Source organism: Elgaria multicarinata, chromosome 10 (assembly GCF_023053635.1).
Source record: "Elgaria multicarinata webbii isolate HBS135686 ecotype San Diego chromosome 10, rElgMul1.1.pri, whole genome shotgun sequence".
NCBI classification, from domain to species: Eukaryota; Metazoa; Chordata; class Lepidosauria; order Squamata; family Anguidae; genus Elgaria; species Elgaria multicarinata.
The window spans coordinates 58,647,863-59,220,750 of record NC_086180.1 but is presented as its reverse complement, the minus strand read 5'-3'; the positions used below and the strand labels follow the sequence as shown (position 1 = coordinate 59,220,750).

General features: G+C 41.5%; 5 protein-coding genes across 10 annotated transcripts; 3 read left to right on the top strand and 2 right to left on the bottom strand.

The window, feature by feature from the left end:
* The first annotated feature begins 90,471 nt into the window (after nt 1-90,471).
* On the top strand, nt 90,472-380,698 carry DLC1 (DLC1 Rho GTPase activating protein). 3 transcript variants are annotated; one of them, XM_063135176.1, is made up of 18 exons: nt 90,472-90,562; nt 110,493-111,657; nt 155,202-155,351; nt 159,486-159,647; nt 199,037-199,070; nt 340,643-340,714; nt 345,912-345,993; nt 354,713-354,776; nt 360,679-362,102; nt 366,249-366,425; nt 369,404-369,563; nt 370,092-370,290; nt 372,290-372,503; nt 372,940-373,054; nt 373,573-373,791; nt 375,156-375,373; nt 375,587-375,760; nt 376,349-380,698. In XM_063135176.1, exons 2-18 carry the CDS (start codon nt 110,605-110,607, stop codon nt 376,467-376,469), a joined length of 4,638 nt encoding a protein of 1,545 aa, XP_062991246.1. In that variant the 5' UTR covers nt 90,472-90,562; nt 110,493-110,604; the 3' UTR covers nt 376,470-380,698. The 3 variants fall into 3 exon arrangements, with proteins under 3 accessions (XP_062991246.1, XP_062991247.1, XP_062991248.1); XM_063135177.1 differs by lacking the exons at nt 90,472-90,562; nt 110,493-111,657; nt 155,202-155,351; nt 159,486-159,647; nt 199,037-199,070 and adding an exon at nt 230,143-230,481; XM_063135178.1 differs by lacking the exons at nt 90,472-90,562; nt 110,493-111,657; nt 155,202-155,351; ... (1 more) ...; nt 199,037-199,070; nt 340,643-340,714 and adding an exon at nt 345,702-345,777.
* A 16,295-nt stretch (nt 380,699-396,993) lies between these two features.
* On the bottom strand, nt 396,994-416,169 carry TRMT9B (tRNA methyltransferase 9B (putative)). 2 transcript variants are annotated; one of them, XM_063135142.1, is made up of 4 exons: nt 416,048-416,169; nt 401,829-401,983; nt 400,020-400,193; nt 396,994-398,363 (listed from the first exon to the last, which is right to left on the bottom strand). In XM_063135142.1, the coding sequence occupies exons 2-4, from the start codon at nt 401,980-401,982 to the stop codon at nt 397,336-397,338; spliced, it is 1,356 nt and encodes a 451-aa protein (XP_062991212.1). In that variant the 5' UTR covers nt 401,983; nt 416,048-416,169; the 3' UTR covers nt 396,994-397,335. The 2 variants fall into 2 exon arrangements, with proteins under 2 accessions (XP_062991212.1, XP_062991210.1); XM_063135140.1 differs by lacking the exon at nt 416,048-416,169 and having other exon boundaries at nt 401,829-402,012.
* A 64,247-nt stretch (nt 416,170-480,416) lies between these two features.
* On the top strand, nt 480,417-497,417 carry LONRF1 (LON peptidase N-terminal domain and ring finger 1). Its single transcript, XM_063135182.1, has 12 exons — nt 480,417-481,224; nt 484,492-484,610; nt 485,879-486,001; nt 487,333-487,479; nt 488,364-488,604; nt 488,687-488,783; nt 489,988-490,102; nt 491,257-491,378; nt 493,372-493,530; nt 493,617-493,779; nt 494,445-494,597; nt 495,716-497,417. Exons 1-12 carry the CDS (start codon nt 480,576-480,578, stop codon nt 495,872-495,874), a joined length of 2,247 nt encoding a protein of 748 aa, XP_062991252.1. The 5' UTR covers nt 480,417-480,575; the 3' UTR covers nt 495,875-497,417.
* Nucleotides 497,418-500,325: 2,908 nt separating this feature from the next.
* PAICS (phosphoribosylaminoimidazole carboxylase and phosphoribosylaminoimidazolesuccinocarboxamide synthase) lies at nt 500,326-548,614 on the bottom strand. Of its 3 annotated transcripts, none has more exons than XM_063135179.1 (19): nt 548,221-548,614; nt 544,212-544,298; nt 541,350-541,820; nt 536,053-536,142; nt 535,759-535,863; nt 532,617-532,700; nt 525,162-525,233; nt 523,739-524,098; nt 522,362-522,427; nt 521,549-521,679; nt 512,890-512,938; nt 509,535-509,732; nt 506,867-507,045; nt 504,209-504,388; nt 504,013-504,126; nt 502,225-502,308; nt 501,956-502,136; nt 501,609-501,767; nt 500,326-500,841 (listed from the first exon to the last, which is right to left on the bottom strand). In XM_063135179.1, the coding sequence occupies exons 1-19, from the start codon at nt 548,597-548,599 to the stop codon at nt 500,675-500,677; spliced, it is 3,156 nt and encodes a 1,051-aa protein (XP_062991249.1). In that variant the 5' UTR covers nt 548,600-548,614; the 3' UTR covers nt 500,326-500,674. The 3 variants fall into 3 exon arrangements, with proteins under 3 accessions (XP_062991249.1, XP_062991250.1, XP_062991251.1); XM_063135180.1 differs by having other exon boundaries at nt 541,350-541,778; XM_063135181.1 differs by lacking the exons at nt 521,549-521,679; nt 522,362-522,427; nt 523,739-524,098; ... (5 more) ...; nt 544,212-544,298; nt 548,221-548,614 and adding an exon at nt 513,685-513,787.
* On the top strand, nt 513,907-567,284 carry PPAT (phosphoribosyl pyrophosphate amidotransferase). The gene is made up of 11 exons (XM_063135183.1): nt 513,907-514,154; nt 552,460-552,526; nt 555,829-556,035; nt 558,716-558,828; nt 559,006-559,151; nt 559,868-559,940; nt 561,605-561,756; nt 562,589-562,716; nt 564,272-564,493; nt 564,821-564,941; nt 566,183-567,284. Exons 1-11 carry the CDS (start codon nt 514,027-514,029, stop codon nt 566,356-566,358), a joined length of 1,533 nt encoding a protein of 510 aa, XP_062991253.1. The 5' UTR covers nt 513,907-514,026; the 3' UTR covers nt 566,359-567,284.
* The last annotated feature ends 5,604 nt before the right edge of the window (nt 567,285-572,888 follow it).

Genomic DNA, 572,888 nt, shown 5'->3' with positions numbered 1-572,888 from the left:
GCATGTTTATGTAATTTCCGCGCCCAAAGTTGGAGCCATTTTTTTCTTTCAAGCCTCTTTTTTGCAGACACTTTTAGTTTCACTTTTGGGAGGCTGCTGGCTGGATCGTTTGTAAGTGGAGGATTCTCAGAGAGAAGAGGAAGTGGGAGGGGAAATTGGCAGATGGGGAAAAAGAACAAACAGATTTCTTTTCTTAGTGTGGCCAAAAGGAATGCATTCCCACGGAAAGGGAAAAGTAAGTAAACGTTTTAAAAACTGCTACGTTTTAAATTGTTCAAAAACAAAACATTCAATGACTGTAAAAACAATGTTTCATATACTAGTGTAGATCCCCTCCTAGAATCTTCTATATGCAAATCATTTACACTGAACTGTGGCCCCTCCCATATATATGACATTTTATTCCTGCCATGGCTTCCCCAAAGGAATTTGGAGATTATTGTTGGACAGCATGTTGCGAATTCGCTATATGAGCTCACAAGACTTTCATAAAACTACAGAGAGAAAAAGAATGACTGTTAAACCAGTTTAGTCCTGTAGCATAGACATACCCCCCAAAAGCAGATGTATACTTGGCACTAACCATTAAGCTGACTATTCCCCAAAGAGTTTTACACACTGTCCTGGATCTTATACACAATTCCTCCTTGCAGGTACAAAATGCAAATCAGATGTAGTGTTTTCCATCTGTGCAGGTATGAAATGTATTGCCAATGTCATGAGAAAACTTGTTCTCATTATTTTTTTAACCCAGTTTTTGGGCAGAGCAGATGATATGATTTGAATCTACTTTTATAATCTCTCTCTCTCTCTCACTCACTCACTCACTCACACACTCACTCACTCACACACTTTATTCAAGCATCTGATATTCCTTGAGACAGTCCAATCTATTTTTTTAAATTATTTACCAATGTGGATTTCAATATGGAAATTCAAATTATTTTATAGTACTACACGTGGTGAGATGAAAATGGATGAAATTATTGGAGATACATTTCCGCGTCTTCTAAGGAATCACTGATCTGTAGGTGAAAGGTGAACATAAGTATTTAGATGGCACTATATTATTATTATTATTATTATTATTATTATCATCATCATCATCATTATTTTATTAATAATAATTTGTTATTAAAATTGTACCAAATGTAATGGTATTTCACCTCCAAATGAAGGGCATGTTTCCAATTTCCAAGTGTGGGAGTGGTAATTTTAGGTGTTCAGGTGCTGACCTCCCATTTTCTACTCTTTCCTTGAATGACCCTGAATGGAAAGTATTCTACGGATTGTAGAGACTTTTTTTTAAAGAAAACTTCTAAAACAACAACTCTATTCCTAATTTTTAAAGAAATCTATAATTTGCGTTGTGTCTCACTAGATGTTCTTTCTATTTACCACAAATTTTCCTTACTTCATAAATGTAGTATAAACAAATGTAACTTCTCTTTCAGCCCTTTATCCCGTATACTCTACCAGGGCACTCATGTCAATGTATTTGCTTGAGTGCAAGGAATGATCTTATAAGCAATAGTTGTACAACTTTTCTTTTATACTGCATTTTTGGCAGACTGTTTCCTGTCTCTGGTTAGTCACACAAATGCGCTACCACAAGAGGCCTCATACAACTCAATCTCCTAAAGAATTTCCTCTTATCTTACTCTCCTAATGAAACTCCACATGAAGGGGAGCTTGTCATCAGCCTTTCTCATGAGAAAAGTTATCCCATGGGGCCAGCCTCTACCAGAATACTTGAATTTGAGGGACTTGTTCCTCTTTTCCCTGTCATACAAAAGAACTCCAGTAAACAGGAAGAGTGTTTTGCAAGTTGTAACTGCTTTAATAAAGTGTATATTCATTGGTTATTATTTTTTTAAGTTCCAGTTCAAGAGTTAAGACTATCTCATGCTGACTTACACTTCAAAAAGCTAGGGAATTGGAAGTTAAGGCTGATGCCTTAACTGATGTGCCCGTGATCAGAGATTATGTTGTGCAATGTCAGGGATTGTGTTTGCTTTCAACTTATCCTCGATTTGCCCACATTTTTCCTAGGTCAGCATAGATGCCTTCGTTGCCCTGGTCTTGTATTGCCTTTCCAAGCATCTAAACCTTACTATTTTCTAGAAGAATCCTTCTGTCACAATAGAGATGTTCATGTGTTCCATCTGTGTAAAAATAGTATCCCCAATTAAGCTACCTCAGGAAAAGAATCTCTAAAACAGGCAAGTGTCCATGAATCTGCTCGATCTGCATGCTCTTTCCTACATGGATGAACACATGAACATTCCTAAGGTTATACTCTTTTTGTCTCAGCAGCAGGTTCAGCTGCCGAATTCATGGAAGGCAGTGGACACTCATGGCTGTGATTTTGGCTGGGCTATGAATCCATTCTGGTTTTCAATCAGAAACAAACAGAAATCTAAGGGATCTATCCAGGGTGCTGAACCCTATCCCCAAAGGAGGTTTGATGCCTTGGATAGCTCCTTTAGAGTTCTAGCTGGTTTTGACTGAAGCATAGCAGCCCCACCAAAAATAGAGCCACCGGCTTCCACTATTCAAGAAAGTTGTGATGTTGGTTTTAGATGTATGTTAAGAATTTGCTTGGATGTTGGATTGTGGGAGAGAACCAGTGGGAGAGAACCACTGGTGGAATGGATTCACACACACACACACACACAGAGAGAGAGAGAGAGAGAGAGAGAGAGAGAGAGAGAACGAAAACACCTTAAAATGTATCAGAGGGATTGGGGGCCCTTCTGAAGCAGATTTATGGTGCTTGTGGGGGGGACTATAGAGGGGAGGAGAAGACATGGAAGTCCTGTGGCATAAAATATGTGCAAGTGGAGGTGAAGCTTGGATCCGATCCAATCCAATATCTTTGGGCACTCCTGAGAAAAGAATTCTGTCTTAAATGTCATTTCACATAGGGCTGTGCACAGACACACACCCCCGATCCGCAGTGCCAGATAAGGCCGCCTTACCTTTTTTGCAGAGCACCAGATCGAGGCGAAGGATCCGCCTTCATCTCGATCTGCTCCGTGACACTCTGCTTCCCCCCTGATCCTCTTCGCCTCCGCCTTTAGGGGAGGCGAAGCACCTCGATCCGCTTCTGCTTCCCTGATCCTAAGAGAAGCAGAGCACAGCCTTAATTCCACAATCTTAATAACAAAGCAGCCAAACAAAGGTTGAACAATGAACAGAGAACTATTGGAAATCTCTTATTTGTTTATTGTCTACTCTACAATGAATCTATTTTACAGCCCAATCCTGGCCCATTTCTTCAGAACATAGCCTTTACCTGTGGTGTTCAGCTCAAGGCAATGAACCAGTTCACACATCACAATAAGCCACCATGGGTTAATTCTTAGATGCATGCCAGCCACCATTTTAAATATGCAAGTTTCAGTGTGAGTGCACCATGGCCTCTTGTGTTCTTCAAACCCAGGCATTGTAGGTTATTTGAGAGTTAAACAACCCTCAGATAAGCTAGTACAACCCATGGACTGCAACTTGCATATACAAAAAGGTGGCTAGTGCACGTCTTGATGAATTAACCCACAGTGGCTTACCATGATGTATGAACCGGGACACTGTTTATATATTGCATGTATATTTGGCACTGATGAAATGCACTATTTATGATGAAGTGCACTTTTCGGCAACTATAGGCCTCAAATTAAGGTACTAAATGTCTGAAACAATTTTGGAATGAAGTTCTGTATTATTTAAATTAGCAGTGTGAATATGTAAGCAATAAGGGGCATTTTTTTTACTTTTGGTTATTTGTTTCTCCTTTCTTTTTTTATTATATTTCACTAGCTGACAGCATCCAAGGTCAGGCCAAATGAGAGACAATCTTATAGCAGATAAGAGCTGACAGAAAATGTAGGCAAAGTAAATAATAATCTGTGACTGGTGATAATGGAAATGTCACTGAACTAGGAATTACTGTATGTGTGAAGGATCTCCCCCCCACCTCTCTACCCGTTTCCAATTCCAAACCCGTCTAAAAAGTAAAACAATATAGCATGGTGAAATGATAGATTTTAAAAAAAAACCGATCAAAAGAATTAAATCATATTGTGGCTGGAAAAATATCACAGCCATTAACTGCTCCAATGATTACATCAACAGACCTATCCATTTTAGATATTAGAAAAGAAAACCACTAATGTCATTTTTAGTAAGAAGACAGTTTTGTTTCAAAGGCAGTTATAGCCTCAGTCTGCTCATCCCAATGTATGCAAACATTTTCTTGTATGTTCACCTTCTTAATCAATAATTTTAATTTAGAAAATACTGCATTCTTTACACATTTGTTTTCTTTGATATTAAAACTAGCAGTGTGTGTGTGTGTGTGTGTGTAATATTTGCAAAGGATAAAATATGGGATAGTTTACACACATGGTCCACCTGACCCTATTTAACTATTATAGTCCCTATTTTTAGATATGTGTTTCTGGTAAGACATTGCTTCTAATTTGTCTAAATGTTGCACTTTGGGAAACTCTAAGTTAGGTCTGGACAACTTCAGAAGGTCTGGGCAGCATTTACACACACACACACACACACACACAAATATACACAGACCACCCACCACAAGCCTCACTCTGCAAGGTGCTGCACACTCTATGAGGTAACCTCAAAAAAAGGTGGCCAAAATTGTTGGTTTGCCACTGAAATTCTGTGAAATTCAATGGCTAATTGCTCTATAGCATTTGAGAGTGCTACAATACTTAAATTTAGCTTGTTTTCAGGTTAAATATAAACCTTTTTGTGCTCCGTAGTGGGCTAAATTGGCCGTTTGGGCGCTTCATAGCCATTATGGATGCCATTTAAAAAAAATCTATTAGAGGAATATCTTTTAGGCTGCAATCCTGTGCTCTCAGGGACCATAGGATGATGTGGACCTCCCTCTCTGCCTTTATACATAACCCTTTCTGTAGAGGAAGGTTAATGGGCAAAGAAGGAGATTTGCTTCCTCTCCCCTTGCGTGGAAACCTCCACCACTCCAGCTGCTCCACCATGGGTCCAACAAAAACTCATGGAATGCGTTGAAGGTTCTGGATCTGCTGGATCCCAAGCCACCCCATTCACCTGATATGACTCTGTCACACTGAAAATGTATGCCCACAGGCACTAGAATATCTGTCCTTGCCCCTGAAGTCTCTAGGAGTTCTGCCTCCAAGCAACAGTTGGATGCATTTTGAATACAAATGCAGAGGTCTGTACATGGTTACAAAATGTGCATACCAGTCAGAAAAGCTATAATAAGAACAACCAGATTCAAAATGAGGCAGCCTATAGCTTACCCTGCTTCAGACATAAGAGTATCTCAAACAATTACGGATCAAAGGAATACAGTATGCAGAGAAGAACCATGAGCAATGCAGAATAGTGCAGATGAGGTAGGTCTCCCTAGTGAGAGAATAGGAGTTTGCAAGTTCACAAGAATGCCTCTGCTTCCAGCTGTGAAATGCTGGAGGATTTGCTTACATCATGCTGCAATCCAAGTAATTTCAAACCTAGCTCTAACTCCAATCTTATTAACGTTTTCTTTATATCCATATATTATGGCTAAATTCTGTTCCCCAGTGTAGCATTTTTAAGATTAGAGTTCTTTCTGCATTATTAGACTTGTCCCATTACCTCTCTTCAGTATGGTTCAGTCTAGTTTAAATGGTTTAATTGTTGTATCTTTCAAATCAGATCTCCTGATCAGAAAGCAAAATGGTCAATGACAAATGAAAATCCCCTAGCATCAATTTCATTGGGGCATTATTAGATTAACCATACCAGTCTTTTTTGGATGTTATTTCCTTAACCAATGGACCACCTTTTTCCCCCTCTGCATTCAGGCCTAGCCAGTGATGGAGCTTGGAAGTATCATTATTACAGTACCTAATACAGAAGATCCTGCTCAACAGTTTTCATATTGTTGTTTTTATGTTTCTGATGGTTTTTAAATGTTGTATACTTTTTAATGTTTACCATTTTTAACTGTTGTAAACCGCCCAGAGAGCTTTGGCTATGGGGTGGTATATAAATGTAATAAATAAATAAATAAATAAATAAATAAATAAATAAATAAATAAGAACATCTGCATGAATATCAAGAATAGTTAAAATAATGTGGATAAAATTCATGGGTGCAGAACTTCTTTCAGCCTGAGGGCCAAATTCTATTTTGGAGAAGCTCTTCCAGTGTGGGTGGGCCAAAGCCATCCAGGCAGTGTCAAAATACCAAAACTAACAGCATATTTTAGATAAAGGTTCTTACTGCCAGTTAAAAAGGAGTGGCATTTCAGTCTGTGTGAAGGACTGAGGGGAAATGCACACAAGTTGGGAAATTACCAAACGATTGATGACCAGGGGGCGGGGAGGTGGAGTCAGAGGAAGGGGGTGTGGCCTTCCAGGACCTCAGGAGAGATGGATTTGGCTCCTGGGTCTGAGAGTGCAAGGACAGAGATAATAGGTATTTAAAGCCTGCTAAGACACATTGCCCTCTGTTTGGGAATTCAGTATCTGTAGTATGTGTGTGTCTGTGTCTCTGTCTGTGTGTGTCTGTGTGCATGTAAGAGAGAGAGAAGAGAGAGGGAAGGTCATGTATAGGAAGAGTATACTAATGGTTGCTTGGGTCCATTTGTTCCCTTAAGTGTTGATTTTATGAATGTAGTCAACTGGTGAGCACACAGATTTTGTGGGTATAATTTAGGCACTGAGGTTTGAAAGCTTCATCTCCATGTATTTTAAGAGAAATCTGTTCTCAAAATGGTCAGGGTTGTTTAGTTTAATGAACCGTACAAGATGGAGACAAAGCTTTAGACCGAGCACTTTTGCTTTATCTAGTGGCCAGCAGATCAGTAGCATTGCCTGCAAATAGTGTTGTCATTTGCTTTTTGCAGCGAAAAATGAAATTGAAAAATGTTTGTCAAAAACTCTCCTCCTGATGCCCAGAAGGATTCATTTCCCAAGATTCCAGACAAAGTTCTTCAAATGTCCGTGATGTTCCATTTGAATTGCAGCTATAAACTCACTCTAGATGGTTTTGGGAAAATCTCAGGAGTTTTTCTGCTCACATCATCTCACCCGGGATAGCCTGATTAACAAGGCATTCTTTCAGATTAGCAGATGTAAAAATTCATCAGATGCAAGAATCCAGGTAGCTGCCTGTCTCAGCAAAACTAGATTAAACTCTGAATATAGCAAGATTAAAATCTGAACAAAATAGCAGTTCTTACCTGTAACATGAACCTGTTTTACATGAATCTGCAAATTATGATACTTAAGGACTTTCCAGATTAGATGAAACTCATAATCTTTGTAATAAAGTGCTATATAAATCATCATCATCATCATCATCATCATCATCATCATCATCATCATCATCATCTGTTTTTTCCATTACCCTGTCCCAGAGACAGGCTAGGGCAGTCTCGAAGACTGTGGATTAATCCATATTCTGCTTTCATCTAAAGCAGAGATGGGCAGAAATTAGATGTCTAAATGTTTTGGATGTCAGCTCCCAGCATTCCGAACTACTGGCCATGCTGGCAGAAAATTGAAGTCACCCCTGCTCTAAAGTAACAGGATTGTTTTGCTTCGTTGCTTGAGGCACCTAATGTGGGACTATTGCTCTGAAGATACCTTTTGATGCTGCATCTGTTCTATGTAAACTTTATGACACAGTGAGACCTGACTTGCTTTGCTGATTTGAGGCTGGTGGACAGATGGTTCTCCATTGTCACAGGAAGCTAGATTAGGAGGAATTTTGAGTTGGTTCCATCTCCTGTGGTCTTTGACAGTGTGTTTGAGTTCTGTTTATGCAACTCAATATAACTTTAAGCTTCAAGAAAAAGGATAGTAATTTAAATATGTTTGATCCAATGGAAGATCCCAACAAATTTCCAAGGTGGCTCAAAATTAGGCTCTTTCATCAAAATAAAATAATTAGGAAGAATTCCAAATAGAATGTTATATACTTTTGAATATACCATACAAGATTTTAATTATATTAGACTAGACCCAGAGTATTGCACATAGTATTTCACTCTTGCACAGGGCTTTTTTTAGCTCCCTATGCCTCCCCAAAGTTCCCCAAGGTTCATCATTGGAGTGTCTTCTGGAGCAGCACCCATAAAGAAGGAAATATTAGGCAGTTTCTAATCCTTTGTGGGGCAACAAGGGAGAGAGGGCTTGGCTGGCTTGTGGACATGCTGTGGGAAAATGTGACCGGTGCCAGTTCCCCGTTGGCAGGGCCGGTGCCAGACTATTTTGCGCCCTAGGCAAGGTGTGCTACTTTCAACCCACCCCAATTTTTTGCTGTTGCCAACTTTGATGTTTAAGAACATCCCTATTGGCTTGTGCAACACGAGGCGATGGGCGGGTCCTGGCTAGCAGCCCAGCTGTTTGGCGTGGCAGCAGCGGTGGCTGCAGTGCTGCTGCTGCTCTTCGCCTGTCAGGTTCGCCAGCTGCTCTTTAGTTAGCCTTTGAAGATTTACACTCCAATGCGGCACACTGGGAAGTGTATTACCGCCACGAGGAGAGGCGGAGGGGGAGGCGGCTGTTGCAGCAGCAGCAGTCCCTGGCCGACAGGAGAGTCGCTTGCTCCCCACCGGCCCCTGAGCCGCCGGATGGCTCGTCTGTTAGCAGAGGTGCCTCCATTTTCTAAAGGAAGCTGTGAAGTAGCCATTATACAGTAAGCGAAGTGTCACATACGCTAGAATATCTCCTTGAGCGCATCCTTGCATCTGTCTTATCTAACATAAACAAGAGCTTCGGCTCCAGCTTGCTGTAAGGCAAAGGGATTGTTTGTAGAACAAAGAGGATTGTTTAGCAAAATTAGCTATGCTCCAATGTTATGTTCTGATTGGTTTATGCTGCTACTGGGCCCTGCCCCTTGCAGGCTCAAATGCTGTGCTGAATTCCCAATGTCTCTGTCTGATTGCTCCCTTTGAAGAGAACAGATCTTGATTTTAATCAATACAGCGCTTTTGAACCCTCTGTCGCTGGAAGTGTGGAGTAGTGCTTAGGGGCTGTTTGGATTTCGTCCAAGGGTGAAGAACATTGATCTAACACGTCCACTGTAGCCATTGCTGCCGAGGAATCCAGCCCAGCCGGCTGCGAAGGATCAGCCCATCGTGTGCCGCCCCACCTCTGCCCAGCCCTGCTTAGGCGTATCCACACATGCCTAAGGACTGCTTGAGCCTCCCTGTGGGAACCAAAAGTTTGCTCGGCCCTTATTCACGCCAGCCCATGACCAAATATTGGCCATTTGACTTTTCTATGCCGTCTAAACACGAGCAGAAATGAACCCAAAAAGATTGATGGAGGGAGAGAGAGGGAAAATGGATTTCTGGGCCCTGTGGGTAAAATCCAACCTAAGGCTTACCCAAAGTAGGCCCATTGAAATGAACTGGACTTAAGGGAGGGATGACTAATTTCCCATGTGCAATCCAATGGGTCTACTCTAAGTAGGGCTTACATGGGATTTTCACCCTGTTCCTGTTTTCTGTCTCCAGCACCTGACCTTCCGCTGGCCTCTCTCCAGCTCTCGCTCTGCTCCCCCCTCTCGCCCTGCTCCAATTCTGACAACTTTGTTGGGTCTGTTTTGCTCCACTGAAAGGAGGCATCTGGAGGAGATCCATCTCCAGCGCCGCTTCTCCTCACGCTCTCAGTGTGGAGGCAGAAGTGGGAGGGGGAGGAGGCGAGGCGGGCACCTCCTGACTTCATTTTGGCAGTTGTACTCGCCGCCGCTGCCGCATTCTTGAGAAAGGAGCAAGAACAACAAAGAAGCAGCCCAGAGCCGAGTGAGCAGGCAAGGAGGAGCAGGAGGAAGAAGGCGCTTCGTGGGGCGGCGGAAAAGCACAGGACGTGGCTCAGAGTTCGAGCCGCTTTGACGGGAAAACTTTGGCAAAAGAGCAAGCAAAGTTTTGCGGTGAGATAGGGCGGGCGAGATCGGGGCGCCGGCTGCCCAGCCCTTTTGGACAAAAGCAGACCCATTTTGGGGGAGGAAGAGGAGGAGTGGTGTTGGAGCAGGGAGAGAAGAGGCCGCGCGTAGCTGGGTTCCTTCCGGCCTTGCGTGCGTGCAGCTAGAGCGACTCTGCTGGGAGGGCGGCTTCCAGGCGCGTTTCGGAACTCCAAACATGGAGCCGCCCCCCACGCCACCGTCCCTGGCTTTGCTTCAGCTGGGCCGGGCGGGCGCGGGGCACGCACCATCTCGGCCGTCCAGGCCCGTCCAGCTGAATCCTCGGCTCACAGCCAACACGTGCATGAGTGCTGCGTGCGCTGCACTCGCTGCCGGGCTGGTTCCCCTCTTAGCTTGGTGCTTTAGGCGGCTGCCTGAGTCACCTCTATGGTCGCACCAGCCCTGCCCGTTGGCATTTACATGTGGTTTAAAAGAAGAAAGTTTCTCTCACATACGTTACAGAACATTATTATATACCATGGATACATGCAGCATATTTGCTCATTACATAAAGTATGAAGTGCTTTCTTTCTAAAAACAAGGCTTTTAAAGGTCTTTTTGTTTCTAACTAAGCATTTTTGCATTTCAGAGTGTCAGACCATTGCTAGACCAGGGTTTAGCCCAGGGTGAACCCTGAGCTCACCCCTGTGCATCCAGATGACACATAGGGGATCCCAGGGTCAGGCAGGGGTAGCCCAGTACTCCCTGAGGGCTTGGGCTGAGCCCGAGACCACAAGCATGTAGACTGGTTTGCCGCTTTTCCCGACTACCACAATTACTCGCGAGTAGCCGGGGAAAGCTACAGACAGGGCGCAGCTCTCCACAGGAGCACTGCAGCCATCAGAACCAGGGGGCAGGGAGATCAGAGCTGGGGGGTAGGTCGGGGCAGGGGGCAGCGGGAAGAATGTTTTTTAAAAAAATAAAAGTCTTACCTTTGCTGCTGGTGCGCTCCTGCGCACCCGGCCCTTCAACACTACAAACAAAATGGTGGACGCAGTGGAGCTTTCCTGCAGCCCGTCGCGTTTGACATGTGGATTGGACCGACAGCCCACACTACTTCTAGCATGGGCTGGCCCCTCCTCACCACTTGATTATCAGGTAGGTCTAGCAACGGCCTCAGAATTCCTAAACACAGACTTATATGCCTAGTATGCTAAAAATACATGAATTTGAGTTGGATTGTTTCACATATCAGAATGTCTCCACTATTTTATAACTACCTCCCAGAAAGTGCCACTGTCATATATAGGGATGTACAAAAATGTGTGCCATACACAGCCCTGAATGCAAGTGCAAGCAGGAGAACATGTTATCCAAAATTGTTTGCAAACTTTCATTTGCACTTTTAAAAAAGTGCATTTTTAAAAGCGCACATGCCCTTTTCCATAAAGAGATATTTTGTGTAAATCACAGCCATAAAGAGACCCATTTACACAAAGTTACAGGCATAAATGGTCTATTTAGACTGTTTACACTTGTAATTGTGTGCAAATGGGCCTCTTTATGGCTATCATTTGCACAAAATGGCTCTTTACGGAAAAGGCCAAGCTGCCATTTTCCAGGTCGGTGGACTAGTGGGATCACTGTATTTGCTCAACCTGGTGTGCCCTGAGTCAGGCAAGTGCCCATGTCCACAGATTCCAGTCCAGTGGGGTAGAGCTGGTGAGAAATTGCCAAGCCTTGAGGCCCAACCAGATGCCGGCAAAATCCTGAGTTTTGTGTTAGGTGAGGGTTGTTAAACCCTTAAATAACCTCCAGCAGTTGGGTCTCATAACATAACAAGCCATGGCAACTTCTGGCCAGGTCTTGCATAATCATAATGACAGACAGCATGTGCCGCAGCATCCCAAAGGTTAATTAACCTATGGTGGGCTGTTGTGTTGTCCGAACCAGTATATTGCTACTGACTTGGACTCTTAGCCAGGGGTGGGCTAGGTGGGCCCTGCCCCCTTAAATTTTCTCTGCCTCTGTAAAAAATTTTTTTACAAAAAAATAATTACAAAAATAATTCACAATTTTGTTTATAAAAGGCTTGCAAACCTGATGAACTGCCCCTCCCCCCCTCGAACCTTTAGGCTCGCTAGAATGCTGATCAGAGTCAGACTTGTTCCTTACTTGAAAATTGGGATTACTATGCTCAGATTCTACCCTGAAGGAATGTAACTAGTTGTACTGATTGAATCAATTAAGCAATAACATGGATCCATACTTAAAGACCCCTCCTTGTATAAAATCCACTTCTGGTATCTAATTTGGAGAGAGGTGCTGAGGGCAAAGCCTCTAACTGGGAAACAACTGGCACAGGGCCAGGCCATGGAGCTCAGAGCTAACAATTTACTGTTAATCTACTGGCTTGTCAAACAAAACTTTTTTTAAAAAAAAAGTTCTGTCACATTTCATTCTGGAGATACGGGATAAACGAAAGACGTAGATTGCTTTGATCCACTAATTAGCAGGAGGAAGCAGTATTGTTAGTCTCGATGAAATATTCCAAATGCCACCAATTTTGTCTTGAATTAATATTGTATTCTAGGGTTGCTCAAACACTTTGAGCTTTGATCCTTCCACTAAATGTATACCTTCTACACATACACACACACACACATCTCAATTAGAAACCAATATACTGTAGAGTTGGAAGTACCCAAAGCTTTAAGCCATTAAAATCAAATGGCTTAAGTATGCTTAACACTGTGTTGGCATGTCTCTCTCTGTGTGCGTATGTACTGAAAGTAATCCCAATTCAAACCAATTTAATAGTAGTTCTCTTTCAAATCCATAATTGTAAATATTTATAATGAATTTCCCAATGTCACTTCAAGTACCTTCATCTTACCAAACCTCTCCATGAATCTGTTGCAGACTGAGTACACTTCAGCAGCAAATGGTGCTGAACATCAGTTGTACTGTAGACAATAGTAACTATAAAATTGACAGAAAGGTTACTCAGAATGTAGGTTTCTAAGAAGAGACAGCCAACAACTTGCTAGGTGGACAAGGTGATCCATGGGAAACTCTTTTATGGAAACAAAAATGGTATGCTTACTGGCTGCCTATTTGGTACTAAGCTAGGTTTAAGGTTTTGGTACCAGTATATAAAGCCCTAAACAACTTGGGACCAGGATACCTGGTATGAAGAAACCTGAGAGAGTGCCTTCTCCACTATCAACCTGCTCGGTCACTGAGGTCATCAGAAGGCATGCTACTGGTGGTTCCACATGGACCTATGGCCTGATAGGAACCCTCCTGGAGAAGAGCCTTCAGTATGGTGGCCTCCTTTCTATGGAACACTCTGCCTCTGGAGGTCAGGCAGATGCCAAAAGGAAGACATTGTTAACTGACCAACCATGTTTTTATTAGAATTCTGTTTCTTCTTTTAATAGAATTTTTTTTTTAACATGGGTTTTATTCCAAGAATATAAGAAGAGCCATGCTGAATCCATCTAGTCCAGCACTCTGTTCGCACAGTGGCCAACCAGCTGTTGTCCAGGAACCCGCAAGCAGGATACGGGTGCAACTGGTGTGCATAGGCCTGAGATCCTAGTAATATAGGGCAGGATACAAATGTTTTAAATAAATAAAATTAATAGGCTTGCTGCCTCAGATACTGGGGGCAGCATATAGTCATCAGGACTAAAAGCCATTGATAGTCTTCTCCAAGGATTTATCCAACACCCTTTTAAAGCCATCCAAATTGGCTAACATCACTACATCTTATGGTAGTGAATTCCATAGTGTAACATTGTGCTGTGTGAAGAAGCACTCCTTTTATATGTCCTGAAACTCCCACAAATCATGGGATGTCCCCAGGCTCTAGTATTATGGGAGATGGAGAAAAATGTCTCCTTCTACAATGCATAATTGTATACCTCTATCATGTCTCCCCTTACCTTCCTTTTTCCCAAGCTGTTGTAATCTTCCCTCATAGGGGAGATGCTCCAGCCCCTTGATCACTGCCCTTTTCTGAACTTCTTCCAACTCTTCAGTATCTTTTTTTAGGTGCGGTGACCACAATTGTACACACTATTCTAAGTGTAGTCACACTATAGATGCGTATAAGGCAGGAAGATACTGGTGGTTTTATTCTCAATTCCTTTTCTAATTATGCCTAATATGGAGTTTGCCTTCTTTACAGCCCCCGCACACTGGGTTGATGTTTTACCACAACCCCAAGATCCCTTTCTTAGTTGATCACCACTAGCTCAGATCCCATCATGTTATACTTAAGTTAGGATTTTTTTGCCCCAACAATAAAAGATACGAAATAGGATCTTTTATCCTATTTTGTATCTTTTATTGTTCACTGCTCCATAATCTGTTTAGATAAATGCTGTAAATAAATGCTTGCAATTTTAGGAAAGGAAAGGAAAGAAACCTCTCATGCAAGCACTGAGTCATTACTGACTCTTGGAGGGACGCCAGCTTTCACTGACGTTTTCTTGGCAGGCCTTATAGCAGGGTGGTTTGCCGTTGCCTTCCCCGGCCATTATTACCTTTCCCCCAGCTAGCTGGGTACTCATTTTACCGACCTCAGGAGGATGGAAGGTTGAGTCGACCCGAGCCGGCTGCCTGAAACCAGCTTCCTCTGGGATCGAACTCAGGCCATGGGGAGAGTTTCAGCTGCAGAAACTGCTGCTTTACCACTCTGCGCCACACGAGGCAATTTTAACAGATACGTTTAAACTTTGTGGTTCTCCTGTGAATGGATCACTATTTCACAACAGAAATTGAAGGCACAAGGGACCCAATCCAAGTTGGCCCATCGTAGGCGGAAGGGTTCAAGTCTCCTGCCCCTCATTTGGGTCCCAATCTCCACCCACTTTAGAGTAAAAATGAAAGATCAATGTAGCTGCTAGCTATGTCTTTAAAGTAATGTCTGTTTCAGCCCATAGAATGAATGTTTCTATCAGAATGTTCCTGCAGAGTTCTTATTTTAACATAAATTGTGTTATAGGATCTGATGTGCTATATCAACTGGATATCTATGATAAGCTGGCTATCTATGATCACTCTTATTTTTTACCATTATGAGTAGTTCGCTTTTCCCCTTCTTTGTCTGATTGAGTTTAATAGGCTTGTAAGCTTAAAAAGCACCCTATGGGTAATTTGAGACAATAGGTTTAGTCAGATTAAACAGTAAATGTAATAATTATAATCTTTCAAAAGTACATCTACAAACATCAGATCTGCTAGCTATCATTTTGATAAACTATGCATTCGTTTTCCTTTGGTCTTGTTTGAACTGTAAGGCAGAATACTTATGTATAACAATATAATTTAAAATAAATATCCAACATCTTCTAGAAATAGGAGTCTGCAGCTGCTGAAGCCCAAAAGAGAACACTTCTTTTTTATAGGCCTGGATCTCACTAAGCATAGGAGCACTTTAGATCAACCACTGATAGTTCATTCCATTAGACAGAACTATATGGATAAAATAAGTTAGGAGAACTACATCTCAAAAGACTAGGAGGAAATCTACACGTCGTACTGAAGGCGCATGCATGTGCCCCCAGTACGCCCCCAAAACGATGGTGTAGATTCTGCCTACCTGCAGCCCAGAAGAGACGGAGGAGGAGGCGGCTGGGGAATCCGGCCGCGTCCCTGCCGCCGCCGCCACCTCCCCGCCGGCCTCCTGCTGCCGGCGAAAGAGCCACCCGGGTTGGAGAGCTCGGCAGAAGCGGAAGTCCAAAAACGATGTGTGTAGGGGCACATAAAGCAGGTGAAAAGTCAAACAAAAAGTCAAACAGGAATAACAAACTTTATGGCAAAAGAAGGAAGTTATACAATACATCACAAGCTTGACTGAAATGTGAATACCAGCTCAACCTTATGCATGTCTACTCAGAAGTAAGTCCAGAAGTGCATTCAGGTAGGTGTGTACAGGATTTCAGCCTAAGATTTCCAGCTGTGTTCAAAATGTTTGCCCACTCCTTTACGGCTTTTTTTAAAAAAGTTTTGTTTTGCTATTATCATTGTATAGAAAAGTGACATGCTGTGATTTAATCAAGTTTTCCGTTTTGTGTTGCAATCCTACCAACTTACCTGGGCGAAAGCCCCAATAATCTCAATAAAATTTACCTCTGCATAGAAATGAATAGAATTGTGCTGTTGGGATTCCTAAAGGATGGTTCACTCAAGACATAAAAAGTGTCAGTAGCACAACAGGAACTACATAGTGATAATTATTTTGGAACACAGGAAGCTGCTTTATAGTAAATCAGACCATTGGTGATGGGAACTATTTGGTATTGCTGCCTCCTGTTAGAAAGGCAGTTTACCAGATAAAAAACAAAAGGCAGAACAGAATGAGCATTTACCAGTCCCACATGCATGCAAGGCTAAAAAAGAGAGAGGCCACACCTTTCTTTAGTGAAAAGAGAAAAAAAACTTAAATGGTTTACTTATAATATTCTGGCATAAAAATGCAGGTACAGCACAGAGTTTCAAACAAAGTTTGTTCATTTCATTTCTTTGTGTTCTATAACACCTGCAAGCAAACACATGATCTCTCAGCAATGGAAGAGGTCCCATTTAGAACAAGTCTGGGGCAGGGGGATGGAGGAGAGGAGCAAGAAACCACACTGTAGAGATCCTAAAGGAAGCTATGTTCAAAATTCCATGAGCTAAGTGCAACACGGCCCCATTCCTCTACCTTTGCAAACAAGGCTGCAATATTCCCAACAATTGGGTCATCTTGTCCAGTACGGTTGACACAGACTCATAGTGACTCTCCAGGCATTTCAGGCAGGACTCTTTCCTAGCTCGAACTGGAAATTGAACCTGGGAGCATCTGCATGTCCAACCATGTGCTCCACTGATCTACTGCCCCTTCTGATACTGCAACTATTTTAAAATGGAAAATAAATGACTTTGCATATAGTAATAACATAGAAGTGCTGGGGATAAATCACATTTTATTATGTACTTTTTAATGGATGTTTGGACTTGCCATAATGATAATTCCGACTGTAATTCATCCAATTCATAGCGTTTGACTGGCATTCATCATGCTAAATAATAATCAAGTGTCAGATTTTCCATTTCAGTTACAATAAAACAAAGAGAATTACACACACCCAATGTTAGCCTTTGTTCCTGCTATTGTTCCAATTAAAGATGGACATAAGTACCATAATTACATGTTTTGGGCCAGCCTGTTAATTACAATTCCGTTACTAGTTACTATCAAAACAGTGATTTGTGAGTGTTGTTAAATTATGAAATAAAAGATATGTTAATATTGTACTTCTATATCAAAAGATGTAACTATGTTATTTAACAGTGTTATTATTTGGATGACAAAACTACCCAAATTTCAGCACCTTTCAGTCCCAGTGACTGTACTGGGAGAGTATTAAGTACATAGTTGACACACACACCGCTTAAAATGTATGGGTTAAATGAAACTTAGGCCTTTGCTAGACCTTCTGGTAAATCTGGGCCTGGCCAGGGGAGATCCCGCAATGCAAATATCGCGGGATCTCACCCTAGTCTACACGCGCCCGCCATTTTGTTTTGTTTTGTTTTGTTTTCAGGAGGGGCCGGATGCGCAGGAATGCTCCTGCGCAAATGTAAGTTTTTTGTTTATATATATATATATATATATGTGTGTGTGTGTGTGTGTGTGTGTGTGTGTGTTCCCAAACCCCCATCCGTGATCTCCTTCCCCCCCCCCCGTCTGCTATCTCCTTCCCCTCATTTGCGATCTCCCCCTGTCCGCGATCTCCTTTCCTGGCCCCGATGGGCGCAGCGCTCCTGGGGAACACTGCACCCCGTCCACGGCTCCTCACGAGTAATCGCAAGGTGCTGGGAAAACCGCTTGCTAGAGGGGCCACGCACTCATGGTCTCGGGCTCAGCCCGAGACCGCTAGAAAAACTAGGCTACAAGTGGTGCTCATTATCCCAGGGCAAGGGAGGGTTGGTCCGTCTCTGATCCCGGGATCCCCTGTGCATCATGTGAACGCACAGGGATGATCCCAGGGTTCATCCCGGGACAAAGCCCCATCTAGCTAAGGCCTTAGAGAAGTGTTTTCTTGGAAAAGACCTAAAAACACAATTAAGTCTGTTTTCCAGACTTAAGCCAAGCTTAAGTTTCCCCTTAAGCCAAGTCCAAAATTTCTTTCTTCATAAACCTACAATAGAAGTATCACAGTGAAATTTGCTAAATAAATAAATAAATAAATGACTTGATTTATGATGTGATATGATGCAAACTAACAGTCTCATCTTAATCTAACAATATTCTAAAAAAAATGAAAAGCCATTGTGAGTTATTCATCTATTTAATAACCAGTGCAGGGCCATCCCAAGTAATTTAGCACCCAAAACTCAACTCCAAATCAAGGTGTATAGTACCCAGCCAAGTTATTTTGGCACCTGGGGCAGGAAATCCCACATGCACCTCTCCCCTCACTAGTAGTAAAAATACAATAATAGTAAATTAAATATTGATTAATTTGCTACCCTTTCATGAAACTCAAAATCAGCAGCCTGAGGTGGCCACCTCCCTTTGCCTAATGGTAGGGCTGGTGTAACATCACTTTCCCTTACCCCATCAAGTTTCTTTAATGGTAATGTTTCAGATGGTCCATGAACAACATTTTTCTGTATCCTGTCATATTTCAGTATTGGGGTATTTTCTCACGTCCAGGCCCTCAAACTTCCTTTTTTGTCAGAATTCATTAAGCTAGGCATACCTAAACAATTCTGATGTTCCATGACTGCTTGGTCATCAAACTCATGTATCTATCAGACACCTTTCCACACATAACGTAAAGCTGGGCACACCCTAATAATTCCGTTGGCATTAAGTCATACTTATATACCAACTTCTGCTATAGTAACTATTCCTCAAAATACAGCAGAGGTGGGCAGAAGGTAGATTTCCAGATGTTTTGAACTTCAACTCCCAGAACTCCCCACCAATAGTCAGAAATGTTGAGAACTGAAATGCAAAAATCTGGAGATTTACTTTCTGCCCACCCCTGAAATACAGCATGTATCAAATTCCAATCCAATGAAGAGTTACATCTTCTCCCCCAACTGCTGGCACAGCATCAGCTACAGCACACCGTCTTGAAAAAGGAAGGTTAGAAAATCTTCTTCCCCTTGCCTCAGGAGAATTCAGTAACAGTCCAATCACCTGCATGATATCACCTAAGTCCTGTTCCTGCTGGGATAAAGACAACTTTTTCTGATAGCAGTATAGGGAGGGTAAGAGCACTGACTACAAATGAAGAGATTGGGCTTTTATTTCTTCCTTACCAGTTCTACAGGTCTCTACACCACTGCAGATTTCCCTCGATAAACACCATTGCAACCTTTCCTCCTTTGCATTTCAGACTTCTTTGGGTGCTAAATAGCACAGAGTACATGAATGTGATCCTCTTTTTCAGGGTTACATTCCTCTTGCCCAGATTTTGAATACAATAGTGGAATCTGATAAGGAGCGTGGACAGAAAAAGGGAATCGTGCCTCATTTTGTAGCACTGTGCATGGTCCATTGCACTAGAGCATGCTCAGTAACATATGTTAAATAAATCCAAGGGAGTTAAAGAAAAATGATGTTACACCAGTCCTAAATGATTCTTTAGTATGCAGTGGGCAGAAGGTAGATCACCAGGGTGTTTTGGACTTCAATTCCCAGAAGCTCCTGCCAGTACAGCCAAAGGTCAGGGATGCTGGAACTTTTAAGTCCAAAGTATCTGGGCTTTGATTTTCTGCCCACCACTGTTAGTACACAATAGATGTTAGGAACATAGGAATCTGCCTTATACTGAATCAAACCCTTGGTCCATCTAGTCCAGACTCCACACTGACTGGAAACATCTCCCCAGGATTTCAGGCAGGAGTTTTTCCAGCCCTACCTGGAGGAGCCAGGAACAGAACCTGGGGCCTTGCCTTCGATACATCAATCTAAAATCCAGTGGGGGTTTTAAGAACAAGACAACAGCAGTCATTTTTAACAAAATGAAAACATTTTGTAAGTCATGAGAAGCTGAACCAACAATACTGTTTGCAACCATTATTTACTTTAAATTCACATATTCAAGGCATATGTTGAATACTCTTCTGCTCCCTCTAGTGGTTATTTTGCAGTAAATCTATCAAAGCATGCCCTAATATACACAGGACTGCTTGGTACATAATGTTGCATTTGGGGTGGGTGGGGTGCTGCATTTCATGTAGTTGATTGTACTACATTTCACACATGAGAGGGTGTACACTGTTTCCAAAATAGAGATAGTCTTCATATACGAAGTAGCCTGCAGACATCTTTAAATCGTCCAAATTTCTCTGACATGATGAACCTGCCAAGTAATTCTCAAAAACTTGGCTTTATCGAATAAGCTTGTGATTTATTTAAAAAAAAAAAAAAACTTGCCCTCTGGATGTCCCATATATCTATAAATTGTAGTCACTTTACAGCAGAGTGAGTGAAGGAGAAGACTGTCTTTTCCTTCACATTAATCACAGAGTTTAGTGAAATTCTGGTAAGACCTGATCCGTGCACTAAGATTGCCTGTCAAAACCTGCCTGCTTAATGTTTTTTACAATCCATTGCAAGATTTCCAAGGCCAGCTTAGAAGGATTAAAATCATATTCCTGGTTCATATTTTACCTCATCCTTTCTTAACGCTTTTATCTATGGACATTTGTTTTCTAGTTTAAACGTTCAAAGGAAGTAAAGATGTCTATCTCAATTTCAGACCAGGGGCTGTGTGGCACAGTGGGAGTGCTGGACAAAACCTTAGATCACTAGGATGCCAGCAGAAAACACCCAGAACAAACATGTAGCATGTTACACAAACAGTTAATTATGTTGTGTCAAGCCAATATCACCCTAATGGCCTATCACTTTGCTTGTGCCCTTGAGAAAGATAGAAGTCTAAATGTATGACTTTGTATTTTCAGACCCCATATAATAAGTCTGATTTGTGTAAGGAAATAGCATTCCTTGACAGTATATTTTGATGGTATCTGACTCAGAGTTGTTTTGTGTGGTTTTTATATATCCTGTTCTTTTCAGAATTATCAGATCTACCGTGTCCCCTTTAAGCAGCAGTAATGTTCAGCAATATAGCTTGTCCTTTTGGGTTATTATATAGGTCATATATATTTTCTGCCATGGTCTTCGTTGCTGCTCCCATTTCTCCTTGGACTATTGTAGGCTGCAAATGCTTTTCCATGGTGTGTGTGTGTGTTCTTTGAGATGATTGCCTTTGCTTACAAGAGCTCTTTAGAGTTATGAATAACTCAGGCAATTCAGCAATGTATATGTTATAAAAATAAAGATTATTTCATTCTTCTAGTCTCAAATTAGGATTGACATTTCATTATGAAACACTCCTTAGTGTGTGAACTTTGAAATCCTGACCATCAGCCAGTGGAACATGTATGTTGGCACTAGAGATGAATGAAACAGTTCATTTCTGCTCTGTGTCACATTTACACAGCTTCACTCATGAGTTCATTTCTGCAATAATCTACAATTTTTTAAAAAAAATAAATCTGCATGATATTTTGCATTTGAATACATACTCCAGAATGAAGTTTCTCTCAAATACAAAAGTCAATAAATAAATAAATTCCAATCCTCACCTTAATCTGGCAAGTACGGATCAATTCGTATTGGAATTCCCAAAGATCAAATTTCTCAAGCACCCTTTTTAGGACTGATACCTTGTTACTAGGAAAAGTGATGTGGTGCAGAATTTTGTTTGTTTCATAAGTTTATTGTAACAATAAGAACATAAGAAGAGCCATGCTAGATCAGACCAAGGGCCCATCTAGTCCAGCATTCTGTTCACACGATGACCAACCAACTGCCCATGAGAAACTCACAAGCAGGACATGAGGACAGCAGCACTGTTCTGCCCATGATCACAGCAACTGGTGTACTGCCTCTGCTATTGGAGGTACCATATAGCCACCAGGACTAGTAGCCATTGATAGCCTTCTCTGCGATTCACAATGTTCAAGATTGCCAAGTTTCTCCAAATATCAGAGGAGAAAATTGGCACACATTACGAAATTTGCATAAATGTAGGACATTTCGTAAACCTAGGAAATTTGCACAAATTGAGTTGAGCACATATATGTTCAGCAATTCACAAACAGTTTTGACAGACATGTGCTCATGCTCAAAGTTGTGGAGACATGTTTGCTTGTTTAGCAAACACAAATGAAATTCTTGGACACCCCTAAGTCCAAGCCGCTCCTCAATGTAAGAAATTCAGAACTAGAGGTTCTCCAAACAGATGGCTCTCCAGCTTCTGCTTGAAGACCTCCAGCCAGGGAGATCCATCACCCCTCTAGGTAATTGGGTCCATTGTAGAGCTGCCTTTACCATCAAGATGATGTCCTAATGTTCGACTGCAACTTGCCCTCCTGTAACTGTAGCCCCTTGGAACCAATCCTATCCTTTAGGGCAACAAAGAACAAATCTCTATCCTCTCATATGTGATAGCCCTTCAGATATTTGAAGAAAGATATCATGTTCTTCTCTCAAATCTTCTCTTTTTCAGGTTAAACATATCCAGTTCCTTCAACCTTTCATGATTACAAGCAAGATAGGATGCTGAAAAATGACAGTACTAAAAGATAATGATAGGTTGTTCATGTTTTACTGTACGATTAGGAAAGTAGATAATTTTATTACTGTATCAACTTGCTATATATATTTGTAGGTTTGAGTTATTTATTGTATAATAATTAATTAACTATTTGTATTGTCTACACACTGCTGTAAATAATTTTCTGCTTTGTTCATCAAGTCTCTCATCAACATTCACATTTTCATTTTCAAAGATGGATACAAAAAGCTATGGGGTGTTTCCACAATAATAATAAATCTGAGAGCAGAGAGGAGAAGTGAGTAGATGCTAGACGTTGATGCGAAAAGTGACAGAGAGCCAATGATAGTAGCGACGGGAGAGAAAACTAGCTTCACAACCTTTGACAGCTAGAGAGATGGTGTTTTTTAAAATGTTGAAGTTTATGTACTATCCCATTTCTGCTAACTGGCACATATGCTAGTGAACCACTATGGAATAACTTCATAAGTTAGATAGGTTTTGTGTTTGCTTGTTTGTTTGTTTGTTTTAAAAAGTAGCTGCTACGGAAACAGATCTGCAAAAGGTTAGATCCAAGGTTTCATAAAATGGAAGTTTTGGATAAAACTCCAGATTGTCTAATGAAAATATAGGACCATAAATGGGCAGAGCAATCATATGGTCCCACTTAAAGAATAAAATGTAACACAATGACTTCCACACATTGACTTGCACACCTTCTTTGGCTTCTGAGCTGTTGGGCTGTAAGTGCTAATGATCATATTGTCACCTTCTAGTTTTAATCAATCTTTTATAGGTTACAGACATATAGACAGCAGTTTGTTGCTTGTCTGAGTTGCTTCATTGGGTTCTCCTTATATTTTTCTATTAGCATGTTTGCTACAGGTAAGAATTCGTATTGCTCACATAATTGCATTGGCCTTATTCCAGACCTCTCAGAATTTTTAGCACCTCACCAGATTGAAATTCCCAATCGCTTCTTCCCATCCATGTTATCTTTACTTTTTTAAAGAAAGGTGTTTTTGTGGTTCACTTCATTCTGTAATCCTCTAATGCACATCCCTGCATAGCTGAATGTACAGCATACAATTTGGATTTTTGAAGCAGACTCCTGAAAAATGATGTTACTTGTTAAAATTAAAGCCTACGTTGAATTTCTTTATTACCAGAAACCTGCAGCTAAGGAATTGGCATATTAGTTCAACTTAATATGTGAAACTCATCCCCCTACCAATCCAATACAAAAGGAATTCAGATTTCTAGCCAAATCTGCTACCACTGAGTATCACAATGGGTACCCAACACCTTCATATGTCATTCATACTTGTTACAATCCCATGAGACAGATCACTATTACAAATGTTTTAGGTCTACAAACCCGTATATACTTGCTTTGGAAACTAGAGCTGCAAACCTCTACATACTGACCTTGGAAGCCACATTGAACTTGATGGAACTTACTTCTGAGTAGATATAGGTACTGTATGAAAATGGTGATTTCCCAGAACTATTCAGTGAGCTATGGATGAGCTACAGATTAAACTTAAATCTTCCATTCTTTCCCAGCCATCTATGTACTACAGGGGTGGGTAGAAGGTAGCTCTAGTCCTATCCATAGATCTCTCGGAGAGTTACAACATATTAGCAAGAATTTCTGACAGCACAGGATAGCCAGAAATGGACTCCATTCAGTTCTGGTATTCAAAACAAATTCGTAGATTCAGAATTCCAAATCCATGTAGTATTTGTGACAGAAAGAGTACATTCACAATAATAATATAACTATTTAACATTGACAAAACCAGTCAAGGGACTATGAGTTATTGGATGCAGGGGAAGGACCCTACCCTCCAACAATGCAGCCAACCTGTCCCCTAGCATCAGGATGTGCTGTAGGGGACCATTTAGCATCTCTAAATGGTCCCTTACCAGTATTTGTGCCAAATCGATTCCAATTCCCCTTGATAAGAAGAATAAGAGTAGAAGAAGGGACCGCAATGACCAGGCATACAGGAATTGAGTTTGTAGAGGTTGTAGCTCTATGAAATTCCCCCCTCCAAAATACAATTTGGTCCTGTCCCAAAAAGTTACTGGAACAGACCTGGCTTACTATTGGATATACACTACACTACACTGTATCATTTCTATTTCACCTGAATAACAGTGACAGCAGTCATCAATACATTTACTTCCAATGAAATAAATACAAGGCCAAACATGTTAGAGTAAAGATATCAGTCAATTAGCTGGTCAAATATGGTCAATATGCCAAGTATGAAGGGAATTCTCCATTCAGAATTGTGTCAACAATTTCAAGCATCATATTCAAAATTAGTATTCTAAGCCAGTAAAATTATGAACTTCGGTGACACCACTATCAATAAGGTAGGACAACCATGAAATATGAACATAAGACCATAAGTGGCTGTACTATGAAGCGTCTGAAAATTTAAGCTAACGTTTCCTTATTTTTGGTTGCTCTACTTTGAAATTAGTAGATGTCTTGGTTTCATGTCAGGTGGAAGCTGGCAACCTAAAGGTGACTGATCGGTCTACAATCCCTTTTTTCTTTTTGGATGTTAAAACTAGTTAATGTTTCAGTCAACGGGACAGGTGGATATTTTGTAAGTTATTTTACAACTGGGGAAAATGTGGCTGGAGAGCGTAAGTGACTAGCTGTAAGCTATAGGAGGCGGCATATGCTGTTCCAGCATGATCCAGTAAGAATAAAAACAGGTTCCATGGTATTAAAATAAAACAAAACTGCATGTTCAGGAAGTTTCACAAGTACTGAGAAAACATGTCCTCAATAATAAACCTAGGGGGACTTTGAAGTATCTCCAGTGTGTTAACAAGGCTGACCTATTTTATTTTATTGTAAAGGGGAAACACAGTAAAAGAAATCATAAGATGCTCTTCAACAAGACACAAAACTATGGCCTTAGCTAGACCTAAGGTTTATCCTGGGATCATCCTGGGGTCATCCCTGTTCATGTAAATGACACACAGGGGATCCCGGGAGCAGGGAGGGACGACCCCGGGACGATCCTGGGATAAACCTTAGGTTTAGCTAAGGCCTATGTTAGGATCACCAACTTTCCAACTAGCTGCTGCCAGTGTGCCTTTAACAGCAGTTTTATTGGCACATGTTAGCTGGACATAGGGCTTTTCTCCATGCGGTGAAATTTTTTACCTGATGGTAACTGTTTTAATTGTTTTTACTGCTTTTAAATTATATATTGTTTTAACTTGGTTCACCATTTAATTTGTTTTAGCTGTGTATATTTATTGTTTTATACTATATGTTTTTTATCTGTACGCCACCCTGAGATCTTAATGATATAGGGCGGGATACAAATGTTTTAAATAAATGAATGAAAAATAAATAAATTCCTGCACAGCAAACTGCTTTGAAAAATGCAAGAGCAGGCCAGGCCATTTTTTTTTCTGGTCAGTTGGCATCCCAAGGGCCAACACTGCAATGTTCTCTTAGGATTAAAAAAAATGGCACAAATGATCCCTAGCTGGTTCCTTTTTCTTCAATGTATGATGTAGCACTTCAATTTGATGGCATTAAAGGCCTGAAATATTAAAAGTAATGCTAATAGGGCCAATTGAAGGCAGTGTATTGTGACATTTACGTCCTTGTTCTCAAGATGAAATGCACAATCAGCTCCGTCCTAGAAGGTAACTTTGTAACGAAGGAAGGACACATACCTTTCTGGGATAGGGCAAGGAAGACTTGCATGAAATATTCTAAGAAAGCCTCTTAGTTTTTAAAATGTATATTGTTAGCAAAGCCAAGTTACTGTTCTAGTCAAGGGCTTCTGAAGGTTTCACCTGGCTTATTAATAGGGATGGATAGAACACTCTGAATTCTGGTCCATCTCATTTTGCAAGTATACATTCATAAATCCATGTCTTCATATTTCCACATCAGTCCCTAATTTTAAAAATAATTAAATATGGATTTTTGTGTGCATTTAATCCCAAAATACATTTTAATATGCATTTTGGTACATCTTTTTTATTCTGAGAAGTGTATCACAAAGTTTTGAGATAATTCAAAGCATGTGTGTCTGCAGGAATTTTTCCGTATATGTGTGTATGGGGTGGGTGGGTTGTAATTTGTGTGAGTAGCACAAGCTGCTACAACAGCTTGTGTGTTTTCTCTCTGTGTGTGTGTGTGTGTTTTGTTGCTTAGAGTCACATTCCATTGTGTTTAGAAACCTACAGATAGTCGCAGAAAATCCTGGGAATTTGACAGCCGGGGGAGAAGCACTGCCCCCAGGGCCCAGGGGCTGCCCATTCAGCACCCGGGACCACTCCAAGCCGCGATGGCCACCTGTGAGCACATGGTGGCCGAGTCTGGCCTGGAGAGGAGCAGCCAATGGGCACCACACCTGACATGATGTCAGAGCAGTGCTAGAAAAGGTGCAGAGTCTTGTGCTGGGCTGGGACTACAGCAGCTCCTGCCCAGATCACGGCTCCTCCTCCTGCTGGAAGAGATCAGTCTTTATAGCTTTTTTAAATTAGGAAAGACTGTTAAATTGGTGTATCTCTCCCAGCAGGCCATTACATAGTCTGAGAACGGCACAAGAGAAGGTCCTCTCGGTAATGGTTGTCAGCCTAGTTTTCGCTGACTGAAGTAAATTCTTCAGAGGACCTGAGTGTGCAGGGCAGATTGTATGGGAGAAGGTGATCCTGCAGGTAACCTGGACCAAAACCATGTAGAATGGGGGGCAGTGAAGCAGTTGGGAAGTACTACACAAAAACCAAGAAACCACAAAATAATTGGTGGTTGAGAAAAGAGGGTGGGGCCAGGGCATGGCCATCAGGAAGCTCAATGGGCCAGATTTGGCCCTCAGGTCTCAGGTTCTTCACCCCTGCTCTAGAGGGTGCAGTGCATCTCTGTTCAGACACACATTGCATTCCGCTGTGGTCTTCCTGGCAGAGAAGACTGTGTCACCCAATATCAGGGGTGATGGAGGGTGGTGGCTCCGATTTCAGTGGAGCTGTACATTTCAGGTTCCAGTTGGAACCAGCCAGAACTCTAAAAGAGTTATCCAAGGTGTTGAACTTATTTTGGGCTAAGATTCAGCACCATGGAGAGCACTTTTGGAGTAGTGGCTGGTTCTGACTGAAATCTGGAATGGATTTACAGCCCCACCAGAACTGGAGCCACTAGCCTCCGCTGTTCACCACTACAATGTTCCCAAGTGCACTTGATTCTTTCAATGACTTCTCTTTCTCTCCCAGGATTATAGGGTGAGTATTCACTTTGATGTATGACAATAAAGGGAAATCCTTAGTGGTATAAAGCTGCTTCCTTCCTCCAGTGACTCTACTCAGAGAGAACCAAACTGACTGCTGTCTTTACCCCAGCATGGCTAATTTGCATTTATCCACCTGGTTCCTGGTTCTATTTTGTTTGTTTTTTACAAGAGCGTGACACAATGTTATGGGAGTGAGGCAGAATATTGACAACTAGATTAGATAAATAGATAATGGCCTGACAAGCCACAGGTGAAAAATGCATGAAGGGATAACAGATAAACTGCCAAAATGGTAGCTTTGTATGCTTCTTGAAGTTCTAAACTGACATTCAGTGGATATTCTTATACTATTACCTTATGGAATTTGCGTAGTGTTTGCGATTTTTTGGTTTAGATCCATCACAATTCCCCCTCCCCTTCCCCATCTCAGAGATCGAGAGAGGCCTGGGCCAATTCCATTTTTATTTTATTTTTATGTTCCCAGTATATTAAAAAAAATGAAGGGATGCCAAAACAGGGTTACAAAAATTGTGATATATTTTAAATGTTTCCCTTTAGCACTTTTAACACACACACACACACGCACACAGAGAAAGAGAGAGAGAAAGAGAGAGAGAGAGAATAAATACCACAAACAAAAGAAGCAAATAAATAAATATTGGTTGTGGAAAGGCCTGAGAAGCTCAGATGCCATCCACATTTTGGTGTTTCAGCACAAGGTAAAGACCTTTTATTCTCCCAGGCATGTTCAGTCCTTCAGTTTTTATTGTTTTAAATCTATTATCTTTTTATTTATTTTTAGCTCTTTACATTGCTGCTGGTTTTTATTCTAGTTTTATACTGTAGTTATGTTTTATCACATTGTTGTATTTCAATGGTATTTACTGTTGTGAACTGCCCAAAGAGTGTGACTATTGGGTGGAAAAGAAATGTACTAAATAAATAAATAAGAAATAAATTCCTGATGCCAAAGGCAATAGGATGGAAGCCTCCTTTCCTCTGATGCCTGCTGCCATGAGAGGCAGAGCCTGGTATGCAATTGGTTGGGAAGAATGCTCTGTTTTCAAGATGGCGACCGGAGCGCTCCGCCTGAACTAGGAGCTCCGAAAAATGGTCGCTTCTCTTCGCCTTGCTTCTAGGGGTCCGCGGTCCGCTCCTACTCCGCCTCTGGGTAAGGCGGAGCAGGCCAATCCGCTACTGCTTCTACGCTCCTAATCGGAGCGGATCACACCCCTATTAGCTAGACCTAAGGTTTATCCCGGGGTCATCCCTGTTCATGTAAATGACACACAGGGGATCCCGGGAGCAGGGAGGGACGACCCTGGGACGATCCTGGGATAAACCTTAGGTTTAGCTAAGGCCTATGTTAGGATCACCAACTTTCCAACTAGCTGCTGCCAGTGTGCCTTTAACAGCAGTTTTATTGGCACATGTTAGCTGGACATAGGGCTTTTCTCCATGTGGTGAAATCTGCTGCCATGAGAGGCAGAGCCTGGTATGCAATTGGTTGGGAAGAATGCTCTGTTTTCAAGAAGAGTTTTTAATGGCTTGTTTTGTATTTAAGGCACCTGTTATAAGTCATTAAGGGCCCAATCCTATGCCTGTTTAGACAGAAAAAGACCTACAATTCCCAGCATGCCCCAGTCAGGTATGCAGCATGCTGGGAATTGTAGGACTTTTTTTCTGTCTAAACAGGCATAGGATTGAGCCCTATCACTGTGTTTGCCAGGAACAACTCATATGTTGTTCAAGATGAGCGCCCTAGAACCCAGGCAGAATGAAAAGCAGCCACCCATGTTCAGGGTAATGACCTGCATTAGGTCTAAGTTTAGAGACATTGCATTTGCCTAAATAGCTCATGTAGTTGTCTTTTTTCTTTTTTTCTTTTTCCTACTCAAATGAATTAAAAAAAAAAAAAATCCAGGCAGAGCATCCCACACTATTTTGGAGTTAGTCTGCCACCTGCAGGGGGAAAAAACCTGTTCTCAAGTGTAATTCAAATTTTGTAAAGAGACAATATGAACTCTAGCCCTTTAAAATGCCTACATTTTGAAATAATAGATTGGCAAAATAAAGAAATAAAAAAGACCTTGTCCATATTTTATTAAACAGAGGAAACGCAAAATTTGCTCTGCTGGTCACATGCAGGGATATTGGGCTGCCATGTCAACAAAATGTACCATCTATTATTATTATTTTATTATTTATTTATTACATTTATATACTGCCCCACAGCCGAAGCTCTCTGGGCGGTTTACAACAGTTAAAAATGGTAAACATTAAAAAGTATACAAATTTTAAAAAACCATCAAAAACATAAAAACAACAGTATATAAAAAAACAGTATCCATTTAAATCTATTGCATAACCTTTCCTTAAGGTAACAAAATAGAATAGTTACATCTTACGACCAACATGCAGAAGCTATAAAAAAAATGTCATCTATTATTCAATTTACAGAGCAGCAACAAAATTCCTTGCTAATCTTACTGAGAAAACTGGATCCAAGAACAATTAGCTGCAGATAATGAAGACTAGTAAGCCAGCTTTCCCCAACATGGAGCCCACCAAACACAACTAGGATTGGTGCTGAAAACTGAGTTTAAGAGAGTAGTTTAGTATGTTGGGGCTCAGCCCCACCATTGCCTTGTACTCAGTCTTTTGGGCAGGTTGCTTGGCTATACCTCCCATGAAGCCATTTTGTGGTAGCACCCAAGACAGTTCTTCAAACTGCCAAACACGCCGATGGCCTGAAAAGATTCCTTACCCCGGTGTACTGCATGCCATAGGAACTACACCAAGCAGAGCCCAGAAGAAAAAGGCACAGCATTTTTAGGATACTTCATAAGATTCAAAGTCTTTGATTGTATTTTCACAACAAAAAATCAAGTAGACCAATACCAAAATGTTCTAGAATGCCAGTCACACTTCACTACAAGCCAGTTCATTCCACCACCCATGGACATTGCATGGTGATTTTATTGGACATAGGCATGGGGATTTTTAGGGGCTCAGATGTGTTAATTCACAGGAATGTTGCAAACAAATCATTAACAAGGTCAATGAGTTTTCAGCATTTGTGATTTCTGTCTTCCTCCAAAATGCACACTGAGATTAACATAGGAGTTTATTTACACTTTATTTATTTTTTCAATCTCTACTGCAAAAAACAAACAAATCTTCAAACAACAATATTGTGAATGGTACATATGAATTGAAATCACTGGATTTCCCAACTATAAATATGAACATGGCACTCAGGAAAGCATTTATTATGAGAAAATCTGACCACTTAAACATACATGCATCATTCACAAATGATAGACTACCGATGTATATAACTAAATGTACCATCTGTGTTCAAAAGCAATATATCTATAATTACCAAATGCTGACAGGAAACACACTGTGGATCCAGTGGATGGATGTTGCGATCATACTCTGGCCTGTGAGCTTTCCAGAAGTTTCAAGCTGCCCATTGTTAGCAGTGGTGCCCTGGGGCCAGAGCCCATAGGGTCAAAGTGCTGGGACTTTTTGATTAGCAGGGATGATAATGACATCTGCCATCCCCTTGCGCTTCCCTGTTCCCCCTGAGTTTAGCTGCAACCCTCACAGTAGCTGGGTGGAAGGGAAGGGATTTACCCTTCTTGAGATCTATCCCTGTTGTAATGAAAAGTATTTGGGAATAGCTTGGCCTTGAATGGGTAATCAAGGCATATTAGCTTTACAAAAGATTTACAGAAGATAATATGAGAGAGAGAGAAGGAGAGAGAGAGAGAGAGAGAGAGCCATGATGAGTGCCTGCACTCCAAAATGTCTCTCTCCAACTCTAACAACAACATTAACTTACTACACAGACATTTGTCACAACCACTTAAATTTGGGTGTGTTTGTACCTAGGGAAGGGTGGACTCACCTTTGCCTGCCTCGCTTGCCAAATGGTCTGCAGGTGCCTAGTGAGCAGTGCGCAGAGTCCCAGCTAGGCCTTTTACCTAAATCACAATTTTGCGCAAATGGCAGCCATAAATAGGGTCATTTACACAAAATTACAGGCAGAAATGATCCAAATTGCACAAAAACAAAATTTATATAAAATGCTTGCCTGCGATTTCCTGCAAATTGGTGGCTCGTGGTTAAGCAAGGATCCCCCCCGCACTTGCCTGACTTGGCACATGCTGGGTTGGGTAAGTGCTTGGGGGCTGGGAACTGGGGGGGGGGGAGGCTGAGTGAGTGGAAACCCACCAAGCTCAAGTCCCCAACCGGATTCTCACAACATTCCCATTTGTACCAAAGATCAAATTGTAACGTGTGATTGGCCCTATTTCTTTCCTTTCATTATAATTTGTTATTACAGGTTTAGGTTTGTAACTGATTCACTGGCTCTTTGTCAAAAGAAATTATTTCTGGCAAGCAGGTAGCAAGCAATGGCCTTTTTTACTATTATTTCTGTACTGTTTGAAAAAAGGCAAAGAAAATATGAGGGGATAAAAAGTATCATCCAATAGCATGTACAGTCATTTAATTGTAGTAATTAATTCGTCTATATAATCCAGCGTACTTCTAAATGGCTTTTTGATTGAAAATAAATGCCTCACTAGTATTAAATGTTGCAGCCAGAAAGAACAAAATTCAGCAGAATAATAAATAACACCAAAGAGTTCTAGATGTATGGAAGGGGTCTCAAAAGTGAGCCTAAAAAAAAGGGGGGGAGAATGAAAGCCCCCATGAAACCTTGCAAGGCACAGTTGTGACATAACAGTCCAGAAACATTGAATTTTATTACTGGAATTCTTCAAGGGGGCACCGTTTAGTTTTATAGATGGTTAAAGTTGGCATTTTATACCCCACCTATTTTGCATATGAAGAGAAGAGTAGCTCTGCATTTGCATTATTACTTCGCCATGTAGTCCGGTCACTTATATTTTTTAAAAAAGCCTGCTGTGTGTCCTTCAGATGTTTTGAACTTCAACTCCCATCAGCCCATCCACCATGGCCAATGCTCAGGAATGCTGTGAGTTGTAGTCCAAAACAACTGGAAGACACCAAGTTGGAGAAGGCTGGCCTACAACTGAAAGCTACAGAAACAATTTGCCAGTAAGAAAGCATCATTTGCTGAAGGCAGTTGGGCCTTGTTCCAGAAGAACAGCATTTGTTCCACAGAGTTCGTTTGTAGACAGGTTTCTTCAACCTTCAAATTAGAGATTATTTATTAATTTATTTGGAATATTTTTATCCTGCTTTCCAGCATAAAGGAGTTAATGACAAAATAATAAATCAAACAGCATTAAAAAAAAACCAGAACAAAAATGTTGAGAATTCATTTATTACATTTCCAGTCCTTCCTATAACTAATGTCGTCCAGACCATAACCATAAAGAAGACTTGTTAATCCCAAATCATTGAACATGGGCCTTTCACAGGAAAGAAGTCCACAGCTTAGGGGTCATGACAAACAAACAAACAAATAAGGGGGGGGGGCTACTTGTAGCATCCAATCAGCTCAGAGGCAAAGCAGGAACACGTGTTTTGACCGGAGTGCACATGCAGATTGTTTTGAGAGGAGGTAGTACTTCAAAACTTTGGGGCCAAGACTATTTAGGACTTCAAATGTCAGCACCAGTATTTTCAACTGCCCCCCAAATCTAACAGAAAACCAGTAACACATAGAACGTTATCAAAGTTATATGCTCCCTGCAACACCCACTAGTTTATAATTTGGCCATTGCATTTGAGCCAACTGTACGATCTGGACACTTTCTAATAGTAGCCTCATGAGGAGTGTAACAGTAATTCAGTTGGAATGTTACTAGAGCCATAGGGAGCTGCCTTATACTGAATCAGACCACTACTCTGATCTAGTTGAGTATTATCTGTGCTGACAAGCAGTGGCGTTCCAGGGTTTCAGGCAGGAGTCTTTCCAAGCCGTTCACACCTTGAACAGCTTCTTTAGAGTTCTGACAGGTTCTGATTGAGTGGATTCACTGCCCCACTGACATCATAGCCACCAGTCTCTGCCCAACATTACCTGGAAGTGCCCAACATTACCTGGAAGTGCCAGGGATTGAACCCAGGCTGTTCTATAAACAAAATATTTATTTATTTTATTACATTTATATCCCGCTTTTTTTCCTCCAAAGAACCCAAAGCGGCATACATAATCCTCCTCTCCATTTTATCCTCACAACAGCCCTGTGAGATAGGTTGGGCTGAGAGTCTTTGACTGGCCCAAAGTCACCCAGTGAGTTTCCATGACCGAGTGAGGACTAGAACCTGGATCTCCCAACTCCCAGTCCAACACTTTAGCCACTACACCACACTGGCTCTACACTCACCAATATGGACTTTAGAGCCCTCTGACAGCAATTTAGAAATCTGATGAAAGCTGCTCCTGGATGCACCATTACCAGCTGAGCAGCAGCGGATCCAGGATGTAGTTTGTGTGTAAATAACGAAAAAATAATAACTAAACAACAACAACAAAAGTTCCCAAGACAATGGGAAGGATTTTCCCTCTCTCATGCCACAAAAATTGAACACAAATCTAAACCTAATTAGACTTCTCAAATGATACCTAACAGGTCTCAAATTATTCTCAGGGCAATTTGCAGTTCCAATATGGCTGATGGTGTGGAGCAACTCAAGGTAAAAGAAGAGTTAGTAATAATAAAGCAGATTAAACTCTCTGCTCAAAGGAGGATAACGGAGCTTTGACTCGTTCTTAAGGACAGCTGAGAACTAGGAATCTTTGGAGTATGGTGTACCAGGGCCTTTAGCTGGATTTTAAATTGGACTGAGGGATGAATTTTGTTCTTTGTAAATAAAGAAAAAAAATCAATGGCGGAAGAAGTAGCTTTATTTGCTGTAATCTAGGAGTGATGCTGAAGGAAACAGAATCTAAGGGGAAAAGAAATCATTTTTTGAGTTATTCAGCCGAGTCTTATTCAGGGGTCAAGGGTTTCTATATTCCATGTTCTGCCAAGACAACCATACAAATACAAAGTTACTCTGAACTTTAACTCCCTGACTGTCACAAATAACTCATCTGGATTTTGTTCTTTAAGCACCAAGCAACAAAATATCAAAAATGAAATGCCGTTGGGTCATTATTAGTGGCAGAAAGAATCAATCAGTGCATTTTGTTGGATACAGTAAGACTATACAAGAATGGCAAGTTACTTGCATCCTGAGAAAACAGCTGGAACAATGGCTCAGTGGAAGCCAGTCTGCCAGCTTAGTTCAGCAGCTGCAGCTGGTCTTTCCCCTGCTCCCAAGTAGCCCCTTGCTCCTGGGAAAACCCTAGATGGAATGGTCTTCTGGCAGTCAGACACATGCTTCAACGTGACTCTGAGGCCGTTGCTAGACCACGGGTTAGTGCGGTGTGAGGCCCGTGCTCGTCCTTGTGCGTCCAGATGACGCACAGGGGATCCCAGCCTCAGCCAGGACTCGAGCCGCCCTGGCACCGCGCTAACCGGAACCGCTTGTAGCGCAGTTCTTCCTGCGGTCCCAGCCTCAGGTCAGGCTGAGGCCGGGACCGCAGGCATGTGGACCGGTCCACTGCTTTTCCCAGCTACCACACTTACACGCGAGTAGCCAGGAAAAGCAGCGGACTGGCCGCAGAGCTCCATAGGAGCGCTGTGCCCATCAGGCTGGGGGGGGGGAATCACGGGAGGGGCATGGGAGCCGGGGGGGAAAGAGCAGACCCAGCAGGAGAGATGGGGGGGTAAGGAGAAGGAGGACAGGGCGACGAGATCGGGGATGGGGGGAAGAAGAAGGGGGACAGGGCGACGAGATCGGGGATGGGGGGAAGGAGAACGGGGACAGGGCGATGAGATTGGGGATGCGGAGAAGGAGAACGGGGACAGGGTGACAAGATCGGGGACGGGGGGAAGGATAAGGGGGACAGGGGGACGAGATCGGGGACGGGGGAAGAATATTTTTTAAAAAAATAAAAAAACCTATTTACCTTTCCTGGCTGCTGCCACTTTAAAAAAAATGGTTGCTGCGACGGCTCTCCTCCAGAGCTCATCCTATGACATCCACGGCGGGTGGGTTATGCTCACGTGTGCATAAGGGCGAGATCTCGCATTAGTCATAATGCAAGTTCTCCCCTCCTCTCCCCCGGATTTTCGACTGGGTCTAGCAAGGCCCTCAGTCTCCCACCCAGTACACAACCTATGTTCAAGAGAGCGGTAGGATGAGGGAGGTGAGTCAGGATCCATGGCAGGGGTTAGGATGGATACTAAAGGGTTCTTTGGGACACCAGAGAGGGCATCCCTGTGGTAGGCTCTCCAAGTTGCCCAATAACTTCTGGGGGAGTAGGGGGCAGCCATGGCATCCCAATACTCCTCCATGGAGGTCACATGTGTAGGCTAAAGTGTGCTCAACACACTTAGAGAGCCTTTTTCAGACCTTCATTCTTAATGTGTAAAGATGTAAAAGGCAACTGGGAATTCAGGAACATGGGGAGAGGGTGGCTTAGAGGGGCTATGCATCCTTTTTTTAAAAGAGGAGAGTCCTCAATTTGAAGAGCTACCAATGGATGATGCTCTATTTTGAAGACATTCTTTAAGTGAACAACTGTAGTTTAAAGATGAAGACCAATGAGAAGGAAGAGCTGAGCCTTGAAGCTGCCCATCAAAAGCACATGGATAACAGACTGAACAAGGCACAAAGGTCACCTGGCCAGTATTTCATACTATGGTGAAATATAGTGTATTTCTATTTAAATTGCAATGATTATTTCTAAATTTGTGTCTATACGTATATATTAGCTTACGCAAATTGAGTCCTCTTTCATTCTCTTTTTTGTGATGCATGTCCTTTGGGGGGGGGATTCACAAATGGCCCCCCAAGGCTTATGTGTGCACCCATGTGCTCACTTTAGTTCTACATGTGAGCTAAAGACACACTTGCTATTTAGAAGGGACAGGTTCTTATGCTGTTCTTATGCTAGATGATGGAAACATATACCCCTTACTGCAACATTACAAAAACTCAGCAGGACTTACTTGTGTGTTAACATAATGCAAGAAATTCACAGCAAAGATTGTTCATTCTGAATAGGTTTGTTTGTACATCAAACAGAAAAGATATAATTCAGTAATTAGGTCAGAAGGTCTGGGATGCCATATATGAAGGTAACAGAAGGCAGTAATTTGTTCCGCACCCTTATTTTAGATCAGATGGCAATATTTCTCAGGAACAGTTATATTTACACCCAGTTTGTTGTTTCTACATCATTATGGGCAAAATCTAATGCATGGTTAGGTAGAAAAATGTCCTGGAACTCCATGCATTCCACAGTCAGTGGCTGGCTGTGGAATGCTGGGTGTCGTAGGACGTTTTTCTGCCTAAACAGGCATAGGATTGTGCCCTAAGGGTTCTTGTTATGTGCATTACATATGCATGTCAAAGGCATGCCTCACTTTTTAAAGAATAGACACACCTCTGACAAAATTGCTAGAGTATTTATGAGTTATAAAGAAGAAAACAAGTACAATAGATACTTGTGAACCGCCCAGAGAGCTTCGGCTATTGGGCGGTATAAAAATGTAATAAATAAATAAATAAATAAATGCTCTTAAAATATATTGACTTTCTGCAATCAATGTATTTTGATCCAAATGAACACTGTATTGAGTTATCTGCTTCCAGCTAGAAGGAAATGCAGATTTGCTGAATACTTCATTGATATTCATTTGTCCAGGTGGGCAAATTCCATTTTGGAGAAGAACTCAGGGTAGATGTGGCTGAAGGCAAAGGGGCAGAGCTAAAGGCACAAGGGTTGGGGGTCAAATAAATAAATAGCAGCATACAGGCTCCGCCCAAGGCAGGTCACCACCTGAAGTGGGGACCTGCTGCCACCGCCTCGCTCCCACCCTCCCAATCTGCCTGCCCACCTACCCGCTCGCTGGCCAGCTAGCTTGCTGTTCTTTGCATGCGCACCCACTTCCCCAGCCCGCTGCCCGTTGTGTTTCTTCCCTCAGGAGACATGCGGCACTGGCATGTCAGGCAAAGTATCACGAGAGATCCTGGAACTCCTGGGACCTCTCGCAATACTTCACCCAACCTTGTACAGGCGCCGCGCAGGTCCTAAAGATGGAAGCCCCGTACACGCAGCATGCTGGGGAGAACAGACCATTAACCCTAACTCTAGCTCTTGGGGCTGAATAAAACATTTTAACCCTTTCAAAATATTTACCAGAAAACCAAAGTTGCTCAAGCATAAATTTCCATTGAATTTTGCCAAAGGCCTTTTCGGTGTCCAAAGAGACAATGGCTGCCTTGTCAGTTCTTTTGAGATCCCAGGAGGGCTTGATTTGGCCCCATAGCCTGAGGTTCCTGACTCTTGATTTAGACCCTGAAGACACACACATGCTTACACACAAACATGGTTTTTCACTTTTCTTCTTCTGTATACTTGATCAATCTGAATTTGAATCACTCTGAATTTCAGATGCTAGTGCTATAAAGTTATGGTTTTGCATTCACAGTATTATGTAGACACAAAATTAATCAAGCCAAACTGAGTTAGACTTTAATCTATAAATGTAAGAAGATGTGCATGCTGGTTAAAGCAGATTTCAGTATGGAACTGGTTGTTTGAATACAAGGAGTAGAGGAAATATCCCAGTTGTGCTTCACATGATCTTAGTCGCCAGTGCAATCTCATCGTCATTTGTGTGTGTAATCCCACTGACTTCCCAAAGGACCTATGAGTGAATCACTGGGTGCTGGAATGCACATTATTACTTTCTTTTGTGATATTCCAGTTTTTCTGAGAAGCAGATTTCCTTAACCTAACTCTGAGGTCTCAAGAATAAATGCAGTAAGTGAGAGTATTTGTAGAAACACTGGGATGAGATTACTTTATAATCAGATTAAAATGTCACAATGTATTTTCAAAACGCCTAAAGGTCAAAACCAGTGCTATTTCGATCAGGTCACTGCCAAACAGTGTATGGAAGCTCAACAAGGGTATTATTATTATTATTATTATTATTATTATTATTATTATTATTATTATTATTTCTTACCAGTTCAATATAAGACAGCGAGATATTGGGAAATGTTGCTACGGAGACATAACGTTTGGCAAATTTTATTACTCGCAGACAATATTATAAAAGAACACAATGCATTCTCCAACAGTGAGACTGGATCTGGGGGGAATATAAAATTCACAGTGATTTGTACTGCAGTTTAGGAATAGATACGAAATTCATTTCATCTAATTTTTAATGCAAGCGAGAACAGAGTTGGACATCAAAATTTGCATTTTCTCAAATTTAGAGCTAAAGGTTTTCAATTTAAAAAATATATGTGCCTACAAAAATGGATACATTGGAGGAAAGTCCAATGTATCCATGTATCCATGCTATGGAAACATGCGCACAAAAATGCACACAATGAAAATAATGCACAGAAACGTATTATTACAGAGGAAGTAGCTTGCAAAGATGTGCACATTAGCAGAAAGTACACACACAAATACATATCTTTGGGGAAAGCGCACATAAAAATGCATATATTAGGACAACTGAATTTAAGGTCATAAAAATGAGAAACTGAACAGAACAGAAATGGACAGATTCTCCCATCCTTATCATAATTTATATGCATGAAGGTTTGAGGCCCACAAAGACAAGGTAATAAAGTCAGGCTTAGAGGCCTGGGATTTTCTGTTGGGAGGGTGTATCCCTGAGAGGAGTAGTTTCATTTACCTGTTAAGTTTCATTTCTTCAAGATTCAAAAAATACTTTCTGTTTTGGGGGTGGAGGGTATAAAAAGAGAGGAGAGAGCCAGCCAGACCGAGTAGGAAAGGATGAGCTCATGAAAAAAGAAGCAGCTGGAAAAGCCTAAATGGAGCTAGGGTAAAATAATTTGTATATTTGCAACTTTTATTTTCTTTTAATGCCTTTGTATCACTAAGCTCTATTGATTAAAAGATCCATCCGATGAGCGTTTTATTGCATGCTCATTACCGGGCACACATGGATTCTTCGGAGGTAGCTCACATGACATCATCTGCCTCTCTTGCACCTTCCTCCCCTTCTGGTCTTCCTTGCACCGCAAGAAAAACCAGAAAAATGACAAAATATTTTTTAAACTGAAGTTGCTGCTCTCTCCTGATGTGTGTGGGAGAAGCAGCATGTTCACAATGAGGGACTGAATGGCCCTCGTGCACCTTGCTTACTTCCTGTTTTAAAACAGGAAGTAACTGAGTGTCCATGGAGAAATGACGGTAGCCAGCTTTAGCCAGCGTTTCTTCCAAGGTGTGATGGAGCTTTAAATATCTTTACTTCTAATTTGGTTGTTTTAATATTCTAGTAAACTGTTGTGTTAATCCTAAAATGTCTGGAGCATCCCTCACCGCACATCTACAGCTTAAGCTGCACATTATTGGGAAGAGAAAGGAAGGTGGAACTCTTAAGGAGGCAAAATGAGTTGCTGAGGAAGTCCAGGTCATAGAAGGAACCCTGACGTCATGCATTGTGCTATTTTCCATAAGCATTGTCCACAGGGTATTGGCATAGAGTTGCATTCATCCTTATGTCCCCTGGTGACAACTTGACATGCAAGACAGCCAGAACCTGTTACCTATAGAACTCACAAGCCAGAACCTGATGCCCATGTAACTCATCAGACGGCTGATACTCATAGAATTTTCCAGCAGAGCATCTTGTTATGTTTCCCATTCCCTCTGGCATTCACACATTCTAGCAAACTGACATGGGACATCCACATCAGTAAGACTTCTTTTATTGAGGGAAATCTCATGGTGAAAAGCTTAATGGTTACACACTTAAACCTGATTGATAGTCAGAAAGCTTTAGGCTTCAAGATAATGTACAGTCAAAATTCTACTCGCTATAATAACAACCTGGTTTCCCAGTTGTCATCTCAATGGTTCCAAGAACGGGTTCCAAACCTGACCAAGGGAGGGGAAAGATTCCTGATATGATCCTTCAGGCAATCACAATTGGAAATTCTTGAAAGGCTTAACTAATCATACCTAGGGAGCTGGTCCAAATGTGAATCATTCATTAGTAACTCAGGGAACTTGGCCACAACCTAAACGAGTTCACAGGGAAAGTTAAAATCTCATGCTCAAGAAGTCCCATGCTGCCACCTGAGTCTGCAAAGAAAAGGTCCAACACTAAAAATCAACCCCAGGGCATGTCTACACCTACAGGTGTAGAGGGCCAGAGAGGGGGAGATCCCAGACTTACCTACTTCCGGGATCGTCACCTTGTGTCTACACGTTGCACACGATGTCCCAGAAGGAAGAGGACATCGTGCCCACCATTTTGTGTTTTTTTTTAATCGAAAAAGAGCACTTGAGTGATAAAGGTAAGTTTTTTAAAAACAACAACAACAAAACAATCCCACTCCCCCCACCCACCCCCAATGGGCATGGAGCTCCTGAAGAGAGTATCATGTAGATTTTCAGGGACGATTTCAGGACAATCCCAGGGATATCGCCCCATGTAAACATTCCCCCAGTCTACCCTTACAATGAGCAGTTGATGAACAAACACACAATCCACAACAAACAAGAGTTCAAGTCTATGAAAACTTCACAGTATTTTTCATGGCACAGTGGATTACTAAGGACTGCGTCATGAAAAGTACTGTGAGTCCAAAGAAAGAGAGTCTATTTGCAAAGTGCTTTCTAAGTCCCAAACAGTAATGGATCCAAACAGGGAGGGATTTGGGGCCATGAGTCGAAAGATGATCCTTGCAAAGGCTCCTTGCCTTTGCTCCAGCTTATAATGGGAGGTGTGGGCCTATTCAAAACCACTTGACATATACCGCGCCCGTGTCCAAACAAGGCGGCACTGCTCAGCCAACCAAGATGCTGCTGCAATCTGAGTGACTAGTTCAGAAAAGCGCCCCCACCTTCAGGTTCCCGGAAAAGTCTTGCAGCCTCAAGGTTGAGGCGGTGTGTGTGTGTGTGTGTGTGTGTGTGTGTGTGTGTGTGAAAGTATTCCCTTCAACTCTTTCCCTGAAAACCCTGACAGAGATAAGCTTGCACATATTCTGACATTCCAAACTAGTTCTAATTAAATCTAACTACAACTTGCAAGGCTTCATTGGCCTTGCTGAAACCTATACCTGACACATAGGCCTTTACTGTCGTTTGTCCCCAGAGTCTGGAGAGCCATACTAAACACGGAGGGTCCATTTAGCTACCATGGCTTAATAGCAGTTGATAGATCTATCTTCTCTGAATTTGTCTGTGTAGTAAAACTAAGTTATTTGGGTCAGACTTCCTGTAACATTATCTCAATTCACTTTCAGTCCACTTTGTGCTAGCACTGAATTCTGAAAGTTGTCTGCCTCCCCATATACAGGGTAATTCTCATCCTATTGTTGGTACTATTGATCAGCTTCTGAAATGCAATAGGAGCTCATAATTACAAAGGAGGTCCTTTTCTCCCTTGCTTTCAATTTGGTTCAATCTCCAATTACCATATATAAGTGAGAGATTAACATAAATTAGAGAGCTGTTAATCCAGGATTGTTGCCTGGATAACAAGCACATAAAATGTTATCCTGCCTTAGGAATTAAACCCCAATGTTCAGTGTGGTTGTTGACAGGAAACCCAAAAATGACAAACAGCAATTCAACTTCAACAAAATCTTCTTCTTCTTCTTCTTCTTCTTCTTCTTCTTCTTCTTCTTCTTCTTCTTCTTCTTCTTCTTCTTCTTCTTCTTCTTCTTCCTCCTCCTCCTCCTCCTCCTCCTCCTCCTCCTCCTCCTCCTCCTCCTCCTCCCTATCTAAGGATTGGATGTAAAGGTTTCCTTCCTCCAACAAAAGACCCCTTTCTGAGGTAAAACAAGCCTTCCTCCAATGGGAAAAGGCCCTTCCATTTAGTATAGAAAACTTTGGATCCAACCCTGTCACTTTAGAATTTAAATCTTTCCACAACATGCCAACATCTAGCTACATATTAAATACATATTTCTTTTTAAAAAAATCCTGACATTGATATATGTATTATTTGGATCTGAATGTTACATTCATGAGTCATGTGGAAAAAAATCTCTCTGTGTGTGTACTCAAAAAACTTTAGTACCAAGTTGTTTCAGTGAATTGGGCACATTCCTAAATGTAGGATTTACTGCTCAACTCAACAAAGATTCTCATGAAAGTTTGGTGCACAAGATATCTTTCTTTCTTGGGAGGCCCTAGAAAAGAGCTCTTATCTCCAGGGGCTGCCAAGAACAGTCCCTAAACCAACCTTCCCTAACTGAGTGCCCTCCAGATATGTAGGTATGTGTAATGTTTGATGGGATGATGGGAGCTGTATTCCACTCATCTGGAAAGCACCCAGTTGGGAAGGCTGCCCTAACCATTCTCTTCCCCCCACCCCCAACTCCCATCATCACACATGGGATGTAGCTCTTTTCAAGATGAAGGCTAAGAGCCAAACTAGACAGGATGCAGACTTTGTGTATACAGTTAATGTGTATATGTTAAAAAAATGTAAATAGTAGCAGCAATGGGACAGCAGGCTGTGGAGAAATGTTTAATCTTTCTCTCCTGTCATGGCCTTGATGAGAATAATACCTCTGAAGATGTTATTTGCATCAGTAGGGAATGATGTGCCGATGGAGGCTTCCCTCCTGATGCAAATAGCAGGTTTATCAGGGAGCTGGCATGGGTGAAAGGTTAACCCAGACACTCAGCAGTCCTATAGACAAGACACAGAGTTCTCTGCAGATTTTGACAAAATTACATTTTCAAGGTGTTTTTGGAGGTTCCTAATTTGGGGAACCATTCAAAGAATATCAAGTCCACAGCTAGACCTAAGGTTTATCCTGGGATCATCCAGGGTTCACCCCTGCCTGAGCACTGGATCCCCTGTGTGTCACCTAGATGAACAGGTTTGACCCCTGGACAATCCAGGGAGAAACCTTAGGTCTAGCTATGGCCCAAGAGAAGCAAAAAAAAAAAAAAAAGAACTTTCATGAAAGCTACAAAAGAGCGGTCACTCATCAGTTGTGAATGATGTGTCAGCTATCAGCCTGAATAAACCAATTAAACTGGGCTGCAGGGATAGATGCAGTCTAATTTTGCAAAGCAGAGCAAAACCTGCACCTCTTAAAGCTATCTATCCTGCAGGTGTAAAATACACTTGACTTCTTGAGGACTCCAGTAATCTGCAATCTTTAACTTTCAAACCTGTATTTTTCATCTCTTCCTGATAGAAGTTTTAAGAGTTTATGTGATGCATATATATTACCACAAGATGTCTCTATTTGTTCAGTTTTCACTCGTTTTCTTTCTTTGTCCAGTACAGTTTGGATCCAATCCGAAAATCTCCGACACCTGAATTGTGTAGCTTTTGTGATCTAAAATTGAACAGAAAGGAGATCCTGTGGATATCTTAGGTCCTTTCTGAATCGTGTGTGTGTGTGTGTGTAATAAATGCACAGTCTGCACATCTGTCCTTGAGATTGTGCTTTTGTTATGGGACTCTCATAACCTATCCATTGCTATTATGCTTGCTGTGTAAAAGACAACTGCATAAATGCCACAGGCATCTGTTGGACATTCCTTGTGTGCTGGTGTTGATATTGGACATATCAGTAGTAAGAAAATATCAACCAACACCAGCACACTCCGGACTGCCCACAACACACTTTACCAGACTCTAGGAAGAGAGAGAGTGAATGATTCAGTGGTTGTAAACATTCACACTGTGCAACCCTCTGTGTGTGTGTGTGTGTGTGTGTGTGTGTGTGTGTGTGAGAGAGAGAGAGAGAGAGAGAGAGAGAGAGAGAGAGAGAAGAGAGTAAGAATACACACACACACACACACACACACACACAAACACACAAAGAAGGATAAAATTAAATTATAAAAATTATTATAAATAAATCCTAAATTCAGTGGAATCCTTCTTCTTGTTGAACTGTTCATTTGTATGTTCATTTTAAACCACACCCTTGAACAGGTTCCCAGAGGAGCTTACAGCATCATTCCACCCATCTTCCCACTCATTTCCTCATCTCCATGTTCTTTGAAAACCAGGGAGATTGTTTGGCTCTACTCAGTGACTGTGTCAACCACTCAGGCTACCCTCCCACCCATTTCCAGAAGTCAACCAGAGCTTCAATAGGATTACCTGCTGATATGGCAGGAAAACCCCAAAGAGACACAGGGGACTATTTAGTTCCATCCACCTCCTGGGGTGGACCATCTCAATTGGTTCTCTGGACTTGTAGAGCCTCTGAATCCCAGAGCTTCTCTAAATAACTTATTGCACACTCATGATTGGCCACTTATGGAAGTGTGCAGGTCCATTACACAATATTGTCAACATCCAGGACATCTCCCACTCGATCCCCCAGAAATCTCACTTTTAAAAAACCCCAGAGGTAATATGGTAATATCTGGGAAATAGTGGGATCTCCCTGTGTGTAAATTTGGCATTGTGCTATAATTACACCACTAGATGGTGATGTCTTATTAAAGTGAATGGAAGTGAACTGAGCACGCAGAGAGGGGAAGTATTCAATTCAAAGCATGTGGCAGCCTGTGGCAGCCTGTAACCACTCATGTAATGGCATTACTCATAATCTCAGAAAGAAAGCAGAAGCAGAAAGCCCCGATAAGGCAGTGGGATTTTTTAAAAATGTAGAGAAGCTTGCAGTAAATGTAAACCTCAGCAAGTGAAGTTATGTCCATGACAAAGGAACTATGGGAAGTCCCTCCATACCCAGTTCATAGAAAAGCAGATCCAGGACGTGCCCTGCTCACTGATTAGGGCCAAATACCAAATGGTTGCTGTGGAGACCATGAAATCCTGATCCATTCCAGACAGAGCAGCATTAGAATGCATGTTGACGTCCCCCTGCAGGACTTCAGCATTATGTCCAAGACCTCTGTAGCTAACTCAGGAAGGGAGACTATTAGACAGTGGAGTAGTTGGTAGAACAGCAGAATCGGTATTCTGTCCCTAACACCCACTTTCAAATACATGCATTCAAAACCAGCAGGTTGCAGGATGGAGCACCTGGTCAAACACTGCAACTCCATCTCTCTAACCTTCAGGTTTTGCCTGTTGCTGCACAGAAAATCCAGGTAAGCCAAGCTGGGAGAAATTCACATACACACAAACTCCAGCTTCGTCCACCCAAGTTTCTGTGATACAAGCCAAGTTGGCATGCTCATCCAGGATCAAATCATTGTTTTCCCATTCACTAACCTGGCATTTAAAAGCAGTACTTTCCCCAGACAGAGTGTGGCCCTTTCTACACCATACAGGTGTAGAGGGAGGGGGGTAATCCCGGACTTACCTTCTTCCAGGATTGTCCCCCATGTCCAAATGGCCAGCATGACATCCGGGATGGGAGGAGGGACGTCACGCAAGTGGAGGCGGCCATGTTTTTTAAAAGCTGCTGGAGCACAATCCAGCTCCAGTGAAACTCAAGGTAAAACATAATTTTTAAAAGCCCCACCCCCGCTCCCCACCCTCAATGGCCCTAGACTTCCCCCGTCCTGGCTCCATCCCTCTGATGACCCCTGCTACTCGCGGAGAAGAGGGAAGAAGCCGGGATGGGCACTCACACCGCCCGTGGTCCTCAGAATTATCCTGGGAACGCGGGTAAAACCGGGAAAACTGAGGTCTCAGTTATCCCAGGGAAATGGAGGGATCATCCCTACCTGATCCCGGGATCCCCATTTGGATGCACAGGGATGATCCCTGGAAAAATCCTAGGTGTAGAAAGGGCCTATGTCACCAACTCATTCAGGGTCAAAACAGACATTACTTTAAAAATGTGTCTAGCAGCTATGTCTTTTTTTTCTTTTTCTTTTACTTTATAATAGGCACAGGGGCCCTAATCTGGATCTTCAAAGCCCCCTACCCCCATGCTAATATCCCAGTTCAGAGGGGAGAGCCCTGTACCTACTCTAAAGTGAAAATGAAAAGAAAAGAAAAAGAAAAACCACAACTTAGCGTTTTGACACATATTTATCAGCTTTGGCCCTCAGGTTTGCTGAATGGAGAGACAGTCCAGTATCACCTTCTGTTTTAATTAACCATTGTCAAAAGAGAAAACAAAAGATTAAGTAATATCTAAAGGTAAGAGACAGGGGCTGTTGCATTGCTGTTTTTAAAATACTCAAAACAATAAAGTCAATGGTTCCCAGGTTTTCTAATCCTGAAGGGGGTAGGTTGATTTCAAATACTACTTTGCCTTGAGCTATCCTGAAGGCATATATTTTGCAAGGTTTACTAGAGACCAGTATTTCTCCCAGATGTAACTAGTATTGGGATTGGCTTTCTTTAATCAGCTTTTTATGCATTGTGTTTTTTCAACTACTGCCCCTAATGCTTACTCTTCTCTTAATCACTCTTTAAAAAGGGTGGAGGGGTCTTTACCAATTGAGTTAGAAGGCAAGATCTCTCTTGTCTGTTTCTCACCAACTGTCTTGGTTTCAGAAATCTCGGTAGGTGAAGGTCTTGAGCAGTTATATTCTCAGACTGAGCTTAACTCCTGAAGGCCAAGAGGCTGATGTTTGAAATCTATTAGTTTACTGTGATCAAAAGAATACCATTAAATACCATTCATTTTGGCTCCTCGATGTGTTTCTTTCAGTGCCTTTTAATGCTTTTTCAGTGCACAGAATGTAGAATAGAAAATAATTCTGTTTACAGTTTTTGCACAAGTCTGTAGGGAAACAACTGTGAATTATAATTCCTCTAGTATAGAGATGGACAACTTCAGGAGGTCCATGGGACATTTTTGCCCTCCTAGACCTCCATCCTATGGGCTGCTCTCCATGGGTCACCAGCAGACATCTGTGCAATGCTGATGGCAATGGCAAAAAACCTTGCTGATCTGCCACCAATTTTCAGTGGAATGCTAGAACAACTAAATTTAGCTTGCAAACAGGTTTGCCATGGAAAATCAGTTCAAAATAGGCAAAAACTTTTGCTGCCATGAATTTCAGCACCACAACAGTGGTGTCAGGGGCTGCAGGGCTGTGTACGCCCCTGTGTGTTGCACGCCCCTGTGTGTTGCTCACCCCTGCTCAGATGTATGGAAACAGTAATATTTAGATATTAATTTCTGGTATAAGCTATAAATTGATATTACACATGAAAGATAAGCTTTTAAAGGGAGCTGTAACTGAAATCCCTGCATTTTTAAAAAAAAATTAGAAGCCTTGTGCTATTAGACACATTAAGGATTACTGCCTTAGCCATGACTAAGTTTAGCTGGATTTGGGCCATGAACATTTGTAAACAGGCAGGTATATCAAAAATACATAGTATTTGTCATGTCTTTGGATCCCAGCCTATATATAAAACATTTGTGTAATATGAAATCTGGATGTAAAATTGTACACTTGGAGAGCATTTAGTTTCCTTCCTTCTCTTTTTTATTTATTCGTGTATGTATGTTTGTTTGTATGTATGTATATTGTGTGTTCACTGCTTTTCCTAGGCTCTTGGTGGGGTACATATGTAAAAACATAATATTAAACACGACAGACAAAACTGAAAACCATGCCATCTATATCAAGCTTCCCAGTCTCAACAAAATCTAACAGAAAGAGTTATGTTTTACACCCCTTCCAAAATAAAGCCCAGAGAAAGAGAGAACAACACATATCTTTGGAGGAAAACATTCTGGAGCCTGGGGGCAAAAACAAAAAGGCCCTGCTTATAAAGAAGTGGACACGAATGCTGTTGCAAAGCACCTTGGATAGCTCCTTTAGAGTTCTGACTGGTTCTGACTAAAACCCAGAGCCGATTCACTACCCCATTGACATCGGAGCCACCAACCTTCACTGAGGCCCACAGAAGCAGCAGCGAGTCCACTGTGTGAGATTCAACAGGTGGGGGAGGGGTGTGGTATCCAGCATTAAGGGCACGTGGATGTTTTAAGACCTGCTTGAGGACTGTAGCCTTTGTCTAATAAGGAAAAACGGGTGTTTCATTAATAACTTCTTTGCAGCAAAATATGACGCATAGGTAGCCAAGGGAATGCCCATAGCAACAACAACCATCAACACAAAAATATGTTACTTGGAGAAGCCAAGTATTTCGCAGAAGCCAAACGATATTCCCTCTCGACTCATGGTGCTAAAATGTTTCATTGAACTTGAATCAGAATGATCATTTTAAATGTTCCCATAGATATATTTTCCCCAACAAGGAAAGTAAGTTCTTAAATACGTTAAATGAAGCAACTAAGACCTTGTCTGCACCAGCTGTTTATTCCTGAATAATACCACAGTCATCCCTACCGGGCAACACGATGTTCACCTGCTCCTGCGGTGATCTCGGATCGACCCCTTAGTTATTCAGGAATATCGCTGACTGCTTTTGCCATGGTTTTTCAGCTTTCTCACTACAATCCCAAAGTCCACGGCTGGTATGCCTTCATGAAGCTGTTGCTGTTCGGCGCGAGCTCCTAGCACCTTGAAGCACCGTGGGCATGAGCATTGGCCTGTTTCAGCACTGTTTCTTTTTCTTTTTTTAACTCAAACATATCAATGCACAGGAGCGCATCTAGGACACAGTGCCTTCCCCCTGCCCCATGTTGCTGTGTGTTTGCACTGGTGCACATCTTGGAGGAGTTATTTCAAAAAAGTGCCCTGAACCTATCTGTCCAGTCCCGCCCACTTCTCCCGATACCCAGGATACACGTCCTCTCACAAGGGCTCCCCTTTACTTGTGGGAAACCTCCCTCGGATGTGCCCCGTGAGGGACGGTCCCAGAAGTGGGGAACCTCGCAATTACCCCTCCTCCGTTGTGAAAGGGCTGTAGGTGTAGATTAGCCCTAAGTCAACATAATAGCCTGAGCATTTATTTCAGACCATATACTTCAGGAAGATTTTTTTGCAAGCCTCAGTTTCAATGTTGAAGGCTCCAAACAGGATGATTATCCCATTAACATGGAATCTCAGCCTGTTCCCAAAGGGGTACGACTACTCTGGAAGTATGTCTGTGTGCATGATAAGTAGTCATTACTCCCCAAGACTTGGAATCCAAACTGAGATATGCTCTGCTCCCTCTATTAAGGGCTTGTCCTGTGAAGCAGAATAAACAGGGCACCAGTGTAGTGTAGTGGTTAGAGTGTTGGTCTGGGACTCAGGAATTCCAGAATCTGTTTTGAAAGAACATGGAGGATAAGGCTATCAATGGATACTAGTTACAATGGCTATATGCTACCTCCAGGATTAGAGGCAACATGTTTCTGAATACCACTTGTTGAGAAATGACTGCTGGAGAAAGTTGTTTCTGTCATATTTATTTATTTATTATTTATTTATTACATTTCTATACCGCCCAATAGCCGGAGCTCTCTGGGTGGTTCACAAATGCAGTAGCACTGGATGCCCATTGGTACTGGTGGAGTGGAAGGCAAGGCCGCTAATGGTAGGTGAAGCATTGGGACAGATGGAATCAGGAGTAACGATAGGCAGAGCCAACAGCCGGAGCAGGGGCAGTTACAGGATAGCAAACCACAGTGTTCTTTTCCAACACAAAAGCCATTTCACAGAATAGGCAAACTGAGGTAACAAGGCTCATAAGCTGACCAAGCTTCTAAGTACAAGGCAGCAATAGGGTTCAATCCTCACAACAGAAAACTACACCTTTAGACCTACAGGTTTCTGCTCCCATTTCGTACAAACGCACACTCACACGAATTCCTGCCATCATCTGTACTTCCTCATTTCTAAAGCTGGAATCCTATGCGTGTTTACATGGGCATAAACTGCAATGAACTCATTGAGAATTACTTCTCGGTAGACTAACATATGCTAAGTAAATGAAGAACAGAGGAAAGGGGAGAGAGGAAAGCAAAAAGGGAACTAGCCGGTCCACCCTGTCATAATCAGAGAGGGGGGTGGGGATTAAAAGTCACAAAGCAACTAACTTTAAAATCACTTCAATGTCTGCCATTTACTTTCCCGGCGAAGTATAAAGTGTTGGTTATTACCTTTAAAGCTCCACATGGTTTGGGTCCAGGTTACCTGCAGCGTCACCTTCCCCCTTACAATGTATTAACATACTTTCGCCTCCTGCAAAGTTCTTACTCTATGTCATCTTTTAAACAATAAGTATTTTATAAGATCCTAAGAAGGAATTTCATGCCTTTTGTCAGATCATTTAAAGATTTCTTATATTCAAAATATAGCCCTGAAAAATGGTTGAAATCAAGATGTGGTGACTGCTTTGCTCATACCATCTGGCAGAAAAGGATTCCTACGGGGAATTCAAGAAATGTAAAGTCTTATGTGAAAATCAATTTGGCATACACAACCACAAATAAAGAGGCAAAATTAAAATAGCAGATGAATGGACATATTCCAGATGTCTGCTCACAGCATAACCATGCTTTAACATCTATAGCTGCAGAAATCTAGCAAACCTTGAGAGCAAGCCAAACATATACTACACATAATTGCACACTCCTTTCTGAAATACAAATGTTTCCATTGTGTTATGCCTCGGGTGTGGGTGGGTATATTGGATGTATCAATACAACATTTCACATTCTGTCTCTTTTGCTGCAGCCGACTACTTGATAAATATGGCCCAATTAACCAGCAGTTGCACAACTACAGTGTCAGGTTCAGCATCCATAAGAAGAACATAAGAAGAGCCATGCTGGATCAGACCAACGGTCCATCTAGTTCATAAAATCAGACTTGGTGGCACCAAATGCAGGGGTATTGCTGAGCCTGGGCCTATGAGGCCCTCAGACCTGAATCAATTTACCAGGGCCCCAGATCTATTTCCCAGAGTTCTGGGTGTCCACTGGTGTCAATTTTCAGTGAGGATCACAGCTGGGGAGGGAAGCTTTAAGATTCCCCTCCCTGCATGCTGCGACAACCCTCAGAAATCCTCCTGCATGGCAAGTAAGCTTAGGAGGGAAAACGTCCATTGGTGCCAATGGCAGCATCCCACCCCACTTAGCTTAATTGCATGTGAATGTGTGAAACAGCTCATTTAAAAAAAAAAAACCTGTCCAGCCACTCTTTTGTGCACACCTGCTCAGAGCCATTGGAAATTAAATGTAATTGAAAAAAGAATTACTGATTTAGGATGATCTGGGAGCATAGTGCAAATTAGCTAAAATAATTCATTTTATTTGGCATGGTTTGGGTGGGAAATCTTTGCCTTCTGTGAATTTAAAACAAAACAAAACTGGGCATTCTTCTCAAATGTACGAATATAGCATATGTACATGGAGATCAGTGTCCTCTGCACCTGGGCCACGAGTCTTTTAAATGCCTAGCAATGGTTCTGACCAAAAGGCATGGTGGAGCAGTGTCTGAGGACCCCCCAGTCCCCCCCTCGCCACTGCCCCCCTCCCCCACAACTATGACACCACCTCTGCTTCCTGCATAGGCCCTGCTATTTTGTTGTTGCATCCTTCTGCTCTTGCTGTCTCTGCTGTGTGTGTGTAGCTTCCGCCCACCTGACTGTCCACTGATTGTGGATTATTTTAGGAAGAAGAGGCAGGAAGACAAGCAAGAGGAGCTGGTGCATATTTCAGTGGGAAGCCCATGGAGATGGGGTAGCATGGGGGCCATTGGCATGACTGGAGGGGCTAATATGGCTACAGTCTCAAGCTCAGAGTCGGAGGAGGGGGATAAGCTGGACAAAATTGCCATGCAGCCAGCTGAAGAGCTTGGCTGGGATATGGAGATACTGAATGAGAGCCTACTGAACTGGAGCCAGGACCCTCACAAATCTCTTCCACTGAGCCCGAGGAACATACTACCCTATTAGCCCAACAGGACAGGGAGCACATCAGGTGGGACACCATGGTGTGAAGGAGAAACACCTGTCTTCAGACTGGTCCTTTAAGATTCTGCAGTTTCCCAACACACAGGGCAAAAGTGTAGGAAAGGAAGGGCATGTCTACACCATGCCTTATCCCAGGGGTCACCCTGGGATCATCCCTGTGCATCCACATGACACACAGGAGATCCTGGGGGCAGGGAGGGATGATCCTTACATTTCCCCGGGATTACCAGGACGTTTCTAACCCCATTTTTTCCGTCTTGGGATTGTCCAGAGACCGTGGGACACAGAGGCGGCCATCCCACTTTTGTCCCGCCTTCTCGCAAGTAAATGAGAGGAACTGGAAACCAGCCATCAGGGGTGGGAAGGGGAGCAGGAGCGGGCTTTTTTTTTTAAAAAAAAAAAATCACTTACTTTTGCGCTGGAGTGCAGGTGCGCTCCAGGTCCTTTACTTTTTTAAAAAAATGTCGGGCGCGACGTCCTCCTTCCTCCCAAGAGCTTCAGTTATGGGGCGGTATATAAATTTAATAAATAAATAAATGAATGACCAATAGCCCTGACGGACTGTCTAAACTCCCCTTAAAGCCATCTAAGGCAGTAGCCACCAGCCCATCCTGTAGCAGTGAATGCCATAAATGAATGGGATGTACAAGAATTCTATTTCTGCTTGCGAAACATACATGCACGCCCCATCTTTAAAAAATGTTCACAACTTCTTGGACATATGCTCACATTTTATTTGTGCATATTTCCCCATACGATTTTGTGCAAATTTCTGAAAGGCGTACATTTTTAAATCACTCACATTTTAGTCTATGAGAGAAATTTGCATAACTTGGGGAAATTGTGCAAATCGGGGGGAAATTTGCACAACTTTCCCCAACCACTGTTCATTTTGCACAATTTTGTATGAAATTAACAGCAACTGCAAACGCGAACACAAATTGAGGAGAGAGTAGTAGCAAGCTGATTTTTTTGAGAATTTTGCACGTTCGAACATCGCTCATTCGCCCAACCCTAGTGTGAAGAAGGCTTGGGATGGAGAGGAGCTGTCCTGAACCTACAGCTTTTATTAACCTTGAATCATATTCCCCTGCCCTAGGAAAACACATGCCTAGTACCCTCCTGAAGAAGAACTCAGGCTTACACACAGCCCTCCTATTTAACTTCCCTATGGGTATTTTCTCAGGTTCACTTTACCCAGTTTGTTGCATTGTGGACAAATAGTGAGGCAACAATACCAATCAAACCCGATGTCTAATTTGTCTTAATCAGAACACATCTAATCTAGATACATCCTGATCCTGCTGGGGACTATATATTTAGAAGGCCGATTGGGTTTCTATACACATAAAGATAATTGCATATCTGAGCAGTTACTGTGCCGATAGATCTCCTCCCTGCCATCCAGTAACTGGGGCTGGGCATGAACAGCCCTTTCTGAAAAGCAAAAAGCAACAACAACAACAAGTACAACAACAACAATTGAACAACGATCAGCTGATAAAGTGGAGCGAGAGATCTGAATTCTGACCCCTCTGATTCCATTTCCCTGCTAACTGCTGATCTGAGGATTCTGAGCTTTTTCTTTCTTTCTTTTTTAAAGGGCTCCCTGGGTGCACGCCAGCTGTTCTGCATACACTGTGCTGTATTTTATCAGAGCCAAACTATACTGTTTTAATCTGGCTACAGTTCTTCGAGCGTCATCACACAGGGGAAAATCGTGTTTGCTTACCGTCACTTCTCCGCCCGCACATTTGTTCCTCGTTACTTCTTCTTTTGACAGAGGAAGTGAACAACGTGCAGGTGGCCCATTCAATGGCCAGTATTGATCCTCCTGCTTTTCCTGCACACAGTAGGAAATAGCGGCAAGTTCTGTCTTTAAAAATAAGTCGGACTTACTGGAGTGGCTTTTTGTCATGTGAAGAAGGTTAGAAGGGTCAGGAGGCAGGCAACATCATGAGAGGAACCCACAAAAATCTGTGAGTGCCCAGTAACAAGTGTGCAATAAAATGTTCATCTGATGGAGCTCTATGTAAGATTTGATGCTTACTGTCTTACAAATATTCCACAGCAAAATGCTGAGAAAGGGTGAGGGAAATGTTATAAAACGATATATTCAGACAAGTACACCCCTAAACACAGATCTCAGAGGGGCAAGGTTGATATGTATGTAGCCATATGATGTCTCATGTCAACACAAAACACTGAAGTTAGGCAATGAGGAGCTCTTAAACAGAGACATCCCTCAAGAGTTCAAGACATTTTTGGTGGGATACTATGAAGTTAGTATTGGCCAACTCACAGCTGAATTATACTTTATTTTCCCATATCAACACAAACATCTCCCCTCCTAAATGGAAGTTTGGTCACTGTATTTGCTTTCATGTATGAACCTCCTGTTAGTAAATGGGTGTTATGATAATTACATCCTTTGTGTGGGTGTTGGAACAATTTAGTGCCTTCTGAAGGCTGAGAGTTTTCCAAGATACTCATAAAAACGTTAGTGAATAGAGTCCCATGACATTTTATTTGGATAATTACCCATCAAAGCCAAAAAATAATAAGAAGTGGGGAATTTTCTTCTGATAAAGAAAGAGACTGGGGGTGACCAGAAATAACACATTTATGTAAAATGAGTCAGAAAAGTCTGGAAATTGCTCCACTGAATCACTTAACTGCCTCTCTGATCACAATGAAGAGAAGTTGGTTGTGCTTTGTGGTGAGGGGAAAAGGTTTTGCATCCCAAAATTGCTCTAATCTGCAATGCTAGTCAATTGCAAAGTCAAGATACAAATCAGCATCCCAAACTTCTAGTCCTTAAGCTTGAACTTCACTGATCTGATCCATAAAAATGTAAGGACTTCATTGGCTAAATTTGAAGTCCTGGGTCACAATTCAGTTTATAGGCACAGGGCAGCAAACTGGAATAAGAACTGATAAGGACACGTATGAATATATGACAGCTTTCAGTTACTTCACATTATCCTAATGCATTCAGAGTTATAAATTAATGGACAGATCTGTTTCTTTCTCTCTCAAAGACGCTCTAATTTCCATTTACCATAAAAGTGGTCCTTTTATTGCAAAACTCCACATGGTAGATTGCAAGCTCCTTGGGGCAGGGACTAGCCCTTTTTGCTTATATTTTAAGTTGCCATATTCATTTATAGCAGTCTATAAATAAATACTGAAATTACACCATTTATAAACAAGGATAAGAAAGCATAGCGTACTAAAATAAATGAGGGGCTGCTTCCCTTTGAACTGATGAAAAAAGGAAGCTAATTTTCATAGAACGCTTCCCTCCCCTCCCCGCTCTCTCATACACACACAGAGAGATTCTCTTTCTTTCTCTTACTCTGCAATGCTGCACACTTTGCATGGCACTTTTAATTAACTATAGAGAAAGTAGCTTTGAATTTCATCATATGTCACATGAAACCTAGGTGCTTTGTTGAATGAAATCTCATTAATTTAAGTCTGATGGTTTATTTTCCTTGTAGTGCTACGGGGCAGTTTGGTGTGCATGTATGGTGTTTCCTTTCTTTTCTTTTAGAAAAGCTGCCATTATTTTGTTTGCAATGAAAATAGATCACCAACTTGTTAACCCCTTAGCAGAAAAATAAAATGTGTGAAGTGGAAAGAAAGTCCATTATAACACATTCAGTTTTGCTAGAGAAAGGCACAGCATTTCCATTTGCAGTTCATTGATCAGTGGAGTCAAAGACTTACACAGCCTGGGAAAGAATAAAGTGGAATATGTTCCACACATCCATCTCTGGCCTTAGACGTAAAGCACTAAAGTAGCCTGTTCAGTGTACTGTTATAGACGTGCCAGTTAGAGAGGGTGGAGAGACACAACCCACCCACACCTCTATGTTCCAGACCACATTTGATTAGTCCTTAGGAGGACCAATATTTTTGGCCGGCTTGTTGCTACTGTGCACTAGGTATGAATGCCAAAGTCATGCATCCTTTCACTCTGTGAAGCTTTGAGGCCTACAGAGGCAAGGTAATAAGGTCAGGGCCAGAGGCCTGGGGGTTTTCTGTTGGGAGGGGGTATCCCTGAGAGGAGTAGTTTTATTTCTGTGGTTAGGATTCATTTCTCCAGTTAAGTTTAATTTCTTCAGGGTTGAAACAGTAATTTCTGATTTGGGAGAAGAGGTATAAAAAGAGAGGAGAGAGCCAGCCAGCCAAAAAGAAAGAGAGCAGGAAAAAACAGAGCATGAGGAAAGAGCAGGAAGAAGCAGCCTGAAAAAGTAAATGCAGCTAGTGTAAAAGAATTTGCATTTCTGCAACTTTTATTTTATTTCAATGCCTTTGTATTGCAGCACTTTTGACTAAATACCTTTATTGTACCTTGGCTGTTTCAATTTACTAGGAAACTATTGTGTTAAGCCACAAATGTCTGGAGTGTCATTCACCACACATCTACAGCCTAAATCCCACATTATTGGGAGGGGAAAGGTAAAAGCATGAAGGTGGGACATTTAAGGAGGCAAGAGATCCTTAAAGAGAGGTCCAGGACATGGAAGGAACCTTGATACACTTCAAAACAAAATATGGCCATCCTGTGTTGATAACATTGCTATACTTACTTTGAAGTAAAAAAAATAATAAGCACAAGAAATGCTCTTACTTTTCTTTTTTTTCTCCAATTTAATTTTGAATATTTATCAAGCATGGACTTGGTGACATTGCTGCATCTCCCTCCACTGAATATCTTCCTCCCACTCCATACCATGGCCCAATCTGCCTTGGAAATATAAGGGTTTGCAAACCCAACTTGCTGCAGCTAGGGATGCTCAAGGAATTCAGTCTTCGTAAAGTCCAGTGCAAACTGACCTGATCTGCACCTCCTAGCCTAATATGCAGACTGGAACATAATTATCCTTCCAATGAGGCCCATTTCCAAATGTTGAAATCCATTTATTGGCTCGAAAAGTGAGCCAAAGTATCTATCTAAAATTATTTCAAAATCTATTTATAATATGTGTATTTTAGTAATGCATACATTTAGATAAAATATGCATATAAATGTGTATTTTGTAAGAAAATACCTCAAAAGTATTATATAATATGTAGTATTTACATATACATAAATAAGTAGTATTTAAAACTAGTATTTAATATGCCACCTATTAATATGCCTGTCATGTGGCAGATCACCCTAGGTGGCACTCTCTACTCCAGGGCAATCCCACTTCTATAGCCACAAAAACGTGGAGGATCATCTTTCACCACTGGGCATCCTACTGCACTAACATCAGTATGTGGAGGACACCTCACGTTAGTTATCCCTCCATGCTGCCACCATAAAACTACATGCCCTTATTTAACACACTTTCTTCGTAGGGTAGTGGTGATTAGGTATGAGACGAACAAATGAGGTACAAGTAAAGTGAATAAAGGTATGGAATGTTTTATTTGAAAGGATTGCCTCATCTATACCAGGAAAATATTTTCAGAAATTCAGTGCTTTATTTTGTAAATTGGGGGGGAATTGTGTGTGTGTGTCCTCTCCACCAAGATGATTTCTGAAAAGGATACCTCTTCTAATTAAAGAAAATAGATTTGGTTTTCTGGATCTTGCCTTATCTGCTTACTCATACTGAATGTTGGTCTTTCCCATCAGCACCAGATCTTCCACCTTGGCCAGTTTTGGAATCTTCTTGTCTGGTTCCTCTCTAGAAATGGATGGCATCAGGTTCTAGGCATACCGGAACTCATAGGATTCCTCCCACTGTTTCTGCAGTTAGAAATAATAATAATAATAATAATAATAATAATAATAATAATAATAATAATAATTTATTTCTTACCCGCCTCTCCATGTTGATCAAGGCAGGGAACAACAATAAACGATAAAATACATAAAACTGAATTAAAACATAATATACATTGTTAAAAACATCCTAAAAATATCCTAAAACATTCTAAAAACATCTTAAAATTCCACTGGATAGGCCTACCGGAAGAGATCAGTTTTTATAGCTTTCTTGAAGGCTAGTAGACTGTTAAGTTGACAAGTCCCCTCCGGCAAGCCATACCGCAGTCTGGAAGCAGCAGAAGAGAAGATCCTCTGGGTAACTGTTGTTAATCTAGTTTTTGCTAGCTGAAGTAGATTTTCCCAGAGGACCTAAGTGTGTGGGGCGGATTGTATGGGAGAAGGGAATCCCACAGGTAGCCTGGATCCAAACCATGTAGGGCTTTAAAAGTGATAACCAACACTTTATACTTTGCTCGGAAACTAATTGGCAGCCAGTGAAGAGATTTTAAAACTGGTGTATAATGTGTGGTGAATAATGTCAAGTCAATTACTCTTTGCTCAATTTTCTCAAGCTTAATAGACTTTATGGGGCAACCTAGACCTAAAAATTGGTAAGAACATGTTTTTGTGACAGACATAGACAAATAAGGCAATTTTTACTTTGGATCAACTGATAGGTGCCAATGATGAGTTTTTGTAATTCTCTATCTTGCATGCCAAATATGACTTGCCAGCTATGGCTGACTGGCAATACTTGCAGTTGCAGCATTTGTTAATATCAAGGGTTGGTCTAAAGACTTCATTGCACATGGTACTCAAAGCAGTTCATGCAATGTGTGAATATAAAATCTATATTGACCAGAAAACCTGTTCATATAATGAAATGATTGAACCAAGAAACGCTACTGAAATGTGGATGAAATAAAATCTACATTGAGTTGAATGCTCATTTGTCTAGCAAATATATTTGCCCACTGCTTTTTTCCACATGAACAACAATTAGACATTAGCATAAACATAAACATAATGCAAGTTTGTTTGTTTGTTTAAGCCTTGCATGTAAAAATGCCCTAAATGTTTTTCATGTTTGTGGGGCACTGGCTTAGGCTGAACTAAACTTGTTCCCAGGGCAAAGAACAAGATGGTGCATCTTCCCATTCCATGTATAAAAGCCAACTGGACAGCAATGGGACTGACAATGGGACGGAGTCTGACAATGGGACAGTGTCTTCCACTGAAGCTAAAGGCACTACCAGAGCTACCTTAGGGGCACACAGCGCTCTCTTCCAACACTTTGCTGCCACATCTGAGCATCTGCTGCTGGATGTAACCACCTCATTTGGCCTAGCCCTGGTTGTACCACTTCAGACTGGAGGTGAAGGCTTATATGACTGAATGCCACCTCATACAAAAGATCCCTTGTACAAAGAAAACTAGATCTTGGGGTGGCAACTTGCATTCTATATGTAGGGATTTTAAATGTGCATGTGTGTGTGTGTGTGTGTGTTTGGGTTTATATAGAGGTGCGTTGAACCCTCACAGCCTGAGGTGGTATGGCCCAACTACTGATTATCACATCAGGGAGAACTAGGCCTTAGTGAATGAGATGTTGCTCGTTTCTTCTTCCAGATTTCATACCCCGCCACTAGTAACTTTAGACTACTTAACATTTTACAAAACTGACTTTTATTTGATCAAAATCCACATTCTATTTTTTTTAACCTAATGTATTTAAAGATGAAGTATAGGCTGGTCACTAATGGATGCACTGCCCCAAACTGCGGTTAAATAGAGAAGAAAAAAAACCTGTCAGATTCAGTATCTCTTCAGCAGTAAGTAGGAATGAAGCTGCATATAATTTATTTACATCAAGAAAAATGACCTGTAGCAGTAATGTTATTACCTCTTAGAGCTATCTGGAAAATAGAAGGGAAGGAGAGGGGACAGCTAGACAGTAATTTAATACAAGCACTACCAAGATCTCAGGGATGAAGCTGTTTGCCACCATTTAGGAGAGCAATAAAAGAAGGTTTTAAATTAAAATAGCATGGTTGATCAGAAAAAAATTAGATTATTGGAGCCTAACCTGTTTTAATGGCTCAGAGTACCCAAGCAAAAGCCTGTTATACTATCTTAAGATAATTAGGGAAGGTTTTGTATGAAGCAAAGTGTTTTGTTCAGAATGTTATTAAGGGATATATTGTAAATGCAAAGTTAATGCATATGATAAAGAGTAAGAATGAATAAAAAGCATTTAGAAGAACACTGTCTATTCTTTAGCAGCAGTGGAGACATAAGAAAATATCCATCACCTTTTCTTCTCCTCCTTTTCCTCTTCCATTTGTGTCTTAACAAAAGAACTTAAGAATTACCATCTAGTCCACTTTCTAATGGTCTAGTTGAGTTTCCAAAATTGACTGTCAGATGCCTCTGATCGCAAGTAAAGCTTGAAGGTTGGAATAGGGGAGAATTTCCTTTGGTCTGCATTTTTAAATGAACTGACCCAATTTGCACTTCCCAGACTAATATGCATATTGGAACACACTTATCCTTAGGACTGGGCACTTCTCCAAATTTTGTGATGCAATGCTCAGCTCAAAAACTGCCTACAAAAATATGTATATTAGGGGAAATTGCATACAAAAATGCAATAATAATAAAAAAAATCTTATGGAAAGCTGCACATGAAAATAAATGCCATTTTTGGGTGCATATAAAAATAATTTGCAGATGGAGGCAGAAATAGGAAGGAATTGATTTATTATAAAATGCATAGGAGATTTCACAGACTAAAAATAGACTGATTTGCCCACTCCTACTTGAAGGTAATTTATCATTATTCATCTATTATAAAATTTATAAACTGCTCTCCATCAAGAGATTTGGAGCAGTGTACAGTAATTTAAAACACAAAATAAATTACAGTAAGACAAAACTGAGCAATAAAACTGTGGCGGAAATGCAATCATCACTCAAGAAATGCTTGCCTGAAGTCTTCAGCAAATGCCAAAAGCAATGTAATGTATGTGCCATTGTGCTAATAGCATTTTTGATATTAATTTGCTTTTCATGTGCTGTTACCATCAGAGAAGCAAATATGGAATATGCATAGTAATTTTTTAGTGAGAGATGTTTGTTTATACCACCAGTGCAAAGTAGCACTTGGGTCATTTTAATTGTAGAGGAATCCTGATGGAAACTGCAATAAGCTTAATGAGATGGTCCATGATCACCAACTTTCCTCATATCTACTCTTTACATGTTTAAAAATTCAAATCAGGTCTTTTAACCAATTGGGTTGAGCTGATATTTCTGTACCAAAAGTGCAGTATCTGTGCATCTTTCTATTGAGTCATAGTTGTTCACCCTAACAATATTGTACTATATTAATAATGGTCATGATGACTCAGAGTTAAGCATTTTAGTCATATTTGTAGGAGCTCTTTCCTGTTAAAATCAATGGGACAGAGAAGTGATTGATTTAGGCTTAATTTTGTGCTAGCTCACATTATTAGAATCATTAGTATATCATTTTACACTTTATCTATAATAATAAAAGCAGATGTGCATCTGCCTGTGTATATATCCTCTCTCTGGATAGTCATTTGGTGCTGTTGAGCCCTGGAAGTTGGCCCCAATGACCAACCCGAGCTGCACCACTGACCACACTTTTAACCCCTGTGTGTGTAGGCGGGACACTTGCATAGAGCCAATCTTTGATTTGGATTGAGCTTGGAATGGATTTGGGAACTGTTGTATACCACCCAGAATCTTTTCCATTTCTACAGTCTGGGTTGCAACAACCCAATGCTGCAAGCAGCAAGAGATAAGATAGAATTAATTCCTATTAGCAACTGATTGAGTCCAATGGAATTATATAACCGAGATGTATTAGGCAGGACGATCCCAAGGAACATGGCTATAGGAATGTTATATTTCTTAAACCATAACCTATATCTCACCACTAGCAGTATTAGTGCTTCCCTTTATCATCTTGAAGTCTTCTGCATAGGTTGTGCTTGTACACACGCATGCACACACATGGATCCATGGATGTGGTGCGGTTACCTTTTCTGTAACAGCAGTTCTTAGAAAGGAAAGATTCCCCAGTGAATTCATTACTACACTGGAGTCCCACCCCTTGCCATCACTATAGACACATAACAGGATTACTGCTCAAGAGTTTGCTAGGATGTAAGGAAAATTATTCCATTCAGTCAGAAGCCAGCATCACTAGAAACAAGGTAAGAAAACGTCTAGCATTATAATAAAATGTTGAAATCTGAACAATGTTTGCTGTAAGTTTGATAAGCAGTTTGATAAGTCTGTTGTAATGGGGAAAGATTCAGAGGTTGGTTCAAAGCTGTATTTTATTTTTTATGTTTGAAATCTCTTATATGGATTGGAGCCTTTTAATAATTCTGTAAAAGAACTTTAGATAGTGGACAAATGTGTTGATTCTGCAATTTAATGGAAAATAATACCTATCTTGAAAACCAAAATCGTTACCCAGGAAAATAACATTTACAGTTCATTGTAAATATAGCACCTGATATAGGTAGATATGTTACACTGGAATAGCAATTGTGATTTTGAAAGCAGTGCTTTGAGATTTTGTATATTTTCTTTTTAAAAAAACATAATTTCAGCGATTACCCATTAAATCCATTCTTCAAAACTACATATTGGATGAAGATTAAATAATTAGCATGTAGTCCTTAAATTGCATAGCTCTTTCATAACTCTTTTTTTAATATTTGTACAAGAAAAAAAAACGTTTCACTTTCTCAGCAATTAGTTAATGCACTGAGTGCTCAGCATCTTTCCAAGCAATCAAATTAGTTAAGGTTAATAAGCTAATGGCATGGCCGTCCTTGCAGAATGTAGAGCCACCAAATCAATGTGGTGACAAATGAATGATCTGTGATCTTCAGGGTGAAGAGTTAATTGAATGAACAGACAGAATTTTTTTTACATCTGCTCATACTTTCCTAATGAATACCTTGTTTTTAACCTTACTCAAAGTACTAGCACATTCATTGTTAATTTAAAGTCTCCATTTTTTCAGCCACTTGCTTTAACCTGGAGCAAAGGTCTCAGATGTTTATACTTTGGAGATTTAAATTGTCAATATGATGTAGATGGCAAATACCTATAATTGTAAGTGATTGAAAATCATTATGCATCTTGTTAACCTGCACTTGGAATTGTGACCATAATCTTGAACCAGAAGTGTTAAGTAAGATTCAAGTGCTGTAACAGACCCATAACAAGAAATGATTTTTTTAAAAGTCTACACATTCCATATTCACAGTCAAGAAAATCACTTTTGTATCCTTTGGATAATACACTATGAGTAGTAGGTATCTGTCTTTAAAAGAATGAAGAGAGCACAGTTTCATATTGTTGCATGTTCAGGTACAGAAATGTATTGGTGCATAGATTTGTCATGTATGCTGATGTGAAAAATAAATGTGAAAAATAAATACATATGAAAATAAAAGGCACTATCCAGCCAAAGTCAATCACCACTGCATCCTGTTGATTTTCATGAAAGAAATTTTGAAACCTCCTGCTTCAATGAAACTGACAAATACTTACTTTTGACTAGATCATTATTGAATCTTTAACTATTTAAAAATGTATAAACAAAATGCATATACTGTAATGTAGGAATCACTCAGATCCATAGACAGATGACATAAGACTTGGGACCAGCTTACACAGGCATATACATTCATTGATTTAATATACCTGATTATGTGCAGCTAAGCCCCGGTCTACACATTCAGAAGAATGAGGCAGGAGGAGGTGGTAGAGTCCTGGGGAATGTCTTCACGAGGGGTTTGCCGCAGGGTGGCTTCACAGTAGTGGCACGTCATCTACATGATGCAGCTGCCATTGCGAAGCCATCCAGGGGCAAACCCTGGAAACTCTGCTCCAAAAACGTCAGGCACTTACCCTGACTTTTTTGGCAGTGGAGCTCATGGCACCCCCTGATTGGTCGCCATGGGTGGCCCCACGCCCATAAAAGTAAAAAGGGGGAGGAAGGAGAGGAACAGGGCCTTTGCTCCCCCATATTTAAATTTTATTATCTGTATCTCCGCAGCTACGCAGATACAGGATAATAAAAAGAAATGGGGGAGGAACGAGCAGCCAGAGGGAGGAGAGGAGAGGTGGTTGGTCCTGAGTCCCTGCCCCCTGTCCTCGCATCACCCCTCTGGCTGCCCGTTCCTCACCCCCCCAATTTATTTTTATTATCTGTATCTGCGCAGCTGCGGAGATGCAGATAATAATTTTTAAAAAGGGGTGGGAAGGAATGGCCCCGTTCCTCTCCTCCCTCCCCCATTTTTATTATTTTTACTTTTAAAAACCGGGAATGTTTGCACTTGCGTTCCTTCCTGTGCAGATGTCGGGAAGGAATGCAAGTGCAGGCACAAGGCGCCTCAGGCGGGGGCTGAAGTTATCAAATGGACAATTACTTTCAACCAAGGAACCACATTTTGAGCCTGTTCAGACAACACACTAAGCCATGTTTAGGCTGCTAACCCTTTTGTAGTAAATAGTTAGTAAGTGTGTTTAAACCATTGTTATATAGCCACTGTGGTTAGGAATGGTTCACACGACACACTAAGTCATAGTTCACACGACACACTAAGCTACAATGTTTACCTTAAAATGCTTAACCACCATGGCTTAGCGTATCGTTTGAACATGGTCTCTGAATTGTAAATATTCATCCATATATGAAATGTCCTTGAGTATTACATCTGTGATCTCGAGACAGGCATTGGCCCTGCTGAAAGCCTTGGTTGGCTTGCTAATTCCAAATTCTGGTGACCACCAGGAACTGTCAGGCTTTAGTAGGGCAAAGGAACAAAAAAAAATTGGTAGTGAGAGTACAAGATTTGCAATAATAAGGTCCAAAAACTTTGCTCTTGGATTTATTCAGCCTCAAAGGATTATATAAGAGAAAAGGTTACTGCATTTGCTTCTTATAAAAAGATTATCTAGGAAGAGAAATTGGATAAAACAGTTAAGACCTTAGTAACTCAATGCAATGGTTTATCAGCTGCGGTTTAATCTATATTCTCACATTAAATTAACCGTATGTGAGAATCCTGTGTTCAAAATAGAAGGATGACCTTTTTATGTGTAGGACTTTGGCTGATAATGGAATTTATATTTTAGATCTTACTAGATTTGGATGATTATTTACCTTTTTCAATACTGCAGATGAGACATCATATACAGTTTAGTGCTAGTTGGCAGTACCTTCAGCTTGTTGGAGTCTACATATGGTCCATCAGTGATGAGCACTTCCTGCACTGTTCCTAAGACCATAATAGCTGTTTATAAAAGTCTTTTGGAATGTAGTAAAATAGCAGGAAAGAAGGAGGAAGAGATCTGCTGGACACTGACACAATTCAAGCTAAACAGAGAAAACCACTCAAGAGAATTTTTCCACACTAAAAACATACCCATTCATAAAGCCATAGTAAAATCAGAGAAAAACTATACCCCACTCCACCTAACTCTACAAAATGAAGACCAGACACAACCACTCACACTTGCAGATAAAAAAGAAAAGAAAATGCCCCCAAAAAGCACTACATGGGAAGCACTACAACATAATACAGAACCCACAAATAAACAAAGAACAATCATACGAATGGCTCAGGAAGGGCAGCTATTTCCTTAAACAGAAGGACTATACAGGATCAAGTTATAGAAACCAAGAACTACCAAAAATACATCATAAAAGGTAACAGTATAACAATAGATTTATGTAGGAAACTTCATCAATTTCAAGAAACATTAGACTATGTAACAGGAGGATGTAAAATTCTGGCAGGAATAGACTATATGGACAGACACAATACAGCTGCAAAAATAATTCACCAACAACTGGCCATCAAATTCAACCACATCAAACAAACTACTATACATACACACCCGAAACAATGTTGGAAAATGCAGATAATAAATTATACTGGGACAGAACCATTCATATGGACTAGACAATACCTTACAAATCGACTTCACATATCAGTTATACACAAAAAAGGTGGGAAAACATACTTCATTGACATAGCAATATCTAATGACAAAATGTTGTAGAAAAAGAAGAGAAGAGAGAAAAATATATACCACTGGTCATGGAAGTTAAAGAACTATGGCAACAGGAAAAGGTCACAATTATCCCATTAGTCATTGTCATTACATTAAAAAAAAAAAAAAAAAAACTATACGGAAAACCTTCCGAATCTGGGCCTACCAAAATACATCCATACCAACATCCAGAAAGCAGTCATAGTTAAAATATGCTCAATTGTCAGGAAATTCCTGAATCAGTAAAAGACAGTATGGCCTGGCAAAGCCCATCATGTCTGTCTAGTAAAACCGCCATGAGCGAGAAAACAGATAATAATAATAATAATAATAATAATAATAATAATAATAATGTTCACTTTGTTCTCAACACAGCATTAACTTGATTTGTTATTGAGTCCTTCATTGCTCCCATTTTCTAGCCTCATAACAAATCTGTCTCCGATGAGGCAATTGTTCCCCAATGAAATCCCATAGTTTGTGCCAACCTATGGATATCCAGAGTACTTAAGCTTGCTTCCCTAGACCTTTTTTCTCTGGAAAAACTCATGAGCACATTTTATAGCCCCCCAAAAGAATTGTTGGTTTGGAGCACATAAAGACACCCCAATGGCAAAATCAATGGCTTCTGGAGATATTTCATGCCCCAAGGGTGTTTTGTTTCCAGAAAGAAAACACTAAGCGGTAAGAAGCTGAAATTTGAGGATGTTATTCAGATGACTGTAGATAACACTGTCATGACAGGACTATAGGTCTACTTCTGTGTAAATTACACAATGTAAAGTGAATTTGGGGTACCTCTATACCCCCTCTCCCCCCCCCCACCTTATTTGAATAGTGATAAGAGGAAGAAGTGGGGACGAAGGCAAAATCATGCTTAAAGTTAAAATTCCTGGCGAAGGAGGGAATAGTTGTGGCATTTCTGTATAGAAATTAATATAAAATGGCTTTTATATTTGGAAAGTATTGATGCTTCCATAGTCATGATATTCTTTTCCCAAACACACACACACACACACACAACCAGAAAATAATGTTTCCTAAGGAACCAATCTCTACTGCTGCACAGAATTCACTGTGGGATTCCTTAAACAATTATGCAATGATATACTTTACACCTGCACTATACATTTAAGACCAGTCATGATATATAGTATTAATATAGTTCTTTTCTTTTGAAATTGAAGAGAGTCAAACAATCAGTACTCTAAAAGAAAGGAGCGTGTTGTGTGTGGGGTGTTTTTTTAAAAACAAATCTTTTCCTTTCAAAATGTGGATTTTCCAGTACAAATGTGATCAATGTGACGTCCTTGAACTCTCAGTCAAGACTGCATTGTTGGTCAGTGACATCCTTTTCATACCTTGACAGAGGCAGAGAGCTTGAAGAGTGAAACACACTTTCATTCAGTGGGAACAAGATACCCCCAGGTTCCCAGGGGGCCCCTGTATTTCCTTCTAAACCAGGAAATACTTGGACTTTGATGCATCAAGTGTGCTACTCAATTGCCTATGGAAATAGTGGATCACATCTGGAATACACATGTATTAATTATATAGTCTGCCTCAGCATCCTGCATTTTTGGACTCCTGTTATTTAAAACAGCCTGACTTTCATGTGGGAGGAATAAAGCAGTTCCGCTTGCATAGAATGTTGATCTAGTGTGTCTTTCTTAGCCCAATCAAATGATATTTCTTCCTATCATATTACTTTAGTCATGGTCTTAGCCATTTCTTTAAATGAGATTGACTTCATGATGCTTCCATTACCCATCTTCAGAATATTAAAACTTGTATATTACGTCCATTTCCTTCTGTTGGCATTACCTTATTAGGAATAACTTGTGTCCAAAATATTTAAATTCCTTAAAAGGCGAGTAATTCTTTCTTCATCCTCTCAAAAGAAGTGTCGTAAAATCTTCAGTTGCCTGACCAACTTGAGAGCTCTTTACCAAACAAAATCCCCTTCAATGACTCAACCTCTGGGGTTTCCCACACTTAGCAATAATATGTTCCCCTCTATAATCTTTACATTGTTTTGTGCCTGCACTTTTATTTTGAATGGTCAAATCACAGGAATTACATGGTTCCACTAAAAATGTCACCAGAGTTTTATTTTAAGGTGAGCTGAATCAACAACGGGCATGTTATGACACTATTTTAAAAGCCACATCATATATTACATACATCGCTGTTGCGTTGTATATTTCTCCATGCATATAGCTCTGAAAAATATCAATTCTTGGACATGTTCTTTCCGTGAAGTGTATTGCACATCACTACCCCTAATAACAAACTCAGTACCCTTGTGTTGACAGGAAAGGAGCCAAAATAGGACACTGAGAAACAAGAGAGATGTATAAGAATGCTTGGAGGAATCCTGAGGTTTGCAGAATCTTTTTAAAAGCCCAAAGAGTGCATCTCCACACACACCAAAAAACAACAACCACCCCAGCACAATGAGGATTGAGCATGCTCAGTGATCATTAGGAGCCATAGAATATTGAGTATCAGTTGAAAAAGAAAAAAAGAAAAAGAAAACCAGGGCAGGATCTGAGAGCCAGTGTGGCGTAGTAGCTAAAGTGTTGGACTGGCAGTCAGGAGATCCTGTGTTCTAGTCCCCACTCAGCCATGAAAGCTCACTGGGTGACTTTGGGCCAGTCACAGACTCTTAGCCCAACCTACCTCACAGGGTTGTTGTGAGGATAAAATGGAAAGGAGGAGGATTATGTACGCTGCCTTGGGTTCCTTGGAGGAAAAAAAGAGAGAGATAAATGTAATCATCATCATCATCATCATCATCATCATCATCATCTAATGATTTATAACGGTTTTTAATGGTTTTGACAACTGTTCAGGCCCAGGACACATTACACATATAGTTTTCAAACCGTTTTCAAAGTGTCATCTCCTGCTTGGTGTAGATCTGGCCCTGGAGGAGGAGAGTGAACTGGCCTGTTTGAGCCCCTAACAATTTAGAGTATCCCTGAGGAAGGCATTGCTGGCTGGCATAAGTACTGAACTGGATCATTCCTATTAGGCGGTAGGGCTGTAAAAGAAATTCATCTACATAAACTTACCCAAATTTATATGCACTGACCAATTCACACCTCCCGGAACCAAATGTGGACCCAAGCACAATTGAAAAAAGAGCATTCAATAGGTATGTACATAGAAAAGGCACACAAACATGCTTTAGTTAATTGGGGGAAATGCATACTTTTCCAAAATGCGCACCAAAAAGATTGACGTGCATGTTTGGATTTCTGTGTAAGAAAGAAAAAACCTTGCAATCTGATAAGTATCTAAATTGTCTTTTCTTTGCAGGTCCCAATTCTTTATATTTATAAAAATTGGAAACATTTGGCTTAACAGCACTGAATTACAGGTATTCATAATTTTATAGCCATTGGAGCAGCATTGGATTATGGGTATTACAACCACTTTGTGAAAAGATAGTAGAGACATACTGTTGCCTTTCCGCCATTAAAGTTAGAGCCTGCTTATTTATTATGTTTGTATATTACTTTTCTTCTAAGAGCAGGCACTCTTCTAAGAGTCTGCTGGCACAGACCCTATGAGGGATTTGCTCAAGAATTCCTGAGTAATTCTTGCTGGGCAAAACCTAACACAACTCTGAACTACTTTTTTTTTAACTGCTTCCCACACCAACAGTGAAGGAAGTTGCTGTCCAGACACAGCTCTGGGTTGTTAGTAAACATAAAATTAAATACCTGGAGCCAACTCACTCTTCTAATAACTGCATATATAAATACTATGGAAATACCAGGAAAGCATTGCAGGCAAAAGGCCAGAATTTCTCGTCCCTCACTGCCAAATGTTTTCTCTTTCCCTCTATCTGAATCCAAATTAAATAAATGTTCTATGCCAGTTTTATTTTTGGTATCTAGCTGGGTTTTCATGTAAGATCTGTTAAAGCGAGTAATGGCCCAGTACAATTAGAAACAAGGACATCCCGGGAGCAGGCAGGGACGACCCCGGGATGATCCTGGGATAAACCTTAGGTCTAGCTAAGGCCTGAGATGCTGTTAGTGGGTGATTTTTCTGCCCTGATGAAGGGTGCTCAACCTGTTCTGGATGGAGTTACACTCTCCCTGAAGGAGCAAGTTCATAGTTGGGGGTTCTCCTAGAACTATTTCTGACACTTGAGGCTGAGGTGGCTTCGGTGGCATAGAGTGCCTTCTACCAATTTCAGTTGGTGGCCCAGCTACAGCCCTATCTGGACAGGGATAACTTGGTTTTAGTTATCTACGTTCTGGTAACCTCCACATTAGATAACTGCAATGCACTCTACATGGGGTTGCCTTTGAAGATGGTTCAGAAGTTGCAGCTTGTGCAACTGATAGCATGGACCAGAAGATTAGAACATATAAGACCAATTCTGGCCCGCTTGCAAGGTGCTGGTTCTAACCTTAAAAGCCTTACAGGGCACGGCTTTTGAAAGAGGAAGTAAACAACATGCACGTGGCCCATTCAGTTCATGCTGCTTCTCCTGCATGCAGCAGGAGATAGTGGCACATTCCATTTTATAAAAAGAAGTTAGGTTTTGGAGGGTCTATTTTGCAATGGAAAAACAAGCGAAAGGAGCAGGAGGCGGATGTCAGTGTTTAAAGGATGCACGCACTAGCGAGTGTGCAATAAAACGCTCATCTGATGAACCTCTAAGTCTGTTGAAACCAATGGCATCTAAGCATGACTAACTTCCTTTTGATCAAGACCATGCTTTATAAAATCTGCCATATGGGAATGAACTACATTTGGACAACTTTGACAGTCAGCTTGTTCATAAACTATTTTATGATATTTGAAATATGAATGAGATTTACTCTGAAACAGAAGAAGTTTATGTTCTTGAAAGCTCATTTGGTTGGATGAATCCAAGGAAGAGGGTTGGATCTAAAGGTGCTGTTCTGCTTACAGAAAGAGCCTTTTCATGAACAGAAGGGATCTTCATGTGAGTAGATCCAACCTAGAGCCCACTTGTCCTTTACATACATGTTCATCATTGTCCACAATTGAAAATTGAAGGCACAATGCATGTATTTTGCATTTGAACTTGGATGTTTTTGCCCAAGTTCAAATGCTCAAAAATTAAAGTATGAATTCTGATCTGTCTGTCTGTCTATCTATATACCATGTTGACCATGCTCTTCAGCCAAAAAGGCTCCCAGGCTGGCTTAGCCTTATCTAAGATCAAGACATACAGACATTCCCTGTCCTTGGGCTTGGAGAAAGGCATGACACCAAAGGAAAAATGTGTAAGAGGGAAGAGAAAAACGAGCACACTGAGGCACTAATGCAGAACCAGTGGAGTTGTCCCACTTCCTAAGCCTGTTGTCAATATTAGGCATAGTTGGGCAAATCCCAAGCCCCAAGAAAGTCCAACAATGTGGATGCCAAACCATTTATTTATTTATTTTCCCAGGAGTGCCAGGCATTGACAATATAGTTTCCCCCTGTGCCTTTGACCTAGTGATGCTCTGTCGGGGGAAATAATAATAATAATAATAATAATAATAATAATAATAATAATAATAATAATAATAATTTATTACCCGCCTCCTCTGGATCGATGGGGGGGGAACAACACCAAATAAAATATAATACATAAAATTAGTTAAAAGAACATATAAAACCAATACAATATTAAAATAATAATCACAACATCTTAAAGTTCTTAGGTTTAAAATTCATCGGGGTAGGCCTGCTGGAAGAGACTAGTCTTCACAAGGAATTGTCAGGGACTTAAATTGCCAGCACCTGGCACTCCTCTGAGTCCTGGCACTCACTGAAACCTCACTAGAGGGGGGCGGGTTGGGGTGGGGCTCCTAAGTTTCCTTTGTTTGTTTTTTCTCCACTGTTTGCCAGGAAAGAAAGAAAAATAAAAGGGGCAGGAATGGTGCTCCATTGCCAGCCACCACCAGTTCTGCCTTATGACACACCCAGAACAGCAGAAGCAGCAGACGTGGCCCACAATGGAGGAGAACACTGTTTCTATGGCTATATCATTGCCCATCCAGAGTCGCACAGGCGGTGGTGCTTCTCCACTGCCAGCTGCCACCATTCCCCCCACCCCACTCCTGTTTGGGCAGAAGAAGCAGTGCTGGTCAACATCAGAGAAGAAGCATCACCACTTGCACTATTCTGGGGTCCTCTGCCACTCACATTTTCTTTATTTCCTTCCTTCCTTCCTTCCTTCCTTCTTTCCTAGTTGTCAACTGCAAGCTGGGAAAGAAAGAAAGAAAAATATTAGTGGTGTTGCCTCAGGGCCCAGTGCAGCACAAGCAGTATTGCTCCTCCACTGTAACCACCCACCCACCATTCAGTAGCATAGGTAGCAGTGACTCCTGCTCTGTTGCCACACTCGGTATTCAAGTGTCCTACTTTACAGAGGACAGTCTCCTATTTTGGAGAACTGGCAGGGGACTGTCCTCTATTTGAAATTTCTAGCCCAAACCATACAGATCCTTAAAGCTGCTGACCAGCAGTTAGTTGGACAGCAGACTGAGTAGGCACACAGGTCACCTTGTCAGTCTTCTCCTCTGTGGTGACATGTATTGTATTTCTGTTGAAAATATAGTTGTTACTATTATAGGTATTATGCACCTACAAATGTTATGCCAATTGTCATTCTCTCTTTTGGTGGTACATATACTCTTTTTCAGCAATGCGTAAGTACCCACCAGTAATGGGTAACCCCATGGTGGAGACAGGCCCATGAACAAGGAGGGCATCTGTGGCACCTTCCCCAGGGCCCCCTCAATCCTGGATCCAGCTCTGTTTTTCCCCATCTGTCCCCCTATTTGACCCTCAGTGAAACAAGAATTGGGACAGGCTTATAAAAATGGCATTAAAAGAAAGATATTAGCCACAGTCCATTTGACTCCATGAAACAGCCATAAGCCCAGTTCGTACATGAGAAGCTACCATGGGTAAATTTCACTGTGGGGTTTTCCATTGCGGCAATGGCCACCATTTTGAATGTTCAGGGCACAGCTGAGGCTCATTGTAGCTTCTCATTGAATCTGGCAAGGGTGGGTTGGGGTGGTTGACAAACCACCCACAACCCTACAACAGACCATTGGTTCTGGGTAGCTTGTCAATAACCCCAACAACCCACCCTCACTAGGTTCACACATAACAAGAAGCTATAGTAAATATTCAAAATGACTACCATTGCAACAAGAAGCTCCATAGGGAAATTCATCTATGGTAGCTTTTCATTATATGTGAACAGGTCATGGATGGGGCAGACCATTAGCTTGTTATTGTCCGCTCCGATTGGCAGTGGTTCTTGAAGCACCTCAGGCAAAGAGGTCTTTCCCCACCTGAGATTCTTCCAAGCAAAAACAAGAGGGACTGGAACCAGGGAGCCGTGAGGCCTGCTGTCAAGCATAACACATTGTTCTGCCAAATAACTGGTGGCCCCAGATGCAGATGTGCAGGATAATTTGCATCAAAAGATTTACCCCATCTAGTTCAATGTGGCTTGGATGAGCATGTCAATGTGGAATGGGATGCATGTTAAATCCACACTAACAACACGTGCACAGAAGTAGGCTGTCTCACCAGCAGGCTCCAGGCGACTCTATTCACTGTAAATCACTACCAGTAAAAAAAGGAAAAGGGGTATTTTTTCTTCTAATGGGAAAGACGCCCCCGAGTTCTGTGTGGCTCACTCGGTGTTAAGAAAAGGGAAGGCCTGTATTGTAGAAACTGAAAGCCTATTGTTGCCATACACGGCCATCTTGTTTACATTAGATATAGCAGATATAAAAGCTGTGAAAATGGCCTTTATTACTGTCAGTCTTTTTAGTTTTAAAATCTGCAGCAGCTGTGAAGTTCCCAACAGTCATGGCAGTCAGTATAGGAGAAGTTGAGGGAATCTGAGAGGCAGTAGAAGGGGGCGGAGGGGGAAACCATCTTAGTAAGCAAAATCTGGAGGAGCATATTTTGTTTGAAAATACCAAATGAGAACCAATGATTGCCAAGGAAAATATCAAGAATTTTCAAAAGAGAAAGAACACCAGCAAGCCATGAATAGAAGACTTATTCTACAATATGGGTAGCGGAAGTCCTGTGAGATGAGAAGCCGCATAGGATCCTATTTTCAACATAAAATCAACAGGGCATTTCAGCAAAGAAATTTTATTTTGGAGAGTGCAGCGTTGCTTCCGTAAGGTAATATCAGCAAATTAGAAGTATACTTTTTCCTGAATACTTTTCTCTTCATATGCCAATACAAGCTTCTTTTTATCACTTCAACAGCTACCTGGAAAGGGTCAGCAAAAGTTTCTTCTACAGTTAAATCATGCAAAAACAGCCTTGACCAGGCTCCCTTCATAGTGCATTATCCCTGCTATAATATAGCATATAATATAATAATATAATTATATTATATTATTATGCTATATGCTATAATATAGCATATAGCTTTATCCCTGCTATAATCTAGTCATTATTTTCACAAATGCAAACATGTATGCTATTTTTTATTTTATTTTTACAACAAATGTATACCATTTGGGGGCACTCTTAGAATAATGAATTTGTAGCTTCCATAGATAGAAGACTAACTACAGCCTATTCCTCTGTTTGCTCTGTGTGGTGTGGATAAGGAAAGAGATGAAATAGAGTTGGGGAAAGAACTGAGCACAGCAGACATCTCTACCTATGAAGCGGGAAGTATGTGTGTGTCATGTATGTCCAGAAATGTTTACCCACTTTCACGTATGGTACAGCCTTAATGCTGTTCACCCAGACAGGTCTTCGTGTACATGGATCATGAAAAATCTGAAAACAGGCTTGACAAAGGGGGGCAAATGCCCAGCCTTGGGTGGAAGGGAAAATTTAACAGGCTGTAGCACCCATCATCTGGAAGTGGCTCGCCACCCTGGGCCTGAAGGGAGAGTGCCTTTGAGCATGTCCAGAGTTTAGCCTCTCAAAGACTCGCTGTTGTATGTAGTTATGATTTTAAAACCACACCTGGCAGGTGGGAGGAGGCACCACAAATGGATGCAGCCCATTTATGTGGGTTGTTTCCTTTTATGTGGAATTGGGTTGACTGACTTAAGGTATCACAATGGCCGCCAAAGGCCAGTAGGTCTGGTCTCCTACCCAAGGCATGCTGGTAATTGCAGGCATAAAGGTAGGTTTTTTATAAAATTCTTTAAAAATACTTAAAACCCCAAAATTCATGTTTTTAGATTTTTCCTGATCCATGTACACGAAGACCTGTCTGGGTGAACAGCATTAAGGCAGTACCTTATGTGGAAGTGGGTAAAAAAATCTGAACCTACGTGACACACACATACTTCCTACTTTATAGGTAGAGATTCCCTTTGTATTTAGCATGTGTCCTAATGGTTGAGAGGGGCTGGAAGTTCCCCCTTCCAAGTTTCTGCTGCTTGGCCACCTCAGAAGAGAGAAGATGCTCCATGAAAACACTCACGCTGAATGAGTGTTCATGGTGTTGCCATGGGTTGTATCCAATGTCAGTCCTACTTAAAGTAGATCCATTGAAATGAATGGGACTAAAATTAGACTGACATTGGATTCAACCCCATATTTGTGCAATTATACTGAATAAAAGTAACTCTTCCCCAAGGAGATAGCGTGGGGCCCATACTATGATTTATGTAGGTAGTGAAGAAGGGGCATGAGTAACTTCCATCATTCTCAGGGAGAAAATGAAAAAGAAAGAGCAAGTAAGGCTCATTCATAATCATATGCTCCTCTGCAGCAATCCTTTTTTGTGCATTGGATGGGTGCATTAGTGTGTCCTCCCTGACCATGAGTATAAAGGAATGCACACATGTAAGGCCTTATTTGTGTGAACTCTCCCTCCCTCATTCGTTAGTATGGGGAAGTTCCATGCAAACTGGATCTATAAAGATGCCACCATGTGCACAAAGTCCTTGCATCACACATTATCTTTCATGAGTATGGGAGGAGGGCATGCACACAGTCCATCATGTGAACAGGTTTGAGCATATGAAGTGGACTCAGGAACACTCTAGGAATGGGAAACATCAGAAAATATTCTCTCTGCTTCACATTAAGATGAAACGGGTGTCATTATGATGTGCTGACTGCATGTCTGGTGTAAAATAAAGAGTAGCAAATAGTGATAAACGATGACCAGCTATAATAATCATCTGGAGGAACCCTAAGGCTCTATCCACACCTGCATTATGCGGATGATGACAATAAAATGCACTTGCTATAAACGTTCCTTGTTAAAGAATTATTGACATAACGTATGTGAAGTAGGAATGTGGATCGGATTCAGCCAAAGCCTGTATCCTGAGCCAAATTGGAGCCCTTCGGAATGTTTCTTGTGCTCCCCAAGACAAAGCAGGCTTCCCTCCCAAGTAGCCAGAACCAAAGCTGGACCCAGCATGGAGCTTCATTCACAACTGGGCTTTGGAAAGGCAGAAAGTGTGCCTCAAAATATAGCATCTTTTACTTTTGTTTCTGTAAGCATTGAAGGAGGGAGCAAGTGGGATTGGGTGACTAACAGGTCCACCTTCTAATCCTAGGGTATGCTTTACCAGGGGCTCTCCAATCACTGTGTGTGTGACGGGACGGCATGTATGGAAGATGGACATACTTCCAGTGCTATCAGGCTTCCCTATGAAAAAAGGCTGTTTTCAAAACTCCCTTGCTCCTGCACCTTCCCTTGTAAAACTTTGCAGGTTTCTTACCTATGATGATGTGTTACCCAAAAACCACAAGGAGAGAGAACAGGGAACAATCATTCACCCACTCACCCCATTTGAGGACTTCACTTCCACATAAAGTTTTCTTACTTCCAGCTACTTCTATACTGTCCACCATTTTCAGAAGAATTGTCCACAAGGTACATAGGAGGATAAGTGCATCCCTTTTTTTTATACCCTCAAAATATAAAGGCTGCTCTTGCACAAAAATCCTGCCCCTATTCATCTGAAGCTTGACAGGCTTGGTCCCCTCAAAAGGGGCAACTATCTATCCAAATGTCATCCAGTTCTGCCAAGTAATAAAAAGGTTATTGGCTCACATTCAGTACCTAAGCTGAATCAGTCCAAGCAGAACTTGGAGTCCAAGTCGAATCTTGTGGTCTCATGTAAAGTGCTTTGAAAACATAAGAAAAACAGTATAGTAGTAGTAATAGTAGTAGTATGTTTTTAGAACTATATCAATATTATTAGATATTAAAAGAGTTCACTGTTAAAATACATGCACAAAGTGGATCAGGAACTGTAATTTTCTCTGGGAGGCAAATCAGAGGGCCCAGGTGAAGTAGATCAGACATTTTAACATCTGTACATAATGGCCACTTGCATTATAAATCTATTAAACCTAACTCACAAGAAAGACATAAATGAGTACCATTAAAACGAAACCACTCTTGTAGTGAGTACTCCCTTTCAGGAAGTTGAAGGTCATCTGTGGTACAATGTAAGCATAAATTAACGTGCCTGTTCTATTTTTAGTACATTGCTAAAATAAACTCTCCATTTTCAAGTGTAGTCAAGATTATAAACCTAAGCACCAAAGTTCTACATGTATACATAGATGTCTGTTGTGAGTTTTAGCATATTTTTCTTCTGCAGCCCAGCTACTTAAGTGAATATTTAATGGAACAGAACTTATAGCTGGGATTCTTTAAACATGATGGCCCCAATTCAGAGAAAGTTGGTCACACTAGATCCCAGTCGAAACCAATAGGACAAGCTAGTCACAGTCGACAGACTTGGCTTCCATTCATTTCAAAGGAATTTAGGATGCAATTTTATGCATGTTTAGACAGAAAAAGTCCTACATGTCCCAGCACCCACCCACCCAGACAGCCATGCTAACAGGACAATCCTATACATGTCTACTCAGAAGTTGTACTACTTCCACATATTTTTCATATTTCCTAAAGAGACAGCAATCAGCATGGCTAAAAGATGCTTCACATATTGTGGCTGCCATTTTTAGGCAGCTTCTTCTCACCCCATGTGGCAGCTGTTAACTTGTGAGCAGTTACTCAATATGTAGATCGAGACATTTGCATCACGCCACCTCAAACCATTCTTTTTTAAGTTTTGAGATGATTTAATGGAAGTCGAGTGATCTGTGTGGTAAGCCACTGTACATGAATACCCCCACAATATGGCAGCAACCATCATATGGGCTGATTTAAACCAGCAGTCACATGCAGATCAGACCTCAGCGAACTTAAAATTTAGCATCATTTGGGGTCAGTTTGTACACTGTGTTTACATTTACATGGTATGAATGGTGCGGTTGCCATGCCACCATAGTTCCATCCTAACCCACCATCACTGGGGTCACCAACAAACCAATGTGCCCATGGACATCTGTCTTGATGTCTGCCAAGCTCCCTTCTCCTTCCTGATTTTTATTTAATTTTGAAATATATTTTTTTTATTTAACTTTAAAAAAAAAACAAATTGAGAGGCTGGCATGCTGCAAAGTAAATGCCAGCTTCAAACGGAATCTCAATTTCCAAGAATATAGATGGGCTGCCGAGGCATTTTAGGAAAATAAAAACATGGGTGGATGCAACGCAATATGCCCAGTTGCCTAGAAAAAAAGAAAAGGGTAAGCTTGGGGTGATAGGGAGTAACTGGGGGGGGGGCAGGAGGGGGGTGGAGCAAAGAAGGATGTTTTGCCTGTGCTGTGCCATGTTCTGTGTGGGTGTGTATGTGGCGGTATCTTAGCTGGTTGGTTGTTTTTTGAGCAGTTGTGCGTTCTGCCCATTTTTTTTCTGTTTGTGTTTCTCTGAGCATCACCAGTTTGCATGTTCTTGTGCTTTGTGGGAGCAAACATGTGCTTCATGGGAGCAAGTGATTTGGTATTTGGGTCTCAGTCCCCAGATTTGCCTCATATTTAGTTTCTTAGGCAAGTTATTTGTCTTTGAGCCTCATCAGTTTGCCTTCTGTGAAATGGGTGTTGGAGGAGAAAACTGTAGTTTTAAAGGAATGATGGTGTGTTTTGGAGCTCAGACCCCACAACCACTTTATGCTTTAGGATCCTTTTCTTTCAGTCTCACCAGTTTGGTTTCTGAAAAAATGAGTGTTTGGTTACTGACCACATCCAGCCATTCTGTGAATGGATAAGCCTCTTCCATAGGTAGGAATTTTGTGAAAGCCCAGGAAATAATCAAATTCCAAATGTGCCAACAGATCCAAAAAGGCTGGGAGCCCCTGCTCTGTGAGGTTCATCACACGGGAGGGGGGGTTGCATTTCCTTACCATCGTTTCTTCGCCCCCACTTTTGTCCCTCATTAATTCCTCTTTCTTCCTGGAGGGGAAAGAGGAAGTAAACAAAGAGCATGGGCCTTGCTAGACGAGGCCTTAGCGCGCTTTGTGGGCCGGTTTCCCTGCTGTGCGTCCAGATGACGCACAGGGGAATCCGGTGCCAGGCCGCCCTGAAGCCTCCCCTAACGTGCCATAAGCAAAGTCGCTTATGGCGTGCCTTTTTCACAGCCCCGGCCTCAGGCCGGAGCTGCGAACGTCTAGCTACTTCCGTGGCTTTTTGCGGCTACTTGCTTACTCGCGAATAGCCGCAGAAAGCCGCAGACTGGCCACAGCGCTGAGCGCTGTGCCCATCAGCCGGGGAAGATCCCAAGGGGGGGAGAGGGGCAGGGGGAAGGCTGGACCCACCAGGAGAGAGGGGGGAAGCCGGACATCGACGATGGCAAGGGAGGGGGCAAAGATCGGGGATGGGGCTGCCGAGGAAGGGGGGAGAAGATCGGGGATGGGGCTGCCAAGGGAGGGGGGGCAAAGATCGGGGATGGGGCTGCCGAGGGAGGAGGGGCAAAGATCAGGGATGGGGCTGCCGAGGAAGGGGGGAGAAGATCGGGGATGGGGCTGCCGAGGGAGGGGGGGCAAAGATCAGGGATGGGGCTGCCGAGGGAGGGGGGGCAAAGATCGGGGATGGGGCTGCCGAGGAAGGGGGAGAAGATCGGGGATGGGGCTGCCGAGGGAGGAGGGGCAAAGATCGGGGATGGGGCTGCCGAGGAAAGGGGGGAGAAGATCGGGGATGGGGCTGCCGAGGGAGGGGGGGCAAAGATCGGAGATGGGGCTGCCGAGGAAGGGGGGAGAAGATCGGGGATGGGGCTGCCGAGGGAGGAGGGGCAAAGATCGGGGATGGGGCTGCCGAGGAAGGGGGGGAGAAGATCGGGGATGGGGCTGCCGAGGAAGGGGGGAGAAGATCGGGGACGGGATCGGGGATGGCGGATGCGGGGAGGACGAGCGAGCAGGCAGGGGCCTATGGGGAGGGATCAGCAGCGGGTGGGGGGGGGCTAAATTTTAAAAAAACTTACCTTCTCCGCAGTCTTCGGGCCGCACATGGCCCCTTTAAACTGAAAAAAAAATGGCAGACGCTGCAGGGATCGCGAGGTCTCTGCGTGTCCGGCGTCTGGAAGCACCGGCCACGCGCACTAACGTCAGCGCGCCGTCGCCCCGCCTCCCTGCTGGCTTATACCAGCAGGTCTAGCAAAGCCCCATGTGTCCCATTCAGCAGCTGTTTTTATCACGCCGCTTTTTCTGCACACAGCAGGAGATGGTGGCACATTCCATTTTTAAAAAAAAAGTCAGATTAAAAGGGGTCTATTTTGTGATGGGGAAATGAGCGGAAGGAGTGGAGTGGGAGGTGCACAGGAGGCGGATGACATCATCTAAAGGATGCATGCACATCCGTAAGTGGGCAGTAGCGAGCGTGCAATAAAATGCTCGACTGATGAACCTCTGTGATAACATTAGAATGAGAGATATCCATGTAGGAACAGCTAAAGACATCACTATTTTCCATGCCAGTGTGCCCTGCCCCAGTAGAATGAACAATTACTGCATTCTAGAAGTGCCATTCTGTGACCCCTGGCTGCAGTGGGGGCATTGGGACTCCAGTGCCATACGTGGGTTGAGATACAGATATGTCTGCCAACATATGATTCGTTTTTAAAGTTAAATGATTTTCCCTCAGAAGGTACATTCTCTTCCACATGAGACTGTGAGTCACTTATGACGCTAATGAATATTAATCCATCTGTGCTGTATTATGCTTGGCTTGTCGCCAATCCCTCATGAGAAATGTGGTCATTTTAGAGTTCATCTTCTGCTAGAAAAAAAAGTACACCCCCCCCCCAAAGGACTTTATGTTTCAGGCAGTTTATGAATAAGAGTTATAGAACCAAATAAATAAATAAAAGGGGGGCTATGTGACAAAAGTCACATTTTAGCTTTTAGTCCTGGAGCCTGCCTTTGTTTTTGTTATTAATAGTTTCAGGGAGGCTCACAGGCTTTATTTCTAGGCATAAAAGAGAGGCCTCAGGACAGTTGTAGAGAATAAATAAGAGATAAACCTGGCCTCAGAACAGTTGTAGAGAATAAATAAGTACAAAAGGCAATAATGCTAACTAAAATGTGTTTCTGCATTGTCTTGCTTTTCAGATAAAAGTGGATGGTGTGTGAAAGATAGACTTGCTGACAGTACCTTTCTGTTCAGTTGCTTGTCAGCATCCTCACTTCAGACTAGCCCAGGGTCTGTAGGGAGACCTTTTGCTCAGGTTCCCACAGTTGAAAGCTTGAAGCCTGCTCATACACACATCTGAAGGCCTAATTTTATACACCAGATGTGACTTACTATTCATAAACATTTGGCTTTTGAGAGCGTTGCATCAGTGTTAGGACAGGCTGCAGAACAGCAATCTTACACATTTTGGAAACTGCCAATTATTTGTTAAGTCCTTCAGCTCATGAGAGCCATGTGAATAGGGTGAAGTCCAAAATATGAGATGGGCTTGGAACAGGAAAAAAAAAAAAAGAATGATTCCATGTCTTCTGGGAAATGTTGTATACTGCAGATGGTCATATCTTGGTGATGTCCAGAAGGAGAACTTCAGCCTTCCTTCATGCTTAACTCATTTTAGGCCACCATAGATCAGCATCCTTGTCTCAATGGGATATTATGTAAGCTTCTCTTTTTAAAAAATGCAAGAACCACAGAGATTCATTGTTCAAGGTCATTTGGCAAGGTTCCAGTTTTATTTCGCGAGAGCTCGTGTGTGCTAAACTTTTCTCAAATGGTACTTTGGGACCTTCCTGTGGATTTGCCTTTGGGTGTGTCCAAGCTGCTAGGAATGCATGTTAAACTCGGTACAATAGAATAGCCAGGGAGAGGTTCTCTTCGATAGATTAGGTCTTGAAAAGGCAAGTATCTGAAATCCAAATTTACATAGGTGAATTCCCTCAAGAGAATATTGAGAATTAGCATATGTCTACACTATAAACAATTTTAATTTTTATAACTTCTGTCATGATTCCCAGTTCTCCTGCTGATGTGAGATAATAAAGATGTCTGCTGTGTAATCCAGAAAGCTTTATTCAACAAATAAACATCTCTTTACACCTGAAGGGAATGTGAATGCTAGGAGCTATCCTCTAAGCTTAATTTGGCTAACAAAGCTAGGCAGTTGCCTTCAACTCAAAGCAGGGTTGTTTCCCTCAGTCCCACAGGCATTTTATCTCAGAGAGGGTCTTTCGGGAGAAGCCTTTTGTGAGTCACTAAGGGACCATCTCCCATCTTCGCCCGCTTGATTCTGCAGCAGACTCTGGGATCAGTCAACTCCAATGTCCCTTCGCCCTCCAACAGAGGATGAGTTCCCAGGAGTTGGGAGGACAGTCACTGAGCATTTGGCATTCAGTCTGATCAGCTGCTGGGAAGATTCATCCTTGACTCCTGAAGAGCCTTGGAGAAACTCCTCCCATACTTCCTGTCTTGGCCGACTTCATCTTCAGATTCTGAGCAAGATTCAGACCCCAAAATACCTCCCCACACACTAGGGAGAACAGGCCTGATCCTGACAACTTCCCTTCTTCCCCATCGCCTGCTTCCCCCCCCCCCCAAAAAAAACACCTGGGACCAGAAATCTCAATGAATTATTCTCAGCAGCTTCACAGAATGACATTTCCCAGACTGCCAAACCAAAGAGGAATCTATAACAGGTCACTTCAAAATTAGAAGTGTCAATTAACCTAGGCCAACTAAAAATGTTAATGTTAATTGAGAATTTCATGTTCCTTTATAGATTAGGGCTGCTATGTGGTCTAAGCAATGTAAAACCCAGTTAGCTGAGTGCCAAATAAGATAAAATGCTGAGATATCCATGATGGAGTCTCGAAACATTTTAAAAACTTCAAATCAGCTCAAAGCTGAGAAGACAAACAGCACTGAGGGTATTTCCCCATGTCATTTTCTTCAATTACCCCTTAAAGCTGCTGTTCTCCTGTCAGAGAAAGCATGTGCATAGTTTACCCCATAACGTAAATGGGAGCTTGAGGGTAACAGAGGGAAAGGAGTAAACGTCCCCTCCACCAATGCTTAACAAATAAGCACTGTCAGAGTAGGAGGGGCAGTGGCAGTATCCTCCACCCACCTAAGAGATGCTCTGTATCTGTCTTGCCTCCAGGTTGAAATAACTCATTGGGTCATGCCCTGTGCAACAGGGGAAACTTTGCTTTGGCTAAGTGTAGCTCTGTTTCAGAAAAAATATATAGCCTTACCTATGAATCAAATTTCATTTTGAAGGTCTGGGACAAAATATAGTAGAAAATATTAAAACAGAACATGTGTAAGCATCCAAAATGCTCAACATCTTGGCTCAGGTCCTTAGATCTAAGGCTCAATCCTTAAATCTTTAGCCCCACTTGTGTTCTTTTCATTCAAACACTCAAGTGGTTTAAAATCAAGATTTTTTGTTTTTGTTTTGCAGCTACAGAAATCCCAAGATTTGTGGCAAGCCTGCATTTACTAAATTGCAATACAATGCAAAAAGACTCCATCCAATGTGAGTAACAAATACTTATGAGATACTGATGGCTGTTGCAAATGGGAGTTTGTTTCATAAGCACGTGTGTACATGAAAATTGGGGGGGGGATTCTTCCCCACTTCCTCCATCACCCCCAAAATAAACATGGGGAAAACTTGGGACCAAGAATTTCAATGAAACGTTCTTAGAAGCTTCATAAAATAACATTTCCTATGGTTCCAAAGAAGCATCTATAGCAGGCAAATTCATTTAACACTGACAAGGTTGATGACCCTATGTTCATCAACAACTATATCACTGAGACAATTGAAAATTCAATTTGGCTTTATAGAATACAGTTGCCAATTGGCCCAGGTAATACAAATGCCAGTTAGCTATATTCAATCTAGTGTCCATACAACTCCTTTCTTAACTGTATGCAAAGATAGATAGAACTTGCAAGCAGCATTTTCAGACTTCTGTGTCTAGCAAAGCACAGCAAGATGGGCATGCTAAAATCACATATGGTTTGCAGACGTTTAGAGATAGGGAACTCTTTGACCTCATATTAGGGTCAGGTGGTAGCTGATGAAATGCAGCAAAGTGAAAACAGCAAGAAATATTTTTTTACAGATCACATACTTGATCCATGTCATAGGATGTGATGATGGCCAAAAAGTATCAGGAAGGTTCAAGAAAAGAGTAGGACGAAGTAAAAAAAATATTGGTAGTTATATTTTTTAAAGTTGTGGAAAAAGTGAGAGTGAGAAGGTACATAGAAAATTCTACCAAATTAAGGTGAGGAATGCTACTAAAACAATTCTAGGATAGTTCCGTTTGCACCCTCTCAGAAGATGGCTAAAGGTGAAATCCCATGCATGTTTAGGCAGAAAAAAAAGTCCTAAACCTGTCTCAACCTGGGTAGAATTATGCCCTAAGCTATTTATTTCAACCCAGAGTATATAGGAAGAGTCATAATCATTGTTATTAGTCTTCCTCCAAAGGAAGAGGCCTTCTTTCACCACTACTAACCAGCACTGTTGCAATCTGTATATAAAAGCTGTTTTACTTTCCATGTGATAGCATCCATTGTTAAAAAAGAGAAATTAGCTTTTGCCTTTAAGGGTGCATTCCTGTGCAGGTTTAGACAGAAAAAAATGTCCTAAAACTCCCAGCATGGCTGTCTGGGGAATGCTGGGAGTTGTGGGACTGTCTAAACACGCATAGGATTGCCTCCACCGCAAAGCACTTTATTTGGATAAGTGGTGTCACAATCGGAAATAAAGGCTTTAATGATTGTATTCCATCCCCCCAAACTAACTTCTCATTTGTTGTTGTTGTTTATTCGTTCAGTCGTTTCCGACCCTTCGTGACTTCATGGACCAGCCCACGCCAGAGCTTTCTGTCGGCTGTCGCCACCCCCAGCTTCCCCAAGGTCAAGTCTGTCACCTCCAGAATATCATCCATCCATCTTGCCCTTGGTCGGCCCCTCTTCCTTTTGCCTTCCACTTTCCCTAGCATCAGCCTCTTCTCCAGGGTATCCTGTCTTCTCATTATGTGGCCAAAGTACTTCAGTTTTGCCTTTAATACCATTCCCTCAAGTGAGCAGTCTGGCTTTATTTCCTGGAGTATGGACTGGTTTGCTCCAAGGCACTCTCAGAATTTTCCTCCAACACCACAGTTCAAAAGCATCTATCTTCCTTCGCTCAGCCTTCCTTATGGTCCAGCTCTCGCAGCCATAGGTTACTATGGGGAATACCATTGCCTTAACTATGCGGACCTTTGTTGTCAGTGTGGTGTCTCTGCTCTTAACTATTTTATCAAGATTTGTCATTGCTCTCCTCCCAAGAAGTAAACGTCTTCTGATTTCCTGGCTGCAGTCAGCGTCTGCAGTAATCTTCTCATAGTACTTCTCATAGTATTTCGCAAAAGTGTACTTACCTACACTTGTCAGATGTCGTGAAGATCAAACCAGAAGCCCTGTGTGACAGGCACTATGTCCCCCCCAGTACCACAAGGTTTGCAGAAAGTCCAAGCAGGATCACTATCAATCAACACAATCCCATATCCTCCTGATCCCAGGAATCAGGTGACATCAGAGAGCCATTCACATGCCACTATCTACTATAAAGTTTCCAGGACAGCTGATCTTTGTCCGCCTAGACATCTTAGGAACACAGTAAGCTGTTTTATATGAAGTTGGACTTTTTCACCATTTAGCCCAATTACGTCTACTGTGGACTGACAGTGGCTCTCAGGCAGAGGCCTTTCCATTGCCTGCTATCTGGTCCTTTTAAGTCAGGAGTGCACAATCTTTTCAGTCTCAAGGGCCATAGAGCAGGAACCTCATTCCTAGAGCATCCCAGAGATTAGGTCAAACTTTCAACCACTGCTTCCTGGAACACTCTAGGAATGAGTCTGTCTCTAGAGTGTCTTTTACTCCCTGTGCCTTGTTTTTTTCAGCAGCAGCAGCAGACCCTGGGGGTCTGGGAGCTGTCTGACAGGGCTTGCAGGGTCCACACTTTTTGCACCCCCTTTTTAAGTGCAACTGACTCAGGGACCTTCTGATGCAAAGCACATCATCTGCTACTCCATCTGTGACCTGACCACCACACCAGTTATTGAACAACTGCCAGTGATATGTGACAAATCAGCTTATTTTGGATGGCTTGTGATTTCTAAAACATTCCAAGGGAAATATCTGAAGACACATCTTCATTTCATTTGTAAAGGCAAAATGGTCTCCCTAACTTAGTATGTTCTTAGAGAAGTTGAGCCAATTATCTACTGTTTTCTGGTTCACACTCTAGCTCCAGGCTTAATATAATAATGTGGTGAATTATAAATATCATGTGGCTTTTTCTGCTGGAAGTGCATATCAAAAAGGATAGATCATAAGGTTACTAGTTTCTTTGAAATAGTAGCTGGAAACGCACTGTGCCTATTGTTTGAAAGTTTATAGACTTGTTTTTCTACTCAATATTAAGCTACTACCCTTATGTTTGACATTTTTTGTTACATACAAAAAACACCCCAATATGATTTTTGTTAGACAATACAATTGCAAAAGTGGTGGTTTGGTGGTTAGAATTCAGCAAAATCTGCAGCTAGAAAGCTAATGGAGTCCTTGTTTTTTCCTTGGATTAGGGCCACATACTTTGTATACAGAAGGTCATAGCTTCGATCTACAGCAAGTCTAGGCAGAGATGAAAGATTCTTGCCTGAAACCCTGGACAGCTGCTGCCAGTCAATGTAGATAGTACTGATCCTGATGGATTGATCGCTTGACTTGTTGTAAGGCAACTTCTATGTTCTACTTTCTACCTGCTTTATATATTTTTTCTTGTAGCATTCAAGATCTCCATGAACAACTTAGGGCATGTCTAGATGAGGGTTGACCCCGGGGATCATTCCTGTGCATCCACATCCCACACAGGGGATCCCGGGGACAGGGAGGGATGATCCCTCCCTTGCCCCGAGATAGCTGGGACAGCTTTAATCCCGACTTTTCCCGTGATCTCAGGATTGTCCCAAGACATGTGTGGGCAATTGTCCCGGTTTCTTCCCGGCTCCTCGTGAGTAAATGCGAGGAGCCGGGAACCAGAACTCCATGCCCATTGGGGGTGGGAGAAGGGAGCGGGAGGGTTTGTTAAAAAAAAAAAAAAAAGACTTGCATTTGTGATGGACAGCTCGTGTGCTCTTTTTCATAAAAAAATAAATAAATTGGTGGGCGTGACTTCCTCTTCCTCCCAGGACATCATGCGCCGCGTGTAGACTGAGGGGGAGGATCTCACGATCAGAAAATCATGAGATCCTCCCACCTCCCTCCCAGAATGCCGGGAGGTCTAGCCATGCCCTTAGTGACTCGATTTCTTGTGGATTCTGTCTGCTAGGAATAAACCAAAGGCATGGCCAGCCCTACCATTAGACAAGGGGTAGGCAAATTGTGGCCCACCAGATGTTTTGACTTACAACACCCATCAGCTCTAACCAGCATGGCCTGTGGTGGGAGTTGATGGGAATTGTATGCCAAAACATCTGGGGAGGATTAGACAGAGAGAGGACACTGCCCCAGGTAGCAAATACTGTGGAAAGCAGAAGTCTTCCAGTTGTTCTTCCTCAATCCCCAGCCATTCCCTTCTGTTAGAGAACACAGCTGTGTGCCACACAGCCTGATGTGATCCCTTAAACCAGCCTGCTGCCCTCAGGGGTGGTGGCAGAAACTATCCCAATAAGATTCAATTGTCAGTCCAGTCAGCTTCTGCATGTAAAATGAGGGAGGGGCGCCATCTTGTCCTCCGCCTCAGGAAGCAAAAGGACTTGCTTTCTGGCCAAGGCAGACAAGTAGTCCAGCTTTCAGAAGCAGGCCATTCCAATCAATTCCCCACTCCTACAGAGGCCAGTGAACCACAGGATTCCAACCCTGTGGAATTTTAAAACTTGATGTTGTGCAGACTTTATACTGTTAGTTTTACCCTACCCTGTGCCTGCTTACCCTACCCTGTACCTGTTTGCATTCTCTTCCCCTCCTTATTGTTTTACTAGGATTTTATTAGATTGTAAGCCTATGCGGCAGAGTCTTGCTATTTACTGTTTTACTCTGTACAGCACCATGTACATTGATGGTGCTATATAAATAAATAAATAAATAATAATAATAATAATAATAATAATAATAATAATAATAATAATAACCCTTGCCTCACCAGCAAGTAAAGATGGACCTTGGGCCTGTTCAGACAATACTCTAAGCTATGGTTAGGCCACTAACTCTTTTGCAGCAAATGGTTAGTGAGCGTGTTTAATGCATGATTATGTAGCCACCATGGTTAGGAATGGTTCACATGACACACTAATGGTTCTCAAAATGTTTTACCGCCCTGGCTTAGCCTGTCATCTGAACAGGGTCATTAAAGGCTGTTTCAGCAGACTGCCCACTTATCACCAAAACTAAACACCATATCACGCCTATCTTGCTGAATGCATTAGGCTACATTTAACATGGTGGCTACAAATCCTGAGCCCTATCAGTAAAGGCAGCTTGGCCGTGGCAGTTGAAACGAATTGCCTTGGTTTTCCAGTGCCTGGTTTGAGGCCATTTTTTGTTAGTTCAGTCAAGTATCTGTTAATCCAGGGGATAGCTGGTATGCTGACAGAATCCCAGTCTGTCCCAAATACCACAAGATGCATACAATCCATATAAGGCCACCTGGTGAGCAAGGCGGAAGTTTTGTGGATTGTGGGCACACCACCTCCCCATGAATCCTCCTCGTGTTAATGTTATACTGAATATCTGGCCAGAAGCAGCTCCACTGGAATAGCCAAGTTTCAGTTTCCCCATCCCCTTTCTACCAAAGTTGAAGGCTTGTATACATGCTGAATCCTTACCTGATACCCCTGAGGTAACCAGTTCAAGACTGACATTGGGCTTGAGCTGTTGACCAAATAGTCTAGTTAATTTGGGATGCACTCCCACATGTGCTTAAATCCAAAAGGATAGCTAGCCTGTACACAGAAATCCGGCCATGATCGATAACTGCAGCAGTTCTTTTTCTACCTCGAAAATACCTATAATCTGAGTTTCTGTACACCACAAATGAGTCAGCAGAGTGCATACTTTGTGGGCAGCCTCAATAACTTAATCAAACCCAAAATCAACACTTATTAAATGCAAATCAGCAAATGGAGCTCTAACACACACTTTGGCATTCCTGAAAAGAATTCTCTTCTTTAATTCTTGTTACTACCGTTGGAAAAACAAATAAACAAACAGGTCTATGAGTGAATAACACAGTATTATTCTCCTCAGAAATCTCCGCAAGAGCTATGGTAGCATTTGTTATGTGAATAGTTAACATTTATTATTAATTGATACCCTAATTAAAGCCATGCTGGCGCTTTCCATTAGCTTACTCTCGAAGTTTTTACGGAGCTGTCCGTCTGGTTTTAATCAAAACCAAATGGCAATCCAAGTTCCCAGGCTGGAGCAACACGGAGGAAATCATTCAGAGGAGGCAGAAGAAAGCAGAAAAGATAAACAGCAGATAGTTTCACCAAATCTGTATAGAATGGAGGATGTAGATGCTGTGGGCTGCTCCAGAGATATGATTCAGGCACCCTGTCAGACTGGGAAAGAGTAGTTACAAGTGTTTTATGTCAGCTGAATTCTAATATGATCAAGATGGAGTCTATCCTCATGCCTTTACAGTCCTGGATCTGTGAGACTCTGGAGAATTCTCCATAGAGGTAATGTGCTATATACATATAGACTGTAGCAGCCTTTATATGCACTGCCGTTCATTTCTCATACTTGGTTAAAAATCTCACTGGTAGAGCTTAGTCTTTACAACGTATTTGCATAAGCTGAATCTATACTATCTAACCATCTTGCCTCCCCCCTCCCTTCTTTTCATGCCTTCTACTTGTGCTTGGTATCCTAAAAGGGAAAAATGCTTTTAAACCTTTGCATTGTAATCAGCTGAAGCTATCTTACATAGATGCTGTTCATTTGTTGCTCAAGAAAGTTTGAAAAAGGATCTGAAATGCTTTCACAATTGTCTTTGTATTTGCAAGAGGAAACAAGATGATGCAATCTGTATGAGTATAAATCTGTGTTCATAAAATGTCATAAGTTAGAAAGATTGGGAAATTAAGCGATAGTGTCATAAATATTCCAAATCAAGATTTTCTCGAGTATAATGTTGTCAGGATTTTTTATCCCTTCTGAGTCTCTCTCTCTCTCTCTCTCTCTCTCACACACACACACACACAATTTTCACATGCCTACTACTCAACAGCAGGAAATACTTTTGAAGCAATCTGGGCCTGGTTCTTTGAGGCCCCGTCTCACAAAACATCAGTCTGCATTTAGTAGACAGAAGTAACTAGGGAAAGCTTGGTAGAATTCCACTTAGTTAAGGCTCCCTCCAGCTGCAGAACGTGTTTCGGTCAGAATCACACATATAGAGCAAAAGTGCTGAGAATAGAGCAATGATCTCAGCAATGAAATCTGAACTTTATGCTAGTGGAGGCTGAGGCAGATTCTGGGTGGGTGTTGTGGGTGTTTTTCCCCCTTGCCTCTCTTTTGTATACACAGCCAAAGTATTTAGAGAAGTAATTTTGACTATTTCCAACTTCTTGCCATCTCTGTGAGGTAACTCTGGAAGGTTTTTTTTCAAAACGTTCTGGTTTTGTTAATAATAAAGCTGATTTGAAATATACAGGCATTTTCTGGAATCCGTTAAACAAAATGCCAGGACTCTGTAGGGAGGCTTTCTGCGCTGAGGATTTCAACTGTATAACTGGAATGAAAAAAGTCACAGTAAGTGGAATATTGCATGTCAGCTGTGCTTTATATATACATACACGCAAGAGCTAAAAGAAAACCTTGCTATCTAAGATGTTCTTTTTAAAAATGCAAATGATATATTGAAATATCTGTTTATACTCATTTACTAATGACACTTGCAAGGCTTATGTATTTTGCAATAGCGAAAAATGCAACAAAATGTGAACAGATTTTCTCATTACTTTGACTGCCAATAAGAAAGAGAGGCACTGGAGTGACTATCTCCCTTCAGTTGACATACTGATTTACAATGTAATCCTATAGATGTCTACTCAGAAGTAAGTCCCATTGATTTCAGTGAGACATACTCCCACATAAGTTTGCATAGGACTGCTGCTTTGACTGTTTATATCAGCTATCTCTCTCCTGTGCTTGGTCCCAAAGAATTTTGTGTTATAGGTGAGTTTATAATGAAGTGGCTGGATTTGAAGTCACTGAATTCATCAGTCAACAAGCATTGGCTGTCAGATGTATCACTGGAGATGAGACAAACTAAAAGAGATAGAAGAAATTATTTTGTTATATGCCAGTCGTTCTAAGAAATCATAATAGAGTTGATGCTGCCTATAATACAGCTGAAAGTTTCAATTCAAGATTCCATTTGAATTTTTCCAAAGTGCAAAACCTTCCATGCCAACTCTACATGGAACCACTGCACAACTGAGACTGTGTAACGTATATAAGCACTAGCCATTCAGGAAATGTGTGCACGAATTCCATTCATTGATGGATAACAGAGTGGGTAAAATGTAAGTCAGTCATCTGATGCTAGTTGATGTATAATATTATAATATTAAATTGAAAAGCAGATGAAAAGTCAGTCATTCTGTGTAGAAATATTCACATCCATTTTTCTCTTTTGTCTACCAAATATACCATTCTGAGGAAAATATGAGATGAAATGTACGTTTCCCTCCTTGTGTCCTTAAGACACAGTATTGCTTACTGGACAATTCTTAGGACTTTCCATAGACAATTTGAAATGCAAACGGCATAATCTAGTGCAGAGTTGGGTATGCTTAAAAGCCATGGTTTAATGATGTGCTGGACTGTGGCCAAGAAGTTTGGCTTAATGTTATTTTAACAATGGCACTGATACTTCTTGCTCCTGTCATTTGAAAAAGAGCCAAATTGTAGACATAATCCCCCCTAGTATCTTGAACCTAAGCCTGCCTACTAGCCTACCTACTAAGTCAGCTCCATGGAAATCAATGGGATCTGCTTACAGGTAAATGTACAAGGACTGCGTTACTGAGTCAAACCAATATCTTATTAGCAACATGTTTCCCTCAACGGCAAGCCAGATACATCTGAGTGTCCAAAAGCACTGGGTGAGAGTGATCATCATTCCTGGCTGTTGGTCTCCAGCATCTGGTATAAGAAGTTGATTACCTTGGGGGAGCTAGGGGTGGCGACAGCCGACAGAAAGCTCTGGCGTGGGCTGGTCCATGAAGTCACGAAGAGTCGGAAACGACTGAATGAATAAACAACAAAACCTCATTATATGAAGGTTTCATTTTGGTGTCAAAGTTCCTAGAACCACCTCTAGAGAGGTACCATTTTCTCTATCTCTGTCAATCCAGGGTATTTATTTATTACTATCGCCATAAAAACAAAGTTGGGGGTTGACTCCTTGTAGACCATCTGCCTTGTACTGCCATACCCTTCCTTGCTCAGCCACATCCTAGGTAGGAGCACATAAGCCATCTTCTGAGGTCAGGAATTTCATCCATTATAATGCATTTGTGATTCTTTTTTGTCAGTCCAGAGCATACCGCCACTCAGCTTTATTGGATGACTGGAAGCTGTGATATTAAAAAAGAATCATAGAATTTTAAGAGTTGGAAGGGACCTTGTATGTCATCTAGTCTAACCCCCTCCTTGATACAGGAATCTGAACATTTCCCTTTTTCCTCTCTACCAAGAATATTTGGTGTTGGATGTTTGGTCTTAGGACATGGGTGACCAATATACAGTCCATGCATCACATGCAGAACCCAGTGGAGCTCCCACTGTTGTCCCCCAAAATTGTAAAAAACAAAAACAAAAAAAACCACCTCACAACATTATTTTAAATTATGGTACCTGGAGTGACTATGTTGACCCCTTTTTCACTCTTTCATGGCTGTGGGTAGTTGGACCTTATAAGGCATTCATTTACTTGAAAGGCGATCCCACTGGCAAGTATCTGGCAAGTATCTTCTTACCTGTGTCTGTTCACAGGGAAAAGAAGAAGAAAGCAGAATTGATATAAAAACCATAGAGCCTGCATTGGTCATGATCTTAAAATGGAATGTAGGAAAAGATGATAGATTGAGTTGGGTTAGGCTCCTCTTGAAACCTCTATAGGTAACCTGAAAACTATAAAGGTTTCAGGTTACACCTAAGAATCCTGGCACACAGAATGGTTGATTTCACTTAAATTGTCTTGCCTTTGTTGACTTCGGACAGCAGAGCCATTGGAATTGTAGTCCAACCCAGCTGGAGAGAGAGATCTCCATGCTGGGGAAACCTGTTCTATTGATAGTTTGCACACCATCTGCTGCTAGCTGTTAAGAACTGTTCAATTCTGAAGTATTACCTGAAGAGTTACAATGATTCATCTAGACTTCTTCTATCAGTAACTCTATGACTTCAACCAGCAACCAAAAAGAAGCCCTCACCTGTCTAAAATTTCCCAACAGCACTCCTTTTACTCCCCATGGTTGATTTAGTTCTCAGAAGGCAGTATAATGGGACTGTGGGCTCATCTACACCAAGCAGGATATTGCACTGTGAAAGCGGTATATAAAAGGCAGGAGCCACACTACTGCTTTATAGCGGTATTGAAGTGCACTGACAACTGTTGGTGCCCATGATACATGCCATATACTACTTTCATAGTGTTATACCCTGCTTGGTGTAGATGTGTCATGGGCCCCAACAGTTGTCAGTGCACTTCAGTACCACTACAAAGCAGTAGTGTAGATCCTGCAGTGCACTTCAATTCCTCTTTAAAGCAGTACTGTGGCTCCTGCCTTTTATATTCCGCTTTCATAGTGCAATATCCTGCTAAGTGTTTTATCTATCCCATAAAATCATCAGTTGTTTTTACCTACATGTCAGAGTGATTGCTGGAACCCACCAGGGTTAATACAGAGCTTACTAACACTGGAGTGCATTCAGCACTTGCCTTCAGTTCCTCATTACACAGGCATGCTATTAATTTATAAATTCTTTACAATAGTTTAAACCTTCCTCAGGCAGATTTTGCTCTAGAAAGCTGAGCCATATTCCCAAATTCCCAAATATACTTTTCTAAAAGAAAGGTTGCAACTAACTCTTAAACAGGCTAATTTCTGCTCCCTGACTCAACTCCCATGGTACTTCTCCTCTCCCAAATTGCAAATAGCGCCATCATGCGGCTGGATTGCATGCAAATGACAGAGCTTCTTTCTTTAGTTGGTGACAGCTCAGACTTATTCTGTCAAAGGTTGAGGGAGTCCCATTGAAATGAATACCACAGTTAAATACTACAGTCCCAGTGATTTCAGCGGGACTTATTATAGACGTGCTTAATATTTGCCTTGTAACCAGAATGTTTTGCTGCATAGGTTCATTGCGCAAGTGAAGAATTTGGTCTCTTATGCAGATGTTTGTATTCTGAAGCTTCTAGCTTTCATTTAAAAATAATTTTCTAGACCTCATGAAAACTGACGCTAAGGCTGTACGAAACTGCTTGGGACAAAGAATGGGAGTTTTGGCACTCTTTATAGATTTAGGTTTGGTTCCTTTTCTGACCTGTGCTCTCTGGACACATTGTAGTTTTGCACACATTATTAAGATTTTTTTTCAGTTGTGAAAAACTACTGTTCTGTCTACTGTTCTCTCTCTTGTATCCACCCATGCCTGTGGTCCACACCTTTTCCTTTCTCCATTCTCCTCCCTTTTTGTACTTTGTAATTCTGTTCTTTCCCAGTAGGTTTCAGAAATTTTGATACTTCATATTGTGTAAGCCACATAAATCAAAATGCCAATATTCTTAGCCTGTGCAATTCATTTTTGAATGTGCAATTTGGATTTCCTTGAAGCCAAATTTGGATTATTTTGGCATTACCTCTACATGGACCTGAAACATGAAAGCTTTGTTTGTAGGCTGTGTAAAAATGTATATATAGGCCAACATGTAACTATCCACATTCTCCATACCATGCATCATTTTCTACACCGCTTTCATGTCTCCTCTTAGCCTCCTTTTTTCCAAGCTAAACAATCCCAGTTGATATAAGCTTCCCTCATAGGGGAGATGCTCCAGCCCCTTAATCATTTTAGTTGCCATTTTCTGTACTTTTTCCAGCTCTATAATATCCTTTTTTAGGTATGGTGACCAGAACTGTACACAGTATTATAAGTGTGGTTGCACCATAGATTTGTATAAGGGCAGTATGATACTGGCCGTTTTATTCTCAATTCCTTTTCTTATAATGCCTAACATGGAGTTTGCCTTCTTTACAGCAGTCACACACTGGGTGGACATTTTCATTGAACTATCCACCACAATCCCAAGATCTCATTCTTGTAATGTCACTGCCAGCTCAGATCCCATTAGGTTATACTTGAAGTTGGAGTTTGTTGCCCCAATTTGCATCACTTTACACTTGCTTATATTGAACCGCATCTACCATTTGGAAGCCCACTCTCCCAGCTTGGAGAGATCCCTTTGGAGCTCTTCACAATCCTTTGTGTTTTAACAACCTTAAATAATTTGGTGTCATCAGGAAACTTGGCCACTTCACTGCTCACTCCTAATTCCAGATCATTTAAGAACAAGTTGAAAATAATTGGTCCCAATACCGATCCCTGTGGGACCCCACTATTTACTTCCCTTCATTGGGAGAATTGACCATTTATTCCTACTCTCCGCTTTCTGTTCTTTAACAAGTTACTGATCCATAAGAGGACCTCTCCTCTTATTCCATGACTGCTAAGTTTGTTCAGGAGTCTTTGGTGGGGGACTTTATCAAAAGCCTTTTGGAAATCCAAGTAAACAATGTGCACTGGATCACCCCTGTCTACATGTTTGTTGACACTCTCAAAGAATTCTAGTAGATAAGTGAGATAGGACTTGCCTTCCTTCAGCCTGTCCTCCTAGAGCATGTCCTCAAGTCTCTGTATCATCTTAGTTGCCCTCCTCTGAACCTGTTCTAACCTGTCAATGTCCTGCAAATGTGGTGCCCTTCTTGGAGTTCCTTGGACAGGACAGCCCTTTAAAGAGAGGACCATCATTGGAGCTAAAGTGATGAATGTGAAACAACAGTAGGATATTTTTCTCTCTGAAATGCCACTGTATGTTCCATATTATTGTTAATGTTTGCTATATAATGGCTGACTGCTACATTGCAATAAAACTAATGATGACTGTTGTGGAAAATGACTGCATGTCCTGTGGTTTTATGGAACACAAACATCTTCCCTTGAAGTCACACTATCATTGCTGGGAATCTACACTCACACTGCATTTCCAGGTCACTGGTCAATTATATTTCTCACCTCCATCCTCTGTCTGCAACGATCATGGGCCAATGTCAAGATTACCCAACCATATCACATGTTTTGAATTTTATTTTTGTTTAAATTGTTACTTTCTACTGAAGTACTCATGTAGCTCTTTAAAAGAAAAATAAGTGGTATTAATATGGATTTGTGTTTGGTGGGTTTTCCTTGATGCTACATGCACCTTCCCTTTGCAGAAGCTGAGGAAAATTTAAAGGGCCAAAAATGTTTTTCCCCACAACAATGACAGACCTCAGTAGCAAGACTTCCTTCAATTGTCACACTGTGGTTGCATTCAGACATAACACCAAACCATAATTTGGTGCTACGCAAGCAACATGAACATCAAATTACACATTGTGTTACTTATGTAGCAAGTAGCTGGCCCCACTCTTGCTATCTTACTTGAGAGTAAGTGTACCCTGATTTGATTGGGACCAGAGCACTGGCAGGGGAGGATTAAACATTCTCCCCCCCCCCACTTCCCTTTGCTTCCTGAAATCTCCCCACACACACACACACACACACACACAGAGGAATTGGGGTTAAAAACAAGGAGGGAAATCTCAATTGGCATTAAAGTTACATGTATTTGATCCTCAGGCTCATGGTGGAGCTGTGAGGAGTCTGGAAACATCTGCCCCAGCCATGGTCCTACATGCATTAGTTACATCTCACTTGGATTACTGTAACACACTATGGCCATAGCTAGACCTCAGGTTTATCCCAGGATTGGCCTGGGGTCAAACCTGTTCATCTAAGTGCCACACAGGGCATCTAGCGCTCAGGCAGAGATGAACACAGGATGATCCTGGGATAAACCTTTGGTCTAGCTATGGCCTATATTTAGGGTTGCCCCTGATATTCCAATTGGTACAGAATGGTGCTGCTAAAATCCTGACAGGGCCAACAGTTAGGACCATGTGACCCCTTTACTGTATCAGCTCTACCAGCTGCCAGTTCATTTCGAGGTGTGATTCCAGGTGCTGGTTATCACCTTTATAGTTCTAAGCAGCTGCAGTCCAATGACCATCTCCTCCCATGTGAATCTGTCCATCTCTTCAAATCAGCTGAAGTGTTCCTCTTGCATGTGCTGTTGCCCTGTGAAATAGGTGAGACAGCTTCCTTTGTAACAGCAATCCACATGTGGAACTCCCTGACCCAAGAGATCACTTCCCTCATTATCCTCCAGGGCTTTTCTTTTTAATGGGTCCTTTGATTCTGTTGCTGTTTTATTTTCTTAATTGTTAGCGCTGGTTCTTTGGACCCCCTTTTAAAAGCTGCTTTGAGTCCTAGTTTGTGTTAGACAAAGAAACAACTTTATGTAGTTGCTTTGTTGAAAAGATTATTGGTAATGTTATTTTTGTGTTTGTTTTTACACTTTGTTAGCTGCTTTGAGTGTCTACTTTAGAAAAACAGGGATAGACATTTTGTAAAAATAAATATAACAAACTGCAGTTTGTCATTTTGTCCGACCTGGAACAAACTGTGGTAAGTTGAAACTATGGTTTCTCTAGACAAACCAAGATCAAACCATGGTTTCTAATCCTGCTTGATTGGATAAATCATAGTTAAAACTACACATAATTTCCAATTTGGATAGAACAACAAACTGTGCTTAGTTGAAATGGGAAGTGGATGCTTCCAGTCTCCTGTTTACAGCCAATGGAAATGCTGGCTGGGCTTGATGGAAATTATAGCCCAGTACATCTGTATAGCCCAGTACAGCTTGATGAAAATTTCAACCTAGTGTGCGGCCGCTGTAAAGAAGGCAAACTCCATGTTAGGCATTATTAGAAAATGAATTGAGAATAAAACTGCCAGTATCATGTTGCATTTATACAAATCTATGGTGCGACTACAGTTAGAATACTGTGTACAGTTCTGGTCACCACACCTAAAAAAAAAAAAAAAGACATTGTAGAGCTGAAAAAAGTGCAGAAAAGGGCAATAAAATTATTAAGGGTCTAGAGCATCTCCCCTATGAGGGAAGGTTACAACAGCTAGGATTGTTTACCTTGGAAAAAAGGTAAGGAGAGACATGATAGAGGTATACAAAATTGTGCATGGTGTGAATGTGGATAGGAAGACATTTTTCTCCCTATCCCATTATACTAGAACCTGGGGTCATCCATGAACCTGATTGATTTTATCAGGACCGATAAAAGGAAAAACTTCTTCACACAGCGCATAAACTATGGAATTCACTACCATAAGATGTAGTGATGGCCACCAATGTGGATGGCTTTAAAAGGGGGGTGGATAAATTCCAGGAGGAGAAGGCTATCAATGGCTACAAGTCCTAATGGCTATGTGCTACCTCTTGTAGCAGAGGCAGTAAGTCTATATACACCAGTTGCTAGGGAACACGGGTGGGAGTGTGCTGTTACACCATGTCCTGCTTGTGGGTTCCTGATTGACAGCTGGTTGTCCACTGTGTGAACAGACTGCTGGACTAGATGGACACTTCTTATATTCTTATGTCCTTACGTAGGGTACCAGGTTGAAAAAGCTATGCAAAACTATGTTTTAGTATTACATCTTAACCGAGCCTGTGGTAGTAGCATAGGCATTTGGACAATGCCCTAGCAGGAATCCACTGCCATTGTTTCTAAAACAAACAAACATAATTGTAACCTACACTGCTTTTTTTTCTAGCTGAAGTATTTAAAAAGGCTAATTTCATCCAAATAATATTTTCCATCAGCTGTTTCCTCTTTCAATGGCATTCCATTTTACAAATTTCCCAAGAGTCAGCATTTCTTCACCTGCATTAAAATAAGGGATTCTGGCGTTCCTTACTGGAAAAGTTAGCATCAGCCTCATCTCCGCTAAGCAGCTGAGTAAATGTTGGCAACTGTCTTCAGTAATCGGCTGCTTCAAACTGGTGTGTAAATGTCAATGGTATTCCTGTAACGATGTGTTGTACAGTTCTCTCCTACCTAGGCTACAGGTGGAACTATTTTTAACACCAAGGCAACATAGGTACCTGGTGATGACAACTGTTGTCAGCAATGATTCAGTTCCTTATTGTATCACAAGACCACATTATACAGATTTAGAAACTATATCATGTGGTGTATTATTAAATTGATTTCAGCAAGTAGGCTTGTGTATCGGTGTAACCATACTATTCCTTTTGGAATAAATAAATTAACCAGCACAGCACTAGTTTTGGATCCCTGGCTTGTCTTACCATACTCTTCTAGTTGTGCCCTTATTGAGCTGTTAAACCTAGAGGCCTAAAGCCGGGCTTGTGGGAAGTGGAGTGTCTAAAGAGAGAGAACAGTATATATATATATATATATATATATATATATATATATATATATATATATATATAATGGACAGGGTGGGTAGACTCTGTCCTCAACAGCAGTTTGGGCCTACACATGAAATAAACTCCCAATGGTATAATGAACATTCCAGATCTTTCTAGAAAGTCATAGACTAGGGGTCCCCAAAGCAATGTCAACATTGACCTCCACTGGTGCCCATAAAGCTCTCCCCTCCCTGCCTGCTTAAAATAAAGAAAATAAAGAAAACACTTAGAAAATGTTAGAGCCATCTTCTTTCCAGCTCTGCCCTCGCTGTTTCTCTTCCCTCTGCCCCTTTGGGTCACTATTTCCCCCTCTCTCCCAGCCTCTAGCCTTGCTAATTTTCTCCCCACCATCAACTCTTTAGCTCACTTTTGACTAGCCAGGCCCCCACGGCAGCCATTATGCGACTAGCCACATCCACCGTGGGAGCCACTTTGTTGTGGAACTCACAGCAGTTTCTCAGATTCCCATATGAGCCCATAGGTCCAAAAAGGTTGGTGGTCCCTGATATGGACCATGGGGTTATTTGGCTTTAGCTAAACGGTGGCCTTAGCTAGACCTAAGGCTTATCCTGGGATCGTCCCTGCCTGCTCCCGGGATATCCTGTGTGTCATTTACATGAACCGGGATGACCCCGGGACAATCCCGGGATAAACCTTAGGTCTAGCTAAGGCCTAAAAGTCTTTACTACAGGAGTAGGGAATGTGCAGGGAATCCTCCAGATGTTGTTGGCATATTGGGAATTGTAGGACTGTCTAAACATACATAGGTGTGTGCCCTAAATTGTTGCAATGTATGAACACATGTTAAAATACTAGCATTTATCAACACCGTTATCCTTGAACTTTGCACACATGGGCATAAATGTTGACGAGCATGCTGTATGTCACTTCAGAACCAGAGCATCCAGACTTAATACTTAAACTTGACACAGGCTCACTGTCAGTCTCTGGGGAATTATTTATCCTGCCTTACCTTATATTTCCTGTCTGCATGTAATAAAATGAACCATGCCCCTGTTGTCTGGCTACCTTACTTGTTTATACAGTGGGCTGAAATTCTCTCAACAGACACTATGGGTGTCAAGCTATTTAGCCAGAATTATTTATTCCTGCATTTAAGGAAGTGCTCAACAGCTGATAAATGTCTGGGTGTTGCCACCTATTTGGAAGCACAACCTCAATTTATAAGGTCAAAAGAAAACAATAGTATTTCAGAAAGTAGCTCTCTTTCCTGGTAAATGTTAAAAGTACTCTTAAAAGAGCAAATTTAGATATTACTTATTTAGCAATACACATTCAGTTTCTCCATATAATCCCTAAAACAATAGTGTAAGGAAGATTAGTCTGAAAGACTGATTTGACCCAAGCTATCCTGTAGGCTTCATAACTGAGCTATCTACTCAGGAGTTTGCAATCCTGGGCTTTGGCTATATTTTTTAAAGTTAATTTAACATCATATATTATGGTAAATGTATATATCCTTTCCTGGAAATCAACTCATTACACTGCAAATGTTTGGGAAAATCTTACGAATTATTCACTTGTCCTGCAGACTCAGTTCTCTGAAGCTCATTTGATATTAATTGGTGACTTTAATGCCCAGATTGGCCCAAACTGGAATGCAATAGAGCAATCCATGTATTTTTCCTTGGATGACTTCCCACTGATAGAGGATAGACAATCTAAGGACCATAGAATAAACATTAAAGAAAAGCTGTTTATTCAAATGATCCTCTAAATTGGACTTCTCATTTTGGATGGCAATCTGTCTGAGGATTTGATAGGAGAATTCACTTTCATCAACCATCTTGGTGCCAGTGTAGTTGACTATATTGCAGTCCATCCAGCTCTATTCAGGCTGATCATGCTCTTTAGAGTGGATTCATATCCATGCTGTGATCACCAACCATTGATTGTCCAGTTGGAATGTTTAAAAGTAGTCCGGGCAAATCAAGAAAATGTAGCTCCAATTACATGCACAAGTGCTGCAACATACCGTCGTAAATGGGCAAATGTGGATTTAAGTGCCTTGGAATGCTTATTGGCATTCTGAGAACCTACATGCTTTGAGAGAAATACCCTGCTCACCTCAAAAGAGATGGAAGTAGTATTAGGTTGCTATGCCCTGATGGCAGCAGCAGTTGAACCTCTCCTATGTTGGAAAGGCCGTTTAAAGGACCAGAGGCCAAAAGAGGGTAACCCGTGGTTTGATGAGGACTGCAGGAAACTTAAGCAGGAAATCAAAAGACAATGTAAATCTCTAAGGGGCAAGGATGTAGTTTTCCTACCTACCACATTCCTCTTTGGCACTGTGTGAATTCTATTAAAAATCAATTAAAGAAAAGAAGCAAGAGTATATCAGGCTGCAATGAGTTGAATTGGCATCAGCACTTGAAGTAATGATAGATCCAGATTTTGGTATCTTATCTCAGCTTTAAGACACTCTGGGACTCCATCGATCAATACTTTTATCACCACTCATGAATGGGAACTACATTTTCGCTCCCTTTTTTTTTTTTTTTTTTTTTAGATGGCCTGCCTACCTCCATTGCTGGAGGAAGACCCAGAGTTGCATAGTGGGCCCCAGTCACTTGCGAGGAAATAGCTATGCTGATACGAAAGTTGAAGCGCTATATGATGTTGACATCCAGACAGCAATGGCCGTCGCTGCTGGCAGTTGTTCCAACATGATCTATAAAGGTATTATTACCTTCCCAGGGAAGGTCCCCTCATACTTAACTTCTATCACCTCATATATGCTGAGATGGCTTATGACTCAGTGCGGACTGAATTCAGTCCAGCTGATGGAGGGTGAAGACATGCTATAGGTCCCACCACAGCGTGAAAGCAGATTGCCCAGCTGGCTGTCTTAAGGCAGAGGACATGGTACACTTCCTAGCAGAGAGCTGAGGAAGCAATATCTTGAGCCCTTAATAGTTTAATTATAACTCCTCTGTAAGCATAACTCTAACACTATTGGGTGGTACAGATTATTACATGTCATATAGGACTGCCAAGTTTGTCAAACGGGCTCTGGAGAAACAAAAGTCACTGGCAGCCATAAAAGACTAAACTTATTAATATAATATAATATAATATAATATAATATAATATAATATAATATAATATAATATAATATGCTAGCAAATATTGTCCAGGATTACAAGATGTTTTAACTTGCTCTTGTTAGCCATTTTATTAACACTTTGTATTTTGGTATCCCCTCTGGCGAGAGGAGTATTTTATTATGTTTCTGTATGCACATGGCCTGACTGGCTAATAAGCAATATGTTGTTGTTGTTGCTGAGCAAGGGAATATGAACACTCTCCCCAATGAGGCCATCTGATGCCAACATTGTCATTTTTTTGGTGCCAGGTTGACATTCCTCTACTCCCAGGCATTTGACAGCATATGATAAGGTTTTTAATGGGATTTATGGTTATACTTTTATATATTGGTTTGATATGTATTTTGGGGGGTTAATTCTTTGTAAACCACCTAAAGAGCTTTGGCTATTGGGCAGTATAGAAAGGTAATAACTGAAATGAAACTAATTGAACCAGCATCAAACTACATGTTATTTTGAAGACATAGCTAGCAGCTGTGGCCCAGTTTGCACATAACGGCAGCACATAAGTTAAACAATCTGTGGTCTGTCGGGGATGAGCAGAAAAGAGTGGGCATGCAGCCTGCAGTGCGCCAGCTACTTCTGCTTTTCATCAACAATCTTAGGTTGTTGAACGTGATGTGCAAACCTGGAGCTCAGGGTTGTATAGGGGCTCAGCAACTCAGCAGTTAACCCAACAACAAGCCAGCATATGAGCCAATTGTAGGTTGCTGAGTAAAAGTGGAAGTGGTGGGCCCGCAGGAGGCAGTGCACCTGCTCTTTCCCACTCATACATGACAAGCAATGGATTGTTTAAACCATGGGCTATTGTTATGTGCAAACCAGGTCTTTTTTCTTCTGTTTTTTACTTAACTGTAGGCATAGGGAACCTGGTACGGATTGGTACCCTACCATGGGTTTAGGGATCATCCGCTGTGGTCTCAACCCAGATTGGGAGTCCCACACCTGGAATTTGCATTGCCAAAAAGGATCTATGAAAACAAATGGATTACTTTTTGATAATGTAAAATGCAGGCATGGTTTTTTTTTGGGGGGGAGCGATCCAGATCAGGTCAGCAGTGTGGGGCAAAGTGTTAAAGTCCCCCCCTCTACACACACACACACACACACAGAGAGAGAGAGAGAGAGAGAGAGAGACTATGGTTCTGATGTGGATCAAGTCCCAACATCTAATTTTAAGTTAAAAAAAAGGGCAAAAAAGACATAAGCTGCTTGCTACATCTTTCAAGTAATGTGTGGTTTGGCTCCCAGCCTCCTGGTTTAAGGGCAGGACTACGTATTATAAGAAATACAGAGTGGTGTTTTCACTGGCAAAGTTTAGTAATGAGGAATAGGTTCTCCGGAGAGATACATTTTGCAAGGGAGTTGATGTGATGCATTGGGCTGACAATGGAACACTATCTGGATGTTGATAAGCTAGTTTCAGTGATCAATGCTCTGGTAGCCTCCCATTGGATGACTGCCATAAACTGTATATGGGGCTGCATTTGAGGACAACCTGGAAATTTTGGTGCAGAATATGGCAATCGAAAGTTTTAACTGGGACCAGATACTGTGAACATTACGCCAGTCCTTTATCACCAGCATTGTTTTGGGATTCATGGCTGAGCCCAATTCAAAGTTCCAGTTATAAATCCTTACACGGCTTGGGACCTCAGCACTTAAAGATTGGGTGCAGAACCTCAAGCCTGGAAGCCGAATCCCCCTGGCCCCATCCTCCCCCACCACAATTATCAATTGCTTGGTGGTTTCCTGGCTTTTGTGCAGTTCCCCACTCCCATTCTAAAAAGCTTGAAACGCCTCTTCCTAAGGCTTCGTTACTGGCAGTAAGAGCTTTAAACTAAAGGTTGCGGGTATTGGGGGGTATTTTGACCGTGTTCCCTTTGCCTTCTTCCCCACCCCATTTTGCCTTCAGACCACCCACTCCTGGAATGCGACCCAGAAGAACGCCTCCAAAACAGAACTCAGCCTTTGGGCTGAAAGTGGTTCTGCATCCCTGACTAAAACCAACCCCTCTTATTTATTTTATTTTATTTTATTTATTGTATTTCTATACCTCCCAAAAGCTCTCTGGGCAGTTCACAAAAATTAAACCTCTGTCCATATTTACCTTAAGATTGTCCACTACAAGTGCCTTCTCCGTTTGAGGTCCTTGTGTTTTTTTGGTGGCCCTGGCCACCCCTTCAAATTGTGGAATACTCTCCCTACATGAGAGCCTCATGTGGTGCAGGGCGGTAAAGCAGCAGTTTCTGCAGTTGAAACTCTCCCCACGTCCTGAGCTCGATCCCAGCGGAAGCTGGTTTCAGGCAGCCGGCTCGGGTTGACTCAGCCTTCCATCCTCCCGAAGTCAGTAAAATGAGTACCCAGTTAGGTGGGGGAAAAGTAATAACGACTGGGGAAGGCAATGGCAAACCACCCCACTATAAGGCCTGCCAAGAAAACGTCAGCGAAAGCTGGCGGCCCTCCAAGAGTCAGTAATGACTCAGTGCTTGCACGAGAAGTTCCTTTCCTTTTCCTCCTTACAGAGGTAGGCCAGGCACTTACAGTGCCATCTTTTTGGCACTAGGCAAAGAACTTTTTGTCCACCTATGCCTTGTATTTTAATATTATATAATATTAAGATTTTCTCTTAAAGCTGTTATTGCTTATTTCTTTTCAGTCTCCATTCTAACAATGTTTGCTTATTCTATTTTATATACTGTACATTTATGATGATGATGTATGTTATTTGATTTGATATTTTATTGTGTTATTTCATTTGCATTTTAATTCATATTGCTTAAATTGTAGTATATCAAATAGAGGACTAAGTTAAGATGCAACTCATATGTTTTCTTTACTGCTATTATTGATTAATATTTTAGTCTCTACTCTGACAATGTCTGATTATTCTATTTTTACACATATGGGATTATCATAACCATTTTTATGTCTTTGTAAATTCGTGCTGATGTTATTTGATTTGACATTTGATTGATATGCATTTGAATTCCTATTGTTTAAAGTGCGGTATGTCACCCAGAGGATTGGGTTTCATAGAATCATAGAATAGCAGAGTTGGAAGGGGCCTACAAGGCCATCGAGTCCAACCCCCTGCTCAATGGTTAAATGGGAACTCTTAAAAACAAGTAATAAGCCAACTAACAAACTATACCTTCTAAGAAAAATGGGGCGCCCCACAAGATGGCAGCTCTGTTTCAAGTTCCCCTTGCCTTATTTAATGTGTAGCGTGACTTAGTTTGTGTCTTGATGCCATTATGCTATGTACTTGTCCACCCCTGGTAGCAGTAAAATGGGGCTGGGAAAAATGTATAGCATCATGATGTCAAGACACAGCATGGGTTATACTGTACATTATTGAGTCAAAGATTGGAACTCCACTTTGAGATGCAATTTTCATTGTGAAAATTCCATGTTACTTATATGACATACAGTTCCACTTTCAGCCCAATGCTCTCTATCCAGTGAATCATGCTGCCTGCCAAGAGAGAATATGGGAATGAATATCTCAAGTGAACCTATTGTTCACTAACCATTTTTTGCCTGTGAAAATGGTTTTTTCTCCCTCTTTTGACCGGGCTGAATTCTAATGGGGAAAAGTTCCATTTCATCGTCCTCACACTGATATAATAGGCAGTGAATCTAGCTACCCTTTCGACATAGGTTCCCTTCTTCAGCTTTGCAGACATGGAAAATGTGAATGTGAAATGGAAACAGGCTGGCCTTAAAAAGGAGGTTAAAAAGCCGCCAAGCGTGCAGGCTCTCCATTGTGAAAGTCACTTTGTCAAAGCATAATTTACCGAGGTTCGGATGCGCAGTCATAATTCTGCAATTCTTTCGGGCTGCCTACTTTTAGACCTTCAGGCATGTGATTTGTCAGGACAGCCTTATGGTCTGGGTGTGCAATCGGAGCTTCCCTTGGTAGACTGAAATGACCCAGAACAAACTCAGCAGTTAATCTTCTTTATTGCTGAAATCAATAAGCAGATCCATGCTAAGTGCTGACAGTTCCTATGTAGGGAGTGAAAAGGAAAAGTGGCTGTTTCTTGAACCAGTAATATGTTACAAGTACAACACAGAAGGTTTTCTTTACAGTTGTAGCTGTTATTTAATAAAGGATTCCCCCCCCCCATGACGGTGTAAACATTAAAGAGTTGCATTTAATTACATTTGGCCAATGAGCAGTGAGTTCAGAACACAACAGAACCAATAGATATGATCTGCATCCAGGGCTTTTAATCACACGGAGGGCATCTATGGGTACAGGAGGCTCTCCTGTTCAGACTGTCACCAACCATGCATACAGGGCGAAGGATGCAGTGATGGAGGGGCTGGAGCTCTCCTCTGCTCTTGCATTCATTCAACATGGTAGGAAGAATACCTGAAGAAGGCTTGAGTCCAGTGGACACTGGTGGCCCCAAATTTGGTGAGGCTATGAATCCAATCTGGGTTTTAGTCAGAACCAGACAGAACTCTAAAGGAGCTATCCAAGGTGCTTAACCCTTTAGCGTTCTGGCTGGCTTTGATTAAAACCCAGAATGGATTCACACACGCCCTCAGAATCGGTGCCACCAGCCTCCACTGCTTGGCCACATCCAAATACAGCAGCAGCAGTGCTGAAACCCCTGAGAAGCCCGAGCATCTCTGGTTTGTTGTTTGAAGATTTATTTATTACATATGTGTATGCATTATTATTATTAAAATATTAATCAAAGACAATATTTAAAACTTCCTAAAAACATACTAAAAAGGATCCTAAAAGCATCCTACAATTCCACTGGATAGGCCTGCAGGAAGAGATCAGTCTTTATAGCTTTCTTAAATGCTAAAAGACTATTAAGTTGACGAATCTCCTCCGGCAGGCCATTGCACAGTCTGGGAGCAGCAGAGGAAAAGGTCCTCTGGGTAATATCTGTCAGCCTAGTTTTGGTTGGCTGAAGGAAGTTCTTCCCAGAGGACCTGAGTGTGCGGGGCAGATTGTATGGGAGAAGGCGATCCCACAGGTAGCCTGGACCCAAACCATGTATTATTATTATTATTATTATTATTTATTTATATAGCACCATCAATGTACATGGTGCTGTACAGAGTAAAACAGTAAGGTGATAACCAACACTTTATACTTCGCCCGGAAACTAATTGGCAGCCAGTGAAGAGATTTTAAAATTATTATTATTATTATTATTATTATTTGAAAAGCAAAGCAGTAGTCTGTTCAAAAGGACTTTGCAACATTGTGCTGTTTGTTCCCTTTGCTTACATGATTCTGAATGAGAGCCAGCGCTGTCATACATTCCATGATAAGGTCAGCTTGGGAGAGTCAGTACAGCAGATTGTCCCTAATGACTCAGATGCTTGGCGCAAGTAATCTTGTGTGAGGCTCATTGGAAAGCCAGGCAGAGGAAAAGGTAGCATGCGAAGCACGTCTTTGCAAAACAGGGCGGCTTTCCCACCATAAGCACTGAAAGGCCTCCTTCGCGAGATATCCTTATGATGTGGTTGCAACTCAAGGAACTCAGATCACATAGGCAGCTCTTTCTATGGACACAGGTAGTTCACATCCAGCTGTAGTGAACCATGCTAGGGAAGACCCTAATTTTGGAGAGTATTGCTGATTAGTATTGGCTTCAAAGGGGTGTGTGCCAGAATGCTTAATTACATGGAAATGCACCCATACAAATCAGATTCCCAGTAGCAACCATAGCCTATGAACATGGCCACTGAGGCATCACTGGCCTCTAGTATCTTACAAAAAAGACTCTTCAATGCTAAAGAAATCAAGTCTTCAGTTGTGCTAACCTTCCACTGGTTAGTTTGCAGTCAAACTCAGGTATACTTGAAAACCCAACTGCCTGCACAGAAAGAGCTGAAACAAGCAAAGATTAGGGAGTGCAAAATACGTCCTGATTCTTTTTCATTTACATTTAAAAATTATTGCATTGCACTTTCTTATGACAACACAACAATGGATTTGCTCTGTTTGCTGTTTGTTCCCTTCTGATTTATCAGCACTTTTCTCCACTTTGCTCATCCTTGATTACAACAGACAGCTTCCTGGAGCAGGTTAATAAGGCTGGCCAATAGCTGCCTATTAATTAGGTGATTAAATGGATCAGTCAGATAAACACCTGTTTGGAGGGTTTTGGGTTTGTTGGTTTGTTTTACAAATATACAGCAGCTGAACTGCTGTTGGAACAGGAGGATGGCCAACACATATAATGGTTCACTCGATTACACTACAAGTCCTTGCAATCAAACTACCCCAGAGTGTCTCATTTCCAATCGCTTCCATCTCTCGTAGTAGAAGATATGAAGAAAGTGAGAGAAAGAAAACAAGTATTAGGAAAGATGATAGTTTTGGGTATAAATTTATGAAATAAATAGAGAATTCAGAATATATGAATAGTTAAAAATACAGCCTCTAGACAATGATGCTATGTTTGGTTATTTTCATGAATAGGACTTGTGGACTTGTGTACGAAGACTCACAAGACTCGATGGCTTTTAAAGCCATGGAAATAGCTGTCTTATGACAGAGACAGTGAAGAGAGACTCATTGTCAAATTTTGGCTTATAGAACCCGTTGTGTTCTCATGGAGTTGTTTATAACATTCTGTTTACTTCATTTGAGAGAGTAATCAGCAAGGAGGCCATGCTTGATTATAGCTTCTGTCTTTGAAAATGATTAACGTTGTCCTACAAAACATCTTTTCAAATCCTTCCCTCCCTAACTCATGCAGCTTACTGATGCTTTTGCATATATATTTTCATATGTGTTTCTTTTTGTTGTTCTTGGGTGTGCGTGTTTTTACATTGAAGCAACAACTTTCTTCTTCTTTTAAACAGATATGCAAGAGGTAAAATCATTTCATTCTGTGGAGAAGTTCATGGAAGCCATGATGTTTCGTCTGGCCCTGATTGTATTACACATTGGAACCTGTTGCTAAAGTACTATGACATGTCTCTAGCAATCAGGAAAAGAAGCTGGGAAGAGCATGTGACCCAATGGATGGGCTTGCCTTTTGGTTCTATTGATTCTAATATATTATGCAGGCATGGCCTAGTAGTTGACAACCTGCAGGCAGGCATGGAAAAGGATGGACTTCGGAGTGAAGGCCATAAAGAAAAAAGTGCTTCCTTGCCAGATTGCTGTCTTGGTGGAGAACTGGCCAGTTTCCCTTCGAAGCTGCTTGGTAATATATCCAAAGAGGTGGATGAGAATGACAATCATCAAGAGGAAGAATTTCTCTCTCTGGAAGACAGTACAGAAACTTTGGTCAATGTTTCCGGTGACGATGGTGGTGGTCATAGTGGTGGTGATAACAACGATGACGACATGGAGCTTACTTTGGAGGAAGTCAACCACCAGTTCACTCATGTTGAAGAGAAATTGTCAGCCGAAAAAAATACTTTAGAAGGAGGAGCAGGACCTTGCATAGAGATAGGCCCACAAGTAGAAGCAAAGAAAGAATCTAATAATGTCTGTGAACCAACTGGGGAAACAAATGAACTTAATTCTGAGAGAGATACCAAATCAGGGATGGAAGAGGAAGACATTTGCAATAGCAGAGAAGGAGGTCTGGAAATTTATTGCAATATTTCCAATGAAAATGAGGATGCCCCAAAAGAAAACTTCTGTGAGCTTTCAAAAGTGGAAAAAGATGTGCCTGAGGAGAAGGTGGTCCATGAGGTTGTAGCCGCAGAGCAGCATGAAAAATCAGGTGCTCCTAACGATGGGAATGAAAAAACTGTTAGCAGTCTTTTACCTGATGAGCTTTTTCCTGGTCAATGTAGTAACAACAGTGTAGTTGCTGCAGACTCCAGTAATCTTGGGCCATCACCTGGTTCTTATCTTCTGCCAGAGGGAAATGGACTGGATTCAAATGGCTTTGCAGATTCTCAAAATCAATACATCACAAGTGTACCCTTGGTGGAAGGAGTGACTGGTTTAAAGAATAACATAGTAATGCCCCAGCCTATGGATAGTCAAGTCATACTGCGGAAAAGAAAGGTAAGTTATGTAAAAGTTAACAAGCTTTCCAGATGTACAGGAAGATGTGGATAGATAGTTTAGAGAAGCAATGGGTGTAATCCAATGCAGACTTAAGACTGTCAGTGAGATCTCAGTATGTTTAAAGGCTCCGGTTACTGGAGCTGCAATTAAAACAAAAACATAAAAAGCAGGTGAAGGTGTGTTGGTCCATTCAGGGTGGGGGGCGGGGGGCGGGGAATCCAGTAGGCCAATACTTTTCTTAGAACCAACCTAAACCTAGCAATTCTCAGGCCTTTGCTAGACCAGGCTATATCCCGGGGTGATACCCAGGATTGTCCCTGTGTGTCCAGATGACGTATAGGGGATCCCGAGCTCAGGCAGGGATCAACCCTGCCAGGCCCCGGGATATAGCCTACCCCTTTGGGCCCGCTTTTTCCTGTGAGACCACAAGCATGTGGCCCATTTTTGCAGCTTTTCCCGGCTCTGCACGAGAAAAGCCGTGGAGCCGGGAGCTGCGCCCATCAGGGGCAGGGTGGGGGGAGCAGGGAAACCCAATTTAAATTAAAAAAAACCACTTAACTTTGTGCACGAGCATTCGTGCACTTTGTTCCTTTAAAAAAAATGGCGGGCGCAATGGGTCTCTCCTTGAGCTTGTCGCACCTGATGTGTAGACTAGGGCGACATCCTGTGATACTTGCGTCACGGCGTCTCCCCTCGTCCAGCGTAGATTTACTGGTAGGTCTAGCAAAGGCTTCAGATGCACAGGTTCCCTAAGGGCTGGCAGAAAATCATGGTAACTGATGGATTTTATATTTTATATTGATGGATTTTATATTTTTCAAAATGGTGGATGGGTGGGGGCTTTACATGTTTTCCAAGTTACCATAGTTTTGTCTGAGTGGAATTTGAAAGAAATCAGGAAGGTCCTGCTGCAGTGACAAATCTGTTGGAATCTGGAGGGCAGTGAAAGAGTCTTTGATCAGATTAATGAAATTTCTCTGGGAGGTTTGGCACACCTCAGTACCTTCTTTGGGATGGTAAAAGGCTGACATTTTAAGACTGTGTTCTCGCTTTGCTGGCTCTATGCCTCTGGGGACGTGCATCATTTTGTTAGTCCCCTCTGCTCCCCTCACATCCACTTCGCCTGATTGGTCTGAAAATGCCAAGTTTACGTCCGTACAGATTCAGTCGAAAGAATATGACACCTGCTAACGCACGTGAGAAAAGCATTTCTATGTTACAATTCTGAGGTGCCAAAAGGTGCAAAGGGCAATTATGGTATCAGGAGAAAGCTATTTCAGGACAGCACGAATGATGGGGGAGGTGGGGGTTTTTCCCCCTTTGCTTTTCTTACAGAGGAAAGGAAAGTCATTTCAAATCCCTTGTGGCAAGAGTCCTCCTGAGTCCCCAAATCCTTATTCACGAGGTAGGATTAATTTTGCTTGCAGCTGGACTGTAGGATTAAACTGTAACTGTCACTTTTTTCTCGGGCTGTGTGGTTAACTCTGTCAAAGGTAGACAGAGCCTGTGGCTAAAATCTACAAATCCTCATTTGACAGCGGTAGTGAACAGAGAACACTGATGCTCCCTTTTTGCCTGTTGCTAGAAAGCTTATGCAGAGAGGAGCAATGCTAACAGACCTCTGTAGCCATCCAGATATTGTTAGATTCCAACTAGCATTAGCCCCAGTCAGTGTAGCAAAAGTTCAAGGATAGGCATGGTCAGGCACCTGCTGAGGGCCCACAGCCCAGCAGGGGCCCACTGACAAAAACTCCCAGAGTTGCTGCACTTCTTTACCATTTCCATCTGCTTGTTCTTCTGCCTTTTGCTTTGGCCCAGACAACAGTGGCAGTGGTGAGGAGGAGCAGTTGCTTGAGAATCAAGCAAGTGGTAGCAATGATGAGAAACGGAATGAGGAGCAATAACAGGTGGTGACAATGGTGCTGAGAAAGTAGGCTCACTGAGGAAGGCGGCCCATGGAGGGTGCCTTGCCCAAGAGCCCCCCAAAAACCAGGAGCCAGTTTTGACTATAGGAGTTGTTGTTAGGGATGTCGAAGAAATCCACAATGGATTCAAATGAGTTAGGATTTCTATGAATCCAACCAGCTTTTTCTGAGTCACTTGCAGACCAGGTTTCCTCCCCCCCACCCACCCACCCCCACACACTTTTGGTAGGATTTGCAGCACTCTGCATTATTTATTTATTCATTTATTCATTCATTCATTTATTACATTTCTATCCTGCCTTTTTTTCCTCCAAAGAACCCAAGGCGGCGTACATAATCCTCCCCTTCCTCTTCCATTCTATCCCCACAAAAACAACCCTGTGAGGTAGGTTGGGCTGAGAGTCTGTGACTGGCTTAAGTCACCCAATGAGCTTCCATGGCTGAGTGGGAACCAGAACCCGGATCTCCCGACTCTCAGACCAACACTGTAGCCACTACACCACACTGACTCTCTTGCACTCCGTGCATTAGCACTCATGCGCATTAGCACTAATGTGCATGAGTGCAAATGCAAATTTGTAAACAGGATCGAAATGCACGATTCATCCCTAAACAAACATCTGATTCCATGAGTGAGTAGATGAGGGAATGAAAGCTGCCTGACAATCTGCGGAACACAAGTAGAACGGATTTAACAAAATCCACACCTCCCCAGTTGAAGTCCAACAACATCTACAGCTTTCCCACCCGTACTCTAAACCAGCTTCTTGATGATTCAGCCCAGGCAGGCAGCTTCAGAAAAAAGAGCCAGCATGCCCCTCCTCCAAAATGTTGCATGCCGTCTCAGTAACCTTCACTGCTGGGCATCCACAATTGTTAGCCTGCCCTTCTAGAAAGGGATGGGGAGAAATTTGTTCAGTTCAAATTTTAATGCAGACTTACCAAATTGTGCATTTTTGAACCAATACAGTGCTATTGCACTCATACAGGCTGTTCAGACAACACACTAAGCCACTGTGGTTAAGCATTTTGAGCTAAACATTGTGGTTTAGCATGTCATGTGAACCATCACTTAGCGTGTCATGTGAACCATTCCTAACGATGATGGCTACATAACCATGGTTTTAACCCACTCACTAACCATTTGCTGCAAAAGGGTTAGCAGCCTACCATGGCTTAGCATGTTGTCTGAACAGGCCCATTGTGGGTTTCTCACAGCCATCTGGTTGGCCACTGTAGGAACAGAATGCTTGACTAGATAGGCCTTTTGTCTGATGCAGCATGGCTCTTCTTGAGTAGTTCTTATGTTTGTACCAGTGTTTATGCAAACAATATTGATGTACACATATTTTAGCAGTGAAACCCTAAGCATGTCTACTGGCTTGAAGCCTAGCTCACCCACATCCATGCATATCTCTGATTTCGCTTGAAGCATATGAACTCCTCTGGCACTGTAGATATAAGCACTGTATGAACCAAGCCCTCGGTATGAACCAAGCCCCAGTATATGCAGTGAGGGAAAGAGCATGTATGCCTACTCCTTCCACCAGAGAAAAATGGTCCTCAATTGGCTAAAGATCCATAGTTGCCAACGAAGAATATGCAGTGAAGAACATATGGAACTAAACATTGATTTATGGCTATCTCAGCCATGATGATCATAACACAAAGGCTATTCCATGGAAACACAGGAGAGGCTAAAAAAGCAGGAATGAAGAGTACCACAGAGGAGCATTCATGACATAACTGATACTGAAAGGCTGAACGATAAAAATGTTTAACAGAAAAAGCAGTGGAAAACTCACATTTTTGTTGCAATAACTTACTTAATTAAAATTTATGTGTTGTGGTGCTCTTCAGTTTAATTTATTTAGATTACTGTGTGATTTGTATTTGGAATTTAGGCAAACACGATCATAAATATTATCCCTGTCCCTTTTGGAAGCTATGGAATGCTGTCCCACGAGCTTCGGCCATGTATGGATAGAAGCATGATGGATTCCAAACAATCTGAAAAGAATGTAAAACAAGTGCCGAAGCAAACACAGTCGCTAGTAGCACGATTCCAGGCATGATCACAGTACAACCTTTATGCAAATTTGAGTTTTGACACATTTTTGCAACAGCAGACAGCTATAAATTTTAGAGGCTGCCAATTTTGTCTAGACTGCAAACCCAAGAACCATACTGCAACTGTTATGCATCAAGTCAGGAAACACTTGGGTTTCAGCTGCCTAAAATGGTAATAAATGCAGTTTTATATATGACTTTATAACCACATGCTAGCATCTCCATGACTAGCATTAGGGCGCTAAAGTAATTGACATACAGTAGATTCCCCTTGAACTGAACCATGAAAAACCCTTATTTTCCTATATCCCTCAGGATTCCCCATAGAGTGCCAGGTCCATAGGTACCTAATTTTAAAACTCTCTTGTTTTAACATTCATAAATGTAGTCAAGTTGAGTTAAGAGAGTTCTTTATTTAGGAATAAATTGATATGATACCAATGGAGAATTCTCAGTGCTTTCTAGAAAATAAGCCACCTGACTCACTCACTCTCATCTTGGTCCCTTGTATTGTGTGTTCATCACAGTTGTGCATGGGTTCTTTGGACGACGTCATGCCCCTCCAGTTTCGCTTCTGTTTTTAAACAGTACTTTCAGCGAGTTTTTTTTTTAAAAAAAAAGTAGGGGAAATAGAATATTATTTGTGAAAGTGAAAGAAAACTTGTGTAATTGTGCTATTCTTTGATACCACCTAGAGGTTATAGAGAGGAAAAGCAGGAAAGGACATGCTCTTTGTATAGTGCTCGGATCTCAATTTTGTAGTGAAAGTAGATACAGCAGATGAATGGCCCCGTATAGAAAAGCCCAAAATAACAATGATTGCGTCAAAGCCATTTCATTTGCCTCAGAATAGAATCAGGAATAAGAGCTGGGTTGGACAGTGAACAACCAAATGAGAGGTGGCGAAGGTATAAGAAGCAGATGCTTGCTGTGAGGAGGAATGAGGTGGTAGAAAAGGGATTGTGTAAGCAGAAATGGGAGGGGAGGCAGGTGCAAACTGAGAGGAAGTGGGAGTGCCATGTGGAGAGACAGAGAGAGAGAGAGAGAGAGAGAGAGAGAGAGAGAGAGAGAGAGAGAGAGAGAGCTTGTGTAGGACGCTACTTAAGGTGGCCATATGCCCTCTTCCTTGTCATGGCTTGTTCATCTCCAGAGCACTCAAACCTCTATGCTGATGCTCCATAAATGATTCCAAAATCTCATAATCCTTCACAGCCTAAGTAAAGAAAGAGACAAGTGAGGAGGAAACCTAAGAAAACAGAAAAGCTGAATTAATTTCCAGCAATGTGTGGTTTGCTAGATTCTCATTGGACTCTTGTTTTGTTCCTTGATGCTGCATTCTTTTTCCTCACCATTCCCAAATGGTTCAGTTCTCTGGGCGTGAATATTAAAAACAAGCACAATGAGAGATTTGAAAGCAAGACCAGCATATAAGGGAGGATTCCTCCAAGCCCCTCCAAGCTCTGGAGATTGAATGTGAAAGCTCCACTGGCCTGATTAGACCCGTGGGCCAGAGGTTTTACATCCCTGATATAAGCTAAGGTAGAGTCATTCTGGGCTTTATATCTTAAGCTCGAGTTCCACTCTCCACTCTCTGTTCCCCTTTTGCTCCCTTTATCCTTTCTTTCCAGATTTCCTGAACATACTTCCTCCATTCCTTCAGCTCTTTGGACTTTCCATACTACCACTTGGCCCTGGGCATCCATGCCATGTTGCCACTCTGTGCTGCAGGTCCAGGGGATCCACATGGATTCCATTTGCTACCATTAGTATGGAAGCTGGAGTCAGGATGGGGCCCTTTCATACCATGCCATTCCTGCATTTCAAGGTGTGAGGTACTTTGCCGTACCTCTTCCCAGTTCCTGCATTAGGTGTCATATGTGTTCTGCCCAAAACTTAAATAGACCTTTCCTCTATTAAATACACTTTTTCCTTTTGCTATGAAATTTTCATAGCTAAATTGGAATTTCTCCATCTCTGCCTTTACCCACATTTGTGAAACCCTGCCCTTCTTTCCACCATTACTGCCAACGTCTCTCTCTCTCTCCCTCCCCTGCTTTAATAAAATGGATCACGGAGTATCATAGGAGTGTAATGAAGCATATGGGGTGAACATTAGGATGCATTGCTGTTCGTCAAAGCTAGATGTTCCAGCTGAAATGTCTAGAAGCCATGGATGTAATATAGCTATTGGTTCAGCAGGTTTCTCTGATGATAAAATGCATCAGTGAAGGAAGGTACAATAAGCAGAAGTCTCTGGGGTTTGTGGGGATCGGAAGATTCATATCTTGAGATGCAACCAGAGCTTTCATCTTCTACGTACCATCCCTTGAAGGTGAGATGGTTTTCTGGATACTACGAAAGCATCAGAATGTCTTGGGCCAGCCCTACATCTTACATGAGATGAAGGTACACTAGTTCCTTAAAATGTTCATTCCAGAAAATAAGCATTGACGGAGTCAGAGACAGGATCTACACTACTGCTTTACAATGGTTTATAGTGTTATTGACAACTGTTGGGGCCCACGACACATTCCATATACCATTTACAAACCACTTTCAAAGTGTTATATCCTGCTTGGTGTAGATCTGGCCTTCTCATAACATTCCAGTGATGGTGAAGTGCCTGAAGATTTGCTGTATTTACAAGAGAAAAATTTGGTTTTGCGTCAAAAAAACAAACAAACATTAACTCTCAGATCCACAGCCTTATGGTTTTGCAAGACTTTTTTTTAGAAAGAGCAACATTTTGAAGGAATACTATATTAGTGCGAAACTTTGAAAAGCCAGTATCAGAGTAAAAATTTCACATTTTGAACTTTCAAAACATACAACTCTGATCACTGAATCACATTCAGAACACCAATTTCTATTGACTTTCAGTTGTTGTCTGATTATGATGATGATATCTGTGAGGTTTCAAATAGTGTCAGATCTACACCAAGCAACATATGGCACTTTGAAAACTGTTTGAAAATGGTATATGGAGTAGGGGTGTGCACGGACCCCCCGCTCCGCTTCACTTCCAGATCCGCGGTTTGCGGATTGGGCCACTTCGCTCCGCCCCCACTCCGCCCATGCCCGCTCTGCTCCGCTCGGAGCTCCAGATCCGGATTGGAGCTCCGTTCCCCCCCCCCCCCATAGGCTTGCATTAAGCTTAAAAAGTATACAACTTTTTTCTGTGAAAGTTTGAAACCTCAAGTTTGGCACCATGACACCTCATGGAGGTATACACACACACGCCTAGACTCAAGGCAATTCCATCATCCCCTGAATTTTGAGGAATTTATGAAAATCGGGCACCCCATTCACACCCCTTTCCATAGCTCCGTCAATTTGCACGTTAGAAAGTAAAACCTCAAACTCACCACCATGATAGCTTATCCAGGGATACACACGCATGCCCAGACTCAAGGCAGTCCCATCATCCCCTGATTTTGGGGGAATTTATGAAAATCCAACACCCCATTCACACCCCTTTCGATAGCTCCGTCAATTTGCACGTTAGAAAGTAAAACCTCAAACTCACCACCATGATAGCTTATCCAGGGATACACACGCACGCCCAGACTCAAGGCAGTCCCATCATCCCCTGATTTTTGGCGGGGCTTAAACCTGCAGACATCTCAATGGGGCCATTTCAAAGGAAATCCCAACATGCCATGAATTGGGGAGTAGAGATCATCAACCTAATATGAATCTTCTTCCACACTTGAAAAATGGATTTGGAACTTCCAAAACTCCAAGTGAGCGCAGGAAGGACTTCTCCCCTGAGTCAAAGCCAGACACACACAACATCCCTGTGAGGCGGGCAGGGGAGGAGGGAGGGAAGGCAGGCAGGCAGCAGACATTTCTGGGGGCATAAGGAAGTGAGCCAAGGATAAGCCAGTAATGCATATAAAATGGAATAAATAAATAAACGAAGGAGGGGTGGAATTAAAAGCAGCTGTGTTGCTGAATAAACAACAAGAAGAACTTTTTTAAAAAGGCTATATCTGTCTTTTACCAGCAATAGGGGGACGTGCCCAGGGGATGGGGAAGCAGCTGCCAGTTCAACTCATGAAAGCCATTGCTTCACCACGAGAGCTGAGGAGTAGAAATGTCACTTCAACTCATGATAGGCATTGCTCCACCGGGTTACTCTCTTTGGAGGGCTCTGATTGCCCTCCAAGTACAGGAGAGAGTGGGGGCACGTCCACATGGGATGCCCTAGGGGAGCTCATCCCCTTGCACCACATCTTTTCAGTTGTTCCCCAAAGTTAGGGTGGGTAGCAGTGCTGTGTTTCTATCTCTTATTATTGGCTTAGTATATGATTTCGGGTGGTGTTTGTGCATTTGGTGGGGCTACTGTTTTAAAAAACACTGGGAAAAATCCGTTCAGACTAAGAAAGAGAAGTTCCCAGAATCCCAAGTTACCCGTTTTGCCTATCCCCTCCTCCAACTTTGGGATCATGTGATCATGACCGGGAGTTGACTCTGCCCCTCAGCCCTTCGGAAAAGGTATTTTCCCAACCGGTTTTTTTAAAAATTCTAGCACACGAACCGCAGCACGCAGAGAGGTGAGAGTAGTCTCAAAATGACCCCCATCCACGACTCTCCAAGCACAAGAATTTTCAGAAAGATAGCTTCAAAAACAACACAGTTATCCCCCTTTCTTTTCCACAATGCAATCCTATGGGCGAAATGTTTCAAGATGGCGATCGGATCGGACCGCGGAAACCGGAGCGCTCCGAAAATGGGCGCTTCTCTTCACCTTGCTTCTAGAGGTCTGCGATCCGCTTCTACTCCGCCTCTGGGCAAGGCGGAGCAGGCCAATTCGCTCCTGCTTCTGCGCTTCTAATCGGAGCGGAGCACATGCCTAATATGGAGTGTGTCCTGGGCTCCAACAGTTGTCACTACTGGTATGAACCGTTTTAAAGCAGAAGTGTTGATCCTGCACAAACTGTATCAGTTCTTAGTTTTTCATTTTTAAAGTATAAGGAAAAATAATGTCCGCTGAGAACAATGCTAGAGTTTGTTTGTCTGGAATAAATTCAAGATTCCAAAGGTAAGAGGACAACTGGTTTTGGCTCTCTGAACTATTTCCTGGGAAAGTTAAAAATAAGTTTCACGGGGCGGGGGGGGAGTGGGAGGAATTGGCATTTGTCATTTGAGAAAATTGCTTTATTCCATGCGCAGCCACATGTAGCTAAAATTTCTTTGCCATGTGTATAGATTTTACAGTGTTTCCGTTTTAGGAGCACAACTGAAATAGGAAGAGATTTTCATGCATAAACTTTCCAGAAGCTACCCTTCAAAATTGTAATAGCTTAAAGACCCTTTGCATTCTCTTGCGATCTCCAAGTGGGAAACACCAGCAGCTTTTTGTCTGACTCTAAAACTCAGGAAGTAACCGCCACTGATGTCATCGCCATGTTGCCAAAGCAAGGCCCTCTGGGAACTTGATTCAGGGCTCTCAGGAGTAATATCTGAAAGGAAATTTGTATCCTTTCCATTTATCACCACAGTGTTTGCTTGCAGTTGTTACAAATGTTGCCTTCTGAGAAATTACTTTACTTAATATTTGAAGGCCAATAGGATTTACTAGGTTTTACAGATGTATATCTTGCCTCCCCTCCCTTCCCCCCCCCCCGCAAAAATAAATAAATAAAGCTCACTTGAAGTAATCGAAATCATGTAGGCACAAAGTTGTTGGTTTTGTTTTTGTTTTTTACATTCCCAGAGCATTGTAGTGCCATCAACTACAAGCACAATAGAAGTGCTATTAACTATGACTGCAAGGTAAAAACCTATCATGCAATCTCTTATAATGCACTCATCACCCAGCCAGGATCATGCAACTATTGTGTAGTAAAGCCCATGTGATTGTTCCTGCCCATATGGTAGTAAGGGTTTAAATTGTACATCAGTATAATTGGATGTACTATGGAAAAGTGACTCCTATGTTGCCCATATAATGTCTGAGGAGTGCCTCCATCACTCGTGATGGTAAAAGAGAAGGTTGCCTTGAGCCATCCAACCTCCCTGTAAATTTCTTACCAAATGAAGTCTAAAAATCATAGAATCATAGAATAGCAGAGTTGGAAGGGGCCTACACGGCCATCGAGTCCAATCCCCTGCTCAATGCAGGAATCCACCCTAAAGCATCCCTGACAGATGGTTGTCCAGCTGCCTCTTGAATACCTCTAGTGTGGGAGAGCCCACAACCTCCCTAGGTAACCATTGTCACACTGCTCTAACAGTCAGGAAGTTTTTCCTGATATCCAGCTGGAATCTGGCTTCCTTTAACTTGAGCCCATTATTCCATGTCCTGCACTCTGGGAGGATCAAGAAGAGATCTTGGCCCTCCTCTGTGTGACAACCTTTCAAGTATTTGAAGAGTGCTATCATGTCTCCCCTCAATCTTCTCTTCTCCAGGCTATCACAAAAGTATAGAAGTTATGCAATGTTATTTGGGAAACTTAATATTTTTCTTAAACCAGAAAGGTGTCAGCTAATGGGCAGTATAGAAATTTAATTACTAAATACGTAAATAAATAAGAGTTGGAAGGAATAGCATTGTGAGGTCACTGCTGCGCTTGAAATGAAATGGAGATTGCTTGGGGCAATTGTCCATTTGTGCGTATCCTATCCCGAAACAATTTATGTGCTACTGGTACTGCAGAGAGACCCTAACCTCCTGCCATAAACTAGTAATAGATATATGGGGAAGGAATCTTGAAGGCATTGTGGATCTCATAGCTAAACTCCACGTTATGCTAATCACATACTGTATACCTGAGGGTACCTATTTATTTGTTGTAATGAAAGGTGTGTGATCCCCAATTTGGACTGAAACCACTATGCAATGGGAGATGAAGATTAAATATCCCCCTTCCACTGTTTCATCCCCAAATCACACAACTCTCCCCCCATGTGGTGGTTAGAAATGGGGAGAAAGCCTCCATGGGCACCAATGGAGACTTTTTTTTTCTTTTTAACCACCAACCCTTATGGGGGGATTTCAGGAAAACATTAATCCTCCCCCCACCTTTGCCACAGTGATCTGAATCTGAATTGGGGTCGCACACTCTAATGCCAGAGTAAATTAAAAGCTAATCTCAGTGACATGCTACTCAATCAGCGTATATAGCTTGGCTCTCAACGTATGTTTGAGTATGTCTACCATTGTCCTTCATTTTGCTTGTTTTGTCTTGTTTGCTGATGACACCAAATTATTTAGGGTGGTTGAAAGAAAAATGATGTGTGAAGAGCTCCAATAGGGTTCTCTGCAATCTAGGAAAATGGGGATTAAAATAGCAAATGCAGTTCAATGTAAGCAAGAGTAAAGTGATGAACCCTGGTTCAAAAAATCCCAGCTTCATGTGTAAGCTGTTGGGATCTGAGCTAAGAGTGACTGAAAAGAAAAAGCTATTGGCTGAATAAAAATATTGACGAGGGCCTTAGCTAGACCTAAGGTTTATCCTGAGATCGTCCTGGGATCATCCCTGTTCATGTAAATGACACACAGGGGATCCCGGGAGCAGGCAGGGATGACCCCGGGGTGATCCCGGGATAAACCTTAGGTCTAGCTAAGGCACCAGTGTGTGTATGGTGTGGAAAAGGCAAATTCCATGTTGGCCATAACTAGAAAATTAATTGCAAGTAAAACTGCCAATTTCATACTGCCGTTATACAAATATATGGTGCAACCACACTTCAGGTGCTGTGAACAGTTCTTGTCACTACCTCAGAAAGGATATTTCTACAGTGGCTACTAGTCCTGATGGATATATTTTACATTCGGCACTATGCCTCTGTATACCAGTTGCTGGGGAATGTGAGTGGGAGTGTCCTATTGCATTCATGTCCTACTTGTGAGCTTCCCACAGGAAGCTGTCTGGCCACTGTGTGAACAGAATACTTGCACGGATAGGTCTTTGGTTTAAGTGAACATGGCCCTTTTCACTTCCAGTTGCTACCTTCCAAATTGTGTTACCATTGGATAACTGTTATCCCTCTAATAAAGTCCTTGACCACTGTTTCTCTAACTTCTCTCCTTCTCCTGCAACAGCCCTGAACATCTTCTTAACAAATGCTATCCCATCCCATTACCTGCCAAGTGTCTGACAACCCCGTTTCAGCATCGCCATGCAGGCAGGGGGAAAATGCAACATTTATCAAGCTTATTTTGGGCCACACTTAACTGCCATACTTAGCTGGCAGGCTGCATTTGGTTTGGTGGATCATGAATTTTGCAGACCTCTCCTGGAAGAACAACAGCCTTTGTTCTGAATGAACACAAAAGAAACCTTCTGTTTCACCAACTGCAGATTTATTTCACTGTCGTATTGTCTGTGAACTGGTTCCTATTAATCCATAACAATACTGAAATTTGCCTTTCATACCATGACTGAAGCATTAATGTTGCCATCTCATCACATATGTCCTGAGCCCTGGGTGCATATGGATTGTATGGCATTAGCATTTTAAATCATTTTGACAACCTGAATTTTAGTTGTTTTGAAACTACATTGCTTTACATGCTCAAAAGGGACATATATGGCTAATAGCCATGCATTTGTTCTAGTCCAGCAGGTGTTGTAGGAGGTTTTGACATGTATGGATTACTAGGCATATTGTGAAGATGTTCAGAAATATCTGGTGTGGAAAATGTATTAAGTAAATGGATTCAGGCAAGGAATGACCAGCTAGGGCTTGCTTGTATTGGGGCTCTTTTCAGTTCAGAAATTTAGCTAGATCAAAGGGTAAAGAGCCTTCTGTTTCTGAAATTTTTTCAAGAAGCACTCTTAGGGTAGATAGAACCTCCTGCTCTTAAACAATTACAAGTTGGGCAAGAAATGAGCATAAACCTGAACAAAACTTATTTCATCTTCTGAATGGGGTGGTTTGAAGCTCCATCAATAAGGCTCATGCCAAAATGTAGGATCCCATGAAAGCGCATCTGGAATATATTTATGGATGGTTATGTACTTAAATGACTCATCGGGGTTTTCAGTGGGGAAGCATATACACTTTTTGAAATCCTGTTACCTATATTGATGTTTGGTGCTCATTATTTTGAACTGTATTCCTATGCTTTTTTCCTATACTTTCATGCTGGTTTTGTAGTATCAATGTCGCACCGGTTTTCCTCTGGGAGACGTACATACAATCTAATGCCTTTGTCCACACTTTTTAATGCTGCTCTTGATTTTGAGGGGTTTTTATACATGCATTGAACATGCCATGGAATTAAGATAGCTGTCACCTGGTAGACTTCACTGCTGTGGCAGGACTTGAATCACAGCCTTGGTGTTTTTCTGAATAGAGTTGTTTAAGGGCTGGTTGTGGAATAGAACACAGTAATGGCAGAAGGTAAATCTACTTTCCCCAGAGCATCAAGACAATGACTGGAGGTCATGTGATAGACTTGCATTACCATAACATCTACCAGGCAAACTCTGCTCCTGGCAATCAGTAACCTGTACTGACTGCTGGATCTGGCTAGTCTGTTTCCTTGGGCTTCTTCCATTTCTCACCTGCAAGTTTGTTTTATGCTGGTTCAAAGCAGATCCATTTTTTTATGGCATTTTTGTGTGCATTTTTAAAATTGTACAGATTTTATACATATCCGTCCATTGTCTAAAGCATGTTTGTATGCATTTTTGAAATGTATGCATTTGTCTTTGCACCCATTTCAAATGTATGCATTTTATCAGATGTATTTTCCCTCTTCCATAGAATGCATCACAAGTCCTGAAATATACAGATTTCTGAGCACAAAATGTGTCCTATTGGCATCTGTTTCCAGGTGATGTGGATTAGATAAATCCTCCTCCAAAAATCAGATGGAATGGATTTTTCACACATCCCTAGTAATCTCTCCTTTGAGATAGCTTCAGACATCGGCTGTATAAGGGCCATTTTGTTCATTACAGATTTCCTACAGTGAAGACACACCCATCTAAGAAATTTGATGAATCCCTAATACAGATGTCATCACAAAGACATTTATGCATCATGGGAGCCTCTGTGTAAATGCAAGGAGGCTGCAATTTGCCAGGGCATCCCAGATGGTATAAATGTATCCACAATTATCACACACAATTGATTCATATGCATCTATTGATTGATATGCATAATGTGTCATGGCTCTAACTGTATGTGTTCTGTTTCTATCAGCTTCTAAGGCCATAGCTAGACGTAAGGTTTATCCCAGGATTGTCCTTAGTTGCAAATAAAGATTCAGAATAGCCTAAAATCTTTTTGGTTGGTTGCTTAGTTGGTTTGACCATGCAGTCCATTTATGAATGTCAGGGTGGACCCTCCTATACCTGCTTCAGGATACAATTTGAGCCTTAACTAGATGTTACGAAAGATATGGAGTTCTAATTGCTTCACCTCACTTTCCCCTTCTTCCAGGGGCGTGTGTGGAGAAACCAATGTCTTTGCCTTATGCATTGCCCCACATCACTTCACCTCTGATCATTGGCTGTCAGCTATGATGTGTGGCAAGACATAGTACTATGGTGTTATGTTATAAATTGTGTTTACTCAGACATTATGAAGAAGAGGGAGCCGAGAGTTACAGAGTAACAGCAGATCAATGTTCTTTGAAAGAACTCAAAAGAAGTCTAAAGATCTAGCATCTGTTCTGAATGTTCAAGCAGCAGCAAAAGAGGTAGCCACCTTAGAGCAAGTCCTGACCAAATCTGCCTCATGGCTCTGTAACCAGAAGTGGGCCATTGAGTTGGGATTGTGAGGAAAGGCTCCCCTGGCAGAACATAGTGCTTCTAAGCTGTTTTTAACAAGTGGACTTTTCTTATTAGAAATTAACCAGCCCAGGGGGCCAGCCCTACCATTATGCAGAGTGAGGCGGCTGCCTCAGGCAAAAGATGCTGAGGGGCAGGGACCAGAAAAGCTATGCATGCCACATGGCGTCTCCTGTGTCTCCTAAGCTGGCCTGCTGTCCATTTCCTAGTGTTGAAGTAAGATCCAACAACTAGACTGGTTTTTGGACATGGAATAGACGGAGGTGCCATCTTATCTTTCACCTGAGACAGAAAAACATCTGGGGCGGGCCCTGAACCAAACACCCACTTTAATTTAGAAAGGGGATAAAATAACACAACGTTATCAGTTAACTAATGGCAGTGAGCTAGAGAAGCAAAGTGACAAAATATAGGGTTGGAGCCAGACTTACAGTGCAATCCTATACATGTCTACTCAGAAATAAGTACCACTGAGTTCAGGGAAGTGGCTATAGGATTGCAGCCTTAGATATGCTTAGAGTACACTCACTGAAATCAATGGGACTCACTTGTCTCGCTGGTTTCAAAGGGTCGACTCCAAGCACAACTAGAGCAGGAGCTACACTACTGCTTTATAATGGTTTGTAACAATACTGACAACTGTTGGGGCCCAGGACACGCTGCAGATACCATTTTCAAACTGTTTTCAAAGTGTTCCATCTTGCTTGGTATAGATCTGGATCCAACCCACATTGCTCTCCTATTTGCTAAACTATGTGCCCCCACCCAAAATTATACAAACAAATCCCATTATTTGCCTCCTGCTGGTTTTGTTGTGTGCGTTCACAGCCCCCTCTTCTTATATAAATAGAAAAAGGGCTCCAAGTCCATGGGAAAATTACTAATGGCATTTCCAAGAGCATTTTGTAAAGCAGGAGGAGTGGGAAGAGGAAGAAGTTTAAATTTCACTTGAATAAACTGCTCTTCAGTTTCAGGGGCTCCTGTGACTAGACGGTCTCAACTAAATTACATTACAGTGGAATTTGTTAAGCAGAAAGCTAATCCATGGGCCTTGAAGAAAAACTCAAAAGATCCAGTAATTAGCTCTCAAAGGACTCAGTTGGTTGTTTTACAGCTGTGAAGAAAACACAGAAGAGAATTTATTTATTGACCTAACTATCTGATAAATCAGGAAGAGAGCAGAGCCTTGGAATCTTTTTGAAAAGACCACCTCCTGCTCCCAATGAGGTCAACGCCCCCACTGAACTTCCTGTCCAAGAATGTGGGGGGAAATCTGGTAAACATAAAGCTGCACAGGACTTAAACGTCTCTGGAGAGAGTTTGTGGAAGTGGGTGGCTTTTGAAGGAATAGTCCTTTTGTTAACAGTAGTACACAGGGAATACAGCAACAAAAAGCATGAAGAGAGTTTATATATTTAGCACATTGATACAACTGTTGGAAACAGCAGGAAACACAAGATTCATAGAAGTGGACAACTTGTGGCCCTCCAGATCTTGCTGGACTGAAACCCATGCCTCACCATTAGCTATGCTGGCTAAGGATAATGGAGGTTGAAGTCCAACAACATCTAGAGTGTTCACATTGCCCGGCATTGCACTAAAGTACTGCTCCACTGTTTCCAGCCCCATACTCTAACACACTCATCATGTTCGCACAACACATGTACTGCTGGGTGACCATACGTCCGGATTTGCCCGGACATGCCCGGAAACGGGGGGGGCAAATCAGCCTGTTTCCCTCCTTTTGTCCAGGAAAAAAGCTCTTTAAAAAAACCTGTTTAGGCTCTCCAGGCTTCCATCGGGGCCTCTCCTTGGTCGTTGTCACCATGGCGACCAAGGAGAGGCCCCGATAGAAGCTGGGGGAGCCTTAAACCGCACTTTCGTGAAACATGGAAACGCCCGGCTTAAGTCACGCCTACCTCATCCATCCGGGCCTCTCGTATTGACGTCATAGGAGAGGCCTGGATGGATGAGGTGGGCGTGGCTTAAGCCGGGCGTTTCCGCGTTTCGGAAACCTGCGGTTTAAGGCTCTCTCGGCTTCCATCAGGGCCTCTCCTTGGTCGCCATGGTGACGACGACCAAGGAGAGGCCCCGATGGAAGCCAGGAGAGCCAAGAACGGGCCTCGCAACCCCCACCCCCAGCGACACTCTCCCCTTCTCCTCTGTGGTGGCGCAAGCGTGTCAGCACACAAGAGAAGGCCTGCGTCGCTGGGGGGGAGGAGCTGGGAGACCCATTCTCTGAGAATGGGTCTCCCAGCTCCCTCCCCCAGCGATGCTGGGCCGGCGCTATCATGCCGGGCCAGCAAAAGGCCAATCTCGGCCCTCGGAGGGCTGGAGGCTGGGAACAGGTCCTCCAGCCCTGCCTCCCAGCACCCGCCACATGCAGGGCTCACCTCGGCTGGGCTCGGGCTTCCTCTCAGCACCTGGGCCTGCAGCCACACCCACCGCGCACAGGGCTCACCTCAGCTGGGCCTGGCCTTCCTCCCAGCACCCAGGCCTGCAGCCGCAGCCGGCGCACATGGGGCTCGCCTCAGCTGGGCCCGGGCTTCTTCCCAGTCACTCTATGGCTGAGTGGGGACTAGAACCTGAATCTCCCAGCTGCCAGTCCAACACTTTAGCCACTATACCACACTATGATGATGATGGTGATGATGATGCCTTGGGTGAGTAAGTATTATATTTTTGATGTTATTTTATTGTTTGCCTTGGGGGGTGTTGCTGTAGATTATTATTATTTTGCTTTTGGTGGGATGGATTTATCCCCACCCCCAGTTAAGTATGTGTGGAGTTGTTGTTTTTAGATGGTCTTGGGTAGGGTGTGGAGTTTTTTCCATGCTGGGTGAGTGTGTAGAGGTGTGTGGATTTTAATTTGTATTGCCTTTGATGAGCATATGTGAGGTGTGTATTGCTGTTATTATTTTACCTTGAGTGTGTGTGTGAATGAATTTTTATTTTTGACTTAAGGCTCATCTACACCAAGCAGGATATTCCACTATGAAAGCGGTATATAACATGCAGGATGTACACTACTGCTTTATAGTGGTATTGAAGTGCACTGACAACTGTTGGGGCCCATGTACTGCTTTCATAACTGCTTTTATAATGTAATATCCTGCTTGGTATAGATGTGTCATGGGCCCCAACAGTTGTCAGTGCACTTCAGTACCACTATAAAGCAGTAGTGTGCCTCCTGCCTTTTATACACCACTTCCATACCACTTTCATGGTGTTATATACTGCTTTGTGTAGATGAGCCCTATGTCTTTGAGATTATGGTTATTTTACAGTATGGCTTTCTTTTTATTGTACTAGATTTTTCTGCTTCATTTGTTAATAATGCTCCTTCTCTTGCTGGTGATGGTGATAATGGATGCTGATTCTAATATTAATAATGCTCCTTCAGTTGCTGGTGATGATGATAATGGATGCTGATTCATAATTAATAATGCTCCTTCTCTTGCTGGTGATGATTGCTGGTTGTGGTTGTTTATTATGTTATAAAAATAAAGAAATGGTTTTATATAAGTGTTAATTCTTTTTTTAGTATTTAGTATATTATTATAGTAGTTGTGTGCCTTTGGCACTCATTGGTTGCTATCATTTACTTTTTGTGAACCCCCCAGAGAGCTTCGGCTATTGGGCAGTATAAAAATGTAATAAATAAATAAACATGACCAAGGCCACGCCCCCTTGGGGGCCGGACATGTTGAATTGGCTCCGCCTTGGGGGTGGGCATGTTGGGGTGGCCACGCCTCCTGAGGGCGGCCATTTTGTCCTCCTTTTTGGTTTCCAAAATATGGTCACCCTAATGTACTGTGATGTTTGGATCAGACCTCCATCTCAATGCATGGAGACTGAGTGCAGGATCAGCAGCTGCGATTCCATTACGCCACCGCTACCCTCTCCACAATTTATTCTATACACATCTATTGTGTGAACAGGGCTTTTGTGTTGGAAAATATTGTCCTATTCTGTTTTTTTACATAGGTTACTTATACACTACACAAACCGGTGTTCTCCAGACATGTTGATTACAACCTCCATAATCCCCAGCCAGCTGTTTGGGCATGATTGGTGGGGTGATGGGAGTTGTAGTCTAACACATCTGGAGGGCACAAGATTGGAGTCAGGTTGCACTATAGATAAAATGGTTTGACAGCCATTCTTGCTTTTCAGGGAATGCTGGGAACCCTTGTTTTGAAAAGGGGCAATGGCAGCTGGTGGGACCGTTCAGTAGGTGAAACCACCAGTGCTCACAGCACTGCAATAAACCTGCCATTGTTGGGGAGGGCAGTTGAAGTGTGTAGCTCAATAGCCAATACTGTGGAAACCAGGAGAGGATTGATCCCAAATGTCATCAGGGTCAACCCTCCACTGGCTTGCATAGCACTGGCTATTGAACCCCTCCAATAGACTATGCTGGGTGACCCTACATCCATCAACTCTATATCCACAGATGTGCTACAGCCACTAGGTGTGTCCCAACCCAAGCACTGCCACCACCACCTAATGAAGATTAAGGGCAAGAAAGTACCCCGCATCCCACCCCCATCACCACAACATGGCCAATGGCAGTTTCACCTAGCAAACTATCTCACTAATCACCCCTGTTTCTAGGAATCTTCATTACTGGAGTATTCTCAGCACCAAATCAGGGGGAACTACATGGAACTTTTACTCAGGTTCTACTCTACCCCCAAGTTGACCTCTCTTTAGCTAGTGTGGTGTTTCATGCCCTAAATCTAGTTTTTCTTATAAACTCGTTTTGTGATGGATTTTCCCATCGCTGCCGAATCAGTGCAGTTTAGGAGCCCATGTGACCTCAGCTGGCTGTGGTGAGGGCTGGTGCAAGCAGTATTGATTGGCTGAACAGAAAGGTGCACGGGGTAGGGGCATGGGTTGAGCAGAGTGGTAAACTGCCGACCCGGACGTAACTCATTGCCTTCCTTTGTACTTTGCTGAATACAGAAATGGGCAGGGGAGCCAGCCCTGCTGCTTTGAAACTGCGCTATTGCAACATGGGCTCAGTTCCTTCCTTTCCATCCTTTACTGCTGCACTACTTTGCAGTTGTACAGTTGTGCACTTTCAATGTAGGCTTTGCTACTTCACCTGAGCTTAGGGGAACAGCCACCACCATGGGGAGAGGGGTTTGAGGGCAGATGTTTGCATGTCTACTCAGTAACTTCTCCATTTCATTTTATGAGCATACCAGCAAGGAGGGGGGGAGGAGTCTGTTAATTTAAAGCTTCGCAACTACAAAGGAACACAGCTGAGAGAGGGTGAGCACCTGTTTATTCGAAGCTAAGTGGGTGCACAGAGGCATCCTTTCACTGCTTCAGAGCCCCATCATTAGTCACTGTTTACTGCACATTTTTATTTATTTATTCATTACACTTATATACCACTCACAGCTGAAGCTGTCTGGGCAGTTTACAAAAGTAAACATTGAAAACAGATATAAAAATTTAAAACCATCAAAAGCACAAAAACAACAATATCCATTGCAGCTGTGTAACCGATCCCGCAAAGTTCCAAGGCAGGATATTCCACATTCAATCATGCCCATGTATCATGGTGGTTGTCGCTTCAGACCTATGATGCTGTGGGTTTTCTGGTGGGGGCAGGGAGATCAGAAGTGAAAGCAGCACTGTGTAGATGGCCCCAAGGACAATTAAAATTAAATACTTGTAGTGCAGTTGCTCCCAAAGAGAAAATGTGACTGGTGATTAAAAAAAAACAACCCTTGGTCTTCTTCACTCCTGAAGATATAAACAACAAACAATTGCCCACACTTCCTGCTCAGGGGAAGACATCATGAGTTTTATTCCTCCCATGGGGCCTTTTCAGATCGGGAAGTGCAGGCAGCCAAGGAGATTATAGAGCAATGGTGAAATGTGTAACAGAAAGAAAAATATAGGCAGTACCCTCAGCCACCTCACAGTGATTAGTTGTGGTCAAAAGCAGCACCAACACATATTCAAAATAAATAATAATTTATTTATTTATATATTTATTTATTACATTTTTATACCACCCAATAGCCGAAGCTCTCTGGGCAGTTCACAAAAATTAAAACCATAATAAAACAACCAAGAGGTTAAAACACAAATACAAAATACAGTATCAAAAGCACAACCAGGATAAAACCATGCAGCAAAATTGATATAAGATTAAAATACAAAGTTAGAACAGTAAAATTTAAATTTAAGTTAAAATTAAGTGTTAAAATACTGAGAGAATAAAAAGGTCTTCAGCTGGCGACGAAAAGAGTACAGTGTAGGCGCCAGGTGGACCTCTCTGGAATGCTCATTCCACAGCCGGGGTGCCACAGCGGAGAAAGCCCTCTGAGAATGAGGCAGAAAAATGGAAGCCCCTTTCATAGGGAAAGAAAACTTTCAGGACATTCTTAAGATTTTTCTTTTCTTGCCTTCTAGAAATAAAAAGACACTTTTCAGAATTTTCTCCAGATTTTCTTCACCATTATTTTTTGTAGTGGCTGCATTCCCTTCCCTGAATGCACTGGAGTGATACTAGGTGTATGAGGCATTATGGAGGATTCACGAGGATGGGCAGGGTGCCAACACAGTTGATGCTGTTGCCACATGCAGTGGCAGTGCAAAAGAATTTTATTTATTTATTACATTTTTATACCGCCCAATAGCCAAAGCTCTCTGGGAGGTTCAGAAAAATTAAAACCATAATAAAACAACCAACAGGTTAAAAACACAAATACAAAATACAGTATAAAAACAACAACAAAACCTTAGGGGCAGGGGCGAGAAAAGCGATTCTACAACCATTGCCAACAATGATGCTTGCCTGTGAGAAATTGTTAGAGAATATCTCCTCCCCCTTGGAGAAATTCGGTGAAACTGTCCCCCCAATTTCTCTGCCCACAAATAGGGTGGGGAATTTTGAGAGACCACTTGTGCACAGCTCTAGTTTAATCTTCCTCTTGAGGAGTACAGTGGTCCCATTCTGAAATTGGTCCCATTCTGAACTATTTCAAAAACCTGCTGAACCTTGTGTGTGTGCATTGAGCAGGGGGTTGGACTCGATGGCCTTGTAGGCCCCTTCCAACTCTGCTATTCTATGATTCTATGTGTACTGGGTACCGTCAAAGGTGTGTGCAAGGGGTGTGCCGGGCGTGCCCAGGCACCCCCTAATGTCTCAAACCGTAAGTGAAGAATTGAGGGGGCCATTGAGTAGGGACCCAGAGGGGGATCCAGATGCAGTGGGAAAGGTCCTCAGCTGCTCCTCCACCACACCGAAGAAGTGCTGCCTCAGAGAGAGCACCATTGCTCCTGACAGCAAGAGTGAAAGAGAATTGCTGTCCTGAGAGCCTCTCTGCCAGGTGCTGCTCTTGAAAGAGGCCAGGAAGAAGGGCCCTGAAGGCTAATATCCCTTGTAAGCCCCTCCTCCAGCCAGTGTTGTCACAAAGCCCCACCAATGCTGAGGCTTGAGGCGCGTCTCCTCATTCTTCCCCCTACACACACACAGACACCTGCAACGGCCTTCCCATGGACAGACAAGCCGAATGCGGAATAGGGCATCAGTGTCTAAAGTGTTTAATTAATAATAATAATAATAATAATAATAATAATAATAATAATAATGCCCTTTATGACTGAGTATTCAATAAATGTTTGCCTTTTTAAAAAAAATCCCTACATGCACTCCCTAATGAAATGTGCTGCACTTCCCTATGAGTACATAGGAAATAAGACCTCCCTTTCTCACTACACCATTTAAAACTGACTTTAAAGCTGTTGTCTCCAGCCAGAATTAGTTTATGCAAATTTCTTTAACAGCCTCTTGAAATTTGACTCCCATTGCTAAAGGATGCATGTTTTGTTTTTCCTCCTTCAGCCTGAATTACCCATTGTCTTTTAAGATCAGGAAAACATACTACTATGAGAGTTATTTTTGTTATGGGTTCTCTACAGCTGTTTAGTTTCCCCCTTCTTGCAATGGTTCCTCCTGAAGGCAGGACAATATAATTGAGATAACAGGTTTACCAAGTTTGAATAACGTCTGGTTACTCTTTTAGCCCTATCCAAACCGAAGTCTGGCACATTGTATGAGATGCTGCCATTCCCTCTATCTTTAATGCCTCTTTGTGGTGACAACCAGGTGTTTTAAACTCCTACTGTGTAGTCTTAGCAATTTTATTGCGTGCATTTCCTCACTTTTTTGTCTCTATTTTTATTTATTACCTAAACTGGAAACCTAAGGTATCATGTGCCTTGCAGCTGTTAACGTATTCCCTCGTTGATGTATTAACAGCACATTTTTAACTTCTTACATCTGTGTGCTTTGCTTCTATTTCAGTACATCTGTGTTTTTGTTAAGGTTTGAAACTATCTATTTTAAATTGATTCCGCTCCAAGCTAATTCCAGAAGGATAATTTGTTTTGTTAAAAAAAATGTGATAAACATTCTAATTAAGGGGAAGCCATTTATGAAAATAGTACATGTTTATTTCAGCCATACTGGATATTTTCAACTTCGGGCTTAATTGTATGCATGGAGGAGGTATGGCCTGCTTTTGTGGCCTGAATTATTTGTAGTTCTTTTCAATTCTGGCAAGGATGGCTCCAGGTTACCTTGGCTATGTGTCTTCTGGTGGGTCCCCTCCTCTGATGTTGGGACCATGGGCTTACCTGGCATCAGCACTCTAAACCATGCTACAAGCAACAGTGGGTAGCAAATCCCCTACCAAAGGCTTGAGGTAGATTGAAGAATCCCCAGGAAAAAGAATGTTTTATCATTTGTCTAAATTCCAGACTTTGACATAGCCCTTTGATGTCGATGCCACAATGCACTTCCAGACGTTCTGCACCTGCCTCATTCTAGTCCCAGCCACAAACATCAATCCTACCTCCCCACAGATTGCTTTGTGCCTGGGGCAGATAATATTGGATACTGGATACTGCCTAGATATTTTGTCTTTTTCTTGTCACTTGCTTTCCCATGGCTTTTGGTCTCATCTGAAAGGAGATGCACATTCTGGCATCTTTATTTATTTATTTATTTATTTATTATTACATTTTTATACCGCCCAATAGCCGAAGCTCTCTCAGGCCACAATCTTGGAGGCATGGGCAGAGGTAGAGCAAGTTGTTCATAATGTATGTGTCGACACTCTGCTGAAACATATGAGCAGGCTCTTGTTAGTTCATTTACCCAACTACTTGGCCCCATGGACTGCTGGGAGAGGAGCAGTAGGAGGGGAAAAGAACCTCTGGACATCTGATTCAGTTTAGCAGTGTGGGAAAAATTCTTGACAAACTGGGAACCAAGCATTACTTGACAGAGCCTTCCTGCCTACGAACATTTACAGTGCTATGCCACCCATCACTAAATTAAGTCAATGTTTTCGGCACTCTCAAGTCTGGAGTAAGCATTTAAATTCCGAAGCCAGGTCCAGTTTTTAATTCAAAACACAAGGCCAATTTCCACACACACTGCAACTGAAGACTGTTGGGAAAGAGATTGTTGTGTCCAAGGCATTTTGGTGTCTGAAGCAGAAAACCTAAATGGTGTTCCTGTAGTGGTACAATATAACTGAACCAAATACTTGACATTCCCCCCCACCCAAATCTGACACTTGAACCAACCTGCCGTGCCCTGCTGATGCCAGAGAGCAAAGTTCTGCTACTATTTTGTGAGCAATCTCCCATCTGAACAAAACCTCTAAATATTGTTTGTTATATATTCATTTTATAGGGTTTCAATCTCGAAGTGATCAATTAACCACATTTAAGTACAGAATTATTAAATTTGCCTCCCAGTTCATTGGCATGGATGAGATTGAAGGGCAACTACACAGAGGCACCCACTCCTTGGTAATGTGTCAAATTCATTGAAAAGGACAATATTCTCTCTCTATATATAGAATATTGTCTTTCCTTTTGATAATTTATAATAGAAGCTTCCATTCATTATCTCATATGTAAGAGAAATTATGCTTTTCTTTCAATACCCTCACAAAGCCATTTGTGGTTTCAGAGACTGAGGATTTGATAATCTGCGTACTTTATTTGCATTTGAAGATTTTTAAAAAATAATGAAAAGCCGTATGATTAGTTAATTCCTGGACACAGTCCTAAGTACACTAGATAGGGAGTAAGTTCCATAGAATCAGTGGAATTTAATTCTGAGTAAACCTGCTTAGGGACAGGTATCACGTCTGCAGTTTGCTCACAGTCTGCTAAAATCCCATTAATGTCAATGGGATTTAAGCAGCTTAACTAGGAACAAGATAACAGCCTAAATTTTAATCAGTTGACAGCTCTAGATACATGGTAAAGACATTTTGTAATACTATTAATGACAGAGCAGGGACCTTTACTGGGCTTGTCTTAGAAGCACATGGAAATGTATTTGAAACAATTAGGCACTGCAAACCAGAGCCAGAAGAATTGGGGCCATAACATTAAAGAGAAAGCATGAAATCTAAAGCATAAACAATTCAATATTTATGCTTTTGTATGAACCAGATGGTACAATAACTGGAGTTGTTGATGCCAAGTCATCATATGACAAGTTTTTCAAGGTCATCCAAGGATGACCAAAGCCTGCTGCCCTCACATGATGTTTTGGAAGATTCAGTTCTACACGTGGTATTATTTCTTCTGTCTCCATTGCACCATTTGAGTCCTTTCCAATAAAGTAACAGATGTGCCAAATGCACACTACGCACCCACACCATGCATATATTCCATCACAGGGCTAACCACAAATCAGAATCTGATCCAGGAGACCACCTCAGAAGATGAAGGACATCCAATGTCCCTCAGTCCTTGAGAAGGTACAGTGGAAGTACAGTTTCTCAGTAACAACTCATGTGGCAGTTGGCCAGGGACTCCAGGAGTATATTTAAAGCAGTGGGGGAGGCATCGGGGCTCCAGGTAACCCAAAATAATAATAATAATAATAATAATAATAATAAGAAGAAGAAGAAGAAGAAGAAGAAGAAGAAGAAGAAGAAGAAATAATTTATTTCTTACTCGCCTCTCCATTTTGATTGAGGCGGGGAACAACAGTAAATATAAAATACATAAAACTGAATTAAAACGTAATATACATTGTTAAAATATCCTAAAAACATTCTGAAAACATCCTAAAATTCCACTGGATAGGCCTGCCAGAAGACATCAGTCTTTATAGCTTCCTTGAATGCTAATAAACTGTTAAGTTGACAAGTCTCCTCCGGCAGACCATCCTACAGTCTGGGAGCAGCAGCAGAGAAATTACAAAGTAAATTCAAAGAGAATCGCAAACCAAAATGAAAAGACACAGCTTATTAATATTATAGAGTCCTAGAACTAGAAACTCACAAATCACAGATTGTCAGGAGCCGCTGGAAGAAAGTGGAGCTTCCTCTTGTGATGACTCACCGAACTGCAGGCAGCAGACTTAAGAACATAAGAAGCACCATGCTGCATCAGACCAAGGGTCCATCTAGTCCAGCACTCTGTTCACACAGTGGCCAACCAGCCATCAGCCAGGGACCAATAAGGCAGGACATGGTGCAACAGCACCCTCCCACCCATGTTCCCCAGCAACTGGTGCACACAGGCTTACTGCCTTGATTACTGGAGATAGCGCAAAACCATCAGGGCTAGTAGCCATTGATAGCCTTGGCCTCCAGGAATTTATCCAACCCCCTTTTAAAGCCATCCAAATTGGTGGCCATCACTACATCTTGTGGTAGTGAGTTCCATAATTTAACTATGCACTGTGTGAAGAAGTACTTCCTCTTATTTGTCCTGGATATCCCACCAATCAGCTTCATGGGAGGACCGTGGGTTCTAGTATTTTGAGAGATGGAGAAAAATGTCTAACTATCCACATTCTCCATACCATGATAATTTTGTACACCTCTATCATGTAGAGGTGTACAAAATAGAGGCATTACATTTATTTATTTATTTATTTATTTATTTATTTATTACATTTATATACCGTCCCACAGCCAAAGCTCTCTGGGCGGTTCACAAAAGCTACATGGACCTGAAACATGGAAGCTTTGTTTGTTGGCTGTGTAAAAATGTATGTATAGGCCAACATGTCTAACTATCCACATTCTCCATACCATGCATCATTTTCTACACCGCTTTCATGTCTCCTCTTAGCCTCCTCTTTTCCAAGCTAAACAATCCCAGTTGATATAAGCTTCGCTCATAGGAGAGATGCTCCAGCCCCTTAATCATTTTAGTTGCCCTTTTCTGTGCTTTTTCCAGCTCTATAATATCCTTTTTTAGGTGTGGTGACCAGAACTGTACACAGTATTATAAGTGTGGTTGCAACATAGATTTGTATAAGGGCAGTATGATACTGGCCGTTTTATTCTCAATTCCTTTTCTTATAATGCCTAACATGGAGTTTGCCTTCTTTACAGCAGCCGCACACTGGGTGGACATTTTCATCGAGCTGTCCACAATCCCAAGATCTCATTCTTATAACATCACCACCAGCTCAAGATCCGATTAGGTTGTACTTGAAGTTGGAGTTTTTTGCCCCAATGTGCATCACTTTACACTTGCTTACATTGAACCACATCTGCCATTTGGATGCCCACTCTTCCAGCTTGGAGAGATCCCTTTGGAGCTCTTCACAATCCCTTTGTGTTAAGCGACCTTAAATAATTTGGTGTCGTCAGCAAACTTGGCCACTTCACTGCTCACTCCTAATTCCAGATCATTTATGAACAAGTTGAAAATAATTGGTCCCAATCCCTGTGGGACCCCACTATTTACTATCCACCCCCTCTGGAGAATTGACCATTTATTCTTAGTAAGACTGGCTCCACCCACTCAGGCTGACCACCAGAGCCTTATGCAGAGGAAGGTAAATAAAGGCCTTCCTGTTTCAGCTGGGCCTTGCTTAAGCACAGTCTACTTGAACTGCAATGTGTCACCATTTCTGGCCTTGCCCTCGGTTCCGAGTGCTGCCTTGTTCTTTTGTCTTGCCGCCTGGTTTACCCTCAGATCCTAATTGCTCCTCAAGCTTCCAGACCTGACTCTCTCTCGGCCATTGGCCACGGCTCAGGCATGTCATGTATCAGCCTGGCCTCTTCATTCTCAACCTCAGCTCTGTCCCTCCCCCTGCCTTTCTGTACATTAGCACTTGGCTTCTCTATCCTCAGCAAATCTCTACTCTAAAGGCATAGCAAGCATGATAGGATAGTCAGTTGCTCAGTCCTAGAAAACAGGCTGCATCTCTCTGTCTTATTTAGCAATTAGCCTTGAATTCAACAACTCCTTGAGGAGTCCCTACACTGGAGATAAATTTTGCCTACAAATCCCATCACATCAATGACCTCTTGATGTGATAGGATTATTTATTAATGATGCGATTAGAAAGGCAATTAGCAGAGAAGAACAAAAAGGCAAAACACAATGACATTTACCAATCCCACATGCACACAGGCTATCTTAGAACAATAAAGGAGATGACACTCTTCTTTAGTGAAGAAAGAAAACAATTTTACTTTCAAATATTCTTCCATATGCAATTCAGGTACACCATAGAGTTTCAAAGCAGCTTGTTCAGTCCGTTTTGTGTTCTTTTACACCAGCAGAAGTAGAGTAAGCATATGCTCCCAGCAATGGAGAAGATCAGAGAATGAGAGGAAGGGGAGGAGCAAAGGAAGAAACCACAGGAAACCACAGTGTAGGCCATAGAGATCCTAGCTATGGTCAAAATTCCCATGAATTAATTAACTGCAACACTGCCCCCTTCCAGTAACTTGCAGAGGTTGCAATATTCCCAACATGATAGCCTCTCCTGGTCACTGCCTAAATGCCAAGAATGCTGTTGCCAAGATGGAGAGAGATACAGTACATGCCTATTTAGCAGCATGAGATCTGTCTCTTTAAGATAGCTGACATTCTATGCATCTTATAATTCTCCATCGCCACACAGAGATGTGTATGCATACACTTGGTCCTCAGTAAGAGAAGCTGGGACTGAATAGAGCCTGGTACTGCTAAGCCTCTCACTTGGGGGTGGGCAGCAGTGTCTTTCTTTGGCTCTTGCAACACTCTTTTAGCCGTTGTTCAGAACCTCTTGGCTTCAGACAACCTGCGGCTCAGCTCTTCGGTCAACTCTGCACACCTCCACTCTTGGCTTAGCACTCTGGTTCAAATTACACCTGATGTTAATCATGTCTACTTTTCCCTCCAATGGTTTTTTTTAAAACTTAAAACAGCTGCTCAGCTGCAACCTCTAAAGGAAGACTAGCTAGAATATGTGTGTGGGGGGGGGGGGGGAGGAGGTTGCATCTTAATCCTCTTATGCTGCTAAAAGTGGCTTGGGTGATTTGGAAGTGAGAACCCAAGTGGGAAGAAAGTTAACTTGCCTCTCCCTCCATGCCTGTCTCTCTCCCATTGGAGACTAGCATCAGCAGCTGCTTTACTTTTTTAAAAAAATGTGGGGGGAGGGGTTATTTATTTTAAGCATTTTACCCTATTCTTTAACCAAAAAGTCTGCTAGAAAAGCTTCTATAAGGTCAATAACAGATGAGATAGTCCTCCTCCCCTGTGGGCCTATGGCATTTCTATACCAGCCTGATGTAGAAAGAGAGAGAGAGAGAGAGAGAGAGGGAGGGGGGACGATGTCATGATATCCTGATCATGAGATCTTCCCCTTAAGTCCACATGCGGACGCGACTTCCCAGGAGGAAGGAGGGTGTCGCGCCTGCCATTTTTTTTTAAAGGAGCTGAGCGCACGTGCGCTCCAACGACGAGTTTTTTTAAAAAAGCCCCGACCCCACTCACCCCCACCCCCAATTTCTCCCAGCCTGGTTCCTTCCCTCTACTGATCCCCACTACTTGCAGGGAGGAGGGAAGAAGCTGGGATGGGCAGCCACACCTCCCGCGGTCTCGGGACAATTCTGAGACCATGGGAAGAATTGGATTTTCCCAGGGAGTACTTATCCCTGGAAAATCCCGTTCTCATCCCTCCTTCCTCCCAGGAGTCCCTGTGGATGCACAGGGACTTGGCCATGACCAGCCCGCATTTTTGCGCCTTACATCCAAAAGACACAGCACCAAGGAAAGACACAAAACAAAGGAAAAGGAGAGGGGCAGGAGGAGGAACAAGCAAAGTTTAGCAATACTTCTTAAAGTTACAAAGTTGTTATAATGACCAGCTGGAATGAAAAGAGTTCAGGGGGAGAGAGAGTCAAATAGAGCTTGTCTCTCAGCAGAGCCAGTCTCCTTTAAGAGGTGGGCTGGAATGAACAACCAGAACTAGATTGGGAGTAAAGGGATGTGGCCAGCTGTAGAGGAGAAATGGGAGATAATAATCTCGAAGGTTAACTGAAATAGAATACTCATGTACTAAAGCACTAGGGCTGTGCAGGAACCCCTGTTCCACTCCAGAAATGGCCCTTTATGGCCACCTTAGTTTGAACTTTAGATCTAGAAAATGACAGTCACCATCTTCCTTAAAAATGGTGTCTCTCATCGAGGACAGGCGGCTGCCAGGTGGGTCAGGTAAATCATGTGGTTGGTGGAGAGCAGTGCCACACCATCTCCCCAATCTAGGCCCAATCCAGATTTGAACTGAGGCGGGCTGAATTGGACCGCTTCTGTTCAGGATCTGGATTTAGACCTGAAGCTGTGCACAGCCCTCTAAAGCACAGTTAAGTGTGTGTTAGCATACAACCATTTCCAGGATTGCTTTAATTCAAGAATATGACTGTCCATGCTTCTAATCTCTCTCTGGTGCAGTCTGGTGACAAGGCAATCAGTAGGTAAGCAAAAGAGGAGGAGCCAAAGGATTTGGTGTCTCAGCAGAGCTGACGGAGGGAGGCTGACTGTTTCCTATCCCTCCCTCTGCTGAAGCCAAGTGGAAACTACACATGACTAATGTTATGCATAGTTTGAGCTTCAGATCATAATGCACAGCAAGTGTGTCAAGTTGTGAGTCAAGCCACAAGGACATATGAAAGCATCCAGAAGCCGAGTTATATATTCCAAAATGAGGATTAAAAGGGAGCCAGTGGGTTCAAGAGAACTATTCTCTTGTTATCACAATGTGTACAATGAGCGAGAGTTTCATGAAATCACCACTAATGAATTTGGCTCACAGAGCAAAAACGCCCTGTGAAATTTGGCTTTATACACTGTCAGCAATTCAATCTGGAGCCTAATGAAGTACAATCACTCCTATTATGACATTCGATTTTTCCTTCTTGCTCTCTTGTTGAGGTTGAGGTTTGATGAATCCAAATTAACTCTGCCAAAACCACTAATACCATTTTTCATGTCCAATTCTGGGGGGAAACACTACTTGTCTCATCCAATTTGAGTGAAAGAAACCATAAATAGCTTCAGGTTTCCTAGGTGCATCATGAAGACGCGAGCCTTACTGACCTAGCGTTAAGCTTCTCTATATTTCCAGTTAATAACAAACAATACTCTTATCGAAATAAATCTCTGGATAAGCTCTGCCAACTGAGGAATCTTACAACCTTACGACCCCATTATACTAGTGGAGTCCAGAAAATCACAATGACCAGAAAGGCAGAGGCATGGTATATCAAGACTGCTTCTTTGGGTCCATGATGAGATGATTAAGAAATTAAACTAAAGATACACCATACCTTTGCATTTTGAATAAAAAGAAAATGAATAAGGTGTAAGTTTTAGAGTGGAACCCTTGGTCTTAGCCAAACACTGATTTGCAGAACTGGAAATAAAAATTAGGTCGGATGTCCTCCTAGGCAAAATGGTTCTCTCTCTCTCTCTTGTCATGTGTAATAATTTCGCTGAAACTCATAATTAGCTGGTCTATAAATCAAATCTCATAAATTAATAATTCTCAAATGTCTAATAAGCCCTGCTTTCAATTCAAAACATTTAATACTTCAATATTTCAAACTGAAATAGATTATGAGTTCTGCACCTGCAAAGTCCACATGGTTGGCACAACTAAGCAGCTGAACTCTGCCATCTTCTCAAATGCTCAGATGTTGGTTATTGTAACACATTTGTTACTGAAGGAAACAAAGCCCCATTTGCAATCTGCATGCATGGAATGACTTTGTTTTAATCCTTTGATTATTCTTTGCCAGAGAAATCAATCAATTCAAAAGTTTGGATCTGAAGCCATGCAACGTTCAATCACTACTTCATGTTGATTTATATCCATCCTATGTTCAACATTTCCTTTTCACTCATGTTTGAGCATATATATTGGTTTTAGGTGAGGACTTCTGCCCTGGATGGTGGCCAAGAAATGTTTTCAATCAATCAATCAATCTATCAATCAGGGTGGCAGTGTGAAGGATTTGGGAAAAGCAATGTTTTCTCTGTATGTTTAGCCATTTGCTGAATTTGCACACTGAACTCATGAGTAAGTTGTGGGACTGAGTACTGGTGCATGGGACATGCTGATGTTCCTTTGCTTTCATACTGAATGCAGTGATGTATTCTTGAAGGAGTGTGAATTACTTCTCTTATTGCAGAATGTACTATCCATTGTAGTTCCACCACTCCCACTTGCATACATGGCCTCTTTGTCTAATGAGTGAAGAAATACATTGCATGGATAGCCACACACACACCATATTTTGCATACCATGTTTCCAAGATGCACTTTTGTGATGTACATGTGAAAAAAATTAGAGATACTTTGAAATCTCATATTACCAGAGAACTTTCATCCAAGTTTATAACACTGGATTTGTAACTCAGCAACAAAATTAAGAATTTAACAGGGGCAGTTCATCCACCACTAGTCATGAGGAGCAATGGACATTTATTAAGAAGCAATTCGGATAGGAGATCATCTCAACCAGTTTTTCAGAGAGCGCGACCAGGAATTTATTGCACATTTTGATCTCTCCATCCCTAACTATCTGCTCAGCCTGTATATTTCAAAATAAGCACATTTTACAAAGACACTCCAGTCTCCAGCATTCTAAACTCTCCAGTGCTTTCAAAGCCTACATTGTGGAGGATGCCTTGGTATTCTGACTGTTCTAGGAAGTAAGTGTGTGTGTGTGTGTGTGTGTGTGTGTGTGTGTGTGTGTGTGTGTGTGTGTGTATACATACATACATACATAAAAACATAATGAGGAATGTTTCTCTAAAGCAGCAGTGGGGAACATGTGGCCCTCCAGATGTTGTTGGACTGCAGCTCTCATCAGCCTTAGCCAGGATAGCCAATGGTGAGGGATTGTTGGCCAAAACATTTGGACAGCCACACATTCCTCTCATGGCTGTTGTTGAATACTTTGACTGCCCCCAAACACTTAAAATGAGAAAAGGATGATCTACAGCATTGGTTTTCCTCAGGATTGACTCTACCATACAATTGATGCCATGATTTGTCATTGACATGGGAGCAAAACTGACAGATGATAAGAGGCCAAATGCTGGATCAACGTCAGGAGCAGTGGAGGCTGGTGGATCCAATTTTGGTGGAGCTGTGATTCCATTTTGGGTTTTGGTCAGAACCAGCAAGAACTCTAAAAAGAGCTGTCCAGGGTGCTGAACCTATTTTCAAGCTATGATTCAGCACCTTGGATAGCTCTTTTAGAATTCTGGCTGCCTTTGACTGAAACCCTGAATGGCTTCACAGCCCCACCTAAATTAGAACCACTAGCCTTCATTTGTCAGAAGTTCCATTTATGAAGACATTCAAATATTCTTTGCGTTGAAAACTACTGTAAAGCAAAACACTCTTATATTACATGTATTTAAGCCTTAAACCAACCCTAAATGGCTTGGATCCTGGGTACCCTAAGGACCACCTTCTTCAATATGATCTTCTTTGCACACTCTGGTTGCCACCTGGAGCACTACTTCAGATGCCCTGGCCTCATGAAGCTTGGTGTGCAGTTACAGGGTCAACAGAGTGGGTTGCAGCTACTATGTGGAATGTTCTAACAAAAGAGAGTCATTAGATCCTGACACTGTATTCCTTTAGGAAGCATGTAAAGACTTGGCCCTTTAAGAAGTGGTTAGGTAAAAGGTTTAATGGCCCTTGGGTGTTTTTTATGGTCAAGTGCTTTTATATATATATTTGTGAATATCAACAAAACAGAACAGAAAATACATTGTGAAAACAGGGGGGAAACAACAACCATACATTACGTATATAAGATTATCATCATTTTCCATCATGTGTACCGTTCATTAAAAACAAATGGGAGAGAGTTATACAAAGGTTTCAAGAAAAGCAGACCAGATATCTGTTTATTTATCCACTTGCAAGTTGTGTCAATAAACCCCCCTTTCAAAAGTTGATAATGTTATTAGGTCCTCAATCTATTGCATTATGGGAGGTTTGGATTTGTCCTTCCAATGTGATAGTATAAGTCTTTTAGCTGTCATAAGGGCTCTGAAGATCCATCTGCGCTGACCATGTGTTAACTTCCAAGAAGCTGGTAGGTAATTTAGGAGGACATCCATATTATAGATTATTTCAGTACAAAGTTCATCCTCATTATAACCTCCTCCCCAAAAGGGGCAACTATGGGGCATTGCCAAAATATATGAGTTAAAGAAGCAATAGATGCATTACATCTCCGACAATTGTGCAAGTTAGACAAACCCTTATTGAAAAGCCATTGTGGAGTCCAATAAACCCAAAAACAATTTCTTTTGCTAAATAAGATGTGACTTGAGATCCATAGAAGCTTCAGATACAGATCCTAGGGCAACTGCCCATTGGCTAGGCAAGATAGGGCACTCCAATTCTCTATTCTAATCCAGTCTTAAACTATGGGTATCATAATTTTTTATAAATAAACTTATCATTGTTGTTAATTTATATGGATTTTTAAATGGTTTCAAATATTGTTGACTTTGTTTGCCACAAAGCTCCTTGTCAGGGAAATAGGTGAGAGATCAGCTTTTAAAATATATAAAAATAAATGTAAAACAACACCAATTGCAAGCTCTCCGTTGGGCCCCAGTTCTGCGTCCTCACAATAGTCTGTTGAATAGTTTGGATGCTATCACCATAGTATCTCTTGTACACTGTAATAAAATAATATCTGTTTGCAAAATCTATAACTTCCATGAGCAGCTGCCCATGGTGACACAACATTGGCGGAGGATCAATCTAGACAGAACTGGCTTTTTATTTCAGTTCTGTTTCACATTATGAATGGTTGTTGGCTGCAGTTCTTCTGATATGGGGAAATTAGTGCTTATCATGTGGGCTTGGCATAACATTCAGTGATTCAATGTGCTTCTGAACATTGAACTAAACATCCACTTTGTTCTGTTGTTCTGTCTCTTGAAACATGATTTCCCCCTAATTTCCCAGGTAGTCCCACCTTCTATTTTGAAAGCAGAGAGTAGATTCAGATCTCTGCTTTCCCTTTGCCTGATGACTGCAGCTGTCTTTTTACAGCAGGGATTCAAGTGGAATTTGGTGGTATGAAGAAGCCCATCATGAGGACTGGCCATTTTTTTTAAAAAAAAGTCATTAGAAACCACCTATGAAATTACATAGTCAAGAGTCCTTCTGATAGCTGATAACTTTTCCATTCAACACAATGCATCCAATCAATGGTGAGACTCTGCCAATGATCCTTTAGGATGTGAAGTTCTAACACAGTTCTAACACAAATTGTGGTTATAGAGCAAACGTGTTTCCTTATGCACTATGGTAAAGGAAAGGTTGTATAACCAGTCCTGTTCTGCAAACCACACATATATGCTATTGAGAGTGTTGGTTTCATTGTTGCTTGGAGATCTGTTTCATTTTTAGCAGCTGGAATACTCATTATTTGAACCAATATGATGGTCCATGTGCGACTAGGGTGTCAACTTGTGCTGGTCTCCCAACCATCTATATTGAAGAAGTGGGAGACTGCAGGGTCAGCAAATGCCAAAAAGGTCTGCATAATCTGGTCTGTAAGGCAACAGCAGGATTCTTCCACTCTGTGTCATCACTTATCCGTCCCATGCTTCCCAACTGAGCACTATAATGAGGGCCAGCCACAGGGGTCAATATCATTGACCCACAACCATGAGGGGGGCTTTAGCGAAGGATTAGAACTCTTTGATGCTTGGTCCTTTCCCTCCTCCTCACTATCGCCATCCCTATACCCTCTCCCCCTCTGGCCCATCTTCCCCCACTGCATTTTAAGTGTATTTTAAGAGCATTCATTTTGGATACTTTTTATACCTTGTAATAATAGAAATTTCAATACAGGTCAAACAATCAACTGTTGTTGTTGTTGTTGTTGTTGTTGTTGTTTTAAAGCAAAAGGATTTAAATATTTGGCATCCAGACCTAGTATATTATTTTTGTACAAACAATCTTCACAGCAACACAGTTCAGATAATCATTTAAACCAGTGGGGGGCAGCCTGCAGTCCTAAGACCCCATGCACCCCCTGGTCTTATTTCATGTGGCCCTCAGCGTACTTTGGAAATCTGTCTGCATGTGAACAGTTCAAAACTCTGACAAGGGTAATCTGCCCCTTCCCTGGCAACCCTCTGCATGGGAAAGAAGAGGGAGATAGAGAAATGGAGTTGTATAAACAGCAAGAAGGAAGAGTGTTGCCAAAAGAGAAAGAGAAAAGGGGTGACCACCAACTTTGGGCTTTGGCTATGCCCACCACTGGCTTCAGCCCCACTCACTGTTGGCATGCCACCCTTGACAGATTATCCACAAGGGAATGAAGCCCTTGACCAAAAAAACACAATGTTTCCCACCCCTCATTTAAAACATAATTTAGATTTATGCAAACAAGTCAGACTCACATGCTCAATCATTGTGTGTGAAGAAGAGAATGAAAGCTCTACTTTTATTTTTGACTAGGGCCATAGCTAGACCTAAGGTTTATCCCTGGATCGTCCAGGGGTCAAACCTGTTCATCTAGGTGACACAGGGGATCCAGTGCTCAGGCAGGGGCGAACCCTGGATGATCCCAGGATAAACCTTAGGTCTAGATGTGGCCTAAATCACAGTTTCCTGTTACATAAGAAATTAAGAAATTGTGGTTTATTCAGACTACAGTCATTTAAAAGCCAGGTTATCAAACCATGTTTAAAATATGTGAAAAATCTGGACTCTACCATATAACTTTTGTGATAGGGCAAAGGCAAGGAGAGTTGCAACTCCTTTAACATGTGGAAATGCTTGCTCTGTTTCATTTATTTTTGTAAAATACTGCATTATTATTAGTGCCTAATATGAAATCTAAACTTCAGAGAGAGAGAGAGAGAGAGAGAGAGAGAGATAAAATTCCCACGCAAGTTCCCAAGTTCAAGATTGCTTGAAGGTGCAGGGAAGAAGGATATAAACCAGGTTCCATCTGATTTATATGACTGCTTGCAAAAGTCAGCAGACAGTTCTAAAATGGGATGCATTGCATTAAACTCAACCTTTCTTGTCAGCTCAGATGAATGACTTTGCGGCAGATGAAAAGACGCCTGAATACCTGTCCATGCTTCTTCAACAGGGTGTTTTTCTTTTAAACAAAGCAAGATATAGATGAGAAATTTAACGTTCTATGAAATGTATAACATTAATGTAAGATTTTAAGCTCAGTCCAACTGGCCCCAGATCAAAGATACTCAGGGGAATTTTGCCAGCTCTCTTTGTAAATGGGCCCTTTCTTCAGGGGCTGAGTAAGCAAGCTTTCCTTGCCAGTCCAGCAGAGCAACTGCCTGTACAATTGAAGGCTACCTTACAGCACAATCCTAGGTGTGTTTTCTCAGCAATAAGTCTCAGTAGGACTAGCTCCAGTCCTAAGTAAGTGTGATTAGGACAGCAACCTTAGAGTCGGATCCAGAGTAGAAGGCCTATGTGCAGGAGGACCTTTTCTGACTTGACACAAAATTCTTGCCTTAGAAAAGACAACTGAAATCCAGAGGGTTGCTTCTCTTGGCAGGAGGATTGGGCACCAGGCACAAGGACTTGAACAATGTGTAGAGACATGTGCTAGCACAAAGCCTCACACCATCTGTCAAGATGTGTGCTAGCACATGGCATAGTGCACTCACTGGCGTGAGGAATTGCACAATGTCACACAGAGTTTTCCAGTAGCTCTTGCACACCGGTGCACAGAACAGTACCACTGCTTGTGCATCTCTTGATCCAACCTTTTAGTATTTATTTATTTATTTATTTATTTATTTATTTATTACATTTCTATACCGCCCAATAGCGAGAGCTCTCTGGGCGGTTCACAAAAATTAATAAGAACATAAGTGTCTTGCTGCAAGGAAATAAAAGGCGTTAAGAATTTCTCTATGCTTCACATGCACCCCTCGTGGCATGGCAGCAACATTCCAGTAGTGTAATGGTACACCATTGCATTATGGGTGTGAATTTCACAAGCCTGTAGGTGGGCCCAGTTGCCTGAGCTTTTCCAAGTAGGGTCTAATCTATACCAAGCAGGATATTGCACTATGAAAGTGGTATATAAAAGGCAGAAGCCACACTGCCAACTGTTGGGGCCCACTGACACATACCATTTACCACTGTCATACTGTTATATCCTGCTTGGTGTGGCTCCTGAATTTATATACCACTTTCATAGTGCAATATCCTGCTTGGTGTAGATGAGCCCATAGTTTGCTGGGTGAAACTGCCATTGGCCATGGTGTGGTGATGGGGGTGGGATGCAGGGGACTTTCTTGAACTTAATCTTCATGGAAAGGTGGTGGTGGCAGAGCTTGGGTAGGGTCACACCTAGGTGGGAAAGGCCCATGTGAGTGTCTCCATCATCAACATGGTTTGGGTATTTACATACATATTATGGCAGCATGGAGTCACAGTAGCCGTCCATGTTACTAGGGGATTCCTGCGAAGAGGGTTGTGTGCTACATTTGAATATAAATGGCAGAAATTGAGTTCATCATTCATGAGCTTTAACATGTCTTGCTGCAAGGTTTCAGACTAACTCTATGACAATAATCACCTGCTCTTATTGATATTGTTAAGACTCATAGGAATGCTGTAACAACTAGACAGTTGTTTTATTTGTTAATTGGATTGTTTGTTCATTCCATTTGGATCCCACCCTTCCTTTCAGGAGCTCGGGTGGCACATGTCCCCCCCCCACCCACCCATTTTATCCTTACAAGATCCCTGAAAGGTAGGTCAGGTTGAAAGAGAGGTTTTGGCCCAAGGTCACCTAATGATCTGAAAGGGATTTGAACCTGGGTGTGCCTGGTCCAAGTCCAACACACCTGCTTCCTGCCTGTATGCTTGAGCTGCCTTTGAGTTTGAGCACCTGAAAATACTACAATGACAACATAAGTTATCAGCAATCTCTCTCTCTCTCTCTCTCTCTTTGCACCAGGAAACTGATCCTTCAGTACTTACTCCTAGAGCTTCCTATCAGTTTAGGAAAAAGGGGACACAAAACAATATGCATGAGACACCAGTGCTATTAGAAAACCCCTTGACTGGCATCTGGAAACGTCACTGAGAACAGTGTATTTCAGCAAACTGTATATTTCCTCTCCGTTCCTATCAGAAGATTGTCCCCTGAAAAACTATGTGTATACTGCCATTTTTTTTCCTACAGATGCTTATAGGGCAATTTCTTGAAAGCAAAGCTAAGGCTGCCAAGTATTACATCAGAAGCAGCACTTCATTTCAATAAAGAAATGCTGAAAAGAAATGCCCAAGCCAGGTCCTACACTTATAGTAATCAGAAGTGGCATTCATAATATCAGTATTTGAATCTTGTTTCAGCTATTCAGCTTAGGAAAATATGTGTTGTAGACGATTTCCCAGAAAACTGAAATATCCAGAGCATCTTTCTTCATCACATTTCTCAGATCACATTTAAAGCTTGATCAAACAATCTGCAAATAATCTGAATTTATGAGATGTTTTGTGGGTGGAAAAAGTTAAGTTATAAACTGGTCACCAGATCAGAAAAGACACATACAGGGTCATTCATAAGAGACAAATACCTTTGCACGATTATGGCAGCACAGGCACAGACTATAAACACAGATGAATACTCTCCTTTTCAACGTCCCGCTCAAGATTTTCTGCATACTTTAGTTTTTATGAGTATACGTCTTAGGCTTTTATGAATACATTTACTAGCTGCTTAACTCTGCAATATACCATGTGGAAAAGTAATAAATGCAAAAGATTTGTTTTAATGCATGGTGTAGTATTCAAATAAAAACCAAAATACTTCATACTTGACTCACGGATCACAGACCTGAATATCTGAGTGCTTGAAGGTGTCTTTGGCCAAATCTTTGACCCTCCAAATTAGCAGATTCAAAGAATGATCCTTTTCCTCTGACATGAGCTGGGCCTCCTTGCATGTAATGTTCTTTATATTCCCCAAAGACTTAGAATGATAGAATCATAGAATAGTTGGAATGGGCCTATAAGGCCATCGAGTCCAACTCCCTGCTCAATGCAGGAATCCAACCTAAAGCATACCTGACAGACGGTTGTCCAGCTACCTCTTGAATGCCTCTAGTGTGGGAGAGACCATAACCTCCCAAGGTAACTAGTTCCATTGTCGTACTGCTCAGTCAGGAAGTTTTTCCTGATGTCCAGCCGGAATCTGGCTTCCTGTAACTTGAGCCTGTTATTCCATGTCCTGCACTCTGGGATGATCGAGAAGAGATCCTGGCCCTCCTCTGTGTGACAACCTTTTAAGTATTTAAAGAGTGCTATCATGTTTCCCCTCAATCTTCTCTTCTCTAGGCTAAACATGCCCAGTTGTTTCAGTCTCTCGTCATAGGGCTTTGTTTCCAGACCCCTGGTCATCCTGGTTGCCCTCCTCTGAACATGCTCCAGCTTGTCTGCATCCTTCTTGAATTGTGGAGCCGAGCACTGGACACAATACTCTAGATGAGGCTTAACCAGGGCTGAATTGAGAGAAACAAGTACCTCACTTCTCTTCAGCCCTTTCCCCATGCTCTATTGCCTCCAGTAGATCACCCTGCTACTGTGTCAGATGCAAAGCCAAAGCCCTGTTTATGAGATCCAATGTGGTGTAGTGGTTAGGGTGTTGGACTGGGATTAAGGTCATTTACCCACTCAGCCATGAAGCTCACTGGGCCAGTCACTGGCCGGGTTCGGATGACACGATAAGCAACGGTTGATTTCAATGTCCCTCCTATTAACCCCCTCCCCCGTTGATTATTTAGTTGTCTGAACCCGGCCACTGACTCTTAGCCTAAACTACCTCACAGTGTTGTTGTGAGGATAAAATGGACAAGAAAAGGATCGTGTACTTCCACCTTGGGTTCTTTGAAGGAAAATGTAAAAAACAAGAAACAATTTATATTCATACACTTGGGTGAATATGTTTGGCTTTAAAGTGGAGAAAGGACAGGGGCACACACATCCCCACCCATTCCAGTCCACTTTATTTTTATTTATTTAGAGTTTATTTATTTATTTATTTATTTATTTAGAGAATTCCAGCAGGTGTCATTTGTATGCATGCAGCACCTGCTGAAATCCCCTCTTCATCACGACAGTTAAAGCGGCAGGAGCCCTGCCTTCTTGACCAGATACAAAAGAGGTCAGGGCTCTTGCAGCTTTTGCTGTTGTGATGAAGAGGGGATTTCACCAGGTGCTGCATGCATACAAATGACACCTGCTGAAATTCCCTTTTCTATACAACTGTTAAAGATACAGGAGCCCATTTCATATGGTTACCCTAATTTATTTAATGTATTTTTTAATCATCCCTCCACTCGGGGAGTGCTGGAGGGAATTAACAAATGAAGATGGGGCAGGAGCAGGGGGCAGCCCCTTTGTTTTCCAGATAGCACTCATACAGCGCTTTCTCAGTGCCAAAACAGGCATTACTTTAAATGTGTGTCTTTAAATCTGCTATGTCTTCTTTTCATTTTTACTCTAGAGTAGGTGCAGGGACCCAGGCCAGGTCCCCCATACCTCCCACACTAGGGGCCTTATCCTGATTAGGGACCCAGCACCTACTCTAGAGGAAAAAATGAAAGCAAACCCCCCACTGCACACACATTTAAAGTCATGTCTTCTTTGGCCTTCAGGGTGGGCAACTCACCGCTGGAGGAAGCCAAAAGACTTTCCTTCTGTGTTGACTGACTGACAGTCAGCTGGCTCTTCTGCTCCAACCACGAGAGGCTGGAACTTACCAGCATTTGGACTTGTCTGCCCGACACAAACGTAGAAACACAAGGGCTCCTGTATGGAATTCCTGAGCATTTAGTGTAAGACCCAAATGTTTTGAGTAGAATGCTTGGCTTCTTCCAAGGGAGTATACTTCCTTTTTCCTCCAGACATGGAATGTATAGAAAAATATGTGAGTGAAAGCATGTGAGGTTTCCTGTTCTATATGCAGAAATGCCTATAGCATAGCAAACAATATAGCCTGTATTTATTAGGGTGAAAATAGAATTTGGGATTACAGTTAGATTATTTCAGTCATGTGGCTTAACACTTTCAAAGAAAATTGCTTCATACACTTGTGGGTCTAGAGTACTGCCTGATGCAAACCTACGGTGGCCATGTATCCTCTTTTACAAAGAACAGTCCTGTATTTGAAGGGCTGCCTTGTCCAATCCTGCTTTAAAGGTAAAGAACCACAGGAAGAGAGAGTGAGGGGGCCTTGAAGTAGCACCAGGAGGAGCTGACTGAGCAGACACACAAGTCACCTGTTCAACAATCTTCCCCACTATGGAATATTTAATTTGTGATAATTATTTCTGAACCTGTACCTGTACCTTAGCATATGTAAATTGGTATCCTCTTTGTCCTCCTTTTTGGTGATGCATTTCGTCTTTTTTGGTGATTCATAAGTGCCCACCCTATGCAAACCATATGACTTAGAGCTCCATAACACCGGGGAAAACACACACTCTACCGTTGCCTCTCCGCCCGTGTCTTCATTCCTCTTTTCAAAAGAGGAAGTACACAACAAGCACGAGGCCCACTGAGTCTGCTGTTCTAAAGGCGCTGCTTCTCTGGCACACAGCAGGAGAGAGCAGGAATTCCGTGTTTAAAAATACATCGGACTTTGTGGAGAGTTTTTTTGTCGCGCAAGGAAGGCGTAAGGCGTGTGGGAGGCAGACGACGTCATGCGAGGGACCTGAGCAAACTCTGTGAGCGCCCAGTATCGAGCGTGCAATAAAACACTCGTCAGATGGGGGTCTTAGGGTTGAGCTACACAATGTTTTAAATACATACCATACAGGGGCATGTGTTTTCTTTACCCAAAAGTAAGTGCAGGGGCCCAATCTGGTTCCAATCTTCTCCTGGCTCCTGTTATTGCTTGCTCCCTCAAAGAGGGAGGTGATCAGGCTGCAACAGCAAACAAATGGAATAGGAGGGCTGGGCAGCTCCAAGGATTGGCAATGGATGCCCAACCAAACCAACTGCTGTCGCCAACCCCGGTCTTATAAAGTCCTCCAGCTAGAGATGCAAAAACAAACACTAGCCAGTGAACAACCAACAACAATAATAATAAATTTATTTCTTGCCTGCCTCTCCATTTTGATCGAGAGCACAGCAACATCGATCGACAAACTCATTCCCATTTTATTTCTGTCAAACAGAACTTAAAGAAAGCTTTTTAAAAAATTTACCCAGTTCTCGCATAGAAATATATTTAAGATGCATGCAAAACGTTTCTCGGTCAGGAAGTCAAGCCTACGCAGTGAACGGCCCATTGATGGGAGAATACAGTGCGGTGCTCCCCCCCCCTTTTCCCCCAAAGTGTGAGTTTGCTGCCTATTATTCAATGCCGTTTTGTTAAATTAGGGAACAGAGAGTTTTTTATTCTTTCCCAGAAGTGCCCTTTCAGATTCGGTAATTGCGTGTTCTAATCCCCAGGAAGCGAGAGAAGATCGAGATCAGTCACGATTGGACTCCATGGTACTGCTCATTCTGAAACTGGACCAGCTGGACCAAGATATTGAGAATGCCCTCAGTTTAGGGCCCTCGCCCTCCAGCACGCTGACCCCCACACGGAGGCACATACCTGTGAGCTTCTTTGTTTACTCATCCTTTATTCCGGTTGTGTATTTACCTGCCTCATTCCTCCTTACTGTCTTTCTCTTTTTTCTTTCTTTCTCACTCCCATTGGCCTTTCAGTTTCAGTATGTGCAGTTTGTTATTTATAGAAATAAAGAGGGAGAATGTTGTTTTGTTCTGTCTATCAGCCTCTAGTTTCTCTTATATTCCTTCTGAGCCTCCCTCCACACCGGGAGAATGATAGAACTGCTTCACAAAAGCATGTGAAAAGGTGCAAAATTCAAGACTGACTGAGCAGGTTGTCTGCATAGCTGCTCTGTTTTTTAGAGGCAGTGATCTGATGCAATTGGTGATGAATTTGAAAGGGGTGTGTGCTGAAATGTTGCATTTTTCATAATTTTAAGTGGTCCACATTTTAGTAAGACCCAGTGCCTCAGGCCTGGAGCCATTTATGGTCTGTTTGCAAATCCTGCCATTGTTACGATAATATTCAGGCTATGCAGAATTATTTGTAGTATCAGGGAAGAGTTTTCTCCGGTGGGATTGTATTTGATGGAAAGGAATGAGGCAAATCACTGTTTCTGTATGCTAGATTAGTTTCACATGTTATTTTAAAATGATTGGGGATCAGTTATATAGCACATTTAAAGGCACAATTCATGCTCTTGCACAACTTCCATTGTTTTTTTGTTTAAAATATGTATATGTTACTTTCCTCCCAATTCAGCTTAGAAATGATAATTACATCCATATACATAGCAGAATCATTTAGCTTCTTATGCACAGCAGGAACATTATGTTTCCACATGATTTACAGTGCAATCCAGTAGCAATGCTTCAGAACTTTAAAAAATAATAACCTTCCATCCATTCTGCCAAGCCTATCCACCAAAGTTGTTCCCAGCCCTTATACCTCCCCCCACCCTGGTTCTACCACTATCCAGGGATGGTCTGATGCCACAGTCTGTGAAAGTAGGTGGGTGTACTTGGAGACAAGATTCAGTTTGGATCATGCTTTGGCTTTTCGGCGTCCGGTCAAAGCTTTTCTCTTCTCCCAGGCATTTAGCACATATGTTGAGTTTTAATCAACCCCAGATCTATTTTGAGGACTGGCTGAGATCTCAAAGTTGTTTTTAAATGGATGTTGTCTTTGTATGCTGCCTACTTTTTACATTTTTATGGTTTTTTAAAAAATTATATACACTTTTAATGTTTAATGTTTTAATCTTTTGTAAACCACCCAGAGAGCTTCAGCTATGGGGCGATATAGAAATAATAATAATAATAATAATAATAATAATAATAATAATAATAATGAAAAGGGAGACATAGGCCATATGGGATCATCCCTGTGCATCCACATGTTACACAGGGGATCCCGGGAGCAGGGAGGGATGATCACTCTCTTGCCCTGGGATCTAGCCCTCACCTTCAAGCCCGCTTGTACTATGGTCTCGGGATGATCCCGAGACCGCGGAACGTGTGTGCGGGCATCGCTGTTTGCCCCGGTTTCTCACGGTTACTCATGAGAAGCTGGGACCCGTGCACAGGACACAAAGCTCCTCAGGAGCTCTGCGCCCATCGAAGGTGGAGTGGGGGGGAGCAAGGAAAACTGTAAAAAAAAAAAAAAACTTACCTCTTGCGCACAAGCATTTGTGTGCTCTGCTCCTTTAAGAAAACAAAAACAAAATGGCAGGTGCAACGTCGCGTGTAAACAGAGGGGAGATCTTGCAATAAAAATATTGCAAGATCTTCACCCCTCCGTCCCGCTAGACCAGGTAGGTCTAGCTGAGACCAGAGTGTAACATATAGTTAGGCCCTTACAGTACTGCTTGGTCTAATGATAAACCCTTACATGTTTGTAAACCTCTCAGAGCACACACACACACACACACACACACACACACACACTATATTATTTCAGGGGAAAAGAAATTCATTGATCCAGAGCAAGAAGCCTAACTCATCACTAAGCTTTGCATCTGCCTAGTTCCTTCTGTGTACTTCTCAAAAGCATTGTGATTGGAAGTAAAAAAAGAAAAAGAGCTGGGGAGCCCTGGTAAAGTGATTCCCTGTTTGGAAACTAGAGCTGCCAGTCACAAAGCTACTCCCCCTCACCTTTCCCTCACCCCACCCAGGCATTTTCTTTCAATGGAGAGCTTAGGTATCACTTTTACAGTCTATGCCTCTCTGTAACTCTGAATCCCTGAATCAGTCCTGAAGCTGCAGGCAGAGCCCCATTTGGTTCAGTTCACTTCAGAAACACCTGGTTCACCTTGGACAAGCCCCAGATCTCTCCAGAGCAGCCCACTTCAGCTTTTGGAATTTGAATACTGGGCACTCCATTTCAAGTATGGGTTAGATTTCCTGACAGGCAACAGTTCAGCAGGTCTTTGCACTATAGCTAAGCACAAATGAGGGATTGCTGCTTCCTCTCCATCTGGTGGCCCCAGCAATGGCAGTTGGTACCTGGAGGGAGCGGTGCTTTCAGCTGGACCTCAATCCAGACATGCTGGAGAGATACCTGCTTCCTCTACCTCTTGTGGCCTTAGCCGTTCATTTAATTTATTTCTGTAAATAAGTTCTTGTTCATTTCAATACTTCTCGTAGAGAAGAACATAGAACTCAGTTATGTCTAAAATACACTAAGGGCACAATCCTATGCATGTTTAAACAAGAGGGGCCATCTATACAGTGCCGTTTTCACTGCAGATTCCCCACCAAAACCCCACAGCATTGCAGCTGCGAAGCAGTAACGATAGTGATACATGTCATGATTGATTGTGGACTATCCTGCCCTGAAAATTCGCAGCACCATTGTCACATGGCGGTAATGTGTAGCAAAAGTCGAGTAACGGTGGAAACTGCCTAAGTTTTTTTAAAAAAAATGAAAACTCCGCTCAACTTTGTAGCGTTGAAAGCCTGCATCTGCTCATCTATGCAGCTGTAGTTTATTGAGTCTTTGCATTATACACATGTACTGTCCTTGCTTCCGTCCCACAATCATACTGTACTGTTAATAAGAACACATTTATGACGGAGAGTGGATTAGGCCTAACAGGCCTGGCTATTGTTGAACTGAATATCCATGAACTGAATATAAGTTTAGAATATGATCAATCAAGAACCTTTTTCAACATGCAGAGGTCCTTCAGCAGACCAGTTGATGAGGAAAGGGTTCTATTAAGTTGGGAAGTTTGAAAAACACTGAAATATATAATGGAGGCTTGAGTTCTATAATTACCATCTGTATAAACCATCCTAGTTCTGAAGCAGGGCCAGTAGAAAAGATGGCACTCTTGCACATACATAGACATATACACAAATCTTACATTTCTATATTCATTTAGGCCATGGATGCGGAATGTGTGGTCCTCCAGATGTTGTTGGACTGGAGCTCCTACTATTCCTTACCATTGGCTATGCTGGGTAGGGCTGGTGGGAGTTGCAATCCATCAACATCTGGAAGGCCACATATTCCCCACTCCTGATTTAGGTCATAGCTCCTAATAGAGCTCCGGCTATTGGGCGGTATAGAAATGTAATAAATAAATAAATAGCTATTTGTGTTCATGCTCTCTTTTTTTTTTCAAAGAGACGTTGTTGTACAAAACTCTGTGCTGGATTGTGGCCCTCCCTGTAAATGCTGCAAACGGCTTGAAACGTTGAGTCAAATGTCACCAAGTGTTCTCTTCACATTTTAAGTTAAAAACAAAAACAATACAGGAGGCTTCACCTGTACAAGGTTCCACGTGATGATGTCATTTCATAATGATATAATGATTTCCAGATGTTAGCAGAGGTTTCAAATGCTTCCAAAGGCAAAAGGTGGGGACATAATCTAAGATGCAGAGGAAATGCTAAGAGAAAACATGCCAGAATTCTGAAACTCCTGACTACTCAGCGAAACTAAATTTGTTTTTCTTACTTAAGGGCATTGCAGCTTTGATCTTTAAGGCACTTTACAGTGTCAGAACAGCAGTTATTAGATACCACTATTATTGACAATAAGGATGTACAGGAGAAAGGAAAGAAATGTGTTGTACACTTTTTAAAATAATGTATTTCCTGTAGTTAATAACATCACTGTCAGTTAAAAAACATGGGCATCCTCTAACAAGATCTGTACTTCTTTTTTAAAAGGATTTGGAATCGCATCCTGAAAGTGGAGTGGACATTGTTACACTGAGCCACCAGCAAATAAACGTACCGCCACCGCCTCCTCTTCCTCCTCCTCCCCCCCATGGTGCTGATCGAGTATTTTCCATTCCAATGGCTGGTTCTGGAGCTAAACCAAAGGCTGGGGTGAGTTTTAAAATCATTCTTTTATGCAATAATGGTTTTGGGAGAATGGCTTTGGAGAATGGGGACGAAAGAGTAGCAAGGTCTGCTGTACATTGGTTAAGGACTGCAGACTAGGGTGACCATATGGAAAAGGAGGACGGGGCTCCTGTACCTTTAACAGTTGTATAGAAAAGTGAATTTCAGCAGGTGTCATTTGTATGCATGCAGCACCTGGTGAAATCCCCCTTCATCATACAGTTAAAGCTGCAGGAGCCCTGCCCTCTTTTGTATCTGGTCACTCTAGTATAGAGGGCAGGGCTCCTGCAGCTTTAACTGTTGTGATGAAGAGGGGATTCCACCAGGTGCTGCATGCATACAAATGACACCTGCTGAAATTCCCTTTTCTATGCAACTGTTAAAGATACAGGAGCCCCGTACTCCTTTCTGTATGGTCATTCTACTGCAGACAATATGCTACAGGGTGTGTTCCATCAACTGTTTCCAGGAAATATGTTTCAGGAAATGCTCCCAGGGAAAGCTGATGCTATTAGCAACCAAATTTAGTGGTTCACTTTTCGGGATGGGAAAGTAAATTGCTCAATAAAGCTAGCTTAATTTCATGCAATGCTCCATGCGGTGTGTGAACACAGAACACCTAAACATGAGATCTGCTGGCTGAGGAAATGCATTGCCAGGAGATATTCTCAGGGATAGCCTTCGTAGGGTGGTCATGTGTCCCCTTTTATGGAGGGCAGTCCTCTCTTTAAAAGGCTGCTGCTCTTCTCTGTATTGAAGGCTTCTCTGTTTGAAGGTCTGTCCTGTCCTAGTACAGTTTCAAGACGAAGAACCATAAGAAGGGAGAGCCATCTGGGGCCTTGAAATTGCCCAGAAAGAGTTAGCACCTGGACAACAGACTGAACAGACAGACTACACAGCTCACCTTGGGCTAGAGCTACACTACTGCTTTATAGTAGTATTGAAGTGCACTGGTAACTGTTGAGACACATTACACATTTCATATAACACTTTCATAGTGTTATTTCCTGCTTTTTATTCCACATTATTCAAAATACTGCAATAAATGTCATTGTGTGTCCTACGAAGTTTAAATTCACAAGAGGGATATGGTGTTACCATGATGGGATCATAATAATTTGACTCAAGGTATAGATCTGGCCCAGTATTATGCCTGTACATTTTCCATCTGTGCTTTATCACAGTTCATCATTGGAGGGATTTGCATACTGCCCCCTCTCCAATACAAACACACACACACACACACACACACCTCCTTTTAGGAGACAAAAATTATGTTGGAAGATCTCAAGTCACATGTAGTTAGCCCTGAACTAGATACTTGAGAGCAGTTCTTCTTCTGTCCTTTGCTTATGTAAACTGTACATGAATAACAGCAAAATATCAGTAGTAGTCAAGGAGAGAGAGCTTCTACTTCTTCTTTGGGTGGGAGGAATCTTCCTGGGATGTATGCATAGTGAAAAGTATCCAAAGTGATAAAATAGAAGTTGGATGTGACCGAAGATGCTTTTGTCCATCTTTCTTCAGCCAAAGAATATTAATTCCAATTGATCTGGTTTCTGTTTAAATCCATTGGAAGCATTTTCCAACATCATCAAAACTGCATGCTTCAGTTGTCTTCAATTAAATGGCTCTTCCAGAGTCTATGAGTTGTGGATTGATATAATGTAGGACTGTGTGCAAGCGAAGCGAAGGTGTTTGTGCTTTTGCATGTCTCAATGGATGTCTGCGTGGGTTTGCGCATCACAGCAAAAGGTGTGATGTATGTGAACAGGGCGTGTTCCTTTGGATTGTGAAATGAAATACCAATGGATGCTCCATGTGACTAATTCTTGGATTTTCAGTTTTGAAATGCAATTTTGTGTATTATTCAAATATATTTTAGGGGAAAGACTATCTGTCTGATTATGCATGGCTATGTTTGTCTGGATGCATTTGCAGTTTCAAATGCATATGGAGATGGACTCTTGGGATGGCATTTCACCAATGCCCACAGTTGAAAATGAGGGGAACTGCTGGCCCAGCGGATTATGTTAAGTGAAACCCTGGGCATTGCCAGGAAAAAAGATATCTAGGTGTAAACTGCATTGGGGCCTCAGGGGCCAGTTCTACACCAAGCAGGATATAACACTTTGAAAATGGTTTGAAAACAGAATGTGTCATGGGCCCCAACAGTTGTCAATACCATTACAAACTTTTATGAAGCAGTAATGTAGAGCCTGCCAGGATTATCTTACCTCTCTTACCGAGGGTTTTATTTCTTGCAATACTGATTTTTAAATGGAAAATTGATAATAAGATTACTGCAAGAGCATTCGTTCCCAAATGTCTCTCACTGAGCAAAATCACAGTTGATTGACTTTAGCAAGGCTGCTTCATCCTGTGCCTTCAGATGGTATCTTAGGAAGTTGGTTGCTGGCAGGAATGGAATCAGGAATGGAAGAAAAGGTTTCAGCAGATTTCTGAATGGAAAGTCTGAGTCTGACCATGTTTTTCTTTTCTTTTTTAAGAGTGGAACCATGTGGTTCTGCCCATCTTTAGAATACTTCTGCATCTTCAAGTCCCTTTAATACCAGCCAAAGAACACGGGTTCCAAATGATCTGCTTTCTGTTTAAGTCAACTGGAAGTCCTTTTTCCAGCACTTATTGAAACCACAAATCTGGCATGCCTTTTTCAATATCATGCAAAAATAAATTGATATTAATTCAGATTATGAATGTGAACAATAGGAGGGAAAGGTCCAAGTCAGTGTTTATCCATCAATGGCTGCCTAAAATCATGCAGAGCAACCGCTTTTGTCCAAGTCAGGAAATTACTAATAGAAAAAGTTACCTTAGTACTGCCTCTTATTTATTGGAGTTAATGTTGCCCATTGCTTTTATTTAAAAAAATGAAATGAAATAAAGGCAGTTAGCCCCTGACAGATTTATTTTAGATTATATTTTCCACTCTGGAAACTTGAACTCTTTTTAATAAGCCCACTTAAAATATTTTATTTCCTCCTTGTGAGCTGCTATTGTAATATTTTTTGTGGCTAGTTGGCATTCTTAGAAGGGTTTGCTTGGGGAATGCATTTATTTATTAATATATTATAGAAATTAATGGAGAAATGTCTGTTAGTTACATGAGGGAATGGATAAAAACAGTACACTGCAACTTGGAATGAATTTAAACAATTTTAAAAATACCTAAAGTTGTTAATCGTATTATATCAACTAGTGTAGTTTTCTCCAACCTGCTGCCTGTCATTTGCATTGCACTACAACTCCTATTATGCCCAACCAGTATGGCCAATGGCTATGTTGAGTGCTGATGATGGGAATTCTAGTCCAACGTGTTTGGAGGACATCAGGTTGGGAAAGGCTGAATCAATGTCTACAAAATGTATGGGCCAGAGAAAATATTAGTTGCCTGCAGATGTGCCAAAAATGAATAGATGTTGGAAAAATAATCAGATACTGAGAGATTTAAGGGGTATGACATCACCAAGTTTCAGTATCAGCTCTTGGCTATTCCTCTTCCTGTGTTCCTCCTGTTTTGGATGACTTGAGCCCCTGTTCGACCCATTCAAGTGACTTTTCACATGACTGCAGCTTCAATTGTTGATCTACACAATCTCCTCTCAACGCATTCAAACTGAACATGTGCATAGAGCCATGCTAGAAGGTTATAGAGAATAGAACTGTATGGCAGTTCCTCATATCCATGGATCATAGAAATGCAATACCCTGCCTTAGTCGTGGTGGTATTCCCAGAATCAGGGGGGGTCATAAGGTGAGGGTATTGTGTGACAAAACCTATAAGCAGTAAGTCTATATTCACTGGTTGCTGGGGAACATGGATAGGAGGGTGTTGTTGCACTGTGTCTTGCTTGTGGGTCCCTGGTTGGCCACTGTGAGGACAGAGTGCTGGATTAGATGGACTCTTGGTCTAAAACAGCATGGCTTTCCTTACGGTTTTTTGTTAAAGTATCTTGTTTTCTCAAGTCAGCTCGTAACTTGATATGAATTGCACTGGCTGCCAATACGCTTCCAGTCGGAATGACATTTAAAGTCCTAAATGGCTTAGGACCTTGATACTTGAGGGAGCGCATCTCCCTATATAATATGACTGCCCGAGACTTGAGATCAGTTGTAGGAGCCCTCCTCCGCATCCCACCAAAGTGAGACATACATAATGGTGGTACGTGGGAGAGGGCTTTCTCTGTTGTGGCACCCCGGCTGTGGAATGCCCTCCCCTTGGAAGCCTGACTGGCGCTGGCACTGGCTTCATTTCGGTGGCAAGTTAAGACATGGCTTTTTAATAAAGCCTGTGATGGCTAAATTCACCAAGCCTGTACATAGTTTTCATTGGTTTTACTGTTTTTGAATTCCATACTGGTTTTAGCTTATTGTGGTTCAATTTGTTTTTAGCTGTACATATTTATTTTTTTATATTGTTTGTATGATTTTACCTGTATGCTGTCTTGAGATCCTTGTAGGGCGGGCTACAAATGTTTAAATAAATAAATAAATAACATGTGATATCCCAGCTAATTAACCAAGTATCTACTTCATTACAGTGTGTGAAACTGTGTGTGTATATGTGTGTGTGCATTGTTCTTGTTGAAGTGAGGATCTGTTCATACATGTATGTATTATAAACATCACTTGATAGTCGTAGTTGAATGTGTGAACTGATTTCATTATCTTTGAGGTGGTGACAAATGGATGTTCTGTATGTAGTGTTGGATCTGTGATAGCTTGTTCGTGTATGCATTTCATTCTGATGAGTTCCATTTTGCCTATATCTGGAAGTGGAAGATAGATTTTACTGTAATTGCGAAAGAAGCTCCCCACAACATGGGCTGTTTAGCTTGGAATGTGCTTGTGGGGTCATCAGTATGTTATTGATTTCATCAGTTCAGGCTGTTATTCGCCAGCCTCTGACACAGACACTGATTTCTAAACCTTTAACTATGCATTTGGCAATTGTCAGCCACAAAGGAATGTAAATCAGTCTGAAAACACAACAGTCAGCAGTCTTTTGCCCCAGTAAGCATGAGAAACATTATGAAAGCGAGGCTAACAGGGAGAAGAGGGAAGGAGTTAAGTATGCCAGATGTCACTGTCTGCTGGAGAAACTAATGTCACACACATTTGGGCAACCACCATGGTTGTCGACTGCATTCAGCAAAATGTAAACACATGTAAGTGACAGTAAAGCCATGGTTTGTGTCTTGTAACTTACTATATAGGAGGTAGCAACAAGCGGTAGTCCAAATCCACCACAAAATCCTTGCCTTTGACTTTTGCAATGGAAATTGGCTGGGATTTTTATTCAGCCAGAGGGAGAAAACAAGGTAAGGTAGTGCTGGCAATGAAAGTGAATGGTTGCCCATCTTTTGCATTCATTTAATGATGAAAAGACGCATTCTATGTATTTTGATTTTTTTATTTCATTTCTATACCATCCAATATCCGAAGCTACCCGGGCAGTTTACAAAAATTATTATTGCATATTCCCATCCTCTCAGATCTGCATGCTAACAGCATTAGCTTATTTCACAGCTCAATGTCCTTAAAATATTTCATAGCCTTGATACATTTTGATCTGACACTTGTATATCTTAAAGAATTACATCTCTGTGGTGCATAACTCGATGCCAATTTTCAGCTTACAATTAAGGCGTACTCCTGGGAAGGAAGGAAGCCTTTCAATGTTACAGTAACCATTGGAGTGCCATCAAATGGTTACTACAATTCCTACTGTGGCAGTGGGCAATGTAAGGCTCATAGTCCATATCTGGCTTCTGGGGCTTTTGCCCTAGCTCAAGCAGTCCCATAGCTCTGACAGTGGAGGCTGGTTCACACTTTGCATAGCTCCTTTATAGTTCTGAATGGTTCCGTCTCAGACCCACAGCAGCCTCCACTGACTGCTGATATATTGCAACTGAGCTGCAGAGACTTTATTTCAAGGGGAAATCAAAAACGTTTCCAAGAAGAAGAAGAAGAAGAAGAAGAAGAAGAAGAAGAAGAAGAAGAAGAAGAAGAAGAAGAAAGCCCAATAACCCAAATTCTCTTCAAGTCAGCTTCTCCTCAAGCTGCTTTACTCTAACTGCCCAAAAGCCCAGCCATAATATACTAAGGATTATATTCAGTTAGATTCCTGTTTCCTTAGTAATCTTGATGTATTGTTGTGTGGTGTTCTTCCTTTTCGTAGTATGTATCTTCAACTTTATTTCAAAATAAAAATTCATGTTCAAAGAAGGAGGACAAAAAACCTCCTTGGACCAAAAACAGACTGCAGGCCTCATATTGCCTAGCAATAAACGATTTTCAAACCTTTTTCATGGTCATTTTGCAACTAGGAACCTTCTGTCATGCAATATTGGAGTAATTGGAAAGAATTTTTTTTCCTATCTTGGTATGACCCTGATTTCATAGCCTATACAACATATGCTTGCCGCTTCCACATGTATCATTTGACATCCACACCAGCAGGTCAGATGTTGGAACAAGATGTATTTCCCACCTCAAAGAGGTGTGTTTCACTGAGGAACTGATTAATTATGAAAACCTGATTATATTTGGGAGGTATGTCTTGCTCCATTTTTTGATGTCTTGAGGGATGTATGTGTACCCATATATTCCTGCATAATCTATACCAGACAACCATTTTGGAACCATGTGGGCACACTTATCATGATTTTTCAGGCCTAAGGGCACATTTGGCCCATAGTCATTTGGGTCTGTGCGGACTTATTTTCAAAATGTTCTCTTTTCTTCTACCCTTTCAGGTTTTCCACTTTTCTTGACCTCACTCTTACAAGAATCACACTTTTCTTGATGGTTAATATGTGCACTATGCAGTATTTCTTGTGTATTTGGTGGGCATTCATGGCCATAACCTTTGATGTCGGCACAAGAGAAGGGCAAAGAATCTCCTTCAGTGTCATAGATAGAAAATGCGCAAACCCATGTAAGAAGTTATTCTGCTGGAGATATGAGTAGCGATAGGTGTCTGGACGCTCATACAAAGCAGTACCTACCAATCTTTTGCCAATCAGTTTGGTGCGGGATAATCCATAGTTGAAAAATCTTCATTGAGATCTGCCTAGCAAGGCAGAGATTTGGATACTACAAGTAGTCATTCACATATCCATTCCAATACTGGTCTTTTAATCTTTATTACATTTCCCCCCCCTCACATGGGGCTGATGGATAGTGCGCATTTGCCTATTTGGTGTACTACCTCATATATGCAAGCATGTACAACTACACATAAGTAATATGGAGCCATGGATACTCACATTTGAATAAACAAATGTGCATATTTACACAATTATGCAATTGCATGAATCTGTGTGTTTAAAATACACTGTATAGCTACATTTTGTTTCTGTGCATCTTCTCCCTGTAGGCATCTGATGCAATATCTGACAATAAGAACATAAGAATATGTTTTACTGTGGTTTTAATTTTTGTGAACCGCCCAGAGAGCTTCGGCTATTGGGTGGTATAAAAATGTAATAAATAAATAAATAAATAAATAAAATAAGAAGAGCCATGATGCATTAGACCAAGGGTCCATCTGGTCCAGCATTCTGTTGGATTAGATAGACAATGCCTTGAAGGAGTGGGCAAAACCCACATTCCTATACTTGGCCCTATTTGCGAAGCAAAGGAGTATTTTTTCATTAATTTATTATTATTATTATTATTTATTTATATAGCACCATCAATGTACATGGTGCTGTACAGAGTAAAACAGTAAATAGCAAGACTCTGCCGCATAGGCTTACAATCTAATAAAATCATAGTAAAACAATAAGGAGGGGAAGAGAATGCCAACAGGTACAGGGAAGGGTAAGCAGGCACAGGGTAGGGAAAAACTAACAGTAGAAAGTAACAGTAGAAGTCTGCACAACATCAAGTTTTAAAAGCTTTAGGAAAAAGAAAAGTTTTTAGTTGAGCTTTAAAAGCTGTGGTTGAACTTGTAGTTCTCAAATGTTCTGGAAGAGCGTTCCAGGTGTAAGGGGCAGCAGACGAAAATGGACGAAGCCGAGCAAGGGAAGTAGAGGCCCTTGGGCAGGCGAGAAACATGGCATCAGAGGAGCGAAGAGCACGAGCGGGGCAATAGTGTGAGATGAGAGAGGAGAGATAGGAAGGAGCTAGACCGTGAAAAGCTTTGAAGGTTAACAGGAGAAGTTTATATTGGATTCTGAAGTGAATTGGAAGCCAATGAAGAGATTTCAGAAGCGGAGTAACATGGTCGGAGCGGCGTGCTAAGAAGATGATCTTTGCGGCAGAGTGGTGAACAGAAACCAACGGGCTGATGTGAGAAGAAGGAAGGCCAGAGAGAAGAAGGTTGCAGTAGTCCAACCGTGAAATAACCAGTGCATGAACAAGCGTCTTGGCAGAAGAGACAGACAAAAATGATCGAATCCTGGCAATATTATACAGGAAAAAATGACAGGATTTAGCTACTGCCTCAATATGAGGAATAAAGGAGACTTTGGTTCAGTTCACTCTAAACGTTTTCTTCATTGTACATGTTGATAAGATCCAGTATTTCATTATGCCTCCATGTCATGAACCATTTAGAATAATTAAGGGACACTGAGGGAAAAGAAGTTATTTCTCAGAGAAATTGCTAAGTTTAAATGAATGATCATACTTTTAAAAAAGTAATTGTGAAGTGCTGAACCCAGGAAAACAATGAACAAAGATCTGAAAATGGTGACTGAAACAGGAAAGTAAATGTGGAATGGAATGCAGAGGAGGCCGAGTTGGAGGTCGCCCCCTGTATAGTTACAGTGAAATTGCAACCAAGGGGGAATCCGCACGTCGTACCGAGATCGCTTCTAAGAGACCCCAGTGTGGCGTGAAAGCGATCGTGTAACTTGCCATTGGAAGAGCCAACGAAGAGACGTCTTTCCCACTGCCACCGCCACCACCACCCAACTCCCTCCTCGCCGGCTGGGACGGAGAGCTCGGGGGAAGAAGGTGGGGTGGAGAGCTTCTTCCGCTCTCTACCCCGCCTTCTTCAGCTGAGCTCTCCTCACCCGTCGGCGAGGAGGTCTGTGGGTGGCGGCGGCGGCGGCAAAGACATCTCTTCGTCGGCTCTTCCAATGGCAAGTTACATGATCGCTTTCACGCCGCACTGGGGTCGCTTAGAAGCGATCTCGGTACGACGTGCAGATTCCCCCCAACTCACCTACAGCTGAAAAACCTAAATAAAGAGATTTTATTTATTTATTTATTTATTTATTTATTTATTTATTTATTTATTACATTTTTATACCACCCAACAGCCGAAGCTCTCTCTTTTATGGAAGGTTGCACCACTACAAAGAACAGTACATCTGTTCTGCAAAGGGAATTGCACATTCATAGCATGCACACTTCACTTAATAATGGTATGTTTGTATGCACCTTGCAAATCATATTGTTCTCAATAGAAAAAGAGACCAGAAAATAATTTTTGAAATGTCTTACAACTATTGTAAACATATGAATAGTCAAGAAACTTTTAAATTGATATTTACTAATAAGCAACACTTAGCAATCTTATTGTAGCATTTGCCTAATAGCTTTATGTTGAATTCAGTAGTTCACCGAATGCTGCCATCTACTGCTTGCATCAAGAAATTCTACGGCATGTAAAAGACAAAGGCAGAAAGAAGGGATGAACTACATTAAGGATATCATTTTAAAAGCCTATTCTGATTACTTTCATAATCTATCACTTTTACAATGCAATCTTATACATTTTTATTCAGAAGGACATCCTATCAAGTTCAGTAATGCTTACACCCAGGTAACTATGTAGAATCATAGAATAGTAGAGTTGGAAGGGGCCTATACGGCCATTGAGTCCAACCCCCTGCTCAATGCAGAAATCCACCTTAAAGCATCCCTGACAGATGGTTTTCCAGCTGCCTCTTGTATGCCTCTACAGTGGGCGAGCCCACGACCTCCCTAGGTAATTGCTCTACTGCTCTAACAGTCAAGAAGTTTTTCCTGATGTCCAGACGGAATCTGGCTTCCTGTAACTTGAGCCTATTATTCCATGTCCTGCATTCTGAGATGACCAAGAAGTGATCCTGGCCCTCATCTGTGTAACTTGAAAATACCTTTTAAGTATTTGAGGAGTGCTATTGTGTCTCCCTTCAATCTTCTCTTCTCCAGGCTAAATATACCCAGTTCTTTCAGTGTATATGACTGAAGCCGTACAGCAAAATTCTATGCGTGTCTACTCAAAAGTAAACCTCATTGAAATCAATTGTACTCGCTCCCAGGAATGTGTGTATAGAATTGTATCCTTACAGTGCTATCCTACATGTATCTACTCAGAAGTAAGACTTGTTTAATGTACTTACTCCCAGGTAAGTGGGTTTAGGATTGCAGCATTGATTAGTAAAATGAATTAGTCACAAGAGGACTAGAATTAGTTGGAAATATCCACTGAAAATACACTTATAGGGTGACCATATGGAAAGGAGGACAGGGCTCCTGTATCTTTAACAGTTGTGTAGAAAAGGGAATTTCAGCAGGTGTGACTTGTATGCATGCAGCACCTGGTGAAACCCCCTCTTCATCACAACAGTTAAAGCTGCAGGAGCCCTGCCCTCTTTTGTATCTGTATTAGTTGCAACATGGCATTGTGACATCAACTTGTTGAGCAGCAGTGAGTCCAACATAAATATCTTGTTTCCAAGCTTCTGTGGGAAAAGTATTGGTTATTCAACAAACTCAGAGCACTTGACAAAGTAAATGAAATGTTCCACAGGCACTTTGTGCCTCTAATAGCTTCCCTCTCCTGTGTTCCCATTTCCAATCTCAAGTGGCCCAAGATGTTGTTAGTCAGAAATCAGACCAGTCAGGTTAATTTACTAAGCTTCAAGTGTCAGTAATTTACTAAGTTTCAAGTGCCAGTAACAACAAAACAGGAAAGAAAGATCAAATCTTTCCAACAGAATGTTACAATTTAGAGAAAATAATTAATCACAAATGACCAAGACAGAAATGATGATGAAATCAACGTGAATGAATGAATTAATGAATAAATAAATAAATAAATAAATAAATAAAACGAATAGCAGTGTATGTTTGGGGTGGAGGTCTTAACAATGTTGAGATTACTGTATCAAAAGTTTATATTCATTTATTTCATTTGTTGCCTGCCTTTTTTCCATCATGGAACTCAAGATAGAGTATATGGAGTTTCCTCATCAAGGCCCTGACCTGACTAAGACCTGCTTAGCTTTGGAAAGGTTGCTATATTACATCACTTTGGACCATAACATGGGAGATGAAAAGCTGTACTTGATTAATAAGACAGCGGTTCCCAATTATACCAAAATTCACTAAAGAGTTTTTCTTAGTTTGGCCAGAACTAAGACATAATTGCTGGTTCTAGCTCACAGTGATGTTCTTTAATCCAGAGTCAGCTCAGAAGTGGCTGCTGGACTATTGGTCTAGTCATCCTTTACAAGCTAAAACCACACATTTTGAATATTAAATATTAAGCTACAGAAATCCCCCCATATAATTTGTTTCATTTTTGGACCTGCCTCACAGCTGTCTCTAGCACCCTCAAATAACTTGGTGACGTCAATTCCTAACCACAATCTGGACTTCATCAGTATCTGGACTTGCACATGGTCCTTTTATGGGTGTCTGTCAAGCATCACATCCAGCCACAGCCTTACCAAAACATCACTGGAGCAGCTGGAAGAGCTTAGGTGGGGGTAACACCTAAACTACACCTACTTTCCTCACAACTAAGATGACTAATAGTATAATCCTAATCATGTTTACTAGTCAGAAGGAAGCTTCCACTCAGTTCTAAGGGACTTACTCCCTAGTAAGTGTTTAGTATTAATTGCAGCCTTCGAGTTCCTGTCTAAACAGCGATCCAGGTGGTTATGACCAAAATGTCTCCCAGAGGCAATGGGGGAAAATGTGGGTGTAGTAAAGAGTGGGTGGGAAAGGAAGACAAGGCTCCCATCCCCCTTTCAGTGATATACATTTCTTTTATTTTATTTATTGTACTTTTAAACCACCCAATAACCAAAATTCTCTGAACAGTCTAGAGTACTTCTCTGGGTGGTGTTCGTCTGTTTTTATCATTATTTGCCAAGATTGCTTTAGAATATGACGATGCAATATATCCCAAGTGAGCTGTTTATGTCTGCATTACAGATATCCTAAAATTTAATGTGAGGATTAAGAAAAGAAAAGAAGAAAGAATCTGAAATATAACCAGATTTACTTTTGCTTCAGTTCTTTCCGATAATAAGAAAACTACCATTTACAGACAAAGATAGGTGGAACCACCTAGATAAGTGAAACTCCACGAGATTCAAAAGAACCTAATTTTTGCATCCAAAGGTCTGCTGAATTTCTTTTCCTTGGCATCTGGAACCAGTGGCTCAATTCTACCAGTCCACAAGGTTGAAGTCTGGCCCTGTTGCCCAAGAGCCCCCCAAACAATACCACAGATGTTCAGATTTCAGATACATTGGTCCTGCAAATGAATACCAGAATCCAAGGTGTTCTAATAACTGCACAGTCATCTAGTATATTAAAAGCCAAGCAATGCATTATCATGAGACTGCAACAAAGAACTAACATGCACATACATGGAGCAATCTACACAATCAGAGAATATGAAGCTGCCTTTTACTATTGTCTATCTGTTCCTGTATAGTCTACTCCAAGGTCTGATGTAGCAGTGTTCCCAGCCCTGCTAGTAGTGATGCAGCTAGGTAATTTTAGATCGTGGACTTAATTTCAGTTGTGAAGGTCACAATTAACATTTCTCTTCTCTCTCCCTCTCAGTACAATTCCGTACTATACAATTGCTTCTATGTTTGTGGTAGTTGGAGATAGAGAAGGTCTGCTGGTTGGTGGGTCATGTTTTAGAAGGTCTAGGGAAAAACTGAAGAGGAAGTAAATACTAAGTGCTGCATATTTTGCTATTGCATTTCTGTGGGATAACCATACATGGCTGGTGAAGATCAGGTATAGGGAAGAGGTGGGTGTGTTATGCCAGGAGGCTGCCCTAATATATTGCAAGAAGTTTATACGAGCAGGCACTAAAAACCCAGATAAACTTTCCAAGCAGCCAGAAGCACAGGAGGAGGAAGTACCTCGGGTCAGAAGTACCCGAGAGAGCTGGACCTGTTGTGAGTGTATTTGGCTGAGGTGAAGGTTTAGGGAATTTGGCCTGAGATAAAGGAAGTCATTAAAAATCTTGTAACAGCAACACTGTCTCCTGACTTCTTAAGAATTGTCATTAAACAGTCTTTTGAAAACTGAAATATAAACATTTGCTATATACATACACACACACACACACACACACACACACACACACACACACCACAGGTGGGTTTGCCCAGTGAAGGAGTAGTTTCCCCGTATGTGGTGGCAGTGTTGGGGATAGAAAATACCCCCTACAGCTATAATAGAGCAAAACCAACAATTCCATTTGCCAACAAACTCTGTTAAAAAGAAAGAAAGAAAGAAAGAAAGAAATACTCTGAGCATGTTCAGTTTCACATTTTAAACTAATTTAAATCATAGTGCCCTCATGACTTCAGGAATAAGTTTCTGCTGCCCTGACTCTAATCTCATTTACTTAGGAATGAGTGTAATTTTGTTGTGGGAAAGGATAACGTATCTTAAAAGTAAAAATAATAAAATGAGCATCTCTAGCCATGTACATGTTCAACCCGCTAGCGATAAAATGTTTTTTTAAAAAAATAAAATAAAAAAGAAAGGCTGCCGCTATGACCAGTGTCAGCCTGGTAGGTCTCAGTATGCCCATGCCAGATTAAACATTGATGTGATACCCGATGTCTGCCCAGCTCAACGGCTTGGGTGGGAAAGTGGCCACTGCGAGGGGGAGGAGCGGAATGAAGCACCTCACATGTCGCAACACGTGTGCCACGTGAGGCAGGGCGGGGCTGTGTCTATAAATGCAGCCCATGCCAGGCATCAGCCTCTTTCGGACATTGGCTCCCTCCCTCCCTCCCTTCTTCTAGTATGGGGTTAGCCAGTCACTTCCTTTGGAGGTGGGGCCTGAGTAGAGGTTTTTTTTCCATCCACAAATAGTGGGTGGTTTTTGCCTACTTCATACTGGAAGACTTATGAGGAAGGGTAAATAAATATGTTGATTCATCATAGGGATATGCAGGAATTGGCTATATTAGAATAGGGACAGTGAGCGCTCTGGCACCTTTTGGTGATTGGCATAGCAAATAGTTTCCATAGATGTTTACCTCTGGGCATACCACAGCAGAGAGCATAAGTGGACTTAGGGGAGAAACTTACAAAAGTACTGAAATGGTTTAAGAATATGATCTTACAGACTTTCCGAATGAGTTATTCTAAATTTCACTTGGCATTCAAATTTGTCTTAACGTAATGAGAAATATTATAAAGTTAGGGTGACCATATTTGGGAAACCAAAAAAGAGGACACCTAGTGTGTGTGGGGGAAGCAGCTTTCTGAGTCCTGCAGAAAGTACATTATTCCCCCGCCACCTTAAAGAACCCGATTGGAGTGGAGGAGGGGAAAGGATTTCATTCTGCACCACCACCATCCACTCCAATTGGGGCCTTTTCTATAATGTCCACGAATGACCCACTTTCCCCTTTAAGACCTCAATTGGAGCTCAGGGTGGGGGAATGATGTGCCTCAAGAAAGCATGCCATTCCCTTCTGCCATGCTAATGGCAGCCTTAAAGAGGAAGGTGTATCATTCCAGGACATTATTGAAAATTATAGAAAATCCCCCCTGACACCATGGAAAGAACAAAAACCAGGACAAATCCAGGGAAATCCTGACAGTTGGTCACCCTAATAAAGTGCTTCATCACAAAAGGGTTATATTTATTTATTTATTTATTTATTTATTTATTTATTTATTTATTTATTGTTGCATTTCTATTCTGCCCAATAGCCAGAGCTCTCTGGGCAGTTCACAAAAATTAAAACCATTCAAGGTATAAAACAACAGTATAAAACCATAATATAAAATACAATATAAAAGCTCAACCAGATAAAAACAGTAGCAATGCAAAATTACAAATTTAAAACACCAAGTTAAAATGTATTTATAGACTGTTAAAATGCAGGAGAATAAAAAGGTCTTCACCTGGCATCTAAAGGCATATAATGTAGGTGCCAAGCGAACCTCCTTAGGGAGCTCATTCCACAGCTGGGGTGCCACAGCAGAGAAGGCCCTCCTCCTGGTAGCTACCTGCCTCATTTCCTTTGGCAGGGGCTCGCAGAGAAGGACCCCTGAGGATGACCTTAGGGTCCAGGCTGGTACATACAGGAGGAGGCGTTCCTTCAGATAGCCTGGCCCCAAGCCATTGAGGGCTTTAAATGTTAATACCAGCACTTTGAATTGGGCCCGGACCTGGACTGGCAGCCAATGAAGCTGGAAAAAGACTGGCGTGATGTGGTCTCGTCGGCCAGTCCCTGTTAGTAAGCGTGCTGCCCTGTTTTGTAGCAGTTGAAGTTTCCGGACCGTTTTCAAAGGCAGCCCCACGTATACATACGTTGTACATATGGTATCAGCACATCATTGGGACACAAACCAGCCTAGCCCAGTTTTCTTACCCACCTCTCCATTTGGATCGAGGCAGGGAACAACATTAGAGGAAAGACAAATGTGGAGGGAAGAGGAAAAATGAATTTTTCAGCAGGGCTGGTGGAATGCCCCCTTTTCCCCCTTCTCTCTCTCTCTCTCTCTCTCTCTCTCTCTCTCTCTCTGAGGTCAGCCTGTGGGAGTGGCTGCTGGTGGAGAAAGTTGAGGGAGGGAGAGGCTTCATGCTAAACTCTAGTTTTGGAGTCATCCACAAATCCTTAGACTCCAACCCCAGAGATGCACCAGTCGGGCAAGGGCTCTGGTATGGAGCTATCTATGATTACTAAGTTGCATTCCCTAGGGCCATTCTCCTCCCCTTAACATAAGAATGGTCCTGCTGGATCAGACAAAGGGTCCATCTAGCCCAGCACTCTGTTCACACAGTGGCCAACCAGCCATCGGCCAGGGATGAACATACAGGACATGGTGCAACAGCACCCTCCCACCCATGTTCCCCAGCAACTGGTGCACACAGGCTTACCGCCTTGAATACTGGAGATAGCACACAACCATCAGGGCTGGTAGCCATGGATAGCCTTCGCCTCCAGGAATTGATCCAACCCGCTTTTGAAGCCATCCAGATTGGTGGCCATCACTACATCTTGTGGTAGTGAGTTCCATAGTTTAACTCTGCGCTCCTCCTTTTATTTGTCCTGGATCTCCCACCCACCCGTTTCATGGGATGACCCCCCTTGGGTTCTAGTATTTTGAGAGAGGGAGAAAAATGTCTCCCTGTCCACATTCTCCACACCATGCATCATTTTTTCCACCTCTATCATGTCTCCCCTTAGCCTCCTTTTCTTCAAGCTAAACCATCCCAGTTGATGTAACCTTCCCTCATAGGGGAGATGTTCCAGCCCCTTAATCTTTTAAGTTTCCCTTTTCTGCACTTTTTCCAGCTCTGTAATATCCTTCCCTAAGGACGTGCAATATAGTTAAAAACACACACAATCTAACAATGCCAGGTATGTATGTGTATGTCCGGGAAGGTCTATTATAAAAGCCATGTCTTATCTGCCTTCTGGAAGCTCTAGGAAACAGATTTCCTAGCCAAAGGGAGCAAACACCAAAAAGGTCCTGCAGTTTTTAAGCACAGGAAGTCTTGGGAATATTGCCTGTTTCCTGTGATTTCTCCTGGTGTGTATTAAATCAGAAACCCCAGAAAGGGGAGAGGAGAGGGAATTTCTAGCAGCAATAAGAAGCTAAATGTGAACTATTTACCACTGTCAATCAATACTTTTTTTTGCTGCCACACATTTTGGTGGCACAGCAATGAGGGTCATTGGGTGGCAGCATAATAAAAGGACCCGAGGGCTCGGGGTTATTTTGTTTTTAAAACATGTTAATTCATTTTAATTAATGCTGATGTATCCATTAGGTTGAAGCCTACAGTATTATTTTCAGCCAATAGGGGAAAGTGTCCCAATTGCTGGCTCGAGACAACTGCCCCTAGTGGCTGAAGATAATACTGCAGCTCTCAGGGGCAGTGGAGGTTTCAGTCAGAACCAGTCAGAACTTGAAAAGAAGCTGTCCAAGGCACCTTTTAAAAATGTTGCTCTTATAATAATAATTATAATAATATTATTATTTATTATTATTATTATTATTATTATTATTATTATTATTTAGATTTGTTCCCAACATGAACCTACCAGTACACTACCTGGCAAATTGGAAATAGTAATTCCAGAGCAAATAGGGAAAATTCCAGAGCAAAAGGCTATAGTGGCAAAAATAATTTATAAAAAAGAAGTGTGGCCAATTCATTTCGATTACATTGTTTTAATATACAAGACTTTAATATTAGAAAATATTCAAAAAAGTAACACCATGATTTCAGCAATCCCCTTTACAGAAGACATTAATGCTACTCCACAAACAACATTGCTTTCTATACCAAGGATTAATAATAGAACTTAAAGATATAAGAAAGTACTGTGGAAGACAGTTTTAAACATTAGTGATTTCCAAAAAAATAATTTAAGAAGTGAATTTATTACGTAAAATACAGCAATGCCCGTGGAATTATAAGCAGCGTTTTAAAGCACACTTACAGAACAAAACAGTATGCAGCAGAGAGGTAGTACATTCTTAGAAATTTTTAAATGAAATGAGAAAAAAATAAGGGAACAATGGAAAGCAACATAAAGGAAATTAAAAAAAGCTTCAAAAAACATTAATATATAGACTCTGGGCAATACAAACCTGACGTTCATGCCCCCTCCATCAAACAACAATAATCACTGAGGAGGATAGGTTTGACTACTGCAGTCATCCACGAGGCAAAAAGGCGGGGAACGGAAGTGGAAACGCCCCCAGGGTAGCAATTGGCTGATCACTCAATTCAACATTTTCGGAGAAGAGCTAACGTCATTAGAACAGGGCACATGATTTCTAAATAAGCGCTAGTAATGAGCAACAACGAACGGAGACAACGAAATCGAGGAGGTAAGTACAACTCATTTACAACTGAAGATACAGAGGGTCATGTGATGCTTTGCGTCACAGTTGCTGATTCATAACGTTATAATAACAATAGTGTAGATTCCCACCAGGTTACCTTCGGGATCGCCTTCTCCCATGCAGTCCACCCCGCACACTCAGGTCTTCTGGGGAGAACTTACTTCAGTCAGCCTAGACTAGGCTGACATCAGTTTCCCAGAGAACCTTTTCTTCTGTCGCCCCCAGATTGTGGAATGGCCTGCCAGAAGAAATTCGTAAAATTATCTCTCTGTGTGATTTTAAGGCAGCTTTGAAGACTAGCCTTTTCCAGCAGGCCTACCCAGATCAATGTAAAATCAAGAATTTTTAAGATGTGTTGATTCCTGTACTAATGTCGTTCCCCGCCTCGATCCAAAGGGAGGGATGGGTAATAAATTATTATTATTATTATTATTATTATTATTATTATTATTATTATTATTATTATTATTCCGCCTTTTCCCCAATACTGGGCCTCAAGGCTTCCACTGCTATGGTTGGTAAAGAATTTTATTGGCGGGAATAGAAAAATGTTGTCATTCTAAGAACTTTTCCAGGCTCAGAATTTACTAGGAAGAACATCTCTCTAAAGGAAAATATTCTATTAAAAGTTTGTATAAGCATAGATTTTGATAGATTTCTGTTGGGAATTAAGAAAGGTATGTCTGTACATAAAATTTGAATTTGTTGTTGTTTTATTCCTAAAATTCTTCCTTGTAAGGTATACCACACGGCAGGGTCTTGCTATTTACTGTTTTACTCTGTACAGCACCATGTACATTGATGGTGTAATATAAATAAATAAATAAATAAATAAATAATAATAATAATAATAATAATACTCCCTTTAGGGAAGTGTGTGTGTGTGTGTGTATACACACACACACACACACACACACACACACACACCTAGGAAAAATATGTATGCCTGGAAATCCAGATATAACACAGTACTAGTTAAAGTACTGTGATGCATGGTGGTGGTATTGTATATTTCAAATTTCAATTTTAGGTTCCACTTTAATTCTAGGATTTTGATCCAGGTGCAAAAACTTCGCAAAACACCCTGCACAGAGTGGTTTTCCATTCATTTTAAATTAGGAGGTGACTTCAACATGGACCCACTTGCACCAAATAATTGCATGCAATCTTTGTACGCATGAGAACACATGGATTGGAAAATTAGTTTCTCTCTATTTTAGACTCACATTTGAGGAGGTTTCAATCATTTTGGATTTTTTCAAACTTGGTCTACTGTAAATTATTCTATTACTTAACTATCTAATGTGAAGAGTGTGTGTGTGTGTGTGTGTGTGTGTGTGTGTGTGTGTGTGTGTGTGTGTGTGTATGTTTCATGTTTAGCCCTGGCAGGAATTGAATCGTATATAGCCAAGAGTACAAAGATTTTTCTTGCAGACCACTTGTGTCATCCAAAATATCAAAAATAAATATAAAACTCACTGATATACATCAGTGAAGAAAATATCCTGGACATAAAAACTCACAGTTGAGTGAATATATTTTCTCTCTTCTAGATGTAAGAGCAAACTGGGTGGCCAGAGTTAACAACTTAGCAGAGGCCAGCCAGTCCAGGACCTAATACTTTAATAACAGTAGCATCATACTAATTTAAAAAATATCTGAGAAGAGTTAACTTGCTAAATGCCTTTTCCAGCCAATTCCTGGGCTGTGCAGAAGGATCAGAGTTGGCTCACTGTGCATCCTTGCCACACACATCCATGCACATTTTTTCTTCATACTGCAAGTTAGTCATTTACTGCCAAGTACAAGTTATGATGAAGTTTTGCCATTGCAAAAGCAGAGTAGTATTTCAACATGTGTTGGGATTTCAGAACCTTCTGAAAGGGTTGTGTGTTTAGAAAATAAAAGGTTTACATTTTAAAAACACACACGAATGAGTAGAATTACTCTTGAAAAGATCTGATGGACCTGAAATTTGTTTCTTGATGTCTAGTGAACGTCCAGTGTTCCTCCTCGTACTTCCAGAATCATTTCAGAACTTGCTTTCAACAGACTTGACAGAATCTGGAATGTTCCAGTGGCTCCATAGACTTCTCCAGTATAACAGGCCTCACTGTATACATTACAGGCCAAACTGCACTGGCATAATACCATGTATGCCACACATCCATGCTATGGTTGGTTCTCTATGGACATGTCTAGACCCAGGGAGGGGGAGGATCTTGTGATATGGTGATCGTGAGATCCTCCCCCTCCATCCACATGCAGCACACAACGTCCCAGGAGGAAGAGGACATCGCGCCCACCATTTTTTTTAATTGAAAATGAGCACAGGAGTGCTCCATTTTCCACCGAAAAGATCAAGTTTTTAAAAATAATAATAATAATCCCACTCCCCCACTCCCACCCCCGATGGGCACGGAGCTCCTGAAGAGCTCCATGCCCCATGTCCGATTCCAGGCTCCTCGTGTTTACTCGTGAGGAGCCAGGACAAAACCGGGGTGGCCGCCCACACCTCCCATGGTCTCGGGATCATCCTGGGACCATGAGGAAAACCGGGGGGAAAGTGTAGGGCAATATCCCAGGGAAATGCAAGGATCTTCCCTCCCTGCTCCCGGGATCCCTTGTGTGTCATGTGGACTTACAAGGACAATCTCAGGATGATCCCCAGGATATCACCCTATCTAGACATGCCCTATGTCAAAGAATAAACTGAGTTGTTTGTGTGTGCCCCATCTCCTAAGATTGTCTCCTCAATAGGTAGCATATGTATTTGTTTTCTTTTTGCTTTGTTCTGCTATTACAGAGGAGCCCTGATTGTCAAGAAGTGTTAAGTGATTCAACCAGCCAGACATTGCTGCCTGGCTGAAGACCCTGGGGATGTGTAGGAACCGCATCAAGTTGAGATTATCATTGCTTCCGTTCAAGACAGCAGGGCTGCCAGCTCCATAAGGAAGCACCTGAACTTTTGCTCCCTATTTAGTCTAGGTAGCTTAACATGTTCCATTCCCTCCTTATACTTCGAAGAATATTCTTGTCTGGGTTCTGCTCTACGGTTGTGCTGGAAAATGTCCCTGGACACCTTTCAAATATTTGTGAAATGTATAGCTCTTCTTCCCTATAGGCCTCATTAGAAACAGCCTATTTTTACTCTGGCAGACAGAAGCAAGCACAACAGTTCTCTTCAGGGGCAGCTCCTACAACCTTATTATTCTCAGTTATTACCACTTTGCATTAACACCCCCACTCCAGCTCTTAGCCATGCATATGTAAACTGTTCTGTTGTAGAAAACAGCTTCATTGCCACCCATAGGAAAGCTGTGAATTGAGCTGAATTCGCTACAGCAGCAAGGTATACATTGAGGATGCAGGAACAGCTTTCTCAACCAAGGATAGATGCATACATTGTAGCATCCTGGGTCAATGATGCCTCTTTTCCAGGTGAAGTGAAAGATACAGAGCTTCCTAGGATGAGGACCAACCAAATAGACAGAGAAAGTAGAAAGAGAGGAACAGCAGGGTGATAACAAGCCTCAGAAGGGAGTCACATTGCAAAAAAAATAAAAAGGAGGACATAAAAGGACACTAATCTGTATGTCATTTGCATATGGAAATGTATGTGTAGATGTGCAAATTTAGAAATAATATAACTTAAAAAGAAATACAATACATCCCACCATAGTGGAGCAGACTGACCAGGTGACCTGTGTGCCGGCCCAGTCTGCTGTGCAGTTGCTAGCTGTTCCTGAATAACTTCAAGGTTCTGCTCTGTCTTCTTATAAATCTTTATCTTTTACCAGCCCATCAAATAGAGGATGCCTTCAAATAGAGGACTGTCCTCTGCCAGCTGCCCGAAATAGAAGACTGCAATGTAGGACACCTGGCCACCCTTTCCTGTGTTCCTGGGACAGTAATTTTAGATCCCCTGAGCCATGTTTCACTTCAGCCCTTGAAAGAAGAGTTTCCCCTTCCTCATCTATATACTGCCAAAGCCTTATTTTGTGTGATGGGTTACTGCTCCATAATGCCCATGGGCTGCTTCCTGAGCTGTAGGTGAAACAGTTAAAGCTTCATCAGTACTGGAGGTGAGGTATTACTATAGCTTCTGTATATAAGTGCTGGGAGAAACCCGTTGAAGGTGAGAGGCTGTCTGGGTGGGGCTGTCTTATAGAGAGGTCATTTTGGCTGTTCCCCAGGAAAAACAGACCTCCTCACTCTCTGCTTCATGCAGATTTAAAGAATGGTAAGATGTAGACTCCTGGGGGGATTCTACACGTCATACTGAGGGTGCTTCCATGTGCCCCTAGTGCGCCCCCAAAGCGATCGTGTAGCTTGCCTGGGAAGAGACGAGGAAGAGGCGTCCTTGCCACCTTGGATGGCAATTTTCATTGGGCTCAGATGAAATGCAAAGCAAATGACTAACAAATCTTTCTCAAGGCTTATGAAAACACTTATTCTCTGACATGGTGCTTCATTCTCAACTTTGCACAATGCTTTGTCATACCCGTGCCAACTTGGATGTCGCGATTGATACAGGTTAGTTGGATGTAACTTTGGTCCCTGCTTGTCCAGTTATAGTGGATTCTTTTCAATTTGTACAGCCTGGGTATGAGGATAGATAAGTGTGCATAGGGGTACAGCTTTGGCCAGACACAAATTATATGTTATTCACATCTTTAGTTTTGTGTAGCTGTTTAAAGAAAATAGTTAGTGCAAGGGTGCCAAGCCAGATCAGGGTGATGGCATGCAGAGAGGGTGGGGGGAGGTTAAACCTTTATCCCTGCCATGCATTGGGAGCCCCTGTGCCTGCTATTTGCAGTGGGAAGAAAACTTCCATTGGAAATAACAGACACTGGGATCCCTGATTTGGATCAGGGACATGGCAGGGGGGAAGGTTTTGGTCCAGCTCAGTATCACCACTCTAGTGATATGTTTTTAACAATTATTAGCCATGCTGAAAAATCTTTTAGAAATTATTTAACTTAAGGACACATGAGCAAGGTGGGTAGATTCAGAAGAAACCCAGCTAACAAAAGCAATGAAAAAGTTCTAATTATGAAATAAATATATTGCTTCTTGCCTTTGAGATTTTTGCTTTCATGGAAGTCATATGAATATGGAATTATGATAATCACATTCAGCAACATTACTTATTAATCTCACTTTTATGATAATTTTGTGCAATCTGATTAGAGCATGTGATGTTCTACAGGAGATGGCCTGGAGAGATTAAAGATTGAATGCAGAGCAATTGTTCTGCAAGCTCTGGGACATTCCCTACTTGGTCCCTGGTGCTCTTTTGCCTTTGGTAGGAATCCTGTGGTTTAGCAAAGATTGTGAAATTCTGAGTCAACTTTCAGCTGTTTTTAATGACCTCTGAGTCTTGCTCCATTCCAAATGTCCTGCATCTTCAAAATGTCACACCCAAAGGCTAGGAAAGACAAGCAACCCTCATAATTATTCTCAGAGGCAAGAGTTCAAAATCTGAAGGACAGATCAGACATTAGGAAAGGAAAGTTGGAGGAATAGATCAGGAAGTGTGACTCTATTCGTTCTTGTAGACCTCTCAGGCATGTTTAATATGGTATAAGTATAACCATGGTATACTTCTGGATCACTTGGCAAGAATGGGCTTAGGAGGCATGATATTTGGCATATCACTGGTTCTTCCTGGAGGAGTGGTGACAAAAGGTGTTGTCTACTGTGGAACTTCTGGTCCACCCTTTGGCATATGGGATGCTATGGAGCTCCACCTTGTCCTTTGTGCTGTTTAACATCTACATGAAACTTCTGGGGGAATTTTCATCCAGAGGCTTGGGCTGCAATAACAGTAGTACGTTGATGACACTTGGCTCTACCAATGTTTTTCACCTGTCTTCAACAAGTATCTAGAAACTCCCCAAATCCGTATTGAATTTATAATCTTAAGAAATGTGAATACATTGATTTGCCTCTTTCATATGAGATTTAGGCTGGAACTAACATAGCATGTTTATAAAGCCTAGTTGCTGCTGTTTCTAGGCTAAGGGGTAATGTGGAGCAGAGAGTAGAGGTAGCCAGTTCTAAATTCATCTCTCTCTCTCTCTCTGTCTCTCTCTCTCTCACATACACACACACCCCCCTTTAAACACATTTCCCATCCCCACCCACATATACTTTGACGACCCATGGGGTCCTTCTCTCACACTGGAAAGTGGTCACGAAGGAGATATTATTCTGATCACAATAATGGACGTTGTGTAGCACTTTACAGGAGAAAAGAGCAGAAATGGGAGTGAATGGGAATTCCTGACTGTTAGAGCAGTACCATGGAACCAATTACCTAGGGAAATAATGGGCTCTCTCATACTAGAGGGATTCAAATGCAGCTGGACAGCTACCTGTCAGGTATGCTGTAATGTGGATTCATCCTGCTTTGAGCAGGGGATTGGACTTGATGGCCTTATAGGCACCTTCCAGCTTAACTATTCTATGATTCTATGATTCTAAGTAGATGTATTCTTCATGACAATGTGGGTATGGGAGCTACGCCTCCCTCAGTGAAACCAATTTATTTGCAGGAACAGGGTTTGCTTCTCCACAGATAGCCGTGCCAACTTCAGTCCAATTTCTGCACCTTACATAGATGTATTATTAAAGCTATATCCCACTTTTCCACTAAAATTAGGCTCAAGGCAGCTAACAATAAAGTAGAGCTAAAAGAATAACATAGAGCTTAACTAGGTAGTGGTGCTATCAGGGTAGGACTTTGGGCCAGAAATCTGGGGCCCCACCCAGCAGAATGAGCAGGAGGAACTCCAAACCCAGCAGGACTGGCTTACCACACTTTGAAGTAAGTGAAGTAACGCACTTTCTAAAGAGGCCCTCCCTCCCCCATAAGACCATTAAGTCCAAAGTCTAAAATTTCCTCACTGTACCACTGTAACTAGGAGCCACTGAAAACTGAGCCTGCTTTTATTTGCGTAGCACTGGCCTGAATTCTGTTTTGTGGTCACACTACAGATAAAACCCAGATTCGGTACTGGCTTATCTTGCCATCCCCAAGGTCAAACAAATTGGGTGGTTGAGTCCTACTGAGTCCCAGTTCACACTAAGCCCATCATGACTAAAGGTCTTTGCCTAACCAAATAACACCAGTCCAAATTGTTCTCATTTATGAAACCACAGTAGAAAAGTCTGATAAACATAATGTATACTATCTGCTTCTAATTTTCAGTGTGACTGGGATTTTTCAGCACTAAGGCGTGCAAATGAATCATGTTTCTTCTCTCCTCCAACCTCCATTGTGTTGTGATTCTCTGCCAGCAAAGATAAAATAAAAATAAAAATCCCTTTTTAGTGGGGGTAAAAACTGTCACACATTTGCATTCCCTGCTGTCTTGCGGTCTAATAATATTATCAGCCAGTTAGACCATGAAATTCCATAGGATCGCCTTCCAGAAAGACAGGTGGCCCCTGTGCTCTCCATAAATCATATTGCACGAATATGGGGCTTCTTTTACAAAGCACAAGAGAAATTCTTTCATAATTGCCTCTGGTTTCTTTATGTCCTTATCCCACGTTCCCACAGAAGCCGTGAAAGCTGTTTAAATTATTTTCTTATTGTTTCTACTGCACGTCTGGTGGTTTGAAGCCTGCTAACTAGCAATCATGCTGTTTTGTGTTCTTTTCTCATAGTCTCAGTGGGAAAATTAAAACAAAGCAAAGCTTAATGCCAGTTCCATTAGACAGAACAATGATGGGAAGGTCTCGAGTAAAGTCCTAAACCCACCTGCCCTGCTTTGTAGCCCCAGTGAAGTCAAGAGGGATTTATGAGGTGTAACCTAATGCTGCAGCACACGGCATAGTTGCTTGAGAAATGGCCTGTTGAGGGGACTAAGGATGACTCCCAACATAATAGTGAACATGCCTTTGGAAGTCTCTGGGATATTTGTGTGCATATGTGAATGTTATGCGATTAGAAAGGCAGAGAAGAGAAAGGAGAGCTATCTTTACATTTGAAGTCAGTGTGCATTTTAGGCATCCCAGTTGGCCTTAATCTTTTGGGTGTTTCCAGACAAGGCTTTTATTTTTCATTGGCTCTGCCTCAAACATGAAATTTTACAAGGAGTCCAGATGATTGTGTGTCCCATTCTTAACCCTCCTGTGTTTTCCCACTCCTTTTTCCACTTTTTCGTCTTATCACACATGCACAAAACACTATTAACAGTGCAGTCCTAGGGATGTCTACCCAGAAGTAAGTTATGTTATGTTCAATGGGACTTGCTCCCAGGTTATTTATTTATTTATCACATTTATATACCGCCCCATAGCCGAAGCTCTGGGGTAAGAGCGTATAGGGTTGCAGCTTCAGGAGGGAAAGATGGAATCAATGCACCATGTGTTTTGATTGGTTACCCATCACAACGCGCCCTTTGTCGCAACATGGAGTACCACTGGAGTTTGCTTGTTCTTTGCCGACCAACGTAGAATACATGAAACCTGTCCCTTTATTTCCACTGAACCATTTCACTAGACTGCATGCTGCTTTCATAAGTGTGGGACATTTCATCTACAAAAGTAAATCACAACTGCTTCATGTACAACTTCCACGTGGGCAGCAGCCCCGGACCAGTCCCAGCATGTTCCTGAGGCATTTACACTGCCAAAAGGAGGACAACATAAGTATAAGCTGGAATTTTGTTGCATATTTTGGCCTAATCTACACCTACAGCCCTTTCGCAATGGCAGAGGGATGATTGCGATGTGCTCCTGAGGCACACGCCACCGATTTTTCCTGCAATGAAAGGAGAGCCATTGCGGAGCACGTGGGCCCTGTTACAGCAGTTCCAAATGTGTATCGGCAGAAATGGGCAGGACTAGGCAGGTAGCTACGGGGCATGGAATATTTTTCTTAGTTACTCCTGAGAGATGCGCACCAGCGCAGACAAGGGAGATAGGTACTGCATCAAAAATGCGCTCCTGCACAGAGATATGTTTATTTTTTTTAAAAAAACTCATTGATGAAACATGCTAATGCACATGCACATGCCCCAGACAGTGGGTTGGCTGTTCACTGAGCCAGGAGCTCACACCGAACAGCTTCGCAAAGGGGGGCACACCAGCTGTGGACTTCAGGATTGTAGCGAGAGAGCCGGGAAAAAAGTGACAAAAGCAGTCAGCTATATTCCTGAATAGCTGAGGGGCTGATCTGAGACCACAGCAGGATCAGCTGTGCGTCATGTGGTCCAGTAGGGACGACTTCGATATTATCCTGGAATAAACAGCTGGTTTAGACATGGCCTTGGTCAGGCAAAGAATGGGAAGCAGTTTTGGGGGTGGGGAAAAATCACGAGGATTTCAAGGGAGGATTTAAATGTACCATGCCCAAATGAATTTTGTACCTTATTGGAATTTCAGTGTGGAATTGCTTGTATTTATGTAGATATATGTGGTATGGATATCAAGGAATGTACAAAGCAGTGTGTAAATCTATCCTGCAGTTGGTAGATCTTGGTTACTTTGCTTTAATAAAAGGGGTAATTATTCTGTACGTCTCTGAACCTCATGTTTTCTATACAAATGTGTGCTTGGCAAGCTTTGGCTATATGGGTGGCCAAAGGCACTGAATTCTCCCATTATTCCTACTTCAAACCCAGGCACCAATTTCCCACTAGGACTGGGTGGGTACGCTTTTCTGACCCTGGTATCTGTATATCCCTCTGCCACAAGGTGCGGGGGGGAGAAAACCCCAAAATCATGCAGACTTTTTTGTGGTCTCACTCTTTTCTTTTTTCCATAATGCTCCCTTACAGAAAAGATCTAAATCAGTCCTCTTAACTTAGCTTTTAGAGTAATCTGATCCATGCAATACTTTTCACTAAAGCTTTTCATATTCAGTTGGAGCCGTTAACTTGAGAGACTCTTTCCTGGCCTCCTGCATATTCTGTTTGTCTATCCGGAATACAAAATCTTTAGAACAGGTTCCCAAGTGTTAAAGTTTCTACTCTAGAGTTGTTGTTGTTGTTGTTGTTGTCAGTAAGTGCCAGTAAAATAGTTTGCTTTAGGATGCAGTCCTATGGCCCCTAGACTGGGGATTTTCACCTCCAAGGCTGTAGACAGAAGTACAACCTCAGAGGTTAAAAATTCCCACTCAGATCTTAACTCCCTCTATGGTGGCTCCTCTTAAAGGTTAGGGTCATGACCTTGGGGAGAGGGGAAAGGGGCCATGCCAGTAGGTGGGGAAGGGATGGAGGAGAATAGGCCAGGATACACTGTATCCTGTGGCCCGGGAGGGGGGGGGTTAAGCAAATTTTCCAACTTCACAACTGAAACCACTGCAACGGATCATCAGTGAACTCCAACCCATCATCACCACAACCCTTCTCTCACACAAGCCTTGGGAGGCAGGCCACCTCCTCACCTGAAGCAGGTGCTAACCAGCAATAGTACACAGGACAGAGACACAGACAGAGGGACCAGACCATGCAATAGACCCAAGTGCCAATTCTGCCCACACATCTATTCAGGCAACACTGTGCAACTACTCCATGTTTTTTTAATGTTTGATCTCTAAAAAGAAATGAAAAGTAAACTGGGAAGGCATAGCCCCCATCTTGACAGCGGCATGAGCCCTCAAATCCCCACATTTACGCACCTTCACGTTGTCCCCATGCAAAGGAGAGAAGGCAGGGGTTGTGACAGGAGGGGAGGGAGGAGCCGCTCTGCCGCACCACCGGATGGGCGCTGCTGCAGCACGGCCCATCCCTCCTCAGTCCCCTCCCCTTTTACCTTGCTGCCCTGGGAGCACGGGTCTGATCTTAGCTCTCCCCAGAGAAGGCGGGTAGGTGGCCCAGTGGCCAAAGGAGAGAGCAATGGGGGTTTTCTTTGTTTTTGAGAGTTTTGCGCAGAGGCGGCCCAGTGGTCAGTTGACTTGCTTGGCCATCCCCTCCCACTGTCTGGGCCTGTTGCACTTGGCTCCACTTTGGTTTTTTGTGTTTCTGTTTTTCTTTAACTGTGCTGCTCCATGGGCCCACAGAGGTGCATAGTTGACCCAGCAGCCATTTGGCTTGCTGCACTGTCCCCTCCCCCTGTTGCTGCCGATGGTGACTGAATCAGGGTTCACCAGTGACCGAATCAGATGGTGACCGAATCAGGATTCGCAAAGCCAGAGGAGGGGGATAAATAGAAGATGCGGGTCTCCCCTTCGCTGGCTTGAAAAAATCGGGGTAAGTGCCCGACCTTTTTAAAGTGGGGCTTCAAGGGAATGCTTTCGGAGGGCTCTGCGATGGCAGCTGCGTCATATACTTGACCTGCCGCCACTACGGATCCACCCCAGGGCAAACCTCTCATCAAGACAGGCCCATAGTGAGGCAGAAGGGAAGATTTGATGATGTTATGTAGATGCCCTAAGCCTGGCTGCTCCATGGTAAATCCCTGACGTGGAAGCTCTTGTGGTGTGGAAGCAGCAGATATTCGGATTAAATGGGTTTTATTCAAAGTGCAAAACAACAGCCTGCTTTAAAACAGCCTGACCTTCTCCTAGCTCTGTTGTTTCTGTGAAGCAGCAACTGCTCCTTCTTAAAGGGAAAGATTAATCTTTCAAAAGCATCCTCAGCTGACCTTGGAGATCACAGTTGGCCTAAGACAGTTAGGGCTTTATGGGTTATAATAACCAGCATCTTGAATTGTGCTTTAAAGAAAACTGGGTGTTGGCTCAATAGGGAGAGCAATATGCTTGTGGCCACCAATCCTTGGCTGATGCTATATAAAGTATCCACCCACTACTATTTATAATGGCTAATGTTGCATGAGATCCACCAGTCTCTCCAGCAACAATTCTGTTACCAGCAACTTTAATTGCTGGCCTGAATTCACTCTGTGTGCAAAAAAGCAGCCAGATAACTGCTAATACTTAAATACTAGATAGTGTGTGTAAAAACAGAGCTTGTCTAACTTACAGTTCCACCCTTTGTATTTCTTTCTTCCCAGAGACAGCAGAGTGCTAAAGTTTAAGGCCAGGGCTAAGATCTGCCATATTTCGCTTAGAAATGGACCGTCCTCTAGAGCTGTAATGCTTTTCATCCATCAACAGTGGTTGTGTTGGGGTTCACTTACACAACAGCAGAACTTTTTCTACAAGTCCATTGTTCAGCTAATGTTTATCTTGCAAAACCTTTTACAACCACAAACACATCAATAAAACTTGAAAATCTGGCAAAGTTAATTACTAGAAAATAAAAGGGCAATCGTATCTTAAGGGCTGGTAATTAAAATCTCATGTTCCCTTTTTATTTTGGCAACTGTGAATATATGCATACCTACAAATATGATTTTCTTGTAAAGTCTTAAAAAATTATTGCAAAGCCTCAGGAGTACTTACACAACTCTGGTGATTTGGGTTATTTCCATTGACTCTTGAATGAATATCTGTCTTGAGACTTGAACTGGCTGTTTCATGTTATTAAAATATATTCATAATCCACAATGTCATTGAACTACATCTGCTTTATATTTAATATTATTATAGTGGAGGTGGGGGTGGAGCGAGGATGACTCACAGATAATGTATGCACAATGCTTTCTTTTTATTAGATGGCTATTTCAATGTACCTCCTACACAGTGTGCTACTCAAACATGAATCCAACTTTGGGCTCATCTACACCAAGCAGGATATTGCACTATGAAAGTGGTATGAAAGCAGTATATAAAAGGCAGGAGCCACACGACTGCTTTATAGTGGTATTGAAGTGCACTGACAACTTTTGGGGCCCATTGACACATCTACACCATGCAGGATATAACACTATGAAAGCGGTATATGGCATGTGTCAATGGGCCCCGACAGTTGTCAGTGCACTTCAAAACCGCTATAAAGCAGTCGTGTGGCTCCTGCCTTTGCTGCCTGATTCTCAGGTAAAAAGTGTGGCTAGGAATGACTGTTCCACCTTTGGTAAACCAGGTAGGCCTGCTCCGAGGAAATGCAGACCTAGTCACTAAAATATATGCTCTGGTAAACTCTAGACTAGACCACTGCAGTGCTCTCAAAGTGAGCTACCTTTGAAAAGTGTTCAGGAACTACAATGGATCCAGAATGCTGCAGCTAGGTTGCTGACTGTCACTAGTAGGGTGGCCACTTATGCATCACCCAAAAAGAGGATAAAAGAGAGTAACAATTTGAATGGCATTTGCAAATTTAGAAGTAATTACTATAATTTAAATAGAAATACAGTACATTTCACCAGAGTGGGGAAAACTGTGATGAGGTCACCCGTCTGCCTGTTCAGTCTGCTGTCCAGGTGCTAAGTGTTCCTTCAAGGCCCCTGCTCTCTCTTTTGATAATTCTTTATCTTTAAACCAAATTTGAACTGGATAGCACCTCAAATACAGAATGCCTTCAAACAGAGGACTGTCCTCTGGCAGCCCATCAACTAGAGGACTGTTTTCTGTAAAGTAGGACACTCAGCCACCTAGCACTAGCTGGAGATAACATATAACTTGTCCCCTAAGGAGAGAGAGATGGACACTGAAGGAAAGGGGATATCGGATGGACTCCTTATCTGTTTTTGTTTTTGCCTCTGCATGGACCATCTGGGTTTCCTAAAACCCATGGCATTATGCAAAGCCTGATAGGAAAGCTTGTTGTAAATTGTTGCATAAAGTTACTGTCTGTAGCCAGAAGCAAATCCTGTTTGCTTGTGGTTTGCATAATAAAAGTAACTGACTGGAAAAATGGCTTGGCAGCTTGACTACAAAGGAAGCTAGGGACAGAGCACCTGACAACCAGGAACAGTCCCAGCAGGGACTCCATATTTTCTCTGAGGAAGGAGGAACACTGTGTATCCCAACAAGTGTGTTGGTGTTCCGTAGGAGTCGGTTGGATAAGGGTCGCCCATTGTGAGAACAGCATGTTGAGCATTGGAGGGGATCCCCCTTGGGAGTGGTGTGGGTGGGTGTGTATGAGGGATGAGACATCCAGATTGGCCTGTTTGGATGTCGGGGTTTGGTTTTCAATGACTGAAAAGATATTATCTAGCCTCTACTCATTACCTTGGTGCTGACATGCCCCTGTCATTTCCAGCAATTAAAGAGGAAATGGGGGAAAGAAGCTAATCTTAAAACACCAAAGTATTCCTTTCAGCTTCCAAGGAGGTGGATGAGATTTTATTAAAACAAACAAAAACCAGCAGCTGAGTTATTGAATAGTGGTGTTCTTTATTAAGCTGACTCCGAATGCAGATACCTTGTAGCTTGCATTTCTCTTCTACCCACTCTAAATCAAAGTAACTTCATTTCCCATATGTTGTGCACCAGTAAATATTCTCAGACACAACTGTAGCATCTAGCTGGCAGATCAGCCCTCTTTTACAGATTTTTCTATCTTATCGCTGGCTTGCCCCCAACTGATTTTTCCTATGCATCAATGGCTCTTTATAGATCATTAGCATTTGTTTAAACTTATAATCTTCTCTCAAAAAAGCACCTGTCTTGGATATTTGGGAATATGCTGTGGTATAGTACATGTGGTGAAGGAAGAATTAATAGCCGTAGGAGCCTATCAGAGTCAGTGTGGGAAGAACAACTCTGGTTGTTGTTAGATGCATGTCACTTTTGCCACCTGTAGTTTGAGGCTCTAGACTTCAGTTGTGCATTATATTCAAATCAATTGTTCCAATCTTTCCTTAGACACAATGGCCCCATTCAGAAAACACCTTAAACCAAGGCTTTAACCATGGTGGTTAAGCCAGAAAGCTGGGCTATGTTCAGAAGACACCTTAAACCATGACTTTAACCGTGGTGAATAAGGCTTTCTGGCTTAACCACCATGGTTAAAGCCATGGTTTAAGGTGTCTTCTGAACAGCATTTAAGTCAAATTGATTAGTCAGTTAAAAGGGCTGATGATTGATAAACCGCACTTGTAATTAGCATGCTATAATAGCCAACTGCCAGGGACACGAACAAATAAGAATGAACCGTTATTTTAAATATTGATTACATAATTAGGCATTTTGTTTCAGTTTCTCTGTTTATATCTAACAATGTGGAGTAGAAAAGATCTGGAAGGGGTTTTCTTTTAAAACAGTGAATGATTTGATCATGTGGAAGTTATTAGTACAGTTCTTTTGTTTCATCAGGTTTGAGGAGTTTGGAATAATGTGAAGTTACACTGGACCCATCTGGTTGAGCAGGAAAATCCCATTTAATTGCTCTTTTGCCAAAAATGTTAAATCACTTCCTGGGAATGCAATTAATTTAAAACATATGGAAACCATTGGGGAGGGTCCACAGCGATTTGGAAGCTATTTTTTAGATGCAAGCATTGTTCATAAGTAACAGTAAGGCTTGTTATCCTACTGCGTTGATAGTTAACAAAGCATGTAAACACCCTCCCCCACTCCAAACCCTAAGTCTTATGGGGCTTGTGTGAAGAACTGACGGAACAATATTTTCTCACTCCTCAGCGTCTTTTGCTGTTGCTGAGGAAAATGAAACGGATTCTCTTGTTTTATTGATGTTCTTTGCACTTAGAAATGACAGAAGAAATAAATAGGGTGTTTTTTAAACTCTTTTTACTTCAACAAATATTTGTATAGTTGATGATGATGATGATGATGATGATGATGATGATGATGATGATGATTTACATTTATATACTGCCCCATAGTTGAAGCTCTCTGGTCAGTTTACAAAGATTAAAAACACTGAACATTAAAAACAAATATACAAAATTTAAAACCATAAAAAGCATAAAAACAGACAATATCCATTTAAAACAACTATTCTGGGGTCAGTTAAGAAAAAAAAACTCAGCGTATGTTTTTCCTTCATTTGTTTTGTCTAAATGATATAATATCATATTTTCTGTGCTTGCTGTTCAAGCTTCAGGCTATGACACAAATTAACATGTGATGCAGAAGATTGCCTCTCTTCTTTTTAAAAGTAAAAGCAACTTTAGACTTGTCCCCTTCAAACTTAGATGGGGCCCATGATGCTGTGGGAAGTGGTTGAATTATTTCTCCTCCATCATTTCCCCAATTTGAATCATTCCCCAATGAAAGCTCTTGATAGCCAAAGTGGGGTGGGAGGCAGGTGTAATATAAGTGTGGAGAAGTGAAGTGCACTGAACTATCTTCTGACCTAACTCATAGTCCCTTTCTAGACCTCTGCAGAGCCCAAGTCCTTTTTTAAAAAAAAATCCTTAGTTGCCCCCACTCTGGTTGTTCCAGGCCCCAGCATCACTGATTTTAATCCTCTTATATAAAGAACAAAAAATAACCCCAGTGACATCTGGGGAAGAAATCTGGTCAACTCTCATATGCATGGCCAGAAAAATCATGGGTGGTTTTTTGGTTTTGGTGAATGACCCAAGGCAAAGAATTTATTGAAATGAATCAGAATTGATATAATAGCATTTCAAAATAAATGAGGAAAAAAACCTCATAAAAAAGTCAAGAGACAAAATTAAAAATATATATTTTCATTCCCTATTTGGGTGTTATTTTTGAAACTGTGTCCCAGTCTCCTCAAATCCTACTTTTTGAGATGAAGCCTATCACATGCCTTCTATGAACAAAGAAGGGAGTTATCCCATCACAAAACCGATAAGAACTCAACTGTCCTGACTAGGGATGAGAAACCTTTGGCCCTCCAGATGTTGTTGGGCTACACCTGTCATCAGCCCTGGCAATTGACCATGCTGGATGCGACTGATAGGGGTTGGGATCCAGCAACATCTGGAGGGCACCTTCTAATTTGACAGAAGCCATCTCATTGAGAGAAGGAATTCCACTTTCGAAATTGGGCCAACCCATGTCAGCCACAGAAATGCAGGGATAAACCTATACTAGTCTGAACCCTACATCAATATTTGATTCTCCCACCACCACCACCACTTAACCAGCTTCAAGACCAATGGCAGCAGACCAAGTGAAAACCCTAGAATCGATGGAGTGCTTGATTAGCTGCCAGGGGTTTCCTTGGAAGTAGAGTCTACTTGGGATGAGGGAGACAGTGACCCAGCAATTAGCAGTGTGTATGTAAGCCTCTCTTCTGGCTCTTTGCTGGGATAAAGCTCCAATCCCCTCCAGAATTTCCTTGCTCAGCTCCAGTCTGCCCTGCTAGGTGTCGGTCATAGACAACTCCATATCATTGCACCCCAATCCAACCTTTCTTCCCTCCCATTTACAGACACCTGCTGTTGTTTTTAAGTCTTAAAAAAAACATTGGATATCTAATAACAGAAATATCCCATTGTGAATTCACAAATCCCATATATTGGTACAGCTGAGTGCATGGGAGCATAAGTTGGTAATGACTCACAGGAAGAGGAATACAAAAGGCATCTGCTCTTCTTCAAATACTGAAGCAGTTATTGAGAGAGAATATGCATCCGTTCCATTAGAAATCACTGTTCTCTAACACAGGTGTATATATGTTCCCATTAAATGTAATATTTTGGTTTCATTTGCAGATCCATCTGTTTGAGAGAGCTTGGTAAAGAGAAAATAAAGCAGATGTCTTCACAGGACAGCTTTATTTCATTTGCGTGTTTCTTCTTGAGTCATTGGTAAAGGACCATAGCTCAGTGGCAGGTTTGCATGCACAAAGTCCCAGGTTCAGTCACTGGCATTCCCAGATAAAGGAACTTCCTGAGACCCTAGTGAATTGCTGCCAGCCAAAGTAGACAATACTGGACTAGACAGACAAATAGGTAGCTACATCAACCACTGTTGATGTTCCTGGAGTGTCAAAACACCGTCGTGGCAAGAGCTATATGGAAATGTTCCCAATTGCAGTGCCCAAGCAAATAGTGCCTCTTGCATTACTTTAACTTATATCACTACTTACTCTCAGAAGGCCAATGTTTCTTTGCCCTATCTATTTATTCGTCATATTTTTAAAATTTACTTGGATTTTCTCATAATGACTCAAATTTCATTTCTGATTCTCTTATGCTTAATTGTACTGCATAGCATTAGCTGTTGTGGACATCTTTTGTTGTACAAGTGAATTTACATAAGTAAGGGCATGATCATATACATCTTTAGATAGAAAGAAGTCCTACAAGCCCCAGCAAGCTGGATTTGCCCAGGGTGGTTCTATTATTTCTTTATTTTAAACCTTTCTAGCCTGTGTAGATGGAAATGAGAGGCAGAGTTAATTATCATCCACGTACTGATAATACTTGCAGTTGAAGCATTTGTGAGTATCTAGAGCTAGATCTACACTACTACTTTATAACAGTATTGCAGTACACTGATAACTGATGGGGCAGAATCCACATTCCATGTACCACTTTCATAGGCCTTTGCTAGACCTACCTGAAAATCCGGGGGAGAGAAGGGGAGACCTCGCGTTGTGAATAATGCAAGATCTCACCCCTGTTTACACGCAAGGCGCGATGAGCTCAAGAAGAGAGGCATCGCGCCTGCCATTTTTAAATATTTTCTTAAAGGGCCGGTTGTACACAAGGGCTAGAGTGGAATGATACGGTGTTTTTAAAAAAACAATAATTTGATTTTCCCACTCCCCCCACCCTAGCCCCGTTGGGCGGAGCCGGGAAAAGCCACGGAAACAGCCACACGCTCGCAGTCTCGAGACCGCAGGAAAAACCAAGCCCAAAGTGTAGGGCTTTATCCTGGGGTTCCCTCCCTGAGCCCGGGACCCCCTGTGCAGCAGCTGGACACACAGGGGTGATCCCGGGTATCAGCCCAGGATAACCGCTGGTCTAGCTAAGGCCATAGTGTTATATCCTGCCTCTTATTCCACATTCATAATAATTTGACATAAGGTGTAGATCTGGCTTAGGTTTGACCCAGCTGCTTTTACAGCATCAGAGTCTCCGTAATTATTGAAAGCACTTATTGGGGCTTGTCAATAAATATTTGTTATTGGTGAATAAATATGATATACGAGATTTTAAACAGGAATGGAATAGGGAACTGGATTGTCCTGTTCTGCCTAATCAGTGGATCACCACTTTGCTGTGTCTATGAATCTTAGACTGCATCTTATTCTGCAAAAGCTTTTTTAAAAATGTCTAATGGATAGCGAAATGTATCTTTAATAAGGCATTGTATAATTCAGCTAATTGCTGGTTGTGTAGTGTAGCTAAAGTTTCTTTTAAACATATGTTTTGGAAATATGCCATAGTTGGTTTTTCCTTTGTGGGAGGAAGTTATTATACAGATAAATTTTGTACTGGAACAGTCTTTAATTTTCATTGATGTATGCACTTTTAAAAACTATTTACTTGCTTGATGGAAATTAATGAATTGTCAGTGTAAATGGATTCTACATGCCCTCTTAAACAGCTAAAAGACTGATATTACAACATTAGAAGGATAAATGCTCACCTCCTATAATGCAATAGATTGAGGGATTGATAATTTCAACATTTGAATAGGTGGCATATAGATGCCACATTCAAACACATACTTATTGGGATATCTAGTCCGCTTTTGTTGAAGCCTATGTATGATTGCTAGTAAATTGCAGGTCTGTATATATGCATTTCATATGTATTCATTGTTATGGACATATACACATTTATGTATGTATTTAAAAAAAAAACACCCACCAATAAATAATACTAACAACACTTCAGCCCAGACTTCCAGAGGACTTCCCCCAATGGTTTCATATACTTGTTAAAAAATATGGGGTCAGGATGAAACCTGGTGGCAGCCCACAGACTAACAGCTTAGAATGATTAGATTAGAATGTTGCTTCTTTAATTGACTTTGCTGCTGGCTCCACTTGGGTCTATTTGAATGTCTCCAGAGATTCAAATTTCATTCTTTACAATTCTGTATGAATTGGGCCATAAAAAGTGCCCAATTACAAAATACTGCAGGTCAATTGCAGCATGGATTAAACATATCTTTCTTTTAATAGTTCTTTGAGAGCCTGCAGGCGACAGTCCTCCAGAGGAGATCACTGTTTAATCGTCCTGCTTGTGGTTGAGAGACTAGGGCAGGATCTACACTACTGCTTTAAAATGGTATATAACAGTAGTGACAACTGTTGGGGCCCAGGACACACTGCAGATACCATTTTCAAACTGTTTTCAAAGTGTTATATCCTGCTTGGTATAGATCTGGCCTACGCTGGGTGGAATTAGGACAGTCACTGAAGCTTCTGGCAAGTAAGAAGAACCAGGCTGATCTCTTCCATTTTCTAGCTAATAGGCCCTGACAGTTAAGATGGATTTCTTTTTGGATTTGGCTGCCTTTTTGTGCAATTAACAGCTCCTGTGGATGATCATCTCACATGAGCAATGCAACATGGCATAAAATCTGCTACTGCGTAGTAAAATAATATGATTGCAAGGTGGAAAATCAATAATAATAATAATAATAATAATAATAATAATAATAATAGATTATTATGTTTAGTGGGGAATATGGATGCATTGATACATCTTTGCAAGGCTAGTAGAGACAGCACTGAATTGCTTGGGCGAGATCAAGAACTTGCTTGACTCGTGTGTGTCTCTCTATGTGTGTATCTGTGTGTTGGCAGTCCAATCTCACCAGTTTAAGCTGAAGTTCTGCAAGCAGCAGCTCATAAGTCTGGGCCGTAAGCAGACTTATGGGCAGATCTCCACTCAACAGAATTAATGAGGTGGAAATTCAGCTTGGCTGGCTTACCACATTTGAAAGTAAGTGAAGTAACACCCATGACCATTTAAAGAGCAGAAGTCTCATAAGACCACTACTATAAATCCAGAATCTAAAATTACCTAACTACACCACTGGACATAAGTTGTTTGTTTGTTTGTTTGTTTGTTTAGAAAACTTGTGTTAATGATGACTATGAAGACTTATCATTGACTGTTACAACGTTTTCATGCCTGGCTTTGGTTTCATGCTCATTTTAGCTCATTGTTCTGGCTTCTCGATCATTACATAGTGTTTACTGAAATGTGTTTACTGCATTTATCTCAATGTTGTTTAGGATCTTTTGACTGCTGCAGTATAAGTGTAATGTATCGCTGATGTGGATAGATGTAAATAAAGATAACTATAGCTATGCAACAGAGAAGAGTACGAGAGCAGGCGTGCTTTTCTGATGGTCATATGGTCAGGGCCCTGCTCTGACCATTTGAATGTGTGTGTTAGTCATGGGGAAAGTTTGCTCTGTGATGCTGGTCCCAGTTTCCCAAGTGCATTCATTTTAAACCACATGAACATCTGGGGAGAGGGACAGAGGTGTGTATTCATTCATTTCTATTTTAGAACTCTTTTTTTGAAAATGTAACTTCCTTTTCTTCTTTTTCAGGCCATGCCAATTATTACAGAAAAGGAGAAGGCTGGTGAGTGAATGATGATTTTTCTTGGTTTTTCCTTTCCCCTGGAATTCATTTTTGTAGAATGTCAGCATATGTATCCCTTATGGAAAGAGGCAGGCTCAAAATGCAATTTCAATAGAAGGTACAAATTCGGTACTTAAGAAATAGTTGTATAACTGCACGTACTTTATTGCCTGCATTTTCATTCCATTTTTTGGGGGGAGGGGGGTTGTATGATGATGGTAGTTTCTTGTGAAAATGAACAACAGTCTTGATAAACTGATATGATAAGGTAATTTGGCTACTGCTCATAGTCAGAAAAACAAAACTGAATATAATATACCAGGATCTTCATCTTTTTTAATTGTCAGTAACAAAGAAATAATGGTCTTCTAGATCATTTGGTTGGTTGGTGCTTTGTCTGGATAAAAAAAAAGGCTTCATGGCAATTAGGAACACACTTTAGAATGCTGAATGGCCTCTGTTGGATCAGTTTGTGTTCCCCATATAATTGGAAACAACATTTTACAGGCTCTAGGGGCCCATCTACGCAGAGATGGGTTCTGAAGTGTTTTCTGGTTACATCTGGATTTTCATGAAATCATTTTGGTCCATCCGCAGCACACTTTAGCTAAAAATCCACTTTCATGGGTCAAAAGGCACTTCAAACCGCCCTACTTTGGAGTTGGATGAGTAGAACTGGACATCCTTAATAATAACGTAGGTCTTGCTCAGCGAAAGAGTGAGGCTTGCACCCCACCCCTCTCCATTCTCCCCTGCTCAGAGAATTGTAATGGAAGAGATGGATGACACCCCTGTAGTTTACCCCACACCTGTCCCCTCACATCCACTATTTGTCTTGAGAAGTGTCCTCCGTTTCTCAAATGGTTACATTGATAGAAAATTGCTTGCTGCTATAGCACCAGATGCATTATTGCCTTATTGAATGGCCTGCTCCCCACAGCCTTATCCGTTGTATGGTGGAGAATGAGTCAAGGAGATCAATGATTTCAACATGTTTCCATGCTACCCCACAGCCCTTGCTGAGTGACTCTGCTACCAGCATTGTAAGTAGCAGTGAAGAAGCTGCAAAGGTGTGGCAGCCAAAGTTCTTAAAGCTGCTAAAATGAAAGTACACAACTGCAAAGTAGCAGCCCAAAATGCTCTATATCGAAAGTGTACAACTGTGAAATAGTGCACAGTAAAGAGTGGAACATCCCTACTGCAAAAATATTGCTAAGTGAATTGGGAAAGGAAGCCTGTGCCCAAATTGTGCTACTGTGAATGGGGAAAAAATAAACCATGATGGCTAAGCATTTTGAGCTAAACATTATGTCTTAGCGTGTCGTGTGAACCATGACTTACAGTAGTATGTCAGGTGAACAATTCCTAACCATGGTGGCTACATAACCACGGTTTAAACACTCTCACTAACCACATGCTGCAAAAGGGTTAACAATTTAACCATGGCTTAGCATGTTGTGTGAACAGGCCCATAATTTAGCTGTGTGTGATTCATTTCTTTATGCTGGTATAATAAGCATGTGCAGCTGCAATTTAGATTAGGACTATGGCAATCCACAAGAAGGGGTGTTAAACCTCCCCCCATGTTTCCTGAAATTCTACACATACTCCTGGGGGGGGAGGGGTTAAAAAATAAAATATCCATGGAGTTTGGCCTTCAGTGAGTGGGTAGGCAAGAATCTGCTTTTTCATTGGATATACATTCTAAACACATACAAGCTTGTGTATTCACAGAATTTCCTAATACCTCTTGAGTCACGAGCTATAGTAACGAGTTATAGTACATAGTAAAAACAAGGACGAGTCCTTTAAAAGACTAACAAATGTATTATGGAATTCGATTTCATGGACTCAAGTCTACTTCATCAAATGCATGAAGGGTTAACCTAAGTTGGCAGACATATAGACACATGGGGATAGAGAGAAAGAGAAAATGTAAGCTGTGAGGTCAGAGGGAAATGAAATGAAAAAAAGTAAACACTGTAACAATTATATTAAAAATGAAATGTATGTGTAAAATAATTACAGTGACCACTCACAAATTAGTGCTGCCAATACTGCTGGCACTGGAAACCTAATTTACACATGTAGCTGGATCCATTGGGTTGGTTCCAAACTTAGTCATACTTAAATCATTAATGGGATTTAAGTCAGGCATGACTAACTCAATTCCTATTGAGTTAAATAGGCCTACTGTAACTATGACTATATCTTGCTCAAACCCACTATCTGAATTCAGGTGAGAAATCTGAATTCCTTAATACATTATAATACAGTAACCTTATGCTGAAGTTTTTTTGTGGCCACTTTGCGGACAGTAATGGAGTGACTTGGGAAGTTGTAGCAGACTCACATGAATACTCCTCTGGATATTATTACCTGGATAATCTACATTTTCAATTCCATTTGAGCAGTGTCTGCTTGACTCCTTTTGATGGGTGTACATTGTTCACTATATAAGAACATGCTATCCATGAGGACCAATAAAATTGTATGCACTTTATAAAACCTTGTGAAATGTAAGCTTTTTTTCTGTGTGAATGTTTTCATGGACAATCTATCTCTACAGTTAGGAGCTCAGGATGGTAAACATGGGGTTAATTCCATTTTATTATCACAGCATCTCACTGATGTAGGTTGGGCTGTTGTTGTTTATTCGTTCAGTCGTTTCCGACTCTTCGTGACTTCATGGACCAGCCCACACCAGAGCTTTCTGTCTGCCGTTGCCATCCCTAGCTCCCCCAAGGTCAAGTCTGTCACCTCCAGAATATCATCCATCCATCTTGCCCTTGGTCGGCCCCTCTTCCTTTTGCCTTCCACTTTCCCTAGCATCAGCCTCTTCTCCAGGGTATCCTGTCTTCTCATTATGTGGCCAAAGTACTTCAGTTTTGCCTTTAATACCATTCCCTCAAGTGAGCAGTCTGGCTTTATTTCCTGGAGTATGGACTGGTTTGATCTTCTTGCAGTCCAAGGCACTCTCAGAATTTTCCTCCAACGCCACAGTTCAAAAGCATCTATCTTCCTTCGCTCAGCTTTCCTTATGGTCCAGCTCTCGCAGCCATAGGTTACTACGGGAAATACCATTGCTTTAACTATGCAGACCTTTGTTGTCAGTGTGGTGTCTCTGCTCTTAACTATTTTATCAAGATTTGTCATTGCTCTCCTCCCAAGAAGTAAACGTCTTCTGATTTCCTGGCTGCAGTCAGCGTCTGCAGTAATCTTTGCGCCCAGAAATACAAAGTCTGTCACTGCCTCCACGTTTTCTCCCTCTATTTGCCAGTTATCAATCAAGCTGGTTGCCATAATCTTGGTTTTTTTGAGGTTTAACTGCAACCCAGCTTTTTCACTTTCTTCTTTCACCTTTGTCATAAGGCTCCTCAGCTCCTCCTCGCTTTCAGCCATCAAAGTGGTGTCATCTGCATATCTGAGATTGTTAATGTTTCTTCCTGCGATTTTAACTCCAGCCTTGGATTCGTCAAGCCCAGCACGTCGCATGATGTGTTCTGCATACAAGTTGAATAGGTAAGGTGAGAGTATACAACCCTGCCGTACTCCTTTCCCAATCTTAAACCAGTCCGTTGTTCCGTGGTCTGTTCTTACTGTTGCTACTTGTTCGTTTCTATGAGACCACACAATACATTTCTCAACTGAATGGGGATTTGAAGCCATCTAAACTGGCTCTCCGTAAGCCTTTACGTCTTGAACTGGCCATTTTTTGTGGCACCTTTGATTTGTACATAGAAAAATACAGAGGCAATTAAAAGGGGCCTTAACTGTAGAAAGATTCTCCCAATCTCTAATCTCACTGTGCCTCCACATGGTGAGAAGAACTGAAGACTACAAAATGACTGAGTGATGACAAGATGGTTCAGGCCTTAACGCGAGAGCTCTCGGCAGGAAGACCTTTTAAATGTCACTAGCAACATGTTCTTCTGTCAGTAAACAAAATTCTTTCTTTTTAAACTTCCTGGTGAGCTAGACAGAACGTTTAAACTCTGATCTAATTGGAAGATAGTAAGAAGGCAACTAAAAGCTCTAATGTTTGTTTTCGTTTTGTTTTTTTACAAAGTATTTTGATTGGATTCTCTGTCCTCCTTAATTCTTCAAATCAGGTTTGGCTATTTTAAGGTTGGTGGAATCAAAAGTGCCCTGCTTTGTTAAATAATAGACTCCTCTTTAAAGGAGATAACAAGGAGACATAGAAGTGAGAAAATGCACAAGGTTCAAATAAATGAAAAAATCCTCTTTCTCTTGAAGATGTACACATCTTCAGAGAGAAAAGAAACTTGTAAGTCCTTAGTCTACCCCTATCTGTGATCATCATGCACATGACACCAAGACTGAAGCCAGGAGGTACATTCAAGCTCCTCCATGTGTTTGCCTCCAGAAAGCTGACATCTGCAGAAACTTACATGGAATATGTGACAATTATTGATGGTCTTTTAGCCTCCCAGTTGGATTACTGCAATGTGCTGAACTTGGGGCCACCTTTGAAGATGGTTCAGCAATTTCAATTAGTTCAGAACAAGCTGCTGGTTTACTAACTTGGACTGGCTGATAAGATCACGTGATGCCAGTGCTTTGTCAGCTGCACTGGCTTCCAGTCCATTTCTGAGCCAAATTTGATGTCTTTGTGTTGACCTTTAAAGGCCTAAAGAGCTTTGGACCAGAATATCTGAAGGAACATCTCCTCTCATATGGACCTGCTCAGATCCTTAGGTCATCTTTGGAGGCCTTCCTCTGGGTGCTCCTGCTAAAGGAAGCTAGATGGCTGGCTTCAATAGAGAGAGCTTTCTTAGTTGTGGCATCCTTCTTATGGAATGGACTCCCCAAACTGCCTCACACCTACGTTGTTATCTTTGGCATCTAGCAAAGCCCTTTTTTTTTCTTCCAGGCATTTTAGAGACCTAATTCTAGTTTTTTATGGCAGTTTTATTGATTTCTGTTCTGATTTTTGTTTTGCATTGCATTGCATTGCATTGCATTCTTCTAAATATTGGTATTGTGTTTTTTGTTTTTCATTTTGCTTCATTTATTACATTTCTATACCACCTAATAGCCAAAATTCTCTGCGTGGATTACAAAAATGACCCACCTTCAAAATACAATGTTGTATATAATATAAAAACCATTTACATACAAATGAAGAGGCAACACACACACACACACACACACACTCTTGCAATCAACAATAAGAAATCCCAGAAGCCAGTTTAAATCTATTTCTATCCCATTTTAGTCTTTTTGCTGTTTTTAAGCCCACCCAAAGAGAATTAGTTATTGAGCGGATTAGAAATGTAATAAATAAATAACACTTAAGCTTCTTTTTTTAAGGAGCACTTTAGAGCTTGTATGTTTGCATGAGACAGACCCAAAACACATAAGTTTTTCTTTTAAAAAAATACATTCTTTTCAACCGCTCACAGTTTTGATGCTTTTACATGAACAGACTCCTATATATTTGAATTCAAGCTCTATGATGATCAATCCTCTAGCTGGGTCAGCGTTTGTGTTCCCTGTCAAATGAGTAGTTTCCACCTTCGAACTTGTCACTCTGCAAAGAAACAGTCCCAGCACTGCTTCCTGAACTGCATGGGTGACTGCCAAGCACCAATAAATTTTAATGGACGTATTATTGCATTTGGTTGCTCCATTGGCATTTATGTGTTGGGGGAAAGGGTGATGATGAGTGTAGTTCTTAGAGGTTAACATTTCAAGTTAGGGTGTGTGAGAGACATATTTTTTAAAAGGAAGAGGTCAAAGTTATGGGTTCTGTCTTTCACTTAATTCTTAGCTTTAGCCCTTTAGTGAAGCTCCTAAATGCCCCTCGCTTTATAGTGATATTGAAGTGCACTGCAGGATCTACAGTACTGCTTTATAGTGGTAATGATGTGCAATGACAACTGGTGGGGCCCATGACACAACTACACCAAGCAGGATATAACACTATGAAAGTGGTGTGAAAGCAGTATATGGTATGTGTCAATGGGCCCCAACAGTTGTCAGTGCACTTCAATACCACTATAAAGCAATAGTGTGGCTCCTGCATTTTATATACCGCTTTCATAGTGGAATATCTGCTTGGTGTAGATGAGCCCTAAGTCTAAAATTATTGTGCTGGGACTCCCTACCATTAGGTGGAGAGATTCGGTGGTCTCAAACAGAGGGTGCTTGGGGGGAATATGCAGAGCAGAAGCAGCCCCCCAGCTGTTCTCCACAATTCCTTGGCTGGAGGATGCTGGGGACGTTAGTCTACCAAATCAGGGGGGCACAAGGTTGGAGAAGGCTGCTCTGTAGGAAGCTAATAAGGTTTGTTTTGCAGTTGCACGGTGTGTGGGTTTGTTTTTTCATGAACCTTTAGGCCTTGAAATGCCTGTTAGCCAAATGATGAATTTCTTCTTCTCAAAACCTTGAGGAAGTGCTGCCTTTGATGTCATGCTTATTTACGCTCCTCATTGAAAAAGGTTTTTATTAGGGTGTTCATCCATCAGCATGCACCTCCCAATTGCCTTATAGAGGAAGGCATCCTTTCGCGACTTGCATTGCCTACAAACCTCAGCAGGTACAACATACCCCCTTAGAGTACCACTATGGCATTTCTCTCTCTACTCTCTATTCTCTACTGGCTGGTATGTAAAAGTAATTGCACCGTTTTAAAAATAGTGGTTATTCACATCATGAGCATTTAGATATGATTTCTGGATAGACAATAAATAAATCTTTCTTATCTGGCGATTGGCCCAAACCTTCCAAACCCTTAATATGGGTTTGAGCTACATGGATTTGCCTAGAGCTGTAAGAGGGAATGAAAATATACAAAAGCTAGAATGCATGTTCTGATATATTATATGCAGCATATGCTATACATTTGCAAGCAAATCCAGATACGTGGATAGTTCCTTGCACGTATTCTGGAATGTTGCACTGCCAGTGGTAGATGTCATGTACAAAGTTTTGAGTGAGATGTGGTGAAATAATACCATTTTCAGTAATCCAGGAGTAACAAATTTTAGATTTATATTACAGAAGAAAACTTCTTCTACAAGAATCTCAACAGTTGATGCCTGTATAAGTGAGGGGGTCTCAAGCAGCTTTGAGTGTGTGCTTGTGTATGTGTGTGATTCCTAATACAAGAATGTCTTCTCAATTGCAGTCCTGTAAACCCCTCTTCCCCAAAAAATCATAAATGGCTTTTGTGCTCTTCTACAGGAGTATAGGGAGGTAAGAACTGTAAGGCAGTCTTGCTTAGAAAACGTTTAAGAACCATTACACCCCTTACTGGAGATACTGACATACTTTACCAGAAGCTGAGCATGACTCAGAAACATACCAGTACATTGATGTTTATTGTTTACACAGATTATGTCAATAATACCATTATGCAAATCCACAATATGTACTCCTGTTTTCTGACCTTGATGAACAAATTACCATCACATTTCAGTTCATCATGTGGACTAGAAACATAACTTTCTTTTAAAATATAGATATTAGGATTCTAATAGGAAAGGATAAATGATAAAGAAATGCATCAGAAATGTTGTTTCCCATAATCTTTAGGAAGGAATTCAAAGCAAAACGGATGAAAGAAGTGTAACATTTGTTTAAAAATAGGTGATTTACTGTAGAGACTTGTGAGTGGACTACACTAATCTATTTTGAAAGGTAGCCTTCATATCTGCATTGACAAATCAAGCTAAGGAGTGGGAGATAAGGTTTCTAGTTGAGTACCATTAGCTGTGTCATCCTCCTTTTCATGCACCCTGCGTTCTCCCAGTGGTCTGAGAAAGTTTGTACAATATAAGGCAGGCAGTGATTGCTACCAGGAGAACTAACTTTGATGTTCTATGCTGTCTTGTCTTTGAAGCTTTATGCTTGACTGCTGTACACAGAACAGAAGCAGGCTTGTGTGTTCTGCATTCATGAACGCTCATTACTGTGAATTGTGCCTGGTCAATGTTGGCTTGTGAGTTTCTCTATTAATTCCAGATGGTCCTCTAGGGCATCATCTGTGATCAGAATGTTTTCATCCTCCATGTTTGCTTGGAAGGACCATCTGTCCTTCTTGTCATCTGGTGCTAAAACAATCATCACATGCAGACAAAAATGTAACATTCCTTCCTTCCCAGGATCAGAAATGTGAAAGGCTAGTTACTGAGTTCCCCCCGCCCTCCTGTGCAGTCATACATGTGTGCTTTCTGGTCCAGAGTGATGTGCTAACTAGCCATCCTGGATTATAGGCCCCTGGCAGTATAGAAATGTGTATTTGCTCTCTAGTCTAGAATGATTTGGAGGAACTATTTGGGAATACACATATGAGCACAAAACCTTCTCATCTTCACAAAGAAGTAAGATTTAAATAAAATGTATTGCTTAGTTTCATTATATGACAGTTGCATAAGATATCTACCCATGCCTGTCCCACTGCAAGTTGTAGCTTACTGGCATGTACATGTTTTGCATGCAAAAGGTTCAAGGCTTGATCCCTGACCTCTCTAGATAAGATTGGGAATGACCCCTGTCTGATACCCCAGAGAACTTCTGCCTGTCAGTGAAAACAGTACAGTGTAGATTATTTATTTATTCATTATTTATTTATTTTATTTATTTATTTACCATACTTATACCCCGCTCCTCAGCCAAAAAAGGCTCTTGGAGCGGCTTACACTTAGGAAAAAAGACAGTCCCTGCCCTCAGGCTTACAATCTAATAAAGACATGACACACAAGGAAAAGGAGTCAAGGAGGGAGGGAGGGAGGAGAGAGAAAGAAGAGAGAGAGAGAGAGAGAGAGAGAGAGAGAGAGAGAGAGAGAGTCCAGCAGGATTGCATTTTATTGCATTTTAATCCACCCAATAACAATACGAATGGGTCCTGTATCAGAAGCTTGAAGCGCACACACACACACACACACACACACACACACACACACACACACACAGTTCCCCCATGAGGAAAAGAAAAAGAGAAAGAGAGAGAGAGATTCACAGGATATGAATTGTCCTGGAATCCCAGAGTGAATGAATGAATGAATGAATGAATGAATGAAATCTTTATTGCTAAAAGCGATAAGCCATCATAATTTAACGTACTTAGAAAATAAAATACAAGTAAAAAGATGAGTTGTACATAAATGGAATACAAATAGATAATTTAAAATAATAATAAAAAAAGATAAAAAAAAATACAAGAATATAAAAATACAAAATCACATTGACATAAATTAACAGCTCCACAGTGGGATACTAGAACAACACATTTTAAAAGGGCAAAATCCCAGAGGACAGATCCCTGGATGTATATTTTTCTTAAGGCTTTCTTGACTCCCTGGTGTACACTCATTTCAACCCAACGAGTGAGTGTCTGAGATTCTCTCCAAAATATCTCTTTGGCAGAATTGTCTCCTTCACTTACTTGGCCTTTTTTTGCTCTGAGTAGTAAATGTCAATGGGAACTACTAGCTGAGAACTGGAGCAATTCAAGTGTGTCAAAGATGCCAGAAAAGTATGCATTTGGCAGCTGGGACTGGAGACCTGGAAAGGTGAATAATTTCTCAAAAAATGACATGTCAATCAAATTAGAAGGAAATAAGCCTGAATTCTAATGAACTCCAGATTTACAACATGAGGGAGAGAGGAGCAGGAATCAGACCATAGCCTAGCAGTCCCCACACCACCATTCCAAAAAAGACTAACTTGTTAATTGCAGGTTGTCTTTTCTTTGTATCGACATTTCTTTGTTTCTTAAAAGGGGGATCCATTTAGGGAAAATATCTTTAATCCATTATGTTGGATGAACAAAATGATAGGAAATAAACAGCAATATGAAAATGATCTCAAATTAGGAAGCTCTCTGGCATTTATAAAATTTTCTTTTTCTAATCATATTTAACATATTGTACTCATTTAAAAAAAAAAACTGCCTTTCAGGACAGAATACTTTTCTTAAGCGATTCATATATACTATCTTGGTAATTCTCACAACAACTCTGTGAAGTGAACCAATAGTATTGTTATTCCCATATTATCGATGAGTAAGATGAGACTGGTAAATAGTGGTTTGAGGTGGGATTCAAATAATTGTTGGAGCATTGGACCAGGTTTGGACAGGACTTGGTTCAAATCCCTGCTCAGCCATAAAGTTCACTGGATGACCTTTGGGCCGTCACTATCTTTCAGCCTAATCTACCTCACAGGATTGTTGTGAGGATCAAAGCGGAAGGACTGTCTTCGCTGCCTTGATCTTCTTGAAGGAAACATAGGATATAAATGTAATTATAATATTCACATCTGATGGTTTACATAACTCCTACACTGTACTGATCTCTTTAGATTAAGAAGTTCATATACCTGTCCAGTCCAGTGATCCACTGTATGGTGAAGAAGCAGGTGTGCGTGTGTATCTCTCCATTTCACACACACACAAACCTATGATAACACGTAACATTATAGTTCTGACTTGTGCATTTTTCCCTCAAGGATGGTGGGGAAGATCAGATATGTGTGTGCAATGCCCTTGTGTTACATATAACCTTATATGCATAGTGGAGGAGACATGTGGACTTCTCTACCACTACACAAGGTGTATTGATGGGATTGCTGAGTGTATGAATGAGGAATTTTACTTGTTACATTAATGAAGATAATAAGAGCTAAATAAAACAGTAAACACAACACCAAGGCAAGAGCTATTCTGGAAAATATAAGCTTAATCAAAACATTTGAATTAAAAGCAGAAGAGTTATCTATACCTAGAAAGCCATAGTTTCTTTCAAGGCTAGCTCAAGGTTTGAATGTTCCTCAACAAAGTGTCTGCTGGTGGGCTTCTTCCTATCACTTAGCTGACTTAACTGATAGTGGCAGTGACAGCAGCAGGCACCAATAATGTTCCAACGCAGCTGCCACTTTAATTTCCCAGAGTGGCCCAGAGTGACACCATGCAGGAGCATTGTGGGAAATTTAAATGGTAACTGCCACTGGGGGCTGCCATTTTGATTTCCTAAAATTTCCAGAGCAATGCCATGCTGGAGGTATGGTGGGAAATTTAAGTGATGGTAATCACTAGGGCATTGGAAGAAGAAATGGTTTAAAAGGGAGCTCAGTGCAGGCATCAGTAGCTATGGACCCTGTTGGGGAACTGGCCCATGGCAATTGCTCAAAGATACCAGGCTGGATTTCAGGCCTGGTATATAAAATAAAATGTGTGTGTATATATACAAACACACACACACACACACACACACACATTGAGTGGAATACTGAGCCATGTATTCACATTTTTAAAAAAAACTTAAATGGGGCAGCTTTCCCAATATTCAGCAGTATTACATTTAATGAGGCAATGAACACTATACAAAAGAAATCACAGCAATGAAGTGCAGGCTTGTTTTCATAAAGTAAGCTGAGATATAAAACCTTAGCGGAGTCAATTACTCTTAGATAGATTAAAAGTCTGCGAGAGGTTGGTTGTTGTTTTTTAATCTAAGTTAAATGTTACAGTTCAAGTAAGCCAAGCTAGCTCTCTTGATCCCAAGAAACTGAATTCCACATCTGGAAAATCTTTACTACATCTGTGTTGGGTTTGAATGCTTTTCGTTGCTTTCTCCACCAGTTCCCATGACTCTCTTACCTCTGTCCTGTTTTCTTAACAGAAAAACATTTTGTTGCCCAAATACACTCTAGTGCAACTAAAAATAGCACGATCATTTCATTTCCTGGGATTCTGTTACTTATCCTCCTTACCAATGTTTAAATCTAATTAGAAAGATGCAACTTCCTCCTTTCCAGTTCCAGAAATAGAAGAGCACGTTTTGAGATGCAGCAATGTGAAATTAAACAAATTGTATTAATGTGTTATTGCCTTCAAGCAATATTGCATTTGCTTCTTTTTTTAAAAAAAACCACAACTATGGATGTGTGATCTAAGGCAAGGAGTGATAGGAAAGGTTCATTTAAGGCGATCAATAATATTAATGTGAATAATAAGAATAGATTATGATTATGCCACCTACATACAAAGGTATTCTCTTCCAAAAAAAAATAGGTATGACAAGTCTCTGCCCCAAGGGACTTACAATTTGAGAAAGGCACAGGAAAATAACAGAGCAGAGGTGGGCAACCTGCGACACGTGCCCCGGCCTCCCCAATTCCTCCCTGCACTGTTGCTGTTGCCGCTACAACACAGGTACCAAGGAAAGTCATCCCCACATGTCAGCCTGGTTCAGACAATACACTAAACCGTGCTGCTTAACCACAAAATGGTTAATGCAACGCATTAAGGTCAATGCATTCCAATAACCATTTTGTGGTTCAGCAGCATGGTTTAGTGTGTTGTCTGAACCAGGCAGTCCTGTTTCCAGCAGAATCTGGAGGGTTCTGGAGGGAAGAAGACATGATCTCAACACACGAGGAAGGGAGATTTAACCGTCCCCAGCCCTGCTCACTGAGATGGGGGGGGGGCGGCGAGAGAGAATAAGTATGTGTTTATGTATGTGCCTGAATGGGTGTGTGAGTATGCAGGTCTGAATTGCCCACCTCTACAATTGAGAAAGGGGGAAATGCAAACACGGGTAAGCAAGAAAAGAATATGCAATGATTTCAGTTAACGTAGTTTGACTTCATTACAAGAAAGGTTAAGGTAATTTGCATTAGGTTTCAGTGACAGCAGGTAGCTTGAGGGGCCAAGACTGGAAACGATCATGGCGTGCTTTTAACTGCTTTTACTGCTTTTAAATTATATATTGTTTTTTTATTATTATTATTATTAATTTATATAGCACCATCAATGTACATGGTGCTGTACAGAGTAGTTCATGGTTTAATTTGTTTTTAGCTGTGCATATTTCTTGTTTTATACTGTATTCTTTTATCTGAGTTGTGCCCTGAGATCTTAATGATAAAGGGCAGGATACAAATGTTTTAAATAAATAAATAAATAAATAAATGTTCTGAAAAAGATCAGCCCTTTCACCTTTGCAATTGTAAATATATGATAAAGAATTTTAGCTATGCATGTGGTTGACTTTTTATTTATTTCAATAACTGGACTTACTTGTATTTTGTTTTCTGCTTCTTGTGTGTTACAGATTTTTATGCTTTCTAGAAACACATTTTTGTCATGACCTATGTACTGCACAAAAATGCATTCATTCAAAATAGATTGCAAACATTTCAGCCATTTTTGTAGAGGCTGAAACTGGAACATACCATAGCAAAACTTGTTTTAAAAAAATTGGACTGGGCAAAATGTAAAAAGTCTAGCGTCATTATGGAAGTGTTCTTCTATGGAGTGTCCACTGGATAAAATGCTAGGAGAATCATGCTGTACAAATATGGCTATCTTAAGCTTTAAAAAGCACAAACATCCTGCACCAGAATAGTTCCATACAGAGTTCAACAGCCTTCTTTGAAACCAATCCAGAGCAAACATTTTGTGGGTTGTTTAGCCTCACTTTCTAAACAAAGAATCACTTCTATTGTTCCAAAGTCTTTTTTTTTCCCCCTTCCAAAAATGGGTGATGATTTTATTTTGTGTTTTGTTTAGAGAGCCCCAGGTGGTGGTCTCACCTAGATTGTCTTGTATATCCTCTAGCTATTTTCCCTTCTATTATGCATTCAGTGAAGGAAAAGGAAAGGAAACACTTGGCCAAAACACCAGCTGAGCCAGTCATTTGTTCAGCCCTGACAAGACTCCATAGTAAAATGTGGTTGGAGATTGTGTTTGTAGCTCTCTTTCAGTTCTTAGTCCCATACCAACAACTGAAGAAATCTTAATGCAGCCTCCAAAGCAGTTTTGATTTCTGATGAACTGAAAGGGCTTTGTCATTGTTATGTGATCTGGGATCCACTAGAAAATGTACTATAGCGATAACTTTATAATCTGCAGCGTGCAGATTCTAGAATAACTCAGAATAACAACCAGTTCACACAACCAATTTGGCATGTGGAGGATGCCAGCTGTACTGAATATGTTCATCAGTTGGGCCATGTCAAAACAGTCACATGATTTCTGAAAAGCTGTTGGAAATTAGGGCACCGCCTCGGATCCTAACCCCGAATCTGAAGTGGAACGGGGTGGTTCGGACCCTTCCGAAATGGATCCAAGGCGGTTCGGGCAAAGGCCAAGGCGGTCCGAAGCTGAAGTCAATTGGCTCCAAAGCTTTGGGCCACCTCGGCGCTTCGGAGCCACCCTCTCCCACCCCACCCATCTCTTTATCTCCTCCCCCCTTCCCCACTTACCTGCATCCGCCGCCACCGGCTTGTGTTTGGCAGCTTCCACTTGAGGACGCTGAAGGCTGGAAGCAGGATGCGGCCTTCTTCCAGCCTTTAGCGTCCTCGACTGGAAGCCACCAGGTGCAAGCTGCCGCCAGCGGATGCAGGTAAGTGGGGAAGAGGGGAGTGGGCTTACCTGGTGCCTCCACCATCCGTGGCGGCTGACAGTGGAGGCACCAGGTAAGTGGAGAGAGAAAACACTGAGTCGCCTCAGAGGGACCAAATTTCTCCTCGGCTTCGGTGCCAAGGCGGATCGGGGCTGCTTCGGGGGCTCCGGATCAGTCTCCAAGGCGGATCGCGGCATCCCTGCACAGCCCTATTAGAAATGCTTCTGCATGTGGGTGCCTCCATAGTACATGGCCCAGAACCAACAAAGATTCCTATAAATTGAACTGGATGGTTAATCCTTGGTGTAGATCACCCTAATCACTTAAATCATCACTTGATGAGTGCTCATCAAGAATGTGTGCAGTTGAACTGAAGATATTCTGAATGATCATGGCATTCTAAGAGATAAGTAGCTTAAAAATATCATGGCCTCTCCATGTTGATGCTGCCATGCTAGCACCTCCCACGTGTGAGCCATAATGTGAGAATGTGTGTGTATTATTTTTAAAGCATCAAACATCACATCAGACAAGTTTGTTCTTGATCCCGAAAGGATGCAGTTAATCATTAAAATCATTGTGGGCTGGATGAAGGTAAAGGGGAAAAAATTAAGGGAGGGGTAACCAGGGATCTTAGAGTTCATTGAAGTTCTCCAAACTTCAGAGCTTGGTTCAGCTCACTCCTGCTCTCATTTGTGACCTGTTTTCCTTTCATTTGAATGGGGAAAGTTGCGCATTTTGAGAAAGCTGAGGATATTTCAAGTGCACATTTCGAGAATGCGAATATAAGTTTAGGAATTCGTGAACATTTTCTGAAAATAAGTGCTTCCATTCACATTCATGCTCCAGGTTGCAAATGGGGCATTTCTGAGTGATTTCTGAACTGAAACAAAATAGCATCCTCTCTTTTCACCCAACAGTCAAGTTTACATTCAGTAGCATCACTGAAAATCCTCATGACCCTTTCCTCGATGTGCTTCTCGCTATCAAAAACAACAAAACAGTCAGTGGTCTTTCCAACAAACCACTGTTGCTCAAACTTACCTAAACTGGAAATCCTGCTATCCTAACACATTAAGAGAAACAACATCTACTTCAGCAGCCTTCCCCAATCTGGATCTCTCCAAATTGTTTTACTACAACTCCCATCATCCCCAGCTATGTTGGATGGTGAATGATGGAGGTTGTAGTCTAACACATCTGGAGGGTGCTAAGTTGGGGATGGCTGACTAATAGCATGGCTCTCAGAATCAAACCCAACAGTAAAAAGAACTAACAAACTTAAAGCACATCTTCTGCTCAGGAAATAGCCTGAACGTGTCAGTAGAGATGTGCAACTCTGCAGAATTCAAGCTTACTGAAATTCTCCAAATTCCTTCTTGAAGCTCATTCCAACTCGACTTTGTATCAGATTGCATGCTTTGTTTTTTTTCTTTCTACATTGAAATGTGCACATTTCATTTGTATTTTTCCAAATGCACACATCAGTTGTGCACATCTTTGAAATGTATGCATTTTTCTCCCATTGATTAAAGCAAATTTCTGTGCAGTTTTCATGAACATTTTTTTAAATGTACACATGCTGTCAGACACATTTTTTCTGGTTTGCAAAACACATTGTTAGCTTGGGAAAGTAAGGATTTCAACTGCGGATTGCATCCAAGTCCATGTTCAGTCCGGAGGGTGTGAACTGAGTAAATCGTGATTTAAAAAATGAACTGAAATAAATTTCTCATACATGTCATTGACTACAACATCCACTGGGCGTCCATCCGATCTAGGGAAATTATTCTTCTTGAAAGTGAGAATTTGCTCAATAAATAACGGTGTATCCCATTTGTGGTAAATTTCCATCTAGCATTTCCTAAGTATTGCTGGCAATCAAAGAAAGCTGCCCATGGTTAGCCAACTCTGAACAGGGGGCAATCAACAAGTCTCCTGTTATAGCATCTGAATCTGTTCAGATTACTAGTGAGAGCTGTACTAAACCACCTCTCAGCAATTGTGGATCACATCTAAGGATGGGGGCAAAATTCAGATGGTTTTCATTTTTATGCAAACTTACCTAATTTTGCACGTTCAAACTAAGTTATCCTTCAAAATATGCACTTCTACAAATTTTGCAATGGAATTCTCCAATCAAACACACACACAGAAAAGTGCACACAAAATGTGTATATTAGTGAAAATAACATGAAAATGCATCATATTAGGAATCATTTTTGCAAAAACAAAATTATATTAGGCAAAAATGCATACTAAAATGCATATGCTAGGAGAAATGCACACACAAAAAACATACAAATTTTCATGTGAACTGATTTTTAAAAAGTGTTCAGGGCAAACCAAACTCAAGCTAAAAAAAACCAAACTGAGATAAACAAAAAAAAAGAGATAAACCAAAAAATAAATAAAAACAAATATACAACATTAGTTGTTGTTGTTTTTTAGTTTTGCTGCCTGCCTGGAACTACAAATACAGGAAAGTCAGCAATAGGCATCTGTCAGGTCATAATTAGTGATCCTGCCAAATTTCATGATTAGTAGGCTCATTGATCAAAACCCATCTGATTTTGATCTCTTTATCTTTAAAAATGAGGGTGCTGCTGGCGAGGAGGGTGCATTTTCCACATTTCTTTTAAGGTGAAAATGCCTACTCAGGAGAAAGAACATAGAGTTCAATGGGACCTCTTCTTGCTCCAGAAGGATTGCTTTTAACCCACATGCAAATTTAATCCATAGATTAATTGATTAATCAACTAAAACTCCTATCAGCTGCCACTGGAGGTTGCATAGTGTTCCCCTTGTCATGCACTTCCAATCGCACGACAGACTGCAGGTGCGTGGCTGCGCTTATTCACAGTTGCATTCTGTTCATTTCAATGGGCTCGAACCCCCAGGACAGCTTGCTTCACGGGAGGGGGAGCCTGGCTGCGATTCTACTTGGGAGTAAGCCACATCAAAGCCTTGGATTGCGAGCGACTTGCATCCCTCCTTTTATTGAAAAGGATTGGGGAGAAGGCGCAGTGGGGGGGGGGGGCAGAGGATCCCTGACTGGGTCATGCGCAAGGCCGGCTGCCTAAACTGGGAAGAGCCTGTCTGGCACCTCCCCCCCATAGGAGTGCTTCTACTCCTAAGCAAGTGTGGCTCAGGCTGCAGCCCAACCCAAGCCATGTTTACTCAGAAGTAAAGGGCAGTTATCTGCCAAGTCCGTGTGAAACTCTCTCTCACACACACACACACATGACACACAGGGAATCCCGGGATCAGGGAGTGATCATCCCTCCCTTGCCCCGGGATCTCACCCTCCCCTTTGGCCCTGGTTTTTCCACGGTCCTGGGCTAAGTCCAAGACTGCGGAACATGTGGCCGGGTGCCACGGGTTGACCCAGCTCTGCACGATTCCTCGCGAGGAGCCAGGAGCCACGCACAGGGTGCAGTGCTCCTCAAGAGCGCTGCACCCATTGTGGGTAGCGTGGGGGGAGTGGGGAAAATAATTTAAATTTAAACAACTTACCTTTAGCGCACGAGCATTCGTGCGCTGCTTCCCCTTTAAGACTTTTTTTAATGGTGGGCGCGACACCTCTCCTTCTGAGGCCGTCGCACCTCACATGTAAACAAAGGAGGGATCTCGCATATAAACAAAGAAGGGATCTCCTCCATCACGGGCTATCAGGTAGGTCTAGCTGAGGCCACAGACTAACAAATGCAAAATAATAATAATATGTAACGCTTATATATGTGTGCATTTAAAATATTCAAACCACCTACATATCTGAGTGATCTTTACAACAACCTTGTGAAAATGGTGCGTTTTAGCTTATCCCCAAATTGCAGATGAGAAACTGAGGCTTGCCTAAGGCTCCTGTGATAAAGATGAAATTTGAACCTGGGTCTTGCTGTTTTACAGCTCTGTGTTTTAGCCACTACACTATACTAGCTAAATGGAGCATCTTAATAGGTTTGAACTATTATAGCATCTGCCATCCTCAGAGATATAGCACTTTCAGTGACCATAACAGATGGACAGAGAAACGTATTGCCCAAGGACGGTTGGGGAATCTCTGGTGCGTAAGGCTAGATCCACATCTCTGTGGCTGGTGACCTCTGTCATCCATTCCAGCTGGATGATTTATGTCCACTCATCCCAGCCATCTGATAAGGGTTAGACAGTGAATGAGTTGCTCCAGCCTAGCTTAATTTCTCTGCTATCCAATTTTATTTGCTTCCTTCCCACCCGCCCATTTATTTCTCCCAACATGTGGCATCTCTGGCTAAGCTAGGCTTTTGTAAAATTCCTCCAGACCAATGCTATTTCTATCATGCCTCTTCCTTGGGAAGCTCAGAATGGTTTATGTGGGGCTTTTCATCCAAGCTCTGATGGGGTGCGCACCTACCTAGACTAGCTTCAACAATTATGTACTTTACTGCGTGTTTTCCAGATCATTCTCTGGGCTTGTGTTTTAATAAACAGTACCTGTTACAGTGGGCTCATAATCAATTGTATCCTGTTAAATACAGTTAGGATGAGTGAGAATTTCATTTAGATCATTTTTTAAATAAGAATGACCAAAGACTTAACAAAATCGGAAATGTCTGATCTGGCTACAGTAACACATTTTATTTATTTATTTATTTTGTTTCGATACTGTCCAATAGCCGAAGCTCAGGCCAGATCTATACCAAGCGGGATACAACACTTTAAAAATGGGTTGAAAATGGTATGTGTAATGTGTCCTGGGCCTGAACAGTTGTCAAAACCATTATAAACCATTATAAACAGTATTGTAGATCCTGCCTGAGGCCGTTTCTACACCTGCCTTTTCCCCCAGGATCATCCCTGTGCATCCAAATGCCACACAGGAGATCCCGGGAGCAGGCAGGAATGATCCCTCCATTTTCCTGGGATAATCCTTAGGTGTAGAAAGGGCCACAGTCTTGGCTACATCCCGTTTGAACTACTCTAGCACATTCTACATGGGACTGCCTTTGAAAACCGTTCAGAAACTTCAGCTGATCCAGAATGCTGTGGCCAGACTGTAAACTGGGGCCAGTTACAGGGAGCATGTGACTCCCCTGTTATAGCAGCTTCACTAGTGCCAGTTATGACTTATAGCCCTATATGGCTTGGGGCCAAACTACTTGAAAGGCTGCTTTCTCCCATACAACCCTGCCCTGTTCTCAAGATCTTCTGGAGAGGCCCCTCTTTAGAGATTGCCATCTTCAGAAGCACGTTTGGTGGCAACCTGAGTGAGAGAGAGCCTTTTCGGTGGCTGCTCCCAGGCTATGGAATTCCCTCCCAAGGGAGGCTAGGTTCAACCTCTTTCTGCTGGCCTTTGGCCTTCAATTAGGTCTGTTGAGTTGGGTGCCACTTTTATTTTTCTTCTGTTTTTACTGTATTTTAACGTTGTTGTTTTTTCAATCAATTTTAATTATGCCTGCAAGCCATCTCGAGTGTCATTTTTTGGTGGAAAGGCAGGGAACAAATCAGAATAAATAAATAATTCAGTCCTCAGATATCTTTATAAGTGAGACAGAAAGAACTTAAGATTCAAGAATCGAAGTGCAGGAGACATTAAGGCCATAGCTAGACCTAAGGTTTATCCCTGGATCGTCCCGGGGTCAAACCGGTTCATCTAGGTGACACACAGGGGATCCAGTGCTCAGGCAGGGGCGAACCCTGGATGATCCCAGGATAAACCTTTGGTCTAGCTGTGGCCTAAGACTGGAAGATTTGTCCTTCAGGTCCAGCACTTTTGAGTGTGCATCTGTTAAAAGTCTGGACTTGAATCCCGTTGTATTCAACCATGTTTGTGAAGCCAAGTGGAGGTTGCTGCTCTTTTGTTCTGACAGGCTCCTCACCTTTCATAGCTATATGGCAGGCAAGTACAACATACATCTGTGCTAGGTACAAGTAGGCAGATACAACTCTCTGTTCTAGGAATAGCTGAACCTATTGTATTTGGCTGGTGCAAATTGGGTGATAATTCATCCATCCTTAAGTACCATAAACACATAGAACAGCAGTGGGAAACCTTTTCCTATTGATGGCCATAGTCCATCTGGGGTAATACACAGCACATAGTTCAACTGTGAAATTCGCTACCACAAGAGGTAGTGATGGCCACCAGTTTGGATGGCTTTAAAAGGGGGTTGGATAAATTCCTGGAGGCGAAGGCTGCCAATGGCTACTAGTCCTGATGGCTTTGTGCCACCACCAGTATCAGAGGCAGTAAGCCTAATTACACCTGTTGCTGGGGAACATGAATGGGAGGGTGTTGTGGGTCTCTGGTTGACAGCTGGTTGACAAATGTGTGAACAGTGTTGGGTAGCTGGACCCTTGGTCTGATCCAGCAGGGCTCTTCTTATGTTCTTAGGTTGTGGGGCCGTGTGCTGACAGTGGTAGGGCTGGAGCGAAACAGGCATACAGACCACTGTGCCACATTGGTTTCCAGCAGAGAGATGCAAAGACGTGTGTTGACAACCAGGTGGAAGGTAGCTGTACCCAGCAGCAGGCCACACAGCACCCACCTGCTGCTAAAGCCCAAGCCCTGAACTGGCACAGACGGTCCAACAACAGAGCCATATCTATCTGTTCATCTGCTCTTCCCCACACACCTCCACATTTGTATTGGCTTCCAGACACTATGTGCAGAATGCTGTATATTTGGTGGACTTGTTATTGTCTGAATCATTCTGAGGTAATTAACTGTTGTCTGATTTTAGTATTACTTGGTTGCGGGTTCATGTTTATTTCTATAATACTCATGTTCTACACCTTATGCTTCTAATATTCCTTGACCTATTTTGTCCCCCTCTGCTCCTCTTTAAAAACAAAAACAGGTGCCTGTTACCTGTGGCAAATAAAACCCTCTGTCAAATCATTTTTCTTTTATCAGACATTTCTTTTTCCCGCTCCCCCTTCTACTCTTCTGCTTGAAGTTATCTCTGGTTTTCTTTCACCTCGTTCTTCCTGTCCTTTGCCTCCTTTTAAGTAATTTAATTCTGTACTTTTGGGGGGACAGGTGGGGGAAGGGGTGTGTCCTTGAAATATGTATAGATGTTTTTCATTTCTCCTCTGCCTGCTACTCCATTAGCTGTCATTTGGCTAAGCTGGGCATATTTTGCTGTTTGTAATGTTCCCTAGTAAATCAAGTGCTTCAGCTTTTAAATCATTGATGTGTTCCTCTTATCTGAATTCCTTCTCACTTGTTGACATCTTTGTGGTATTGAAGAGCCTGAAAGTGCACAATGAAATCTAGGTGTGGTTTCGTTTATGCACAACGTTGTCCGACAGCATTTTTATCCCTCTGTCGGAATCCTCAGAATCTTCACTGCAGCTATTTCCTTCTGCCATGATGGTGGGGGCCACAGAAATGGATCTCTCCAAACCCCAGGGATATAACTAGTGGCTATAATAAGGGGCAACATCACACCCACACACATTGTATCTGCATTTATGTAGATCAGAATGGGAAATCTTGAGCCTGGTGGTCCCTGATCCCCAGCCAAGCTGCTCACTTCAGCCATGACATCACTGCTTTCCAACAATGCATTGGCCAGGGCTCCTTGCACTGATGCACCTCCTAGAGGGAAAGCAGAGGCTTCATCAAAGGCATCAGTGTTATAGTCGCTTATTTGCTGCTGAAAGGAGACCCAGCCAGCTGGGAAGAAACCTGAACACACCATTGCTACGTCCTCACCCATTATTGCAGAGCTGCAGAACGTTGTTAAGGGGGGGCTGACCCCTCCCCCAGCAGGCCTTCTGTGGGCTGGATGATGTCAGTTGGCATGGGCACACCATCTGATATCTGTGGCCATGGCCACTGATGTCGTCCAGCCCCACCCATTTTCACTGAGAGCCATGGAGTTTTGTACTTCTCCTCAGGGCAGAGGAAAGGACTCAGCCAGAACTGGAAGGCGTGGATGCCCCTACAAGGTTCCCTGGAATCTCTGTGGGCCAGATTGGGGAGTCCAGGAGGCTAGGTTAGACCCATGGGGTGGGGTTTCTTCACCCCTGCAAAATGGGCTTCCCTCCCAATGCTTTTCTCCTGCCACAGTGGCCACTTTCCCCAGCACCCCGGAGCTGCAGTGCAGTGAGATTATTTTAAAATTTAAAGAACAAGTCATTAACAGTGAAGAGAAAAACCCTACACTTTGCTCTTGTTATGTCTGGATTTTAGGATTGCTTCAGATGTTTCAAATTCCTGACACAGAAAAGACTTCCATGTGCATGTGTGTAGATCTTCCATGTAGGATGACCATTGCATGCAGGTTTTATCATTTTTTATACATGGAAATACTTTCTGTGTAGGGAATTCATAAGTTTTGAAGCAACCTGCATGTAACTTTTTAGAAACACTGCTTGGTGTTCAGAAAGATGACTTTATTGTTCCTAATGACTTTATTGTGGGCAGCGAAAGAATATTTTGTAGTTGACATGATAATCACTGTATTCATTTTAAGATAATTGTGTCTGACTTTTACATGATTCAGTGTAGATCTCTCCTAGAATAAGCTTACATGAAAGTGGGGAAACACATGGTTTATCTTTACCAAAAGAAAAAAGGGGGGAAGCTTTTGGAGCTTGTAATCTGCAAAGAGTTAGTACAAAGTTTGGTTGAAAAACTAGAGTAGGAAGAGGCTAGGGCAGCCTTCCTCAACCTGGGGCGCTCCAGATGTGTTGGACTTCAACTCCCAGAATGCCCCAGGGCTGGGGCATTCTGGGAGTTGAAGTCCAACACATCTGGAGCGCCCCAGGTTGAGGAAGGCTGGGCTAGGGGATGTCTTCACAGCACCAAGTTGATGCCGCTTCACCAAACCCCATGGTTTTCACTGGTGCAGGGTAGCAGCAAGTTATCCAGACAGAAGGAGGCAGCGCAGGCTTTATGGCAGCCATTAGGGTCACTGGGCCCGCCCCCTCCCCCTCTTGCAGCTTCCAGAGACCAATAGCAGGTCACCCTCTGCCCAGGAACACCCCCTTGGAGTAGTACCCGAGCGAGGACAGACAGGGAAGAGCCACACTGACCTCTCTCCGGCAGGAAAAGTCAGGGTAAGTTCCCGACTTCTCTGCTCTGCATCTTCAACTCTTTGCCCCGGTGTGGCTCCAAATCGGCAGCTGCGTCATATAACTGTCACAGCATGGATTCGGAGACACCCTGCATCAAAGACAACATATAGACAGCCCCTAGATAACAACTCCAATGAATAGTTAGCGCTTTGGTACCACAATTTCAAATGCAGAACATATGCCATGCAATCCTTTTTGTTTGTCCTGACACAATGATATGAACAGATTTTGCTAGTCTACACAATGAACTATTTGGAATGAACTGACTTTTGCACTCTTATAGTTCCCTTTGTAAATGTTTCACCTTAAAAATTTTTTAACAGATGCATAGCTTTGTAGATGCATGCTACAAAGGGTAATAAATGGCAAGGGATGGCTTATTTAGTACTGGGAAAGTGTCAAACTGTGGCTTTGGTTGCGCTCGTGTGTGAGCACTGGTTCACAGACGATTCCACCCTCCTGACATGCCCACGAAGCATGGCAAAGTTGGCACAGTTCCATCTCAGATGATAATAGCAATTGCTATAATTACTATTGTACATTAGGCTGGAACACACTGGTCAAAGTTAGCAGGGTGAGGGACCATAGCTCAGTGGGAGAGCACATGCTTTCATGCACAAAATCCTGGGTTTAGTTAAAACAATCTCAGCTAGGAGGGCTGGAAAAAAATATCTGCCTGTGGCCATGGAAAACATGGCAGCCATGGAGAACAGCCATTGGCTGTTGCTTCTCTCAGCATCTGGCAAACAAAGGTATACTGCCTCTGGACATGGAAGTTCTAGGCATTTTGCTTACAGTGAGCTATCCCAGCAGTTCCCAACATTAACATGGCTAGTAGTCAGGGATGTTTGGAGTTGTACTCCAACAACATTTGGGAACCCAAAGTCATGAACCACTGACCTAATTCTTTGCTGGCATTGAGGGGAGGGGTTGAAAAATTCTTCTTTCCATTTTCTCTTGCAAAGAGGAGAAATTGGGGTTGTTTGCAATGGGGATGATGAGGTAGCAAAGAGGAAACAGCCTTGCCCAACTGAGACGTTCTTTAGGGTTGAATTCCAGGGCTTCTGGGAAGAGTTTAGGAACCCCACTGAAGCATTAGACCTGGCCTGAAACTCAGCCGCCCAGATCTGTTTTCACACTGCTTTTGTAGGTTAACGCTCTGCGATTCCACTGAAGCCAGCTCTGCCACACATGGCTTAAATGAATGGTGCTTTAATAACTTCCTTCCTGTTCTGAGGACCCTGCTTTGAGCCGTGGCACCAGTTTTCAATAAATGTCCCATTTCCTCTCATTAATACACATGACTTCAAAAGCAACTGCCAGCCATTTGGGCAAGGCTAAGCGGCGCTAATTGTTTGAGGATGGCTTAAGACTAATTACATGAGAGCAGCAGGTGAGGCCACCGGTGAGCCAGGCACGAAGAAATAGGCATGACAGCCAGATCTGTCTGAAAAGCCAGAGGTTTATTTGGAATGTTTGTTTCTGCGCTTTGATGGCAGAGGTCTCGCGGTCGTTTCTTTTCCATTTCAGCTTCCCCCAAAGAGATAGAACGACGCGACTAATGATGCCATTCAGCCTGAGCATCAAAATTAGGCAGCGATCCAGCAGAGCACTTAGACCCAAGCTTCTTTCAATGGGATTTCTTTTTAATATATATATTTGATGTTAATCTTTTGCCTTGGCAATGTATTGAACCGGCACCTTAATGCAGAGTCAATAGCCAGCATAGAAGGCCCTTCTGCAGTGTCTTCTTGGGTGCATTTTCCAAACGGCATGAACAGAACTGTTCTTTGGGGCTGACATAAATGTACCATTTGGGGTTTAGCAGACAACAAAAGGCAATTATAATGTCTGTCCAGGTGGAGTGTGTGCAGTGGATTGGGTTCAGACATTTTGCCAAGATGAGCATGGCTGTCTGGAGACAGAAGAGATTTTGAAAGCAAAAACAAACCACAGCTTGCAGCAGTCTTATGGCCCACCACAAAATGCTGCTAATGGGATAATCTCCATGTTGTCTTTTTGTAAAGTTAACCATAATGCTTTGTATTCAGTACTAAAGAGACAGATAATCTCGGGTGTTTGCACATGAATGGGTGGGTAGGAGAAATAAAGCCTTAAGTGTGCATATTGTGCAAGGACTCACATGCTCAAGGATTCCCCTGCTTGGCGATGTGTGCGCATTCCTGATGTGGAGCACATTGTTGTAACCGAAGCAGCAAGAAGTGACTGCCATAAATTCTTCACTTTACTACAAGGGCTTAAAAAGTTTAGGAGAGGGGCTGTTTCAGGGAAAACAGGCTGAATCTTCGTGTGTGTGTGTGTGTGTGTGTGTGTGTGTGTGTGTGTGAGAGAGAGAGAGAGAGAGAGAGAGAGAGAGAGAGAGAGAATGAGAATATTGGGGATCTGCTCATTACATAATTGGTCAAGAAGAAGGGGAAACTGCCTGTTTTGCCCTCTTGATGAAACTTGAAAGCATCACAGGAATTTGGGTTATATGTTTTGTTTCAGATCAGTGTTAACTGGAAAACTGGACAGTAAAAGGGAACTTTTTCCTGCTATGCCAAGTCTTTTGCAGGAAAAAAAAGGAGCAACTCTGTTCTTTTTCAGTTTCTTGGCACACGCCATCAAACATTATTTCATAACCAGAAGGTCTACAGTAAATACAACATGCTTAAATTGTCTGGAGCTACTTGTTCTGCAGGTGTCTTCCTGCCGCCCACCTGCTCTCTGTTTGTTACACATTGGGCCTGAATGTTGGTGGTAGTTGACCCTCCATTCCATCTGGATGTAGGATTAGATGTTTAGTAACAGCAGTATATTCTCTTCCTGCTCTCTGATTCTTTCTGCAGTATCCAAAAGCGCTGATGTTTATCAGATAGGGATATACTGAATATACTGAAACTAATGAAAACTAATGAAAATAGTTGTATTTGAGGTGTATTTGAGGACTAGGCATTTGATCCTATTCACACATGCAACCCAACAGTTATACAGTGATGAACATGCTTGTGTGAAACAGGCCTAAGTTCATGTAGCTTTGTTTTTAGTTTTTAGTTACAATTCATATCCTTTACTCTTTACTCCTACATACACCTCTATTTCTCTTTGGATTAATGAGACTATGTGGATCAAGTGTAGTCAGTCCTAGAGTTGAGGATGTTCAAAAGTGGGATCCAAAACAAGATACCGGAGATGCTTCAGTGTTCCGTTCCGTTCCCACTCCCACCACCACCAATTTTCCTTTCTCCCCGGCACAACCATCTGTCAGCACTCACAGGCCTGTTTGGGGATATTTCCCCCATTTTATGTGTTATGTGTTATATTACCATCATCATCATGTCTATATACAAAATGGTTCTTTTGCAAACCTTAAGATTTCCTTCAAGCCTCTGTTAAAGAGGACACATAGCCATCCTAGACTCTGGGCTGGATGGAATGGCCTAGCAGGTCACGGTTTCCTCATCCATAGTGTGTATGATCACTAGTTATTGTGGCTTCTTAGCTAGGAGAATAGATGAGTGCCTTCATCTCCGATCATGACAAATCTCCAACAGTTGTTGCAGAGACATGATGTTGGTATTGCTGCCATCACCTTAAGCTGAGTTAAAAATCATTGTAGTAATGTAGTAACTTTCTCTACTATCCTTGTCACTGGAAAATGGAGCTAACAGCTAATCAATAGAGTAAATATTTGGCATTTTGTCCCCATTGACCTTTTGATCCAGGTTTGGGATTTTGTGGTGAGACTGAAAGCAAAGAGTATCTCCTCAAACCAAGGGAGAGCGCAATAAAATGATAAGGGTCACAGAAACTACAGTTCCAGGAGCAAAGCATTTGATAGGTGCAACTTTTCTTGCCATGATGGCTATGTAAAGAGATAATCTGCATTTTAAAATGTTCTCCCTTGTTCACAGCTGGGTGACAAGGGGACAATTGCACTTTTCTTTTCAAGACTATCAAAAGTGCAATTTCAGTTGAAACCTCTTCCTTTTGGTTCAGGCATTGGTACCTACAGGCTGAACTTTGAAATGTAAATTCTACAAAGTCAGCCTTCTCCAACCTGGTACCCTCCAGTTGTTTTGGACTACAGCTCCCAGCATTCCTGACCATCAGCCCCTAGCCATGCTGGCTGAGGCAGAGTTCTAGTCCATAACATCTGGAGGGCACCAAGTTGAAGGAAATTGTGCTAGATGGATATTTTTGCTTCATGGGCTTTATTGCTGCTTTGATCACTTGTAAGATCCAAATACAAACTTTTGGAGGGAGGACTTCTACTGGGAAAATGGGAGAAAAGAGTAAGCCACCCTCTCCCAGCACTGTTGTCCAGATCCTAAATGACCCCTGCTATTAAATAAATAAAAAATACAGGGGTTCTTCTCCACAGAGCTATTGCATCATCCATAGTGTGGCATTGATCCAGGAGTGGGAAGAAATTCTCAGTCAAGGGCCATTGACAGAGAGAAAAATTTAGTGGGGACCATACAGTCAATTTGGGGCTCAGTTGATCCCCCCCCCCTTGGGTCAATGGCTTCAGGGAGCACTTTTGGAAGTGCAGATTGGATTGGCTGTTAACTGAACTGATCTACACTTACGAGCTCTTCCTCATTCTTTCTGCCACACCACCCCTTCTATGAGCTTCTCCGCATGATCAATTTCTTGAATGCTCATGATTGGTCACTCACAGAAGTTTATGGGTCCTTTTCATTATGTCATCAAGCTCCAATGTCTCTCCCACTGTTTTCAATCAGGAATCTGTCATTTTAAAAAATCCTAAAATGCTGTAATAAATGGAAAACGTGCTATAAAACAGCGCCATCAGCTGGTGGTAGAATTGAAACTGATGGGACGGAACTGGCAAAAACAATGTGGGGAGAGCAGCATGTGTATTGTGTCGATTGTTAAACTTCTAAAGACTCCAGAAGACAAGGCCCCTGTAAGGCTGTGGGATTTTGCTGAGTGTGGAGAAGCCCTATGTCTTTGTTTCTCTCTGCTGTCTGCCTCTTGGATCCTTGCCCATCCCACGTGGCAACTCAGGCATGGCCCTGCTGTTGCTGCCACCTTCCTGCCCAACACCATGTGTGAGCTAGGCCTGCCCTGGCTTTTTCAGTACTTGCCCTCTACAATGAAGAGCAAAGGAAAGGGTGCTTTGGTTTTGCACCCCAAAAGATGGAACATGCGTGCCTTGTTAGGTCCCGCCAATCCTGTCAGCTCAAGGGAAACTGGTGGGTCATAGCAGGGTGAAGAGAGGAATGCCTAGGGATGTTCTGTGGAAGTGTTCCCCACCAAGGCATAGTCAGGACACACCCACTGCTCATGCTCATTTCACCTCCCTCCCCCTTCCATCAAAGAAAAGAAACAGCTTCCAGTCTGAGAAATGGAAGGAGGAGGAACTGAGTTGTGGGGGAAGGGTATTGCATGAGGTTCAGTCCCTTCTAAGTACAGCCATGGGCCAGATGAAATCAAGCAATGGGATGGAACTGGGGTACGGGCTATATTCCCCACCATTATCTAATACAGCCTTCCCTAATCTGGTGCCCTCCACATGCTTTATATTACCACTCTCATCAGCCCTGAGCGTTGGCTATGCTGGCAGAGGCTGATGGGAGTTGTAGTCCAAACCATCTGTCAGGCACCAGGTTGGGGAAGGTTGCAGCAATACAATCAAAGTTTGACATGTAGCAATGGATGATTTCTTTAGAAGTAGCCAAAATTCAGGCAAGGTCAAAGTGGTTGCATACATACTATGATAACAACCACAGCGAATAATTGCACTTTCATGTTTTGAGATATACGCTATTTTGAATTATTTTCACAGCACACCTTTTGTGTTTCTGGGGTTGAAGACTACATCCGTAACTAGGATATTACTATTGTGGTTCACTGTCTGGGTTGTGAGGAGGAAAATTGTGCTCGGGTGTTTATTAAAGATGCAGTTTCAGTCAGAACACTTTAAATAAAACCCATTCTATATTAGGGAGAAAAATAAGATGTTTATGTGATTGTCCAGCTTACTTCATTCCAAAAATGTAAAGTTTCAAAAACATAATGTTTCTCCTCATTTTTTTAAAAAAAACATTTTTAAAAACAGAACTGAGGGAGTTCTGGAACACAAATAAATTTACAGAAATGATAATATATTCTAGCTTCTAGCTTCTCCTCTTCCCCATTCCTTATATGACATTCCTATCTTAAATTAAGGTCCACTATCTGTGCATATTAGAGATTAGACGGCATTTGGGCATTAGTAATCTTGAGGCTAAGTAAAACTAGGCTTATACCAAGACAGGTTTTGGCCCTGGGAGACAAGTAGCAAGAATGAGAACAAAGCATTTGAGTGTGTGCAGAGTGCTTCCCCTCCTTACTAATACACCAAATAAAAGAATAAGCTTGAAGGTTTTCCCCATTAGGGCCAATTCACACTAACATTTCAGCCCTCAACAGCCTTAACTGTTAATGAGCTCATAAATGTATTGAAGCTGTCTTGAGGCCTTTGGGACATCAAGCTCAATTTCTGACTGGCAGCAGCTCTTGCCTTTTGGCAAGGTGTTTGGTGAGAGATCAAGGGTGGAGAAATTGGTTATTTTCTCCCTCCGGTCTGGCATTAGAGTGGAGGGAGAAAACACACCATTTCCCTGGTCTTGGGGAAGTGGCATATTTCCCCCTGCTGTGTTAATGGCAGAGGGAAAAGGACAAAGGGGGTGCAGGTTAGGGAGGAACAGTTCTGCCCCAACCTGCACCCCCTTCTAGTGTTGGGACAAAAATCCGCCTGGACCCATGAGGACCATCCGCTGCCCTCGCAAAATTTTTGCCTCAATGCCACTTAGTAGTCACCCACCTCACTTCCTTTGGCGGGGCATCTGTAGCAGACCTCTGAAGATGATCTTAGGGTCTCAGCAGGTATATACAAGAAGAGACGACCCTTCGGGCAACCCGGCTCCAATCCAGACAGTTGTCTAAACGTTGCTGCCACATGCTGAACTCAGCCTGTTATCTTTGCTGCAAATATTCAATGGCATGCCATGTATTGATCAGGCAGAAGCTGAATGCCTGCCAGCAAATATACACCCAAACACCTTGCCCCACAGGCTGATGGCGTTGGAAGCCAGCAAGGAGAACTTCACAGGTTTTATCAGAGGCCATGATATTCAGGGAGCCCCTCCACCCCTCTCATCTTAGAAATGAAGCACTCATGGAATTACGCACTGCAAATCAACTGCTTACTTCGTAGAAGGGCTGGAAAAAATCTCGAGAGGCAATTAGAAGTATGTGTGAGAAAGGGAGGGAGGGAGAGAATAGACCCTGGGAAACAAAACAAATATGCCATATCAGGGAAAAGGCCGCCTCCTATCTCATTTTCTCTTAGTGCCCGTCTTCTGTTGAAAAATGACAGATCACCTGAAGTGTCAGCTCAGCAAAAATACGCTGCCTTTGAAAATGGACATGTGAAAATCAACGAGCCCAGCACGCTTTATTTCATCAGACCGGGGAGCTGGAGACCTATCGCGATCCCTGCTCTGCTAACGCTCCAAATCTAAATGAGAGTATCATCATCATTAGCTCACTGGTAAGCCTTTCCAGATGTGGCAGGCAGCAGCCCTGAGTCTGGCAGCTTGCCAATAGGTTGCCTGCAGTCTCTCCGTTTCCCTGTGTCTGCAGTGGGAAGAACTGCAATGCCTGAATCTTGAAAGGGGGAAAACGGCTGACGACGAAAGCTTTTTCCAAGCAATGGCCCACGTCACCGAGCGAATGTCCGGGAAATAACAACACAGAGAATGTCCCTTGCTCCTGAGGCCTGCCTGGAGTGATATATTTCTTTACGTTGTGGTTGTGACATTTTCTTCTCCGCATTATGGATCAGCACCCAGTGAGAGCCCCTTTAAGAAGATCATTCAGTGATCATATTAAAAACTCCACTACCAGAGCCCTGGATGCTATCTGGAAAACTACAAGAGACCGACGCCTGGCAGGTGAGGAGGAGGTTGGAAACTATTTTTAGTTACTGGGGGGGACGACAACATATCCCTAATGATTGTAGGGAGGGGCTATTATTGGCTGTAAGTAAGAACATCACCCCCTGCAAAATTTCCTCATCCTCTGATGCCTGAGTCTTATTGATTGCTTTTTGTCAGCATGAGATTCATTCGCTTCAGTCTTGTAATCAATGTCTTTATTATTATATTACACACACACACAAGCAAAAGCAAGGAATCTAACAGCTCCGATTTATGCCCTCCAATTCTCTCAGGGCAAAGTCAGTTGAAGCATTGTTGTTGTTGTTGTTGTTGTTGTTGTTGTTATTATTATTATTTTGTGGGGAAGTCCAGCTCTTGTGCCTTGTTGAGATGATTTGCTTCGGTGGGTTGCCTTATGGGCCGTTTCCTTGCCAGAAGGAAGACATAGGTCTTTTGGCAGTGTGGTGAGAAATTGCTGGCCTTTTTCTTTTCTCTTTTTCCTGACAGGGCTGCCCCTGCTCTGCAGTCCAAACACGTGTTGTTTATGACAGCACCAAACACTTGATATAGAAACTGAGTCATAGACTTCAAGAACCCAGGTTGCCTTATTTTGGTTTGCAGGCTTTAAAATGGGGAGGGCAGTTTGTTGTGTGTTCTGAAGGAGAAGATTGTCATGACCTTGGTCCTGTTCTCTACCGTTATGGTCTTACATGCATGCCAGACTGTTTCCTGTTTTAGCGTTATTTTTTAATTGTCCCAAGATTTCCAATATCTGAAGAAGATGGGTGTGATCTCTCCCATAATCCCAGATCCCTAGTTTTCCATTGCACGGGTAATGACAGAAACTTCAATTATCCCTGGCCAAACTGTGATGTTTAGAAAATGGGGTGGTGGTGATAAGAACACTTTGCTTGCGGTTTTACTAAGCTTAGCTTACACCGGACAGAAGTCACGTCGTTCGTGCCCAGTGTGAAGATGTGTCACAGTGAGAAAGCCCAGAAACACACCTGATTCAAGAATGCAACCTGAATGCGGCCTTCTCTGGCCTCCAGAACTGTTAGACTTACAACTCTCACTATTGCAGCCAGCATGGCCAATGCTGAGGGTTGTAAGCCAACACACCTGGAGGGCACCGAGTTGGGGAAGGCTGTTGCAGAGCATATTTCAGCAGCTTTCCTTCAGTTGCACAAGCACAAGTAAACAAGGCAAAGCTATCACTATACTGGCTCTCTCTGCCTAGTGATGAAACTACACACACACACACACACACACACACACACACACACACACGGCCCTTTGCTTGTATTCTGTGATTAATTCTGTGAGAGCGACCCAAAACAATCTGTGAGTGCTCAGCAACAAGCATGCAATAAAATGCTCGTCTGATGGAGCTCAAAGAGGAAGCAGCAATGACCACATGGCCCATTCAGGGGGCATTTTTATCATGCTGCTTTTCTTGCACGCAGCAGGAAATGGTGGCACATTCCATTTTTAAAAAAAGACAGATCAAAAAGTGAGGTGGACGTCATCTAAACGACATGCAAACATTTGTAAAGGGGCAGTAGCAGGCGTACAATAAAAAGTTCAACTGATGATAATAATAATAATAATAATAATAATAATAATAATAATAAATATATTTATTTATTTATTACCCGCTTCTCCCTCTGGATCGAGGTGGGCAACAACATCAAATACAAAAATACTATAAAATACATAAAGCTCTAAGTTAGTTGACTTTAAGCAAGGGTGGGCAACTTGTGATCCTTCAGATGATGTAGGTCTCATTGAAATCAGTGTGAAAAGTTAGTCATGACCTGGCTCCCAATGAAATCAATGTGACTTAAGTGCAATTTCCTTAGGCTGCAATCCTGTACCCACTTACCCAGAAGTAAGCTCCACTAAAGTCATGGGACTTACTTCAGACTGGTGAAGCCATGCTAGAGGATGTATTGATTGGAGGGGGGGCGGGTTACTACCATTTTCTTTGTAGTTAAATTCTGTAGGACATGTGTGAGCATCCATGATATAAAAACCTGTTTCTACCTGACCAAGTTCAATCTTTACCACTAACTTAAAGGAATCAATGATGAAGCACAGATGATGTAGACGTCTTTGATTCAGCATAACCATAATACCTAGTGCAGGTGCTCTCCAGATGTATTGGACTACAACTCCTATCAACCCCAGCTGAGAATCATGGGAGTTGTAGACCAACACACCTGGAAGGCATCAAGTTGAGGAAGGCTGAACTAGTGGATGTTCACTTATCCAGTGCCCCTGCCTTTTCTTCCACCTCGTTAAAGATCTCTTCTTGATATGCCTGAATAAAGCTGTTCTGTTCACAGTTCAGTTTAACTTGCCATTGATGTCAACAGTTTCCAGGAATATCTGCCCAACCTCCAAAAACACCATCTAGCACTTCTCCAAGCATGTCTGGCTCCTTGTTTTCCACTCAGTATTTCACACATGGAGAGATATGTAACAGTATGTGTAATCTGTGCCTTTGAACCTGGTGTGACATACTTATAAAATCATGGGAAGTTTTATCAAAACAAAAGTCAATGTATACATATTTATTTTTCTTTTCTTTTCCCCCCTTTATTTTAAAACAAGGCTAAGAAATATCAGCGGCAAGGTTGACTGCTAATGATATTACTTGGGACTGTTACATTCCTAAAATGAAACTGAAGCCCCTTCCCAAAGCCTTTTAAAATATACTGATAAGGAAGGGCATGTTTATATTCTTGATGGCAGACATTTACGATCAGTCACAGGGTTTTTTTTCTTTCTCCTTTTAAAAAAAATTGCTCAGAGATTAGATGTTGGAGGGCTGTAGAAAGAAGTGAGCATTTTATTTTCCAGAGTCAGCTGGTGATCCAAGGTTGACAGGTACAATAATATGCCTGGGTTTCTTTTTGCTAAATAGCCATATTTCATCATCTAGTGCAGCACAGCTAATACTCATTCAAGCATTAAAAAAGTTGCTTGAAGCACATTTGAAAGTCTTTCCTGGGAGAGTGTCCTCAGAATTCTGGAAAGGAAGACCAAAGAAATAGCTGAATACCATTAATGTGGTCTGTTTGTTAATTTACGTCCTATGTATCTCCTTTGTATTCCACCTTACCTTCTAAGACGTTTAGGGATTACCTAATTTTAGGAATGAATAAAGCTTAGGAATTACCCAATTTTAATGGTCACAACAATCTTGTGAGGTAGGGGACACTAAGACAGAGGTAGACAACATGGTGCCTATGGGCACCAATGTACCTCGGGCACCTTTCTTGGTGCTCACCAAGATGCCCCACCCATCCCACTTTAAAAAAAATATATTTTCTTACTGGTAGCTGAGATTGCTGGGAAATATGCTTCTGATGATATTAAAACTGGATTCATAGGACTTGTTTAGTGTTCAGACTCAGATCCCACCTTTGTGTTGTACTTAGTTTTGTGGCCGAATACGTATCCTTTGCCACACCTCCCATGGCAGCCATTTTGTAGTTGCACCATGTTGCCACATGTACCCATGGCCCATAAAGGTTGCCTGTCCCTGGGCTAACAGATGGTCATCCAGTGAGCTTAGGGTTGCCATATTCTGAATCCACAAAACTGGGACAAAATTTGGGGGAAGGGGGGGGGGGGGCTAGGATTTTTTTTTAAAAAAAAAACTAAGCAATATGTAAATGTCTAGGGAAAGCCCAATTTTTCAATAAAAACATCAACAACTGTAAAACCAGACATCTTATATTCACTGCAACTTACTTCCAAGTAACAGATTTGAGGCTTGCAACCCAAATCCAAGGAGGTGGATTGTTGAAGGGTGATTTATTGGGCGGAGTGACTTTTCTTTCCTTTCTCCCCTCTCTCCTTTCCTCTCCTTCACCCCCTCATCCACCACTCGCTCCCCCCTCCTCTCCCCCACAAAACTCTCTTTCTTCCCCCACAAATAACCCAGCAGCTGTGCCCTACACTTACCCGAAAGGTCTGACCACAACCAGCCAAGCTCACCAAACTCCTTTGCATTGCATGGGACTCAGGTAGCTTGAGTAGAGTACGTGCGCCTTTCCTCACTGTTGTTCCTTTTCTACGCATCCGCAGGCCCAATAAGGTGAGTGACGGTGAGTGACTCAGATGAGCCTGTGGAGGAGCGGTGATGCTCTGGAAAAGGCACCGGATTGATGCGTCTTTTTCTCTGCTGCTGCTGCTCCACTGTGCAGGGTCAAGGCACCATTTTGGAGGTCAGAATTTCTCCAGCCACCTGGACCATAATCCGGGATTCTTTCCCAGCCGGTCGGGACATTTCAGAATCTCCTGGAAATTGGGACATTCCCGGTTTTCCGGGACATATGGCAACCCTAAGTGAGTTTGATGGCCAAGGGGCAGTCTGAGCCCACTTTTCCCCAATCCAAGCCCACACTTACACCACACTGGTTCTACATGGGGATTCAAAACCTTGTACATGGCAAAGGAGGGGGCAGAGAGAACAAGAGAATGTCGTCTTTTGTTTGAGATTGTCTTGTTGGCTACAGCTCCCCTTTCACTCAGAAGAGAACCCTTCTTTAAATCTTTTTGCTGCGTTGTGAGTGCAGCTTTCATTGTGAAGTCTACTTCAATCAGATTAAACAGATCTACTTCTAGATATAACCATTTTGAAATGAATATGGCTGTTTCCTACATTACTTACCATGGTTTGTTCCAAAAAGTACACTGGAGAGAAAATATGTTTCGTAGTTTGCTTACCCAAAGCCAAAATAAATGAGACACTGGGAAATCTCTTATCAAATACCCTGTTGTTTTTAAGGCTTAAAAGCAGACACAGTGGGAACACCGCAGGGGGGGGAGAGTGCTTAACCCGTTTCTCCCTCATAATTTCCCAACCTTAATCTTTCCCCACCCTCCCCATGCACACTCCTAAGAAGCAGTTACTCACCCCATAAGGAAAAGTATACAGATACCATACCGGAAGGTGTCAAAGTCTCATCCCCTCCTTGTGACAAGCACACATTTTGATGCAAGGCCAATATAGTTCAAGAAAATGGTGCAAGAGGGAAGGTTAAACACCTCCTATCTCAGCCCACTTTCCTGATCTGATCCCCTTCAGCTCTTTTGAATGAATAAAAACACGTGTGTTCCAATCATGGATTTCCCATGTCTTGTCTATTTGGGGCTTTAAAGCACTACAGAAATTCTTAACCATTTACTCAGGTATAGTGAGGTGCTTCATTGAGGGAAGATTCTCCTGAAAGGGAGTAGTAGAAAGGGAGAGAAAACACGCTGGAGCATCTCTCTGCCTGACATATGCACCATATGTTTTGTGGCATTATTAAAGTTTAGTGCTCTCAGCAGAGGGAAACAGGAATAAACATTCAGACAAACTGTTAGAAGCTGAAGATATTTGTTTAGGCTGGACAGAAGGGAAGTAAGTTCATAGATCCATTTCCCCATTCCTCAGTTAAAGCACCATGGGACAGAAGGACAAGATTCATCCCTTTCACATGGAGGCCCTTGAAGTGAACAATATTACTTGTGCCCGGGAAACTATCATGAACTGTGGAGTTCAGAGAAATTTCACATTTTCAGCAGTGCTTGTACTTGCTACAGTGGCACCAGTATTGCACTGGTGTTTGCTGTGATATGAATGTAAAGTGGAACACATCTCCAAATACTTGGGGATGCACAAGCACTGTACACCAGGGACTCATGGTTGGCTCTGGCTCCCTGCTGGTTCATGCCCAACATGTGTTGAGAGATTCATGTTTCCTCTTCATGCTTATCTGTTTACCTTAGCAAATACTTGTGTAGCTGTGGCAAGCATGATTGCCACATCAACTACGAAAGCAGCCTTCAGCTCAAACATTTCCAGAATTCCAGTTGTTGGTAAACAGGTCGCATCTCCTTGAACCAAGGGCTTTTTAAAAAAGGCCATGAAAGATTAGTGAAATATTTCGATGTGCTAGGATTACAGCTTGTGAACTCAAATCATACTGAAATCAACAAGGGCTAACCATGTAAGTTTGTATTCCAGGCCTTGTTATGATTTTTCTCTGTCTTTAGTCAAGAGGTTGACTATATGCTTTAAAAGCCCAGTGGTGACAGCACTATGGTGCTGCATCTGTTAAAAGACGCAGCATCTACCTCGCAGCCACCATGGGGCTTTTCTGCGAAGCTGGATCAAGGGAAATATGGCCCTTGCTCCAGCTTCACTGCAGAGGCGTTTCCTGGCTGACAGCGACCGCCGATTGGACGCTTGAAGCCAGGAAGAGTCCATGGGGGATGGCTGCAGTACCTGAAACTCTGGACTCCCTCCTTCGCATGGGGATTACCCAGTGCCACTCTGCAGGAATGAAACCACAGGGTTTGGGGGAAATGCAGTGCCAGTGTGGCACTGTCATGGTAGCCCCCAGGTCCCTTGGAAATTTTCTCAATACTGGTCATAGTAACCTTGGAAGAGCTTTACCTTGAGAGTCTTTTCTAAAGAGATGCTAATGAAGGGAAGGACTGCAGCTCAGTGATAGAGCACATGATTTGCATGCAGAAGGTCCTGGGTTCAAACCTGCTGTCTCCTGCTAGGGCTGGGAAAGTCCCTGTCTGGAAATCATGGAAAGCTGCTGCCAGTCAGTGGAAGCAATGCTAAGCTTGATGGAACAATGGTCTGACTGAGCATAAGAAATCAAGGGAACTCATTAATACAGGACTACTTTGAGAACATGTGTATTCAGATGTCATTGAGGTGAAGAACACGAGATCAGGATCCAACACAAAACGTAAGAATGAAACTCGCTCCATGAGTAAATAAAATGTAGGATCCAACATAACAATAACTATAGCAGCATAGTATCACAAGCAAAGATTTCACAACGGCACAGTGAATAGGTGAATAATACAAAGAGCCATCAAAACCTAATAATAATAGTAATAATAATAATAATGACTAAGAAGGAATGATGTGTCCGTGTCATTACATCTGAGGTCATTTTGCATCCTAACACTCATGCAATAGCCAAAATGCAGGGAAAGAAGAGACATGGAATGTATTATGGGCAAAATATATATTTTTATGATTTATGTAGCACCATTAGTATGTATGGTGCTTCACAGACTACAATGTTGTTGTTGTTGTTGTTTAGATATCTTACCTTTCTAAAAAGAACCACTTAAGGCATCTTCCAATGAGCTGCTGTAATTGACATTTCCTGTTGACACCTACACTCTTCAAATACGCAAGTCCTATGTGGATACTAAAGTGGTGCTTGTTACCTGACATGCAGCTAGAGGAGTGAGGGGTTTTTTTTGGGGGGGGGGTACAGTCAAACATTGTTTCAGCTATATAATAATAAGCTTCAAATACTTTGAAGGGTTTTAGTCAATTACAGAATGTTGGCAAGCCAGTGTAGGGGCGGTGAAGGAAGTAGAGGCTCAGCTTGGCTAAAGGGTAAACCGCAGCCTGCAAATCGGCCGGGTCGTGCATTTTGGAGGTGGCTGGTGGCGGGAGGGGGACACACACACGCAAAGGCTGGGTGGACCCTTCCTACAGGGCAGGAGGAAATGGGAGGCATATGTGCTGTTTGGCGAAGGGTTGGTGAGAGGCATGGAGCTGGGGAGTCAAAGAGCTTGTCCATCATCGAGGAGCTAAAGGTGCAGGGAGACTGGCTGCACATCTGAAGCTTGAGCAAGCATCTTCAAAACGAACTTGAAATAAAAACCTGTCAGGTTCCTTGCCATAGTCAGTTCCCTTGAAGTTGTCACTCTCCGGAGCTTTCCAGTACTCCTTCACATTCTTGTCTGAAGAGGTTGCGGTGTGAGTCTCGTGCTGTTTATCTTCAGCTCTTGGAATGTTTTCTTTTTCAACACCCTTGCCCTTCTCATTTGAAGGCTGACATGTGAAGCTTCCAGCAGCCTCACTATAATGCAACTGCCAGTGTTCTTGCTTTATCAGTATCTTGCATAAATCCACCAAACACTGAAAAATAATAATTCTTCTTTTGTCATTTTCCATTATTTTTAAAACAGATCTTTTCCATAAGTAATATGCTACATTATAACTTACAGGCCCTTTCTACACCTCAAGGTTATCCCAGGAAAATGGAGGGATCGTCCCTGCCTGCTCCTGGGATCCCCTGTGTGGCATTTGGATGCACAGGAACCATGCTAAGAGTGATAAGAGTTGGAGGCAGCCTTGTATGCCACCCAGTCCAACTCCCTGCTCAATGCTCAAATCTTAATGTAGAGCATTCCCAAAAGCTGGCTGTCCAGCCTCTGCTTGAAGCTTCCAGCAAAGAAGACCCCACCAGCCTCTAGGTAATTTCCTCCATTGTCAAATTATTCGTACCATCAAGACATTTCTACAAAATCGACTGTCCTGTAACTGAAGCCCATTAGATCTCGTATTGCTTTTCTAATTGTTAATTGGCTGTTAATTGGCTGTTAATCTGCTGTATCTACTTTCTGTTTCATGACAAAATTGAGATCTGAGTACTGCACAATTTGTTTATTATTACATTTATATCCTGCCTTTTTTCCTCCAAGGAACTCAAGGCGGTATATGTGGTCCACCTCTCCATTTTATCCTCACAACAACAACCCTGTGAGGTAGGTTGGGCTGAGAGTCTGTGACTGGCCCATGGTCACCCAGTGAGCTTCCATGGCCGAGTGGGGACTAGAACCCAGATCTTCTGACTCCCAGTCCAGCACTCTAATGATTACATCACACTGGTTTCCTTTCCTGGTTTTCCACTACAATATGCTCTAGGTGGCACTGTGCCACCTAGAGTCAAATCACTCAAATAAACAAGAGGAAATCACACATTCTTTCGCCTTCACAGGAAAATGCCACATTTTCCCTGCTCTAAAAAAACAACAACTAAAAGGTACAGGTGAGACATGGAAGTGAATCAGGAAGGTCACAACATCTTCTAAAAAACCCATAAACAACAGTGAGTAGGGAATGACAAGGGCACAATAAATGCCTCATGTGGAAATGCCCTTAGTGCTGCCCTGTGGGGCAGCAGAGAACAAGTCTTTACCCTCTTATATATGACAGCCATTTCAGGTATTTGCAGACAGCAATCATGTCCCCTTCTCTTCTCATCTTTTCTCCAAGCTAAACATGCCCAGTCCCTTCAACTTTTCTTCCGAGGACTTGTTTTCCATATGCTGACTATCTTTGTTGTGTTCCTCTGAACCCATTATAATCCGCAGTGCCCAGAACTAGACGCAGGCCTTAGCTAGACCTACCTTTTGTTCCGGGGGAGAGGAGGGGAGACCTCGCATTGCGATTAACATGAGATCTCACCCTCGTTTACACGTAAGGTGCAACGACCTCAGGAAGAGAGGCGTTGTGCCTGCCATTTTTTATTTTCTTAAAGGAGACGGAGCGCACGAACACTCATGAGCAAAGGTAAGGTTTTTTTTAATTTTACCTACTTTCCCTGCTCCCCCCACCCTACCCCCGATGGGCCCAGCTCCCGGCTCCACACGAGTAATCATGCAGAGCTGGGTAAACCCGCGGAAACGGGCCACATGCTCCACGATCTTGGGCTCAGCCTGAGACCGTGGAAAAAGCGGACCCAAAGGGTAGGGCTCTATCCCAGGGAAAGGGAGGGATGATCCCTCCCTGATCCCGAGATCCCCTGTGCGTCATGTGGACGCACAGGGATGATCCCAGGGTTCGCTCTGGGGCATAGCATGGTCTAGCTAAGGCCACAGTATGCCAGATGAAATCTGAATAGAGTAAAAATGGAACTATTACTGACCAGGAGGAATTAATCATATATGCAGTGTCACTCTCTCTTTCTCTCATATTATAGCTCCAAGTTTAGGGAGTAGGTCTTCCTTGTTATTGTCATTTCATTCCTCCAAACTTGTTCCAATTGTTCTAAATCCTTCTTAAAGTAGATTGCATTCAATCCTGTGCACACTTATTTCTGAGTAGGATTGGTTGAGAATTCTATTTCGATTAGTTTTTGATCAGAATTGCCTCAAATTTACACATTCCTTCATATTTGAGGTTAGAAAAAAACGAGATTAAAATAATCTGAATATGGGAGAAATCAAATCTGACAAAGCAGGGAGTTTGGGTGTTCAGCTCTTAAAAGTCTGAGTTTGAATCCCTGTGTATTCTTTCCTCTCTCTTTTCTGATAGGGTTCTCCTCTTTAACAGCTATATAGCAGGCAGGTACAACATGGTCCTCTCCAAGCTGGGAATAGCATGTAATTTGGCTATTGAATTTTGCCTTTGGAGTTGGGTGTGAATTTCATGTTGGTATATTTTTTATAAGAATTTAGCAACATTCACAAATTTCTTCATATTTGGGATGGAAGGAACCATTGCTACTTGTTCATTATACAGATTCCTCATGAGGCAGACAAGATGACTTGGTATCCCCATACCACCAAGAACTTGCCACAGTTTGTTATGATCCACACAGTCAAAGGCTTTAGAATAGTCAATAAAATAGAAATAGATGTTTTTCTGGAACTCCCTGGCTTTCTCCATTATCCAGCGGATATTGGCAATTTGGTCTCTAGTTCCTCTGCCTTTTCTAAACCTAGCTTGTACATCTGGCAATTCTCGCTCCATGAATTGCTGGAGTCTACCTTGCAGGATCTTGAGCATTACCTTGCTGGCATGTGAAATAAGTGCCACTGTACGATAGTTGGAACATTCTTTAGTGTTTCCCTTTTTTGGTATGGGGATATAAGTTGATTTTTTCCAGTCTGATGGCCATTCTTGTGTTTTCCAAATTTGCTTGCATATGGCATGCATCACCTTGACAGCATCATCTTGCAATATTTTAAACAGTTCAGCTGGGAAACCGTCATCTCCTTCTGCCTTGTTATTAGCAATGCTTCTTAAGGCCCATTCAACCTCACTCTTCAGGATGTCTGGCTCTAACTCACTGACCACACCGTCTGAGCTATCCCCGATATTATTATCCTTCCTATACAGATCTTCCGTATATTCTTGCCACCTTTTCTTGATCTCTTCTGTTTCTGTTAGGTCCTTGCCATCTTTGTTTTTGATCATACCCATTTTTGCCTGGAATTTACCTCCGATGTTTCTAATTTTCTGGAAGAGGTATCTTGTCCTTCCTATTCTATTGTCTTCTTCCACTTCCGCACATTGCTTGTTTAAAAATAATTCCTTATCTCTTCTGGCTAACCTCTGGAATTTTGCATTTAATTGGGCATATCTCCCCCTATCACTGTTGCCTTTTGCTTTCCTTCTTTCTTGGGCTACTTCCAGTGTCTACTTCCAGCAGACAGCCATCTTGCCTTCTTGGTTTTCTTTTTCTTTGGGACGTTTTTTGTTGCCACCTCTTGGACAATGTTGCGAACTTCTGTCCATAGTTCTTCCGGGACCCTATCTACTAAATCCTAGTCCCTTAAATCTATTCTTCACTTCCACTGCATATTCATTAGGAATATTAGTGAGCTCATATCTAACTGATCTCTGGGTCTTCCCTATTCTCTTTAGTTTGATTCTAAATTGTGCAATAAGAAGTTCGTGATCTGAACTACAGTCAGCTCCAGGTCTTGTTTTTACCGTCTGTATAGATGTCCGCCACCTTTGGCTGCAAAGGATGTAGTCAATCTGATTTCGGTGTCGGCCATCTGGTGAAATCCATGTATAAAGCCGTCTTTTTGGTTGTTGGAAGAGAGTGTTTGTTATGCACAGTGAGTTGTCCTGGCAGAATTCTATCAGCCTATGTCCCGCTTCATTTTGTTCTCCTAGACCATGCTTACCTGTAATTCCAGATGTCATTTGACTGCCCATCTTAGCGTTCCAGTCTCCTGTAACGAAAATAACATCTCTTTTTGGTGTATTATCCAGTAGGTGCTGCTATTCTTTGGCAATGAGCATTCTCGATAGAAGCAGCATAGAATGCATTGGTGACATTTTTGAAATTCTCCTTGCACGAGAAAGAAAGAAAAAAGACAATGCCATATTCAATGTCTGTTGCTCAATTATTTCTGTTGGAAAAGTTACAAGACCCAGAATGCAACACTGGATATAATCAACTGTGCTAATTACATTTGTGAACCACACAAGGTACATGCAGCACATTAATCATGCTCTGATTTGAAACGTTTGTTCTGGCAATGTTTAATGGCATAACGTCAGGGTTTGTGACTTTACTGCTCATGGCAGTACTCATTTGTCTCTTTCCTAGAAATGTGTGTATATATGGCCTGTATAACTTGTGACCTACCAAGCAAAACATGGCCTACCAGGCAGGTATGATGGCTCATTTGATAAACCTCCTGGGTTTGATGCTTGTTTGGGACTGTAAAAACACTGATTGTGTTTTAAGCACTTAGCGGTCCAAAATATATGTCTGCTTGGCGAATTACAAGATATTTGCAGACCTGGTTTATATACATACACTTTGGGTTTAAGGCCACCTCTCATGTTGCTTTTTAACCTGGGGAGCCTAATGGCAAACAGAGAATTCATAAGAGGCATTGTCATTTAAAGTTGGTGTGCACAGGTATATATTTTGTAGATGGAATATACTGCCACAGCTTCTTACTTACCTGCCCATCACTTATACTGTATGTTGTTGCCAGCGAAAGCTACCATTTGTGCAGGTGTCTGCCATATTTACATAGTATGCAATACAAATTGTAATGTATGAAATGATCCTTTGGTTCAAGAAGGGAATCATTAGAAAATATCCTCTGCTTTCATCAATATTGTGCTACAATCCTCTTGGCTAATTACAATATAGAACTGTTGCATTTCCTTCTATGATGCAAGAGTTATTTTTCAGGTAAAATGGAGATACAGGGGAACATGAAAAGCTGGGAACTTAGCATAGGAACATAAGAAGGGCCCTGATGCTGGATCAGACCAAGGATCCATCTAGTCCAGCACTCTGTTCACACAGTGGCCAACCAGTGATCAGGGGCAAGCAGGATTGTGGGACAGTTAATAGCACCTCCCTGTGTGACAGTCACAGTTCCACAATTGATTTGAAGAAGGAACGTAACTGATGGGAGGGAAGATACCTCTTTGGCTTTAAGTACATAGCACTGCTTTACACTAGTGATGTTTTAATTGGCAAATCCTACTTTTACCCTGTGGAGCCTTGCCAATACTGAGGTTGTGCGATCATTTTGAACAACTATTATTGCCAATAGATGTAAACACAATTCACTTCTTGGAAGATAAAGACACCATTCTCCCAATACCAAGGTGTTTCCAGAGAAAAGTCTCCTAGCACTACCAATCAGAAGACATTGAGCAAGTTCACACATCAAGCCAAGCTACCCTGAGAATAAGCCATGGTGGGTGGCTTGTCCATTACTCCCAACAGATCATTGCCCATCAGCAACTTGCTGTGGTTTGTTTTCCCCTCATTCCCTTTCAGTCCTCCTGGCCACTGCTGCCCTGTATTCCAGGGGCCTTTGTGGTGGAAATCCTTGTTTCCTCAATCCCTATATCAGCATCATTTCTGCAGTTGGTCTGCTGGGGTTACTGGTTTACAAGGGAAACTCCCCCACCCTCCTGCATCAGATCACCAAAGGTATTTAAGTTTCTGAGCCCTTACGAATGTGCAAATACATTCACAAACTTTTTTAAAAAATCATTTTAAAACCCTGCAAGTGTGCAGGACCACAAGACTGTGTGTCCATTATTGAGCCCAGTATGGCTATATCCCCTTCTTGTCAATGTCCTTGATATTTTCAATTTCATCCTTCACTTCAGGACTTCACTTACTAGCCCTCATTCACAGACTTTTGCTTGGTGGGGGGTGGAGGTTTTCCATTGGATGATGTCTTCCACTCATAGATCTCCCACATTTTCCCACCACTGTGAGGATCAACAGACAAGTGGTTTATAGCACGCTCATTACTGGGCACTCACAAATCCACACACACACACATACACAGAGAGAGAGAGAGATGTTTCAATAAACCACTGGGCTTATAAACTGGAAGTAAACCCAGCTGGGAGAGAAATACCTTTGAAGGACTTATCTTTTAAAAGACCTCCGTTGGATTCTTGAACCCTTCTGGGTACAAGCCAAAGTGTTTGTTTTGATATTTTAATGTCCTTGGGACCACCTACTCTCATATGAACTTGCCCGGTCACTACAATCTAATCCTGAGGTCTTTCTTTCTACCTTTGGAAGTAGCAACTAAAGAGAGGGCCTTTTGTGATGGCCCCTGGCTATGGAACACCCTCCCTAGACGTATTTGCTGAGTGCATATGGTGTTAATCTTGTAGGTACCTGGTCACAACTATTTTATTTGCCTGGACTTTAATGAACAGTGATGTTGATTTTAGTACTGCCTTTCAAATTTACTGTTCTATTGTTTTTCTTTCTTTAATTATTTCATGCAATGTTCTGCTTTGTTAAATTAATTTTTGTGTTTGGTTTTTTGTGGGGAGGGATTTGGGCCTTAGCTAGACCTACCTTTTGCCCGCGACAGAGGAGGGAAGATCTCACAATGAGTTTATTGCGAGATCCCTCCTCTGTTTACACGCGACACGTTACGACCTCGGAAGGAGAGGCGTCACGCCTGCCATAATTTTATTTTTTTTGTTAAAGGGCCAGCAGTGCATGAATGCACAAAAGGTAAGTAATTTTTAAAATTTAATTTATTTTCCCTGCTCCCCCCACCCTACCCCCGATGGCCGCAGTGCTCCTGAGGAGCGCTGCACCCCATGGGCAGCTCCCGGCTCCTTGCTAGAACCAGGGCTAAAGGGGAGGTCGAGATCCCAGGGCAGGGGAGGGATCATCCTCCCTGATCCTGGGATCCCCTGTGCATCATGTGGATGCACAAGGATGATCCCGGTGATCGCCCCGGGATTTCGCTCCGTCTAGCTATGGCCTTGAACTGATGATTTTACTGTGACTGTATTTAGAGGTAGTACCAAACCATTATGAGAATGAGTTTCAGTGAGCCGTCTTCTCACACACTTGATTTTTCTTCCTCTGGCATGGCCTTGAGGAGATTGGAAGTTTCCACTTCCATTATAGGTTAAGCACAGTTTAGCATGTCATCCAAATCCTAAACTGTGCTTAATCTTAACTATGGTTAGTTGAAACAATCCAGCTTCATAAACTATGGTTTGAAGCTGGCTTGTTTTCACTAACGTTACTTATGATTAACCACAGTTTGTCCGGGTTCAAATGCTATGGCAAGGCTAATTTATTCTAAAATGTAACCAGAACCTCTCGAATTCCTTGCGACAACACTGGATGGATAGTGGAGAGCAGGTGAGCCGGATTCTCACTGCAGCTTATAAACTATGGCTTAGTGTTATGTCAGAACCAGCCCATTGTATCTTTTTTGGAAGCTGCCTTGTAAATTTCTGTGAAATTAAAAGGTAGAATATAATTATTTTAAATAAATGATCTGCAGAGAAGAATCAGCAGGTGCAGGAAGGGTTGAGCCCTCCTCTTCTCCCTATAAATGCACCCTCCATTCCTACATCTGAGTTTTCTTGGCATAGGAGTTTGAGAACATTTATTTGCCAGTTTAATGTGTATTCTCACCCACCCCACCCCCGCTTTAAAAGTTTGTTACATCTTTCAGCCTTTCTCAAAGAGAAAGTGCTAAAACATTTCGCCCATCAGCTTATTGAAAGCCCTTGTTCAACAAATACTACAACGGCCGCAAAACGGTGAACATTTGACAACTTCCTGACGTCACTGGTTGGGTGATGACTTCCAGATGTTATGACTTATTGATGTTTTGATTAACTTCTAAGCAGCGCTGTCTCTATGTTTTGTTTGCCGCGTCCAACTTCTTTTGCACATGAGTGTTATTGGAAGGGAGTGGGAAATGAAATTAGTGCTTGGCACCACCCCAGAAGTAGCTGAACTTCCCTGTTATCATGTGTGTTTTCAGTTCTGCTACAGGATATGCAGCCTGTGGGAAGGTCAGTTCTAAGATAAGGAAAAAGTTACTGGATTGCTTTTTTTTTCTCAATTAAAATGAGTGGCATAATTAGTTAATTCTGTTCAAGATTGAGGATTTGCACACCAAGCAACTCAGATATCAGGAAGCGCAGGAGTAGAAAAACATGAATAGATTGAATTCTGACCATTGTTTCACTGCTTGTCATCTTAACCCTACACAGGATATTTATTCTTATAAAGAATTATAGCATACTTTCCAGGGAAAAAATTAAAATATCAGGTACAAATTAAGAATGTTTGCTTTCTTCCTCTCCCTTGCTGCCCGTGCTGCCTGGAATTCCCTCCCAGAGAGCCTACATGGTACAGCCACAGTTCTTTCTTTCAAAAACCTATCTGTACCATGAAGCCTTTGGCTTAACCCTTTAGTTCTTATTCTGCGGTGATTGTAACTGCATTTGCTGGTGTTCATCCATTGTTTCCTTTACCATTCCCTCACCTCAATCGCCCCCACCCCAATCTAAATGTAGCTTGAATGATTTTTGGAGCAGGACCTGTTTGTGCTTATGTTACTCGGCAAAGAACTATAGCTGATTCATTTTGTTTCATGTATTATATTTCTGTACTGCTCAATAGACAAAGCCCTCTGCATTATATGTATCATATATCTAACGAACAAGTAGCAACGGTAAGAACAGACCACGGAATAACGGACTGGTTTAAGATTGGGAAAGGAATACGGCAGGGTTGTATACTCTCACCTTACCTATTCAACTTGTATGCAGAACACATCATGCGACGTGCTGGGCTTGACAAATCCAAGGCTGGAGTTAAAATCGCAGGAAGAAACATTAACAATCTCAGATATGCAGATGACACCACATTGATGGCTGAAAGCGAGGAGGAGCTGAGGAGCCTTATGACAAAGGAGAAAGAAGAAAGTGCAAAAGCTGGGTTGCAGTTAAACCTAAAAAAAAACAAGATTATGGCAACCAGCTTGATTGATAACTGGCAAATAGAGGGAGAAAATGTGGAGGCAGTGACAGACTTTGTATTTCTGGGCGCCAAGATTACTGCAGACGCTGACTGCAGCCAGGAAATCAGAAGACATTTACTTCTTGGGGGGAGAGCAATGACAAATCTTGATAAAATAGTTAAGAGCAGAGACACCACACTGACAACAAAGGTCTGCATAGTTAAGGCAGTGGTATTCCCAGTATTAACCTATGACTGCGAGAGCTGGACCATAAGGAAGGCTGAGCGAAGGAAGATAGATGCTTTTGAACTGTGGTGTTGGAGGAAAATTCTGAGAGTGCCGTGGACTGCAAGAAGATCAAACCAGTCCATACTCCAGGAAATAAAGCCAGACTGCTCACTTGAGGGAATGGTATTAAAGGCAAAACTGAAGTACTTTGGCCACATAATGAGAAGACAGGATACCCTGGAGAAGAGGCTGATGCTAGGGAAAGTGGAAGGCAAAAAGAAGAGGGGCCGACCAAGGGCAAGATGGATGGATGGATGATATTCTGGAGGTGACAGACTTGACATTGGGGGAGCTAGGGGCTGCGACAGCCGACAGAAAGCTCTGGCGTGGGCTGGTCCATGAAGTCACGAAGAGTCGGAAACAACTGAACGAATAAACAACAACAACAATCATGTTAGATCACTTCTGTCATATCTTGAAGACTAAACATGTTGGAAATAGACCAAGTGGCAGAAGGGGGGGCTGAAAGCGACAGGATAAAGAGCTGGGAAGAAACAAAGTGCCAGAAGGAATTGGGGAGGAAAGAGTTGAACCCCCCTTTCATTGCCATATTCAGCTCCTGTCTGTGAAATGTCATGGGCCTTTACTTTTTTCTTGCAATATCAATAAGCAACAGAATAATGGCATGTCTACTCAGAACTAAGCCACAGAAATTGATTTTTAAAACACAAACCTCTGGTTCTCACTCCTTTTCCTTACAGAATCAGTTTAAATACCTTAGTCTTTAACTTTAAATTTTAAAGGTATTTAAATACCCTTTCAAATTAAACATATTTAAAGTTTAAATGCCTTTAAATCTCTTATCTCCAACCACTGATCGAAGAAAAGAGGGAGTTTTCCTGCATTGCACTGAAAGAAAGGCTACCTTTCAGTTCTCAGCAGGGAAACTCCAGCTCAGTTCTCAGCAGGGAAACTCCAGCTCTTATCTCTGATCTAGATTTGGAGATAAGAGTGGGGGTTTCCTGCTAGAGCTGGAGAGAAAGGGGTCAGGGGCTATAGAAGAAGTTTCCATTGCCACCAGCTGCTGTTGCTCGCCAAGCAGAAAGCCAGTCAGCAAGCAGACAGTGGCAGCTACCAATATTTCTTCTCACCATTGCTGTGTTTGCTTGCTTACTTGCTTTCTCTCTCCCTCTGGGCCAGAGTGAGAGTTGGATAAACTAACAGGTTGTAGTGCTGACGAGAAGGAGCAGGTTGAAGGGGCTCTTGTCAGCGGGCCCATGGATAAGGTTTGGGATATCGGCAAGTGCCCGACCATGCCAACACTTGATGCCAGCCCTGTGCATATTATATGCAAAGATGCAATTGACATCATGTGGCCTATAGGTTTAAGCAACTGAGTAAGCATAAGTAACAGAAGAAGAGTCCCATAGAAAATGATGTAAAATTACATTCAAACATTGTCTTAAAGCCCAAATATACATCATTGAGTCAACTGGCAAAAAGAGAGCAGTTCACAATCCAACCATCCTGCCTGGAGAGATCCGTTACATGCTGCTGCCTGTCCCCTTACAAATCAATATTGCAAAGGCTTTAAGCCAAAAGTTGTCATTGCAACAGACACTCGGCTGCCACCAAAATCAACAGCCTTGCATCTTGTTTTCCCCCTGGCTTGCTCATAATGTATTGTAAGAAGAGCCATGCTGGATCAGACCAAGGATCCATCTAATCAAGCACTCTGTTTGCACAGCGGCCAACTAGCTGTGAAGAAGTACTCTGTGAAGAAGAAGTCCTTGCTTTTATCTGTCCTGAATCTCCCCGCAATCAGCTTCATGGGATGACCCCAGGTTCTAGTATTATAGGAGAGGGAGAAAACTGTCTCCCTGTCCACATTGTCCACACCATGCATAATTTTATGCACCTCTATCAAGTCTATCAGTGCTAAAAATATATATCTGCCATCATGCTTCAGTGTTATAGCTAATAATGGAATCTCAATAAACATTACCGGAACAAGGCACAGAGCTTTGCATCTGTAATCTCTAGTCCTGCCTTCAGATGTTCACGTGCTACAGCAGCCTCCCCTAACCTGGTGCTCTCCAGATGTTTTTGACATGAAATCCCGTCAGCCCCAGACAGCACGGCCAATGTTCAGTGCTGATGGAAGTTGTAGTCCAAAACATCTGGAGGACACCAAGTTAGGGAAGGCTGTGCTACAGACTTTCAGAACATGACATCTTCCCATTCAAATGCCTGCAGCAGAAATATAAGATTCTTAACTATCCATGGAATAAGAAGTGTAGATGGAAGGAATCAAAAGTGGTTGCAGTGCCGTCTTTCCATGAAATGTGTGTTACTCTGTCAATGCTTTCATGGAGCTTTAGGCAGGGTGTGCTTCTTTCACTTTCCTGCGTCTCTTTCAAATAATCCGAGAAGCAGTCTTGAGGGTGTTGTTGTGTCCCATTTGTGAATGTTCTTGCCTGGAACTTTAAATCCTATCATCAAAAAACCTTTGCATACCGAGACTTAGCATGTCATAGCCTCGTAAACAGTCAGGATCCTGCTAGCCTGTTAGCAGCTGACTAAATATGTCAGTACATATTGAACCAAGTATATTATGATTTCCCTTTTCTGTTACATAAGAAAGAGGTTTGTGTTTGATTGCATGCGATAACTGACCTAGCGAGCCCCCACTTAAGTCAATTAAAGGATTTCCTCTTACTGCAGCAAGACTTGGATCAAACAACCATATATCTTTGTTTGCTTAATTCTTCCACAATCTGCAGCTTTAAGGTGAAATCAGTATCCAAAGTGAAATACTGGGAATTGGCCAAATTCCCAAAGATTGGCTCTTAAATGCACCCTGAGTCTATCTTACACTGGAACAACATAAAGTACTACATTATTTTATCTGCGTCATTTGGATTGATATTTGTATGTTGGGAATATTGTTTTACAGTCAAAAAAGCTTTATAGAACAAAGGAAGAAGTATTTTGGAATGATAAATTAGTTTGTTAAATGAACATGCTTGAAGCGATTTCCCTAGGGAAATGGGGGGGGGGGAGATTTGTTGTTGCCGTGAAAATCTGCCAGATCTGGAAGGAAAGCTAACATGAGATTGGTTGCATAAGAATTTGTAGGACAGCACCTTTCACAGCACAACAACTACAGGCATGATAAGAAAAGAATCAAAAGGGGAAAGCTCAGTAATGCTTTCTTTACATATCAGGCATATATATATCATTGTGCAGTGTGATAATAGGGCAGAATTTGGGTATGTGTTTTTATAAGTTCATTTTATGGGTTTTGATGTTTATTTGTTTATTTGGCTCCAGGTTTTGGAAGACCCTTGAGCAAGACACCCTTAATGGGACCCCTTTCTTAGTGAATCTACCTTTTCACTGCTGTTGCTACCAGCTACTGTTCCTCCTCCTCTTCATCATTGCTATCATCTGCTTGTTTGCCAGGCAGACAGCCAATGACTGTTCCTCCTTCTCATCACCACTACTCTCTGAGCCAAAGTGAGAGCCAGGTGGGACCCATGCTGGAGTGTAGGCTCTTGGCAAGTGGCCAAACATACAACATTTTGAAGCTGACCATGCCCCCACCCAAATATAGCATATGGAGGTACTCAAGGTTCAAAACATGAAACTGCTTATTGAGAAGCTTGCAGATAAAATACTGCTTTGCACTCTCCACCTCCCTGAGTCTAAGGCCTAATCTACACTAAACAGGATATTGCACAATGAAAGTGGTATATAAAAGGCAGGACCCACACTACTGCTTTATAACAATATTGAAGTGCACTGACAACTGTTGGGGCCCATTGACACATACCATATATCTTTTTCATACCACTATATCCTGCTTGGTGTGGCTCCTGCCTTTTATATACCGCTTTCATTCCACTTTCATGATGCAATATCCTGCTTGGTGTAGATTAGGCCTTAGAATGTAAAGTTGAAGTGGGCCAATTTCAGTCTTGTGTGGTCAGCTTTGTAAAATCTTCCAGGTCCACCTGTGAGTTTTAGAATTACAATACAAAAAGGGGTACTCAGGGTCTCTTTATATTTATGGCAAAGTATGCGATCCAGCTTAAACACTTAAGAAGTACCATGGTGGATCAGATCAAGATCCACCCAGGCAAGCAGAATCCCAGCAAGTGTTAAGTGATCCACCAGAAACTGACCAATAGTCCACCTGAAGATCTCTATCTACCTTCTGCCCATAAAAAAAGCAGGAACATTCTTAGCAAAGTTACTTGTTTGGTTTCACTGTGTGTTGATCATGTACATTATTTCCTATGGTTGCCTTGAATAAAATTGTCCACCTAACACTGTAACCTTCACTTTGGCAGATTTTGACAGTAGCACTTGTAACAGAGTCCATTCAGTTTCAGCTACTGCCCTTGTATCAGTCTTAGTTCCATTTAGCATTTGCATCAGGAAATTCTATTCTGTTGCAAACATGGTTGTTGTTGTTGTTTTTATCATTGTGAGGTTGTACAGGAAGGAGGGTAAACAACACAGCAGCAGCATAGAACATAATCTAAAATTAGCCTAAGATATAGCCTTGAAGGAGTAAATAAAACATACATAATTGAGCCAACTGATAGAAAGGGAGCAGTTCAGATGCTCATGGCATCTGACTTGAACAGAATTTACTAAGAAAAATATGGGTCAATTTGGATAAAAACTCTTCAAAGATTTCTCGCTTTTTAAAACCGGTTTGAAATCTCAGGAGATATTGGACATCCGCTCCCAGACAGTCTTATCATTCTTTATATTTTATCAACATCACTTTCTAACATTTAGGAAGACCAAAAGTAGGCCACCTTATTTTGCTTTCTGTATTTGCTTTCCCCCTGCGCCATAATAAGACACTGCTATACATTCCATATCACTCATCCCAATTTTCTTTTCCTTCCTGTTGCTACACTTCCTCCTCCAACCATTTCATCCACTTGCATTCTATGCCAGAGATCCATCTGGGTGGGGGGGGGGGACACACACCTATTTGTGTATTACTACTATAGCACCCTCTTTGCTAAGAGGGATTGGAGAGGAATGTTTCAGAGATCAGAGTATACCCAGCATTGTCTTAAAGGCAGGAATTCAGAGTACAGCATTTCATCCTTAAGATGGGGTGCAGAACCTTTTTCAGCCTGAGGGGGAAATTCCATTTTGAAAAAGCTTTTGGGGGCTCCATTACAGTAGTGGTCAGAATGAAGGCAAACGGGGTGTGGCCAAAGGCAAAGAGGCAGACCCCAAAGCAAAGGGGCGGAGCAAAATAATTCAGCACATTTGAGCTTAAAGCTCTTAGTGCCAGTAAATAAACTTTCGAAAAGGAATTTTAACTTTTTTGATTGGGGAGTAAGGGAAGTACAAGATCCAGGAAACCACCAAATGATTGGGATTGTGGAAAATGGGGTGGGGTCATTTGGAAAACCCCAGAGGGCTGGGCTGAGTTCCCAGGAGGGCCAGATTTTGCCCCCAGGCCCAGGGTTTTACAATCCTGCCTTTAGAGAATGGAACAAACCTCATTCCACTTATTTTCTATAACACATACATGAGAGTTACCCTATCCTCAAACAACTGCTTGTTGTAACTTACTATGTGTACCTAGTTGGCCATATCCCCAGCAAGTAAGGCATTCTAGTGGGAATATGTCAAGGGTGGAAAGCTTGGGTGAAATTTTCCCAATATTTTCCCAATATCGCTACATTTTGTGGGGAATGCATCTCATGGCATTAGCCCTGAATCAGACAAGCAAAGGGATAGCATTTACAACAACTATACACTGTTTTGCTTTTGTCTGGATTCATCACTTTCTCTTTTAAGCATTTGTAACATTAAACAGCCAAAGAGTCATTGTAAAGCTAAAGCACCTAATTAGGGTGGACCTCAGGAAATAAGTGAGGTGCCAGAATTGTGCTGTGTGGAGAAAGGATCATTACTGTCAAGAATTAATGAACTAAAGAACTATAAAAGCAGGAAAGAGCCTTTAAATAGTCTTCCCAGAAATGAGACATCATCATGGAAGACGGGTGAGGTGCCGGACGACTGGAGGAGGGCTAACGTTGTCCCTATCTTCAAAAAGGGCAAAAAGGAGGAACCTGGGAACAACAGGCCAGTCAGTCTGACATCCATCCCTGGGAAAATTCTGGAGCAGATTATAAAGAAGTCAATCTGTAAACATCTTGAAATCAATGCAGTGATTACTAGAAGCCAACATGGATTTGTCAGGAACAAATCCTGTCAGACTAATTTCATCTCATTTTTTGATAGGATAACCTCCCTTGTGGACTGTGGGAATGCTGTGGACGTCATATATCTTGACTTCAGCAAAGCTTTTGACAAAGTCCACATGACATTCTGATTAACAAACTAGCTAAAAGTGGGCTAGATGGAACAACTATTAGGTGGATTCACAGTTGGCTACAGAATCAGACTCAAAGAATACTTAAAAATGGAACCTTCTCAAACTGGGGAGAGGCAACGAGTGGGGTACCGCAGGGCTCAGTCCTGGGCCCAGTGCTCTTCAACATTTTTATTAATGTTTTATTAATGATTTGGACAAGGGGGTGCAGGGAACGCTTGTCAAATTTGCAGATGACACAAAATTGGGTGGGATAGCTAATACCCTGGAAGACAGAAACAAACTTCAAAGTGATCTTGATAGGCTGGAGTGCTGGGCTGAAAACAACAAAATGAAATTTAATAGGGATAAATGCCAAGTTCTACATCTAGGAAATAGAAACCAAATGCACAGTTACAAGATGGGGGATACTTGGCTCAGCAATACTACAAACGAGAAAGATCTTGGAATTGTTGTAGATCACAAGCTGAATATGAGCCAATAGTGCGATATGGCTGCAAGAAAGGCAAATGCTATTTTGGGCTGCATTAATAGAAGTATAGCTTCCAAATCACGTGAGGTACTGGTTCTTCTCTATTCGGCCCTGGTTAGGCCTCATCTAGAGTATTGCATCCAGTTCTGGGCTCCACAATTCAAGAAGGATGCAGACAAGCTGGAGCACGTTCAGAGGAGGGCAACCAGGATGATCAGGGGTCTGGAAACAAAGCCCTATGAAGAGAGAATGAAAGAACTGGTCATGTTTAGCCTGGAGAAGAGAAGATTGAGGGGAGGCATGATAGCACTCTTCAAATACTTAAAAGGTTGTCACACAGAGGAGGGCCAGGATCTCTTCTCAATCCTCCCAGAGTGCAGGACACAGAATAACGGGCTCAAGTTAAAGGAAGCCAGATTCCAGCTGGACATCAAGAAAAACTTCCTGTTAGAGCAGTACGACAATGGAATCAGTTACCTAGGGAGGTTGTGGGCTCTCCCACACTAGAGGCCTTCAAGAGGCAGCTGGACAAGCATCTGTCAGGGATGCTTTAGGGTGGATTCCTGCATTGAGCAGGGAGTTGGACTCGATGGCCTTGTAGGCCCCTTCCAACTCTGCTATTCTATGATTCTATGATTCAATTAAACATGGAGTTTAATTTCAGGCAGAAGAGAATGGATCACATTTAATTGTACAAATTATTATGGAGAAGTTTTCCTTCTGGCTGTTTCTCATATTATCTCTTGGCTTTCCGATCTATCTTATTTAGATATTGATAGCATCTTAAACTAGTATAATCGCCACATATTTTCCATGCTCTTTTCATGAGCAACTTCACATCCTTCCGCCTTTGAAGAGAGAGAGAGTAGTATTTGAACAGAATGTAAGTCTATAGCTCACTTACTAGACAATAAGTCTTCTTGAATTCAGCAAGATTGATTTTGGAGTAAACGTATGTAGGATTGTGCTGTTAATGCGGTTTAATCATCATTCCATTTTCTTAGGGGAGTCTAGGAATGTTACTTTCCCACCCTGTTCCCAGGAAAATTTGGGGGGATCTATGGTAGCTAAAATGTATAAAACATACATATAAATATACCGTTTAGAATTTTAGATAATCACAGTCCTTGTTACTGCAACTCTTTAAAATCAACGCCATCATTATCTTGTATACGGAATGCAGGTATTAATCCTTTGCTAAGAATTGCACTTTCCTTGAAATACCTTATAATGAAAGACTAGGGCCTTAGCTAGAGCTAAGGTTTATCCCAGGATTGTCCTGGGGTCATCCCTGTTCATGTAAATGACACACAGTGGATCCCGGGAGCAGGCAGGGATGACTCCGGGACGATCCCGGGATAAACCTTAGGTCTAGCTAAGGCCCAAAACTAAAGGCAGGGTAGGAAATAAGACGTCATAACTCTTCAACAGAAATCAGTAGGTATAGTAAAGGAAACAGCTACTAGCTAATTATCTGACTCTTTTTCTTTCTTTTTTTAGTTTCCCAAATTATTTGAGTGGTAGTAATAAAAATGAGAATCCAAAGAACTTGATGTTTAGGCAAAGGCCAACAAAATAGATGAACAGGAAGGTATGTAAACTAATCTAGCTTTTCCTGTCTTTAATCTGTTTGTTCAGAGATTCCTTGCAGCAGTTCCCTTCTCCATACAATGACTAGCACATATAATCCAATCAGAAAATGCACGTAGGGGGTGAGAAAATGTCACAGCTTAGAAAAGTCCATAACACCTGAAATTCACATATCATCTTTCAGTGATCTAGTGGACTTCAGTTACAGGATGGTAGATTTTAGATGAACATTAGGAGGAACATCTTGATGGTAAGAGCAATTTCACAATGGAGCCAGTTATCTAGAGGGCTGGTGGGCTCTTCCTTGTTGGAGATCTTCAAGCTGAAGCTACACAACCATCTCTTGGGGATGCTCTAGCTCTTTATTTCCGGCGTCAAGAATGGATTTGGGCAGGAAGGTCTATAAGGCCCAACTCTATGATTTGGGCAGCTTCTCTTTTATTATTTCTTTACTGAACCTTATATTTCACAAAGATTCTTAGTCATGGATCAAATTTAGTCCAAGGCTTGTTATTACAGGTTGAAGAGAGCTCCTTCCTTGCAAAAAAGAATAAACCTCAGTAATTTCAGGGGGGGTTCATGCTGTTGGCAAACTCATTTTGAACACAACAGCCTTTAGCTACAAAACTGAATTCTGAGTTCAGCACTGTTCAGAAACCCGAAGGTGATGGAGGACGAAATCTAGAGATATTCATTCCACTTGTGTGGACTGCTGATAACCAGCCCAGTCCTTGTCAGGTTAGTCTATCACTAAACAAAGTTCTGCCAGGAAGGAAATGTTTTCACTAAGGAAGGAAGAGGAGCAATGCACAAACATATCAGAGCTTTCTAACTATAGCAGCCAGTAACCTAGGGCCATCCCATGATGTAGTCACTGTGCCATTAATTTTATACTGCGAAAAACATGTCAAGCATGCCTTGGCTTGCCTCCCATTTACATACCCATGAATACACTTCTGAAATCCAGGCCATCGGCATTCGTGGCATTCAGACACCACCAATCTTTAATAAGCAGCATGAATCTGTGCCATTTGTCACTTTGAAGAGCAGATACTTGAACCACGAAAACCATTCTGTAACGGTGTTAACAGTCAAGTTCTAAAAAAAACACCCTTCTGACTGAATTGGTCAGGGGAGGAGAGAGGAGGACAAAGAATCACAAGATGCGAGGCACATGGAGAGCAAAGCAATTTGTTTTCCAGGCAAGACTTTTGCCGAAATTCTCCTTAGTTGCTTTTGCCCTTGTCGGTGTTCTGGAGCTATCAGCTTCTCTACAGGAGTGGTTTATTGCATGCTTGTAATTGGCCACTCATGTAAGTTAGTGGGTTCTTTTCACGCCTCTCCTGCCATTTTCAAACAGGATCTGCCATTTTATTAAAAAAACCAAACTGTTGTAATTAAATCAAAATTGCACAATAAAGCAGTGCCATCTGCTGGCAGTATAAATGAAACCTATGGGAAAACCTGGCAAAAAATGGGGTGGGGACGACACACACATGTATTGTGCCAATCGTTAAATGTGCAAAGACTCTGGAAGACAAAGCCCTGGTAAGGCTGCAGAATTTTTGCTAATTGTGGAGAAGCCATATATTGGGGCGGGGTGGGGGTGGGGAACCAAGTCTGTGTAAACCCACAAGGGTAAAAGCAGCAGCTGTCGTGTTCCCCAGAAAACTCCTGCTTTCGATGGGAGGCAAATGACGAGGCTTGCTAAATAATCCGCAAAGCTTTTATTAAGCAAGAAACGTCTCTTCTACCTGAAGAGAGTCTAACCTCTTGGAATCGTCCCCCTAGGCAAAGCTATGCAAGCTAAGCAAGACAATTGTCTGCTCAAGAAGAATAGGAAGCCACTTCCAAAATGCCCATAACTTCAAAGAGCCTGGTGCGGAAGCTGGTTCTGGCGTAATCGAACCGACTTTCTCACGCCTTCCTTCCGCCCCGTGCGTTTGAGCTTCTGGCGGACCCTAGCATCAGCTAGTTTGTCGGGACGCTCACCTCCAGAAGAAACCTCACTTCCCACTGAGTGTGTAGGATTTGGCCTTGAGGAGATAAGCTCTGGAGAGGGCTGACTCCCAGCTGGGGAATCGCCCACGAGAGCTTCCTCCCCCACTGGTACAGGCTGGCTGGTGTCTGGCTCTGTGTCTTCCAGTTCTGAATCTGGTTCTGATTGATTACCGGAAACATCTTCTCCCAAAACAGGGGCAGTAGGGTTAGACATGAGAGCAGCTATGTTGGTGTTTCAGGGAAACAGCAATTGACAGGAAAGGCTTAAAGTAGGGCTGAGGAACCTTGGGCATGTGAGCCTTACCTGGCCCATGGAGGTTCCCAACTGGCCCACAGAGCCCCCTGTATTCCCCCTGTCCCTGATCCAATGCAAATTGCCACTTCCGAGGACACTTTCCAACAGAGAAGGATCAATCAGGTCATTATTATGTAGATGCAGTGTAACAAATGTCACTCATGCACCACTCATTATTAACTTTCCTATGTCCTGATGAGTTCTAATAGTCTTATACAGGTAAGAGCTATCTAAAGCGGATTAAGGATTTATTTGTAACAGAGATATATGCTCTGCCTAAGATACATATCCACTTTCCTTCTGTCCTCTGCACATTGGCTGACCTCTCCATTCCCCATGTATTTGCTAATGTTTCCAGCACAAAGTTGTTTTCATGTGTGAAATATTTTATACATCCTCAGAGCCTGAAGCCATTCCAAAGATTACATAATAAAGAACATGGGAATTTGGGTAAACTGGATACAGAAAGAAATAGCCTCCCAACTGTTCTGTGAGCAAAGCTACTTATTAGAGCTGATTTTTTTTAGACATTCTTAACATTTCTTAGGAAATCTCTCCTCCTCCCCCACCCCTCGCCTTCCCTTCCTTCCACCCTCATGAAGCTTTGTTTCTGCTTTACTCCAAAATAGAAAACTATTTCATATTGATACCCAGTATTTTATATGATAACCAATTGATTACTCTCTGTTCAATTGAAGACTTAAATATTTTCGCCCTTATCCATCAATCTCCATGCATAGCAGATACATAACCACCAAGTGTAGAACTGGTGTGACCATCTTTGATAGGGACAATTACCTATTCAGAGCAGAAGGGAAATGTATTCAGTCCCCCACTGCCAGGAAACAGGTGACTCATGTCCTCAGATCTGATATCAGCAGCAGCCAGCGCTCCTCCAGGTTTGTGGAGCCCTCCCATGTGCAGATTGGGGCAACTGTCTGAAAGGGGAGGAAGCAGGGTTAACAGCATTTAATGCCAGTATAAAACATATGTGTCATAACTCCTGGTGAGTTCTCTCAAGAGTGCTTAGGGGTGCAATACGATGCATGTTCTTACAGGAAAAAAGGTCCTACAATGCCCAGCATTTTCCAGCCAACTAGGACTTCTTTCTGTCTAAACATGCATAGGATTGCACCCTAAATGCATCAAGTGGAGAAATAAATGCCTGTTAAATGAAATTATACCAAACGGTTTCCTCTGCACTGATGTGCAGAAGAGCTAATTTTTCTTTATAATGGCTTTGAAAATCATTCTTAGATCATTTTGTGTTTATACTTTGGGCTGTTAACTAAGCTCAGCAACTAGATATATTTTTTAAAAAAAATGATTGTCATGATTAATAAGATGAGAGTAGGCAATGTCAAAGGATCTTACCCCAGGAACCCAGCAGAGGGTTGCACACATAACCCACTGCCAAAATCACCACTGCCTCTGAATTGCCACCAAAACTTGGCAGCAATTTGGTGACAGCAAAAACCTGCCTTTTCATAATGCAGAATCATGCTCCCTGAAGCGCCTCATGTACTTTGTTTGAAAGTGAAAATGTGACTTTTTTACCACCCCTACATGTTGCCGAAATTTGGTGGTGTGGCTGCAAAAAGGGCTGAGGTCACATGCAGCTTGTGGCCCACAGGTTAACCACCCCAGTAATGACAGGTGCTGACAGAAGAGACTTCACCACTTATTCCTAGAACATAAATCTGCTTCAAGGGACTTTGATATAGCAAAGCAGTCTTGTGAATGCTCAGACATGGGCAAAGGCAACAGTTCACCAGTTCTTGAAAGAAGTTCAATACGTACATTGGTCTAGAGGTGATGACTCCGTATGGGTCAAACTATCCACAGGATTACTCACTGTGCTAAAAACCAACCACACACCCAGGACTGGCCCTACCATGGCGTAGTGAGTCAACCACTTCAGGTGGCAATTGCTGGGGGTTGGTGGGTGGCAGTGGCCCTAGCTGTTTCTCTGGAGCTCCCTGACCATTCCTTCTGTTGGAGGTCAAAGCTGAGTGTATCATGCAGCCTGTTTTGTACTCCATAAGCTAGTCTGTGGTCCTTGGGTGGAATTGAGGATGTTGTCCAACATTAATGTTGTGAAATAAGTTTGAATTGCCAGTCAAGACACCTTCTGTCAGTGGAATAGGTAGGGGCACCATCTTGTTCTTGGCCTCCTACAACACAGTGTCTTGGTCAGCCATGCACACACTATATTGTACTTGTTGTGCTAACCTAATTTCTTAACTATTATGTTAAAAAGCTGGTGTGTGAATCTGTCTCAGGCCTGACAGCAGCAGCAGCAGCAGCAGCAGCAGTAGTATGAGAGCTGCCACATTGTGGCATATTTAGATGGATGAACCATTTGGGCAAAGCAAGTAATTTGGGATTAAACCACATGTGCATGTATTTGCCTAACATGCACTTTCCACTTTTGCTATGAAGTGCTGGAGGGGTCTACTTTTATCACTAAATGATGGAACATGTGGCAGATGGAAAAAAGCCCACCTGCTTCTCCGCCTTACCTCCTCATCCTCCGCTGTTTTAACCAGTAACCCCACCTGCCCAGCCCTAATACCAGAAGTGAGCTGGCTAAGGAAAAGCCTTCTAGCAGTGGAGCATGCAGAAGTCAGGCAGAGGTAAGTGGGGGGTTTTCCTTCCATCTTTCCATGCTCCATTTAGTAATAAAAGGAGCCCAAGGTAGTGTTCCTGAACCTCCCTTTTTCCATTTTACCCTCACAACAATCCTGTGTGGTAGTTAGTCTGGGAGTCAGTGACTAGCCCAGAGTCATCCAGTGAGCTTCATGGCCACTGTTGTGATTCCAAGCCCTCCTGCTGACATGTAAGACAATAAAGAAGTCTGCCATGCAATCTGCAAACTTTATTCAGTAAATAAACATCTCTTCACACCTGAAGGGAGTGTGGATGCTGGGAGCTGTCTTCTAAGCTTGATCAGCCTAACAGAGCAAGGCAGTTGCCTATCAACTAAATGGACAGTTTCCTGCCATGCCTGACAGGCTTTTACCAAATCCCTCCTTCAGAGAGGGTCTTCAAGCTGTAACCACTGGTGAGTGGCTACTCAAGCAGACTGCCTCCCACCTCTTCTCAACTCCATCTGCTTGACCCTGCAGCGGACACTGAGATCTGTCAATTCTGCTGCTCTCTCCCCCTCCAACAAAGACTGAGTTGCCAGGGAGGGGTAGAAGGGAGAAGATGATCTCTGAACCTGGGCCTCCTGTTTGTTAAGCTCCTGGGAAGATTCCTCCTTAACTCCTGGAGAGTCTTGGAGAAATTCTTCACCCACTTCCTGTCTTGGCTGGTCTACTTCTTCTTCAAACTCCAAGTCCAATTCGGGATACAGAGCAGAGAGACCGGGCCTGATCCTGTCATCCGAGTTTGGACTAGAACCTGAGTCTTCCGAGTCCAACATTCTAACTGCCCAGAGAGCTTCAGCTATTGGGCAGTATAAATGTAATAAATAAATAAATAAACTACTACACCACCCTGCCTCCACCTCCACTTTATGGCCAAATAGGTGAACACTTGATTAGCAAATGCATGTCTGGTTTGGCTCTGATCCTCAAAATATACCCATACTCTTGGCAGGAGATTGCCGTAAAATGGTTTTAGAATAAGCCCACAATCCCTAATGATTTCCTAGATTAATAATTAGCTTTTATTAGGAACAATAGCTTGCATCTCACTAATAAAATGCCTACTCTCCACCCTTACTATGACTTACAGCTGGGTAATTCATCTGCTCAGATTCCTCAGACAAAATTCTATTCTAACTTCTATACATTTCCCCTCTGACCTTTGGCTGAGTTGGTTACACTTGGTTTAGGCTATGAAAGTGAGAGTAGAATGTGTCCTTTGTTTTGTCTAAATTGCCCCAGAGACCTTCAGTGTTATAGGACACGTGCGCTGACTACAGGGGCTTCATCTAAAATATGCAACAGCCCACTGCCATTCAGATGGTATTTGGCTGGCTGGGGATCCGAACTCAATGACAGACTTGTACATTTCCCTTTTATGACCAATTAAGGTTAATAGTGTCAATTGTACATAGCACTTCATGGAATATGAATATTATATGATATTTCTCTGGATAAGCCTTATGGTATTACTAGCCAGTTTAGGATGTTTTGAGCACTGATAATACTTTTCAAAGGCATCTTAATAAGATATGTTCTGGGTATCCTAAAGGAATCAGTAGCTATGTTTTCATATTGTAACAATTATATATAGTGATTTACTAGAAGTTGCTGCTGCAAAATCCAAAAGAGAGAGAGAGAGAGAGAGAGAGAGAGAGAGAGAGCGGCTATCTTAAAATGATGGTAGATTGGTGGTTCTCGACACAAACTGGGTTATGCTCTGGTGGGTAGGGTGACCATATGAAAAGGAGGACAGGGCTCCTGTTTCTTTAATAGTTGCATAGAAAAGGAAATTTCAGCAGGTGTCATTTGTATATATGGAGAACCTGGTGAAATCCCCTCTTCATCACAACAGTTAAAGGTGCAGGAGCTATACTAGAGTGACCAAATTTAAAAGAGGCCAGGGCACTTGCAGCTTTAACTGTTGTGATGAAGAGGAAATTTCATCAGGTTCCCCATATATGCAAATAACACCTGCTGAAATTTCCTTTTCAATACAACTTTTAAAGATACATGAGCCCTGTCCTCCTTTTCATATGGTCAGCCTGCTGGTGGGTTGCACCAGCGGCATGGCTATGGCTGTTGTTGTTTTAAGGAAAGGAGAAAGGGGCAAGATAGAAGGAGGAAGTAGGAGGATAAAGCAATGTCTCTGTGGTTAAACATTAGCAGTGAGTTTCCCATATTCCAGACTTCAGGTTAAAAGTGAATCTAAAAAGACTTGGGGACAATCATAATAGACAGTGCTTTGAAATAAGACATAGTACATCTTATTGTCCACAACATAAAGGAAAACAGGTAGAATTAAACTATGGGTAAAATCCAATGTGACTCCTACGTAAAGTAAGCCTATTAAAATGAACAGAACTTTCCGGTCATTTCAATGGATCTACTCTAAGTAGGACTTATGTTGGATTTTACCCGTTTTGTGAAGATGACAATGCTAAGCATAGCTAGTTATTATTGAAGCAAATCAGTTTGTTCAACAGTTGTTTTGTTATGTAAAAAATCAAGTATTAATTGTCAATTTGGGAGTCAACCATACATTTCCATGCTTTTCTACATGGGGATAGGAGGCGGGGAATCTTCCAGCATTAGGAAATTAATTCCTGATGGCTAAACTTGATATTTTATAGGAGTTTTTTTTAAAAAAAAATAGGGTGTCTGCTTAAAAAAATAAGCACCTAAGGGAGGGGCATTTGGCTCAAGATCACTGCACTGGGGAGGGGGATTAACCCTTTCCCCCTTTCCATTTCCCTGATGAAGATGACTCACAAAGCTGCATTTGACCCACATAGGGAAACATACAGATACCGTGCAGATACCCAGAGTAATGAAGTAGCGGGGGAACATAAAAATCCAACCTATCAGGACTGCTAGATCAAGGCTTTGGAAGGACGATCTTGCACCATCTCCCAGTGCCTGCACATCTTCCAATGTCATTCATTTGTGCTTCTTAAACAAAAGAAGAGGGAACGTTCTTAAATTCACTTGTGTGAGAGTTTCCCCTTCTGGGTAAATGCTGGTCTGTTTGGCTTAAGCGGGGATCAGCTAACACTTTTGGATGCAGTTCTGCATTTCATCACTTGTTTGGACTTGCTGACATTATCAGGCACACCTCAGGTACAGTCCCTGGGGTTTCACTCAGCAGCTGCTCTCGTTCACACCTCCCAGCCCTATCAATTAGCGTGGGAACCATTAGCAGGGAGACTTCCCTCCCCTGTTGTGAGAAAGCATGGACACTTTAGCCTAGTTGTTGGATGGGATGTATGAGAAATTTGTTTTCACTTCATTTTTGATCTGGATTTTCCCAGTTCACACCTTCCATACTGAACACAGATTCAGACTCAAGCTTGCCATGAGTTTGCAATGTGATTTACAGACCCCCAAAAAGGTGTTTGACCATGTGCACGCATTTTAAAATTGTGCACGAATATGCTTTAATCAGTAGGAGAAGAATGCATACATTTCAAAGTTGTGTGCAATTCATGTGTATGTTTCCCCACCCCTGTTCTACATCATTTGACATTCCTTCATGCTGACACCAGTGTCACTTACCTCAACAAGGCCATAACAACAACTGAAGTATATTGTCCGTGTTGGAATCTCTCTCATAACATGTTCCACCAAGTGACTTCACGTCCATCTCCAAGCCTAAACTGAAGAATCAATGGCAATAGCTGTGAGAAGGACAGACAAACAATTTGTGGATTGAAACGAATACTTCACTTGTGATCAAATATATCCTATAAAGACTGAAGAAAGGCAAGAATGGTTCAGTTGAGGATTAGGCATGGAGTTTCTACCCATCAGTATCTATTGAGGGGAGAAGTCCCACCCATTTTAATTCCTCTAGTATTTCCCCCCAGTTACACTGAAACATGTTTTGTTTGAGTGTCCACAATTCTCAAGAGCGCAATAGGATGTTCTGCTTTCCCAGTATCTGGTTCTGAATTACCCTCGAATCTGGATGATGTTGTTGACATACAAGCTTTATTCAGTTTCCTGAGCTCTATTGGCTTGCTGTCTTCTTTCTAAGACAGTTTGAATTATTGGTTACAAGTTGCAGTTGATGAAAGAACTCACCCACAAATGCAATGAAACTAGTGTGAGGTGCAATATGGAGTAGCTGCCACTGTGCCATAAACTTCAATGCTCAGTATATTATAGTAGTGCAGTCTCCAACTCATTGTTCTGCTATTAGCTATCTAAATAGGCCAAGAGTTGTGGATTGTTTGCTGCTGCAGCACAAGAGCAGCACCCAAAAGTCAGCAAGTGGATGACCTGAATTTTATTCATCAACATTTAAGTTCTCACAGTAATCCATAGTAGCCAACAGCCACACCCATAACAATTGCCTCACAAATGCAATTTGTATTGTTTCGCTATGGGCTGAATTGCATTAAGTGAGGAGGAGTTTCTGGTATGTTTACATATATAGCTTGTGTAACCAGAAGTAGGAGAGGGACCCCTTGTTTCTCACGCGCAGCACAGCTGTTCTTATGAATGGATTTTATGGTGTGTTATCCATGCATACAATACTTTAAAAAAAATCCTGTATGGTTTCCTCACCATGCCTTGCCAATGTTCAACATGTGATCTTCATTAAAGCTTCACTGTGGAATGCTGACATATACACAGGATTATTTTTTCCTGCCAGGAGTTCGTATACATTTATATGGAATTTTGAGGGTTGGTTTTGTTTTGTTTTTTAATATGCAGGGTTGAGTTTTTCATGTGGGCAGCAACACAGCTGTCATGATGATACACAGTTTTTAATGGGATAGAAACTGAAGGATAGGCAGTCATAAGCATGATTTCTGACCACTCTCTTTTTATCATAGAACCAACTGCCCGGCATCATGCAAAGAGTTACTTTTTAGATAATTTGGCACACAGAGTATACTCTCTGCCCAATCCACTTTAATTGGCTACTGCAGTGGTTCCCAATTAGCTAAGTACTGCGGACCCCTTGTTTTTCAAATGCCAAGCCATGGAACCCCTGCATTTGAAAATTTTGTTATCTCTATGGTAGTTACCTGTGCGAAGCAATTTTTTGGAGAAAATAAGGGGTAGCCCCTAATAAGCAAAGGATTTAGGTATACTAAAAAGTAGCCCATAAAATTTGTGATATTTGTGATATTACCACGCAAAAATGACAATGATTTAGTTAGGAATATAAAGACGAATTAAATTTTACTAACGTCTAGTTTACAATTGAACAAATTATGACATGTCTAGAAGCTACTAAACCTAAATGTGATGGGAGAAATCATGGCTCTTTTTGTCCCGAACAATCCCTTCCACATCCGGTTCAATATTTCCTACTTTTAATCTCAAATCTGGATCAACACTGAGCCAATTTCTATGCCTGTTCTTCATATAACAAAATGTCAAAAATGTTTGTTCACAAAGATACGTGGAACAAAAGGGAACTAGAACTTTTTCACTTAACTTCTTATAATCAGGAAAAACCTTCACAGTCTATATTCTTTGAAAAATGATTTCATTGGACCATCACAAATTACATCAACAAGTGCATCTTGCTCGTCCTTAGATAGAGTTGTTAGTTGTACATCACCACATTCAAAAGGATTCCTTATCCATGAGTTTTCAGGATTAGGTGCAGGGAAGTAATCTCTGAAGCTAGTCACTAAATCACGCAGGTGCTTTTGTGCACGATGTCACCGTCGAAGCAAACAGAGTGCGAGAGACAGTATATTTTCTTTTATAAAAATGCAGACCTTGCAATGCTAATAGGTGAATGGTGCCACGGACCCCCTGGGTGGGTTACGCGGACCCCCTTGGGTCCACAGACCACCAATTGGGAACCACTGGGCTACTGCATTCCCATTTAACTCAAGGGGATTGCATATTAAGGCCTTATCTCCTCTACTGGCATCTGAAGAAGTAAGTGGTAGCAAAAGTTTCCACTACAATTAAAATTGGTTCATCTCAAAGATTCCACTTGACTCAGACTTTAATATTCAGTTAATTCTGAAGATATATTCAGTGCTAAATTGTGCATTGTATAGCTGTTTTGGGGGTCCTGTTTTGGACTAATAAATGTATTGAAAGAAGAAAGATGGTGGTAGGGGTGGTGATATGTTTTAGACTACTTTGACACAAATCCAGTCACGTAACTTAAAAATGATTCCAGCAATTTTCAAATCCAAGCAGTAAAATCCTCCTATCCGAAGTAACAGGCTGCACTAGTAGTCCATCATATTATCTTGTCCAGAATACCTGAGATTCTTTCTTTTTAGAGTAAATAACCATACAAGCTGATTATTACTAATGGTTTATTTTTATTGATTGATTGATTGATTGATTGCATTTTTATACCGCCCAATAGCCGAAGCTCCTGGGCAGTTCCACTTCCAATCAAGAACTGCTTCTATATAATTCCATTGACATGTATTAAAGGAAATGGCCACAAGCCAACACAAGTCAAATGCTGATGTCATGCTAATTCTGTACAAACCATCATGAGCCAGCTCAAGAATGTATTCAGATCCCTCTTCTCCATTCTCATCACTAAGGGCTCCATGCAATGGATTATCAATGGATAATCATCCCAATGTTAATCTAGCTTAAGTCCCATTCATTCTATTGAATCTACTCTAAATAGGACTGATATTACATACTACCAAATGCATGCTTATATGTGAACTGATGGCAACCAGTTAATGCGAACCAGCTTCCCTGGCAACACTGGTATGCAAGTCACTTGAATTAAATTATTTGAACAGTGCCTTATAAGGGAATCCTAGTTCATGTTAACCATGGTTAGTGTCGGTACATGTATAATGCAAAACCATGGTTCATTCCAAAAAGAAAAGGGAAGGGAGAACTTTCGCTGCTATGGCAACAGCAGAGGTAGCACAGGCTTTCCAGCAGCTATTTGGCTCACCAGGTCCCATGCCTTCTGCTCAGCTTCTGGCAACCAATCAGAGGTCACCTTTCACCCAGGCTCAATGCCAGAGTGAGGACAGATGGCGGAAGAGCTGTGGTGACCTTGTCCCAGTGTAAAAAGTCAGGGTAAGTTCCTGACTTTTTTAAACCGCAGCTTCCCAGGATAGCCCTGCTGTGGCAGCGAATTGGTGGCTGTGTCATAGAATCGATGCAGCTCCACCCTGCAGCCACCGTGGGCTTTTAAAAAGTATAGAAAGCCCTAGTTTGCATGAAGCCAACACATTACATCTGCCCAGATGTATCTTATATGTGATTAAATTTATGTTGGATTGTGGCTGATGGCTTTATGCCTGGAGCTATAATTTCTTCCTTGTGTGAGGTATAAAACAAACAAAAATCTTTATGTACCTGAATGAAGATGTGGTGAGTCATATGAAATGAGATTGGAGTTAACCAGTATCAATGGCCAACTATTTGCTTTCGTTATAAGCAGTCTTGGCAGCAATAGAATAAACGTTTCAAAAATCTGCATCCTTAGCAAAATGAGGTACTTGGTTGGTTCTGGAAATTGGAGAAGACCATGATTAATAATCAGGGAAAGGAGATTGCTCTTACGTTTCTGCATCCACAGCTGTTTATTTCTAGGTAAAAAGTCAAAAGGGAAAGAGTTTGAGCTTTGCCCCATCTAAACTTATCGGCTAAATACACTCAGATGGAGTTTGAAAGACAGAAACAAATAGCATGCTTAACCTTAAGAGACGCTTGAGGTTTTTTGCTAATCTCGACCTGCCACAAAGTTGAAAGTGGAAGCCTTTGAAATGGTTTTACAAAAATATTTGCTTTTTATTAAAATTAGGACTGTAGAAGATTAACATGGATTCCCCTTTCCCTTTCTTTTTAACCTTGCAAACAGTTTAGTCACGAAGTGTGGCAGGTCAGCATGTTCCCTTGTATTAATCTGATAATGAGGGAACAAACTTCAACTATTTCAAGGGCTTTACTCTACTCAATCCTCCCTTCCTAATCAACCAGGTGTAGAACTAACTGCCTTTTCCCAAAGACATGCGACTAACAGGTACTTTTTTTAAAAAAAGGAAAGTGTTCACAGACAGCCTTCATGAGGAATTCAACTTCTCCTCCAGCTATACAGGTGATCTCCTAGGATATTTATTTATTTATTATTATTTTATTACATTTATATACCGCTCCACAGCCGAAGCTCTCTGGGCGGTTTACAATTAAAAATAGTAAACATTAAAAGTATACAAAAATAAAAAAAACATAAAAACAGTATAAAAACAACAGTATCCATTTAAAAACAACAATTCTGGGGGCCATTAAAAACAAACGTAACGTTGTTAAATGCTGTTAAAATGCCTGGGAGAAGAGAAAAGTCTTGACCTGGCGCCGAAAAGATAACAACGTTGGCGCCAGGCGAGCCTCATCGGGAAGATCATTCCACAGTCGGGGGGCCACCACTGAGAAGGCCCTCTCCCTTGTTGCCATCCTCCGAGCTTCCCTCGGAGTAGGCACTCGGAGGAGGACCTTAGATGTTGAGTGCAGTGTACGGGTAGGTTCATGTCGGGAGAGGCGTTCCATCAGGTATTGCGGTCCCAAGCCATGTAGGGCTTTATAGGATAAGACCAGCATCTTGAATTGGGCTCGGAAACATATAGGCAGCCAATGCAAGCGGGCCAGAATCGGTGTTATATGCTCAAATCTTCCTGTTCCAGCTATCAATCTGGCCGCCGCATTTTGCACAAGCTGCAGCTTCCGGACCGTCTTCAAAGGCTGCCCCATGTAGAGGGCGTTGCAGTAATCTAATTTGGAAGTTACCAAAGTATGGACAACTGAAGCTAGGTTATCCCTGTCCAGATAGGGGCAGATATCCCTCCCACAATGCCTGTCTCGGAGGAAGGACCCCCTCAGAGCCAGGCATTTTAGATGACTCTCTGAATAGCCACCCCAGAGAGCTACCTGTCCTCTGGGTTGTGCTAAAAGGACCCACAGGACAAGCAGTGGTTGTGCTAAAAAGGACTCAGTGTGACTCAGAGCAGTGGTAAGCGTCACAACAGAAATGGGGTGAGGACTGATACAAATGGGCAGGGGGTGGGGGGGGAGGTGGAGATTGAGTGCAGCAGTGGCTCATGTGCTGCCATGCCTCAGGCAGTGCAACAGCTTGTGCCACAGCTGCACACACACACATGCACACAGGCACACACACATCCCAGTGATCCTTGCCTTGCTGTTCTATGTGAGGAACATTGGGGAAGGAGTGGTGAGTCTTCTCTCCATCCTCTCCCCTAGGAATCCTGATACGGATCGCGCTATCCTCGCCGATGGCAATGGCAGGGAAAACAGCAGTCTTTTTTGTTAAGATCACTGGGGGGAGCGGGGTGGGAGAGAGAATGCTAGCCCTGTGCTTTGCCATGGTTAAGGCCTGGGAGTGTGGCCCACATGCCATGGGTTGTGCACCCCTGACCTGGGCAGGATCTACACTACTGCTTTAAAGCGCTTTATAACAGTTATAAAGCGCTTTAACTGCTTTAAGGCGCTGTAAAACTGTTATAAAGTGCTTTAAAGCAGTAGTGTAGATCCGGCCCTAAACAGATTATTCCATGAACCTGGAAGAAAAGATGAGGGAATTGGGGCTCTTCTTGCCTCCCAACTCTGTTACCAAGCAGATGAGGACCTGCGTGCTCATCTTTGCTCCAAGATTCTGATTTAAAGATGGAAAAGATTTTATGTTTATTGCCTTTCTTTCTTTTTAATTGAAGAAGTGTGTAAATACAATAGAGCATGCATCAAATACACATTAACATATAACATACCAGAAAAAAGTCAACATACCAAAATAATAATAATAATAATAATAATAATAATAATAATAATAATAATAATAATAATGTCATATGATATTAAAGAGGTTCATATACAGGACCATATGATGTTAAAGAGGAATTTTGTCAAACGGTTTCTTATTTCTAAAGATTTTCAATTTCCCTTTTCCATATTTCATTTAATGTATAAACTGAAGAGGGACAAATTCGAGACAAAAGAATTGATAACGAATTTGTTAACAGCAGCAAGATTAATGATATCTAGGAACTGGAAGGTTCAAGGGGATTATCGTATAGAAGATTGGTACAAAGAAATATGGGATATTGCTATCAATGATAAATTAACATGTAACATAAAAGTTAGAAGAGGAATGATAAAAATGAATGATTTTGAAGGAATGTGGAAACAGTTTTTAGAATTTGTATTATTAAAGGGGAGAGGGAAAACACCACCAGAAGTAATGAGATTTTGGAAATATGAATAAGATCCCGTGGTTGGAGGGAGCACATTTACGTTAATTATGATTATGTTAAAGAGAATTAAGTTAGAATATATGTTTAACAAATTGTTTACTTTATATTATTATGTATTATGTGGTATTGTTTTATATTGTATTGTTGTATAAAATTTAAAAAAACTGAAGAGGGGAGTCACTAATCACGATACCTACTTTCAACTTATAGAAACAACCCCTTCTCCTTTCCACAGAAACAACCACTGAAATCTTCCACGAGTGCCTTCAGAAGTTACATTGCTCATGTGCAGGAGTAGTTATTTAGGAACTTTCAACACGGTGCAATAGAAACTGCTCAGGTTCTGGCCCTAGGTGCAGCCATGACACTGGCCTGCTGGCCATTGCAAATCCAAGCTCAGCCATAACCTCACTTAGTGGTAGGGTGCTCATGAGTCCACTTTGACAGAGGGCACTCCTCTATTTGAAGTTTAAAGATAAAGTACCATACAAACTGTTGACCATCAACAGTTAGCACCTGGACAGCGATCTAAACTGGCAGGCACACAGGTCACCTGATCACATTTTTCCACCCTATGGTAAAATTTACTATATTTCTACTTACATTAAAATCATTATTTCTAAATCTGTATCTCTATGTATAAATTGGAACATGCACATTTTATGCAAATCGCTGTCTTCTTGTCTTTTTATTTTTTATTGATGATTTGTAACTGGCAGTCCTAATTAGTAATCTTGGGAAAACCTCTCTCTCTCTCTCTGTCTCTGTCTCTCTCTCTCTCTCTCCACTGTAAAATTGGAATATTAGGAACCTATCTTGCAGAATGGTTCTAAGAATGAACCAGATAAAGATTTTAAAGCACTTTGCAAAGTAAGGCTCCAAACCAGAGAAAAGTAGTTGCATTTCGGTCACATTTTAAATCAGGGCCCAAATCAAGTCATATGCATTCTCTCAATAACGGTTAAAGCAACTTGGCGGAGGCGAGGTGTATCATTATCCCCATATTGCTGATCAAAGGCTACGGTTGAAAGAATAATGGCATATCTGAAGCCATCTAGTAAGTTTATGGCAATGTCTGGGCACTTCCTGTCTCTCTCGCAGCCACAACACTAGAACAGCTTTTTGGGTGGAAAATTTGGATTTTCCTCTAACTGTTTATTAAAGTAAGAGTTTGTCATTCATGCATCTCTCTCTCTCTCTCTCTCTCTCTCTCTCTCTCTCTCTCTGTGTGTGTGTGTGTGTGTGTGTGTGTATCTCCCTCCCCCACTTGTCTTTCCTATCACAGAGAAGCTGAACATGTGGTATTCATCTATCATATTTAACATTGGCATATACTAGCTGCCATTGTAAATAAAAGAATACGAAATATCTGCTTTGTCATATTTCTGTTCTTCCCAGTCTCCATAGGGTCTTAACAGTGAACAGAATTTTGAAATAAAATCTTATAAACAGCTTGGGGATTAACTTCATGCCTATCCCTGACCTTATGTCACTTCTGAAAGACACTTAGGGTCCACAGTGCATCATGGAGTGAAGCAGTGAAAAATCTATGGGTGTAGGTGCATTTAACTCTAGATGGACCATGGTGCATGCCTTTCATTAAGAACATGTCTTTAAAATGCTGGTAATTAAAAAAAAGAGAGAGAAAATGCGGCTGGAGAGAGAGTGAGTTAGAGTATATGTGGGTGTATGGAGATCAGGAGAGAGAGAGAACATTTTGGAGAGATCAAAACCTAGCAACAAACATGCCAGAAATGAGTAGTCACTTTTCTTTCTGATCCTGTAAACACATTGTATGCATAGCAATGTTGGTATCCTCAGGTTCATTCAACTCTTTGCCCCTCTCAAAGGTGCACTGACCTCTCTAGAGCATCTTTATGTGCCTCTGAAGCAATCCAATCCGTCTTTTCCTCAACATAAATGTTAGTGTTTCTCATCATCCAAGACAGGTTTCTCCTCCTGTTAGATACCTATCCCACGAAAGACTGGAGCAAAGTTCAGACACCTTGCAGTCTCTGAACCTTTCATGGACTGTGTTCTTTCCAAAGGCTTCAGAACAGGATATGCTTGCACTCTACTCAGAGGATCAGCCTTCAATGCTCTTCCAACTGTACTCCCACCTCCATTTTTGCCCACTGTCAATGTTTTGATTGTAAGCTCCTTCTAAGACAAGGGTGAGCAACATGTGGTCCTCCATGCACCCAGCATGGGAGTTGTAGGCCAAAGTTTCCCAAAGCAAAGCAAGCTAGCAGAAATGTACCAAAGAGAAGCAGATGCACAGACTGAGCGAGGTTTGCAAACCACAGAGGCTAGGGGAGAAATTGCAAACTTTTTTTTACTTTTCTTTCCCCCCGAACTGCTGCAGCACAGCACTCTGGGCTTTGTAGTCCTTTGGGCAGTACCAGTCCTGACTGCAGACCATCTTGAGGACTACATCTCCCAATGTGTTCAGCACAGCGTTCCCCTTTTCCTTCTGTCACTGACTCAGAGAGGTGTTTTGTTGGTCACGATCAAGTTAAAGGGGTACGTTTTTGCTGGGTTTGGCATGTTTTCCACACAAAGAGGGTGCACAATCGAAGGGAAGGCACATGATGGGTGGTTTGTGGTGTTATTTGGACAGTGAAGGGATGTGGCCAGGGAAAGGGGGTATGGGAGAGCTGGTTGACCTAGTTAGGCCCATGGTTTAGACATTCCCCACCACTGATCAAGATCATCTTAATCCATCTCCCAGGAAAACCTGGAGCTGAGACACCATCACACACTCAAGGAATCCTAGAAAATGTCCTAGATTTTGAATATATTTAGTTGAATTCCTTTTCACTCAAGAAAATTATAAGCTCTTTTCTTTACACTTTGGTACTGTGTAGGCTGGATTCACATTTAGTCATGATGTATTATGCATCCTCCATAGGAATTCATGCCTAATCCTAAAAGGCCACAGTATCCAAATTCCAAAGCATATGCAGCTCTGCCCTCACTTTCCACTGAAACTAACTAACTATTTACCACTTTAAAATAATGATATTCTAAATGAGATGTCCCCAAGCCAGTGTCTTTCAGATGTTTTGGCTACAACTCCCATAATCCTACCTAGCATGGCCAATGGTCAAGGATGATGGGAGCTGTCATCCAGCCCATCAGGAGCATATCAGGCTGGGGAACACTGCTCTAAATTCTATTACAGCTACAAACTAGATTTGGTGCTTTTTCATGTTTGGCTGTTTTGATCACTCTAGCTATTGATACCATCTCACTGGGGTAGGTGGAACATAAAAGATTGAACATAAAATGAAAAATTGGTCTGAGAGACTATCACATATCATGCCACACATGGATTGCTTGTTATTTACTAGGCGTCATGCCTTTTATGTAGGAATTTTGTAATGTGCACAGCAGTCCCAAGTATCACTTGGGCCACTTCCAGACATGTCATTTTTGCAGCCAAACAGCTCTCGGAGTCAAAATATGTTGATCCAAATAGGCTACACATTTAGGCAGGAACAGGGTCTCACCCCATTCTAGAGTCCACATTGGCTAGGAAATTCAGCAAAGGGATAGAGTCACTGGCACGCTAAACAGCAATGGTAGCTCAAAGCTTCCTCTTTAATGTCGCTACTTCCTGTTTTGTAAGTCTGTCTTCCTGCTGTTGACACTCTCAAGAGGAAGCAACTGTATGGGTTCTGCAAGTAGCAGAGCGCTGTTGGTATGGAGCTGTATTCACTTGGCAAATTGGCTCCTCAGCCTGGTGGCAAAAACAAGCACTGACCTTTTCTGTCACTAACAATCCCATTTTTGCAACCGTCTACTTCCCCCCCCCCAGTACTTGTATTGATTGTAAGCTCAACCTTAATGAGCCACCCCCCGTCCTGAATTTGGAAGGGACCATGTTCACATTTCCAGCTCTTGTTTTTTCCTCCCCTGCTTGACACCTTACCCTTATCAAATTTGTCCCTGACCTTTTCCTCTTTTAATGACTTCTCAGATTTTCAGTGCCCTCTCATGTTTCTCCTTATTATCCTCTCTGGAGAAAAGGGAGAATGGGGGGTGCTGAAAATGCTGAGGTTATTGTTTGGTTCTAGAGGGCAGACACTTTTAGCCTAGTACAGAATGTAAACCACGATCCAGGAAGTCAGAGCAGAGCTGACTTCAATGTTTGAGATTTCAGACTTCCACTTTGAGTTTTTCTTTGCCAGGGGAGTTTGCAGGGAGCTTGCTTGCTATTGCTTGTTTGAAAGCACTGGCAGTGACAGAGTTCTATGTGTTAGTGGGTGGCCAGTAGGCAGTCTTGATGTTACATCAGTCTCAGGGCAATCTGGGAGAGAATAATGGTGGCTAGCAGCCAGAAGGATCTTTGCTGCTGCCACCACTACAAACAGCAGTGAAGAGTTAAAAAAAAGTTGCCAATTGTTTTCTGGGCTCAATTCAGGTTGTTGGTTTTAATCATGAAAGCTCTAAACGGCTTATGCCTGTCTGTCTGAGGGGTTGCCTGTCTCAGTATGAATCTGCTCAGTTATTAAGATCAGCTGAAGAGGCCCCTTTGAAGACACCCTTGATTGCAGAGACACGCAAGAAAGGGCTTTCTCCTGTGTTGCTTGCAAACTTTGGAACACACACTCCTTTTGGAGCTATGACTGATCCCCACTCTATCTGTGTTCAGGAAGGGGGTCAAGATGCATCTTTTTAACTTGGCTTTTTAAAGTTGTTGCTATGGTTTAAGGTGTGTTACTATGTTTTAATTTGATTATGGTTTTAGTAACTGAAATCTTTTTAAACTGCCTTGGTTGGCTTCAGAAAGGTGGCATAGAAATACAATAAACAAAGAAATAAAAGGAAGGTTACAACAAAACATGAACACTTCCAAGCAGTTGATGGTAAGGTTGCCTCCAGAAAGCTCTTTGATGCCCCCCTTCCCACTTGAATGAGCAGAGAATTGGGGCCAGGTACCCTTCTTCCCTAACAACCAATACAAACCACTCTCTAAGTCAGGAATCAAAGCAGGAAGAACCCTGGCATGACCCACTATTATTTATTATAAATGTTTCTCTTTAACTCATCTCATTCTCCTCCGTATCAACCTGTAATAAGTCACTGTTATTTCAGTCTGGAGAATTTCTTGGTCATTACTACTACCTAGAAGCATATTTATAATCTGTAACTGGTTGCCTAATAAATTCGATTTGGATTTGGTAGTATCAACCATCAAGGTAGCTGCACATAGGCTCCACAATTGACCCAATGGCAGGTGGAAATTATTAACTAGTGTAACTGGGGAAACAGACAGAAGGATGCAGAGTGACTGTGCAATAGCAGGGAAAAGATAAAGAAATTAATGGCATTCTGCTGGCCCACATACTTTGAGGCTAGTTCTGGCCAGCAATGCAGCCTTTCATGGCCTTGGGTTCCCATAGAGTCTAGTTAATATGGAGGAGGTACATCGGTGCATCTATGGGGAGATGTAGTGGTTACTTATCTCGTCTCTTGGGGAAAGGCAATGGGCAGAACCTGTAATTTTCAGGAAGTCGCGAAGTGTTCATGTGAGAAAATTATTCAGAGGCACTAGATCTGTCCTTGCTCTCAACTGTAGAGTGCACACTGTTGGCACAGAGAAACCCTGTATAGGAAATGTACCCATCATATGTGAAGTACCCCAACCCTAAATACCAAATATAATTCTCAAGCTGGACACCTGTATGTCAAAAGATGGTAATTGTGGTCACAGTGAGAAGAGAGTTGCAAAGTACTTTACACAGTTTGAACGATAGACATAATTACTAATAATGGCATTAAAAATAAATCCCACCATAAATGTAAGTCTGGAGGATCTATTTGGTTCCCTCCCAGTCCTGCCCTCAGGGTCACGGGCAGAAGTGTTTTTTGCATCATCAGATCCTTTCTTAACTGCAGATGCCAGAAAATTGAATCGGGGACCTACTGCATAGAAGAAGCTGAGGTCTGCCACTGAGATTTTGTTCCTCCCTAGTTGTTACTCAGAAGGACAAAATTCCTACTCATTAGTAAATGCAATGATGCTGAACTGGTTTGTGGATCAGCCTTTGTAAGTTCTGTATTAGTAATAAAGCATGTCTAAGGGCCAAAACAGACCCTCTACCTCCCCACTATGATTCCAATCTGGAGTGGGGCGCCCTGCACCTACTCTAGAGTAAAAAAGAAAGAAAAAATTTCAAGTAATGTCTGTTTTGGCCATAAGATTGCATCGAGATGAAGCTTTTATGATGCCAATGCACAGCCTCATTCATCTGATGAGCGTCATCAGATGAGCATTTTATCACATGCTCGTTATTGTCCACTCATGGTTGTTCATGTCCTTTTGACGATGCCATTTGCTTCCCTGCGCCTTCTGCTTGTTTTCCCATTGCAAAAAATGACCCAGAAAATCCAACGTTGTTCAGCTGTAGCAAAACATGCCGCCATTCCCTGCTGTGTGCAGGAGAAGCAGTGGGATAAAAATGACCACTGAATGGGCCATATGGTGATTGTTTACTTCCTCTTTCTTTTCTGTGTAAAGAAAGAGGAAGTATTGTGGGGCAGAAGCGAGGGAGAAGCAAAGGTAAGGGAACACGATTTTCCCCCATCTGATGATGCTTGATGTCTTCCACTCATAACTCTCCTGTATTTTCCCACCACTTCTTCAGTGTTAGAGAAGAAAAGATGGGAAATCTGCACAAAGTCTTCTAGCTGCTAGTGCCCTAAGAAGCGCCCTAAGAAAAAGAACCATTTTTAATCATTCAGAACTAATTCCTTTTCTTTATATCATACTGTCCCAAATTACAGAAGCTCTGTTTCCTGAGAAGTCTTTTGTGAAGCTCAAGGGCTTAAACTAGGAGCTGCATGGTTTGAAGTTCGATGGGCTACCTAGGACTGAACATGCTTAGGTCTCCAATTCCTATTCAGGCACAGGAAGATCATAGAATCATAGAATAGTAGAGTTGGAAGAGGCCTATAAGGCCATCACATCCAATCCCCTGCTCAATGCATGACCTCCCTAGGTAATTGGTTCCAGTGTCATACTGCTCTAATACTCAGGAAGGTTTTCATGATGTACAGCCAGAATCTGGCTTCCTGTAACTTGAGCCCATTATTCCTTGTCCTGTACTTTGGGACGATTGAGAAGAGATCCTGGCGCTCCTCTGTGTGACAACCTTTCAAGTATTTGAAGGAAACAGCCTCTGGAATTGGCAGGTAGTATGAAGTTTCTGGATTGGCCAGACTGATATAATACTATGAGACCAGACTTTTGTCTTGTATAGTCAACAGCAGTACCTTCTGTCTGCCGCAGCTCTGACCCCAGAACAAGCATCTGACCTCAGGGATGCAGGAAGAAGACACAGCCCAGGTGTGGAACCAGATACTATTTCCCACAGCCTTGACCTGGTCTTAAGTCTGGTAACAAGCATGTTGAAGATGAATTTAAAAATCTAGTTCAGATTTACGCCCAACCTCTTTGCCAAGAATTACATCTTTGTTTTCCGAATGCATCCAGAATTTCAAAATCAGGTGTGTTGACTCATATTCAAAGCAGCATTTGTAGAAGTACTGGAGACGTTCCAGCCTGTTAGTACATGGCTGTTCTATTACTGCTGTGGGAGTATCTGCTGCAATCTAACAGAACATTCTTTATGGAAATGCAGAGTGCTGCTGTAATATTTTATTCCGGAGAGTTTTGTAACATTATGCTCAAAGGTGAAGGCATGAATTATGGTCATACATTAAGCTCCCAAGGAAATTTATAAAGCTGATGTTTTAACCGTCCACAACTAACTATGTTTGTGGATTGGAAAGCTTATCTGATGGCTGTAACAGTGATCCCCTAAGGTTCCTCTCCCCCCGAGAATGTAGCTAGATGCTAGCCAGGGACGTTCTGATTCATTTGGAATAGAGATGCCTTTTCCAACACATTTTGGACAATGTCACAATTTTTAGCACTAGCCAAAAAGTATTTGCTTTAGCAACCAATATCAGTCTTGCAGATGCTAAGTATGACTGATGTCAGCTGGTTAGATTTGTCTAAAAAGTAGAACATTGCCTATTTTTCTTATGTTCTTTCTAATTTGTGCTGATAAAAATTAGAGTAAGACTAGATGTTGTTGGGAAACCATGTTTGCCACTAAAAACAGAAGCTCTGTGTCTCTCCCCGCTCTCTCCCCAATAAGACCCACTAAACCAAATGTGTGACGAGACTCTCAGGGGAGTCTACACCAGCCATTTATTGCAGGATTGTATCACAGTCTTCACTAACGGGGCACATGACATTCACCTGCTTCTGCGGTGATCTCAGCTCCGCCTCTCAGTTTTCCCGGAATATCCCTGACTGCTTTTGTCACCATTTTTCTGGCTTTCTCGCTTCCATTCAGAAGAACGTTTGCGGTCTCCCCCCCCCCCCCGGGCCGCCTGCTTTACGAGGTCATTGCTGTTCGCCATGAATTCCAGGCTCAGCAAACAGCCAATCAGCTGTGAGGGGCGTGTGCATGGTATCGGAGGTGTGCGGGAGTGGGCCGGTCTGCCATTTTCGCAACATGTTTTGGATGGGTGTTGGCGTGTTTCATTGCCGGGTGTCTTTGGGTTTGTTTGTTTTTATATACAAACATATCTCTGCGCAAGAGCGTATATTCGATGGAGTTCCTATTTCCCCATGTGTTGCTGTGCTCCTGCGTATCCCTCACAATTGTTTAAAATAACCCTCTGCCCCATAGCCATCTGCTTAGCCCCGCCTACTTCTACTGATACACATGCGGAAGCGCCATAACAGGGCACACGTGCTCCCAGAACAGCACTCCTGTAATTACAGTAAAGATCAGTCACGTGTGACCCAGGAGTGGCGATCACAGAAGCGGGGAACATTCAGGAGCACCCCTCTTCTGTAGGTATAGATTAACCCTCTGTTTCCCAACCTTCATTCCACTACATTTGGAAGGAAGAGGCAATTCAGAATGTGATGACATATTGTATGCTTTGTTTTACTAGACATTATTGGGTGAGACTGGTGGAGGAAACGCAGGTTCCTCTTTTCAGTGGCAGCTGAGTGTTTCTCATAAAGTCTAGTTGCACCCATATTAGCAAGGGGATGGGTTGATGTTTTTGAGAAAGTTTAATTGCATGAGGGCCAGCGCTGCAGGATTCTCTTGCATTGAGCTTACTAGGTTGCCACTTTAGCTGGGAAGACAGACACCTCTGCTTTCACTGTAGCAGCTAAAGCAGTGACATAGGATTTGAGCTAACACAGGGCAATATTCCAGAGCAGAAATGCTAGAGGAGAAATGTAGCATTTCAACTTACTTGCAAAACTTCCTTAAAACCAGATGCCTTTGTGGTACAAAGAAATTTGACCAGATCCTCCTGTGCTGTTCTTGCCTCATTGTTTAAAGGCGGGGAACATTCCCACGCTGATTCCTATTGTGAAGACTGGCTTGATTTGTAAAACATTTTAGGAAGACCAAGAAAAATGCAATATTGCCTTTTTTTCTCATTTTACTTGAGAAATAATATTGCTATAGGAATTGAAGAGGCAAAGGGAGATGGCTGGTTTGCCTTTGTGGCTGACAGTACCCAGAAACCTATTCCATTTGACAACTAATTGAACACAGCACTGACATCAAGAAATGAGAACAAATGTTTGGACTGCTGCTATGGATGATTAGTAACCCCTTGGTACATTAAGAAAAGCAAGCCAAGTGCAGCTGGCAACACTAGTCGTAGAAGGGACTTCTACATTTAAATAAATAGCTGGCTTAATAAACATAAGAATAGTCTTACTAAGATGTTATTGTATTTAGTCCCCAGTATCATGTCCCTCAGTGACCACAGAGGAAACGCAGAAAAGAAAAAAATTGCACCAGTCCCTTCCAAGAACTCATTTCCGTGATCTCAATCTATATGCTAGTTCACAACTATTTATCTGTGGTACTTCCAAACAGATGATTCTTAGCACTAATAAATCATTGCACTTCCATTGTAAGCTTTAAGCTTAATTGCAACTGAAATTCCCCACTATAGGATGATATTGAGCATTTCTACATGAAGCATTTATTGTGTGCCCGTGATTCCTCACTCATGGTAGTTTGCAGGTGGTTTACATGACCTCCTCCTCCTCCAGGGCCTCTCCTGTTCTTTGCAACCATTTTAGCGTGTGGTGGTTTTTTTCATGAATAATGTCTAGTATATCCATGAATGGTGGCATGAAACCCTAGTGTATTATTTATTTATTTAAAACATTTGTATCCTGCCCTATATCATTAAGATCTCAGTGTATTTGTGCAGTTCCACTATACCACAGTGATAATAATAGTAGTGGTGTAATGGAATACATAGAAAAGCAGAGGAAGAAAACCCCCAGAAAAAAATCATGTGCAAAGAAGCCTAACTTAATCTTACAAAGAATGCAGAAGCCTTGATAAAGTAGCAGCTTAAAAGCTTCATCTATAAATGCCCATTGTGTATTTTCTGTATGTACATCCCACTATATTCCATCCACTACATAAGTGCACATAACCTCACTCTTCCGTGATTTTACGGAGCCATAGTTTTGATGTGGGTATTGACTCATTGGGTAGCTGAACCTATCACAGCTCAGTACACATTTATTATACTGCTTGCAGTGGGCAACATTTTTATCACTGTATTTGTTTTGAATAATTTTTTTAAGTAGTGCCAGAACACTTTTCTTGCTGTATGTTTTCCACAGTATATCAAAATAATGCTGCAGTACCACTTAAATGAAGGAGTGTTATAGAACTGTACCACTATAATGCAATATACATTTTTAGGATGTGAATGGGGGGACCCTACCAGTCATTTCCTGTTTATAATGGTGGCTAATGATGTTGATAGGAAAAGGCTTTTTTAAAATGATTTTTAACAAAAGTATTATAAAGGTATAGTGCTATATCTCTGTAATGCTAAAATAGTTTCCCTTTAATGTAGCATGTAACATTATGGGATTATAGCGGTATAACTCTAAAACGCTATTTAAAAAAAAAAAAAAACCAAAGATGGTGGTGACTGAAAATGGTATTTACATCATTTTTAAATGTATATATTGAACTATTTTAGTTGTGTAACACTGTAATAACTCTTCCATTTCCATGGTATTTTACTTTTATTCGGATGTTACACTGTATTGAAAGATTAAATTTTAAAAAGTAAAATGGGTGATTAAAAATGGTGCCCATTGTAAATGTTATACTGAGTATGTGCTGACCTATGTCAGCACCTTCACCTGCCTATGTCAAAACTTCACCTTTTAAAAAAGATGAAAAAGTAGTGCTAAGGGCATTTGCACTTGTGGAGATGATGTTACACTTCCATCCTTTTGAAAAAAGTTGAGCTTTCTCTGGTAAGAAAAAAGACAGAGGCAACACTAAGAAAACACAGGAGGATTGCAAAGTAATATTACATGGTGTTCCATAAACAGAATGTCCCATGTATTTTCTTTTTTAAAAAGTAGTCAAGGTCAATTTGGATCAGGGCAGTGGAATGGGGAAATGAACTATTGCTTTGTCCTCATGCCATAGCTCTGATCCAAATTGCCCCTCCTCTGGAAGTTATTAATTGTGGATTTAACATTTACAGGTACAAATTGTGCCTGTACATTTTTCCCTCCATGTCTAGTAGCAGCTTTGGGTGCAATTTAAACTAGGGAATCAGCATGATGGAAAGGGGTTAGACACTCCACCCATGGCCCCAGTCCAAATACCTTCCATAACTTCTTTTTAAGGAAGAAAGAACATGTGCGGAGTTTCAACCACGAAACTCTCATTATAACATATAGTTTCACCTGAACATGTACATCAAATTAAGTATTATTTTTTTGAATTAATTAAAAAAAACAGACATCGGGAACACTAAGCATGGGAAATCAAAGACATGTGTAAAGTGAAGTGCGGACAGCCTAAAAAGTTCATGGCTGAGGTGCGATTTTAACTGTAAACTTTCTGGCGCTTTGCCACTAAACCAGCTGTCAGGTGCCATGTCAACATGCAAGGTATCATGGAATTTCAAGTGCTTCCCCTGACATATCTCAAATTGTTTTCCAATAGTGCATTAACAAATAAGGTGATTACTGTTTTAACATTCACTAAGCAGCTGCAAGACATTTACCAATGGGGGTCGGTCTTCCGCCATGGTATTTGAATTTCCTGCGTTGGTAGATCAAATTCAAGTGGCACATTGATCAAAACACACATCTGATGATTTTAAACACTTGCCTTCTACTTTCAATGTTCCATGAAGGTTTTTTTCTGAAATAAGACAAAAGACTTCTTAACATCCCTTGTCCAAACACGCCATGTTAATTAGAACAATGGCATTGTGGAAGGAATCAGCTTCCTCCTATCTTTATCTTGGTTGTGTTTTTATATTGTATTTTATATCATGGTTTTATACTGGGTTTTTTTATGTTTTGAATGGTTTTTTAATCACCCAGAGAACTTTGGCTGTTGGATGGTATAAAAATGCAATAAATAAAGAAATAACAAATTTCCAAAGGCAAAGCATTAAAACATTTTAGCAGTAATCAGGAAAGAAAGAAAAAAGAGGCACAAATTGCATGAATTACCATCACAAACTGCTGTGCAGCTTTGCCGCCGCCCCCTCCAGAAAAATTCTTGTGGACACCCACAAATAGACTGCTATGAGAGGACATGATTTGTGAGACAACCTGGATCACACCATTTAGGGATGTAAAGCCATCTAGAAACAGATTGGAATCCAATGAAACTGTCATAAAATTGGCATACTATGTTTGGCTCTGCTAGCCTCAGTCAGTAATCTGGCAGGCCATTCTAGACCATTTTTTCAGTGTCCTGTCTATCTCCACAGGAAGTCTTACAGGGAAAGCATTACAACAGCCTTTCCCAACCTGTGACCTCCCAGATTGGACTACAAACTGCATGGCCAATAGTTAGGAAACTGGGGAGTTAGAGTCCAAAACATCTCGAGGGAACCAGGTTGGGAAAGGTTGCACTTCAGTAACCCAATCTGGAGGTGACTAGGCTGTGAAAGAACATGGCCAGGTCTGACCTTTCTAGGAGAAAAAAAATTCTGCTGAAGCCAGAGATCTTGACTGTTCTTGTGGGACTCTTGCCCACAATAGTGCTTCCAGTGAGAATCTGGCATCGGTAAGGTACATGCTAGAGATAATCAAATGCACCCCATGTTCAAGGCACGGCTCACTAACAGACAGTGTGGTAGAAAGAAAAAGTGCTTCCAGGCAAGACTTTTATCATGCCATGTCCCTGCCTTGTTCAAGGAATTTTGCGGGTCACCAGATGTCATTGCCTTCCTCTTGAAACCCTGCTGTGTTTAGGGATGTGCTCCGCTCCGATTAGAATCAGAGAATCAGAAGCAAATTGGCCTGCTCTGCCTTGCCCAGAGGTGGAGTAGAAGCGGACCACAGACCCTTAGAAGCACGGCAAAGAGAAGCGGCCATAGGCAGAGCACTTCTCTTTTCGCGAAGCGCTCCGACCGCCATTTTGGAAAATTTCGCCCATAGGATTGCATTGCAGAAAAGAATAGAGGATAACTGTGTTGTTTTTTAAGCTATCTTTCTGAAAGTTCGTGTGCTTAGAGAGTCATGGCTGGGGGTCATTTTGAGCCTAATCCCAGCTCTCTGCATGGTGCGGTTCGCTTGCTATAATATTTTTAAAAAATCGGGTAAAAAAAGCAGGAGAGGTACCTTTTTGAAGTGCTGAGAGGCAGAGTCATGATCACATGAGCCCAAAGTTGGAGGAGGGGATAGGCAAAATGGGATACTAGTAACTTGGGATACTGGGAAACTTCTCTTTCTTAGTCTGAATGGACTTTTCCCAGTGTTTTTTAAAACAGTATCCCCACCAAATGCACAAACACAACCTGAAATCATATACTAAGCAAATAAATAACAGATAGGAAACACAGCACTGCTACCCACCCTAACCTTGGTGAACAACTTAATAGATGTGGTGCAAGGGGATGAGGTTCCCTAGGGCATGTGGACGTGCCCAGTGCACACACACTGTGTCCTGCCCTTGGAGGGTCATCAGAGCCCTCCAAAGAGTAACCAGTGGAGAGAGACTAATGCCTATCATGAGTTGAAGTGTTAGTTTGCTTCTTAAAGACTGGTCCCTAGACAGGGCCAGTCAAATTGGCACATCCCTCTCCCCCTGGGCACGTCCACTTTCCTCTTACTGGTAAAAGACAGATATAGCCTTTTTAAAAAAAATTATTCCTGTTGTTTATTCAGCAACACTGCTGCTTTTAATTCTACCCCTCCTTTGTTTATTTATTTATTTATTTATTTATTCCATTTTATATTTACACCCCATAGCCCAAGCTCTCCTGGCTTTTCCTCTTCAGTGAGGTCAGGCAGGCTTTCATTGTGGTTCAACTCCTTAATGTTGTTGTTGTTATTATTATTACTGCTATTAATATTAATTAGTACTGCTATTAACATTATTATTTTGTTGTTTAGTAATGGCTGTGATCACAGTGCAGTCAATCAACTCTGAAGCAAGGATCACAAAGCTTTACTCTTATCCTCCTAGCCTCCTAGTTATGGAATGCAAAAGAAAAGGCATCTCTCTGTGCTGCTCCCGCCTAACAGGGATGGTTTGCATTACTGGCTTTGAAACTATCCTTGGCTCACTTCCTTGTGCCCCCAGAAATGTCTGCTGCCTGCCTGCCTGCCTGCCTTCCCCCACCCAGGGTGCTACTGTGGTGGGGCATCTGCCGGGACTGACTCCCCCATACTAGATCTATGGCATATATGGCCTGGCTCTCTGCCCGCCTGTCCCCCTCCTCCTCTGTGACTGCCTCGCAGGGATGGTTTGCACTTTGCAATGCATGACTTTACTGCTGGCTTTGAAACAAACCATCCTTGCCGCACTTCCTTATGCCCCCAGAAATGTCTGCTGCCTGCCAGCCTTCCCTCCCTCCTCCCCTGCCCACCTCGCAGGGATGGTTTGTGTGTGTCTTGCTTTGACTCAGGGGATAAGTCCTTCCTGCGCTCACTTACTTTTTGAAGTACCAAATCAATTTTTCAAGTGTGGAAGAAGATTCATATAGGTTTATCACTACTCCCCAATTCATGGCATGTTGGGATTTCCTTTGAAATGGCCCCATTGAGCTGTCTGCAGCTTTAAATCCCTGAGATACTGGGGTGTCCGATTTTCAAAAATTCCCCAAAAATCAGGGGAGGCTTGGAGTGGCTTGAGTCTTGGCATGCATGTGTATACGTCCATGAGGTGTCATGGCGCCAAACTTGAGGTTTCTAAGGTGAAAATTGATGTAGTTCTAGCATGGGACTTGACCTGGGGTGAGTTAAAAGGTTAAAGCCCCGCCAAAAATCAGGGGATGATGGGATTTGCTTGAAACTTGCCATGAATGTGGATCTAGATGGCATCTGTGAGGGTGCCCACTTCAAAAAAAATTATCTGTCAAAATGTCAGAGCAAATCCCATGTTTGAAAATGGGGTGTCCGATTTTCAAAAATTCCCCCAAAATCAGGGGAGGCTTGGATTTGCTTGATTCTTGGCATGCGTGTGTGTATGTCCATGAGGTGTCATGGTGCCAAACTTGAGGTTTCTAACTTTAACAGAAAAAAGTTGTAGACTTTTTTGGATTTCAATGCAAGCCTATGGGGGGAAAAGCGGAGCTCCGATCCGGATCCGGAGCTTCGCAGCGGAGCGGACTATAGGCGGAGCGGAGCGGACTGATCCGCAATTTGTGGATCTGGAAGAGAAGCGGATCGGGGGGGCTGTGCACACCTCTAGCTGCGTTTTACCAATGCTTGTTCCACCTTTTTCTATTACCACAGAACATCTGTTAAGTAGAAAAAGACAGAATAGCTACACAATGCTTTCTGATCATTAGCTAGGAGACCTCCATCTGGAAGCTCCCAAAGTGGATGATCTTTGCTGGATTGCTGAATGTGGTCATTAAGGCACTCACAGGCCAATATCCAGGTGTCCTTCCCTTTTGACTGCTGAGACAGCTGTCAGAATTCAGAAAAACTCTGTTTTATCAAGCTGGTAGCACGGCTCTTAACGTAGGGGAGATGTGCAAACTCCCATTTCAAATGGGAAGTGCCACGCACTTGTCTTCAATCACATTAATGGAACAATAATGGAACAGAATGGGGGAAACTTGTTCAACCCTCGTTATAAACAGAAGGACACGTACAAGATGATGATGATGATGATGATGGTGATGATGACAACGATGATGATGAAAGTTTGGGGACATTCTAAAAGAGCTGTTTTACTTTTAGTCTGGCCAGGAGCTGAGCTTGGGGAATATGCCTACAAACTTTCAGGTTTATATGGGGGGCTGGGTGTGTGTTTGCATTGGCAAACGTGACTGAGGCCATAGCTAGACGGGGCTTTATCCTGGGGTGATCCCTAGAATCGTCCCTGTGTGTCCACATGATGCACAGGGGATCCCAGAATCAGGGAGGGATGATCCCTCCCTTTCCCCTGGGATCTCGCCCTCCCCTTTGGCCCTGGTTTTTCCGCAGTCCCGGGCTGAGCCCAAGACCGCGGAACGTATGGCCGGGTGCCGCGGGTTGAACCGGCTCTGCGCGATTCCTCGCAAGGAGCCGGGAGCTGCGCCCATTGGGAGTGGGGTGGGGGGAGTGGGCAAAGTAATTTAAATTTTAAAAAAACACTTACCTTATGCACACGAGCTTTCATGCACTGCTGGCCCTTTCATAAAAAAAATGGCGGGCGCGACACCTCTCCTTCTGAGGTCGTCGCGCATTGCGTGTAAACAGAGGAGGGATCTCGCGTTAAACACAACGTGAGATCTTCCCTCCTCCACCGCGGGCTAACAGGTAGGTCTAGCTAAGGCCTGAGAATGCATCTCTGGAATGATGCTAATTCCAGAGAAGAATTCTTGGCATAGAAGCCAGAGCTCTGTCGTGGCTTTCACTGATGTGCTGCACTTTTAAACTGAGATTTTGTTTTTCAGAAAGTTGCCTTTGTTGCCTTTTTATTCTCCAGTATTTTAACAGTCTATAAATTAATTTGAACTTGCTGTTTTAAATTTGTATTTTAAATTTGTGTTTTTGCATTGCTGCTGTTTTTATCTTGGTTGTGCTTTTACATTGTATTTTATATTATGGTTTTATACTGTTGGTTTATACTTGAATTGTCTTAATTTTGTAAACCGCCCAGAGAGCTTCAGCTTTTGGGCAGTATAGAAATGCAATAAATAAATAAATGCCATGGTAAGCATCCTCTCTCCCACCCACTCCCCAGTCAGACTAGTCTGCTCAACATCACTGGAATCACAGCTCCTTTATAAGTGTGAAGTCCCCTTCCCCAATTTGGGAGAATGCACAGTTTCAGGGGGAGGTCAGCCCAGCCCTCGTGGATTCCCTAAATTTTCCCATTTCAGTTATACCCCCAATCTACTCTTGTATACTACAGGGAGTTAAATAACCCTGGGAATACTTTGAGCTTGCAGCCTCCAGTTTTCTTCCTTTGCCGAGTATATAAAAATACTTCTGTGTCTGTTATGTTCCCATCAATTGAGAGTTTGGGGCGGAGAGCTATATGTCCGGCTACGATTTCACATATTTAAGTTGAAAACTAAAATTACAAGACACCTGTCAATAGTGAATGTTGCTTTGCAGAGAGCTGCCATGTTCAAATGACTGTGAAATGCTGCACAGCATCCTCAAATCCAAAGAGTTATTTCTGAAAGGTGAAGATAGTCAAAAATGACATACTGTAGCTCCATCAATTAGAATACTTTTCCATATAGAATTTCAAACTATGTAGCACATCAAACAAGACACCTGCTTTTCCTAGAAAGGAAGGCCATAGAAAGATACTTTTAAAAATGAAAAAGAAAACCTGCTCAGAATGCATGCCCTTGTTTAATATTTTACAGAATACATGCCCTTGAAAACATCTAATATAGTCCATAGTTTTGGGACTTTCTTGTCATCACAGAAATGTTAGAATTATACCTTGACACACACACACCCCCAAAAACCACATTTGAATATGTTGGTGCCTCATCAACATCTATTGCAAAATGCATTGGTGCAAGTGCTGCCCAATCTATGCACATGTCAAAAGTGCATGCCATTATGTTCAATGAAGTGTTTGTTTGCTTATTAATTTATTACTGTATTTATATTCTACCAACAACAACAACAAATGTATTTCTTACCTGCCTCTCCATTTGGATCGAGGCAGGGAACAACAATAAGTATGAAATACATAAAACTGATTTAAAAAACATAGTATACATTATTAAAACATCCTAAAATTCCACTGGATAGGCCTGCCAGAATAGATCAGTCCTTATAACTTTCTTAAATGCTAAAAGACTATTAAGTTGATGAGTCTTCTCTGGCAGGCCATTCCACAGTCTGGGAGCAGCAGAAGAAAAGGTCCTCTGGGTAATATTTGTCAGCCTAATTTTGGCAGACTGAAGTAGATTCTTCCCAGAGGACCTGAGTGTGCAGGGCGGATTGTACGGGAGAAGGCAATCCCGCAGGTAACCTGGACAACAACACACCATGACAGAAATTCTATGGAAGGCTCACAAACCAATACAACATTAAAATACAGTGCAAGACCATACGAACTATTAAAACCAAAGCCACAATTAAAAACACACAATTTTACACCGGGAGATCCAGGCTAAAAACATAAAAGGCCTAGGTAAATAAAAAGCTTTTCAACTGACACCAGAAAGCCCATGAAGATGGTGGCAGGTGAGAGTCTGCTTGGCTGTTCCATATCCAAGGTGCATTAGATTGTGAATTTAGTCCCTGAAGAGGTCCTTAGGTAGTGGTACAATATGTCAGTTCTGATATGAATAGTTAAGCTGTAATTTTTAGAAAGTTCAACTAGCAAGAGGATTCCTCTAGCAATACAGTAAGGCTCAGATAAGGCAAGACGGGACTAGGACTATGGGGTACAACCATAATGCAAGATAGGACCAAGACAATGTGGATCATTTTTGCTGGTCTGAGGTACTCCATCCTCTCCATCTCAATGTAGACCTGAAAGACCCAGGAAAAGTAGGGGGTGGGGTGGAGGGTAAGTTGTAAGCAAGCACAATTTGGCCCCGTTCAGAAGACACCTTAAACCATGACTTTAACCACAGTGGTTAAGCCAGAAAGCTATGCTGTGTTCAGAAGACACCTTAAACCATGGCTTTAACTAAGTGACTAAGGCAGAAAGCTTTATTCACTGTGGTTAAAGCCATGGTTTAAAGTGTCTTCTGAACAGAGCCCGGCTTTCTGGCTTAAGGTCATGGTTTAAGGTGTCTTCTGAACTGGGCCTTTATGATGTTGTTCAACATCATCCCTGATCACAGGGTACATCTGTTGCAGCATCAACCTCAGCTTCCAATTTCGTTGATTTGTGGAGCTTGAGACAACATGAGATAGCCTTAACTCACCAAGTTAAACTGGCAGGGTTTTAAAAAATCATTTAATATAGCAATAGATCTAGCATGGGTAACTCTTGCATTAAAGCTGCATGTGCATATGCCAAGAATTTGACAGGCTAGTTTGTAGTACATCTTGTTCGTCCCAGGAGGGGAAGATATTACAGGCAATTCTGTGCTTAAGAGACAGAGGAACAGAGTAAGATAATCCACTTTGTTCAGAATTGGCTGCTCTTTTTCTGACCTTAAATTGAACTTCAGTGTCCAGGCATTGGCTAGGACCATTCGTAAACATTTACATAATTTTAGGGTGGTGTCTGTTGTTTTCACTATTAAAATATGCTGTGAGGGGATGGGCCATGATTAAAAAACCATCAAAACATGTGTTACATAATTATTGGAAAGCCTCTCCATAAATCCCTTGAAAATGGGGAGCAATGAATATCTCATACTTCTGGCTGGATACATACATGGAAATCAAAATCCTCCTTTTGGCCTCTCAGTTGCCTTGTTTATTTCCTAGTTATACAATGAAGACCAGAGGAAAAAGTCACTTATATTCACTAGTATCTTTTGAGGATTGTTTTACTCTGCAGAACAAACTCCATTATGTAAGTGAAAGCAAGTATCAAACAAATTTTGATGTCCCTGCAAATTGTAAATCGTTTCTCTGTATAAAATAAAACAAAACTGAGAAAATAGCCTTTTCGGCAACATGTGGCTTGCCATTTCATACTTAAATATTCTGTGCCTGAATTTCAGAGCTCCATATGGGAGGTTCAATGTTTCAGCAAAATATTTGCAAAGGGAAAATTGAGGTTATTTAATATTTGTAGCAACTTGCTTGGGAAGGAATATCAGAAACCTTTCGTTCCACTAATTCAAATCAGATGTTTTTTACTCTGTCATGTATTCAGCTAGAGCAAAGACTGATGATATCACATAGGTCTTCATAATATGTTTTGACAAGTCCATTCATTAAACACACGCACATGCGCGCGCGCACACACACACACACAGAACATGGAAATATGTAAATGATATCCTGCCATTTTGGCAAGGACTGGATGTATTTCTTTTAAACTTTCATTAATGTTTTCTCTGAAGTAAATATTCAGAAATATGTCTGATGGCAAAAACAATAAGTAAAATAGTAAACTTGTGATTTCCAAGAAACCCAATAACATAAAGATGCTATTGCCAGGAAATCCAGTCCTCAACCTACGTCAGAGGAACAATTCCACCGATAATTAAGACTTACATCTCATCCTGAGCTTGTCATACATGGGAATGAATTTATGCTGTCCTAAAAGACCTGTTCAGTACTTAACAGGATCATAATGAAGATGCAGCATCAGTCAGTATTATCTTACTGGTGCACATCTTTTAAAAAACAACAACAACACACATCTCAGCATCATGTTTTCAGTTAAATGAAAGCTTACTGGGTGTCCTCAAGCCTAAATTATCTAGCACCAGCTTGGGAATGCTGGGAGCTGTCAGACTTTTTTCTGTCTAAACATGCACAGGAGTCCGCCCTTTCAGAGTTTTATGAGAATGGAATGGGAAGAAGTGTACACTTTGTGGAAGAAGAACTGGAAATAAATGTGATCAATAAAGGTGTTAAATAGAGTTTAATAAATAAATATTAAAATTTATTTTAAAAAAGAATCAATCTCATAAATATGGGTCTAATAAATAATTTCCAATAATAATAATAATAATAATAATAATAATAATAATAATAATAGGTGTTAAAAGGTGAAGTTTTTATGCAAGAGATGTAACTAGGCTCCCATTTTGAGACAGTTTGCTCCAAAACTTCTAAGTTCAAAAGTGATACTTTTATGCAAGGAGATGTCCTGTCTCGGGAGAATATATTGTTTTACTTGGCAATAGCCAGCTTCATGCAATACATGCATCAGATACATGTAGCTGTTTTGCAACAAAGAGCCTCATAAAAGGATGCGTTTTTAGTATGTTTTTAGTATGTTTTTAGGACTTTGTAATATTTTATGTATTTTATACTTGTTGTTCCCCACCTCAATCAGGATGGAGAGGCGGGTTAGAAAAATTATTATTATTATTATTATTATTATTATTATTATTTCCTAGTTTCCAATGCTGGCATCTCTCTCTGTTGCCTGACTGAACCCAGCAGTCAGGGTCAAAATTAACCTGAAACAGTTTTGACAAAAGAATCTACCCCTTGTCGTAACCTGTGTACAGCCCTGGCCTCTGACTATGCCCAAAGCCCAAAGCCATTGTCCCCAAAATAGCACCAGACCCCCACATAGAACCGGGGCTTTCCCAGATAATCAAGGCCACAAAAATAAAAACTCTGTGTTGGCAGCTAGGATTCTAATATAAGGATTTGAGTCCTTAAATTTGTTTAATGTACTTAATTGGTTTATTGTGGCATGAGTGTTACTTGGCAATAGCCAACATAATCAGAAGCACGCAGAAGAGTCTGATGCTTACAAAAAGCCACAATATCTCTATTTCAGCCTTCCCAAACCTGGGGTCTTCCAGATGTTTTTGGAGTACCAGGATTCCTTGCCATTGGCCAGCCTGGCAGAGTCTGATTGGAGGTGACGTCCAAAAAATCTAGAGGGCTCCAGGTTGGGGGAAGCTGTTCTAGTTGAATGGTTTTAATTTCTGTGAACCGCCCAAGGAGCTTTGGCTATTGAGCAGTATAAAAATGCAATAAATAAAATAAAATAAATAAAAATAGTTCATCCCGCATGGTGTCCATCAGTTAGCACTTCTTTTTTTCTTTTTGTCCTGAGAAAATCAGTGCCTCATTAAAGCTTTGGAGATGGGAGGAAAAATAAGTATTCTGTTCTGTCTTCCTCCATGGCACTGTGGAGAAATCAACAGGACATCTACTGCTTTCCCTTAAAAATTATTTCACAGCCCAGTAGCTCTCCCTGTGAGGAAGCTGAACTGAACTCAGAATGAACCAACCGAGTCTTTACTTTAAGGTTCAAAAAAGTTCAGTTCACTTTGATTTGTTTTTCTTTCATTTCCATCTGCCTCTTGCTTCCTGGTGTCAAGCCAATAGGAAAAATACTACAATTCTATAAGAAAGAGAACCTTTTATGGTATTTCTGGATTAGTGAAAACTAGAAGCCTTGGGAAATTGCATGAGGCATCTTCATGTCATTAGGCTGTTCCTCTAATGCCATAGAAAGCAAGCTTTAAATAAACATTAGAATATGAACTTATCCGAATCCTGCCTTTTGAAGGTCAGGCAGCTCTTGTATATGGAAGTGCCAAACCAATCCTTTTAGTTTGCTTCAAAACTAAGGACTGTTTTGATTGCTGAGAGTGTTTATTCTTTTCTTCCATCAAAGAGAAGAACTGGCAACAAATACATTCTATATCCAATTTGTGACAGTCTCCTAACATTTAGCTCCCCCAACCCTACCCTGGCTTAAAGTTGAGGGAACCCACCATCTGACTATTGTGGTTACAGTTTGTTACATTTATTTGTTAAATTTATTTATATACAACACATTATAATACTCCACTTCCCGGGCAATTCCCCATTGAATCACTCTTCAGGATCAGGTCTGCTTAACTTCAGTAGTAGAATAGTGCTGGGTGACTTCAGACCATTATCTGGACCATGGCTACAGTTTGGTACATTTATTTGGTACATCTATTTATGTACTGCACATTATAACACTCCACTTTTTCCGGGCAATTCCCCATCCAATCACTCTTCAGTGCCAGGTCTGCTTAGCTTCAATGGTAGAATGGTTCTGTGTTCCTTCAGACTATTATCTGCACTTATATGGCTGGTAATTATGGAACAGGTTTAATTCATTATCAGGTCAGGAAGGAACAATGCTCCAGCACATGCTCTTACTGAGACATTTTTTCTATTTCTGGAGTGAGAAAGCCATCCCACACAAGATATTTATTTAGATACCTCACTCCAGCTTCTAGTGCAGGGTTAGGCAACCAGATCATTTGGCTAGGGCTGTTGGGTGTTGCAGCCTTCCAGTTGGTTTGGGCTTGGTGTTGCTCACTCCTGCCCTGGTGGATTAGTTTGCGTACTCCTCCCAACAGTACTGGGACCAACAGAGATGGGTATATTACTTAGTAGGACCTTTTGGTGAGAAAGAACCATTGCCCTAGGATGGCATATCCAGGTGATGGATGGTGATGAGTTCACTTCCAGTAAAACCTATTTAGAATGGTAGACATGGTTATCATGTTTGTATGCATCTTTCCTTCTCCCATGCAGTTCCAGTCATGCTAGTGAGAAAAAAAGTGGAAGCCATCAAAGGAGTGATAGCTAATAAGTGGATGAGAGATAAGGGAATGGGCAATTTTGGATGAGGCCATGGGGAAGAATTGGATATAATTGATTTGGGCTGCAGGAGACTCCAGAATGTAATCCAGCAGGGAACAGGCAGAAGCCCACAGTACTTCAGTTTTCATCTTCCTGGATCCATTGGGATACTCTGTTCTTCCCATCTAAATTGAGGACTACCATTAATATTTGACAGGAGAAAACGTGTGTCTTGAGGCTGAGGAGGCCTGGAGTCAATGGACATTGAATATTATCCCAGTAAGGAAAACCGCAGGGGATTACAAAGCTCATCTTCGGGGTGATTGACATTTTACATTGACTGTCAAACTACATGAGGCAAATGAGAGAAAATGACCAACTTAAGAGCAATATATAGTCAGCTTCACACTATAAGCGGAAGTGTGCTGTGTTGAGTCTCCAGATTTTTTGGTCATTTGATGCATGGTTGTTGTTGTTGTTGTTATTTTATCCCTTCTTTTTCCCAATACTGGGACTCAAGGCAGCTTGATGGCTGCTGTTACTACTTCCTAGGGGGTGTCTATAAGTGGGAAAACCCCACAGTGGCTGCAGATCTGTGCTGCATCAGTTAGCTGACGCAGCCACAGCTTTGCAGCCACAGTGGGGCTTCCCTGCGAAACTGCAGATTGAAAAAGTTGGGGATTTACCCCAACCTTTACAATCAGAGTGATGTCAGTACAGCTCTTCCACCATCTGACGTCACTCAGGGGCCAATTCAGGGCCAATCCGCGGGTGGTGCCTAAGAATTTTAATATGTCCTGATAGTTGTTATTTTAATATTGTATTGGTTTTATATGCTCTTTTAATTAATTTTATGTATTTGATTTATATTGTATTGATTGATTGATTGATTGATTGATTGATTGCATTTCTATACTGGCCAATAGCCAAAGTTCTCTGGGCAGTTTACTGTTGTTGTTGTTGTTGTTGTTATTTAAGCAGCAACAGTAACAGTGTCTCCCATTCATGTAGATGCTTGTAAGTGACAAGAAAGCCCCACACATGTAAGACTATTGTTGGATGAACTTTGAATTGAAAACATTACATAAATGTGTCTATCCCTAATTATTGGGGAAAGGAGATCAAAGAAGCAGCTTATCAGAGCTGGAGACAGTTTATTTCCATCTAAGAACAAAAGACAAAAGGCACAGTGTCTTGTCTTTTCCTTTGAGGTTCCTTTGTTCCATTCCACTCCATTTCCTGATTGGCTGCTGGGTCTTGACAGTACATCTATTGAATACAGCATAACGATCAATTTGTGGAACATGTCAGCTGTAGTTTCAGAACAGGAACAATAGAAATAGCATCCCATTCTTCTATGGGGTGAAAGCTGTGCTTATAAATAACCAGTTCAGTTTGCCTTGCTAACCCCTGTGGGTACAATTAACAGGACTTAATTCCAGAAAAGCTCTGTGACTTTACAGACACATTTTTTCCAGCAATCAAAAATTTGACTCACCTTATCCTAAATAAGAAGCGTCATTGGGCTTTCAAACTACTTTTAGCTGTTCTGGGAACACCTAATTTATTTGTTTCTTTAAAATATAATCTCCTGCAGGAGCGTGGGTGTATTGGCAACATCAGGATGTTTAAAATATGAGTAGGACCAAGCCCAATTGACTTCAATGGAGTTCATCATCTCTACATCGTTTCCCTCATACAAAGTCCCACAGGAACTTTGGTGGGTTTACAGATGTGGTAGAATAAAGAAGGAATGAGGAGATAAGAGTTCTGAGGAGGTGAACTCCTCAGAACTCTTATCTCCTCATTCCTTCTTTATTCAGACTGCAATTCAAACTGCAAGTGCATCATCACATTTTGAAAACTAGGACAGTAAGGACCAGGGCAGACTGGAACCTTTCTCCTAATGTGCTAGTTTTGTTTTTGTAGTGGTTGGCAGGGGGTGGGGGGTCGAGCTGTTGCTTCTTGGTTTTTTTGTATCTTTTTATTTATTTTTTACATGGGGAAGCATTCAAATATGGTACTGTCCCACTTACAGTCTAAATCACTACAGTCCAGCAAGGATTACTACCCGCACTTTCCTGTTATACATTGCTGAGATCTTTACTCCATCTGCTGTACATTTAATGAACTCGACAATGTCTACAAAAGCTTATGCCATAATAAGCCACAAGACTCAATGTTATGCTGCAACATACTAAACTTGAAACTGTATTCATTGACCTGGTAATCATCCATACTGCCCTGGTTTAAAAACTGAGAACCACCACTCCTCCTCGCGCACCTTCACCTTAAAGATATGCTAGGAAAACCTAGCTGATCACCTCCCCTATATACTGTATACCTGAGATCTTCCAAAGAGGGCTTCTCAGTAGTGGCACCCACTCTCTGGAACACCCTCCCACCCTCCCACATAGGAGGAGGGCTTTCTCTGCTGTGGCACCCCGGTTGTGGAATGAGCTCCCCAGAGAGGTCTGTCTGGCGCCTACACCGTATTCTTTTCGTCACCAACTGAAGACCTTTTTATTCTCTCAGTATGTTAACACTTAATTTTAACTTAAATTTAAATTTTACTGTTCTAACTCTGTATTTTAATCTTATATCAATTTTGCTGCGTGGTTTTATCCTGATAGTGCTTTTTATACTGTATTTTATATTTGTGCTTTTGACCTGTTGGTTGTTTTATTATGATTTTAATTTTTGTGAACCGCCCAGAGAGCTTCAGCTATTGGGCGGTATAAAAATGTAATAAATAAATAAATAAATAAATAAATGTAGCGTGAAAGGCAGAAACTATGGTGAGCTTCAAATGCCTCTTGAAAATGTATTTGTTCACTCAGGCTTTCCTTGACTTCTTATCAATCATGACACTGCTCTGTTTTATTTGTTATTTTATGCTGTTTTTATATTGTATTGTTTTTGTATAAATCACTTGGTATCCTGAGATGTCAAGCAGTATAGAACCAGCTTAAATCAATCAATCAATCATCAATTATCAACAGTACAAAATAACCTCACCAGGATGTAAAATGGCAGGCTATGTATTACAAATGACCTCTTAGTATTCTTGTATGACCACTGAAGACAGGATTCATCCACAGCAGAATGCCCCCAGTTCGACGCCAGAGCAAGGTCACATGGTGGGAGGGCCGTGATGACCTCGCTCCAAAAGGAAAAGCTGGGATAAGTCCCTGACTCTTTTATGGCACAACGGCTGTGGGTTGGCAGCTGCGTTGTATACCTGGTGCAGTGCCGCTGTGCAGCCACCGTGGGACAAATAAGCTGTACTGCAGAAAGCCCCTAGGTTAGTCTTTGGGAAATTGTTCGATTCAATGTGAGCATTCCACTTTAAGGTTGACTGAGGTTATAGACATTCAAATAGGTGAAGCCTATTTCAGTGCAACACAGACCAAATAAATAGGGCACTGTGCTGGCCTTCTTTGAGACAAGCCACTGATTCAATGCCAGGGATTATTAGAAATTCATTTTCTGAACTGACACGGTGACTACTGTGCAGGGATAAAGACCATTATGAAAAGCCTTACTGTTCTCAAGATGTGTACTTTGATTGCTGGCGATATCGAGCAGCCATGAAGTAGCAACAATGACTGGCCAGAGGATAAGACATAAGCTTTCCTTCCTAAGGGAAAAATATACTGGAGAAATGTGTGTCTTAATCTCAACAAACCTTTACGTATGCTACAAGGAAGATCAGAGGCACAAGTAAGTTATTAAAGACTCAGCCTACCCAGAGGTATTTCACACAAGCATATAAAACACACACACACACACACACACACACACACACACACACACTGCGTAATGACCATCCATGAGATATTTGAATTGGGTAATTGTCATTCTCTATTTTAAAACCAGTTATGTTCATCTTCAACTGTACTCAATTTAATGGTTGCAGGTAAATCTTAATTACTTTGTTTAGGCTATTTTGGTTCGAGTCTGTTAATGTAATAGGAAGTTTTAAAATGCTAACAATACTTTTTTCCTGATAACAGTGAGTGGTAGCTTTTGTTTATTAAATTGTATGCTATTTCCCACTTCCTTCAGTATCTCAAAATAAACCCATATTAAAATTTGGTGATGCGAAACTTCAGATCACATTTAATTGATTAAATGGATGAGTAATCCTTCCTAGCCCTAATGCTTGAGATTCTTCAACTGAGCCTGTATTTTTAGGGCTCATCTACACCAAGCAGGATATTCCACTATGAAAGTGATATGAAACCGGTATATAGAAGGCAGGAGCCACACTAGTGCTTTATAGTGATATTGAGGTGCACTGCAGGATCTACACTACTGATTTAAAGTGGTACGAAGTGCACTGACAACTGTTGGGGCCATGACACATCTACACCAAGCAGGATATAGCAGTATGAAACTGGTATGAAAGAAGTATAAGGAATGTGTCAAAGGGCCCCAACAGTTGTCAGTGCACTTCAATACCACTATAAAGCAGTAGTGTGGCTCCTGCTTTCATACCATTTTCATAGAGGAATATCTGCTTGGTGTAGATGAGCCCTTAGATGTGAAAATAAGAACAGAAGAACCACACTGGATCAGACTAAGGATCCATCTAGTCCATCACTCTGTTCATAGTCGCCAACCAGCTGTCGACCAGGAACCCACAAGCAGGACATGGGTGCAACAGCACCCTCTTGCCAATGTTCCCCAGCAACTAGTGTATAAACGTATAAACATAGGCTTGCAAAACATATGCTTGGGCACTGACTTCTGGTCCCTCCAGGGAAAAGTGGAAGATGGAGAATAACCCAGATTTCACTCCAGGATCTCCAGTGTTTTAACATATTCCAGGTCCTCTAAATGCTTAATTTTTCTGACCCTTCCCTCAAGGTGATAAATTGTTCTTTCTGTAAACTCCACATAGCCTTTGATTTGCACATCAGTCGGTCGAGAGTCATGTGTTCCTTTTCTTACAGCTTAAGGTAATTATGTTTGTGGGGTCAATATGGCATGCATGACGGATTCTAAAGCGCTACTAGTAAATCAGTTGGAAGGGTCCGCACGCACACCTTTCAAGTCATTGTTTACACTTCCTGCCTGGAAATCAGATCTCAGTCAGTGCTGTATCATCTTGGAAGGTTTTAATAGACCCTTACAGGAGGAGGGAGTTCTCTCAGCAAAGAAAGTAAGACTGTTTTCCTACTCCCAGTGGCTTTTCTAAGAAATATAAATCTGCAAGAAGGAAAGGTCTTTTATTTCAAGAAGGGGCATTGGTTTTGGTACAGTGACATGGAAGGGCTCTTGACATTAATCTTATCAAGTATAATTGCTTGCTTATTGACTGTAAGTGAGGGTCTATTATTAAGTTTACTCTCATTCCTTGAAACTGTGAATAAGCACAGGACTAGATCATTCAAATCAGATTTAATTTTTGATCTCTAGGATCTTCCCCGTTTTATCCTCTCTTCCCCGTTTTCAGTCATATTGACATTTCATTGCACTGTATAATGTGTTTGAGTCACCATTGGCCCAAACCCACATTTCCTCTGAAAATACTACATGCTAGAGAGGTTAACTGTTATGCTAAGTAAACTATTCAGTGGGATCCAACCAAACAGGAGACACCCCCCACTTCATAGCATAATATGTCTTGAAAGTTTTCATAATTAGAAAATTTGCCTACTACGTACCCATACCAGGCTTATTTAAGATTTCCTGAGATCAGAACATAGTTTCTCTGCCCTGAATGTGTTCTGCAGACTCGTTATCCTGAGTGCATGGTGCTCCTTCAGGCTAGTCTACACCTCACAGGCATTTATACTTCAAGTATTCATTATATATTGCCTGTGCTCCTTTGGGAAGCACAGAATGGCTGACATGGAGCTCCCAGACAGTCATCCAACCAAGGACTGACTAGGCCAAGGCCAGCTTATCTTTAACAGTCTAACCACATGAAGTGCTTCCGACCTGTTCTTGAATCATGAATGCAGTCATAGTTCAGTGGTAGAGCAACTGATTCGCAAGCAGGAGGTCTCAGGTTCAAACCTCAGCATCTCTAATCAGAAAAGGATCAGGTAGGAGGTTATGTGAAAGACCTCCACCCAAAGCCTGTGAGAGCTGCTGCTGTTCAGATTAGACAGTACTGGATGCACAAATAGTCTGACATATTTATTTATTTATTTCATTTATATCCCACCTTCATGGCAATTAAGCTGAGGGGGGGGGGAAACTTTCATTGGTACCAATGGATGCTAAGGGCTATGTGGAATAGATCTGGGGCCCTGGGAAACAGATTCAGAACCAGGGTCCCACTGGCCCAGATGTAGTCATGCTCCTGGTTTATATTTTAAATGAAAAGCAGCCTCACAAGGTTTTGAGAAAAGAAGTAGCTATGGTCAGGAGCTATTTAACTTTCTTTCTTTCTCTAAATTGCCCTCACAACTAGTTTTCTACCATTAGAGTCCCAGATTTACCTGGATTCCAGATGCATGTTTCCAAAAATAAATATACACCTGGAACCCCACGGCAGGAGAAAAGGTGATTTTGAGCAGTGTTGCCTTTGTATGTTGGGACAATCCCTGTGGTAAAAAATAATATGCAGATCAGGGGGTAAGCAGTCTAGTACTCTCCAGATGTTTTGGACTATAACTTCCATCAGCCCCATCCAACATGACAACAGAATTATGGGAATTATAGTCCAAACCATTTGGAGGAGACCAGTTTGCCTAGCCCTGATTAGGTTAGCTCTCATGTGAACACTGTAAGAGAGAATGCAGAAGCCTTACTGATGCTCTGTGTACCTTTCCCTTTTCAAACCGGAGAAATGGAATTAAGCAATGTCCTTGATTGGCAGCTTCTGATTATGAGCCAACTCATGAAGCCTAGATTTTATTAACATTTTAAAATACTCTGCATTTTCACCATAAGTTCTTCAGCCTTAAGGCCCCACAGTTCCAATATATATAACAGTTATCCAGACTAAACCATGACCTTAATATCCTACCCAGTGACAAATCTGAGCTCTTACGTTTGCTTGTAAAATGATACGACTAGAAAACATGTAATCTGCAAACCTGGGAGTGGGGGGGAATTACAAGATGGAATTGACACAGTAAGCTTAGAATATGTTCTATATGCTCCTTTTGGCATACTTATGACAGAGTATATATTCTGATTTTAACGAATAAACAACAAAATAAATACTTATTAATGTGACATAGGCTGAAACATGTTCAGGTAGCTATTACCCTGAGTACCTAAATAGTACTGTAACAAATTAATCTCATATTTTCTCATTGAGGAAAAATTTGTAAAGGCAGGTGAGAAGGGCTAAAATTTAGTTGAATCGGTGTCAATCTTTCATTGCTGTTTATACTTTTGTGTTTGTGTGTGTGTGTGTGTGTGTGTGTGTGAAAGAGAGAGAGAGAGAGAGAGAGAGAGACGCATATGTACAGTGTATCTCATGTTATGACACTCCCAGTGCATGCTTTTGTGCCTATAATGTTGGATTTTGATTAATATCAATAAATAAAATGGGAAGTCATGTGAATAAGGGATCAAAGGAAACCAAGGAAGATATTAATTTGATTTAATTATTTAAAAATACTTCTATACTGCTTAATATAATGAAATCACTAATAAAATACGTATATACCTCTTAGCATACCAGTTTCTCTTGATTGGCACTAAGAAATATGTACAAAATGAGAGCCAGTGTGGTGTAGTGGCTAAAGTGTTGGACTGGGAGTCTGGAGATCCGGGTTCTAGTCCCCAGTCAGCCATGGAAACCCACTGGGTGACTTTGGACCAGTCACACACTCTCAGACCAACCCACCTCACAGGGTTGTTGTTGTGAGGATAAAATGGAGAGGAGGAGGATTATGTACACTGCCTTGGGTTCCTTGGAGGAAAAAAGACGGGATATAAATGCAATAATAAATACAAATAAAAATAAAAAATGAGTAAACAAGGAAATGCATGAGTGCCACACCACATATAAACCAATATCCCAACCAACACATCACCCTACCTCAAATTGTTACTCCTTTGCTACTCTCACTCCCCTTGAGGTGTGCCATTGTTTATAACCAGTACCTTTGTACATTGTGTAGGCATAGCTATTGGTAGTGGCCCTTATGCTACGTGCTCGTGTTGGGCTTATTGTATTGGGCTGTAAGAATGTGAAATTTAATTTGAGAACTTTGAATTGTCCTTATCTCCAGTTCAATCAACCCTTTCACCCCAATGTTCATTTATACCTGCCATTTCTCTTAATTTCTCTCACCCTAACTTTGCCTCTCCCACTTTTGGATTGATTTTCTATGTTATGGTTTCTGAGATGTGACCACTGAGACACCAGTTTGCTCCATGGGCTTGTACAGGATATAGCTATGATGTGGCCACACCTGCAGCCGCAGCTCTAGACTGTTCCACACATCACTGCTGTTTGTGTCAAGGGTACTTCACACATTATTTCCTAATGTGGTAAAGTCCTCACATCGTGATTTCACCATGTAATTTTCTCATGGGGAGATGTTTCTGTGCAATCCCACTCCCACCCACTAAGACATCTATCATGTCAGATACCTCACTCTGATGTGGTACAGTGGTATCACTCGATTTTTCCGTATGAGGGGCTACTTACCACAAATGCTCATCACACAAAAATGGCATAGTAAACACACTGCAAAAAAAAATACTTTGCTTCTTTAAAAAGTGGAGCAGGCCCTTGCTCTGATGTTCTGTGCAACATTATTGGCTCTTGGTTGAAGTCCATTCTTTCCTCTTGGACCAATATGGGAAAGTCTTGATAGGATTCTGTTTTGCAGGCAAAACACCATGCCTCTCAATCTTGTTTTCTGAACTTGTTTCTGTTTTGCCTCAGAACTGAGCCTGTGGTACAGCAACAGAAACATTCATCAGTGAATGTTAATTATCTTGTGGGTTCCCATTCCTACTATTTTCTTACTCAGCCGCAAGGCAGCCGATTGTGGCATCTTCTATATTCTCATTTTAAGGAACAAGTGGGTGTCAGGGACATTTCAAGGGACTGAGAAGCTCTTTTATTTGTTACAAAAAGAAACAATGGAAAGAAGTGGTCAAAAACTGTGAAGAGCTGAGAAGCTCTTCTGTTTGTTACAAAAAGAAACAATGGAAAGAAGTGGTCAAAAATTGTGAAGAGCTGAGAAGCTCTTCTGTTTGTTACAAAAAGAAACAATGGAAAGAAGTGGTGAGTGTAAGACAGTGTAATGAAAAGGGATTGATGCAGACAGTAAAACTGAAACCCAAGCCTGTCTCTCTCACGGGTGGTTCCTTCTCACCACCTCCATTGTCTGGGCCAGAATGAGAAGCAGGAGAACAAGCAAGTTGCAATGGTGAAGAGGAGGAATAATGCCAGGGGCTCTTGTCTGTGGGTCCCTGCTGGTGTCTGGGCTGTCACCAGATGCACAACCATGCCTAGCATTGATGCAAGCCCTGGGTTCACATATGTCCTTAGTGTATAGGAAACATATATGGCAGTGGGCGAGTGTGAGCTTCTGGCTCATGTGCCTACAGCCATTGCTCTAGAACCTTCTATATGTGCTGGTGCTTACATGCACACATTCCTGCATAAACGCACATGATCTAGGTTGTAAAAAAGAGTTGGATAAGATATGGAAGTGGAGTCTAGTGATGTAGACTCCAGCTCAAATTAAAGACTCTATCCATGAGTTGAATGTTTTCACACCTTTGCCTTGGCACAATATATCACCTACATTTCAAGGCCAGGTGGGAACTCTTCCTTAGAAATTCTATTGCCTTATATAGACACATTTTAAAATGTTTAATATGCTACAGCATGAGAAATTGGTCCAATGTCCTTCAGTTATTTTGTGTCTTGCCATTTGCAACTTAAATTACTACCTGCAGCAAAGTTTGGGAAAGGACTGCATTTTGGAAATGGGGAAGAATGGACAAAAGGTGGACTTCAAGTGCCAGACTAAACTGTGTGGTTTGAGGACCACAACCACCACCCAAATCATTGTGCCCCAATCCTCGAAACAATTATTTGGATAGAATGTAATGGCCATTGTATTGTGCCTCCCAATCTTGTTTTTCGATTTGTTTCTATTTTGCCTCAGAACGGAACCTGTGGTAACAGCAGAAGAATCAAATGTGCTTATACAAATCTGCACAAATACAGTTCTGCTGATACATGTGCATCCTTGCTTGTGATTCTGAAGGCAAAACAATTTATGGATAGGGATGGACAATTGGGCTGTTTCCAATCATGTCACTTTTGCTTGCGTTCACACACCAAACTGATCTGTCCTGTTTCCGTGTTAATCTGCACCTCTCCCCACATTAAATCCACATGAAAATTTGCATTTCTAAACCTACACTCTCAAAATATGTATTTATAAACATATTTCTTCTCAAAATATGAGAGGGTTCCATCCTTAGAGATGGCCTAGAAATAGATTATAGTTAGTAGCATTTTTAGATTTATTTTGATACTTTTCAAGCTGAGAACTCTGTCAGAACATTTTGGAAGTGGAAACGCTGGTGGATACATAAGATCTGATCTGTGTAATAGCCCAGGAATTGTGAATTGGGTCAGTTTGTATCAGAATATCAGTTTCTTCAAGCAGGCCTACTTATGAGTTGCTGTGAGGGAAGGTTGACCTATTTGTCCTAGTGCAAAAGCACTTCATCCTTTTTGATCTAATAGCTTTCTTTTATATGATCTCTCTTTATTCTCCAGACTACAATAAAGAACTCATAACAACAGTATTCTCCTTTGATTAATGCCATGATGAAAGTAGCCATGAAAGGGAGCATGTTCCAATTACCATAGAGATTGTGCTTTATTGAGTTATTGGTTTAAAATGATTTCCTCTGTCCTACAGTTTCCCCGCGGGGCTACAAATGAGCAGCAGCCTTTCCTATAATTGGCCAACTGGGCCAGGTGATGCTTATGCCTATTTCCTCCAGAGGAAATAAGCTTAATGAATGAAAAATCCATTTTACTACAAAGCATTGGGTCATCCATCAAGAAAAAAAAAGAAAATGACTAAGCTCAAATGGAAACTTCCATGATTGCTAGTAAAAACTTAGATACCGTAACTACTCTCAATCCTCACTCTGCACTATTCTCTGCCTTACACTGGCCTGCTCTGTGATCCATTCAACAGCAGTGGTGTATGATTTGTCCAAATGAATCCCATCACAGTACCACAGCACAAATGTTGGTTTTTAAATTATGGAAAATATTACAAAGATATATTTTGTTAAATGCAGCTAGAACAACAGTCCCCAACCTAGTGTCTGGCTGTAGGATTATGGAAGTTGCCATTCAACACATCTGGAGGGCACCAGGTTGGGGAAGACATACAGGTCAGAAGGAAGCATCTGTGGTCTTTTCATTATGGGAGTAGTCTTAGCAAAGCCTGCTGGGTTCTTTGCAGGGTTGCCAGCTTGCAACCTGGAAAGTCATTCTCTACCTTTACATTGGGAGATGAGACAACTCCCCCCTCTACCTGCTCTTCTTGTCTGTCCCTTTTCCCTCTATGGGCTATGTGGACCGCACAGCAACTGGGGAAAGGTAATGGACAAAAAGGAAACATGTAGGAAAACCTATGGCTTTCAGCCCAGATGTAAAGGTTTGGGTGGAATCTCTGGGTTGTGACTGGGCAAGCATACTCAGTTGTGGTTATGGAAAAAGTCAGTCCCTTGGAAAAGAGATCGCTAACACAATGAAAGAAAGGAGGAAATGAACCCTGTCATTGAAAACATTGTTTTCTAAGGAGGAAGTAGTGCTCTTCTTTGTAGTAAAATAAGGCACCTTGAAATTGATGGAGCAGCTTCCTATTCTGGTAATGTTCATATGAAGAAGCAATTGTTATACTGTACGTAAGAAGCGTATCATGTATTTAACTGTACTTGATAAAAAAGGGCTTGTACTTGTGTCCTGCTTTGCTCCTCTCTCCAAGCCAATTTACTGGACCTTGGAAGAGTGTTGAAATGTTGCTATGCCCATTTCAACATCTTGATTTCTCAGTGTTGATTTTACAGATCATCAACTAAAGCTTTAACCTCTCTTTGTGCAGAAAGCAAAACTGAGATAGGGGCAATTATTCAAGGAGCAGTTTACAAGCAACTCAGCACCAATCCCCCAACCCATGCCCATCAAGAAGCAATAAAATGGGCTGAACCTACAAGAAGAAAACTTTAAATTAATGTGGCTCATTTGCAATAAATGAGACTAACTTGTGAGTAAATGTTATAGGAGAACCCATGGCTACAGGAAAGGGCATTGCTGGACAATATAACACTATGTTATAGCCCTCCATTTGTTTTGACCTACAATCCCCATTGTCCTTCACTATTGGCTACGTTGGTTAGGGCTGATAGCTGTAGGCCAAAACATATGGTAGGCCACAAACTGCCCACCCGTGCACTATATATTAAGTGCTTGTGTGGAACATTCATTTTCATTCCCCTGACAATTCATTATGAAAAGGCTGCCCTCAGCTGCCCTTAAGCGCTCTAATATAGGCCCTGAGTGCTAGGCCATTCGTGCTTCATGTTTTTAGGATCACAGCAAACCATGTGGGGTTTTCTTCCCCTTAAAAAAATACATGCTGTAATAACCCCACTCTTTGGGCTGTGGAAAGGCTTCTCCAACTGGGGCCTAATCTACACCATGCAGGATATTGCACAATGAAAGTGGTATATAAAAGGCAGGAGCCACACCAAGCAGGATATAGCAGTATGAAAGCGGTATATGCTATGTGTCAATGGGCCCCAACAGTTGTCAGTGCACTTCAATATCGCTATAAAGCTGTAGTGTGGCTCCTGCCTTTTATATACCACTTTCATAGTTCAATACCCTGTTTGGTGTAGATTAGGCCACAGAAAGCAAATTTTCTGTCAAAAGAATTACTGTGTAGAATCTTACCCTTATATAATACTCTTCCCCATCCCTGCCCTTGCTCAAAAGAACTATATTCTTATTATCAAATAAAATGGATTTAACAAGCAATAAACACAAAGGTCCCAAGCATTTGAACCACATAGTTCATGCTAAGGGGGGCAAAGAGGTGCAGCCTGCACCAAACTGAAGGCAGGGCCCTAGGCAGGAGCCTGGCTTCTCATGCACAGGAGGGGTGTCTTGTCATCTGTCATGTTATTTGCTGGCAATGGGGCGGGGGTATATTTATATCGACATTTTGAAAGCATTCATATGTCTTACAATCCCAGGTTTGTGTCAGTGAGTCAGATGACCCATTATTAATTGCCAGTCCTCTCTATAACATGCTGTTTAAAAAGATGCCCTGATGGAAAGAGGGCAGCTAGCAGTGGGGCACTTGGGCCTTAAAGGGAAAAGAGAGAACAATGAAGTCCTTATTATCAGCTCTCCCCCCCCCCCCTGCAGTTGCAGTGAAAAACATGAGAATACACCTATTAAACTGAATAACTGTGCCTGTGAGGCAAACTTTCACAGATACTTTGCCATCCATCTTGAACTCTTTGACTTCATTGAACACAATACTACAGTCCTCTGAAAGGATCTTCCAATAGGCATGACCTACAAATGAGCATATGATCATTTGGTTTCTTTCACGGGTTGGAACAATATTAATACCCCAGAATTGTTATTTTTTAAAGTGTCTTTCTACACAACTCTTGTTCAGACCCAGAACAACAAGCAATGTTGCTGCTGTTGCTGCTTTGTAAACATCCTTGCTCTAAAGAGAATATGCCTTGGGTAACCCAAAACTGTTGTCTCAGTCACTTTGAAAACATATTCGCTTTGGCTATGGCAAAATTAAAAGTGCACATCAGGCAGACGGGATGTCTCCAAGGCCGTAGCTAGACCTAAGGTTTATCCCAGGATTGTCCTGGGGTCAAACCTGTTCATCTAAGTGCCACACAGGGCATCCAGCGCTCAGGCAGGGATGATCCTGGGATAAACCTTAGGTCTAGCTACTGCCCAAGTATCGATAATGAGGAGGTGAATGGGTTAAAGATCCATAACATTACTGAGAATGCAAATGCCTTTGGGGATCAGAAGAATGCATCAGAGAGGAGAAAGGTGCCTTTGCAGTCATCTAGTCCAAAGTCTTGGAAACTTGTACAGTCCTTGTGCATATTATATGAGCATGAATTAATGCACACACATGGCAAAGTTTAGGAGCAATAGAAAACCCAATATTTTGAAAAGTGCTTTCACAAGACTGTTTTACCAGCTGTCTTTTCCCCATCAAAATACAATTCAAGCTGGCTTTTCTGCCTCAGAAATGGCCATATGAGTGGCATCAAAGCTGAGAACTCAGAAAGACCTTGGTCAGAAGGTGATTGGAAATGCCAAGAGTAGTGGCAAAATTCACCATCTGGCCTTAGCTGATCCATATTACTATATTTGTTCACAAATTATCCATATAATAGAGCTTTGGCTATTGGGTGGTATAGAAATGAAATAAATAAATAAATAAATAAATAAATAAACTATACATCACGACAAACACATCTAGCTGTGGCTAACTTGCAGTGCCGGCTCCATGTTTTGGTGGGCCTTTGGGTAAGACATCATCCCAATCTACTAGGAGATCTCTGAGTAATCTGCAGTCGATAGGCAAGGATTTTTAACTCCCAACTTTATAACAATGGCTGCAACAACATTACTTCTCCCCGGCCATCCTAAATTAGAGCTTTTTCTACGCAAGGCTGTAAATCAGCTGTTAATCCACTGTATCTAGTTTTGATTTCATTGCAGAACTGAGATTCAAGCACTATATGAGTGTATTCAATCTCATGGCCTCCAATATCATCTGTATGCCGATGATACACAATTATATATTTCATCTCCGGAACTTTCTCCTGATGTTCACGATCGTATCTCGGCATGTCTCTCAGATATCTCAGCCTGGCTGCTTCATCGTCGTTTGAAACTTAATATGGCAAAGACTGAACCTCCTAAACCTTCTCCTCATCTCTCATTCTCTCTTACTGTCAATGATGTAACGCTTACTCCGGTCAATGAAGCTTGTAGTCTTGGCTTTATATTTGACTCCTCGCTCTCCTTTATTCCTCATATTGAGGCAGTAGCTAAATCCTGTCGTTTTTTCCTGTATAATATTGCCAGGATTCGATCATTTTTGTCTGTCTCTTCTGCCAAGACGCTTGTTCATGCACTGGTTATTTCTCAGTTGGACTACTGCAACCTTCTTCTCTCTGGCCTTCCTTCTTCTCACATCAGTCCGTTGGTCTCTGTCCACTGTACAGCATCATGTACATTGATGGTGCTATATAAATAAATAAATAAATAAATAATAATAATAATAATAATAATAATAATAATAATGTTTCCTGCCCTGCTTTTCCATTACATGACATCTAGGTGGCACTGTGGTATAATGCAAATACACATGTGAAAAAAAGTATTTCTTTTGCTTTCACAATTAAATGCTGCACTTTTCTTTAAATAAAGAAAAAAGAATAGCTCACCAAAAGTGCTGGTTAGACACAAAAGCCTCATGTAGAAAACCCCTTAGACCGCTGAAATGAAGCATGGAGTAACTTGGAGTAGATTTTTATGTGGAAGGACTGTGAGCTCATTTCAGTTCTGGTACTCAAAGCGAATTCCTGGGCTCCACGTTCTTTAATTCAAGGTGTACCTGGCTCCGGTTGGTGTGGATCTTGGAGTTCTAGTAAAAAGCAAACTTGATCCCACAAGCCTGAAATTTTCCCATCCCTGTTGTAAGCTATTGAAAAGGAAAGAATGTTTCCAGAAGTATAGCACAACTGGAGGTGAACTGGTGGTTGAGCAATCAAAAAACACTTCACTCCCTCAATTGTCCATCTGTACTGACAAAATAAAGTTGCTAAGGATTTAAAATAAGTCCCCAAATTATCAGTCCTGTAAATCATCCCTTTAAGTAAAAGTGATGGACGTATTCAGACATGTCAGGGACTTCTACTCCAAGGCTGATTAAAGATTGAATCTGAGTTTGTGCTGGTTTCATGCACCATCTTGCCTTGTCTTGCATTTGTGACATTGAAACCTCACTATGAACAATATGTGTGTAGAAGGAGAGACACAAGTGAGACGTTAGAGAAAGACGGAGATGGACAGGAGAAAGAGAGAGCGCATTTAATGAAAAAGTGGAAAGACAGTAATGTCTGGGTGAGTAGGTGGTAGCAAGGGAGAGGAGGGGAAGAAACTAGTGTGTGTTTGGGTGTGGTGAAAGAGAGGCAGAGAGAGAGATGGTAGAGAAAATGATATGCATAAGGGAGAGAATCTTCTATGATTTAGTGAGTAGCTAGATAGCATGTGAGGACAGTGCTTCATAGCTAGAAAAAGAAATGCTAGTGCTCACATATGTCTGAAAACACCGCACTACACTACAGGGGTGGGCAGCTTCTATGGGTCAGGTGACAGCAATTTTGTAAGGAAGCAATGTCCACAGGGAGTAGGCATCTTCTTTGCAAGCAGAAACACACCCTAGGGATTCTTCCTTGCTCACAAGGTGCAGGCGTCTCTCCGCTTGCCTTGTTTCCTTACAAAATTGCCTCCTTTTTTGTCACAGCAAATTTAGCAGCAGTGAATGGGGATGTGTGCAAAAGTGGTCATAAGGAGCCGCTTGCAGGCCATGTGTTGCCCACCCCTGCTATGTTGGAAACCCTCCCCCATAATTCCTGATCTGCGAGGGCTCTCTGTAATTACTGTGTACTGAAGAAAATGCACTCAGAGACTTAGGCCTTAGCTAGACCTAAGGTTTATCCCGGGATCGTCCCAGGTTTATCCCTGTTCATGTAAATGACACACAGGATATCCCAGGAGCAGGCAGGGACGATCCCGGGATAAACCTTAGGTCTAGCTAAGGCCACATTCACCTATTCTGGTAGGTTGCTTAGACTAGAGAAGGGTTGCGTTCATTGGAATTTACTCTCCTAAATGTTGACTGTCGGCCTCTACTTCATATATATTTCAGTAACCTTAACCTACCAGCAACCTGAGGTTCGGTAGTGCTGACTTGCTGCTGCTATTTGAATAATTTGAATAAATCATGTTAGGAATGGGGGGAAATGCCATGGCACAGGTGTCACTTAACCATAAAGCTGACTGGGTGACTCTTAGCCTAACCTACCTCACAAGGTTGTTGTGATAATAAAATGGAAAGGAGGAGGACCATGTATACCATCTTGGGCTCCTTGGAGGAAAGGCATGATATGAATAATAATAATAATAATAATAATAATAATAATAATAATAATAAGGCTTAGTTATGAAAACATTTCATATCATTATAACTAGTGAAAACATGAAAGTTCATGATTACCTGGTTTGCTATATTTATTTGGCAATCTCCTAATGCTCAGCTATATTATGCCATTTTCCCCCAAAAAATTTGCCCAGCTTGGAACGGTCAACAAGATCCTACAAATGTACAGTCTGTCCCGCTGCTCTGCTCCTCTGAACCCATCGTTGTCTGAACAAAACTGGCAGTGTTAACACATCTCATCCTCATGTTAGGCAGCTGCCAGGAAAAAAAATGATTAAAAAGCCAGCATCTGCATTCACTGTGCCTCAAATGTTTGTAATCAACCTACAATTCCCAGGGCACATCGCCCTGTGTGTGGCACCATCAGCACTTGCAAACATTAAAAGCCAGGGGAAAGAGACAAACCTTCTTGTAAATACAGAAAACTCATCCCGAATCAAATCAAGTGTAGCTGCCCATCACTACTTCTGTTAGGGGAAATTGATTTCAAGAATACAGTCAATGCTATGACTACTCTTGCAAATTCAGCAGTGCAGGGACTATACAAATATCGGTGAGATTGACATTGAGTTCCTGGATTTAAAATAAAGCACGGGGTCACAATCACTCTAAGTTACAGTGTCAGAATGAATAAGGTTTACTTTGCATGCACGGATTGATGGGGAGGTGTGTCTCCTTGGTCTTTGCTTGTCAGATTAGCACTGGCAAATCCCTAAAAGCTGAGTTATGCTAAAAGTATGCAGCCAAAAAAAGATGAGGTTTGCTTTATGAATCAGAACCAGGCTCGCTAGATCTTCGCTGGAAAAGTTCCACTGTGATTCAGAAGTGTATGCGTAATATAGTGAAGAACCAATAAGCAATGTTTAGTCAATTTATGTAGCATAGGAGTGGCTGGCCTAGAGGCTGACCCCAAGGGAGGGTGGGGCTGGTATAGGTACAACATGCCACTGCAAAAATGAAATGAGACATCCTGCAAAAATTCAGGGGTGGATTTTTGAACTTCTCTAAACCCATACAAGGTTTAAAGATATTTCCATACAGAATAGGTTTCTATACTTTCCAACTCTTACAATGTAAAGCCAAGCCTTTTTCTCTAGAGCTTAAATTATGAGGGTCAGGGGGGAGAAATGTATGCATTCTGTTGTTATAGGTTCAGGGATATTAAACTACTATGTGTGGGCAGAATTGGCCAGCTGTGGGACTAGGCCTGAACTGGCTGACAAAGTGGTTTTATAGGTCCCCAAAGGACCCTGCCAAATTTTAATCAATATATGGTAAAATGTTTGACTGCAGATCAGTTCAAAGCGAAAGGGAGGGAAATGAATTCAAGTTGTTGGAAATGATCTCTTTTGAATGTACATATATATTCATATATATGCCATACCTGAATGTATGTACTCTATAACTGGAAGGCCCTTGCCACTAGATGGCACCAACTTTATAATAGGCCTTGACTACTTAATCAGTTTGTGGGGCAAAATACATTTCTGGACCTGAAATTTTGGGTTGTGGATAGAATATAGAAGCTGTCAGTCCCTCTGTATAGCCAATGAGTTGCCCTAGTTACAGGCTTTTGGAAGATAGGGATATATTCTTCTTTTTTAGGTGGTAAGCTCAGCTGTAGAGATTAGGGGTGTGCACGGACACCCCACTCTGCCCCGTGGGCCGATCCGAAAATTTTGGATTGGCCCGCTCCGCCCATACTCCGCTCCCCTTCGCCGTGGAGCTCCGGCTCCGAATCGGAGCTCTGCAGTGGAGGGGAGTGGTGCCAGGTAAGGCCAGGAGAGGAGGGCGGGGGGGGGGGTTACCAGGCCCTGCCGCCATGGCGGCAGAGCCCGGTAAGGGACCAAGGGGGAGGGGGGCCTTACCTGCCTCCGTCCGCAGTCCGTCGGCTTCTTCAATTGAGCCCGCGGTTCAGCCAGGAAGTCTGGGCCGCAAGTGCGGCCTAGACTTCCTGGTTGAACCGCAGGCTCAATTGAAGAAGCCGAGGGACCGCGGACAGAGGCAGGTAAGGGAGAGGAGGGGGGATTTACCGGGCCCTGCCGCTGTCGTTGCATGGGCGACAGCGACAGCGGCAGGGCCCGGTAAACCTCACTTACCTTTCCAGCGGAGCTCCGGATCGAGGTGAAGGATCCGCCTTCACCTCGATCCTCTTCGCCACGCTCCGCCGGCCCCCCAATCCTCTTCGCCTCCGCCTTAAGGGGAGGCGAAGCACCCCGCTCTGCTTCTAATTCGCCGGTCCGATTAGAAGTGGAGCACATCCCTAGTAGAGATGACTAAATGTAGAGGTGTTGGGTGATCACACTACCCCAAGACCACAATCTTTCACCATTCATGCTCGACCCATTTCATCAAGACATCAAGAAAAATCTGCACATCCGTTATGTACCCAGAGAGAGAGAGAGGGAGAGAGATTGCATTCACTCACACCCACATCTCACCACCTAAAATGGTTGCGTGAAATTAGGGTGACCATATGGAAAGGAGGACAGGGCTCCTGTATCTTTGACAGTTGTATAGAAAAGGGAATTTCAGCAGCTGTCATTTATAAGCATGAAGCACCTGGTGAAATTCCCTCTTCACCACAACAGTTAAAGGTGCAGGAGCTCTGCCCTCTTGACCAGATACAAAAGAGGGCACTCTACTGGGAGTCAAAATAATAGACTGCACAACCATATACAAAGTCACCTGGATGTAGGTTGTGCTGAACTCTGCAAGACTTGCTTCTTAGTAACAACACAAGGAGCATCATCACATGAGGGGAAATCGTATTTGCTTACCATCGCTTCTCCACCCACGCGTTTGTCCCTCACTACTTCCTCTTTTGAAAGAGGAAGTAAACAACTAGTAAACAAGCAGAGCAGTACAACAATGGAATCAGTTGCCTGGTAAGGTTGTGGCCTCTCCCACACTAGAGGCCTTCAAGAGGCACCTGGACAACCATCTGTCAGGGATGCTTTAGGGTGGATTCCTGCATTGAACAGGGGGTTGGACTCGATGGCCTTGTAGGCCCCTTCCAACTCTGCTATTCTATGATTCTAACATGCACGTGGCCCATTCAGTAGGCTGTTTTGATCCCACTGCTTCTCCTGCACCAGTGGCAACTTCCATCTTTAAAAATGAGTTGGACTTTCTGGGGTGTTTTTTTTGTCACGTGAAGAAGACTAGAAGGGGTGGGGGGCAAGCAGGAGGCAGACGAAATTGTGAGAGGGACCCGCGAAAATCCATGAGTGCCCAGTAATAAGCGTGCAATAAAATGCTCATCTGATGGAGCTCAAAATCAGGCTGAAAGAGAACTAACCTTTGTAGCCTAGTCCTATGCTTCGTTACTCAGAAGTAAACCCTGCTGACGTGCTTCCTAGTACAGGGACAAGGAAACTGTGTCTCTCCAGATATTGCAGGACTGCAGATTATTTATTATTATTATTATTATTTATTTATATAGCACCATCAATGTACATGGTGCTGTACAGAGTAAAACAGTAAATAGCAAGGCCCTACCGCATAGGCTTACAATCTAATAGAATCATAATAAAACAATAAGGAGGGAAAGAGAATGCCAACAGGCACAGGGTAGGGTAAGCAGGCACAGGGTAGGGTAAAACTAACAGTATAAAGTCCATACAACATCAAGTTTTAAAAGCTTTAGGAAAAAGAAAAGTTTTTAGTTGAGCTTTAAAAGCTGCGATTGAACTTGTAGTTCTCAAATGTTCTGGAAGAGCGTTCCAGGCGTAAGGGGCAGCAGAAGAAAATGGACAAAGCCGAGCAAGGGAAGTAGAGGCCCTTGGGCAGGCGAGAAACATGGCATCAGAGGAGCGAAGAGCACAAGCGGGGCAATAGTGTGAGATGAGAGAGGAGAGATAGGAAGGAGCTGGACCGTGAAAAGCTTTGAAGGTTAACAGGAGAAGTTTATATTGGATTCTGAAGTGAATTGGAAGCCAATGAAGAGATTTCAGAAGCGGAGTAACATGGTCAGAGCGGCGAGCCAAGAAGATGATCTTTGCGGCAGAGTGGTGAACAGAAACCAACGGAGTGATGTGAGAAGAAGGAAGGCCAGAGAGAAGAAGGTTAAAAGGTCTCACATTGCTTCCAAAGGACACCTAAACTTGGGGCTTTAGTGGCAAAAGGTTTCAGAGTTGAGGGCAGCCACTGAGAATACGTCTCTGTGCATCCTTGTGGACCTGAATCAGTACAATCCCATCATTCTTCATCATTGCCTTTGCTGGTGGGATCTGCGTTCCAACATCATCTGTAGGGCCACACATTCCTCACCTCTGCCCTAGTAAGACAGTAATGCTTGGGAGTAAATTCCATTGAGCGCAGTGAGACTTACTTCCAAGTATACATGCTTAGGATCACAATGTAGTTGCACTCAGGTTGCTGAAAAACTGAAAAAACTGAAAAAAGCAAAGCAAAAAGAAACAGATCAAGGCAGCAGTGGGGAACCACCACAGTGTGGACTGCATCCAAACCCCAGGCCTCTCCAACCAGCCCACCAAATCCCTGACGTCTTCTTAAAGCCCCACCCCTTAAGAAAGGGAAGGCATCTGCTTCAGAAGTCACTGCTTGGAACTGTGGTTCCTGGCAGCTTCCTTTGCCCTCCTCTTTCCTGAGGGGAAAAACAAAGGATGCCTGCTCTGTTGGGAGCTGCCAGGCCACCTCAAAATGCTCAGAGCACCTGGAAGTGGGGGGGGGGGTCTTCAGGCCACAAGGCTCCATATACCTTCAAGGAGCAGCTCCCACCAGAGCTCTGTCCTTGATTCACAGACCAGTGTGGAAGCCAACTGATCTGGCAATCCATAGCTGATCAGGCTGGTGAAAGGGTACTCTGTCCCTCCTTTGACAGCCAGATTGCCAGGGTGTTTTTTTTGACAGACTGCGGGTGCCATGTTGCATATCCAAACCCTGGTATAACCCATGCTCAAGGGGGTTTGCGCCATGTGCGGGTTTGCATATTCAACATGGCACACACAGACACACAGACACACCACTCACGCTGCAGTCTCACTGTGGGTTATTTGCACATCACATTGTGTGAACCCTAAAATACCCCATGGGTTCTAGGTTTGTTAACCATGGCAGCAACTCACCCTCACTGGGTTCAGATGAGATAGTAACCTGCGCCATCAAGGGTAATTAAGAAACTGCAGACATCATCTAAGCTTTAGGCACGGTGTGGTTAGCAAGACCAGGTAGCTCATAAACGGCACTGGTGATCTTGCAAACTGTGTGTTTGAGTATATGAGGGACGAGTAAAGGGACCCACCAGTGCCCTGCATTCCAGTAGTTTAGCCAGGTGAGAATGTGGCCTTAAGCTGGGGAAAAGGCCCCCTACCCTCGGTGACAGGATGGCGGCTCTGCATATCAAATGGCCCAAGTTCAATCATTACCAGCATCCCCAGGTGGGGCTAGGCCAGTTTCCTGCCTGAAACCTTGCAGAGCCTCTGCCAAGCCCCTGCGGCCAGTCCTAAATGGGTTGACGGACCGATGGCCTGACTCCGCGTGGGAGGCCAAGGTACCGGGCCGGCATGCCAGACTCGAGGGCGAAAGGGGGCACCCGCGGATGGGCGGGGCTTCCGTTTGGCGGGGCGGCGGCGAAGTTTATTATAGAAGGAGCGCGGGCCGGACGGGGGAGACTCTTCTCCCCCCAACCCCCCGCCGCACCGCCGCCGCCGCACCGCAAATTGCTGCGCCGGAGGCGCCCGGCGGCTTCCGATCCGGGATCTTCTCTTCTGAAAGAGCCCAGCGGGGGTGGGACTGGAGGCAGCGGCGCTTCCTAGACGGGAAGGAACCTGGAGGGGGAGAGCAGGGAGGTGGGGCCATGGCTTTGCCGGCCAGGCGACGCAGCCGCTGCCACCGCCGCTGCCTCCTCCTTTGCCCGCCTGGCGCCTGAAGGGTTCGCAGCTCAGGGAAGCGGAGCCGGCGCGGGCACGGAGGCAACGCAGAGGAGGAGCCGGACATGACTTGAGAGGCGCTGCCCCGAGGAGCGAACCTGGCTGGGGCAGGCCCGGCTCTCTGCATGCCGCTGGCGGTGCCGTTTCTTCCCTCGATGTGTAAAGAGCAGCGGGGGATCATGATTCTAACCCGTAAGCTGCGGCCGGGTGCGGGACTGGGCTCGCGCGCAGAGGGGGATCCGCCGGTGCGCCTCTGTGCTTCTCTGCTGCTCCCCCCAATTCCAAATCTTTCTTCTGACCTCCGGATGTGTGGGACTACAACTCCCATCACCCGGGTGATGGGAGTTGTAATCCAACACACTTGGAGAGCGTCAGGTTAGGGATGGCCGCTCTGAAAGCTCCTCGTGTTGGGCCACTTGTGTCGGACATGAGCGAAAAGGAGAAGTACCGGGACTCTCGCGGCGCCCCTGAATGCTAAACCTGTGCTGGTGAGGCGAGTAAAGTGCTCTGCACATGCTCAGAGGAGGCGCTCTCTTCAGTATTTCACGCATTCTCGAATGAGCTGTAAAACAGACTGGGGGCTGAAATTGGGGGGCGGGGAGGAAAGGAAGGTTTTTCTTTTCTTTTACTAAAACCTGGTTTTGGGATGTCTTGAAACACACTGGCGGCAATGCCTTGTCCCTAAGGGTTTGCCTGAATGAAAGGTAAGCCAACGCTTGGGAATTACGGCTCTCTTTATTACTATGTATGAGTCCGGTAGGGCTTCATCCCGCCTTAGGTTACATAATGTGGCTGCTTTCGTCCGTGTTTCTGCTAAGGAGGGCGGAAAACTATTTCCCAAGTGCGTGGAAGGCGCAGGTTTGCTTTGGAGATGGGTTGTACACGGAAATGCTTTGGAAAGGGGGTGTGAGCGAGTGAGTGACTTGTAACTTGGGCTGCGAGAAAGTCTCTGACTTGGGGGAGATTCCAGATCGGCCAAACTTCTTCTTTCTTGAGATTAGACGATTAGACCGTCGTACTCTTGTCTCCTGCTTTTGTTGTGCTGCAAGAAGGAAAGGGGGGGGGGGTTTCCTAGCAGAGTCGAAAGGGCAAAAGACCCTTATCTTTGCACGTAGGCGAACGCTTTGCAAGTCTTCAGGGAATCATCTTCCCTTCAGTAATGTGGGGTATCTGCCTTTTCCCGCAAGATCTGGTTTATTTCATTCTGCTTAGTCTTCAGTGTTACTGACAAAGCGCATTTGGTTTTGCATATTTCACTCAGTAACGAATTTAAGTAGCAGAGGAGTCTTTTTCTTTCACTCAGTTGTTAAATATGGTTAGGTGTCTCTCTCCCCACCCTCCCACCTGCATTAAAAGAAAAAAGAAGTCATCTGTGATTTTTATATTCTGCGCAACTTTACCCAGTCTTTGTCCTGGTTGGAATCAAACGATTCACAGTGGTGCTGACAGAATGTGTGTTGGAGAAATAGCAATTCAGTTTGCCAAGTGGGATGTAGATGCAATAATGTAAGAATGAATGAATGAATATAATTAATGATGCAATTCTTTGCAGATTTACTGGGAATTAAATCCCACTATGTTCAATGGGAGTTTTTCTCTAGTAAGTGTGTTCAGGATTGCAACCTAAGGCTCCTAGTGAAACAGGAAAAGGAAAAACCCTTGACTGCCTGAAGCCATGTGGCAGCTTTTCCTTGAAATGTGTTTTAGATTAGTGGGTGGTTGGGTATTCCCACCCACCCCTTCAATTTCTAGCCAAAATTCTTTCTGAGATGCAATTCATCAGTTCATGAGCAATGTGGAGCTGTGTGTACGTAGGTGTGTTTAAAGGGAGGAATAGATGAAAGGGTTAAATTGGGGTATGTGGCTTTTTTTTCAAGAAAAGAAAAGTGCCAAAGAGAAGGAAGCTTACAATTCCCGTTTGAAGTTTTTCAATAATTAGTCTGGTGGCTGGTAGGAGCCAGATACCTCCCCGCCCCCCAGCAGTGGTGCCCGTGATGTCATCCTGGGAGCCTTTGATCCCTTTCAAGGAGCAACATCCCCTGCCAGTTGTAAACAATGCCTTGTATTTCTAGCACAAACAGAAAACAAATTCTTTTTGTTGTCTGGCTACCTTGGGTACCACCCTCTCTTTCTCTCTCTCTCTGCTTTTCTTTTCACAAAAACTTGCCAATGGCATACTGATAGCATCTTTGTGAACAAAATGTTTCCATTAAGCTAATGAAGACCATAACTAGCAGTGAATGAGGTGTGACACATTTAGGTTAATTCTCTAACATGGAGTTATTGTTCTTTTTTTTAAGAGGGGATGGGTGATAAAATCCTAAAAATACTGCAGTTGCCAGTCAGTTGCTGTTAGCATAATCATCCTGTGCATCTGATGAAGTGAATATAGCCCATGAAGGTTATGCTAAATTTGTTAGGGCACAATCCTATGCATGTTTATACAGGGGAGAACCTTACATTCCCCAGGATGGATGGATGGAGAATGCTGGGGGTTGTGGGACCTTTTTTTAAGGTGCCACAAGACTCATTGTTTTTGTTGCAATACAGTAACACAACTAATCCTCTGGATGTAGTCATTCTCATAATTTTGCTTTAAAAATGTACAAGACCCTTGTATGTTTGTGGGCAAGAAAACAGATGTGCAAGCTTAGGGGGGCTTCCAGATGGCTCCTACCATAACCACTAAGAAAGTATTATGCAGCTATTCTGTCTTTTCCCCTCTTAACGGGTTTTCTCTGGTAAGAGAAAAGACAGACAAGGTGGTCTGGAAAACATGGAAGGGCTGTATATGGAAGAAGATGGCACTGGAAGTTCCATATCCACCTGTAAAATTTCTTGGATGAGGCAGGGCCTTGACCCAACAAAAGCCTTGCCTTGAGACACTCAAAGGCTACAGTCTTATGCACATTTATTTGGGGGCTTACTTCTTTGTAAACATGTATAGCATTGGACTGCCTAATTCATAATAAAAATGTACAAAGAACAAGAGAAGACCCTTGTAGTTCCTTCAGACCCATCTTTAAGGCATTTCTGGATAGGGTTGGTTTTCTGTTCAGATAGTACATATTCTTTCAATCCTGATTGATTATTTGGGCACAATTGAAGATGTGAAACATCTTCATATTATCAGAGACAGTTGCTGGGGAACTTGTGTGACTTTCTAATAGCCATCTGTGCTATTAGATCAAGCCATCTGTGCTTGATCGCTGTGCAAGCAGAATGCTGGACAACATAAGCCTGTGGTCTGATCCAGCATGACTCTTATGTTCTTTATGCTAGTCCACTGACACAGAGGGGTGCTGTGGCACAGTGGTGGAGAACCTGCTTTGCATGCAGAAGGTCCCTGGTTCAATTCCCACCATCTCCAGGTAGGACTGGAAAAACTCTTGCCTGAAACCTTGGTGAACCGCTGCCAGTGAGTGTTGACATTACTGAGCAAGATGCAGCAATGGTCAAGAGTCGGTATAAGGCAGTTTCCTATGTTCCACTTTCCCAAAGTCTCAGACAGGAGCCTTTCTCAGTCCTGCTATCAACCATTCTTTCTTTATTTTATTTATTACATTTTTTTACCGCCCAATAGCTGAAGCTCTCTGGGCGGTTCACAAAAATTAAAACTATAATAAAACAACCAACAGGTTAAAAACACAAATACAAAATACAGTATAAAAAACACAACCAGGAGAGGTTGACAGTGGAGAGGTGACAGAGGTAGAACCTGGGATGCTGTGCATGCAAAGCATATGCTTTGCTTTGCCTCAGTCCTTCCCAAAAAATTTTAAGCTACATGCCCCAGATAGGTCACGATCACACAGACGTTTCACCAACTTGGGGCCTTCCTTCCATAGGTTTTGGACTATAGCTTCAAGGATTCCTGGCCTTTGGCTGTGTTGCCTGGGGTTGAGGGGAGTTGAAGTCCAAAACATCTGGAGGGCACCAGATTGGAGAAGGCTGCTGTAGAAGCGAAACTGCTGAGCCATACTTTCTGAGTTCCTAGGATCATGCTTTTCTGGCCTGGGGAAATGGGTGTCTGCTTTTTCCTTGTATCTTACTAACTGCTGGGGACACATACTCAAAGAGATGCATCCTTAATGGATCCTTCCCCAAGTTGGCGCCCTCCAGACAAGTTAGACTGTAAATCCCACAGTCCTCCATAACTGCAGGGTACCAGGCTGGAGGAGGTTAGATTAGTGTTAGGGATGGGATCCACCCTTGTTAGTTCCCAGATTTTTCTTTGAGAAGATGACCCACCTAGACACACATTCCATCACTAGCAGAACGACTTTTACATCCTCTACCTTCCACAGTTCAGAAAGTGTTGGGCGCAATGCCCCTAACTATGGGATTTTTTTCGTCCTTGATTTCTCGTTTAGAGCTGCTCATTCATCTGATCTCCCAAATCGTTTGGGGGAGTTTAAAGAGCAACTTGGGGAGGGTGCAATCTCTGAAAGGAAAGCTCTAGCCAAGTGTGTGTGTGCATGCTGTGTATGCCTGCACCCCTCTAAAACTAGGCTATGGTTGGTACCCACAGCCCACTTTAGCGTAAATAAATGGGAGTGATCTGAAATACATGGGTTGTAGGTTACAACAGAACTAGATTATGATGGCTCCAGGCAGGCAAAGAATTCCCAAGATAAATGACCTTGTCCAGCTAGCAGTCTTCCTCCTACTCCCTGAAGATGAAATTTCAGGCAAAGCAGCAGAATGTTAGCAATATGCCCCAGGTTTTAACTTACACCTTATCTAGCAATAATAGTGGATTTTTCCCTTCTTTTTTTTCAAGTACAGAGTTTGTGGTTTGAGGGATTGTAACTTTATCATAGTCATCAATTACAGATGCTTTTTCTGTCTTCAGCTATTGAGAATCTCAGATGGATCAAGGGCTCTGGTTACATTACAATGCAATTTGTAACAAACGTGAAAGAAGATAATAGCGAAGCAGATTGGAGAGAGTGTGTTTTTAAAGTGTAAACATATCCAGTACTCAAAGTTAAATTAATTCATTACCCATCTGGTCAGCAAGCTTGTTGCTGAGCAATGCATCCGATCTAAGTCAATAGACTTCTAGGTGCCTCTTCTTGAAATTGCTGATATCAATCTACTCTTTGTCTTTCTGGTTAGATCAGATGGAAGGAGTATACTTGAACTACCTGATTGGATCTTTTTCAAATTGCAGGAGAAAGCCCACTACTGATTGTCAACTGTGCAAATAAGATCACAATGGTGACTTGCTCGCATATAACTATGCTGATTATTTGTGGCCTAGAAGGAAGAAGATGACAAAAATGCAATGTATGGTTGCCAGAGGTGTTTAGGTGAATATTTGTTAATTAGGGTAGATTATGTAGTTCTTTCCAAATACTAATTTTTGTGAACTGCCCAGAGAGCTTCAGCTATTGTGTAGTATAAAAATGTAATAAATAAAATGTAATAAATAAATAAATAATACTTGCATACTAGGTAGAGAATGCCAAAAGATCTTTGAACAGGTTATTGCAGGATAGCCTTTCGGGCCTTTTTCGAAATCTGCATGATTGATATAGGCTGCGGCTGCTTTGAGTATGAGTAACTTAATCGGTCAGAGCACTTAGCTATTGATTTTCCTGTGTCAGTCACTTTTTGACACACCTCTTCAATTTTATGGGATTCAGGCAAGGCCATCATTAAAATGCATGGGTCTCCAATAAATGAAAAGTGATGCCCTTCTAAGATTTCCCAGACATTTTTGCCTTAGGGTCTCCTGCAGGAGAGATGGCTAATGAACTGTTGTAAGGAAAGTGCAAAATACCTTTTGATGGTTAAGGGTTCACAGCAGCTCTGCTACTTCATGTGTTCTCATCAGCCCTTTTACAACCAGGAACACAGTTCTATTTATATGGGACACTGTGACCGTTTTAGAATGCACAGGGAACTAAATGGACAGAAGAACATTCAGCATTTGTCCAAGAATCTGACTAGAGGGTTTCTGTCACAAATGCCTGTTCTTATTCACCTCTGCGCTGGCTAAAAATGTGTTTCTCAGCCTAATTCAAAATGACATTGTTCTTTAAAAGTGCTAAATAGTCTGGATCCTGGCTATCCTAGAGAACATCTTCTTTGAATCCCTTGGAAGTTAACATCTGCAAGGAAGGCCTTGCTTTGAATCCCATGTGTTTGGAGGCCAGACCAGCTTCATCTCTATCTGTTGCTTTGGAGGGCCCTACCCCAAGAAGATCACCCCCTTCCCCCAAATTCCTACTGCCTTTTCAAAAACAGAACCAAATTCTTTCATTTTCAGGTCAGCATTGACTGGCTGGTTGATTTTTGCTGCCATTATATTCCAAATAGATTTTTAAAAAATAATTAATTGAATTGATCTTATGTATTCTTAGCTTTGTGTATTACTGCACATTGCTTTGGGACTTTTTAAAGAAAAATAGTATAGATTTATTTAGTTAGTTAGTTAGTTAAGGATGCTCCTCTTCCATTATGATGCTATGTACAGTTAGGTCGTCTCAAAGGGCTTAGCCATGTGCATAGACTCAGACCATATTCTTAGCAATGCTACTGTCTATATTGGTAAGTGTACCAAGGAATGTTATTGACATTGAAAGCTAAAAATCTGCTCATGTACATTTAGAAGTTTCCTCCATATTTGGCTGGCCATGGTAACCAAGGCAAAAGTTAGGGTTGTCAGGACTTGACCCTATCCTTGACCTCACGTGTCTCCATGCGGTCAGGGACAATTTGCAGATTCCCTTCCCCAGCTCCAAAGTTGAAGCTAGAAAGTCTGAGATGGTGGGCAGGCTTCTGTCTGGCAAGGCACGGAACAAAACAACTCAATTTTGTTGCTAGGGAAGAGGCAGGAGTCACTCCAAGGATGATATCTATTGCTTTCTGAATCTCCAGGGTTGGGAGGAAGGCTGGGGCTTGCCAGACATACCCAGCACACTCACCACGGTGAAGGGATATGTGGAACTCTGTATATATGTAAGACTCAGTTGTCTTGATATTATTGTTTGCATGGGGGCTACAATGTGTACATGGATGCATTACCATCTATAAAAGTCCCCTTCTTGTCACCCATAAAAGCTCCCCAATCAACTTAAGCTTTATGCACCAGGGAAGACCTATCGTTCTTAGATAGAGCACATACTTTGCATCCAGACGGTTCTTAATTCAATCCATGGAATCCCCAATTAAAATGATTTCAGTTCATACCAGGCTAGGTGCAAAGGATCTTACTCAGTGTGAAGCAGCTTCATCAGTTTCCATATCACTTTGTCCATGTGCTATCGAAGGACATGGGCAGCTCACACCTGAAAGAGCAGTGTGTTCAAAGCATAGCTGGGTCGGGGCAGGTGCATTCCAGAGGGCACGCAGCACCAGATCTCCCAGCCCTTAAGTCCTCTGACATGAAACCAGCAATCGCTGTACTTGGAACTCTTGGAGCCAACAGAACAAATGTGGAATTTTACCGCAGACTTCAATGGGAGATGACTTTGAAAGGGGGATGGGTGCGGCGGTGGTGGTGGGGGAGAACCAAGGTTTCTGTCAAACAGGATGGTCCTACATTGTAAACAGAAGTTTCTCATGCTTCTCTAGCAACAGGAAGAAGGAAATGAGGCTATGCAGCAGAACTGACAGGCTCCAGACAATACCAGACCCACCCTTGCATTTTCACTGTATTGCCAAAAGACCTAAAGACATAAAAATAACTTCAGATGTTTCCCCTTCCTTTTTATGCTTATCACAGAAGTATACCCTAATCCAATGCAAACTGTCCTCCATTCAGTCTCCCCTGTCGGTGTGTCCGGGACAATATTATAGGGAAATGGCAATGATATGAGGCCCAAAGCAATTAGCATCCAAAGGAAGACCAGCATAAATTACGCATAAATCCACAGAAATACAGAAGGCCAGAAATGTGAGTGTGTTGAACTTTCAGCCCCTTAGTACAGTCCCTTTTTGAAAGTATAAAATACGGTGCAGGGCCAGGGCCAATGAGTTCCCCTGTATTTCTTGGGTAGCCTTGGAGCTAAGCTTTCTCTTGCCTTCCGTTTCCTATTTGTCTGAAATGGAAATAACAGGGGCCTTGAGCTCGGCATTGTTGTGAAGGATGTATGCAGTCATGAAATGCTCTCGGCTGGGTTTTGCAAGAAGGGAACAGTGGAGGCTGGTGGCTCAGATTTTGGTAGAGATGTGAATCCATTCTGGGTTCCCATCAGAACAAGCCAGAACTCTAAAGGAGCTATCCAAGGTGCTGGGCCTATTTGGGGGATAAGTTTCAGCACCTCTGGCAGCTGAAGGAGGAGAGCCCAAGACATTCTGCCAACCCACATTGGCTGCACCATGCAGTCTGAGTTGGGCCTGCTATAGCAGGGGTGTTGAACTTCAGGTCGAGGGGCCAAACCTGGCCCTCCTGGAGTCTCTATAGGGCATCTGTGGTTCCCCAGATGGCCCCTTCTGCTGGCCCCACACCCTTTCTCCCAAGTGATGACAGTGGTGGTTTCCCAGCTTTTACAGTCCGCCCCCACTTCTAAAAGACTGAAATGTGTCTCCTAAGTCTTAGTTACTGGTGGTAAGAGCTTTAAGCTAAAATATGGTGGTGGTATTATTATTTTTTAGTATTTTGGGCCTACCTCTACTCTTTTTGCCCTGCTCCATTTTGCCTTTAGCCTTGCCCACACTGGAATGTGGCCCCTGGGGGCTTCTCCAAAATTGAATGTGGGCCTCAGGTTGAAAGAGGTCCTGCCCTCCTGTACTATAGCATCTTCTACAGAAGGGATCTCGTGGGAACACCTCAGAGATTGTGCTCCATTTCATTGGAACCCTTAGAAAGAATAGCATTCCCAATGTTTGTGTGCAGTTGTAGCTGTCTCTTCACTCTGTATATCTTTGTCAGAGCTTACACAATTTACTAGATATTTTTAAAGCTTGGAATCCGTAAATTGACCGTAAGTCTCAAGGCAATTAATCCCAATGAGTTAAAGTCATTCCAGTCATGTCTCTTACCTTATTTCTGTGCATGAAGGGTCAGATTGACTTTTAAATAATTCTGTGTGGTGAAGAATGTCAAGACGTCTTGTTTGTTTTTGATTCTATGGCTGATAAATATCAAGGAATGTGAAGGCTGCTGTTTTTCCAACAGGGAGGCTGTGAATTGGAAGGATGGGGTTATGCTATTTAGGCCAAGGTTACAAATACAACTCTTGATTTGTTCCTTCGTCCTCCAGCAAATACCGTCTTTCCAATAATAATGTGCTGGGAATAAGGTGGTGGGTGTCTTCGGAAGGGTTTTAGCTATAAATAAAAGGAAGAAGGGTAAGTTTATGAATGTATCCAATGATAGCTCTGAACCTTGGAGAAGTGTTCTGTTCATAGTCCCGTGTATGAGAATTCTGTTGCCCTTAGTGGTGTTGTGGTAACTTTTGAAATACGAGCGCTCATCATGTCAGCCTCCATGGCCAAACCCCCAAAGAAAGTCCAAAAGGCAGGCAGTTGTGTTGATCTATTTATGTATGTTGATATATACCAAGAGTTAGATACACACACACATCAAAGAGCAGCAGTTTGCAGCATATGACCTGATTTATAAAGCTCAGCAGTTAGAGTGAGTTCAGACAATATGATAACCAACGGTGGTTATTTAACCCACCATGGATTATCATGTTGTGTGGAAAGAGGTTTTTAACCAACCGTAGGTTGGTTGGCCCAAATAACCAACACTGTGCAGAGTTGGCTATTTGAACCACCATTAGTTATCATGTTGTGTGGAGGGCACCATTAGTTATTTCCTTAGCCACTGTTGGTTATTTCGTCAACCACAGAGTTGTCAGGCAAGAGCACTCAAAGTGATTGTTACCACTCTAGTCCAGCTGGCAGAATAGATTTTCAGTAGCAATGGCTGCTGGGATACTAGTGGGAGGACTGAGGGGGAGGTAGGGTGGGGAATGAGTGAGTCAACTCTGCGTGGCCTAATAGTCAACTCAATGCTAATGCCAACCCACACCACAATTGATTATTATCATGTTGTGGAGTACTCCCAAGATAAACAACTGTTGAGTCGATTATTACCCCACTGTTCAGACTATTGACTATGTCTGAACGCAGCCATTGAATAGTCACCTTGAAAGGACAGTGTAGTGCTTACCATCTTGGATTTTAGCTGGAGAAACTTGAGATTTCATGAGAAAGGAGAAGAGAGCAACACAGCATGTCCCCAGACGGCATAAGATCATCCACTCAAGATTTCCTTTTCCCATGACCTGTGAGAAATAGTTGATCTCAAAGTCAACAAACCAGTTCTAGCAGTTCTTATCTCCATCAGGAGGAGGTCTTGATTCAAGAACAACCCACCCCAAACACTCTGCATTATAACAGAGATCATACAGAAGAATACATCCTTGCTGAAAAGATACATTTCCCCTCTTCTCCTGCCCCCAGCTACTCTGAGGAGCAGCTAAGTTCAAAGGAACAGAGACTTGGAGGGGGATGCCAGATGATGTCATTCTCCTTGCTAATCAAAAAATCCAGGTGCTTCAACCCTGGGAGCCCTGGCTCCACTACACCCCTGGTTGCCATCCCGTACAGCCTTGCTTACCAGTCCCCAGGACTTATACATCCATGCCGCATTGGATATTTGCATTTCTGGTAGGCACAGATTTTGCACTTAGTGAGAGAGAGAGAGGTAGAGAGGTGTAAAGCGGCACAACAGTGACCAACAAGGAGGCTCTGGATCCACTGTAAATGCAGTCTATCTTAAACTACAATATATAAGTAAGATACATAGTCTAACAACAGAGTAATTTAAACATATACTTAGAGCTAATTGTTTCAGCATCCACCCTCATCAGTAGTTCTGATGTTAAATGCTATCCATTTAATATAACATCTACTGTTGAGCGCGGAAGCCAAGACATTTATCTCTAAACATATTTTTCAATTACTCTGTTGTTAGTCTACTTATCTTATCTGCCAAGGCAATCCAAATTCTGCTTCAGGAAAAGCTGAATTCTGCAATACGCATTAAGTATGTCAATTAAATTCATTTTTTACTGTGCATAATTTCTTCCAAAATTATGGAATGCAAGTTATAATGCATGGAACCAAAGTCATAGTATTGACCATGGGAAATCATACTCAGAAGTCTGGCTTCTGAGACTTCAGTAGGCATTGGCCATGCATTTTCAAGTATCTATTTATAGTTGTGAAAACTACAATGGAACTTGCTTTCTTAAAAAAAGAGAGAGTGCTATCATTCCCACTGACCTGAATTCTGTGTCCAATACTTTATTCCATACTCTTGCAGAGCCATTACATTCTGGCTATTACTGTAGAAAGGACGGAGAGAGGAAATGAGAAAGAAAATCCCAGATGACTGGGCTTTAAGCACACTCTTAGGCTTGCAGTAGCTAACTACAGTAATAGTGGTCAGTATATGAAATCATTGGGCCTGCCATGTAAGTGTGTTGCCTTTAAGCCACATATGGGCAACCCATGGCCCACCCACTTTTCCCTGTTGCCCAGTAAGAAACAAGATTGCTGGGTGTGGGGGAGACTTTAACTAGGGTGACCATATGAAAAGGAGGACAGGGCTCCTCCTGTATCTTTAACTGTTGTATTGAAATAGGAATTTCAGCAAGTGCTATTTGTATATATGGAGAACCTGGTGAAATTTCCTCTTCATCACCACAGTTAAAGCTGCAGGTGCCCTGCCCTCTTTTAAATCTGGTCACTCTAGTATAGCTCTTGCAGCTTTAAGTGTTGTGATGTAGAGAGAATTTCACCAGGTTCCCCATATATAGAAATGACACCTGCTGAAATTCCCTTTTCCATGAAACTGTTAAAGATACAGGAGCCCTGTCCTCCTTTTCATATGGTCACCCTACTTTAACCTCAACCTCTCCAGTAATCCTGAGCAGGATTGCGGGTGAAAGTTTCAACCTCCCCCCCCCCCCCCCCGCCCAGCCCAGCTATCCTGATGGAGTTTGCTATTGGCACCAGGAAAACAGCGGTCCGGAGCAGGATTGCTGGAGTGGGGTGAGGTTATAAGCTGGACGTCGCTCCCGCCATTTTGTATTTTTTTCTTAAAGGAGAAGGAGTGCACAAGCACAAAATGTTTTTTTTTTTAAAAAAAAAAATCCCCGCTCCCCCCACCCCACCGCTCTGTGCCTTGCACCCAGCACCTTGTGGTTACTCGCGAGGAGCCAGGACAACCTGCGACACCCGCCCAGCTGTTCCACGGTCTTGGGATCATCCCAACACCATGGAAAAACAGGGGGTTGGACTCGATGGCCTTGTAGGCCCCTTCCAACTCTGCTATTCTATGCTTCTATGATCCCTGCTCCCAGGATCTCCCGTGAATCATGTGAACGCACAGGGATGATCCCGGGGCAATCCCTGGGATATCGGCAGGTCTAGCCATGGCCATACTGTTCCCACATCAGCAATTTTGATTAAAATTGGTGTTTCAATTATTGATTTTGAGTGGGATCACTGGCTGGGAAACATACCTGATTTAAGCTGTGAACCTAATCTTGTACCCATGAGACAGAAAATTAGAGGAGTACTTCAGCATAGAAAGCCCGATATAATGCTTTGAAAGCGGTATGTGGAATATATCATGGACCCCAGCAGTTGTCAGTGCACTTCACTACTGTTATAAAACAGTAGTGTAGATCCTGCCCTTGTTCACGCATAATTAGAAACCACTGTGGCTGAACCACCCCACAATCTACCGTCACTACATAATGAGAAGCAATGGTGTGCCCACACTGCACCCCAAATATTCAAAATGGCAGCCATCACCTCAGAGAAATTCATGCATTGTGGTTTCTCATTACATGCAAACCAGGCCTTTGTCTCTGGACTGAATATGTAAATTTAGCATTTGGGCATTCAGAGTCTCTCTTCTACTGGGAAATGTACCAATGTAATGGGGAAAATTGGATCATGCTGAAATTTCCTTCAGTCACACATTGTCTCCCCCTCTTATCCAGCTGAGAGGCCCACGCCTTGCCATGTATCATCAGTGCATCTACTTGAAAGTTTTGTTGACTTCAATGGAAGTAGGGCTGCGATGTTGGTGATGATAGCTATTCTATTTTGGGCTTGTTATAAATTCATTTGATTCCTTGCCAAATCCCTTTTCACTGAAGGGCTGTGAGTTTTGTCTGTGAAAATTGCCCACTGTTGCCTTCTCTCAGGCTTCCTCTGGTATTGCTTGCTGAAACTCAGCTGGTGCAAGCAGATCTTATTTGACTTCTGATTAATCTCTGTATGTGTGGAAAGAGCCTGTATGCTGGTGCATTTGGAGATAGAAGCTGCTTTTCCTACTAATTCATATTTCCATGTAATGTGTATAGAGGACTAGATTATTTTTATCATAAAAGGGGAGTGCAACCCTGTTGGTTCTCCTGGACCGCTCCGCGGCTTTCGATACCATCGACCATGGTATCCTTCTAGATAGGTTGTCTGAGCTGGGAGTTGGAGGTACTGTGTTGCAGTGGTTCCGCTCCTACTTGGATGGCCAATTCCAGAAGGTGGTGCTGGGGGATTATTGCTCTGTGCCATGGCTCCTAAGCCATGGGGTTCCACAGGGCTCTATCTTATCCCCTATGCTGTTTAACATATACATGAAGCTGCTGGGGGAGGTTATCCGGAGATGTGGACTGAGGTGTCATCAATATGCAGATGATACCCAGCTCTACCTTTCCTTTTCATCAAACCCAGGTGAGGCAGTGGCTGTTCTGAACCAGTGCCTGGGCACGGTAATGGACTGGATGAGGGCTAATAAACTGAAACTCAATCCAGACAAGACGGAGGTACTGTTAGTGGGTGGTTCATCTGTCCGGCGAGGTGATGTTTGCCCTGTCCTGGACGGGGTTGCACTCCCCCTGAAGGATCGGGTCCGTAGTTTGAGGGTGCTCTTGGATCCAGATCTGTCACTTGAGGCACAGGTGAACTCAGTGGCAAAGAGCACCTTTTATCAGCTTAGGCTGATATACCAGCTGCACCCTTATCTGGACAGAGATAGCCTAGCTACAGTTATCCATGCTCTGATAACCTCTCGTTTGGATTACTGCAATGTGTTATACGTGGGGCTGCCTTTGAAAATGGTCTGGAAACTTCAACTGGTACAAAACAGGGCAGCACGTTTACTAACAGGGACTGGCCGACGAGACCACATCACGCCAGTCCTTTTCCAGCTTCATTGGCTGCCAGTCCCGATTCAAAGTGCTGGTATTAACATTTAAAGCCCTAAACAGCTTGGGGCCAGGCTATCTGAAGGAACGCCTCCTCCCATATGTACCTGCCCAGAGGTCATCTTCAGGGGTCCTTCTCTGCGAGCCCCTGCCAAAGGAAGTGAAGCAGGTGGCTACCAGGAGGAGGGCCTTCTCTGCTGTGGCACCCCAGCTGTGGAATGAGCTCCCTAAGGAGGTTAGCTTGGCACCTACATTATATGCTTTTAGACGCCAGGTGAAGATCTTTTTATTCTCCCATCATTTTAACAGTCTATAAATAAATTTTACTTGGTGTTTTAAATTTGTAATTTTGCATTGCTGCTGTTTTTATCTGGTTGAGCTTTTATATTGTATTTTATATTATGGTTTTATACTTTGAATGTTTTTAATTTTTGTGAATCGCCCAGAGAGCTCCGGCTATGGGGCGGTATAGAAATGTAATAAATAAATAAATAAATTATCAGGCAAACTAAGGGAGGCAGTAGAAGGCCATTGACTCCTCTAGCCATAGTGTAGGATAAAGTGCACATTAGCAAAGCTTTCACCCCACCCTTTAGTACCAGTCTATTGCTGAATGAGAAGTGGGACAAAACATGACCATTGGTGCTCTGGGTATTTTTACAGATATACAGATGACCATTCACAAAGTTGCAACGTACCATTGTGTGCATTTCACCACTTGGTGAACCAGTTGTCTGGATGGTGTATGGCAAAACTATCTGTACCTTGCCGCTTGACAGGTTGACACACATGACCAAGCTACCAGTGGGTGAGAGAACTCAGCCCAGTATGATCTCTTTAATATTAAGTGGCAAAGAGAATTATTCCTCATCCAAGGAAGCAGAGGAGTGATAAATGTCTCTCTGCCACTCTCCTGGAAATGAAGTCTGCCAGCTTATCAAGTAGTAACATGGTCAGTTACCACTTGGTTTGGTGGTCATCACATGTGTTTTCACCCTAGTTGCCATTTTAATTTTATTAAATCTCTTTGCCGGTCTTTTTTAGGAAGGAGGAATTGAAGAGCAGGATGTTCTTTGTGTGTCCAGATGCAGGAAGTGAAAATAGTTGAAGTTCCACACATGATGTGTGTGTGTGTGTGTGTTAAGTTGAGCTGTTCTGTTTGTTTCTTAATGGGCTCTTGAGAATGTTTCACTGTTAATAAATCTGACAGTACTGGACTAAGGATCAGATAAAGAGGACAGGTCCACATTTGCTCTTTTTGTTCGTTCTCTCACTTTTTAAAAAAAGAAACAAAATGTACATGACCCATCAGCAGTTAATTCCTGAGAGTCATAAGTAACATTTTTATCATTGTTCAGGATGTAAAATTCATTTGTTAATCTGTGTTCTCCAACAAAACTGAGGGAGTTCTATGTTTTGGCAATTCCAGTTTGATTATCTTTAGTAGAAATTGGCAAGAAACCCAATTAGAAGAACTATCCCTGTTAAGATTGGTTCTATTTTTGTAGCAAGAAAAGCTGGACACAATTCCAGAAGAATCTAGACATTGGAAAGTCCCACTGAAACTTATAGAATTGCTTAAGTCTACTGCTAATTGCTTAAGTATGTCCCATTGATTCAAGGAGATTTTTTCATCCTTTTCTCTGGATTGTGCTTATTTTCTCCTACTGCCCTTTGTAAAAAAAAAAAAAAATCCTGGAAGAACGGTATCCTTTATGAATTGTGCTTCCAGGGTAGTGACATTCCCAGGTCTTGACAAAAGTGGATGATGAGATGGGACATCTACCTCTCTAATTTAGCTTCCCCCAACTCTGAACCCTCCAGATATGTTGGTGTTCAACTCCTGTAATTGCCAAGCAATTTTGGGATGATGGGAATTGAAGTCTACAATATCTGGAGGGCACAAAGTTGTGGAAGGCTGAAAATCTTTCCCCAACCTGGGAATGCTCAGGGAATCCATACAATGTGTTGCTCCTCAAATTTGTGTACTGGCTTCCCAGATGATTCCAAATCCAGCACATGTATCTTATCCTAACATTCAGAGTTTTCTGGGGCCTTTCCCTGCCCTGAAAACTCTGAACATCTATCCTTATTTCCCATTTTATCGCTTCCTGTGACCTTGGTTCCTCCAACAGTGCTAGCTTCAGCCCATGCAAACAGTGGTCTGCTCTCTTAAATGCTCCACCAATTTTTCCTCGGAATATATGAGGGGTGCCACCTACAGTATCTCTCCCTTGAAGTTCATCTACAAAACTCACTGTTCTGTGACAGCGTATGGGTTAATCCCCCTGAGTTCTCCTCTCAAACTAAAAATGATGCCTTAGTATGTTGTTTTTCTTTAGATTCACCCCTTGCCTCTTCCTTTCATCTGTCAAAATCTAGATTATGAGCCAGATACCTATCTGTTTGCATACGTTACTCTGTCAAGTGCTGTGTACTGGCATATAAAAATTCAGTGCAGCGTTGTTGAGTTTGAATGTGGGGAAACTCAGGTTTAAATTCCATTGAGCTAGGTAACTCACTACATGACCTGAGGCTAACCTGTCTAACTTAATTTATTGGTTGTTGTGGTAATAAAATAGGATAATCTTATGTATATTACCATAAGTGAATTGTAGGAAGGACTGGATAGAATGAATTAAACTAAATCCAAAGCCAAAATGTAGTACTACTACTAGTAGTTGTGGTTAATCATTATTATCATGATTGAACTATATTTTATTATTATACATTCAATCCTTCTTGGTTTTTAATGTTCAAATTTAATCTTAATCAGGTCTTGTTACTTAAGTAGACAAATCCAAGTATGTGTGATACCACTACTATTTGGTAAGTGGTTGTGATGATAAGCTCTAAGAATACCTGTACCAGCTCCTTCAGATGGCTTAATCTCATAATTGTTCATTGGAGCTGTGTGTCTGTATGAGAGTCGCAGTCTTAACATCTGATAAGTAGGAGTGGAAGCACAATTCATAAAGGATGCCGTTGGTGCACCTATGAGGATTTTCAATCACTGCAGCAGGTACTCCAACTTCCATGAGTATTCTTTCAGATATTACACTTGTTCATGTGAGTAGACCACTTGCATTACTTGTAACTGTTAGCCAGCTGATGGACACCTATGCCAACTCTTAAGTCAAGTCCCTTGGAACAGGTCTTCCATTGACTTTACAACCCTGAACTATTTTGTTGCTTGAAGAATTGCTTCCTTTCTAGAATTTTAAGAAAGGATTACCCATCTAGAAACAAACTGAGAACATTATTGGATGTGACTGAACTATTAAGTGTTGCTTGGCTATGGATAATAGGCTTTAGGCCAGTGATGGGCCAGATGTTTTGGCCTATGACTCCCATGATCCCTCACCATTGGCTATGCTGACTAGGGCTAATGGAAGTTGTAGGCCAAAACGTCTGGAGGGCCATAAGTGGCCCACCTCTATTTTTGAAGGGGGGGGGAAGGCCACCTACAGGACTGGAAAGAAGGGTGTAGTGGTGCAGCAGATCCCCCATTATCTGAGCCTTTCCCTGGAGAACCTCCAAAGATGCTTGATTCTTGTTATGTCGAAGGCTCACCACTTGTCATTATGTGCAAAATCCAAGCATTAATCCCTACCTTTAAACCAAAGTTCTGCACCTGGAGACCCATGTTTAATAGGCATTCGTTTTCCCCTGGGAAACTCTAGGGTTTGTACTTTTTGCAAGGGGCTGCTATGGATCTCTTAATAAAATTCTCAGCATCCTCACTAACATGCAATACTCGGGAAGGATAGTTTAAGGGAAGTCATAATTTTTGTGAACCGCCCAGAGAGCTTCGGCTATTGGGCGGTATAAAAATGTAATAAATAAATAAAGTTTAAAAATTGAGAGGTGGTCATTTCATGCAAACCAGGTTTTTGCCAGAGCACTAAGATGAGAGAAGGATGAGGAGAGATAAGCTGACCTTTGATTTCATTGAGATAACAGTGACTGAATTATATATGCTCAAAACCAGTACACCAAATGTTGTTACAGAGGTTTAAGATGTGATTCCAATCAACAGATGTAGTTTATCTTTTAGTTCCATTTCTTTGATAAGCTCATAATTTCAGAGTGCTTCAGTCCGACCAACCAGGGTGTTCTTCAGTTGCCATATAAAGTTTGCCTACTTTGATACTTAAGTCAAACCAATACGGCTGACTCTGCCAATCCCTTTTCCACTCTCTCTTGCCAAATATCATTAGATACATTTTCCCTTCCTTCAAAGATCTTCTCCTCGCGTAATTAGCAGTGTGTGCGGTTTTCCAGGAATCCACTGTGCTTTCTAGCAAGAAAAAGCCTGGTTGGCAGAAATAATGAATTCCCTCCAAGTGTCTCATGATGATATAGCAATGTGTCTGAAGAAACACTCTGCCCAAGAACAGGAAGAGTTTTTCCAAGCTGCAGATGTTTAGAAGTCACTAGCTGGATTAGACTGCCATCATTTTTTAAACACTACTGTATCACCAGAAAAACAATCAGTGGTTGATGGGATACTAGCAGGGGCAGAGAGGGTGGGAGATGAGTGAGTCAACTCAACATGGACTAATAGTCAACTCATCGCTGATCCTAATTATCATGTTGTGTGGTGAGTACCCCCTAAATAAACAACTGTTGAGTTGATTATTACCCCACAGTTGACTATTGTGTTGTCCAAACTCAGCTGTATTGATGGGAGAAAGTTGGGGTTTTCTTTTCAAAATGATGGCTGCACACTTCTAGTAAACATACCGCCTTTCTCCCCATGAACCTGCCTGTCATTTAAGATCTCTGGATGTGGGCTAAGAAGGTGGTTACTGGAAAGAGGGGTTTCTCAGGAGTAGCAACCAAATTATGGAACTCCTCTCTGAGCACGTGTACTGGTGCCATTATGGTTATTCTTTAGGCTCCAAATAACATCCACCCTGTTCTCTCAGGCTTTTAATGGTAGCTGAACTGTCTTTTACGAAATTCACTTATTTTGTTGTTTCTCATAATTTTTAATCACCTTGTATGTGGTTTTTAATCATCTTGAAACTTATGTTGAAAAGGCAGATATCAATCCATAAATAAATCTATTGATTTTAGATCAGTAATTGTTGTGCATGAGTGGGGGACAAGCATGCACAAATTGGCATGGATGAACAGGTGCGCTGCCTGCAGCATGCCCACCTCTTCCACTCTTACTACACAACCCATAATAGGCTCCTTTGTAGGCTATGGAGTGTAATGTGTGAACCCAGACTGCGGGGTTGTTCATGGGTTAAACAACCCAGTGCTTAGCCATAGTTTGTTGTTTTTTAAAAAGGAAGAAAGGCATAATGTGTGTTTTGGACTTCTGGTATGCCTAAGCCCTTGAAATCACTGGGCTTAGGGCCAAACTAGATGTGAAGTTAAATGCATCTCTGCATGTAATGTATATTTTTTTAAAAATAAAATGCAAGAAGCCTCAGTTTGGGGGACAGATGCTGGCTGGGAATTGCAATGAAACACATCTGGAGCGCACTAGGTTGATGAAGGCTACTGTGGCTGGTGGCTAGTCTGGCTGGTTGGCCACTGTGTGAACAGAGTGCTGGAACTAGATGGACCCTTGGTCTGATCCAGCATGGCTCTTCTTATATTCTTAATCATTTATCTCTAAACATTTGTGTCCCTGGCCTAGCATAGAAATGAAACATGGCCAAGGGTGAATAAACATTAAGAACTTGTCTTCGCTACCATTGCCTAATCAACCCAAATCTTAGTGGCAAGTGCATTATTGTTATGCTAAATCTTTTTGATGGGAAAGGATTCTGTTGGAGTTGAAGGAATCCTTTTTATGTCTTGTAAACAAACTTAAAATGCTTATATTAATATTACTTGTTCTTATGAAATGCAGAATATTTATGTATATGTCCTGGGGCTTGGAGAATCTTTGAAAAAGAAACATTATTGCACGTTGTCTTACCTGCTGAGCAGTCGTCTGTGTGTCTCTATGCATAAAATACATTCAAAACCCAATCTTATGCATGCTTATTCAGAAGTAAATCACACTGCGTTCACTGGGACTTTCTCCTTGGTAAGTGTTCATATGATTGCAGTTTTAGTTTAAAAAAACCCACCCCACCCCACCCCCGCTGTAAACCAAATAATATGTGCTAAGAGAGGATGTTACAGTAAACTGCTCCCAGAAGCTGGATCTTTAAGTTTAACTTTGTAACATGGGAACCATTTATAGTTTACCATTCTGTCATAAATGAAGTTTTAACAATTTATGGACCTGACTAATTGCCAGTTTTACTTTCAGAGGAGATCACATCTAAGCTGGCGGCTGCATTTATCACTCTTCCAGCACACCCCATGTATTTTTATGAGTGTAATTAGTGTTTGTTTCAAAATAATGGAACAAGGCCCAGTTATGCTACTGGAGTGATTCCCATAGAGGACTAACATAATCATAATTGAAAACCTAGGTGGGATTTTTTTTTAACAAAGATCCACACATTCTATACTAGGTTCCTGGTGGCTTCTATTCACAGATCTTTGCTAGATGGCCATGAGAATACTGTTATATTTTTCATGGGAATCCCTTCCCATAGCATTCCCATGAATGAAGCTTGATAGGTTTTGAAATTAGGGGTTTTGCTGTCTTAGACAAAAACACCACAGTTCTGTGGTGTTGCAGCTCTTTGTGCCTTCAGACCTGCAGTTAGTGATGTGAGCTTTCAAAAAAAAAATCCTATGCAAATAATTAGCCCTCTGTCTGATAATCTCCTGGGAAGATTCCTACTTGACTCCTGGAGAGTCTTGGAGAATTCCGTCCCCTGCTTCCTGTCTTGACTGATCTACTTGTTCTTCAGGCTCCAAGTCTTGTTCCGGATACTCACCAGGGAAACAGGCTTGATCCTGACAAACTGTATCTTTCATTGGTCAGCTCCATAGCTTGTCAAAATATCACTTTCAAAAACGTGCACACCATTGCATTGAAGCAATGGAATTTGCATTTACATTAAGCTCTGGCTTGAGATCTTTTGTGAGAGATCTGGCACAACAGAGGCTCCAGAAATATAGGAAACTGCCTCAGTATATGAGTCAGGCCTGTGGTCCAGATAGCCCCAGTATTGTCAGCACTGAGTGGCAGCAACTCTCCGGGGTTTTAGGCAAGATTCTTTCTTTGCCCTATCTGGACATGCCAAGGATTGAACCTGGGACTTTCTGCATCCCAAACATGTGCTCCATCACTGCACTGCAGTCCTTCTCCAGGGGTCAACTGGAGCTTTTAATTTTCTTCAGCTGATCCAAGTTTTTTGTTTACCTGTCAACCTTGGTCTGTATTCTTCAACCACAATCCAAATTAATTAGACATGTTGGCATGCTTGATAAGAAAACAGAGCATGTAACTCAAGGATCTGCATGCATTCCCTTTCACCTGGCCTCATGTGCATACTTGTGAATGACTGTGGCCTGCCAAACAGTATATTTTGAAGGAGTGAAGTGCAAGAAAAGTACTGTTGGAGCAAATAAGCTGTATGTAAACTGAGTAACTCATAAACGCTGTGGAGACCTCTAGTTCTCCTCCACTTTTAACCTGGGTAGTAAATGTGTGCTTTAGTGAATGTAACACAATGTGTCAGTTGTTCTAAGGATTTAGGTCCAGCAGTATCATTTACACGCTGTACAAAGGTTGGGCATTAGCGTTACTAGGTATTTCAGTCTGCAAAATAGTTCTATCAGAATACCATGATCTACTGAGCAATACTCATTTTTATTTGAAAGGTTTCAGTGAAATTAATTTAGCCTGCATCATCTAATTAAAGCACCCATGTCCTTTTGCCAAGGTTTGTTTTTCCAAAGAAGCTACGAGCCAGCAAAATCAGCCCCAAGCCAGGTTCTTGCATTGTACCCTGCAAGGCAATTAAAAAAGAGCCTCTTGCCATTGTGGAGCTCCATCTGCTGTAACTTACAATGGCCCGGTTCAGACAACACTCCGGGCTTTGTGGTTAAGTAAACCATGGCCAGCTGTGTTTACGTTAACCACATGCAAAATGGGTGCAGATGACACCGTTAACCCTTTTGTGGTTAAGCAGCGTGGTTTAGCGTGTTGTCTGAACCAGGCCAATGAAATCACTATGTGCGCACAAATGCACCTTCAACTCTCAGCATGGCTGGCTAAGGAATACCGGGACTTCAGTTTGTCTAAACGTGCATAGGATTGCGCACTAAGAACTAGATGAGTGTCACTTCGATCATATCTGGAGCAGTGGAAGTACGTCATTCTGTCAAGCTGTAAAAACTGAAGATGAAATCAAAATTTTAATTCCCAATGCTCAAGAAATAAGTTCTATTTCTGCAAAGTCATTGCTGAATGTGTGCACATTTTCCAAGCACACTTCAAAAAAGATGGTTTCGTTTTGTTTTGTTGGTAAAAATCCTTTTGTTTCTGGAATCGTTACCTATAAGTTGTTCTCTCTTTTCTCTTCCAGAGATTGAGGCCAAGGAAGCGTGTGATTGGCTGCAGGCAGCAGGCTTCCCACAGTATGCACAACTTTATGAGGGTAAGCCAGAGTGCTGCTCAAGGGGGCTTTCTGTGTCATTGCTTTTTTCGTTTTTGTTTTTACAAGTGATTAACCCCATCGCTATTATTTGAATTAGGATAGATCATAATTATAGGTAGGTTAGTAAGAGGCGAGATCCAGAAGTTGAATTCACTGTACAGGTGGGTGTGGGTGTATATATGAGAAAGAGAGGGGGGGGACGCGATCTCTTAGTATTTAATTCAGAGCATCAGTGCTATTGACAAAGCAGGTTCTGGACTTTGGAAGTGTGGCGGAGTGTTGATAAGTCAATCCTTCTTGTTCCATTATGCGATGGCATGTTCTGGATTCTGAACCCAGAGACCCCAGAATTGGTGGACAGAGTGGGATAGAGCCCCTCCTAAGGTTGGCTGCCCTTTGTCCCAAGGATTAGGCAAAAAAGACAGCTGGTGTAGTCAAGAAAAGGAAGCGATGTAATCCATTTTTAAGCATCCAGCAACCAACCGTACTGATTCCCTTGCTGTTCATTGGAAGTAAAAGTTTAGCTGTGGAGGTAGTTGCTGGGCTGAGAGCTAACTTGTGAAGGCAAGGGAGGCAGAATTGAGGCTGCGGGTGTAGAGGCTGAATCCTGAACACTGAGTTTCCAGTTTTTCTAAGAACATCGCAAGAGCCCTGCTGGATGAGACTGAGGGTCCTTCTAGTCCAGCATTCTGTTCACATAGTGGCCAACCGGCTGCCCACAGGAAACCCACAAGTAGTACATGAGTGGAACAGCACCTTCCTATCCATGTTCCCCAGCAACTAGTGTACATAGCCATCATGCCTCTGATGCTGGAGGTAACATATAACCATCAGGACTAGTAGCCATTGATAGCCTTCTCCTCCAGGAATTCATCCAACCTGCTTTTAAAGCCATCCAAATTGACGTCCTTCATTGTGTCTCATGGTAGTGAATTCCATAATTTAATTATGTGCTGTGTGAAGAAGGACTTTCTTTTATGTCCTTAATCTCCCATCAATCAGCTTGATGAGATCATCCAGGGATCTAGTATTATAAGGGGGGAGAGAGAGAGAGAGAGAGAGAGAGAAAGAGAGAGCTGTCTCCCTGCTCACATTCTCCACACCATGTATAATTTTGTACACCTCTATCCTGTATCCCTTTACTTGATTTTTCTCCAAGCTAAATGCTCCCAGCCATTGTAACCATTGTAACCGTCTCCCATAGCGCAGTGGCTCTAGCCCCTTGATTGATACTGTTCTATAATATTCATGCACAGTGTCTTTGCAATTGGGATCCTTTTTGAATTTAATTTTTAATTTAACACTGGAACGATGTGAGCCCCCCACATCCCAAAACACATTTCCAGGTCCCTGTTTAGGATTGAGTTTGTAGGTGACTTGTTTCTCATCCACATGTGCAATTCATATGTTTCTTTGGGAACCACACCACCTCTGTTAGCAAGTTAGACTTGCTAGTGGATTCATGATTCCTGACTATGGAGAGAGAGAATAACCCAGGGGTGGGCAACACATGGCCCATGGATTGCGTGCCCCCGACCCCATTCTTTTTGCAGCCCTGCCACCACCACCACCAGCAAAAAGAGCTGCATTTTTCCTTTAAACAAGGCATCCAGGTGAGTGCCCACCTTGATTGAAACCGAAATTGCTCTCCTGGAAACCCTCAGAAGTGGTGGCAGCAATTTCAGTGGCAGGGTATGTGTGCAGCCCTTGATGGGTTTGAGCGGGGGAGGGATTGGCTCCTGGACCCCAAGAAGTTGCCCATGCCTGGTGTAAATTAGTATAAAGGTTCTTTTCACAGCTTCCTGAATTTGGAGATGCTTATGTGATGATAACTCTGATCTAGGGATGGGTTTGCAGTGAGACTTAGAGCTAGGGTAGTCAGTATTTCTGCATGGGAATATACTTCAGTATCTATTTAGCTAAAGCGTTTCTGAATTAGTAGAGATGAAACACTTAAAAAAAAACTTGGGCTGATGCTGATTAAAAAGTGTTTTTAAAAGCACTAACAAAGGCATAAGAAAGCTTTTGGTTGTGTTTTGAGTTGTAAAAACCTGCGGAGCAGCTCAGAAGCTTTCTTGCTGTTGAGTAGAAACCCCCCGCATCGCCTCTCCACAGCTGCTAGTTATAACCGCACAGAGATGGTTCATTATTTAGTGTTAGACATTGCAGCAATGCTAAGCAGGCGTTCTTGATGAATGATTGAGATAGGCTTTAATTTGCAGCTGCATTGGCAGCGGTAGACAATAATAGCACTTGCAGAGACAACACTTGGCAATTCTTCTGTTTATCTGTTTAGGAACTGAGCTTCCTCCCATTATGTTCTTCACATTTGGGTCTGACACAGTGCCAAGAAAAAAACCTAACAACCCTCTGTGCAGGAAAGCTCTAGCTCAAGGCTAGGCAACCCGGTGCCCTCCAGATTTTTTTTTTTTAATTACAATTCCCAGCATGACTAATGGTCAGGGATTATAGGACTTGTAGTACAAAACATCTGGAAGTACGAGGTTGCCAATCCCCTGCTCCAGCTGTTGTCCAGTTCCTTTGTCCAGAATCTTGTATTTGGATGCTTTGGTTTCTTTGCCTCTGCTAAGGTGCAGGATTTCTAGGAAGCTTTTCTCCAATTTGAGCACGAACACACCAGCAAAAGCCTTTTGGGTGTTACTTTCCTGGTTTCAGTGGGGAATCCCTTTCAGTTGGAGAGGTAAATTCAATTTTGGATAAACTTTTGGGGACCACATCCTGGGTGGGGCAGGAGCCAAAAGTACACCAAAAAGAAATTCCGGCATATTTTAGCTTAAAGCTCTTACTGCTAGTAACAAAACCTTAGGAGAGGCATTTTAACACCAAAAGCTGCACGGAAGCTGTGAAATCTCCAAATCATTGGTGGTTGGTGAAAAGGGGGTTGAGCCAGGAGACAGGAGTCTGGCCATCTGGGCTACCCCAGAAGACTGGGTTTGACCTGCAGAAGGGCTGGATTTGGCTGCTGGGCCTCAGATTCTTGATGCCAGCTTTAAATAAGCAAACACCCCTCCACCACTGCGCTGGTCCCAATCAAATCATTCCTGTATACTTGTTGAGAGAGAGAGAGAGAGAGAGAGAGAGACCTTTAATGCCTTGTAACTGATAAGGTAGACGTAGCCTGTGAGCCATGAATGTGGGTCCTCCCAAATCCTTTGGTTTTGAGGTACCAGGCAGGCAACATAAACAGGAAAGTTATCTGAGCCCCTCACAGGTCCATGTTTGGTTTGAATAGGTTGCAAGCTGAGCAGGCCTGACTTGGGACCTCTGTTGAGAGCGTAGCCATATTCTGTACGAATGTTTATACTACATTATTTGATTATAATTCCATATTTAAATATGTTGTTGTATGTCCTTTAAGTATAAAGTATTTTCGTAGGAATGTTCATTTAAGTATTTGTGAACAAGCAGAGTGTCCCATCGCACACTCAGGGTCAAACTACATACTGAGTTAATTTTGTAGTGTGTAGCTGAGAATAATCTTTATTTACTGTACAGTAAGTATGTGAGGCCCCAATTCAGATTAGGTCCACTGTGAAGAAGGAGGGGAGAATTAAAACACCATACACTCCCATTTTCCCTCTGAAAATTCCCCTCTTCCATGGAGGGAAGGGTTTAAAAAAAATGGAGGGTATTTTTCTTATGCACGGGGAGGAGGAATTTCAGGGAAATTGTGGGGGGGGGAGGTTTAACCCTCCCCTCCTGGTTTGCAGTGGTCTTATCCGAATCAAGACTGCATGCATTTACTCTAGACTACAAAAGAATGATCATCAGCTGCAACAATTCAGTGCAGGGAGGGCGACATTTTCCATGTTGCAAAAAGGCCATACATTCAGGAGACTGCCTATTCATATGAGGGGAGCCTCTTTGCCCTTATTAAACTTAGAACCAATGTGGTGTGGTGGTTACAGAACTGGACTAGGACTCAAGAGATCCAGGTTCTAGTCCCCACTTAGCCATGGAGCTCTTTGGGTGACTTTAGGCCAGTTGCTGGCTCTGCCTAACCTACCTCATAGGGTTGTTGCGAGGTTAAAATGGAGAGAAGGAGGACCACGTAAGTCACCTCGGCTTCTTTACAAGAGAAAAAATGGCTGGATAGAAATGTAATAATAAATAAATAAGCTAATTCTTGGGATGCAGGCATAGCAAATGGTACCTTTATTAGGATCGGCTACAATTCACCCAAGTAGCATTCGTGCTTTCCATCATGTGGAGGAAGAACCCTCCTGTGATGTCCTATTTAGAGCCTGCTGCTTGCTGTGCAAGGAATGCAGGATCAAGATCCATCTGCCATTCAGGGGGGATCTGCAGAGGATGGTAAATAATATTTGCCTGTTTGCGGTTGCAGAGCAGCTGTAAATTTCCAGACGTTAGCTAGCATCGTTGCTTCCTCCTTGCTCTCTCCCAAGTGTTTATCTAAAGCAGGTCTGCACAACTGGTGAGGCAGAGGCAGCCCACCAGCCATGCATTGTGGCTTACCAGAAACTGGATGAGCCCCCTGTTTTGCAATCCCAGGCACAAACAAGATGTCTGTCCAGCACTTTGGGGTGCTGCCATCCACAGCTGGTGGGCTGCCTTCGGTTTGGTAGGTCACGGGTGTGTGGGCCTGACCTAGTGCGTTGCTTTTTTCGAGGAATACAAACAACACAAGGCTTCCAGCAGCTTGACTCTTTTGTCGCTCAGCTCATAACTCCGAACAGGACATCAGTATCAGTCTATTAAAGAACGTATCTATTTGGCTATTCACAAAGTACTGTTTTATTTCTCCGCTTTGTTGCTTTCCAGGGCTGCTGGAATTGCTAACCTCTTGCCGAAATGCAACATATACAGACTCCTGGAAAGCTCCCTCCAAAAGTTAATGTTTGCTTTAAAGTTCAAATTGGTTTTTTTGCTGCTCACGCAATTGTGTACTTGGCTTGCTACTCTGTGCTTCTCCCACCCCCTCCTTTCTTTCCTTCCTGTGAAACATGGGAACTTTCAGTCGCCAGTCCTGTGTGTTAAAGGTTCGATCTGAGAAACAAAGCTTCTGTCACACATCCAAGATGGTATGAAGGGAAATTTGTCCTGTAGGAGCCGGTCCTTGTATCTGTGATGTCTTGGAGACAGCCGGTTGCTTTGAAATAAGTTATCTTTGGTAATACCATTCTTCCTGATTGTCCATCTGTCTTGATTCCTACAGATCTTATATTTCCCATTGACATTGCTTCAGTGAAGAGAGAACATGACTTTCTGGACAGAGATGCCATTGAAGCCTTGTGCAGGTATGTGGGAAAGAATTGCTTTAGGAAAAGCTTGAATTGCCACAGTGGCTGGCCTAAAACAAAGTGGGGGGGCTTTCTCGTATGGTGTGGAGAAAGTGGATACGGAGATATGTTTCTCTTTTCTCTCTCATAATACTAGAACACAGGGTCATCCAATGAAGCTGATTGGTGGGAGATTCAGGACAAATGAAAGGAAGGGCTTCTTCCCCCAGCGCATAGTTAAACTATGGAATTTGCTACCATAAGGTGTAGCAATGGCCACCAATTTGGATGGCTTTAAAAAGGGATAGACAAATTCCTGGAGGATATGGCTGTCAATGGCTGCTAGTCCTGAAGGCTTTTTGCTCCCTCCAGTATCAGAGGCAGTATGCCCATGTACACCACAAGCTGGGAGCATGGGCCGGAGGGTGCTATTGCAGTCATGTCCTGCTTGTGGGTTTGACATGGGCAGCTGGTTGGCCACGGTGTGAACAGAATTCTGGACTAGATGGACCCTTGGCTTCCCATAGCAAGACTAGGATGCTGAACCAGATAGGCCTTTGGTCTGATCCAGCATGGCGCTTCTTATGTTCAGCGTTCATTGTCCTCAGCCCTTTCCCTGTGGTCTTTAAAACAAAAGAAAAGCCCTGCTGGATCAGACCAAAGGCTTATCTAGTTCAGCATCCGAGGCTTGCAACCAGATGCCTATGGGAAGCCATAAGCAGGACATGAGAACAACAGCTTTCTCCTGTGGTTGTTCCTAAGTAACTAATGGCAGTATTTAATACCAGTATTTAACTGGTATTTAATGTGTCTGACTACCCATCAGGACTAGTAGCCATTCATTGGCTTTTTTTTTAACAGTGTATACTATGTTTTTAATTAGTATTTTATGCTTGCTGTTGTTCGCTGCCTCGATCCAATCGGAGAGGCGGGTAAGAAATAAATTATTATTATTATTATTATTATTATTATTATTATTAATATTATTATTATTATTCATGAATTTGACTAAACACCATTTAAAGCCATCTAAGTTGGTAACTATCACCATACTTTTGAACTCCATAGTTTTGCTTTGCAGGGTGTGAAGAAATATAAGCAGAGATCATTCACCTGCCAATTCCTTTCTGCAAACGGTGCGTCTCACCAATTCCATTGAACTGCTTAGGCAATGGTGGCTTAGCACTTCCAAGAAGAAGCCCCAAAACAAGTAGAAACACCCCAGAAGTTGAGCAATGGAATTGGCAGGGCATAAAAGAATTGGTGGATCATTGGATTCTGACCAAAGACTTATGGGAAATACTCCACTCCACAGACTCTCTAAATCTGAATGAAAGTGGGTCTAAAGGCCATTTCAAATGGCTAGCTGCAGGTCTGTAAACATGAATTCACAAAATGTCAGTTATATATTACAGTATACTGTGTTTAAAGTGCCGCATAGACATTGCAGTCACCCCTGAACATATCCATCAAGTTAGAGATAAAATCGAATGCCTCGTCTCATGTCTTTCCAAATACATTCTGGAGCAGCTCAAACATGTATAGCAAGAAAGGACCTTGTAGTCTATACTTCATTAGCTAAATAGGCATAACGATCCAACCTTCTAAATAAAGAGGCTATGCTATGGATTTAAAGAGCTGCATTCCTTTAGAGCTGCATTCCTTTAAAACTGACATCTATTCATACACAGTAAAAGAGTTTTTCAGTAAAAAGCAGGCTGTCTGGCTATGATCTAGCACATGCAGACTATACCTCAACCAATTCAGAGCCAATGTAAGAGCAGTGTGCATATATCAGTCCCTGCTGCTTTGGGGGTGAACTTTTTCAACAAATGAAGATTTTCTTGCATATCTCAAGGGACACCCCCCCCATACACACACCCGTGTCTTTTCCCTTGTTGTGCTTTTAGCACCCGGCATATTGACACACAGAACGCATACTTTACTGACAAGAGGACTGATGAGGGAAAAACAGTGTTTTGTTGCTGGGCAAATAATATAATCTACTGAAACCTTTCACTCTTCAAGTATAATATTCAATTGAATTTTAGAAATTGTATTCACATACTAGTTTAAAGTCTCTGGATTCATCTTGATGAAGGCAAGCACTGATGTTTCCCTTTTATGACAAGAAACCCATTCATTTTTAACATGATCCATAAACCCAGATGTGCCTCTTGCATGATTTTCAAGCTTGGAAGAAAGTAAGAAATCTTTTACGGGAGGAGGGGACCCTGACAGGTGACTCCTTTAATTAAGGAAACAAAATCCAGAAGACATGCTTTGATTTGATGAAACTGACATCTTGGGTTATATCTTGGCTTCCTATTGTAACCTAGTTTGCTGTAGTTTACCAAATGTAATTTGTATGTCAGCTCAAGGGGATTGCTGTTTGGAAATTGATCCCGTCATAGCATTCTTAAGACACTGACGCAGGCCTGCAGCCTTTGTGTTTCATCTTGTGATAGGTTACAAGATGTATCTAGAAGTTTAATGACTCTAGGGAAGCCCCACCTGGTGCCCTCCAGATGTTTAGGACTACAACTCCCAGCATGTCTGACTAGAGATGTGAAGGGCCAGAAAAAACCCGGAAAAATTCAGAAAAAAACAGTTTTTTTCCAAAGCCTCTTTTGGTTTTTTTTCGAAAAAATGAAAAAAAAAATGAAGAAAAAACAGTTACAGGATGTTTTATTTTAGCATGATGAATAAAATGTTTAAGACAAGGTGTTCAGATATTTACTTCTCCAGATGATTTCTAAAAACTGTACAGAATCAGTATCAGATTATTACAATGTCTGTGCACCAAGGACAAGCAAGTCCTTGGTTGCAAACTGAGACTACAACTCTCAAATGCAAGAGCAAGATGCATTTCTGCCTCTAGGGGGGCACTGCCATTGAAGCAGAGACTGAAACTAACTGATAGTTATAGGTCAGAAAATGAATCTGATTAAATTTCATGCATATTCACTGAATCTTAGTTCTTTTTATGGGAATGGGTGCTTTATGTCTTGACACTGGAGGACTAGCGGAAACATAAATAATTTTCTTTGTTACTAACGCTGGTGGTTTCTTCTGCTGTTTTTTTAAATTGATTTTTTTGCCTGCTCCTCATAAACTGGCAGAACCAAAGAGGTTCCTTACAGTTCAGGTGTTCCTAACAGTTCAAGAGCTTGTAGCTCCATTTGTTACCTAACAAAAGTAAAAAAGTAAATTAAATTTGTAATAATTGTTTAAATACACTGTACTTTTAATATACCAAATGTAATAATTTTATGCCATACCAACTTGGACATAATTACATTTTATGTTACTAAAGTAACAAAGTGACTTTCAATCTGCAAAAAGTGCTAATATTGCATTATTTCAATTATTCCGGAAATGTTCGTTTTTTTCCAACCCCTCCCCCCCCCCCCGGGGAAAACGGTTTTTTCCCATGGCTTCAACATTTCTGGCTGAGGATGATGGGAGTTGAAATCTAAAACATCTGGAAGGCACAGGTTGGGGAAAGCTTCTCTTGGATGTTTCATTGTAAGGTTTCCATATATATTTTTTCTTAACGATGTGATCTACTTTTTCAAGATCAAGCGCCTAGTAATTATAGTACCCTTTTACACTACAAAAAAGTTAGAAATCAGCTGTGCAGAAAATTATTAACAGAAAGCAACAGGATATAAATTGAAATCTGCCAGATATCTTTAGGGAGCCTTATTTTGTAACATATCGTTTGTATTTGTGTCTTGAGAAGTCTCTAGATAGCAACTGGAAACTTCAAAGTTGTACACTGGCTGCAGGAGGTGTGATCACTCTGACTACTGTACTACTTTTTGTACTAGGTGTAATGGAAACCTACTGTAATTTCTCTGTAATCTGCCTTTGAAATTTGTTTCGAAGCACCAACTAGTTCAGAATTCAGCTGCTAAAGTTCTGGCTGGTTTATGTAGTTGGAACCTTATGACATCAGTTCTGAAGGAGCTACATTGCCTGCCTATTAGCTACCAAGCCCAATTAAAGGTCCTGGTGCTTATTTCTATTCCTTCTATAAGAGTATTAATAATCTACAAAAGTGGGATCCTGGCTTGTTCATTCCATGGGAGGTAGGCCTGGTACTAATGCTGTATTTTTTATTTATTGTTTAGCATCATGTTGAAACCTTTTTATTTGCCCAGACATGGGGTGAGGGGCAGAATTTACTATTTCTATTTTAAAATTTAGGTGGTTTAAAAAAGAAAAGAAAAGCTGAAGTAGTTTTATGCCTCTTAATTTTTCTGTTTAGATTTTTGATAATTTTATTGTTTGATTTTTACATACCTCACCCTAAGATCCTCTTTGAAATGAAGGCGCAGTATATAAATTTTAAAAATAACAATGAATAGATGAATGGCTGGTAAGGCTATTTTTTTCAGTGATGAGGTGAGTTTTCCTCAAGGGATTATTCACACAAATGGAAGCCCACCCATTTGCCTGGTTCACACATATTGCTACCCCATTGTATGGGTTGTTGAATTCTGGTTTGTTGTTATGTGTGAACATGTTAAGAAGCCATGGTTTGTTAAGTGTGAACAACCAAAATAAATGGCCCCATATTTTATTGTTGGGTTGTGAACTCTGGTTTTTTTAAACTGCGAGTTGTCATTATCTACAAACACAGAACAATGGGTTGTTTTGCCAGGCTGCAGAGACAGAAAGCAAGAGTGGTAAAAGAAAAACACCATCTGTTCTACATGCCAGCAAAGGCATTTGCAATACAGGGAGGAAGCAGGCGAAGGAGAAGAGAAACAGGGATTGAGACAATAAACCATGGTTTGTTCAATTGTCTGCCAGACAAACCCTGGATAAGACAACAAACCATGGGTTAAATAAACAATGGGTTAGCATTATGTGTGAACCAGGCCACTGTGAAACTGGAGATGACAACATGTGAGGACTTTCCCAAAAATAAATAAATATTTTTTTAAAAAAAACCTATCCAATTTCTCTAATACATATTCATGGCTTTAGTTAAGCTTAACCTATGGATTGTGAGCAGCATCCATTCCTGAGCCACTTCCATGTAGCCTATGGATTCTTGTTGGATCTTTCAAGATCCAAACTTTTATTTTTCTCAAGAAACTGGTTTTGTAGTCCCCATGGTTGTGGTGGATAAGTTTGAAATTCTTATGGTGAGTTAGGAGTCAAATTTTAAACACAAAACACTCTCTCTTTCTCACTTTTCTTTAGATGTTAGGATTTGTAAGGCTGCATTTTACTCCTCCCTACCTGGGAGTAAGCCCCATTGAATACTTTATACTTTGGGTAGACATTTGTAGCATTGCTCAGGCCTTTCTAGAATCGTGCTTTAGTATGCACAGCATTTAAGCAAGTTCCACATATCTATCAGCTAGCATGTCTGTTGCAGGGAAATCACTTTCCATGCACTTAATTTGTTAACAAAATAAAAAAAAATCCTTCAGTGAGCCTGTGCATTTCAATTTGTAAAGTTGGCTCCAGTATCCTTAATGCAGGGGTCAGTAACGTGGTGTCTGCAAACCAACTAGCACTCACCGGGACCTCCAAGTGTGTCCGCTAGATCCTGCTCAATCCCAGACCTTCCCTTCCTTTCCCTACCACCACTGCCACATCTTACTTCTAAGTAAACTTGCATAGGATTACGCTAGTGTTGGTTTGATATACCATTCCCACAGGAGTACTCATGTAACTCTTAAAATTAGTCCGGGGGGCGGGGGGGACACTTTCCTCACTATCTTGTGTCTCTTTCTACGGTGTTTTTCCATTCAATCCTATAGATACAGTTTTTTTTCCTGTTTGCCTTTGTGCAAAGTCTAACCGTGGATTTTAGTTTTAAAGTTACCTCTATAGAAATAGTTTTTCACAGTCTCTACACTTATCTACTTCAGCTGCCCAAGGCGCTTATTCTAAAGAGGAAGGCTACAGATAATCTTGGTGAAATCAAAGACGCTCTTATCAGGCTGGCTGGAAATATGTTTTCTCTGACAGATCAAAGTGGCTGGGCTGGTTATATCTAACAGGTTGAAACTAGATAAAACCCAATAGAGTGACTAACGATGTAGAATGTGCAAATGTTTATGTAAAACAAAACTGGAGAACCAAATTCTACACTAGAGTTGTTGCTTTTCATTCTCATTTTTAGGAGTGTAAGCAAGCCATCTTAATTATTTGTGAACTCTCACTGTAGTCTATAATAAAGTATTTGCTGTTTTTCTTGTTTTGGAGGCACTTAATTAATTTTTAAAATTGATAAATGAACATATGTTTGGTGAGGCACAACGAGGAATTTCTCTGGGACTATTAGAAGACAGGTCCAGACACAAGGAGGAGATCAGACATTTTTGCTTCCAATTTCAGTGAACCAGATTTGATCATTATATCTGAACCACAAATTGCAATTAATCTTAATTGTGGTTTGAAGGCGGGGTACTAACTTCATAAACCATGGTTTGAAGTTGCGTTGTTTTGATAAACTACAGTTTGCCTGGGTTCAGACATAACACTAAACACCAATTAGTTTAAAAAAAAATGGAAGCAAAAGCTTTCAATCTCTTCTGGCACCAGATGACAGCATAGGGGAGAGCTGCCATGCCTGAGGCTCACATAACACTAGAGCTATGGTTGTGTCAAAATAAGACCAGTATCAAGGACCAGAGTTGACCCGGGCAGCTCTCATGTACTTTAACCTGAAGCTTTACATCTCTTGAGGTCATTCAAAAGGCTCTCATTGGCCTCCAGCTGTTCATTAGAGTTGTCCTAGAAGATATTATTCACACACATACACACACATGCATAGAGTGAGTATTCATCCTACCTGTTAGAAGTATATTTCCCGGGGAGCTTGCTTTAATGAAACAGCTGCATTTCTTTTTCTTTTAACCCAGCAAGCCATTTTTTAATGTGAGATATAACAGTATGGGAAAAACTGTACAATCGTGAGAGTTGAGAAGCGGGGTGGGGAGGGAGGAGAGAGGGAGATTCTGATTTTCTTTCTTTTGGAGAGAGATTAGCAAGAGTTGTCCTGGGGCTATAATGAAAATAATTATATTACACTCTGAAGAGAACAATATCAGCACCTGATGTGTGGAAAATCAGTTTCCTTCTTTGAGGTTTTAGCTTGGTAGACTTGGGGAGGGCGTGGGGTGGAAATGAAAGCAAGAAGCAGTAGGCTGTACAGCCCACACAAGTTCAGGATGAAAGTATTTTATTTCTATCTGATGTATTCAAGAAAAGAATGGTGCTCCCTCCCCTCCCCTGCCTCAGTATTTTGTAAATAAAGTAATATTGCCAATAAGTTAGAATTCCTGTTCTCTGGATTTTGCTTAATATATTTTCTGATCATTCAAACCGGTGTAACCCCCAGTAAAATTATATTTGTACAAGTAGAACCTACAACAAAACATTACATGGTATAGTTCTGTTTAGCCAGCCAGTGGTACCATCTCCCAAGATGTCCCATTTGATTTCCCCCTGCATCCTGGTTTTATATTTTATCCCCCATAACACTCAGGCCTTAGCTAGATCTAAGGTTTATCCCGGGATTGCCCGGGGTCATCCCTGTTCATGTAAATGACACACAGGATATCCCGGGAGCAGGCAGGGACGACCCCGGGATAAGCCTTAGGTCTAGCTAAGGCCTCAGTCAATGTTCTCGACTATTGAGTATGCTCAGTTCTCACTGAGCTGTTTTGGACTCTTTTCTAAAGATGTTTTTCACCTCTACAAACTTTGGAGTTCAATTTAAATAAAAATTCCAGTGAGCAGTATCCATATCCTGTGGGCAGTATCCATGCACCAGAAGGACCTATCGCTAGTGCAACAGGAAGCTTGGGTTCCTTAAGTGACTGGAAATGCGTCAGAATTCTCATTTCTGGAATGGAGCAGGTCAGCAGAGGTAGTAGAAGGAAGCTCTGCTGACCTGCCCCCTTCCAGAAATGAGTATTTCAGATAGTTTCTAGGTTGTTGTTTTTTAGTAAATGCTAGCTTCCTGTTGCAGCAGTACTATCCAGTACTGCTGCTACTCCTCTGCTTGTTCTGTTATGGACATAATAGCAGCAGTACTGCGTACAGCCCTATGAGTCTGAATTTCCACAGGCCTAGCATACTGTGGGCTAAACAAATACTGTAAAGCGCTAAATAGCAATAGCAGTTTTCCATGTCTCCCAAGTCCATTTGGAGACAGCACATATGAAACTGTATTCTGTATTAAAGAGTAATGAGTAATTCATGGGTATTTTTCACCCAACTCGGATCACTATTTTGTACCATATGAAAACTGTGTTAGATGCAGACCACTTATTCCATAGTATTTACCTCTTCTTTCATGCAAAGTGTAGCATTCCAAGAAAGTTCAGCCCTTGGAAGGTGCTGGTAGTTTTCCACTAGGAAAACAAGAACCTTGTATGGCCACACTCCAGTTACCCTAATTTAATGGTCACTAGTTGAACAAGCTCTCCTTTATGGTCCTGGCTCATAAGGAACTGATTTAGGAAAGCATGTTCTTATGTTTCTGCATCTGCATCCCACCCACTCCACAAAATCTGGTATCCAGCTGATGTAATGTGGTGTTAATTAAACATAAGTGCTATTTTTGAGGCTCCCCCTTTTTTCATTTGTATGTAAATAAGCTTAGTGAGAGCTTCTGCAATAATCCTTTAGTTGAAATAATTCTGATCACAGAATGACATGTTTACTGTTAATCTTGCATATGTGTGTTTTTCCCCCTCCATAGGCGTTTAAATACTTTAAACAAATGTGCAGTGATGAAGCTAGAAATCAGTCCTCACAGGAAACGGGTAAGTGCGTTTGACAAATCTGTCATGGTACTATGAGGAATTGGAGGGAATTACCTTGGTAGATATTTTGTTGCCATCTGAACCTGGGTGTGTTTACTTGGAAGTAGGCCTCATTGATCTCATTGGGACTTGCCAAGTATGCATAGGATTTCAGTCTTAGGCTAAAATCCTAAACACAAGAGAATAAACCCCATTGAACACCGTGAGACTGCCTTCCAAGTAAAGATGTATAGGGTTACATAAGCCCTATTCTGGCATTCTGAAACAGTGCTGGCTCCAGCTTTCTGAGAGCCCTTGGACAAGACAGCCTCAAAGAGCCACCCCCCTCCTCAGTGAGCCTACCGTCTCAGTACCATTATCAACAGCTCCTTTTGCTCCTCATCCTCATCCTCATCATTGCTAGCACTTGCTTGCTTGACAGGCCCAGAGTCAATGTGGGACCTATTGCCCCTTTTTCTCACCACCTGCACTGCCACTTTCCCTGGGCCAGAGTGAGAGACAGGTGAGCAAACAGATCACAATGGTGAAGAAAACCAACTCCAGGGGCATCTTCTCAGTGGGATGTGAGCCCTTGGCAGGGGCCCAACCATGCCTACCTGTGACATCAGCCCCATTCTGCAAGGGAGGAACATCAACATATGAGGAAGGGGGATTGTGCTAGCCACACCCCTTCAATCTGCATTTCCATTGCCCCGCCCCCCAGAAGTGGAAGGCAACTTTTGGAAGGGGAGAGCTTGTGGAGGCTCCCCATGTGATCTCAAATGCTGACAAATCTGTGTTTACAATCACATGAAGAGCTTCCATGGATACAGGAAGCTCTCCTCTTAAGAAAGTTTTTCCCCCATATGTAAATAGCAACAGAAATGATAATGGAGGGGGCAGGTGGAGTGGGGGGGGCTAGTGTGCTCCTCTTCCTCACATGTTTATTTTACTTACTTTCAAAAAGCCTGAATTGCTTTATTGTTAAATCTCTTTAATAGTATTAAGATCGTTCATGTGCCATGGTGGGTTGTGGCATGTGCCACCTGAATATGTGCCACTTTTGAATATTCGAGCTGCTTCGGGCGGTTCCCATGGCTTGTCATGTCATGCAAACCCAACAAGGGTGGTTTGTGCAAAGGTTCAGCAACCGTTGCATAAGCATAAAACAGCCCACGAGTAATGTGCCTGAGCAACCCCATTTAAATGAGATCTTGCAAACTACTCTTCATCTCCATTGAATTGTATCTGTTGATAACAGGCTGCAGTCCCATGCAAACTTACTTGGAAGTAAGATCTGTTGAACATCCATAAAAAGCGAATGCTTCAGGGCTTCTTAATAGAGCTGGATTTCCCCCCCCCCCCTCCTACTTTAGGTCATTCAGCAATCAATGATCAGGTTCCAAAGATATGCTTTGACACACTTTGATTTTGTTGAAGTCTGTGGCAGTGCTTTGATTTGTTTTATTTTAATGGAGCTAGATTACACCAAATATCCTACAGTGGTTTGCATTTACTATCTACACATTGAATCAAGAGACCACATGGACTGTGGGCTTGGCCATTTATATTGATCATTTATATTAATTTATTGTGATCAATGTGGCGTTAACTGTATTAGAAATAGGTTTGCCACACAATTTGGAGGTAAATCGAAGACATGGTCGTTTGGAAAGATATGAGCACAAGTCTTGAATGGAAGGCATTCCTGATTTTAGACATTTAATAATGTTTAAATTTGTAATTTCAGGATTTGAGTCCATTAAATTCAATATTCTTGTGGTTTAATAAGTATGCTCAGGTGTCAAACTTGTCAGGTTTAAAAATATTTAAGACCCACCCACTAGAATCGCAATTGGCTGGCACCAACTTGCAAGCCATATTACTAGATCAATTACTGTTTTTCTGGTCTGCTGTTGATGGAAAAATACCTCATTCTAAATTGGCAGTACACACTGTCAGGCACAGGTTCTCATGCATTTCGTAGTAACTGGCTGTCGTAGCTTCAGACATAGTGATGCTGTGCGGATAACTGAAATTGCAGTTGCTTCCACCTTCAGCTGATAATACACAATGACCCACCCTGAAATAGGAAGCTGCAAAGGAATGTTACTCACATGGTACTGTACATCCTTTGTGACTCTCCTGTACAATATCCACCGTTGGATTTGATGACCTTGTCCTGCCACCAGCTAAACACACAGACTGTATATTCAGCTGGCTGCAGAAGACTGGCTTCCTTGAAACCACAGTCAGTCACAGTGCCAACAGCTGAGAAAAGGAACAGTATCGTGTGGGTTCCTGCATGTTTTAAATGTCCTTGATTTTAGAATAAACATTTTGGTTTTTTGTTTGCTTAGTGCCCATTTATCCTGATATACAAACAAGGGAAACATGTAAAATTCTTTGAAGAGAATGTTTCATCTCACTATATTTTTGTCTATTTTACCAATAACTCAAGTTTTCTCTTTAGTAAATAGGTCATCTTGTTTTACCTATGATCCATCCCGGCTTGTAGCTGTAAATCAGGAATGCCCCGGGGGAGGGGGGTGGGGAGACAGACAGATTGGGTGAGATACACAATGTATTCACTTTCCGGCTCTAAGCCAAACAAAGTTTTGAACAGAGAGCCTTCCTTTGCTCAATAGAACAAGTATTCAGCTCTTTAGAAAATGTAAATATGTAGAAATGTTGAATTCCCGCACATTTACGAAACATTCAGTCATTTAAGAAACATTTAGCATAAAACTTCAGCGAATTAAACTTAGCTTAATTGGGGGGAAGGGATTGAGTTGAACGTTATCAAAGCAATTAAATGGGTCCAGGGCTAATCTCCTCTGTAAACTATGCTCCTCATCAGTCCATTCAAATAATCCCCCCTCTTAAAAATTGACTCTGATAGACTATAGTTTTGTTTTGTTTTTAAAAGAAATGCCGTCAGATTAAATTAAATAGACAATATAACAATCACATAACTAAATTCTTCTCTGTACTTCTATCTTGCATCCTTCTGGCATAATGTGATGCTTTCCCCCACGTAAATGGAAAGGAAGATTGTTACTTCTACAATGTTGGTGTCTTAACTTTCCAAAGCATGTTGGAAATCTCTCTTGAGCACTGCCTGTAAATAAAGCAATCAGCGAAGGGCCAACCTGTAATTGCAATGTTGACAATTGACTTATGAGCACCATCAGTTGACTTCTTCTCAATATCCATGAAGTCAAATATTTTAAAATGTCTCAAGCAAAGCCCAAAAGAAGTCTCTTCTCAAGGTACTCTTACTATTCATTGCTGAGCTGTGGGAAGAAAGCAAGATAGGGTAAGGCCTAGAGGCATGAACCTGCAGTAGTCTCTCTCAAGGTCTCATTAGTCACACTTGGAGGACCTATAAGATGAGTAAGGAGTTAAGCTGCTACAATTTAGGATGCCTCTTAATTGCAGCAAGGAAAATAAACAGAGAAAAGCTATTGACAGAGAACAACATTGGAGAGTCCCTTCACTCACTCTGGTAGAACACTTTATACATGCCACAATTTTCCACTGATCTAAACATGATCCAGTACGACTAATTGAAAATCTGCAGATGCTTGGACTAGTAGCAGTGAATAACAGGGTGCATTACTTTAGACACCCAAGTTTCTTCCATTTTGTAAAGCAGTTTTCTTTATAATTCAAACATGCACTTTTTATTTTACTGAGTGAAAAAATACTTACTATAGAACATCCTGCTCTATCTTCAATTGCTTTTTTGTCTTCTGAGATTCATGGCTGTTTTTAGTATCACCATGGAAAATAATAAATTGTGATCATCCTTTAGAACAGAGATGAACAACTTGACACACAGACACCAGATGTTTTGGCTTACAAACCCATCAGCCCTAGCCACTATAGCCAATGATGAGGGATCATGGGAGTTGTAGCCCTCAAGCTGTTTGGGCCTACAAGTTGCTCACCCCTGCTTTAGAACTTCTAGCTTCCAGCTGGCAAAACTGAGGACAAAAGTTTGGATACCAGAAGGGTTTGGTTTATTGAGTCTTTGTCAATGCATGCTAACTTGGAAGTAAGTCCCATTGTGTTCAATAATAAACAATTATTGGCTTACAACAATAAAATATACAATATAATAAAGAGAAATAAATAGTGTTAAATAAATATCAGAAAATATCAACATAATGAAAGCCAAAAATATTCTCACACAAAAAAGTGAAGCTGCAAAGAAAGCTATACAGCCATAATTTATTTGTAACAAGGAAATATGTTTATCAGCTTGAAGGTCTTCCTAAACAACCAGGCCAAATGCCTAAAACCATAGAGGGATAAGCCAGAGAGCTTCGGCTATTGGGTGGTATAAAAATGTAATAAATAAAAAAATAAAATAGCCGCTAACCATTTTGCAGCAAATGGTTAGTGAGCGTGTTTAAACCGTGGTTATGTAGCCACCATGGTTAGAAATGGTTCACAAAAGATGCTAAGTCGTGGTTCACACAACACGATAAGCCATAATGTTTAGTTCAAAATGTTTAACCACCATGGCTTAGTGTGTCATCTGAACAGGGTCAAAGTGTCATGGCTTGGCAAATCTCAACCAGCAAGGTCATTCCCCAGGGTTGATACCACCACCGAAAAGGTCCTACTCCATTTTGCCTCCCACTAGGTCTCAGACAGCCAAAGAATCTGGAGCAGGGCCTCAGATCATGAGTGGAGCATGCAGGGAGGGACATATGGAAGAAGGTGGTCCGTCTGGTACCTAGTCCCAAGCCATTTAACGCTTTAAAGGATAAACCCAGACTGGCAACCAAATAGGCATAGTATCTTCTGATTGCCTCACTCCAGGCAACACCCTGGCAGCACCATTTTTCATTAGTTGCAGTTTCTGAACACTTTTCAAGGGCAGTCTCCACATAGGGCAATATAGCCGTCAGATAACTACACCATGAATTATTGTGGCGAGCCCTGGTTGGCACTAGCCCAGCCTGTCTGGCAAAGATGATCCACAGTTGGGAGACTGCTACCAAAAAGGCCTCTGGATGAAGCTGATTGTGCGTTTTATGCATGGACACATATAATGGAATGCCAGCACCATTTTAAAAATGCAGGCTTGGGAAGGATTTTGACTAGGATTTTGACCTGGAGGAGAAGGCTACAGTATGTGATACCTCCAGTATCAGAGGCAGTAACCTTATATATACCAGTTACTGGGGAACATGGGCGGGAGGGTGCTCTTGCTCCATATCCTGCTTGTGGGTCCCTGTCAACAGCTGGTTGGCCACTGTGGGAACAGCGTGCTGGACTAGATGGACCCTTGGTCTCATCCAGCATGGCTCTTCTTATGTTCTTAGGAGAAGGGAAGGGAACACCCACTTTTTCCCACTCCCCCTACTCCAAGTAACAGTCTTTCCCCCCTTTTTTGAACTCCAGTGAGATAAAATCCACTTCATGGGAGCTGCCTTTTACCGAGCCAAACCAATGGCTTAGTGTTATCTACACACTGGCTGGTGGTGTCTCCCCAGGGTTTCCTGATAACAGTGTTTCTCCGCCCTACCCGTAGTTGCCAGGAATTGGACCAGTTCTGCATGTAAAGAAGGTGCTCTACCAACTCCCTATGGCATGTAAAATGTAGTCAGCCTCAGAGCAGAGATTTGAACCCAGATCTCTCAGCCCAAGTCTGATACTCTTCTCCAGCCTTTCTTAATCTGGTACCCTCCAGATGTCTTGGACTGCCACTACTAACAATACCGGTAGCATGTGAAAAATGTTCAGCTACTTGCAAAAAGCATTCAACTACTTGTGAAAAAGAACATGAAGTGTTCAGTTCAGTAGGACATTGATGTTATTTGGTTGGTTGGTTGGTTGGTTGGTTGGTTGGTTTTAATTAACTATCTTATCCTTGTGTTTCCTCCTCATTATGGCTGTTTTACTGCAGAGTGAAGATTCCGATGAAGATGAACCTTGTGCTATAAGTGGCAAGTGGACTTTCCAGAGGGACAGCAAGAGGTGGTCCAGGCTTGAGGAGTTCAATGTTTTCCCTCTGAAGCAGGATGGGAATTCCTCGTCCCTGGACGTGGCTCATCTGAGCAGTGCAGCTAGTCATGAAAGCATGCTGACAGACCAGAGCGAGCACCAGGAGGTAGTTTCTGTCCACAGCATTGGCAGCAATAGCAGTCACCCAGCTGCCTCCCCGAGTGAAGCGGCCACTACTAGGACCAATTCTGTCATTAGTGTGGGCTCATCAGGCAACCTTGTAGCAAACGAAGACTCCTTCGGCAGCTTGCCCTCACCTAAAGAGCTGTCGAGCTTCAGTTTCGGTGTCAAAGCCAACGAGAAGAGCGCCAAGTCCAAAACAAGGAGCCTGTTAAAGAGGATGGAGAGCCTAAAACTCAAAAGCTCCCATCACAGTAAAAACAAAGCCTCTTCCAAGCTTGGCCTTATCATCAGTGGCCCTGTCTTGCAAGAAGGAGTGGATGAGGAAAAATTAAAGCAGCTGAACTGTGTGGAGATCTCTACCCTTAATGGAAATCACATAAATGTCCCAATGGTACGCAAACGAAGCGTCTCCAATTCCACCCAGACCAGCAGCAGCAGCAGCCAATCAGAGACAAGCAGTGCTGTCAGCACCCCAAGCCCCATCACACGGACACGCAGCCTCAGCGCCTACAACAAAAGAGTGGGGATGTATCTAGAAGGTTTCGATCCTTTCAACCAATCAACGTTCAACGACGTCATGGAGCAGAACTTTAAAAACCGGGACAGCTTTGCAGAAGACACAGTGTTCTTCATTCCTGAAGACCACAAGCCTGGAACTTTCCCCAAGGCACTCTCCAACGGTAACTTTGCTCCGTCCGAGAATAGCACCTCAGTGAATTGGAGAACGGGGAGCTTCCATGGGCACGGCCACCTGTCCCTCAGGAGGGAGAACAGCTCTGACAGCTCCAAAGAGCTGAGCATTGGGAAGAGGCGCAATTCCTCCAGCTCCATGTGTAGCCGTCTGAGCATTTATGACAACGTGCCGGGCTCTATCCTGTACTCCAGCACAGGCGACTTGGCTGACCTTGAGAATGAAGACCTCTTCCCTGAATTGGATGATATCCTGTACCATGTCAAAGGCATGCAGAAAATTGTGAACCAGTGGTCAGAGAAACTCTCAGATGAAGGAGACTCGGATTCAGCTCTCGATTCAGTTTCTCCATGCCCTTCATCTCCCAAGCAGATCCTCCTCGATGTGGACAATGACCGGACAATACCCAGTGATCTTGACAGCACAGGAAATTCATTGAACGATACAGAAGATACGGGGATCCAGGAAAGGAGGGACTCTGGAGTGGGTGCATCGCTGACACGCTCTAACAGGTCAGTGAACGCTGGCCTAATGTAAGTGGGAAGTCTGGTGTTTTATCATCATCATCATCACCACCATCATAGTGTATCTACTGCTTACCATATCTAAAGATATTGCTAAGAGGTTTATGAAATCAGAGATTAAGGTTGCAATCCTATGCAGGTTTAGACTACAACTTCCAGCATGGGGAGTGCTGCAAGTCACGGGACTAATTTTTCTAAATAAACATGTGTAAAATTGTGCCTTAAAATAGTTCATAATAAATACAAAAACTCATTAGTTAAAATATTTATCACCAAAGCTAAAAGTGCAATTCATAAACAAACTAACTAGGGCCCTTTCTACACCTAAGAGTTATCCCAGGAAAATGGAGGGGTCTGCTCCCGGGATCCCCTGTGTGTCATTTGCATGCACAGGGATGACCCCGGGACGATCCGTGGAAAAAAGGCAGGTGTAGAAATGGCCTAGGCATCATAATCTTTCAGGGAAGGCTTAGATAAAGAGGTGTGTCTTTAACAGCAACCTAAAACACACATAGTTGGTGCCTCCCAACCAGCACGGAGAGGCACCAACTGTGTGCTTTCCTTAAGGTGAGCACCGCCATGGTGAAGGCCCACTTCTGGTTTACAATCAAGAATTTGTCAGGAAGAGCTGTTTAGCGTATTTATGCTTATTTTTATATAAATCCCTCATGGTAGCCTACAGTTTAAAATTACAAAACACTGCCAATGTAAAATGGTTAATGAAAACACAATAGAAAAGATGCCACCAGACTGTAAAAACAGCAGCAGGGGCCAAACTCATTTAACAGTTCAAAATGCGTTGCAGAATAAAAACCTTTTAACCGCATCCTTAAAAATTGTTGCACGGGGCCAAACCTATCTAAGTCTTTAGAGTAAAGTGGAGTCTGTCCCCCAGTCATGTTGATGTTCATGTCATTCTGAATTCCAGATGTAGTTTACTTTTAAACCCTAAGTAGATGAATTTATGTTTACGGTGCATACATAGTCATGGGTGGACAAAATGTAGATAAATTTGTGTCTTGGAACAATATGCTTCTGGATTGGCTTAGGGCCCATCATAATGTGCCCAACCGGATACTTTTGAAATGCCCTGACAAATCCCGAAAACGAGTCCTAACAGTCATTGAAGGTGTTCAGAGGATCACAGGGATAAAGAAAGCCGCTGCAGCTTCTCCCTCTGTGCTCATGAGTGCTGTGCACGTGGCTGCAATTTGCATAATTACCCGTGAAGCAGCACGGGTTGCCATGTCATCCAAACCCAGCATAGCACGCAGTGGGAGTGGCTTCTTACCTGCGCCACAGCCCTTGGGTTGTGGCGCAGGTAAGCCATGGGTTGTGGCGCGGGTAAGAAGCCACCCTCCGTGGCACAGTATGCCAGGTTCAGACAACAATGGTAACTGCATTGCATTGTCGGCAATTATGCAAATTGTGGCTGCACATGCAGCACATGCAGGAGTGGGAGCAGGAGCCCCAGTGGCTTCCGTTACCCCCTATTTGTCCAAATCCGACCATTGTTCCCTTTCTGCATTAACCCAAATATTGATTCAGGCATGCTCAGCATTAACACATGGTTCTCCAGAGATGTGTGCAGAATCTACATTATGATACAGGATGCTGATAGGATAAATTCACTGAATATTTGATTAATCATTTTAAAATTAAACTTTATTTATTTATTTATTACATTTCTATACCGCCCAATAGCCGGAGCTCTCTGGGTGGTTCACAAAAATTAAAAACATTCAAAGTATAAAACAACAGTATAAAACCATAATATAAAAGCTCAACCAGATAAAAACAGCAGCAATGCAAAATTACAAATTTAAAACACCAAGTTAAAATTTATTTATAGACTGTTAAAATGCTGGGAAAATAAAAATAATAATAATAATAAAAAGGTCTTCACCTGGCGTCTAAAAGCATATAATGTAGGTGCCAAGCGAACCTCCTTAGGGAGCTCGTTCCACAGCCGGGGTGCCACAGCAGAGAAGGCCCTCCTCCTGGTAGACACCTGCCTCACTTCCTTTGGCAGGGGCTCACGGAGAAGGACCCCTGAAGATGACCTTAGGTACATATGGGAGGTGGCGTTCCTTCAGATAACCTGGCCCCAAGCCATTTAGGGCTTTAAATGTTAATACCAGCACAATATATATATATTCAGTGCACAAAGGAAGTAGAATTTAATTTTAAAATGATTAATGATCATTTTAAATGATCTAAGCCTCTGAGATGGTTACTGTAGCCCTCTTCCTTAGCAAAATTGTCTCTGTATTCAAGCTCTGAATTGTGTGGTGTTTTTTAAAAAAGTGTTTTAGGCATTGCATGTTATCAATATGGTAGCGATCTTCCATTAGCTTGTCCCTGGGGTTGTTAAGCATAACACCCTTTGGAGTTTTCAGTATGACTCACAGTAACCTTGCTGCACTTTGCACAGTTAATTCAGCTTCAAGGCCAAGAAGCTACAAATGCTGAGCTGGCATACTTAAGCCTGTCATATGGATCACCTTGCTTGAGTCAAGTCAAGGGATGAGGCAGGCAAAAGAGTAGGACGTGGACATTGGGCACTCTTTCAAAGCCCTCTTCTCTTGCCTGTTCTTGCAGTGCTTTCCTACTCTAAGGAATGAAAATATACTGTACCTTAGGTTATAGGCATTGGGAAGATTTTCAATATTGATGCTCATCAAACTGAAGTGGGATTGACACATTTTGTGAAAAGTTATTGATGTGGCTACTGGGCATCTTCTAGGTAGGAATTTGGCCTTCTAACCCCATTAGGTTTTACTCACCTGGCTGGGGTAATAAAGGAAGATACGACATGTCCTTGAATCGCAACTATGCCACCTTGATCTTTCTAAGATGGCCAAGCCTTTTGTGTCTCTGATAAATTACCAGGTTTTTATGCCTGAGTGTTATGACTCAAAAGCCAGATAGAAAGCATGTTTCATTCCAAAAGTGACAATGGGCACTTTATAGCATCGTGGGCAATTATTAGAAAAGCCAGTTTCTTAATATTTGTCAGTGGAATGGGAGATACTGCTAGCTTATGCCATCCCAGTTGGAGAACATCTGTTGATTAAGAACTGAGTGGTAATTTCCTACATATATACATATTCATAGGGTTTTTCTTCATGGAATGTCTATTTATTATTTATGTACTTATTACATTTCTATACCGCCCAATAGCCGGAGCTCTCTGGGTGGTTCACAAAAATTAAAAACATTCAAAGTATAAAACAACAGTATAAAACCATAATATAAAATACAATATAAAAGCTCAGCCTAATGGGAAACTCAACTCAGGCCACAGACCCAAATGGTACTGATCCTTTCCAGTGTGCAATGCTAAACTGGGGTGACCAAAACTATTTTTTCCCTTTTGATTTGTGCTGATTTGCTATGAAAGAGTTTGGGAAGCTTTTGCTGTAGGCTCTTAGGACCTTTGGCTAGAACCTTGTATTGATGCTAAGCAATCAAATTTTGGTTCTCAGTAGCTTGGCTTAGCTATGCTCATTTAGGGAGGATAGTTTACAGAGGATAGTTCTCTATCTGAAGACCAGTCCTGTCCCTTTCCAGTTTAATCATAAAGAACCGTAAGAACTGTTGTCCGTCTACAGTTAGCACTTGGACATCAGATTGAACAGGTAGGCACAGAGGTCAGAGTCTTCCAGGCTATGGTGAGATGTACTTTCTGTTAAATTATTAAATTTGCATCTATACATATCAATTAGCATGTGCATTTTATGCAAATTGCTATCCTCCTTTGCTCTCTTTTGATAATGCATATCCTCTTTTTTGATGATTCAAAAATTACCACCCTACTCAATGCCAGCAGGAACTGTGCAGATGAATGTTTGTTTCATAAAGGAGACCCTTGCAAGTACAATCTGAGTGCAATGAACTTAGGCAGACCCTTTGCAACACTCTGCATCTCAGTCAACTCTGCTGCTGTGCACTCTGCACAAGTACATCAGACGTTCTTAAAACCTTTACTCCCAACGTCACTAAGATCTCAGATCATGAAATGCAATTCAGCCATGCGGTACTTTTCCAAATCGTTGTGTTGGTTTAGCTTTCCACTTGCTTTGGCCTATCTGTTCTGCTAAATGTCCTTCTGCTTTTCTCCTTCTCCCGAAGGCATAGAATGAGGTGGCACAGCTTTCAGAGCTCTCATCGACCCAGCTTCAGCTCGGCATTGTTACAGATCGACTGTCAGTCTGTGGCACAGATGAACCTGCTGCAGAAATATTCCCTCTTGAAGCTAACTGCGCTCTTGGAGAAATACACCCCTTCGAATAAGCATGGCTTCAGCTGGTAAGGAGCTGTGAATGTCCATGGCAGGCCCCTGACTAGTCAGAACTTACAAACAGTAAAACGCCACCATTATACCTTCCTTCCTGCCAAAAACAGTTGCATTTTTAAAAGACGTTGTATACTGCCTCTGAATGGACGTGTCAGAACTGGGGCTTTGACATGTCTTAACGGATAGCTATTCACAGTGGAGGAGCAGTGAAAGACAGTGGATTGGATCCAGATTTAGACATTTGCAACTGGGCTGGTGGAAGTGGACCTCTCCACTGGATAGGTTGCTTTGGGGAGGAGGGACAGGAAAGTCCACTTCCTCCAGCCCAGTTGCACATGCCTAAATCTGGATCCCACCCAATGGGGCTGTTCACATGATGCGACAGCCCACTGTGTATTATTCAACCAATGGTGAGGCTGCAGTATGTGTGTGGGCCACATGCAGCCGCTATTTTGAATATGCAACCCCTACTCAGGGGTTCTTGTGTCTTGCAAATCTGGTGAGTGTGGGTTATGCGAGGGTAAAAAGAAAACCTTGCATAACCCATGGTCTCCTTAAAGTTATGCAAGGGTTAACCCTTGCATAGCCTGCGCTCACCAGGTTCTCATGGCACAATGGGGGTTGCATATCCAACATGGCAACTGTGGGTACCATGGCTCATTGCGGATTAAATAACCCACAATGAGCCATGGCGTGTCATCCGAACCTGGTCAATGCCTATTGGCACATCACTGCAGGCCTAATTGGGAATAGCTAATAGACTGTGACAACACCCTTTAAGCATAACTTAAAGGCCATGTTGGAATATAGAAGCATTTACATCCATTATGTAGTTAATATGCTCTGTCACACAATTGCCATTGAAAATCTCAAAAAGTGCAAGATACGTTGTTTTGGGGGGTTGGGGGTAGTGGTTGTATCCATTCTTCTACTACCATATTCTTTACCATCTGGTCTAGTCTTCTTTTTCCTTCCCGTGGGAGTTGCAGAGAGTATTTTAATTCTTGCATCAAAGCTCTTCCTGTTCCAAAGCTGTTATTATGGGAGCTGTGCTAAATACAGAAGTTGTTTGTTCTGAAAGACAGAAATAAGTATTGACCAGTTTATCCTTGCATGCTTCAGATTCTCAGTGGGCATCGTAATGTGTGTGTGTGTGTGTGTTTTTACATTACATTCCCTGCTGTGTGTTTTGACAAAACGAAAATTATACGTATGCTTATATCAATAACACTTTTAAGTTGAAACTGTGTGGAAATACAAATGAGGTGGGGTGGTTGTGTGGCAGACTAGTCACCCATAAACGTAAAACATTATTTAAATAGCTGTACTGTTAATTTAGAATTTTCTTGGTTTGTGTCATTCCCAGTTCCGCTGTGCCATGTTAGTATTTGCTTTGTACGCTAGCTTGCTTCTTAGCTGATCACAACGTAAAATTCTCAAGTGATTTTATTAAGTGAAATAGCAGGGCTCTGGAATTTTCGATGGTAGATTTTTTTTTCTCCCCTACTACTCAAAACCCAGTGGAAACGACTTTACCAAAGTTGGTGGGTGAAGTCTTGGAGAAAGAAGGCGCGAGAGGGCAGAAGTCGTGCCTGAAAAGGTCATTTGTCGAACTCAAACTTGTTGCTGGCAAACACCAATGTATTACATCAGTTTCCTGCTGTGACACAGGCTGGTGGGTGGTGGGATGCGGTCTGAGGGCTTTCTAAAGCAAGTGGTTAACATACAAAAAGCTCATTGTTCACATGTCTATCTTTCCCCAAGAGTCCCAAAGAAGAAAGATTATAAAGGGTCATTGACTGCTAGATTTGTGTTTGACTCTTACAGGTTTTGACACGGCCACCCTTGTTCTGCCTTGTATCTTTTGGCCTGTCAAATACTGGTACCTAAGATTTAACTAATAAAATGAAAGGATCCATCCTTTAATTGATCCCATGAATCAGTTGATTCTCTAGCTACAGATTAAATATTTTTGACGTGAACAACTTAAGTTATTTTGGCACAGCCGTCTTCAAGGATTCATCACTTAGTTGATGTAAATCGGATGGTTCTCTAACAGAGATGGGAAAGATAAGAACTGTCATTTGCATGAGGCCTTGTTGCTGATGGAGGTGTTGTGATCAGTAGTTGTAATACTCTTTATTCCAGTGATCCACTGAAAGGTAATTTTCCGAACATCAAATGAGTGATCCATTTATTGACGAGGGAGATTATATTACATCTCATAGAAATATTGTCTGTGCTGGTTTTGTAATATTGGCTAGAACGGATTTCCTGCATTGAGCAGGGGGTTGGACTCGATGGCCTTGTAGGCCCCTTCCAACTCTGCTATTCTATGATTCTATGATCCTAATTTGATTGATTAGCTAAAGGCAAGATAATCAATGGATGGGGATAGTTAAGGGCATATTTGTTTATTTTTTGAGGCTCTTCTGATACATTTCTGTAAAAAAGAATGAGAACTGAAGTGGCCTTTCCTTCTAAGTGAGTGAAATCCTTTGATCTTGGTGTGGGTAGAGTTGGTCACTCAGTGCATGGATATAATGCCCAGGAACCCTATGTACATCACCATAAATTTCATGCCAGAAGAAAGGTAGGATATAAATATACAAAATGCATTCATTTTTACATTTCATTTATCAGGTTAAAAAAGCAGATAACTAATCAACTAACAATTATTTTAATTGGTTCACAACTCTAATAAAAACCTTTCAAATCTACTTATGGCTCTTCTCACTAGTGTTACACATATTTTAGCGACATTTCCCCTTGGTATTTTTTGCCCTTAACGTAGTGGAATGTTGTACAGTCAAGTTTTCCATATTGCTATTCTGAGTCAAGTGAGATGTTTTCTGGCGTGCCTCTTACTCCACAGCCCACAGTTGGAAATAGAAATGTGTGGTGTGTCTTTGAGATAGATGGCATGTGCATTTAAAAAGACACTTGAAGCTTTGTTAAACTTTATCAACTTATTTCTGCTCCTCTACAGGGCTGTACCAAAGTTTATGAAAAGGATAAAAGTCCCAGATTACAGAGACCGAAATGTATTTGGAGTTCCCCTAACCGTTAACGTCCAACGTACTGGACAGCCTCTTCCCCAGAGCATTCAACAAGCCATGCGATACCTTCGCAACCACTGCCTGGATCAGGTTAGATTCCCTCGCTCTACTTTCACATTGCCATCTGCCACACTCCCAAAAGTTTATTTTCTTTGCTGTTGCTCTTTAGATGTTTAAGATTGTTTTGAAGAATCATGTCAATAGTCAAACAAATACTTTCAGAATTGGGTTGTTACCACCAAACTCAAAATAATTACAGCAGCAGTCAACCTCCTCACCTCTTTCCATATCGGTACATCAGGCAAAAGAGATATGTGGTGCTGTTCCAGACTATGGACGTGGGAGGGGGTCACATGTTTGAATGTTTTTCACATAATAATAAACATACACTTGAAAATCTAGATCATCAAGAAGAAGCTTATTCTGGCCTCCCTGCATGGCTTTTTTACACGAGCATCGTTCAAACATGTGATCTTTCACCTATGTGACAGAATATGGAAAGGACTGTACTACAAAACCAAGTGTTGAATTTGATCCAGGGCCATCTTGAAACTTGGTTTTCAAAATCTCCATGGTGACTATGGCAGAACCCTCTTACATCTTTCTTTTGTCATGTAGGTTGGCCTTTTTCGAAAATCTGGAGTCAAGTCTAGAATCCAGGCATTACGACAAATGAATGAGAGCTCAACGGGAAAAGTAAACTATGAAGGTCAGTCTGCTTATGACGTGGCTGACATGCTGAAGCAATATTTCCGCGATCTGCCGGAACCACTCATGACCAACAAACTTTCAGAGACTTTCTTACAGATCTACCAATGTAAGTCATGGATCATTCGCAATTTCAGTTTAAGCCATTTCCAAATGTCCATCTCTCCTTATAATATTATGAAGCCTGAAACTGAAAATCAAATATACCTTCAGGTTATCATCAAAACTGGAATATGTGTGTGTGTGTTTTTTAAAAATGTTTTATATCAACATTCACCTGCGCGCGCACGTACGTATGCACACTCTTCTTCCCCTCCTGCCATTCTCTTTGGGACCCTGACGTAGGGGTGGGAAGGGTTAATCCTTTGGCCTCCATTGCAATTTTGATCCAGACCCCATTGGTGAGATGGGGGTCGCAGTGGGGGGGACCACAACATGGGGCAGGGTTAGAGCCTCCCAACTTCTACCATGCCATGGTCCAACATATATCATGGTCCACAATTTTCTTTTTTCAAGGAGGCGACACTATTGCTAATTATGTTACTGGTATTGTGGCTAGCTTAGACTTGTGGCTCACACTGCTTGGCTTACATTGACAGCATTCCTGCACCACCTCCTTGGTGGATTGAGGAGGCTGTCATCCCACTAACTTTTGGGGAAAGGTTGGATGTCACTCCCCACAGTCGAGACCTACCATACTCAGTCTCTCAGTTTGCAATTCTTTGCATCCACACAATTAACTGGGTGCTTCCAAAGGAGACTTTGCTCATGCAGCCACCCTCCCTCATTCACAGACCTTTACTGGAGCAGGGAGGGTGTCCAAACATCATCATCTTCCACTTGTAAGCCTCCTGTGTTTTCCCACCACTTCTTCCATCTTTTTCAAACTTTCTGAGATTGCCTCCACCCCCAACTTACTATGCTTTCTGCTCTACACCAACCCAGCACTAACAATCTAGATAGTAAAACAGCGAGATCCTTGTGCACAGTCATGTGCATGCAGCCTGCTCTGTGCAAATACCTGTGGATTGGGACACTGATCCGAGGCTGCCATCAAAAGGGGGCATAGAATAAGACATCTGTGAACCCTCCTAAAGAAAATGTGCAGGGAGACACCCTTATAACACAGCAGAAGCTCTTCTCAGGTCAACTTGCACTGATGGGACAGACAGTGGGAGCAGTTGCCTCCCCAAATCCAATGTAAGTCAATGAGAGTATACCACAAGGAGCATTCAGTCCACTCTTGCGTCTTGGCTGGTGAGGAGAAAAAGGGTCCACCTGCTTCCAGATCTTATCCCTCCCTAGATTGTTCTGCCTCTCTTTTAGAACCTTCAAAAGAAGCTCACCCCACATTTTCTGAGCCATGAATTATGTTTCTTGGGTGACCTGTGGGGATTTCCCCCCTCTGATGCAGCAAACTGCAGCAACAGCCCACCTTTCCAGGCCTTGTAAAAAGCAAGTCAAAATTTGTCACTGGAAGTATTTGTTGTGCTCTGTAACCAAGGAGCTACATGACGGATAGTATGAGGCTGTCCGTCAGTGATGACTTTTCTTCCTTCACTACATCATTGTTCGCTGAAGCAATCCTCTCTGCTTATTAAATCACAGTCTGGATCTTTTGCGGTGCCAAAATTGGGAATAGTTTAAGGGCTATTTATATTAATTACCTCCCCAGTTGAGGAACGTGTTTCACTGGGGGTGGGGGGAGTGGATTTTTGTTGGAGTCCAGATAGGCTGAACTTCACATTTGTACCTTTGCGCACCACCCATGGTCCTAAACTGAAAGAGCCCCAGTCTAATTTAACTGCCTTTTTAGCAGGTCTGCAGAAGTGTGTGACTCTCAAAATTAAATTCTAAATTTAACTCTTGAATATGCACAGTTTTGTTTTACTGTTGGGTCTCTTGCTAGGCAGGAAATACCTGAGGGCAGTTAAGCTGTTGACAAAAAAAAAAGCCTTCGTTTGCCATGAATGGTATGCAGCACACTGAAGGAAATCGCTTCAGACTGAAGTCAAAAATAGTTGAGGCCGGAGTTTGCTTTGGGATGCATTCATGCTATATGTGTGGAAAATCAATGAGTTGATGAGAGGATTGCTAATCTTGTGCAGATGTGCCAAAGGATCAGCGTCTCCAGGCAATCAAGGCAGCCATTATGCTTCTACCAGATGAGAACAGAGAGGTCCTACAGATTCTCCTATATTTTTTGAGTGATGTCACGGCTGCTGTGAAGGAAAACCAGATGACGCCAACGAACCTTGCTGTGTGCTTAGCCCCTTCTCTTTTCCACTTGAACACCCTCAAGAGAGAAAATTCTTCTCCAAGGCAAGTGTTGGTAGTTGTTATGTATGTGAAGAAGTCTTCCTTTAGACTTTTTGAACTCTAGCTTCTGGGTAGTGTAAACTGTTTCCACTGAACAGTGTTGCATTTCGAGTTGTCATTGGATAATGAAAAGTGCTAGTGATTATGACTGCCGTGATCGTTCACATATGCAAGTCATCACTTGATTCTGCAGTCAACAGGTGATGAACTTGCCTGCATGGTAGCCCTAAATTCAACTAGACATTCTGTTACAAATTAACAAGATGGCTGAACATAAAGATCACATTTAGATGCAGAATGCAAACTTCTTTTTAATCTGCATTTAGGTAGGATCCTTACCGCTTTGGGGACTTCTTCCTTTGTACATGAGAGAGCATTTTAGCACCAGAGTACGTTCTAGTCAGTTTGTTTGTTTTTCATTAATCTTCTGTGTTAACAGGGTGATGCAGAGGAAACAAAGTCTGGGGAAACCTGATCAGAAAGATTTAAATGAGAATTTGGCTGCAACACAAGGCCTGGGCCACATGATTGCTGAGTGTAAGAAGCTGTTTCAGGTGAATATTCTACTATTCAGTTATTTGTATGTGTATCCTACATTTGCCTCTACAACCAGGATTGCAGAATCCTATATCCAGGGGCCAAATCTGGTTCTCCTGGGCTCCCAATCCAGCCCTCCGGGATTTCCCAGATGTCCACGCCCCCTTTCCCTGGCCCTTACTGGCAGTAAAAGCTTTCAACTAAAATATGGTGTTATGCACTGCTGCATTGCACTTAGTTCTTGCTACCATAATGCAATATTTGTCAATGAACTTTGCTGGAGGGCCCCTTTTAATAGGGGTTGACAGGCCAAGGCCAAACCTCCACCACCCCCAACTTTTATACCCTGCCCCATGGTTCTCTTCTTTTTGCCTCTAGGATGGCAATTCAAGAACTAGATTACACTCTTAGCCTAGGTTGCTAGAGGCTTCTTCAGCACAAATGAAATACCATGAAAAGTTGGGCACCATGTTTGCAGTTTTGAACCTCCAACTGTTTTCTTCCTCATGTCCCCACCACCACCACCAATTCCCAGATCCCTGAAGAAATGAGCAGATGTCGGAATTCTTATACAGAACAAGACCTTCGGCCTTTGAGCTTGGACGAACTAGGGCAAACTAATAACTCAGAGCCCGCGGACTATCGTTCTTACATCCAGGACTGTATGGATGACCTACTCAAGGAAATTAAGGATAAATTTAAAGGCTGGGTCAGCTGTTCCACCTCTGAGCAAGCAGAGCTGGCCTACAAGAAGGTACATTGGTGTAACTCCAGAACAGTGATTAGCTTTTTAGTGTTCTTAATGCATAGATTTAAATACTTTTTATATGGAAAGGGAAAGAGCAATCACACACAACACATTTTGAAAAAGACGGGGGAAACATGAAGGCATTAAACATGGAAAATAATTTGGTATAATATTCCAAGAAGGAGCAAACTGAGCTGGGTTGAAGTCATATTTGCAGAGCTGGTTACCAGCAAAAGGTTAAGCTAGAGGGAATGATTAAATCATGCAAAGTCATTATACAGCAGAGTGTTCATGAGTCAAATGGTATGTGGAAGTTGACTAAGAGGCAATATCGAACTTGAGACATGTGTGATCATTCAATGCAGGTTGAAAGGAGTGGTGGAAGCTTTTTAGCCCATCTAGTAATGACACTTCAGAGAGGAAGAGAAGGAGGCTGGAAGATGCTCAGGATAGCCCATATCCTGGCCTCTCCAGTCTCCTCCCATCCCCATGCACCTGCTCCTTTCCTCTTCTTCCATGATCATTTTTCCAACCTCAGAGGGCAGCTGGCATATGGTTCTTTCTGCGCAGGCTGCAAGTGGGTCGAGGCCAGATCTTTGACTGCCCCTTCCAAAGTTAGAGGTCTGTTTCCGACCTCGCAAGGGGGACTCTGAACAGTACTATGCCCAGAAGCCATAGCGGTGCTCTCTTAAATCTTTTTCTAGACTAGGAGATTTAGGTCTTGCTTGCACTGGAGCCTTTGGATCAACTTCCATCTAGTCAGAAGCTTCCAGCTGACTGTTCTGATTAGTGCTCTAGGCACTCACAAAGACCCCCTTCCATCACTACCTGCTAGGGCACTTTCCAGAAACGGCTTGTTAACCATGCAACGTGGATTATTTTTCCTGAGAACCCATGGCTTGTTGTTGAGTTGTTCAGTGTGGTTAACAAGCTGCACTGCACAGTTAATGAGCAACCCTGTGGAAAACTTGCTGTGTTCAGACAACACAATAGCCCACCCTGTGGAAAAAATGCTGCATTCAGACAACACCATAATCCACGTTTCAACAATACCTACACTGGGTAGGTTAGTATGTTGTGTGAACCCAGCCAGAGAGAATTCCAGGATTTGTTATTAATGTAGCCTTCCTTGCTGAATACTGTCATTGTTGGCATTACTTTATGAAGTATGGTCTTTATCAGTCATTCAGACCCATGAATTTCACCCTGGTATTGGGATGATTCAAGATGGAACAGAGACTAGACACTTTGTTTGGTTTTCAACTTGGTTCAGTTTTGAATTTAGTATTTAAAGATAAACCAGGTTAAAAGGCTTTTATATCAAGACAGTTAGCTGTGTAAGTTAACTCCTTTTTGATGATGATTGTCAGGTTTCTGAGGGTCCACCTCTCCGGTTGTGGAAATCCACTGTTGAAATCCCTGCAGCTCCTGAAGAGGTATTAAACCGTGTACTGAAGGAACAGCATCTCTGGGATGAAGATCTTTTGGATGCAAAAGTGACTGAGACTTTGGACAGCCAGACTGATGTATACCAATATGTACAAAACAGCATGGCACCACACCCAGCTAGAGATTACGTAGTGCTAAGGTAAACGTGCAGATTTCACCTGACAATGAATTTGTGAAAGAAGGAACCCAAAAACACACAACCCCACTTAAAAATATTAGCAAATGAAAACAATTACACAGATACCTTGATTTATCTTTCTGTAATTTTGCTTAACTTACCCCACCCTCCAGAACTGTTGTATGATATCTACATCCAAGCATATTGTTATAAAGCTGCACTTGTTTTTAACAGGACTTGGAGGACAAATTTATCTAAGGGAGCTTGTGCACTTTTAAGCTCCTCAGTAGACCATGACCATGCTCCAGTCCTTGGTGTTAGAGTGAATGTGCTCTTGTCCAGGTATCTCATTGAACCTTGTGGATCGGGAAAATCCAAGCTCACTTATATGTGCAGAATTGATTTAAGGTAAATTTTCACTTTGTTACCTTCTTCTAGATGTGTGCATTTTCATCTCCCTTTGTGGACTCTTGTGGACCATTGAGTTGCAGTATAGCCCTGTGCAAGCTTTGTGGTCCTTATTTGTATATTGTCAGAGGACAATTGATGATTGGTTTGAATCTATTTATTTTAATTTAGGGTTTCATAAACTCTGTTTCACTTGGCTCCATGATATCCATAATAGAGACTTTTTAGGGATATGCAAAATTCTCCTGCTTGAAGAATGCTCCCCCATCCTTTTGGACCAGCATCACAGATTACTACCAAAATCTGTCTGTCCTATTGGATTTTGGGTATTCACATTTGCACTCCCAGGCTTTCTGTTTTTGTAGTTGCTTTGGATATTTTTGTGAATGCATATTCTGGTCATAGTTGCACTGCGTCATGGGGTTTTGTAGTCTCAAATCATTGGCAAAACAAAAATGTGAGAATTCCTTCTCCGATACCCCAACTGAATGCTTGTTTGGGGGAATTTCTGTTCTATTTGTGTGTTTTCCTTTTAAATAAAGGCATCTATTACCAGGTTCAAACATGCATTTTCTTTCTTTAAAACAGGGGGCACAAACCTGACTGGTACGCAAAGGCTTTTGGCCACTTGTGTGCAGCTGAAGTTGTTAAGATCAGAGACTCTTTCATTAATCAGAACTTAGAGACTAAAGAAGCAAAATCCAGGTGACGAACGAAGTGGACCAACGCTGCATCAGCGTACCCAAATATTTCCAGGAACTGTTGATTGTTTGCTGCAGAAAGGGTCACAGCGTGGCCTCTTCAGTCTTGTCCTAAAGGAGGAGTATCTGGAATAGGTTTGAGATCCTCACTCAAAAATTTGTGGCAATACCACACATTTTTTAAGCTGCTTCTTGTCGGTGTTAGGCCTATAGTGTAGGCCTTGACTGGAATATATTGGATGGTGCAACTGTTTTTTGGATTTATGTTTTTTTAAGTAATATTATACTATGTTGCTTAGACAGCATGAATTGCTTCTGAGAAGCTAAACTCTAAGACTTAAGTGTATTTCTGGAATATAGTGAAAATGATTCATTCCTATATAATGTTAGCTTTATGTATGTATCGGTGTGCCATTTATTGAGGGACTGTTTCATCCACTGGATTCGTTGGCACTCTTCAATGGGTTCTTGCGAAAGTAAGTGAAGGAAGGTTTGCACAGAGGCAGAGGTGTGAATTACTGTCTAAATCGATGAACAGAGTATTAGAAACCAGAGTGTCTGGTACACTTGAAAGCAATGGGAAAGATTTTACTATGTGTGTGTATGGAGGGGATGGAGGAGGTCAGCCTAGAACCATTGTCTGTCCAACAGGCCATCAGATGCTTCAGTCTTCATTCACACATCCCGTATTGCCCGTATAGATGTACTTTTTTGACAAAAGGAAAATGGCGACTGCACGAGATATGGCAAGGAAGGCAAAAGGCAGAAATACCTAAACCTGCTGCCAAATGAAGACTTTATTGAAATGATTTTTTTGAAATGGCCAATACATTTCAGCACCTGCCTTTTGCGATGGCTCTAGCTCCATTTGTGTGTTCATAATTGAAAGCTCTCAGAACGTTCTCACTGACGTTACGCCCAGACAAATTTGTCCTGGCCACAGAACATAGGCTGAACTTGTTCACAGCTTCCTCAGAGTGTACTTGTATGGAGCATGGTTTGCATTTTTAGGTGTTAACTCAAAACATCTTAAGGGGAGGTACGCCTGAAAAAAAGGAATTTGCGGGTGGAACTTGACTTGAGGTGCATTGTGTGGGAAATGGTAGCACTCTGAGTTCTAGTTCTTAGACTGAGAGTAGGTCTACTCAGGCATTATTAAAAGGGTGAAATTCATCTTGCTAGCAGGGACAGATCCACATCAAGTAGCCCAATCCCCTGACATCATGTAGCTCCACCCCCAGGAATCGCCACATACAGCACAAACACCTGCAGTGGAGAAGCATTCATGCATTCAGCTGTACACACAGAAGCTTCCACACAATTCAGAACCCTGGCCACATACAATGCTGAACCACATGAAAGCCTCCATGCATATAGTTGTATGTTCAAAGGCCTCCCTGCTACAGACATTCACAGTGGATGCCTGGGGGTGGAGCTATGTGGTACATGCGATTGTGGGAGTGTGGCTATTTGGCATGGCCTTGTCCTCACTCATGTGTTGAGTTTAAACCTTTTAATAATTCCTGAATAGGGCAGGGTCTTCAAACTATGGCACTTGAAATACCTATATCTCACACAGAGACACACTTGGGCCCTTTCTACACCTAAGGATTATCCCAGGCAAATGGAGGGATCATCCCTGCCTGCTCCCAGGATCCCGTGTGATATTTGGATGCACCGGGACAATCCCGGGGGGAAAGGCAGTTGTAGAAACGTCCACAGAGAGAGAGAAGTATTGGGTTTTTTATTATTACGCTTGAGGTTTGCCTCTCTTTTTTAACCACCTATTTACACTTTTTAGATGTGCACCTATTAAGAAGCAAGCAGGAGACTTAACAGTCCTCTTTTTTAAAAATAGAAAAGAACGTCATAGGAAAGCTTGTGGCATGGGAGTAGAGCTGAAATTGCTTTTGGTAGCTCAAAAAGACAGCACTGGAAAATGTCATAACTGGAGTTCTAAAGCAATTCAGTGTAATGGATGGATTCTGTTACGAATTCAAAGGTGTTCATATATTCCACTCAACTCTAACCATATAACCTCATTCATCCACATCGTTTGGGAGGAAACTTCCTAAATGTTCAGAGATTCTGAAGCTTGGATAAGAAAGAGTACTGTTGACATCAGTTTATGAGGTGTAATATGTAGGACTGCAAGTTAGGATAAACAGGTTCAAATGATGGGACGTTGCACTGTGCAGGTTAGAGCGCAATCCTATGCATGTTTAGACAGGAAGAAGCCCTACAACATGGCTGCGTATGGAATGTTGGGAGTTGTAGGATATTTTTTTCTGTCTAAAGTTGCAGAGAATTGTGCCCATATTAGCTTTAAGGGGAAAACCCAAACCTGTACATTCTAATCCTCATTAGCAACAAGGATAGCAATAGTAAATGAATAATGGTATCTGGGAAGATACATGTAGAAGTGTGTTGTTTTACCTTTCTAAAAACTGTAGATTAACTGTCAAGTGTTTCTTCCCCCCACCCCAGAAAAACTGTTTTTTTAAGTGCACTTAAATTTTTTCATGCATTTCATTTGTGATATGTGTAGTAATAAGGACCCAACGGTCCTCTGAGTGATGTGGATGGAGGAGGGAGAATGCTTTTGGTGATCAAAGTTTATTATAAGAGCAGCAGTACAAAGAAAGGATAAGGGGCAGCCCTTTCCCACCCCAGCAACCTTCATGTTTTTCCTATTGCATACCATATGGGATCATATCCCAGGAGCACCTGTATACCTGGTTCTCCTGAGGTATACAAAATAACCATGATAACATGTTCTTAAAACAACACTGCTGTTTTGCCATTCACTGTTGAATATATGTCCAAAAGTAGGAGTTGCTGTCAATCTTGCCTCCCCGCTACCCATACCTGACCAGGGGCCCCTGTGTAATGCTTTGGTGCAAAGATTCAGTATTCGTGTAGGGATGCCCTGAAGCAGTGCGAGTGAGGTGTGAACGGAGGGGGGGGGAGTCAAACAGAAGGTGCTTTCTGTGAATTTGTTGGACGCAAACGTATCCGTGCTAATTGTTGCCCTACAGTGGGATTCTTTCCTCTCAATCCAGCCTCTTACACTTCCTGACCCTCTACAGCCAGAGAAGATGGCTGAGATGTGTATTGTACCAAACATGGTGTGAGAAACTGGACAGCTGTTTCCATCTTGCTCACTCACATTGAAAAAAGGCCTGTGCCAACCTCAGGGTTGTCTTCCTTTCCCCACCCCAGGGTAGTGGCTAGATTGGAAGCTTACTTTTTTTTAAAAAAACAACACCATTGTCAGTATTATTATTATTATTTTCAAAGATTGTGTGATGAAGAATTGTGGTGTGTTAACAGATTGTGTAGAGTTCCTAGTAATAGCCTGTGTCTAAGCTTGTGACTCATTTTGAATTTCTTCTTTTCTTTCTTTTTAATGTTACTGGTCTCTCTTGTGTCCCTCGTAGTTGTTCTTTGCCTGCAAAGATCACGTCAGGATTAAGAGGAGAGGAGATTTGCAGTGAGGGTCATGATATGGCAAGTTAGGGAACTTCTTAGCGGGTTGATCTGTTTGCAGTATTTCTTCAGTAAGAAGCTTCCAGAGACCGTGTTCCTCGTGATGTCTGTCCAGAAATTATGAAGAACGTTGCAGGGGATGTAGTTCCTCTCTTGATGAGATACTAACTTCTCTGTAACAATCCCAGAAATGAAGCCCTTACAAAGCACATTACCCAGGGTGGGATATGGACGTGTGCCAACTGTTTCAGATACAACCAGGTGGTGAGAGGGGAGCTACTCTAGATCATATCCTTACACCCATAGCCTACAAACATTTATTGGGCAGTAACTCCATTCTGATAGTTGTGAAACTGAACTGCCAAGTAAGTGATTTATGGATCACACCATTAGCATCTCTCATGATTAGGGAAACGTTGTGTATTCTTTGTATACTTTTTACCATGTTTAATTGTGTAAAAAAATGTATGTTGTACATACCATTCTGTTGTAAACGTGTACACTTCCTCATATTTTATTGTCCAGCATAGATTAAGCATGAAAATAATTATTTAAAATATACTTGTATTTATACCTCAGATATTCTTTGAGGTGGGAGGGAAGGTTGTTTGTACCTCAAGTTGTCTACCCTTCCCCCACCCCCATGTAAATACATTCTACACAATTAAGATCTAAATAAAAGAAAGATTATAACTTGCTATTATATGTCTGTACAGAATATAATCAAATAAATGCACTATTAAATGTTCATGTTTGTGAGACACCTGAATTCTATTCATTTCATATTGCCTATTTCCCCCCAAATGTTCTGAAAATGTGGCGTCTAAACCAGTAAGAGAGAATAGGCCAGGGATTTGGTTCCTGGACCAAATTTCTCTACTGGCATTGTCCAACCCTTGGTTCTAGTCCTGTTCACTGGAGCATTTGAGAACAAGTTTCCTACATCTTTTCAGCCTTTCAGATATTTGAAGTCAACTCTCATGTCTCACCTTAATCTTCTCTTCTTTAGCTAGGCCTATTCAGCTCTTTCAGCCGTTCTACACAGGCCTTTGTTTCCAAGACCTCTCACCATCCTGGTTGCTCTTCTCTGGACATGCTCCAGTTTGTCAGTTGTCCATAAAATGTGAACTGGGCACAGTACTCCAGATGCAGCCTGACTAACACATGATAGAGCAAAACAGTTATTCCCCATGACTTGGCCACAAGGCAGCCTAAAATTGCATTAGCTTGTTTAATAGGCACATCACAGTGCTGTCTCATATTCAACTTTTTCTCTCTTGTATTGTGAATATGAACAAAAAAATCATGAAAAACATTACATATATAGGAATATCATTTTTTCCACCATGTATACTGTTCATTTTAAAAGGGGGGGAGGAGGAGGAAGAGTTATGCATAGGTTTCAAGAAAAGCAGACCATATAGCCATGTACTATATTTATCCAATTGCAAATCACCCCCTATATAACACCCGTTCAAATGTTGATAGTGTTGTTAAGTCCTCAATCCATTGCATTATGGGAGATGAGCATTTGTAGTTTCACAGCATATTCACTTTGTGGTTACACCTATTTTAGCCTTATCCCCTCCCATCTTTAAAGAAACAGATGGTTTCACTGAAATATAATCCCACTCTGAGGTCTTTAGCTGATGAACATGCATGTGTGAACCAGCTCTTCACACCCCAGCTTAAGGGGTCTGTGCATTAGCTTGCAAGTTTTGATTTATCAAATGGGATCAACAGAAACTACATAAGGCCTCAATCCAGCAAAACTCTGGGAGGACTGAATCCCAAATTAGTCCGTCTATTACTGGTAGAGCTATTAAAAAGGTTTTCATCGCAGAAAGGAAGCAGTTTTGCCCTGTCCAGGAAATGTGTCGGTCCCTTCCAAACAAAAGGACAAAAGACTGAAGTGGAGAAAGTTTAATGCTTGTGTTGCAAAGGAAGGAAGCAAAAAATGGAACACTGGGCTTCATGTGTCCCTTTGAATAGGGTAAAAGCTCAGGGAAACTCAGCTGCAACATTTTAGAAGAGGGTAGTCAATTGAAGTAACCCTCCCTTTTTGTGCCTTGGTAAAAGAGATTCCATTTTCTTCTCCTGTGGCAGCATTCTGAATGCTACATCAATAATTAAGTCACTGCTGCTGTGTGCCAAAGAACGCGTCTCGTTCTGTTGCTTAATTCTCCAGCTGTGCATCCAAGGAAACGTCAAAGCACCCCTACTTCCACATCATTTGAATGGGACATCTCCCAACAAAGGGGAACCAGAGAAGACAATTAAGGGAACTGGCTACAGGTGTCCTAGATGGGTAAGTTGTTATAGCTAATTGCGATGCTCGGGGAGATTCTGTTGAACTATAAACTAGCTTTGGTTAATGCAAGAATTTGGCAACCTTTTTTTTCAAAGGCGAAGGCCAGGTCTACAGCAAGCAGGATATGACACTTAGAAAATGATTTGAAAACGGTATCTGGAGTGTGTCCTGGGCCCCAACAGTTGCCACTACTGTTACAAACCGTTTTAAAGCAGTAGTGTAGATCCTGCTCCAAGTTGATACTTCCAAATGTGCAGTAACGAAGCAATGTCCCAAATGAGCACTTATCACCAGTGCTGGAGAGGTATATGTTCCAGAGTTAAGAAGGTGGAGCACTCAGAGCATCATCAGACAAGTGTTTTATTGCACGCTCACTACTCCCTGCTTACAGATGTTCGTGAGTCCTTTTGACGACAACTTCTTTGTATCTGGTCAAGAGGGGAGTGCTCCTGCATCTTTAACTGTTTTGATGAAGAGGGAATGACACCTGCTGAAATTCCCTTTTCTATACAACTGTTAAAGATACAGGAGCCCTGTACTCCTTTCCATATGGTCACCCTACCCATGACAGGAGCTGCAGGCCAACACATCTGGAGGGTACCAGGTTGAGAAAGGCTGGACTAGTGCAACCATGTTGTTGCTCACTTTGACAGAAGGTATACGTAGCTCAATACTGCTCTTTAACAATTAGGGCTGGGTGGGCAACTTGTAGGCCAAAACATCTGGAGGGCCACAGTTCCCATCAGCCCTAGCTAGCATAGCCAATGGTGAGGGATGAATGGAGTTATGACCCTCCCAAGTGTTTTGGCCTACAAACTGCCCATCTATGAGCTTCTCTAAACAAGTGATTTATAACACGCTTGTGACTGGCTACTCACAGAATTTTCCAGGTTGATTACATGACACTGTAAACTTCCAGTGCCTCCCACATAGATTTCCGCAGCTTAATTTGAAATGGAAAAAAACTAGTAACAAAAAAGACCCCCTGTCTGTTTCAGCACACAAAGAGGAAATCACCCTACCAGAAGAAGCAAACTACAGCGCCATCTTGTGGCTGTATAAATGAAACATATAGAACTCCTGGTTAAAGGCAGAAAAGGGGAGGGGAAAGGAAAGTGTGTGTAAAGACAGCACGCCATGACTGTGGGACAAAAACAGAAGCAGAAAGCTGCAGAATAGTTGCAGGACTTTCCTGTTGTAGAAATGTTCCTTGTATGATGGCAACGTGATGGAGGAGTTAGCAGAACGACTGCATACAACAACTTGAACAACCATTGCTTTTTACATGCAAAACACACACACACACACACATTTAGAAAGGGCTGATCATTGGGTCACCCAACAACCCACAGTGGAGATGTGTAAGATGATTAACTGAAGATTAACTGAAGAGCAAATTATTCAAGGGAATAAATTAATTTAAATCTATGTTATTGAGTGAATTACAAACCAACTTCAATTTGAGTACTATCACCAACTAGTTCCATTGGCATGGCTTTGTTCCAATGAGAGAGTTAATGTTTGTAGACAGATGTGAAATCACACCACTTTCTTGTACAAGCATTCCTCTTGCTAGCTCATGTTTTCAAAGAGCCTGGCAACTTGGTCCTAAACACTTGCTATGATGGAACTGCCTGTGAAGGCAAGGAGTCATTTCTCTGTTTCAAAGCTTGTCATGTCATGGTTTACGACCGAATGCTATTTCAATGAAAGGGCACACCTCTTTCAAGGGCAACGTGGTCCTGATGCAGAAATTCTGGCTATGGGATCATTCCAAAGTGACATTTGTATGCGTGTCGATCTGGTTTTGCATTTAAGAACATGAGAGACCAGGATAACTATATTGGTGCACTTGTTTTTCAGCCCAGTTTGGCCATTCCCATATAGCAAAAAACTAAAATGATAAAATACATGCATTTCTGTGTGAGAAAACATACTATACAAACAGGCATGCACAAGGTTTTGAAACATGGTCCGAGAACTCTTTTGAGATGCCCAATTTAAGATGCCCAATTTGTCCAGTCAAATCACAGCTGATATGTAAGTTCCCCAACCATAACCCTAATATATGCATTTTGTACACATTTTTTCTTTTTAAAAATTGAAGAACTTAATTGCAACGTTTGAAGAACTGCAAATACTGAAGAATAACTGAATTTCACTTTGCGTATTGGTTCAAAAGGTTGACATTTCTCCTCCATGACCTATGTTAATATGAGCTCTAAGGCTGACATTCTGCAGAAAGCTGACAGAACTTTTAACTAGGATAATCACTTGCTATCTAACCATCTCCTTTAAGGCTGCCTGCTTAATATCAGGCTATTAATAACTTGTGAAAGAAATTTACTGGAACGCATACACCCCCATCAGTTTCCCCCGCCTCAAGCGGCAAATTGAGAGGGCTGTGGGATGGGAGCCCACCCCCTCCTCCTCCACCACCACTGCCCTGGCTACCCACTCGACAGTTGCTGCCACTCACTTGCTCTCCCTGCCCACCCCAAAAAAATCTCAGTGTCTGTCTGCCCTGTGGAGTTCCAAGCTGTCGCATTTCTCTTTGTTGCAGCTGTGAGAAAACTCTTCCATCTGTCTTTTGCCTTAATTCTCATCGCCATAACTCACTGACTCAGGGTTTTCCACAGCCTTTTACCACCACCACCCCGGCTACCATGCCAGTCTGTCCACCCACTCTTCTTCTTATTGGGGAAGAAGGGGTGGGATGAAGCTTACAGACAGCAGAGTTAGAGCAGCAAGAGAAGGAAACGTTTTAGCTTTGCTGCAAACAGCTGACTTGGAAAAGGTAACAAAGTTGTGCTTTTTTTTACCTTCTGAGTGTCTTTGCATAAAGGAGATTATTACATTAGCAGCCTGCACTGTGACTCTCCTATTGCCCTTTTAATTAACATAGCCACATTAGCAGCTGATGAGGAGTTGTAATCTTGTCTTCAGTCTAAGTTAAGTTCCTTAGAAGCAGCCATGACTCAGTGACCTGGTTCACATAATCAATGCAGCCCACTCTGGCCTAATTAATTAGTTAAGTCACAGTAGGTTACAGCACATGCTGAGTGACTTTTGAACATTCAAGCCACAACCACAGCTTGTTGTGATGTCTGAACCAGGTAGGGGTGGGTTGTTGGCATGGTTAACAAACCACTGAGAACCCATGAGCTGTTTTAAGGTTGTAGGTTGTTTATAAACCATGCCGACCCACCCTCGCCGGGTTTGGATGACATGACAAACCATAACTGTGGCTTGAATATTAAAAATGGTTACCTATGGGCTGCTTGATTTTGCAAACAGGTCCACACTCAGCTGCCCTTCGTTTCCCCCTTTTTCTCTTCCCCACTCACTCAAAGTGTTCCGTGAGTCCCTTAGAATTCTGTTGTGATGAGGGCTTAATTTCTGCCTGTGCTATGCAGTCTTGCTTCCCCTCACTCCCAAACTTACCTCTTACCCTTAATTTAAATTATATTGGATTGCATACCTGAAAGAATTAGGCAGGGTCTAGGCATGCTCAGTTCCCCCTCCCACATGGAAACCCACAATCCACTACCTCATGAACACCGCTCTTAAGAAGAAAAACCTCACAACTTGCTGTTTTGATTTGTGAAGGATTCTTCCATACATATACAATTGAACATATGCCTGTTATGACTCTCACATGGAAATATTTTTTGTAAAAGTGGCTCCCCCCTGAAAAGAGAGAGAGAGGAGGAGGAAGATTACTGTCCTAAATAGACTGAGCACCCTCTAGTGGAAAATGGAGTCTAGATCACCTATCATTATTTCAAAGGAGAACCAGCGCAGCTCTTTCACAATTGCTAACTGTTGCCCTTATTCATGTACAAGGGACAGTGCTCACTAACATGTTCCTATGCATCAACTTGGCAATTTGCATTTATAAATGAACCTGCGGAGACCATACACACACTTAAGACAGTCCGTTTCAGATCACTTCCCAAACACAATGCTCTTCAATGGAGTTCATTCACACATGCAGCTACAAATCATCAAGTGCTGAATAACAAAGTGATTTACATGTAGGTGTGAGCCAGCCCCACATCATGATGAGAAGGGTTTATTTTCGCTCCACACCATCATGTGAAGTTGTGGTTCAGTGTGTAAGCACAAGATTATTGCAGAAGGAAACCAAAACAGTGATTTTGTCTGCAAGAGCTTTATTTCCAGGAAAGCTACTGGGGTTTTTTTAGTGGGAGGGGGAATTTAGGGTCATCCCAGTTTCTTTCCAGGGCTATAGCTGTGGTTGTCTTTTGCAGCAAAAGAGGGAAAAATGTTGCACCTTAAAGACTTAACAAATTTATTGTGGCACAAACGTTATTGGACAAATGACTTTATGCAGCAGGTTTGGATCAAAGGGTAAAAATGACTATGCCAGGGAAGAGGTGCTAATGATTTTGGCAGGAGAACACACATGCATTTGTATTTTAAGTCTGCTAAAATTTGTTGGGGAAAATTCTGGAATGTTTGTCTTAGTGGTCTTTGAGCATATATAGTGTTTGTGTGTGTGTGTGTGTGTGTGTGTGTGTGGTTTTTTGTTTGTTTTTTTGTTTTGGTAAAACAAAACTGAAAGCAAGGTGCGTTTTGATGCATGTTTGACCCACAGCACGCATACAGACGTTATTGACCATACCTTGCACTGTGTCACCACATGGTGACACAGTGCAAGCACCTCATGGTGCTTCAAAATGAGAGGTGCTTCCCAATAGAAGGCGCCTATATGGGATAAATTTCTTTTATCCCATGCAGGCTGCAATCAGAACTGCCGTGCACTTCCTTTCACACATTCGTCCTTTTTTTCTGTGCTCTATCCACATCATTCCAACGGGACACAGTGATGTGGGTGGGGGAAACCATTCCTCTTCCTCTTCCTTATTCAAATGCTGATCTCCAAAATGCAGCGCAGTTCATAATATACAGTAGTCATATGGCACAGTATGACAGTGCTACACTCCCCAAATGTAGCCGCAGGTTTTGCCAGCCAGCAATCTTATATATAAGCAAGTAGGCTATCCTCTCTTCAGAGCAGATGGGGAAAAACATAAGAACATAGCATGCTGGATCAGACCAAGGGTCCATTTAGTCCAGCACTCTGTTCACACATTGGCCAACCTGCTGTAGACCAGGAACTCACAAGTAGGACACCGGTGCAACAGCACCATCCCACTCATTTCCCCCTGCATCTAGTGTATAGGTTTATTCCCTCATATACTGGAGTAGCACGTAGCCATCAGGACTAGTAACCATTGATAGCCTTCTCCTCCAGACTGAAGAGACAAACAAATGCAAACACAATCCTAACCAAACCTCCGAGTCCACCCCGTATGGGTTTTAAGTTCATGTGCATGTCTGCTATTTATTTATTTATTTATTTGAAGTATTTCCCCTTGGTCTTCCTGCCACACAGATTAGCCAAAACAATACAGGTGAAGGCAGTAGAAAGTTAAACAAAAAACCACAGACCACTGGTTTACAACAGCTCATGCATGTTCATGACATGCACAAAGAGCTGCTCTTGATTTATGTATGTATGTGGGTCTTTGCATCCACCAGTTCTGGCAATCAACCAAGGTAAGAGGTAACATTCAGGTCAGGACATCTAGCAACTCTCTGCATTTTTACAAGACAAGCAGTGATTGATACAAGGGGTGCCCAGATCACAACTGACCCAAGGCACATGTATCTTGTACTTGGTTATTTGTGCTGGCGAGTTGCCCAGGGATATAGACGCTTCCAAGGCATAATCCTAAAACATTGGGGAGGAGGGAAATGTGACAGTACCCCCTAATGTGGGGTCCTAGTAATCTAGCCACAGTAGAGATGGCACTGAAGAAAATATCAGCTGGATGAACTCTTCCACATTTTTGCAGCACAGGAGTCTATCTTACATGTTGATGCAAGCTATCTTTGGCTAAATTTCAGCTAAAAACCATTCCATTTGCACAGATTGCTTAGCATATGTACCTTTTCACTCCAGAAGAGGGCCACCTAACATTAAGTATTTCTTTCAATTGAAAATGTTTACAGTTCTACATACATGACACATCTTTGTATCCTCCCACTATATTTTCCCCACATTCATTAGACTAACAATAAAACAAAATTGCAGCCTAACAAAACAACAGCAATAGCAACAACAACCAATAACTCTTTATTGTTGTAATGTGGGTTGGATCCCGACTTTGACATGCTTAGAGGAGGTCCAATGAAATCAACAAGGTTTAGTTTAGTGATGCTCCCAAAGTCCCATTGATTTCACTGAGTTTTCTCAAAGTATGACAAGTCAGGATCCAATCCAGTATTTGCATAACAAAGCAAATACTATATTGGAAATCTCATTTTATTTATATTGTTATCCTGAATTGGCTGCATTTTCATTAAGGCTCCAGTCCTCAGCAAATGTATAAGGAAGCTCCAATGAACTCGGTGGGACGTGCTTGTGAATAAGGGGGCTTAGAATACAGCTGTGAGAAAATGAATTCCTAAATCATCTCTCTTACCTTCCAAATCAGAAATAACCATTAGAATCAAGGGGCAGGGACAGCTTGGGCCAAGATCCTGAAGGGCGGGGGATGGAGTTGCATTGCACTTCCATTCAAACAGCGACTTGCATAGGAACTAACACAGAGAGGGCAGCCTCGATGCCGTTTGGCCCGTGAAGGTTTGAGCACCTTCCTTGGGGATCCCCCTGCCCTCCCCAGGCCCCGCCTTCTTCCTAATCCCTGACTCCTAAGGGTGAGTGGCACAAAGGGGGATCCCTTTGTTATCTTTGATCAGGGTGCGAGCAGCACAGGAAGGAGCAGCCTAATTAGGCTGGGGCTTACAAGAGCCGGCTCCTGGAAGTCCCAGCCAAGTCCTTCCTACACTGCCCACATCCTGATGGAAGCACCAGCGACACAAGGAGGAGGAGGAGCCCCGGTCAAGTCCCTTTCTCCATGCTGTGAAAGGCATGGAGCTCCATGTCTCTCTCTGCATGGAGGATTTTTAAAAAAGAAAAGTAAGTGGGGTGTCATGAGAAGGGCAGGCAGGGCTCCAGGGGTGAGGTCCCACCCCCTGATATCATCTGGGCCTCCAGCTTGGGTCATGCACAGGGAGCTGGAGCTGCCAACTTACTCCACCACCACAATGCTCTCAAGCAACAAGATCTATTCCAGCTGTTCAACATTAACAACATGACAACGGCTGGGTCAGATCTTCGCTCTGGGGTCCATATGTGCTCATTTAATATGTTCGTTTTCAAGCCTAGACTTTTAAAGTTTCTCACTGCTGTTTTCAGACTTAGAAACCAATGCTGATTGAGAAACAGAAGCTTTTGATGATAACTGGATACTACATCAAGTCCTCTGTTCAGACAATAAAAGGAGAATTTTCCCAGACACTGTATATTACGTTCAATAGCATAAATAATCTTTATTAATCTACCATGGAATAGTTGAAAACCTTAACATTTAAAATCGAATGATGTTTCTAATGTCTGTCTGGACAGTTACAGTATACTGTTTGGTACAAACTTGGAAATTACAACACTGAATAGCTGCCAGACCAAATACAGAGCAGAGGATAACAAGTAATGAACTGACATTTAGCTGTAATGTTTTATGTTTTGAGTGGATGTTCACACTTGCACAACACTGCAAGTTAACAAGTATGACTTCCTAGCTCCCATAAATGCATCGCAGCACCTGGAATGGTGCAGAGTATATAACGTCCATTGAGTTTCATGCCAATATGGATTCAAGAGTGCAAACACAGTTGCGAGCATAAAACCATACCGTTTAAACAAAACCAAGTCCAATTGTTCTTTAGCATAGTCTACATCACACAGCCAAAAGATTTGCAAAGCAGTCATATGATAAATAACTAATGTCAACATGGAGCTCAAAGACCAGTTGCTGTGTTGACAGTCCATTTGCGCTTTCAAGATCATCACCCTCTTCAGCTCAGAGGAAACCCTTTTAATTGCATGTTGCAGAAAACCAATAGCTTCCCCTCCACCCCCATATAACTGAAATATTTACATCTACAGTTCTGTAAAATATAACATCATTTGAGAAAGAGGTGATACTTGCAATTCTAAAGAAGAAAAATTGCTCTACTCTAACCAATGATGCTTTTATTGCAAGTGCCACATTAAGGTGCAGAAACATCAGCAGCTTAGGATCAGACAGACCATATTCGGAAAGATGGCTTTAGTTAATATTGCCTTTTGAGCTCAACTCAAGAGCCTGATAAGAACTTACAAAGCTTAAAACTCTGGTTCCAGTTTCCTTAAAACACCACCTCCATTCCCATGTCTCACTATGACCTCTTAATATCTCTCCTCTCTCATCTCACACTATTGCCCCGCTCGTGCTCTTCGCTCTTCTGATGCCATGTTTCTCGCCTGCCCAAGGGCCTCTACTTCCCTTGCTCGGCTCCGTCCATTTTCTTCTGCTGCCCCTTACGCCTGGAACGCTCTTCCAGAACATTTGAGAACTACAAGTTCAATCGCAGCTTTTAAAGCTCAACTAAAAACTTTTCTTTTTCCTAAAGCTTTTAAAACTTGATGTTGTGCAGACTTTATACTGTTAGTTTTACCCTACCCTGTGCCTGCTTACCCTACCCTGTGCCTGTTTGCCTTCTCTTCCCCTCCTTATTGTTTTACTATGATTTTATTAGATTGTAAGCCTATGCGGCAGAGTCTTGCTATTTACTGTTTTACTCTGTACAGCACCATGTACATTGATGGTGCTATATAAATAAATAATAATAATAATAATTGACCAGGAATTCTCTCTTAAGTACACTATATGCCAAAATAAATATGCCAAAAGAAGTCTACAAGGGTATGGAGGGAGGAACTCTGGCACTTGTACCACAACGTTAGAATTCTTTTTTAGAGCTCCACCTTCTGGAAAAAATTAAATGTTACATTTTCATACTGGCTCTTAGTGGCCAGAAAAGAATAGAATAATTTGTATGCTGTTACCCACCACAATGCCCTTGGAATAGGGAGGTTTTGGTTAAAAACATTAATTAAAGCAGTTAATTGAAAATAACCAGTGGTTTGATTGGGATGGTTTGCTAGGCTGCCTTGTTGCGACGTGGGCAAGGAAACGTACATAATGAAGGGGCTTTACTTCTGATCCAATGACAGGAATTACGAGGCAAGTCACAACTGACAGCTGTGAAAGAACTGATTTGGCCGAATTCCTTTTTAAGTTTCAGAATAGTGTGCAAAAAGGTGAGTTACATTCTTCTGTGGCAAAGCACAAGAGAGCTGTGTAATGTCCTTCCTTGCAAAGATAGATACAAGTTCCTCTTTGCAGATTACCCAGAAGTGCAAACAGCAGAGAGGAAGTCATTCTCACAATCTTAATATAATATTATCTGATACTGTCTTATACTGAATCAAGCTGCAGTATTTTATTGCTGGAGAAAATATGGTTGCAGGAATGTCACAACCTTCTATTGGTTAGGGCATGTGACATCATTAGTGATGGGCACTATTGCTGAATATTCCCACGCCCATACTATTTTGCGATTCTGTTCTACTACTCTAGCCCAGCTCATATTGCATGGAGCCCCACACCACACAACCATGCCAGCCAATTCATGTAGCTTTTGCTGTCTTTTTATTGACAATTTTAGAAGGCTGTGTGCGAACTACGTACAATCCTGAAGGACATAGAAATCTAAATTTCTCTCAGAAAAGCAGACTGTATGGCGATCACTCTACAACAAAACCCATCTGTGTATGGACTAGATATTGCCTGTGAACTGGAATCTGCAGGAGTTGTCCACAAAAGCTAAAATGTAACAACAGCATTCTATGGCTGATGACATGGCACTAATATTCGTATAATAAAGACTGTGCTACCAGTTTGAGTACACGGATATCAGAATAAAGGGTATTTCTATTGCTGTAAATGGCCACCTGTATAAGATCTTATCATCCAATCTCCCACAAAAGTCCTAGGTCATTCAGTTCATGAAAGGCAGTTTCAGATCTCATCTTGATTACCAGGTTAGGCTCTGATTTTTTGGTCATTAGAGCATTTTTGCAGGATATAAAAGCAATCTTAAAATCAACTATTTCCTCAATTTATGTTAATCATCACTTTAGTGCCCATGGAGTATCATCCTAATATCCAGAATGACTCAGCAAATAAAGCATTAATCCATGTGAAGTTTTTATATAAAGCTCTGCCTAGACTATGGGGGAAGGGTGACGACGTACATACAGACATGTTTAAAAGGCATTTTGTTAAGAATTGGATGGAGAAAGGAAAGTCAAATCATCAGTTTCCATTAGCAAAGCAGCAATGTTTTAAGGGTCCATTTAAAGAATGGAAGACAAGTTCTTAAGGATTTTGTGACCCAATTGCTACTGTTGCAACTTTATCCAAACTAGTCTTTCATATCAGACACTTTGGCTGCATTCAGACATAGCACTAAATGTTTTGCATTATATGAACAAACTTTGGGCTTGTCTGCTCCACCCTCCGGTAAACTATGAGGAGATAGGAAGCTTTCATTTTCACCACCACCCCAACTAACTTGTAATTTGTTAAGATTAACCACAGTTTGTCTGGGTTCAGATGTAACACTAGTTCAGGAAAACAAGACAACTTCAAACTGTGGTTTCTGTTCTTGGCTTGTTTCCCTAAACCAGACTTAAGACCACCAAAGTTCCATGTTTGCAGACATAACAAAACACTTGTCAGTTAAAAATGGAAGTGATTTTCTCTTGATGCACACACAGGAGGAGAGGGGAAAGCGGGTGAGCCCAAGGCCAGAGCTCAGCATCACGTCTGTAAAAATACAATAACACTAAATTTCAAATAAAGTACACACACACACACACACACACACACACACACACACACACACACACAGAGAGAGTATTTTAGTATTTCTTGATATAATCATTACTCTCTATGTATATTTTAAAAATAAAATATGAGTTACATCCATACAGCCTGGAGGGAGGGGGGCTATCTGCCCTAGGTCTATCACAGCCCCTGTAAAAATGACAGCAGGAGTGGCAGGAATAGTGGGGAGCTGGAGACAGTGGCTGGGTTCAGACGTAACGCTAAGCCACTGTTGATCTCATTTGAGAGTGATCTACAGTGGCTTAGCATGCCATGATGGGTGAAATCCCCACCCATGATTGGTAAACCCCAGGTATCCACCCTCTGCAATGGGGGTAAGGCCCCCGGGTGGCTTGCCATGTTATGTAGTCGGTGCAAAGATGTGAAATCCAGCTGCTCTGTGGTAAAAACACAGCAACCATGGAGACAGTTGCCTAGAGTGTTCAGAACTTCCAATAATACTCTAGGCAGCACGGCCAGACTCTATGGTCACTGTCACATAGCGATGGATAGAGCGGCTGGCATGATGCGATTCCTGCACAGTGGTGGGTGGAATTAGCAGGGGCAGCAGGAATGGAAACTCTTACCCCTCCCCATTTTGCAGTTCCCCTCCCCACCCTCCTCCTCTGCTCATGTGGATATGGCCAGCATTTAACATCATTTTTTTGCCTAGCGATTCTCCTAGCTCTATCACAACTAAAGATGAATTAACAGTTTTGTACTGAATTGTGCAATCTGGTATAAACCGACCTGGGGATCAATTTAAATCAAAAGGCAAGAGTATAAATCTATAAAAAAAGAAAGGAAGGAAGATTGCTGCTGCTGCTGCTGCTGGTAGTGGTGGTATCAAACATTTGTAGAGTGCAATTAGTGTGTAAGCTCTTGCACAGAATACCAAAGTACAATGATCAAATGGAGGGTTATGAAAATTCAGTATAGGAAGATGAACTAGTATGAGTGCAGAAAAGGCAATAATGAGATAGTGATGCCCTGCTGGTCCAGAGATGCCTTTGCAGATGTTGGGAATACTGCAACCTCATCTGCAAGTTACAGGAAGGGGTCAGTGCTGCAATTACTTAGTTAATGCATGGAAATTTGGGGTATGGCTAGCCTTAGGATCTCTATAGCCTACAATGTGGTTTCCTGCCCCTCCCTTTCCTCCCCCACTTCCCTGACTTTCCACCATTGCTGGAAGCACACGTTTGCTCTCTCGCTCTTGCTCTCTTCTGCCAGTGTTATAGAACAAAGAAATGGTCTGAACCAACTTTCCTGAAACTATATGCTGTACCTGCATTTTTATGCAAGAAACTGTGAGCAATTTTACCTTTTCTTCACTAAAGAAGGGTGTGGTCTCCTTATTTTAGCCTTGTGTGTGCATATGGGATTGATAGTCATTCATTATCTTCTGCCTTCATTTTTTTTCTGCTAACTGCCTTTTTAACAGGAAGCAGCAATACCAAATAATCTCATCAGCAGAAGCAGGACATTTTGAGTAAGAGTTTGAAGGAGGAGACTGTTCTGGGCAAAGATTTCCACTTTTTTGGTGGCAGGGCTGTGTTTTTAACAGTTTGATGGTGTAGTAAAGTGCATGCAAAAAGTTCTGTGGTGAGAAGAGAGTTAATGTCTGGACTAGGGGCTCAGAAGAAGAAGCCGTGATGTTATTAAGTTGGCTGACAGTTGTTAGAGGCTGTAGGCCTCAGTTGTGTTTCTATGCTAGAATAAGCAGTTTAAGTTCATTCATTGTTCTTTGTGGAATCCAGTGAACACCTCTGAATCTCTATTGCAACACATGGCAAGAGAAGGCAATGCAGTAGTGGAAGCTTTTACACAGGTGCTCCACCAGAAGAAAGATGGCAAACCTGCTAAAGAGAAAATTGAAGTGACAGTAGGGGAACAGATAAGCTCTATTACACAAAGCAAATCCATGTATTTCCCTCATACATGTTATTATTATTATTTATTTATATAGCACCATCAATGTACATGTCACAGGGACTTCTGTCCAGAAGCTTAATGGACATTACCTTTTCAGAGACCATCATCTAATTTGACTGGACCTGCTGCAGAATGCTCAATGAAGATAATTAAAGTTGTAAGCTTATGCATGTTTAGACATAAAAAAGGCCAACAACTCCCAGCATGCTTAGGGTTGTGCCCTAAATCCTGTAAATCGCCAATTCATAAAACACTGATAACTAATATCTTATTAGAGTTATTTAACCAGGAATAACACAACACTAGGGTTGAATTAATGACACGTACTTGACTCGGACTGAAATTGAATGCACAGTTACCTGGGAATAAGCCCCATTAAGGCTTACGCTTGAGTAACCATGCAGAATATTTGTGCTGTCCATGGCACAATCGTTTTTTTTTCAAATTGGAGCCCAGGGAATCCAGGATCCTAAGGAATCCAGGAACCTTTGCATGATGCTATTTGCCTTTCTTTATGGGGGCAAAACTGTGTTCACCATGGTACACATTTATGCTCAAGAAAAACAAAAGATAAACTGTAAAGAAAGTGACTACATCTGCTTAATTTTAAGATTTGCTCTTTTTACAAGAAATGCAGATTTTTAAAATGAATCCGAGATATCTGGATCTGCTTATCTGTAATCAGCATTGCTAACAGGCAATTAAAAAAAGCCTGCCATGCTCCTGTGCATTTAACAACAGCTTGACATGAAGGAACCAGCATGTTTTCCATTGCACGGACATAAGCAAATCTGCAGCTGATTTTGCAGATCAAGTTATTATTAAATGCAAACATTATTAAATGTTCGAACCCAAAACTGTGGTTAATCTTAACAATGGTTTAGGACAGGGGCATGAGACCTCAATCTAGCATGCGAGAAACCGCACAAAAGCTGGGAAACCACCAAGTGAGTGATGATCAGGGAATGGGGCTGGATTTGGTCCCCCAGACTGGCCAGATTTGGCCCACGGGCCTGAGGATCCACACCCCTGGTTTGGGTAAACAAGCCAAGATCATGATTTGAAATTAAGTTATTTCACTAAATCGGTTAGTCCAGATTTGAAAATAATAATAGACTGATTAATTAAGAAGGGACGAGAATATTTCTGATCGCCTCGTCATAGCCAGCATCAGAGGTCAAGAGGCAAGGGGGTAGCTGATGAGTTCACGGCTCATTCATGTAATACAGTTTAGGGTTACATACAAATGAAGCCAATAAATAATAGTTTGAACCTTTATTTAAACATCGAAAAGGAAAGTGTTCTGACTGTTTTAGTTGTGCAGCCCAGTCCCATGCAAGTTTAGTCAGAAGGATCCCACTGAATTCAGTCAGATTTTCTCTCATAGAAATGTGCATAGACTGCAGCTTTAGACCATTTCAGCCATCATCACCGAGTGACTATTCATGATCAGCAGAGCCAACTAACTGCCTCAGTTTACATTTGCATCCTTTCAAGAAACACATAGAGCAGGTGTAGGCAACAGGCTACCTCTCCTACGTTTTAAAGAAATTAACACCCTTTCTTAGGTGGGATTGCTGTGGAATAGTGTCATGTTGGTGCTAAAAACTGTGGTTTCAATGACGTTTAGTGCGTTGGGGCTCAGCCCCCACCTCTATCTTGTACTCAGTCTTTTGGGCAGATTACTTTCCCTTTGCCACGCCTCCCGTGGCAACCATTTTGTGATGATGACCTGGAAAGTTTCTCAAATTGCCAAATGTGTCCATGGCTCCAAAAGGTTGCCTAGTCCTGGGATAGAATCTCCTTGCACAAAGCTTGTTTGTTTTCCTTGGATACTTTTTACATGGATCCCTCTTGCAAAATGTTTCTAAAGCATAAAATCATTTTAAAAAGCAAAGGCTTACATTACAATGTGCACCATGCTGAATAAAAAGCTCAGCAAATTAGTGCATTAGTGCTCAGCCCAGGGCTGAAGTTTTCACTGGGAGATTTTTTTTTCCTCTTTTTGGGGGTAATGAAAGAATGTCTTGTTCCTTATCTTACAAAAGGTGTCGTTTATTATAAAATGTTTAAAACACACAAAGCAGATTTTCTAAAAGCAATAAAAAATTATGATGAGTATTTGTTAAAAGCCTGCATTCCAACATGTCAAGTACCCTTTTGTTCACAATGACATCATTGTACACAGATTGTACCAATCCACACGGAATGGATGACAAGACAGGCTAAAAGTCCATAGGAAATAGTGGTGGAAGCTCTCATTTTTCAGGTTTATGTTTGCTCTTCTTCATCTGTTTTCTTCACAATAATGCACCAGTTACCATGATCATAGCTTGAACTTAGTATGTGAACCTCAGGCACATTTTCCTCAAGCAGAGAGCACAGCTCCCCTTCCCGAAAAACATGGTAATAGCGCATGAAGGCTTTTGTATCCTGTCCGTGAACAGCATGGTCTCCTAAAGCCACAGCTGAATCTACAATAGACTCACTGGAGCTAGCAGATGAAGTCCTTTTCAAGTGCTTGCCAGCGAAATGATTCCCTTGACTGATATAACCATTGTTGATGTTTTCTATAGGACCACTCAGAAATGAGGTTTCTCCATTGTTGCTTTGAACCAATGCAGGCCGTTCACCATTGAAATCTCTCAGTGACCTTGAGGCCGTCAGCCACTCCATTTTTTTGCAGGCCATATGCTTCATAAACACTTCATCATAGTCATCCAGTCGTTGCTCTTTCAGCAACGGACCTCGACAACCTAAGTCTAAACTGCAGTGCCTCGATGGCTGAACAGATACGGCAGCACTGTTTGTCCATCTGACTGTACTCTTCAAAGGCTCCACCTTCTCATTTTGCTTTCTCAAGGCAGATTCATCTAGAGATCTGGATGAAAACCAGGACCGAAAAGATCTCCCAAGGGCACTGTAAAATCGATTTTCTTCCTCTTCTGAAATTTTCACACAGCAGGCTTCAGCTAAGCAGCCATCCGGCCTTTGGGGATGCTTCTCATCAAGGGTAATAGGGTACTTGTATTTGGAACCCATTAATTGATGTGAATGCACAGTCTGAGATTTTACAGTATGTGAAGGATCAGTCTTATGTCCAGCCTTGTTGGATTCAGAAAGCAGTTGGGAACACAAGGCTTTGTTCCATGGAACAAACACATCTTGTTTCTCAAAGCGGCGATTTTTTTGTTCCATAGCCCAAACGTAAATCATCATTTGGCCTCCAGGTACCAGAACCCTGGCCATTTCTTTTATTGCTTTGATTCGTCTTTGTTTTGTGGAGAAATGGTGAATCACTGCAAAAGAAGCAAAAATATGTTTCTGCTCAGGGATGTGTAGACTCTGTGCTACAAATATCAAAATTCTGCATCAGGAAAATCTCAATTCTTCAACCTGTACAAATAATACAAGTCTGCATAATGTCTATCATTTTGCATAATTTATTCTGTAATTCTACTACTTAGTATCATGTAATCTTGTTTTGCAAGTCATGGAGGGCAGGGCAAAGAACAATGGAGGTCACTAAATCCCTGCCCTCTGGCTAAGGATGTCCATCATTAGTAAATCTGGTGCTTTCGGAGCCTGATGGATGCCCACTGCCTGCCTGGCTCAGCTTCGAATCATTTATTTATTCATTTATTTATTTAATTTATATACCACCCCATAGCCGAAGCTCTCTGGGTGGTTTACAAAAGTTAAAAAATCTTGATCTTGAAAGACTAAAAAAATCAGATTTAAAAATCAAGTATTATCTAAGCCAGCCTTCCCCAATTTGGTGCCCTCTGGCTGTTTTGGACTTCAATGTTTAGGAATTCTAAGAGCTGTATTTCAAAAAGTATGAAGACTACCAGGCTGTGGAAGGGTGGTCTAAGTCAATACTAGAGAGCTAGTATAATTATTTCACAAAAATAACTAGCCTCCCTTGCCCATGCACCAATTTCAAGATCTAAAGTTTCAGCCATTTGCCATAGGCGCCCACATTTTCTCACATTATCGTTAAGGAAGTCTTATGATTTTCCAAAATTTACTGGAAATAATTGAATCCTATGACGCCTGATGGGATGATAGTGCTAGCACTGATGCTTAACAGTTTCATTTATACAAGGACAATGTTTGGTTACAAAGGAGAACAAACAGAAAAATATATTTGTAGAAAACCTGTGTGAGGTAAATATCTTCAACATTCAATATATACATATTGTGAAATAAGTAGTAGAGGGATTTCTTATGGTAAATTAGTACAATTGGTGAAATTCCCTGGCCCTCCTTGGAAGACAGGAAATCTAAACGCTGTACTAATAACCATGAATCATCATCGTCATCGTCATCATCATCATGAGCTGAGCCGTGGATTTTTCCCATAATCCAGTAACTTTTCTTGGGGGTTTTTTTTTTTTTTGGTAAAAAGAAATTTGCACAAATTGTGGCAGCAAATTATAGCTCCAATTTGTGCAAATTATGCAATTTTGGGCCATGATTTACACAAATTTCTTTTTACAAAAAAAAAAAGAAAGAAAAGAAAATCCGCGAATTGGCTTGAATCAAGGCAGATCGAGTCAGGGTAGCCCATGGGAAAGCGAGACATCTGTACCAATATTTCTCTGATTTCCCAACCTCTGGCACCAAGAAAAGTTAATCTGGCTAGCCCTCTGGTTTCTGTGATTTCAGCCAGCTTTGCTCCCACCATAACATAATTACTTAATTAGTGCTTTGCAGATTATCAATTTATAATGAAACAAATGCACTCTGAAGTGAAACTAGCTGGGTGGGAGATGGTGGTAGTTAGGGAAGGCTGATGTAGAAGAAATTGGGCAAGATGAACCAACAGAAGACAGCTTCCTATATTCTACTCTTCCTATATTGGGCAGAATTAGCAAACACCGACGTAGAAGTGTCTAATGCATATTCCTTGTATTTCTTCCCCCACTCCAAGATATTCATATATATCTTACCTCCCACAGAGATGATTGCATTGAAACACTGAGCCCGAAAAGGGAGATTAAGGTTATCACAGATCATCACTTCACAACCTTTATTTCTTGCAATCTCAACCAAAGGGCTGCAATAATCGCATCCGAGGTTAAACACCTGGCTGTTGACACAGAGATATTTTCCAGTCCCACAACCTTAAAAATAGACACAACAACAAAAACAGCAAACTTTGTTACACAGATAGCAGAAGAACGACATAAAACTACACACACCTCTATTGCTCAAGTGTTCAACTGACAATAAAGCCGAGTAAAAATATGTATATGCACATGTCCTCGGAATGAAGACATACCGTTGCAGCAGAAAAAATACTGCTCCTTACACCAATGTCAATAAAAATCACTTTTAAATTATATTATCAAGTAAATGCTAGAACTGCCTTCCGCAATCGGCACATGTTACTTTAGAGCGCCGAGTGCCCCTCCACACACACAGCAACCATTTTGAATAGACGTCAAACAGGGCTGGTGTCAAGGGTTGTGTTCTGTGCCAGGCCCACAGCCTGGCAGTGAGCACCTCACTGACCCAAGATGATGGACCAGTTTCCCATTTCTCAATGGGATAAGTGCAGGGGCCCTTACGCTTCTCTGGCTCTTCCAAACACACTTCCATTGAGAAAGGAAAGATTGTCCTGCAGGGGCCTCTGGGGTGTAGATCTGTTTCCTGCTGGAAGGAGCACTGGAGGGAACAGAGTAACAACTTCTTTTAACCCTAGGGAATCACTGCTCAGCAACCACTTGGAAAATTGCCTCAGAGGTTTGTGAGATATCACTGGAGCCATAGGATGCTCTCTAGATGCTTTGGACTACAGCTCCTATCATCTCTGACCTTTGGCCATCTGGAGCTGATAGGAGTTGTAGTCTGTAATATCCAAATGACACCACTTTGGGGAAGGCTGTTCTAGGCTGGTTGTGTTATTAACTAGTTTAAGAAATGCCTGAAGAGATTGGAGCAGCAATTGTACTCCAAGAAGCCTAAGAGACTTTCTTCTCCATGACCTGCAAGTGTCTCTGCCAAGAGAAAACAGGAGTTTGCATCAGAGGACTCTGCTCACGTGTCCTGCTGGGAGAAATGCCTGGCAAAAGCAGTGCCAGGGCTTTGTGGGCTTTTTAGGCTAGTCAGCACCTGAGAAAGCATGAAAAAGTTCCTCTTGCGCCCTCCATCTGGCGCACATCAGAGCTCTTGCAGTTATACTGGAGAGATTATGGTATGTAGGATTTTATTCTTGCAAGTCACCTTAGGAGAGCTCCTGCCCAGAAAGGCAGCCCAATAGTATTTTAAATAAAGGCACAATCCTGTGCCTAGTTCGACAGAAATAAAAGTCCTACAACTCCCAGCATTCACCAGTTAGCTAGCTGGGGAATGCTGGGAGTTGTGGGACTTCTTTCCTGACTAACATGCATAGGATTGCAAGCTAAAAAGTTAAATAAAACTTAGATTTTCCCAATAAAACCTGGCATATGCTTTGGCTAGAGCTACTAAGAAAGTACCAATGTTCTCAATATTTGAGATTCTTATTAAAAAGCAGAATAATCTATTGCCTGGAAAACTGTACAATTAGTTCCTTCTTTTTTTTTTTTTACACAAATCAACAAGCTATTTTTCTTGAATACCTTGTAAAATATAATAAATACAAGTGGAGTGTGGAGTGCTCTTGTTCAGAATATTCCATTCCTTCTCCCATCAAGTACTCTGTTCCCCCACCAACCCCAATGGCCAGTCAGCATTCTGTACCACTGAGCCTCTTTGTGCTAAAAAAAATAACGTACCTATATCAGCAACGAGGCTGCCTGGCTTTTGCTCTAGTAGAAACTGTCGAACACGAGGCCATGCTTTGTCTTGTAGGTCATTGAAATAAGTTGCTGTGCTTTTATAGACACTATGTACATGCTGTTTTTCTAGCTGGGAAGCCTCATGTTCCATCCTATAAAACACAAAGAACCAAATATGCATTGAACAGCAAATACACATTAAATTCTATAGACACAGCAACAGGGGCGCCCCCCCGCCCCGCAATCCTCCATATACACTAATAGTATTACAGACTCTTAGGAGGATTCCTCTACAAAATGTTACAAAAATGGACTCAATGGGCCTCGTGCTCGTTCTGTACTTCCTCTTTTGAAAAGAGGACGTAACTAAGGAGGTATTTCTCTGCCTCAGTTTCTGGAGCGGGTCCCTCTCTCCACCTCGTTGAATTACCCATCAAAGAACCATTCTGTTTTCGGGTAACCGGTACATTCTCATCAATGGGAATTAACATAAATGCTTACAGCTCCCTCAGTTTTAAAGATAAACACATGAAAATTGGCACTGTGACAGATTTTAAAGCGGGCTTTAGGCATGCCAATTTTACAGTGGATCCCTTTATGCAGTGATTTATAGGGAATTTTTTAAAGTCTGAACTCAAATGTCCTCTCTCAGGTACCTCTCGTGAGAAAGAGGGAAATGAAGCAGCGGGAAAGTATTAAGCGCAATAATACATAAGTAAATGTATTAATAAATGTCACAACAGCAGCACACAGCTTACCCAACCTCAGAGAGAACAGGACAAGGAGTCTGTTGCAGACAGACAAGGACAAGGAGGACAGGACAAGGACAAGGAGGCACCTCTCCCTTACTGTCAGTCAGGCACATTGGAGTGAGTTGAGTCAAGGCAAATACAGCTTCCCCATAGGAGGCTACATGGAAGGAGGAGAAGGACGATGATGACAACGAAATCCACCCACCCACCCTGCACTGGAAGCCCAGCCAACCAATAGTAGTAATAGTTTAACTGAGAAAAAAACAGCCTGCCTGACTCAGGTGTAGAAACTTATTCACTAAAGATGCCAGCCCAGCAGCACTTTCACACTGTGGCTGACTTCCAGGAGTCCAAGCAGAAAGGCGCAACCAACCAACCAGCCCTGCACTCCCTCTCCCCCCCACGGCCAGAACCAGCAAAGCAGCAGCAGCAGTCAGTGTTTCCCACAATTCATGATGGAATGTGATCAAAGTGTGCTTTATTAATTGTGTACTGCTTGTGTGCACTGCACAATCCCAAAACACACAAACGTGCAAGTACAAGAAGAAGACACTTCTAACTTTGAAGCCAAATGCTGGGAAGGCTCAACTTTGAAGAAGGAGAGCTACAGCACATCAAACTCTTAAGGGGAAATATCATCATCATCACGCAACCCAGCCCTGCAAGGTGGGACGGGCAGGCACATTGGAGGAAAAAGCTTTAACAGAACAGGCAGGCACATGCACATATGCTGGGGGTGGAACAGGTGAAACAGGTCCCTCTGTCTCTTCTTCTCTCTCTCTGCAAATAAACAGAGTCGTCTTGAGATCTCATAGATATCTCTCCCTCCCTTCCCCCCTCTCTTCCTCTAAATCTCACTTTGCAAACAAACTCCCCCCATCTCACTCTGCACTGTGTGTGCAAAGATAAAATCTCTCTCTCTCTCTCTGACCTAAAGAAACACCGCAACACCAAGAACAGCAATGAACATGTGGAATCAAGGACCGTGAGAAAATTCCCTCCCCTGAACACTGTGATTGGAGAACAGAACACAGTCACGGACAGTGCTGTGGCAATTCCTAATTGGTTAGCCACAGATGTCAATAATATATCAATTATCAAAACTGCCCCACCCCATGTTCCTTATTGGGAAGTTTTCAATTGAACACACCGTGCACACACACAACAGTCGAATAATTACGGAGACATTAGAAGCACCGATTGGGCTTGTCGCCACTCTGAGATTATTTGTTGGGTTTAGATGCAGCCAATCTCCACTCTGGAAGTTCAAATGCTCCACAGATGTTTCCGGTTACCAGATAATTCTGGGACGGAGTGCACACCCCTAGTGTTTATGGGTTTTTTTAAAAAATTGCTCATGTCTCAATTGTCCATTTTCCAAAGAATAAGCCTGTTGCAATTTTCATCCCATACACTCCTTGTTCTTTGTGTTGCTGCTATTTTAATTTCTCACCCTGCCCTCATGGTTTCAGTGTTCGGTGCAAATCATAAGCCACTTAAGCTTTCTTGTGCTTAAACCAGTTCAATCCCATAGAACTCAGTAAACATAAGTCTTCTTAAGTGGTTCATAAATAGCAACCAAAGTGTCCTTTCCACTCCATTGGAAACCTTTCTTCCCATCCCTGCACGTCTTGAACAGAAATGGAAAGAGAATAGCTCTTCATACTAAGTGCAAACCACTTTACAGAATTGCCAGCTTATGCCAACAATGCATTGTACTACCTCGGCTGAAGGTTAAATCGTCAAGCAAAGCTCAAAATCAATACAAATGTGCTCCAATAGTGTAAACCAGGATTTCTTAAACTGGGTCATCTGATGGAAGTTTGGTGGAGAGATCCCAGATGGGTGAGTGAATGAGTGAGTGAATAGTGCGTTCCTTGCAGGATATGGTGAAGTGCAATTCATGAGGGCATTGAAGGAAAACATGCCACAAAGTTATTTGAGAATCCAAGATATAAATCATAACAATATCCCTCAACTGAAAACCTATATTTAAAAAAAGGTATACAGAATCGATGTTTTACTTATGGGAGAGAAGCTTGCAGCCCTGACTTCAGAGTTTAGCTGGTTGGGACTGTCTGAGAACCAAACTGGATAGAGAGGTTCACACAACAACTCCAAACATGAAAGCCAGTGTGGTGTAGCTGTTATAGAGTTGGACTGGGTCTCAGGACATCCGGGTCTTAGTTCCCACTCAGCCATGAAGCTCACTGGGTGGCTTTGAACCAGTCAGCCTAACCTACTTCACAAGGTTGTTGGGAGGATAAAATGGAAAGGAGGAGGACTATGTAAGCCACCTTGGGTTCCTTATAAGAGGGGGGGGAATGGGATATAAATGTAATAATAAACAAACAAATGTAGAAACAAACTAAAGAACATGGGAGGCGGTTGTGGGTCTATACATCCTAGCCTTACTCCCATTGCTGACGTATGATGTGGCCATGCCTTTTGCCACTGATGCCTGTGGCAGAAACACTTCCCCACACCCACTTGTTTGGTTAGCATGGGAAAGGGCTCTCCATGCAGACAGATACATGCACAGAGAGTTCCTTCCTCAGAGGTGGGGGGACTGGTTGGGCCAGGTCCCTCCTTGCATGAAGGAAGTCTCTGTGGGTGGATCAGTATGCATGGAGAGCCATGTCCCATGCCATTCTGACTTGTCCGCAGCAAGGAAGAATTTCTGCCACAGGCGCTGGGAGGAGCCATGCAAACCTCCCTCCACAGTACTATTTAAAAGCAGTTGCCGGGGGTCCAATTTGGTTTGGGGTCACAGTCCTGGGGGAAGTAGGATTTAAACCTTCCACCCCTGCTAGGTTTGGCACCAATCAAAACTGAAAACTGACCCATACAATATTGTCACATATTCCATGAAATCGAGAGCGCCGTGTGTAGGTGGCAGTTTGACTGCATTATTATTTAGCAAGGGAAGGAGGCTGCTGGCCCACTATTCCTGCAGAAACCACCAGTGAACCAAGCAGCACAGCAAAGTTTCTTCTACTGACCCCTTGCAACTGCAGGCATCTCCAAACATAAACACAAGCAGTCATCCAGAACAAAGTCGTTGCCTAGGACTGTTGAGCTGAGGTGATGAAGAACTGGCCAATGAATCATTCATATACCCTATCTAACATTGTTTAAAAGTTACAATAATACATTATGCTTTTTTACACAATCAACATTTTTATTTTAAAAACTAGTAAAACAAAAATTGACAAAGTAAAACAGCATAGAGGTTTATAATGTTATGAGGTAAGTGCATTGGTGCTATGTTCCCCCAAAACCGCGCAGTTTTGCTCTTGCAGGGTGGTACAGGGTAATCCCCATGCCAGGAGGAAGCGCAGGGTTTCCGATGGTCATCCAGGTACTGAAGCTCTGCCCGCCCTTATCCTGGCTACCAGCGACCAATTGGAAGGCCGTATTCACCTCACTCCAGCCGGAAAAATGTCAGGGTAAGTTCCAAACTATTTTTATTCAAAGCTTTACAGGAAAGCCCCACGGTGGCTGCTGCATCGTATAACCAATGCAACGCCACCACGAGGCTTTTAAAGCATATAGACAGCCCCTATAAGACAAAGGGAGAGAAACTTTATTCACATTGGTCAAAACCAGCGCCTTGAATTGGTCTTGGAAACATATGAACAGCCAGCGCAATTAGAACAGAATTGTTATATGCTCAGACCTTCTGGTCCCCAACTTTTTGCACATGCTGCAGCTTCTGAACTGTCTTCAAGGGTATCTCCTACGTAGCGTGCATGGCAGTAATCTAACTCTGAAGTTACTGAAGCCAGGTTATACGTGACCACGTAGGGTCATATATGTAAACACACATACACACACACCAGTGATTCTGATACCGATCGCTCTTTCCTTGCTGCTAACAGCAGTGGGAGGGAGGTGATCTGTATGAGGATCTCTGGGGGAGGGAGTAGAGAGCTTTCTCCACAGGGGAGTGGAGAATTCAGTGGCAGTACAGGCTCAGGGCACCCTTGGTGGGAAGTTCTGCACCCCTCATGTAAACCTACTGCTGGCAATAGGACCAAGACAGGGCATTCGGGGGCTGGGTTGGAGGTTGCTTTGGATCTGATGGATCCAAAATCCCTCTGGGCTCTTCTGCAATGTAATGTATAGCTAATTGCCCCCCATGCCATTGATTTCAATGAAGGAAGGATTCTAGTTTACAAAGGACCACTGGCAAAGCTGCCCTCTACCTCTCAATCTGGCCGGAGCATGCTGGCTGGGCTTTGGAAGTGGCAAGGTCCCTTGCCCCAACCTCAATTACGATTGTTCTCATAAATGTCATAGCTAATAGTTATATCAAAGGGGATCTCCATATTCAGAGACCATGTACCCTAACTACCAGATAGTGGAGATGAGTCACTCTGCCAGGTATTTCTTATCAGTTTTGAAGAGCCACCTGACTGGCTACTCTTGGGTACAGAATCCTGGACCAGATGGACCTTCGCCTTGATCTAGCAGGGCTCTTCTTATGTTCTCATCACATAAGGAAATTCTTATATACCCCTACTCTAAGGGTCCACATATTTTTGGCCAGCCGCTATCTGTGCTCACCACTTAGTCCTTCCCACCTCCTCTGTATACGACAGAACACATGAGAGAAGGAAGAAAATAGGTCTCTCAAATCAAGCAGGGGCTTTCAGGAGCAGGCAGAAGCAGCATAAGACTCTGCCTGGGAGAATGAAGGGATTGGTTCTCCCGGTCCCACTGAGCTTTGGAGCAGGCAGAAGCATTGGACAGTTACAAAGCTTGGAACAACGTAAGATGTCTCTCCCGACTACCTCAAGGGACATGAAACCTCAGGCCTGGTGGCCAGATTTTACCCTCTGGGGCTTGTCTAGTTCTTAATTTTTACCTAGCGTCTAAAATTTTAGCAACAATGAAATAATATTTCAGCAGCAGCTGCCCATAAATCTGTTGCTTGAGTGCACTGACGTTTTTAAGAACACCATCCAGCTGGAAGCCTCCTCTCTCACACACATAGCAATACCTTCCGACAGAACAATTCTCTTTCCTTGTTTATTCAAAATCATTTCTATGAGCCGGAAAGAGGGCATGTTTTAGCCTTTATGTGAAGTGGAAGCACATTGGAATACTGTAATATTTGTAGGCCTTTTCTGAAAGGAAGTGAGTCATTAGTCCTTAATGTGTAATTATAACAAAAATGCGTTCTTGTTGGCTCATTTAAAGGCTATCAACATTTAACTCTTTTCTGCAGAACTTTTGGTGGGCTTAAAAAAAAAACTTTGTTCAAGACCTATGCGGTCTCAAGTTCTGATAAGAGGTCAACAGTAATCATAATAAAATTTTGGAATTTGGAACAGTAAGGAAGGAGATACCTCAGCCAGAAGGGTAGTTTCTAGTACAGTTATGAAAGATGGCAACTCCAAGACTGAAGCATGCAGGTTAGGCTCTGGTAAAGAGATGCACCTAAGCCAGTTATCCTGTGCAATGTGTAACCCTTAAGACCCAGCCACCCTATCTATTGTGCCAGAGCACCCCATGTGAATAGGAAAGACAGACTGTGGAGTTTCAGATTCCAGGGAAATGTAGCTGGGAGTCATGGGTTCCTGATCAGTTTAGCATCTGTCTCTGACAACAGAGGGTATCCTGATCCTACTGAACAGTAGAGTGTTCAGCCCTTCTGGTACAGAAAGGAGCTCAAATTTTACAGGAGATAAGGCACAAATTGAAGACAGTTTTGCATAATGGAGGCTTGATGCAGTTATTTTAATCCGCATGTGGGCAACAAAGCCTCGTTTACATCCATTCATTATTCTGCCCATTGATCTGAGTCTGGACAGTGACTGAGGGCTTTAATCCACAAGGCATTTATTATGCAATCATCATTCCCTGCTCACTGTTGTTTACTGGTTCTTTAGTTGATGCTGTTGTTTACTGGTTCTTTAGAGCACTTTTGGCAAGTGTTTGTTTTTTACAGCAGGGGAAATGCAGTGATTAATTGTATAAGCAAAAGAAACATTTTTTTCACTTGTGTATTTGCACTATTCCACTACACCACAATGCTACCTAGAGGTTGAGTAACACAAAAGCTAGAAACAGGGCCTCAAGCTCCCTACTTTCATCCAGCCCTTCCCCAACTCGAGGATTGCCACCTTTTCCTGGCAGAATTCTGTGCCCTTAATGGGTTAATGACCAGTAGAAAGCTCAAAGGTTCAGACTCCAAGAATCCATCTCTTACACAGGGAAAACCTTCAATTGTTTCACTGTTGCCAGTCATTCAGCTTTTAAAAGCATGTAAACCCTGCCAAGGGAGGGGGAATTGCAATCCTTTTCCTCACAAGTCACATGACAAGGATTTTTTACTGAAGTTAAATTTGGAATTTCAGGAGGATTTTTATCAACCTACAAGATTAGAATCATTCCATAAAGACCTTGTCTCTATCTGTGCTAAGATATTTAAAACTATGGCATTAATTGCTTTTTCAATGAATTGCATTATTGATAAACTCTCTATAAAGTTGCAATTATAATCAGTGCTTTTTTTAAAAAAAAAAAAAAACACCTCCCATCCTGTTCACAGCAAGATTAAAAGTATGGTGATTATTCTTTGATGTTGCCCAGCTAATTAAAAGTGTATTTGCTGCCACTGACTTTTTAATGTGAATGAATATATTATCTCCTGTGGATGAGTCATGCATTGAAGTATCCATCACATTTTCCAAGCCAATGTGTAGTTCTTGATTAGATTTTATTATCCAATCCACTGAAGTAGAATTAAATATTAACAACACAGCATTGAATTTGGTTCTCCATCAATGAATTATTCAACATTTCCTCGTTGTATATAAATGATAATGCTTACCATGTTTTGGACTCAATCTCAGACTGGGAACCAGGACAGTGATTGAAGAAATGGAGGACTGATGGGAGCTTATAGAAGACACTGTTGAGGAAATTCAGCCTCTCTTGTGGCTCATATATGCTGCTTTGAGAGTTTCTTTTCCTATCAGTGTGCTTAAAGTTCCAGATTGGGGCAAAAATCATCTTGTGCATAAGCTTATTATGGCATAAGAGTTCATGGACTGCAGGGCACTTCATCAGATGCATGAAATGTTGTGTGTGTGTGTGTAAACACAGAGAGATAATTGTAAACAGTTAGGTCAAAGGGAAATCAAATAAGAAGGTACACATGGTGATTACATTATTAATAGTGGCCATTAAAAATAGCAGTCAATAGAAACCTTTATCTTGATTGATAAATATATGTTCTTCCCGAAGCTGAAGTAATTGTGGATAAGTACATAGTGGCAGAGTTTGGTAGCTAGATGTGCTGTAGTACCATCAGGGAAGATATTCCTGATGGCTATAGTCCATCTTTGTGGATGATGTTGGTACAAAAGGCCTCCAAATCTATGGCAGCTAGGATGGTCTTTCTTGGGAGATGGTCAATGGATTGTAGTTTCCCTAGGAAGTCAATGGTGCTCCGGTTACAACTTGGGCGTATTGGTGGCATACCTTCTTAGCAAGTCAATCTGACATAGTGGCTGGGATACTTCTTTTCAGATTGAGACCCAAAAACCTTCATTCATTACTCTGTAACTTCAAAGCTCACTGCAATGTACCACTTCCAAAGTAGCCTTCTATGTCCATTTGGAAACTTTAGTTCAGGGCTGCCAAAGGTCAAGGGGTCTTATTAATCCCTTTGGGTCCCCAGTGTGCATCTACCACACCACACAAATTATTAAACCATAACCAGGGCTAGAATACAATGGCCTTGTTCAGAAGACACCGTAAACTACCTTTAAAAAGCCTTAACCATTATGGTTTAAGGTGTCTTCTGAATAGGGATGTCATTAGGGATGCTGTGAGTCTGATTCACCAATTGCTAGTTTTGCATCTCATAGCAACAGCCTCTCCTCTCTATTCCACTTGGCAACATGCATGTCAAGGAGTCTGGAAACTGCAATCTACAGTGTGACAGCACTTGTAACCAAGGAGAAGGTGTAGGATGAGGGAGGGACATCTTTGGAAAAGAAGAATGAGAAAACAGGGATACTTAGGCAATGAAACTATTTTGGAGGGCAAACAGCAAGGATTTTGAATTATGAGATATAGAGTTTCAAAATTATTACTGTGGTCCCTGCTTTAGCTAATGTAGCTAAATGTGGCAGCATTTCCTAACAGGATAAGTTACTGGGTAAGTCACACTAGGACTGTAAAGCCTAAAGTAGCTTCCTACTGCTTTCCGGACTGAATTCAAACTATGGTTTTAACTTACATGTCTAATCTATGATAGTTTTCTTATTTGTTGATAAGTGATTGCTTCTCTTCTCCTAGAACAGAGGTAGAAATGGGACCCACCCCACCCCACCAAACTGGTGCGGTTCCCATCACTCCCCATATCAAAACAAATGGTGCCCATAGTTGCTATAGAAAACCAAAAGAGTTAGATATAGCTTGAAAACAAGTTAAATATAACCCTTGTAGCGCTCTGTAGCAGTACAGCGTGGTTTGCTTCTAGCAAACTAGCGATTCCCCCCCCCTTTTTAAAGAACTTTGGGGGGCACACCACAGACTGCCTCAGTGCCCCATAGACTGCAGCCCATGGGCAAAAAATGGACCTCCCACAGTTACCCACCCCTGTCCTAGAATAATGCTGTCTTCCATTTAGTTAACTGTCTTTGTACCTGGTCATTCCCTCCATTTGCATTATGCAACTCAAATCACAAAGAAGTAATCAGAAGAAAGATGTGGCTTTCTCAATAACTACTAGATCCCATAAGCTTAACAACCACCAATATTAACCACATGGACGCAGCCAGACTTCATGGCATTGAAAAAACAGGGTGAAATTTGGGAAATAGAATAGATGCAAACAATAAAAAGGCCTGTGAGGATGGTCAAATTGGGTAGAAATGTTCACAGGGAGGAAAGGATTGTGTTTGTGCCTAGTGGCCCCAATCTCTCCACTACACATTAATCAGAATTTCTACATGGGCTCATGCATCCCAATCTTTGTAGATCCTGAACATAGTCAAAGGACACAGAATATACATTCAGAACTCACATGTATGGGTTTTATGTACAGAGATGACCTATGGCCTCTCTGGACTCCACCAGAAGAGCCTTCAGTGTGGTAGCCCCCTTCTTATGGAAATCCCTGCCGGTAGAGGTCAGGCAGGTGCCAACATTGCATTGTTTTCGATGCCTCCTGAAAACATTATTGTTCCAAGAAGCTTTCCCAGAATGACTGGCTGTAGTTCAGTCTGTACCTGTTCTTTTAAAATGTATTTTAATGATATTTTTATTCTGTTTTTATTCTTTTATCCCATTGGTTCACTACTATGAAATCCTCAGATAAGGAGTAGGATATAAATATTGCAAATAAATAAATAAAATAAATAAATAAATAAAAATTTCAATCAATGGGTTGGATCCAGAATTCTTCAGAGCAGAGCTGTTGAAATCAATGGGCCTAAGTCTTGATCCAACCCAAAGTCTCGGGATCAGGGGTGGAGCCATCAGACCTTCCCCTGCCCCCATACATGCACACATTTCTCTCTAGTTTGACTATCTGCACAGGGGATTAAGTGAAACAATCCATCATTTGACTGCATCTGTTCCAGCGGTTGTGTCAAAATGACTGTTATTCGGAGCCCTGCCACAGTTACTCTTTTGAAGTACATGAAGTCATACAGTGATGTCCCTTCCCTCAGTGGCCATTGCTAGTAATTAATAGTTCTGGGTGAAGATACACCCAGCAGCCTGCTGAATTTGCTAATTCCTACAGATACTGCTACTGATAAAATCTGTTTTGATGCTTTTATCAGATAGGCTTAAAACTCAGTAGCTATAGATCCTGAAGTATCCTATCATTTTTTGAGCAACTCCTTTGATATGTGTTTTCAGCAAAGAACATAAGCAAATATAGGAAAATGTTGATGGTTTTCATGCTAGGCCTTTAAAGGATTTTCAAAAACTCATGCAACATAGCTTGCCTCTAGCACTTTTTCATGTCTTTTTTTGGAATCCTGATTCACAGTCAGAAACGTAATCAAATGCACGGTTCACATCACAACCAGGCAAAGTTGAAATAATGATAAGTGAAGTGGAATTTTTTCCTCTGTACCTTATCTATCCTAGTAGCAGTACTGAAATTATTCTACTCACCTCTTTCTTTGCAAACCAGAAAAGAATGAACGACCTAATTTGGTAAGGTATTTAAATGCTCTACACTGCTATAGAGCAGAAAGGTCCTTTTGTCTTCAATTGGCATTTCTATTACTTAACCTCAGAACCAAGTACAAAAAGATGATAACTGGACAGAAGGAAAACATGCATCTGATATTTTTATTCAGATCCAAATGTTTTAAAGTATATAGATATATAATACTCCATGCCCAAAGTGCTTGGCAATTATCCCAGTGCCTCTGCATTCATTGACTGAAAGGATCAAGCTTACTTCTGAGCAACTGAAGAGAAATCTGCCTACACAGTTTTCCTTATGTCTCCAATAGTTTAAAGGGAAGATTCAGGCCTTACCTTTTAAAATAATCAATGCTGAAAATGCAGGGACGGTATCAGTAATATTCCTGTGACAGCCACACCCCTGCATCACTTCCGTGGCTCTAGACCTTCATCCATCACAGATTGTATTAAAGCTAAACATACACACAAAAACTTTCACCCATGGACCTAACATCACTGCTAAATTCTTCCATTATGTTTATGGGATCAAGTCTTCATAATTAATTTTGTTAGAATTTGTATGTTTCCCTGTAATCATACTGGCCCTCAGGACATGTCCCATTATAAAAAAAAAACAATAGAATATCAAATAATAACCCAACGTATTATTATAATTAAAATCAAAACAACCACAACACTAAACATCGACCTTAAATCCAAAGAAAACATCAGGATCACTCTCCCAAGACCCACTTAAAAATAAGAAGGTCCTTGCTAACCCTCTAGAAGTCCAAAGCATCTGCTTCCTTCTCTAGGCAGGACATTTCACAAAACAGGTGCCACTCTTGAAAAAACCCTACTCCTAGTATTGTACTTTTTACATCTACAGGGCCAGCTGTCCAGAGTAAGTCAAGAATATCACGTGAAACTACAGAATGTGAACCATATAAATGCATATGGTTCTCGTATTCATTAAGATAGTAAAAGAAGAGAAAGCACCAGAATGATTACAAAAATTATATCCAGTGGAAAAGTAATGTGCAATCAATGCTTTTTATTGAGTTTTCAAGGACTGTAAAGGGCAGGGAACTCTGGGTAAGGAAGCTACATCGATTTGCAAAATAATAATAATATTTATTTATTTATTTATTTATTACCCACCTCTCTCTCTCTGGATTGAGGTGGGGAACAACACTAAATACAATATAATACATAAAATTAGTTAAATAAAATAAAAGGAAGGGGCTTCGTCTAAAATATTTTAACAATGTATTATAACAATATGCAACAAATGTATTAAAACCAGTATTATGCATGTGTTATTACTGGATATAACTTCCTAAGATTTATGAAAATAAATCTTGGCAAAAACAACAACATTATAACACCAATCTCAGTGGAATAATTAGTAAATATTTATAAACATCTCCAAGTCCATTAAGATTTAACAAGCTTTCTCTTCATGATAAATATTTCCTAATTCTGAATCAAAGCATTCTGAGGCCACTGAAAGCTGCCATCCAGTTACACACACTTCCATTATATAACTATGCCTTGTTTCGAATTTCAATACACATGGTTTATTGTTTTGCATTTAACACACTTGCTCTCACTCCCCTGATAATCCTCTGCCACACCCAATAAGCTTTAGAAATATCCCCCCTGCACACACAAAAGGATGGTTTAAACAAAACTGCCATGAAGCAGACTTTTTAAAAAGGAACATGAAACATACAACGGTACTGAGAACCTGGATAAACAAGGCACAGTTTAAGATGGTAGCATATGGCTACCATGTTCTATGGGAGGAAAACGTATTTGGTGCACAGATATGCAAACACAAGGTGGAGACTAGCAACAGAAGGCAAAACCAGCAAGGCATCACCTGGCCACCTGCCACTCCTGGCAAAGCGACCAGCACGCACACACCTGAAAGATTACTATCACATTTCTGTTTGTCTGGAAATGAAATCCTGCCACTGAAGTAGGCTGGGGTGAAATTATTCTACCCGGTTTCTCCAGCTATTCCACATTTGTTTCCTTGGCACCCCCCTCCCCTTTCACAGATTAAGCGGATCATGTTGATTTCCCTACATGAATATCACTTCTGTATAGGAAAAAGGCATGTGCACATCCACATTTGGCAAGCACATATCATTTCTGATACAGGGAACCTCAATCGGGAAAGGGTTGTAGCTCAGCAATAGAGCACATACATGCTTTGTACACAGAAAATCACAAATTCAATCCCCATCCTCCGCAGGCAAAGCTAATTCTGCCTGAAACCCCGGAGGTGCCCTGCCAGTCTCATGTAGACAATGCTGGGCTAGGTGGACCCATGATCTGACTCAGTATAAGTTCCTACTATCCACTATTTCATAATACCCGAGGGTGACACAGCCCAATATGTGCATGTCTTTTCCCATTCAGAGGTAGGGAAATGGCATATCTGAAGCAACCACAGATGAAACATGAGAAACAGCAAAGAGGCCAACGAATGGAAGAAACTGGAGATTTGCAAGGCAACAAATTAAAGTTTCCCAAGCCAGTCCAACAGACAAGAGTCAAATCGCAGAATAGTTACAGCCTCTAGCCACCGGGATGCTACAGAGCTTCAAGAACAAACCAACCGTAAGAACAAGACCCACCCACTTCTCCTCAAAGACCTGAGCTATTTTAAGGTTTTTGCAGAATGCCAAACAGCGACATAGTTCAAAGGAAGGAGGGAAGGCTGCAGCTGCCGGCATGGAGACATTTCAAGACCAAAATGAAGAGAAGAGGTGGTGGGATGGATTAGAAAGCAAGAGGGAGAAGTTGTATGAGGAGATGGTACACAGAAAGAGAGAGGGCACGATGACGTTTTAAACCAGCATCTCTGGCGAACAATTAGACAAGGAAACAGAAGGACTTTAAATATGCACAAATGATCGGGATCTTTTAGTGCTTCGGGCATGCAAGCCGAGGCAGACATATAGAATTATGAAGCATAATATATAACCTCGATCCGACTTTCTTAGAGCCCGATCCTAGGGTTGTTTACTCGGAAGGTCTCTTTCTAAGCAAGCATGATTAGAAATGCGGTCCCCATAAGCCACCAAAAGTCTTAGGAACAGCCCGGCGCCCTCGTTCAGGGAACATTTGCAAAGAGAGTAGAATATGCAATGCTCTTCGGAATAGACGAGCTACCGTAAGCATTCTAAGAGACCCGCAGCAGCATTGCATTCAAACGATGGAGCCTCTGCGGTTCGCTCGTCGCCCGACTCCCGAAAGAGCCAGCTCGGGTTTTTCCCCCTTTACCTGCACCCGCCGGTAGGAGGCAGGGAAGGACCCGCCTCAGCCGCCGCCTCTAGCTGTTGTGCACCGCAGGCAGCCGGCCGCAAGCCGCCGCCACCGCCGCAGCATCCCGCCCTGAGAGAAGGAGGCGGTGCCTGACCCGGAGCGGCGTACTGACGATGAAGGGTGCGGGGCTCCCTTCGCCAGCCGGGCTCATTCCCACTCTCTCCTGTGGCAGGCAGCTCTCTGCTCGGTCTCCTGCACCAAGAGGCGCCGCGTCGCGTGTCGGCTCGCGTGTGTGTAAGCTTGCGCCTGGCCTTTCTGTCGGGGGACGGGGACGGGGGACGCGCCCCTGAGGTTGGGGACAGCAGCAGTGGAGCACAGCAGCCTGGAGCGCGCGCGCGCGCGCCGCGCGGCTTCGGCTTTGCAAGCAGGTGAGAAAGGTCTCGCTGCAGGCTTCGGCGCGGACAGAATGGCGCGCAAGGAGAATGCTAATAGGCAGCGATGGGTTTCCGGGAGGGGCATTCAAGCCAGGAGGTGGCGAGGAAATGCAAACGGCGTGGAAGAGAGAGAACCCAGTGAAACGACGACAGGGGAGGCTGAGAATGAGGGCCAGGGCTACGCTTGGAGGGGCCCTTCTTCCCTCGGTAACAAGGGTAACTTCTGAAGGGGCTCCCCTGGTAACAATGGCTGGGTGGGCAAGCTGCCATTTGAAGTTTCCCACAGTGCTCTGGAGTGACGCTGGAGCATTATCGGAAATGTTAAGGCCCAGCCTGGAGGATCAAAGCCTGTAAGGAGCCCTGCCCAGGGGTGTTGGTTGCTGATGCTGGGCCAGATGCCCATTGAGGAAGACCAGTCCCTCCTTACTGGGAGGTGCAGTAGGTACTACCCACCTGGTCTTCTACCCTTGAATACATCTCAAAACACTGGATGCTCATTATGCTGAATGTTTTTGATTTCTATTATTTTTAGCAATAAATTAATTAGCCACTAAGGCCCAGCTGGCTACAATGCAGCTTAAATCCACTGAAATCAATCATAACTCTGCAGTGGATTATAGCGGTGCAGGCCAGCAAGAATAGGGAACATATTTAATGGTTTTGTTATGTGCAGCCCTTTACTTTCTCATATATGTGAATTGTCATCGTATCTCTGCTATGTAGAAAAATTAAATACTGCACTTAAGAACAACATTGTAGTGAAGATAACCCCTGACACTGGGTGGCCTGGCCTTCACCAATAGCAAACCCCATGGAGATAGGTAATATAGTGCATTTCTGGCTTATCATTTGCTCTACAGGCTGAACACCTGAAAGCTACATAAAGCATCTCTTCTGAAACACATAAGAATTTGTGCAGATACAGGGCAGAAAATTAGAACTAGTACATTTTAATATCTCTAAGTGTTGCTCTTGTGTATTGTGTTCACTGCTAATAAATATCGTGACACCACTGTTGCTGTGTTTCCTCATCCACATATGTGTGTGCAAATTTGCATCTATACACATGTACTTGACAAGCACATACATTGTAACAAACATTTACTGAAAAGAAAGCAATCATTAGAATACCACCAGCAGCCCAACTCTACCCTTGTGATTCCTAAGAATGGTGCTAGAATGAGATCAGATAGGACCGGGGAGTTATGATTCACCAATCAAGGGAGTGCGTAGGGAATGGTGAGGCATGGCAACGCTTCAAAACCTATGCTCAGTGGGATACCTTGAGTTTCAGTGGAACGAGGATTGGGCATGTGAGGCTTAGAATGGATAGACTGAGAAATATGAGGAGAAATAAAATTACAGAGGATATATTTACCTATTTCAGAGGAAAGGGAACACGAAAGGATTCTTTTGGGTCACACTCACTTGGAAATCCACTGTGAGTAGTGGCTATCTATCCTTAGGATTTATGGAAGACCACAGAGTCCAAGGATGATACAGGCAATGATAGGGGACCAATGGCAGACTAAGTTGTTATTAGTTCCTGACTAACTCAAGGAAAATAACTAATATTCAGAGGGACAAACAGTCTGAAGAAAGAAAGAAAGGGAGGAAAGCTTGCTAAGTGTTGCTTGTACCTGGCATGGGATGCCATGGAAACCCTAACACAATGCCCTCTGATCTTAGCTTGGCTACAAGAGGAATAAACCACCAAGCTTAAAGCCAAAAAACCTTAACGATCTTACTGCTTATTCTCATTTTAAGGCATGGGCTTCCGGTGACCTGCATAACACACAAAGTATCTGTGGGTCCAAGACTGCAGTCACATATGCAGCATGGAGGTCCCTTAGGTGGGTCAGACCGTTATCCTAGCTTTCAGTGTGATTGGATAGCAGCACAGAAATGAATACCATCTAACTGTAGCAATGGGTGTGTCACAGGGCTACACTCCATCTAGATATGCAAGGCAGGAAGATAGCACAAGCAAGGAGGAAAGTTCTGTCTTGGAAACGTGTGTTTCCCAGAGAGAAAGAGATAGGTAGTGCTATGAGTGATTCACAGGAAATAGGCAGAATGCCAGGTAAACCCCAGGAAGATCTCAGAATCAATAGAGCATAGAGTCCGAGTGCATTGAGTTCCATGGAAAGTATTCTCTAAGAAATCTTTCAAAGGAAGACTATACTCAAGGGCAGTTCTAGAGTTTGTGTTAGGCATACAAAGGAGACAGTTATTTAGAGCATACTCAGGGTGGGGTTAAAAAGGGGGGATTCAATAGGTTGGCTCAAGAGTCTTAATAGGAGCCCTCCAGGAATTCTGCCTTCTTGATTGAATTTGGGCTTTCTAAGCCATATAAAAGCTGGACTTCCATGGGACAAACAGGTAGAGGTTCCCAGAACAAAATATATCACAAAATATACTCAGTGCTTTAAGCTACTGGTTTGCCTTGAGGTGAGGATGCTTCAGAGCATTTTTCCCAACAAGGCTTTAGATGAGCTAATTTGTAGGTTAACTCATGGGTGATGACTTATGGGTCATTATTTCTCTGAACATATGAGGGCAACTGCTATTGATTGAATTACAGCAGAGGACACATAAGTTATGTGCATATTAAATACAATAAAGTTAACATTGTTATCAGGGTCCTTTTGTTCCTAGCTGCCATGAATCTCTTACCCATGCAGCCTTTCCCAGAACTAAAGACATATGAGGCAACAAACGCACATATAAAAGCTATTGTGGCTGAGCTTCTCAGTAACAGTGTCCTCCTATCCCTGACCACTGGCAGCCATCCAAGGCACCTATTAAACATGGCAAAAGACATCTCAAAACATCTACAATGTCACCTTAGTACCTGAAAACAGGAATGCTCATCCATCAACTGGAATGGTTGTGTCCTTCAATAACCCTGCACCTTTTTTGCCACACAATGTTCTGCTGGAGTAACAATCACCTCTCATCTGCAGCTTCATTGTGCATAACAAGGGACACAGTGTTTCAGTTTCTTTATAGCATTAAGCTCAGAACTGCTGGTTAGAGAAAGATATGGCAATTCTTTTTCAGGGATTTTGTTGTTTATTCGTTCAGTCGCTTCCGACTCTTCGTGACTTCATGGACCAGCCCACGCCAGAGCTTTCTGTCGGCCGTTGCCACCCCTAGCTCCCCCAAGGACAAGTCTGTCACCTCCAGAATATCATCCATCCATCTTGCCCTTGGTCGGTCCCTCTTCCTTTTGCCTTCCACTTTCCCTAGCATCAGCCTCTTCTCCAGGGTATCCTGTCTTCTCATTATGTGGCCAAAGTACTTCAGTTTTGCCTTTAATACCATTCCCTCAAGTGAGCAGTCTGGCTTTATTTCCTTTTTTTTCTTTTCTTTCAGGGATACATGCTGGTAAAACCTAGTATTTTGCTTCCCTGGGAACTTCAGACCAGAGGATGCACATATTCATATCCTCTTGTCTCTCTGCTGAATCCTTCTATTGTCTTTTTCCTGCTTGGCTGATTAACAGGGAATGATAAGTGGTACAATGCCCTGGGATACTGCATCACGTGGGAAGTTACCATGAACATGGCAAAATGGCAGGTGGCTTTGATCCTTTCACATTTTCATAGCGCGAATTTAATTTGCCATCTGATTGTCATCTTGCACTGGTCTTACCGAAACCACATTAAAAAATATATCTTGACTGTCTTTGAGATCTAATGCCAGCTTAATGACCCCCAAACGACAACAGAAATGTGTTGATTAAGCGTATATTCTAATACAGAAGACCAAAGTGTTATTTCATAGAGATACAAGGAATAGGAACAGGACAGTGGATTAATAATGGATGTGAGACCATAGGAGAAGAGAAAAACCTTATACTTGAACTTCTTGCATCACAGTGATATTGTGACAACTGAAGAGATGCTAATAAGCTTTGCATTCCTGTTCTATAAATAATACAACTATGATTATAGCTATAGTTAGTATGCCTTTCTGTTTTCCTGATTAAGAGCTTTTATTCACTTGAGCTCACTTTGTTCTTTATGAAAGCTGGGAAATAACCTAACAACTGAACAAAGGACAGGAAGCTTTAATATTAACCTATTAGGTATAATGCCAGAGCATCTCATCTAATTTCATCTAATTCAAGAGTGCTGATCAGAGTTTGGCCATGTTGAAGGCCACCAAACTGAGGCATAATTCAGAGAGGGTGCCTTCTATCCAGAAACGCCCTTGGAGCAGCACCCAAGTGAGGATTGTCGAGAAAGAACTGCACTGACTTCACTCAGCCAGGAAAAGTTGGGGAAGTCCCTGACTTTTCTGCTGTGGGACTTCGGCTCTTTGTCCCGGGGTGGGTCGAATTGGTGGCTGCATCATGTAACTGAAGCAGCACATACTCGGAGCCATCCTGGGACAAAGACAATGTTAAGACATCTCCCAGGAAGCCGAGGAGGCTACAGGCTACCACAGAGATTATTGTATAATAAACGGCAGGATACCCACCCATGCGTCTTGGTCCCCTCATACATAAGGTAAACACAAGAGCCCTGAACTGAACCAATGAGAATGTCTCCTAAATGTCTTCTCCTTTGATTTTATTTTTCAAAGCAATTTCTTTTCTATTAGATTGAATGAGAATGGTCAAAAAATGTGGGAGAAATTTTCAGCACAGCACTAGATTTTACCTATAAAATCCTGTATGGCTTGGAACCTCTGTACCTAAATGAACGCTTCTTCCCATATATTAGTTTCCAGGTGAAGTACAAAGTGTTGGTTATTAACTTTAAAGCCCTATATGGTTTGGGTCCAGGCTACCTGCGGGATCGCCTTCTCCCGTACAATCCGCCCCGCACACTCAGGTCCTCTGGGAAGAATCTACTTCAGCTAGCAAAAACTAGATTAGCGACTGTTACCCAGAGGACATTTTCTTCTGCTGCCCCCAGATTGTGGAATGGCCTGCCGGAGGAGATTCGTCAACTTGACAGTCTTTTAGAGTTTAAAAAAGCAATAAAGACTGATCTATTCTGGCAGGCCTATCCAGTGAAATTTTAGAATGTTTTAAGGATGTTTTAAAGATGTTTTAATCATGTGTGGTATGTTTTTATTCACTTTTTAATGTGTATTTTATATCATGTTTTTATACTGTTTGTTTTATACTTTGAATGGTTTTAGATTTTGTGAACCGCCCAGGGAGCTTTGGCTATTGGGTGGTATAAAAATGCAATAAATGATGATGATGATGATGATGATGATGATGATGATGATGATGATGTGCACCTAAGACCACCCACTGAGGCCCTTCTGTGAGTGCTTCCCCGCATGGGACATACAGAGGGTGGGAACAAAAGAAAGGGCCTTATCTGTGGTACCTCCCTCCCCAGTTGTGGAACACTCTCCCTAAAGGGGCCAACCTGCACCACCCTGGTAGCTACAGTGACATCTTTTCAACACCCAATTTTTTTAAAAAAAAAACTTTAAAAAACATCTTTTTATTTTTTAAATATTATATATTTGAATTTTATTTCAAAACTTACTATTTTTTTAGTCTCTACTCAGAGATAAACTGATTAATCTGTTGTTACCCCTATGGAATTATTGTGTTCACATTTTGTGCTGATGCTGCATTTTATTTTATTTGATATTTTCGTTGGATTAGTTGATTTGCATTTAATTTTTTTGTTGGTGAAATCATTGTTTAAAAGAGGTTAATAGGAGACTAATAAATATAATAGTGCATATATGTCATTACTTAAATAATAGTGATTGCAAGTCACTTTAGGTTTAGAGGAATCAGAATTTCAGATTTAGAGGAATCAGAATTTCACCACAAGCTTTTTAAATGCAGGATTCATCTCCAAATTCCTACTATTTTTCCTTTTACCATTATGGTATTATACTCAATACCATTATGGGCTCAGAGATTATTCTTGAAGCTACTTTTTTATTTTCATCTCAAACTTTCATTAAATTCATCTACCAATCCTTTAGGATTTCCAAAGGTTTATACTTTGATTCTGTTATTTGCAGAATTGTTAGTCACATTGTAGCCACTTGTCACCCCTTAATGGTTTCAGTTTCCTCCTTTTTTAAATTTCGTCTCCTAGTCCCAGCTCGAAGTAACACAGATTCTAGCTTTAACAAGCTCTTTTTCTCCAGAGGGCTTTAATGATTAATGATGACTTTTGTAGTTGGTTCTTTGCAACTATTCAGCTGAGCCAGATAACTTTCCTTATCTCTTTTGAAATAGGTAACATTTCACAAAAGTATACAAAAGTTGAAGACAACAGTTGAAGGAAGAACAAATTTGATTAAAAGAGAGAGAGAGAGCAACAAAGGGAGCTAGAGGATGAGTAATGTGCAAATATAATCTCACAGACATTTCTCACAGGCATTTTAATAGTTGTGAACTTTGATTGCTCCTCTCTGCCTTTGGTACTTTGATATTCTGTTATTTTTCCAACTTTACCTCTCCCCAAATGGTAAAATGTTGCAAGCCGGTTTTGCAGGTTTGTTTTCCGTGGTGGAGAAAATTATGGAGACTGATGAGATCTTACTTCGGCTGCAATCCTATACACACCTGAGAGTAGATCCTATTGAACTCACTTCTGAGTAGTCATGCATAGGATTATATATTAAGCAGACAGAAAGCAATGCTAACCTTAATGCAGCATTAATCCAACATCCCAGATCATAAAGGCCAGAAACCTCTTAGCAGCCTTTTCTAGACAGGTTTCAAATTTCTCTTTGTCTGTTCACGTCGTGTTTTTAGATGTTGACTAACATCATAGCCCATTAATGGACATTAAGGAACTACCTAATGTTTACCATGAACTAGTTGGTTAAACAAAAACATGGAAAGAGGACCGTATCTCTTCACTTAGTACAACAGAATAGCATAGTTTATACTATTAATTTATTATTTTGGGAGTTTCCACAATGTAGGATTCCTCTTGAAAATACTGAAATGAACGAGTCAGATTCCCCAAGTCCATACGTAGAATTCAAAACTTTTGAATTCTACTTCAAAGAGTCACATGTGAGAAGCTATAGATTTATAGCTATGATGGGTAGCTGGGGAGTGATTTGATGTAGAGGATGAATAATGTGTAAATATAATCTCACAGACATTTATCACAGGGGAGAGAATTTGAAAAGAAAATGAACATTTCAAAGTAGATAGCACAGAGTTTTAAAAACATGCTAAGGATTGGTTTTATTTAAAAAATTATTTTACAATTTTATTTTGTTTATTTTCACATATTTTATAAGATTTACAGTGCAATCTATAGATGTCTACTCAGACATATATCCCATTGTTTTCAGGGGAGTTTACTCCCAGATAAATCTGTATAGGATTGCAGCTTTAGTTTACCAAGTACTATAGTCTTCCATGCATCACTTTATAATAGATAGGGTGGTGGATTTTTCTAGATATGTGCATGGCTTTGGCACCTGTTAGGACCAGATGTTTTTCACAGTGGCCAGATTTACATTCAGGCAAACTGAAGCTATGAAAGGTTTTTAAGCTGTGGCCTTCATCTTTTATCCCTTAGGCTTGCTGTGAGGATTAGCCAGTTAAGATTCATGAATCTCTTTGAAGATTACAAAGTGTTATGTTGCATACATGTTAAGTATTGATATTAAATATTGTCACCAAATATTACTCCTCAAGCATCCTTTATATTTCTTCCACAACTACTAACAGGGATTTCAGCAGGCTGCTTCTTCCTGTAGATTTAAGAGGACAGGATCTGTCACATGGGGACTTTGCAATAGTAATGGGCCAAACTAGATAACAGGAAATTAGTGACTGAATCTCCTGTCACTTTAAAATTTCTTTTAAATGTTTTTTTTTTACCCATAAGTTTTCCCTAATGGGGCAAATAGCAACCAGGGTGGCAATTATGTAAACAAAAAAAGGGGGGTTAAATTATATCTTCCCTAGTGCTGTGACCCTCACCCAATTTGCAGGTGCCTGCAGTTGCTTTTATAATAAATTTCAAGCAAATTCGATCAGAGATCTCCAATGTTGCATCTAGTTTGGCTCATGTCCATGTGGCAGATTACTGGGTGCCCAATTGAACACTGTATTCTGAATCAGAAGTGCAAGAACTATCCCCTGAAGTCAAATAAATTACCCTCCCCCACTCCTGCCCACCCCCTGAACATATCTGAAAATATGCAATAAGCATGGCTCCACAAGGTACAACTGGATAAGACATCTGAGCATGTGTTACTATGGGCTTCTCTTCATTAAGGGAAAATCCCACTCTCTTACCAGGGTTTGTTGCTTCCGCATTCTTTGCAAGATTCTGATTGGCTCCATTACACTGGCAGACATAAGCTAATATGTGGTTTGAATTGAAACTGCCCAGAGAGCTTCAGCTATTGGGTAGTATAAAAATGCAATAAATATTCGATTCCTCCTATATTTTTATTAGACAGCATCTTCTAGTGGCTGAAATCATGCTACGCCGACATGACATGCTACGGTTTGTGCACATTTTATTTTAATGCTTGATTATCTCCCACATTTTTTGAAGCAGGGTAAACCTGAAAAGATGTGGGAGGGGCCCTGGACGCTGACAACATCATGTAATGGACCTGCAAACTTCTATGAATGACCAATCACAAGTGTGCAATAAATCGCTGGTGTAGAGAAGCTCTATATCTTGCTCCAGATGGTGGTTTTGGACATTCTAAGCAAATACGGGAAGAGGAACTCTAAACATACTTTCCAGGAACTAATTCTGGTTAAGAATGGAAGATAAATATTCTACTTACCTGAATCTGATAGTCATTTCCAGTATATCCATGTGCACTTAATAGGAAATGTCTGCAACCAGACAAGTGTTTTTTTTCCCTGTTAGAGACTCTTTTTTATGGTTTAACTGTTTTGAGTTAATAAATTATTTTACTTCCTCGTGTAATATTTAAACCCTTAGGAGAAAAATGTGACCTCTTTGAACCTCTTCAGCATGCACAATGTCCAATGCTTGATGCTGAAAGCAGTGATCTTAACAGCAGTGAAGCATTTTGAGTTTCTGCACATCCTCATTCCAGGAATTTAATAGCGATTATTCCATTTCTGGCAAGTCCATTTCCACAACGACTTGTCAGACAGCACTTGTGTTATAAATATGCAAGAGTTTTTGAAAATACATATTTATAGGTTATATATCCACTGCTAGTCTAACATAAATCCCATTCATTTCAATGGATCTACTCTAAGTAGGACTAACATTAGATATAAGCCATTAAATCATGCTTAGAGTGAAATCTTTGCTTTCTGAGTTAAGGCTTTATATTTTTAGCATTTTTGAATGGTAAAGATCATGTTTCTCATTAAATGTTAAGTTTTGGATTTTGTACAGCATTTTTGAGATGATGTTTAAATACTGTAATGTGTTATATGTGGAGCTGCCTTTGAAAATTGTCCAGAAACTTCAGCTGGTCTAAAACAGAGCAGCAAGATTATTAATGGGGACTGTCCAACATGATCATACTTTTCCAGCTGCACTGGCTGCCAGTCCATTTCTGAGCCTGATTCAAACTGCTGGCTTGGGGGCAGGTTATCTGAAGGATCATCTCCTCCCTTATGCACCTGCCCAGACCCCAAGATTGTCCTCAGAGATCCTTCTCCGGGGTGAATCCCGGCTTTTCTTATTACTCCCCAGTTCATCATACATACTCTAGGATAGATTATATATTTGTTTCAAAAGAGTTTGCAACTAAGGTTTGTAAAATGGAAATGGGGGTAATAAAGGTAACAGATCACGCATTGCTAAGTTTAGAGTTTACAGTTAGGAAGAACTATAAAGAAGAGTATAGGTGGAAAATGAATACAAAAATATTGAAGTATAATAAAGTGGTAGAAAAAATGCAGAGGGAACTGTCAGAGACTTGGGAAATTAATGAAAAGGGTGGAACGGTAAGGGCAGTTGTTTGGGATACCATGAAGGCGGTAGCAAGAGGGATTTGTATTAGAGAAATGTGTAATTTAAGGAGGCAACAGCTTGCAGCGCAGGAAAAGTTGGAGGTAGAGATTAGGAATTTGGAGAAAGATTATTGGCAGTGTAAAAATAAACATAAATTAATAGAAATACAAGCAAAGAAAAAAGAATTAGAGAATATAAATTTAGAGCAAGTTCAGAAAAATCTAATTTATATGAAAAGGGAGTATTTTGAAAATAGTAATACAAACTCTAGATTGCTAGCCAAACTCACACAAAAGGAAAAAGCTAGGAATGGGATAGGAATATTGAAAGATAAACAAGGGAATTATTGTCATATAATGAAGGGTAAAATAAAAATCTTTCAAGAATTTTATCAAGAATTATATAAGGGAAAGGATATCCAAAAAAAGAAGTTGGAAGCTTATATAGAAAAGTACATAAAGAAGGGAATAAAAATAGAACATAAACAGTTAATGGAGAAGGTAATAACTCAAAGAGAAGTCGAAGAGGTAATTGAGAATTTGAAAGTGGGTAAATCACCTGGGGTAGACGGCTTAGGACCGGAATATTATAAAGTTTTTAAAACGTTTTTAGTACAAAAATTATTGAAGTTGTACAATGCCATATTGGAAGGAGAGAGGACACCAGAATCATGGGAACATTCATTGATAATTTTAATTCCAAAACCAGATAAAGACCTGACTGTCCCTGATTCATATAGACCTATTTCATTAATAAATCAAGATGCTATTTTTTTTTCAACTATTTTAGCAAAACGGTTAAATAAATTTATAGCTGAATATATAAGGGAAGACCAATGTGGATTTGTAGCAGGTAGACAAATGCATAATTTAGTGGGAATTGTGTGAGCTGGCAAGCTTTAAAGATGGTTTTAAATAAAATGGGATTTGGAAATAAATTTAAAGCAATAATAGAACAGTTGTACTCTCAAAATACAGCCGTAGTGGTAGTGAACGACGGAGTTACGGATAAGATACGACTAGCCAGAGCGACAAGACAAGGATGTCCACTCTCGCCGGTCCTGTTTGTAGTGGTTATGGAATTATTGGCGAATGCAATAAGAGATGATGGGGAGATAGAAGGAATAGGTGGTATTAAAAAAATAAAATTGAATATGTTTGCAGATGATACTTTGCTAACTATTAAAAATCCAATAAGAAAGATGGAAAGAATTAAACAGCAACTGAGAGAATTTGAGGAAATTACTGGGTTAAGAATAAATTGGTCCAAATCAGAGATGATGTTATTTAATTATACTAAAAAGGAAGAGAAGGAGTGGGAAGGAAAGAGAAGAGAAATGAGAGTTAAGGAACAGATTAGATATTTGGGAATTAAAATTACACAAAATTTAGAGAGTTTAGAGAAGGAGAATTTAATAGTTTAAAAAGAGAGATTTTAGTAAAATTGGAAAAATATAAAAGATTAAATTTATCCTGGTTTGGAAGAATAGCATTAATAAAAATGAAGATTTTAGCAAAGATTAATTTTGTGTTCAGGATGTTACCAATAAAAATTTCAGAATCAGAGATAAAAAGTTGGCAAAATATCATAAACAAGTATTGTAATGGGGATAAGAAAGCGAGGGTAAATAAGAATAAATGGTATTTAAATCAAAAAAAGGGAGGATTGGGTCTCCCAAATATTAACCTATATTACGTAGCTAATAGGTTAAGACATATTGTGGAAGCAATTATAGGAGTAGGAGATTTAGACTGGATGGAGGATAAAACTATAAGTAACATAGAGATGAAGTTGGAAAATGCATTTTTTAGGGAAGGAAAAAAAATGGGTTGAAAGTATAGGTAATCCGCTCTTGAGGTTTCACTGGGAAATTTGGAGTAAATAAATTCTCCCGAGCAACTCACCTTTATCACCGGTAATAATGCTAAAGAATTTCCCGGAGGAATTAAAGAGTAGATTAAGTAAAGTTTTAATAGAAAAAAATAAAATGAAATTAAGGGAATGGTTAAGAGAAATGAATACAAGAGAGGATTTGGAAGAGGTTTTAAAAGATAAAAAATTAACTTGGTTAAATTATTGGCAATTAGAACAGTGGACCAAAAAGTGGGTAAGAGAAAATGGAGATTGTAGAGAATTGACGAAGTTTGAGGAATTAATAGTTAAAAAAGAAAATGATAAGGGAAAAAGAACAGCATCAAAAGGGTTAATGAGTGAAATATATAGAATATTGTTGGAGAAAGGGTCGATGGATAGTCCAGGTAAAATGGTTTGGGAGACAGATTTGAATGTACAAATAGGACAACAGAGCTGGGAGGGACTATGGAAACAAAGAGCGTTGAGAAATATGTCAGTAAGAATAAAAGAGAATTACTTTAAAATTATATGGAGGTGGTACCTAAACCCAGTTAGATTAAATAAGATAAATAATCAGCACTCAGCAAATTGTTGGAGAGGATGTGGGGGAAAAGGAACGTATTTACATATGTGGTGGGAATGCAAATATGTACAAAAATCGTGGAAGATGGTGTTTTTGGAGATTGAAGAAATTGTGGGAATGAAGATAGAACGAACACCAAAAGTTGCATTACTGTCACTATTTGAAGATTTAAAATGTAAAAAAGGAATTAAGGAATTGATAACGAATTTGCTGACTGCAGCAAGATTGATTGTAGCTAGGAACTGGAAGATTCAAGGGGATTATTGTATTGAAGAATGGTATAAAGAAGTATCGGATATAGCTATTAATGATAAATTGACTTGTAATATTAAATGGAGAAGAGGTATAGCTAAAACAAATGATTTTGAAGGAATTTGGAAACAGTTCCTAATATTTGTGTTTTCTAAGGGAAGTGGGAAACCACCAGCAGAAGAAAGTATGAGATTTTGGAATCAGGAATGAGATCCCGAAGTGGGGGGTGCACTTATATGTTAAGTTTGATTATGTTATATAGATGTGATATTGATGTTATTCAACATTTATGTAGTATGTTTTTTTTTAATTGTAATGGTGTATGTTTAAGTATTGTAGAAAATAAAAAAATATTTTTTTTTAAAAAAAGAGATTCTTCTCCGGGAGCCTCTGCCAAAGAAAGTGAGGTGCAAGGCTACCAGGAAGAGGGTCTTTTCTGCTGTGGCACCCTGGTTATGGAGTGGGCTTCCTAGAGAGGCTGACCTGGTGCCTACATTGTACCCTCTTTGAGGCCAGGTAAAGAACTTTTTATTTCCCCAGGCATTCTAGTCTTTTAGCTCTGTTATTTTAAATTTGTGCTCTGCTGAATTTTGCCCCCTATTTTTGGGAATGTTTTCTCTCCCTGTGAAACAGACATTGTTGTTTTGTTTTGTTTTTGCCTCTTTCGCAGGGAGGGGGAGAATTTCAGAGAATTTTCTCCTTGGAGAGGGAGACACATACCTTTTTAAAGTGTAGCCAGTTGTTTAGGGGGTCTTATTTCTATTTTTTTAAAAAAAAAAAAAAAAACCATCCACAGCACTTGGAGGAACCTTGCAGTTCTTAGTGAATGCCTTTTGGAGACTTCTCCCTCTCCAATAGACATTCAGGAAGAACTTCTGGGCTCCTGCAAGTGCCAGGGATGTTTTTTTTAAAAAAAAAGAAAAGAAAAGAAGACCTCTCAAAACTGCCTACATGTAAAAAGGTATGTAGAAACCATGTCCCCCTCCCCAAGGAGAACAATCTCAAAAATTCTCACCTATCTCAGCCTTCCCCCCTACACACACAAACAATGCCAAAAATGAAATAATCAAAATTTTTGGCACAGCAGTATTTTAAATCTGCTGTTGTATTTTAAATCTCTGCATTGCTGCTAAGTTTTATTCTGGCTGTACTATTATAATGTAATTTTAAACTTTTTTATTTTATATAGTATTTAATGCTGTGTTTTGTGGTTTTAATTTCTGTAAACAACCCGGAGAACTTTGGCTATTGGGGGTATAGAAATATAGCAAAATAAATAAAAATAAAAACATATCATAATAATAATAATAATAATAATAATAATAATAATAATAATAATAATGATGATGTATTTATGTTCCTGCAGGTTTGTACACCCTTTCCCATTTTTGTTCTTTGAGAATCTCTTCGTAATCTGGGTGTTCTGTGAGTGAGAGAAAAGGGAAGGGTCATAGTCCAATGGTAGAGCACAGCTTTGTATGCAGGAAGTCCCAGGTTCAATCCCTGGTATCTCTAGATAGGGCAAGGAAAGAAGCCTGCCTGAAATCCCGGAAAGCCGCTACCAGTCACTGTTGACAATTCTGGGCTAGATAGACTAAGGGTCTGACTCAGTGGCCCCATTCAGAAGACACCTTAAACCACGGCTTTACCCACGGTTTAAAGTGTCTTCTGAATGGGGCCAGTGTAAGGTTTTGTTTTTTGTTGACAAGAAAGTTTACTGTTTTAACTGCTTCTAATTTTCAGCATCCTATTGTCCAGTAAGTGGGTATATGGAACCAATGTAGCGGCCCACAAACGTAAGGCAAAATATTTGTGTGAAAACTGCTCAGCCCCACTGATGATCCATATGGAACAAGGACTGAGGTTTCAGGAAGCCCTAGCAAAGTAGCCTGGACCCGGGCCAACATATGACAGTGTACCAGTGACTATTGTTTCACAACTGGCAGGTTTTATAGTCTTGTTTCTCAGATCCCTGCTGGCAGCTTTGCTCATTGGTAAATCCCTTATACGTTACCAAGTTAGATTCACATTCTTCTCTTCCGTCTTGGAGAAGCTACTTGGTGTGATTTGAACGCTTTGTGTTTATAGGTTGCTTCTGACTGGTGCATATGCAAGGCAATCTCAGAGTTGATGGGCTCTCCAGTTGGAAGGCAACAACTGAGGAATTTCACTCTTCCTGACCCGGTAAATCTGCAGGATTCCCATTGTAGAAGCATGGAGTCCTTTATCTGAAGGAAATGGAGAAATCATTCTTCATCAGGGTTTTCGTGTTGAGAGACCCTTTCAACATCACAGATTCACCAGCCACAAATTGTGGCCTACACATGTGTGAGCACACGCACACAAATGTAAGGAAAAAATGGAGATTTATTGAACTTGTGGAGATCTTGTGGCCCTCCAGATGTTTTGGCCCACAACTCCCAGAATCCCTCACTATAAGCTATGTTGGCTAGGGGTTATGGTAGTTGTAGGCCAAGCATCTGGAAAGCCACACATTCCTTACCCCTACTTTAGTGGAGCACTATGTATTGGCTTGTTAAGTCACCAGTTGTACAGGCTTCTCCAGAGCAATTCAAAGTCTTTAACCTATGCTGGTCACCCAGAGTCATTTCTGGCACTGTGACATTAATGAATATTAGTCCGGCATTTGAATGTTACTCCTGGCTCTCATCGGTCTATGACAGAAGGTTCCTGTTGTAGCTATGAATGTAGTTTCTTGTGTTTGTAATGCAGTAATTCATTTCCTTCTTTGTTAATCTGGCTTTCTAGTTTCACAGAACTGTCTTGAAAGGTTAAAGAAGTTAATAAAGTTCAAATGCTTTTAATAAATCGTGCGCCTTTAATTATACCCTTTATTTTGCACTAGAAATCATGAATCTAATTATAAGAGGAAATTGTTTGAAAATGCATGACTCATGGCCCTGATATTATGGAAGCTTCCTAGTTGGTTCATTAAGTGAAAAAGGAATAAGGATATGTTAATTATGATGTCTGAAACTGACTAGCCTCATTCTTCAAACAACTAACTGAACTGCTGTGTGCATTTGCATCTAAAATAATTGGATTCTAAGAACCAGAGTAGACACTTTGATTTTATTTTAGAATAAAGATGGATATTTTTTAAAAAAATGTTTATACAATGTATCATTTTTTAAAAAATACATGAACGTTCCATATTTGACCAATAGTTTTAAAAGTCAAAGTGGCATTTGAGGAAGCTAAATAGAATGCATGAAAAGAAATGCATCAAAACTTCCCATGATGTTGCCAATCAACCAAGTAGACATTACTGTTCTAACAAGGAGACATACGTATTTGAACCTGTGGAGGCTAGTGGCTCCCATTTCAGTGGAGCTCTGAATCCATGCTGGGTTTCAGTCAGAACCAGCCAGAATTCCAAAGGAACTATCTAAGGTGCCAGACCTATTTTGGGGCTGGGGTTCAGCACATTGGATAGCTCCTTTAGAGTTTTGTCTAAAACCCAGAATGGATTTATAGCCCCATCAAAATGGGAGACACTAGCCTCCACAGATCTGAACCTCCCTTGCTTTAGATTCCCCCGAAGGGATCAGGACCTTGCTTCCTCTGGCTGCAGCTGCCCTTCTCTTCCTTAATTCTCCTCTAGTGGATGCTGCCAGTGTAAGTGGCATACTTCTGCTTTGAAGCTGTTCAATAATGCTGTTTTATGAATAGGTTAATATCTGGCAGCTGCTCCACATTTGCAGAGGAAAGGAGAGAGGTAAACCTATTCTGGGAGCCTTTCCATCCTTCTCTGCCTATAATTGACTGGTAGGCAAGAGTCTGCTCCTGTCTACAACAGAGAGGGAACTCAAATACATGGCTGGCTGCACATTTGGAGGTGTTTAAAGAGGTAATCCTGTACTGATTTGGGGGGGGGGGCATTTATATCTCCCCTGCAGCCTTAGTTTCCTCATCCACAGAAATAACACTGAATTTTTTGAAGAGCATTCATACATTCATGTACCCATACAGACTCCAATAAATCTGATTCAAAGAGCAAGAAAAAAAAAGGGAGGGCTTGAAAGGAATCATGAAGTCGCTGGATTCTTTCTGAGAACATAATAGTCTAGCTTCTGCTAACAGAAATTGGCAGACAAAATTAGCAAGGTGTCTATGGGCCAAACTAGAAGTTCAGCAAATGAAGCTGACTGCCTACAGGTACCCTCCAAGTCACAGGTCCCTCCTGTTCTCACTAATTATATGGAAGAGGGGTGAAGAAATAATATTTTAATGTCATGATCCAGGAAAGATATACTCAACATTGGATTAGACACACACATGCTATTTTCAGTAGCAGCCACACATAGGAGTTTAATATGGAGTTTGGCCTTATGGTGAATTCAGGGCAACGTTGCAAACATGATATCCAAAAAAATGTACTTCAATAACCAAAAAGGGATAGCACATTGGCTGAGAAGAGGAACAGTATGGGATTTGTTATGGGATGTTATGTACCTCCATAATGAAGTACAACCATTTTCACACAAAAGGCCAGGAGTGGAGCACTAAAATGCAATACCAGGTAGGAGATCACAGAGTGAAATATGGACTGTACTTTCTTTTGTAATTATCAGTGGCAGGTAATTTGGCACACTGCTGATTTGGAGCCATTTGCCCCTTTGAAAATTCACTTTACTGCAGATATTCAAAAGAAATCCTCTGTGGGACATTAAAAAAACCCAGCTGTTACTAAAATGCCTTAGTTACTAGTTTTCATTTGCCAAAGTGCTCTTATTCCCAGGAGGGAATTATGCAAGCACCCTTGAATAAGAACCCTCGTAGCTAGACTGTAATCTCAGGAGAAAGAGCAAGGTGAAAGCTTCTTTGTATCAAGTGTTAGTCCACAGGCACCTAAGAGCTTTCCAAATACACAAACTCCTTTTCTGTGGACTGGTTGGGTTTCACAATTCCTGTGGTGTTCAGAAGGCAAATACGACATAAACAAAGTTCACCTCATCCACCTGATGTAATACAGCAGTTTGCAAAACATTTTTAAAGCAGACCAGTGGAGTTTGTCTTTTTTCAGGGCTCTGCAAAACGGCTGTGATGGTGTTTATTGTTTGTTCAGTGATGGGTTGTGGGACTACACAGTGGGAAGGGTGAGCTGGAAAAAATCAGAGGGGATTACCTCACTCTTAACCCACAAACTTAGTGGGCTCTTTTTGCCTTTTCTGACCAGTAGGCCACTGAAAGGATCCAGCCACTCAGGAAAATGAAACTATTTTTCAACACTATCAATTGCTGTAAATTGTCATTAGCATGTGTTGTGTCTACAGAAGTACCTGAGGAAATCTTTTCATACTCAAATGGAATCACACCAGGGGTCTGTAGAGTGACTGTCAGATACAACTGACTTAGTTTCCCTTACAAAATTTTGTAAAAATTTACTGCCAGATATAACTGATATTGTTCTTGAAAAATTCACTGACTGTCAACAAGTTATATGGTTGCTTTAAAAAATGAATTGGCATAATTTTGCCATCAAGTATTCTAAATGTAATCATCATCATCATCATCTGTTCTAGCGCAATGCTGCCAGGTTTCTTACAACTGGTGTTTAATTTGATTTTTTGTTTTTCAGGACTTACCAAAAAGTTGCCATGCCTGTTTAGAAATCACAGAGCCAGGGTCCCATTCTACACACAAACACACAACAGAGAGAAGGGGTAGGGATGGAAGCCACTTTCCTATATTGAAATCCAGATCTCTGTGGTGTTTGGATGAATGAAGCAACTGCTTTTTACTCTATTGCTCCAATATTATTTATGTCAACTGGCAGTGATTCTTCAGAGTGTGAGATGTCAGGTTTTCCCTACAATCCTTTAACAGGAAATACCTATGACTGAACTAGTGTCTGGAGTCACTAATGGGCCAGATGTGGGTGAGCAAATCAAAATGTTACCAGAGAAGATGGAAGTGTTCCTGGTCAGTTATAGGTGTGCTAATTTTATTGCCTTATTTCCAAGACTTAATTTAAACTTGGGTTATAAGAGGTGTTAGGGTTTTGAAGATCAAAATCGCCACTTTGAGCTGTACTGGGAAACAAATCAGAAACAGGTGAAGTTGTTTTAGTACTGTTGAAATGTACTCCCTTCGACTAATTCCTGAAATTAACCAGATGGTTCCATTTTGCATCAATTGAACTTCCCTATCAGTTTTCAAAAAACAGTCCCATGTAGAGTGTATTACATTTGTCCAGCCTGGTGGTAAGTGAGGCACGAATCATGGTGGTCTGGTCATCCTTCTCTAGGAGCCAGTTCAGACAGAATAAACTCAGATTACAAGTGTCAGATCAGATCCTGGTTTCATATGCTGGTTAGTAAGCCAAAGTTAAATCACAGCTTACCAGTTGGGATGTAATGGGAAACTGTAATATAAACTAACCTGGTTAGAAATACCAAAGAATGAGAGGAGGAAGGCAATGAAGAGTGTGCACTCCTGACATTTGTTCTTGGCTTAACAAACCATGGTTTATTGAGCTGAGTTCTTTCTCTGAACTGGCCTTTTTTCCCCTTTCTAACAAGGTGTGAAGGGAGTATGCACTTTATTTTGAAGCAAAATTCCACTCCTGTAAGCCTCCTGGGAGTTCAGATTTGCTTCAGAACAAGGTGCAAACTCCGCAAATGCCTTGTTTTAAAGGAAAAAAGTCACTTCCTCTCCCTGCTGTCTTACTTACAAATTTCAGCAGCAAATTCAATAGGAGTATCAGGGTTAGGGGTAGTCCCCAGTGGAGCAATGCAGCACCTCAACTCTCTGAACTTGCCCATTCCTGAGGTAGACCAAATGAAGGGCATAAGGAAGAAAGCACAATGTCAGACTGAAAGGAAAGGCACTTCTGGTGTTTCTGTTTACAGTAGAAGTGTGTAACTTGAGGGGCCATTTTCCCCCTCAACCCCCCCCTTCTCCCGTGCTGCCATATATATACATATTTAATGGTACCTGCAGTGGCTACAGAGCACCAAAAGGGTTAGAATTAGCTTGCAAAATGTTGATTTAAAAAAAATTAATTATTATGAAATTTCAATAAAACAAAAGAAATCTATTAAGAGGGGAAAATGTAGCTTCATAAATTTGAATACACCAATATCAATACATACATATGAAGTGTATGTTTGTGTGCACGCGCACAATTATACATAACCCTCAACAAAGGCAGACCAAATATCCATACGTATGCATTCACAAGTGACATATACATACCTATTCAAATACCTATTGTTCAGTCCTCAATCCACTGCATTATAGGAGATGAGCTGTCAAAAGGATGTGGAGATAAATATTAAAGAGTGTTCCAATACTATTTTTTCCAGCAATTAACTGTTTTAGACAAAACCTTATTAAAGAGACGTCGTGGAGCCCAATAGACATGGAACAACAATTTTTGCTGAATAAGATATAACCTGAGATCCATAGACGCTTCAGTTACAGACTGTAAAGGGGCAAAATGGGACAGTCTAGTCCCTATTCCATTCCTGCTTAATACCAGCAATAAAGAATAATTTTAAATTCTAAACAATCATGCAAAATACTGTAAATACTACTGTTCTGTGTAATACCACGCACAAAAGTGTCCAAACACATCTGGGGGCGGGGGGTCATCTAGTGTTTGCTGATGATTTTTTTACATTCTCTGCTTTGCATGTTAAACGCAAATTGCTTGCTATGGCTGAATGGCAAAACTTGCAACTGCAACATCTGTTAGAATCTAGGTTTGGCCCTGCTGCATTTGCAGATTCAAAGATACATTTCATACGCATGTTTTGAAATTTATATATTCAAACCCATGCAGCTACAATTTTTGTGTGCCATTTGTAAATTATATATATTATATTTTAAATAGGGTCCAACCTTGTACTCCTTTCGGCGCCTCCTGAAATCTTTATTATTCCAGGAAGCCTTTCCTTAATATGCAGCCTTGAGTCTTTGTATTTGCTACTTTTAAAAATTGTTTTAAGTGTTTTATTTTGTGTTTTATTTTCATTTTAACTGTACACCGCTCTGAAATGTTTCAATGGAGAGCAGTATATAAATATTCTAAATAAATAAAATCATCATCATCATATATTAGTATGATTTTCACATCCTTGCCTTCTTAATCTTCAGTTTGAGAAGAATTCCAATACCTTCAGTAATATCTTTATTAAGCCAACTAATCACTAAATAATAGTTTACAAAAAAATGTGCAAGCTTCTGATATCTCCAGGGCCCCACCTACACAGAGATGCTTTCCAACATGATTCAGTTTAAAACCACATTTTTGTCCATTCAGATTTGCTCCTCCCATGGCACAATTAAAGTGGTTCATATGTGAGAAAAAAACACTACTTTCGCATGGCAGACTGCACAAGAAACTTCATTGGTTTTAGCATATGTGGGTGGACTTTCACAGCGTCAACAAGTCATTAAACTTATGTTCAGGTCCACTGCAGCAGATAAGCAGAGACTGAAAACAAAAGGCATCAACATGCTTCCTTCTTTAAAATCATTAAACTTATGTGCAAGTCCACTGCAGCAGATAAGAGCAGATTGAAAACAAAATCATTAAACAATCCCTTATTCTCCACACCTCTCTTCCCCCCTCCCATGCTCAGTAAATGCAATTGAAGACAATGTGATTTACTTTTGAGTAGACATGTTTATCCAGGCCGTTTTCAGCTAGTTGTCCCTTGAGGGCACTAATCTTATGTGAATATATGTACCTGCAGAAGAGGGGATTTTTAAAAAAAAGAAATCCCAAAAGCAACCTGCTGACTTTCTCAGGAGTAAGACTAATTTGGGGGGGGGGGGGGAACTAGGGTGACCATATGAAAAGGAGGACAGGGCTTCTGTATCTTTAACAGTTGCATTGAAAAGGGAATTTTAGCAGATGTTTATTTATTTTTATTTATTACATTTATATACCACCCCACAGTTGAAGCTCTCTGGGCGGTTTACAACAGTTAAAAACGGTAAACATTAAAAAGTATACAAAATTTAAAAAACATAAAAAAATAAAAACAAGAGACAAAGTTGGACAAAAACATACTTTTCAAGCACTTGTGTTTTCTAAATAGCTTAAACAGTAGTAGTAGTAGTAGTAGTAGTAGTAGTAGTAGTAATAATAATAATAATAACTCGCCTCTCCCTATGGATTGAGGCAGGGAACAACATTAAATGCAACAATATAATACATAAAACTAGTTAAAAGAGCATATAAAACCAATACAATATTAAAATAACAAACACAACATCTTAAAACTCTTAGGTTTAAAATTCATCTGGGTAGGCCAGTATGCATGAGCTATACTAGAGTGACCAGATTTAAAAGAGGGCAGGGCACCTGCAGCTTTAACTGTTGTGAGGAACCAGGTTCCCCATATATACAAATAGCCCCTGCTGAAATTCCCTTTTCTATGCAACTGTTCAAGGCACAGGAGCCCTGTCCTCCTTTTCATATGGTTACCCTATCTTCCTCCTCACAGAGCTGTGGGGGAACACTGAAGCCAGTATCACAAGTTGAGGTCACATAAACTCTCAGACTGCACAGAATCAGCACAATGGGGAAAACCCCACCACAAAATAACTTTGCAAAATTGCATGTTTTATAGTATGAAAACCTGTGGTTGCTGCAGAGAGGGAGGAACATCTCCTGTGATGATCATGTGTGAAGCACAGTAGCACCAAAGTAAATCCCCCATGTAGATCCGGCCCAGATCTTATAATCAAGCAAAATGTTACAAAATCTAAGTTGAGGGGAAGAGGAGTGGGGGGAAAGGCTGACTTGATGTTGAAGTTTTCATGGTCAGTGTTTTAAGATGAGATATTCAAGGAGGTTGCAGACATTCAAATTAATTTCTAGCAGTCACATGTGATGGTTTCAGCTTGCATCTGGGACTGCTGAGACAAAGAAAACAACCAACCAATGGTTGATCCTCTGAAAATAAAAAATTCAGCTGTTGCTCAGATCTGACATTTCGTTTCTTCCGCCATGCTGGGACTGAGCTTGAATATACTGGAAAATTCTTGAGATGATAATTGACTGTAGGTGGAGAGCCACTATATCTAACAAAGCCAAATCTGCTCATCTGTTCTACTGAGAAATCTGTTTTCACTGCTGTTGCTAACAAGCTGTGAGTACAAATACGACATTTCAGGCTAGAGAGAGAGAATGGGAATGAGAATTAATATCAAATTTGGCCTATTTATTATTGATTTATTTAAAAAAAAAATAGCTGCCTTTCAGGGCAGAAGCCCTCCCAAGGCGGCTTACAGCAATACATAAAAACAGTATAAACATTAAAAGTAATAAAAGTAAAATATCAGTTAAAAACAATGAAAGCTAACAGTAAAAACTAAGTAAAAACAAGGCAGTAGCAGCAAAGCAGTATTCATTAAGTAGAAGGTCATAGTAAAATAAAACGTTTTTAAGGCCTTGGAGGACCACCGGTGGGAATTTGTTCCACAAGTGTGCATGGAGGACCACCGGTGGGAATTTGTTCCACAAGTGTGGGGCTACAGCTGAGAAGGCCCTCTCCCATGCGGAGACCCACCTAATTTCTCTCACTGGTGGGCAGGTAAGAAGGGCCTCAATTTTTTATCTTAAAGTGTGAGCAGGCTGGTATGGGTGAAGGCAGTCCTTCAAGGAGCTTGGTCCCAAATCATTTAGGACTTTAAAGATCAAAACCAATACTTTGAATTGGGCTTGGAAACACACAGGTAGCCAGTGCAGCTGGTGCAGTATAGGCATTGTATGGTCAGATCGCCTCACCCCACCAATTCTCGGGTGGCCGCATTCTGCACCAGAAGTTTCTGAACTGTCTTCATGTACAGTGCATTACAGTAGTCCAGCCTGGATGTGACTAGTGTGTGGATAACTGAGGCAAGGTTCATCCTCTCCACATAGGGCCACAGCTGGTGTACCAGCCTAAGATGGTACAACCACCTGGGCTTCTCTAGTTAGCTGAGAGTCCAGGAGGGCTCAAAAACTGCATAGTTGGTCTTCTAGGGAGAGTGCAACCCCACCTAAGACCAACTGTAAACCTCCATGTTAGCTGTTTTTATGGTTTTAAATTTTGAATACTGATTTTTAATGTTTCAGTCTTTTAGTCTTGTAAACTGTCCAGACAGCTGTTTAAATGTGTGCCTGGTTATATGTTTGTATTTATTTATATATGTTTGTATGTAAATATAAATGCTTTTTATATTATGTACAATATTGTATTTTTAAAGTTTTTAATTTTGTAAACTACCCAAAGAGTTTTGACAAATGGGTAGTATAGAAATGGATCATGTGCGGAAGCAGGCCAATAGCTAGTGAAGCTGCTGTAACAAGTTAGTCTCGTGGTCACTGTAACTGGCCCCAATCAGCAGTCTGGCTGCAGCATTTTAGCTGAGCTGAAGTTTCCAAACAGTTTTCAAAGGCAGCCCCACATAGAGCCTATTACAGAAGTCCAAACGGGCTATGACTAAAGCATGTCACTGTGGCCAGTCAGGCAACTATAGGAATGAAGGTAATTGGTGCATTAGCCTTAACTGTGCAAATGCACTCCTTGCCACCAGCAAAACATGGGCATCCAGGATCAGGGCTAATTTCAGGAGTTCAGTCAAACTGTGGGCTTACATCTTCAAGGGGAGTCAAACTGCATCCAGCACAGGTTGAATCCCTATTCCCTGATCTGCCTTTCATCTAACCTGGAGTGCTTCTGACTAGACAGAATTAATTTGATTACCCCCAAACTCTGCACAGTATTTCATTCAAACACAGAGAGAGATTTCCAGTTTTTCGGGAAATCATCTCCTATCCATTAGCTTCAGTTTATGAACTATCAAGCTACCATTTTGCATTGCAACCAACAATACACCTAACAGCCATAAAAAGTAGGGATATCTCCAATCTCCCTGCTATCTATCTATCTATCTTTCTATCTATCTATCTATCATCTCTCAGGTCATTGTCAGTTTGAAACTTGGACTCAGGAGGACGCTGCATGTCAAGAGCCTTTGAAGAATGTAATGCATTAGATATTCAGGCCAGGTTGCTGATGCTATCAAATGTAGTCTACTTTGACAAATTCATTAATCTCCAAGGCTGAGCTTTTCAAAACTTTAACAACACTCTGTGGTGTTGCTGCTTGCATCTCTATCAGAGCTGGCAACTTTTCAGGCACCAAACGACATAAAATACTACCTCCAATTGATTTGTTTACTTAAGATGTTCTTGGCACCTGTTGCCATAAGCCACACGGTGCTTAAAAGCTGTTGCATTTAATTAATTTCTAAGGCACCAAAGCTGTCCAATCGGCACACTTACAAAGCCAGGTGATGAGTGCCAAATGATTATTGTTCCAACATGTCTTCAGAGATGCAAGGTATGGAGAGGATCTTTCCTCAGTTCCAGCCAGCAGATTCCTGGGTCTAGGAAGTCTTGCCTAGGGGTGCCTGCTGTGAAGCAATGGGCAACTTGCCCCTGCAGCCCCTGCTTCAGACCTCTCCTGCACATACTCTGTTGGAAGATGAGATTGTACCTTTCCTTCCAACCACCCCCTATCTATTTATTTGAAAGATGTATAAGGGATGATGGGGGTTGTAGTCCAACACATCTGGAAGGTACCGGGTTGGGGAAGGCTGGAGTAGTTTATGGAATGTTGAGCCAGGCAGACCTGAATTCAAATCCTGCCTCAGCCATGATGACACTAACAGAGCTGGCCTTAAGCAGGTCACTATCTCTCAGCACAGGCCTGTTGTAAGACCGGGGTGAGCAACACACAGGCCGCGTGCGCTCTTCTGCCCTCACCGCTGCTGAAATATGGCAATGGCAAAGAAGCAGCAATTTTGGAAGGAAACAAGTGTGCAGGGAGCATGCACCTCGTTTGCCAGCAGAATCGTCCTTCTGGGAGTCTTCATGAAGTGCAGTTCTGCTTGCAAACAAAGCACATACAACCTGCTTGCCACGTTTTTGCCACTGCCATGGCAATTCTGGTGGGACCCCTGGAAATTGTGCACCACTGTTGTAAGATAACCCCATGTACATCACAGAAGCTCCTTGGAAGCAGATTGGCATACTAATTAAATAAGTAAATATATGTTGTGTGTTGTAACATGAGAGTCCCCATAAAGCAATGTTATCTGCCCCCTAGTACCAAAATGAGTATGCAAGGGGTGGTCAAATATTTGCACACAGATTCAGTCATAAGGTGCTTTTGTAGATGTTACCTATTATTACCTTTCGTTGCCAGCTGAAGACTTTTTTATTTTCTCAGTATTTTAACACCTAATTTAACTTAAATTTAAACTCTGCTGTTTTAATCTCATATTTTAACCTATATCAATTTTTGCTGTGTGGTTTTATCCTGGTCGTGTTTTTTATATTGTATTTTGTATTTGTGTTTTTAAATTGTTGGTTGTTTTATTCTGCTCTTCGTGGTTTTAATTTTTGTGAACTGCCCAGAGAGCTTCGGCTATTGGGTGGTATAGAAATGAAATAAATAAATAAACAAATAAATAAATTCCTTTGGTTTTGAGAGATGCCAGTCACACCCAACTTCAAGTACTCCATAACAATGAAGCCCTCAGAGCCAGACTGCACCAAGTGTATAACGGAGTATGACCATCCACAAGGGCGGGGTGGATCAGTTTGCTTGATGAAACACAGTTCAGACTTTTTGCCCACTGTCTGGATAATCTGGAGGTCCCTGAAAATGCAGAAATGGGTCATCCCTGTTCTTCCAGCTAACAAAACTGCCAGCAATCTTATGTCAATGGTTCTCAACTGAAGCCATGACTTTGCAGGATCTTTTGTGTTAGGGAAAGTAATAGCAGTTGCTGTAACAACAACAACAACAACAAGGTCTCTGGTTACTCACTATAAAACAAACCAATTCAGGTCTGAGGTACAGAATCTTGTTTTTTCCCCATCTGTTTTGCAGCCTTGTGATAACATCCTGAGTTACAAGTCTCAACGGGTCGCTCTGTCCCATACACAAGGCTGAAAAGGCAAGATCAAATTACAAGCTGCCAACAAAAGTCAAAGGTCTTTCCTTTGAAAGAAATGCAGCATGAGGCTAACAAGGTTTGTCAACGGGCTGGCAGCTTTGAGCAGACGAAGGCATATTATGTATTTTGAAATAGGTCTATAGCTGTTCTCAACTAAAAAATGTGAAGTTAGCCAAGTAAGTAAAATGATTAAGGGGCTGGAGCAACTCCCCTATTAGCAGCTGGGATTGTTTAGCTTGGAAAAAAGGGAGGGTGCGGGGTGATAGAGGTGTACAAAATTATGGAGAATGTGGATAGGGAGACATTTTTCTTTCTCCCTCTCTCATAATACTGGAATCTGGGGTCATCCCATGAAGCTGATAGGTGGGAGATTCAGGACAGATAAAAGGAAGGACTTCTTCACACAGCGCATAGTTAAACTATGGAATTCACTACCACAAGATGCAGTGACGGCCACCAATCTGGATGGCTTTAAAGAGGGGTTAGACAAATTCCAAGAGGAGAAAGCTATCAACTGCTACTAGTCCTGGGGGGGATCTACACTACTGCTTTAAAGCGCTTTAAAGCACTTTATAACAGTTTTGACAACTGTTGGAGCCCAGGACACACTGCATGTACAGTTTTCAAAACGTTTTCAAAGTGCTTTAAAGTGCTTTAAAAGCAGTAGTGTAGATCCCCCCCCCTGATGTCTATATGCCACCTCTAGTATCAGAGGTATTAAGCGTATGTAAACCAGTTGCTGGAGAACATGGGCAGAAAGATGCTGTTGCACTCATGTCCTGCTTGTGGATTTTCTGTGGGCAGCTGGTTAGCCACTGTGTAAACAGAATGCTGGACTTGGTCTGATACAGCATGGCTCTTCTTATGTTCTTATGATAATACATCGTAGAATGTGGAATGTATTCCACTAAGGCTGCAGTCCTTATCTTGGAGTAAGTCCCAGTTAACTCCATGGGTCTTACTTCTGAGTAGACATGCCTAAGGTCCTGCTGTTAAAGCACAATCCTACAATTCAGTAAGGCCAGCTGGAGAGCCAGAATTTGTCCCCAACACTGGGGGGCAGGATCTACACTATTCATTACACCGTTGTTTAAGTGCATTGTTGCGTCCTCCCTTGCTACGTTACAAAATGCAACTTGAGCCCAGTCAATCGAAATACCTTTTCTTCTATCGTTTTACCCGGGCACACTCTTCTTTAGAACGTTCTTCATTAGCTCTGAAGTAAACCTCCTTCTTCCGGTGACTCTGAGCTAGACCTGCCGGGATAAGCCGGCAGGGAGGCGGGGCGACGCGTAGGGACGAGGGAAGCCCTGCAGCGTCTTAAAGGGGCCACGTGCGCCCCGAAAGATAAGCGGATTAAGCCTCTGTCCCCTCTTTCACTGCCCTCCCTCCCACTCCCCCTCCCCCTTGTCGCGTTGTGCCAGCTCTCCCTCCCCTAGAAAAGCCCTCACGTCCTAATCAGGAAGCAAAGACCATGGTCACGAGACATGACTTTGAAAGACGGCATTGAATACAACGAAAGGTTGGGGCACATTGTTAGTTTTAAAACGATTTTAACAGAAAGTGGAACGGTTTTAAAAGTCAGAAGAAACGAAACAACAACAGCATCACGTGACTGCTGACATCATCTCTGCCAACTTGTTACGTTTCATCTAGACAAGTGTAGACGGTGTAGAAGTATGAAGATATGCTGGCAGCCAGCACTGTGGACTTTAAAGCAGTGTGTAGCCAGAATTATCCTAACCTCACCACTGAAAGTAGGGAGTATCTGGGAAGAAGCAGGGACAATGGGTTTTAAGCTCTGTGAGACACTCCCCCCTTGTCCCTTAAATGGAACCCCATGATGGCATCACATGATGCCAGTGAAGGGGGGGGTTGATGCAAACATAAACACTGAACACAATGGATTGGCCGAAACACTAGCCCCACCTCCTATTGCTCTGCCTGCACTGCTACAATGGAGCAGTGCATTGCTCCATTGCACTGTAATGGAGGACTGTAATGGTAGGACCCCAGCAAAACTATGCCAGTGTTAAGCTGACATTAGCAGCTCCGAGCATAGCAAGTTCATTGCATTATGCTAGTACCAAACGAATAAAAATGCCTGTCAGTGTGTTTCGTTTTGTTTGGGACCCATCCCTTTTGCCTTTGGTCCAACCATGCAAGGACCTACACTACTGCTTTAAATCGGTTTATAACAGTAGTGACAACTGTTGGGGCCCAGGTCACACTCCGTAGACAGTTTTCAAACCATTTTCAAAGTGCCATATCCTGCTTGGTGTAGGTCTGGCATCACTGTGGATTCTAAGCTGCTTCAAAACTGAATTCATTCCTAACTGAAAGAATTTCTCCATCCCTGCCCTAAAATGATTCCATGCATTATAAGACAATCTATTAGAACAAATACTTGTTTTTCTGCCTCTCTAGATTCCTTCCCATTTCGGCTATAGGCTGGTTGTTAAAAAGCATTAGGAATCTTAGAAATCAACTGAGAAGGCCTGGCTTTATTTAGACGCTGTTTCTGCTGAATAATTCTTAATTTTTGCTAACTATTTGGGCAGCAGTATAATCAGCAGTTCTATCAGCAGTGACTTCCTTTTTCCTACAGGCCTATCCAACTGTCACAACCACACGGCACTGCTATTTTTTAAAAATAAAATAAAATAAAACCCACACACCAAACTAGAAATGACGATCACCTAGCACATTAAGTATGTTTGAGACCATTAAGTCACTGGCTTTAGCATATTTAACTCTGTGTCCGACTGTGACCCATATATATTAGACTTGACACATATCTTGATTCCAAGTTGGCAATGTCAGTTGTACACAGCATATTTCCAACCAGATGCCTATAGGAAAAACCCACTATGGGTATTCAGAGGCATTCTGCCTCTGATGCTGGAAATAACATATAGCCATCGTGACTAGTAGCCACTGATAGTTAAATTTCCAGATACACATGCACCAAATAGTTTTACATATGCAATCTTCATAATGGAAGGTATTGAGTCTGTAACAGTTTTCCTCTTATTTTGTGTCAAATGCTTTTCATAATCTTCCTGTTCATAAGACCACAAAGACTATCATGATTTGAATGAAGAAAAAATAATAATCTCAGCACTCAGCCTGTAGCTGTATAAAACTGAAAGCCAAGGCTTCATGTCTGAAGTGAAAGAAGAATTCTTGAAGGGGGGGGGGGGAGAATCATTCACAACAGCCATCCATTATAGACAGTTGCTAAGGCAACAGCTGCTTCTGGATGCATTATGCCCTCTGAAACCTATCCGGTATAGTATTACAAGCCTCACAGGTGTTAGCTGGCTAGATGGCAAGACTGTTTTGTGTGAGGATCGTTATTTAATTGGCTCACAGGCGAATGGAGTACCAAGTATAGTTTAGATTTTTCTCCAGCAGAACAGTAAAAGCCAGTCACGGCCTCTATTACTAGAGAAAGACACGATTCTGTATCCTCAAGAGGAGAAACCTTTGTTATGCAAAGGGATGCTGATTTATTTTTCAGACTGTAGGGCATTTCTGTGAAAACTATCAGAAATTTGAAGAGAAAGATTGGACATTCAAACCAAAATAAACTTAAAATGATTAAAGATTACAATGTGCAGAGTATATCATCCATCCATAACCTTGAATGGGGTACTTATTTTCAGATGAAGAAATAAGAAAAGCTTAGTTTTGTTGAAGTTGTCAGAGCTAAGGGTGAAAATAAACATTTTTTAAAACTGATCCAGCATGGTTGTTCTTACGTAGCGTATACTGTACGTCAGTTTGATTTAACAGCACAAGGATGGCAATGACTAAACTTTAGCCATTCTACAGACCACTGTGGAGTGTGGGTAGAAAACACAGAAGCCATTCAAACAAATTGGACTCCATAATCTCCCAAAGTCAAAATGTTGTTCTGTTGTCAGATTTTCCATTAGAAGTATTCATGCATAATGCTATTTTGGGGAAATTGGATTTGTTTATATATGTCTAGCCGTATATAATTACGTGGAAGTAAGGCTCAGTAACTTCAGTGGGATTTACTTCCTGATAATTATGCTTAAAATGGCAGTTTTAGTTTTATTTATAGACCATCTTAGCCCAAGGATTTAGAGTGGACAACAACGATTTATAGATAAACAGAAGACTCCTTGCCTTAAAAAGACAAAAATTGACCAGTTTAGTGGGGCAGAAGGAGGGGCACATTGGACTTTAAAATCATATTGACTATATATTGGCTGGGTTCACATAATCTGATAATCCAGACTCAAAGGTTGAGTATGGGTTGAGTTTGGGTTGTTGCTGAAACATGGGTTATCATGTTGTCTGAATTCAGGCATGCTAACAAATTATGAAGGGAACCCATGGTTTGTTGTTGAGCTGTGAACTGTGGGTTGTTCATGATTAACAAACCATGGTATGTTACTACGCATGGGTTCAGACAACATAATCTATGTTTCAAAAACATAGTTCTACAGTTCAATGACAGCCCACACTCAATCCTTGAGACTGGTTTATCGTGTTGTGTGAATCAAGTCATTATCTCTTTCCCTTCACATCATGGAAAGCAGGTCTTTGATCAAACCCCATAGGTCTAAAAACATGAAGTTTGAAACAGCCCCTAAAAGCTTTGACTCCAGCACATGCTGAACTCTGGTAGCCTTACCTCAAATCAAAGTTCTTATACGTACTGACCTAGTTTGCATGTAATAGTGACAAATTGTGGGTTAATTAGCCCAAGATTTACTGTGGAACATGTGAGGCATGTTCTGTGGCCTTTTTGTAAATTCAGCACACGATCCAGGGTTGCTACATGATGTCCAACTCAGGACACTTATAGGTTAATCATGGGTTAAACAATCCACAGTTAACATACAATTAGTAGTTGGGGTTCGTTCTAATCTACTGCCGTTAGTTGCAAACATCCCCAGTGTAATTGCTAAGAGCAACATAGTTGCCCAGATCAAAAGTAGTTAAGGTTGAAACTCAGTGAAGACATCATCAACAGGAGCTTATGTAAGATTGAAGAGAGCAGAGGTTTCAAATCAGCGATACCACCATAACCATTACATAGAGTTGGAAGAGGGTACGTATAAAAATACCATTGTGTGGTGGTATTTGAATGAAATACAATTGGCCTAAGAATTTATTCCTCCTGTGGTATACTTTCTCTTTTTTGCCAACCCTCCTGCATGTAGATAGGACCACCCTGGTTCATTTGAAGACCATGAATGAATAAATATGGAGTAATTACAAACTGAGCTCCTGAAAACATGCATTATTCATGCAGCAAACACTTCTATTCATGCCTGTAATATAAATTGAAAACTAAATTGAGAAGTAGGGCACTGAGGGGAGTTTTCAGACACCCTGGGTTATTTTTAAATTTAATCCTGCCCTCAGGGGTTTGCAGTTTTATTTTATGTTTTACGTCAGAGCAGAAGCATTTCACATCGGAAAATGGTTTCTTGCTGACTGCTATGAGAAACAGCCGCAGCTTGACTTATGACACTGACATTGCAGCAAATGAATGGCAAGGGAATTAGATTTGGCTTTTTAATGATGTTGTGCCTGCATAATACCAAGTAAAGAAGGAAATAAATGGGGGCAGGGTTGACATATTTCTCTGGAGTGCGGTACAATAAGAAGAGAATACAATGTAAATGCAAGTGAACAGCAAGTTTGCAAAACAGGTCTAGCTTATGTAAACAAGAGAAAGGGCAAGACAAAAATAAAAAAATCTTGATTTATTTATTTATTAGGGCACTATACTGATGCATTTTTAGACAGAAAAAAGCTCTACAACTTCCAGCATTCCCCAGCCAAGATATTTTATACATCTTTTATATAAAGGATAGTTAATACAACTTTCTTTCCTTGAAACTATTTCTTTGCAAAAAATTCTTTACACTTTTAACTAAACAATGTAATTCTTTTTTTGTAAAAAATAAAATAAAAATCTTTACACTTTTAACTAAACAACACAGTTTTTCTTTATTGTAAAACAATACTTTAGAATAACAGTATATAAGCAAATATAAAAGTCAAGCGAAAGTGGCTCAATAAGGCATAAAAACAAACAGACTTGTTTGGGTACATCTATTATTAAAACCCCGGTAACAAATATATATCCTAAAATTAATCAATCTTCTTCAGAATGATTGAAGAAAATCTGAGTGGTCTTTAGTTTTTTCAGTCAGACGAGCTGACCATATTTAGAAACGGGAACTATTTTTCTATGACATCAAAATTGAATCTAAGATTTGCTGCAGCCTTCAATTGATGCAAAATCTCAGCCATGATTCAGCTTTCTCAGACCTTATTATACCATTCTTTGGTCGTAGGAAGTCTTGGTCTCCAATTTTTCCATTTAGCTAAAATTTGGAACTTAACCACTAACTGTAAGAGAACCAATCTGCTATCTTTACATGGTGTAAAAATGGTGAGTACATAATGCAGTAAGGCATTTTGAATGTTGCTTCTGGTAGCAAAAGAGGAAGGAATGTGATGTTTTCCCCCAGCAATTATACCCCAATATTACATTATCTTGTTGTTTCATAGATTTTGATAATAGGCTGGAGAAAAAAATTTATATTACATTCATTTGGAAATCAAGGCCTTGGTGCTCTAGGATATATATTTTCCTTATCCAAAACATAATTGTTTCACATATGTTATACACATTTCACACTGTCTATTCTGCCCATAGAAAACAAGTCAGTAATCCAAGTTTTAGTGTAGCTGCTGGACATTAGTGTGTCTACCAAATATATATATAGTGGCAAAGCCAGGAATGCATTCTCTTTTAAACTCAGGTCTCATTAAAAAAATGATTCTCCCCACACCCCCAACAGGTTTGTAAGCTGTTGAAAAATTACCCTGGCCGGATCTACACTACTGCTTTAAAGCGCTTTATAACAGTTATAAAGCGCTTTATCTGCTTTAAAGCGCTATAAAACTGTTATAAAGCGCTTTAAAGCAGTAGTGTAGATCCGGCCCCTGTCATTGCATGCAAATCATGTCCATCATTAGTATATCCATATTGCAGGGAGGAGGGCTGTGGTTCAGAAAGTGTGGGTTATGCCAACCAATTTTTCTAGGGATTTGGGAGTGTAATGTATAACAACCCTGCAGAGTAGTCTAATGTTGATACCCAGTCTTCTGGCATGTTGATTATTGTTTTTAAGAGAACGCATGGTGAAGGCTAGTGAAGTTTATTGTAGCAGCACTGTAATTAATTAATTAATTAATTTTATTATTTATTTATTACATTTATATCCCGCCTTTTTTCCTCCAAGGAACCCAAAGTGGCGTACGCAATCCTCCTCCTTTCCATGTTATCCTCACAACGACAACCCTGTGAGGTAGGTCGGGCTGAGAGTATGTGACTGGCCCAAAGTCACCCAGTGGGTTTCCATGGCTGAGTGGGGACTAGAACCCGGATCTCCTGACTCCAAGTCCAACACCTTAGCCACTACATAACACTGGATTAGAAAGGATGGGGGGAGCTAGGGAAAGAACTCAGGGTTTTAGTCTCAGGTGAAAAGTCATCACCTGGAGAGCGGGGGGATGTCTATACAGCTTCTTTACCCCGACCTAAATGCGCACATTCGCATTTCAGGACACATGACGCAGCCGCCCATTTGCCGCAGCACTGGGTTTTTAACCGGAAAATGTGCATATTCGTAGTTGCAATTTACTGTGGCTTTTGGATCAACCTTTGAGTTTGCACCGCATTATAATTATGTGTCATTGGGGGAGTTAAATCGAATTTTGAAATGTGGGCATAGCTTTGAGGGCAGGACAAAGTGATTGGCTGATTTCCCACCTTCCCACCTATAGCATCCTCTGGCTGCCTCATTCCTTCCTGCCATTTTCATTTTTAATTATATGAATCTGTGGAGCTCTGCAGATAGAGCTTATAAACTTATAAAATTAAAACAAAGAGGGGGGGGAATGGGCAGCTAGAGGGAAGAGAGGTGCTCAGTCCCCTTCGCACAGCCTCCTCTGCTGCCTCGTTCCTTTCCCCCACCCCATTTTTCCTCTTATATGAATCTGCAGAGCTCTGCAGATAAAACCTTAGGGTTCCGTAGCCTCGTATTTGCGCATTGTGCACGTTAATAACTGCACTACGGGGGGAAAGGGTTCACGTCCACCAGAGCAACTTTGCTCCGCAAGGGCTCTCATATGACTGCATATTCTGAGCAGTAAATTCAGGAGATATATCACTGTCGCTGCTGTACTGTGATGCTCTTTGCCTAGATTCGAATCTATGAAAATTCAGGTTTATTTTCAATGAGGAGCAATCCCATTGTCGTATATTTGGGGGCCAGGTCTATCCAATGACGGACAGCAGGACTACCAGTTGAGAAACAACAGAGAGGTAGCCCTAGGGCCAATCTATATGGCAATGCGTTCAGAAACGCTTTCTGGTTTTATCAGGATGTACATGAAATTGGCACACTGTACATATCAGTGGTGCACAAAAGAAACCCCCCAGTATACTCTACCTAAAAAAAAAACCTGGTTTCACAGGTCAATCTGCAGTTTAATCTGCCTTACTTTGGGGTTTGGTGGGCAAAATCCCATCATTTGAACTGAACATCGACAATCGCATAGATGGTGCTCAGCCAATGATAGAGATTTGTTCCCCACCCTTGCCCATGCTCCCCAGGGAAATTCAGTGGAAGTGCATAACTAAGCCCCTGGGGTTTATCCCCACATCTCTCCCTTCTCATCCACCATTGGGATACTGTGAAAGATTAAAACACCAATACATATTGTGAATGTGTAAACTGGCTACTGCGCTATTGGGAATGCTTGAAGAGGCACTACTGCAGTATCATGAACGGGAAAACCAGGCAGCTACAACTGTGAAGTGGCAGTCAGTAAAGATGTGAAGTGAACAGTAAAGAAAAGAAAGAAAAAGAAAAATTAACACTGGAGAATGGAGCAACAGAAAAAAACGCCTCCTGCATTATATCCAGAGCACATATAGAAAGAAAGAAAAAGAGGATCAGCAAGAGGAAGTCCTCTACAGTAAGCATGTAGTAACACTATTTTGCAGTATCACTACAGTGATATAATGCAAAGGAAAGAAAATGAACCAGCGAGCAGCAAAGGGGGAGCTAGTACTGAGTCCTCCCCTTTGCTGATCATGTGTGTATTCTTTAGTTTTCACTATATAGCAGATCTGTAACCAACAACAGCAAAGTAGCAGCTCCATCTTCCCTATAGCCAATGCAGGATAGTGAGTGAAATTGCACTGTTGATAAATAGCGCTACTGAGATGCCCCACAAAAAGGAAATAAAGTGAAGAACAATGAAGGTGCTACAGCGATAGACTGCAAACTGGAAGAAAAATTGCAGTAGAGCAACTGCGTAAAAGTTCAACCTAACAATTAAAAAGAGGAGCAGCAATGGGGAGCGCAGTGGTGGGAGTCTGAAACCGTGCTATTTCGCAATAGTGCTACTGCGGGAAAAGAAGGCTAACCTACAGTATGTCCAAACTGTGCTACTGCAAATGGTGGGGAAATGGGGGGAAGGGAGGGGCACTATCCATTGACCCAGGTCACAGATGTGCCCCTAGACATGCTCAGCATGCCAGCTTTAATTTGGGGGAACGGAACACATTGCAGCTGAACTGCGCCAGAGCTGCATTTAAAGGGAAAAGACGCACTAAAATGACATTGCGAAAACGTGCCTTTTGGAGAAGGAAGCTACAGGATTGTTGCAGGGTGGTGATAACATCATGTGTCACAAATTACCCTGATGTGCTGTCACTTCACACTAAATCACGAGTGTAGATTGGCCCCTAGGGTTTCTCGGAAGCCAGAGAGACCTGGTGCCCGGACTTTGCCACTGCTCCATCACCAGTTCTACCAGAAATGATAGGTCTGTTCTCTATGAGCTCCATCGGACGAGTGTTTTATTGCATGCTCATTCCTGGGCGCTCGTGGACTTTTGCAGGTCCCTCTCACGACATCGTCTGCCTCCCACCCCTTCTAGCCTTCTTTGTGTGGCAAAAACACCCCAGTAAGTCCGACTTATTTTTTGAGATGGAACTTGCCGCTATCTCTTGCTGTGTGCAGGAGAAGCAGCACGATCAAAACAGCCCACTGAATGGCCACCTGCACGTTGTTTAACTCCTCATTCCTCTCCCTTGAGAATGAGGAAGTAATTAGGACTAACGCATGGCCGGAGAAGCAACAGGAAGGAAACGTGAATTTTCCCCCATGTGATGACACTCTATATATACTTTGTAGCTCCCCCCATGAAAAATTCTATAAAAAAAAAACACTAACAGTGTTGCATGGTATGGGAGCTTCGGCTATTGGGCGGTATAAAAATGCAAATCATCATCATCATCATCATCATCATCATCATCATCATCATCATATGTAGTCCAACCCTTAAACTGAAAACATTGTCTGCCATTAATTCTCTGTCTCCAGTAATTAGAATACACATTGCAACGTAAACATCATTTTTATACTGCGTCCAGGACCACCAAAAGAGATACTTACTGATTCATCTACACTGAGTCAACATGCAAGGATCATAAGCATTGAAGCATTACATGGTTTTTAAATAACAATTGAAGAGCTAACGAGCAGTGTTGAAGAGCTGAACCATATCATGGAAATATTGACCATGTAACTAAGAGCTCCATCAGACAAGCGTTTTATTGCACACTCATTACTGGGCACTCACAGATTTTCGTGGGTCCCTCTCATGACGTCATCTGCCTCCTGCACGCCTCCTGTCCCTTCTAGCCTTCTTCACGCAACAACAAAAAATCCCAGTAAGTCTGACTTATTTTGAAAGATGGAATTTGCCGCTATCACCTGCTGGGTGCAGGAGAAGCAGCAGGATCAAAACAGCCCACTGAATGGTTGATTAGCACGTTGTTTACTTCGTCTTTCAAAAGAGGAAGTAATGTGGGACAAATGTGTCAGTGGAGAAGCGACATTAAGCAAACACGATTTTCCCCTGTGTGATGACGCTCTAAGAAAATAACTAAGTGACTGGAGTACATTTAAGAAACTGCATGGTCCATTCAAATCTACAGCCCAGCTTGAAGCCATACAGAATTGTTGTCGTTGATTTTAAATAAAGCTACCTTTGTATATTGTTTGCATATCATTCTCATGGGAGCATACTGCTAGTTTTGGGCAGTCATTGACCAGCTGCCTGAAGACCCTTTCTGGGGTCAGAGTTTCTACAGTTTTGACAATTCAACACTCAGCACTACAGATTTCCTGAGACTGCAGACTCTGGCCCAATCCATTGGCCAAAGAACCAAGGACTACTTGGAGACTACACCCCTATCTGCCTCCCAGAAAGAACCTCATCTTGGCAAGGGAAAGAACAATTGAGCTTCATAATCAACAGAAAGGGAGCAGCTACAGGGAGCTTGCTTCACTGTTCTCTGCCAGAAGAAACACACAGCTCGAACTAACAGCGCCTTGGATTTGCAGACTCTCACCTCATCCATCTGCTAGAGAACCAAGCGCTACTGAAAGGTTTTACCGCCTGCCACCCCACCCAGAATAAATATCACAGCAAGGAGAAGACCAACATGGTTTGTTTTTAATCTATGTATAGCACTTAGTAAATTGAGAGTGCTTTATAAATGGTGAATAATAAGTTGATAACACAGGGTAATTATTAATGCTATTTCAGTTGCCAGCTGTAAGCTTTATTGTTAGCAAGTCCTGAATTTCATAGTGGCTTTTTAATTGTCTATATGCCCAGTACCGTATTTCTTCGATTCTAAGATGCCATTGATTGTAAGACGCACACTAATTTCAGTACCACCAACAGAAAAAAAGCTTTGATTCTAAGAAATAATAAACGCACCTGCGATTCTAAGACGCACCCCGTTTTTAGAGATGCTTATATGGGGAAAAAAGTGCATCTTAGAATCGAAGAAATACGGTAGTAGCTATCTCCACGCTTGCCAATAGAACCAAAACGCCACTAGGTGGCAGCACTCACACAGCTATACTTACACTTAAAGATTAGGGCGGGGGTGGGGGGAAAGACAGCTAAAAAACTAGTTCCTGCTTGATACCCTCATTTTCAAATTTGCAGCAGGGACAAAAATAAACATTTACAATGTTTAAAGCATCTTATAACTTTAATGTTATTCCTGAAACATTAAATATTAAGTCCTGATCCCTTATAAATAATATTTTATTAAACCTGCATGTGTAATTGTATATGTTATGTAAGTTCTTAACTGATCTCAAATTTTGGATGGAGTATAATTTGCCATAGGGTTGCCAGCAGACTGCAGTCTGGAGGTGGAGGAGCTGTAGCATCTGACACTTCTGTAAGGCTGTAAATCCTATGCAGACTTACTTGGGAGCAAGTACTATTGAAATCACAGGAGCTCAGCTCTGACAAACAGACATAAGAATGGATTATTTCATAGAATCATAGATTTGTGGAGATGAAAGGGACCACATAGATCATTTAGTCCAATCCTCTGCAATGTGCACAAAAGCCAATTAAACCATCCATGAGAGGCAGCTGTCCAGCCTCTTCTTAAAAACCTTGAGATGGAGAACCCACAATTTCCGTAGTTAGTACAGTTGTACAGATTTTACTGTCAGGAAGTTTTTCCTTATAATTTCTCAAAATCTAGGTAGCTGTAACATACCCATTATTTCTGTGGCAATGGAAAATAGTTCTTGACCATCTTCCGTGTGTGGCACCCTTTTATGTACCTGAACACTGGTAACAGGTCTCCCCTCAGTCTTCTTTTCTCCAGACTGAACATCCCAAGTTCCCTCAGCCAGGCCTCATAGAGCATGTCTTCAAGTCCCTGTATCATCTTCATTGCCCTTCTCTGAATCTGTTCTAACCTATCCCGATACCTACTCTCCTGTGGGGAAAGTAAGAGTCATGCTTGCTCCAAAAGACAGCAAGAAACAGTGATTTTGCCACGCAGTTAGAAAGTGATAAGGAATCTTTCTAGATTACTGTTTTATTGCTCAAAGAATGTATGTATGTATGTATGTATGTATGTATGTATGTATGTATCGCTCAATAGCCAAAGCTCTCTGGGTGGTTCACAAAGATGAAAAAAACCACAAGGTGCAACACAAAGTATAAAATATGGGAGCTTAAAACAACAATATAAAAATACAACCAGAATAAAAGCAAGCAGCAATGCAGAGTTTTAAATCAGATTTAAAACCGCAGAGCTAAAAGACTAGGATTCTAAAATGATGGGAAAATAAAAAAGGTCTTCATCTGGCACTGAAAGGAGTATAAGGTAGGTGCTAGGCGAACCCCTCTAGGGAGCTCATTCCACAGCTGGGGTGCCACAGCAGAAAATGTCCTCTTCCTGGTACACTTGTTACCCTGTTGTTATGAGGGATCCAAACATCTACTCCCAAACTAGTGCCTCTGTAATCCATCCCATCCCATCCAGCAATAAACCCTAACATTTTGTTACATGTGGTTTTCCCCTACTCCACTTGCAAGTCCATTACAATTTGAGCAACATTGTACAGTAGTTGACTGTCTTAAATACATATTGGCTAGTACCTTTGCCATCAGTGGTGATGAATGACAAATACCTTAATTCTACTAAATTACCATTAAGAGTAAACTCTGGGGAGTAGGGTTCTGTTATACTCTGAAAAGGTATACCTGTGGCCCTCCAGAATTTGTTGAGCATCAGGTCATAGATGATGGGAGTTGTAGTCTAACAATGAGCCTGTTCAGACAACACTCTAAGCCATGGTTAAGCTGCTAACCCTTTTGCAGCAAATGGTTAATGAGTGTTTTTAAACTGTCGTTATGTAGCCACCATGTTTAGGAATGGTTCACACAACACAATGACTGGGTTCAGACAACACGATAACCATCAGTGGTTTAAATAGTTGACGGTTGGTTATTTAACCCACTGTGGATTATCGTGTTGTGTGGAGGAAGTTTTTAAACCAACGTTTGGTTGACAGAAACAACCAACACTGTGCAGAGTTGGCAATTTGAACGACTGTTGGTTATCGTGTTGTGTGGAGGCCACCATTGGTTATTTCACCAGCCACAGAGTCGCAAGGCAAGAGAAGCATTGGGGGTGGGATGGGAGGAGTGGGGGAATTAATTTAAAAATTAAAAAACCCTACCTTTTGCGCACAAGCATTCATGCGTTCTGCTCCTTCAAGGAAAAAAATGGCGGCCGCAACATTCTCTCTCTCCAAGGTCATCATGCACCGTGTGTAAAGAGAGGGGGAGATCTTGCGAAAAAAATATTGCGAGATCCTCACCCCTCCGTCGTGCTAGACCAGGTAGGTCTAGCTGAGGCCCCAGATGCACTCTTGGATGTGCTTCCATTACGTTTTCCAACTTGAGATGACAGATGTCTGAAATGGTTAATTGTTAAATGATTGAGGAAACAGTCAAGGGCATGAGAACAACTGTCAACTGTGGGAATTTCCACATTAGTCACACCCTCTGCCTGAAGGTTCTCTGGCAAAGCTCAGCAAAAGGTTCAGCTAAAACTTTAAAATAATGGAGCATTGTGCCTTAAAGCATTCCAGTTCATACAAAAGCAGAGCCGGGGGGGGGGGGAGAACCTTGGGATGAAACAGAACAATTCTATACCAATTCTATACTCAAGGAGACTTAGGTAGGGTGACGATGTGGAAAGGAGGACATGACTCCTGTATCTTTAACAGTTATGTAGAAAAGGGAATTTCAGCAAGTGTCATTTGTATGCACGGTGAAACTCCATCTTAATCACTACAGTTAAAGCTGCAGTTAGAGCCCTGCCCTCTTTTGTACCTGGTCATAAGGGCAAGGCTCCTGCATCTTTTACTGTTGTGATGAAGGAATTTCACCAGGTGCTGCATGCATACAAATGACACCTGCTGAAAGTCCCTTTTCTATACAACTGTTAAAGATACAGGAGCTCTATCCTCCTTTTCATTAGGTCACCCTAACTTAGGGTCAAACTACACACTACATTAATTGTGCAAGGTGTAGTTGAAGCTTCTTCTTTTTTAACTTTTTTTTTTTACTCCCCCCCCCCCCCCGATTGGGACCATTGCACATTGTGAGGGGAGGGTTAAGCCTTCTTTCCCACACCATTTGCTTCTTGAAATCTGCTCTCCCCCCACCCCACACACATCGAAGTTCATCAGACAAGTGTTTTCTCCAGCAGGCCTCATCACTTTGGAGGCCTCAGAGTTGTGAGGCAGTGACCCAAGTAACATCCCTAGGCTCCTCTAGGCTCAGTTTTGCATGCCGGGGTCCTGCAGCACAGCAAGGCAGTAATGTCATCATCAGCTGTGTGTCAGAAGCTCTGGAGCACACAGAGCTTGCTCTCTTGCTTCCAATTGTATTGGGAAAAGCATTTGCATCAAGCCAAGACTATTGGACATAAACTTTCCAAACTCTGTCGCTTTGGCAAAAGTGTATCTTGGTTTGCAACCTAAGGCCAATTTGCAGCCTGCAAAGTTCTTGGCAACATTAAATATTCTCAAATACACTAGAGACTCCAAACCCCCCCCCCCCCACACACACACATGACTAGGCTGAATTCTTGGAAAGTCGATTTAAAGGTTTACCCTGGCACTAGAAAATCTATCCATGTATATACTTTTATATTGCAATTTCTATAGGAATGTGAGCGCTCACTTTATTTTCCCTCTGCTCTGTTTAGGATGCCGGAAGTTCTAGTGTATTTTATATTTCTATACTTATGGCAGGTACTAACAGCATGATCGCTGAAAGAGCCAGTGTGGTGTAGGGGTTACAGGGTTGGACTGGGGAGATCCCAGTCCATCCCAGGACTGAAGGGCGCTCTGGAACAGCACCCCATGACATACAAGAGACTGATGCCCCGAAAAATTACTCTCCCCATCCCCAATATGTGCTCAGAAGAACTGTTTAATTCTGATTTCTGTCTCAATACTGCGGAAAAGCTGACCTGATCGGAACCAGTAAGACACCTTGGACAAGGTGGTGGTGGTTGTTTTTACCTGAAACTTAAGATGAACACCTCCTCTGTGTTTTTCATTCCACTCTGACCTATGCAAGCATCTGGTTTATTCTTGTGGTTCTTATGAAAGAAGCACAACACACAAAGTGAACCATTTCTCAGAATCATTAAGTAAACCTTGTTGCAAAAACACTGTGCAAAGATAACTATTTTACTGCCAACATGTGGCAGAACTGGCATTCTGTAGTGTTAGGACACAAGACCCATGTCCCATATTTAAAATGCTTGGCAGAAACACAGCCCAAAAAAAGGAAAGCAAAGAAAAAACATTGGATAAGGACTGCAGCAAGAGCCTCACAAATGTAACAAGTCTAAACAGGATTCAAGGAAACTGGTGGTTTGCATTGCATAAGCATATTTTATAACCAAGGAAAGAAATTGTTTATACCCAAGTATGATAAACAACACAGGCTGCTGTGAAATTGAAGTTACAAGTGATTCATTTATACTTTGGCAAAACAATCTTATCTTAATGGTAGCCTCTTCATTACTCAATGTGAAGATAACTGGACCGGGCTTCAAAAGCAATTATATAATCGCCGTGCTAATGGGGAAGATGCCTTCTCAGATTAATATCCTGGCACGTAAAGCAGCAATAACTCATTGCAAATAGGTGGATGAAGCTATCCCTGTACAGTGGCCTGGTTTTTGATGTCATGTTACTCTGTAAAGCAGGGGCAAGCAACTGGTGGCCCTCCAGATGTTGCTGGACTGCAACTCCCATCAGCATTAGCCAGCATAGCTAATAGTGAGGGGTTGTGGAATCTGTAGTCCAGCGACATCTGGAGGGCCACAAGTTGCCCACTCCCTGCTATAAAGCATCAGGTACATTGAAGACACAGTGGGCTTCTCTACATGATGCATCTGTTGTGCATTCGTCATTGCCGCATCTGTGTCTAACCAGCACTTTAAGCAAGTTTTTTTTAAAAGCAGGGGACATGCAGTATTTTTATGAAAGTGAAAGAAAACACTGTTTTTGATATGTGTGATTGCGCTACTACACAGTGCCATCTAGAGGAGATGTAGTGGAAAAGCAGGAAAGGAAATGCTCCTTATGAGTGTTCAGATCTCAATCACATGGGAAACTGAAAGTAGATACAGTGATTAACAGACTCGTGCCTTGGGTTATTGCTTAGCAAAGTAGGAAAGCCATGGTCCACAAGTCACTGGTCAGCAAAGCTCTTCAATCAGCCTTCCCCAGCCTGGTGGCCTTCAGACATGTTGCTCTACAAAGACACGTTGCTTTACAATTCCTATAGTTCCCTTCAGTCTTCTGTCAGCTGCAGTTTGGAGGAGAGTTGTGTCAATAAATTGACCTGATAAGGTTTGTAGTCCCAAACAGATTTACATAAACTTACTTCCATGTCATATCTTTTTAATCTGTCAGAATGTAAAATACTAAAAATTGGATCCAGATTTAGAGCATTTCTACCTCAGTATTTCAGCCAGCATTTTTACCGAGAGTTCTGCTTCAGGATTTTTTGCAAGATTAAGATCGGCTCCTTTATGCGTACACATTTCCAGGGGTGGGTGGGTTGTTCTCCACCTTTCTGTAACTTTCATTATACAGCCACTAGATGGTGATGTGCTATAGTGGAATTGAGCAATTACACACTATAAATAATAATGCCATTCAGAAAAATGAACATTCCTTGATCTAAAAAATAAATAAACATGATAATGGTTGCAAAGCACGGAAGAGACCCTAGAGGATGACAACGTCATGTAAAGGACCTGCAAAGTACCATGAGTGAGCAATCGTGAGTACACAATAATAGCCTCATGTAGAAAGACTCTTAGCCATACTCATTAGACCCACTGATATCATTGGAACTTCAGTGAGTCATGACTAATTGGTCCCATTGATTTCAATGAGTCTGCTCTGATTATGACTCAGGTTCATCAGATGAGCATTTTATCACACGCTTGCTATTGCCCTCTTATGAATGTGTGTGCATCCTTGAGACATCATCATCCGCCTTCCACACACCTCCTGCTCCTTCTCCCCTTTTTTCTGTTGCAAAATAGACCCCTTTTCATCGGACTTCTTTTTTTTAAACGGAATGTGCCATGATCTCCTGCTGTGTGCAAGAAAAGCGCTGTGATAAAAACAGCCCTGAACGGCCCACATGGTCCTTGTTTACTTCCTCTTTCCCCTCAGGGAAGAAAGAGGAAGTAATGAGGGACAGAACTCAGGGTGGAGAAGCGACAGTAAGGAAATGCGATTTTCCCCTGTGTGATGACGTTCCAAATCTGCATCCAACCCTAATCAAATAAGCTCAGCAACTAAAAGCAAAGAAATCACAAAGAAGGGTGTCATTAAAGCAGCAGTGGCTCATGGTCTAAATGTGGACCTCCAGATTCTCCTCAGACCATGCCCCATTTCTTTCCAAGGCCCACTCCAGGCTATTGATTTTATTTACTCCATACTACTCTGTCCCCCAACAGCAAAGCGGATGGGGAGATACTTGCATAAAATGGGGAAGGAGAATGCCTGGATGCAAATGCCTCCCCCCACCCCCCAGCCACCCACCCACATACCACCTTTGTAGTATAATGAAGAAAGGTAACTCCATCCACTTTGGGCGCTTGGGATGTGGCCCCCGGCTAGTTTCCACCAAGGCAATGTGGAACTTGACAGGAAACAGATTCCCCACTCCTGTATTAAAGATTTACCTATATGGCCTGATAAGCCATGCCTCTGTGTGAACCTCTTGCCATATCTCTCCATGATGACACAGTAATTGGGGACAGGTGGAGGACATGATATGGCTTGCTATGGAAGAGACAGACTTCCTTCAGATATGCACAGCCATAACTTCTGGGCTATGGCCCCATTCAGACAATACGCTAAACCATGCTGCTTAACCACAAAATGGTTAACACAATGCATTTACCTTAATGCATTCCATTCACCATTTTGTGGTTAAGCTGTATGGTTTAGTGTGTTGTCTGAACGGGGCCATTGTCTTTTTAAAAGGGCATTACATTTCCAGCAGTGGAGACAGGAGCATCTTACCTATTCTGTTCTTTTCCATTCTAAACTGTTCCACCTAGTTCTGTGACTAGGGGATCTGTTACTATTTCTTGTGCTATTGAAAGAGGAAAGGTGAAACTGGGAAAGACAGGGGGAACATACAACCACCAAATAAAAAAAAGAAACCTAAATAAAACTGTAAAATGAGGACACTTTGCCAAGACAGCGGGAACAAGCCATTTTCTCCCCACCACTTTTTATTACTGCTGTTACATGAAATAAGGTGGATGGAGGTGAAGGACGGGGGAGGATCAAATGAACATCCAGTTATCTGCCCACCCTATCATAAATAAAGGCCTGATCATGAGGAATTGAGATTTTTCTGCTTTAGACACTAAAATGTTTTAAACTGGTCTTTATCTGGGGGAAGAATGACATTTTCTCTGCGGGAAACTATTTCAGCGTGAGCGCTTGGGAAGTGCAATATTCACCGCTGTGAAGCAATACCTCGGGGGAAGGTAACAACTGCACATTTTAGCGCATGGAAACCTAATCATGTGGAAAGACTAGTCTAACGCAAACCGGAAGAAGCCTCCGTAGCTTTGTTGCCATTGCTGTGGTTGCTGGCTTTATTAGCCTGCCCACTTTTTTTGCACTCTTAGCTTGTGGAAAGGATTACACCCATAAACCAATTAAAGGATTGGAAGTGCAGGAGAGATGCTGAATGAGCTAAATGAGTGGTAACAGAGCAGCAGGCTTTTTATATACTGCTGGAAACAGCTCGAATAAGTCAGGGCACAGATTTTCTTGTATAATGCTTATTACATAAGCATTATACAAGAGATGTGAACTAGTTCTTTTCCTCTAGTGGTGCCAAATCAAACTCAAATGTACCGTGGCTTTCATTTCCCCCATATTGTGTTAGGCCATCGAAAACATATGGCCTTAAAATAACCTTGCTGGAATAAAACAGTTGAATGAATGTATCAAAGCTCACCAGTAACCTGAAGCATACTTACAGAGATTCCTCCATTTAGATCAGTATGATCTACTCCAGTGCCTCAAATAGGAATATTTCTTTGACTCTAGAAGCAGAAGATGCCAGCGACTGAAACTGGTACTTTCTGCAGACAAAGCCTTTGCTCTACCGTTGACTTTTGGCTCCTCTCAAGATCATAAAAACATAATGAAGATTGGGATGAAAGTGCTGCCATCCTAAGCATGCTTAGGGTGAACTTGGCAGGACTTACTTATGAATAAGCAAGTGTTGGGCTGGAAGTGTATGATATATTGTATTATTAAAGAGAAATCCCGTTAAATTTAGATGGGTGGATTTAGTATGCATTTCCCCCCCAGCAGTGTTCTTTGGATTTCGCTGATTCTTGAAGTGAATTGGAAAGATTCGGGGGGTGTCCAAATCAAGACCAACTGATTCTGAATGTGAAGCATCCTGAAGCTTTTTTAGTGATCAGAAGGATACAGTGATTTAGACAATGGCCTAAATTCAATGTACCGTTAGCGGAAGAAATGATTACACTAGCAGAGCTCTGTTGCCTTTTTTGTTGTGCAAATGGTTACGCAGGCACTCGAAGACTACTTTGTAAGCCTAAGATCTGCAAGCAATCATTTCCTTGCACATAGTTTTTAACTTGGTCCCTGTTAGCATAGGGGAACCTCATGTCTGCAGCTCAAATCCAATCCTCTTAGAGGACAAATATGGCCCTAGGGGTTTCTCAGATGGCCACACCCCTTTCCCCTGCCCACTAATCATTGGGTGATTTTTCAGCTTTGGCACATCCCAACACCACCACCACCACCGAAAGATTGAGATTAGGACTGTGCACGGACCTCCCCGATCCGCTCTGGATCCTTCCACATAGATCTTTATTTATGCCCATTTTGAAAGAAATCAGATCACGCCCTGATTTTGGGGGAGTTTTTAAAATTAAACCTAAATCAGAATCTTCCTCTCAGATAACCACATCAAAAATAAACACGGGGAACTTCAAGAAAGAAAATTATTAAACTGGGTGAGTGTACAGCACATAGCTGTTCATGGGATAAACAACTCAGACCTTGCGTTGCTATGCTTGGGTTGCAATAGTTCTAAAAATTTAATTTCTTTCATGCCATCCACTCATTTCAAAGTGCTACAACGTGTTGGTTTTTCAAGATGCACCCATACACACACACTCCGTCACAGTTCACACACTCCAGGGTATGCCCAGCCAATAACTGTAATATAACAATAAAAATACTAATAATCACAACAACAACAACAAGAATTAGAACAAAAACGCTGTCTGTCTTTATTGCCAGTAAGGGGAAAGTGGACGTGCCCAGTGGAACAGTGGGAACTGTGCCACCAGTCATTTGGCTGGTCCTGTCTAGGTACCTGCCTTTGAGAAGCCACATCACACATCAACTTGTGCAACTCATTGGCTTCTTTCCACTGTTACCCTTTGGAGGGTTCTGATGACCCTCAAGGGCAGTGGGCACTGGGCACGTCCACATGCCGTACAGCACATCATCCACTTGCACCACATCTATTCAGTTGTTCACCAAGGTTATGGTGGGTACCTTGCAGTGCTGTGTTGCCTATCTGTTATTTTACTTTGTATATTATTTAAGGTTGTGTGTGTGAGTTTGCTGGGGCTACTGCTTCACCAATGCACTACAAACTGAAAAAAGTCTGATCCAAAGACAAAGAAAGAAAAGTTACTAAGTCTCCCGTATTGCTTATTCCCGCCCCCCTCCAACATTGGGATTAGAGGATGCTTCGCATAGGCTGATCAGTTATCACGATTGGGAGATGAACCTGTCAATCAACGTTAAAAAAAAATAGGTCATCCCTCCTGCTTTACCCATTCAATAAAAATTAATTGCAAGCAAACCGCACAACCAAAAATTCTAAAAATCGACACAAATGACCCCCAATTATCAATGTAATTTTCAGGGATCTAGCTTTAAAAACAAAGAAGTTATAGGCAGTTTTTGCCCAATGCAATCCTATGGGGGGGGATTCCAAAATGGCAGGCAGAGCGCTCCGCAAATGAAAGAACTGCTCCGCGTCGCTCTGCTGACCCAATTCAGATCTGCCTTTGGCAGAGGCGGATCGGGTCGCTCTGCTCCCTCTTCTACGACCTGAAACAGAGTGGAACTCAGCTGTAATTGAGATGACTCTCCTAAGGTTTAGTTACTGGCAGTAAGATATGTGGGTATTTTTATTTTTGTGTTTTGGCCTTTGGCCCCAGTCACCACTGGAATGTGGCCCCTGAAAGCGTCTCAGAAATTGGATGCAGCCCTTGGACTGAAAGAGGTTCCCCACCCCTGTGCTACTGCAATGTCATGTGTGTTACCAGAATGACACCACTAGATACAACCCATTGTGTCTACAAAAACTGATACATTTCGCCCCAAGCTCTCTGCACAAGAAAAACCCCAGGGTGGGGAGAGGGGAGGAGGAGAGCAGAAGTTGTTGGGTTTTTTTGAGACTCTCAACTATAGATCCTAATCTCAATGGATGGTTTCATCAGGGCTCTCTAATCCCTATGCTTCAGGGCAGGGGTGTTGAATTAATACATCCCAGGACTGTATCTGTGTTCTGTGCTCCTTGTTAGTTCTTTCTCCCAGGAAGAACATAAAAAGAGTTTTAGTGGAGTCTGCAGGACCTGAGTACGTGTTTGGAAAATACTTGATTATCAAGTCCTTCTGCTTCTGCCTCTGCTGTTCTATGTTCCACATCAATCACTTGTCCTATTGCACTTTCTGTGACTTTGGTGCCTATCGAGCAGAAAACAAACGAACAAAAGGTTTAAATTGTTTTTCATTCATCCTGTCTCCCTAGCCCATTTATAAGAACATAATCCAGCGTTCTGTTCACACAGTGGCTAAACAGCTGCCTGTGGGAAAATCCACAAGCGGGGGGGATCTACACTACTGCTTTAAAGCGCTTTATAACAGTTTTGACAACTGTTGGGGCCCAGGACACACTGCATATACAGGTTTCAAAACGTTTTCAAAGCGCTTTAAAAGCAGTAGTGTAGATCCCCCCCAGGACATGAGTGCAACAGCCCATGTTCCCCAGCAATTGGTGTACATAGGCATATATCCTCTGATACAGGAGCCATAGGACTAGTAGCCCTTGATAACCTTCTCCTCCAGGAATGTGTTTAACCCTTTTAAAGCCATCCAAATTGGGGGTTATCACTACCTCGTGTAGTAGTAAATAACATAACTATATGCTACGTGAAGAAATACTTCCTTTTATCTATTCTGAATCTCCCACCAATCAGATTCATGGGAAGACCCCAGGTCCCAGTATTATAAAAGAGGGAGAAAAATGTCTTCCGATCCATTTTCTCCATGCCATGCATAATTTTGTACACCTCTATCATATCTCCCCATGCTCGCCTTTTCCACATGCCAAACAATCCCAGCTGTTTGTAACCTTTCCTTATAGGGGAGCTGAGGAGTTTGCCTTTTTCACAGCAGCCACACACTGGGCTGACATTTTATTGAGCTGTCCACAATCCCAAGATCTGGTCATATTGCATCAAACTTGAAGCTGGGATTTTTTAGCCCCAGTGTACATCACTTTACATTTGCTTACACTGAACTGCATTTCCCATTTTAATGCCCATTCACCCTGTTTGGAAAGATCCCTTTAGAGTTCTTCACAGTCCCCATCTTTCTGAAGGTTTGCAGGTTTCCCTCCTAGGAATACCTGTATGGTGTAAGCTATTTTCATAGAAATCCCCCCCCCCTCAGAAAAAGCAATGGGGGGAATTAATCACTCTCCCCCTCATAAAAATTGAAGACTCCCCTTCCATTAAAGCCACTGCACGTATCCTTCTGAAAGTTTGCAGTTCTGAAGCCAGCACCATCTCCATGCTGTATGCCATTGTCATAACAATTGCCTACAAAGAACATATGGGGATAAGTGTGTCTTTTTTTGGATCCCCTCAGAAGGTGCAACTTATCTTTGTAATTTTAATTCAGTTTTGCCAAGAAATATTGGAAGTTTGCTTTAAAATAACATCTGGAAGGACCTGGGTTGGGGAAGGCTAGTATAAACAGATAACAGAGTACATAAACAATTGTTAAATGCACAGGAGCCATGCCAGAAAAAAAGTTGGCACCCCTACTTGAAACACAATGATGGGGACTTTATTTAAAGTAAACGTAATAGACACTGTAAGTCAGCTATAAACGTATGTAGAGATTGTACTGTAGGTAACTAGTTCCTTCAGCTTTATTAGGAAATCTTACAATCTGATCATGTTGTAAACTGAGGGAGGGAAGGGGGAATCAGATAAGACTGAAGGAACTAAATTCCAAAGCACTTAGAACTAGAACCAGCAAATATGCATTCAGTAATGTCAACTAATTGATCAAAACAAAGACACAAATCGCCAGGAAGTTCTCCCATATGAAGCCTATTGACACAAATGGGAGCAAACCAAGTAGTCTTGCATGATGAAATTTTGAGCAGCGCTATGGCGTCCAACATAAGACAATGTATGTGCACCACTGGTGAAAGAACATTTAGCACTGCCAATTTAAATACAGACGTGTTTAAACTGGATCAAAACCATGGCCGAAGAACTGAAAGTCATTTAGAGAACAGAATTTGTGAGTTTCTGTGTAAAGCCGAAAAGCCATAGTGGCAAGAATATAATAAACGAAATAATCAACCATTTTCTATCCTTTCATTGTATCCTAAGAGCACCTACCTAAGCCGTGCCTAAAAGGGATGACTCTGGCTTCAGATGAACCCCAGATAAACCTATCAACCAAAGAAGGAAACAACATTGTTTACTTCAAAAGTTTTATGACAATAAAATGTCACATGCATTTCCATTATACTTTAAGGCAAACGTAAAATTAGCACTGAAGGCGCATCATTCAGGTAATCTTAATCCATGTACATTGAATGAGCGTAGGGGTGAGTGTGATCACAGCAGCAAGAGGTACATTGGCTGTATACAAAATGTACAACAACCAATTGCGCATATGAGTTTACACATGAAATCTGTACATGCAGTGGCTCGTTGAAGATGTGCAAAAACATTATGGTGGGGGTTGGCCTTGCCAAAGTGACTGTGGAATGGCCTGCTGGGAGAGATCCGCCAACTTAATAGTCTTTCTGACTATAAAAAAGCAATAAAGACTGATCTCTTCCAGCAGGCCTACCCAGTCGAATTTTAAGATGTCTTGCTGGCTGTTATTTTAATAATGTATTAGTTTTTATATGTTTTAATCAGTTTTATGTATTTTATAATATTTCGTATTCTGTGTTGTTCCCCGCCTCAATCCAAGGGAGAGGCTGGTAATAAATAAATAAATAAATAAATTATTATTATTATTATTATTATTATTATTATTATTATTATTATTAGAGCATATAAAACCAATATTAAAATAACAATCACAAGATCTTAAAATTCTTAGATTTAAAATCCATCTGGGTAGGCCTGCCAGAAGAGATTAGTCTTTAAGGTTGTCTTAAACTCAGAGAGAGTGTTAAGTTGATGAATCTCTTCCGGCAGGCCATTCCACAGTCTTGGGGCGACAGAACAGAAGGTGCTCTGGGTAACAGTTGCCAGCTTAGTTTTGGCTGACTGGAGTAAATTCTCCCCAGAGGACCTGAGTGTGTGGGGCAGATTGTATTTATTTATTTATTTATTTATTTATTTATTACATTTATATACCACCCCACAGCCGAAGCTCTCTGGGCGGTTTACAACAATTAAAAATAGTAAACATTAAAAGTATACAATTTTTTTTTAAAAAAACATAAAAACAGTATAAAAACAACAGTATGTGGCGGGGGGGGAGAAGCAATCCTGCAGGTAACCTAGACCCAAACCATGTAGGGCTTTAAAGGTAATAACCAACACTTGGTACTTTGCACGGAAACTAATTGGCAGTGGTTAGGGTGGAGTGATTTTAATGTTGGTGTAATATGGTCACCCCTAGGTGTTTGTTTGCCCTGCCATATGTGCCAGCTGGGTGCCAGTGTAATTTGTCTAATGACCCACATGGCCACAGGTTTCAATGTCTTGCGAACCAGCCTGGCACAGCTTGTTGGGAGTGTGCCATAGTAAAAGATAAAGGCCCTGTTCAGAACAATCAGCAGAGACATGTTCATTGATTTAGTCAATTGTGTTGAGATTACGCATGAGGGCTGGACTCATTTGCTTAATGGAGAAATCTGCAAGCCAAACCTTAGCAGTGGACAAGAACATTACGTCCAGTAAAAAGTATTTCATGGCTACAACCAAACAATGTTGCAAGCACTTTGCTTAAATAACAATGAAAATTATAGTGAAATGTAGTAGGATAATATACTCATAATGGAAAAAAGATGCCTTGAAGTAGAGCACAATGGAATTTAGCAAAATAATTTGTTTATTAAAGGTACTAACACAAGAGAGTGTTACCACCCATCCTTCATCCTTCCTCACCCTAATCTACTCAATGGTGGCAAGGGAGAAAGCAGGAAAAAAAGGTTATTAGAAGAAGCAGCCAGATAGTGCAGGGCCAGTCTGCACAATCCTGGTGGGGGAAATAATCCACATTGGCTTGTTTCCCCTGCCATAAGTGACAGCTGCGTGCCAGCAGAATATATCTAATGAGGTTGAAGATGTCTTCTGAACAGGGCCACAGTAAATGATAAGACATAGTAAAAGATAAGACAAAGATCCAGTTTGCACATAATGACAACCCATGAGTTGTTTAACCCAAGGTTTGTTGGGGTCACACGCAAGTACACAGTCTCCCACCCACTCAATACTTCCACTTTGCATCCAGTTTAGCAAACAACCCAGGAGTACTTTATTGTTGTTGTCGTGATCATCATCATCATCATCATCATGAAAATGAAATAGTTATAAATTCTGATTTCTACTGAGTTTCACCTAACCTATTTATTTATTTATTTATTAAAACATTTGTAGCCCACCCTAAATCACTGGGATCTCAGGGCAGCGTGCAGATAAAATCAATTCAAGCAACACAAAACAATAACTAATTTGGACAGCTAAAAACGTATTAAACCATTAATATGCTAATACCAGTAAAACAAATTAAAACAGTAAAAACAATTAAATTGTGCAGAATTTGTCCTGCTTATCTTACCTACATGGAAGCTGAAGCCTCTGCTTTGATCTAGAGGCAAAGGTTCAGCAAACCTTACTGCAGAGTAGCTAAGAGTTACATAGCAAATCCTACTATATTATGCTATAACAATGTGTTCTGCAAGAACTATTTTACTTAGTTTAAGTTGGGGAAAGGGTAAGTCTGTTAATGTTTTTCTTCCTTGGAACTAGCAAGCCTACATCTTGCCATATTTATTTAAAGTGTCCTAACCTTATTTATGTTATTTATCATTACGTTAAATCATCACACCACCAAAATGTGCCCAATGCAATATACAGTAAATCAAAAGCAAAACACTACACATACACATCAAAAACTATGCTTGGAGTAGTTGCTGTTCAAGCTTGGCAGAGGCTAATTGATGGCTTAAAATATACTACCATGTTTTCCTGTTGCACTCTTTAGTCAGGTTATCTCTGACAGGCCTTTTGCTCTCTCCTCTTAGGGCCTATTTAAGATTGCTTTTTAGCAGCCCATAGGATGGAGGTGCTGACTCACCTGGAATTAAAAGGAAGCCTTAATGAAGAAACAATCAATTTGTGGCACTTTTGATTCAACTGAGGGGGAACCAAGAAAGGCTTGAAGGAGACAAAACAGATCAAAGCAGTGGTGACCATATGAAAAGGAGGGCAGGGCTCCTGTATCTTTAACAGTTGTGTAGAAAAAGGAATTTCAGCAGGTGCCATTTGTATGCATGCAGCACTGGGTGAAATTCCCTCTTCATCACAACAGTTAAAGCTGCAGGAGCCCTGCCCTCTTGACCAGATACAAATGAAACTTGCTGAAATTCCCTTTCTATATAACTGTTAAAGATACAGAAGCCTTGTCCTCCTTTTCATATGGTCAACCTAATGGTGTGAGGCAGATGAGTCTTAAACAAACCCCAGTAGTGTACTTTTCTCATTATGGCTGAGTGGTATGCAAAAGTGATTCTAGATCATGTGAAGCCCCCAGTGCATGTGGAATAAGGTCACACTAACATCATATGACAGTAAAAAAAAAAAAAAACTTAGGGAGACAGAATGTCCTTACATCCACAGTGCTGGCCCTATCATTAGGTAGAATGAGTTACCTGCCAAAGGCAGCAAGTGTTCAGGGATGGGGAATGGCAGTGAGGTGTTAGGAGGTCAGAGCTGTAAATGCCACACAAACTCCCCTGCTGCACCCCATTTCCAGTGTTGAGTCAGCTGCCAGTCTGGCTGGCTTCTGAACATGGAATGTGTGTAGCTGCCATCTCTTGTGCGTCATCATAGGTAGCAAAAATGCCTTTGGATGGCCCAGGCCACCCAACATTGTAAAACTACAGATGATGATAATGAATATTGCTAACCCACATAGTTCCACATCCCCATTTCATCCTCACAACAACCCTGTCAGGCAGCCTGAGAGAGTAAAGTGAGTGGCCCAAGGTAACACATTGAACTTTCATGGCTGGTTGGAGATTTGAACCCAGGTCTCCCTGCTTCTAATTGAGTAGCATATGCATCCTGAAGCAGCTGCAAGACCCTAGAGGGTTTACTGTGTGGTTTTTCTGAACATACAGATCAGCTCAAACATTTTGAAATAATGGCTCTTAATGGTATACTTGTTCATAAACTAATAAACTCAAAATATTTTGGTTTTCTTGGAATACTTGCAATTTTCAGATGTTGCATAAGAGACAGACTAGTCTGCCAAGTAGTGACAACTGAGTGGATTTATAACGCATCATTAAATTTTTAACTAGTTTGGGAATCAGGTCAGCTATTCAATTACATTTTTTAAAATGGCAAAGTAGAAATTGAAAATAGCCATGTTTTGTACATAGAAAAATGTTGCTATGTAGCATTTAATCATGGTTACAAAGGTTATCAAAGGTTATTTTAAGTTTAATCTGGGCAGCCAAAAGACAGTCGCAAAAACAAAAGTTGGTTGTTTTTAAAAAATCCTTATGTAAGTGATTGGCTGAAATCCAGCTCTTCCCTTCTAATGAACGACTGAGTCAACAACGCATCAGATATTTGGAGAAATTATAAAAAAGAGAGAAGTGCAAACCTTTCCCCATTTTTATTGCTGGAGGTTGGGATACCTTGTTTCTTAGAGGAGGCATGTTCCCTATCAAGACCATTCATAAATTTATTTTCTTTCTCCCTCTCACACACCTTTTAAACAGAATACTTTTCGACATAATCCATTTTAATATTGATTCTCCATCATATGGCAGTAAAAAAAATAATTAGGGAGAGAGAATCTGAGAATGATGGGAAGAACTAGAATTGAAAGGATAGAAATAAGAGTTGGAGTATTAGGGAAAACACATTGGCGATGAAATTGGGCTATGGAAGAGTTTTTAAAACATTACAAACTTGTGGGACAGTTCTGTATTAACAAGATAAAATGGATTAGGTTTATTATTGTAGAGTAGAAGCAACTTAGGCCTTAGCTAGACCTAAGGTTTATCCCGGGATCATCCTGGGGTCGTCCCTGCCTGCTCCCGGGATATCCTGTGTGACATTTACATGAACAGGGATGACCCCGGGATGATCCCGGGATAAACCTTAGGTCTAACTAAGGCCTCTGACATCAATCTAATGCAAAATATGCGTCTTATTTTAACTGGCTGCCTTTGGTTTACCATTTCATAGAAAATGGCATCATCAGATTGTGCCTTACAATGTGAAATCTTGTAGCACAAAATATGGAATACATATGTGTAGTATCTTCATTTTAAAAGAACACACAGCAAAACTCTTGAGTAGAGTGAAAAGAAGAAGCAATGACTGCTAAACAACCCCAGGCTCCATTTTCACTAACCGCAGTTGAGGGTGGTACACCTGTTGCTGGGCTGTACCACTTGGCAGGTGGTGGTCATAATATTGACTACTCCTTCATATCATCATCATCATCATCATCATCATCATCATCATCATCATCATCATCATCATCCTTGAACATAACAAACATGTCAGGGGTAAGGGTTCTGTCTGCCATTCCAGTTTTCTGTCTATGGTTCTGGTTTTCCACAGATGCTCTTCTGTACCAAAAAAAAAAAAAAAGCCATCTGAAGGACCACAAGTTTCCCAATCCTCCCCTATCCTTTGACCACACATCTAGTTCGCACTGCCTTTCCCATCTTTGGCTGTGCCACTTCTTTAAAGAAACGGGCAGCTGGGTGCCAGTATGATCCCAGGATAAACCTTAGGTCTAGCTGTGACCTTAGTATGCTACTGCTCCATTTCCTACATCAAATTTCCCCAACCTGGTGTCTTCCAAAGGGTTTGGACTTCAATTCCCATTAGCCCCAGCCAGCATGGCCAGTAGTCAAGAATACTGGGAATTGTAGTCCAAAACATCTGTAGAGCACCAAGCTGGTGAAGGCTATCTGACATACATTACTTGTACGACTTCTCCAACCTTGCTTCGACACATTATTTCCCCCATATCACTTCATTCCATGGAAGCAACTTGTCCCGAAGTAGCCAGATTCCCTTTCGGTAATCTCAGCACAGCACTGACACACACTTTTGGAAACCTTCAGCCATGAACCTTCAGCGCTTTTTATACTGTATTTCGTAATTGTGTTTTTAACCTGTTGGATGTTTTTTGTGGTTTTAATTTTTGTGAACTGCCCAGAGAGCTTCGGCTATTGGGCGGTATAAAAATGTAATAAATAAATAAATAAAAATAAAAATGATGCTATTCCAAATAACATATGCATCTTCCTTTGTGCATGGCTTGACCTAAAGGGTCTGACTTTCAGTTTTGAGAAATTGTGTTCTACTGAATTGAAATTACTTCAGGAAAATTACAACCTTTAGGTCAAGGTCAAGAATGTGCAGCCCTCCAGATGTTGTTGGACAGCATTTGCCATCACCCTAGACAATACAGTGAATGATCGTTATTCTTTATTTTGTGTATATGCTTTGAAATTTTTAGATGTTAGTGGTTTATAAATACTCATAAACAAATTTCTGGAGGGCCACATGTTCCCTGCTTTATACCAACCTTGCCTAACATGATGCTCTTCAGATGGCTTGGACTCCAACTCTCATAATGCCCACCCATTATGGCTTCAGATGATGGGAGCTGTAAGCCAACACATCTGGAAGGCACCAGGTTGGGGACGGCATTTAGACGTTTTCAGATGATTATGTTATAAACTATCCTCTAATGTTGATGTCTGTAATAATATAAACATACTCCAGTATGAATGATTTATTCAGCAATTCCAAGTTTTTAAAAAAACATTGGACTTAATGAGGGTTTTTTTTTGTCGTGCAAGGAAGGCCAGAAGGGGCGGAAGGCGCACGGGAGGCAGACGACATCATGTGAGGGACCTGAGCAAACTCCGTGAGTGCCCAGTAACGAGCGTGCAATAAAACGCTCGTGGGATGGAGCTTTGACTCTCTGCCAAACTGTGACTTCACTCCCCCCTTACTCTCTCTCAAATCAACCAACCAATCAGACAACACCATTCACACAGCTCACCATTCTAACTCCCCCCTCTCACTTACCTAACATTTCTTGAAAAAGAAAAGAATTGGCCACAGCAAACCCAACCCTGAACCAAACACTTAAATATACACATATAAACAATAACATATACTATTTGGTCACAAGCTGCGTTGGACACAACTGCACCCCAAGCCACCTACAAAAGTGTCTCATGTTTCCAGGTGTTGCACTGCTTCTATAAAGCTTGAAAAGGAGCATATTCAGAAAAGAATCACATGTTGGGTGCGTATCCAAAATTTGCAAATCTTTCCTGTTCCTTCAAACATTAGGGTAGTAGCACAAACAGCACTTGTGGATCTAAGCTGGCAGTAGGTACTGCAACATCTAAAGCTTCTCTATGGCAGATAGAACAGCTACTTCTGTAAGTATCTCACTGTCCCCTGTTGGGATCCTTTTTTCGAATGTAGTTCACTGCTGTCCTTGGATTTCCTATGTAAGAGGATAGCAACTCTTCTACTTTTTTGGGGGGAGGAAGGTTTAATATTATATCAGAGATTAAAAATAGGCTTATATAAAAGGAAATTAGAATGTGAAAAATTCATTCCATGCCTGTTTGGGCTGATAAGAAGCACCCTTGAGTGCATTTTCTGCAATGTCGAAGTGCCCTGTACATTATGCAATCCCACTTCACAGGAAATAAACAATTTGAATGCTTTACATAACATGCAGTAAAGCTGCAGTCTCAGTCCACAGATCTCCATAAATGAATGGTGTTCTGATTGAAAAGTGAAATAGCTAGTTAGAAGCTAAGAAGCGCTCTCGTTATGGCTATGCATAGAATCTTAATTCTTCACATGCTTTCTGAAAGAGGCTTAAATTATGAGTGGTTGTAAATCAGTAAAGCAAGCTTAATGGATGTGCATCAACTGAACTCAAATTTTGAAAGGCTTTAGAGAACAATAGATGTCACACATTTAACCATTATCAGAACTGAATAACAAGAGGCTGTCTCAACGGGAAATAATGACTATACGCAACCAGTCTTGCTCAGCATCAGCAATTCTGTAACAGCAAAAACGGTTTTTAAATTCCAGCAGAAGTGGTTTTTAAACGCCACAGAATTGCTACAAAAATCTTCAAGTAACCTAGCGCTATAGCAATCACTAGCAGCCAAGAAAATTTAAAATGACGTTCCTGATTGCTTTTCTCCCTTACTTATTATTATTATAATTTATTTATATAGCGCCATCAATGTACATGGTGCTGTACAGAGTAAAACAATAAAATAGCAAAACCCTGCCGCATAGGCTTACATTCTAATAAATGTATTTTATTACTGCTTTTCGACTGTCCCAACCTTGCTCAATACCATTTCCTTGCTGAAGTTAAAAAAGAAATAATCAAAATTACAACACACAAAATTTATTTATTAACAATATTTGTAAACCTCTCCCCATCCAAGATTTTGGAGCTATGAACAGCAGAAAGGATAAAAAATATAAACAAAAACACCATATTAGAATACTTACTATTTTAAAAAAGAAACAGAGTTCTGATAAATGGAATTTTTAGCTACTCCCTCCTGGCAATGCTAACAGCCTGATGCTATTGGCTGCATTTGGACAATAGTCAATGGTGGGTTAATAGCCAACTGTTATCGAGGGGGTACTCCCCACACGACATGATTTTAATCAACCGCGGTGTGGATTCAGGCCAGTGTCGAGTTCACTATTAGTCAACGTGTTTGATTGACACATCCCCCACCCTCTCTCCTCCCTTGATCCTTCTGCTGGTATCCCATCAGCCATTGCGAGTTCTGCGGGCTGGACTAGAGCAGCAGCTGCTGCTTTGGTCACTCTTACCAGGGGACTTTATAGTCATTGAAAGTAACCAACTGTTTGCGATGAAATAGTCAATGGTGCCCGACAGACGCTAACCAACAGTTGTTCATATAACCAAGTCTGCATAGTGTTAGTTATTGCATTGGTTTATTTCAGCCAAATAACCAGTCGTGGTGTGAAAAATTCCTGACAGACGACACAATAACCCACCATTGACTATTTAACCCACCATTGGTTATCGTGTTGGTTGAACCCAGTCATTGACTACTAAGGCATTGACAACAGTTCATAGGATGGTGTGTCCTAGCATAGCTGCAAGGGTTATTACACATATACTCCTAGGTTATGCAAAGCTTAATTTGGGAGAATTGCGGCCATTGAAACAATTCGCCAAATCTTCCCCTAATTTCTTCCACAAACCTAAAGGCCATTTGGATCAGTTCTGGATTATATTTCTATCTGCCATACTACATTTTTGTTTGTTCATTATTTTATTTAATAATTTAAGCATTTAAACTTTCTCTATAACCAAAAAAAGTTACATAAAACAAAGCAAGTAAAATATGAGTAAAATAGAATAAAAAATAATGCAGCTGAGCAGAAATCCAAACCAATTGTCCTATGTTTTCCCACCATTTCTCCCATATCTTTTCTTACCACACAAAATCCATTAAGGAGGGAAAGACAGAAATAACTTTTTTTTTTATTGGTAGTGCAAGAAGCCCTCCATCTGGAAATACCCACAGACTTCAAAGTTGTTACAGCAAGGTTTCTTGACCTAGTCCACCCAAACAATCCAAACGAGGGCTTCAATATGTTTTTATGTTTCTGATGGTTTTAAATTTTGTATACTTTTTAATGCTCGTTGTTTTTAACTTTTGTAAACCGCCCAGAGAGCTTCAGCTATGGGGCGGTATATAAATGTAATAAATAAATAACTGGCAATATTGTTAGACCTATCAATGAAACAATGAGGGGGGCACTGAGGATCCTCCATGACCTTGGAAGGGATCCTGGTGTGCATGTTCTGAAACATGTGCCACAGTAGCTTAGGATGGGGAAATGTTTTGGGCTACCATTTTAGAAATTATTCATTAATGAACCATACAAAGTGAAGCCTTTAGTTTAATTATTGGCCTATTCCATTTGCAAATTTGTTCTGGGCCAGTTTGCAGGATCAAAACATCCCACTGTAGCTTATATAAGCCATTGTGGGCTGTGGACATGCAGGGCAGATTTGAATGCTCAATGCCCAGCCGCAGCTTGTCAGGTCACGCAAATCTTAGAAGAGGGGAAGTGAATTGGCCTAGAACCCTGAAAAGCAGCGGTACTCCTGTTACGTATTTGTTTAATGCATTTATTCACTACAACCAGAAAGGCACCCAGCAAATCAGTAGAAACAAGCTGGCCCCTGCCCTCAGGTTTACAACCTAAAAAGACACAATACAAAAAAATAAAGGGCTGGAGAGATAAGAGGGAAATAAGAAAACCTCAGGAACCGATTCTAAATATTATATGGTTATTGTAGTGATTAGCTGGGTTCAAACAGTCCCTTCTGGACCTTCACAAAAAAGTCTGGTGACGCAACTTTCATTAAAAAGGCTTCATTTATTTATTAAATTGCTTTATTTCATTTATATCCCACTTTTTTCCTCCAAGGAACTCAAGGCGGCATACATAACCCTCCTCCTCCTATTTTATCCTCACAACAGCCCTGTGAGGTAGGTTGAGCTGAGAGTCTGTGACTGGCCCAAAGTCACCCAGTGAGCTTCCATGGCCAAGTGGGGTCTAGAACCCAGATCTCCCAACTCCTAGTCCAACACTCTAGCCACACCACCACACTGGCTGCCAGACGTTGTTGGTCTTACAGGGTTCGGCATTCACCTTCTGGGGTGAATCTCTTGGCTTCTCATCACTCCTACCACAGCAGGTAAGGCTCACACCTTCCCCACTCCAGCAGATGGTTTGATTAGTGCAGCTGTTCTTCACAGGGCAGTTGGTTTCAATGGCAACTGTGAGGGGGCTACGGGCTCAGGCCACATAGTAAAACCCTCAGGAAGTGGAGATGGCAGTTAACATGTGAGGACAAACTGCAGGTCCCTCTACTAGCGAACTCAGGTGATTGAGTGCCTATTAGTAGGGAAACAAAATCTGGCCACTCAAAAATAAGCTAGTGGTTCTACATACTTCCCAGGTGTGCAGAAGTACACACGATTATAAACTGAACTTGTGAGAATCCAGGATTTACAGATGTTTGGTGGTAGCTGAGCCTACAGAGCAGCCTTTCCTGGTGCTCTCCAGATGTTTTGGACTATAACTTTTAGCATTCCTGACCATTGGCCATGTTGGGGTTGATGGAAGTTAAAGTCTAAAATATCAGGAGGATAGCACATTGGGGAAGGTAATTCACCCCACTGTCTGGAAATGGAACTTTAATATTCACAGTAAATACTAAAAAAAGGAAAGGAACCTCTCATGCAAGCACTTGAGTCATTACTGACTCCTAGAGGGATGCCTGCTTTCGCTGTTTTCTTGGCAGACTTTGTAGCTGGGTGGTTTGCCATTGCCTTCCCCAGTCATGGTTACCTTTCCCCCAGCTAGCTGGGTACTCATTTTACCGACCTCGGAAGAATGGAAGGCTGAGTCGACCTGAGCTGGCTGCCAGAGAACCAGCTTCCGCTGGGATCGAACTCAAGTTGCCCAGCCACAACTATACTAAAATCCTGGATTTCTCAATTCTCTTTTCTGTGGGCAGCTCTCACTTTTGTCCTGGGGAAAAAAAAAAGTTCACGCACACAAAGAACGCTCTTACAACTCCCAGCATGCTCCAAAAAAGTTGTAAGATTTTTTCCTGTCTAAACACGCATAGGATTGCACCCTTAAAGAACCAAATGTCAGATTAGCCTATGGGTGAAAGCAGGTGAAACACAGGAAGCTACTTTATACCTAGTCAGGCCATGTGTCAATTTATCTCAGCGTTGTCTATGCAGGTCAAAGACAGGCGTCTTTCTCAACCAGGCAATCTTACTTGCAATCAGGACCATGCAAAGCATGTGCTCAATCACTGTGGTCAATTATAGGGGGAGAAGGGCGGGGATAAAAAATGGAGAGCAGTCGGGTGGGGGTAGGAAAACTACCCTGCTCATGTCTCATCAGTTTGTAGTAAGCATCTAGGATTGAGGGATTAAGATTTAGGAGAGGCAGTGCACACCATGATTTAAAAAGAAAATATCAACAGCATCCACACCACTAGCTCTTTTCCAGCACATCGTCCGTGCATCACAATTCAACATGCAGAGCTTTTCCTCCTTTAAGTCTCTACAAATGGAGACATAAAGACGCCTGCTGATCTAGCACTTGCATCAGTAACAGCCCGACACTAGCTGGAGGAGCTTATGGAACCGACTCGCAAACAAATACACCCGGGGAGGGAAGCTTAAGAAGCTGACGGTGGCGGCACGCTGATTTCTCATGAGTCACGCTCTAACTCCACCCATCCGAGCGCATCCTTATTGGACCAGCATTCGGCCACACCTTCCACTCCTCTTGAGCAAAGAAGTTTTGGAGGAGCGCGAGCATGTGGCCCTGTTTTATAATTCCTCGCCACGCCCCTTTCCTTTGTCGCGCTCCTCGCGGCGGTCTGTCGGCCAATCGAAAGTAAGTCTGCGTGGAAAGTCAGATGACGCGTCTTTTTATGTAAGTCTGTGATATTGCTTCGCCGCTCCAAAGGTGGGGGCGTCCGGCCCTTACAGTTACCTGTTAGGACAAGGGGGCGCGCGCGCCCACACACACGCGGGGGGCGAACTCTGAAAGAAGTGGAGGGGGCGCGCGGGTGGAGCCGCGCGTGAGCGCGCTTCACAGCTAGTAACGACCGAAAAAGCCGTCCTGCCGGAAGCGCGCCTGCGCGCCCTTCTGTTTCTACGAAGAGAGATAACGGCGGGCGGCGGCGGCGGCGGCGGCAGCGGCAGCAGCAGCAGCAGCAGCAGCAGCAGGAGTCTCGTGCCACACCCCCCTCCGGGATCCGGACGGGCCGCGGGTGTGGGGGGGAAAGAGGAGGAGGGGAGGCGAAATGGCGTCTTCGCCGGTGGCCGTCGAGACAGCCCTAGAGCCCGGTGGCAGCGGTGCCGGTCAGTCGGAGCAGGAGCGGTTGCTGCGACGCGGGGAGCTGCTGGCCCTGAGCAACCACCTGAAAGAAGCGCTGGAGACGTACTCGGCGGCGCTGCGCCTCGGCCCGGCGCCCACCTCGACCTCCCGCCGCCGCCTGGGCACGCTGGTGGACTGCCTGGTGCTGCACTACCGCCTGAGGCAGCGGGAGCAAAAAGCCGGAGCGGCTGGAAACGCACCGGAGGGTCAGGAAGCTGAGGCCGGGGAAGAGGAGCCGCCGCCGCTGCCGCCGGACGCTCGGGAAGAACGCGGAGGAGCGACGGCGGAGCTTTTCCGCTGCTGCGGCTGCCGAGGCTTCCTGGGCGAGCCGGTGACGGCGCCGTGCGGGCACACCTACTGCCGCCGCTGCCTGCGCGAGGAGCTCCGCGCCCGCTGCCGCCGCTGCGGGGACCCCCTCGGGATGTCGCCCGTCGCCGTGGTCCTCGGCCAGTTGGCGGAGAAGTGGTTCCCGGAGGAGTGCGAGAGGGCGCGGACCCGGCGCCGCGTGGGCGAACTGCTGGGGCGCGGGCAGCTCCGAGAAGCTCGGGAAGCCGCCAGTCGGGCCCTCCTAGAGGGTAAGCGACGAGAGCTCGGGCCTTGAAAGCGTTTGGGGCAGCATTGGGCCCCGGGATAAACTTCCCCCCCTCGCCGCGTCACCTCACAGAGAAAGACGTGCCCACCCGAGCGTAGGTATATTTTACTCATAAGTAAATTCCATTGAGTTCAGTGGGCCTTGGTGCAAATGAACACAAGTGCCTTCAAGTCTGACAGGCAGGCTATGGGTGGAGGCTCCTTGAACTCAATGGGGCTTGTAAGTAAATGTGCATAGAGTTGGGCTCTGGACGACCGCTGCACTCAAAGTTTTTACTCCGAAGACGCTCCTGTGGAGGCATTTGGGAATCCTGCATGGAGCTGTCATGAGTAGTTACTGTATGCTCACATGTAACTTGCTCTAGCTGATTCCTACATTTGTTTCTATCACTTGATGACTATTGCATCATGGGCTGACTGTAAATAAACCATTGAAGTTTATGGAAACCATGTTCCACATAAACTCTTCTTGAATGAAATGCATTCGCATATTCTTCTGCAAATTAGTGTTGCATAATCAAGTGCACTCTATGCCCCTGTCGTGAGCTAGCACTGGGAGCTGTGAGGAGCTTTCTAGAAAAAGTATGCACATCAAATTACAAACATGTATAATCCTCAAACATGGCAGTCTGCAGGAGTACTGGAAATTCCTAGTATTTACTTTTGTGCTATAGGAGTCTCGTGAAAAAATCACAAATGTGGATTCCCCCGCCACACACACACACAAACCTTTTCGTTGTGTATTTGGGGTTAAAGGGATTATCCTAAGAGTTTAATGGGTATTTTATGTGATTGGGAGATCATTATTATTTTGCACAACTTAATGTGATGTCAGTTGTCTCATCGTTCTCAGTTTTATAGCAGAGTAAATACATTTGTGTCTTGTCTCTAAACTCTATTTCCTGAAAGTTGGCATTTCTTTACAGCAGACACAAAAGTAAAGCGAAATCTTTGATAAATGCATTCCAGAGGATTAACCTTTTAAGTCGACGTAGTGGCTAAGAAACAAGTTTTGTAATGCTATAATTTCCTAATGGCTTGTGGGAATGTTTGGACTTCTATAGTTCAAAACTCATCTTCAAATTATATACAAAAATTAAAACTTAAAATAAATTATGTATGCTTCTAACACAAGGGATCCACATATGAGCAAAACCTGTAGATGGGCTAGCCGTGTCTTAAGAGACTGAGTTTGTGGTGAAGGGAGTCACTTGGCTGTGAAACCTTGAGACACAGATACTTAGGACCAGTAATCAGTCATGTTGTATCTACTTTGACAGATAGGCTTATTTTCAGTCTCCTTCTCAAGTGTTACTGAGACAATTTGCAGGAGGCCAGGGCTAGTTGCATAAGCAGATGGAGGCGTGGAAGGAGAAAAGGTTGTATAATGCTGGTGACATCACAGATGGGCGTGTTGGGCCTTTCACAACACATTGCTGAGAAAAGAAGTGGGGTATGATGAGGTCAACGGATATGATTAGTATAATATTCAAGGAGTGTTTTACAGCATGTTCATTGAGTAACTACTTGTAACGCAGTGTGAAAAACAATAGTTTAATAATGTGCATGATTATACACATGCTTCTGTGTTTCCTAATGATGGATTTGGGCTGCTAGTCATCTTGACACTCTTTAAGCAGTTGTTTTGGTTTTCTAACTGTTCAAATCATGCTCAGCACATAGAAAACTCGGGGTCTCATTCTTTGTAATTATTACAGTATTTCTATCTTGCACTTCTGTAGTCCTGGTATTTTACCTTCAAGATTAAAAAGCAGATATAGGGTAGAAAATCATTCAACTTTCAGAGCCTGATCCAAATATTTTTTACTATCTACCTGGAAAAGTTTTATCACTGCTTGAAAATTGTGTAATGTGTTCAAGGAACTGTGTGAAGATGCTTCCTTTTTCTAATATATGTGCTAGGTAAGGTGTCAGAACAAGCAAATGTCCTTGAAATGACTGCATGTGTGGGTTAGGGGATGGAATATATACTAGGAACATACTTATTTGCTATGAGCTGAAAGCTTTTTGGATATATGTAAGTGTGCATAGTGCAATAAATGCCCATAATCTGATGCAGGTTAGCTAGCAAATATGTGGTTTAGAGACTGGGATTGTGGCAAGAGGAGAGACTTAGCTGTAAAACCAGCAATAAAATAACTATAACTTCAAGGACTGCTACAACTCACTCTAGATAATATAATCAATTGGATAAAATTCTAAATTTGGGATGTGACCTGTTGTGCCATATTTATATGACCCCGATTCACTTAGTAATCCTCTGTCATGTGACTTGATCTGCAGAAGCAGTCTGAGTGGGATGCTGGACATCTGGTATAATGGAGCTATAAACAGCCATAAAGTCTTAGAAAGGTCTTGAGCTGGACTTTTTGAGTTACTTTTGCTCTTGCTATATACCAGTATGGATCATAGAGCAGTTGAGCAAAGAACATATGTACTGTGCGTTTAGATGCACATGAAGACTAAGGCTGGAGAAGTATTTTAAGTGGTTAGATACCACCATGAATTCAGTGACGTGAGGTGGAAAATTTTCCAGTGTTGTATTTTTCATAGAAAATTTTCTGTTTCGTACGTTCATTTGCCAATTGCAAATACAATATTAGGAAAGCTTGGCAGTCTCAAAGTTGTAATTCACATTTCTCAGGTGATTGATTATCCCTAGCAAGTATGTGATTATCCCTAGCAAGTATGTGAGAGAATACATATATGTCAATGAAATACAAATATGTCTCATTGTGATGTAGAGCCAGTAGGTAATGACAAAGAAATGGAGGGTGGAAGAGTTGAACTCTGTGGAAGAGTTGAACTCTATTGAAATAGATGAGTGGTTGTCAACATATGTTCTTTGGACATTTTCATTACCTATATATTCCCCCTCTTAAATTTATACTATGTAAGGGAAGTGCTATTTTTAAATTTTTTACAGATATTCCAATTAAAAAAAATCCAAGTAATATAACATTTAGATCACATTAAGTTGCTTTAATTTTCTCAAGTATTTCAGGTCAAATACTTGTACTGTTTTCAGACAGACAATTGACATGGGGTAAAATAAATGCTAAATTAGCTCTCTCTAGGGCAGGGGTGGGCATCTTGTGTCCCTCTGGATGTTTTGACCTCCAGCTTCCTTTAGGTGTAGCATAAGCCAAAACATCTGTTATTTGTGATAACAGAAATTTATGCAGTTAGTGTTGGAAAGTTAATGAAATACTATTTTTTTTTAATTTTAGATCCCAGTGACTTGATGTTGCAAGTTTATAGAGCTGAATCCTATGCTGGACTCCAAGAATTTAAATCTGCCCTAGATGACCTGAATGCTGTTGTTGCTAAAATGCCAAATTGGCCTGAGGTAAGCTTAAAGTATAAATACATAGTTTTAAGTTGCATATAACTGGCTTTTATGAGCTGTGATGCCTCACTAATATTGTCAAGATCACTTCTAAATGTGGATGTGAGTTTTTTAGCAGGCATAGCAGAAACTTCTAGCAGAAATCCTTTTCTGGTTGTGCTGCATTGTCAAGCACAGTTGTGCAGGAGTTTGAAAATGTTGTCTAAGGTGAATGGCAGGCATATTTATGCTTGGTTACAAGCAATTCAAGACAAGGGTTCACTGATTCCCCCCATCTCCAGTTCTACTACTGAACTGCCTGGCTTCAAGCTAGGGACAAGTTGTGAAAATGCCAAATGAACCACAGGTTAACTGGGTTAGTCTGCGTGTGCTTTCCCCTACTCCACCTGTTTGTTTGTTTTTTGCTTGATACAAGCGAATATAATTTCCACTCAACACTCTTTGAAATAAAGCAGTTCAGCTGTACTTCTCACCAAAAGTTCCAACTTCCAAACCAAACTCCACAACCATGAAACAGCCAAGGAAGAAAGTCCTGAAACAATGGGTTTTATCAGACAAGTGTTTTATTGCACGCTCACTACTGCCCACTTACAGTTTTTCACGAGTCCTTTAGACAACGCCGTCTGCCTCCCATGTACCTCCCGCTCCTTCTTGTCTTCTTTCTGTCACAAAATGTATGCCTTTTAAACCAATTTTTTTTGTGGAGGGGGAGACGGAATATGCTGCAGATTCCTACTGTGTGCAGGAAAAGTGGCGTGAAAAAAATGGCCCCTGAATGGGCCCCATGGTCTTAGTTTACTTTCTCTTTCTTCTTCAGGAAGAGTCTGATCTAAACAATTCTCTCCAGGGGTAGGGGCTACCCTTCCTTCCCAGACTAGCCCTGCCTAATGACAGTTAAGCAGGATCTTCATGAGTTCTAAGAGCTCAGCAGCTGATACTACATAGGAATTAGTGGTGGTAGAATGCATGGGGTGTTCCATCCTTTATTTATAATCTAATTCCTTCCAAAGGGGGCCCTTTCTGCCATGATCATGCTCTCAGCTCTTGAGACCATTATTTCAAAATATGTTCCATTGATTTCACTGAGACTTTCTTCTAATGCACCTCCTAAAATCCTAGCCGGAGGATGCAGTCCTAATAGGAAGCAAGTGGAACTCAGTGGGACCTGTTTTCAGAGTACATAGAACCAGGCCTGCAAAATTTTCTGTGATGCAAACCAAATAATTACCATAGTATGTTTTACACTTAATAGAAAATACTTCTTTCAGGTCTACTTCAGAAGAGCAAAAATACTTCATAATGCTGGTTCTATAGATGATGCCTTACAGCTATTTCTTCACTGCCTAGCACTTGATGAAGGATTTCTTCCAGCAAAGCTAGAAGTGGAGAAGGTACTTAAACAGTATTATCACTGCAGCTTTTAAAGCTCAGCTAAAAACTTTTCTTTTTCCTAAAGCTTTTAAAACCTGATGTTGTTTGGACTTAATACTGTTAGTTTTACCCTACCCTGTGCCTGTTTACCCTACCCAGCGCCTGTATGCATTCTCTTCCCCTCCTTATTGCTTTACTATGATTTTATTAGAATGTAAGCCTATGCGGCAGGGTCTTGCTATTTACTGTTTTACGCTGTACAGCACCATGTACATTGATGGTGCTATATATATAAATAATAATAATAATAATAATAATAATAATAATAATAATAATTTTAACACCCTTTAAAAATGTATTTTTGTTTTGAAAGAGGATAGAAAATAGAACTTGGATATCAGTTAATCTTACAAAGATCAGAAACTTGGAACTAGTTAAAAGCTCAGCTGGCTAAGCAGTCATAATTTCAAAAAATAGCTGTTTATATTAAAAATGAATGCTTTGATTAACATTTCATAAAGTAGTAAATGAGCAAAGTGTGAGAGAGGGTTACTTAAGGAGGTGAGTGCTATTTGGATCTCTTACCTTCTGTGAGACGGGATGCTTGGGAAATGTTTTTAGGGGTGAATGTTGGCAGGATTGGGCAGTGTGGGGACTCAACTACTGTGACAGCATTGAGTGGGTTATGATTTTATTGAATCCCACTTGTGGGATTTTAATTGTAAGCTCTAGGAACTACTCCTGCCTGAAAAGAAGTGTATAAATATAATAAAGAAAACAAACATTAACGAAGAGTTTGTTATCGAGTTTGCAAAGCAGTAGAGTAAAATTAGGAGGAATAAACTTTGGCAGGATTGAGACTTCTGTCAATCTGAGAGAGTGCTGATTGAAGCTGATTTTTTAGTATGTCTGACATAATTAATGCGTAAATATTGAAACAATATTGAGTAAACCTAAGGCAGGGATGGATGGAGACTGGGAAGCATGGGCGGGAGGGTGCTCTTGCACCATGTCCTGCTTGTTCATCCCTGGTCAACAGCTGGTTGGCCACTGTGTGAACAGAGTGCTGGACTAGATGGACCCTTGGTCTGATCCAGCATCAGGGAACTTCTTATCTTCTTATGACTGTATGGCCCTCCAGATCTTATTGAACTGCAACTCCCATCATCTCTCATCATTGGGTATATTGGCTAGGGCTGAGACAGGTGTTGCAGTTCAGCAACATCAGGGGGCGGGGGGCACATTCTCCATCCCTGGTTTAAAGTCATTGTGCCATATATGAGAGGAAAACTGATAATGTTGGACTTCAGTCATAGTTGGATCTTATCCCTTAATATTGGCAATTTCACAGATGCTGTGTGATTTGCTGTCACCAGAAAATGTGAGAGAGAGTTTGAAAGAATCTACTTTGAATTCATCATATGTTCGAAGTAAACCATTTATTTGTGGTTCTGAATCTGAAGCGTCTTGTGTTCATTTGCCTCTCACTTCAGAGCCAGTAAGTAACGAGTATTTATTATAGTTTGATTTTCTACACATTTAGGTTGTGATGTCAGTGTGCCTTTGTTACATGTTATTTCTTTTAGTTAGTTGTGACTTGTTTATAACATATCAAAGGCTGACAGGGATGTCAAAAGAATCTTGTGCAACTTTTTGCACTAGAATAGGATTCTTTGTAAAATTGGCAGTTTCCTGTTTTGAACAGTCTGGTGTCTTGTAATTAGTGATTTGTTGCTAGGGGTCTCTGGCATTGGGGCGGGAGAGAAGATACAAATTGCGCATATACTAATGAAAACTATTAAACCATTTTGCAAAACTTTGATAGGTTGTTCAACAATAACTTTTAAAATAAAGAACTTTACCCTGAACATGGATGCTGTTACCTTTACTACCGCACACTGAAAATGTGTGTTTTGAGTTCTGCATTCCAGAATGCTCTTTTTGTCTTAAGGCCCCTGAGGTTTTATTTCAGTGCTGTAGAGTGCAATGAAGTATATATCTTTTAGGAAATTTATTTCTCATAATTCCAAGTTGGCAACACATTGAAGTGGTAGCAAGGTGAGCTCCCATCAAAAGATGTGCCTAGTTTCACAATTGAAAGAGCATAAGTAGAATTTTTAAAGTACAAAACAACTGCTAGTATTCCACTAGTGTCAGATATTCTTATAGTTTTATTCAAATCATACTAATGATATGAAACGTTTTGGAGTAATACATATATTTTCAGAGTAGTCCTTGGTGCCTGGGAAATTACCTATCCAGGATAACAAGGAAGGTTTGCCTGAGAAATTGTGAAGCTGCTGGTGGAATATTTGTTGCCAATTCATTATGTGAAATTCTGATAAACTGCATTCCTACCCTTTTCTCATTCTTTTCTGATAGGATTTAGAAGTGCCACGGGTTACATCACAGCCTATTGGAGGAAATCTTCATCGTGCACAGTCTGCCCATTCTCTTAACTCAACAGAAAAAATTGCCAAAGATGATGGATTAAAAAGGGTTTCTTCTGAACCTCTGCTTTCTAGCCAAGAGAAAGGTGCTTTATTAAAAAGGAAGTTGTCCTTTTCAGAACAAGAAGTTGCTATTTGTGAAGATGGAAGGAATAAGCATAAAAAACAAGGAGGTAGATGTTTAATTATGCATATTACTTTCTGATCTGTTCAGTATTTCATGTTTTGATAATACCTTGTTTTGTTGGTTTGTAGAAACTACAAAAAGGGATGCGGCCTTTTTACTGAATTATGGAGCAATTCCAGAGGACTTGGTTGATGCATCAGACTTTGAGTGTTCGCTTTGTATGAGGTAGTGCAGTGAGTTTTTTATTAATATTTATGGGCATTTTTCATTGTGCTTAACTGCCCAAAGGCAGCTTTTATATTAAGGTCCTTGCACAGAAAATGCTGAAAATTGCTTCCATGCTGTGCAGGGAATAAGCACAATGTTAGTAAGCCTCCTATTATGTGTGCAACCCTTTGTATGGATAGTGCTGCATTCCTGTTTTGCTTTAGAACCTGTAAGGTAGCTTTCAACATAACAAGGTTAGTCCACATGGTTACAAATATCATGCCTGCCCTAGTGTGGACTTTCTGCACAATCGTTGATGATCGTGTCGTGGCAGGCTCCGTCGAATATTTCATGTGCCTACAGAGTCACGAGGCAAAGAGTGGCAGAAACCCCTGCCGCTCTTGCCCAGTGGGTCTCTGTAGGCATGTGTCAGCCAACCCGGGAAGCGCATGTGGAGCCATCAATTGTGCAGTAACTGGGTGGGGCAGGGCGGGGTGTTGCGATCGGTGGAATGATGTCTCCCACTGTTTGACATTACACATCAATCCACGGGAGACATCCTTCTCCCTCCCGCGATCCATTTTGATATGGGATGGGGGAATGGCAGGAGAGCTTCCATCCCCCTGTTCCCATATCCTAATGGATAGTGGGGCGAGGCAGCGGAAGCATGTCTCCTGCTTCAGCTACAGAAGAGTTGGGGAGGAGGAAGGAGCTCTCCTGCCTTCCCTCCAACCTCATATCGAAATGGACCGGTGGGGGAGGATGTCTCCTGTGGCTTGACGCCCAGATCATGGCACTCCATCCCTCCCAGGGACGGGATGTGCACGCACTTGGGAACATGTGGGGAGCCACATATTGTGGCGCCCCACCCAGGAATGGCACGTTCCTTGAGAATGCCCCTTTTGTGCCAGGTCCTGATGGGAGGTGGGGGTGGCACAAAGGGTGATTCTCATGGGAACAAGCACCACTATTTGGTGGGGGAGGACAGAGGGGATTGGTGGTGGGCAATAGTCAACCCTGTGTTAATAGTCAACGCCATGGATGACTATTTAGGGGGGTACCGAAGATGACATGATAGTGGTCATCCATGGAGTTGACAATTAATACAGGGTTGACTATTGTCTGTGTGTGTGCATGTGCTCAGAATTGCTTTCTTCTCTGCTTTAATTTCCAGCTTAATGTTTGACTGTACCATGAATAATTTTTTGAAATTTTGTTACAGGCTTTTCTTTCACCCTGTGACAACACCCTGTGGCCATACATTCTGCAAGAATTGCTTAGAACGTTGTTTAGACCATGCTCCTCATTGTCCTCTGTGTAAAGAAAGCTTAAAAGAGGTAACTTTCCCCCCCCCCCGTAGACATTTGTGCTAAGGCACTTTTGCCATTTAACAAAAATTAATTTGAATTCAGAGTCTAAAAAACTAGTGGAAACTAAGTGATTTGGTTGCTGTTTTCTGTATGCATGAAAATGGCTTTCAGTTTGTTGAAGTTATCATAAGCAAGAATTAGGGCTTCAGTGTGATTGAATGCATTCTAATTTATTTAATCAGTTTTTTAAATATATTAATAGTGCAATTATGTTCATGTTTAGACAGAAAAAAGTCCTACAACTCCCAGCATTCCTCAGACAGCCATGGTGGGAAACATTGCAAGTTGTAGGATTTTTTCTGTCTAAGCATGCATAGATTGCACCCTAAGCAATTTATTTTATATTTGCATAAACCTAAATCACGATTACTCAGGAATAATACATTATATTTATGTTTTAAATAAAATATTGAATGAACAGATGATACTACATGTGTGGTATGCGTGTATATATATTGTAAACTGGCAGCTAGATACATCTGCCCCTTCCCCAGTAATGTACACAAGAACAGTTGCCCACCCCAACTGCCTACACATCAACTGTTCCCAGCAACGGCCAGTCAACAGATACATACAACGAGCATGGGACCTCTCTTTGTTCCTGAAGCTGCTGCCTTCTTCTCGTTCCCCTGCCGCCTCTGGACACAGCATTAGCCACCTTGTAAGACATCATATGGTCTCTTTTAAACAGCCAAGAGGTGTCAACATAGCTTTATCATTTGTAGTTGGGACAGCTGAAATTTGACCCAGGAAAAGAGGCCACAGATGCACACGGTGAAGCTTATGTTACAGACATGTTGGCACATGGGGGTTAATTGCACCTAAATTTTTATTGAGAAAAGCTTTTAATTGATGGCATTGATCTATTCATGTTGCAGCCCTAATAAAAATCAGTTTGAAGTGCATAGGACTCTTTTTTTGTATATATAAAGCTACTGGGATATGGAGCTGGCATCCAAGAGGAAGAGATAGTATTTAGCCTAAGATTGCTAGGTCACCTACTCTGTGTAGGATGCTTTGAAATTGTACTGACGATGAATAAGCAATATTCTGGAGTCACAGCAATCTTGTAGTAAATAAGTTCTAATGGCTTAAGATTTTATTTTTAATTTTACTTTTAGTATCTCGCAAGTAGAAAATACTGCATCACACAATTGTTGGAAGAACTAATAGTGAAGTATTTGCCCGCTGAATTATCTGAGAGGAAAAGAATTGATGATGAAGAAATGGCTGAACACTCGAAGTAAGTATGTGTGTGTGTGTGTAATTAATTAGTGACTTTGTTTAGGAACAAGACCTAATTTGCACAGTTGCATACCTGTTGGTTAAATAACTATTGCGCCCTGAACTTGGGGACTTACAACTATCCAATGTAGGGCGGCTGCAGCATGGAGGGTATCCTTTCCTCTGTGTTCCGCCTGCCCTGCTTTTTCGGCTAGATGGCTAATTTTGGCCGTCTAGCTGGGGACTTTGGAGCAGGGGAGGCCATGTGGAGCTTAGGAAGCTGTCTAAGCCAGCTTCCCCAGTCCCTTCCCCACCCTTGGGACCGCCTGTATTTTGTCCACTGCACTGGCTGCAAAGGGTCAGGAGCTCCCAGTTTGGAGCACTATCTGTGAGCGTGGAGTCAGAAAGCTGAAAAATCTTATGTCCCCTCAGATGCTGTCTGGGGAACACAGGATTGTTCCCTAAACTTCCTTTTATTTCCATTATTTTTTCAAACTGTAGTGTCTCAATATACACCGTGGATATTACTACACTACCTCATAAAAGGCAGAAAGCACTGTTAAAAGGTGTTAAATGAATTAGGTGGAGGTAGAGTGAGCAGTTTAAGTCCTGCAAGTGAGGGTGATTCTTCCTGCTTTACATCCATTACATTCCCTAAAGGCGCTCATAGTAGCGTGTAGTAACATTCTCAGCACTGTTGTGAGGATTTGATCAAGGCATTCAGTGTGCTGCATAGCCAGCTGACAATTTGCACATGATTCCCCACTTTCTCATGCCCGAACTGCACATGACATCAGCATAAGTTGGTCTCATTCAATAAAGGTTTGCTTCATTTTGTACAAAATGGGTGGATCTGACATTAAAAAGCAAATAGTATGCATGGGCACAGGATACTAAATCTCCCTCTGCCCATGGCTTCACATCTATGGAGTCTGTCACCCGGTATCGCTTTTCCAGCAAATCTCACTTTGGAGCCTGGCTGAGGAAAATACACTTGGAAGGAATGGACTTTGGGGGAGTAAGTGGTGGGGAGGGTTCTGTACCTCCTCCTCCCCTCCCCCATTTTTTAAAATCACACCGGTTTGCCATTCTTTATAGATGACTAGGGAAAATCATCTAAAGACAGAAATCTGTTCCTGTTGCATGTAGTTTTGGTCTAAGCTCAGCACTCTGGCACAATCTTACATTGGCCTCATAGACACAAACTTGGAATTTATCTTTCTTACAGCATTACTAAGGAACTATGTATGCCTATGAGCAAGTCATTGGTGTGTCAGGATACATCTGGAAATATGTTCTAATCTTATGCATATCTGAAGTGTATATGATCACAAATGCAACTTTAAAAAAGACTTCCCCCAAATTTAATAAGCAATTTCTGTTGATTTCAGACCGTGTAGGAGCTTGTGTACCCTTGGTATTTTTCCAGGGGGATCTGCCTATATACATGTAGATGGCAGGCTAAAATCTTTCTCTTCCAGCAGACATTTCATCTTTAATCTGTTTCTTCGATTAACTTTACTGCTGCCTCTTGAATATTTTAAATATCTTTAACATGATATTTGATTATATTGATATTTTAATTTTTGTATTCTTTTAATTGTTTTGGGTTTTTGTAATTGTAAACCACCCTGAAGGCATTTGCTAGATGGGTGGCATCTAACTTCAATAAATAGCTAAATAGTTAAATATATTTAAGAGATTAATATACAACAAGTGGACACAAAATATGACCACCAAATGTAGGAAACGAAAAATACTGACATATAGATATTTGGCTGAGAATACTGAATGTTGGCCTGCAACACTTGATGTAATGTGTTGGTTTAAATTTCTGAATTGGTGGTCCATTCAGTTTGAAGAGTAGGCAAGAATTTGTTTAATGGTGAGGAAGAACATATGTGGTGGGTTGGGTGTGTGTGTGTGTGCTTGATTTGGGGGGGATACTTGAACATTTTGCTGTAGTTTAAAAAAATACTGCTATAATTTATTTTATGTATTTTTTTCTTCAGCTTAACGGACAATGTTCCGATCTTTGTTTGCACTATGGCCTACCCAACTGTGCCTTGTCCCCTCCATGTGTTTGAGCCAAGGTATCGACTGATGATTCGAAGGAGTATAGAAACAGGGACGAAACAATTTGGGATGTGTATCAGTGACCCCAAAAAGGGGTATGTGTGTATTTCATTATCAAAAATAAAACATTCATGAAAAGCATTTGTAAGACTTTGGTTAACACGGTGTTCCTCCCTCCTAGGTTTGCAGATTACGGCTGCATGTTGTACATTAGAAATCTTGACTACCTGCCAGATGGGAGGTCTGTTGTGGATACAGTTGGATTAAAGAGATTCAGAATTCTTCAAAGAGGGATGAAGGATGGTTATTGCACTGCAGACATTGAGTATTTAGAAGATATAAAGGTATTGAGACTTCAGTTTCTCTTAGCGTTGAAGAGAAGATGCATTGTTAAAACAAAACATTCTTCTAATTATGTATCTTGGTTGTTGCATGCCTGTTCAAATATGAAGCACACTGCATATAAAATCCATGTATTTAAGTTGTTAGTTTAGGTGGGAGGAAGAAAACATTAACTACAATGGATGGCAAGAGATTAGAAATCCAGTTTGATTCTAAGTGAATAAAATCTTCATCTAATTCAGCATTGCAGATAACTATTCAAGGGGCAGATGTTCTCCTCTGCCCTGCTAGCTGCTTCTCTTGCATTCTGCTGCCATGAGGTTGATTGTGGCTCTGGAGGAGTTGTGTTGCATGTGCAGCACAACTCATTTCTCTATTGCAGCCTTAAAGCTCAAAGAGCATAAAGCAAATGAGTTGTTGATTTTGCCATTTTGAGTATTTTGGGGGACATGTGCTACTTGCTGTACACAAAAAAGCCTATGAAAACTGCCACTTTAAGCATAAGTATTGGAGGTTCTGTTTAAGCATCCTCTTCTCACATGCAGAGTGGCCTCTGGATGTATTGCAGCACATATAGAATTGTGAATCTGGCACTAGCTGTATTTGTACAAGAAGCTGTATAATTGTGTAAACACTTCCATGGCTAAATTGTCTTTCTCATGCATAGGTTCAAAATGAAGGTGAGATGAAGAAACTTGGAGAACTCCATGATTTTGTATACAACCAGGCTTGCAGCTGGTTCCAAAGCTTAAGAAACAGGTTTCGTAGCCAAATACTTCAGCACTTTGGTCCAATGCCAGAGAGGGAGGAAAACATACAGGTATTTAGGGGCTATATAGTATATGATCTGAGTCCCTTTGCTACTAAAGAAGCAGAAAGGAGAATGGTACAGTAAATGATTTGATAATAGTAGGGTGATCATATGAAAAGGAGGACAGGGCTCCTGTATATTTAACAGCTGTATTGAAAAGGGGATTTCAGCAGGTGTCATTTGTATATATGGAGAACCTGGTGAAATTTCCTCTTCATCACAACCGTTAAAGCTGCAGGTGCCCTGCCCTCTTTTAAAATGGTCACTCTAGTATAGCTCCTGCAGCTTTAACGGTTGTGATGAAGAAGGAATTTCAGCAGGTTCTCCATATATACAAATGACACCTGCTGAAATTCCCTTTTCTATGCAACTGTTAAAGATACAGGAGCCCTGACCTCCGTTTCATATGGTCACCCTAGTAATAGTAATGGTGAGGCAAAAATAAGGCAATGCCAAACCTCAAGTTAATGCTAAGTAATATTTATTTCTGAAGAAGTGTAAAAAGCCCAGTGTGTTAGATGAGTTGCCTGGGGCAATGAATCCTGACTTATTCTTTAAAAACTCAGCTTACAGTCTTCTTTTTTTACACTTTAAGAAATAAAGCTGCAACATTTGGAGGTTTGCCTCTTTTTGTGGCAATATACAACATGCCCAAGGTGTTGCATAAGTGTGGTGGGATGGGTGAATGCTGTTGGCACACTAGCTGTCAGTGCGCAAAGACTGCAGCATTGCATTGTTACACTGAATGGAGAAGAGGCAGGGCTGTGTAGATGATTTTTGGGGGTGTCCATGCCATTTCAGTGTCACCATCTGATCTTGAGTATTGACCTGTTCCTAATGGGAGTGAACTGACAGGAAGAGACAAGCCGTACATTGGCTCAGCTATATCAAGACAAGCTCTTGTCACAGTTGCAGAAGACAATAATGCAAACTCCTGTTCTAGAATAGTACTGGAAAGCAGTCTATGTGTAATCTAGCTATTAGGTAAATTTGTTTTTTAAAAAAAGAAAATTCCTGATTTGTCTTAATCTAGATTTTGTAGAAATTTGGTGGCTGATGGAACACTGTTCTGAGATTTGTCACAATTACTCCAAATGTAATACTGCATTTTTGTTTCTTGTTTGTAGGAAATGGCTAATGGACCTGCTTGGTGTTGGTGGCTTCTAGCTGTACTCCCTGTGGACCCCAGATATCAGCTTTCAGTGCTGTCTATGAGGTCTTTGAAAGAACGTCTGATAAAAATTCAAGATATATTGACGTATTTCTCTAGAGACCAGTCCAAATGACTAACTGCCTGGATCTTACTGAAACATTACCCTGTTCTAGCTATAACAGCAGCTGGGTTTTTTGCAGCATTTGCACTTTTAGCGCTGGTTTGAGAATATCAGAACTGCTTTTCCTATTTTCCTTTACCAATAGTTCTTCACATGGGTACCTTCAGCTTGAAGGATACCACTAAAATTGCACAAAGAAAAATTGACCCAGCGACAAAAATGTGGGAGGAAAACTATTTTATTTGCACTATATGCAAGTGAGAATGTGTCCTATGAATGTATCCTATGATTTGAGTATTAGGAGCAGTGGAAAGTGCAGGATTTAAAACTGTCAGTCCAGGTTTACAATGTTAAGGATGCATACAAAATCTTGCAAATCAGAATTTGCCTCAGATGCAACACCCTGTTGCTATTTGCACAAGTATTTAAAATGTAGTATTAAATGTTGCTGTAGCAAACTTCTGTTTTGTGAGTGTCTTAAATATAAACATAGCACAAGTTAATTTTCTTGCGTACTTAATAATAATGATATAGATTTGGAGACATGTTAAAGAACAATTTAAAGATCATTCAAGAAGCTATTGAAATTGTGAACATATTACCTATAGCTGTACATTGTGAGAGACTGGGGTTGGACACAACTGACTACTAGCGTGTTGTTCAGGGTAGTTCATCTGAACACTTAAATATGTTTCTCCAGTATGTAATAACAAAGACTCACTGCAATCCTATGATCCAAGCGGTCAGCCTTCAGAGATCTCACCTCAAATACCCCTCTCCCAGCCCCCATGGAAGCATCCACATCCCCTACCTCTGGTTTTGAAACTCTGGCACTGGAGAGGGGAAGCATGAGGCATGCTGGGGGATTGTTAGGAGGAGAATCAGGAGAGGCATCCCATTGTAATCTGCACCAGTCCAGTAGCTGGTGTAAACTAACTCTCTCCTATTAGTTCCAACAGGAGAGAGTTGGTTAAAAGATAGAAGCTGGCTGGGGCGGGAAGGGGGAGAGGAAAAAAATAAGGAAAATGCTCTTCCTCCCTTACTTATGATCTCTGGGCATTACCCCGGCAGGGCTTTGGATATTTTGGAAGGTCTGACATCTAATCTTTCCATGATTGTTAAGATTGCCCTGCCAGAAAGCACTAAATACAGTAATGATTCCTAAATTTCTGTGCATACCACTCAGAAAAGTTAACAAACTTCCAGATTTGAAAATACAGTCAGTGACTTTCTCTTAGCTCCATGAATCAGTTGCAGCTCACCATATCCTTACAGGGAACTGATGTGAAAGAATGGGAACTACTGAAATACTAGTAGAAATAAGTTTTACCAGTTTTTTGAAAAGTTCAAAAACATTTGGTGCAAATAGAACTTCCATGCCTTATTCATATGAATACTACAGTGCAATGCAAAGGTTAGCATTCTGCTTGCCAATAGGTACTTTCTGTAGTTCTGTTTGTGAATGACTGTCTTGTATGTGAGTCATTTTGTAAAATTCTTTTTAAAATCTTGCTTTTGCTAATATTTAATTTTCAATAAACCTACAACTTATATATTTTCTTAAAACTATTTTTTCTGTTAGGGGGCTTTATGTACTAGCTTCATATGCTAAATAATGTATTAGCAGTATAAATCTCCATAGTAGGGCTTCTATCAGCAGAGGTTAATTTGATGTTTGAGATGAGGAATGGGGTTGGGTGGGGTGCTACCGTTGCTCTTAGTGGATCTTTCAGTGGTTTTTGTCAGAGGCACTCTTCAATGGTTCCTGTCCAAGTCCGTAGGGTTGGTCTCCAAGTAGAGGGGTTTCTGTGTGGGGGAGAATGCTTATTGACCTCTGGTATTTAGGCTGTGGGGTGCTACAGGGGTACACTGATAACACCCAGCTTTATTTCTCTAATAGCCTTGGGCCCATGCCTAGGTGCAGTGGTGGTCTAGATGAGGGCCAATAAACCATTTGTATCCTGGCAAGACTGACAGTGTGGATGAGTGACTCCCATGTCCAGGAAGTGTGTCAGTTGCTTGCTGGAAGGAGCGGGTGTGTAGTCTGTGTTTGCTCATTGATCCAACACTGTCATGGGAGGCACCGGTGTCTTCAATGGCTACCTTTACCAGTTCCAACAGATTTAAGATACTGCCATTCCAGGACAGGGATAGCTTGACTACTGTGGTCCATCCCAAAATTTAGGTTGATCTGCAAGCTGCAGTTGGTTGGTAATGGGAATGCCTTATCACCAGCATACTACACCTATGCTGTGGGAACTGCACTTGCTACCTATATACTGCCAGACCAGGGTTAAAATTTTGGTAATTATTTACAAAGCCCTAAACAACTCAGGACCAGGATGCTTAAGAGATCGTTTTTTGCTCTGCTCAGTTGCTGCACTCATCAGAAGTTACTCAAGATTTCAGAGGTTCAGTCCATCATGGCTTGGCATAAGGCCTTTAGTGTCATAGTGCCCAATCCCCAGAACTACATATTCAGTAGGTGCCATCCCTTCTTTGTTTTTGGCGCCTACTGAAAACACCTTTACATTGCACAGAAATTTATTATTAGCAATTATACTGTTAAATGAGTTGCCTTTTGGTGTGGCTTGTTTTTTTTTTAGTGGTTCTGCATTCAAGTGCATTTGAAATAGAATGGAACAGCTGATAAGATTTATGGAATAAAGCCCTGGTAGTTTTGTTTTAATGATATCACTTGATAGAGGCATCTCTTCCTGAGTAAGCCTGAATCATGTTTTGGTATACTGCTGAAACTTTGAGGTCACTTTCCTTCAAATTAGAAATTTTAGAACTACTTGAGCTCTAATCACATGCTGACAGGTGGGCATGCACTCAGATTAATGTAGGTTTGTGGGATTATTTCTTGGGGCTATTTTATAAAACGCCTGTCTGTAGAGAGGTTTAAATGGAATGAGTTGCCTTAAACTTTTCTGAGGAATATTTCTGGTACAGGAGCAGGTTCAAGGAACACTGCAATTAAAATTTAGATACAGCCCCATTTGAGATCTTATTTATGGCTTTTTGGTCGACCCCTTTTAAGGAGAGTTTGAATGTTAAAATTATTTAATCTGAAAACTGCTTGCAAGAATCTTGGGCTTATTCTATCACCCCAACTCATCAAAATGTGCTTCTGCTTATTGTTACAAGGACTTCTAATTGGGCATTTGAGCCAGATACTTTCTAATTCGGGGAACAATAAATATGCAATGCTACATTGTTACTGCATTTGTATCCTCAAAAAGTAGAAGATGGTGGGTATGTTGTCCGAATGGGTATAAGTCTCACACTTAACCCATCCCAACTTTAACAAAACTTGGATTCTGCTATAGCCTTCTAAATACATTCACTAAAGACACAACAAGAGAGTTGCTCACCTCCCTGTAGTAAATCTGGACAGGCAGCCTGTGTAAACAAAGAGCTGGATATGAGAGTCTTCTTGGCCAGGTACATATACGTTCTAAAATTCTGCTTAAGAGTTTCACTACCTTGTGCATGTGGGTATAAAGGTATAATTCAATGCTGCTCTTAATTGACTCATTTACTACTGAATGCATTAACCATAAATGCTAAGCCAATACATGATAAGATCAAGTTTTTTTAGGTGATAAATGTACCACGGATAGAGGCACAATTAGTTTCTTAAACCAATCTTGGTAGAACATAGTTGACGGGCATAGCTCAAACCCTTCATTTTCATCAATAGGATTTCAAGTAGTCTTCATCAGCGCTAACTGGGCATACCAGTACTTCATTGCTAAATTATAGTCATATGCACCATCCCCGCTGCCCTCAGTAATTGGGTACTATTTCCCAAAAAAGGCCTCAAGAGGGATGAGGACTACTTCCGGAAGAGTCCCAGGCTTTCCCAAAGTAAAAAAGCCACCTTGAATGTGTGTTTTAAAGTATAAATGCTGAAAAAAATAAAATCCTTGAAGGATGAGACAAGTACAGAATAAGCTTATTAAGGTAAAATATAGCGTGGGTAGAAACCATTTTTTTCTTCAAACACATTCATGGGGATATATTTTACTACTTCACCTAATCAAAAATTCTTAGTAAGGTTGTGACTACATGTGATACTGTGAAGTTAAATGTTTTCCTGCTTTATTTATACTATTAAAATAAAAACAGTACACTAGTGAAAGCTGTTCCTATTCCTAGTTGTGGTAACTTAGTTTTTGCATTTCTTCCCCCTCGCCCCTGAATACAAGTAATTCTGCACCTTCTCTAAATTACTCCTTCTCTTTTCCAATAGCTAAATAAACCACTAGTTTTGGGGAGGACGCCTTCTGTTAACCTATACTGTAAATTTCCATCATACCATTTTGAGATATGGCTGGCCTTTCATATACTGGTACCATGTAAAATTTGTTTTCAAACAAAACTAAGGTTAAAATGAACCGCCCAGGGAGCTTCAGCTATTGAGCAGTATAAAAATGCAATAAATAAATAATAAAATCTAAAGTTATTGCTAGCTTTTTAATATAAACTTTAGGAGAATCACACGGACTTATTCTGTACAAGATTACAAATCAATGCAGATAACCAGTTCTGTTTGACAAGCCATCAAGATAGATCAGTAAGAACTATTCTATCGTAATACTGATATCACTTTGCTTTTGCTAAGTTCTACTATTTCCAGAAAGCCAGAGTTTAGTCTTCAGTAGTTTAGATCACTTGCAAACTTATTTCTTTGCTAATCTTTATGGTAAGAATTATAGGAAGAACTTCCTGATAGGTTAGAGTTCTTGTCTTAGAAATGACATGCCAAATTCTGGTGGCTAATACAGCAATGGTTTAAAAAGCCATCTATAAAGTGTATTCTCTCATCTTTTTGTCAGCTTGCTTCAGGGAGATCCATGTATTCAACATGCTTGACCGCAACTTAGCCCAGATGAAATGGTTATTCAACCCAAAAATCTGAGCAGCAAACTGGGCAGCACCTTCAGGTGAAAGAATTGTGGAACAGCCAAGACCTGCATAAATGGAAAAGGATAGTTTCAACCGTTACTCTCAGTGTTGCAGTTGCTATCAATTTATTTATAAAGCACCACTAACATATTAGTTTCATAAAAAAATCCAAATTTCCCTCCACTGATCTTACAATCTTAGATGTTGGGGAACACACAAGAGAATGTGGTGAGGGAGAGGGAAGGAATGACTCCAAGTTAAAGCATTTACATATATTTAATTCCCAAACATAACCATGTTTTTAAGGGGTTGACTGAGGCTTCACAGGAAGTATAAGTTTGGAAATACTAAATCTCCAACCACTAGAGGCCAGTACAACACTTTTCAAGTTTGTGCTGGTCTCATACGAAAAACCTACTCTAAAGAGTCAGTCTGTATTGTTTTAGCCAAACAGTGAGGTCACATGTACTGTGCACTTAGAATCTATAGTTATACAAAATGGAGGCTCTGAAAAGCTCCACTTTCCTATTAATGTTTTGAGCCCTTGTACCTAGACATTTTGAGAATTTGCTGGAAGTATCTGGCAAATGCTCAAAGTATGGTCTCTATGAAATAGGTTCTCCTGACTCCACCATAGCTCCTACTTCTTGCTGACCTATCTTTCCCTTTCCAGACCCCAAATACTCCTTGGCACAAGCCATAAACTCTACAGAGGGATTAGGGTGTGCAATTTATTTGCAGTTAGAATCAGAGTTCAATTTTTGACAAAGTGCTAGTGTGATTATGATTTGAAAATAATTTGGTTCCTACGTGTTCAAGGACAAGAGCTTACCACTAGGCAGCCTCAGCGATGACCATATGTCCTGAGCACCCCAATCTGCAGAGAGTGGAGGACAGTTGACAACAGGATATGCAGTATTTCCAGACATCACAGGTCCCAAGCCATTGCTTCTCCCAGCCACTGCTACAAACACTGTAGGAATTCCATCACCTGATAATACACAAAAATGTATAGTATCAAATGCCAAGAAAAGCCAACTAGTTCTATATCATAGCTTCTCATTAATTTTCTATTATAAAGGAATATTTTGGGAGATAGCAGGAGTAGAGCAGCCATTGTAATTAAATTATTTTGCTGAAACAGGAGTAGGTTTTACACAATGGATCAAGATTAATTACCTTCATATTCAGCTTTGATTCTCAGTGTCTCATCAGGTCCTTTGTGAGCAGAGGTCACTCGTAAATCACAAGGAACACCAAAGTTTCCACACGCCTTTTTAATTTTTTCACAGTGACCAAGATCTGAAGTTGAGCCCATGAGTACAACCACCCTGCCTTGGCTCTGGGGTTTCAGCAACAGCTAGCAGAAAGGAAAGTCAAAGGGCAGTTTATGAGTATTTGAAAGAGGGAAAAATGATTATCTGTCTCATGTTTGTTGGTGCCAGTACCTCCACTCTTTCAGCCACCCATTCAAAGTTTCTCTTCACCATCTGCAGTGCTTCAGGAGTCACTTCTTTGAGATCACGGTAAGACTAAAACAAAAACAAAGAAAGCCCATTGCATATATAACCTATAAGATGAATCTATTTCATTCCTAAGCAAGCAAAAAGTTTCACCGAGAAACTCACACTGTTTTGTACAACAGGTGTCATTGTGTGAGCAACAACAATGCAGTTTAACAGTTGCTCATGAAGCCACAGTTCTAAAGCTCCCGAAGTTGTCCTTATCACTCAGAAGCTGGGCCTTAGGCTGTACAGGATCTCTGTGATATGAAAGAAGTTAAACCAGTGGCTAGGAGAACCATGAGATCTGTTCAGGCCTACTATAAGTTCCATGAAAAATGAGCTCACACTATGCATATACAGGGACACAAGGCTATGTAGCAGCACAGGACCAACATGCTCTAAAACAGGAATCGGCAAACTTCAGACTTATGGGATCTACATTTGGTTTTTTACTAGAACTCCAAGGTCCACTAACAGGAGCCCAGGTGCAAAGCAGTTACAAGGGTGTGTAGATACATGCTAAAAAAAAGAACATTATTTGTTATAAACATTTACATACCACCTTATTTGCTTAAAAAAGCCATCAAGGTGATGTTATTTATCTATTTATTTATTTATTTATTTATTACATTTCTATACCGCCCAATAGCCGGAGCTATTGGAACAGGGTGCCTCTGAGCACATGCTCAGCCCAGGAATTTGTGACCATTACCAAGCTCACAAGTCCTTTCCAAACCCCACTCTCTTCTTTTTCAGCAATCTAATATAGGGAAAGAAAACTTTTCACTTGTTTAACAATTGTGAGCCAAAAACCCTTGCATCTACTGGGGCAGATTTGGGGATTGTACTGGGAGCTGACAGCAAAAAAGACAGAAGTCCTGTTGTACAAGTTGACTTCTGCTTATGTGACATTGGATCCAGCCCATTGTCAAGAGTGGGCTGGTTTGCAAGATCGCTGCAGCCCACCATGGGTTATTTAACCGATGGTGAGGCTGTGGTGCATGCAACAACTATTTTGAATATGCCACCCTCAATGACCCATAACCCCTGTGGAAACTAGGTTGCATATGCAAGCCCCACTCAGGGGTTGTCATGCAAACCCAACCAACATGAGTTATGCAAGGGTTAAATAACCCTTGCATAAACTACGGTCTGTTTTGGGGTTATATGAGGATTGTTCAACAGTTGCATAACCCACACATGTATGACAAGCTTCGAGCAAGGATTGCATATGCAGCTTGCCACCTGCAGCCTTCCACAGGTGCGTTTTTGTCATGCTAGACATGACGCTCTTGTCTTTTTGAAACTTTTGTTTAAACAGTAAAAGAGCTCCCAACTTTGAGCACTTAAGTGTGTTGGCTTTAGGTTGATTCCAGGCTGCTGAAATCACTAAAAGCCTGGCCACCCTGGGCAGCCTCCTTTTGCTGAAATCACTACTACAGAGTTACTTAATTGGTCCCACCTTGACCTCCCTGCCTAGCCACTCTCAGCAGGAGCTCCTTGTACTCTTTAACCATGCACTATGGAGTCCAAGCATGGGGAGGGGTTCCACCTCCCTTTAAAGCCAGAGTACTCCAGGTTGTGAAACTGCAGGAGAGACAGTTTGCATTGCAGCGGTGGAGGAGAGAGAGACCAGAAAACTAGAGTTGGTTTAGGCAACTATCCCTCTGAAATCTGCAATATTTGCCAAACTTTAGCTCAGCTAAAAACTGACAGAGTGCATAGAATTACCTGTTTGTCTTTCTGCTGTTTTCTGTCTCCAGCTGGCCACAATCTCCAAGAATCGTTATCAATGACATCAGCAAGAACAATCTCTTTTGTAGCTACATTAACACCAAACTCAACCTAAAAATGTCACAACAACAACAACATTATTTCACACTGCCAATTTTCTTAAGTTCAAAAGTTCTGATGTAATTTCTTATACCTTCATGTCAACTAAAGTACAGTTCAGGGGCTGCCATGCTCTTTCAAGTATTTCAAAAATCGCTCGAGTAGACTGGGCCATAATATCAACTTCAGTTCGTCCAATTTCAAGGCCAGCAAACTGGAACTTCACTTCAATGAGTTGTTCTTCAGACCATTGTGGATCATTTGCTGCATCATCCTGGGAAACAAGAAGCAAGATTTCAATGGGAATAATTTACATTTTCACCAAGCATCAAGTTTAAATTTCTATTTTAATGGGGGGGGGAATCATTTCAAAAAGTTATTATACAAATGCATAATTTCCAAAATTACATGGTGCCTACTTTATTAGCAATTGTGGGCTTGAAAACCAAAGGAAGTTTTCAAAATGCACAAGTACTTTCCTATAAAAAATATATGCCTAAGATTTAAGGCAACTTTTACAGAACTATGTATTAGGTTTTAACCACAATGTTTATCTCACTGAGACCAAAATCAGTATGAGAATGTCACCAGAAAGCAAACTTCCACCACCATTTTGTGTGTTCGCTTACAGGTGCCTTGGATCAAAAGGTTCCATTTTTCCTGCGAAGTTGAGCTAGAGGAAACCTAACTAATCAGAGCAAATTAAGCTTGAAAAAACCATGCCAAATACCTCTATTGACATAGAGGGGGCCCTCCTGATATGTGCAAATGTAGGACATCCAGAGCACATTAAATGCTCTACCTTCTTCCAGTTCTAAACTTATTATTTCCCTACAGCACCACTCTATTAATTAGCTATAGAGAGTCCTGAGATTATCAGTAGATTTTCAAAGACGTATAACAAAGTCCATTACACATCCAGATGCTAGTCTTACGTTGATCAATCATTTCTTTAGGTTCACCCAGAAATCACTCAGGACTATCCCACACTTGACTGTGAGTCTCATCACCCAAGTCTATTTTTAGTGCCTTAAATTTGCTTTTTTCCCTCCTCCCTCCCAATCCCCATTCATTTTGTGTCATGCTTTTTTAGATTGTAAACCTTTGGACAGAGACTGTCTGAAAAATTATTTTTGTAAGCCACCTTGAGAGCCTTTTCTGGCTAAAGGGTGGGATTGTTTTTGTGAACTGCCCAGAGAGCTTCGGCTATTAGGCGGTATAAAAATGCAATAAATAATTAAATAAATAAATAAATAAAAATAAAAGTGCTTAAATAAATAAAGTCTACAACTGTCCTGGAACACCAAGATTTTCTGCCATTCCTCTTTTCCCTCAAATTTCCCTTTTCCCTCTCAAGTCCTTTATTAATTTTGTTCTTTATTGGTTTTGCTGGCAATGTTCTGCCTGATTAGGTTTTGCAACTCCCAGGCCCGCTCAAGCACCACACTTTCAGTAGACTCTACCTGGCAAATCCTTGCAATGGCCAAGGAATGCTTCTACTTTCTACCCTTTAGATTACTCTGATGGCTTGGATCACCACACTCTTTCCAAGTGTTTGACAAAGAATAATGGAAGGACAGGAACATTTCTCTCCAACTGCTTTTCAAACTGATCCCCGTCTTCTGTTTCTCCTCTGAAGTTGAAGTCACGGTGCACAACCACAGAGCACAATTCACAACCACCACCCCTCTCCATTCCTGGAAAGCCTTCAACAGTGCAATTGCTATTTTCCTATACTTATTTTTCTGGAAAATAAAACTTAATTTTCAGGAAAATACCTGATCTCATCTTTGTTGCTCCCCCAGTACCTTTTGTGGGTACTTTGCTACCTTGACTAAACAATTCCTGTTCCACATGCTTGGCTCCTTTGTATTTTTGCTAGAATGCTGGTTTATTGGCCAAACAAGGCAGCATCCTGTCTTCAAATAGGACAGAGCCAGATTTGCAGGCGGAAGCAGTTCTCCTAGCACACCTTTGAGCTAGCCCCACCCAATCATTCATGTCCCAGAAGGGCTTATTCCTTGAACATGGAAAGTAGTCTGTATGCTTGTTTGGTGATGTGTATCTTGAGAAAGTGTAACAAAGCATTTAAAAGAACTTCTGTAGAAGCTTTTTAATTTCACCCTTTGATAACATGTGAGTGCCTGGTAAACTAAGAATCTAAACGACATAATTTAAAATAGTCAGTTTAGGGGTAGGGCGTGGTGTGTAGATTGGATTTGGTAATTTGTGTTAATCATTGTCTCCTGTATAATTTGCCTGATTCAGTATTTAATTTTTAAAAAATGTATTTCCAACTACTTAAGGATGCAAAAGCCCCCAAAAGCTTCTAGGAAAGAAAAGGTCGTTAAAATTCCTGGGTGCAGAATTTCATTTTCTATTGAAAGGCTGATGTGTCAGCAAGTTATATACTTGTAACAAATCCTTTTTTTTTCCATAGAAGGCTAATTGTAAAATGAACAATAAAAGCTACCATCACAATGGTTAAGCGGTTTTCCAGCACACAGAGAATTAACATGACATGTTTACACACACACACACACACCTCCCTCTCTAGCCAAGCAGAAACTTCTTGCTAAATATTGCTCTCCAGAGGAAAAATACATATCTTTGGGTGGTTTATTTCAGGATGTTTAGCTTTACCCAAGTGCAAGAATTAGTCTAGGCTTCAGGCTTTCCAACAGGGATACAAGTATCAGTTGATGACATCTCCTAAATGGTATCACAGCTACGTTACACCAGTAGTACCCACCTTATAAAACATCTCAATTTTAGGAGGATTAAATCTGTAGCCTTCCTCAACACCAGGATTTCTTTTCAGGAAAGAACCTGTAGCAATTCTTCTACAAACCCACTCAATCGGAATCATTTCACAGTGAGCAGCTATAAACGCTGTGTCGCTCTGTTTTCTCACAAAAGCAGTTTTGATTCCTGGGGAAAAAATATTTTAGTCTCATGACTGAAACACACGTCTGAATTAACAGTTAGGAAATCAGATAATATATAAAGTGCTTTGAATGGCTGAAATATTAATGCAAAGGCAGAATCAGGATTTTGGAAAGCCAAATTCATTTTAGAACAGCCAATGCTGTGCATTTTTCAGTTTCTTTGGCCAGAAGTAAGGTATTGTACCATGTTATATCCTACTGCCCAAGTTTCCAGTGGGGTCTCTTCAGTATCATCAGTGGTAGTGGAGAACATAATAAATAAGTATGTTATGTGACTGTCTTTGATGACTGACAAATTTGAGCATTACTTTTACATAGGTATTTCCCCCCAGAAATGCTGATCTCGTGAACTTGAAAGTGATTCCAAGTGCTCAAAATCATTACATAACACTCTGTAGATATCTCATCTTACTAGGTAGAGGTTGCAGTCCAGGTATGGCAACTTGTGACCCTCCAGATGTTTGGGCCTACAACTTCCATCAGTTCTAGCCAATGGTGAGGGATCATGGGAATTGTAGGCTACAACATTTGGCGGGTCACAAGCTGCCTATCCCTGGGTAGTCACACTAAAGGTGGTATCAAATAGGGGCTGTGCACATGCAGCCAGCCAGCCTGTGCACAGCCCCACCGGTCCAAGCCCATGCATGACTGTAATTTAGTGCTTCTGGGGGCAAGCTCCAACACTCGTTTCAGGAAGGGGCAATGTTATAGCATGGCCCCTATTGGATACCACCCTAAAACTACAAAATAACCTCTGTGATTTTCCAATACCAAAAAAGAAAAGAAGTTCTGTTACACAGCCTTTTTACACAGGATTAAATTTATCGTGGTTTGGAAGAATAGCTTTAGTAAAAATGAAGATATTAACAAAGGTAAATATTTTGTGTTTAGAATGTTACCAATAAGAATATCTGAAAAAGAGATTAAAAGTTGGCAAAATATTTTAAATAATTTTTGTAATGGGGATAGGAAAACGAGATTAAATAAAAAAGGTGGTATTTAACACAAAAAAGGAGGATTAGGACTCCCAAATATAAAATTATATTACGTAGCTAATAGACTAAGACACATAGTAGAAAGTATGTTAGGAGTAGGAGACTTAAGTTGGTTGGAGGATAGAAAAGGAATGGACAAAGATTGGAAATTGGAAAATATATATTTTTAGAGAATATAATAAAAAATGGGGGGAAGAAATAGAGAACCCCTTTCAAAGAAATCACTGGGAAATATGGTGGGTATATAAAAAGGATTTACTTCCAAGTATCTCCCCAATAACACCAGTGATAATGTTAGGAAATTTTCCAGGGAACCTAAAAGATAAATTGGGGAAAATTTTAATAGAGAGGGATATAATGAAGCTATAAAATTGATTAAGGAGGATGAACACTCGAGAAGAATTAGAAGGGGTATTAAAGGAGAAGAATTTATCGTGGTTAAATTATTATCAGTTAGAACAGTGGACAAAGAAATGGTTAAAGGACAACAGAGAGTGTAGAGAAATGACAAAATTTGAGGAGTTGATTTTAAGGAGAGAAGTTGAGAAGGGGGAAAATAAAATGATAAAAGGTTTAACGAGTGAAATATATAGAATATTGGTTGGGAAGGGGGAGTCAGAAAATATGGGCAAGATGGTGTAGGAAACGGACTTGAAGGTACAAATAGGGCAACAGATTTGGGAGGGAATATGGAGACAAGGAGTGTTGAGAAACATGTCAGTGAGGATAAAAGAGAATTACTGTAAGATTATATGGAAGTGGTATCTAACCCCGGTAAGATTAAATAAAATAAATAAGATGAACTCAGCAAATTGCTGGAGAGGATGTCAAAAAAAAAAGAAAAAAAAGAAACATATTTACATATGTGGTGGGAATGTGAATTTGTTCAAAAATTGTGGGAAATGGTATTTAAAGAGATAAAAGATATTGTTGGAATGGAGATTGAAGAGACAACTATAGTGGCATTGCTATCATTATATGGAGAATTAAATTGTAATAAAGAAACGAAAGAACTGATAACGAATTTGCTGACAGCAAGGTTGATCATATCTAGGAACTGGAAGGTACAAGGAGATTATCATGTCAAAGATTGGTATAAAGAGATTTGGGATATTGCTATAAATGATAAATTGACATGTAATATAAAAGTAAGAAGAGGGATAACAAAAACGATTAATTTTGAGGGAATCTGGAATCAGTTCCTAGAATATGCATTATTTAAGGGGAGTGGAAAACCACCTCCAGAAGAAACAATGAGATTTTGGAAACAGGAATAGATCCCGGGGTGGGGGGGGGGTGCACTTTATGTTATGGGATGATGTCAAAATATTAAATTAGAGATGTTATAAGGTCATTCAATTCTATGTATTATGATTTTAATTTGTAAAAAATAATATATTCTTTTGTTACTGTATTGATGTATGTTTAAGTTTAATAAAAAAAAAAAAAAACAGCCCCACAAATTCCCACTACTTACCAGCTTCCTGAAGCAACTGAAACACACAACTTGTTGTTGTATTTGAGATGGCAGCCTTCCCTTCCATAAGATCCTTTCTAGCTGCATTTCCAGCTGTTATCTGGTCCTTTGATTGAAGCAGAACACATCCTGGGAGGTTTGGCAATTCATAAACCTCTTTTGTTTTCCCCTCATTTATTTTTTTGCCTAGTTTAAGTTCTGGAGGTGAATGAAAAAAATCAGTTTAAGTTGTTAGGTTTTGCAAGCGGCTTTGAGATGTGCATGCATTTGTAGTACTTAGTATATCGTTTTAACTAGAACAACCATTAAACTTAAAAATCTGTCACAGAGCAATCTTATACATGCTTACTCACAAGGTTCCAGTATATTCAGTGTATCTTACTCCCAGGTAAGTGTGTAGAGGATTACAGCCTCAATCTTTCTATTGTCTGCCATTCAACTTTTAATTTTAAGAGAGATGCAAATTGGATACCAAAGGTCCCAATTCAATAAATGTACTTGCGCATTTCATGGTAAGATTAGGTACAACCAGAGTTTTAAGTTACAATGTGCTAAAAAGAAAAACAAACTAACAAGAGGCTACAAGAGGCTACAAAGATATTGTATGGAACAAGAACTTGGCAAATCTTGCTTATATAGAATAATTCCACTAATTCCACCTTTAATATAATATGTTGTACATGGGGCTGCCTTTGAAGACAATTCAGAAACTACAAATTAATCCAAAATTCAGTTGCAAAGGTGTTAAATAGGAATGGATGTTAAGATCATACTACACCTGTGCCTCACCAATTACATGGGTTCCCAGGCTCTATTCAAAGTGCTGGAAGCCATGAGGACTACCAGAGAGAATATTGTACAAGTAGTCAGGCAGTTCTCCCTAGTTTTAATGTTGTTGTTTAGATTTGTTCTATTATAATTTCAGCTTTTTGTAAATTGCCCTGGGAACCTGTTGAAGGGTAAGATATAAAGCCCATAAATAAGTTATCCTACATTCCAGTAGCAAACTCATTCTCCTATGACACCACCAACACAGCAGGAAGGAGAAACCCCGTGGTTTGCAACAGTACAAAAATAACTGCCCAATGAAGACTGAATACACTGTACACTGAAACATTTGTAGGTCTTAATTGGATGTTTTATAAACAAATAAACAATTAGCAATAGTTTATTTCAATTACTTTGACTCAATTAGCAATAGTGAAAAGATCCAAGACTAATAAGAGAAAACATGCAAACCTCAGGCAGATTGTCATATATATGACAATCACGTCCATGTCATGGCACATAATCAAATTACAAATATTTGCAGCTTCCCCAGCACATGCATACAAAAGTGTGGAAGAGACATAGGGAGTCACCACATGCACAAAAATTATATGCCTTTTTTCCTGTGCAGAAGTTTTGAATAAGTATATTGTGGGTGACAGCTTCAGACAATGAAAAAGAAGCAACTGAAGTAAGTCCCTCTCACAAAAGCCAGAACTACACACTGCATGCAGAACAAGGTGGTAGTCTCACTTCAGACTATAGTTATAAAATATTTTTGAATGCTTCTCCATTTAAGGAACTGCCTAGAAGTATAACACCTTAGCCGTAATACTTACAACTCACCTCTCTACTAGCTGTACTAGTTCTTACTTTTAAACAGCGGGGTTGCTAGGTGGGCCGAGAATGAACACCCCAGTGTCTGAGGAAGGATCTACACTACTGCTTTATAATAGTATTGAAGTGCACTGACAACTGTTGGGCCATGACACATTCCATATACTGTTTTCAAACCGCTTTCATAGTGTTATATCCTGGTTGGTTGGTGTAGATCTGGCCTGAGTATCCATTTTTCTCAGCATAATTGCCATGCAGGGGATGATTTTCAAGGGGAATTGGAGCCAGGGAGAGAAGAGTTACCCATCCTGCAATCCCCCCAACAATAAAACTTGGGAGGGGGCAATTTTCCTCCAGGAGGGAAAGAGAGAAAAAGAAGTGGGATAAAGGACAGAGAGATGGGGTTAGGAAGAAAAATATTTTTATTGTCCTCCTCAATGTTAAATGATCTTGACAGAATGTTTTCCTCGAGGCACCACAAGTATGTGCTTGTCATGCGTGTGTGTGTGTGTGTTATGACACCTCTCTACATGTCTTCCTGCCCAGTATCGTGGCGTAGACTTAGTATGAGGCTTTCTAACCTGTTCTGCTTATGCTATTCTGTGTGTGTGTATGTCTATAGGTGTGTGTTGGGGTTGGGCAGGGGGATTAATGTGTCTACACCACGTGGACAACCCCAGAAACGGCAGAATTGAGAAAGAGAGCCCATTCTCCCACTATCACCACCCTGCCCCTGCTGCCTCTTTCTCCATTTCCCCCTCCATGCTGTCCAATCATTGTTCTGTCCTCCCTACCCCACCCCACCCCACCCTCTGATGCCAAGCCTGCTTCTGCCTTCCAGTCTCCCCACTAACCTTCCCAATCTCCTTCCTCGCACCACCTCCTAATGAGGATTTTGTATATACGCACCTTCAATGGAATTGTGCACTACTTTATTTTATTTTTAATTTAATTTATGGAGGTAATTATGACTGATGAATGGGTAACTAATTGAAGGCGTAGTGCTAATGTTTTGGAGCAGGATCCAGGTAAAGATTGGGAAATTAACGGGGGGTGAATACTTGATCTACCCTTGTCTTGCTTTTGGAATAGCACTGTCAGATTTTATTTTATTTTTGAAAGTCCATTTTGGTGCAAAAGGTACGGTTTTTAGGGGGGTGTATGGCAGAGAGAAGTGCTTATAAACAAAAAACAGCCATCCCCCCTTTTTTTGTTGCATTTCTTCATTTCTTCTTCCTCTTCAGTTACAATTAAGAACATCAGAAGTGCCCTGTTGGATCAGACCAAGGGTCCATCTAGTCCAGCACTCTGTTCACACAGTGGCCAACCAGCTGTCGACCAAAGTTCCCACAAGCAGGACATGGTGCAACAGCACCCTCCCATCTAGGACTGGGTGCAAATTATTTGAAGAGATTAGTTTGAGTTTTTTTAAAAAAGGAATTGAATGGCCTTCCGTCCTCTGAAATTGAATTTAATCCTAGTAATTCCTTTTAAATGCCTGGGCCTGAATCTTTTAAAGTGCTGAACAACACTTCTGCTTGCAAGAGGGCTTAAAAACCAACAACAAGGGGCATTAAAGGCGTGATACCCTTTAAGTGATAGGTCACCAACAGTCCACCCTCTAATTGCATGACGCGTGTAGAACCCTAGTTCAGGGGCCAAGAGACGGGCGCGGTGACGGCGCCTGCAACGCCTCACCTCAGTCTAACTTTTCTGGGAGTCGTGTGCAAACGCGGGCGAAGTCACTCACCTGAACGTATCGGGGCCATTGCAGCGACGGAAGCGACAGCCCGAGGCGCCTGGAAAGCACAAAGAGGCGTTAGCACGCGCCAGACCCAGGGCAGCAGCAGCAGAATCCGGTGGGACAAGCCTGCGCGGGTCCAAGAGGGAGGAGACCGAGAACGCGCGCCAGCCGGGGTGCCGAAGCAGCCGCGGGGCTGCGTAAGAAGGGGGACGGCGGAAGGGGCTGGCAAAGTGGGGTGGCGAGCAGCTGCGAAGCCCGCCAATAGCCACCGCTCGCGGAGGGGTTGCGCCACTTAAAACACACACCCGCGGACACATTCTCCCCCCCCCGCCTGCCCCCGCCCCCGCCCGAAGTGGTTAAGCAAACCCCACGGCTGCCGTTCCTCCAATCTGAGGCAGGCTTCCACCAACACCCCTCGTTCTTCTCCAACTCCTCCCCGATCTTCCGAACAGCAGCGGCAGCAACTTTTAACTCTACGTCCCTCCTCCCTCGGGCGAAAGAAAGCAAAACTTAAACCCCACCCGGGCCTCATCTCATGGCGAACAGTTCCCTCCGTCCGCTTTCCCAATCCTATTTCACGCCACCTCCCCTCGCCCTTCTCTCCATCTCCGGCAGCGTCTGGCTGGCTCAGCGGATCCCTCTCCGCGGTCCTCCTAGAACCTCTTTCGCGCGCGCTACAAAAGGGCCAAACTTTCCCTCAGACCCGTCCAGAAGCTGCAAAAAGTGCAACGCACCAAGCACCTCGGGGGTGGGGTGGGGTGGGGTGGGGGGGTTGTTGGTAATTTCTGACATAGAACTAACTTTGTTTCTCTGAAGGGTTACGAAGTAGCCTCCGAAAAGCGACCTCTTCCCTTTGCTTCCGCGCGCTCTGAGAAAGGCACAAGGCGTGCAGCTCGGCGCAAGGACGACCACGCTCTTCGTTTACCCAGGAAGTTTAACCAGGCAGTCCCCACCCCCTCCCCAAATGTGTATGCATACATGTAAATGAGGGAGGCGAGGGGTGGGAGTAAGGAAACTCGCGCCGCCGCCAACGCTTCAAGCCATCCTCCTCCCTCTCCCCCACAAACCCAGGCGGCGGCAGGAGTAGCAGCAACAACAACAGCAGCAGCAGCTGCAATAGCAACACGTGTTTGCTCGGGCACCATGGAATTCGAAGAGTTAGGGATCGGCGAAGAGTGCGGCGTCTTCGGCTGCATCGCCGCGGGCTTGTGGCCCACGGAGCTGGACGTGCCCCATGTGATCACGCTGGGTCTGGTGGGGCTGCAGCACCGGTAAGGTTTGGGGAGGTGGGGGATTGGTTGGAAGGCCGGATCGCCGGTCGCGGGGACGCGATGTGCGTGTCAAAACTTCGAGAAGGACCCTATGAAGGTTGGAATACTGTATAGTAACTTGTGGGGAGATAGTTCCGAGTACACGTGCATAGGATACGGCTGCACCGAGAACTACAGGGAGGGGAGTGAACCTGTAGCCCCATGTTGTACACGTGTATTCAGTAGGATCTGTTTCCAAGCTCAATAGCACTTATTAAAGATGTATTGGACTGCAACTCCCAGCATTCCCCCAACCAATCATGCTGCCTGGAGGATGCTTAAAATTGTAGTCGAACGCATCTGTAGCCTGGAGGGCACCTGGTTGGGGAGAGCTGGTGCAGAGGCTTGCAGCTTTAGGTCCTTGCATTTTGCTGCTGTTTGCTCAGCCACTGATTTGGTGTTAATTGGTATGTTGAGGGTAAGTTTAAAGGGCAGCCCTATACAGAAGATCCTAATACTTCTGCAAACTTTAGGATGAGCACAATTGATCCTGGTCAAAGTTTGTATGTACATCGTTAACTAACCAATGCTGACACCAAATCTACTCAGCATCCAAATCTTATGACTGCAATATTCAGAGTTGTATGATCTTATCAGTCCAGCCAGGTACAGATCCCATAGAATAGCTAAACACATGGAACAATTTTGGTTTCTTAGTAGGCTAGCTCATTCTATTACATTTTTGGGCCCAAGCAGTTTTGTGGGCTATTTCATTTTACATGTACATACAACCCCAGTGCAAGAACTGGACTTCTTGTTGCATGTACATACCTATATGATAAAATAGCTACCTGCATGATCTTCACCAGCAATACTAGTTACACACCCACAGGTGTAGATAAAATGTTATATGCCTTTACTATCCATTCAGGATAGGATGGTCAAAGAAACATAGGAAGCTGCCTTATACGGAGTTAGACTATTGGTCCATCTAGCCCAGTATTAGCGACACTGACAGCCAGGGGCTCTCAAGCGTTTCAGGCAGGATTCTTTCATCATCCTATCTGTAGAAGCCGGGAATCTAATCTGGGACCTTCTGCATGGAAAGCATGTGCTCTAATACACTGAGCTATGGCCCCACCCCAATCATGATTTCAGCATGGGGATGATACGTTAGTTCATTGCACCACAGCAAGAAGTCTTCTGTTGGTTGAAACAGGGGCATGTCTGCCTCATGGTTAGTGGCCTATGTTGGTGCAATACATTTGCTCTCACTGATCTGTAGGAAAGCTCCAAAGCAAGATGCAAGGGTGACCTCCTCCCACATTTGCCCAGCAAAATCTGTGACGAGTTCCTCATTTGGAAGAGCTTTATGTGTTTAGCCAGAGGCTGACAATGGGTGCCCCCAGCCAGCATGACCAATAGTTGGGGGTTATGGGAGTTGTAGTCCAAAACACCTGGAGGGCACCATGTCCTATCCCTGGTTTAGGCTATATACTGGCCTTACATCAGCCTTCCTCAACCAGGTCATCCAGTTGTGTTGAGCTACAATTCCAGTCAGCACTGCCAATGGCTTGGAGGAAGGCTGGTCCTCATGGTCTCTTTCCTATTTCTTTTGCCTTCTAAAAGTTCTAACTATATAAATAGGGTGAGCGTATGGAAAGGAGGACAGGGCTCCTGTATCTTTAACAGTTGTACTGAAAAAGGAATTTCAGTAGGTATTATTTGTATGCATACAGCACCTGGTGAAATTCTTTCTTCATCAAAACAGTTAAAGCTGCAGGAGCCCTGCCCTCTTTTGTATCTGGTTAAAAGGGCAGGGCTCCTGCATCTCTAACTGTTGTGAGGATGAGGGAATTCCACCAGGTGCTGTATGCATACAAATAACACCTGCTGGAATCCCCTTTTCAATACAATTGTTAAAGATACAGGAGCCCTGTTCTCCTTTTCATATGCTCATTCTATTATTTATTATATACCTATTCGTATTCCAACTCAGATCACCTGCAAACTCTTTACTTAGAGGTTGGTCCTCATTCCTTCACACCTAGTGGACTAGCTGGAATGGGGTGGGAAACGCAGTTACCAGTTGTGAAAAAAATAGCAACCTTAATTCTAAAGCCTTCTACCAGGAAGTAAGGAGGTACTTCCTGTTTAAGGAGGTACTTCCTGTTTAAGTGTTGTTGCTCAACCTTTGCAATCCTATTCATATTCACTGAGGAGTAAGCGCTATCAAACTTAGTTCAACATACCGCTAAGTAAAAATGGATAGGACTATGCTTCACATCTCTCCTCAAGACTTGCTTAATCAAAGACTTACTAAACCAGTTTAGGGCACAATCCCATGCATATTTGGACAGGAAAAAATCCTAGAACTCCCAGCATTTCCCATTCAGTCATGCTGACTGGGGAATGCTGAGAGTTCTAGGATTTTATTCTCTGCCAAAAAATGCATAGGATGCATAGCATGGCTGGCTGGGGAATGCTGGGAGTTGTAGGACTTTTTTTCTCTAAACAATCAATGGATTATGCCTTTAGTCTAACCTAATCAGGGATGACTCAAGACCCAGAAAATAATATTGAAATGGTGGTAAAAATATATATCTAACAATACATTAAATAGTTGATTACTGTTGCTCTTTAATACTACCCCAAAACCTGCAGCCTTGCACAAGTTGCAACACCTGAATGAGAGATCTGTCCCTGCATCGCCCTTCCATAACTGCCCGAGCCTTTTCTCTCATCCTATTAATTTATCTCTATTACCCTCTCGCCCAACTTCTGTCATCAATTTACTGTATAGTCTATGGTAACTTGGCAGGTTCATCCAGCATATATATCTAGACTACATAAAGACTGTGTAGAAGATTTATGCTGGATCAGACCAAAGGTCTATCAGTCCTGCTTTTCATTCTCATAGTGGCCAACTAGTTGTTCATAGGAAGCCCACAAGTAGGACATGAGTAAAGTAGCACCGTTCCACTTCTGTTCCCCAGCAACTGGTGATCAGAGGCAACTGATACTGGCAGTAAAATATTGTTGTCATGACTAGTAGCCTCTGATAGCCTCGCGTGCCACTGTGGAGCTTCTGGCGTGCCACTGTGGAGCTTCTGGCTTATGTTATGCCAGAGGTCCTCACTATGTCCAAACTGGGGAACTCAAGCTTAATGTCTGTCAACAAATGAGGAAAATAAACCTGTGTGTAGTTTTATCTATAGTACCTGATTAGACAATGAATATTATAAGGAATGCCTTATGAGGCCACAAAGTAAAATGTAAAGGCATAATCCAATGAGAGTTAAGCCTTTTTAAGGCCTGATAGTGGATAGTTAAATAAAAGCCATTCTCTTCTGAATGCACAGTGCCTTGAAATAACTTAGAATGGGGACAAGTTATGAGTTGCCTGACTCTAAAAATCTCATAGCTGTTTAAATGCCATTGAAATGAATAGCTGAACAAGACAAGAGAGGAGCCCTAACTATATAAGCGAAACCCATGGGACCTGTAAAAAATGAAACGTGCTACAGGCAAAGCTGTGCAAAGCATAACTGTATTAGCCAAAGAGTCAGACAGTATATTACATGTAACATGCCATCGCTATTGAAATGAATAGGGCATGTGCCAGCAGAGGGATATACATAAGGTGCTATCCTGCACTAGTTACAAGTACTTAGAAGTATTTATTTTGATAGGGATGACAGCCTGATCCAATGCATGTTTACTTAGGGTGACCATATGAAAAGGAGGACAGGGCTCCTGTATCTTTAACAATTGCATAGAAAAAGGAATTTCAGCAGGTGACATTTGTATATATAGAGAACCTGGTGAAAATCCCTCTTTATCACAGCACTTAAAGGTGCAGGAGCTATACTAGAGTGACCAGATTTAAAAGAGGGCAGGGTACCTGCAGCGTTAACTGGTGTGATGAAGAGGAAATTTCCCCAGGTTCCCCATATATACAAATGACACCTGCTGAAATTCCCTTTTCAATACAACTGTTAAAGATACAGGAGCCCTGTCCTCCTTTTCATATGGTCACCCTAGTTTACTTGAAAGCAAGGCCCCATTGAATTCTATGTGGCTTATTCCCTAGCAACTATGCAAGGGATCACAGTCTTAGCTTGCAGTTCTAGGTATATTTACTAGTAAACAAGCCCCACTGAACTCCATTAGACAAGTTTCCTTATAATTATATTTAGAGTCTGTCTGCTAGTTCTTTTAATACTGCAGTTTCCTGACTCATTTTCTGTGAACAGGAAGACGCTAGAGGGACATGAGATTCCTTTTAAAAGAAAGTTTTATTAAGATATTGTTAAATATTAGCAAAAACAACAAAAAGCCTTGTGAACCTTAAAAATGAAAAAAAAAATCTAACATCACATTTCACAGATATTTAATCAGATGCATGAAGGGTTCACTTCCATTGACAAATCTTTGCTGGAGGCAAGATGGGATATATATCAGGAAACTGAAATGTAAAAAGTACAGACATTCTTGAACAAAGGGGATTTGATTCTGTTTCCAGTGGTTTGAATAAGGACAATTTTTAATAACAATTTTAAACTGTGGTTAATAGGCTCACATTGAAATGATGCCTGTGTTATCACCCAACAAAGTTTTGTGAATGGCAACTGTTAAAGTAATCATCACTGTCTGTACTTTTTCATTTCAATGTCTTCTGACAATGTAGTTTACATCTCTTCTCAATTGAAGGTAAAACCTTCATGCACCTGATGAAGTGGACAGTGTCCATGAAAGCCTATGCCAGAATAAATTTGTTAGTCTTTAAGGTGCCACAAGGTTCTTGGTTGTTTTACTGCAATAGACTAATATTTATTTATTTTTATTATTATTTTTATTGCATTTCTATACCACCCAATAGCCGGAGCTCTCTGGGCAGTTCACAAAAATTAAAAACATTCAAAGTATGGTTACCAATCTGGAAAGTTGTTATAAGGACAATGACATTATTTATTTCTGGTACGGGGTTTAGTTTTATTTTGAATATTTGCTTGTTTTGGTTTAGAATGTACATCCTATAGATTCAATTTGGCTGTTTATCAGAAACTTATGCTTGCAAGCTAAGCATTACATTCTTTAACAAATAGAAATGGTGCAGCTGGAAAGTATTCAACAGCATCTTTCAGACAGTTGCTCTATAGTGGCAAGCAGCATATTGGACAAGTATTTTCAGATAGTACTTCAACCTCCTAACTCAGAATTTGTGTTAGTTTTATAGGAAACTGCAAAAGTGGATTTCTCTGTTAGGAGACAGTTGTGCTGCTGTGTTAACTGTAGTCAAAATTAAGACACTGGATGTGTAGGCCTTAGAAAATTGGTGGAAGTGAGTATGCAATTCACTCAAGCAGGATCTTCTAACAACAGAATGAGATTTACAGTGTAATCTGATACATGTCTACTCAGGTGAAGTCCCACTTAGTTCAATGGGTTTTACTTCCATGTGAGTGGATATCAGATTGCAGCTTTGAAGTGCTAAATCCTATAATTGGAAGCAATTATACTATGGGCAAACTTTATAATTATCTTTTCTTATAAACTCTTTTGCTCTTCAGGCATTAACTCCCAGACTGGATTTTAAGTACTTATATAGAAGTGTTACTGTCAAAGAGAGTGAAGAATATTGTGTTATCTACAAGCATGAGAGATAGGTGGATAGTTATAAAACCTGTTACAAAACAAGGGTGCTCAACAAAGAAAGAAGACTGAGCCCATATTATTAACAACTTGCTCCAGGCACTTGATCCATGTTAATCAATAAAGGAAAAAACGTCATGTGAGTCCTTGACCCAGAGAGTTCTGCAAAGTGCCATTTGGAACAATGTTTGGGCTTGTTAATTTTTTCCCAAAATGTACTCCATTTTGAGAAATACTTTGGCAAGAATAGGATGTCCACAGATTATGGGAGTTTCAGAACACATTCTGCTTTCTCCCAACCAGAACATTTTGGCAGCCAGTCTGTATGGTAAAATTTAACGGAAATAGAAGTGTGATTTGTTATAGGAACAAAGGGGAATGTGTGCCCTCAAATTTGCTTCCAGCACAATTGCAAATACATTATTTTTAATTGTTTAGTTCTCAGTTACGTCTTGACCTTCTTGTTTCCTGGTATTGTCAAAGATACATACCGTAACTTCATTTCAGAAGATAAGATTTCTCATGCTTTCACAAAATGTATCTGTTGGAAATAATCTCACCTACATTATGTTGTTACTTGCAGATTTCCCATGCTATTTGGGAAAACTGCTACAACTATGTCCTTTGACTGTAATTCCACAAGATACGTTTTGGCAACATGAATATTTTAAAATACTTAATTACACTGGAAACTGTATTAGGGACTGAAGTTGTTTTTCATGAGAAATTCAAATTTGATTTGCAAGAATACAAGCTATTAAGTCCAGTATTGGAACTGATGTTCTGACCCAGAGAAATTTATGGGTTACATCCAATGTCTCGCCCCCTGCAGCCCACAAATCTCCTCCAGAGGGTCACTTCAACCCCCCCCCCCCAGATCTGATTTAGGGGGTTTACAGGGAGCTACAGCGGGAGGAGAAATTACTTCCATCAGCTATTTCTTTTCTACCGGCAGAAGAACACCATTGGATCCATGCCATTATGTCAAGTCCTGTTGAGACCAATGGAATTTAGGATCAAATCTAGCAAACCTCTCCAGCTGATTTCTACAGGACTTAGTTATGCCTAATTTCCTCTGGGTTGGGACCGTAACAATTACAAAATTGATACCTGGTTTTCCTTGGAGTGCAAATTTAACAGACTGTTGTCTCTCCTCATTCTACCAGGTGTGTGATTAAGGATACGGTTAACAAATTCATGTGTATAAACTAAAGAGGGTTAAAATTTGTTTCCTTCTGGAAAAGAAATGAGTCAAGGTGCTGTTAATGATGGTTAGTTTCTGTGCTAGCCCAATAAGTCATGAAAATCTGCCTGCAAATTAAATGGCATTGGTAGAAGTTGCATCTTTGAGTGCAAAAGAACAAGTGTCAGGTCATACATTTGTGTATTAATTAACATGCACTCACCAATTCAGCTATAAAGTTGGGTGGGGATTAACTTTTAATGCTGAATAGATCATACAGTGGAGAGGGCCATGTCCACTTGCTCTAGCACTTATTCCCAGGTACATGAATATAGGGTTGTATCCTAAGTTTGTTAAACAGTGAAATAGTTCCCCAGGTTATTTGACAACAGATTAATTTCTTGATGCTATTAAAACAAAAAAGAGTCATGGCACCACAGGAATCTAGATAAATAACCCTTTAGTTTGAGTCACTGGCTACTAGCTACAAGTCCTTTCACTGTTCTCATCTGAGAGTTCTTTTATTTTCCTTTGCTTGATAACTCTTGGTAAAACAAAACAAAACAAATAAACCAACCTGTTGCACAGCAGGGAGGACACTAGTCAGCTGTGTTCTGCTGTTGTCCTGCATACTTTCAGTTTTACCTCTTTGTGACTGGACTGCAATATTGTCAGAAGCACTTTTCTTCAACTCAACAGGTGAGGGTTCTGTAGGGAAGAAATGCCATTTCAGAGATGGCTACATTGGCTCATTCTAAACTAGCATATGTTGGCTAGCACCAGTATTTTTTTCTAAAGATTTCTTGAACTTCTGCATACAAAATTTCTCATGGTCTATTACGTTCTGTCATTTTCTGGTTTAAAGGCAAACATATTTATTTGGTTGCCTGTAATGATAATACTAAGTCAGTTCTCTGCTAGTAACTCACTGCCTCTGACCAGTGAAACAGATAGTTCTACACTTCCATGGCCCCAATCCAAGGATAATAGTATGTAACAAGACATTGTGTCTAGCTAGAAAGCTGGGCAGTTCCAGTCAGCATATAGAGATAAGTAATGGAAGACGTCTGGGCATGTGCACCTTCCCCTTCAAACTTCAGGAGTGATTAAGGATATATTGAATAGAGTTCCATGACCAATCCAATCTCATGGAGCCATAGGTATGTTGGTTGGGCAGTCTACACGCACACAGTGGCATTCACTTCAACCTACACACACAGAAGGCAAATCTCTGGATTTATCCTTGCTTCCCATTCAGATTTTGATTCTGTTCAGGTTCCATGTAGACAAGGCACCGAACATAGATGACAGTGATGGGATTTCAACTTTTATAACTTGCTCATATCAATCAACCCACAAATGTAGTGTGATAGCAGAAAGAAATGCCTACCTTCTTCAGAAGCTTTTCTCTTGATTTTCAGCGGTACTGTGTCTGTGATAACTTCTGTAAATGTCTCTTTGAAAAGACAATAATAATATTAAGTATTTTGTGACAAAGTGTAAAGGTGAATTCCAATAATAAATACACAGTAAAGTTGCTATTTCACAGAAAATAATTTGAAGCCCTAAGCAAAAAGTATTCTGGAACATTGTTTTTTATTGTTTTATGGATTATTAATAATGCCAAAATGCATAATATTATTGGCCAAAATTCAAGATGCAACAAGAAGTCTTAGTCTCTTCATTTGATATGAAAACACCCCATGTTCTTTGCAATGTGTAGAGAACTTGAAGGGTGTGTGTGTCACTCAATTTGTGTGCAATTCTGTAATGTTTATTTTTCCACTGCCATACGTCCCACAACATTGCCTTAACTCCAGTTCCACCTGTTCATGGCTGTATTATTGAAATCAGTTTTAATGCTTTTAGTGATGGTGCAGACATAATAGCCCTGATAACTTAACCATAGCACTGGAGCTGACCAGAATTCCTGAATATTCCAGGATTTGGGTAAAGAGGGGACCACAACTAACACAGACTTGTATTTAACAACTTGCCTGGTAGCCATAAGAAACAAGTAATCCCACACCGGTGAGACAGTGGGCTGGTAGAGGAACAATGGATCTTCCTGTTCCTCCTCTGCTAGTCCACTTGGCTTCCATGCTGGCTGCAGAGGAAGGAACATCCATCCATTAACTGTTCATCCTCTGCCTCTTCACTTGGTAAAAGAAAAATATGAGCCTGCCAAGAGGCCAGTAGCCTACATTTCCATGGTGGTGGTGGGGCTTCCCTTCTTTGTAGCCAGCATGAACAGCATGATGCCTCTTAGAAGGCTAGTTAAAAAAATCATGCAGTCTAGTAACTCTTGTGGTCTTATTTACAAGACTGAAACCAGCATTAACAAGTTAATTAATTATGTTAACAGCGGTGCCAGTGTAAAAGTTAACCATAGGTAGACCAGGGGTGAATTCATACTGAGAAGGAGTGAGGGATTGTATAACCCTGTGACCTGCCTCTGATTGCTAAACCAGAGTTAAGCAACTCAGAACACCAATACCCATTCCAGATGCAATTCTCCTGACGTGATTTTCTGTAAGGATATGACACAGTGAGCTACAAGATTTAGAAGAAACTCAGTGCAGTCCACCCATAATACAAACTTTTGGAAGGCATATGCTATTTTATACCGAATATCTCAACTATGGCTGCAACTATGGCCAACTGGGTCCCGTCCAAATCTTTGGCCTGACCCCTTGCCATCAGCTGTACATGTTGGCCTTAGTGTCTAAAACAAAATCAGTTTCCCAATCTCTGCAATTACGCATACCTGGAGGCTGACTTCGCAGAATGCAGTCAATTTCATCATAAAACCTCATCTTCCTCCTTGCATTGCCAAGCTGATCACTTTCTTTTTGCAGTGCACGGTATTCATATTTTAAGTTTTTGTATTTTGTGCGACACTGCTTCCAGTCTCTATCTATTCCAGCTTTCATTAGTCTTCTGGCAATCTCCTCAAATATTTCTTTGTTTCTTGTTGCCCCTTCAAGCATTTGCTGTATCTCCTCATCTGACCATATATTTATCAAAGCTCTGATTTCATTGTCACACCAGTGCTTTCCTGCTCCTGTGTCATTAATTGTGATAACCCTAAAGTGATTCTGTGCTTCATCCAGGGATATTTGATTGTCTGAAAATGCAAAACAAAATAAGTAATTGGAAATATTTAAAGTAAATAAGACACTTTCCTCCCTGTAAAGGTAATGGGAAATGTGTCTTAGATTCATCATGTATTTCCGGAGGAAAAGGTCTGGCCAATAAAAGTATTCTTACATTGTTAGTGCACCACAAATTATTGTATAGAAAGTCTTTGTCATACTTTCTATTATATAGGAAGTCATTGTCTGTCATTGACACAGGAATCCATTTTGAAGTAGCTGCGCCTATGAGTTTTCAGCCCGAGTCTTCTAAATCTGCTGATCCATGTATAAAATGGGAAGTGGGAACCCTCACGATAATTTATTTCTCTTGCTAATGGACATACCCTGGTTTGGAGGAAGGAGAAACCTCTATAAAGAATTAAAGCTTGGGTATTGGGTTGGGTACACTAGCAATTGCATTTGGAAATATTATGCAAGTCTTATTAAGGTTGCAACAATTTAGAGAGCAATCCTATGTTCCCTGGAAGAGCATCCCAGGGACCATAGAATGGTTCATAAAACCCTCCAAGGCTGGAGACAGAGCTCTGACCTTGGAAGGGGATGGGTGGAGATCTCTCCCCAAGCCCCTCCCCCACACAGCCACTGTGGAGAGAACTGCACCAGCTGCCTCTCTGAGGCTGGAAATTCAGCATTGGATAAAAGGGAAAGGGGGTGTTCCAAGGGGAGAGGAGGAGACTAGATAGGCGAGGACATGAGTTACCCTGAGTTCCCCCCCCCCCTGTGAAGCGCCTTGACTAGACAGGCTGAAAAGCCCATCTAGTGAAATCTGGAAAGTGGGAGGATGCCAGGGGTGGGGGAGGATATCACCTCCACCATTCCTCCTCCCACCCTGCATTTGATGACCCGACACCTCTGAGTTCAGGGGCTTCTGATCACCAAGGGTGCAATTGATAGGATTAATTGGTTTAGGATTACTTTGATTATGAATATATAATCCTAGGGACAGAAGACCAAGGACTAGAATTCATGAAGGACTTGTCAACTGCTTCTCCCCTCACTTCTCAGCCCAAAAGCAAAGAACTAATCACTTACCCGTCCCTGTTATCTGTTTATACATTGAAAATCCAGATGCATCCTCTGAGGCTGTGCTGATAGAATCATCATCTATTTTTTAAAAAAGTTTTTTTTAAAAAAAGAAAGAAAAATAATGAATAGCTTATGTTATATTTTCTCCCTTTCACATCAATCCTAGAACACACATTTAATTTAAAATGACTAGAGTTGAAACAATATGTGAAGCTGTTGTTCTCATACGTTAGTATACTTTAGTGGTACATAGACATTATCATGAATTGTTTGTGAGGAGGCATGCTACCATTCTTATTTGATCCACATAACCTTTCCCACTGTCCTTAAAAATGTTGACTTTAACACGAGACATGGAACAGCACTAATTTCAAGTATGTAGCTGCGAACATATATGCAATTGCTTTTTAAAATAAAATACAAAAATAAAATACAAAATCTTTCTACATCTATAGCCTTTAGCAAATAGAAAAAGTCACTCAGAGGGCTGCCAAGAGGATTGTCAGGAACAGCTGTATCCCTGTCCTCATCTTAGCTTAAGAGTTGCATCACACAAGGCTGTTGAGCAACTGGACAGAGCTGCAAACTTTGTCCACAGCACTTAAAATATTCTGCAGCTATGAGGGTGTATACTATCTTAAGGCATGTCTAGACGAGGGTTTATCCCAGGGATCGCCCCGGGATCATCCCTGTGCGTCCACATGACGCACAGGGGATCCCAGGGGCAGGGAGAGATGATCCCTCCCTTTCCCTGGGATAATCGGGACAGCTTTAATCCTGACTTTTCCCGTGGTCTTGGTATCATCCAGACACTGCGGGATGTGTGAGCAGCTGTCCTGGCTTCCCAGCTCCTCGTGAGTAAACATGAGCCAGGAACTGGGCATGGAGCTCTTCAGGAGCTCCGTACCCATCAGAGAGTGGGGAGCGGGATCTTTTTTTTAAAAAAAACAACCCTACCTTTAGCGCTCGAGTGCTCATTTTCGATAAAAAACCAAAATAGTCCTCTTCCTTTTGGGACGCTTCTTTCCTAAGGCAGCTTCTTTCCTCCTCTGCATTCCTCCTTCTATTTGCAACGTTTTTTAAAAAAAGCCCACCCTTCCAAGTATTCATGACTAGTGAGGCTTCATTGCTTTATAATTTCACATGATTTCGTTTACACTTTTTGCTCGGGCCCAAATAACACAACACCTCACATCTGGGAACCCCATTGGGAGGGAAACAGCAGCAGCTGATTGAGTGGGAAAAGAGTAAACATCCCTGCTCCTCTGTTGAAAGCTAGCCTCTTGAGGCTATCTTTCAGGGTTTCTGTTTTTTAAACTCCTAAATTGTTGAGGCCTTGTTACACGCATGTAATATGTAGTTTACTCCTTAAGAGAAAACTGTTTTCCAGGTTGAGTGAGACGATAGCTCAGAGCGCCAAAGACCAATTAGTCCCCTTGGTGAAAATGTTTGCTTTTATTCAAATAGCCTTTGAATGATCTCTTGGTGCCCTTTGTTTGAAGCTGCTACCAGTCAGAGTAGCTGAAGTGAGAAAACAGCATTTTGGGGAAAGCAAGAGAGAATCCACTTTTTATTCAACTCACATTTGAGTTCACATTCATCTCTCTGAAAAGAAACCTCTCCCCCCCCCTTTTTTTTAAAAAAATCTTTGTACTAATTACTGGCTTTTTCTTTGATGGAAAAGAAAAGATGGAAGATGGAATAGTGATTCAGAGGCTTTTAAAATTGTTTTGAATTAGTCACAATTGTGTTATTAATGTCTAAAGTGCGTGGAAGTATTATTTCATAAGAACATAAAAAGAGCTGGATTATACAGAAGGCCTCGCTAATTTAACATCCTGTTTCCACACTGACCACCTCTCCCTCTTTCACTGTTGTTCCCTAGCATCTTGTTCTGCTATTTAAAACTATCCCAAACAAACCAATGTTCTTAAATATAATGCAAGTTGGAAGCTATTAAGGCTGGGTTCAGATGACATGATAACCAATGGTGGATTAAATAGTCAATGGTGAGTTAAATAGTCAACAGTTAGTTATTGTGTCATGTGTTGGGCACAGTTGACTATTTCGTTGCACACAGTTGGTTATTTTCGGCAACTACAGAATCCCCTGGCAAAAGCAACTGAAGCGGCAGCAGAACTCGCAATGGCTGATGGGATACCAGGGGGAAGATTGAGGAGGGGTGTCAACTTGACTCAAACACACTGTTGATTAATAGTCACTTTGACTCTGGCCTTAATCCACACCACGGTTGTTGTAAACCGCCCAGAGAGCTTCAGCTATTAGGCGGTATATAAATGCAATAAATAAATAAATACCCACTCGATAATCAACCATAACCCAAAATTGATTAGTGTGTTGCCGAACATAGCCTAGGTGTGATGAATACAGCAAAACCATTTTAGCCACCCAAATGGGGAGTACTTGGCTCATCTTATGTACTTAGCAGGAAAAGCTGCAAAAGGATACATCAGGACCAGTTTTGAAAGCAGTGCCTAGAAATTAATTTCCAGCTTTTGTCTGTTATATAAGATAACTGTATTGCAATACAAAAATAATAAAATAAATTCTAGAAAGAACCATTTCTATGGCTTTTTTTACTGTTTTAATAATATATATATATATATATATATATATATATATATATATATTCAGTAAGCCACCTAGAGAGCATATGTTATTGGCAGCCATACAAATATGGTTAAATAAAATAAAGGCCTTGTATTGGTTTATAAGCTGTTTGTATGTTCTAGGAAGCCAATAGATCTAATGTGTAAGTAAATTCCATTGTCGGTTATGGAAGACAAGGATCTGTGAATGCAAGCTGTGGCCAGCAATAGAAACCTCCTGGCTGTGCCTCCAGTACTTAGCAGCTGGGTTGAACCCCACGGATTACTAAAATGTCTCATGTAATGCAGAAGCTTCAGTGCTTATACACTCATTGTTGTTCTTTAAATCCATTCAAGCATTCATAACAGTAAGTACAAACTCGAACATTTGTGGGCAGTGAATATCTGTGAAAGCTATCCGTGTATTTTCTTTGTTCAGGGCTTACAGTTGGTATATTTCTGACTCTTCTTCTTTCCTAACAATTCTTCTGCTTTTTCTGCCATTTTACTCCCTGCCAAAATTCCAACGTTGCAATTGGAACAAAACATGAAAATTGTGCAACATTTATATAAACGCCCTTTCATATTGCATAATTGAATTCAGGCGTTTTTGATATAGGGCATACTTACAGCATTACTTACAATGCTTCATAACTCTTAAAATCCAGACTGGACTGTGAAGCATGATGCTTGTGTCAGAAGACATGCATAGAAGTAGCCATCATTCAGATAATCCTGGAAGTATTGGCTATTATCATCCAGTATGGCCAATGTTGTTGTTTTTTCCTTCTCTCTAGATGGCACCATTCATATGGTGAACAGGAATTTAACTTTACACCCTTCCTAAGTCTTCTTAGGGTGATTTGGGAATTCTTATTTAAAACTTCAGCAGTTTGTGTTTGTGAGAGGTAATTCATATAATTTATTTACTATGTGAATGGTGCAATCCAGGCTTGTATTTAATGGCCAGTTCACATGTTATACAAAAGTGGGAAGATAAGAAAAATAATTGACAATTGACATGCTTCTTTTATTCTCTTCCCCTCTCCCCTACACATGAGCAGAATAAATGTTTTAAAATCCTGAAGTTGTAGGCTGGCTGTGATCACTGGCTGTTGCAGGTGTGTTAAAATAAGCAATAACCACCCATTACAAGTTAAAACTAGCACATAGGGAGACAGGTTCTAGCCTAGCTTGCTATGGTACTATTCACATTGTAGGGAGCTTTTTACATATGAAAACATTCAGAAATAAGTTTCCTGACCTGCACTCTGATGTGCTTCTGTCCATTCTACCACCTCTGAACCCTACCATCTCTTTCCCACTGAATTCTGCTGCATGTGTTCACTAGGCCTGTGTTGTAAGGTGGGAAGTGGGACTTGGAGCTCTTGCCTATGGTGAGATGGTCACAATGGACTCGCAGTTCTTGCTGCAAACACAATCTACAAGTCCTCTTCATATATCTTCGTACAATAACCCCTCGTACAATATGTACTATTTATTTGAAATGTTTTATATCCTGCTGTTCTTCCAGGTTGAAACTCATGCACGAGTTCCCAGCTGATTTTTCATCCAGGCACTGACCAGAGCCAGATCAATTCACTGGGTGACTGACTGTATCATGAGCCTTCAACCCAGTCTTGGCACCTGCCTATGAGTTAGGGCCACTAGACATGTTGGCAAATGCGTGATCCCAAGCCTGTATTTCCTCAAGAGGAAGGATTGGCAAGAAGGAGAGGTTCAAATATACTCCCTTCCCAATCAAAGGTTTCCCCCAGGATTATTTTGTTTTTGGGATCAGGCTAGCGGGAAAAACTGCACAGGAGGAGAGCATTTGCAGAGGAGAACCTGCTGACTCCTCCCTGCAAATCCACCCTCCCAGCATATATGTTAGCACTGTGTGTGAAATACAGGATTCATTCAGACTCTTATGACCCTGTTCAAACGACATGCTGTGCTATGGTGATTAAGCATTTTGAGCTAAACATTATGGCTTAGCATGTCATGTGAACCATGACTTACCATGTCATGTGAACCATTCCTAACAGTGGTAGCTACATAACGACAGTTTAAGTACGTTCACTAACCATTTGCTGCAAAAGAGTTAGCAGCCTAACCATGGCTTAGCGTGTTGTCTGAACAGGCCTATTGTTTCCCTTGTAACATTTTGTTTGGTCCTCTGTAATAGAGTTGATAATGGAGTAACATGTACCTTGCTCTACGATATTCACTATTTCAGTCTCTATGTTCCCTTTCAATCATACCCCTTTTTAAAAAATGGGTTTTTTTGTCAATGGAAGTTTTCTACTGCTGATTTCATGCAATTATCATCCTTAGATAGATTTACATGCTAGAAACAAGAGTAGCTGCTTTACAGAAACTGAATCAATTGCAGTATTCACATGATATTCTTTATTTATATTATCTTTCTGAATGGGAATATTTCATTGCATTCATGTGATGCTGTTATGTCTTTGAACTTTCACAGATTTCGTACTCCATTTATGGAGGCAAATCTGCATTGATTCCAATGTTTCATTCATAGAACTACTTTGATGCAGTTTTCTGTTACCATAACATTTATGTGAATTGTTTTCTTTGATAGTTGTCTGTAGAAACAGCAATTTGATCTCTTCTGGGAGCTAAAATGTGGGTTAGGATTGTTTTGTGAGAATAGTTGAGATAGAGATTATAGTGCAATTCAAACACTAAATAATGTTCAAAATATAAGAATATTCATTTTTAGATTGATGATATTAGTTTTGTTTGAACATCATGATAAACTATGCTTTAGCAAGATGTGAACAAGCCTAGCACTCTCATTCTCTAGTCTTTCTACACAGGAAGGAAGAGAAATTTGGAAAGTTTTGCTTCCAGTTTTGATTAACCACAGCTTGTCATGCCATCAGAATCTGGAAAATTGTGGTTAGTGTGGTTAGTTTCAAACAAGGCAACTTCAATCCAGCTTTGTTTCAACTATCCATAGTTAAGATTAACCACAGTTTGCTGGGTTCAGACAACACAGCAAGCTGTAGCTAATCAGAAGTGGAAGCTTCTAAACTCCTCCTCACGGCTATGCCAGAGAAGGAGAGGGAGGGGCAGTGCACAAACCCAGGGAAAAGCCAAGACATTTTTGTCTTGTTAAACCATAGTTTAGCATGTCATCTGAATGCAGCCACTGATGTAGTCACTGTTTTGACTAACACTTTCTGATTACACTTTGCAACAATTGCATGTGGCATGTTGTTGTTGTTCCCACTTTGCAGATGCAGGGAATTAAGCCAAGAGATAATGACTCACTTTGCATGTTGAAAATGCAGTAGAAGCAAGCCAGCATGTTCGTGTCCAGCTGCTCCTACTGTGATAAACAGACCAGGGATGCTCTGTCCCTGGGTTGTTTATTGTGATGTCTGATAATGGGTTAAAACTCTGGGTTGTTTGTCTCCCCACCAATCCAGAGTTCCGGGTGCAGAATAAAAGACAAGTCTGTGTCAGAAACTAGAACTATTCTGATAGAAAGGCCTTCTTATGAGAGCCTGAGTCTGAAGTTGGGTTCCTGATTCTGACTACCAGCACCTTCCACTTTCTCAGTTTTTTCCCCAGATCTGCCCATTATTTTTTTTAGAATTGAGCAAAACAGATTCCTTTACTGTGGCCTTCTGAGCAGATTCCTCTCTAAACATCATACAGTTTGAGGCAAAGACTTTGGCATCAAGCACTGTGGCCAGACACATGTTGTAACTTATGATATGGGTCAAGGACAACAGGTCCAAGAACAATGTGACAGCACTGTCAAGAGACAATGATCACAAATGGCAGAATCCCACACTGCGGGTCACCCATCCAGCATGCAATTCCATGCACATTTACTTGGAAGTAAGTCCCACTTCATCCAAATAGGCTTGCTCTCAATAAGTCTGTTTAGGATTGCAGAATTAGAAGTCTGGCCATTACTCAAGGCCTCCCAATATGGATTTCTCTTGGGAGATGGCTTCAAAAATGTTCTGCGATCATGACTCGGCTGCAGAGAGCTAAAACTTGAAAATAGATAGTATTTACCAAAGTTTGTGAGCACACTTCGTTTATTTCTTCAGTAAACTATAATGTTCTCACCAATACTAATGATGGACATTAGGTCCACCAATATGTTCCCAGCATTGCTATATCTTGGATATAGGGTGGAGATGGAAAATCTGTTTATAACACTTAAATATAGTCCATGAAGTTTTTATGTTGAAGGTTGGTGAAACTGTATATCCTTCTTTAGGGTTGCAGCTTGATTGCTGAGATTTTCTGAAAATGTTGCCCTTGATTAATACATTTTTTTTATTTAGACATGGTTGTTTATATAAAAAAGCCTTCCTGGGTTTTTTTAATTCAAAGTGTGAAATCGCTGTAGAAAATAAATGTGTTCATTATTAGCATAATTAGAGAGCTGTTGTGTAAGTTAGGGGAGGGCAGACATCAGGAATGCAGGATCTACTTTTGTTTTTTTTCTAGAACACCAGTATTCCCCGACCGAAGGAGGTGCAAAAGACATACACTTAGAGTTGAAGAGTTGTAATCCCAGGAATTTGTTTTGAGAACCAGAACTAAAGTAAGCTCACAGTGCTTCCAGACAAAAAACCACTTCCAGTGATTGTCCCACTCCTGCTTTCTCCATTTCAGCAATATTATTGTGTGTAGATGGTGGTGGTGGTGGTGGTGATGGGAATGTTCCTTATGCCTACCCCGGTGTGCAAAACAAAAAGGAAACCAGTTATGAAAGCTAATCATACATGTTAAAAGTAAAACCTCTGTACTGGTGGGGATGGAGTTGTTTACAAATTTTCATGGCGAATGTCTGACTTACCTATGTCAATTGGCTCTTGCTTTACACGTGTGAGCTCTATACCTTCTGGAGTACTTTTAACGGAATCATCATCTTCAGGGATTACTGTGTAAATTCAAAATAGACTTTAGAAATGTAATTATTAGCTTTGTATGTAGTTCATATATTTCATAGAATCATAGAATAGCAGAGTTTGAAGGGGCCTACAAGGCCATCGAGTCCAACCCCCTGCTCAATGCAGGAATCCACACTAAAGCATCCCTGACAGATGGTTGTCCTGCTGCCTCTTGAAGGCCTCTAGTGTGAGAGAGGCCACAACCTCACCAGGCAACTGATTCCATTGTCGTACTGCTCTAACAGTCAGGAAGTTTATTATTAGTAATAATACTAATTTATTTCAGTAGAGCTATCCTGCCTGCAAAATGCACTGCTCAAAGTCTCTGCAACAAACAAAATACACTTTTCAGGGTTTTTTTAAAGTTTATTTGCCTTTAAATATACTCTTATGGCAGTTCTCCATCTGATCAGCAACAGAAGCTTATGAGCTAGATGGGAAACTCCCGAGGGCCACATCTGGCCCATGAGGTTTCCCATCCCTGTAATAGACACTGCAAAACCTAAGAATTTTAAGATGTTCTGATTGTTATTTTAATATTGTATTGGTTTTATATGCTCTTTTAATCAGGTTTATGCATTTTATTTATATTGTATTATTGTATTTAATGTTGTTCCCAGCCTCAATCCAGAGGAGAGGCGGGTAAGAAATTATTATTATTATCATCATCATCATCATCATCAGAGAGAGCATACATATTCATTTTTTAGAATAGGACTAGGCTATGGCACTTGATTATTTCAGGACCAATGCTTAATTACAACTTTGCATTGTGGTCAAATGAATCCAGGAGAGCAAATGAGATCTTTAGGCACTTTTTGGACACATTAGACATGGGTGTGTGTGTGTTTCTACATGGGAATAGTGCTTGTACATGAAGAAAACTCCATATGGCATAGTAAGAGTACCTTTTGCCACCTCTTCCCTCTCAGTATCAGGATGCAATTGGTGTGCTAGAGTATTAAGGAAATATAACGCCTGTGCATATCTTCCACATCTCCTGTCCAGCCCTACTGCATGTGACTGAGTGGAGGGCTTGGAAGGGATATGGAAGTGTATACAAACCTATCATCCCCTTTAATGGCCTAAAGTGTTGACTGAGTAAGCTCATAAAGGTGGTGGGGGGGGAGGAAAATGAGGCTTTATGCTATGGAAAAGAATTGTGCCCATGAATGACATTTTAGAAAATGGGTTGATATGTTACATCTTCTCTTTCATTTCCGATAAAGACACGTATCCTGTCCACTGTTTTATTGTGAAACGCCTTTCTACGGACTGCAGCAAGCTTGGGATCTTCAGTGCAAGGCATACACTATTCCGTCCATATTGTAGAGCCCTATGGCTACATTTCTGCAAGGCATTAAGAATTTTCTGAGAAGAGAACTAATTGACAGAAAATGCTTTAGCTGGGTAATCACAATTACTCCAAATGTTTGCCTTTTTCTTTGTGCGTTGCTATGTTTCATCTCTGTAAAAGGAGGAGGAGTGCTGACCTTTAATATAATTGGTTTCTTGCTGTTTGGTGATGCTATCCTTGTGATAGGATGTAACAGATCATATCCTCAGTTACAGCTGTGGAGGCTGACCCACAAAGAGGTAAAAGTCCAAGTTTGTGCAGAGGGGTCAGTGACTGCATTATCTAATTCCAAACCGAGTTCTGGGGATTGTTAGATAATGCTGTTGGCAAATATTGAGCAACAAAATATAATTGATAGCTGTAGCCCTTTACCCCTCGAAATATACTCAAGATCCTTGGTGACTTGTTGCATTTAATCAGTCATTGCTGAATTTTACAGTATATGTATTTAAAAGGCACTATTTATTCTTGTTTACTCACTGACCACATGGATGCTTCTTTTGGTTTCTGAAATTACAACCAAATTTTGCTGTCATTAGTTAAAAGTCTCTGCACAGTGAGCAAACCATCAAGCTCATAGTGTGGTCTTCTGTAGAAAAGGTGGACCATTCATCCAAATTCACACATTTTTACAGAATTTTCTATGGTAAATGGCATCCTCTACTGGCTAACAACCTGGTAGCAACATGTTATTTTAAGAGTGATTTGTAGCATTTATGTTATTCAAGGAATATCCTAGAATCTTGCTGTAGTTGTTGGATATTTTTAAAAGTAACTAAGGCTTTCAAATAGGGACAGGGAACTTCTTGTCTAATGGGATGTATACTTCATAAAAAAAGTACTATTATATGTTCTCAATTGTAACTAGGTTTCATGATCTTAAAGTAGTAAAGGAAGTTTAAGTTTGATTCAGTATTGCTTATAATCTAATCCCCCCCACTTCTGTTTTTTTCCTATGGATTCAAAATTTACATAAATTGTACATCTCTATCCTGAACCCAACAACAAATTCAGTGGTGGTTGTAGGGTATTAAGAGCGAGAGTATCCTCAAATTAGGGATGCTCAAAACAAAGCTCATATGACAGAATGACATGGAATAGCACACATGCAGGTGATTAGACTATGGCCATGCTGGCTGGGAATGATGGGATTTGTAGTCTAATACAGCTGGACGGCACAAGGTTGGGGAAAATTGTGCTAGAGAAATATGGCAAAATGCAAAAATGAATGAAAAAATTGAAAAGATGCAAGTAGACTTTTTCATACAGTTAGATGTGGGTTATTTTTTTTAGTTAGAGGACACTAATTTCCGGTACAGTACATAAATCAATTGCTAACCAACTAAAAGTACGAGTGGATGGTATAATGCAACAGGTACTGCTTTAGGGGCATGAGAAGACAGACCAGAATGAACAAACACTTTGTGTATAAAATGCTGCACTATAGTTTTTCGTTATTTGGTCTCATTGAAGACATATAGCATGTTTCCGTTATGGACAAAATATTTCATAACTATCCACTATCAGATGGCATTTGTACAGGAGGCCTCTCTAACACCACCACGAGTGCCGCTTTTATTGTTGACCACCGAACAATGCCTTGTGCTTAGTCAACAATTTTAAATTATTATCTCGCACATATCTCCTTACATATACTCAAATCTACTAAACCACGATTGCACACTACTCACTCAAATCAGTAACTTCTTCTTTTATATCTTCCTTCATGTGTGTACCGACTGGCTCTTCCAAATGACCATTTACATACTTTTCCCTGTTTACCGTGCTGCGAAGCACTAGAAGTACAAAAAGAGATGATTATGCAACTATTGATATCATCATACTGCACTGTTGAGAAAGTTTGTTCAGAAGACACCTTAAACCATGGCTTTAACCATGGTAAATAAGGCTTTTTGCCTTACTCACTGTGGTTTAAGCCGTGGTTTAAGGTGTCTTCTGAACAGGGCCATCATCTCTCTACTCACCTACATCTGTTGCTTTCCTTGTCTCTGTGAACTCCTGGTCTCCTGATGTATTGCTAACTGAATCCTCCTCACCAGCATCTTGATGCAATTCTGGATAAAATGTTAGAGATTATGGGCATTGCATTTTGTAAAATGAAAACTGAAAAAGCCTTATTGCCATAATTCCAAGGGAATGGTTAGGCAAGTCCAGAGAGAGAGCCCCGTCCTCCACCATGATGATCTAAACTGAGGTATCCCGATTGTATACAGCACTGACAATATGTGTAATAAAAGACAAAACCAGGACTCTTTCTGTAATAAGCTTCCACTCTAAATTTAAAGAGCGAGATACAGCAGGGCAAGTAACAAGGAATGCCACCTACAATTAGCCAGACTTACCAGATTCATGGGGAGAAGAACCACCATCCGTTCTTCCCCACGCATGTCACATGCGTGATGCCACATGGATTGCTGTGTCATCTGAACCCATACTACAACCTCTGGCTTGAAATATGGATTGTGGGGTAGGTAAGAAGCCAGCCGTGATGTGCGTGGCGCTGAGTTGGGACAACATGGCAACTAGTGTGCCAGCATGGGTAATTATGCAAATGGTGTTCATATCTGCAGTGCAGGAAAAAGAAGCCACAGTGGCTTCTTTTCCCCCCTCTGATCATCCGAACATGGCCATTGTGTCCCTTCTTTTATATCTTCCTTCATGTGTGTACCGACTGGCTCTTCCAGTCGGTACACACCGATTATTTCCTGCCAGTATACCCTGGGATTATACCCTGCCAGTATAATCCCATGTGCTTATTTATCCATGCTTTGTGTCTCCCAAGCTATCCTGTCAAATAAGGTTTTATCCTCCTTTGATTAAATCATAACCTGTTATGAATAATTATGCTTAATATATCATATATCAGCTATTTAGATTTCAGGCTTTTATGCAAGTTTCTCTGAAGGAGGAGTGCAAGGGTGCAGAACCTCAGGTCTGTGGGTCAAATCTGGTCCACCTGGAGCCTCAATCCAGCCCTCTGGTACTTCCTTGGCCCTGGCCCTTGCCTTCAATTGTTTAATGATTCCCCAGCTTTTGTACATATTTCTCCCTGCCCTCCTTCTAAATGGTTGCAATTAGTTCCTGGCAGTAAGAGCTTTAATCTAAAATATGCTGGAATGTTGGCCCTGACCTTTTTGCTTTTGGCCCGTTCACCACTGGAACGCATCCCCTGAGAGATTCTCTGAAATGAAATTCAGTCCTCGGGCTGAAAATAATTCTACACTCCTGGACTAGCAGCTTGGAACTTGTAAGATCAGGGCCAGCTTGTAAAATGAATTTTTTACATTGAGAATGATCTCGTTTGAGTTTGCACAACCTGTGACAAACTAAGCCAATCACAGCTCAACGGCCGTGAATTGTATCCTGCCAAAAGAGACAAAGACACACACACAGGACCTGTTCAAATGATATGCTAAGCCATTGTTAGGCCGCTAACCCCTTTTCAGCAAAATGTTAGTGATCATGTTTAAACTGTATTTATGTAGTCACCATGGTTAGGAATGGTTCACACGACACTCCAAGCCATAATGTTTAGCTCAAAATGCTTAACCGCTATGGCTTAATGTGTCATCTGAACAGGTTCACAGACTTTTAGCAGTTCCAAGACAGTCAGCCAAACCAGTACATTTATCGTGTCCCTGGTAGAGCACATTGCATTGGTGATAGGCTGCACTTGATCTTAGTGAGTCACAAGTTGTGTAGTATTCAAGGCGGATTTGATTTAAATCATGATTTAAATCCCTACTCAGAAAGACTTGATTTAACCATGTGAACTCCCCCCCCCAATGCACTCTTCCTCACTATATTTTACACAACTCAGAGTTACCAAAGACTCATTCTTGCTGGTATAATCTTAATATTTACAACCAGATGCAGGTTTCATTTTTAGAATAGCAACTTTTCAGATTAGTTTTACAGTTATATAAAAAAATACTGATTTGGTTATACTATTAGAAACACATCATATATAGGTAATTATGAAATTATTGTGAGATGAACTATCTCCAGTTTAATAGGTTAATCATTCATATTTGGACAACTTTTCTGCTGTACTTTATTGGAAGGAGAAAAATAATCTTACAGAAACCCCTGAAGAGCGTGACATTGTGAATGGATTAATGGAATGTCGAGGATGAAACTTTTGAGAAACAAATTGCCAGTGTTTCAAGGAAGTGTGATGTAGTAGTGATGGGGGACTTCAATTACCCTGATATCTGTTGGGAGACCAGTTCTGCCAAAAGTGGCCCTTCCAAGAAATTCCTGACATGTGTGGGTGATAACTTTCTCCTACAGAAAGTGGAGGAAGGAACTAGAGGATCGGCAATCCTTGACTTGATATTGACCAATAGGGATGACTTAGTGGATAAAGTGGCAGTTACGGGAACTCTGGGGGAAAGTGACCACGTCATACTTGAATTCTTGATTATTAAGGAGACAAAAGTTGAATGTAGCCATTCACGTACTCTGGATTTTAGGAAAGCTGATTTTAATAAACTCAGAGCTATGATAAGTAAGGTCCCATGGCAAATGAGCCTAATGAGAAAAGGAGTGCAGGATGGGTGGGAGTATTTAAAAAAGGAAATTTTAAAGGCACAGTTACAAACAATTCCAACAAGGAGAAAAGATAAAAGACAACAGAGGAAACCAATGTGGCTCCACAAAAAGCTTAGAGATGACCTGAAAACAAAAAGGGATACATATAGGAAGTGGAAAGAAGGCCAGGCTACAAAAGAAGAGTACAGACAAGTGGCGCAGAAGTGCCGAAATGGCGTCAGGAAGGCTAAAGCTGTGAATGAGCTGAGATTAGCGAGGGATGCTAAAAGCAATAAAAAGGCTTTCTTCAGATATGTGAGTAGTAAAAGACAGAGGAAAGAAATGGTGGTTCAACTGCTTAATGAGGATGGCAAATTGATAACAGATGACAAAGAAAAGGCTGAAGTGCTCAATTCCTACTTTGCCTCAGTCTTCTCCCAAAAGCGGGTCTATGACTCCCCTGGAAAAAGTGAAGCAGAAGTTGAGGGTGCAGGATTACAGTTTGAGATTGATAAACAAATGGTCAAAGATCATCTAATTTCCTTGAAGGAGTTCAAATCTCCAAGGCCCGATGAACTGCATCCTAGAGTAATGAAGGAGCTAGCGGAAGAACTCTCAGAACCTTTGTCTATTATCTTTGCAAAATCATGGAAGACGGGTGAGGTGCCGGACGACTGGAGGAGGGCTAACGTTGTCCCTATCTTCAAAAAGGGCAAAAAGGAGGAACCTGGGAACTACAGACCAGTCAGTCTGACATCCATCCCTGGGAAAATTCTGGAGCAGATTATAAAGAAGTCAATCTGTAAACACCTTGAAATAAATGCGGTGATCACTAGAAGCCAACATGGATTTGTCAAGAACAAGTCCTGTCAGACAAATTTGATCTCATTTTTTATAAGGTAACCTCCCTTGTGGACCGTGAGAACGCTGTGGATGTCATATATCTTGACTTCAGCAAAGCTTTTGACAAAGTACCATATGACATTCTGATTAACAAACTAGCTAAAAGTGGGCTAGATGGAACAACTATTAGGTGGATTCACAGTTGGCTACAGAATCGGACTCAAAGAGTACTTATCAATGGAACCTTCTTAAACTGGGGAGAGGCAATGAGTGGGGTACCACAGGGCTCATTCCTGGGCCCAGTGCTCTTCAACATTTTTATTAATGATTTGGATGAGAAGGTGCAGGGAACGCTGATCAAATTTGCAGATGACACCAAATTGGGTGGGATAGCTAATACCCTGGAAGACAGAAACAAACTTCAAAGTGATCTTGATAGGCTGGAATGCTGGGCTGAAAACAACAGCATGAAATTTAATAGGGATAAATGCCAAGTTCTACATTTAGGGAATAGAAACCAAATGCACAGTTACAAGATGGGGGATACTTGGCTCAGCAATACTACAAACGAGAAGGATCTTGGAATTGTTGTAGATTGCAAGCTGAATATGAGCCAACAGTGTGATATGGCTGCAAGAAAGACAAATGCTATTTTGGGCTGCATTAATAGAAGTATAGCTTCCAAATCACGTGAGGTACTGGTTCCTCTATTCGGCCCTGGTTAGGCCTCATCTAGAGTATTGCGTCCAGTTCTGGGCTCCACAATTCAAGAAGGACGCAGACAAACTGGAGCGTGTTCAGAGGAGGGCAACCAGGATGATCAGGGGTCTGGAAACAAAGCCCTATGAAGAGAGACTGAAAGAACTGGGCATGTTTAGCCTGGAGAAGAGAAGATTGAGGGGAGACGTGATAGCACTCTTCAAATACTTAAAAGGTTGTCACACAGAGGAGGGCCAGGATCTCTTCTCGATCCTCCCAGAGTGCAGGACACGGAATAACGGGCTCAAGTTAAAGGAAGCCAGATTCCAGCTGGACATCAGGAAAAACTTCCTGACTGTTAGAGCAGTGCAACAATGGAATCAGTTACCTAGGGAGGTTGTGGGCTCTCCCACACTAGAGGCCTTCAAGAGGCAGCTGGACAACCATCTGTCAGGGATGCTTTAGGGTGGATTCCTGCATTGAGCAGGTGGTTGGACTTGATGGCCTTGTAGGCCCCTTCCAACTCTGCTATTCTATGATTCTATGATTTACCAAAAAATTTAAACAGCCTCATGCTACATAATTAAACACTAATCCTTATTTCATGATGAATAACCTTTGGACTATACTGTATCTTAAATAGAAAACTATCTTTAGATAGATTATTCCACAAAAAGCATTTTATTAAAAAAAAATTGATTTTTTTTTAAAAAAATTTTTTAAAAAAACCATTGGTTTTTATCCACCCTGGTAGTATTGCATTACAATGCTGGGTGGCACGGAAATGGTGGGTGTTTGGGGACAGTGTGACTGTATCCCAAGCCCTTTTCTCCCTAGAATAACGGGCTTGGCTTGGAACCCATTTATGTTTATATATGTAGATTTCTACTTTATCACCATCTAACTGCACTTTATGGCACTTAGTATTATCCATCCCCCAAAACACAGTTCCATTCAGATATTTTTTTCATGGAATATCAACTTTAATTATGCCACAAGACAGACCTCTCCATATTCCTCCTCACCTTAGCACCCATACTGTTTTTTGTTCTTCCATGTTCCTCTTTTAATTTTTTTATTCATAGCTTGAATTAAACAAAGTTTCTATTCTTTTTAATATGTTGAGCCTTGTAAACTGTTGCAAAACTGATAAATCAATAATAGTTTTGATAGCCACAACTCTTACCTCTCACTTTTTTTCCTGGTGTACTTTCTGCAGGCTTCTCGCTATCATCATTATCCGATCCACGTGTTTTATCTGCATTGCCATGTCCCAGAATAGCGTCCAATTCTCTAAAAAACTTCATACTTCTGCTTGTGTTGCCTGAATACTGGGCATCTTTAACACTTTTGTATTCATGTTTTAGATTCTTATATTTTGTCCTGCACTGCTTCCAGTCCCTATCAATTCCAAATTTTTGGAGTCTAGCAGCAACATGTTCAAATATTCTTTTGTTCCGCACTGTTCCCTCCAGTTGTCGCTGGATGCTTTTGTCTGAACATACACGTATTAGAGCTCTAACTTCATTAACAGTCCAGTGCTTCCCTCCTTCGTTTGCTACAGATGGAATGAAGGGCAGACTTTTGGAAGTGTCTAGTATTGCTGTTGGGTTACCTGCATCAGGTAGGATAGGAGAGAGACACAGATATGTGTTACCTGCATTGGGTGGGGTGGGGGCAGGATCAGGTAGAGATGGTAAGAAAGAAGTTTTGGTTAACCTTTTTTTCCTTCCCAAGAACATTTAGGAGAATACAGAAATAAACTCAAGGTAGAGAACAAATTGGCTATCACACAACTTTATTTTAAAATTGCTCGTAAGGTCAGTATTATAGGCATCATTAAAGCAAAATATTGTTTTAATATCAGAAGCAGAAACTGAGGCCTTAGCTAGACCTAAGGATTATCCTAGGCAAATGGAGGGGGCGTCCCTGCCTGCTTCCGGGATCCCCTGTGTGTCATTTGGATGCCCAGGAATGATCCCGGGACAATCCCGGTATACAGGCCTGGTCTAGCCATGGCCTGAAATGATGACACCAGATTATCTATAGCACTCTGACTCTTCTGTGATAGTCAGTTTCAGAATTATATATTAGTTAACATGTCAAATTGGTTAGTCTATAGAATAACTAATCGTTTTATGAAATCACTAAAACTTCAGCGAATGTAATTGTTATAAAGTGGGGTCTCCACACATTGCACAAGTAGATGGTAAATAGTTCTACTTTGTAGATAATGTGTATAGTAATCTTTTAATAAAGGAACTGCAATCACTTTGCTTCAGATTGATAATCTGTCTTTTTGCTTTGCTCCCCCAGGAACCATTCCACTTTCTGTGAGTTGGTTCTGAAAAACCACTAGGCTGATTTTGGTGAAAAATCTGCACATGGACAGTCTACTTGTATAACATCAGTCAGAGTTGTGTGTGAACTCATCACAGCTCTTCTTCCTTGAATGGGAAAATTGGAAGTTGCATCAAAACCAGTGATCCCCAATCTGGTGCCTTCCATATATTTTAGACTACAACTTGAACAATTGTATTTCAACACATCTGAGGGACACCAAGTTGGGAAATGCTGAGCTAGTCATCTGGTGTTACATTCTTCACATGAGTAGAGTACCTGCATTGTGTGAGTAGGGTTTTTTTGTGTGGATGTTCACCACTGGTGTAGTGTCAGAAGTGACCCTAAGGAACTGGTGTGTCCAAACAGACTGAAAGAGATAGAAATATTGGTTCTGCAGAAGTGTACCTCTGTTCTTAATATGGCAAGCCCTCATGTTAGAAGAAAAACATAAGAAAACACAGACTCTCTTCTTCAGCAGGCTTCTTACAATACCTTCCATAAAGAACTGAAACATTAACAAGTATAGTCCACATTGACTAGGCTCGGATAGTTATTATATATAACAGCCTTTTTCAACCTGGGGCGCTCCAGATGTGTTGGACTACAACTCCCAGAATGCCCCAGCCAGCATTCTGGGAGATGCAGTCCAACACATCTGGAGCGCCCCAGGTTGAGAAAGGCTGATATATAACAACTAATTCTAGAAGTTAGTTTTTTAATCTCCTGCAACCTTTTATTTTGTAATACAGATACATAATGTACATATTAACTTAATGTCACATTTTCACTATAGTATATTTGAGAACTACTAATTTACTTCCAATTTTCCAAAGAAGCTTTGCATAAACTATCAGTAGGACATATGTGCAGCCATCTAGGATTGTGCATGGGGATAAAAGGGTGGCTATTGGTAGAACTTCATTTTGTTTTTAGGAGACATTGTGTGTGTGGGGGGGGTGCTGTTTCATCGTCACAGAGGTCTGACTGTGGTTTTTTTCTGTGGCTCCATCCTGTACTAATCTGGTAATGTGTGAATATCGGAAATTACGTAGGATGGGCTGATTATGCGGTTGCTATCCATTCATATTCTTGCTGTGTTTAAATTGACTTATTGAACATTTCTGTTAACCAGTAAGAGTCTTTGTTTTATAATGGCTGGCAACAAGGATCCAAATTACCTCACACATACATGGAAACTTCTCAGCTCTCCAGTGAACAGCCCCACAAAGCCCTTTGAATCATCACCCCTTGGGGTAGAAGATGCTATTCCCTGAAAGAAAAAAAGTGGGCTACCCCTTGTGCACAAGCAGAAGCACTTTGTGTGCACACACGGGTCTGTTCTGAATTGCAGATAATGAAGGTACATTTTTCATAGCTTTAAATACATAGTCACGAACTGAATCTTGAGTTTAGTTCTTACTTCCTTCACCCTCTATAATCATCCCATGTTCTTATTTTCAACCAAGACATGCACTGATGCACAAAACAAATAATTTTGTCTCATATTTTACACAGAAGCTAAAGCCAACATTGTAGAAATGGATAATGAAAATTCAACCTCAAATCTTAGCAATAAACTTCATGATGTTTCCAACACACTTTATTTAAATCCTGATGTAGTAATATCGCTAATGCTTCTGAAATAGTAGGAGAAACAACCCACTCTCCTTCTCCCTCCCACCCCTCATATGCCGGCATTCATTACCTAGTTGAATAGGCCTGCAGTGGGATATAAAAAGCAATGGATTTGCTGGAGCATCTTCCTCCTCTTCCAATGTAACTGAGACTTCACCTGGGATAAAAATGAAAGAGTTTTTGTATGTAGGAAAGGCACACAGCATGTTGAAATCTATCATGCGAATCCATGCTTGGGCTGTGGATTTCTAATACAAGCTACAGGATTGACACATAGGCATATGATTTTCTCAACTGGGCTAATGTTCATTAGCAAGCATGACATAAGTGCAGCAGCACTCTCCTGCCCATGTACCCAGCAACTGGTGTACATAGCTGTACTGACTCTGATGCTAGTGGTAGCACATAGGGGGTTGGATAAATTCTTGGAGGCGAAGGCTATCAATGTCTACTAGCCCTGATGGTTGTGTGCTATCTCCAGTATTCGAGGCAGTAAGCCTGTGTGCACCAATTGCTGGGGAACATGGGTGGGAAGGTGCTGTTGCACCATGTCCTGCTTTTGGTCCCTGGCCGATAGCTGGCTGGCCACTGTGTGAACAGAGTGCTGGACTAGATGGACCCTTGGTCTGATCCAGCATCAGGGCACTTCTTATGTTCTTATGTATCCATATGAACATGCATGTGGTGGAATTTCACAGCATGGCCCTAGTTAATATAAACACAGTCTTTTTGCTCCCTTAATTTATGAATGATCTCCATATTAGAACCTGTAATGTCTGAAACATTTTTGAGCCTTCAGATTACAACTCCCAGCTGGCAAAACTGATTTATCTGATGAGAGTTGAAGTCCAAAACATCTGGATGACATCAGATTGGGGGAAAGCTATGCTAATAATAAAAGATACTTGCACAAAGTGTCTGGAGCTGTGTCACAGCATACAAAGAGATTGCATAACTACATTTATTTATATTTTTATTTATTTATTTATTAAAATAAATATATATGCTGCCCCATAGCCGAAGCTCTCTGGGCGGTTTACATGCCCATTTATAAGGTACAAAAGGTTCCCCATTGCAAAGCGAGTCCTAATTGCTAAGGTGCATGTAGTTCTGCATTGTAAAGCACTTAGGTTTAAAGTGGCTATGCGTGCAAACAGCAAGCACTTTGCAGTGGAGAACTGCTTATACCCAGCATTAGGGCTTCCTTTGTACAAATGAAAGCAGTTTACAAATATACAAGTTGAGTATAGATAGAAACACAATTTAAACTTCTAACGGGCAAAGGGGGTTGTTCTCATTTCAGAGAAATAGTTAGCACCCAAAGATGCTTACAGATCTCAAACTCATCTCTCTCTATTTTTCTTTATAACTGAGTCCAAATTGTAGTATCTCCTTTACCTGCAGAGTCATGGACCTGGTTTGCACGTAAAGCCAATTCATGGATTGTTTACTCCATTAATTGACAGGGACCAAGTACACTGCCTCCTGCACACTTATCACTTCTGCTTTCAATCAGCTTTAATCAACAACCCAGGAATGCACCATTCCAGGATTGTTCCCCATTCCTTGATTGCTTGATGTAATGTCTGAACCCAGAACTCTGGGTTGCTGCAGGGTTTAACAACCCAGAGTTTAACACAGCAACAAATAGTGGTTTAAACTCTGGGTTATTTATTGCTAAACCACCCAGAGTGCTTGGTTCAGACTTCACATCAAACAAACCAGGAACACTTTCTGGGTTGTTGATTGAAGCTGATTCAAAATGGAAGTGGCGAGCATGTGAGGGTCAGGACAGTTGTTCCATCAGCAATGGCTCTGACATCCCATGGTTTAAACAACCCATGAGTAATTATGTATGAACCCAGCCCGGAATCGGCTCCTCCTTTGCTGGAGTTTTGGGGAGGAGGAGGTCTGCCCTCTTATCTGATGTTTGTTCCTATCCAGAACATTTCCCCAAATAATTCTTTATTAAGAAGCAGTTGCCTAACTAATTAGTTCCTCTGGCAACATATTACCGGTAGTGTCCATAACAAAATAATGTGCCAGGTCAGACCTGTCCAGCACATTTGAATAACTTTAGTAGCAACCCCCCAGGGTTACAATACAGAATCTGGGGGCAGGGGGGAGTAAATGATCTTATACAATTCATCTGCAAGGGCTTGCACGAATGGAAAAACATAACTGGATTTTGGTTCACTTTTCTGGCACAATACTCTTCTGTTGAATTAGAAATGGCTTTTCAAAAACAAAAGAGGCTTTCCCCTTACAAAATGGAACCTTTGGATCCAAATCACAATATATTAGTGTTGGTGCTTTTTCAGCCTTTGCGTAACTGACTAGGCAAACATGGGTAATTGACTAGGCTTACTGTTCAAATGGAAGGTAAGACAGGATTCTGGTGAATCCTAGTTTACCATGAAGAAGCTGGTGGTCCATTCATCCCTTTTGCTTCCACTAGACTCCACCTACTAGCACAAGTCTGCTCATTGTGTTGTCTGAACTTGGGATTTCTGGTTTGCTCCCTATAAAGCTAGGATTGTAAACCAAGGTTTGTTCTTGCCTTACAAATCCTAGCTTTTTTAGGATTAAGATGCCAAGACTTTGGAAAAGTCAATATATCTCAGCATAACCTAATTAACAGGGTTATTGTAAGAATAAAAGGGAGAAGGGATGCCGTACAAGCTGCTTAGAAGATAATTGGGATAGTATCATGAATTATTAGTATTGATTGTTTTTAAAAAACAAAAAGGATGGGAAGTATTGGTCAAGCACTTAATTCTTATTTGTTTTTCAGCAAATCTCTCTGAATATGATTCACACAATCCCTTTACAATTGGGGAAGGAACAAAGTCTGTGTTTTCCTCATGAATACCCAAAAATAATACTTCATATTGCAATTGGAATTTGTCTGAAAGATAGTGAAAACAGAATTGGAAAATGTTGGTGCTGTGTTTCAGGCTAGAACAAAAGATTAAACTATTTATCTAGGCAAGGTGGTTATTTTCAGCCTTCTCTTTCTGAATCTTAAAGGGATATTGGTTCTTTTTGAGAAAAGGGCAATTATTGTGAAATACACTTGCTCCTCACAAAACGTAACTTTGCTTAAAATTTGTTTTTTAAAAAGTCAAAATAGTAACTTCGTACTTTTCATTTAAAATAAATATGCATTGCAGAGGATTCTGGGGGTTTTCTGGCCCTTCTTCCTGTCAGATATTTGACCAAGTGTGTTCTAAAGATGATGTAACAAGAAAGCAATTTACAATATATCCCAAGCATGTTTTTAAAGCGAAGCTCATCCCACTTTGAGTGCTTTGGGGAACAAGGTACAAATTACCTTATTTAATGAAAATATCTTTGTATTCTGATTTGTTTTGTAGTGTTTGGCCTAAATTTTATTTCCTGATTTGTAAGTGGCAAGCAATATATATCATATCATGCAAAGCTGTATTTAAAAACTGCAGCTTCCAGAATATTCAAACTGCCTTGTGTGCCATTTCAGTAGATAACACACAAAATGACTTAGAACCACATTGTACTTTAGCGGTTAATAAATCATTTGGAAAAATGTTACTGCAAAACGAACAACATCTTTCCATCCTGACGTGTGGCTTTCGTCCTTGGCCCTTTTGTTTTCATTCCAGCTGAGTTTAAATATATCATTTAGAGCAATTGAGACCATATTATTGCTCATTACCAAATTATTTTTGTCTCTTTCTAAAGTAGGCAGCTGAAAAAAATATGTTGAATTCTTACAGATAAATCACCAATAAAAAGCAATAGAAGTTTGGAGGCTGGTGCTGTTCTGTTTTCCCCCATCCCTCTTTCACAGGAATAAGGCTCCATAGGTCTAGCTAGCCCTACAGCTAGTTTAACTTCATCAGGTTTATGTCTGTATAGAAATGCTGGTACACTGAGCTACCTTCCCCCACCCACCCACCCACATACACACGGATAAGGAGGGAGCGCATTAAGTCAGTTTGTTCTACCAACTGTGCCATCTGTGGTGCATTATGTGGGTTTGAGTCCTACCAGCCTGTATGTATTTTAGATAAAGATAATACGGAAGAGAGCATTTTTACCTTCATTGTTCTCCCTGGTGGTACATATGATGTCATTTGCTGAACACCTGCTGTTTTCTTCCCCTGTTAACTGTGTGACAGGTTCATGTTGCAATATGGCATCCAATTCATGAAAAAACTTCATGGTCTTTGTAGCATCTCCTGAGCTGTGGGCATATTTAACTGTTCTATATTCATATTTCAGGTTTTTATACTTTGCACGACATTGTTTCCAGTCTCTGCAGATCCCCAACTCCTGTAGCCTTTTAGCAATGTAAATAAATATTCCTTTATTCCTTAGTGTTCCATGGAGTTGCTTTCTGATGTTTTTTTCTGACCAGACGCTTAACAAGGCTTTAACCTCCTCTTCAGTCCAGTGCCTTCCTGCTCCACTCTCCATGTTGAAAGTGACCTGGAAATGATTCACTATTTCTAGCCAAGATTTTGTTTCCTAGGAAACCAGACGGCTGATTGTCAGTAAGCTCCACAGAGATGAAAGGATCCAGTTTTACTGGCTCAAGCTGCCTAAGGGGAGTAACTTGAGAAACTGCCAAATAAGCAGGTTCCGTATTAGAAGCAGGAAAATAAAGCAGCTCAAGCGCAAATGATTACAAAGTATGTTAATAATTGGCACCCAGAATAAGCTCTTTTCTGCTTGACAGAAATTAAGCATAACTCCTAAGTATATAAAAATACGTTCTTTAACCCTTATTATGCAATGCACTTTAAATATAAACACTGTTTTGTAATTAACCTTAAAGCTCTAAATACATATGCTCTTGTTTTGTTCAGACTGAATTATAGTAGATATGCAACCTGGTGCTATATACGTGCTTACTAGCAAGCAAGTGCCTTTAATTTCAGTAAAATATCTGCTCTAGTAGTTTAGGATCACCACTCAAGCCTGTGATTCACAATCTGTTATGTGTATTGGTTTAATCTATTTCAAAATGCAAATTTACCAGTTTAGATTCACATATTTAGCCATTTTTTATTTCTGATTTAAAAGCTAATAATAATAATAATAATAATGGTCACCATTTAATTGTGTTTACCAACAATGTACTAAAATTGAACTAAAATATTAGGATCAAACTTGTATTGAGATATGTCTTTGTTTAGTGGTCAGATAAAATTAAGCTTTATCTTTTACAAATATACACTTTAATAGAAGTAATGAGATTAAAATATATAGACATATAAATGTTAACTTTATTTTCATATCTTTCTATCACCGTTTGTGCTTAGTTCTTCATTGGGTAAAGTAGATCAGCCTTCTTCAACCTGGGGCCATTTGGATGTGTTTGACTGCAGTTGCCATCATTCCCAGGCAGTGTGGTTGGGGAAAGCTGCAGTAAATATTCAGCTGGCAATATCATAGTTTTTTTTTTATTATTTTAAATGAGCTCTTTTTCACTCTAAACCTGGATCTGCATATATGCCTACTTCTGCCTTTGGGGGTTCCAATAGGTGCTTTCATGCAAAATATATGTTGCAAATGCTCGTTGTAGGTTGCCCTGGGGCAATACCTGGCTAGCCTTGACAAAAAGTGCTGATATCCCATACTATTGAAGAGATGTTGCTATGAGAACTAGATAGATAGCTGACTGCTTCTTGATACCAGAGGACCATTTCAAAGATGTTCTGGATGAATGTTCTGGGCAGGAAAAGCCTTCTTCTCCCCCCGCCCCATTAAGAATGTAGTAATCTAGGATTTTAGGATGCTTTTAGTATGTTTTTAGTATGTTTTTAGGAAGTTTTAACAATGTATACTGTGTTTTGATTAATATTTTATGCATTTTATACTTGCTGTTGTTCCCCGCCTTGATCAGAATGGAGAGGCGGGTTAGAATTATTATTATTATTATTATTATTATTATTATTATTATTATTATCTAGGCCTCTGTGTATAAGGAAACAGAAAGAACAGTAGAATGCAGTTTGAGTTAGAATAGAAAAGAGAATTTCTAGACGGCGTAGCTGTCTATCGTAGCAACAACAACAAAGAGAACCTTAAAGGCTAACAAATTTCTTCTGGCATAAGCTTTCATGGATTTCCATCCGTTTCATCAGATGCATAGTGTATAATGTAGGGTTTTTTATGCAGTACATATGGGGCAGAGAATTGTGAGGTAAGGAGGAAATTAAATGCAAAAAGTACTGAGAGTGACAATCACATTATTAACAGTGGTCATTTGCACTGTAGCTGTTACAGATAACAAACATCCTGGCACTAGGTAAGCCAATTAACACATGATTGATAAAAAGCCATTGTCCTGATTCAAGCCTCTGGCGATAGAATCAAATCTATTGATGAATTCTAACTCAATTGTCTCTCACTCCTGTTTCACTTTGAAGTTCCTTTGCTCCACAACATCCACTTTTAAGATCTGTGAGAGCTGAATTTTTGGGGTGCTGGCTGTCTCTCAAGGGATCTGGCATGAGAACAGGGGACTTTTGCCAGTTTCTTGGAGTGTTTAACCTACGTCTCTACCTATGCTGAATGTATATACTTGTAAATTAATACAAATATTTCAAAACGTCATTAAGGCTTTAATTACCTCGTTCCAAATGGAACCAAACCCATATCATTGCTGCACCCTTGAAACTTCTTGGTGCTTATAGAAATAGGCTGTGTGTAACAGTAATGTTTCCAAATCAAGTTTCTGAGGACACACGACTGTGATGAAAGGAAGACGAAGAGGGTACATGTATGGGCTCTTCAGGAGTTCAAAACAGCCTTGGACATTTTTTTTTTTTTTATGAAGAGCATTTTATGTGGAAGCACTTACCGGTGGATTGCACACAGGGCTAGGCCCTGCTATGCAGCAAGCTGAGCAGGTCACACCACGAGGAGTGAGGCAACAGATAAATTAGTGTTCCTGAACCATTCAAAATGTCGTCTTTTCAGAGGGGAGGGGACATTTGAGCTCTGCTTCAGGCAGCAAAATGCCTGGAGTTGGCACCGATTGCATACATGCCTGCAGGGCAGGAGGTATCTGTTTGACAGGCAAGGAGTGAAGAGCTCAATCAATCCAGGCAATGGTTTTTTAACATTATCTGTGCAGATAGAGAACACGGAAAGGTACAAGGGTGTGCTTCTCTTCTCAGGATGCTCATTGAGAGTGTGACATTAGCCTCAAGCATGTTCTGACCACAGGAAAAGGTTCAGATCCTCATCTGCTACATGAGGGGTGCAGTGGGGAGATGGTTTTGCTATGATTGTATAAGTTTTAAGTTAATACAATTGAGATGTCCATTAAAAAAAACCTGCCTCTGAATTGGCTGGAGTGAATTTAGGCCTAACTGAACTTAGTGAGGGGATTTCAGCTGATCATCAAGACCATAAGACTAAGCTACAAACTGGAGACATATTATAGACGCTGCTGTTGTTTTCAACTGAAGGCGGTCTGAAATAGGGATCACCCTTTTATTTCTGGGAAATTGGTTTCAAAACCTGTTGAATCAGTGGTGAAACAGAAAAAATGTGTTTACTCCATGGGAAGGAAGTCCTCTATTAAAACACCTAATTCGCTTCAGAAAACAACATACTTCATCTTTTAAATGAGTACATTAAAGGGAAGTTGACATAGAGAAGGAAGTATCTTTATGTACACTTTTTTTAAAAGCAAAAACATCTACTAAAATTGTTTGCCACTTTGAACTTATTTGTTAGCTTTGGCATTCCAACGGAGGTTCCCACTCTCTAAGGGGAACTCTTTTCAGGGCTTTAACCCTGAGTTGTGCTCAGGTCTGGCCAGGGGTATGTAGGGGTTTTCAGGAGAAAGAAGGCAGAAAGAATGCTTTTTCTTTCCAAAACCCCTAAGTCCTTCCCTTGTTGTGCTTCATAGTGCTAGATAGCTCAGGTTTGAGGCTGATGGCCCACATATAGAACATTTATAGCTACAAATGGGACCTGCAATAAAACATTGTAGTATGGAGTAGTCCTGTTAATGGAGCCATCCAGCCAGGCATAATCTTTTGCAGGGTATTACAGTTCCATCTCCCACCGGTTTTCCATTCTGCCCAAACAGTCTGCATTCTGTGGTTCATTGGGCTCTTTGGTGGGCAGGGAATGGGGAGGCAACAGTTTGAAGGGTCTTTAGAAGTTTTCCCTTTTAATTCTTCAAAATTAAAAATAATATTCTTTATGGTTAGTGCCATTTTGACCATATAAGGATCCACACTGAGAGAATGAGTTTACTATTGGTGCAAAGGATGAAGGTTCTGTGCCTTAAGCTGTGTTTTCTTCTCTCATAGGGGCCAAGAGAGTGCTGGGATTGTGACAAGCGATGGAGAGTCAGCCCATTCATTCAAAGTGCACAAGGTAAACTGGAAAGCTTTTCGTTAAGTCTGTGGTTAAAAGAAAATACAAGTATGACTTTCAACTGTTTTGACCGGTTAAAATGAATGCTGAGAGAACTCAAAGGCCATAGCTAGACCTAAGGTTTATCCCTGGATCTTCCAGGGGTCAAACCTATTCATCTAGGTGACACACAAGGGATCCAGTGCTCAGGCAGGGGCGAACCCTGGATGATCCCAGGATAAACCTTAGGTCTAGCTGTGGCCAAAGTCATTCAGTGCATACATATCAGGAGTAAATCTAATGGAAGCTTCATAGCTGAGCAGGATGTTGAACCAGAGTTTCCAGTATCCAAGTTGTAATTCTAAACTCATGTATAAATATCATTACAAAAGATCACTTTGAGCATGACAGTTTTCCTACAAGAGGAGCAGAAAAAATGTGTATACAGAACGTATACACTGACCCTGATCAGACAACACGCTAAGCCATGGTTAGACCACTAACTCTTTTGCAGCAAATGGTTAATGAGCGTGTTTAAACCATGGTTATGTAGCCACCATGGTTAGGAATGGTTCACATGACATGCCAAGTCACAGTTCTCATATCACACAAAGCCATAATGTTTACCTCAAAATGCTTAACCACCGTAGCTTAGTGTGTTGTCTGAACAGGGTCACAGTCACATGTATTTGTTTTTGCCACAGTTACATGTGTATGAAGTCATTGCTTCCAAATGGATGCACATATGACAAAACAAATTACAGTATATGGTATCTGTGCTCATGATGTAGGGAAGATATAATAGATGAAGTGGGGTTGGCGTGTTTTCCAATTTAACTTTCACGCTGTGATGGGAAACTTCACCTACTGGTTTCTGCAGTCAAACTACTATTAAACTACTGAAGGTCAAGTGTTGGCCTGGTACATTGGGAGTCCTAGTACAAAGCCAAGGGACTTGAAAGGCAGTTCAGAGAATGATATGCCCAAACCCAACCAGTGGGTTTCAAACAAAAGATATTGCCACTACATCCAAGAGGATCATTAAAGAAGAACTTATCTTAGCAGTGTTTCTGCAGTTTAAACTCTCCCAAGCTACCTTCCATATATTTATAATATATCTATTATTTGTCTTTGCTTCATATTTGACTCACTTATGGGTACTAAATGTGTTCCTGTCTCAGAATAATAAGCTGCTTCCTACATAAGGCAGCTGATAAGGGCTTCCCTGTGCACAGTGGCAACTGTCACCTTACAGGAGAATTTGAAATCTCCTTACCTACTCAAAGGGAGGTAAGCAAGAAGGGGGGGGGAGTGATGGAATGTTCAAGATCAACCGTTCAAGAAGGGTACCGGTTAATAGTTCCTTCTGTTACTTCCAGTCAGGAAAATAATTCTTCCTGATTTAAATGTGAAACAATGTAACTCCACCACAGCTACCAGTTTAGGTATATGTCCCTATTTACACCAGTGTGGAAAAATTCTGAAAAGTTCTTTTGGAGAACTTTTAGAAGTGGGGATATTTCGTTTCGGCATTTTAATGCCAGAGTTTTCACCTTTAGTATTCTAACATCAAACCCAAACCTTCTTTTAAAAAGGCCAAGGTTCCAATAAGTAATTATAATAAAATTTCACACAGTTTTAAGACACAATCCTATGCACATTTATACAGATAAAAGTCGTACAATTCCCAGCATCTCTCCAGGCAGCCATGATGGCTGGGGCATGCTGGGAATTGTAGGACCTTTTTCTGCATAGGATTGTGCCATTAGTCACTTAATTTTAAAAGGTATAAGCAGTTTGATCTATTACAATATGGAGTTATCTTTCTGTAATTCTATTCCGGTAATATTCTGCCTGAATATCCTTTGACTACTAATGTTGAACCGGTTGCATGAGAGAAGGTTTTCTTTCACTGTCATTTCCCTATATACAAATAGAACATAGGATGACCTGTAAGTTGTACAGAGAGGTGTAGTGGGAGAAGAGAGCAGCCATGTTGTTAAGTATACTTCAAGGCAGCCCTGCCTACTGTGCTTACAGAGTGAGTGTGGGGAGGAAACAGTCACTGATTTATCTAACTAGCTGTAAAGAAATTAATAGTAACTTGCATAGACACCATTTCTACACAACACTTGCAAGGTGGACATGAGGGGAGGGTGTTCTACATTTTTCCAGCAACAAAATAACTGTGGTGAACATGATTTTTTCAGCAAGAGATGTGCTAGAGGAGAAGAAGAAAATAGAAGCTTGGCAGTTGCGTAATAGCTGTGCCTTTTTTGTCTAGAAAGGCTCGAAGACTGTTGAGGGGAAAAAAACATGTTGAACAAAACAAATTATTCATTTATTTATTATTAATGATATTAATAATATTTCTATGCTGCTTCTCATTTGCAAAAATCCCGAAGTGGCTTATAGTAACCATGAAACAATAGAACAACATAATGAATACACGGTAATACAATATTAGAAATTGTTCAAGACAGCTGATGGCTGGGGGAAAGCAAAAGTAAAAGGCCTAAGGTTAGTATAAGAGAAGACGATATGAAAATGAAGGGGATATCTGGTTGAGGTGAGAAGAACATGTGTGTTAGTTTTACTTTGCTAAAATGTTCTGAGCACCACTAGAAACTATGGCCCAGTCCGCACGTCACGATAAGCAACCTTGGAAATAAGCTACAACGGGTTGGTTGTTCATTCACCAATCCACGTTGCTTTCAGCAGATGATCAGGCGCTCTGCACCTTGCCACAACTTGCTTCCCCCTTGGTACGTGTCCCATGGGTCTTTGGCACAATTAGCCTACTGCTCTAATGAGCGCAAAATAGTTAAATTTTTGTTGTGCAAATTTCCCTGAGTGGGGGGTGGGTGGGATTAAATGTCTTCCTGAAGGTGAAAAAAGTGACACTGTCTAGGGAGGCGACAAAGTGGGAGAAAAAATTGGCTGGTGTCATTTCAAGACATAATAGAGAGGGGATATCATTAGCGAGATTGTGATGACTGAAGAGGTTTTCTGCTACTCTTGTGAGGTGTCTTTGTAGGCCTTTTTAACAAGCGACACACAAGCCATTGTGCTAGGTTCGCACATCACGAAAAGTCATTCTGAAAACAAAACACCCTGACCAGCGCAACAACAAGCTATGGGTTCTCAGGGGGGGGGGGGTCTTGTGCAAGGTTAACAACTATGCTGAGGAAAGCATGCTAGATTCAGATGTCGTGACAAGCCACCCTGAAACAAACAAGGCTGATAACACACCGTGGGCTTTTGTAGCATGCAAACCAGTCTATTTTCAAGAGTATCTACTCAGTTTCCTTTTTGTTTTGCAGGGAATGGGTCTGGTTAATCATGTGTTCAGTGAAGACAGTCTGAAGAAGCTGTATGTTTCAAATCTTGGAATTGGCCACACAAGATACTCTACCTCAGGAGTCTCTGTCTTGGATAACTGTCAACCATTTGTTGTGGAAACACTGCACGGGAAGATTGCTGTAGCCCACAATGGAGAGCTGACAAATGCTATGCGGTTAAGGAGAAAGGTAGGAATCAATGTAGCATTTTGCAGTCTTCCTATACATGAGGAAGCAGAAGGGAGGAGTAAGATTCCATTTATAGATGGCACATAACCAGGACTTCATTTTATTTGTTCGTATGAAAATCCATAATTTTAAGAATGTATCAAAATTGGCATGTTTTCCTCACAATATGCTATATAATGTGAAGAAGCAATGCACTGCAAGCAGCACTCCTGTGTTTAATTACTGTTTGCACTCCACTTCCTTTATTTTCCTTAATTTCAAAAGCATGCAACAAAAATATTGTCCCACTTTTCTTCCTCTTCCATCATCATTTTTAATACAATAAATTTGAACCATGACACTCTATCCTCTAGAACATAATGTATTTCTGGTTGAGTTTTAGGCCTTGGGTCAGGATATGTAAACTTTGGCCCCCAAGGGCTGCATGCGAGAATGAACTGTGGGTCGGGGGCTGCATGCTGGTCAATGGGACATTGCCAGAGCCAGCATTCCACACTGCTCTCTTCAGGCCACATGCATCCCACCCCCCAACACACACACTACCCCCATCTCAGCATACAGGGGTGGAGGGCCTTAAACCTCCCCTTCCCACATGCTGAAATCTCATCGTGTGTCTCCCTTCCTGTTGCCCAGATGATTGGCACTGGGGAAAGCACCAATCAGCTCGGTAGGGAGGAGGTAGACAATTTAGATGGAGGGAATAGTGGTTCATTTCTGCACGCCACTTCACCAGTACAGTCCTGCTCTCCCCAGCCCACCAAAGAGCTGAGCAGCAAGCACGTGGCCACAGAAAACAAATTGCCCACATGAGCCTAAGGCAAACTAGTTCTGGCATTGTTGAAAGATTTTAGATTGGTTATGGCAGCCTTTTTTTTAAAAAAAATATGGTGATTATAAGTGGCTGTCGTGCCCTAGTAGAATAGTCAAAACAATAAATAATTATTATGACTAACAGATGTAAACAACAATCTTCAGAATATTGAGACAATCAACAAATGCAAGGCGAGAGTAGTAAAACCATATTGCTGATTTTTATATCTATTAACCCAACCTTGCACCGTACTAAATTTGTAATTATATTTTATATGTGTTCATTTAACTTCTTGATCTCTATTTCTAATTCATTTGTTACTCTCTCTCTCTCTCTCTCTCTCTCTCTATATATATATATATATATATAATTTGCAACATGAGCCTGGCAGTTTACTGTAATATTTTAACAGTTGCTCATTTTACTATAGCACTGTAATTGTGAATAAAGCAAATTGCCAAGAGAACAAGCTACTTCATAGCCATTTATTTTGTGCACTAGTTTTCTGAACACCACAGGGCTGTATGTTTTTTAAGCTGGAAATGCAAGATGACTTAACCCTTAAACTCTTTTAATATACTTTCAAGCGCTCTTTTATACAATGGAAAGTATTGGAGAATTATTCTTTTCTTGCACTTGTTACTAATTACTGTGATTACTGATACAAGGAGTGCCTGTTCTCCATTAATAAATACATAATGGAATAGGATTATGATCTGATAGCCTGTTGTATTCCAGGTATTCGTCATACTGTTCAGTTGAAATTCCACAAAAACAGAGGGAAAGACAAGAGTACAGAAATGATATGCAAAAATGAACACATCACTCCCATCTTCTTTCTTTCTCATCTACTTTCCATATCTAGCTTAGCTGTTTTCTGAATAGCTGAATCCTACATTTAACTCTGTATACCCACTCTCTCCCTTTTCTTGCAAATGGCTCCTGCTTTCTCCACAAACTCAGGCAAAAGCATCAAACCAATGCCTTAGTAAGGTATAGTGAGTTAAGAATTTCTCTGCATTAAGAATAGCGTGCATAGCTATCAGGAGCATATACATCTCTAAACAGGGTTTTTTGAGCTTTCTTTTATCAAAGTACACCTCTTCCACTTACCAGGGACTCATCTACACCAAGCAGATATTCCACTATGAAAGTGGTATGAAAGCAGTATATAAAATGCAGGAGCCACACTACTGCTTTATATTGGTATTGAAATGCACTTAGAACTGTTGGGGCCCATGATACATACCACCATATACCACTTCCATAGTGTTATATCCTGCTTGGTGTAGAAGTGTCATGGACCCCAACAGTTGTCAGTGCACTTCAGTACCACTATAAAGCAGTAGCGTAGATCCTGCAGTGCACTTCAATATCACTATAAAGCAGTAGTGTGGCTCCTGCCTTTTATATACCGCTTTCACAGTGGAATATCCTGCTTGGTGTAGATGAGCCCCAGGGGTAGACATGTTTGAGTAGACATGTGTAGGGATGCTCTGTTAGGCTGTGTTCACACAAGAAAGTTACTTTGATTTTATATAACACTTTTAATTATCACAGCTTCCCGCATAGCACTGAGAACCTTGTTAGAGCTGCCTACCCTCCCTTCTTCTTCCATACCTACAATTCCAGTACTCCCTGGAAATAAGGAATTAACCAGTTCAAGTACATAGTGTGAGCATTCTCTCTCCCCTCTCCCCTTGGATGCCAGGTCTTTTGATTTTAAAAGACAGAGGGAACTCCCTTGGTGCATGTATACGTGTAGTTGCTTCATGCATATTTTCATTTTGTGATGTATAACTGTCTTTTAAAACCAATACAATAGTTGTACATATTTGATAATTCTGTATTTTTGTCCTTGTTTTATAGCTAATGCGTCATGGAGTGGGACTATCCACTAGTTCTGACAGTGAGTTGATCACTCAGCTGCTGGCATTCACACCACCTTTAGAGGAAGATGACACACCAGATTGGGTAGCAAGGTAATGCACCTAATTTGAAGGGAAGGCATTGAAAACAGCAGCAGCAGCAGCTGTCCAATTGTGCAAAACAGCCATTGTAGGTGTTGAAATTCTTGATATAAACACGTGCACACGTGTGTGTGTGTGTGTGTGTGTGTGTGTATGTGTGTATATATATAATTAGCTTTTATGTTTCAGGATCAAAAACCTGATGAATGAAACACCCACTTCATATTCTCTTCTGATGATGCATAAAGATATTATCTACGTGGTACGCGATCCCTATGGGAACCGTCCACTCTGCATTGGCCGTCTCGTTCCAGTAGGTAATATTAGTGGAAAAGGTAAGACTTAACTAACCTATCCTTTGAGTACCTGAACTTTATGTTTGTTTTGAAATACTTTCACTTGTACTGTTGGGCTTTTTTTAAAAAAAAACTCAGTCTTTTGAATTGGTACATAGTGCCTCTCTGAATCAGTCCATGCTAAGGTATAACCACATTGTCTACCTATCAAGATGCTGGTTTGACTGGAATTACTGTTCTTCTCCCACATGAAGAATAGGATGACCATCCCCACCCCAAACTCCAAATAAGAACAAGAGTGGAAGAATAAAGCAGGGAAATGTACATAATGCAAGACCAAATTGGGTTGTCATATTCAATGCAGTCTTAAGTAATACCAAATGCTATTATTAAAACCACATATTTTAAAAATGGTAGAATAATGAGGGTAGTGTACCTTCTGCTTAACTTTCTGGCCCAGTTCTCTTCTGAAAGTAGCATACAGTTATGTATTCTAACCAAAAGACTTCAGGGGGGAAAGTTCTGGGCTGCGTAATAATTTTATTATGTTGGAAAAACATTTGACTTTTTTCCCCCATCTAAACATCCATAAGTTAGTCATTGTATTGTGAAATTAACAATACAGGTATGAATTCTTTGATTGTACCCTTAGAAAAAGTTAACAAACTTTGGCAACAGATTTTCTTTTAAAAGCATAGTGATAAAGTTTGAAGAATTGTGAAATGCTATGAATACTGTTTTAAATTATCTTACAGGGAAAAGAAATGCAGAAACTGAAGGATGGGTGGTCTCCTCAGAATCCTGTAGCTTTTTATCTATTGGTGCAGAGTAAGTGTGTTTTTTGTGAGTTTTTTAATACAAGGATTGAAATCAAATCAATAGATTGTTTCAGCTAGAAACAATTTTGAAATTAGAGTAATATTTAATTTCAAGGTAAGATACTCGTGGTCTATAAATAAATAAATCCTTTTAAGGGAGCTGAATTGAACACCTTGCCTGAATTTAGAAGACACAACAGGAGATGGTTCATCTATGAAATCCACTAATTCTTAGCTAATTATTAAAACTTTAGTTCCATGTTTTTGTTTATGCATGTAAGATATGAGTCATTTATATGAGTCATTCAGTCATTTAACTAACTGCCACAATTGTGTGCTTAAAGAGCCATGGAATCACTTTTTCTTCGAGCATGTCTACACCAGCCCTATATTACAGGGTAGTCCCTAGATCGTCCCTGTGCATCCAAATGATGCACAGGGGATCCCGGGGGCAACCCGGGATGACCAAGGACTTCCCCCAGGATATAGGGAACTGCAGAAAACCCCATTTTTCTGTGGTCCTGGAACCATCCCAGGGAACACAGGTTGTGTGGCTGCTGCTCCAGGGACCTCCCATCATCCCCGTGTATAGTGGGGACCATAAAATGGACACAGAGCTGCAGTGGGGCAATCCATGCCCATCAGAGGTGGGGAGCAGGTTCAATTTTTTAAATAATAATAATAATAATACCTTTTTTGCGGAGGTGTGCAACTCCGTTCCTTCTCCCTCTTTGGGGGAGAAAATGGTGGCCGCAATGTCCTTCCGGGATGTTGCGCAGCTGTCAAGACGCTGGGAGAGGATCGTGGAAGCTGGTAGGTCTGCGATCCTCCCCCCACCTTCCCCACACCCTATGGTGTAGACATGCCCTCTATTCCCAGTCTTGGCCCTATATTCGGATTTCTAAAGGGAGACACAATACGGACGGGTCTCTAAAATTTGGAAAGGAATCAAATGTCAAAAATGTTTTCTTAATAAACTGCAGAATAATGATCAGCCATTTATGAATATGGGAATAGAAAAAATGGTAATTTTCATAGACATCCTTGCAATTTAGGGAAAAACTGTACATTACTGGAAATGTGGGGTTGACACCAAACGCTGAATTTCTTTTGTTGAGTTCTTCCCTAGATAGAATTTTTCACCAAGAAAGCTGAATTTCAGATTCATCCAATTTGTTCTAATTTTCCAAATCAGGGCAAGAATCTCTGGACAACACTAAGTCCCTATCCTACACCTCCAGAAAGTTAATTAACTGTGCAATCCTCTGCATGTTTGCTCTAACGTATGTCCCACTCTGCTCAATGGATCTTACTCCCAGGTAAACATGTATAGGATTGCTGTCTCAGTCATCCTGTTGCTTCTGGGATTTTTGCTGATATTCCTGCACTTCCAAATATTATCTTCACAGGCCATAAATCAGTATTAAAGAAAGTGAAAGCATAGATTTTCTGGAAGCTTAATTCTATGCCAACTACCTCATTCTGTACATATTGTACAGTCCTGTGAAATTGTGGTATGCATTATAGTTGTGATTGTAATAGCTGCAAGGGATGCACATGCTATTGGGTTTTTCTAGTTAAAGGCACAACGTCTCTTTGTGACTAATGCTCTTACAATGGAAAAGATTCTTAAAATCAGTTAAGGTTTTTATTTTGTGCAACTATATTTTCAAGATATTACCGTGAAGTCATGCCTGGAGAGATTGTGAAGATATCCAGAAATGAAGTCCAAACACTGGATATTGTCCCAAGACCTGAAGGAGATCCATCCGCATTCTGTATTTTTGAGTATGTGTATTTCGCAAGGCCCGACAGCATCTTTGAAGGCAAGCTACCAAATTTCCTTGTCAAACATTATTTTGGATTGATAACCCCAACTGTTATAAACTTTCTATCCTGTTTGCTGATTATATTCCTGTTCTATGCAAGAGACTGTGAACTCCATCTGGGATAGACAAAGATATCTAACACCTTAAGTTGTTCTCCCTGTAAGGCTTGCAATTACTATGGGGGAATCCAAAAGGTCCAGAACAACCTCTAGTGGTGGTAGCAGCTAGTAAGAAATAGACCTTGATTGCAAAAATATGAGTGCTTTGTTGAATTTGGAATTTAACATGAATTTTCCAGGTTATGTAGAAGCCAGGACAGCCAAATACATGATGCTCCAACCCTAGAAGTAGAAGTTGTTGTCTTCCATGTAAAATGGATGAACAATTTGCACTTCCTGTCCTTATTTGAACTGGTAGTATGCTGACATGAGGGGAAATAATTTAAATATGAGTATGTTAGGTCAGCTTTTTTTTTTTTTGGAGAATTTTGCATTATAGTTAGCAGTTTAATATATTTGTCTTTCAATTTATATAGTCAAGAAATTTGAGCCATCTTCCCCTATATCCCCCTTCCCTATTTTAACTCTTCCTTTTTATTTATTTTTACTTTGAATATTACTTTATTTGTATTGTTCAAATTTTTTAGTAAAAACATTCAGTTAAAGAAATAAGCCTTGTTGGCAGATCAATTTGCTGAATCTTCTGGGATTGAATCTTTGCCCCTGTGCAAATGTACCTTGGGATTTTAAAAGCAGTAGAGAGAAACTATTACAGATGCCTAAATCAAAGTTGTACAGAAATAAAAATAAGCTTTTGTCATTCTCCAAAGGTCAAATGGTGTATTCTGTAAGAAGGAGATGTGGTCAACAGCTTGCTATTGAAGCTCCAGTGGAAGCAGACTTGGTTAGCACAGTCCCAGAATCTGCTACACCTGCAGCCCTTGGCTATGCGCAAAAGGTACTGTGGCTGTCTCTTCCGTATACTCTGAATTATATCTTTTTATTTTAAGAACATCTCCTATACACAGAAATAGATTTTTTAATAATACCTAACAAAACATATAACCAAGCATATTACTTACCTGGACCTTAAGGCCCTCATTTGAAGCGCTTACCCATGTGACACTACAATTGAGAGAGAGAGAGAGGACCTTTTCAGTGGTGGCATCCCATCTGGCACCTACATTATTATCTTTCTGGCAACAGCTGAAGACTTCTTTAAAAAATTTCTCTAGCATTTTAGAAACTTTTTAGTGGTTTTAGATCTTTCCACCGTTTTACTTCTGTTGCTAGCTTTATTCTTGGATTTATCGTGTTCTGCTGCTGTTTCCATTCTGTTTCTGATTTGTTTTATTGTTTATTGTATTTTATGTTTTTAATTTGTACATCGCCCAAAGAATAGAAACGATCCTTGTAAAGCAAATATTTATGTCTTATAGCTCCAAGATACTTGTGGTATTTATTACTGACAGAAGATATTATTTACTTTATTGAAGATAGCATTTCCTTCTTGCAGTTCAGGACAGCTAACAAACACACACACAGAGAGCTAAAATAGGAACCAATGCATGGTTTTAACATCCACTAAATACTAGTCTCATGAGCAGACAATCAGTCATATTTCAGAACTTTCCCATTCCCGTCTCCCATCAAAACCTGCTCCCTCTGGAGCAGATTTGGGTGGGTGAGGGGTGTTACATGATGGAATGAGAAATTGTTTTGCTGACAGATGCCATTCTTTTGGTGGATGGACATGACTGGATACAAGCCATATTGGTTTTAATTTTTGTGAATCGCCCAGAAAGCTTCGGCTATTGGGCGGTATAAAAATGCAATAAATAAATAGCTTATAAATATACATGCATATATGCACCCAATATTCAGTAGCCAGATAAAAACATCGGCAGACCAACAGCTGTGTGAATTAGAACAAAAACATTACACTGTTTTTCAAACAAAATAAAACAAGGAGAGTCATTGTCTTATCTCAATAGGTGGTGCATTCCAAAGCTTTGAACCATGACTGTAAAAGCTGTAGATGTTTTAGGCATTGCTTCTGATTGGTTTAATTGAAATAAAGGTTTTGATGTCCACATTTTCTTAGGTCGTTTCTTCATTTATATTTATAAATTGTGTGGCTAAATCCACAAGCTACTGGGTCATGAGAATGGATAACTTGTCCATGTAAAATGCTTATACATAATGTAACATGTGAATAATCTCGTATTGCTTTATTGCCAAAGGTGGAACAAGAGAAGTTCATAGCAGGATTATTTGTATACTTAAATATTTGGGCACAATTCTAAATATCCTGGGAAATTAATGAGATTTGTTTTTAAGTTAGCTAGGTTAGGACTGGGCTCTTGGAATTACAAATTGGTTTACCCTTCTGTGTATAGAAGAGTTAAGGAATGCTAGCACAAACTCATCTGTGTTGAATGCAAAATTAATTTTAGCTACTTTACAAATAAAAATTTTTTTGTACTTTGCCCTTTATCTTCTCTTGTTAACAGTGTGGGTTACCATACATTGAGGTATTATGCAAAAACAGATATGTAGGAAGAACTTTCATTCAGCCAAACATGAGGTTAAGACAGCTTGGAGTGGCCAAAAAATTTGGAGTCTTATCAGACAACTTCAAAGGGAAGCGTGTCATCCTTATTGATGATTCTATTGTGCGAGGCAACACCATTTCACCCATAATTAAACTACTGAGAGAATCTGGTGCTAAAGAGGTAAGTAAATACTACTGTCAGTCCCTAAGCAGGCCCTAATTGGCATGCTTTATAATAGTTTCTTAGTTGTTATAGCATAAAGGTGAGGAGAAGCAAAATAAATAAATAACAGGAAGGCAACATTCTCCAGCTCTTCTGTATTCATATCTAGTTATCCATCCCTCAGAGCTATTCTGCTCCTCTCTTAATAGCAAATTCATTTAATTCTGTTGCCAATCAATCCTTCTCCTTGTACATTCCCTTGTAGTGAGTTTTGTTGATGTTACCTCAATACAAATGAACAATTGATGCAGTGTCACTATCAGGATACAATGTTTTTTTCTTCAGGTACACATCCGTGTGGCTTCACCTCCAATAAGATTTCCTTGTTACATGGGAATAAACATTCCAACAAAAGAAGAACTTATTGCCAACAAACCTGAATTTCATGACCTGGCCAACTACATTGGTAAAATGTTTTATTTTAATCACTGTCAATAAAGTTATACGTAGAAATAATTTCCAGATGAGTAGTCATGTTAGTCTGTTGCAGCAACACATTTATGATGGCATAAGCTTTTGTGGGCTAAATTCAAATCATCAGAAACATGAAATTGGCAGGCGTGTATACACACATGGTAGGGGTAGGGGGAATAGAGAAGACTAAGGTTGGTGGGAAACAAAATGCAAAACCTACAGGGCCGTGATAACTATGTAAAAGCAAAAAAGTTATGATTACAATTAGCAAGGCTGGATTGGTGATGATAGAAATAAGGCACTACAAAAAGTCATTTAGTGAAAAGGAACAATTTTCAAAATTACATGAGCCACCATTATATTTTTCACTCATATCTCATCAATTAATTTGAAAGCTAGCAATTGCTTATCTGCAATTCTGTGGTAGTTCTTTGGTAGTTACCTGGGATAGGAGGAAGCCCCATTGAACTCAGTGGGATTTACCTTTGGGTAGACATCTGCAGGGCAGAAGAGGGGGCTAATTCTGCTTGGGGAGGCACACTTTTTTTCTTTCCCAATTTTCCCTCCCATTGCATGCATTACTCTGCTTTTATTAATATTAATGCACTGCAAGAGTTCAGTAGATTCCATACACTTTTAGTTGGATAATCACAGTTGCTCCAAATATTCAATATTCGTATTATCTTATGTGATACTTGTTTATGATGTATATAAATAAAGTTTTACATTTTGTCTTTGTATTTCCAAAGTGGAAACGCATATATGTTGCATGTATGAGGCCCATGCTTAGTCCCAGAATCTCTAGTTAAGACACTTACAGTAGCAGAGATCAGACAGGCCTCCACCCCAAATTTGCTGATAATTAGGATACTTCTTTTGACTAATATGTAGTCAGTTATTCAACATGCTCAACATTATCAGTCTTTACAGGTCTTTCCTTCAGAAAATAGTGAAGGATGTTGGTTATTTTTGCAGAGCCGCCTTGAGTGTCACTTTCTGGTACAAAGGCAAGATATAAGCCAAATAAATAATATATTCTAAGTGAAATATTACTTTAAAAAAAAACTATAGTGCTTCATGTCAGTAAATCCAATGCTGCAGTTAGCATGGCTACCCCTATATTATAGTTTGGGATCCCAGAGTTTCCGAATATTTTTTTTTAAGCAGCTTGATTTTTAGAAGATAATCTGTGATGTTGTTCTTAATTGTTCGCCATTTTTCTCTTTTCTCTAGGTGCTGACAGCGTGGTTTATCTTTCAGTAGAGGGACTGGTATCATCTGTCCAAGAAAGCATCAAAGCAAGACATGACAATGAAAACAGCTTAAAGACCAACAAGTTCCGGTCTGGCAAAATTGGCCACTGCATAGCTTGTCTTGTTGGAGAATACCCTGTAGAGCTAGAGTGGTGAATTTTCACAATGCAATCGCCAATGAGTTAAAAGTTTGGAACTGATAAAGTGTATTGCTATCAAGCAAGTTATCAAACCACTTGCAGTTTGCTTAAAACTTTATTAGGTATGGTGAGGAACATAAAAAAGTAAAATATAAAAATCATCATGCCGTATGATAAACGTTAGTCCTATAACTTTGGGGGTGGGCAGGGGTTACCAAAGTCTCTTAATTCCTTAGCTGGCCTAGTCTTGCTGAGAAATTTGGAGCTCTTCTCTGGCATTTATTCATAACAGTGTTTTGGGGGTTGTTTGCTTTTCCAAATGTTGTTATCAGAGAGGCTGTGAGCCATTAAGCCATCTCAAATTTTAAACAGTGTTCAGTCAAAGGAAAAATGTAAGATTTGGTTTTATATAAATGACAAATTATTAAGTTTAATAACTGCTTTTCTAGCCATTTTTATCCAGCTGTTTTTGGTTCTCTATTTTGAAAAATGAAATGTGTCTGTATTGTTGCTTATGTAACTAAATCTATCTATTATAACTTGCTTCCAAAGAGACTGAATGTTATTTTTATACAAGATGTTGCTGAGACTGGGAGACTCAGGGAAATACTATGCCAAAACTGTCTAATACCTTGAGCCTTAATGATTTCAAGTCTGGCAAACACACTGTCTTAAAGTGTTTTCATTATATGTCAAAGGAATGTGCCAGGAAAAAATAGATAGATTGATAACCATCTTGAATACCACGATTTAGACATTAGGGGCTAATTTTCTCCATTGTGTTATTTCACCTTGAATGCTTACTTAACTGTAATCTGAATGAATGTTATTACATGTAAGCCTTCAAAGAAGACTCCAACATTGAAAAATCAGCATGTAAGCTTTTTTAATGGAGTATTTCAACAAATGATATTCTTTAATATATATTACTACTTTGCTCTGTTCTTTTCTTAACGTGGTGTTTTTTCTGTCTCTGAATGAAGTCTAAATAATCCATTAGTGGTTATAAGATGCTAAGTTGGAAATCTGTGATTTAGAATTTCAAGTAATTCTAGACCTATTCAAAAATTACTACTTCTTTGAGGACTCTGGGCAGTCCCACATATGATGAGGTCCACATGAGGATGGCAGTGAGTTCCACAGATGAGTTCTTTGCCTGCTCAGAGCTATAGTCAGAACTATCAAGAGCTACACAAGCATGATTCCTACCTTCCTTAAGGCCAGTGCAATGGTAGCATCATGAGGGCTCCCTGTTCTTTAGCTTCTCTAGAGTATAAGTTAGGCCTTATTTTCTCTTCTTCTTTTTCTCCACCCACCCCCTTCTGTTCTACTCTTTTTCATTTCCAGGGGCCAGGATAGGTGGGCCATGCAACAGGGTTAGGGCTAGCTCACTCAAACGTTGATTCAATTTAAGAGCAATAATTTCTGAATAAAACTTCTCCATGAGGTGAAAAAGGAACATTTCTCCCCAAATATTGTAAATTTGTGCACTTTGCAGATAATGTTTGTCAGTTAGCATAAGAGCAAATTCAGACAAGCAGTACATATATTACTTCTTGTTCAAAGGGACATGGGAGATCACTTATTTGAAAGAGTCCCTATATCAAAATATCCCTATGATGAATTGAAAGCTAACTATCAGTAAGCAGCTAGGCAGAATATTATTCGTCTGCCATGTAGTCAATAAAACCTGACAGTTTAGAGGAATCAGTGTAATTACCCTGTGTTCCAACTATTCCTCAGCAGGATTTTCATACAATTAGGATTGGGGGAGGGGGTTGCAGATTTGGGAGTTGACATGGAAGATTTGTTCCTCAAATTACATACCAGTTACGCTCCTTCTAGAAGATTCTGAGGAGCTTGATAAGGATCTAAGTAGTGTGTGTCCAGTAAAGATCCCATGGCAAAGTCATCTTGTCTTTTCCCTCCTATAAAAAAGGTTCCTGTATCAGCCACTGTGAGGAAAATGGAAATACATCATCACAAGGCGTGTGCTATAGAATAATTTTTGGCACCTAGAAGTCAAATGTGAAAACATTGTCCCTTCAATGTATATAAATGTACAGCTGGCATAGTTATTTCAGTTCCCCCTTTGGAATCTCTGTGGAGGGATGCATTTGAAAAAATATTATATTAAAAGCAAAAACCCATGGGGGACTAGAAATGAATGAATATAATTGTCTTAATTGTGTACTACTGTTATTCAATATGTGGTCAAATATTGTTGCCTGAGAAATGGCTCACATAACCAGAAAAGGTATATTTTCTACAAAAGAACTTCACAGAGGATCACACTGGATTTATCAGTGTTGCATGGTAGAGTGAAAACATTCATGGTGTGCTTAGCAGTACATTCCTTCTCCAAGACATCCTGTATACAAGCTATTTTTTTCACTAGGTGAACTGGCCCGCAGTCAAACAAACTAGTTAAAAATACTAGGATATATTTTTAAAAATCAACTAAAGTGGGACAGGATTTTAACTGCCAAGACTAGCAACTTGTGCAATAATAGTTTCTCAGATGGGAAGTTTTGTTTTCATTTTTATTTCTTTCAAACACTTCAAAAGTTGGAAAAGATTTAAAATGTGACTGAAAGGTGGAAAATGTGAATGGTCAGGAAGAAAATTAAACTATAAAGTTGAGACCTTGACTGGTTTCAGACCACATGATAACCAACGGTGGGTTAAATAGTCAACATTTGATTATTGTATCGTCTGTTGGGACTTTTTCACACCACAATTGGTTATTTGGTTGAAATAACCACTGCTGTGCAGAGTTGATTATTTAAACAACAGTTGGATATCGTGTCATGTACCATTGACTATTTCATTGCACAGAGTTGGTTATTTTCGGCGACTACAGACTCCCCTGGCAAGACTGACCAAAGCAGCAGCTGCCACTCTAGATCAGCTGACAGTACTCACATCGGCTGATGGGATACCAGTGGGAGGAGAGAGGGTGGGGGATGTGTCAATCAAACACACTGTTGACTAAGACAACTCAATGCTGGCTCTAATCCACACCATGGTTGATTATTATCATGTCTTGTGGGGAATACACGATAATCGTGGAGTTGACTATTAACCCGCCATTGACTATTGTGTTGTTCAAACTTAGCCCTTATGTCTCATTCTATCAACTGCCTAAATATTTTGTTGTAACACCCCTAGAATGACTGTGTTCACAATTCTTCCCCTTCAAAAAAAAGGGGGGTTCATAGAGCTTTAAGAAATGCAAATGTGTAGAATTTATTTTTTCAGTCTTACAAAGGAATGAACAAGAACTGTAGACTCAGTCATATAGTATGTATTTTTAAAATACATAATGAAACGTATTTTCTCACCTTGGATTTTTTAACGACATGTAGATTTGGGGGTATTAAATATTTTGTCATTATGACTTGTCCCTCTTTTTATCATACAAAGTTGGAATATAAATCCATTGTTTTAACTGTCCTATATTATGGATCCTATGTAATGAACATACCTTAGGAAGAGAAAATACCTTGAATTTTATATATCTATCTATCTATCTATCTATCTATCTATATATATACATACACACACACGCACATATTTTTATGAGGTAACAAGAAGGTGGATGACACATCATCAATACATTTAGCTACAGCACCACCCATAATTTGTCAAAATATCTTTTGGGTTTAGATAGAACACAGACCCCCTTTTGGAAATAAGAAGAAAAAGGAGTTGGTTAATAAGACATGCTAGGAATACTTACATTTTTCTTTCTTTTCAATACGTACATAAACAATTTTATTCCTAAAATGGCTTCCCTTCCTTTTTCTGCACTTTCAATTAAAAGCTGTAAAAATATTGGTACTGCTCTATGCTATTGACTTGGTACAGCTCTCCTTAAATAGAATAGGTCTTAGGACAACATTGTTCAGATCTGGACATTTTTGTAGAGGGGAATAGCTGCCAATTATTCCAAATCTAATGGTATGGTATTTGGAAATATGGTTTCAACCAGAAATGGACCCTTGATGGTCATGTTTAGAGCAGGTACACTCTTTAAAAATGTTTGGATTGCACTTTGAGCTGAATTTACTGGAAATATCATTTGGCTGCCATTACAATTATTGAATTCTAGAATCATTGTTCAGCTTCAGTTATTTATTAATTTTATATTAGAGATAGCCAGCTAGTAAAAAAAACCTACTCTCAAGGTTTTTACTGCTAAGGTTTGGTGAGAAGGAGCTAAATTAGAATTGAGGTTCTTCAAAACCAATTTATGAAGCAGCTATTGGAATTTACCTCAGGTTTTCCATGTACCCATCTTAGAGCAAAACTTAGGCTGCCATCAGTTGCTGCCAGTTATTGGATTAGATTAAATAGATTTAAGTATAATAGTTTAACCAAGTCATGTTCGAAATGCAAAGTGTGTCTACCACAGAGCTATGGTTCCTCTTTGCTTATTTGTGTTCCTGCTTAATGTTTCATTTGTATTTAAGGTTTATCCTTATCCTTACAGAATAAGACGAGGGCAGCCGCAGTGGTCCCTCCCACAACTGATGTACCTTCAACCAAAAGGCAATAGAGTGCCCTGCCCGTGGTAAATTGCTCTGCAGTGGTGCCTGGTTCTGATGCTGCCCATCTCTTGCTGGTCACACCTTCCACAGGGTCCCTTCCACAGGGTCCCTTCCAACCCCTGTGGAGCCTGCTTCCCAGCAGGTGTCTTCTAGCAGCCGCTTCTTGGATTGCAGTGTGGCAAAGGTCAGCTGGTGAGGGCCTGTCTTCACAAACCCTTGCAACCTCAGGGACGAAGGATCCATATGCTAAGGCTAATAAAGATGCAATCCCAACGGATAGGACATCTGCACGTCTCAGATACCACCTATTACCAGCCACTAGGGAAAATATACTGTGAAGGAAGTTTGTAGATGCCTTCTCCTTTGTTTCACAAACAAGAATTCAAAGATAAAAGACAAGACTAGAGATAAGGACCAGGACAGGGTTAGACAAAATAAGATGTCCTGTTCTTAGACAAACTAGTTGCCCAGATTCCCAAAACCATCCCCTCAACAGCCCCCCTCCCCCCCGTACATGGAAAAATTGTCTTCCACGAAACTGGTCCTAAAACCCTGGTGCCTAAAAGGTTGGGGACCGCTGCTATACCCCACAGGATTCAGAAATCAAAGGAATTCCTATTCAGTCAGGAATCAAAACTTATAGTATATGTTGCTGATTCTGGATAGGCCACATGTAAGTATGTCAAGAAGGATTCCATGAATAACTTTGGAAAAAATACAGGGTATAAGATAAATTGAGACAAATCAGTGGCCATGTCACTGGGACAAATTCCATAACATATGCATGATACTACTTTAGATAGATATTCTGAACTTTCTCAAACAGCAAGGTAGTGAATTTCTTTCCCCATCACCAATCCATTTCTTCCCATGCACATATTGCCATGACATGTGATCTGGATGCACAATGTAAGGAAAACCTTTTGCTTTCTAGAACAATCAGTTATTAAAACCACCAACAGAGAAAAATAGTTCCCAGTCTTCTTTCTGTTGTATATTCTGCAAGGGTAGCAAAACACTCAGGTCATAATAGAGATCTTCAGCCAGCTGCACCTATGCATCTATTAGAGTTAAAGCATCCATCTTGATCCCCAACTTTGTACAGCTGAGGAGATATGGTCGTGCAGGATTTGTGCTATCTAGATCCTCTCAGTAATTTGGAATCATTTTTGATGCCCCGGTCCATGCCTCAAGGTGGTCAATGGAAAAATGATTCACCCCACCCCCATCCTTGCCTCAGAGCATGAAGGTATTTTCAATGCCTGTCCGTTCAGACCCAAAATGAGAAACAAATTTTCAAATATCCCAACAGTCAACGAAATGCAACGTGAACTGAGTAATATGCAAGCTACTAACTGCAGATTTCAAAAATAAAGCAAAAACTGTGGCTCTGCTCCTCACAGAGAAGCTAAACGTAGGGTGACCATATTGAAAAGGGAATTTCAGCAGGTGTCATTTGTATATATGGAGAACATGGTGAAATTCCCTCTTCATCACAGCAGTTAAAGCTGCAGGTGCCCTGCCCTCTTTTAAATCTGGTCATAGTATAGCTGCAGTATAGCTCCTGCAGCTTTAACTGTTGTGATGAGGAGGAAATTTCACCAGGTGCGACATGCATACAAATGACACCTGCTGAAATTCCCTTTTTATGCAACTGTTAAAGATACAAGAGCCCTGTCCTCCTTTTCATATGGTTACCCTACTAAACGTTCCTGCCCAAGAACTGTAACTATATCCGTTATAGATGCCAAACGATCCTGGGAAAGGATGCCGACGAACTGCAATTACGGACCTTTGCAAAGAAGGCGAAAGCTGCTTCATTTGGACGGAGAAACACAGCAAGCCTTCGAGAAAATTAAACACTTTAATTCAGAGTTCGGCTCTGGCAGCGTAGCACCAACGGCGCCTGCCGCATGCTTCTTGTGCAGAAGCGGCACTAACAACCCAGGCCGCCAGTCCTTTTCCCCCACAGCGCTCTCAAACTATTCCTCGT

What these genes read in the sequence shown, in the direction of transcription:
- DLC1 (XM_063135176.1), top strand. Translation starts at nt 110,605, where the DNA reads ATGTCTCTAGCAATCAGGAAAAGAAGCTGGGAAGAGCATGTGACCCAA. An exon ending in CCACACGGAGGCACATACCT is followed by an intron (nt 155,352 to 159,485) that starts GTGAGCTTCTTT and finishes CTTTTTTAAAAG; the next exon opens with GATTTGGAATCGCATCCTGA. An exon ending in TCGCTGACACGCTCTAACAG is followed by an intron (nt 362,103 to 366,248) that starts GTCAGTGAACGC and finishes CTTCTCCCGAAG; the next exon opens with GCATAGAATGAGGTGGCACA.
- TRMT9B (XM_063135140.1), bottom strand. Translation starts at nt 402,012, where the DNA reads ATGCATATTTGGTTCTTTGTGTTTTATAGGATGGAACATGAGGCTTCC. An exon ending in CAGCCTCGTTGCTGATATAG is followed by an intron (nt 400,194 to 401,828) that starts GTACGTTATTTT and finishes TCTATTTTTAAG; the next exon opens with GTTGTGGGACTGGAAAATAT. An exon ending in TGCAATCATCTCTGTGGGAG is followed by an intron (nt 398,364 to 400,019) that starts GTAAGATATATA and finishes CTTCTTTTGCAG; the next exon opens with TGATTCACCATTTCTCCACA.
- LONRF1 (XM_063135182.1), top strand. Translation starts at nt 480,576, where the DNA reads ATGGCGTCTTCGCCGGTGGCCGTCGAGACAGCCCTAGAGCCCGGTGGC. An exon ending in CAGTCGGGCCCTCCTAGAGG is followed by an intron (nt 481,225 to 484,491) that starts GTAAGCGACGAG and finishes TTTTAATTTTAG; the next exon opens with ATCCCAGTGACTTGATGTTG. An exon ending in TGCCTCTCACTTCAGAGCCA is followed by an intron (nt 487,480 to 488,363) that starts GTAAGTAACGAG and finishes CTTTTCTGATAG; the next exon opens with GATTTAGAAGTGCCACGGGT.
- PPAT (XM_063135183.1), top strand. Translation starts at nt 514,027, where the DNA reads ATGGAATTCGAAGAGTTAGGGATCGGCGAAGAGTGCGGCGTCTTCGGC. An exon ending in CTATGCGGTTAAGGAGAAAG is followed by an intron (nt 556,036 to 558,715) that starts GTAGGAATCAAT and finishes CTTGTTTTATAG; the next exon opens with CTAATGCGTCATGGAGTGGG. An exon ending in GAGAATCTGGTGCTAAAGAG is followed by an intron (nt 564,494 to 564,820) that starts GTAAGTAAATAC and finishes TTTTTTCTTCAG; the next exon opens with GTACACATCCGTGTGGCTTC.
- PAICS (XM_063135179.1), bottom strand. Translation starts at nt 548,599, where the DNA reads ATGGAGAGTGGAGCAGGAAGGCACTGGACTGAAGAGGAGGTTAAAGCC. An exon ending in TCTGCGAAGTCAGCCTCCAG is followed by an intron (nt 522,428 to 523,738) that starts GTATGCGTAATT and finishes GTCTTTTCAAAG; the next exon opens with AGACATTTACAGAAGTTATC. An exon ending in AATGGCCCCGATACGTTCAG is followed by an intron (nt 509,733 to 512,889) that starts GTGAGTGACTTC and finishes ATTCACCTCCAG; the next exon opens with AACTTAAACTAGGCAAAAAA.